This window comes from Dysidea avara, chromosome 8 (genome assembly GCF_963678975.1).
Source record: "Dysidea avara chromosome 8, odDysAvar1.4, whole genome shotgun sequence".
Classification (NCBI taxonomy): domain Eukaryota; kingdom Metazoa; phylum Porifera; class Demospongiae; order Dictyoceratida; family Dysideidae; genus Dysidea; species Dysidea avara.
In genome coordinates this window covers 15,467,722-16,044,437 of record NC_089279.1, presented here as the reverse complement: position 1 = coordinate 16,044,437, position 576,716 = coordinate 15,467,722, and the positions used below count along the sequence as shown (strand labels likewise).

General features: G+C 37.9%; 4 protein-coding genes, 2 long non-coding RNA genes and 1 pseudogene across 9 annotated transcripts in view; 5 read left to right on the top strand and 2 right to left on the bottom strand.

Moving 5' to 3' along the window:
* Nucleotides 1–42,643, top strand: part of LOC136264793 (uncharacterized) — a 306,221-nt gene extending 263,578 nt beyond the window's left edge. The window contains exons 65-74 of the mRNA XM_066059562.1: nucleotides 3,983–4,164; nucleotides 27,538–27,872; nucleotides 27,985–28,042; nucleotides 28,107–28,223; nucleotides 28,273–28,397; nucleotides 28,456–28,643; nucleotides 28,702–28,915; nucleotides 28,967–29,253; nucleotides 30,127–30,330; nucleotides 42,255–42,643. Coding sequence (XP_065915634.1) covers nucleotides 3,983–4,164; nucleotides 27,538–27,872; nucleotides 27,985–28,042; nucleotides 28,107–28,223; nucleotides 28,273–28,397; nucleotides 28,456–28,643; nucleotides 28,702–28,915; nucleotides 28,967–29,253; nucleotides 30,127–30,330; nucleotides 42,255–42,496 — 1,952 coding nt within the window. The 3' untranslated portion in view covers nucleotides 42,497–42,643. The remainder of the gene's footprint in view (nucleotides 1–3,982; nucleotides 4,165–27,537; nucleotides 27,873–27,984; nucleotides 28,043–28,106; nucleotides 28,224–28,272; nucleotides 28,398–28,455; nucleotides 28,644–28,701; nucleotides 28,916–28,966; nucleotides 29,254–30,126; nucleotides 30,331–42,254) is intronic.
* A 10,162-nt stretch (nucleotides 42,644–52,805) lies between these two features.
* LOC136264092 (uncharacterized) lies at nucleotides 52,806–220,791 on the top strand. Its single transcript, XM_066058781.1, has 89 exons — nucleotides 52,806–53,139; nucleotides 57,489–57,914; nucleotides 63,211–63,383; nucleotides 63,567–63,685; nucleotides 65,326–65,454; nucleotides 65,508–65,653; nucleotides 69,136–69,224; nucleotides 75,528–75,694; nucleotides 79,505–79,676; nucleotides 84,576–84,776; nucleotides 84,829–84,918; nucleotides 84,972–85,066; nucleotides 86,292–86,538; nucleotides 90,223–90,279; nucleotides 91,300–91,862; nucleotides 93,170–93,572; nucleotides 93,981–94,772; nucleotides 95,183–95,560; nucleotides 114,948–115,061; nucleotides 115,113–115,328; nucleotides 119,243–119,419; nucleotides 124,761–124,927; nucleotides 126,310–126,364; nucleotides 127,115–127,237; nucleotides 127,295–127,400; nucleotides 128,058–128,233; nucleotides 130,125–130,283; nucleotides 135,010–135,116; nucleotides 136,130–136,236; nucleotides 139,990–140,113; nucleotides 140,165–140,223; nucleotides 140,282–140,487; nucleotides 140,552–140,673; nucleotides 151,397–151,544; nucleotides 154,683–154,860; nucleotides 155,015–155,349; nucleotides 155,501–155,576; nucleotides 155,630–155,748; nucleotides 161,755–161,835; nucleotides 161,888–162,156; nucleotides 162,208–162,355; nucleotides 162,403–162,455; nucleotides 162,531–162,741; nucleotides 162,835–163,028; nucleotides 163,079–163,233; nucleotides 163,376–163,428; nucleotides 163,473–163,589; nucleotides 163,647–163,777; nucleotides 163,826–163,988; nucleotides 164,669–164,923; nucleotides 164,978–165,343; nucleotides 165,446–165,682; nucleotides 165,740–166,065; nucleotides 166,114–166,212; nucleotides 166,266–166,416; nucleotides 166,468–166,572; nucleotides 166,623–166,712; nucleotides 167,522–167,682; nucleotides 167,783–167,893; nucleotides 168,922–169,041; nucleotides 169,095–169,188; nucleotides 169,239–169,412; nucleotides 169,466–169,649; nucleotides 171,945–172,027; nucleotides 173,461–173,940; nucleotides 177,269–177,463; nucleotides 178,979–179,380; nucleotides 180,332–180,451; nucleotides 180,503–180,625; nucleotides 180,680–180,808; nucleotides 184,159–184,338; nucleotides 184,400–184,566; nucleotides 184,622–184,712; nucleotides 189,678–189,939; nucleotides 190,770–190,909; nucleotides 190,961–191,159; nucleotides 195,073–195,224; nucleotides 195,277–195,402; nucleotides 195,453–195,508; nucleotides 195,559–195,884; nucleotides 198,075–198,259; nucleotides 216,978–217,330; nucleotides 218,342–218,399; nucleotides 218,449–218,565; nucleotides 218,623–218,747; nucleotides 218,806–218,993; nucleotides 219,359–219,569; nucleotides 219,625–219,911; nucleotides 220,174–220,791. The coding sequence occupies exons 1-89, from the start codon at nucleotides 52,815–52,817 to the stop codon at nucleotides 220,545–220,547; spliced, it is 16,623 nt and encodes a 5,540-aa protein (XP_065914853.1). The 5' UTR covers nucleotides 52,806–52,814; the 3' UTR covers nucleotides 220,548–220,791.
* Nucleotides 220,792–224,496: 3,705 nt separating this feature from the next.
* On the top strand, nucleotides 224,497–226,486 carry LOC136264260 (uncharacterized). Of its 4 annotated transcripts, XR_010705029.1 has the most exons (9): nucleotides 224,497–224,732; nucleotides 224,991–225,128; nucleotides 225,178–225,238; nucleotides 225,290–225,454; nucleotides 225,513–225,560; nucleotides 225,949–226,039; nucleotides 226,091–226,180; nucleotides 226,243–226,321; nucleotides 226,383–226,486. It is a non-coding gene; the product is annotated as an uncharacterized lncRNA (long non-coding RNA). The 4 variants fall into 4 exon arrangements; XR_010705026.1 differs by having other exon boundaries at nucleotides 225,178–225,234; nucleotides 225,513–226,039; XR_010705028.1 differs by lacking the exon at nucleotides 225,513–225,560.
* Nucleotides 226,487–234,556: 8,070 nt separating this feature from the next.
* Nucleotides 234,557–337,687, top strand: LOC136264089 (uncharacterized). The gene is made up of 16 exons (XM_066058780.1): nucleotides 234,557–234,674; nucleotides 251,743–251,936; nucleotides 252,334–252,759; nucleotides 255,632–255,798; nucleotides 259,252–259,370; nucleotides 270,244–270,366; nucleotides 270,419–270,570; nucleotides 277,833–277,921; nucleotides 277,975–278,141; nucleotides 299,744–299,915; nucleotides 309,935–310,147; nucleotides 310,207–310,296; nucleotides 310,344–310,438; nucleotides 315,478–315,724; nucleotides 330,155–330,211; nucleotides 337,352–337,687. Exons 2-16 carry the CDS (start codon nucleotides 251,792–251,794, stop codon nucleotides 337,685–337,687), a joined length of 2,598 nt encoding a protein of 865 aa, XP_065914852.1. The 5' UTR covers nucleotides 234,557–234,674; nucleotides 251,743–251,791.
* On the bottom strand, nucleotides 282,381–288,080 carry LOC136264090 (ATP-dependent DNA helicase PIF1-like; annotated as a pseudogene).
* A 9-nt stretch (nucleotides 337,688–337,696) lies between the features above and the next one.
* LOC136264088 (uncharacterized) lies at nucleotides 337,697–576,474 on the top strand. The gene is made up of 75 exons (XM_066058779.1): nucleotides 337,697–337,929; nucleotides 343,740–344,184; nucleotides 358,286–359,083; nucleotides 372,765–373,148; nucleotides 401,357–401,473; nucleotides 401,521–401,736; nucleotides 416,795–416,965; nucleotides 417,200–417,366; nucleotides 418,418–418,472; nucleotides 420,516–420,638; nucleotides 420,698–420,803; nucleotides 422,772–422,944; nucleotides 425,445–425,609; nucleotides 427,382–427,488; nucleotides 428,106–428,203; nucleotides 433,881–434,004; nucleotides 434,075–434,133; nucleotides 434,195–434,403; nucleotides 434,463–434,584; nucleotides 435,339–435,540; nucleotides 436,451–436,628; nucleotides 437,712–438,022; nucleotides 438,135–438,210; nucleotides 438,266–438,387; nucleotides 442,726–442,806; nucleotides 442,868–443,142; nucleotides 443,196–443,343; nucleotides 443,395–443,444; nucleotides 443,492–443,705; nucleotides 443,794–443,987; nucleotides 444,036–444,190; nucleotides 451,168–451,220; nucleotides 451,265–451,381; nucleotides 451,431–451,555; nucleotides 451,609–451,771; nucleotides 453,985–454,263; nucleotides 454,317–454,682; nucleotides 454,757–454,984; nucleotides 455,049–455,365; nucleotides 455,420–455,518; nucleotides 455,570–455,720; nucleotides 455,778–455,885; nucleotides 455,948–456,037; nucleotides 456,455–456,624; nucleotides 456,713–456,841; nucleotides 470,456–470,584; nucleotides 470,631–470,724; nucleotides 470,771–470,944; nucleotides 470,995–471,175; nucleotides 471,999–472,072; nucleotides 479,937–480,419; nucleotides 480,563–480,751; nucleotides 499,620–500,003; nucleotides 506,123–506,227; nucleotides 506,290–506,412; nucleotides 506,461–506,583; nucleotides 519,831–520,010; nucleotides 520,059–520,225; nucleotides 520,281–520,371; nucleotides 521,420–521,678; nucleotides 535,581–535,720; nucleotides 535,770–535,977; nucleotides 540,106–540,251; nucleotides 540,306–540,431; nucleotides 540,497–540,552; nucleotides 540,617–540,942; nucleotides 558,500–558,681; nucleotides 571,607–571,959; nucleotides 573,056–573,113; nucleotides 573,167–573,283; nucleotides 573,335–573,453; nucleotides 573,509–573,696; nucleotides 575,024–575,234; nucleotides 575,288–575,574; nucleotides 575,941–576,474. Exons 1-75 carry the CDS (start codon nucleotides 337,697–337,699, stop codon nucleotides 576,270–576,272), a joined length of 13,878 nt encoding a protein of 4,625 aa, XP_065914851.1. The 3' UTR covers nucleotides 576,273–576,474.
* Nucleotides 405,957–408,235, bottom strand: LOC136264091 (uncharacterized). Its single transcript, XR_010704951.1, has 3 exons — nucleotides 408,154–408,235; nucleotides 406,783–406,854; nucleotides 405,957–406,272 (listed from the first exon to the last, which is right to left on the bottom strand). It is a non-coding gene; the product is annotated as an uncharacterized lncRNA (long non-coding RNA).
* Nucleotides 576,475–576,716: the final 242 nt, after the last annotated feature.

Genomic DNA, 576,716 nt, shown 5'->3' with positions numbered 1-576,716 from the left:
AAATGTGTGAGTCTTGGTTTGGAATAGCAAGTGTAATATTGTTATAATGATCCAATATGGCCCCAGAACTCTTGGCCTACTTTGCCTGTGGGGTGTCAGGACATCAACAGCTGGGGTGGTGTAGGCAATAGAACTACTCTTGAGCTGGGCCCAGGAGAATTCCACTGAGGATCTCAGTAGCCTCCAGGGTCGTATGATTGTCTTCTGTAACCATCACAAACTCTTCTTCCATCATCTCAGTGGTGTTTTTGACCTCCTTATACTCCTTGAATTTGTGCTCAGCCTCCTGCTCGGACCTGTGGAGCTGTTTTTCATTGTCCTTACTATCTGCGAGGGGATCACTCTGATAATGGCAGACCATTCCCTAACTGAATCTGGAGCAATCCACCAGTTTTATGTGATTCTGTCGTATTTTAAGAGCAGACGCATCTTCATTCAAGTATTCTGTCGCCACTGTCAGTGAAGCCTTTTCCACAGGGTCGGAAGGTGCTATCCTCTCTAGCTCCATCTTTGCAGATGCAATTGTATCTACTACTCCTAGGTTAAGGTTATATTGCATTTCATTTCCTTTCTTCCTGAACTGATACGCCTGATATGAGGGTCCTCCAATCTTGCATTATAGTTCCTGTGCTGCTCTCTCTTAAGCCAGTTGTTCAGAAGCCACCTCTCGCTTCACTTCGGTGATTGATGTAGTTAGCTTCTCATCCGCTTCTTGCCGGTTTTGACTAATTCAAGATCAATTTTTTTTTCTTCCACCATCTTTGATTGTGGTAACACAGCCAACTTGTTCACACACGTGTCCTAGAATGACAAACCACCTTATATACTATACATCACGTGACACTACTACCGTACTCATGTGGGAGCTTATTTTCTTGCTAATTCTCTGCGTTCAAACACCAGAAAATACACTTACTTTAATACCACTGGGTTGTTATTATGATTTTTTTATTATTAATTTATGGATATGCAAATACAGTACAATTGCAAATATATAATTATACAGAGTTAGGCTGTATACCTTTGTTTATATCCATATCCTGTAGTTATCTAACTTCAACTTGAAGGAAGCAATGGAATGGACCGAAACTACTTCCTGAGGTGAATTATTCCAGCTAATAATGACACGTTAGGTAAAAAAGTTGGATCGATCGTTCAGTCTGGTGTAAATTTTGAAAGTTTCATGTGATGGCCTCTGGCGTTGGTATTATCAGTTAGAGTAAAGAGCTTTGTAGGGTCTCTATCATAATACCCATTCAAATCTCTATGAGGTCAGCACATTGGCCTTGATAAAATTCAAAGACTGGTGCTCCAAAATAGATGCACAATATTTATAGCAGATGCTGCTGCCTTAGAACAATGCAGAGATGATTTAAGGTCACTAGTAATCCAGACCCTTAGATTTTTCTCATGGTTGACTTCAGTCAGCCCAACATGTTCTCCAGAATTGTCACACAAAATGTATTCAGTAACAATTTGAGAATGCCTTATGCATAACTGTACATTTCAGTAGGTTTAGTCATAACAACTGTATATGACACCAGTTTTGAATACTGTCAAGGTCTGCCTGTATAGCTTGTGGGAATCTTCAAATGTCTTGATAACTGTATAGACTTTAGAATCAAAGCTCAGATCAATATAAACAATGTTTGATATGTTGTTAATCAAACGATACAGTAGTGCTGTTTAAGTAGGGATCGCCCTGATAATTTTGCACGCCGCCCAAAATTCCGCCTTTAAAAATCATTCTAGAGACATTTTAAGTGACTAAAATCACTTTTACAGAATAGTACTAGTTCAAATAATATATAAAACAGCATTAAATACTTACAGGTGGCCGGATATAGAATTTTAAAAAAATTTGCCAAAACTCAAATTTTAGTATCACTGCCTGTCTCACTGACCACAGTTGCAAGGCTGGAGGTCAAACGAAGCAGCACACAGCCACCATTTTACGCCACAATAACAAACTCACCAGTGAGATGTGCCTTTTGAGGTTCCAACGAGTATAAGCCATCTGTACCTTGTCTTTTCTTTTATCTTCAATCAGGCTGCTTGTCTTCTTCATCCAACGAAACCATATTGAGGCATTAATTTTCTGTATCAACACTTTCTTTCAGCAACATATATAGATGACACAGAATTATTTCAGAACTGGATTTCAGAAGCGCTTCAGTCCTGGCGCTACTATAGACTAGATATGTGCAAGTTCGTGATTGGGATCCCGTTCGCAATAGGTTCGTGGCCACACCCATCAACTAAAGATCTAGGTAGACTAATAGCAATAGAGTATGGAGACCGCACCTCTTGCCAATCTAGCTGTTTACTTAACAGTAAACAAGATGACCACACCCCTTAGCTATTGGACTAGCTAGCTGCACACCTCTTGGCTGACTTGAGAGATATACTCTAATACAACGGTCACTTAATACAACAGTCATGTATAATATTCTAATAGAACAGTCACAAGTTACATTGTAGCTAGCTGTGCTACAACAAAAAATCTAAACAAATTACACTGTAGTATTTTAAAAAATTGTAAATTAAAAATGAAGTAGGGATCTATGCAACAAAAAGTAGTGAAACAAGAGATGAATGATGGTATTACAGCATAGCTCAGTGGGTACTTTGGCATTGAGCTAATGTGCTAAAGTAGGGACTTTCCCACTAAGCTATGCAGTAATACTATCATTCATCTCTTATTTCACTATTTTTTGTTGTATAGATTCCTACTTCATTTTTAAATTTACAATTTTTTGAAATACTAGTACATAATGTGAATAGTAGTGGCCCCAGGATAGACCCCTGGGGAACACCACTTGTCACAGCACAAAGAGGAACAATTCTCTGGTAGCAATCTGAGAGGTAGCCTTTAAGCCAAGAAAGCAGCTTACCACTAAATCCATAACTAGCCAACTTCTGAAGGAGTTTTCGATGTGGCACTGAGTTAAATGCCTTACTGAATCAAGGTAGGTGACATCAACTCCATGACCATGATCAACTGCAATAGTCTGATCCTCAAGGGTTGGCAAAAGATTGGTAAATAAAACAAGGTTTCTTTTTACTAAAACCATGTTGACAATTAACAATAACTTCATTTTCATCCAAAAACTTCATCATTTTACCGTGATATTTAGTAACACTGTGATATTTTTTTACAGAAAGTATACCATTTGCTTTTTTCAATACTGCCCAGCTCTAGTGCCATTTGAAATGATATGATCCACCTCAGTTAACAGTTCATCACTTGAATAGCTGCACTTTTATCTTTGGTTTTGACTGGAATTTAGATGGGGTTTTCCTCTTTTAAATGTGTTGTAAAGAACAAGCAAAACCATTAGTAAATTTAACAAGTGCATTAGTCTCGCAAAATAAACACTTCACTTAGCATAATAGCACATTCATGCAAAAGCTGGGGATTCAACTAGCAAAGAAATGCAGATGTAGGGCTCTGAAATATACCTGTATGTAGTAAGTCATGCCAAGGTAATAACAAAGCCACAACAGTATATTTAAGGCCTGAAAATTGTTGAAGCTATGATACTGAAATATTGAAAATTCTGAAAATACAATCACTGTAGTACGAGGCACATGTTTTGTTGTGCATCTATAGCTCACATGTCTTGATCCTATTCTTTTCTTTGATTTGGTGCTCACTAATGATGAATTATCTTACAAAATTTTATAGAATAGGTATAAGGAAAAATTATTGCAAGCTAGTAGGGATCATTGCAATAGGAAGTGCTTAAACAAGGAAGACCATCATCTGATACACAAATTTAAGTAATCTTACTTTATCCAATATAATAAACTAGCATTGATAAGTTCGTGTCAGATGATGGTCTCTCTTGTTACTTTTTTTGCTATAATCTCATAAAATTCCTAAAATTTTCATTTGTAGAAATAGATATTCGCAATCCAAAATTTTTCATTTTCGCATATTTATTTTACCTAACCACTGCATATTCTGTAATAATTTTAGAGAAATACAATGATTATCTAAAGACCAATGGAGGAATTATTGGAGAAGCAACATGTGATAGGACTGCTAAACCTACTGATGCACGCCGGATTACTGAGAAGACTCATCTGATCAAATTTCTTAGTCATGAAAGTGAAGATGTTACTAAATATGATTGGCTTTCTGTAGTTCTGATGGATATTGTAAGTGAATGAATATTAAGAAATGTGATGCAAACAAATACAAATTGCAGTAGATTGATGCTAGTATAAAATTTCAGTTCCTTTCCAGAATTTTGACCTGGCCTCTAAACAGGTTAATTAACTTTTAATTTTGTATGAGTGTGTTATTATGTATGGGGGTATATATATACTAGTATTTTAAAAAGTTGCTAATTTAAAAATGAAGTAGGGATCTATGCAATAAAAAGTAATGAAACAAGAGATGAATGGTGGTATTACAGCATAGCTCGGTGAGAAAGTCCCTACTTTGGCAATGAGCAAAATTATAGCAAGGACTTTCCCATCAAACTATGCTGTAATACCATCATTCATGTCTTGATTCACTACTTTTTATTGCATAGATCCCTACTTCTTTTTTAAATTAGCAATTTTTAAATGGTGGTTTGTTTAGTTTTTTGTTGTAGCACAGCTAGTCACAGTGTAACTTGTGAACTAGCTATTAAGTTCCTGTACAGCTTATTAAAGTAGGTACTGTGCCAAAATTGGAAGCACATAGGCCCGTAGTAGCGTGCATAGCTTACATACCTTTGATTGTAGTAGCAGTGGCGCTCAGATCTATGACCTGTCTCAGTCAGCAACGATGGTCCGCATTTTGTTCATCCGGGCTGGAAGTTGTTTGAATGAACAGGCCCTTTCAGTTCTCTGGAGCTTAATCTCGACTACAGGATGAAGTAATACAATTTCCACTCAAGTACTATCCAATCACTCGCTGATCTCGCCGTCTGGCTGAGTCAGTGTGTTCAGAGGAACAAGCCGTCGAGTATCAGTCTGTCATGCCTTTTGTGTGACCCTTGTCATTGATAATTGATTAATTAGGTAACAAATCTCTTCGTCGATTGCAGTCCAGGCATTGGCAAAAGTCGAAGTGACAACTCAGCAGCCTTGAGATTCCACCTGCAACACTTGAAATTATGAGCATCCCGCTCTTTCAGCAGCATAAGCGCTTTCTGAAATAATTTTGGAGGTTTAGAAAACCCGGACCAGACCAGGTCAATTCTTCAAGTAAGCCAATTCACACAATAGCTATAACATACGCTCTTCATCTTGTAGCCACTCTGCCAAGAACACAACTAGCTAGTTATGATAGCTCAGACTGCAACAGTGATCGCGCACGAAACTTCATCCACGATAAAACAACCTATCTAAGCTATTAAACTACTTTCTACTACCTTTCACTACACAATTGCTACAAAGCTACAAGCCTACAAGCTCTTTCTGCTGTACTTAACTGTTACACACACACACGAGTAACTGCCTGAATTTATTAGAATCGTGATATACAAAGTGAAAGGAACTAAGATAACAGCAAACCTTCAAATTAATTTTGGTAGTGATGAATGAGTAATGGAGTATTTATAGATACATGTCAAGGTAAGCTTTAAATAGAACAAAACCTTATTACTCCAGAAATCTCTATCTAATCCAAAACAGCCAAGCTGTAAAAAAAGTGTGCGGCCCTCAGAAAGGCTATGGTGAAAAAAGATGTGAAATCCAAGGTGGCGGCCAAGAAATGGCTGTGATGGTAGGTTAATGGTAAAAATTTTAATAATGACAATTCAGGTAAATTTTGTGAAGCGGCACAAAAATTCACCTGAATTGTCGTTATTAAAATTTTTACCATTAACCTACCATCACAGCCATTTCTTGGCCGCCACCTTGGATTTCACATCTTTTTTCACCATAGCCTTTCTGAGGGCCGCACACTTTTTTTACAGCTTGGCTGTTTTGGATTAGATTTCATTTCTTTTTGTATTTGTATACCCCAAAGCCGGCCTATGGCCAGCTTTGGGACTTTTTTAACCTATGTTTTTTTTCTTTACTACAGGAAGAAGAAAAGATGAAGTACTTTAAATATTTTATCAGTAAATGTACAAATTATATATATAATACATATGTGACCGGATTTGCGAAAAGGGGCCTTCCACACACATCCAATTTGCCAACTTTGACAATTGATAACTTCAGATTGGAAAGAGCTATTGCCTTGAAATTTGGGCAGTGGTGATTTCTTTGCAGCTGAACTCTCTACAAGGTAATTTCTTCTAGCTGATCTCTCTACAGGGAGATTTGTTTGTAGCTGAACTATCTACAAGGTAACTTCTTTTAGCTGATCTCTCTACAGGGTGATTTGTTCGTAGCTGAATTCTGTACAGGTGATTTGTTTGCAGCTGAGCTCTTTACAAAATGGTTTCTTTGTAGCTGAACTCTCTACAAAGTAACTTCTTCTAACTGATCTTTCTACAGGGTGATTTGTTTGTAGCTGAACTATCTACAAGGTAATTTCTTCTAGCTGATCTCTCTACAGGATGATTTGTTTGTAGCTGAATTCTGTACAGGTGATTTGTTTGCAGCTGAGCTCTTTACAGAATGGTTTGTTTGTAACTGAACTCTCTACAAGGTAATTTCTTCTAGCTGATCTCTCTACAGGGAGATTTGTTTGTAGCTGAACTCTCTACAAAGTAACTTCTTCCAACTGATCTTTCTACAGGGTGATTTGTTTGTAGCTGAACTATCTACAAGGTAATTTCTTCTAGCTGATCTCTCTACAGGGTGATTTGTTTGTAGCTGAATTCTGTACAGGTGATTTGTTTGCAGCTGAGCTCTTTACAAAATGGTTTCTTTGTAGCTGAACTCTCTACAAAGTAACTTCTTCTAACTGATCTTTCTACAGGGTGATTTGTTTGTAGCTGAACTATCTACAAGGTAATTTCTTCTAGCTGATCTCTCTACAGGATGATTTGTTTGTAGCTGAATTCTGTACAGGTGATTTGTTTGCAGCTGAGCTCTTTACAGAATGGTTTGTTTGTAGCTGAAGTCTCTACAAAGTAATTTCTTCTAGCTGATCTCTCTACAGGGAGATTTGTTTGTAGCTGAACTATGTACAAGGTAACTTCTTCTAGCTGATCTCTCTACAGGGTGATTTGTTCGTAGCTGAATTCTGTACAGGTGATTTGTTTGCAGCTGAGCTCTCTACAAGGTAACTTCTTCTAACTGATCTTTCTACAGGACAATTTGTTTGTGGCAGAATTTTATACAGGGTGATTTCTTTGCAGCTGAACTCTCTACATGGTGGTTTCTTTGTAGCTGAACTCTCTACAAGGTAACTTCTTCTTGCTGATCTCTCTACAGGGTGATTTGTTTGTAGCTGAACGATCTACAAGGTAACTTCTTCTAGCTGATCTCTCTACAGGGTGGTTTCTTTGTAGCTGAACTCTCTACAAGGTAACTTCTTCTAGCTGATCTCTCTACAGGGTGATTTGTTTGTAGCTGAACGATCTACAAGGTAACTTCTTCTAGCTGATCTCTCTACAGGGTGGTTTCTTTGTAGCTGAACTCTCTAAAAGATAACTTCTTCTAACTGATCTTTCTACAGGGCAATTTGTTTGTGGCTGCATTTTCTACAGGGTGATTTCTTTGCAGCTGAACTCTCTACATGGTGGTTTCTTTGTAGCTGAACTCTCTACATGGTGGTTTCTTTGTAGCTGAACTCTCTACAAGGTAATTTCTTCTAGCTGATCTCTCTACAGGGAGATCTGTTTGTAGCTGAACTATCTACAAGGTAACTTCTGCTAACTGATCTTTCTACAGGGCAATTTGTTTGTGGCAGAATTTTATACAGGGTGATTTCTTTGCAGCTGAACTCTCTACATGGTGGTTTCTTTGTAGCTGAACTCTCTACATGGTGGTTTCTTTGTAGCTGAACTCTCTACAAAGTAATTTCTTCTAGCTGATCTCTCTACAGGGTGATTTGTTTGCAGCTGAGCTCTTTACAGAATGGTTTCGTAGCTGAACTCTCTAATAGGTAACTTCTAACTGATCTTTCTACAGGGCAATTTGTTTGTGGCTGAATTTTCTACAGGGTGATTTCTTTGGAGCTGAACTCTCTACTTGGTGGTTTCTTTGTAGCTGAAATCTCTATAAGGTAACTTCTTCTAGCTGATCTCTCTACAGGGTGATTTGTTTGTAGCTGAACGATCTACAAGGTAACTTCTTCTAGCTGATCTCTCTACAGGGTGATTTGTTTGTAGCTGAATTCTGTACTGGTGATTTGTTTGCAGCTGAGCTGTTTACAAAATGGTTTCTTTGTAGCTGAACTCTCTACAAAGTAAATTCTTCTAACTGATCTTTCTACAGTGTGATTTGTTTGTAGCTGAACTATGTACAATGTAATTTCTTCTAGCTGACCTCTCTACAGGGTGATTTGTTTGTAGCTGAATTATGTACAGGTGATTTGTTTGCAGCTGAGCTCTTTAAATAATGGTTTCTTTACAGCTGAACTCTCTACTTGGTGGTTTCTTTGTAGCTGAAATCTCTACAAGGTAACTTCTTCTAGATGATCTCTCTACAGGTTGATTTGCTTGTAGCTGAACTATCTACAAGATAACTTCTTCTAGCTGATCTCTCTACATGGTGATTTGTTTATAGCTGAATTCTGTATAGGTGATTTGTTTGCAGCTGAGCTCTTTAAATAATGGTTTCTTTGTAGCTGAACTCTCTCAAGGTAACTTCTTCTAGCTGATGTCTTTACAGGGTCACTAGTTTGTAGCTGAATTCTCTACATGGTGATTTCTTTGTAACTGAACTCTCTACAAGGTAACTTTTTCTAGCTCATCTTTCTACAGGGTGATTTATATGTAGCTGAATTCTGTACTGGTGATTTGTTTGCAGCTGAGCTCTTTAAAGAATGGCTTCTTTGTAGCTGAACTCTCTACAAGGTAACTTCTTCTAGCTGATGACTCTACAAGGTCACTAGTTTGTAGCTGAGCTCTCTACATGGTGGTTTCTTTGTAACTGAACTCTCTACAAGGTGACCTCTTCTAGCTGATCTTTCTACAGGATGATTTGTTTGAAGCTGAACTCTCTACAAGGTAACTTCTTCTAGCTGATGTCTCTACAGGGAGATTTGTTTGTAGCTGAACTCTCTACTTGATGGTTTCTTTGTAGCTGAACTCTCTACAAGGTAACTTCTTGTAGCTAATCTCTCTACAGGGAGATTTGTTTGTAGCTGAACTCTCTACATGATGTTTCTTTGTAGCTGTACTCTCTGCAAGGTAACTTCTTCTATTGATCTCTCCACAGGGCGATTTGTTTGTAGCTGAACTCTCTACATGGCAGTTTCTTTGTAGCTGAACTCTACAAGGTGATTTTTTCTAGTTGAACTATCTCTTTCCATAGTTGTATGAACTCCCTACAAGGTAACTTCTTCTAGCTGATCTCTCTACAGGGTGACTTGTGTGTAGCTGATCTCTATACAGGTTTCTTATTTCTAGCTGATCTCTTGAATTCTCTTCAGGGTGACTGCTCTATTAGGATGACTGCTCTATTAGAGTATCTTGATCTCGCACTTGCTGCACCAAGTTGGATTTCGTGTTATAACTCCGTGGCTTTAAGTCTGATTCTTCTACACCATTGATGAGCCTTTCTAAGATAATTACTCCATCTGTACAACGATTTTCAAAGCATTACCCCAAGCGGTTTATCTGGTAGGCGTGGCAAGCAGTCGTTTTTTTTTATTAGCTAATCTCGATTGCGTAATTGTTACACACTGTTGGTTTTTTCGTTGTATCTTCCTGTTTTTTAGCTCGATTTCTTTCAAACCACAAAAGGTTTGAGGTTCAATAGTTAACCTATTCACCCACCGATTTTCAGCTTCTTCCCATACGCGGTTTACCCTGTAGGCGTGACAACATATTGGTGTTATTTTTCGTGAATAATCGCTCATAACTCTTTGCCTGTTTATCGTATTCCAGCCAATGTTGGTACCGAGATGCGCCTTTATATCCCCCTTCTGTGTGCCAAATTTCAAGGCAATCGGATATGGAGTTCGAGTTTTATAGCAGTTTTTGTAAGTGTGCGACAAGAAAAAGAAAAATAAGAAGAAGAAGAAGAAAAAAAACGAAGAAACTGAGCCAATTTTTGAAGTCGCATATCTCGGGAACGCGAAGCGATTTTGCTCAAATTTGGAATGTGGAGTGCTGCAGTTGGGGGGCATGTCCACAGCAAAAATCGTCTTGTTTCATCAAGGAAGCACAGAGCTACGGAGGTGCGAAAATTGCGTTTTCTTTCTTCCTGTCAATATACTCACGGGTGTTACGTGCCGGCTTCTTGGGCCGCATGACACACTACCGTGTGTCTTGATATAGCTACCCTGGGCATATAGCTATGTTTCACACTAGCTTAGCTACCTTTCTTAGTTTAACCAGTCATCCATGACCATTCCTTTAAATTAGTTCGAAGGTTTGATGTTATATTAGTTCCTTTCACTTTGTATATCACGATTCTAATAAATTCGGGCGGTTACTCATGTGTGTAACAGTTGAATACAGCAGAAAGAGCCTGTAGGCTTGTAGCGATTGTGTAGTGAAATGTAGTAGAAAGTAGTTTAATAGCTTAGTTAGGTTGTTTAATCGTGGATGAAGATTCATGCATGATCACTGTTGCAGTCTGAGCCATCATAGCTAGCTAATTGTGTCCAATGGCAGAGTGGCTACAAGATTAAGAGCATATGTTATGGCTAGCTATTGTGTGAATTGTATGTTATAGCTATTGTGTGAATTGTATGTTATAGCTATTGTGTGAATTGGCTTACCTGAAGAATTGACCTGGTCCGGTCCAGTCCGGTCCGGTCTGGGTTTTCTAAACCCCCAATAGTTTTGTGGTGTCTACAGAAAAGTGCTGATACGGAAAATTAATGTGGGCTACAATTTGTATGTAGCTCAGCTAGCTGGACTACATACGAAATGTAGCCAGGCTACAACTGGGCAGTGATTATATCGACATCAAGGCTGAAATTGATTGTGGGGATCGATTAATACTCATGGGATTGGGATGCATGGCTTGGATATTGCCATGAAAACCACTCAGAAGGAGAGCGTTTTGTTATACTCGCCATCCTACGAGTTAAAAACTGTTAGGTGAGAACTAGTGCTATAGCTTATTCACCGATCGTTTCCACACATTTTTGAATATGGACACGACCCCATCACGAAGTTACCACTCTGCACAGAGTAACCACTCTACAAGCAAGCTTACCTATCTAGGCCTTTAGTCAACTCCGTACTTTCCTATAAATGATTCAATAGCACTGATCAAAACATTAAACTTGCGGAACCGAAATTCTCCATGATATCTGTAGGATATGTCTGTTCATCGTAACCGAATATAACCAGAATGTACTAGCAGCTGTCCCATAATCAAAAATTTTATGTATGCATATATAATATATCCAGTGGCTGCTTTCGTATTGGCTTGGGTGATTGATCGTCAAGTGTTATGTATTAGCTGTAACACGGGACATGTATGCCTGACTGCCCTTGGGCCTGTGGCCCTCGAGTATACATATCAGGCAAGCCCTCATGCCTGTGTTAGAACTATTACATGTATCAAGACACACGGTAGTGTGTCGTGCGGCCCAAGAAGCCGGCGTGCCACCCGTGAGTATATTAACAGGAAGAAAGAAAATGCAATTTTCACACCTATTTAGCTCTGTGATCCCTTATCCGATTGGAACCAAATTTGCTAGAGAGGTGCCGGCCAGTAAGGGGAGTCTACACACCAAATTTGAAGAAAATTGCTCCAGCCATTTCCGAGATACGAGCGAACAAAATTTCGTTTTAATTTCTTTGTTTTTTTCTTCTTCTACTTTTTCATTTCGCAAACTTCGCAAAATCCGCCATAAAACACGAATGTGTGCTAGGATTGGGCTGAAATTTGGCACACTTAAAGGGCTCATTAAGGTGGATCTGTGTACCAACTTTGGTAGGAATCCAATGAACATTCACGGAGTTATGACCGATTATTTGCGTAAAATAAGGTCGAAGGTCTGCCACGCCTACAGGGTAAACTCCTTTGAGGAATCAGTTGAAAATTGATATGTAGATGGAGCAACCATCGTAGGAGTGCCTTTTTGTGGTTTGAAAGGAATCGGGATAAAGACCACGGAGATATGACACAAAACCCGACCTGTGTCAAAATTATGCAATCGATTTTTATGAATAAAAAACTATTAGTTTTTGTATTAATGCTTTACAGTGACCAGCACTGAAGGTCTGCAGCAACATGTGCTGCAGCCTTAGGATTACCTAACCTAATTTCAAGGACTTAGACTTAGTGACTTATAGCTGAAAAGATGTAACAGAAAAGGGGCCAAAGTAAGGAAAACATTTTCGTGTCTACCAGGCAAACCGCTTAGAGCAATGAGCTGAAAATCAGTATGTAGCTGGAATAATCATCATAGAAAGTCCTTGCAGTAGTACAGAAGAATCGGATTACAAACCACTGAGTTATGATTTGAAAGGCAACTACGTGTAGCAAATGCGAGATCGAGATACTCTAATAGAACAGTCACCCTAATAAAGCATTCAGCAGCATTTATAATTTACTCAATTATATTACATTGCAAATTATTCTGTAGGGAATTCAGTTACAAACAAGTCACCCTGTAGTCAGATCAGCCAGAAGAAGGTACCTAATAGAGAGTTCAGCTACAAAGAAACCATCATGTAGAGAGTTCAGCTCAAACAAATTGCCCTGTAGAGAGATCAGCTAGAAGAAGTTACCTTGTAGAGAGTTCAGTTACAAAGAAACAATCATGCAAAGTGTTCAGCTACAAACAAATCACCCAGTAGAAAGTTCCGCTATGAACAGATCACACTGTAGAGAGTTCAGTTAGAAACACGTCATGTTGTAGAGAGATCAAGTAACCTTGTAGAGAGTTCAGCTACAAAGAAACCACGATGTAAGAGAATTCAGCTACAAACAAATATCCCTGTAGAGAGACCAGCTAGAAACAAGTCACCCTGTAGACAGATCAGCTAGAAGAAGTTGCCTTGTAGAGAGTTCAGCTGCAAACAAATCACCCTGTAGAGAATTCAACTACAAACAGATAACCCTGCAGAGAGTTCAGCTAGAGTCAAGTCACCCTGTAGAGAGAATCCAGTAAAGAGTTCATCTACGTACAAGCATATCACCCTGTAGAGAGTTCAGCTACATTTCAAGTCACCCAGTAGAGAGATCAGCTGCAAATTATCCTGTGGGGATTAATCGACATGTAATAAATATATGCAAGAGTTCATAATATAATGAACTCTTGATATATGCATTATATATATAATGTGTACATTTACTGATAAAATCAGAATGAGTTAAAGTATTTATAAAATCTGCTTCATCTTTTTCTTTTTCCTGTGGTAAAGAAAAATATATAGGTTAAAAAGCCCCAAAGCTGGCCATAGGCCGGCTTTGGGGTATACAAATACAAAAAGAAGTGAAATCTAATCAAAAACAGCCAAGCTGTAAAAAAAGGAGTGCGGCCCTTGAAAAGGCTATGGTGAAAAAAGATGTGAAATCCTAGGTGGCGGCCAAGAAATGGCTGTGATGGTAGGTTAATGGTAAAAAATTTAATAACGACAATTCAGGTGAATTTTGTGCCTATTGACCAAGCGGCACCAAATTCACCTGAATTGTCGTTATTAAAATTTTTACCATTAACCTACCATCACAGCCATTTCTTTGCCGCCACCTTGGATTTCACATCTTTTCTCACCATAGCCTTTTCAAGGGCCGCACTCCTTTTTTTACAGCGTGGCTGTTTTTGATTAGATATATATATATCAAGACACACGATAGTGTGTCGTGCGGCCCAAGAAGCCGGCGCGCCACACCGTGAGTATATTGACAGGAAGAAAGAAAACGTCATTTTCACACATTTGTATCTCGGTGATAACTCATCCGATTGGAACCAAATTTGCTGCAGAGTTGCCAGCAAGCTAGGGGAGTCTACATTCCAAATTTGAAGGAAATCACTCAAGCCATTTCCGAGATACGAGTGGCCAAAGTTTGGTTTTTTTTTCTTCGTTTTTTCGCACACTTGCAAAAATTGCTATAAAACGCAAACGCGTACTCCGATCGCCTTGAAATTTGGCACACAGAAGGGGAGTCCAAAGGCGAATCCTAGCATCAAATTTAGTGCAAATCTGATGAATGATTCAGGAGTTATGACCGATTATTCGCATAAAACAAGATCGATTTGTTGCCACGCCTATAGGGTAAACCGCTTCATGGAATGAGTTGAAAATTGCTATGTAGATGGAGTAACCATCGTAAGAGTGCCTTTTGGTGGTTTGAAAGGAATCGAGATAAAGACCACGGAGATATGACACAAAACCCAACCTGTGTCACAATTACGCGATCGATTTTTATGAATAAAAAAGTATTAGTTTTCACGCCTACAAGGCAAACCAATTAGAGCAATGAGCTGAAAATCGGTGTATAGCTGGAATAATCTTCATTGAAAGTCCTTGCAGTAGTATAGAAGAATTGGATTACAAACCACTGAGTTATGATTCGAAAGCCAACTCCGTGTAGCAAATGCGAGATCGAGATACTCTAATAGAACAGTCACCCTAATAGAGCATTCAGCTAATTTATTTACTCCATTATAGAATTCTATTACATTACAGGTTATTCTGTAGGGAGTTCAGCTGCAAACAGTTAATCTTATAGACAGTTCAGCAAGAAGCAAGTCACCCTATAGAGAGTTCAGCTACAAATATATCGCTGTAGTGATTCAGAACATTACAAGTCACACTGAAGAGAGTTCAGCTATAAACAAGTCATGCACCCTGTAGAGAGTTCGGCTACACTCTCTAGAAAATTCAGCTACAAACAAGTCACTGTGGAGAGAGTTCAGCTACAAAGAAACTACCCTGTGAAGAGTTCATCTATACAAACAAGTTACCCTATAGAGATCACCTGCAAACAAGTAACCCTGAAGAGACAGACCAGTCATTTTATAGTTTATACAGTGTTCAGCTACAAGTAAGTCACTCTGTAGAGAATTCAGCTACAACTAAGTCACTCTGTAGAGAATTCAGCTACCACCAAGTCACTCTGTAAAGAATTTTGCTACAAACAAGTCACCGTGTAGAGAGTTCAGCAACCAAAATACTACTCTGTAAAGAGTTCTGCTATACAAACAAGTTACTCTGTAGAGAGATCAGCTAGAAACAAGAGAGAGTTCAGCTAGAAGAAGTCACCCTGTAGAGAACTCAGCTGCAAAGAAACCCTGTCGAGAGATCAACTACAAACAAATCACCCTGTAGAGGGTTCAGCTAAAACAAATCAACCTGCAGAGAGATCAGCTACAAACAAATTACCTTATAGAGAATTCAGCTACAAACAAATTACCCTGTAAAGAGATCGGCTACAAACAAATCAACCCGCAGAGAGATCAGCTACACACAAATCAACTTGTAGAGAGATCAGCTACAAACAAATCACCCTGTAGAGTGATCAGCTAGAAACAAATCACCCTGAAGAGAGGTCAGCTACAAACAAAGTCACCCTGTAGAGAGTTCAGCTAAAACATATTAACCTGCAGAGAGATCAGCTACAAACAAATCACCTTATAGAGAATTCAGCTACAAACAAATTACCCTGTAGAGAGATCGGCTACAAACAAATCACCCTGTAGAGAGTTCAGCTACAAACAAATCAACCTGCAGAGAGATCAGCTACAAACAAATCACCTTATAGAGAGTTCAGCTACAAACAAATCACCCTGTAGAGAGATCAGCTACAAACAAATCACCCTGTAGAGAGTTCAGCTACAAACAAATCAACCTGCAGAGAGATCAGCTACAAACAAACCACCTTGTAGAGAGATCAGCTACAAACAAATCACCCTGTAGAGAGATGAGCTAGAAACTAGATACAATGTAAGGATTTCAGCTACAAGCAAATCACCCTTTAGTGAGTTCAGCTACAAACAAATCAACCTGCAGTGAGATCACCTACAAAAAAGCACCTTGTACAGAGTTCAGTTACAAACAAATTACCCTGTAGAGAGATCAGCTAGAATAGTTCACCTTGTAGAGAGTTCAGCAACAAAGAAACCACCATGTAGAGAGTTCAGCTGTAAACAAATCACCCTGTAGAGAATTCAGTTACAAACAAATCGCCCAGTAGAAAGATCAGCTAGAAGAAGTTACCTTGTAGAGAGTTCAGCTACAAAGGAACTATTTTGTAAAGAGTTCAGCTGCAAACAAATCACCTGTACAGAATTCAGCTACAAACAAATCACCATGTAGAGAGATCAGCTAGAAGAAGTTACCTTGTAGACAGTTCAGCTACAAACAATTCGCCCTGTACAGATATCAGTTAGAAGGAGTTTCCTTGTAGAGAGTTTAGCTACAAACAAATCACCCTGTAGAAGGATGAGCTAGAATAATTCACCTTGTAGAGATTTCAGCTACAAAGAAACCACCATGTAGACAGTTCAGCTGCAAACAAGTCACCCTGTAGAAAATTCAGCTACAAACAAATCACCGAGTAGAAAGATCAGCTAGAAGAAGTTACCTTGTAGAGAGTTCAGCTACAAAGAAACCATTCTGTAAAGAGCTCTGCTGCAAACAGATCACCTGTACAGAATTCAGCTACAAACAAATCACCCTGTAGAGAGATCAGCTAGAAGAAGTTACCTTGTAGACAGTTCAGCTACAAACAATTCACCCTGTACAGAGATCAGTTAGAAGAAGTTTCCTTGTAGAAAGTTCAGCTACAAACAAATCACCCTGTAGAAAGATCAGCTAGAAGAACTCACCTTGTAGAGATTTCAGCTACAAAGAAACCACCATGTAGAGAGTTCAGCTGCAAACAAGTCACCCTGTAGAAAATTCAGCTACAAACAAATCACCCTGTATAAAGATCAGCTAGAAGAATTCACCTTGTAGAGATTTCAGCTACAAAGAAACCACCATGTAGAGAGTTCAGCTGCAAACAAGTCACCCTGTAGAAAATTCAGCTACAAACAAATCACCCTGTATAAAGATCAGCTAGAAGAATTCACCTTGTAGAGATTTCAGCTACAAAGAAACCACCATGTAGAGAGTTCAGCTGCAAACAAGTCACCCTGTAGAAAATTCAGCTACAAACAAATCACCCTGTAGAAAGATCAGCTAGAAGAATTCAACTTGTAGAGATTTCAGCTACAAAGAAACCACCATGTAGAGAGTTCAGCTGCAAACAAGTCACCCTGTAGAAAATTCAGCTACAAACAAACCACCCTGTAGAAAGATCAGCTAGAAGAAGTTACCTTGTAGAGAGTTCAGCTACAAAGAAATCATTCTGTAAAGAGCTCAGCTGCAAACAAATAACCTGTACAGAATTCAGCTACAAACAAACCACCCTGTAGAGAGATCAGCTAGAAGAAGTTACCTTGTAGATAGTTGAGCTACAAACAAATCACCCTGTAGAGAGATCAGCTAGAAGAAGAGTTACCTTGCAGATAGTTCAGCTGCAAACAGTTCACCCTGTAGAGAGATCAGCTAGAAGAAGTCAGTTTGTAGAGTGTTAAGTTACAAAGAAACCACCTTGCAGAGAGTTCTGTAATAAATATATGTATAATTTGTACATTTACTGATAAATTCAGAAATATTTAAAGTATTTAACATCTGCTTCATCTTTTCTTCTTCCTGTGGTAAAGAAAAAAAGATAGGTTAAAAAAGCCCCAAAGCCGGCCATAGGCCATCTATACAAATACAAAAAGAAGTGAAATCTAATCCAAAACAGCCAAGCTGTAAAAAAAGTGTGCCACCCTCAAAAGGGCTATTGTGAAAAAAGATGTGAAATCCAAGGTGGCGGCCAAGAAATGGCTGGGATGGTAGGTTAATGGTAAAAATTTTAATAACGACAATTCAGGTGAATTTTGGTGCCGAGACCATGTCACATCTTTTTTCACCATAGCCTTTGTGAGGGCCGCACACTTTTTTTGCAGCTTGGCTGTTTTGGATTAGATGTATATATCAAGACACACGGCAATGTTGTGCGGTCCAAGAAGCTGGCGCGCCACACCGTGAGTATATTAACAGGAAGAAAGAAAATGTGATTTTCACACCTTTGTAGCTCCATGATCCCTTATCCAATTGAAACCAAATTTGTACAAACATGCCAGCTAGGTAGGGAGTCTACAATCAAAATTTGAAGAAAATTGTTCCAGCCATTTCTGGGATACAAGTGGCCAAAGTTTGTGGTTTTTTCTTCTACTTCCTCTTCGTCTTCTTTTCGCACACTTTACAAAATCTGTCATAAAATGCAAATGTGTACTCCGATCAAGCTGAAATTTGATATACTTAAAGGACTCATTATGGCGAATCGCAATACCACGTTTGGTAAGAATCCGGTGAACATTCACTGAATTATGATCGATTATTTGCGTAGAATAAGGTCAAACTTCTGTCACACCCACAGGGTAAACTCCTTGGAGGAATGAGTTGAAAATTATGGTGTAGATGGAGTAACCATCGTAGGAGTGCCTATCTGTGGTTTGAAAGGAATCCAGATAAAGACCATCAAGATATGACAAAACCCAACCTGTGTCACAATTATGCAATCGAATTATATAAATAAAAGAACTATTTGTTTTCATGCCTACCAGGCAAGCCGCTTAGAGTAATGAGTTGAAAATCAGTATGTAACTGGAATAATCATCCTAGAAAGTCTTTGCAGTAGTACAGAAGAATCAGATTGCAAACCACTTAGTTATGATTTGAAAGCGAGCTACTTGTGGCAAAAGTTAGATCAAGATACTCTAATAGAACAGTCACCCTATTAGAGCATTCAGCATTGTTAGTACTTAGAGCGTTCAGCTATGTAACAAGTCACTGTTAAGAGAGTTCAGCTACGCAACAAGTCACCCAGTAGAGAGTTCAGCTAAAACAAGTTACCTATAAGAGTTCAGCTGCAAAAAAAGTTACCCAATAGAGAGCTCAGCTACAAACAAATCACCCTGTGGAGTATTCAGCTACAAAGAGCCACCCTATATAGAGAGATCAGCTAGAAACAAGTAGACTGTAGAGAGTTCAGCTACAAACAGCCCCCCAGTAGAGAGTTCAGCTGCAAAAAGTTATCTAATCAAAAACAGCCAAGCTGTAAAAAAAGGTGCGGCCTCTAAAGACCATGGTGAAAAAAGATGTGAAATCCAAGGTGGCGGCAAAGAAATGGCTGTGATGGTAGGTTAATGGTAAAAATTTTACTAATGACAATTCGTGTGAATTTGCACCAAATTCACCTGAATTGTTGTTATTAAATTTTTTACCATCACAGCCATTTCTTGGCCGCCACCTTGGATTTCACATCTTTTTTCACCATGGCCTTTTAGTGGCTGCACCTTTTTTACAGCTTGGCTGTTTTTGATTAGATATCACTTCTTTTTGTATTGCCGGCTTTGAGGCTTTTTTAACCTATCCTTTTTCTTTACCACAGGAAGAATAAAAAGACAACGCAGATTTTTACTGTTTTTGATTTTATCAGTAATTATACAAATTATATACATATATTTATTACATGTCTATCATTCCCTACTGGATAACTTGTTCGCAGCTGATCTATCTAGTAAGGGACTTGAAATGTAGCTGAACTCTCCACAGGGTGATTTGCTTGTAGCTGAACTCTACACAGGATTCTCTCTAGAGGGTGAATTGTTTCTAGCTGATCTCTTTACAGGTTGATTTGTTTGTAGCTGAACTCTCTACAGGGTGATTTGTTTCTGCTGATCTCTCTACAGTGTGATTTGTTTGTAGTTGAACTCTCTACAGGGTGATTTGCTTGTAGCTGAACTCTCTACAGGGTGATTTGTTTGTAGCTGAACTCTCTACAAGGTGACTTCTCCTACTACAGGGTGACTTTTATCTTGCTGAACTCTCTACAGGATGATTTGTTTGTATCAAAACTGTCTATATACAGGATGATATTTTTATACCTGAACTTTCTACAGGGTGATTTGTTTGTAGCTGAACTCTCTACAGGGTGATCTGATCTCTCTACAGGGGGTGATTTGTTTGTAACTGATATCTCTACAGGTAGATTTGTTTGTAAGTGAACTCTCTACAAGGTGAATTGTTTGTAGCTGATTTCTCTACAGGGTAATTTGTTTGTAGCTTAACTCTCTACAATGTGATTTGTTTGTAGCTGATCTCTCTACAGGGTGATTTTTTGTAGCTGAACTCTCTACACAGTGATTTGTTTCTAGCTGATCTCTCTACAGGGTGATTTTTTTTGTAGCTGAACTCTCTACAGGGTGATTTGTTTCTAGCTGATCTCTCTACAGGGTGATTTGGTTGTAGCTGATCTCTCTACAGTGGGTGATTTGTTTGTAACTGAAACCTCTACAGGTTGATTTGTTTGTAGCTGAAGTCTCTACAAGGTGTTTTGTTTGTAGCTGATCTCTGTACAGGGTAATTTGTTTGTAGCTGAACTCACTACAAGGTGATTTGTTTGTAGATGATCTCTTTATAGGGTGATTTGTTTGTAACTGAACTCTCTACAGGGTGATTTGCTTGTAACTGAATTCCCTATATTGTGTCTAGTTTCTAGCTGATCTCTCTACAGGGTGATTTGTTTGTAGCTGAACTCTCTACACGGTGATTTGTTTCTAGCTGATCTCTCTACAGGATGGTTTCTTTGTCACTAAACTCTCTACAAGGTGATTTGTTTCTAGCTGATCTCTCTACAGGTGATTTGTTTCTAACTGATCTCTCTACAGAATGGTTTCTTTGTCACTGAACTCTCTACAAGGTGACTTGTTTCCAGCTGATCTCTCTACAAGGTGACATCTTCTAGCTGATCTCTCTACAGGTTGATTTGTTTGTAGCTGAACTCTCTACAGGGTGATTTGTTTGCAGCTGAACTCTCTACAGGGTGATTTGTTTGTAGCTGAACTCTCTACAGGATGGTTTCTTTGTCAATGAACTCTCTACAAGGTGACTTGTTTCTAGCTGATCTCTCTATAGGGTAACTTGTTTCTAGCTGAACTCTCTACAGAGTGGGTTCTTTGTAGCTGAACTCTCTACAAGGTGCATGACTTCTTCTATCTGATCTCTCTACAGGGTGACTTGTATCTAGCTGAACTATCTACAGGATGATCTGTTTGTAGCTGAAATCTCTACAGGGTGACTTGTTTCTAGCTGAACTCTCTACAGAGTGGGTGCTTTGTAGCTGAACTCTCTACAAGGTGCATGACTTCTTCTAGCTGATCTCTCTATAGGGTGACCTGATCTCTCTGTAGGGTGACTTTTGTCTAGCTGAACTCTCTACAGGGTAATTTATTTGCAGCTGAACTCTATGCAGGGTGATTTGTTTGTAGCTGAACTCTTGACAGGATGGTTTCTTTGTAGCTGAACTCTCTAAAGGTGACTTGCTTCTAGCTGATCTCTCTAGACAGTGACTTTTTCTAGCTGATCTGTCTACAGGGTGACTTGTATAGCTGAACTCTCTACAGGGTGATCTGTTCATAGCTGAACTCTGTACAGGGTGATTTGTTTGTAGCTGAAATCTCTTGTTTCAAACTGATCTCACTGTAGGGTAACTTGTTTGTAGCTGAACTCTCTACAGGATGGTTTCTTTGTAGCTGAACTCTCTACAGAGTGATTTTTTTTTGTAGCTGAACTCTATAAAGGGTGATTTGTTTGTACCTGAACTTTCTACAGGGTGATTTATTTGTAGTTGATCTCTCGACAGGGTTTCTTTGCAGCTGAGATCTCTACAGGGTGACTTCTTCTAGCTGAGCTCTCTTGTTTCTTGCTGGTCTCTCTACAGAGTAACTTGTTTGTATAGCTGAACTGTTTACAGGGTGGTTTTTTGGTTGCTGAACTCTCTACACGGTGACTTGTTTGTAGCAAACTTCTCTACAGAGTGACTTATTTGTAGCTGAATTCTCTTCAGAGTGACTTGTAGCTGAACATTGTATAAACTATAAAGTGACTTGTCTATAGCTGAACTCTCTACAGGGTTACTTGTTTGCAGCTGATCTCTATAGGGTAACTTGTTTGTATAGATGAACTCTCTGCAGGGTAGTTTCTTTGGAGCTGAACTCTCTCCACAGTGACTTGTTTGTAGCTGAAGTCTCTAGAGAGTGTAGCCGAACTCTCTACAAGGTGCATGACTTGTTTATAGCTGAACTCTCTTCAGTGTGACTTGTAATATTCTGAATCATTACAGCGATATATTTGTAGCTGAACTCTCTATAGGGTGACTTGCTTCTTGCTGAACTGTCTATAAGATTAACTGTTTGCAGCTGAACTCCCTACAGAATAACTTGTAATGTAATAGAATTCTATAATGGAGTAAATAAATTAGCTGAATGCACTACTAGGGTGACTGTTCTATTAGAGTATCTCGATCTCGCATTTGCTACACTGAGTTAGCTTTTGAATCATAACTCAGTGGTTTGTAATCCAATTCTTCTGTACTACTGCAAGAACTTTCTATGAAGATTATTCCAGTTCTACACTGATTTTCAGCTCATTGCTCTAAGCGGTTTGCCTAGTAGGCGTAAAACTAATATGTACTTTTTTTATTCATAAAAATCGATCGCGTAATTGTGACACAGGTTGGGTTTTGTGTCATATCTCCATGGTCTTTATCTCGATTCCTTTCAAACCACCAAAAGGTACTCCTACGATGGTTACTCCATCTACATAGCAACTTTCAACTCATTCCATGAAGCGGTTTACCCTGTAGACTTGACACTGTATTTAGTGTAGTTTTGTAAATTTCTTTGTTTCTTTGTTGTTTTTGTAATGTTATATTTTGGGCTGACACCTTGTACAGGCTTTGCCTTTTGTGTATGCCTTCCCTCGTGGTAAAATTGATAATAATTATACAACCAAGTACTAAAAATAATACGAAATGTGGTTAAAATGATGTCATTAATAATGAATAAATAAATAAGTAAATAATAAATAATGTTTGAGAAAACTACGAGGCCTAGAGACATGAACTAAGAGGGATAAATTCGCCTGTGAATGAAGGCACAACCATATAATAAGTACGCCTGTTCGTGCTGATGAATTTACCGTACGTGTAATTCTATATAACGCCCAGCACCACACCCTTGTTTAATTACAGATTGCTCGAAGGAGAATATTAGTAAACGTCTGTGGAGTGACTATAATAGAGCCAGAGGCCACCTTACACATAAACAACAACATTACAAGTATGTTTAAATGTTTTTAACTGTGTATTTTGTATGCAGGATATGCGCTCCAGGCGTAATGCAGTGAACAACCAGCTGATGACCAGTTGGAATACCAGCTGATGCGCTCGTAAACAACCAGCTGGAATAACAAGGTAATGAGTAATTTAATACTTGTACTGGTAGTTGTGTTATACATGTTCATCCTTCATCTGGTTTGCTAGCGGCTGGAATTATTTTCCACTCGGCTTAACTACTACTCTACTGTGAGTCTGTAATAGCTAAACAAGAAGCCGATGCAGTGCTGCATATACAACAATGTGTAACTATCTCCTGTATGTTCTGCACGGCTGTATGCATAATATTATAGACTGTGATCACTGTGCCAATGCCACACCGCTGATATACTGGCACATCACCAGTGGCCTCTAGTTACAACAGAGTCTGTTGTGCCATATTGGCTTGATTGGGATCAATTGCTAATTGTGTCTTCACCATATCCCTTGTTCTGCATAGCCTCACTTCACTGCTGAGTCATCTTCAGAGACACGTCACACCTACAATATATAGTTACTTTCAATATAGCTAACTTAACTTGGTTTTTGTGTAGGTTGTGTTTTAGTATTGTGGTTTTCTGATGCCAGTTAAACTCCCTTGCCTGTGTACGTATGCATATGTATCATTTCCACCGGTACACACACACTGCTGCCTATGGCACTTTTTATACTTACCCAATGGGTAGGTTGTAATGTTGGTGTATGTACTTGGTTGTATGTGATGCGGTCCTAGTAATAATAATAATAATAACAACAACAAATTAATCGATCTTGTTTTACGCGAATAATTGGTCATATATCCTGTACAATTCATCGGATTTGCACCAAATTTGATACTAGGATTTGCCTTTGGACTCCCTTTCGGTGTGCCAAATTTCAAGGCGATCGGAGTACGCGTTTACGTTTTATAACAATTTTTTTGCAAGTGTGCGAAAACACGAAGAAGAAACAAGAAGAGAGAAAAGAAAACCAAGAAAAAATCAAAACTTTGGCAGCTCGTATCTCGGGAATGGCTGGAGAGAATTCCTCCAAATTTGGAATGTAGACTCCCCTGTCTGGCGGGCAACTCTGTAGCAAATTTGGTTCCAATCAGATAAGGGATCACCGAGATACAAAGGTGTGAATATGATGTTTTCTTTCTTCCTGTCAATATACCCACGGTGTGGTGCACCGGCTTCTTGGGCCGCACGACACACTATCGTGTGTCTTGATCCTGTGGAGAGTTTAGTTATATACAAAACGCCACCATATAATACAGAGATCAGTTAGAAACTAGTAACCTGTAGAGAGTTAAGCTACAAATAGGTCCCCCAGTAGAGAGACTTCAGCTACAAACAAATCACTCTGTGGAGACTTCAGCTACAAACAAGTAACTCTGTAGAGAATTCAGCTGCAAACAAATCAACCTGTGGAGAGTTCAGTTACAAACAAGCCACCCTGTAGAGAGATCAGCCAAAAAGAAGTCACCTGTAGAGTTCACCTATAAATGGGTCACCCGGTAGAGAGTTCAGCTACAACAAGTTAACCAGTAGAGAGTTCAGCTGCAAAAAAAAGTTAGAGCTCAGCTACAAAAAAAGTCACCCTGTAGAGAGCTCAGCAAACAAATCACCCTGTGGAGTATTCAGCTCCAAAAAGCTACCCTGTAGAGAGATCAGCTACAGGAAAATCAGACTTCAGCTACAAAAAGCCACTCTATAGAGAGATCAGCTAGAAACAAGCCACCTTGTGAAGAGATCAGCTAGAAAGCAGTCAGTTGTAGATTTCACCTGCAAGCAAGTCACCCAATAGTGAGTTCAGCTACAAGCTAGTCACTCGGTTGAGATTTCAGCTGCAAAGAAGTCACCTGGTAGAGAACTCAGCTAGAAACAAGTCACCTGTAGTTAGTTCAGGCCATCCAGTAGAGAGTTCACTTACAAATAAATCACCCTGTGGAGAGTTCAGCTACAAACAGGTCACCCAGTAGAGAGTTCACCTATCAACAGGTCACCCAGTAGAGAGTTCATTTACAAATAAATCACCCTGTGGAGAGTTCAGCTACAAACAGGTCACCCTGTAGAGAGTTCGCCTACAAACAAATCACTCTGTAGAGAGTTCAACTACAAGCAAATCACCCTGTGGAGAGTTCAGCTATATACAAACAAATCACCTTGTAGAGGGCTCAGCTATAAACAATCACCCTATCCAGCTGTAAGCAAGCCATCCTGTAGATAGTTCAGCTACAACCAATCACCCAGTAGAGAATTCAGCTACAAAGAAGTTACCTGTAGAGTGTTCAGTTACAAACAAATCACAAGTTCAGCTGCAAACAGGTTATCCTGTAGAGAGTTCAGCTACAAGCAAGTCACCCAGTAGAGAGTTCAGCTACAAACAGGTTACCTGGAGAGGGTTCAGCTACAAACGAGCCATATAGTAAAGAGTTCAGCTACAAAAATCCACGCTGTAGAGAGTTCAGTTACAAATAAGTCACCTGTAAAGAGTTCAGCTACAAAAAATTCACCTGTAGATAGTTCAGCCATAAATAGGCCACCCAGTAAAGAGTTAAGCAAGCTATAAACAAGTCACCCCGTAAAGAGATCATCTACAAATAAGTAACCCAGTAGAGAGTTCCGCTACGAACAAGTCACCCTGTAGGGGGTTCAGCTACAAACAAACCCCCCTCTAGAGAGTTCAGCTACAAACAAGTTACCTGTAGAGGGTTCAGGTACAAACAAGTCATTCAGTAGAGAGTTCAGCTATACAAAAAGTCACCTGTAAAGAGTTCAACTACAAACAAGTCACCTGTAGATAGTTCAGCTACAAATAGGTCACCCAGTAAAGAGTTCAGGTCACCCAGTAGAGAGTTCAACTACAAATAGGTCACCCAGTAGAGAGTTCAGCTACAAACAACTCACCTTGCAGAGAGTTCAGCTACGAACTAGTTATTCAGTAGAGAATTCAGCTGCAAACAAATCACCTGTAGAGAGTTCAGCTACAAACAGGTTACCCAGTAAAGGGTTCAGCTACAAACAGGTCACCCAATGGAGAGTTCAGCTACAAACAAGTCGCCCTGTAGAAAGTTCAGCTATAGGCTAGTCACCCTGCAGAAAATTCAGCTACAAACAAGTGATATAGTAGAGAGTTCAGCTATGTTTGTAACTAAGTTATGCAGTAGATTGTAACTATAGTAATATAACTAGTTACGTACATACACTGTAGTAATTTGTAACAAGGATTAACTGTCCAAAATTGGATATTTATATTCTGTTGGTCTGTTGAGAAAAGTTCATTATATAAAAAATTGTACACTTAAAAATGTATGTTCAACTCTACAAAATCTTTACATCTTGTTTCTCCTTCCTGTAGTAAAGAAAAAAGACAGGAAAAAAGAAGCTCCAAAGCTTGCCAAAGGCCAGCTTTGGAGTATACAAATACAAAAAATAGTGATATCTAATCCGAAACAGCCAAACTGTAAATAAAGGGTGCAAATCCTAAAAGCCATGGTGAAAAAAGATGTGAAATCCAAGTTGGAGGCCAAGAAATGGCTGTGACGTTCAAAGGTGCCCAAATGGCTGTTACTTACATTTAAATCTGGTTGTCTTCTTCATGTTATTGCATGGTCTGCTCAATGGCTGACACGTAGTGGGTAGAAATACTCATCCACGCATTGCCCAAACAGTTATTTTGCTTATTATTCGTCATTTAGTAACTATCAACTAGTTGAAATTTAGCAACTACATTGAGTCTAGTCTAACCTGTAAACCCAAACCCACAATTTATCACACCATGGCGCTCAATATAACGAGTCAATCCGTATCCTCGTTGGGCATCAAAGCCATGAGGAAACCACATTTCCATGATATTGCACAAGCATTACCCTATGCGGCACCTTTGAACGTCCATGCTAAAGTGACATATACATAAAACAGTATGGTAGTACTGTTTAGTAGAGTTCTGCCCTAAAATGAATGACACCAGCCAAAATGCTACAGTTAAAACACATCATAGAAATATATACATGATTAAAAGCATCTTTAAGGAAAAGTCACAGCATCAAATCCAGTGTTAAAAACAAGAATATTAAACTTTTTAAAAATTTCCAAAGCCCAATTTATGGTCTGCCTTCCCACCCGCCCTTGTTTCACTATTTTTTATTACTGGAACCTTACTTCCTTTTTAAATTAATAATTTTTAATTGCGATATGAACCTCAAGTTACCAGTTGGATCTTATATCCATGGTTTTATAATCTGTAGTGGTTTATTTACATGCATGGTTACTAATGCTTCTTGTATATTTCTTTACTGTAATATTTATTGTGTATGTTGTCTAGACTGAACATCAAAACTCCTTTCTAACCAGTGTTTTTGATCAAGCTAAATCTTCAAATTGTCACTACCTGAAATATCTTCCTGATAGTCCTCCAGAATCATATATTGCTGAAGTCACCAGTCAGAATTGTATTGTTCCATCTGATGGAGACACTGGAAAGCTGCAGTTTTTGAAGTTGATCAAAAGCCATTACTTGTACAATGGTGTTCAGTCTAGTCCACTGTTTGACCTAGATCAACTTGAACAAAATGTAGTGGCTTTTTACATTGCTGGAAAGCCACAAATTCAGTTGGACAGCATTAGAACCATCTTCAGATTTAGAAATTCACCTAACAAGTACTAAACTTCATATGTAGTAGTTGTTGTATACATATATACACTGTAGGCTTGGATAGTATAGCAATATACTTAGACAATTGTGCTTTATTTAGTAATCATTCTTCTGTAGTCCTGGATGTCCTGTTGATGTATCTTCTGTTGCTCAAGAGCTACCAAGTAAATTCAAGGTATATGTTACAGTATTACGTATATGTATGTACATTTGAACCAAATAAAATGGATTTGTGTTAGGAGCCACTTCAAAAGGAGAAAAGAAAGGCATTGCAATATCATTTCCGCACTGCTAGTTTTCAAATTTTGACTGAAGTTGCTACTGGTCTTAGAACTATTCTTGGGCATCTCAGTCAGGTGCTATTCTTATATTCTTTATATGCATACATTTAGATGTATTATACAGGTTATTCTGCAACAAGAAACTGTAATGTGGGAGTCTATACTGGATGACAACCTTGGGCCTTTCTTGAAAAAATCTTTTAACAAGGACAGTTTACAACAAGCATTTCATGAAATTGGCATCCAACAGTAGGAAATATGCTGTACGTCTAATCCAACTTTTACATTGCATGCATTTTCCATCTAGCATCGACGATACACAACTGGCTGTTTTTGAAGACATACAACTGAAAAGAATGTTCAATTGTGCAGTATTGTTTATTGAATGGCTACAAGGTGGCTTGTATGACTTCTCATCTCTACCTGACTCTGTGTTCAAACATATGAACTCAGAAGATCAGGAATTCATTCAGAGGATCCCTAACCAATACCCCTGTATGTTTGCTTTTTACATTGCATAGCTATAAGTAACTTTCTTGTTTCCACATTATAGCTGCACAAATTGATTTACTCAGTGATCTTGATCAATTTGAAAAGACATTAAATCATGCAGAAACATACTTCACTAAAAACGCAGACCCCAGGAAATCAATAATAGAGACCATGGTGGAAATTGGTGTCTGTGAATTCACTGAGAAATTTGTGGCTCTTGTTCCTCGATCGATATTAGTATATCATTATGTTGACTTTCGAATGACCCTTCGCAAGTAAGCTTAATCATTTCGTAAAGTGGTAAATTATTGTTTAATGTATTGCAGACTTAAACTAAATGTGACAACAATGATTGATTCACAGCCACAAAGCATATCCATGACACTACCTAAATGGTCAGAAATTATTGAAGATTTGTGGAAGTACTTACCACACTTTCAAGAAGAGGAGCAGCTGTATGATGATAACTGCCTCAAACTTGATTGTATAACACTACAGTTTGGTGATGGTAAAGAGAGCAAAGATTATTACATACCATGGATAGAGTGTGATGTTCCAAGCATCGAAGAGTCAACTGACACTCATACAGTAAAGAGTGTTAACCAAAGTGAAGGTAAGGATGTACATACGTAGCTGCTTACTTAAGTATTATTGATTGTTTACAATTTTCATGCACTTATTTTTACCCCACGGTGACTATTCTATTGGAGTATCTTTACCCCACGATTAATACTTTTGATGTGAAAAAGGGACGTAGGACAAACTGGACAAGATGACTAATAATAATTATTAAGATAAGGACAACCTTTGAAAGTGTGTATCCCTGAAACAATGATTGTGATTACATAGCTTAAAAGTAGAATCGATTTCCCAAGAGAACATCTCTGAAAAAATGTAATTTAGTCAGGGCGTGGATGAGGAACAATACAATTGTAGATGTGTAACAGTCTCATTTTTGGTTTACGTATGCATACCGCACACTCTTGCCTGTCATGTACCAGCACTTTTAGCCACACTAGACAGTAATCTAAAAGATTAGACATTCATATCACAGCATCAGTGACTACCAAGATGCAAAATTATTGATGTTACATCAGGATTTATGTAGATCCTAAAAGAACATTTATTGCAAACATCTAACCATTACTATTGATATGTACCAATGGCCACAGACTTGAGGTCTTAATTGTCTTTATCAGGCTAACCCAAAGAAGCCAAGGCATGAATTATAGGTGTGTCTTAACATCTTATATCACCCTAATCCAAGGCAGTACATCCTAGTTTGTTCAAGATTGCTAGGCTGATTTTTACAGATGTCTGAATTTTGTGTCAAGCGACTAAACAGCATGGTGCCATGACTACTGAAGGTAGCTGATAACAGTTTAAAGGCTGAGCCATGTGGAAAATCAAATGAAATAATGGCAATACATTGTATTATTTTAAACATGCTTAATTACCTTTTAATACCATGTGCATCTATTGTTAGAGTCAATGCCAAAGCTTGAGAATATGACTACTACAGAACTGTGTGGATGGCTTAAGGAAATAAAGATTAAAGATAAATACATCAAGTACTTTGAAGAACATGATATTAATGGAAGTGTATTGATTACATGTGAAGCTGATGATTTAAAAGGGCTGGGAATTTCTGAGGGCTTTATAAGAAAAAAGATTGTAGCAAAGTGTAAAGGTAAGTATCCACACAAATACAGTGAGATTTCTTTCATCAGGTAGTTATGTTTATAACTTTGAAATGTTTACAACTACAGTATTCATGGTAATTATAATAAAATTGAATGCCAAATTAAACTGTGCTTTGACACCATCCTAGTATAGTATGGTGGGCAGAGAGTGCAGTATCAAGGCACTTGTGTGACCCGAGAAGTTGGCGCACCACCCCATTGCAATTCTTGCTCACCAGATTTAATTACGAGCATTCATACTAACGATACACAGAAAATTTTGGAATCTTCAACTAGAGTAGGGACCATAGCACATCGATAAAAAGTACTGAAACAACTTGGAGTAGTCCATGATATTAAATCACAATAAAACAATAAAAATTGTTATATCCCTACTGTGCATTTCCGTTATGGTATCTTGAGCACAGTAGGGATATAACGCTTCTTAATGTTTTACTGTGATTTAATATCATGGACTACTCCAACTTGTTTCAGTACTTTTTATCGATGTGCTATGGTCCCTACTCTAGTTGAAAATTCCAAATTTTTCTGTGTACTTGTTTGTTAACTTTTTTGTAAATATATTTATTATGACTGGTGAACCCTTGAATACCGCATCTGAAATGGTGCCGCGTGTCCCAGCTATATCAATTATTACCTGAAAAGTGAAGTATCCATTACACTTCATTATCAGCTATGTTCAACCTGTTACACAGAATTTCGAACCAAGAACTGTTCGAAAAGCACCTCTACAATTCATGCATATCAAAAGAAAGAAATAGTGCCATGTGCCCCAATTATATTAATTTTCGTCTGAAAAGTGAAATATCCATTACGCTTTGCTGTCGGCTATGTTCAACCGTTACACAGCAGTACGAATCAAGAACTGTTTGAAAACACCACTGTAATCATAATAGCCACTATGAAAAATGCGGACGATTTCCATTTTGAAGTAGTCTCGCGGCGCCCGACCCCAAAAAAGGGTCTGATGAAACTGTGTACAAAAAGTTTGATGCTGCCGGAATGTTGGAAGCTCCAATCAGATTGCTCCATTTCAAACTGATTATGTAATGCATACATTTCAAAAGAGTCATGGCTTACGGTTAATTACATCCGGTGACTTTGCCACTTAAAATCGTTGAGAAAATTGCCATACAATTTTGTTGGGTTCGTTTTAATGTCAAACAAATGAAGTAGTGCCATTAGTTTGGTGATACTGTAAGCGGATCTGGTTGAATGGATGTCATGACGTAAACATTGCATTTAGATAACACGTAAGCATCATCCAATAAACATTCCAGAGGTCAAACGTTTCATACACAGTTTCACCAGACCCTTTTTTTTGGGTTCGGGCACTGCTAGACTAGTTTCGAAGGGAAGCCATCACGTGCTACCGCCAAATCGACACCTTTCGCTGTCAGCAAAGATGAATGGCTCACAAAGGAGGAGACTGATAAGTCCATGAAGAATGCATTGTACGTACTGCGGTATGCCAAAAGTCACCTCTCGGGCCAAAGCGACATTGAACAGTGAAAAAATCAAGCCCGTAGCCTTAGCCGTTATTGAGTTACACTTGCCTGAAGGCATCAGTCAGTCAGTCAGTCAGTCAGTCACTAGAAAATTCCATTGAATAATTTTTTTTTTAAAATTCCGTAGCAACTTGTTGAAAGCGTTTCAGGTTGATCTGAATGCTTGTTTGGGTTTAGTTTACCTAACCAATATTGCTTATGGTCGACTGGGAAAATTGAGGCTGGTTTTTGGGTGATGTTATTTCGTGGGCCACGCCTAGTACTCCTTTGTGGTCCCTACTATACAGTTATTATCATACTGTATGATAGAACAATAATTGATTATATAATCCATGCAAAAACAGCCAAGGTTTATAAAGGGTGCGGCCTTAAAAAAGCCTGGGTAAAGAAAAGTTGTGAAGTCCAAGGTGGCAGCCATGGAATGGCTGCAATGATGTTAATGGTAATAAAATTTTAATAATGGCTTTGCGCATTATTACTACAGGATGACCTGTTTGTAACTGAACTCTCTACAGGTGACTTATTTGTAGCTGAATTCTCTACTGAATGACTAGCTCGTAACTGAACTCTTTGCAGGGTGGCCTATTTCTAGCTGAACTCTCTACTGGGTCACTTGTTCGTAGGTGAACTCTTTACTGGGTGACCTATTTTTAGCTGAACTATCTACAGGTGACTTGTTTGTAGCTGAACTCTCTACTTGTAGCTGAACTCTTACTGGGTGACCTGTTTGTAGCTAAACTCTCTACTTGGTAACTTGTTCATAGCTGAACTCCTTACTGGGTGACCTGTTTGTAGCTGAACTCTCCACAGCATGAATTTTTGTAGCTGAACTCTTTACTGTATGACTTGTTTGTAGTTGAACCTTCTACAGGTAACTTGTTTGTAGCTGATTTCTCTACTGGGTGACTTGCTTGTAGATGAACTCTCTACAGGATGGCCTGTTTGCAGCTGAACTTGTCATTTGTTTGTAGCTGAACACTCTACAGGTACGTAACTTCTTTGTAGTTGAATTCTCTACTAGGTGACTTGGTTGTAGCTGAACTCTCTACAGGATGGCTTGTTTGCAGCTGGATTCTCCACAGGGTGAAAGTTTATAGCTGAGCTCTCTACAAGGTGATTTGTTTGTATATAGCTGAACTCTCCACAGGGCGATTTGCTTGTAGTTGAACTCTGTACAGGATAATAATTTGTTTGTTAGGTGAACTCTCTACTGGGTGACCTGTTTGTAGCTGAACTCTGCACAGGCTGATTTGTTTGCAAATGAACTTTGTACTGGGTGACCTGTTGGTAGGTGAGCTCTCTACTGGCTGACCTGAACTATCTACAGGTGACTTGTTTCTAGTTGAATTCTCTACCAGGTGACTTCTTTGTAGCTGAATTCTCTACCGAGTGACTACGTAGCTTGTAGCTGAACTCACTATTGGGTGGCATGCTTGCAGGTGCACTCTACAGTTGACTTCTTTCTGGCTAATCTCTCTACATGGTGGCTTGTTTCTCTATAGAGTGGCTTTTTGTAGCTGAACTCTGTAGCTGATCTCTCTACGGGGTAGCTTTTTGTAGCTGAATACTCCACTGGGTGATTTGTTTGTAGCTGAGCTCTCTACAGGGTGACTTTTTTTTGTAGCTGAACTCAATGCTGGCTGACTTGTTTGTATAGCTGATGTATCCACAGGATGATTTGTTTGTAGCTGAATTGTATATCGGGTCTAGCTTGTAGCTGAACTCTCTGCAGAGCTATTTGTTTGTAGCTGAACTCTCCACAGGGTGATTTGTTTGTAGCTGAGCTCTCTACTGTGACTTGTTTGTAGCTGAACTCTCCACAGGGTGATTTGTTTGTAGCTGAGCTCTCTACTGTGTGACTTGTTTGTAGCTGAACTCTCCACAGGGTGATTTGTTTGTAGCTGAACTCTCCACAGGGTGATTTGTTTGTAGCTGAACTCTCTACTGTGTGACTTGTTTGTAGCTGAACTCTCCACAGGGTGACTTGTTTGTAGCTGAACTCTCCACAGGGTGATTTGTTTGTAGCTGAACTCTCTACTGTGACTTGTTTGTAGCTGAACTCTCCACAGGGTGATTTGTTTGTAGCTGAGCTCTCTACTGTGTGACTTGTTTGTAGCTGAACTCTCCACAGGGTGATTTGTTTGTAGCTGAACTCTCCACAGGGTGATTTGTTTGTAGCTGAACTCTCTACTGTGTGACTTGTTTGTAGCTGAACTCTCCACAGGGTGATTTGTTTGTAGCTGAACTCTCTACTGTGTAACTTGTTTGTAGCTGAACTCTCCACAGGGTGATTTGTTTGTAGCTGAACTCTCCACAGGGTGATTTGTTTGTAGCTGAACTCTCTACTGTGTAAATTGTTTGTAGCTGAACTCTCCACAGGGTGATTTGGTTGTAGCTGAACTCTCTACTGTGTGACTTGTTTGTAGCTGAACTCTCCACAGGGTGATTTGTTTGTAGCTGAGCTCTCTACTATGTGACTTGTTTGTGGCTAATCTCTCTACAGGTGACTTGTTTCAGTGGCGATCTAGAAATTTTTACAGGGGGTTTCAGGTTCAGGAGCCCAGATTGTCCAGCTGGGGTCACTGTTGACATGATAGATCTGTGGTGTAAACTAGCTAGCAATGAATCAGTAAAAATCACTGCACAACATTGTTTCACAGTTGAATCTTACCAATCCAGGTCTTCGCAGAAAGTTTTGAAACAAAACAGCACTTGTACTCATTAAAACAATAATTATTCTTATTGGTACTAAACACACTTAAACGCTGTAATGGCATTTTCAGTGATTTCGGAGGCAAAGTATGAAGTTTGACCAGTAGAAAAAGTCACAATATAACACACTATGTATAACTCTTGGTGATTTATCACTCACATGATCCGTAAATAGTTTGGGGGCACACACACTATTTTCAGAGGGAGTTTCAGCTGAAACCATTGCAACCCCTGTATCTGCCACTGTGTTTCTAGCCGATCAGGGTGGTGTTTTGTAGCTGAACTCTCCACAGGGTGATTTTGCTTGTAGCTGATCTCTCTACATGGTGGCTTTTTGTAGCTGAATACTCCACAGGGTGATTTGTTTGTAGCTGAGCTCTAACTTTTTTTGTAGCTGAACTCTCTACTGGGTAAAGATATAGAGAAAGTGCAGCGACGTGCCACCAAGCTCCTAACTAACATATCCCATCTGTCTAATGAGACCCGTTTATTGAAGTTAGACTTGTACTCTCTTTATTGCAGACGACAAAAAGGAGATTTAATCGAAACCTTTAAGATCTTGAATATATGCATCTTCAGTAGCAGTTTTTATGAAATGCCCACATGGCTTTTGAGCTGAATCTAGATATGGGCATACTCAAAGGTCTGCGGCCTAACCTATAGCAGACTGGTACTACTATGGTAACCGCTCATTCAATAATTATAATAATAACTTGTTTTAGTTATACTCTCTACTGGGTGACTGTTGCATCTACACAGTGACTTGTTATGTAGCTGAACGCTCTAATAGAGTAACTTACTAATGATGCTGTATGCTCTAATAGGGTAACTGTACTATTAGAGTATCTCAATCACGTTCTTGCTACACAACCTTGGATTTTGTATTGTAACTCAGTGGCTTTTACTCCGATTCTTCTATAGTACTGCGAGGTCTTTCTATGATGATTATTCCATCTACATACCAGTTTTCAGCTCACTCTTATTGGCGATTTGCCTGGTAGGTGTGAAAACTAATAGTCTTTTTATTCACAAAACTTGATTGCATAATTGTGACATAAGTTGGGTTTTGTGCCATATCTCCATGATCTTTATTCGATTCCTTTCAAACCACAAAAAGGCACGCCTACAATAGTTACTCCATCTACATAGCAATTTTCAGCTCATTACTCAAAGCAGTTTACCCTGTAGGCGTGACAAGAAATCAATCTTGTTTTACGCGAATAATCAGTCATAACTCATGAAGTGTTCATCGGATTTGCAACAAAACTTGTTACTAGGATTCGCCCTTTGACTCCCTTTGAGTGTGCCAAGTTTCAAGGCGATAGATAAACACGTTTGTGTTCATAGTAATTTTTCAAAGTGTGCGAAAAGATGAAGAAATAACCACTCACATCTCGGAAACTGCTGGGGCGATTTCCTTCAAATTTGGTATGTAAGGTGGCCTACCTGGCGGACATCTCTGCAGCAAAACTGGTTCCAATCAGATGAGGGATCATGGAGCTACAAAGGTGTGATAACCACGTTTTCTTCCTGTCAATATACTCACACCGGCTTCTTGGGCCACATGACAATCATGTGTCTTGATTTTGCAGTGACTGTCCTATTAGAGTATCTCGATTTTTCATGCAAAACATGATAAGTTGCAGTTGCTCAAAAGCATATCCTACACCTTATATGCTAGAATACGATTTCCAGCCTGTTTTCACAACTTTTACTAGCAAAGCACATATTATGATGTTACGATGATGACTGTTGGCACGAGTATTTCTTAATAGTAGTGTACTACCCCACTAATCCGTACCAAAATGGCTATATTATCGGCTTTGAGAATGCTAGAAAAGTTACAATGATATTGTATTGCATAGTTTATTTGATTACTTTTGTAATGGTCTAATAGAGAGCAGATTTCTTTCAAGGACTTCTAATAGAACACACATAGAATGTTCTAGAACATTCTAGATTTCCATTGGTAGATCTATGAAATTATGAACCTTTACTATTGAGTAGATTTCAGCTAGAACCTTCATTTATAAGTAGAAATTAAGTGAGGTGAACCACCATTATAGCGGCAATTTTTAAGTTATTCCCGTACGCGTGATACCCTGAAGGCATGACATCAACTAGGCCTTTTTAATGCAAATAACCATCCATAGCTCCATGAGACTATTTATCAGATTTGCACCAAACTTGGTACATGATTGTGCCACAATACATTCTTAAAGTATACCAAAGCTCAAGAAAATGGAGCTATGTATTTGCATTTTATAATGGTTTTTGTAAAGTGTGCATAAAGAACAATCTAAGCCCATGAGCCCCCTAAATGAAGAAAAAACAACAAAGTAATTAAATTGAATTTTAAAGGCTCATATTTCACGATTGGGTTTGGTAATCTTGCTCAAATTTGGTATGTTGGGTGCTGAAGGTGGAGGGCATTAATAGTGTAAAAGTGATTCCAATTTGAGAAAGGAGCACAGAGCTACGTATGAGTGAAGATCGCATTTGTTTCTTCCTGTAAATATACTCACGGTGTGGTGCACCAGCTTTCTTAGTCGCACGAGACACTACCGTGTTTCTTGACATTTGTATTCAGGCATTTATATTATTAATTTGCACTCAATTTTTGGTATCAATTGCCTTTAACACCTAAGCTATAGGTTATGCTGGTATGGTTTGTAAGATCAGTGTGAGTAATAATTTTCATCAGTGGTTTAGATCCAAATGTAACTGTAACTCATCCTGTATAGTATGCAAAGGCAGTCATCATTCAATTTGAAAGATTGCAATCACAGCAGCATTACTTGTATAGGCATGCTCAGTAGGAATACTTTGTAAATATAGAGATTTGTCATACTGTACTGTATATAGGCCTGAGTCAGATATATGCTCAAAATTTTGTCCAAAATACTTTCAGGAATTTCCCAAAATTTCACCCATTATACTCTTTCAGTGTTCCTATTATGCTTGCATTATGCTCTTAAGTTAGCAACATTTATGACAATTATTATTGATCATTTTAATCTGTGAATGCTCTATTAGAGTATTTCACTATAAATCACTGTTCTATTAGAGAGTATCAATCTAGGAGCAATGTACAATGTATTTGAGTGCTCTATTGCAGTTTGCAGTTTCCACTGACTGCTCTATTAGGGAGTATCGATCTATTTTCATGGAATTAAGCTCCATAGTTTGAAATATCCACCTAATATGCCAGCATTATGCTGGGATAGCACTTCAGCCTGTTATGCTTTTTATTATGCTGGCATATTTGATGCAGGCCTAACTGTATAGTAGGGATCCTCCAAAACAAAACAACTCCCCCCTTTCCCCCAAAAAAATGCTTCCACCAAAAATCACCATAGAAATCTTTTACACAACAAAAAGCATTTTTATTGAGGAGTTACTAATGTCCAATCTGCTAACAAGAAAACCCTTACACAAGGCCAAACATTGAATTTTTAAAAAACATTCTCAATTTTGGTCTGCCTATCTGCCTGCCTTCCTGACCACGGTTACAAGGCTGGAGGCTAAATAGTGCAACTTGCTGCCGCTATTACATGCCACGATATCAAACTCACTTGTGGAATGTGCCTTTGTTTGTTCTGATAAGTGTCTGCTCTCTGTGCCTTGTGTTTCCTTTGAACTTAAATTAAATGGTCATCTTCTTCTTCATGCTAGGAAGTCATGCAGAGGCATTAAGTTTGATTATGTCAAGGCAACCATACTTCTACAACAATTGGAGCATGATTAATGACCATGCCCTCTAACAATCAGAGCAAAGCCACTTAGCCCTTAAAACGATCAAGAGAAAGTTATTAAACTTCAAACTTTAAATAGTCAAAATTTGATGGGCTATAAGACTGGTTTTGTCAGACCGGGTCACATATATGTGGCTTATTCGAGATTATCAAAGTACTCTGTAGTCTCCCTACACAGCCATTAATTTTAATAGAACAGTCACACATGCATATCATAGCTATGCTAAAGTAAATAGCCCATTTTCACTTAAGAACTAAGGAATATGGTGTAATAATTGTGATTGTGCAGCATCCAGTGTCCTTAAAATGTTTTGAAACCTATGGGAGTGAGGTAAGAAATCTTTACGGGAGCCTAAACTGTACCATTTATTCTTATTATGAGAACGAAAATGTAATCTTCAGCTTGTTAGTATCTCGATTGTATATAGTTTATGGAGATTTGCTGTGTTGTAAAGCAGAAAGAAGCAACTTTATCAAGGCAGCAGACCCTAGTGACTTTGTTTTCATCATGTAAAAAGTCTACCTAGTGAGAAAAGTGTCATTACTGTGTTTCTACAAGGCTGAGAACAATGCAATGTGGAATTTCATCACGAGAATAGGTGATCTTTCATTGCTGTGATTCCAACAATACCAGGTGATTATTTCACCTATTACAGTAGGTTTAGTGGCCATCTTTTGTTGCTTAATCATCCTCTATGCTTATAACAGTAAAAATAACTCACTTTAGGAAAGATGCTGGCTTTAGAAACTACCAGTACTAGTTGACACAAGATTGCCGATTTCTCAATGACAACACAGCGTATCTTTCCAATTTTCACATCCTCCTTATAATACAGTTGTTGTATTAAAGTACATTCTTATAATAAAAATAAACAGTATGGTTTGGGCTCCCACGAAGTGTAAAGATCTTAGTTCCATAGGCTTCAATACAGTTTAAAGCCTCCCAAATGACACTGGTTGTTGCACAACCCATATTAAATTAGTGTTCATTACCATGAATACTTTAAATGGACTATTAAATGAAGTGTGGATCCAGTGATAAAAAGTAATGAAAGAAGTGATACAAATGATGGTATTACAGATTGTGATAACATGCCAATGTGGGGATCTTACCACATAGCTATGTTTTAATACGATCATTCATATCCCTTGTTTTTATCACTGAATCCCTGCTTCATTTTTAAATCAATAATAATATATTTTGTTGTGACTGTTCTATTAAAGTACTTTTTGATGTTTTGCTTATATTTCTTTGGTTTCAAGGATAATGGGGGAAAGCACATTCCCCAGCTTGTGTTTCCTCCTGGGCTATAGGGCTGTATGATAATTGTAATAGCACTTTTCATGATATCTGTATGATTTATTGAGATAAAGATAATGATTTTGCATTATCAAGATAATATTAAGCCTCCATAAACTGCTTTATATCAACAGCTGTCAGGAGATACACTTGTGAAGGCCAGTTGTGACATAAAGACTACTTGGCACCTACACTGTATAATCAATATTATATTTGCACTTGTAAAACTATTTAATGCCATAATTTCATTATTGAGATGTACTAAGTTTATCGTGATACAATGGTTTTCATTATAACTTATCACACAGCCCTAGTTAATCCCACCAAAAATTATTGTTTGTGGTATTGCAGTGATGTGGATGGCTTCTGGAGCACTTGGTCCCTGTGCACTTCTCTCAATCTCATAGCTATAAACCTTGGAAATCTATAATATGTAACTCAAATTGCAATTTCTATGGACAACGTAAGGTGTATATTATGAGGGTTTTTGCTAATATGATATGTCACTGACTCTAGTCAGTCATAGTGATAGTCAGAATTTGTGATTGACTCTATCTACTGGTTTGCTGGTATGCAGCTAACAGCCAGTTTTTCCACTGCTTTCTTTTAGGTTGAAAATCAGTTATGTTTCAGGCCAGGTAAGTCAGACGTGATAGAATGGTTAGAGGTAGAGAAATGACAAAGTAAGGGAAGGTATATACAGGAATGTACTAGGTCAAATTACAGCATTAGCTACTACATAGGTACTGTATGTGTGTTCTTTATACAAACATGTACCGTAGAGTCGGGTTGTTAAGTGCATATTATGTGTTAAGCGCATACACATTTCTTGCAATTAACCATGGATGATAAGCGCACATGGCCAAATGTGACGAGAAAGCTACGCACTGCAAGATACGGCAAGAAAAGCTGAAAGTACTGAAAAATTTATGTCTCCTCAAATGCTTGCTTATGTCTCCCTTGAGGTCTCCCTTCGCTATGTATACAGCAAACCAGCCATCTGGATAGTGACAATCTTGTTTATCACGAAGGGTTTCACCTAGAAATGGAGTCAAATATTCTTACGCACTGGCATGGCGACTATTAACTACTCTCACATCGTGGTGATTCCGTGTTACACTCACCACAAATATTTATTAGTTTTATGCGCCTAACAGATAGTATGATTTTTATGAAAAAATTTCTCCGAAAATTATAAGTGCATGCGCTTAACAACCTGACTTTATGGTATAAGGAAAAATTAGGAATTTTAAGCTCAATTAGGGATCATAGACAAAAAGTAGTGAAACAAAAGGAGGTCGCCTACACCTGCAGATATACTAGTGGACATTTAACAATCATGGACATATAAATTGAAGTAGGGATTAAATGTTCATTAGTATATCTGCAGGTGTAGGCGACCTCTCTTGTTTCCCTACTTTTCTTTCTATGATCCCTAATCAAGCTTAAATTCCTAATACTTGTTTGATTACTTTTTTTGTAACATTATCATGACTGACAAACTGCGCATACTGCATCATATGAAAGAATGGCACCTGAGTCAGTGATTTAATGCTTTCGTCTAAATGCACCAGTAGAGTGGCACAGCACTGCTCTACCTTGCTCAAAATTCCTTTGATGTGGTTAAAGGAATGCATATAATTAAGAAAATGACTTGGATATTAATAGCAAATTGACAGATTTACTGCTCTACTTGATTTTGCTAGGAAAAACCCTGAAACGCATGCCCCAACTATGAATTACTGACTGGAAAGTGAAGTGTCCATTATGCTTCGTGTTCAGCTATGTTCTGCCCGTTACACAGCGCTACAAATGAAGAACAGTAGGAGAAGTGCATCCAGTCACCATGAGAAATGCGGACGATTTATGTGCCCCAATTATCAATTACTGACTCAAAAGCAAAGTGGCCATTATGCTTTACTTTCAGCTATGTTCAGCAGTGTTACAAATGAAGAACAGTAAGAGAAGCGCCTCTACAATCAATCCAGTCTCCATGGAAATATGAAGAATTCCCATTTACAAACATAGTGCACAGGGAAGCTATCATGCTACCGCAAATCAACACCTTGGGCTGTTAGCAAAAAGAAATGGGACAAAAAGGAGGACAAAGGTAAGTCCATGTTGTGTGCATTGTATGTACTGCGTTATGCCAAAAGGCACCTGTTGGGCTGAAGCAACGTCAAACAGTGAAAAACTCAAGCCCATATCCTTAACCGTTATCGATTTGCACTTTTCTGAAGACATTAGTCAGTCAGTCATGCAGGCAGTCAGTCAGTCAGTTAAGCAGTAGAAAATTCCACTAAATAATTTTTTTAAGAACTTCATAGCAACTTTTTGGAAGCATTTCAAGTCATACTGAAGGCACTTTTGGGCTTGGTTATACCTATCCAATACTGCCAAGGCGCCATGAACGTATTGTGAGGCTGGTTTTAGGGTGATATTTTGGCCACAAAAGCCCAAACCTTCAGTGCTACCGTACTGTATGATAATTTTGTTTGACCCATTTTAGTGTCGTTTTGGAATGCTTGATTCTTCATTTCCTCAGCTCAAAATACCCTGTCTGAATTGTTGCCATTAGAGTAGTTTGAGTTAAATGGTATTTGTTGTAATACTTGTTTGTTAATTATTGTACTCAGCACCAGTGTCAGCACCACTATCAAGACAACCAAGTGAAAAGGCCACAAATATGAGTGTTGAAGATATTTGTATCTGGCTTAGACAAATAAAAGTTGATGAAGATTACATTAAGCTCTTTGAAGAGAATGATATTGATGGATGTATTTTGGTTGATTATGATGCTTCTGATTTAGAAGAGATGGGAATTTCTAAAGGTTTTGTAAGAAAGAAGGTTATAGTACAATTTAGACAAATTACGTAGGTTTAATTGCAACAATTTAGTATGTAGATACTTTGCACAAATTGTGTAGGTTATATTACTGTATGCTGCTGAACTTGAACTGTAATTTCATACTTATCTACTATGTACACATGCATGTAGCTTATAATAATAATTTTTTTATGCTCACACCTGCATTTATGTGTTATAGAGATTGTGCACGTTTGTGTGTATGTACACATACAAAATTCCGGAACTGTATCCACAATTATTCCAGTTTGGCTTTGGTTATTTCCATGGTCATATCAACTAGAAATTTAGGTTCACTTGTAATTTACTGAAACTTGGTGTGATTATAGTAAATGTGGTGTTCATTAACCGCATAGCAATGCTGCATAATTTCTCATTTAGGGCTATATAACTATTTTAATATTTCATTAAAGATTAGTCCATTTGAATTACAAAAACGACTGTAACACATCTCTGTAAATGAACTTTTTTTTGCTGAATGAGACTGCTAAGTGGCATTTAAAATGATCCATAAATTATGGGTATAAGTCCAAAAAGCACTTTATTAAAACTTTTAAACTTTAGTACGTATTTCAAAAGGGCTGCTTGAAAATTCTATTTTTCTGAATAACGAATGTATCATGGTTTGTGTTTCAAGAAGTTGTGGTTGTGGTACCAGAAGGGGCTCAATGCATATATTGTAGTGACCACCTGTGTTGAGTTTTATATAATGCTAGCTTAGTCTAATAATGGACACTGGACTGATGTTAGAAATGGCACACTTTTGAAGCAGGGCTTTTACAATAAAGTGGAACCACATACATGTGTTTGACTAGCAGTACCATATTTCCATTTGAACCAAATCAAGTATCTTTGCACTCATCTAAGGTAGCTATATAGTAAATCAACTTTAAAGAAAAAGAACAAAAGACTTCTTGTGCCATTTTAACATATTCATTCACACATATGGAATTTGTTAAAGATAAGTGATTAAAACACACAAATTGGACTTGTAACAGAGTTATTATAGGTAAATGTATTTGCAAAAGATCACACTAAAGTCAACATATTTTATAGTATGTATGCACAGTTAGCTAAGCTACTACTCTTATGATTGCCATTGCTATCTGTCCACCATAGTTCTGGGTCTGCTTTCTGTACTGTACTTGTGACTCTGTAATCCACAGGAGGTGATCTGCTATCTTGAAGGCACATACTCTTCTTTAAGTTACTTTAATCTTTAGTGAATTGATCAATGTCTACTACATTGCATATAACCTTAGAATTATCCTAGACACCTATAAGACTAACATAATGAAGTGGTCTTATTATCAAGGTGGCTGACTACATACATGATACAAGACTACATACATAACAATGTGTAGTAACCATATGCATATGAAATACATAATTAAGACTGAATTTAATTCAGTTACGTATCTGTTGAAGCACATATGAACCATTATGTGATATACATTTTCACTTGCAAACTGTGAGGAAATTATATTCTGTTACATTTTGTTACTTGGCACTAGTTGGCAATCTAATATCCGAGTCTATGGTAATATGCTTTAAACTATTGCTAGAACAGTTATGAGTTACACACATTGTAAATACGTAGTGAATGTACTTTGGCAAGATAGTGAATGTCATTGAAAATTTTAGTGACCATCACTAAGAAATCCAGTGATGATCACCATCTTGCCACAGATCTCACTATTTATCTTTTACAGTGATGCAGCCTTAGCCCTTAATCTACCAGCATTTATTTTCCCATACATTAATTTTTTGCATCTAATTGAAATATTTTTTGTCTAAACCACCCATTTTTTATCAGTTCAGTAACTTAGCAAAAGCTAGAAATATGTGACCGGATTTGCGAAAAGGGGTCTTCCATGTTGACCATGCATGCATAGTTCTGAAAACAGCTACATTAATTTCATAGCTTTGCTCTGGTGGTGAACTACTAGTTCAGTTATTGATGTTACTTATATACGGAAAGGGGTCTTATAATTACATATGCATGTACCTTAACCTAACAAATAAAAACTGCTGTTCCTATCCTACACCGTGTTTCTTAACTATAGGGTTGAATTCCTAATGTTTATACAATGAATGACTGACTAAAATTAATAAACATTTGCACCGTGACCAGCTAAATATCCACTTTGTTTATATAAACACTGAAATCTATGTATGCATTATCAAAGGGTTTTTTATTAAATCATTGGGAACCTTTCAATGTTCCCCTGATATGTATGCATTCAAGCTGGGTGTAGCTCGGCAGGAAAGGCTATATGCACTGAAAGGTTTTGGAGATGTACTGATTGAAAACCTCCAAACTGTACTGTTCGGAAAATTAATGAATTTGTCTAGTAAAACAGTTCATTTCCTAAAGAGTGACTGTGCAGGGGCGGATCCAGGAGCTGACAAGGGGAGGGCACAAACACGTTGAGTTGTAGGTGGTTGGCCAGGGAGAGCAAATTCTCTTGTTAGTTGCTGTATTTTAAGTAGCAATGATCACTCCTTAGTAGGATGATTTTGGGACATTGGAAACAGTGGAAATTGAAACTGAAAAACTAAAATTGGTCAAAACGTCATATTAACAGGTACCTCTTAACAAAGACCACCTCTAAATAAGACCACCTCATTATAGTAGTTATGTTAAGTAGGTCCAACAAATATGGCTAAAGTGTACTCATAATGTAATAAAGTATCAATCAATCAGACAGTATTTAAAAGTCAAAATTACAGCTGCAGGGTTGTACTAAAGGATATACTATCTTACTGTGCCAAGACCTAAAGTCCATGGTCATGTCACAATTGAAAATGGAACAATTGCATGCATAATTTACTCCACTGATACTGGATTTGATAGTGGATTCCTCATAAATTGTGCGTGTTGCATAGTTACAAAATCAATATTAATGATCTTGGACTTTATGCCTTGATAATAGTTAGGCACTCGTAATAAGCATCTTTGAAGATTTAAAAACTGGAGGTGACATCAGTAATTACCGAGGCACAGGTAATTATTGACACCACCTCAGGTTTTTAAATCCTCAAAGATGCCTATCACGAGTGTCTAACTATTACTAAGATACAAAGTCGAAGATCATTACTTTAACTATGCAACTCTTAAATCATGTACAATTCATGAGAAATCCATTATCAAATCCAGTATCAGCAGAGTAAATTATGTATGCAATTATCCCATTTTCATTGTGACATGACCATGGACTTTAGGTCTTGGCATGATAAGATAGTATATCCTTATTTACAATCCTGCAGCTGTCATTTTAACTTTTAAGTATTATACTGTCTGATTGATTGATTGATACTTTATTACATTATGAGTGTACCCCTTAGCCATATTTGTTGGACCTACTTGATATAACTACTATAATGAGATGGCTCAGGTGCAGCGGCGGAGGAAGTAGTTGATATGAGGGGGGGCTCCGCTGAGCTGACCCAGGCTTATTTCTATAGTTTGGTAAGGTGAGACCAAAAAAAAAAAAAAAGGTCACAACCAACTGAAAAGAGCTTTCCACCTCACCAGCTATCATTTCTAGCTGATAAACTACATAAAAATCCTTACATAGCTCGCTACACACTGACTACTTTATTAGAGTGACTGCTCTATTAGAGTATCTCGATCTTTATCACGGTTTTCAGCCCCACTCCAAGAAAGATAATTTCGGTGTGATATCATTCTGAGGGGGGGCTAAGCCCCCCCTCAGCAGACCGAGGGGGGCTTTAGCCCCCTAGCCCCCCCCCCTTTCCGCCGCCTATGCTCAGGTGGTATTATTAGAGGCGGTCTTATTACAGAGGGGGTCTTTGTTAAGAGGTATCTGTTAATATGAAGTTTTGACTAATTTTAGTTTTTCAGTTTCAGTTTTCAATTTCCAGTTCCCAATGATTTTTGTCATTATGGTCTTAAAAGCTGTTTAAAAGTTTATGTACCACTCTGCGTGGGCAGTTCAAAGGCACCGCCAGTGCCATAATTTGTATATTGCACTGCTGCAGACCGCAGCGAGTGCATTATAACTTATAACGCACTGGTTGCGGTTTTGTAGACCACAACGAGTGCATTAATGCACCGACTGCAGTGCAATATACAGATATTGCACTGGCTGCGGTTTTATGCAGCATGGCACAAGTGCTAGGCATGAGGCTATTATGCTCCAAAAATTGAACATTATGCTTTTGAGCAGTGCTCAAAAAATCGCCTATTATGCTTTTGAGAATTGCCCATTATTCCCAAAATTATGCCACCATAATTGGCTAATAATGCCAGTTCATTGCTGTATCAGGCCATTTTCATTGATGTTTAAGCTTCAATAGTCTTGAAGTCTTTAGCTGGTTGCTGTATTAGAGTACTTCATTTCAATGTGACTGCTTTATTAGAGTAAATAATATTCAGTGACTGTTCTATTAGAGTTTCTGACTGCTCTATTAGAGTATCTCGATCTTTTTTTAACGGAATTGTGCAATCTGCAAATTTTCCTACTGTTAAAGCTTTATAATCACCTCAAAATGCTAGCATAATTCCTGATTCCCACACATACCTATTATGCCCGAAATTATGCCGGCATAATCGCCGCATCCCTAACAAGTGCCGGTGGCGAAGACCACTACGACACCTCACCTAATAGGTGGAAGGACACTTCACAGATCACTCGAATTCTTTTATAGCCTGACATGTAAAGGTTGATTGTGGGCCATAACGTCACCAATACGTATAATGTTTACAAGCAGCCAATGGCGATCGAAAAAGCCAACACGGGTGGCCACAACTCTAGTCTACATATATATAAACGTACTTATACAAGTTACTAGTCTAGTGCCATCTTAGCCCAGATTAAACTGTAGTCCATGACTCAATAAAACTAATATATTCTAAATAATACTAACCTTTACGTTCGATTGTGGTAACCAGTTTTGTCATGCCACCAGATTCGAGTTTAGCCAGTGTGAATAGTAAGAATTAGACTAGTATCGTTTAGTAGTTGGGTTTTGTTTACTTAAAACGTCTATTTAGCTACTTTTTTTCGCTCGAGGGAATCACTATGGCAATTAGTCTGGCGCTTAGTCTATATGGCGATTGAGTGATCACGCTGGCATGTTGAGCACTACATAATGAGAGTCGAACAGCGAATGCAGGTTACAGTCGATTGCAGAATTGTTGAAATTCCTCTTCCCGTGCCGTAAACATTCCGTGGGCTGGAAAACTATTTGTAGTGACGCCGGATCACCCGGATTGAGGAAAAAGATTAGTGTGGTTCACCCGGATTGAGGAAAGCTCTTAGTCACAAGTCAAAGCAAAATTTTGGCTGGTCAAGACTTTGACCGTGGTTGCAGATCTACCTACAGCCCGTACCTACGTGACACCCCCTTGGGGGGTCTGGGGGCATGCTCCCCCAGGAAAATTTTTTAAATTATCAGCTAGGAAATGCCATCCAGAAACACATTTAGCCTAATTTTAGTTGGACATAGTTATGCTTACATATCAATAACTACACTGAATTCGTTTATTAATAGCTGAATGTGAAAGCATTTAATCTAAGCTTTTTGACCAGTTGCTAGATGAACTAGGGGGACAAAAAATTGTAAATCAAGTAGAATGGGATCGAAGTTGTGATTCTGAAAAATAAAACAAAAAAAACTGCATAAACAAGAAGTAATAGGGATGGTGATTCACAATACTGCTTAATACATCAGTACAAGCCAAGCAGCTTGATTTGTGTACAGTGAATTTAAGATTCCTATTTCGACTGGTCATTAAAGCTGAACTTTTCCGTAATATTCCATGTTTGAGAGACTGGTATAGACTATTGTAGCACAGTATCTAAGTCCTTGAACCTATTTCATGTAGTACAGATTAGTATTTTATACTGCTATGGTTTAAATTACAAGAAGTTTTCGAGTGAAGTTTTACTAAAAAGAAGCAGCAGACTTGCATGTGTAATTGTACTGGCTACTATGATATTCATATAGCTACTGGTCAAGTTGATTGTAGTTTGTGTGGGCCATGGCCTACTCCCCCCCCCCCTCCCCCCTTCCAGAGCCGGCCTTGGAGGTGCTTACCATGCACCACGAGCCAGGGAACCTAGCACTGACTAAAGTGAAATGGGACAAATACCTAGAAGGGATTTGAAGTTCCTTCTCTGCTGCCGATTACAGAGTTTCACTCTTTGTAGCTACCCTCTTTATTCTGTTAGTACTGTTTTAAACAACATGTCAAAATTCATACACACCCACCCTGAATAGCTCAGTAGTTTGCCAAAATGATCTCGATTTTATTTATACCAGTGATACAGCCAGTGGAAGACAAATGCAGAACTTGTCTTGGTCTTCATTTGACTAATTTAGTTTAATACAGAATCTGTACAAAATGGCAAATATGTTGGGATGTGTGATTGACATGGTGATTATGGTTAGAAAATTTATGCATAATTTCCTTGATGTGTAGAGGGTACTAGAACCTGTGGTCTAGCTCGCGGTTGTTTACTACATTGATCAAACAAAAATTGGCAACGTCAAATATACAATAGCCTTACTGTTAGCTTAATTTGTGGACAAGTACGCATCATTTGGGCCGATGCACTAGTGCCATAAGTTGTGGCACTGACACTATCAACTCAAAGAGTAGATCATGATACTGACAGCCACAGTTTGCTACTTTCTTTTACTCTTTCTGTACTTACTTCTCAGAAAAATTTTCTAGAACGAGCTGACACACTGCTTTAGTACAGCTACACCATGCTGCAGTTAGTGTGGCACTGACACAATGATATCTCTCAATACAGTATTGGTTAGGTATTTTTAAGCATCCTATACCTAACCATACAGTGTTGGTCAGGTATAACTACCACAAGTGCCTTCAGTGTGTCCCACAACTCAATAACGGCTAAGTCTACGGCTTGATATTTCACTATTTGATGCTTCAGCCTTTTGGCATATTGCAGTATGTACAATCCAGGCATCATGAATCTACCTTCCTTTTTGCTGACAGCCCAAGGTGTTGATTCACAGTAGCTTGCCCAACATTTGTAAATGCAAATTGTCCGTATTTACATAGTGACAGATTGGATTGCTTCTCCTACTGTTCTTTGTTTGTAACACTAAAACAGGATGAGCAAAGCTGAAAGTGAAGCGTAATGCATCACTTTCGAATCAGTAATTGATAGTTGAGTCATGCGTTCAGTCAAAAACATTACCTCTGGCACCATCCTTTCTTTTGATGTGGTATGTGTGGGTTCAACAGTCATAATAATGTCACCAAAAGTAAACAAACAAGTATAAGGAAAATGAGAACTTTTAAGTTTGAATAAAAAGCAGTAGGGGTCGCCTGCACTTGCAGATATACTATAGCTAGTTGACATTTAGTCACTAAATTCAGTCATAGGTATAGGCCTAATCAGTTATTAAATGTCCACTAGTATATCTGCAAGTGTAGACAACCCATACTTATTTTCTATGATCCCCAATCGAATTTACTTAAAATTCTCTTATACTTGTGCTTGAAGTGAGATTGCCTGTTTCTTGTCATCCAATTCCTTAATTTTGATGCGGGAAGTTGGGAATTATTCATTATTGAAGGAAGTACCCAAAATTGTAGCAGCAAAGGTTATCTGACATTTATCAAAACCTTTGTATTTTAATTTACCACCTTAATTTCTTTAGCTGGAAAAGAAAGTTTTCTTATCTGTAAATGTTAGCTAGTCTAAGTCAGTATTGAAAACCTTGAGCACATGATCAATTACAACAATAATGAATTTTTGGTAGTAGGACCAAAGTGATTCGAGTGGATGACAGAAACAAGGAATCAACTTTTTCTGGCCTAACAGTGAGGTAATGGCTGTTATGAGATATATGTGGTACACAGTTTCTGCCTCTACTGACAAAACATAAACAGTTATTCGAATTGTTACTAGGGAGTAGAGAGCTATGAAACCTACTAGACAGATGATAACAGCATCGTGGGGCGAGCCTGAGTGTCTATTTTTGAAGTATTGATGGCAGAAACAATGTAAGGAATTCTGGAATTGCAGAGTTCATAATATTTTATGTATAATATTTTTAAACTTTTAATGGAGGAGAGTGTCTAAGAATCAATATAGCCTGTGCAAAATCACTATGTACACATCTACAAAGCTTTCATTGATGGTATGATAGGTGTTGATAAGGTCAAGTCTTTGATCTGAGAGTATTCTACTTTAACTACCTCTTTTCACATCATTGCAGCTCTTCGATACCGTACATATTCGCGGTTTTTTATGCCTCTCCATTCTGCCTCTTCAGGAGTTTCTGCATCCCTTCTGAGCCTTTACTGCTCCCTCCTACGTCGAAGACGTTCCTTCATATCCATTCAATAGTTACACGTGGCTCACCCACATGGCATAACAGTAGTCTACACCAATAACTTTTGTGATATGAACCATTACACATACCAAATATGGCTAAGCAGTAGTCTACACCATTAACTTCCGTGAAATGAACCATTATATATACCAAATATGGCTAAGCAGTAATCTACACCATTAACCCTCCGTGAAATGAACCATTACACATACCAAATATGGCTAAGCAGTAATCTACACATTGAGTCCTCCGTAAAATGGACGATTACATGCACTTGTATGCTACCCACACCGTATAAGGAGAATGGTCTGGAAGCACGTGTAAGGTATCTGCTTTATATTGTAATTTATTGAAAATGTGTCCGTTACACCGCTGACTCCCTAGTGTGGGGCTCACTTAGGCTCGCCCCAATAATCACAGCTGGGGCTCAGAATATTGACACAAATCCTGTTGCTTGAAAAAATCCTGAGCAGGGCAGATGTGACCAGTGTGATGCTCCTGTATTTCAGACTGTCAGAAAGAAACTACCTCAGAGCAACGTTCATCAAGTTTAATACAGACTTCATTTCACTTTTACTTTTTATGTGCAAGCTGCTTTTACCATTAACGATTCAACATACATTGGTGCGTATAGACAAACATAGATAGGTAGATAGGCACATGGGGAGATAGGTAGATACACACACACATGCACGCACGTATGCACACAGGTTTACGAAAACCATTTCAGTAAACCAGGCACACACCCACAGCTGGCCGAAGCCTATAGCTGCTATGAGTGCGTGCCTGGTTTAAAAAGTACTCCTTAGTAACAACATTGTAAACTATGGAACTTTCAGACAATGTGGTTGTGTGCTGTGGTTTGATAATGGAGTTGGTAAGATATGGCCACTCAGTTTAGCCTTGTAATTTTTTATCTGTAAAATTATTAGTCCCTATGGAAATGACACCATTGTGTAGCCCTGTACTATGATACATTGCACTAGAGAACTGTAGTCAGTATTTCTTCCTTTTAGATTACCATGTTTGCTAAGACTACGTTGGCTAATTACAATTTGCAAACTTATATAATTGGAATATGTACGCTACGTAGTTATTAAAATGGTTAGATACTCTGGTAAACTATTCTTGGATGGTTTTAAGTAATCTACTGTAGACTCTGGTTATTAAGCACATGTACTTATAATTTTTGGAGGAATTATTTGTGAAATACACTATGCTTGTTAAGCACATGTGCTTAATAAGTGATTGTAACAGGATTCTGCTGGGGGAGTATTACTCGTGCCCACCACATTTTTCTAGTGGTTTAGTTACCAGTGCTCAATCAAATAACTTGCTTCAGTCGAGGAAACAACAGTTCTGAAAGGTCAGGTACAGCTATCGTTAATACAGGCAGTGCTATCTGATATATTCTCGTGCCTGATGAAGTATCAAGTGTACTGTGACGTTTCTAGCTTGGTCTATTGGTATTTTGCTACCATTCTGCATAGTATGAGCTTGCAGGAGGGATTTCAACTATATGCGCTTAACAGGAAGTAATTAGCGCAAGTATTCCATATGCGCTTAACAAGCAGTATTTGTCTAATAACCGGAGTTTTTGGTGTGTATGTATTACTCTATTGGCATGGTGTGTAGCTGACAACAATGTACGTAATAGTAAGATCAATAGATAAGGATAAACAATGTCAAGTTTAATAGTGCTTACATATCTCAGATGAACACTGAGACGTCTAAAACAATGGGAAAGCTTCTGCTAGAGTAATGGATGAGCAACTGTTAATGTTGCTGTGTTTAATTTTGTGAGTTTCAGTATATTGTGTATTAAATTATAAACTAATCCCAGTCCTAGCTTTAAACTGGCCTAACTTTAAACTAATACTAGTAAAATTTCTTTCTAAGATAATTCCTAAAAATACTATATCATATTACATTGTTACGTATGTAATGGACTATGTACTTTTGTTCTTTTAAGGTGACTGTTTCAGAGATGGCTGAACGTAGCCCTGGCAGCAACCCAATGTTTTATGGTCCTGCAGACACACTGACTGATAATCTGTCCCCAAGTAGTCAACTTGATAGTTTGCCAGTGACAAGGGATCAACCCAGTAGCTTGCCATTCACAACGGATCAACCCAGTAGCTTGCCATTCACAAGGGATCAACCCAGGAGCTTGCCATTCACAAGAGATCAACCTAGTAGCTTACCTGTCATGACAGATCAACCCAGTAGTTTGCCAGTGACAAGGGATCAACCCAGTAACTTGTATGGAAGTGAGGATGATCATAGTGGCTCTGCTAAACTTTGTCAAAATGGTTAGTATGTTACTGTATGGTAAGCTGGGAAATTTGCTGTGTGGATGTCTATGGCTGCATGTGCAATTTTTTTATTGAGTGTAATTTTTTTAATATGCTTTGTTTTGCTAACAACTTTGCTACTGCAAGTGTCAGTTTTTGAAGGTACTTTGGTGATTATGTAGTTTGTTTGAATACATGTAAATATGTGACTAGATCTGCGAAAACCCGACATAATGGCACAAGCCTAAATTTTCGGTATAGGCTATTGATTGCAATGCATAAAATATTTGCGTAAATGAAAAAAATGAAAAATGTTAAAACGCTTTGTTATTTATGAAGAAAGTGTGCAATGATAAAATCATGGGTACCATCTTATTCGCCTACTCATGAGGAGTTCGAAAATCGTTGTTTCGTAGCAGTAGCCTAAAGGATACGTGAGTTATGGGCGTTTGTTTACATCATGTCAAAGCAGTCGTATGCAATCGATTTTTCTTCACTGATTTCGTCTCTGTATGTAGTGAAGAAAGGTGGTAGGAGAAAAAACCTACCATGTAATGGACTACCCTATTCATGGCGTACATGATGGTGCAAGGTACAACTCTGTACTGCATTGTGTTTGTAAGTTACAGTTGTTTTTGTAAGCACCTGTAGTTTATTTTCCCAATACTTGCTGTACAAATCGATCTTTCTGTTGCTGCTACTTTGTAGGGCTGTAATTCCAAAAGCTGTTGGCAGACAAGGCTGAAACTTAGCCAGGGCATGCATTCGGCAAAGGTGATTATAAATATTCAATAATAAAGAATTTGAAAAATGCGCGATTATGTCGGGTTTTCGCAGATCTGGTCACATATACAGGCATACAAGTTAAGCTTTTTTTGTCAGTTCGTAGAATGTTATTTTATGCAAAAAAAGGTATTTTGTTCATGTGTTATGTTAATAATGCTGCTAATTTTTAATGGGGACATTATTATAACCTACATATGTGACCCAGTCTGGGAAATGCCTATTTAAAAGTATCAAGAATGCTGGTTTTAAGTATTCAGTGTGTTGTAGCTTGCCAATGAACAAAGCTACGTGTATCAAATTTTTCACATGTTTTATACTAATTCTTTATCTTCCAGATCCACTCTATAAGTAGCCAATAGCTAAGTTTCCTGCCATTTTAGATAGTTTTTAAATTGGGATTGGCTGTATCAAGTGAACTCCATAAGGGGGGAGGCAGGGGCCAGGGGAGGGCAAGGGGCTGTTTATTCAACACCACAGAGCCATACAGCCATCCCCAGACCGGGCAGGGCCCGTATGGATTGCCACTGTGTTTGGGAAAAGCATCCAACAAAAGCAGACCATTCAAGTCTAGCTGATTTTAATAATAAAATTTGATAGTTTATTCATGTGGCTTTGTGTTCTTGGTGAAAAATCAAATCTGCTGTCATGGGCAATAAGACTTGCTTTCCCAGACTCGGTGTGGTGTTAGTTAGAAATTGTCTTCAGCAACATTATATATCAATCAGACGTGTATATACCATCTGCAAGACCCAACATTACAAGTCTAATTTTAAAGCAATGGATAAGTTACATACTTGTGTGGTGGAATTAATCAATAATATGCGTATAAATATTGCAGACCATTCTGTTATTTATTTTGGCTAATTAGTTTGTATAATACAGAATTATTGCAATAATTGACTAATTCTTATTTCATAATTCATTATTTCTTTAATTATGTTGCTTTGCTATTCACTGCTATTGAAGCGTAGCTTGAGCAAATCATTTTAAAACCATAAATCATGTGCAGAACTATGTTCTTACGTAACTACAAATTCTTTATACAAAGCCAGTGGTAGATCTAGGGGGGCACAGGGGCACATACCCTCTCCCCCCAAAAAAACACACAAAAAAACAACAAAAACATGATGCTGTTGTGCTATTTCCAAAAACCGGTTGCTAGCTATAACCAGCAATGTAACTGGAAATATTACCTACTTCGCTTGTATAATTTGATTAATAGGTTTTTGTATTGTAGTAATGAATGCAGCGTAATATTATGTATGTACATAAGTAACTTCTGTATAGTTTGTCTATCATGTTTTATTCTGCAGATTCTCTCAAGGCTGTCCTTCATTTTTGTTTATGCATAAGGGACATGCTGCCTTTTGGTTTGAAAAAATTCATTTATTTCAGTAACCTAGAAAGCCAGTTATGTTATTTTTCAGCTGTTTGACACTTGTATCTGTAGTCTGCCAAACTTACTGGCAGATAAACTTTACTTTGAGTCATGTATGCAGTTCATGTCAGTTCAAGATACAAACGAAACTGTTTGTGAATACGGTGTTCTCAGTAAGCTGCATGGATGTTGTAGCAACCAAAACATGATGGCTACCAGAAATTGTGTTGAAATGAAAAGAGTGTGTCCCTGTCAAACACAAATGAAAACAAAGAATAGAACCACAGCTTTGTCAAGACAATTTTCATACAGAGATACCATAGATAGACTATAAACAGTTGAGAAATTAGTTATGGGCATTGTATGTGGCTTATTTTAGTTGTGCTTTTTTAGCAATAAAAAGTGGTAATTAATGAATTATAAAATTACTAAGTACATTGAATTGCAAAAAAGCCATGAGCGTTTACAAAGCCAAAGTGCCATAGCAGTTTAAAATCAAATAATGCTTATAGCAACTAGAGGATACTGTTAGCTGCAGTGGAGCCTGGTCTTTAGAAATAGCACAACATCAGCTTGTTCTAATGAGAATTACCATAATATGAGATGTGTTCTCTTATAGTATCATACAGTACAATAGTAACTGTATAGTAGAGACCACAAAGGAGTAGGTGTAGCCCACGAAATAATATCACCCAAAACCAGCCTCAATATTCCCTGACGATGATGAGGCAGTATTAGTTAGGTAAAACTAAGCCCAAACAAGCTTTGAGATCAACCCAAAACGCTTTCAACTAGTTGCTTCGGAATTTAAAAAAAAAATTATTCGACAGAATTTTCTACTGACTAAGTAACTGACTGATGCCTTCAGACAAGCGTAACTCGATAATGGCTAAGGCTATGAGCTTGATTTTTTCACTGTTCAATGTTGCTTCGGCCCAACAGGTACCTTTTGGCATACCGCAATACGTACAATGCATTCTTCATAGACTTACCAGTGTCTTCCTTTGTGTCCCATTCACCTTTGCTGAAAGCGAAAAGTGTCGATTTGGCGGTAGCATGTGATGGCTTCCTTTCATAACAGAAATCATCTGTATTTTTCATAGTGGCTATTTTGATTGCAGAGGTGCTTTTCAAGCAGCTCTGGATTCATACTACTATGTAATGGGTTGAACATAGCCTACAGCGAAGCGTAATGGATACTTCGCTTTTCAGATGATAATTAATATAATTGGGACGCATGGCACGATTTCTTTCTTTTGGTATGCATGGACTGTAGAGGTGCTTTTTGAACAGTTCTTGATTCGAAATGCTGTGTAACGGGTTGAACATAGCTGACAATGGAGCATAATGGATACTTCACTTTTCAGATGATAATTGATATAGCTGGGGTACGCAATGCCATTTCAGATGCAGTATGCGTGGGTTCACCAGTCGTAATAAAATTATTTACAAAAAAGTTAACAAACAAGTACACGAAAAAATTTGGAATTTCAACTAGAGTAGGACATTGGTAAAAAGTGCTAAAACAAGTTGGAGTAGTCCATGATATTAAATTGCTGTAAAACAATAAGAAGTGTTATATCCCTACTGTGCATTTCCATTATGGTATCTTGAGCACAGTAGGGATATAACACTTCTTATTGTTTTACGGTGATTTAATATCATGGACTATTCCAACTTGTTTCAGTACTTTTTATTGATGTGCTATGGTCCCTACTCTAGTTGAAATTTCCAAAAATTTTTGCGTACTTGTATTAGCTTTGAAAAATTTAATTCTTTCCAGCTTTATGTGATAAGCTTTTATAATATGTTTTTTATTGTATATAAAGGTCACATGAAGGATAGAATTTTAAAAAAAGTAGTGGCTTCTTAAACATTCAGAAATTAAATCAGTTTCTGTTTCTGTTTATATGTATGTACATAATGCAAAATTATTTAGGTTTTGTGAATTACATTTGAGACTGTTCCCTCAGATTCTTTACAACACAGAAATCCTTATGGTTGATATCTAACAAGAAATGATAATATTATGCTTTCATCTGTTAAAGGAACATGGAGCAACATACATATGAGTGAAAATCATGTTTTCTTTCTTCCTTTCAATATACCGGCCCACGGTGTAGTGCACTGGTTTTCTTGGTTACATGACACATTACATACTGAGGTGTCTTGATACTGTATTACGTGTACGTATATTTTATAGGTCTTCAGTTTAGTGTAAGTGGCATCAATGAAATCCAGTATTTTACATATGCCACACTTCCTGGAGTAGATCCCACTCCACTGGATTGGAAAGTGTGTTCTTCACCAGACAGTGATGTTCCCAGTGAACATGTCATTTACTACCAATTGACTACTAACGATGAGAGCCTGTTAGATGTGGTTAAGGAGTACTGTGATGTTGACCCTAATGTTGTGGGGTTGATTGTTGTCAATTTCACACCAAGTAATTTTTTGCCAGTTGAGATTTTAGAGAGAGGAATACCAAAAAGACCACCGATATGTGTTGTATCATTGGAAGATGGTGAACGAATTGTGGACTTTTTCAATACACAAGTAAATGATATGGACGTAAAGGTTGCAATATTAGCAGAGAGTAATGTGGATTCTGGAAGCTCTGGACTTAAAAGTATGTGTACTGTATATGTCTGTGTACTGTATATGTCTGTGTACTGTATATGTCTGTGTACTGTATATGTCTGTGTAACAGGCTGTTACAGCTATTGTGTGTGTGTGTGTGTGTGTGTGTGCTTTGGTGCAATTATTAAGGGAACCCTCTTGTAACGGTAAATTATGCATTTTCATATTTTACCTGCAATGTTATTGATGTTATGCATACTTCCTTAGAAATAATTTCACTGTCTAACGTTGTCTGCTATCTGCGCAAGTGCAATCAGTTCACAAACACATGCTACAGTATATACACACTACACTAAATATACAACACATTACAACAAATGCTGTACACACATGTGCAAGCATGCACAACATGCAAACATGTACGCACAGCTACATAATTCCAATAGCTAAATGGAGAAATGTGAGAAACCTGACATAATGATGCAAGCCTAAATAAATTTTACAGTAGAAACCACTGATTACTATAGTTAAAATGCTAGTGCTTATTTAAAAATTCTGTAAATTATTTTAATGCTTTGTTCTTGGTGAAGAAAGGATCTAACAGTAAAAACAGGAATATTATCAATAGTATTTACCTACGTACTAAAGAAGAGTTTGATAATCTTTGTTTCATTACTGCAGACCAATGGATACATGAGTTATGAACATTTGTTTGCATCATGCTGATGCAATCATGCACGATTGATTTTTCTTCACTGATAGCGTCTCTGTATGAAGATAGGTGATACAAGTAATAACTTACCCAGCAATAGATCCCCAAGTCATGGTGAACATGATGGTGCAAATTACAGCACTGTATGTCATTGCGTTCGTAAGTTACGTAAAACTGTTTTTGTAAATTATTCACTCTACGTACGTATATGTACTTGCTGTACAAATCGGTTTTCTGTTGTTGCTACCTTGTAGGGCTGTAACTCCAAAGCTATTGCCATATGAGGCTGAAACTTCACCAGAGCAATACACCTGGCTATGTAGCCTATAAATATTTGAATTTTGACAATGCATCATTATGTCAGGTTTTCGCAGATGCGATCACAAATGATTCTTGCATTGATTATGCCGGCATATTTTTTGGCATAATAGGGGATGGTATAATGGAGCATAATTAAGAGCATAATGAGCAAATTTCTGCCACTGTAAGTATAACTTCTGCTATAACAGTCACAAAGTCAATGGCTAGCCTGTTTTTTATGGTGAAATGATTCCTGACAACACGTAGAAAATGCACTACAGTCTTATTACAAGTTTACATTTGACAGAATGAGTGCTTTTCATTGTGGGTTTGAGTTTTATAAGATACATGCAGTCATGTGCCAACTAGTACCAAGGCACGGCGAAATAGTTTTAGCTGAGCTTCAATCATTGAATATCGTACATCTGATTTGAATAAAGTGTGATATGATGATTATGATTATTGGAAGCTTGATTGGAAGACAATACAATAGAAGGTAGTGTTGAGTCAGTATAACTAGTGAATTTCTAGACATTGAAAATAAGTGAAATCTCTGCAGTGAGATGAGGTTAATAAAATATTTGCAAAAAAGTCAAGATTCTATAATAAAACATTCAAACACTCTAATAGAACAGTCATTGCATGCAACAGAGAGAATGAAAACCATTAAGTGTTTATCCCCAGAAGGCTAATACTGTATGTTCTTGACATGGTGCTGCATACGTAGTAGTTGCTGGCCTTTAAATAACCATGCATAATATTTTATACATAATTATTTGCATACGATACTACAAAGATACTAGATGATAAAAAGTCTATAGCTTCTGAGATATGCCCCCCCAGACCCCTTGCTCTTATATGCCTACTAACTCTGGAGCACATCCCAACTTCAAGCTATTGCTCTTATTTGTATGTTGCAGTTGAAGTGATACTTTTCCATTTACATTCTATCATATGAAAAGCTAGAGATGTACTGATCTACCAATCTAGTATAGGATTGGTGCCGATCTCGACAATTCGGTAGACCCGATTTTCTGTTGAAGCCACCGATTCATGATATCGACCTTTCTTATCACCATTTCTTCTAGATTTCTTCTATCATTTCTCTGCTCCTTTTATGAAATAAGCTAAAGTATAGTGCCATTTCATTGCCTGGTGCTCATTGAAGCTATGAGAAGCCATATAAGTACGCGTGAGCTGTTTTAATTACTGCTTGAACTTACCATAAGTCCTTGGCAGAAAACAATGAACGGTGCCACACCATATCAAATAGACTGAACTATTAGAATCTTGACAGCCTTCAAACCATTCCAGGCAAGGAATGAAAATATTTGTGGGTGTTGTCACTGCTGATTGTCTGGGTGGTGTAGTTGAGGCCACACCACCATTGGTAATGACTCCAGTAACAACGTTGTGATCATCATTCAGCTAACAATGGACCAATTATCTTAGTCTGAGATTATAAAATGCGACAAGAACTACCTGTACAAGATCACTCATCATATTGGATAACTGATCTCAGATCGGTACAATAATGGTAGGGTCAGTAATAAATTTCTAAGATTGGATCGTTATCGGTAAAGCTCAGAAAAATTGAATCGGTACATCTCTATAAAAAGCTTCTGTAAAAAGAAAAAAAAACACAAAATAAAAGCATAATGCATTTATGAAAAGCATAAAAACAATCATAATAGGCAGAAAATTGGGAAAATTCTGAAAAGCATAATAGGCAAATTTTGGAGCATAGTACACTCAAGCCTTTTGTGGTTAATATTGTACATACGTATGATATATTTGAGTGACTGTGTAAGATGTATATGTTAAAGCACTGCCGCAAAAATAAAGTACGAGGCGCATGGCTGAGATGCTAATAAAGCATGAGGCGAAGCCGAGTGCATTAGCATCGAGGCCAAGCACTGAGTGCTTTATTTTTCATATAGCACGAGCAAGGTAATGCTTTAAATGATTTATGGAACTTTCTAGTTATGTAGCTTCACCATTCACTAGAACTTGCAATTAACACAAGTTGCATGAATTATTAGCAGCCTGAATCCAAACAAACTAGTTTAACAAAGTAACTCATGCATAGTTCACCATAGTTTGGCATGGTAGATGTTCATCACGTATTTTGGCAGGTTTTGCTCAAATCCCACAATCGATTCTATTGTGACACATGGTGAAGTATTTCTATGATATCTCCAGGACTTGTCCGTTTACATTAACAAACTTAACAGCAACGTTACCTTCATCGAAGCATTTAGGTACGTATATAATAGCAATCTAGTGGTAGAATTCATATTGGCTGGGGTGATTGACCACTCAGAGCGGCGAGGCTACCGGCTTGGGTGACTAGTTGTACTGGCATGAGTGCCACGGGATATTAGCCTGTACTAGAGCACGTGGACATTTGTGCTTTATTGCCAACAAAGAGTGCTTTATTGCAAGATTAAAGCACTCTTTGCATTGCAATAAAGCACTCTTTGTGGGAAATAAAGCACTGCTTGCCGGCATAAAGTGTACTTTATGGAATTTGAAGTATACTTTTCCCTTTGATCTTGCCCACGCAAAGTTCTATAAGTAACATTACAGCACTTTTCAACAATTTGCGGTAGCGTGATGGCTTCCCTACGGGAATCATCCATATTTCTGTTGTGACTGGATTTATTGCAGAGGCACTTCTTGTACTGTCTTTATTTGTAACACTTTGAACTGCTGGGCTAAACATAGCCGAAGTGAACCGTAATGACCATTTCACTTTGAGTCAGTAATTGGTGTGCGTTCATATGAAAGCATTATTGCTGGCACCATTCTTTTTTAAATGAGGTATGTGTGGGTTCACCAGTCATCATATTGTTTTTAAAAGTAAACAAACAAGTAGGAAAATTAAGGGAAAATTAGGAATTATAAGGGAAAATTAGGAATTTTAAGTTTGATTAGGGATCATAGGAAAGAAAAAGCATGGAAACAAGGGAGGTTGCTTATACCTGCAGATATACTAGTGGACATTTAATCCCTAATTCAGTCATGGGTAAAGACTGAAGTAGGGATTCAATGTCCACTAGTATATCTGCAAGTGTAGGCAACCTCCCTTGTTTCCATGCTTTTTTCTATGATACCTAATTGAACTTAAAATTCTACATTTTCCCTTATACTTGTAATTATGTAGTTCTATTAACATTCATTCTTATCTGCACCAGACAAGTACTAGGTTCTTTTGGTTGTCAGTTTTAGTGTTGCCACGATATATCGATGTATCAAAAGTATCGATATAACAAGGTGGTGATATGATGTGATATAGCTAATCAGTTGTATCGGTAGTTGCACAATAGTGGCGCTGCTTAGTATAATGATGTGGGGGAGGCCAGACATATGGTATTTGGCATTTAATTAAGTTATGTGTTGATGGTGTAGTGTGGTAAATAAGCCAACCCCAAAGTAAACAAGCCAACCCCAAATTAAACAAGCCAACCCCAAAGTAAACTGGGAGGTTTTAAGGTTTCTGTGCAGTGCCAGCCACTTGTCTTAACTGTAAAGCAGTAGCAAAATGCATTTAAAACCTGATAAACAAGTAGCTTTTGCTTGTGGCATACATCCAACCTTAAATTTAAACTTACAATGAAGAGTAGAGTATGTATATGTTTGTCTTGTAAATGTACAGTTAGTTCTATATCATGATATATGTTCATATCGTGATATAAACCTTGGTGATATATGATATAGTTTTTCTATATCGTGGCAGCACTAGTCAGTTTTACTTATACTTATGTGGATGTGCTCTTTTTACAGCCAAGCTGTTTTACATGATTATGTACAGGGCTCATTTAAATTGTTTTGCATGGGGAGATCAATGCACCAAAGTGTCCTGTACTGTCCTCAGCATTCAATAATTCACATACTATATAGTCAGTGTTGAGACATGCCAGAGTACATTATGTACTTTAATGTGTTACCACACAAAGGAAGTTTCCTTGTACAGTGTATATATATATATATATACTGAAGACAGTACGTATGTACGGTACTGCTCAAACGTAACATCGCACTCGCTCATACCGCTTGATTGTAAGTGATTAAAAAACTTGCTAATTAAAGGGTGTGATACCCGTTTCCTTTGTGAGTATTCATCTCATACGAAACCGGGTGAATACTTGTGAAGGAAATGGGGGCCATGCCCTTTAATTAGTGAGGTTTTTACTCACTCGAAATCAAGCGGTGCGAGCAAGTGCGACGTTACATTTGAGCAGTACTGTACCATGGCGATGCCAATCTGTGACTACTTAATCAACTAATTTCAGATTTTTATTAGCTGACTTCTTGCATCTTTATAAATTAGGTAAACATTCTCGTGGTAAGTTGCTGAAGTTCCATGACACTGGGTCAGGACCTTTGGACTTTTATCATGAGCTTAAGAAGTTGATGCTGAATAGCAAGAAAGAAAGAATTCACATTCTAGCTACAGAAACTGCCAACATTCAATTGATATTTTCTTGTTTTCAAAATTATGAGGTTAGCGTGCACCTGTTTGCACCCGTATGTTTTAAACAGCTTAAAAAATGCTTGTATACATAATTATATGTATATTGTAAAATTTTGAAATTCTGTTTTAGACAATTTACGTATGTTTTCAAAACATTAGAGTTTCATATAAGTCTATGATTTTATAATTCTGTTTTTTGTATGTTTTTGTAGAACAAGCCAAAGAGAGATGCACATGATAAAGTCATCACTAAGTTGCGTGACAATGTAAAAGATGACATCTTTCACAAAGATTTTTTATTTTATCTACTTGTAGCTCATCGTTTTGTCACGTAAGCATTTTGTTCATATTTAATTTTATTTGCATATGTGCAGATCAGCATTTTAGGGGTCTGCAATAAATATATCTTTTAAAAATACACTACCGTGTGTCTTGTGGCCCAAGAAGCCAGCACACCACACCAGTGTGTTGTTAATTAACAAGAACAACACTAATGTGATCTTTCACACATAACATGGCTCCATGCTACCTTTATGAAATGGAATGATTTTTGCTATTGCAATATTAGTAGTCCACATACATACCATAGACTCCGGTCATTAAGTGCATGTGCTTATAATTTTCGGAGGAATTATTTGTGAAATACACTATGCTTGTTAAGCGCATGCACTTAATAAGTGATTGTAACGGGATTCTGCTAGGAGAGTATTACTCGTGCCCACAACGTTTTTCTAGCAATTTAATTATCAGTGTTCAGTCAAATAGCTTGCTTCAGTTGAGGAAACAACGTTTCTAAAAGGTAAGGTACAGCTATCGTTAATACAGGCAGTGGTATCTGCTAGACATGTGCCTGGTGAAGTATCGAGTGTACTGTGACACTTCTAGCTTGTTCTATTGGTATTTTTCTACCATTTCACATAGTACGAGCTTGCAGGAGCGATTTCAACTATATGCGATTAACAGGAAGTGTTTAGTGCAAGTATTTCATATGTGCTTAACAAGCAATGTGCATTTAATAACTGGAGTTTACAGTACCAGTTTTGTAATAATTGCTTCAGACTTTCCTGAGATACAAGTCTTCAAAATTGGCGTAATATCTTCATTTTTTCTTTAATTATCATTCTTCTTTTCGTACACTCACAGAAGCTGCCATAAAATGCAAATACATTGCCACATCTAAACTGCTTAATAAAACTCTGTTTTTTTAAAATGCATTTTTTCATAGTTACCAATATATACACTATCCTATAATGCCTTGTATTGTGTGGTAAAGGATAGACTACTTTCTGTTTTCTGTGTTAAAATAGAGCTCTCTCCTTTAGCTAAATATGGTACTGCTCAAATGCAGCGTTGTCTTGCGAGAGTGCAAGCAATTGAAAAACTTGCTAATTAAAGGGCATGGTACCTGTTTCACTTCTGAGGATTCATCCCATTTGTTTGGGTTGAATACTTGCAAGCAAACGGGTGCCACATCCTTTATTTAGCAAGAGTTTTAATCACTCTCATGAAATGACATTGCATTTGAGTGGTACCATATATACCATCTTGAGATCATTACATTGATTCTTTGATGTTACATTTGATTGACAAGCAGTATATCTTTCTGTGAGCTCTTAATTTCAAATTGGTGACTGGATTTACGAAAGGGGTCTTTCACACACATCTAATTCTATGAACTTGGAAACCCATAACTTAGTGTTCAAGAAACATGCTAACCTGAAATTTTCTTCAACTATTAAACTATGTTGGTGCGCACTATATACTGATCAAATTTCAAGTCAACATTTTTTTTCCAAAGTTATGAATAGTCGAAAGTTGATAAATTGGATGTGTGTAGAAGTTTTCTTTTCTCAAATCCGGTCACATTGTATAAATTTAAATCCTATATCAAGTACTGTGATATCAGGCTGGCTGCAGGGGTATAAGTTCGTCACATTTATTTTATGTAACTTTTCAATTATCCGTCTTCAGATATTATGACCTATACAACAGTGGTGATGCCATTAATAGTTATTTGCTCCAATGCATTGAGAAATTTGAGGCAATGACTGATCATGATATGCAAAAAGTGGTGGATGTTATGCTTTCATTTGTTCAAAGGTAAATTAAATACACATGTTGGTGTTGACAGTGAAATTATTGTTAAACTTTAGAGGAAACTTTACAGTACAATGGTACCACTTTCAGAAGGCTGATTGTGCAATTTTCACTCTACTTTACCACATGGCAGAAACCATGTTGTCTAAATCTGTTTTGTTTAAGCCTACCAAAAGTGCTATATATCAGAGGATCTTATGGAGTAAGTAATATGTATTATGTGAAGTACATATGATTCAGAATCATTGAGTGTTAAATGCATATGTATGTGTGTAACAGGAATCATGGTCATTTATGATTCCTGTTGAAGTTATCTACAGTACAGGGAAACCAGGACACTTTGGGCTGAAAAAAAGTGTCCTGATACATGTATGAAAGTGTAGGGCCGCCCACAGGGGGGGACTGGGGAATTTTGCTCCGGGCCCCAGCCTGAAAGGGGCCCCAGGAGGCCCCATGAAGGGCCCCTTGAATGCCTGTTTAAAAGATCGATATACTCTAATAGAGCAGTCAGATCTAAATACTCTAATAGAGCAGTCACAGTATTCTTCAGAGGAGCAGTGTAGCAAGCTTATAGATGAGGAGATATGGTTGGTGAGGGGTAGCTATTGTCATTGTCAGCAGGTCATGACCTTTTTTTTTTTGGTCTTCAACTTACAGCTTGGATGAAGTTGTGATTCAGAATGGAAACCTCCTTGCCTCTGGGGCCCCACTTTAACTCTTTGCCCTGGGCCCCTTAATTTCTCTGGGTGGCCCTGTGAAAGTGTCCTGGTTTTCCAGGTCACTTGGAGCTGATTGGACCATTACTAAGTGTACGGAATTATAGGTATCCAGGTGACTTCCTGATTAACAACATGTTCCACTGTATTCCAAAACAGCCAAGTAAAAAAAGTTATGACCTTTAATTAAAACCAGGATGCAAACACTTGTGAGTGAAATCAATGGTGTCAACCAAGAAATAAGTGTATTAACTGTTTCTACGTATTTATTTTCTTATGCAAAAATTTATGAAATATGAAGTGCCTTATACGTATTATTAAACAAGGGGTAACTGTTTGAGTAGGGATCAAAGAAATAAAAAGCAATGAAACAAGAGAAGTCATTTACACCTGCAGCTATGTGAACTAGTGGGCATTTTATTTCTACTTTGGTCATATACAGAGGATAAATGTTCACTACAAATGTACAGTAGATGACCTCCCTTGCCATTTATTCCTACTCACATATAAAATTGCTAATTTGTTCCTTACTTTTGTGTTGTTTACTTTTCTTGTAACATAATTTATGACTGGTAAGCCAATGAGTACAGTAGGACCTCCATTATCCAAACACCTGTGTGCCAGCCGAATCACAAAAGTGTTCAGATAAGTGAATTTGTTTGGAGAAATGAAGCTCACTGATATTTATACAGAGCTCTGTATAAAAACTAATGGGCTTCATTTATAGATTTTATGCACTTGTGACAAAATACTTTAATAGAACATACACCTGTTAACAAAATACCCTAATAGAACAGTAACCACTACTGTTTGGATAATGGAGGGTTTGGATAATCAAAGTTCGGATAATGGAGGTCCTGCTGTACTGCATCAAAGGAAAAAAACCGCACTGACCAGACATTTTAAAACTAATTAAGCTACTTAACACATGCCCCAATTATCAAATACTGGAAAATGATGTTGCCATTTGCTTCATTTTCAGCTTTGTTCCACCTGTTTTATGGCATTGCACATGAAGAAATTGTTTCTGCAATCATTCCAGTCACTACAGAAATTGTGATTTAAAATGCATCTGGACTATCAATTACTGGGTAGTGAATGACCATCCCAGTTCATTTTCAGGTATGTTCTACCTGTTGTAATACAGCATTACAAACAAAGAACAGTATGAAAAGTGTGTACTTCTGCAATGCATCCAGTCACTACGGAAATTACAGATCATTTTTGTAACAGCCAGTTGCACTGAAGCCACCATGAATTTTACTGCAAATCGCACCTATGTGTTAGAGGAGAAAGAAGTGGGACACAAAGGAAGACAAAGTAAGTGCAAGATGCATAAGCTGTGCTGCTGTGGTTGACGAAAAAGTACATCTTGGGACGAGGCAATGTTGAACAGTGAAGAAATCAAGCCCGTACTGTGCTTGTCTAAAGATATTTGATAGAGGTGTACTGATAATCGGATTGGCTAAAATATCGGCCACCAATATGGCATTTTTTACCAATATCAGTATCGGTACAGAACAGTACGAGGACCGATATCACTATATCACTACTGATATTTATATAGTAGCAATAGTTGGTACATAAATGGATTGTATATTGTATATTGGTTTTCTACGTTATGCATGTGGCTGTTTAGTGCTGAACAAGTGCTATGCTACAAGAAGCCATACAAAATACATGCAATTCTAGTGTTTGTTGCTGGAAAGCTTATCACAGTCTTTAAAAATGAAGCAGTTATATAGTACCATTGTAATAAAAGATGTGTCAAAGGAAACTTGCCTTACCAGCCTTCACACAAGCCATTAAAATGCAAAAATATCTGTTAATTAAGGCTTCACAGGAGTATACTTAAAATGTTTGTGGCTGCCTCATTTTCTGGATTGCACAATAGAAACCCAAGCTACCACCACATGTAGTTGTAGAGTAGGTATATACACTTTTGCATAGATTATCTATGGCTTTTGTTTGTAATGCAAATATTGGACTGACTATTGGTTATTGGCTTCTTTTGGTGGCATCAATATTGGATATCGGTACATGCCAAAACCCCATATTGGTACACCTCTAATATCAGTTAGTCAGTTAGTAGAAAATATAAATTAAAAAAATTAATAGAAACGTGTTGGAAAGGTTTGTGGTTGCTCTGAAGACATAATTGGGCCTAATACTGTTATGAGGGAATAGTGAAGCTGATTTTTGGGTGTTATTTGGGCAAGAAACCACAATAATCCTCCACTATCCCTACTATACAGTACTACTGTATTTTATGATACATATTCTTTTGGTGTATATACAGTAGTGGAGGTACTGGGTTGCGTACAATCTGTTCTTGTACAATCTGTTCTTCTGTGCATGAATTTTCCATAGACTACCACTTTTGGAGGAAAATTTTGTAGATTTTCATTAAAAAAGTTATGAATTTAAGAACTTATTATTTCTCATCCTTTGTGCATAATCATGAAAGCTTTCTCTCTTGGTTTACATTTTTTGCTGTGTATGAAAAGCAATTATAACATTCCTTTTACAGTAGTATGAACTTTTGTTCCACATGCAGGATTCACACTATAACTAGACTCCAAGCATTTTCACGCACTTGATGACCATAAGCCACACCAAAGTGAATTAGACACAAGGTTATTATGCTTGACATTATGCTTTTGAGTAGTGCTAAAAAAATCACCTATTATACTTTTGAGAAATGCCCATATCTATGCCACCGTCTTTGACCAAAGATGTCAGTTTATTACTGTATTAGACCATAAGATTTTCAGCTTCAAAATAGTCTACCGTTTTGATTGGGTGCTATATTAGAATAGTTCAACACATACATACACCTACTTGTTTGTGTATTATCACTTCCTTTCCATCTTCACTATTTTGATCATTCACATTAGTGACTTCATTGTTATATATCAACTACCATTTTTTTGCAGTGTTACTGGTCATTATTGTGTTTTTTTTTTAGTTGGTGTGAACATCTTTTTTGGATTACAATGCAAGATTGATCCAGCTACTTTGTCCTCAATATGGCTTTCTGGTTTAATAAATGAGAAGGTAAATAAATAATGGAATTGGGAGTCATCAAAGCTGTAAAGTTTTCTTGTGTCACCAATATTATCATCCATGTATGCTAGTGGCTTGTAAAGCTTGGGTTTATAGTTTGTAAATGTGTAAGTTATAAATTTTCTTACTTATAAGTATCACTAGTAATTAGTGGCCTATGTAGTAAGAAGTTTAACAAAATTTAGGTGGAATGATGTTTTAAGGTTGCCTTGGTACAGGCTAACTTGACCACTATGATGAATGCACAGTTCCTACAAAGTACATGGCAATGAATCACTTCTAGCAAATGGCAACTGGTTTTATACCTTATTGTATTTCAACATGCTCAAGAGATATGTTAAGCCTTCATTTAATAGGGCTGGGACAAACATTGAGTTTTGGTAACAAAATATTTTGGCTATTAAGTTTTAAAGGTTCTGTATTGTTAAAACTAAAGCTTGCATAAAGATAATTGAAAATTGCCTTGGTTGGGATTCTTGTATTTATGGTCACAGAGAACCATAAAACAACCCTCACTTTTTGTACCAGCAAGTTGTTACGTGACACTTATTGGTGGTGGCATTGCACGGCAAACACCCACAATACTGAATACTATTCTTCTAATTAATGCCTATACCCATGTGCAATCACTCCCCCCTACAAAAATGCAATCCCATATGCATACAAAGATGTAGGGTGTGCTTACAATAGATGACATTACAAATAAATAAAGCATGAATGCAACTTGAAACCTACTACGTGTCCACACAGTCAATTGGAGGTAGTTCACATTGATCGTGACAATGTGTCCGCAATATCACTGTCCTTTCCCAGATGTGGCATATCTTCAGGTTATATTCTTGCTGACTTGACCTCATTAATCGGTGATTCTTGTCCTTCATCTGGTTAATAAATAGTGATCAGTATACACCAATATTTCCTCCACTGGAGTTTCCAAATATATGCACAGAAATGCTGTAAAGCAAACAACAAAGCTATCCATTTTGCAAGTAGAAAATTTTTTCTATTGGTAATCAAACTTGTGAGAAAAGTAACATACAGAGTGGTCCCTTTCTCCTGTAATATAACACAACATCACTACCTATGTCACTTGCGTCAAACCATGAGTTTAAAACACTTACTAAAATCTGATGCTGTGAGTACAGGTACTGATAGATATAAGGACTTAAGAGCTCTTTGACAATCTCCTGACCAGATAAAGGGCTCACGCTTTTTAGCAGCGGGTTCTGCCACTACAGAAAAGTTACAGCAGAATTTCCTGTAATAACCAGACATGCCCATCAGTTCATACTTGAATATTGGGGCTGGGAAAGCAGCAAAGGCTTTCACCTTTGCCATAACAGGTGTGATCTCACCTTGGCCCATTACATGTTCCCAAATGCCATTCACACCACTTTTCACCAGGTTGACAGTCAAGTTAGCTTCTTGTAGTCTTGATGGAATGCCTTCAGTTGTTTCATGTGCTGTTCCCATATGTTTCACTGTATACCACCACATCTTCAATATACCGTACAGCGTAATGATTCAATGGGGGAAATTTTGATGAATTCACTCACCTCCAAATATTGATGAGGGAAATATTGACGAATGCACCCCACTTCATTATATTCTAATTAATGCACACCTTAGGATATTGTAGAACTGGTTCTGTATTTATTTGGTAATCGTAGATACATGATTAGGATACCCCTTTCGTGCTCTAGGCGGGAAATCCTAGGAGAGTTTATCACGAAATGTCACCACTAGTACTGTGGTAAGAGGATACCGTGTATATCAGAGTATCTGGCTAGCCACAGTGGGGGAGCAACTGCCTGCAGTTAGGGAGCCAGGAAACAGTCACAGCACATTTCCTGTTGCCATTAAAAAGGATGGCATTACAGTAGGCCACATACCTAGAACCCTTTCTCAAGTATGTTTGATTTTTATTATGAAGAAGAGGTATAATTGTCTGTCAAGTCACTGGTCATAGGAGGTACTCTGCAGATCTAATTCAGGGAGGATTGAATATTCCATGTAGATTATCATTTTATTGCAATGATACACAATTATTAGATCTGAAAAGGAAATTCATTCATAAAAGTTAAGTGTGGTAAATAATCCACAGATAAGCCCATAAACTTGGAAACTGTACAATTTGTTTATTGTATGTACCTCCATTTCAGATCATCTCTCAGCTATCACAGATTGCCTCATGTACTCAACCGTCTCAGATTACCACCCAACCATCACAGATTTCCACTCAACCGTCACAGGTCTCAACTCAACCGTCTCAGATTATCACCCAATCATCACAGATTTCCACTCAACTGTTACAGATTACCACTCAACCGTCACTGAAATTCTCACAGATTTCTAGTATTAAACCGTCACATGTTTCCACTCAACCGTCACAGATTTCTTCTACTCAGCCATCCCAGATTTCCTCACTAAGTACACTAAGTAGCATACTACTTGAGCATTCTTGTGCACTACCGTTTAATCCTAATGCTGTTGAGAATGTTACTGAATATTTGAAATCAAAAATTTTGAAAATTGATTTTGAATCTATTATCATGGGTGAATGCTCTGTGATAGAGAAATAAAATATTGCTCAACAAATGCTAAGAATTCAGCTCCCTAACATTACAGAAATACATTCAACTTTGTGTCAAGGAAAAGACAGAAAAAAATGAAATATTTCCCACAAATTGGCTATTAGATCATATTTTGCAAGGAGTAGAAGCCACTGGGTAGTAGCCACAACCATAGATTGTGAATACGGAGTAGTGAAAGTTTTGGACTTTCTTTTTCATAAGCTTGATGAAGAAAGCAAGCATATCATACTAAATTACATGCCAAAAAATACTAAAAAAAATTGGTGGGTATTTTACAGAAACAGGTTGGCACAAAGGACTGTGGTGTATTTACAATTGCCTATTGCACCAGTCTGTAACTCGGTAAAGATTCTTGCAAACAAAAGGAGAAGATGAGACATCATTTTGTAACATGTTTGAAGAACAATAGATCATGTATTTCCACAATATTTACATTGTACAGAACAGATGTACACCTGTACTATGCTTAATATGTGTTACATTACATGTGTAATGATTGTTACAATACCATAAGCTACAATGAAATCTCTAATACACATCACATCAAAGTTCAAGTCACACAATGTCTGCTGCTCGAAACCCATTATGTATAATCTCAGTCTTTGATTTTAAGTAGTCGTTTAGCTTTTCCATCCACTTTGCTCCAAGTGACTTTACTGCACTCAGCTGCAAGTTGATCAGTTCCACCTGGCTCTTTTGAACTTGTGCACACACCAAACCAGCGTATCATTCCTGAAATTGCTGTCTAAGGAAATCCTTTAACACTTTTATTAATGCTGAGATCAAGTGGTTGTAGTCTGTCGGTGAATTTCAGGGGAATTAGTACAATGTACATATGGAGGGCATCAATAGTTTTCAACAGTTCAGGAGTGTATTGCCCACTAAAATTATCAAACAGCAGCAAGGCAGGGAAGTCTGCTGACACCTATTTTTTCTCTCTTTTGAGACACATAACAGAAAACTACCTTCTCTAAATATCTCAACATTGTTGCTTCATTTGACCAGTGGGTAGGATTAAAAGTGATGTCAAAGCCTTCAGGAAAGGTGTAAATTGGCAGACAGCGTGTTGTTTTTCCTTCGTATATCAACTGAAATGGCAAAACATCTCCATTCATGGAGCAACCAAGGACAGCAGTAATTTGGCGCTTATCTTCTTTTCCCACAATGGCAACCCTTTTGGAGCCTTTTTTCTCTAAAGCACAAGATGAAGTTTGAATATATATAATTCCAGTTTGATCAATTTTTTTATTATCAATTCTGCTGGTATTCTCTCCATTTCCACAACCAATTTTGGTTCATGAAGAAACCGGTTTCTTTTTTTCCTCAAAATCTTCTACAGACACTTTGGCAGATATACTGGCTTTCCTTTTAACAAACCCCATGTGTTGTAGGAGATACTTTGCCCAATCTTTTGTTGGCTCAACATCCTTATATGGTGAGTTGGAATTCTTTACAATACCCTTCCCCATGGCAATTACAATCTTAACATTGACCACCCCCCCTCATTTTTTGAGTTCAGTCAAATAATGCTTCACATGTCCATTCAGTTCTTCTCCGATCAAAGATGGTCTTCCTCTCTTCTTCATAGGAAGTTCTTCTAAACTACCTCTCTCTTCCAGTGGCCTCTTTTTCATCTCATCCTTGCAAGCATTCTTTATTTGATGAACAGTAGGTTCAGTCATCTTTTAATCTTTATACTTTTGTTTATAGTACTAGTTGTACCATATTTGGCTGCTGTCCTTCCTATTTCATACCTTTGGGAAAGCTGTGTCAGTTTGATATAGGACCCTTTTCGCTGTTCACCACTAGCAATCTTCTCATAAACCTTTGACACCTACGTACTTGTTGGTGACAGCAATAGAAGATGATGGTACCGAGATTGATAATGGACCAGTTGGATCTGGTAGTATCTCTCTAAGGTTGTCTTGTTGTTCTTACACAATATTCTTTATCAGACTTGATCTTTCTGAAAAACTTGAAAAGCAACATTTTAACCTGTCACGTGAGCTATGATGAGGAAACATTTGACGAATTGCCACAATTTGTCAAATTCGTCAAAATTTCCCCTGTTGAATTATTACGCTGTACGGTACCTCCAGTCCAGCTATCACACCATTAATTATTCTCTGAAAGTGGCTGGTGTGTTCTTCATTCCAAATGGCATTACAAGATACTGATAAAGACCATCAGGAGTTGCAAATGCTGACACTTCCTTGTCCCTCTCCATCAGAAACACCTGCCAGTATCTTTTGAGAAGATTAAACCTGCTGATGTATCTTATGTGCCCTATGCGGCTGATACAATCATCTATTTAGGAATGGCATTCTTGGTTACTGCATCCACTCATCTGAAGTCAGTAAAAAATTTATAACTTTCATCTGGCTTCGACACCAAAACACATGGTGAGCTCCACTGACTACTTCTTGGCTCAATTATTACATTCTCCAACATGTACTTTACCATAACCTTTAACTTAGTAGGATTCACTCTATATGGGTGTTGTTTAATTGGTTGGGCATCCCCTGCGTCAACATCATGATGTGTATTATGTTGTTGTCCCTGGAACATCTGTGAATATAGAAGTAAACTCAGAAAACACTCTTCCTGTTCATTCTCAGGTAAATGTCTTGAGTTTCTGATCTAAATGGTACAGTATGTCAGAAGTATTCAACTTAGGACCCTCAACAGCACTTTCAACTGGGTAAAAAATCTGTAGTCTGTTCAGGTAGTAGCCACTAACTGTCTTGTGGTTGAATTTATCTGCAGCCTCTCTCACTTGATAGACTTTCAACATGCATAGCCTACGGTCCTTGCAACGTCCGAGGGTCTTAATTACATAATCAACATCATTCATCCTTTTCTCAACCACAAAGGGCCAATTGTAGTGAGCTTGTAAAGAATGACCATGGATAGGTAGCAGAACAAGCACCTTGTCACCAGGCTTGAACTGTCTGGTATGAGCTTTCTTATCACACCAGCTCTTCATCTTCACTGACACCCTTAATTTCAAATTCTTTTGAACAAATAAAGTGGCCTTTAATAGTCTCTGGTGGACATCTGAGATTTGTTTGATCACACAGGTACCTTACATGCTTCTGTCTCACTCATTGCTTGTTCCCGCAATTTACAGAGTTTGGGATCATCCAGCTGCTCTTCTACAAGCTTCTGTGGTGATGACAAAGGGTTCCACGTTATCTCAGATCGTCTCTGCTCCAATACTCCTGGATTATGGCCCTGGGTAGTCTGCACTCTGCAGTACCAGTTGTAGACTGACACCAGCTGGGAGTGCACTAAGGTCATACATTCCTCCAGTACTCATTTGTTTCTTGTGGCCACTTCTTGTTTAGTTTAGGGCCATCGCTTGAGACAACTCCATGTTTGTTACATGGCTCTTATCGGTTACAGCATGGTATGGCAAATGCCTACAATACTGATTACTATTCTTCTAATTAGTGCCTATACATATGTGCGATCCCATCTCGTAACGATTAAGTTGCAATGGTTTAAACAACCAAAATGTTTATGTAGTTGCATGAACGTTTACAAGGTATTGACTATAATGACTTTGAGTTATGAACATGGTCTATTGCATGAATCACAAACTATTGCATACATGGTATTTTCAAATTCCAACCTATTGATTTAAATACAAGTATATATGTAAGTACCAATGTGCTTCATACGTGTACTATCCATGTAGGTATTAGGAAAACTTGAATTTTCTGAAGGAACTGTTACAGATTTCATGAAAGGATTTAAATTTTGTGAACTATTGCAGTTGCCCAGAGGTGTTTTTTTTGATGCATCAAGTTTCGCATCATTGTTGGATCCTATAAAGTGCAAAGGACTTCACTTCTCACATATAACGTAAGTGATGTATATTTATTGCGAAATTGTATATAGCTAGGAAGATTCTACCACCCATTAGTGTGATAACAAGTTACAGTTCACAGTAAATGAGAAAATGTTTAAATTTTAAATCCTTTATGAAATAGTTATACCATAGCTGTGAGAGCTTTGCTGATATATACACCTGAAGCCTGAAGGACCCAGGCCCGAGTGCTAAGGGTGTACGTCTACACCAACTAACCCTAAGCAGTTGCGGTATAACTGATATACGTATCATTTAGGGCATGCTAACTTAATAGGTGAAAGAACTAACAAAAATTCACCCCATTTGTTTCATACACTATCATCTGATGATCAGTTGTGGTTTTAATAGTGTGGGATAATAATCTTCAAAATGTTATTTATATTGTATACACATCATTGTGCTTTAACACACAAGTTACAATTGTGGGATTGAGTTTTTAACATTAGGTTGGGGCAGTAAGTAAGATACTACGTACATTAAGTAAAGTACTTAGGACTATAAATTACTTCCTATTTCAATGTACATTGTAGCATTCTAGTAGTCTAGTTCTGTTGTTCCATGGTCTGCTCATTGGCTGACATGTAGTGGATGGAAATACATAGCCACTTATCACCCAAACGATCTCTTCAGCTCACCAGACAGTGGCACATACTTTTGTCTGTCCTTAGATTGGAAGTCCTTGACAGCCAAAAACTCAGCTTGGTAACACCCTATGGCTATCTCTTTCATTTTACCCACCCACCATCTCTATATGCAAGCATGTAGGCGAAAAATCTCACGCTTTTTAAAATATTACATAATGAAATTTCCATTTCCAGTCACTACTTTCCTATGCCAATAACTACATGTACAAGAGGGCACTCTCAAAGACTGAGCCAGGTGTCAGCTCACTTAATTGTTTCATTTTTCCTGCCACTATTAAAATATGGAACAGCCTCCCAGCTACCACAATTGAAGCAAGCGATATAGATGACTTTAAGAAAAGGATTGTAAATTATTTTTGTATTAGCCCAGCTATAGACTAAAGTGTTGTACGCTTTGTGCTTATGTATGTTTTCTTGTGTGCATCTGTGCTTTAAAGTACACGAAAAAAATTGTAATTTTCAACTAGAGTAGGGACCATAGCACATCAATAAAAAGTACTGAAACAAGTTGGAGTAGTCCATGGTATTAAATCACAGTAAAACAATAAGAAGTGTTATATCCCTACTGTGCTCAAGATACCATAACAGAATGCACAGTAGGGACACAACACTTCTTATTGTTTTACTGTGATTTAATATCATGGACTACTCCAACTTGTTTCAGTGCTTTTTATGTGCTATGGTCTCTACTCTAGTTGAAAATTCCAAATTTTTTCGTGTACTTGTTTGTTAACTTTTTTGGTAAATAATTTTATTATGACTGGTGAACCCACGCATACCGCATCTGAAAAGGCACCGCGCGCCCCAGCTATATCAATTATCGTGTGGAAAATGAAGTATTCATTGTCAGCTATGTTCAACCCGTTACACAGCATTTCGAATCAAGAACTGTTCGAAAAGCACCTCTACAATCCATGCATACCAAAAGAAAGAAATCGTGCCGTGCACCCCAATTATATTAATTATCGTCTGAAAAGTGAAGTGTCCATTACGCTTCGCTGTAGGGTATGTTCAACCCATTACACAGCAGTACGAATCAAGAACTGTTTGAAAAGCACCTCTGCCTATCAAAATAGCCATGATGAAAAATACGGATGATTTCTGTTTCTAAGGGAAGCCATCACGTGCTCGCACCAAATTGACACCTTTCCCTGTCAGCAAAGATGAATGGGACACAAAGGAGGACACTGGTAAGTCCATGAAGAATGCATTGTATGTACTGCGGTATGCCAAAAGGCACCTGTAGGGCTGAAGCGACATCGAACAGTGAAAAAATCAAGCCCGTAGCCTTAGCCGTTATCGAGTTACGCTTGTCTGAAGGTATCAGTCAGTCAGTTACTTACTTACTTACTTACTCAGTCAGTCAGTAGAAAATTCCGTTGAATAATAAAATAAAAAAATTCCGTAGCAACTTGTTGAAAGCATTTCGGGTTGATCTGAAAGCTTGTTTGGGCTTAGTTTTATCTCACCAATACTGCCTCATCGTCGTAAGGGAAAATTGAGGCTGATTATTGGGTGATATTATTTCGTGGGCCACACCTACTCCTTTGTGGTCCCTACTATACAGTTACTATCGTACTGTATGATACACCCTAATGGAGGTCTGTACAGTATCAATAATAAATAAACAAATAAATTTCTGATGTAGTGTAGATTTGTGGGTAGTACATCAATGGCTCCTAACAAATATATCTTTATTTGTAACATTGCTAAATGGGCAGAACAAGGCAAAAAATGAAGCAGAATGGTAATGTTGTTTGTTAGCAATTGGCAAGCACTCAGTCATGTAGTTAATTTTAAAATATGTCTGATGCCACTCTTTTCTTTAATGTGTTATGCACTGCTTCACCAGTCATTAACTATACTACGAAAGGTAAGCAAACAAGTATAAGGAAAATTACAAATTTTACATGTTTGGATACATAAAAATACAATAAATTAAACAAGTGAAGTCATCTACACCTGTAGCTGTACTAGTGGACATTTAATTCTTACTTCATTCATGGCATATGTGACCGGATCTGTGCACAATAATGCATTTTTCGAATTCCTCTTTATTAAATGTCTATAATATACTTAGCCAAGTGTACCCTTTGGCAAAGTTTCAGCCTCATATGCCAATAACTTTCGGAGTTACAGCCCTACAAAGTAGCAACAACAGAAAAATCGATTTGTAACAAGTATAGGGAAAATAAATTATAGGTGCTCACTAAAATGGTTGTAACTTATGAAAGGATTGATATACTGGGCTGAAATTTTCATAATTGTGTTCGCCATTGATAGAGAAATCATTTGCTGGATAAGTTTGTCCTTTGTCGCCTTTCTTCACAGCATACAAAGGCAAAATTCATGAAGAAAAATCGATCGCTTACGATTGCTTCGACGTGATGTAAACAAACGCTCATAACTTGCATATCCTTGGGTCTACTGCAGCAAAACAAAGATTTTCCAACTCCTTTTGAGTAGGCAAATAAGATAATATCCAGGTTTTTATTGTTAGTTCCTTCTGTCACTAAGAAAGAGGTGTTCAAAAAATATACAGAATTTTTTCAATAATACGCAAATATTTCACTCATTGTTTTCAATGCTTTATACTGGAAATTTAGGCTTGCACTATTGTGTCAAAGAAGTAAACATGTGTTCACTCCCAATGGTTTTGTACTGAAACAAGCGTATTTTCATGTTTTAATGTGCACCTGAATCGTCCATACTAAATGTATGGGATATTTCTAAAGCCTCATAACTCACTTGTTTTTGTCCATATCAAAGTGCTTTTCTGATAAACAGTTCCAGCAATTAAGGGCTTCACAGCAATACTAAATGTTTGGGCAGCTGGTCCAAGAGTTATTAACTAGAAATGAGGGTTCAGGTGAACGTGAACTGACTACAGCAGTGTTTTTCTTGCACATATTTTTTATGCACATACGTACATATGTATGTAGTTGATGTGTAAAAGTAGAGTACTGACATATGTAATGATTGAATATTTGGATTTTAAATGTTTAAGTAGTTACAGTAAGATACATAGATTTAGTAATTAATAGACACAAGCCAGAAATGGAAGGAGGACCTTAGAATAGCTATTCATAACCTGTAGCTGTACATAAACATATTCATGGAGCTATAGCATTATAATTGTTGTATTGAATGATTACACAGAAAGATAATAGAAGCTGGTGCATGTCACCTACACTGGGATAGTGGATTTTTATTCTGTTTTATGCCACCGATAAGAAGCCATTATGAAGCACTGTTTAAGAAGCACAAAGAACGAAATGTTGTATGGGATGGATGCAGTGGCGATGGCACTAAGAGTGGTGTTTACAAGGAGGTAAAGTGGGATATGATAAGATGGGATACGTAAATGCCAACACTATTACCATTAGATTTGTGTACATGTATAATGTGACACAATATGTTTTGTACTTATTCTTCTTACTGTTGCAGATTATGTATGCTATGTAATACAGCTGGGGGGTATCAGCCTTAAATTTGTTCACTTTATACAACTGACATAGCACCATTCCTGCTTATATTTTTAAGATGTAAGTTAAAGACATGAGGAGTTACGATTAGTCAAACTTGACAATTTGGAAAAGCAATAATACCTCTTTTCGCAAATCCAGTCATGTAATTATTACTTCTTATTGTATGTGTTTGCAAGCCAGTAAGCTAGCTTATGGTTGACATCGTGGCTTGCTTTTACAGGATATCTATATTTTATATAGACATACCAGAGTCAGAATAATTTACTTTTTAAATTTGTTCTTTTCAAAATTATATTGAGATTTGTATTGCTCTATTAGAACAGTTGTCATTTTTGCACTCTATACTATAGTCTAGTGATGCATCGATAAGACATTTTGCTGATTATCCGATTAGCCAATAATGAAAATCATATAATGGCCGATACCGATAACCAATCTGATGTTTATGTTTACCAAATTTTCACACATATTTTGTAAAATAGCCACTTTTAAACTTCATTTTTGTCTTCTTTTTATGAAAGCAATACCAGGGTCAATAAAATTAATCGGCTAAATAGTCTACTAATAATTACCGATACCCATGTTGCTAAAATTTAGCTGATAAACCGATTTCCGATTATTTACCGATTAATCGGTGCATCATTACTATAGTCATTTTGTATTCTTATACGTAAATCAGTCACTTCGTAAATACAAATGCATTGGAACATTTTAAAATTAGTTGATTATGGGAATCTTCAGCAATAGGTAATGAAAAGTATTAAATCCACTGTTAATAACCCGATAAGCCACTGCTGAAGGATGCAGTATGTATGTATCTAAAGCCTTTCTCAAACTGAAGGATTCTGATAATCACTAGAAGAAGCACACCAAACATGCACAAGTACGATGAGTGCAACCATGCATGCATACAACAACTCATATTCTAAGATTTACAAATCAAGTATTAATCACAATTAGCAATTAAATATTATTAGTCCAGTAAATACGCAACATCTCCCTCCTACTTATCTATGACATCTCTTGACTGCCAGCATAACCTTTGCAACATGGTGGAGGTTTTCTCCGTCTTGTGGGATATCTAGGGATCCTGGTTGACTCATTAGCAGTATTTTCAGTATCCAAGACTTCGTGCCTTTGGAAGAATTTACTAGTATCAAAGTCAGACTGTCCATTAGCTTGGACTGTAGTGTAGTGGGAGCGGAATCACCACTAAGCATAGTAGACCAACTGTCTGTATTCTGTTGTGGGTGTTTGCTGTGAATAATTGTAGCATTGGATTCCAGCAAGTGATGTACATGCCTATGCCATACCCTTCCCCCTTGGACCCAAACTCTATAGGAGACTGGCCCTGTCTGGTCTACCACAATATCCGTTATTCACCTTGCCTCACTATAGAAGTCCCTGGTCATAGTATGCTGTCCAATGGCAAATTGGCATATACGGTGGTGAGTATCTACAACTTGATTGCATAGCTTGCATCTGTGAACCTATAGTAGGGTGAAGAAAATCAAACGTGTCTGTGTATTACACCCCAAAAACAAGGAGCTAGGAGACACACCAGTAACAGCGTGTGTGGTAATGCGATACTGCAACAAAAACTTCATTAAACTGTGGGACTCCTTGAGTTAAACCTGCCTTGAGAAATTGTTCATGGCTTGGACCATTCTCTCAACAGCACCATTAAAGGCGGGGTGGTATGGGATGGACTGAATATGCTTGACACTTTTCAAGTTTAAAGCAAGGAAACTCTTCTGCAACTAATTGGGAGACAACAAGCTGTTGGGGTAGCGAAGATTTTCTTGAAGGATGGTAATAGTTTTGGTAGCAGTAGTAGTGGACATACGTGATGCACACTTCTGGTCACTTGGGGTGTGCGTCAACAACTAATAAAACATCCTACTAGCAAAGGGACCGGCAAAGCCTACATGTATTCTTTGCCATGGAACTGTTGGCTAAGCCCCAGGATACAGTGGTGCCTTAACAGGTGCATTCTTCACTGGCTGGCATGCCTTCACATGCTCCTCAACATCTTTATCCACCCTGGCCACCAAAAAGTGGCTGTGAGCCAGAGACGTCAGTGCGCAATACCCTTGATGACCATGATGAAGTTCCTCCATAATCCTTTGACGAAGTGCCATTGGTACAACTATGCGTACCCCACACAAGATTGTGTTACCTTCAATAGACAACTCTAAGCATCGATTCCAGTAACGTTTGAAAGACTCCTTAACACCATCTGGTCACCTTATTCTGGTATAACACAAGACCTAGCTCAGTACGGGATCCTTGCATGTACCCATTTCTAACTCAAACAATGTCACTGGAAGGACAACAATTTGTGAAATTCATAGCATCTGGTAAGTTTGTCATGTGTACTAGTAGGCTTGAACTTGATCTTGTATGAGTAACCAAATAACAACATTGTCCAGTGTTGCAACCAAGCGGTAGCCAGAGACGGTATTGTGTCCTTGGGCACCGTGTGGTGGTAAACGGCTTGTGGTCAGTGACAGGAGTAACTCCCTGGCATACGTAAATATATTGGTGAAACTTTTTACACCAAATACGTATAAGGGAGTGGGCTTCCTCTTGAGCATAATTATACTTGCTGGAAGTGAGGGGACGTATGCATATGCAATGGGGCGCTCTGAGCTGTTGGAGAACGCATGTAACAATACGGCTCCAACATCATATGCATGAGCATCCCCAGCTAATGGAAGGTCTGGGTCATTATGTGCCTATACTGGTGCAGATGACAGGAGGCTCTTGGCCCTGTTGAAAACGTGGTACAATCCCTAGTTTATCTCCAAGGTTGGTCTGCCTGTAAGAGAATGTACAGTGGTTGCAAAAGCAAATCTAAGTTTGGAATAAATTTAGCATGTAAGAAAAGAGTAAAGTTCCTGTACATTTGTAGGTATGGGGGCTTCCTGAATAGCCTTAACCTTACTTTTGGTAGTGTAAACCCTCTTAGCATTGATGTGGTGACCTGGATACTCTACAGAAGCTGACACTTCTCTCTTTTCAGATGGATCCCATGTTCTTGCAGCCAGTGCAACATCTTTTCCAAGTTGTTAGCATGTTCAGCCTGTGATTAAAATGTCATCAAGGTAACATATAATGTGTGGCGTACCCTGTAAGATGGTCTCCATAGTCTTTTGGAATACTGCCAGTGCAGAGGCATCACCTAAGGAAAGTAGAGTATATCTAAAAGACCCTTAGGTTTATTGATAGTTACTAATTTACTGGATTGTTTCATCTAAAAACATTTGTTGATAGGTAGCTGTTAAATAAACAGCTTACCCCTGTAAGTCATGTAAACAAATCATTTGGCCAGGTAAAGGGATACTTATTCACCTATAGTGAGTGATTGATGGTCACCTTATAGTCACCACAAATACGTATTTCCCCATCGCTCTTCGGCACAGGCACAATTGGGGCTGCCCAATCACTATAATCTACCTTTTGCAGAATATCCTATCTACTAGGTAGTCCAGTTCACCTTCCACGGCTCTCTAATGTGGGGGGTGGCAAAATCTGGTAGTGGCACGTGGTAGCAAGTGAAGTGTGGCCTTGAAGTGTTACAGTGTGCCCAACCCTTCTTGAAAAACCTCAGGGTGTTTCCCACTAACCTACCTACATTGGAGTCTATTCCTAATGCTGACTTGATGTTGGCCCATTCCAGAGGTATGGAACGTAACCAATCTCAACCTAGTAAGGTGGGACTTGTGCCTATGTAACATACAATTTGTGTGTACCCATATATTTGCCTTACCTCACAGCTACAGATGTCTCACCAAAAACTTCCATTTTTCTCAGCCGTGTAGGTATGAATGCTCAGTGTAGGCTGCTCTAGTGATAATTCTCCAAATCTGGCCTCCCAACTTCTTGAGATATCACTGACACTGCTGCTCCCGTATCAATCTCCATGGGAATTGGCTGCTCATCAATTTCCACCACCACTCGGTAGGATGGTGTAGTCTTTGAGGTTATGTTAAATATCATATCCTCTTCAAAGTCTGTGACATTTTCAGATTCACTTGCAGGTTGTTCCACCTCTTCGTTAAAAGCACTTTATTACCTTGTGTTTGACTTTGACATACCCTTGCTAAATGTCCAGTTTTCTTCAGCTTTGGCATACCGAATCCTTATGAACACAATTGTGTACTAAGTGATCACTTCTCCCACATCTGTAGCAATTCTTTCCTGTTCTGCTGGCTCCTTGCCTCCTAAGTTATCTGCTGACTCAATCAATTTCCCCTCTTCATGCATTTGAGCTACTACCTTGGATGCACCATTATTATTGCTAAGCTAGTTTCACTGCTTTCGTGAAGCTCTTGAGTGTGTCCTGTGAGCTGCTTCCATTCCTTGTGCTAACTCTAATTTACATTTGAGATCAACATTATCTTTGGTCTAAAGTTGTTTCTGAATGGTCTCACTTTTCAAGCCACATACAAAGCAGTCACACAGTGCTTCATCAAGGTAATCTTTAACCTTACAATGAGTGGCCTATCTTTCTAAACTCTGCTACGTACTCTATAATCAATTCTTTGCAATGTTAGTTCCTTCGATGAACATGAATCTCTCGGCAATGACCAATTAATAGCTCTAATAGAGTATTCACCAGGGTTCTGTTTGTGATTGCTACAGTATGTGAAAAAGCATTTGAAAAGTAAATTCTGTTGCTGTGTACAGATTCATATATGAATGTAGATGTATAGCAACTATGTTGTATTGTGTTGTAGGCAGTACAATTTTTGGAATGCATGGTTAAAGTTTCAATCCATGAAACTGACACTAGTGCAGCAATTGGACTTGAAGTTCAAAAGTTTTTGGAGTTTCTGGTAAATAATGTGGATTTCAAAGCTGATAATGCTGTTGAATGCCTGAAAGAATTGCGGAATTCAAGACTGCCAAAAAAGTATAGCACGACAATCACAAATGCGGTTAGAGTTTATTACAGTTTTATGTACTGTATGCATGACAGTTTATCTGTAGGTAAACCTAAAAGGGATGGCAGAGATGCAGCAATTGAAATTGACTCAGATTTGCAAATTGTTTAAGAGTTTAAATATTTGGCAATTTCAAGTATGTACATAATCATCATTATTACTGCTACTTTGTTACATATATACATGTAGTTTGTAGAGAAATTTCTCAATGAATATACTATTTCAGTGACGGTTGACCTTAAAGATCCATCGTGGAGTACTCTATTAGCTGAGATTGTTTCAAGGTCATTAATTTACTAAGTTGTCAAGTGTGAATGTATATGTAGTAAAGGATATTAGCTTTATACATAATATAACAATGTGTGGAATGCAAAGTAAAAGTACAAATCAACAGTGTGTAGTGATCATTCTTCTCTATTAGTTCTGAGTCATAGAAAAGCTAAATATCCTCACAAAGTTACAAGCACAAAGCATTTAGAAATGTGTATTTCCATGTAGTGAATAAACTGTTTGTGTCTTTCTATACAACGTATGTAACCATTGTAACAACTATGGAGTAAGCTTGTGATATTGAAAAGAATGGTCGAGAATTTATACATATGTACTGAGGTACAGAGCTTATCATACATAGGTGACAGAAAAGGATATGCTGTAGTCCTTTTCTTTGGACAAAGGAGGAGGGATGTCAGTCACTTGGTGGCTGAAGTATGTAAATCAACCTGCAAAGGTGCTAAAAGAAACAACAGGGACTGAAGCTATGCATATATTTCAAAAATCATAACAAAGCTGCAAAAATCAGAGGAGCATAAATAATTATCACTGAACTTGCAAATGGGGTCAGTTTGATAGTCTAGACTAAACGGGATGGATTGCTTTAATTTCTTTCTCTCTCACTGTACTGCTTGCCAGATGATTGACATATATGTTTAATCTCTTTTCTGGCAGCAAACAGAAGTACTTTAAAATTATTCAAATACCAGTGACCTCATTTTAGAAAATCTATACAGTGAAATTTCATTATTTAGCAGCTACGTAACTCTTTAAGGAGAACCTTTCATTGTGGTAGCCATCTTTAGTAGGCTTCAAACACAGCAGAGATATACTGGTGAGCTCAATGATAATGCCACCTTGTTGTTGAGGCCAAGTTCTTTGGTATCAGAGGTGGCCCTCTTATTGAAGTTTGACTGTATATTAATCGTACAGTGTAGTTGATACATGTATGGGGGAAGTGTAATACACCAACTTATTTTTCATGTAATTTGACTGAGATGGATATGTTTATATTGTGTGTACTATGTAGTTATTATTTTTCATTGTTTTATTGAACTGTACCATGTGTCTTAATTTGTGCACATTCTGCTGTGACTTACGTACATGTATATGTTATTTTTGCTATTAACTGCACTTAGTATTCAGTGTTTCTCTATACTGCTTCTTTGTGAACTGTACAATAGTTGCACACACTTATGTACGTATGTACGTGTGTAGAGCTTTGCTGTATTTTGGTAGGTTTTCAACTATTACATGCAAGCAATGCATAGTTGGTTTACTGAATCGGGCTGGTAAAGCTTATAAGATTTGCAAAAACCAAAACAGTTTTGTAACCGATCTATTGAAATTGAATGTTCCAAAATTATTATTTGTGCCTGAAGATGTTAGTTACCAAGTAGAAAAAGCGTTTAGTGACATGATACAGTCATTTATTCAAGAGAATGGATTGCAACAGATTATTACAGAGCAAGCAGTAGTGATTGTGGTGAGACTCTAATTTGTGCTCTGCATTCTATGTAGATGTGAAATTAAGTGCTTTTAATTAAAATGTTTTACAGTATTTGATAAATGCATTCATATTTTTATAAATGGTAGTGTACAATCTGAAACACATGGAAGTGTATGATACGTATGTATTTCCATGAATTCTTCATTGTTAAACCACAAGCCGTCATACAGTACTTAAGGATCATAGAGATTTAGGTTTTTCTGGCCAACCAAAACCAGGTTCAGAATACCATCCTGGCACCTTGGCAGTATTGGTTAGGTATAACCAAGCCCACAAATGCCTTCAGTACAATCCCAAATGCCTCCATTAAATTGTTATGAATTCTTTGAAAGTTTGCTCAATGGAATGTTCTACTGACTAACTGCCTGCCTGTCTGCCTGTCTGCCTGCCTGATGTCTTTAGGCAAGCGTAACTTGATAATGGCTAAGGCTACAGGCTTGTACTGTTTGATGTCGCTTTGTCTGGAGACGTGCCTTTTGTTGGCATACTGCACTACATACTATACAATGCACGCATCATGGACTCTCCTTTGTGTCCTGTTTCTTTTTGCTGACAGCCCAAGGTGCCAATTCGTTGTAGTACAATGCATGGCTTCCATATGTTAGTAAACAAGAATTGGCCATATTTTCTGTGATGACTGGATTGATTGCAGAGGTGCTTCTAATACTGTTCTTCATTCATAACACCGTGTAATGAGCTGAAAATAGGTAAAAGAAAAGCGAATTAGCCACTTCTCTTGTAAGGTAGTAATTGATAGTTGGGCGTGCGAATCATCCATATTATTTGTGGTGATTATTAAATTGATTGCAGCTCCTACTGTTCTGCGTTTGTAGTGTTGTATAACAGGCTGAATGTAGCTGTAAGTGAAGTGTAATGGACACTTCACTTTTAAGTCAGTAATTGACAACTGGGGTGCATGTTCAGACTTAAAGTTTATCTCTGGCATCATCCTTTCTTTTGATGTGGTATGAGCAGGTTCACCAGTCATAATAATGTTCCAAAAAAGTAAACAAATATGTATAAGTTTGATTAGGGATCATGGAAAAAAAAAGGGAGGTTGCCTACACCTGCAGATATGCTAGCGAACATTTAATCCCTAATTCAGTCCATAACAAATTCCTAATTTTCCTTATACTTGTCAAATTTAGGGACAATAACTAAAATTTCCAAGTAACGGTGAACAAGTGGTACAGGTATGTTGTAGGGCTATGAATCTATAGAACGTATGTACAAGTTGAGCCAGACCTTGAAAAACAAGCACATGGTTAGTGGTGATGGTAAGTGTCAACAACCGACACGTGTGGTTTGGCTCCATCACAAGTTCGGGAAAGGGTTGTAATGGATGTTACATTTTATGGCTTCCTTATAGGAAATGTATGGTGAAAATTTTGTTGATTGATTGTAAATATTGTATCAAACATTTCAACAAACAATTTTTGAAATATTTTTAGCTGGTTAAGCAGTGCTACAAATGTAGATCTTGTGTAATTACATCCATGAGTTATTAAATGTTTTTAAGGATCCAGCTCAATGCGTACAAACGTACTATAAACAATTTATCATGACCGATTAACTGGTACCTACACCTGTATTATCTGGCAGTTAAACTGATTAATTGGAGTTTTATGAAAGTGTCTGGAAATTACAAATTTCTTGACAGTTTTCCAGAAATGATGATTTTACAGTTTGTTTGGTACTTAAGTGTGATCTAAAGTCTCATAATATTGTGGAGAGTTTAATGCATATTTGAATGCAAGTTATTTATCATTAGAATGAATGAAATACGTAATTATAATAATTCATTAAATATCAATGCACGCTAGCATGTTGTGGCCAAGTACAGCCAGTGCAGGCATGCAACACATACAAGTATACATGTGACCCTGTCTGGGAAAACTGGGCTTATCGCTTATTTAAAAGTATCAAGAAATGCTGGTTTAAAGTATTTAGTGTGTTGGAGCTTGCCAATGGTTGAAGCTACATATGTGCACCAAATTTCACATGTTTTACACCAATTCCTTACCTTCCAGAGCATCCACTGTACAAGTAGCCACCAGCTAAGTTTTCTGCCATTTTGGATAGTTTTAAAACCAAAGTTGACTGTATCAGGTGAACTCCAAATGGAGTGGGAGGCAGGGGCCAGGAAGGAGGGTAAGAGGCTCTTCAAATAATTGAATAGGAAGGTGTAGGAATGAATTAGGCCAAGTTATGGCCATTTGGGTATCAAAACTGGCTTAAACGAAAGGAAATTTACAGCACGGGTCTTTATTCAACACCACGGAGCTGTATAGCCACATATAGCTATCCCCAGGCTAACCAGAGCTCCATTAAGGCCCCACTCCACACGTAGGGATCTCCACTGGGCTTGGGAAAAGCAGCCAGACCACTAAAGTCTAGCTGATTTTAATTGTAAAATTAGATAGTTTATTCATGTAACTTTGTGTTCTTGGTGAAAAATCGAATCTGCTGACCTGGGCGATAAGACCGGTCTTCCCAGATCCAGTCACATATTTTACAGCAACCAAGAAAACACTGTTTTTCACACATCTGCATTTTGACAGTGCCTGAACCATTTTTGCTGTGGAAGCTCCCTCATGTTCTAATCCAAATTTGAGCAAAATGTGTGCCTTCAAAATTTGTTTTATTTTCTTCATATTGTAATGTTTGTAGAACTGCCACGTGTTCACTAAACAACATTGAATGCCATTGAATTTAAGATTGTAAGGCATACATGTGCACATGATTACGATAGTTTAAAGTGTCCAGTTACAATGGATAATAATACAATAACTAATAAAAAATGTGCTACGGTTCTAAGTATATTACATCTCCTCCCTTCTATGTTATCTAGCTTCTCTATCAGTCTGGAGGGTAGCCAGTGGCTCTGTTGTACCTCAACATCTTTATTTGCCCCTTCGGTATTAGTTGTTTCTTGTGGGTGTAGTATTTCTGGGTCTACTGGACATGGCGACTGTTCAGACATTGTCTCCATGCATACCGAAAGAAAGAAATGGTGCTGCACGCCCCAGTTATATCTATTATCGTCTGAAAAGTGAAGTATCCATTACACTTTGTTGTCAGCTATGTTCAACCCGTTACACAGCAATACGAATCAAGAACTGTTCGAAAAACACCTCTGCAATCAAAATAGCCACTATGAAAAATATGGACGATTTTTGTTACGAAGGGAAGCCATCACCTGCTACTGCCAAATCGACACTTTTTACTGTCAGCAAAGATGAATGGGACACAAAGGAGGATGCTGGTAGGTCCATGAAGAATGCATTGTACATACTGTGGTATGCCAAAAGGCATCTGTTGGGCCAAAGCAATGTTGAACAGTGAAAAAAATCAAGCCCGTAGCCTTATCTGTTATCGAGTTACATTTGTCTGAAGGCATCAGTCAGTCAGTCAGTTACTCAGTCAGTAGAATATTCTGGTAAATAAATAAAAATTCCGTAGCAACTTGTTGAAAGCATTTTGGGTCGATCTGAAGGCTTGTTTGGGCTTAGTTTTACCTAACCAATACTGCCTCATCATCATCAGGGAAAATCAAGGCTGGTTTTTGGGTGATATTACTTTGTGGGCCACGCCTACTCTTTTGTGGTCCCTGTTATACAGTAACTATTGTACTGTATGATTTTTATTCTGTTATGTTAGGATGCAGTGAAGCCAGGCAATCATTTTCATGTTTTACTACTGAAAGCTGTACAAAAGGTATGCATGTGTGTGACAGTTACACTGATGTATAGAAAATCTTAGTTTTGCCAAGACTATTAACCCAAGGTCTTGACAATGTTATTTGTTTATTCAATCAACTACAGATAGATCTATTATTTACACACCCACATAATTGTTGATTGAATTACCTGACTATGCAGTAAATTGAAACAGAACAGTAAACATATGTGACCTAATGAAAATCAATCTTATAGCCTATTTAAAAGTACAAGAAATACCGGTTTTAAGTATCTAGTGTGTTGTAGCATTGAACCTACCTGTACAGGGGTAGATCCAGAGGAGTTTTTGAGGCTTCAGAAACTAGTCATGTATATTCAGGCAATTGAAGTGGATTTTACATTGATTTGCAAAAGTATTAAAGGTTTAGATTGAAACACCTCTAATAAACCAGTCAACTAACCTAATAAAATAGTCACATTTTGTATTTTTAAGGCTTAATTTATCTGTACCAACACAATAAGAGTAGTCTAAAACCTTATCTCAGGGTTTATAATATCTGAAATTTTTCATGGGGGCATGCCTTCAGACCCCCAGATTGGCGTCTATGTCTGATGTATGCTTCAAATTTTATGTAGTTCCACTTCTTATCTCATTAGCTTGTTTCTGCCTGTTCCTATTGTGTAGCAGAAGCAATCCTAACATACGTTCAAATAGAGCTAGCAAGCCCAAGCCTCATAAATTTTGTTCATCAAAAATCCAAGCCAGCTGCTACATAATACAATGCTTTAACTTTTGAGTTAGTATAACCCTAAATCAACTTTCATACTTCAGAACAATATTAATTTAAATACTTTACACAGCTTTTTGCCAAATAATAAATTTTGATAGCATTTGTTTTTGCCAAAGCTCATGGCAACAAGAAACAGTCAATCTGTTGTGCTTATAATAGGAGATACAATTGGAAAGCAATATTATGTATGTATGTACCTGAAATTATCTCCATTAACAGTATCTGTGATGTATATCACCTTAATTCTTGCTTATACTAACTTATAGGAAATCACTCCGACTGCCAAAATGATTGAGAATGCAGCAAACAATACAATGAAAGATCTCATTATTAGGAGTTCTGAACACATTAGTAAAACATTTACTGCTTCATTACCACTTTCTGACATTGCTAAATTTTATTGGAGCTTTATTGCTTTATGCTGTAAACGCATCCAAATTGGTGTGAAGGATTTAAAGAAACTTGCCCATTTCTCTTTTGCTATTGAAAAGCTCTGCATAATATATTTAGCTTATTGTGATAAAACGATGGATGTTTCACAACCACTATGCAAAGTTCCAGAAGAAATAAGTGACATAAAGGAATATTTCAACTGGATTATAAAGATGCAGGGTATTCTTAAGTATTGGTATGAATTGTTTGAACAGCAAAATTACAACTTTGATGACATCATTACATATGCTGGCATGTTAGCAACAACTGAAAGTCTTGCAAGGTCACTGAATATCACTAACATGGTTCATGAAATTGACCACATTGAAGAGCTTAAAACAAAGTATTATGAACAGTATATCAAACTGTGCACTCTGATTGTCAAAGATGCTGAAGGGTATGAGTTTAATTGTATGGGTCTGTATATGTGTGTTGCCATGGATTGCCGGTTTTTTTTAATGTCAATGTACTTCTTGATTTTTTGCATATGTAGTGCATGTAGAGAGATCAGCTAGAAACAATTTTTTAATAGTCACCTTGTAGAGAGATCAGCTAGAAACAATTTACCCTGTAGAGAATTCAGCTGCAAATATATTACACTGTAGAGAGATCAGCTAGAAACTGTTTATCCTGTAGAGAGAGTTCAGCTAGAAACAAGTCATCATGTAGAGAGTTCAGCTATAAACAAACCATCCTGTAGAGAGTTTAGCTACATTTTATGTCACCATTTAGAGAGTTCAGCTACATTTCAAGCTGTCGATAATTAACTCACAGACTGAACTCTTATGTTAGCTAGTTCTTTGATTGTAATAGGTTTAGGCATATTTTCGTTCTTGTAGTTGTATTATGTTGTATTGTGGGTTTGGGGCACTTGGGTCACGTGAGAATTAAGATTGTTACACGTGTTGTGTAGTCTGTCGGCTCCTCCGTCTCCCATCTACCGAGTAACGTGAAACGCTCCGCCTTGCTTCCCTACACAAGCCACCCAGTGGAGATCAACTACAAACAAGTTATCCTGTTGAAAAGAAATGGCATGAAATAATTCCAAAATTTGTATAATTACTGATAAAATTAATTTTAAAAGTCTGCTTTAAATGTCTTTCTTGTTTCTCTGTAGCAAAGAAAAAAAAGTAACCTCAAAGCTGGTTGTAAGGCGGCTTTGGGGTATACAAATACAAAAAGAAACGATATCTAATCCAAAACAGTCAAGCTATTAAAAAGGGTGCGCCCCCCAAAAAGGCCATGGTTAAAAAAGATGTGAAATCCAAGGTGGCGGCCAAGAAATGGCTGTGATGGTAGGTTAATGGTAAAAAGTTATTAATGACAATTCAGGTGAATTATTGTGCCACTTGGTCTTGGTACTAAATTCACCTGAATCGTCTTTATTAAACTTTTACCATTAACCTACCATCACAGCCATTTCTTAGCCGCCATGTTGGATTTCACATTTTTTTCACCTTGGCTTTTTTGGGGGCCACATCCTTTTTCTACAGCTTGGATACTTTGGATTACATCTTCTTAGCAAAACTTAACCACCAAACTATGGATATGACTAAAGTAGAGATTAAATGTATACCTAACTTTATTGCATGTTCACAATATCACTGCATTTTTATTGTAAGAAGGATAAAATGATTTAATTCTTCATATGGATGTGTGTATAGTTATGTAAGGGATAAATCATTATTGGATGTTTGCACCTAGGTGTGTTACAATAATGCAAATGTTAGATTTTTATGGGATCAAATTGAACCACACTCTTCAAGAAATGCTTAAAACTCATGTGGTTCTTCCTGGAGATGATCCATTGGTACATAAAAGTGGCATTCAGCATGCTCTGTACCAAGGCCATCACCAACATGAAAAAGAGTCCGAAAAGCATTTGCTGTTGAAACGATCTGTCACATCAAAAACCTTGGCACGTCTTATTGTTGAAGTCAAGGAGTTTGTTAAACCAATGTTTAGCGAATTGGATTTTTTTCTGTACTTTTATTTACACAATTGTGAAGTGTTTAGTAAATATCTAAACTATCAACTGGCCACAACATTCTATAGTTCTGTTGGTAATCAAGAATCCTTTACTGAAGCTGATGATAAGATGAAACAGGTACATAATTGTACGCTTAATTCTACAACTGTACAATCATGTGGTCTGTACATGGATACATGTATAACCAAGATCTGTGTACTGTTCACTACAAGTGTCCAACATACTTATTAAAATGCAGGATTGGCTGGTTCCTCAATTGCTCTTTGTATAAGATATTATATAGAAATGATCTTAACTGCCATGCCCAATTTTTAAGTCAATTAAAGTGTAGAACACTCATACAAGATGCAAGAATGCCACACACAACATTATGTTTTTAAAGGTGCATCACATTGCTTTCATGCTAGAAAATAATATAGTACCAATATCTGATTAGGAATTTATTACTGTGTGTATTCCTTAAGCAGCACACTACACATGTGTACAAATTGTTGTATTTTGTGATAACATATTTGATGCTTGTAGTTTGCTGATGCATTGAAAAACACTAAAAAGTTTATTTTGAGCTTGATTGAGGGCATTGCTACATATGAAGAGATTGAAAAATCTTTAGGAGAATCATTGCTAAAACTTGAAGTTGATAGAGAGTTTAAGATTATCTGTGGATTTCCAGAGTTTCAGAAGTGTTTTGCAATGAACGAAGAAGGGAAAGAAGGAATAAAGAATATGTTAGGATTGTTTCAGTGCTCACAACAAATTTCCTACATACCAAAAGTATGTGAACAGTATCATCTTGAAAACTGCCTCAATGATGACAAACTGACAAAATTGAAGGAGATAACTAGCAGTGTTAGCAGTATCAAAGATAAAGCAAAGATTACTGGTAAAGATGCAACAGAATACATGAAACATATTTGGGAAACGCTTACCCTGAAGAATTTTTCTGAAGCTAAGAGGTGTCTAAAAATCTTTCCAGCAGTTGCAAAATGTCCTGAGTTTTACAAATTTGTAAAGGGGAAAGGGTTTACTGGTAAAACCACTAGTAGGTCAGCTTTCAAGTCTCAGATTAATCTAATAACAGCTCAGTTACAGCATGAGCCCTACAATGAAACAGTATTGAACCATCTTTCACAAGCATTTGAGTACATTGTACCTTTCTTAGATCCTAAACAAGATTTGTCAGAATTAATGGCAAAAATAGTCAAGTTATTTAATGATAAAGTTGGTTTTGGACATGATCATAGAAAAGACTTTTGCCAACTAGAAACGGTCAATTCAAATATTACTATGATCCAGCTGTGGTTCTCAAGAACAGAAGTAAGTAACTTGGTATCAGCACATTAGCCATACAGTGTATGTATGAACATATGTATAATATGTAGCTGTATACAGTATGTCACACTACTTGCTTCTTATGGCACTAGGATTAGGAATAAAGAATATAAACATTAAATAATACGTGTAATTATTTTGTGCTGTGCTTAAACTTTGATTGAATACTACTGTGGCAAATTTAATCAATTAGTAAGGAATAGAAGAATTTATGAATTATGAAATACATTAATTTATAGTTAAAAAATAATTTAAAGTTAATAGAGATATGTATGTATTTGGTTCTTAGTATTTGCTAAGCACCCAGCTTTTTTTTGAAATACCCCAAGACCAATTTGTTACAGTTGTGATCTTTCATATGTAACTATGTATGAATGTTTTATTAAACTGAACAGGGAGATACCGTAGCAAATGTTTCAAAAGAACTGGAATGCATTATGAATACTGGACATTTTAAGTTAGTAATTGTACCAAGTAAGGCCACTCAAGTTTCTTTAATGGATATTGATGAAGAGAACAATCACAGTAAAGTCCTACTCTACTATGAACCTATTAATGAGCTTTTTCACAGAAAGTATGGGGCATCTGAAAGCAGTGTCACTGATGTTTCTGTACAGCTGTCTCCTCCCATATTGCAAAAGCAAAGATCATGCTCACCAGAAATATGGAACAGTGAGCAGATATATGAATTTGTTAGAAAACTCGGCTTTTTAGAAGCTGAGAATTTAGAGGAATCAGAGGAATCAGTTAGAATATTTCAGCGTTTAAATCAAGTATGTATGTGTATGTATGTATGTTGTACATGTATGTTGTCCATGTGTATGTATATATGCACTGTTTATCGTACAGTTCGACAGTACTGTATAGTAGGGCAACTCCTAAAGAAATAGGTTACCCCACAGAAAAATCTGCTGTCAAAAAGTCGTGATAGAAATATTTTTTTGCAACAAGGAAAAGAGTCTTTGTATGTTTTACATCATATCTAGATTTACAAATAAGAAAAACCCTTACAGAATCACCAATAAATTTACCAAAATCTAAGTTTTGGTCTGCCTTCCCAACCTGTCTGTGTACTTGCCTGACAACACTTAAATAACCAGAAGCTGAAAATGCATCTGTTTGTGATCATAGTTTTGAAACTTGGCGCACACTGTCAGATTTTGTCCCTTTGCCATAAATAGATAGCCACACAAACACACCACTATGCATTTACACCACAGCCATGCATGCCACTAGTTTATTCAGGTTACTTTTCACGAGTATGTTACTTTTCACGAGTGAATTTCTAGAGATGTGTTTCAGCCACTAGGAATGCTCTGGCATCATTGAATGCCGCTGGCCAGCTGGAACATGAGGTTAAGGAGATAGACACTCTTGGACATGTTCCCAAATGTATTTCTTCACTTTGAATGTGTCAGATGAACTCGAGAGCCTTATAAGACTCCATATGACCTGCTCAGCCATTTTCTATTTATATACCAATGGCCTGCTCACTACCACCCATGGTTGTATGTTTGTGTTACAGATGAAAGTTGCTCTAAGTCATGGATATATCAAACATTCAGTCTTTCTCTATTCAACATTAAATATAGCATTGAAAAAGGAAAACACTTACAGGTGGGGATATAGAATTGTTTTGAATCGTCAAAAACAGTATTTTTGTCTGCCAGCCAGCCTGCCTGCCTCACTCACTGACCACAGTCACAAGGCTTGAAGCCAAAATGTGACCGGGCTTGCGAGAATAGGGCGTGTGGGCACAAACTATACCCTGACACAGAACATCTCATACAGTATCTCAATTCTGGGATGGAATGTTTTTATTCTGTAACTTGTATGTTAAAGCCAACTAAATTTTTAATAAGTGCTAAAAATGTTATGGCTGAGCAATAATGGAATATAAAGTTATAATGCATCAAAGTTTGAAAAAGTAGGCAATTTGTATCTGCACACATGCCCTGTTTTCGTAGGCCCAGTCACAAAATAATAATGAAGTAGTGTACAGCCGCCATTTCACACCACAGCAACATGCTCACTGGTGGAATGTGCCTTTAGTGGTTCTTACAAATTTGTGCCTTCTGTGCTTTGCCATTCCTTTTATCTTCAATTAAATGGTTGTCTTCTCTTCTTCTTCATGCCAGGAAACTATACTAAGGCAATAAATTTCTGTATTGATGTTCTCAGTGTATTCAGATGCCACTAAAGTATCTGAGGTGCTTAACAGACTGTAATATACTTGGTAAGTTGGTAGTATCGGGTAGCAGCTAGTTAGCCAGTCTGGTGCTGCCCGCCCCTTTGCAAAAAGTAAGGATCTGGTGAAATACAGGTACTCAATCATTTCTACCACTCACATTTTGCAGTAGCCAATTAAATGTGTGCCAATGACGTTTGTACACAAATTGTCTTGTTTCACCAGACTTATTTTTTACGAAGGGGTGGAGAGCACCAGACTACCAATTAGCTGGGCTTATAAAAGGATTGAATTGGCCATGCCCCCTTAAACAATCAGATCACATTACCACATCTCTAATAATCAGTGCTGAGGCTATGCCCCTCAATAATCTAGCTTCTTTAAAAGCATGATATTGTACCATGCCCTGTAGTTTAATCTACTATGTAGCATTGTAGGGAGATTGAGATACTCCGATACAGCGGTCACAATCACGTTAGGGTTGGGTGATATTGAATTTTGTGACATGTGATTATTGCATGAGTCATTTAATGCGATTATTGCAATATTGCATGTGAAAATTGAAACACAACCACATAGTTTGAAAAGTCCATATGACTGTTTGTTTTCACTGAGAATTAGTTTACAAACACAATTTCTTCGCTAACAAGTTAAGGTTATGGGTTAGGCGCTTAATAATAGGTTATTATTTTTCGATGCGTGATAATGGTTGGTGCAATATTGGCACGAAACTCGAGCAGGTGTTAGTGAGAAGGTTGTTAACTTTAAAGCATTGTATAGCCACGTGATAATAGCGGAGGAATCATACAAAGTGAGTGTTAATAATTTACTGCAGAAGGTAGTCAAGCGTAAAATTAAGTCCCGCAATGTGGTTGAACCAGCGTTTAGCGCTACTGCTTAATGTGGTTATTATTCATCAAAAATAGCAGCTGTCAGCCAATTGGCACTAATTTTTTAGGGCAGTGTCAATGGGTGGTTATATTATCTAGGTCCTGTCGTGGAGACTTTGTGGGAAAACTGACTAGAAGCTGGTTAGTTATCATATCTTTCAAGGATAAAGGCGATTAGTTCTGCTACGGAAATACCGCAAGTGCACTACAGTGCTGTTACAATCGGATAACAACTGAATTCGTTCGTGAGGACCTAGAAATCACTAAGTAATAGCTTATTAATGCTGAATATCATGGTCTGGCTTCCCATGAAACCTGGTTTTTGATGAATGGCAACTCAACAGTTTTGCTGTTTAGTGTCTGCATTTCTGTACAAGCGCATCCCTTGTTGAGTGTATCGCCGCTTTTGGTATTTCTTGTACGTTAATATACCATGTTATTTTAGTGTGTTCTTCCGTGCAAAATGGTTAAAACAGAACTATAAGCAAAGTGCCTACAAAATTATTTAATGGGTAACCCGTAACCTTAACCAATTGACATAGTTAGCAATAATATGCACAAACTGTATGAAATATGAGGTCTAGAGGAGATAAAAATTAGATGATACATACGATAATTATTGTGAAATGCGATAAATATTGCCTATGTGATAATATTGTGAAGGCAAAATACATGCGATAATGGTATTGCGAGCACTTTCTTATGTGATATTGGCAATTTATTGAAATAATTTCCCAACCCTAAATCACATGTGTGTTTTATAGCTATGCTCTAACAAAAAGGTTAATAAACTAGTGTAATAAATTATTAATTTAGGGTTCATGCAATAAAATGTGGTGAAACAAGAGATGATGGTAGGTAGCTATTAGGGAAAACCCCTACTTGGCATTGTAGCATTGTGGAAAAAATCCCTACTCTAGGGATTTTCCCACATAGCTACAAAGCCAAAAAGGGAGTTCTTTCATATGTAGCTACCATCATTCCTTGTTTCACTAATTTTTGTTGCTGGAACTTTTAAAATTAAATGATTTTTTATTACACTAGTCGATAGCTAGTTGCTATGGTTGGCTACATTGATGAGACAATTTCAAACCTGTAGCTTTTGGCTTCCCAAGCTACGTATGCTGAATAATCCTTAAATTTGCATATCTCCCAATATATTCAGGTGTGTACGTTGACAGTTAATTTTGTCACATTTTATGTGACAACAAACTCATGTACTGTGCCTTTTGGGTTTCCTTCCAATGATATCTACACTCTGTGCCTTCTCTTTACCTTTCATCTTCCATTATTACTTCTTGTCATCATGGAAGGAAATAATACCAATGCATTATTTTTTATATTATATTTGTAACACTTTCACACCTCAAGGAGCCACCCGAGCTATTTACAACAAAGTAAGGATTCTCCACAAAGCTATATTGTAATGCCATCATCCATATACTGTGTCTTGCGTCTTGATTTGCTACTTCTTGTATCCCCACCTCATATTTTTATCAATACTGACAAGTAGAAGAAAAAATTAGGAATTTAATTTGGAATAGTAATCAAAGAAAAAAAGTAGTGAAACAAGGGAAAAGCTAAAAAGCAGTGAAACAAGGAAGGTTGCCTATACCCGCAGATATGCTAGTGAACATCAAGACACACGATGGTGTGTCGTGCGGCCCAAGAAGCCGGCGCGCCACACCGTGAGTATATTAACATCAAGACACACGATGGTGTGTCGTGCGGCCCAAGAAGCCGGCGCGCCACACCGTGAGTATATTAACAGGAAGAAAGAAAACGCAATTTTCACACCTATGTAGCTCTGTGATCCCTTATCCGATTGGAACCAAATTTGCTGGAGACGTGCCGCCCAGTTAGGGGAGTCTACATACCAAACTTGAAGAAAATCGCTCCAGCCATTTCCGAGATACGAGCGAACAAAATTTCGTTTTAATTTCTTCATTTTTTTTTTCTTCTTCTTCTTCATCTTCTTCATTTCGCACACTTTGCAAAATTCGCCATAAATCACGAATGCGTACTCGGATCGGGCTGAAATTTGGCACACTTAAAGGGCTCATTAAGATGGATCTCCGTACCAACTTTGGTAGGAATCCGATAAACATTCACGGAGTTATGACCGATTATTTGCGTAAAATAAGGTCGAAGGTCTGTCACGCCTACAGGGTAAACCCCTTGGAGGAATCAGTTGAAAATTGATACGTAGATGGAGCAACCATCGTAAGAGTGCCTTTTTGTGGTTTGAAAGGAATCGGGATAAAGACCATGGAGATATGACACGAAACCCAACCTGTGTCAAAATTACGCGATCGATTTTTATGAATAAAAATACTATTAGTTTTCGTATCTACCAGGCAAACCGCTTAGAGCAACGAGCTCAAAATCAGTATGTAGCTGGCATAATCATCATAGAAAGTCCTTGCAATAGTACAGAAGAATCGGATTACAAATCACTGAGTTATGATTCGAAAGGCAACTACGTGCAGCAAATGCGAGATCGAGATACTCTAATAGAACAGTCACCCTAATAAAGCATTCAGCTACATTTATAATTTACTCAGTTATATTACATTTTAAGTTATTTTGTAGGGAATTCAGCTACAAACAAGTCACCCTGTAGTCAGATCAGCTAGAAGAAGGTACCTAATAGAGAGTTCAGCTACAAAGAAGCCATCATGTAGAGAGTTCAGCACAAATAAATCACCCTGTAGAGAATTCAGCTACAAACAAATTGCCCTGTAGAGAGATCAGCTATAGAAGAAGTTACCTTGTAGAGAGTTCAGCTACAAAGAAACAATCATGCAAAGAGTTTAGCTGCAAACAAATCACCCAGTAATAAGTTCCGCTATGACCAGATCACACTGTAGAGAGTTCAGTTAGAAACAAGTCATCCTGTAGAGAGATCAGCTAGAAGAAGTTACCTTGTAGAGAGTTCAGTTACAAAGAAACAATCATGCAAAGAGTTTAGCTGCAAACAAATCACCCAGTAGAAAGTTCCGCTATGAACAGATCACACTGTAGAGAGTTCAGTTAGAAACAAGTTATCCTGTAGATAGATCAGCTAGAAGAAGTCACTTTGTAGAGAGTTCAACTACAAAGAAACCACCATGTAAAAGAGTTCAGCTACAAACAAATCACCCTGTAGAAAGATCAGCTAGAAGAAGTTACCTTGTAGAGAGTTCAGCTACAAACAAATCACCCTGTAGAGAGTTCAGCTACAAACAAGTCACCATGTAGAGAGTTCAGCTAGAAGTTACATTGTAGAGAGTTCAGCTACAAAGAAACTACCATGTAGAGAGTTCAGCTGCAAATAAATCGCCCTGTAGAGAATTCAGCTACAAACAAATTACCCTGTAGAAAGATCAGTTAGAAGAAGTTATCTTGCAGAGAGTTTAGCTACAAACAAGTCACCATGTAGAGAGATCAGCTAGAAACAAGCCACCCGTAGAGAATTTAGCTAGAAGGAGTTACATTGTAGAGAGTTCAGCTACAAAGAAGCTACCATGTAGACAGTTCAGCTGCAAACAAATCGCCCTGTAGAGAATTCAGCTACAAACAAATCACCCTGTAGAAAGATCAGCTAGAAGAAGTTACCTTGTAGAGAGTTCAGCTACAAACAAATCACCCTGTAGAGAGTTCAGCTACAAACAAGTCACCATGTAGAGAGTTCAGCTACAAAGAAACTACCATGTAGAGAGTTCAGCTGCAAATAAATTGCCCTGTAGAGAATTCAGCTACAAACAAATTACCCTGTAGAAAGATCAGCTAGAAGAAGTTACCTTGTAGAGAGTTCAGCTACAAACAAGTCACCATGTAGAGAGATCAGCTAGAAACAAGCCACCCGTAGAGAGTTCAGCTAGAAGAAGTTACATTGTAGAGAGTTCAGCTACAAAGAAGCTACCATGTAGAGAGTTCAGCTGCAAATAAATCGCCCTGTAGAGAATTCAGCTACAAACAAATCACCCTGTAGAAGGATCAGTTAGAAGAAGTTACCTTGTAGAGAGTTCAGCTACAAACAAATCACCCTGTAGAGAGTTCAGCTACAAACAAGTCACCATGTAGAGAGTTCAGCTATAAGTTACATTGTAGAGAGTTCAGCTACAAAGAAACTACTATGTAGAGAGTTCAGCTGCAAACAAATTGCCCTGTAGAGAATTCAGCTACAAACAAATTAACTAGTAGAAAGATTAGCTAGAAGAAGTTACCTTGTAGAGAGTTCAGCTACAAACGAATCACCCTGTAAAGAGATCAGCTAGAAACAAGTCATCCTGTAGAGAGTTCAGCTAGAAGAAGTTACATTGTAAAGAGTTCAGCTACAAAGGAACTACCATGTAGAGAGTTCAGCTTCAAATAAATCGCCCTGTAGAGAATTCAGCTACAAACAAATTACCCTGAAGAAAGATCAGCTAGAAGAAGTTACCTTGTAGAGAGTTCAGCTACAAACAAATCACCCTGTAGAGAGTTCAGCTACAAACAAGCCACCCGTAGAGAGTTCAGCTAGAAAAAGTTACATTGTAGAGAGTTCAGCTACAAAGAAGCTACCATGTAAGGAGTTCAGCAGCAAACAAATCGCCCTGTAGAGAATTCAGCTACAAACAAATCACCCCTGTAGAAAGATCAGCTAGAAGAAGTTATCTTGTAGAGAGTTCAGCTACAAACAAATCACCCTGTAGAGAGTTCAGCTACAAACAAGTCACCCTGTAGAGAGTTCAGCTAGAAGAAGTTACATTGTTGAGAGTTCAGCTACAAAGAAACTACCATGTAGAGAGTTCAGCTGCAAACAAATCGCCCTGTAGAGAATTCATCTACAAACAAATTACCCTGTAGAAAGATCAGCTAGAAGAAGTTACCTTGTAGAGAGTTCAGCTACAAACGAATCACCCTGTAAAGAGATCAGCTAGAAACAAGTCATCCTGTAGAGAGTTCAGCTAGAAGAAGTTACATTGTAAAGAGTTCAGCTACAAAGGAACTACCATGTAAAGAGTTCAGCTTCAAATAAATCGCCCTGTAGAGAATTCAGCTACAAACAAATTACCCTGAAGAAAGATCAGCTAGAAGAAGTTACCTTGTAGAGAGTTCAGCTACAAACAAATCACCCTGTAGAGAGTTCAGCTACAAACAAGCCACCCGTAGAGAGTTCAGCTAGAAAAAGTTACATTGTAGAGAGTTCAGCTACAAAGAAGCTACCATGTAAGGAGTTCAGCAGCAAACAAATTGCCCTGTAGAGAATTCAGCTACAAACAAATCACCCCTGTAGAAAGATCAGCTAGAAGAAGTTATCTTGTAGAGAGTTCAGCTACAAACAAATCACCCTGTAGAGAGTTCAGCTACAAACAAGTCACCATGTAGAGAGTTCAGCTAGAAGTTACATTGTAGAGAGTTCAGCTACAAAGAAACTACCATGTAGAGAGTTCAGCTGCAAACAAATCGCCCTGTAGAGAATTCATCTACAAACAAATTACCCTGTAGAAAGATCAGCTAGAAGAAGTTACCTTGTAGAGAGTTCAGCTACAAACAAATCACCCTGTAGAGAGTTCAGCTACAAACAAGTCACCATGTAGAGAGTTCAGCTAGAAGTTACATTGTAGAGAGTTCAGCTACAAAGAAACTACCATGTAGAGAGTTCAGCTGCAAACAAATCGCCTTGTAGAGAATTCAGCTACAAACAAATTAACCTGTAGAAAGATTAGCTAGAAGAAGTTACCTTGTAGAGAGTTCAGCTACAAACAAATCACCCTGTAGAGAGTTCAGCTAGAAACAAGTCACCCTGTAGAGAGATCAGCTAGAAACAAGCCACCCGTAGAGAGTTCAGCTAGAAGAAGTTACACTGTAGAGAGTTCGGCTACAAAGAAACTACCATGTAGAGAGTTCAGCTGCAAACAAATCGCCCTGTAGAGAATTCAGCTACAAACAAATCACCCTGCAGAAAGATCAACTAGAAGAAGGTACCTTGTAGAGAGTTCAGCTACAAACAAGTCATCCTGTAAAGAGTTCAGCTAGAAGAAGTTACATTGTAGAGAGTTCAGCTACAAAGAAACTACCATGTAGAGAGTTCAGCTGCAAATAAATCGCCTTGTAGAGAATTCAGCTACAAACAAATTACCCAGTAGAAAGATCAGCTAGAAGAAGTTACCTTGTAGAGAGTTCAGCTACAAACAAATCACCCTGTAGAGAACTCAACTACAAACAAATCACCCTGTATAAAGATCAGCTAGAAGAAATTACCTTGTAGAGAGTTCAGCTACAAACAAATGACCCTGTAGAGAGTTCAGCTACAAACAAGTCACCATGTAGAGAGATCAGCTAGAAACAAGTCATCCTGTAGAGAGTTCAGCTAGAAGAAGTTACATTGTAGAGAGTTCAGCTACAAAGAAACTACCATGTAGAAAGTTCAGCTGCAAATAAATCGCCCTGTAGAGAATTCAGCTACAAACAAATTACCCTGTAGAAAGATCAGCTAGAATAAGTTACCTTGTAGAGAGTTCAGCTACAAACTAATCACCCTGTAGAGAGTTCAACTACAAACAAGTCACCCTGTAGAGAGATCAGTTAGAAACAAGCCACCCATAGAGAGTTCAGTTAGAAGAAGTTACATGTAGAGAGTTCAGTAGTTTAGCTGCGAACAAATTGCCCTGTAGAGAATTCAGCTACAAACAAATCACCCTGTAGAGTGTTCAGCTAGAAACAAGTCACCCTGTAGAGAGATCAGCTAGAAACAAGTCACCCGTAGAGAATTCAGCTAGAAGAAGTTACATTGTAGAGAGTTCAGCAGTTTAGCTGCAAACAAATCGCCCTGTAGCGAATTCAGCTACAAACAAATCACCCTGTGGAAAGATCAGCTAGAAGAAGTTACCTTGTAGAGAGTTCAGCTACAAATAAATCACCCTGTAGAGAGTTCAGCTACAAACAAGTCATCCGGTAGAGAGATCAGCTAGAAGGATCAGCTAGAAGGATCACCTTGCAGAGAGGTCAGCTACAAAGAAATCACCCTGCTTCATCTTTTCTTCTTCCTGTAGTAAAGAAAAAAATGACAGGTTAAAAAGCCCTTAAGCCGGCCATAGGCCGGCTTTGGGGTATATAAATACAAAAAGAAGTGAAATCTAATCCAAAACAGCCAAGCTGTAAAAAAAGAGTGCGGCCCTGAGAAAGGCTATGGTGAAAAAAGATGTGAAATCCAAGGTGGCGGCCAAGAAATGGCTGTGATGGTAGGTTAATCGTAAAAATTTTAATGACAACAATTCAGTGAATTTGGTGCCGCTTGGTCTTGGCACAAAATTCACCTGAATTGTCGTTATTAAAATTTTTACCATTAACCTACCATCACAGCCATTTCTTGGCCGCCACCTTGGATTTCACATCTTTTTTCACCATAGCCTTTCTCAGGGCCGCACTCTTTTTTTACAGCTTGGCTGTTTTGGATTAGATTACTTTAATCCCTACACTTCAGTCTATAACCATGAGGGATTAAATGCCCACTAGTATATCTGCAGGTATAGGCAACCTTCCTTGTTTCACCACTTTTTAGCTATTCCCTTGTTTCACTGCTTTTTTTCATCCAACTTAATACTAATTTTTCTTCTACATGTTTGCTTACATTTTTATAACATAATTTTGTCAAAAGAAAGAATGGTGCCAAGAATGGCATAAACCTAATTTTGCATCATAATGTGTGCCCAAACAATCAATTATGTAACAGAAAGGGAGGTGGCCATTATACTTTGTTTTCAGCTATGCTTTGCCCATTACAAATGGATAACAGTCGAGAAGCATATCTGAAGTCATTCCAGTCAGTCAAATATTCCAGTCATAAAATAGGGTCGGCGGCGTAGTCTGATGCCGCCAACCCTACTTTAGGCCCAAAAAATAGGATCTGGTCTGTCTAGAATCAAGGACTTGTGCCACCATTACCGAAAACTGGTGCATCCAATCAAATTGCAGTATTGCCAATTAAATGCATTGTGGCCGCATGACGTGAGTAAATACTGGGACAAAAATTACAAAATAAAAGTTGCGTAAGTTCTTTTTTTGTGTCAGGGTGAATAAACCATGGAAAATTTTCCATTTAACATTCGTGTGTAATAGAAGCTTTTCCTCGGAAAGTAGAAATATCACCTCCACAGCCTAAACATCAACCACCCATAGAAAGTAACCCCTAAAGCATCATCATTGCAATTGGCTTCTTTACTATTTGTGATCTCTTACTATGGTTGTTAATGCGAGCCGCAGTGTAATTACGCATTCCTAAGTACAAGTCCTGAATGCTAAACAGATCAGACCCTATTTTTCGGGGCACTTATAAGTGCCTAAAATAGGGTTGGCAGTGCCAGACTTGTCATTATGGAAAATACAGGCAATTAACCAACTTAGCCACAGAGAAACCGCATCGCGGTGTCGCAAATCAACACATTTGCGCTGTTATGAAATATAACCCGGGCTACATCTGGGAAGTGATTATATAGATGTTAAGACCAAATTTGATTGTGGGGATGGAGTAATACTCACGTAATTAGTAGTATGCATGAGTTGGATTGACCATAAAACCGAGACAAAAATCACACAGACGGAAAGTGTTTTGTGATCCTCACTCACTACCCTATGAGTTGAAATCCACTGGGCTAAAGTGAGAACTAGTGCTGTAGCTTATTCACCAACATGTTTTTGAATAAGGAACCACACCCCCATTACAAAATTACCACTCTACATAGAGTAACCACTCTACAAGCAAGCTTATCCATCTGGGTCTTTGGTTAATTTGTAACTGTTCCCTAAACAATTCAGTGTCACTGATTAAACCATTAAAGTCGTGTAACTGAAATTCTCTGTGATATCTTCAGGATTTTCTATTCATCATAACCAAACAGCCAGAACACCCAGCTGTTGATCCACATAACAAATCCTTTAAACATGTGTATACAATACATCCAGTGGTTGCATTCGTATTGGCATGGGTGATCGATCACCCGAGCTTCTGATCAGAATCGTCACATAATTAGTTGTAATATTTGGGGTTTTGCCTGATATGTATGTCCTCAGTCCCCGGGCCTGCGCCTTAGGCTGCCAGACATACAAGCAGTGCAAAGTTCTCATGCCCGTGTTGCAACTATTACATGTACGTAGCACTTTTAGTAGAGTACAATACTCATGTACACTCATTAAGTGCATAGTTTGCCATGCTACAACTTCATTGGAATGCAGCCATAAATGCTAGACCCTTTATAAGTAGGTAACGTTATAAGTATACCCAACACACTGCATCACTTGTATGTACATGTTTCACATTGTGTACGTATATAACCTAATAGCCACAGTGTAATTGTGATTGAGGGGTATAGTTAAATAAAGAACACTGTGCAAACCAACGTAACATCAAGACACACGATAGTGTGTCGTGCGGCCCAAGAAGCCGGCGCGTAACACCCGTGAGTATATTGACAGGAAGAAAGAAAACGCAATTTTCGCACCTCCATAGCTCTGTGCTGCCTTGACGAAACAAGATGATTTTTGCTGTGGACACTCCCTCCAACTTCAGTACTCTACATTCCAAATTTGAGCGAAATCGCTTCACACGTTCCCGAGATATGCGACTTCAAAAATTGGCTTAGTTTCTTCGTTTTTTTCTTCTTATTTTTCTTCCTCTTGTCGCACACTTACAAAAACTGCTATAAAACGCGAACGCCATATCCGATTGCCTTGAAATTTGGCACCAAGAAGGGGGGTATAAAGGTGCATCTCAGTACCAACTTTGGCTGGAATACGATAAACAGGCAAAGATTTATGAGCAATTATTCATGAAAAATAGCACCAATATCTTGTCACGCCTACAGGGTAAACCGCGTATGGGAAGAAGCTGAAAATCGGTGGGTGAATAGGTTAACTATTGAACCTCAAACCTTTTGTGGTTTGAAAGAAATTGAGCTAAAAACCAGGAAGATACAATGAAAAAACCAACACTGTGTAACGAGATTAGCTAATAAAAAAAACAACTGCTTGCCATGCCTACCAGATAAACCGCTTGGGATAATGCTTTGAAAATCGTTGTACAGATGGAGTAATCATCTTAGAAAGGCTCATCAATGGTGTAGAAGAATCAGACTTAAAGCCACAGAGTTATAACACGAAATCCAACTTGGTGCAGCAAGTGCGAGATCGAGATACTCTAATAGAGCAATCATCCTAATAGAGCAGTCACCCTGAAGAGAATTCAAGAAATCAGCTAGAAACAAGAAACCTGTATAGAGATCAGCTACACACAAGTCATCCTGTAGAGAGATCAGCTACAAACAAGTCACCCTGTAGAGAGATCAGCTACAAACAATTCACCCTGTAGAGAGATCAGCTAGAAGAAGTTACCTTGTAGGGAGTTCATGCAACTATGGAAAGAAATAGTTCAGCTAGAAGAAATCACCTTGTAGAGTTCAGCTACAAAGAAACCACCATGTAGAGAGTTCAGCTACAAACAAATCGACCTGTAGAGAGATCAACAGAAGAAGTTACCTTGCAGAGAGTTCAGCTACAAAGAAACCATCATGTAGAGAGTTCAGCTACAAACAAATCTTCCTGTAGAGAGATCAGCTAGAATAAGTTACCTTGTAGAGAGTTCAGCTACAAAGAAACCATCATGTAGAGAGTTCAGCTGCAAACAAATCACCTGTGGAGAGTTCAGCTACAAACAAATTTCCCTGTAGAGAAATCAACTAGAAGAAGTTTCCTTGTAGAGAGTTCACCTTCAAACAAATCACCTTGTAGAAAGATCAGCTAGAAGAAGTCACCTTGTAGAGAGTTCAGTTACAAAGAAACCACCATGTAGAGAATTCAGCTACAAACAAATCGCCCTGTAGAGAGATCTAATCCAAAACAGCCAAGCTGTAAAAAAAGTGTGCGGCCCTCAGAAAGGCTATGGTGAAAAAAGATGTGAAATCCAAGGTGGCGGCCAAGAAATGACTGTGATGGTAGGTTAATGGTAAAAATTTTAATAATGACAATTCAGGTGAATTTTGTGCCAAGAACAAGTGGCACAAAAATTCACCTGAATTCTCATTATTAAAATTTTTACCATTAACCTACCATCACAGTCATTTCTTGGCCGCCACCTTGGATTTCACATCTTTTTTCACCATAGCCTTTCTGAGGGCCGCACACTTTTTTTACAGCTTGGCTGTTTTGGATTAGATTTCATTTCTTTTTGTATTTGTATACCCCAAACCTATCTTTTTTTCTTTACCACAGGAAGAAGAAAAGATGAAGTTGATGTACTTTAAATATTTTATCAGTAAATGTACAAATATATATGTGACCGGATTTCATATAACAAGGCTTCCACACACACAAAATCAAACTTACGATTTTACCAGAAATGGATTGCTGGTCTAATACACTATCATATTTCACACTGTACTTCCTTCAGCACTGGCAAGTCTGGTTTCTGTAGCAGCTTTCTTCCGACCCTGTCAAAGCCACGAGTGTGAGATTGGCACCATTAAATGGCCATGGCTTTGTGATAATGGTGTGTAATGAGCTGGGACTTCACAGAGAGCTCGCCAATAGTGTTCTCAGTCAATTTGGAGTAATTTGAGGGCCATGGAGGGCCATGGAGAGCCTAAAGTTGGCCTCTGGATTCCAATCATCTTCTTACTTCATTCTATACCCGTATATTAAGACCACCGTCCACCCCCACCCTCCCACCCTATTACTACCACCTGTGACATTATTACCCGCTCGAAAAAAAGCTGCTCAAAACAGGGCAAATTTTGGGTATCAGAAATATATACACCCACTCAGTGATAGCTAGTGAACAGATGAACAATTGGTGCAAATTTTGTTTGCACAGCTGTAGGCACTGGGAAGTTATTACACAATGATTCCTTAAAACCGCCATATCTCCTAACAAAGCTTTGTGCATCGAAGCCTTGTTTTGTCAAATTCAGTCACATATATATATATATATATATAATACATATATTGATTACAGAAATCTCCATGGTGGTTTCTTTGTAACTGAACACTCTACAAGGTGACTTCTTCTAATTGCTCTCTCTACAGATTGAATTGTTTGTAGCTGAACTCTCTAAAAGGTAACTTCTTCTAACTGATCTTTCTACAGGGCAATTTGTTTGTGGCTGAATTTTCTACAGGGTGATTTCTTTGCAGCTGAACTCTCTACATGGTGGTTTCTTTGTAGCTGAACTCTTTACAAGGTAATTTCTTCTAGCTGATCTCTCTACAGGGAGATTTGTTTGTAGTTGAATTATCTACAAGGTAACTTATTCTAGTTGATCTCTCTACAGGGTGATTTGTTTGTAGCTGAATTCTGTACAGGTGATTTGTTTGCAGCTGAGCTATTTACAGAATGGTTTCTTTGTACCTGAACTCTCTACAAGGTAACTTTTCTAGCTGATGTCTCAACAAGGTGACTAGTTTGTAGCTGAACTCTCTGTATGGTGGTTTCTTTGTAACTGAACTTTCTACAAGGTGACTTCTTCTAATTGCTCTCTCTACAGATTGAATTGTTTGTAGCTGAACTCTCTAAAAGGTAACTTCTTCTAACTGATCTTTCTACAGGGCAATTTGTTTGTGGCTGAATTTTCTACAGGGTGATTTCTTTGCAGCTGAACTCTCTACATGGTGGTTTCTTTGTAGCTGAACTCTTTACAAGGTAATTTCTTCTAGCTGATCTCTCTACAGGGAGATTTGTTTGTAGTTGAATTATCTACAAGGTAACTTATTCTAGCTGATCTCTCTACAGGGTGATTTGTTTGTAGCTGAATTCTGTACAGGTGATTTGTTTGCAGCTGAGCTATTTACAGAATGGTTTCTTTGTACCTGAACTCTCTACAAGGTAACTTTTCTAGCTGATGTCTCAACAAGGTGACTAGTTTGTAGCTGAACTCTCTGTATGGTGGTTTCTTTGTAACTGAACTTTCTACAAGGTGACTTCTTCTAGCTGATCTTTCTACAGGGTGATTTGTTTGTAGCTGAACTCTCTACAAGGTAACTTCTTCTAGCTGATCTTTCTACAGGGTGATTTGTTTGTAGCTGAATTCTGTATAGGTAATTTGCTTGCAGCTGAGCTCTTTAAAGAATGGTTTCTTTGTAGCTGAACTCTCTACAAGGTAACTTCTTCTAGCTGATGTCTCTACAAGGTCACTAGTTTGTAGCTGAGCTCTCTACATGGTCATTTCTTTGTAACTGAACTCTCTACAAGGTGACTTCTTCTAGATGATCTTTCTACAGGGAGATTTGTTTGTAGCTGAACTCTCTACATGATGGTTTCTTTGTAGCTGAACTCTCTGCAAGGTAACTTCTTCTATTGATCTCTCTACAGGGCGATTTGTTTGCAACTGAAACCTCTACATGGTGGTTTCTTTGTAGCTGAACTCTACAAGGTGATTTCTTCTAGTTGAACTATCTCTTTCCATAGTTGCATGAACTCCCTACAAGGTAACTTCTTCAAGCTTATCTCTCTACAGGGTGACTTGTGTGTAGCTGATCTCTATACAGGTTTCTTGTTTCTAGCTGATTTCTTGAATTCTCTTCAGGGTGACTGCTCTATTAGGATGACTGCTCTATTAGAGTATCTCGATCTTGCACTTGCTTCACCAAGTTGGATTTCATGTTATAACTCCGTGGCTTTAAGTCTGATTCTTCTACACCATTGATGAGCCTTTCTAAGATGATTACTCCATCTGTACAACGATTTTCAAAGCATTACCCCAAGTGGTTTATCTGGTAGGCGTGGCAAGCAGTCATTTTTTTTATTAGCTAATCTTAATTGCATAATTGTTACACAGTGTTGGTTTTTTTGTTGTTTCTTCCTGTTTTTTAGCTCGATTTCTTTCAAACCTCAAAAGGTTTGAGGTTCAATAGTTAACCTATTCACCCACCGATTTTCAGCTTCTTCCCATACGCGGTTTAACCTGTAGGCGTGACAACATATTAGTGTTATTTTTCGTGAATAATCGCTCATAACTCTTTGTCTGTTTATCGTATTCTAGCCAAAGTTGGTACCGAGATGCGTCTTTATACCCCCCTTCTTGGTGCCAAATTTCAAGGCAATCGGATATGGCGTTCGCGTTTTATAGCAGTTTTTGTAAGTGTGCGACAAGAGGAAGAAAAATAAGAATAAAAAAAAAACTAAGCCAATTTTTGAAGTCACATATGTCGGGAATGTGTGAAGCGATTTCGCTCAAATTTTGAATGTGGCATGCTGAAGTTAGAGGGAGTGTCCACAGCAAAAATCATCTTGTTTCATCAAGGCAGCACAGAGCTATGGAGGTGCGAAAATTGCGTTTTCTTTCTTCCTGTCAATATACTCACGGGTGTTACGCGCCGGCTTCTTGGGCCGCACGACACACTACCGTGTGTCTTGATCAATAGAAGAAGTTAACTTGCAGAGAGTTCAGCTACAAAGAAACCATCATGTAGAGAGTTTAGCTACAAACAAATCTCCCTGAATAGAGAGATCAGCTAGAAGAAGTTACCTTGTAGAGAGTTTAGCTACAAAGAAACCATCATGTAGAGAGTTCAGCTGCAAACAAATTACCTGTAGAGAGTTCAGCTACAAACAAATCTCCCTGTAGAGAGATCAGCTAAAAGAAGTTTCCTTGTAGAGAGTTCAGCTTCAAACAAATCACCCTGTAGAAAGATCAGCTAAAAGAAGTCACCTTGTAGAGAGTTCAGTTACAAAGAAACCACAGAGTTCAGCTACAAACAAATCGCCCTGTAGAGAGATCAATAGAAGAAGTTACCTTGCAGAGAGTTCAGCTACAAAGAAACCACCATGTAGAGAGCTCAGCTACAAACTAGAGACCTTGTAGAGACATCAGCTAGAAGAAAATACCTTGTAGAGAATTCAGCTACAAAGAAACCATTCTGTAAAGAGCTCAGCTGTAAACAAATCACCTATACAGAATTAAGCTACAAACAAATCACCCTATAGAGAGATCAGCTAGAAGAAGTTATCTTGTAGAGAGTTCAGCTACAAACAAACCACCCTGTAGAGAGATCAGCTAGAAGAAGTTACCTTGTAGAGAGTTCAGCTACAAACAAATTATCCTGTAGAAAGATCAGCTAGAAGAAGTCACCTTGTAGAAAGTTCAGTTACAAAGAAACCACCATGTAGAGAGTTCAGCTACAAACTAGTCACCTTGTAGAGACATCAGTTAGAAAGTTACCTTGTAGAGGGTTCAGCTACAGAGAAACCATTTTGTAAAGGGCTCAGCTGCAAACAAATCACCTGAACAGAATTCAGCTACAAACAAATCACCCTGTAGAGAGATCAGCTAGAAGAAATTACCTTGTAGATAGTTCAGCTACAAACAAATCTCCCTGTAGAGAGATCAGCTAGAAGAAATTATCTTGTAAAGAGTTCAGCTACAAAGAAACCACCATGTAGAGAGTTCAGCTGCAAAGAAATCACCCTGTAGAAAATTCAGCTACAAACAAATTGCCCTGTAGAAAGATCAGTTAGAAGAAGTTACCTTTTAGAGAGTTCAGCTACAAAGAAACCATTCTGTAAAGAGCTCAGCTGCAAACATCACCTGTACAGAATTCAACTACAAACAAATCACCTGTAGATAGATCAGCTAGAAGAAGTTACCTTGTAGATAGTTCAGCTACAAACAAATCTCCCTGTAGAGAGATCAGCTAGAAGAAATTACCTTGTAGAGAGTTCAGCTACAAAGAAACCACCATGTAGAGAGTTCAGCTGCAAAGAAATCACCCTGTAGAAAATTCAGCCACAAACACATTGCCCTGTAGAAAGATCAGTTAGAAGAAGTTACCTTGTAGAGAGTTCAGCTACAATGAAACCATTCTGTATAGTGCTCAGCTGCAAACAAATCACCTGTAAACAAATCACCTGTACAGAATTCAGCTACAAACAAATCACCCTGTAGAGAGATCAGCTAGAAGAAGTTACCTGTAGATCGTTCAGCTACAAAACAATTCACCCTGTAGAGAGAGCATCTAGAAGAAGTCACCTTGTAGAGTGTTCAGTTACAAAGAACCACCATGGAGATTTCTGTAATCAATATAACATTATGTATTATATATATATAATTTGTACATTTACTGATAAAATATTTATAGTACATCTACTTCATTTTTTCTTCTTCCTGTAGTAAAGAAAAAAAGATAAGTTAAAAAAGTCCCAAAGCCGGCCATAGGCCGGCTTTGGGGTATACAAATACAAAAAGAAATGAAATCTAATCCAAAACAGCCAGGCTGTAAAAAAAGTGTGCGGCCCTCAAAAAGGCTATGGTGAAAAAAGATGTGAAATCCAAGGTGGCGGCCAAGAAATGGCTGTGATGGTAGGTTAATGGTAAAAATTTTAATAATGACAATTCAGGTAAATTTTGTGAAGCAGGCTGTTTTTGATTAGATACTATTTAGCCATACAGTACATACTATACAGTTCCACAATTACTGTGTGCCCTTTAAACACACTTCACCAATCAACAAACAGCATACATTTTAGTCATTGTTCTACATCTACTAGCGAAGTACGCATTAGAATGAACATACAAACTAACACAACTACTCACACAGTTCTTCTTTGATATTCAGCATAATGCCAAGACTAAATCCATCAATTCTGCTGTTTTCTAGCCGTGTGCCACATATTTCATTATCTTACATCAATATCTTGACAACATAATCTGTCTCAGTGTGAACTGCACCACTACAATTCATCTTGGACTTCACACTCCATTACAAGATACACACTTTGGCAAGTTCTACACAATTTACTCCATTCTCTTTTGCATCCTACACTCAAAAAAGAAATTGGTTGTATAGGTTTTAAATACAAATTGCAAACCAGGAAGCTACTAGGAAGTGTAACATAACTGTCAGTAACACAAATGTCAGCAAACTAGAAAGTGTTACATAACAGTTGGTAACACAGATGTGTTTAAAATTTGCCTAATTTGTACACCCTTGCCCTCGGGCACCTGCATGTCTTCAGGCATTCGGTGTACATATCAGGCAAACCCCTTACTACTTTGTTACAACTATAACATAAATGCATTAACTTTGCATGTCTGTATTTACAAATCTACTTACATACATGTTTTATTTCAGAGTGCTCAAGCAGTGTACAACACAATGCTAAAGCTGAAGAGTTTGGGTCATCCACACTATCTTGAGAAAACAGAAATCATATATTGCAATAATCTGAAAGATGCTCAAGAAAAAGTGTGTGCATTTTAAACAATTTGTACACTTGTTAGTGTGTATGTTTTCCAGGTTAAAGATGCAGAAAACAAGTTGAAGGATTGGAAGACTGAAATCAGCAGTTTATACAAGACTTATAACAAGCTGCTATTTTTCAGTGTATCTAAAGTCCTTTTAGTTTATGAAGCTTTAACAAAAAATTATTCTGCTGATAAAGTAATGCAAGAGATTGGATTCTTGTTTGAAAGTGATGATGAAACAAGGAAAACGTTAAAAGAAGCTGTGGAGGTACGTATGTGTGCATATGCATATAGTATTTTTTCCTGAATGTTTTGTGTACTTTTAATACATTTTTAGACATATGCCGTAAGCAGGTTTCTAATGATCATGCATGTATTACTAATATTTGCACACATGTACATGTGCATGTAGTTAGTGGTGTTGACTGCACAGCTATCACTAATACGTGGATGTACAGAGTGAATACACTCCAACCATGTGCATGGTGTTTGTCATCATAAGATGCAAGATGCGTGTAAATATTAATTTGCAGGGTGCATGTGGCCTTAACAGAAGTGGCTTTTAATTGAAAGGTGCTTATAAGCACTATGGCTAATGTACTAAAGGTATTATCTCAGGAAATAAAAGTTATTGCAAAGAATCATTTGTTCTATTGTTCCGTTGGAATGAAAAGAAATGGAGAAAGTTTAGCTGATTTATAGGTAAAATTGCGTATCTTTTCACCATTTTGAAATGGATTATTAAAAACTAAGTGTCTATATCATCCTTGGGTATGCTGTACAAGAATACAGTATGCTACAGTAACTAAAGATCGTTTCCATTAATTATAGATTTCCTGGAATATTATAAGAATAAAACTGAGCATGTGTGCTTCATGGTTAATTGTGTACCCTTAGAAATCATGTTTTCTCTCTTAATCTTACTGCAACTATTTTTTCAGATTGATAAATGTGACTAGATCTGTGAAAACTCGGCACAATCGTGCATTTTTCAAATTCCTGTTTATTAAGTATTTATAATCAGTGTATCCTCAGGTAAAGTTTCAGCCTCATATTCCAACAACTTTCGAAGCTACAGCCCTACAAAGTAGTAACAACAGAGACATTTATTTGTACAGCCAGTTAGGCCCCGGCCGATTATGCCGGCATAATTTAAAGCATAATAGGCAGGCAAAAGCATCGAGCATAATGCTGGCATAATAGGCAAAATACACAAGCATATTGTTACCAAACCTAGGCCATTCCATCATTCTTTGAGTTCCAGCTCGAGTTCCTGCAAACAACGATCTCTCGAACACTCTTCTAGAAGATCCAGCCATTAAGTAGCGCCTTAATACTAATAACTATAATTATTACAGAGTGGCGCTATAAATAAAGTGCCATGGCAGCTGGTGAAGGTGTACTAGCACAACTCAGTGAAGCGTCGTCTGCATCGAGTGATGAACAGGACAGTGATGTCGATGATCATGATACAGTTAGTTTAATATCTTCTACCTCGGGGACGTCTAAGACAACATCGCTAAGTGAATGTCATGGGGAAAGTAGGAGTACCTCTGCTACTGATAACGCTTTAAAGAGAGCTCCATCATCTCTTCTCTCAGTATTACAGCAAGCTAAAACATCAGATTTAAGTCGAAAAAGAGCAATTCGCAATAATCCACCTAAGGGAAAGAAAAGAAAAGTATCTACTGGCACTGGTTCATCTGCATCAACTTCAATGAAATCAGTGACCCCAAGAGATAGGTGCAATCGATTCCCGAAAGAGTACTTGACTGTGTCTGGTGGAAAGCTCTTTTGTGGATGTTGTAGAGAGGAGGTGTCAATGAAGCTTAGCAGTATAAAGCATCACATTGATTCCAATAAGCACAAAGTGAACAAGGAGAAAGAAGCCAAGAGAGTATGCGGTGACAAAACTTTAGCCCAGCAGTTGCAAGCATATGAAAGTGAAACTCATCCTAGAGGTGAAACTCTATCTGAATCGCACAAACTGTACAGAATAAAAGTAGTGACAGCTTTTTTGAAATCAGGAATACCACTTCAAAAGGTTGGCGGACTGAAAGAAGTTTTGGAGATTGGTGGATACAGGCTGACAGATGAAAGAGGTATGCGTGACCTAATACCATTTGTTCGTACTAATGAAGGGAATAAGATCAAGGAAGAGCTTTCAGGGAAATTTGTTTCCATAATTTTTGATGGCACTACCAGGCTTGGGGAGGCTTTTGCTATTGTACTACGGTTTATTTTAGCAGACAAAATTGTGCAAAGGTTGGTAAAGCTACAAATACTTGCAAAGCCAATGAATGGTGAGGAACTAGCTCGTGAGGTTATTAGTATTTTACAAGTTACGTATGGAGTAAAGTCAGATCAGCTCTTGGCATGCATGCATGACCGCGCATCTGTTAATGGTGCAGCCATGAGAACAATAAACGTAGTCTTTCCCTCACTTGTTGATATAGGATGCTACTCTCATACCATTGATTTGGCAGGAGATAAGTTTGATGTTCCAGTACTTGATGAATTTTTTCGACTGTGGGTCAGTTTGTTTGCTCACAGTTCACGGGCAAAAGTTGACTGGCGGACAACAACTGGGATTTCAATTAAGTCTCATAGTTGCACAAGGTGGTGGAGCAAATGGGAAGTGCTGCACCAAGTTTTCAAATATTTCGGTGATATTGTCTCATTTTTACGAAATACAGAAGCATCACCTGCAACTACAGTCAAATTACTGCAGTTGTTTTCTGACAGGCAAAAGCATGAGTATCTGCAGCTTGAACTAGCAGTAGTTATTGATGCAGGTGAACCATTTGTCAAGGCTACGTATAGCCTAGAGGGAGACGGGGCTTTGGCATTCAAATGCTATGAAATATATACCAAACTGCTTAGTGCTATAGAATTACAGCACTATCCCAATCTCTCTGCTGTGGCAAAAAGGTTGACAGGCAGTGTGCATTCCTTGCTTGACAGGTTTATGAAGTATGGGAAAGATAGGGTTACACCTGTTGTGAAGTATTTTAAATCTAAATTTTCAAATGAACTGTCTAAGAGTCTATCAATTTTTAAAGCTGCACGAGTCTTTGCTCCATCAAAAGTGAAAGAAGTGGCACCAGATGTTAGCATTGTTAATTCATTATCAGAAATAACCTTTTTGAACAACAAAACAACATTAGACAATCTCAAGTCTGAACTCCCGCAGTACATTGCGGTATCTGCAGATACATCGCCAGAAGTAGATGTCATGTCCTGGTGGGCTGAACATTCACAGGAGTTACCGCACTGGTCATCCGCTGCAATGATGGTTGCTCTTATACAGCCTTCATCAGGTGCTGTTGAAAGAGTATTCTCAATTTTAACAAACACTTTCAATGCACAGCAAGAGAGTTCCCTTCAAGATTATATTGAAGCATCCCTCATGCTGCAATATAACTATTAGTGACACTATCAGTGCATGTAAAAAACAATCAGTAATTATACTAAAACAATATACATGAATGTTATGTACTGTACTTGTAATGTAGCATAATAAGAAATGATGAGCATAATTTTGAGCATAATGGGCTATACTTTTGAGCAGTGCTCAAAAGCATAATGGGCAAATTTTTGAGCATAATAGGCCGGGGCCTACAGCCAGTATAGGAAAATAAATTACAGGTGCTTACTAAAATGGTTGTAACTTATGAACAGAATAACATACGGAGTTGAAATTTGTACTATCGTGTTTGCCATGAGTAGGGGGATCGATTACTGGGTACGTTTTCCTTTCATCAGTTTTTTTTCATTGCATACAAAGGTGAAATTTGTGAAGAAAAATTGATTGTGTATGATTGCTTTAATGTGACATAACATAACTTGCGTGCCCTTGGGTCTTAGACTACTGCAATAAAACAAAGATGTTCAAACTCCTCTTGAGTAAGCGAATAAGAAGATATCCAAGTTTTTGCTAGTCTCTTTCTTCACTAAGAAAAAGGCATTCATAAAATTTACGCAAGTTTTTCAATAATATGCAAGTATTTCACCCATTGTATTCAATGCTTTATACTGTAAGCGCGATTGTCAGGTTTTCGCAGATCCGGTATAAACATACAGTACTTATCCAATTATTAGTATACTATGTTTGATGTATGAACTGTAAAATGGTTGAATTCATTCATATAATTCAATGTTTTTGTAAATGCTTTTGAACAGAACTCCAGAGTTGCTGTTTTTGACCATGACGGTCTACAGTCAAACGAAACACCAGTAATATTTGTGGGGAAATACTTGGAACATCTCTGCAGTGATAAAGATGGATCTGTAAAGAAATACTTCTTACACAGCAGGTCCCAGCCCAGTAGGTTGATTGATGGGAAAACAATATTACCAGTAAGTATGTACACCTGCATGGTTTGTAAAATGACACATGCATGCTTCGTAAAAATGCAGTGTTTATTAAGTATTGATGTATGAAGTAGGGACCCATATAAAGTAGCTCTTTGGCCTTGACTACTAGAGTTCCTGTTTGTATTTAAACCATACTGTAGATTTATGCTGTACCTCCTGCATGTCAACTTTTTGATTGCATGTAGCAGCAGCAGCAGCAGCAGCAGCAGCAGCAGCAGCAGCAGCAGCAGCAGCAGCAGCAGCAGCAGCAGCAGCAGCAGCAGCAGCAGCAGCAGCAGCAGCAGCAGCAGCAGCAGCAGCAGCAGCAGCAGCAGCAGCAGCAGCAGCAGCAGCAGCAGCAGCAGCAGCAGCAGCAGCAGCAGCAGCAGCAGCAGCAGCAGCAGCAGCAGCAGCAGCAGCAGCAGCAGCAAAATTTTTAGGTATATCCTCCCAGCTAGAGCATGCCTTACATCCAGAGTGTGGTTTGCACACTGCACAAGTTGTATCAACCAGTTACCAATTTTCTCATTCCCCTCATTTTAAATGTTGTTACCCCCTCCTTCACAGAAGAGTCTAACTGTGTCTACCATTAACTTTAGTGTTAAATATAATGAAATCTACCAGTGTCAATTTAAAAATATGAAACGCTGAATTTTTGTCTGCCTGACTACAGTCAAAAGACTAAGGACTAAATAAATTATGCATTACGCAAACTCAATTATAACAAACATACACATGGCATGTTCCTTGTGAGGATCAGATGACATTCTTGTTGTTGTCTTCCTCATACAAGAAAATTATCAACTTTTGTGTCATCACCTTCTTTACCGACACATATATAGACATTGTACAATTTTTTATTCGAAGCTCTTACACTACTATAGAAGGAGTTTTTGAAGTTTGCTGCTATATGAAGAACAGATAGCTGCACTTTAAAAAATTGGTTTTGCTCCACAGAGGACAGTGTCCACACCCCTTATTGATTCACGTGCGATAACTCCCGAAAAATTCAATCAGTCAACATTACAATATGTGTAAATCTCCTGTTGTGTGTAATCATTGCTTAGCTGTGAAAATAAGAATGTAGTCTTCAAAAAGCCAGCATTTAAAAGTTGGGAATTCGAAGATGGTGGTCTAGAAATGACTGCGATTTTTAATGTGTTAGCTCTAATACAGCTGACGTAGAACTTCCATCACTATAGATCTGTTAAACTATGTATATAGCTTCATAAGACAGCTTACAGTTGTCGCTCAATAGTTATGACTCTGAATGTAAAATGCAAGATTATGGGCAGCTATTGGCATCCTAATAAAATTATCTTACAGCTTCTGGAGGGTGCACCTCAATTTAGACCACCTGAATTATGTAGCGTAAATCGGATGGCTGCAGGTTCGAGGCTACCCAGGTCCAGTCATGGATTTTTTCTCCTTTCTCCAACTTTTCAAACACACCTTAAGTAGCTAAAGTCTTTGAGCAGGCTGTAGGACCAGGTGTCTTACAGACCTTCAGCACTTGTGCTGTAAAGCATTAATAATAATAATTAAAAAATGTACAAATTTAAACTCGAAATATACTACGGAATTTGTACTGCACCTTTTATATGACATCTAGAATTACCACTGCTACAATTTTTTCAATAAAGTTTAGTCAAAATTATTCTCAGAAGGCTAAATTTACAAAAAAAATCTTGTGAGGGGCTTGCACCTAGACCATCTACTGTAGATAGAGCATGCTGAGTGTGCTTTGCATACTGTAGTGGCTAGTTGTATCAAACAATTGCCACTTTTCTTAGCAGCTCACTGCCCCTGTTAGCATCCCCCACACCTTTGGAATCCTAGGTCCGCCTCTGTTGTGCTTTTTTAAAGTTGTGAATGGCTGTTCTATTAGAGTATGGTGTTTCAATAGTCATATGATTGGGTTTTGTGTTATTATGGCTTTGTAGCTATCTCTATAATTTATTTTAAAAGATTTGAACTATGGTAAATTTAAATTTTAGATTTATTGCTATAGGCAGCTTTCCCTGTAGGCTTGACAAAATTAATATTGGTATTTTTGTGTCTGTGAATATATGTATGTGACTGGCCTGGGGAGACCAATCTTATTGCCCATGATAGCAGATTTGATTTTTCATCAAGAACACAAAGCTACATGAATAAACTATGAAATTTCACAATCAGCTAAATTTAAGTGATCTGATTTTACTGGCTGCCTTTCCCAAACACAGTGGCAATTCATACGAATGGTCTGTGACTTTAATTGAGCTCTGGCCAGCCTGGGGATAGCTGTATGTGACTGTACAACTCCATAGTGTTGAAGAAATACCTGCACTGTAAATTCCCTTTTATTTTAGCCAGTTATGATACCTGAATGGCCCATAACTTTGCTTAATTCATCTCTACACCTTCCTTTTTAATTTTTAAGCAGCTTCTTTCCCATTTCCAGTCCCCCGCCACCCACCCTTTCTGGAGCTTGCGTGATACAGTCAACATCAAGTTAAAAACTATCTGAAATGGTGGGAAACTTAGTTGTTGGCTAGTTGTACAGTGGATGCTCTGGAAGGTAAAAAATTGGTGTAAAACGTGTGAAAATTTGGTAACCGTACCTCAACTATTGGCAGCGGCAACACACTGAATACTTAAAACCAGCATTTGTCGATACTTTTAAATAGGCAATAAGATTGGTTTTCCCAGACTAGGTTAGATTGGCACCAATCTTGTCAAACTACAAATGTGTGAGAGAATAAAAGTAACTCTTAAACCCGCAGAGAACGTTTTGGAAAGGCATGTTTACACAATATGGGCACACATATCGATATTAGGTGGGGTAACTTGACTCTTACAGCGTACAAATACACATAGATTAAAAGTGTGTTTACTGGGCTACTTGGAGAAGGTTAAATGAAAGCTGTAACTACAGTGGCCTACTTGTTATAAAGTGATGAATAGTGAAGAGTCGTGTCTCTGTGTTCTAAAGTCTTACCACATGTTTAATTTCGACTGTGGGTTTACTCACGTGAGTCATGTATGGAAAAGTTCACGACGAAATGAATGGAAGCTGTTGCAAGGCGATAGGATCAACTACCATCGAGTTATTGACCATTTTACAAAGGTATGTAAAGGGTTTGCATGTTTCCTTACCAAACAGTTATTTTCACGGCTAGTTTTGGCCTCACCATTTAGCGTTAGGATAAAACCCTAAGTATCATTTTAATCCTTGCTACATCACAAGTAGAATTACATAAATTGTATAGCCATAGGATGGACGCTTCAAAAGTTACACCACTTTGTGCAAAGCATGCATGTTTGTTAAGTTTAAATCTAGTTTTCTGGATTATGTGAGTTTAAGGGTTAAGAAGAACACTGATTGCATACTTCATGGTCAATAACTCGATGGTAGTTGATCCTATCGCCTTGCAACAACTTCCATTCAATTTGTCGTGAAATTTTCCATACATGACTCACGTGAGTAAACCCACAGTCGAAATTAACATGTGGTAAGACTTTAGAACACAGAGACAGAAAACTAGATTTTTGTCAATTTCTTTCAAATTTGGTGTGTAGCATACTTCATGCATATCTTCATGTGAAATTTCCATATTTTTATTTACTAAGGTTTTATAGTACAACTGCTGAAGGTCTGTAGGACACCTGGTCCTATACTCTGTTTAAAGTAGAAGAGACCACAGAGCTACTTATGAAACACATTTTGCTCATAGCTCACTAGTGTGGTGTTCCATTTTACAGTGCAATCACTCTTATCCAGGCAGTCTGGTACATACTACTGTCCATATTTCAGAAATATCCGTAACTAAGAAATGCATGCTAATATGCTGAAGTAACTGTTTTAAATGCAGGAGTGTTAGTGTTGCTATCAGTTAGTGCTATGCAGTTTAGTGGGCTGAGGGGGAAGTCACTACAGAGCATTCATGGTCACTCCTCCGTGGGTAAGTAGAGTTCGAGGAAAACAGGAACGGGATGGGAACGAAAAGCAGAAACGGCAACTACCTATGGAAAATGCCTGATAAAGGTCATCATGTAATATGCAGGTTGGATAGGCTGGATTTTACAGCACAATCTTTCTTTACAGCATTGTTTGTATCCTTCCACTAAAACGATCGAAACACTCTAATAGACAATTACGTGCATTAAAATACTCTAATACAGCAGTCAAGACAGCAGTCAAGAATGTTTTGTTAGCTATCTCACCAGGGACCTTGATGTCCTGTGAATTGATGGACTATAGCTGTTATAGATTAAGTATATAGACTAGCTAAGTCATCAATATTGAAAGTTAGCTACTCCCTTGAAACTATAAACATTTAAAAATATTCAATTATTATAAAATATTTTAGTTAACTGATATGCCTAAAGTATAGGCTTCGAAAACAGCACCTAGACTGCTTCCAGATAAGAAGTCATATGATGGGACTGGTGTGCTTGTCAAGCTGAAGTGGCTCCAAAGAGTGGTCCCCATGAATGGCCGTTACTGGTCATATTGTCCTTAGTCTAGCTCTCCCCATTGGAGCCATGCACCTACAAATACTGCAGCTATCACGTACATATATGCCCTGTTTTTTTCTGAGGTTGCAGGTACAACTTCCCACATCTACACTGTCAGTTAATTAGAATCCTTTGTAAACCTATTCATGTAAATGTTATGCATGACTTCAAGGGAGTAGTTAACTTTCAATGTTGATAACTTATACAGTATCTATGACAGCTATAGTCCATCAATTACCTGGCTTTTTTAATGCAGGTCCCTAGCTGCACAGTGGAATAGTTAGTGAAACATATTTTACTGCAGGTGAATGCTCTATTAGAGTGTTTCAATTGTTTTAGTGAAAGGATCCAAACCATAAAAACATTGTGCACCTAAATCCATTATGTATATTGCATGATGACCTTTATCAGGTATTTCTGTGGGTTGTTCCTGTTCCCGCATTCCGTTCCCGTCCCATTCCCATTTTCCTCGAATTCTACTTACCCTCCCCTCATGTGTTGTAAAATTTTATCACCCAGCAACCAAGTGGTAGTTGTTATTAGTAGAATAAACAAGTCACTTAACAGGTAAACAGCAACCTTTAGGCTCCCTCCTTGTGCTTTCATCTAACCCAAACTTCATTATTGTCAATAGACTACAAGCCTTGTGACTAAATTGGGCTGTCTGGACAATACAGGTACCTGGATAATAGAGGTCCGGATAAGGGAGGTTCCACTGTACTTGGTGCCATGGTGATCATGTACTGTAGCAGTAATGTGCCCTCTGTTTACACAAATTGTCTTCATGCCCATGTACATATGCAAACATTAAACTAACTAGTTCGCTGTACATTGTTTATGTTAGTCTCAAGAGATAGTCCATTATGCTCCTAATTATGACAATGGACAATTACTTCGTCTACTGATTGAAATCTACAATGGAGTACCAGAATCCTATGAAGTGTTTCATTGTAGTGAAGACTCTACTGAAGAAGATTTGAAACTGTTTTTGCAAAGGTCATCTGTATTCAAGTGAGTGTACTGAGGAGTATTGTTTACTAAATTATATAGAAGCATTGCATTGCTGAATAACAGCCATCAATTACAATTGTGCCTTATTCGTGTTCACAACTCAAACAAAATTATTACAAGAACTTTGAAATTGTGTGGTTGCAAATTTTGTGCATACTTGAATAAGCATCGCCTTAAAATGTTAGCAGCATCAGCTGTGCTGTTTTCCTTAGTGCACATACGTGTATCAGACTATAGACCTCAAACCAGTAACATCGTTGATATATAAAACTGTACTTTTAGTGGATTGGCTTCCAAAGTTAGCACCAAAATGAACTGAGGTGAATCTGATTATTGTTTTTTGTCAAGAAAAAATTTTAGAAAGAACAAGTGACTGAAGAACTATAGGAAAAATTATTTCATGCACTTTGTTTATATTTGTGATCAATGTACATAAAGATCTGTTGATGGCTTCTAATGTTGCAAGCCAGTACATATAGACATGTTGATATACATAATGTGGTTTTAGTTTCAACATGACATTTGACAGAATAAATGAGTTTGTATAGATCAATAATAATTCTGTTTGTAGCCAGCACTATTAATTTGCAATAGCAACCATATTATAGCAAGTGCGCAGGTGCACACTTTCAGTTGTTTAGGAATTTAGAGTTAAAAACTGAAATTTTGGAAGATAGGTACTTACCCTAATAGAACACATGGGATAACACACGTACAAACAGATATGTTTCTAACTGGCCTGCCCATGCCTACATCAGATGTAATACATATATACTTACCCAAGAAAATAACCTATACCACCTGGATTACTGGATTTGAACCCATGACCTAACTACAACAATTGCATTTAAGGCAGTTGCTCTACTACAAATTTACTGTCTGTAGAAAAGGCATGGATAAGTTGAATGGCATGGGTGTTTATGTGTGATTAGCAAATATGGTCTACATAAAGAATTCAAGTAAATTATACTCTACACCCTCTGCATTCAATGCACTGTTAATCACTTAGATATGTGCATCCACTGTTGAGAAAATTATTAGACACCATTGTAAATGTAGCTAGATGGTCAGATAATCAGACAATTAGATGGCTTTTTAGTTATATATTGCTGTTTACAAGCCCTTAGTAAAGTTTGCCCATGTGACATATCGTTCGGAAGTGTGGCCATGCCGCTGTGTTTCTGTAGTGTAACTAATGCATAAATTTACCCTGTTCATAGTATTATAAAGCATCAAAGTAATTTTGTGGCATTTCCATATGTGCCTATAAGGAAAAGCTTTAATTAACGTCCTGGTATGGTTTCCTCATGTGAGTAAATGATGACAAGAATGATTATAGTAATGATACAGCTGTATAACTACATATTATTTTCTTTTTGAAGACATTACACGTTTACAATTTTGGAAGTCAACAAGCTTCCTTACAGACTTCAAGAAGTAAGTAACGTTGAAGAGTAGTGTTTTATTGTTGGTTCATACTGATCTCAGTTACTTAGGGAATGTGTTTTGTGCTGTACGTGATGTTATTCTGTTTAGTGTATGGAAAAATTAGAATTTTTTGCATTTGAGTAGGGATCATAGAAACGAAAAGCAACAAATTAAGGGAGGTCATCTATTCCTGCAGTTATATTTTAATTCTTATATCAATCATGGCTATAAGCATGATTAATAATTATTAAGCCATGCATATGCACAAATGAATTTACGTCTGTATGGTTATGCAGATATAAATGTACATGTGTTCATGGTAGACAATAAAGATCCCTTCCCTCCTTTAGGGTCAGGTGCAAGGAGCCCAGCGTGCCTGCATTAAGAGCTTGGCGGTGGTTGGGTGGCATGTGAACAAGCAGGCCACTTAGCTCCCTTATGGGGGGTGGGCAGAGGACCTTGCATTTTAATGTAAAATTTTTACTTACAGTGACTTGTTTGTTTGCTTTCTTGTATGAACTATTGTATGCTCAAATGCATAATACATAGGAAAAAATTGAGTATAATAGGCCAGGGCCTGCACGCACGTAAACAGTAAATTAAAATACTAAAATAGTAATATTAATAATGTGTTATTACGTATACGTATATCAGCTAAATACATATGTAATGCTAATAATTTTCATTTCATGCTGCTTTCAATATCTATCACTACAAAATTCCAACAGACCAATCTTACATTCAACTTTCATTCCTCAGGTCATCTTACATCATCATTCACAAAGAGTGCAAGAAATAGAATCACCCTGTAACTTGAATTACATCGAGACAAATGATTCGGTATTACATGAGATGCCTTGGGTAGTAGTGAAGGAATACAAGGTATACATACGTATGACAGCTAAAATTAATAAAAATTGTGATACCAATTTTTTTTAGCCAAATGGACCATGTTTTGATTGGCCACAAGCAAGAGCCATGTGTGAAAACTTTATCAGCAAAAGAAATCCTAATTTTACATTGGAATTAGTTTATGGCTGTGCTGGTATGTAATTCATATGTATGAAAATTGTAATGTGGTAGTTGTTATCACAAATGTGACCAGATTTGCAAAAGTACCTTTTCATGCAAAAATCAAAATATATTATGTCACAAACAGTTAGCTATACTGTTACACTAATGATTTCCACTGTTATTTTTCTGTTGCCCTGCTAGATCTGCTTTCTGTGTCCTTGTTTCTGGAGTTAGTATATACACAGAAGTAAATTTGAGACCTGGATACCTCTCTGGAACTCATATGGATGTGGCCAGACAGCAACAGCTGGATGGATGTTTTCTGGGGCTGTAACAAGTGCTGTCAGTTGATAAAGAGCTTCCAGTGGCCTCAAAAATTTAGTCTTGCATTTGTTGCTCCTGTTAACTTTCTACCCACCACCTCTATTATTACTACATACTGCCTGTAACTATAAACCCAATAGTGCTCAAACTTTGTATAGTATTGTTGTATTCTACCAATACAATAGGTACCCATGTAAACGTTAGCTCCACTTGTAGTGTAGATTTGCTTTATCCATTGAACTATGATCGATTGGATACTTTAAACCATGATACTGTATCTAATGTGCAATAAGGCACTTTTTGATATATATAGCTTTTACATGCATGGTCAATGTACATACTGTACATGCTATTTATGTTTTAGGTGATGGGAAAACACATTACATCGAGAAGAACCAGCTGGTTGGAAATCACATGATTATTGCAGTGAATGAAGCATTCAGTGTGCTAAATACTATTTCCAAACTAAGAATGCTTCCAACTGATCAAAATTGTACTATACATTTTAACTTCACATTTATTCCACCATCCAAAGTACATGTAAGTTTAATAGTCTAGATGTATTCCTGGTACCAGGAACGGTTATAATAGACTGTTTTTTCTAAACCATAAAGTAAAAGATTGGCTTTTCTCAACTTTATATTTATTACTGTTGAAACCTCACAGAAAGTACATATAAAAACACAGATAATTCAGTTGGGGGAAGGGTTATAATTAACTAATTATATAATGTAGTAGGTGTCTTTAAATTGATACGTATCATCCAGAATATTTGGGAAGAAATTAAAGTTTCATATACTGAGGTTAAAAAAGAGGATTCAATTCATACAGAGGGAATGTTGAAGCGTTGGGGCTGTCCATGAGTAACTGGGGTTGTTAAAGTTTTGGGTTTTGATAAAGCCATGAATTATCTTGTGATATACAGGTAAGTTGAGTTTCAAGTAGGTTATTCTTTGTTCAAGAGATGGCCACTTAGCATGCAAGATCATTGCAAATTGTTTTTGTCACAGTGGTGGATGGGGTGAAAAGGCACTCTGAGGCATGGTAACTATGTATATAGACTGTAACTATACATTTGTGGGTAAAATTGTCATTTCATAACTGAATCTTTTCATTCCAAACTTTAAAAATACTTGAAGATCTAAAACAGTTTAGAAAATGGTATGCATAGAATGCTTTGATTTTTGGGAGATAATGAGGTCTTTAAAATCCACTAAAAATGCTCTTCCAAGCATATTGTAGGCTAATAGCATATAGTGGGCAAAATCACCCAAGCCAACATGAGTTTGTTTTCTCCTTCCTTTTATAAGCATGCCTAAAGCAATTCAATTATGGGAGGTACTGTTTAAGGTTGTAGCTACGTTTGTGAGGATGATTGGAGAAGTCCAGTAATATGACGGGAAATTCTGTTTAGCCCCCATCTGTTTTCTAGAGTGTTTCAAGCATGTTTCGTCTTCAATTAAACTGTAGAAGCAGTTTACCAAAGACCTAGATGGGTAAGCTTCTTTGTAGAATGATTATTTTGAATTATTTGTAATATGGGTGTGGTCCGTACACGAAACCAAGCCTGGTATTTATACTGCTGTTGCACCATAAATCAGTGCAACGACAAGTTGTCGTCATCGTAAGCACTCAAGCCAACTGTTACATTAATTCACTTGTTCTTCACACTACTATGACACCATGACACGTGCAATGGCAGCAACTGGACAGTTTATTTTGAGTTGATTATCTTCACTAGTGTCTGTCTTCAGGAAGCAGTGATGAGGTATTGGCTTCAATTTCTCTCCAGCTCTTTGATGAAGAGATGTTCAGTCTTCCACACTCATGTTAAGATTGGTGATGATTTTAAAACGACATCTAATCCAATCACACAATAACTCCACCTATGTGCCCATATAAATTACTTTCATTTTCTCAATCGGTTAGAGACCACACCCTCAGATCTTTGTGTTTTAAAAACCTTGACTTTGCCTCAGTTTTAAATTCATGAAGATCCTTGCGCTAGGTCTCTAACCTACACTCAACAGTAAAGTAATTATTTTAGAGGGACTAATCAGCTTGAAGGTTATGGAGATGCAACTTAATGAGAATGGGAAGTGCTTTGTGGGATTTGGTCACTGTACATGTACATTGTACAATAGGTAATATCTTTTAAGCAATACAATAAACTGATTTTGGCTTAAGAGTACTGCTGGCTGTTGCGTTAGAGTACAGTGACTTACTCAGCTGACTAATTTTCTGGAAATGGTGAAACCCTTCTAGAGCTGCATCTGCCCAATACAAAAGCTTTTAATAACAGAATATTTGTAGATAGCTACATACGTGTATATATAATCTTTAAAGATTGCAAAATGTATAACATGTATTTGTGTAGTTACTAAGAATCACATTTAACATCATCTGTAATATTATTCTTGTTGGATATCAGAGTAAATCAAAGTCAGAAGAGAAGTCAAAGTATGAGACTCTTATGGACACACTGGCCTGGTTTTTCTTCAAGTTACTGATATTTGGATATGTTGAAGATTTAGAAACTGGAATAGCATTTCAGCTACCTGGTGGCCTTCACTGGAAAATATTTGTGGAGGTAAATGCCTTTATGTGCAATATATTATCAGGAGCTCATATGCACCTGATATTATGTACTGAATGTGCTCATTAAATCCTCAAATTAAAATATTGTTCTGCATACTGCCCTAAGGAGGATTGTTCTCTTTATAGTAATAAAAATTATCTTTTTAAAAATGAAGTAGAGTTCCAGTGATAAAAAGTATTGAAATACGATATATGAATGATGATAGCTATTACAATGTAACCATGTGGGAATTGCCCTCCATTGGCGTATATATTACTAGTGCCATCTATTCAATGTCAAAGTAGGGATTTTCCCACACAGCCATGTTGTAACAGCTACCATCATTCATATCTCTTGTTTCACTACTTTTTGTTGCCTATTTCATTTTAAAATTAACAATTGTTATTTGTATAGTTGGTTATCTTTTTGTTGTAGTGTAGCTATGTTATATATATGTGGCTGCGGGTATTGGCAGTTTAAAAAAAAAATTCATTATCCGGCTATTTGTGAGTGTTTTCTTGTTTTCAACACTGGATTGGATGTTAGATGGACTAAGATAAGTTAATTTTTAATGGCTGAATTTTGGATGGCGTCCTGGTGACAATATAATAACAATGCAACAAACCTTTTTAGTAAGAATGAAGCTGGGATCCAAGTGATAAAAACTAGTGCAGCAAACTTGATGATATTGCAACATATATTGACATGTTGTAAATACACTGGTTTGTTTTTTTTTTTTTGTTATAGTATATACGTAGCTATGATGTACATGTGTGACTATTCTATTAGAATATTGAACATGGCTGCTGTAATAAGGTGACTGCTTTATGAAGCAATACACTGTGTTGTGCGGCCAAGTACAGCCAGTGCGGGCATGCAACAGACAAGTGTGTGTTTTACAGGAACAAAGAAAACATTGTTTTTATGCATCTGTAGCTTGATGGTGCCTGATTGAAAATTAATCTGAGGAAGGGTGGAGCACCTATTGTTTCAAATTTCAGCTGAATCTGCCGAGATATGCGCCTTCAAAGTTTGGCTCACTTTCTTCATATTTTTCTTCATCTTTTAGCTTCACTTAAAACTACTGCTATAACTTGTGCATCAATTAAAAAAAAAAATTGGAGGGCAGTAAGAACATAATGCAGCACATTTACAGTTTAAATTTCGTACATATTGTATAAAAAATGTAAGAGTTATGCATGATGTTTCGAAAATTCAATAATGATACTTTTTTATCATAGTCACAGAGTAAACCACATGAAGAAATGACTTGAAAATCGATCTATACATGGAGTTACCATCATAGTGGAAACCTTCAAAGTTAAGCTCCAAACAAATCACCCTGGAAAAAGTCACCCAAAAGAATTCAGCTGAAAACAAGTCACCCTGTAGAGAGTTTTTCCACAAACAAGTCACCTTGTATACTAGTGTATATTCTAGTGTATAGAGTTCAGCTACGTAAAACTCAATTCAGGCAACAAAAAGTCACCCTGTAAAGTTCAGCTGTGTTACAAATCACCCTGTAGGGTTACAGTCAAGTCACCATGTAGAGAGTTCAGCACTAAAAAGATCAGCTACAAACAAGTCACTCTGTAGAGGGTTTAGCTACAATAAAGTCACCTTGTACTACAAAAAAAAGTCACTTTGTACAGTTCAGCTAGGTTATAAGTCACCCAGTAGAGAGATCAGCTGCAATCAGGTTACCCTTCAGCTACCCTGTGGAGAGTTCAGTTACAAACTAGTCACACTGTAGATAGTCCAACTACAAACATGTGACCCTGTATGAGAGTTCAACAACAAACAAATCACCCTGTGGAGATGTCAGTTACAAATAAGTCACCCGTGGAGAGTTCAGCTACGAAAGTATTACCTGTGGACTGTTGAGCTATGTCCAAAAAAGTCACTCTGTAGAGAGTTCAGCTACGTGCAAACAAATCATCCTGTGGAAGGTTCAGCCACAAACAAGTCACCCTGTAGAGAGTTTAGCTACAAAAAAAAATCGCCCTGTGAGATCAGCTACAAACATAGAGTTCAGCTACAAAAAGTCACCTGGTAGAGAATTCAGCTACAAACAAGTAGGGTGATTTGTTTGTAGCTGAACTCTCTACATGGTGATGTGTTCGTAGCTGAACACTACAGGTGACTGTTGAGAGTTCAGAAATAAACAAGTCACCCTGTAGAGTTCAGTACGAACAGTCATCCTGTAGATATTTCAGCTACAAAAAACACCCTGTGCAGAGTTCAACTACAAACACAGGGCTGGAGGAAGCAATTCTAAAGTGGTCAGGCCAAGTTAAAGGGTAGGCACTATGAAATGCTGATCACTTTGTTGTGCGAATGCTATGGGGTCTGGGGGCATGCTCTGCCACAAAAATTTTCGAAATTGCATGCTCTGAGACTAAATCTGAGGCTATTTTCAGCTGTAAATTCCCTTCCAAATTATTGACTACATGTGTGTTAAACTCACTGCATATCGCTACATCATGTATTCACATTAATTTCTTACATTATACAGTTGTAACACAGTTTTTTTTATAATTACTATACACATGCAGCATGAGTCTAACATTTGAAACTGATAGCTACAGCCGTATATAACTAATTTTAATGTGATGAAGCAGTGAATAGCTAGCTAAGCACTAAGCTATCCAGGCTAATCCAGTGCTCAGATATTCATCCAATTTTGTAAACTTCCATGCAAAAAAGCTATATTATATTTATTTCGTATTTGCTACTTCATAAGAGTGTTCCGGTTGACTTAATACATTGGTAAATACTTGAATGCTCTATTAGGGTGACTGTTCTATTATAGTGTTTTGATCTTTTCCATGACTGATTGTCACGGGGAAGGATTTAACAGTATAATGTAAATATTCTACTGGTATTATATCACGATTCTTGCATGATGCTTTAGGCATCTATCATTCCCAAAAACATGCCAGTATAATTGGCCAGTGCCTATCAGCAACTCGGATATATACTTTTTAAAATCACTGCTGAAAAAGTGCTCTGGCCCTGCAAACAAGTCACCTTGTGAATAGTTCAGCTACAATAAGTCACCCTATAGAGAGTCCAGCTACATTGGAAGTCACTCTGTAGAGAGCTTAGTTATAAACAAATTACCTGTCAAGATTTCTGCTACAAACCAGCCAACCTGTAGAAGAGAGTTCATGTGATGATTTTCATATAGTGTTAATTTTTAAAAAAAATTGCATCATTATAAGCAAAAGTGGAAATATTCACAGAATTCAGTTATTAATGTCAACCTCCTTTCTGCAATAAAGAAAAAAGACAAATAAAAAAGCTCCAAAACCGGCCATACGTAGGCCAGCTTTGGAGTATACAAATACAAATAGAAGTGATATCTGTACTAAAACAGCCAAGCTGTGAAAAAGGTGCGGCCTCTAAAAGACAGGGTGAAAAAGGTGTGAAATCCAAGGTGGCAGCTGTGATGCTATTTACATACGTTAGTGGCGAAAGTTTTAATAATAACAATTTAGGTGAATTTTTGTAGCCATTTCTTGGCTGCCACCTTGGATTTCACATCTTTTTTCACCCTGTTTTTTCACACCCTTCTTTCACACCCTTTTTTCACAGCTTGGCTGTTTTAGTATAGATTAGAGTATCTTGAATGAGACTCGGGCAGCTGGCCTAAGTGATATTTTCAAAGGGCATGGTTTTTTATGCAACACCGAGCCATGTTCTAAGTCAGCTAGGAACAACGCCATTGGTTCTTCATGATGTTACTAGGATTCTTTCATAGGGATTCTTTTTGTTAAATAAAATTTTCTGTAATGGTTTCATTGGAAGCATTTTAAGGGGTGGTGTGTCATTTTGGGGTGTGTGTGTGTGTGTGTGTGTGTGTGTGTGTGTGTGTGTGTGTGTGTGTGTGTGTGTGTGTGTGTGTGTGTGTGTGTGTGTGTGTGTGTGTGTGTGTGTGTGTGTGTGTGTGTGTGTGTGTGTGTGTGTGTGTGTGTGTGTGTGTGTGTGTGTGTGTGTGTGTGTGTGTGTGTGTGTGTGTGTGTGTGTGTGTGTGTGTGTGTGTGTGTGTGTGTGTGTGTGTGTGTGTGTGTGTGTGTGTGTGTGTGTGTGTGTGTGTGTGTGTGTGTGTGTGTGTGTGTGTGTGTGTGTGTGTGTGTGTGTCATTTTGAGATCCTACTATACAGCGTTTGTAAAAATGACTGTTGTAACAGTAGAATTGCATTTAATAAAGTGTTTATATGTATGCTATGCATAGATCTCACTATGTTTATCAGTACAAATTTAAATTTGAAGCTTCACATACATACGTGAATTCCAACTAGTTTGCATTCTTCTTTTATAACAGCTTTAGTGTCTGGATGGAAAACCAATAGGCTGTTAAAGTTTCAGCATTACGTATCTGCTGAATATTGTTGGGGTTATACGTAGCAGTAGAAAGCACTAGCATCAATAGAATCAATTTGTACAATGGAATAAACTATAGAACTTTATTTAAGTGATCATAAGTCACAAATGCATGGAGTTGGGACTTGTCTCATTGTGTTCACTATGAGCTGACATTCATCTTGTTTCACTGCTTTCTGAGACAATTAAAACATAAATAATATTATTATTTTTAACTCATATTCTTTTACTAAATATATTTCAATGAGATCTATTGTAGAAACAAAATTATGCAAACTAGTGTGGCCTTTGCTCAGTGAGTGCAATGTGTTACATATGTATATGGCTAGGAGTATGTTTAATCTTTTTATAGGTTCCATCACATGCCCAACAGGATGCAGACATCTCTTTAAAATTGTTCCTGAGTAAGATTCCTGTATTTAACATAGTCGGAAAATCAGTTTGTATAGACAAGACAAGGTTGGCAAAGTTACGTAGAATTTTATTTCATGTATCATGTATGCAGCTACGTATATACTGGCATCATTGTTAATCTATATGATGCACTTTTAGAATATGTAGTTTCAAAAAAAAAATAATCACAATTTTTTTTTATAAAGCTGGAGTTGTGTATTGCAGTGGTTGCATGCGTATGACCCTTTGCTGCTATAGCCATTTCTCATTACTGCCATTCATGTTGAAACTTTTCATAACGTTACAGAGTTTTTCTATTGAATTTGTCATCTTTGCAATTGAATTCAACACACATGCAGCAGAATTAGGTGCTATTGCATTAGAATTTGTCATGTTTAAAGGAAATTTCATCACAGCTAATCGGTAACCACCTGGCTAACCAAGAACAGTATGCGAGTGAAACGATTTTTGACTAACAAGACCTTGTGGTGATTAGTTGTATTCAGTACTTAATTTGTCTACAGCATGCTTGATAAGGGTTCCTATCACTATTGACAGAGATCATGCCATCAGGTACACACCAGAATTTTACACTTTTGAAAACACTATTTAGAAGCAGCTTAATATAGACATCGATGTATGCCAACAATAAATTACTGAAAGAAATCCACTGCAAACAGCATTCATAACAAAATTTCCTGCAAATGCGACTAATTCTTATGTAACAGTGCCTAATTCTACTATACTGCAAGCATGTCAAATTCAATTGCTAAACCAACAAATTCTATTGTAAAATCAGCAAATTCTACTGCAAAAGTGACAAATTCAATTGCAAACAGGACAAAGTGATGAATTCAACTGATCCTTGGACAACTATGTGTGTGCTATACATTCATGTACATGCACTATGGAGACAATTTAGCCAACACTCACTAATTTTATGACCAATTGACACCTAGTTACTCCAATCCATCACTGTTCTCTGTTAAGTAATATTGCCATAATTCTTTTTGCAAGTGTAATAACAGGTTGAATTATCGCTGTATGTAACATTTTATGGAATTGTGTGTGTTTTATAGGGATTATGATATTGATGAAAGTGTTCAATTAGTTTGCAAATACCTGCATGCTTTTGAAAATCGGAATGATGATAAAAAGGGAATCAATAAGCTGTACGTGGATGCTAGTAAGTCACATGTGATCACCTGTGTGTTTATGTGTTAAGCATAGTGGTCCTATGGTTGATACTATTGTTTAAAAACTCTTTAGTCTTGTTTACAGTGTATATGTTTGATCCTAGCTACGGTTGGAGTGTGCAGGGTTGATCATGCACGGTAACAATTACATTATCCTGCATTATAGCACCTGGTGTCAATGCATACATAGTTACATTTATGTGTACATAAGAGCAGCAAGGTTAATGAAAGCTTGAGTAATCAGCACCAATTTTTTTTGATTGCAACAGAAGGCAAAGTAATTATTGTTAAACTAGCAAATATAGAACAGTTACATTCTCCAGAAGATTATGGTTGCACTTTACATCATGTATGACTACCGACTAGGTACTTAGTAATGATTACAAATGATAGCAACCTCATGGTACATAAATAGCAATAATTTTGTTATAAAATTATTTGTTAACGTCTTTTTTGATCTCAGTTTCCATACATTAGCTTCAATGGTGGGAATGCCAGTTTATCAGTTTTGTAATTGCTCTGTATAGCAGCCAACAACCACAGAAGCCATTAGGTGCAACAATAAAGTAATATGATAAATACATAGTAAATCAGATTTCCTGACATAGGAAGCCCTCTAAGCATAACAATCAGTGATAGTCTAAAGTATCCAATCAGTTTCTGAAGCTATTTAAGTGTTTAAGCATGACTACATGTGTCAAGAAATGTTGTAGTGAGTTGTGCGGCCCAAGAAGCCAACACGCAATACCGTGAGTATATTGACTGGAAGAAAGAAAACACAATTTCATGCATTTGTAGCTTCGTGCTGTCTTTACGAAATGAAATGATGTTTGCTGTGGACACTCCCTCCACCGTCAGTACTCCACATACCAAATTTGAGCAAAAATGCTTCTAGCATTCCTGAGATATGAGACTTCAAAAATTGTCTCAGTTTCTTCATTTTTTTCTTCTTTTTGCACACTTAAAAAAACTGTCATAAAATGCAAACACCATATCCGATTGCCTTGAAATTAAGGGGGTACAAAGGTGCATCTTGATACCAAGTTTGGCTGGAAGTCAAGGAGTTACAGTGGAACCTCAGTTATCCGAACCCCTTAGGACCAAGGGTGGTCCATATGTCTGAAAAGTCCATATCTTTGAAACTGTGCATAAAAAACCTTAAAATAGCATAAGGAAAATTTTCAACAATATCAGTATTTTTAACTACCCTAATAGAACAGTCACTACTTTAATAGAGCCATCATTTCCGTAGTTCTGTTAACCAAGAATCTGGATAAGTGGGGTCCAGATAACTGAAATTCCACTGTATTAGCAATTATTCACAAAAAATAGTACCAATATGTTGTCACGCTGACAGGGTAAACCTTTTACAGGAAGAAGCTGAAAATCATTACATGGATAGGTTAAGTATTGAACCTCAAACCTTTTGTGGTTTGAAAGAAATTTATCTAAAGACCATGAAGATACAGTAAAAAAACCAACAGTCTGTAACCTTACACAATTGAGATTAGCTAATAAAAATAATTACTTGCTACGCCTACCAGAAAAACTTCCCAGGGGAATGATTTGTACAGATAGATTAATCATCTTAGAAAGGCCCTTCAATGGTTTAGAAGAATCAGACTTAAAGCCAGAGTTATACACGAAATCCAACTTGGCGTAGCAAGTGCGAGATCGAGATACTCTACTACAGTGGAACCTCAGTTATCCGAACCCCTTGGGACCAGGAGTGGTCCATAAGTCTGAAATGTTTGTATCTCTGAAACTGTGTATAAATACTGTAGCCTTAAAATAGCATACAGAATTAAAAAAATAACCGATTTTCAACTACCCTAATAGAACAGTCACTACTCTAATAGAGCAGTCATTTCCGTAGTTCGGTTAACCTAGAATCCAGATAAGTGGGGTCCGGATAATTGAGGTTCCACTGTAGAGCAGTCACTGTAAAAGAGCAGTCACCCTAATAGAGCAGTTGGCTAAGAAGTAAATCACTCTATTTGAAGCGTTCTTGTAGAGAATTTAACAGTTACGTATAAGCCACTTTGTATAGAGCTCAACTACAAAAAAATCACCCTGTATAGAGATCAGCTAGAAACAAGTCACACTGCAAAGTGTTAAACCACATTTCAAGTCACCCCGTAGAGAAATCAGCTAGAAACAAGTCACCCTGTAGAGAGATCAGCTAGACAGATGTCACCCTGTAGAGAAATCAGCTAGAAACAAGTCACCCTGTATAGAGTTTAGTTACATTTCAAATCATCCTGTAGAAAGATTAGCTTGAAATAAATCACCCCATAAAGAGATCAGCTATAAACGTGTCACCTTGTTGAGAGATCAGCTAGAAACAAATCATTGTGTAGAGAGATCAGCTATATTTCAAATCATCCTGTAGAGAGATCAACTTAAATCAAGTCACCCTGTAGAGAAAACAGTTAGAAATAAGTCACCCTGTAGAGACTTCAGTTGCATCACAAGTCACCTTGTTGAGAGTTCACCTACAAGAAAACTATCCTGTAGAAAGTTCAGCTATGTTGCAATTCTTTCTGTAGAGAGTTTAGTTAGGTTATGAGTCACTCTGTGGAGAGTTCAACTACAAACCGTTCACCATGTAGTCTACAAATCATTCACCACATAGTGTAAGAGTACAGCTATGTTACAAGCCTCCTTGTAGAAACTCAGCTACATATACATTTCCTTGTAGAGTATTTAGGTATTTTGATTAATCAACACAATTGTAATAATTACTAAATAATATTGCTAAAATGCACATGTACAGTAGCTAAACAAATCTTCTCCCTCATAATCCTCATTGCTGTAGAAAAGGAAAAGACAAGTTTAAAGAAATACCCAAAGCTGGCCATAGGCTGGCTTTAGATATAAAATTACAAAAAGAAGTGATATGTAATCCAAGTCCTGTAAAAAAAGTGTGGCCTCCAAAAAAGCTGGAGTAAAAAAAGGTGTGAAATCCAAAGAAATGTCTGTGATGGTAGGTTTAATGGCAAAAAATTAATAACGACAATTCAGGTGAATTTGGTGCCAAATCCTAGTGGAACTTGGAGGAGGCAATGAAAATTCACCTGAATTGTCATAATTAAAATTTTTGCCATTAACCTACCATCACAGCCATTTCTTGGCTGCCACCTTTGATTTCACATCTTTTTTCACACTGGATTTTTTGGAGGCTGCACCTTTTTTACAGCTTGGCTGTTTCTTGATTAGATATGATTAGTAGGCAATCGGGAATAATTGTACGTACGTACATACGTACTTGTAATAGTTGAAATTGTACCTGGCTTTGCCTCATGCAATTAAGTTTGCAGTTTTGATTAATCAATTACTAAGTCGATTATTCAATTGATTATTCGTTTAATCTATATGTAGCGAACAACACGCAACTACACTTAATCAATATAGTATAGTATCAATACTGTACACAGTATAATAGTAGTGGTAGTCTACACACCGGCTAGCCTGCTGTACATATTCCTGGTAACCTAGGAAGCGAATTAGTTGGATCTGACATCAAAGCTGGGCGTGGTCATTTGATGTTTCAATGAATATTAGAATTTTTTGTGATTATAGATGTTTGTGATGCTTGTTAGATTGCATGTTGTGAATGAATTTTGTACTGATTTTGATCAATGAGGATTAGTTGTAATGGACAGCTGTTGAGTGTTATTGTGTACATTAGATGACTTTAGTGCACTTATATGTTTATGTGCCTGAAATTTTTGTTAATGTAGCTAAAACACCGGTGACATTTGGCAGTGATCCTGACTTGAAAGAAGAAGAGTGTTATCATCTTCTTAATAAGTACATGTCACAACATGTAGCATCTAGTAAAGTGTTACAAAAACTCTTTGTCAAGTAAGTTAGCAGTCATTCTTTAAGTGATTGCCATAATTTTATCACATATAGGTATATGGAAAGAAGATGTAAATTTTTAGAACGATTTCCTGCATTTAATTATAATAGTGGTATGTTTGCTTTAAAGATCTACACAGTGTGAATGGCATAACTCATGTTACATCTTAGGTTGCGGAGTATTCTTTGATCATAAAAAAGTAACACCAGATGAGCTCAATAGAATGATTGCTGATGAAATGCTGCAAAAACTATCTACAGTTTATTACACAAATACCTCTAAACTTGGTGAAGTGCTAATGGAAACAATGTTGAAAGAAGTTTCTGAATTTTGTAAAGATGTTCAACAAGATTGGGCAACACAGGAACATCAGCAGGTATAATCACTTGTTTATCTATAAATTAAGTATTCTGGCATTATATATTACTTTAATCATGTAGTTAATATATGAAGTCACAGAAGGTTCGGGTACTATACATTTGATAACACTGAAGCCGGATAGTATCAGTAAAGAGAAGGCTATGAAGTTCAAAAGGGTGGGAATTGCGATTCCTACACTTAAGTACGTACATACGTATGTATATGTGCAGCTAACGTATCTAGTTGTGTATATGCAAAGGTAGTCACCAAGAAATGCATGGCTATTAAGCATGTTTTACTAACATGCTGTGGCTAACAATGCTTTAGCAAATTACCTTGGCCGGTCACCTTTAGTTTGCAACTTTTACCACTACCTTTAAGCTTTTTACAGGTAAGCTGATTTGAAATTGATCTGACTTCATTTGATTTTGCATATGCTAGCTTCCAAAACTCAATGGAGTTGTTGGTCTTAGTTACCTGCTATTTTTATCTACACATTACCATAAAAAAGCTGTTCCTATGTAGAGCCTTTCTTTATAAGCCTATCTTTTAAAGTATTAGTTAGAACAGGTCGACAAGGTTTCTACGCTATTTAGAGACCCAAGGATGATGTGAATGAGGCTATACCCACCAACTTAATTACCGAGGCAGCAGGCCTAGGAAATTAATTATGGGTAGCCAAGCCCACATCATCTGCGGGCTCTAAATAGCACAGAAACCAATGTTGACCCATTATAAGTGATTTAGAAATTTTCGTAAGTTAAGGAGTAGAGAGAGTGGCATTGGCCCTTTAGTCAACTAAGTCAAGTTGATTGTGTCATTTCCACTGCACTGGCATGGCACAACAGCACAGTGACATTTATAACATTACATAGCAATATAGTGCCAGTATGAAGTAGTTACTATGTCTTGTCCAGAAGTAAGCTATTAAGAAGCAAACTGTACATGTTAGCATCGTAATTTATCAAGATTATTGTGTCAGTACCACACCATGCCAGAAATTGGTGTATTAGTGAACACCTAGACTATCTGAACCAGGGATCTGAATGCTAATGATGTCTGTCTTGTCCAAAAAGTAAGCTAACAGTAAAGACATTTTGTGTTTGGCTTTGCCGATTTTCGTTTGATGAATGTAGTACATAATCACCTTGCGAGACCACAGGTTACTAACTATTTAGCAACCTTGCCACAGGTTTCTGTTGGATTAGGCCTCAGACATCAAAGGAAATATTCGTAAAATTTTCTAATCATATAGAGAATTTATTTGATATAAGTGTAAGTGTATGGTGGGTAATCATAGCAAATCAAATTTGGATGGTTATGTCTGGATGTATTGCTGTTATGCAAAAATTTGTCTTCTTTATTGCATCTGATTTGGGATAAAATTTCGGTGGGCTAACACATCTGTATCTGTTTTGCCTAGACACAATTGAATATCTTTCAGAAGGAGTCAGCTTTATATGTGCTTTGACTATTGACGAGAATCCCTGTACTCTTATGATAGTAAAGGTGTACTATTGAGGCATAATCTTGCAAAAATGAGGCACTAAACCCACTGCATCTCAGAAACCAACAAGTGCTACTTATAAAACCAGACAGGTGTCCATGCAGTTTGTACTATCCCTTTCTAACTACATAGGCAATACTACCATGTGTATATGATTAATTTTAGTATAATGCTATTTTCAATATAGCTAGATAATTAGTTAATAAATTGTACTTTAGTAGGTATTGTAATTCATGAATTATTTTGTATTTCAGTAATTATATTGCTATGCACTGCTAAGGAAGAGTAACTCGAACAAGCCACAAATTACACACTGAAGTGTCTTCTCAACTGTATCTACTGGTTTTTCTCATGCAAATTCTTTAGAGAAAGCCTCGAAGTTGTCCTATATTTTTATTAGCGTATATAGGTTCACCTTGAGGAATTTGCTTGACCCATATTTCAAGCTGTCACTAACAAACTGTCTTAAAGTGATAGCTAAAGTAAATACTTGCACTAGACAACCTTCATTTCTCACATACAGGCTGCATTAAGTATTAACACTTTAGTTCATGTGGGTGCAGAAAGACAAACAATATATAAATAAGCATACAAGAACCTGAATGTTTTCAGAAAATAATTTCAGGAAATGAGGCGTACGCCCTCAGCCAGCCTTCAGCTGGCTGTGGGTGTGTGCTTGGTTTAAAATATGCAATACAACTGAACAAGTTGTATACATTTGTAGTGGCGTGGCTCATGAACATGTGCAGTATTGAGTCTTACATTAGTTGAATCGTGATTGGTAGGTATGTGTGAAGAGGTGGAAATACAGTGGAGTAAAACTAGCAGCTCTGAAGGAGTACATGTCACACCTACAGTGTAATTTTACTACACCATAACTATACAGTTACTATTGACAAAGTAGGAATTAATAATAATGTAGCTGCAGAAGTATGCAACGTCCTTTGTTTCACTAAAATCAAGACTCACGGTAGTGAGTCGCGCGGCCAGTAAAGCAGAAACGCGCGCCGCAGACAATAAATGATGCGACCACTACGTGAGGATTTTACAAGAACGGACGTTGTCAAATTCGGCCTTCCTGTAATCCACCCGTCACTTACGCTATCCCTCTGAAACTCTGGAGTTGAACTCATCGTGTCACTAGTAACTACCACACAAGCAGTGAAGCAAATCCATGCCGATTGTTTCGTGATCGAGGTTGCCGACATCAAAGGGGAAGTTTCATTAAAAAAATTTTTTTTTTATCGCATGCGGTTAGACGCAACCGCAGGTGTATGCCTTGCGTTCCTTTGTGCATTCCGAACATTGATCGCCCTGTTATCGCTTCAGTATTCACTCAATCACCTCAAGATTCACATCATCGATTTCACCATACATGATTACCCTACAGTCGTGATTTCAGCACCAAACGAAGTTTTAGTCGTCCTCAGTCGACCTAGAGGCCAAATACAAATCCCAGATTGTTGTTTTCCGCAATACTCGCTTGGCATGTAGGGCATTGTGTCTTTAAACTGTTCTGAAAGTTTCGTTCAGATTGAAACATTTGTTTTCGAGAATGGCTAGTTTGAAATTTGAATTTAGTCGCCCCCACATCATTTGCTCTCTAAGAATTTTACTCGGAATTTAAAGAATGACGCAGAGCACAACTGCGGTCACTGGGTATTGATGAACTGGCGCTCTATGTAGTTAATCAGTACATATAGCCACCAAGAAGTGTGCTGCCATAGATTATAGTCCATAGATATAATCTATGGTGCTGCATACCATCCTTCGTTTTGAAATTAGTCGCCCCCACATAATTTGTCCTCTAAGGGCGCGGCTTAAAGAATGACACAAGAGTACAACTGCAATTACCAGTTGTTGACACAAGCTGTGAGTAATTAGCACATGTAGCTAGCTTAAAAGGAAGTGTGCAAAATCGCCTAATACAATTGTCACCATGCATTATTGCATTTTATAGCACCCCCACACAAAATTACACATGTAATTACAACATACAGAGGAGACACATGAATACCAAACACTTTTCACAACAATAATGTAAGAATTGTACAATAATGACTGTAATATAACTGCTATGCAAATGTTTTCCAGTGGCCCGCCATGGTAGCAAGTCTCACATGACGGCATGTATATTCATCCAAACACAATGGGAGTAACGAGTAAGTATCTAATGACAACAAGTTGGTATGACTCCATTTGTAGAATCCAGATGAGTGGGTGTGGCTCCAGTATGTCTAAACAGTTAACAAACATTCCTGTTATAAATACGTGCTAGAGTTGCAATATAATAGCATAGTATTTAAATGCAATAATACATAGTCTCCATTGCATCACTATCAACGACACTAAGTGGAGGATATTGTTGCATCTCTAGTATGTACACTCTATCAGTACAACCTATCTTAATGGCCACTAGTATAGAAAGACAACCACTCTTGAAAAGCCAATTCCAATTGAGAATTTATACACTGTTACCTGCTGAATGAGTGAAGGTGGCAATAAACAATTCCACCGTAATTTATACACGTGATCTGATCCTGTATATTCTGTCAGTGGATGAGATCCACTTGGCCAGGACAAAATGTGACTCAAGTGCCCTGGATGATCCATACTCAACCAACTTATGACCCAGTGGCACAATGGAACTGACTATTTATAGAGATTACAATTATATTTATTTCTAAGATGTGTTGATGTGTGGACACATTACAACACATTACATGTACATACAAGACATGCTACGTACTGTTTTAGCATTTCAAGTCACCACATTATACAGGTACCAGTCCACAATGCTTCATAGTGCCCATCAGTAAACCTGAAGAAATGTTACGAAAAATAAAAATTCACATAAGTACAATGAAACCTCATTAATATGGCAGGCTGTGGGACCAAAAAAATTGGCCTGAATAACAAGGTGGCCTTATTAATGAGGTCATAAGTAATGCTTAGCTATATTTGGGACCTACTAGAGGTGGCCAATATAAGGAGGTGGTCTTATTAAAGAGGTGGCCACTAAGTGAGGTTTCACTGTACATATAGTTCACAATATTGTGAACAATATTAATGGTTAACAATACACACTGAAACTTGCAGGTCACTTCTTGTGGAAGATGGCTCTCTACACAAAATGACACATTCAGAGATCAAGACACACGATAGTGTGTCGTGCGGCCCAAGAAGCCGGCGCGCCACACCGTGAGTATATTAACAGGAAGAAAGAAAACGCAATTTTCACACCTATGTAGCTCTGTGATCCCTTATCCGATTGGAACCAAATTTGCTAGAGACGTGCCGCCCAGTTAGGGGAGTCTACATACCAAATTTGAAGAAAATCGCTCCGGCCATTTCCGAGATACGAGCGAACACAATTTCGTTCGTTTTTTTCTTCTACTTCTTCATTTCGCACACTTCGCAAAATCCGCCATAAAACACGAATGTGTGCTCGGATTGGGCTGAAATTTGGCACACTTAAAGGGCTCATTAAGGCGGATCTCTGTACCAACCTTGGTAGGAATCCGATGAGCATTCACGGAGTTATGACCGATTATTTGCGTAAAATAAGGTCGAAGGTCTGTCACGCCTACAGGGTAAACCCCTTGGAGGAATCAGTTGAACATTGATATGTAGATGGAGCAACCATCGTAGGAGTGCCTTTTTGTGGTTTGAAAGGAATCGGAATAAAGACCATGGAAATATGACACAAAACCCAACCTGTGTCAAAATTACGCGATCGATTTTTATGAATAAAAAAACTATTAGTTTTCGTGTCTACCAGGCAAACCGCTTAGAGCAACGAGCTGAAAATCAGTATGTAGCTGGAATAATCATCATGGAAAGTTGTTGCAGTAGTACAGAAGAATTGGATTACAAATCACTGAGTTATGATTCGAAAGGCAACTATGTGCAGCAAATGAGAGATCGAGATACTCTAATAGAACAGTCACCCTAATAAAGCATTCAGCTGCATGTATAATTTACTCAGTTATATTACATTGTAAGTTATTCTGTAGGGAATTCAGCTACAAACAAGTCACTCTGTAGTCAGATCAGCTAGAAGAAGGTACCTAATAGAGAGTTCAGCTACAAAGAAGCCATCATGTAGAGAGTTCAGCTCAAATAAATCACCCTGTAGAGAATTCAGCTACAAACAAATTGCCCTGTAGAGAGATCAGCTAGAAGAAGTTACCTTGTAGAGAGTTCAGTTACAAAGAAACAATCATGCAAAGAGTTTAGATGCAAACAAATCACCCAGTACTCAGAAAGTTCCGCTATGAACAGATCACACTTTAGAGAGTTCAGTTAGAAACAAGTCATCCTGTAGAGAGATCAGCTAGAAGAAGTCACATTGTAGAGAGTTCAGTTACAAAGAAACAATTATGCAAAGAGTTTAGCTGCAAACAAATCACCCAGTAAAAAGTTCCGCTATGAACAGACCACACTGTAGAGAGTTCAGTTAGAAACAAGTCATCCTGTAGATAGATCAGCTAGAAGAAGTCACTTTGTAGAGAGTTCAGCTACAAAGAAACCACCATGTAAGAGAGTTCAGCTGCAAACAAATCACCTGTAGAGAGTTCAGCTAGGAACAAGTCACCCTGTACAGAGATCAGCTAGAAACAAGTCATCCCGTAGAGAGTTCAGCTAGAAGAAGTTACATTGTAGAGAGTTCAGCTACAAACAAATCACCCTGTAGATAGTTCAGCTAGAAACAAGTCACCCTGTAGAGAGATCAGCTAGAAACAAGTCACCCGTAGAGAGTTCAGCTGCAAACAAATTGCTCTGTAGAGAATTCAGCTACAAACAAATCACCCTGTAGAAAGATCAGCTAGAAGAAGTTACCTTGTAGAGAATTCAGCTACAAACAAATCACCCTGTAGAGAGTTCAGCTAGAAACAAGTTACACTGTAGAGAGATCAGCTAGAAACAAGTCACCCTGTAGAGAGTTCAGTTAGGAACAAGTCATCCTGTAGAGAGTTCAGCTAGAAGAAGTTACATTGTAGAGAGTTCAGCTAGAAACAAATCACCCTGTAGATAGTTCAGCTAGAAACAAGTCACCCTGTAGAGAGATCAGCTAGAAACAAGTCACCCGTAGAGAGTTCAGCTAGAAGAAGTTACATTGTAGAGAGTTCAGCTACAAAGAAACTACCATGTAGAGAGTTCAGCAGCAAACAAATCGCCCTGTAGAGAATTCAGCTACAAACAAATCACCCTGTAGAAAGATCAGCTAGAAGAAGTTACCTTGTAGAGAGTTCAGCTAGAAGAATTTACATTGTAGAGAATTCAGCTACAAGAAACTACCATGTAGAGAGTTCAGCAGCAAACAAATTTCCCTGTAGAGAATTCAGCTACAGACAAATCACCTTGTAGAAAGATCAGCTAGAAGAAGTTACCTTGTAGAGAGTTCAGCTACAAACAAATCACCCTGTAGAGAGTTCAGCTAGAAACAAGTCACCCTGTAGAAAGATCAGCTACAAACAAGTCACCCTGAAGAGAGTTCAGCTACAAACAAATCACCCTGTATAGAGTTCAGCTAGAAACAAGTCACCCTGTAGAAAGATCAGCTAGAAACAAGTCACCCTGTAGAGAGTTCAGTTAGAAGAAATTACGTTGTAGAGAGTTCAGCTACAAAGAAACTACCATGTACAGAGTTCAGCTGCAAACAAATTGCCCTGTAGAGACAAACAAATCATCCTGTAGAAAGATCAGCTAGAAGAAGTTACCTTGTAGAGAGTTCAGCTACAAACAAATTACCCTGTAGAGGGTTCAACTACAAACAAGTCACCCTGTAGAGAGTTCAGCTAGAAGAAGAAACATTGTAGAGAGTTCAGCTACAAAGAAACTACCATGTAGAGAGTTCAGCTGCAAACAAATTGCCCTGTAGAGAATTCAGCTACAGACAAATCACCTTGTAGAAAGATCAGCTAGAAGAAGTTACCTTGTAGAGAGTTCAGCTACAAACAAATCACCCTGTATAGAGTTCAGTTAGAAACAAGTCATCATGTAGAGAGTTCAGCTAGAAGAAATTACGTTGTAGAGAGTTCAGCTACAAAGAAACTACCATGTAGAGAGTTCAGCTGCAAACAAATTTCCCTGTAGAGACAAACAAATCATCCTGTAGAAAGATCAGCTAGAAGAAGTTACCTTGTAGAGAGTTCAGCTACAAACAAATCACCCTGTAGAGGGTTCAACTACAAACAAGTCACCCTGTAGAGAGTTCAGCTAGAAGAAGTTACATTGTAGAGAGTTCAGCTACAAAGAAACTACCATGTAGAGAGTTCAGCTGCAAACAAATTGCCCTGTAGAGAATTCAGCTACAAACAAATCACCCTGTAGAAAGATCAGCTAGAAGAAGTTACCTTGTAGAGAGTTCAGCTACAAACAAACCACCCTATAGAGAGTTCAGCTGCAAACAAGTCATCCGGTAGAGAGATCAGCTAGAAGGGTCACCTTGCAGAGAGGTCAGCTACAAAGAAATCAGCCTGCTTCACCTTTTCTTCTTCCTGTAGTAAAGAAAAAATGACAGGTTAAAAAGCCCTAAAGCCGGCCATAGGCCGGCTTTGGGGTATACAAATACAAAAAGAAGTGAAATCTAATCCAAAACAGCCAAGCTGTAAAAAAAAGAGTGCGGCCCTGAGAAAGGCTATGGTGAAAAAAGATGTGAAATCCAAGGTGGCGGCCAAGAAATGGCTGTGATGGTAGGTTAATGGTAAAAATTTTAATAACAACAATTCAGGTGAATTTGGTGCCGCTTGGTCTTGGCACAAAATTCACCTGAATTGTCGTTATTAAAATTTTTACCATTAACCTACCATACAGCCATTTCTTGGCCGCCACCTTGGATTTCACATCTTTTTTCACCATAGCCTTTCTCAGGGCCGCACTCTTTTTTTACAGCTTGGCTGTTTTGGATTAGATTATATTTAGATGGATGATACAGTAACGCATTGTGACTTCAATACTCGTGATGTGTCACTGCTAGGCAGCAACCATATACACGGCACTGCCACATCGCACTTGCTCGCACACACAATTTTGCTAAAGATTTTACAAATTGATAATTAAGGGGTGTGGCAACTAACTGTTTCGCTCGCAAGACTGTGTGGCAGCTGTTTCCCTCCTGTACAAGTGGCCACCAAGACAGGTCCACTGTGGATGAAAGCCAGGCATTAGATATTTGGTATAAGACATTCCAGGGCTTCTGGTAGTCTCAAATCTCACCACAGTTTAACTTAGGCAGTGTTGTGGTCACCACTAAACTACTGGAATGCTGTGTTATGTTCATCTTATGCTTGGCTACTATATTGTAGAACTGAAATGGATACTCTGAAAAATATATCCTATGGATAATGACTTCATCACTTTCTTCATCAGGAGCTTATAAGGACCAATAGTGAAACTTTTTACACTTGGGGCTGACAGTCAACTGCCTATGTCTGAAGCAGTGCTTTTGGTGCTCTAACAGATTGGCTGCCCCCTTGCTGCCAGCACTCACTGTCTCATACGCTGTCATACACTAAATCCATCTCTATAGTCAGTTAGAACAGCATGCTTCTTACCTTTTTTAAGGCCGCATAATGCAGCCACCTCTTTAAAAGGCAAGGTTAGAAAATTTTGTCCCTACGGCTTGAATAATGACCAGTTTTCACTGTACTATTAGTGATTAGTGATCATGGGGGATTATTTATTAAGATACTAAGATATGCAAACGCTACAACCTCTAAATATAGCAGTAAATTTTTTACCCTGGTCCAATGTCTCGTAATAATCGTGACTTCGTGAGAGCCTCTACTGTGACAAATACATGTTTATCATGATATGTGCTAATCGCCTTTTTACAATTAAGTTTTACAACACAAATACATGTATAGTTAAACTCACCAATTGCGACTAAATCCCTTCAACACGAAAAGACAAGTAATGAGACAACCTTGGAGACAACAGCCACACAAGCCTATTCTGGTGCGTTTATTTAGTAGTAATATAAATTTTAAAGGCGTTTATTTATAACAGGACATAATTACGTGCCCCTCTATTGTCTCTGTACATACTTGCCTTTTCTTTACTATTCTCATTTCATTTCACAATATCTCTTGGCAGGGGCGTAGCTTCTTCACTTGAATTAGTCAATGCTTGAAGTAGATTGAGATACTCTAATAGAACAGTCACATTTCTACAAGTGCCATATTTTTATATTGTAAAGTCTGTAAGTAGCTAGTAATTTAAACTATACAATCCGATGCTAAGCAGAAGTTGTAACTATGCTAAATATTGATTGCTGTGTTACAGATGTTTTGTGACTGCTCTAATAGAGTATCTTGATCGTTTCAATGCAGTACAAGATGAAAGGCAAAGTGTTGTTAAGGGTTTACTAGTTAAAATGGGTGTTAGTTGACTGCAGTTGCATGCCACTAACAGGGCCGTCCAGAGAAATTAGAGAGCCCAGGGAAAAGAGTTAAAGAGGGGCCCAGGGGCAAGGAAGGGTCTAGATCCTGACTGCTCTATTAGAGTATATCGATCTTTCTTTAAACAGGTATTCAAGTGGCCCCTTTCGGACTGTGATAGGGGGCAAAATACCCCAGTTACCCCCAATGTGGGCGGCCCTGGCCACTAAAATTACAGTTATATTTTAATATTCTGTCACTGTAATCTGGGGTTTCTGTCAAAACCATGGAAACTCACCTACTGTTATCAACAGTGCATTGCTTATTCTAACAAAAAGTATTGAAATCCCATCCAAAAACAGCTTATAGCTGTAAAAAAAGTGCGCATCCAAGTAAAGCAGAGTTAACTGCGACAAAAAGTAATGATATAATGCGGCCATGTGCGAGGTGTGCAAGTTGTAAAATTAATATTAGCTAATCAGATAATACAATGTTATTGTTAAAGTGTTAATGAGAACTATGTGATGCTGCTAGTTTTTAAGTGTGTGAGCATCTTCATAAATGCCACATAAATTTAATTCTCAATAAAGCAATGTGTATAGATTCTCTGATAGTAATAAATAGTTTGAGTTTGGCCACCTTCCCTTTGTTTGTAGCATTGCTGTATACAGGAAAGGCGGCCAAACTCAAACTATTTATTACTATCAGAGAATCTATACACATTGCTTTATTGAGAATTAAATTTATGTGGCATTTATAAAGATGCTCACACACTTAAAAACTAGCAGCATCACATAGTTCTCATTAACACTTTAACAATAACATTGTATTATCTGATTAGCTAATATTAATTTTACAACTTGCACACCTCGCACATGGCCGCATTATGATATCATTACTTTTTGTCACAGTTCACTCTGCTTTACTTGGACGCGCACTTTTTTTACAGCTATAAGCTGTTTTTAGATGGGTTATAATTTCTTACACTTGTTTATCTAATCATATGATTATGTATGTAATTTTGTATATTCTAGGCAACTTATGCAACGAGAGCAATTCGATTCATATCTCTCATGTGCTCTTAATGTTCCACTTAATGAGGAAAATGAACCACATAAAGTGAAAAGACTAAAGGACATTGATGAGTCACATTATGTGCTTACACTAGATTATACTATGAAGGTATGCTATACATGCTACAAGGATCGTTGCAACAAGGCAATGATGGTAAAAAATGGTACATTGATAGAATATGGTTAAACACATACCTGTATATCAAGACACACGATAGTGTGTCGTGCAGCCCAAGAAGCCGGCGCGCCACACCGTGAGTATATTAACAGGAAGAAAGAAAACGCAATTTTCACACCTATGTAGCTCTGTGATCCCTTATCCGATTGGAACCAAATTTGCTAGAGACGTGCCGCCCAGTTAGGGGAGTCTACATACCAAATTTGAAGAAAGTCGCTCCAGCCATTTCCGAGATACGAGCGAACAAAATTTTGTTGTAATTTCTTCGTTTTTTTCATCATCTTCTTCATTTCGCACACTTCGCAAAATTCGCCATAAAACACGAATGCGAGCTCGGATTGGGCTGAAATTTGGCACATGTAAAAGGCTCATTAAGGCGGATCTCCGTACCAACTTTGGTACGAATCCGATGAACATCCACGGAGTTATGACCGATTATTTGCGTAAAATAAGGTCGAAGGTCTGTCACGCCTACAGGGTAAACCCCTTGGAGGAATCAGTTGACAATTGATATGTAGATGGAGCAACCATCGTAGGAGTGCCTTTTTGTGGTTTGAAAGGAATCGGGATAAAGACCATGGAAATATGACACAAAACCCAACCTGTGTCAAAATTACGCGATCGATTTTTATGAATAAAAAAACTATTAGTTTTCGTATCTACCAGGCAAACCGCTTAGAGCAACGAGCTAAAAATCAGTATGTAGATGGAATAATCATCATAGAAAGTTATTGCAGTAGTACAGAAGAATTGGATTACAAATCACTGAGTTATGATTCGAAAGGCAACTACGTGCAGCAAATGCGAGATCGGGATACTCTAATAGAACAGTCACCTTAATAAAGCATTCAGCTGCATTTATAATTTACTCAGTTATATTACATTGCAAGTTATTCTGTAGGGAATTCAGCTACAAACAAGTCACTCTGTAGTCAGATCAGCTAGAAGAAGATACCTAATAGAGAGTTCAGCTACAAAGAAGCCATCATGTAGAGAGTTCAGCTCAAATAAATCACCCTGTAGAGAATTCAGCTGCAAACAAATTGCCCTGCAGAGAGATCAGCTAGAAGAAGTTACCTTGTAGAGAGTTCAGTTACAAAGAAACAATCGTGCAAAGAGTTTAGCTCCAAAAAAATCACCCAGTAGAAAGTTCCGCTATGAACAGATCACACTGTAGAGAGAAACAAGTCATCCTGTAGATAGATCAGCTAGAAGAAGTCATTTTGTAGAGAGTTCAGCTACAAAGAAACTACCATGTAGAGAGTTCAGCTGCAAACAAATCACCCTGTAGAAAGATCAGCTAGAAGAAGTTACCTTGTAGAGAGTTCAGCTACAAACAAATCACCCTGTAGAGAGCTCAGCTAGAAACAAGTCGCCTGTAGAGAGTTCAGCTAGAAGAAGTTACATTGTAGAGAGTTCAGCTACAAAGAAACTACCATGTAGAGAGTTCAGCAGCAAACAAATCGCCCTGTAGAGAATTCAGCTACAAACAAATCACCCTGTAGAAAGATCAGCTAGAAGAAGTTACCTTGTAGAGAGTTCAGCTACAAACAAATCACCCTGTAGAGGGTTCAGCTACAAACAAGTCACCCTGCAGAGACTTCAGCTAGAAGAAGTTACATTGTAGAGAGTTCAGCTACAAAGAAACTACCATGTACAGAATTCAGCAGCAAACAAATTGCTCTGTAGAGAATTCAGCTACAAACAAATCAGAATTCAGCTGCAAACAAATTGCCCTGTAGAGAATTCAGCTACAAACAAATCACCCTGTAGAAAGATCAGCTAGAAGAAGTTACCTTGTAGAGAATTCAGCTACAAACAAATCACCCTGTAGAGAGTTCAGCTAGAAACAAGTTACACTGTAGAGAGATCAGCTAGAAACAAGTCACCCTGTAGATAGTTCAGCTAGAAGGAGTTACATTGTAGAGAGTTCAGCTACAAAGAAACTACCATGTAGAGAGTTCAGCTGCAAACAAATTGCCCTGTAGAGAGTTCAGCTAGAAACAAGTCACCCTGTATAGAGTTCAGCTAGAAGAAGTTACATTGTAGAGAGTTCAGCTACAAAGAAACTACCATGTATAGAGAGTTCAGCTGCAAACAAAATGCCCTGTAGAGAATTCAGCTACAAACAAATCACCCTGTAGAAAGATCAGCTAGAAGAAGTCACCTTGTAGAGAGTTCAGTTACAAACAAATCACCCTGTAGAGAGTTCAGCTAGAAACAAGTCACCCTGTAGAGAGATCAGCTAGAAACAAGTCACCCTGTAGAGAGTTCAGCTAGAAGAAGTCACATTGTAGAGAGTTCAGCTAGAAGAAGTCACATTGTAGAGAGTTCAGCTACAAAGAAACTACCATGTAGAGAGTTCAGCTGCAAACGAATTGCCCTGTAGAGAATTCAGCTACAAACAAATCACCCTGTAGAAAGATCAGCTAGAAGAAGTTACCTTGTAGAGAGTTCGCCTACAAACAAATCACCCTGTAGAGAGTTCAGCTACAAACAAGTCATCCGGTAGAGAGATCAGCTAGAAGGATCACCTTGCAGAGAGGTCAGCTACAAAGAAATCACTCTGCTTCATCTTTTTATTCTTCCTGTAGTAAAGAAAAAATGACAGGTTAAAAAGCCCTAAAGCCGGCCATAGGCCGGCTTTGGGGTATACAAATACAAAAAGAAGTGAAATCTAATCCAAAACAGCCAAGCTGTAAAAAAAGAGTGCGGCCCTGAGAAAGGCTATGGTGAAAAAAGATGTGAAATCCAAGGTGGCGGCCAAGAAATGGCTGTGATGGTAGGTTAATGGTAAAAATTTAATAACAACAATTCAGGTGAATTTGGTGCCGCTTGGTCTTGGCACGAAATTCACCTGAATTGTTGTTATTAAAATTTTTACCATTAACCTACCATCACAGCCATTTCTTGGCCGCCACCTTGGATTTCACATCTTTTTTCACCATAGCCTTTCTCAGGGCCGCACACTTTTTTTTACAGCTTGGCTATTTTGGATTAGATACATATTTGCTGTAGTATTGGATTAAAATTATTAAATTTTACTATTCTATTATATTTATCTTAAAGATGTTAAATATCCATGAACGTCGTCAATGTGGTATACCAGTGATCATTGAGGGAGAAACTGGTGTAGGGAAGACTGCACTAATTGAGATGCTTTCAAAATTGTGGAATCATGCTTTGATCAATGATTGGAGGACAGTGAAGCAACGAATAGTGGAACAGTTGTACAATAAATCTCATGGTATGATTCAGTCTATACAATATCCTTTGTGCTCACTGTTTGCTATTTTTCAATACTGCCCACATAGTTTTCAAAAATTGTGATTATTGTAGTAATTATTGTAGTATAATTGGTGTGTGACAAGCAGTAGCTGCATAACATTGTGTTATCCTAGAACTTGAAGACAATGATCTTGAAAATTCATTGGAACAGCTCAATACCAATGGTTGGCATTTTGACAAGCAATCACAAAGTCAAAATAGAAATTTAAGTGAAGCAGATTTAATTCCTTTGTTGAATCATACATCTCAGCAAAGTCCCACACCTTATTTTAAGTCTATTAACAAACAATTTCTGCAGTTGATCAATACTGCACCTATTCTGGAACTAATTGAGGTAGATGTTGAAGCTATGTCTAGTGGAAACCGACCAGTCAATAATGATAATGTTGAAGATTATTCACCTATTGCTAAGCTAATAGAACAAACTGAAACAGATTCAACAGCACAGGTGAGGTTACCTGGCATGACTGCATGTGTGTTAATGTATAGGAAGTGAGCAGCAAATCACATGTGCATTGCATGTACATAGTTGCAATACTGGTTTCTGTATTGTAATTGTTTCACTATTGTAGTCATTGTCATTATGTACTGTATATTAGGCTACTGCCAAAATGATTTGCACTATACTAAATGGTAATTTAATTCCAACATTTTATAAACTCAACATCCATGCAGGTAAGTATGTTTGTGCTAATGTATGTAAATGTACATGCTTACCTGACCAATAGCATTAACTCCAAAGAAAATAAAGGATTTTTTTGCTCCGATCATTAAATTAGCTACTAGTTTGAAGAATAAAGCACACAAGATTGAGAAACCTAATCAAACACAGGAACTACTCATCACTGTGAGTATAGATGCTGTATTGTTGTTAAAATGCTACACGTACCTGTTTTTGCAAAATATATCTCCCTATAGAATATCTAATCAAAAACAGCCAAGCTGTAAAAAAAGGTGCGGCCCCCAAAAAGGCCATGGTGAAAAAAGATGTGAAATCCAAGGTGGCGGCCAAGAAATGGCTGTGATGGTAGGTTAATGGTTACATTTTAATAACGACAATTTAGGTGAATTTTGTGCCGCTTGGTCTTGGCACCAAATTCACCTTAATTGTTGTTATTAAAATGTAACCATTAACCTACCATCACAGCCATTTCTTGGCCGCCACCTTGGATTTCACATATTTTTTCACCATGGCCTTTTTGGGGGCCGCACCTTTTTTTACAGCTTGGCTGTTTTTGATTAGATATCACTTCTTTTTGTATTTGCATACTGCAAAGCCGGCCTATGGCTGGCTTTGGGGCTTTTTTAACCCATGTGTTTTCTTCTTTACTAAAGGAAGAAGAAAAGAACTTAAAGAAGAATTTTAGTACTTCAATTGTTAATTTTTTGATTTTATTAGTAATTATACAAATTATATACATATATTCATTACATGCCCATTATGCCCCACAGGATATTTTTTTGCAGCTGATCTCTCTACTGGGTGACTTGAAATGTAGCTGAACTATATACAGGATGGTTTCTTTGTAGCTGAACTCTCTACAAGGTAACCTCTTCTAGCTAGTCTCTCTACAGGGTATTTTGTTTCTAGCTGAACTATCTACAGGTGATTTGTTTGCAGCTAAACTCTTTACATGGTGGTGTCTTTGTAGCCGAACTCTCTACATGATGGTTTCTTTGTAGCTGAACTCTGTATAAGGTGACTTCGTCTAGCTGAACTCTCTACAGGGTGATTTTTTTGTAGCTGAACTCTCTGTAGGGTGATTTGTTTGCAGCTGAACTGTCTACATGATGGTTTCTTTGTAGCTGAACTCTCTACAAGGTGACTTCGTCCAGCTGATCTCTCTACAGGGTGATTTGTTTCTAGCTGAACTCTCTACAGGTGATTTGTTTGCAGCTAAACTCTCTACATGGTGGTTTCTTTGTAGCTGCACTCCCTACATGATGGTTTCTTTGTAGCTGAACTCTCTACAAGGTAACTTCTTCTCTACAGGGTGATTTGTTGTAGTTGAATTCTCTACAAGGTGGTTTGTATGAGGCTGAACTCTCTACATGGCGGTTTCTTTGTAGCTGAACTCTCTACAGAGTGATTTGTTTGCAGCTGAACTCTCTACATGATGGTTTCTTTGTAACTGAACACTCTACAAGGTGACTTCTTCTAGCTGATCTTTCTACAGGGTGAATTGTTGTAGCTGAACTATCTACAAGGTAACTTCTTCTAGCTGATCTCTATACAGGGTGATTTGTTTGTAGTTGAATTCTGTACAGGTGGTTTCTTTGTAGCTGACCTCTGTACAAGATGGTTTCTTTGTAGCTGAACTCTTTACAAGGTGACTTCTTCTAGCTGAACTCTCTACGGGGTAATTTCTTTGTAGCTGAACTCTCTATATGATGGTTTCTTTGTAACTGAACTCTCTACAAGGTAACTTCTTCTAGCTGATCTTTCTACAGGGTAATTTGTTTGTAACTGAACTCTGTACAAGTGCGTTTTTGTGGGTGATCTCACTGCAGGTTGATTTGTTTGTAGCTGAACTCACTAAAGGGTGATTTTGCTTGTAGCTGAACTCCTTGCATTGTATCTAGTTTCTAGCTGATCTCTCTACAGGGTGATTTGTTTGTAGCTGAACTGTTTATAAAGTGATTTATTTGTAGCTGATCTCTCTGCAGGTGGATTTGTTTTAGCTGAACTCTCTACAGGGTGATTTACTTGTAGCTGAACTCCTTACATTGTGTCTAGTTTCTAGCTGATCTCTCTACAGGGTGATTTGTTTGTAGCTGATCTCTCTACAAGTTGATTTGTGTGTAGCTGATCTTTCTATAGGTTGATTTGTTTGTAGCCGATCTCTCTACAGGGTAATTTGTTTGTAGCTGAACTCTGTACAAGGTGCTTTTTTGTAGGTGATCTCACTGCAGGTTGATTTGTTTGTAGCTGAACTCACTAAAGGGTGATTTGCTTGTAGCTGAACTGCTTACATTGTGTCTAGTTTCTAGCTGATCTCTCTACAGGGTGATTTGTTTGTAGCAAATCTCTCTACAAGTTGATTTGTGTGTAGCTGATCTCTCTGCAGGTTGATTAATTTGTAGCCGATCTCTCTACAGGGTAATTTGTTTGTAGCTGAACTGTCTATAAGGTGATTTGTTTGTAGCTGATCTCTCTGCAGGTTGATTTGTTTTAGCTGAACTCTCTACAGGCTGATTTACTTGTAGCTGAACTCCTTACATTGTGTCTAGTTTCTAGCTGATCTCTCTACAGGTTGATTTGTTTGTAGCCGATCTCTCTACATGGTAATTTGTTTGTAGCTGAACTCTCTACAGGCTGATTTGTTTGTAGCCGATCTCTCTACAGGGTAATTTGTTTGTAGCTGAACTCTCTACAAGTTGATTTGTGTGTAGCTGATCTCTCTGCAGGTTGATTTGTTTGTAGCCTATCTCTCTATAGGGCAATTTGTTTGTAGCTGATCTCTCTACAGGGTGATTTTTTTTGTAGCTGACCTCTCTTCAGGGTGATTTGTTTCTAGCTGATTGCTCTACAGGTTGATTTGTTTGTAGATGAACTCTCTACAGGGTAATTTGCTTTTAGCTGAACTCCTTACTTTGTGTCTAGTTTGTAGCTGATCTCTCTACAGGGTGATTTGTTTGTAGCTGATCTCTTTACAAGTTGATATGTGTGTAGCTGTTCTCTCTGCAGGGTGATTTGTTTGTAGCCGACCTCTCTACAAGGTAATTTGTTTGTAGCTGAACTATCTATAAGGTGATTTGTACGTAGCTGATCTCTCTGCAGATTGATTTGTTTTAGCTGAACTCTCTACAGGGTGATTTGTTTCTAGCTTATCTCTCTACAGGTTGATTTGTTTGTTGCTGATCGCTCTAAAGGTTGATTTGTTTGTAGCTGAACTCTCTGCAAAGTGTTTTGTTTGTAGTTGATTTCTCTACAAGGTGATTTTTTGTAGCTGACCTCTCTTCAGGGTGATTTGTTTCTAGCTGATATCTCTACAGGGTGATTTTTTGTAGCTGACCTCTCTTCAGGGTGATTTGTTTCTAGCTGATATCTCTACAGGGTGATTTTTTGTAGCTGACCTCTCTTCAGGGTAATTTGTTTCTAGCTGATCGCTCTACAGATTGGTTTGTTTGTAGCTGAACTCTCTACAGGGTGATTTGCTTGTAGCTGAACTCCTTACATTGTGTCTAGTTTCTAGCTGATCTCTCTACAGGGTGATTTGTTTGTAGCTGATCTCCCTACAAGGTGAATTGTGTGTAGCTGATCTCTCTGCAGGTTGATTTGTTTGTAGCCGATCTCTCTACAAGGTAATTTGTTTGTAGCTGAACTGTCTATAAGGTGATTTGTTTGTAGCTGATCTCTCTGCCGGTTGATTTGTTTTAGCTGAACTCTCTACAGGGTGATTTGTTTGTAGCTGAACTCCTTACATTGTGTGTAGTTTCTAGCTGATCTCCCTACAGGGTGATTTGTTTGTAGCTGATCTCTCTACAAGTTGATTTGTGTGTAGCTGATCTCTCTGCAGGTTGATTTGTTTGTAGCCGATCTCTCTACAGGTAATCTGTTTGTAGCTGAACTCTCTATAAGGTGATTTGTTTGTAGCTGATTTCTCTGCAGGTTGATTTGCTTTAGCTGAACTCTCTACAGGGTGATTGCTTGTAGCTGAACTCCTTACATTGTGTCTAGTTTCTAGCTGATGTCTCTACAGGGTGATTTTTTGTAGCTGAACTCTCTACAGGGTGATTTGTTTCTAGCTTATCTCTCTACAGGTAGATTTGTGTTGATTTGTTCATTGCTGATCGCTCTAAAGGTTGATTTGTTGCAGCTGAACACCCTGCAATGTGTTTTGTTTGTAGCTGATCACTCTAAAGGGTAATTTGTTTGTAGCTGAACTCTCTCCACAGTGACTTGTGTGTAGCTGAATTCTGTGTAACTGAATTCTCTAGAGAGTGACTTAATTATAGCTGAATTCTCTATACAGTGCATGACTTGTTTATAGCTGAACTTTCTTCAGTGTGACTTGTAATGTTCTGAATCTCTATAGTGATATATTTGCTTAACTCTCCACATGGTGACTGTCTTCTTGCTGAACCGTCTATAAGATTAACTGTTTGCAGCTGAACTCCCTATAGAATAACTTGTGATGTAATAAAATTCTATAATGGAATAAATAAATTAGCCGAATGCTCTATTAGGGTGACTGTTCTATTAGAGTATCTCGATCTCGCATTTGCTACACGGAGTTGGCTTTCGAATCATAACTCAGTGGTTTGTAATCCGATTCTTCTGTACTACTACAAGGACTTTCTATGAAGATTATTCCAGCTATACACCGATTTTCAGCTCATTGCTCTAAGCGGTTTGCCTAGTAGGCGTGAAAACTAATACCTTTTTATTCATAAAAATCGATCGCGTAATTGTGACACAGGTTGGGTTTTGTATCATATCTCCGTGGTCTTTATCTCGATTCCTTTCAAACCACCAAAAGGCACTCCTACGATGGTTACTCCATCTACATAGCAATTTTCAACTCATTCCATGAAGCGGTTTACCCTGTAGGCGTGACAACAAATCGATCTTGTTTTACGTGAATAATCGGTCATAACTCCTGAACCATTCATCGGATTTGTATCAAATTTGATGCTAGGATTCGCTGTTGGACTCCCGTTCTGTGTGCCAAATTTCAAGGCGATCGGAGTACGCGTTTGCTTGTTATAGCAATTTTTGCAAGTGTGCGAAAAGACAAAGAAGAAGAAAAAAAAAACGAAGAAAAAAAAACGAAACTTTGGCAGCTCGTATCTCGGAAATGGCATGAGCGATTTCCTTCAAATTTGGAATGTAGACTCCCTTGGTTGGCGGGCAACTGTGTAGCAAATTTGGTTCCAATCCGATAAGTGATCACCGAGATACAAAGGTGTGAAAATGACGTTTTCGTTCTTCCTGTCAATATACTCACGGGTGTGGCGCGCCGGCTTCTTGGGCCGCACGACACACTACCGTGTGTCTTGATACAGATATGTACGTACATATGGGCTTTTCTAGCAACTGTAAGTGTCTTTTCATTTTAGCTAGTTTTAAGACATATAGCTATGGCCCATAACTTGGCATAATTCATCCCTCTTCCTTTAAAACAAATTAAACAGGCCCTCATCCTCCTTCAGCCCCCACCACCCACTCTTTTTGAAGCCCACCTGATAGAGTCAAGGTCAGTTTAAAAATTCTCTAAAATAGTAGGAAACTTAGCTGTTAGTTATTTGTACAGTGGATGCTTTGGAAAGTAAGGAATTGTGTGAAAATTTGGCACATGTAGCTTCAACCATTGGCGAGCTACAACACACTGAATACTTAATCCTGGCATTTTTCGAGACTATCAAATAGGCAATAAGACCAGTTTTCCCAGACTGGATTACAAATACATTATACTGAGTTCTCCCCTAAAATTAACAGCATCGGTCAAAATTTTACTGCTAAAAACCATCATATAGAGATCACACGTGGCAAAAATCACCTTTACGATCTTAGTGCATCAAATACTTGAAAAAGGCTGAATATTTACAAAAGGACGAAAATTGAAAAAAAAATTGTCAAAACTTGTATGTCTGTCTGTCTGTCTGCCTGCCTGCCTACCTGCCTACCTGCCTACCTGCCTGCTTGATGATAGTTACAAGTCTAAAAGTTAAACAAAACACTGAATCAATATAGTTATTAACACTCTCATCCTCAGCTACACCTCAGACTACGTATATCAGTAACTAAGATATTCTACTCCTGGTGTTACAACTATTATAACAGATATGGCATGAATTTTGTTAGCTATTTATGTTTTGCATACAACATTATAATCTGTTTCACCATAAGGTATTTCTGGATGAACTTAATACATCTTCATATATGGGATTATTTAAAGAAATGATGGTTGACAAAAGTTTTGAAGGAGAGGTACAAACTTGGATAATATTAATAACATGGTTATTTGTGACTATATCTATAGCCTCTTCCATCAAATATATTTCTGATCGCTGCTTGTAATCCTCATAGAGGTAATAGCTTAGTTGCTCATGGATACAGAGAAGACCTCAAAGTACAAGGAAGCCAAAAAGATGATCCTGAAGAAGAGGCATGGTTTAGAGGATCATATTACGTACAGAAGTTACACCCCACATTAAAATTCCTCATGTGGAACTATGGATCACTGAATGATGAGCAAGAGAAGGATTACATTAAAGAAAAAATGATAATGGTCAATAAAGAGTTTGACAAGTTTGTCTTGTTTCTTAGGTTTTGTATTGTTTGCATAGCCATTAATTGCAGGGTCCAGAACATAGCTTTTAGCAAACTGGTAGTAAAATGCCAAGGGCTAATTAGGCAGTTTGCTAGTGAACAGTTAAGGAAGTTTAGTGTGGATGACAACGATGCTAACCTTTGTGCTACAAGTTGTGTTAGTCAACGAGATATTCAGGTTTATAAAATTGTTCAATACTTATGTATTGTAAGATTTGTTTGCAGAGAGTATTTACATTTTATTGCTGGATTATCAAAACATATGAAAATTTGATGAAGTAAGTAGAACGTGTGCATTGCTTTAAAATGTTTAATAACACATTACTTACTTACTGTATGTTAACATATCACAGACCTAGCACAACTGGAACTCTCATTAGCAGTCACCCCATGATTAAGGACCGATTAGACCCACTTGAAAAGAAACAAAGGGCTCTGCTGGTTTCACTAGGACTAGTCTATTATATGAGATTAGACAGTAGTTATAGACTAAAATTTGTTGAAGAAATGGACCGAGCAACTACAAGTTATAGTGTTAAATTTAAGAGAGCCTTTAATGATGAGGTACGTACATACGTAAGTAGATGCTGTCATGCACACATTTCATGTCAATACTTTAAACTAATAATGCTCATGTATGTACTCCTCAATGTTCAGATGAATTTCTACATCAAAAATCTCATCTTACCAGCTGGCATAGCCAAAACTGAAGCATTAAAGGAGAATCTCTTTGCTACAATAATCTGTACAGTGACTAATACTCCACTTATCATTGTGGGTGCTCCAGGATCATCAAAAACACTTTCTTTTAACCTCACCATATCTAACCTTAAGGGTCCTGAGTCTGAAGAGTGAGTGGAATAATAACCTTAATGATCTTCTTTATCAATTAAAACTATAGAGATCTTTTTCGTAACATTGATGTTTTCAAGTCCTTGGATCCACACTACTATCAGTGTTCACGACGTACAACTTCAATAGAAATTGAGACAGTGTTCCATCGTGCTATAAATAGGCAACGAAGTCATGATAGTTTTTCTATGCCTATACGCTGTGGTAAGTGAAGCAATTTGTACAGTAGTTGTTGTTTCTGAAGGCCTATCATCCAGTTCTGCAAAGTCAGGTATAAAAAGAATGCTATATTGCTTTAAACGTGTCCTATTATATATGCTTGATATGTAGTTTCATTTGCTTTTAGTTGTATTCATGGATGAAGCTGGTTTACCTGAAGAAAGTCATGAATCATTAAAGGTTGATTAAAGTCTATATGAGCCGTGTATCAGCACTTGTTGTAGGTGCTTCATTATCACTTGGATGATCAAGAAGTAGCATTTGTTGGGATTACAAATCATGTCTTGGATGCAGCAAAAACTAACAGGGCTGTTAGTTTGTTTAGACCAACTGCTTCACAAGTATTGAATACATTAATGTACATTATATTTTACGTTTACACTCTATGCCATATATAGGGAGACTTAGAAACACTTGCTATAGGTTGTCTTTGTATTAACCCTGACAAACCAGCTGCAGAAATTGAGAATGATCGAAGAACTGTTCGTAACTTTTGTGCTGTGTATTATCAGATTATGCAAGATAACCGGTTAGCTGTGTGTTATTAAAGTAGCTATGTTACCAATATGTTGTGTAGATTTAAAACATTCTTTGGTCTAAGAGATTTTATTCATTTTATCAACTACATACGACGTAAACGTCAAAGTTCTATGTCTTCAAAACTTGTGTTGCAATCTTTGGAGCGAAACTTTAATGGCACTGACTATTTTACAGATATTTGCACGCTGTTTATGGAGAAGGTATGTACATTAGTTAATTTGTCAAGTTTGCAATTAATCTGCAAGGGTGTACATTTTTGGGGAATTAACGTACAGCATTTAATGTATATGTACACACCAGAATTCATTTGATTTGTTCACACAAAATAGTATGAGTAAGTTTAAATGCATTGGAAACTTTCATGCATTACATAGACAGGTTGACAAGAAGGCGTGGCAGTATATTGCATCATTTCTACATAATTCCATCCCGATTTGTATAGGGGAAAAATTAATAAAAAATCAATGCAGGAAAACATTTTTAAAAGTTATGTCTGTATTTCTGCTCACTGTATTACTGCATAATTAATCACTACCTGAAATAGAAACCTTGTAGTCATACTTTATCAATACTTGGGCTTTGTTGAAAAAGAATAATTGGGTGACTTTTCTGCATAGGTGGTTTATGAATGTGAAATTTAAAATCACTTCCCGAAACTTACTTTTAGTGTCTGAAAAAGTAATTGATTATTCCATGCCCAAGTTTATTAATGGATTTAGTCCTCAAACTATCTGTTTTATCGTTGTTTGATAGGTTTAATTGCAGTTGACATTGCATTTCTTTTGCCTTACAAAAATGGCCAGTAATGTGCACACGTGGTACATTTTATGACCACACCCCTTCATTAAACACATCTATGTGTATATGTATATACATATAGACGGACACTACTGTTTTAAAGCAGAGAACTATTGTTGAAATTCTGTGTAAAAGTCTGGCTGATAAGCCATACAGCACTCAAGCAAAGGACAGATCCACTGATGGCAGTCAAAATGAAGTCCGCTACAAGTTGATTATTGACCCAAGTAAAGATGAGTCAATTACAAGACTCCTGTTCATGTTTGGTATCCTGAAGTCTGAAAATACACGTACATTTATGTGCAGCAATTTTCCTGGAGATAGTCAACTACAAAAGGTTGGTATTAAATAATATAAGGTAATTGTTCATTACGTGATTTTATATTAACAGATCAATACAATTGCTGCTATCATGCATTCAGCCATTGAAGGTTACACTGTAATTATGAGTCAAACAGATGATATCCATGAAAGTTTCTATGATCTTTTCAATCAACACTTCCGTAGGATTGATGACCCTGAAGTTGGTCCTCGATACTTCACTAATATTGCTATTGGAGCTCACACCAAACCATCCAGAGTTCACGAAAAATTTCAGTGTATAGTAGTCATCAAGGAGTCAGAAATTAAGAATACTCCTGCTCCATTTTTGAACAGATTTGAGAAATATTCTGTGTCATATACACACTTGCTGAATTTAGTGCTAGATGCACTCCCACCTTGTTTGAGAGTGATAGTAAACATTGCTCACAAGAAGGTCAGTTATGTATGCAGCTACTAACATGTGACAAACACTGAATACATGTACAATATGTTGATTGGGTATTTCAAACGATAACGTAGTTATGTGTAATTGCAGGTCAACAGCTTCTTTTCTTTACTTGATGAAGGAAGTGCTCTTTATGGTGCAGTAAAAGACACAATTTCCTCACTATTGCTTAGTATTTTGCCTAGACCAAATCTAGAGCACCAGAACCAGAAAGTTCCAGAATCCTTTACTGTAGATGGCACTGTGATGCACAAATCTAATGCAACCCAACTTCTTCACACAGTACAGAAATTTCTTCATAAACCAGGTGGATTTTGCTGTATGGAGGTACATATAGTGTATGTATTTAAAAATGACTTCATTTATTGCTTTGTGTGCCACTAGAGCAACACAGAAGAACTGGAGTATGATGCTTCTATTATTATCCAATTGTTAGCTAATACAGGTTCACAATTTAGCAAAGTAGCTAAAAATCTGGACATTGTAACTCCTGATACTATTTCACAATGGATTTCAGAGGCCATGGAGTTGGCATACACTGGGGATGCTCCACCAAAAACTAATTCTGGTAAATCTGATGAATATGATATATTGGGGGCTAGTGATGGAGCCTGTATGGTAACTGCTTTGATTACACAATGGTTGGTGAGGTTTATGTGTAAGAAACTGATGCAGTTGATGACTCCAGAAACATTGATATTAAAGCGAAAGTATGTAATGGTTAGGTGTGTATGTTTAATTAGGTTATCTTACTTTAGGAGTATTCCTATTTCTTATTTGAAAACCTACTTGAGTTTCCAAAGTCATTTTAGCATCAATGAACTAATCACACAAAAGATAAAGATGCTTGATCAATGGTAAATGGGTAACATCAAATCATTACATGTTACATTTGTGTGTTTTTATGTAGTGATGGAGATCAGATTGCCACCAAAATAATTTGCTACACTCGGTCTAGTTCGTTAATTCATCAGTTACCAACTGTGTATCCAAGGTCTACAGATTCTACAGCTGAAGATAAATCATCAAAGCAGTACATTGAAACTCTGATTTGTGAAAAGGTTTTTGTGTGTATAAGTACTTTTGTTTTGACTTACAATCTTATTATTTAGGCTGAAAATGTTATGCTTTGCAAGTTATCAGGAATTTCTTCCCAAACATCTTTTAAGCAGCAACTACAATGTTTCAAAAGTTCTCAGCAAGAAATATTTGTTTTGGTACTAGATAAAAGTGATGTGTGTAGTTTAGTATACGTTATATGTTTCAGATCGTCAACATGAAGGAAACTGAACCTGAAGTTATAAACCATATTAGAATAATGGTTGAAGAAGTAGAATTTTTAAAAGCAAAATCCAAGGTGCTGATGCATTGTCTATAACATCTGTGTATGTACAGAGAGTCATTCTTGCATGAATTACAAGCTATCATTTTTACAATATATATACCTGCATTTGTGACCCAGTCTGGGAAAACCGGTCTTATCGCCCATGTCAGCAGATTCGAATTTTCACCCAGAACACAAAGCTACATGTCTTCTTTCACAATCAAAATCGGCTAGACTTGAGTGGTCTGGTTTTGCTGGCTGCTTATCCCAAGTCCAGTGGTGATCCGTATGTGCGGTGTGGGGCCTTAATGGAGCTCTGGTCAGCCAGGAGATGGCTGTATGTGGTTGTACAGCTCTGTGGTGTTGGATAAATGCCTCTGCTGTGAATTTCCTTTCATTTTAGCCAGTTTTGATACCTGAATGGCCCATACCTTGGCCTAGTTCATCCCTATGCCTTCCTTTTTTAAATTTTTTTGAACAGCCTCTTGCCCTCCTTCCGGGCCCCTGCCTCCCTCCTCTTTTGGAGCTCACCTGATACAGTCAACCTTGGTTCAAACACTATCTAAAATGGCGGGAAACTTAGTTGTTGGCTACTTACACAGTAGATGCTTTGGAAGGTAAGGAATTGGTGTAAAATGTGTGAAAATTTGGTACACACAGCTTCAACCATTGGCAAGCTACAACACACTAAATACTTAAAACCGGGATTTCTCGATACTTCTAAATAGGTGATAAGACCGGTTTTCCCAGACTGGATCACATTTTTGTTGCTGTATTCAATGTAGACGTACGTATGTATATAAATAAACTGTTCATTTGAGCTCCTAAATGTGCTGTTACAGAAACTCTTTGTACTTCTACTGCACTTTCCTCCAACAATGTTCTATAAGCCATGTTATCCAGCACTATTCCTGTATGGCTGGGATCACTACTACCTGGATACCATAGGCCATTTTCTGTTCAAAGATGATCAACTAAAGGAAGTACCTGTTGTTAATGTCAGGTGAACTGCTATACATCTTAATAAGCATTTTATTATAGAGACTGCTTTACAATAATAAAAGAATCATGGTGATGTTATAAACCATGCATGTATTTTGCAGGGAATGGTTAACTCAGTCTTGTTTATCTGAAGAAACTGAAACCAATTCAATGTGCAATAATCTGCAAAAGCAATTACAAAAGCCAGAGAGCATTCAAGTGATTGCATCCAGGTACTATACCTACACATCTTCTGACACCAATGTAACACTTTTGTGCATACGTAGAGACCACATAAATCATCAAAACACTTAGTAGATATAACTGCACTAATAACAATCGATAAAACAAACATGGTGACCATGCTCCTTAGTGAGCTAACTGACTTGTAACAGTCGCTGAAATAAGGCATTGTGGCCAAAATTCTGATTGACTGATCCTACGGGGGTCTCATTCAAGATCACCTGCAATATTGAAATACTCTAGAAAAGCAGCCGTCCATATTTAACATCCATGTACTAACAGAACAGTCATACGTGTGTATCATGCTGTATAGTTATGTTATAGCAAATATAGCTAAAGTAAATGAACTAGTGTATTAAGGAAGAATGCGAACAATAAAAGTAGCAAAACGGATATGATTGATGGTATTTCAACATCTAGCTATGTGGGTGAATCCCTGCTTTGGTGCTGAATGTAATAACATGCCAATGTAAAGAATTTCTCACCTAGCTATAATATTGCCGTACCATTACTCGGATTTCTTGATTCATTATATTTTAATCAGTGATACCTACTTTGTTTTTAAATTAATAATTTTAAATATTGCAGTATACTTTTAAGAATCATCACAACTAGTGCTGTACAATATACTGAGTGTTTAGTTAAAGTGAGGTATCTGTTTTTGATACCATCTAATTTCTTATCTCCGCAATACTGTGAATTTTAAAATAGTTTTTAAAGCTCTATTTTTACTATGAAAAGTATATACATATAAGGATATGGACTAGCATACTGCAATAAGCTTAATTGTGTCATGGGTAAACATGTTTATAAACTGTACTTATATCCCGATCTAGTAGTAGAGGCCTAAAATGGCATCTAACTAAGGCATTCTGATAAAAAAGTTATATGTACCGCAATACCATGCAATATCTTACTGCCTATGAAGTATCGAATCTGCTCAGCACCAATCACAACCCATGAAAATGCTGGTCACTATCTGATACATTGTGTCCTAATGTAATTTCATTGCTTGCAGGGTTTTATTATCTTCTCAACTTTCACTTGAAAATGCTCCTGACATTGGTACAAGATACGGTGATCTGAAAAAGCTCCTGATTGATAAAAAAGTTGGTTCTGTGCTTTGTTGTAAATTCAGGTTGGTCTAAAGGTGTAGATATTTTGAGCTTTTCATTCCATATTTCTTAATAGGTCATATTGGAAGCCGTCAGTTATTGGTAATCACCTTGAACAAGCTGCAATGTTTTGTAAGAGTAGAGAATCCACACTGAGTATATCAGATTCTGTGAGTGTAATTCTCTGGCTTGTTTACTAATCATGTACTTTTATACTTAGGTTGACTCAGTATGCAAGGCAACCTTCTTGAATTTCATAGCCTATATGATATACCAAATTAGTAAAAGTCACAACCTTCAGTTGTTGTTTAGTAGTCATTGTGATGATGCTACACTGGATTTGTTCCATAAGTTGCTTAATGTTCATCCTGTTCCTGAATTACCTGAAGTCAAGGTGAATAGTTTGTTTTTTGAAGTAGTTTATTATTTGTGTTTTCTTCTTCAAAGGCATGCAACTATACTTTGGATTGTCGTATACATAATATTATTAGGAAACTTACCTCCATTCCTAAGTTTCCATTTTTTAAAGAAGTATCTACATTCATTAATAACTTGGTTCAGCAGAATGTTGATAGGTCTAATGAAGAGGTTACTGCTCTACAGGATGAGAAAACTCAAGATATCACTACTGGTATGTAACTAAAAGTACTGCCAGCCAAATGTGCTACAGCAATGGCATCTTTTGGCATTTTGTGCACATGTATGTGTGTTTGTGTGTGTGATGACATCAATATCCATTGTCCTGAAAATGGTTTAAGAAAATAGCATGTGTTGTGAGCACATGTTTGTATACATGTATGCGTTTTGTGTCTTTCATAAATGTTTCATTATATAACCAAGTACTAAGAATAGTAAGAAATGTGGTCAAGATTATGTCATAAATAATGGAATAAATAATTAAATATATAATGTTTGAGAAAACTACAAGGCCTAAGGATTCGCACTCACTAGGAATAGAATCCATGTTGAATGAAGAGACAATTGTATAATGGGCGGGTTTTTTAGTGGAGGTGATAGAAAAATTACGACAATTCTATTTAACGCCAATCAAAACAGCTAGCACATGACATCCATCAATCGACCAAACACAGCAATTTAGATGAAGAACTTCTGATAATTTGTTTTTGAAAGTGTTGCCAGCTGGTACACTAGTCTCAAGTCGCCATGCCAGCTGCCAGTGGGATTCATTCACATAAAGAAGATTAAGCAGGCAATTAAGGCGGCCACGCCTGATACCAATATGAAGTAAGTTCACCGTGCCAGCTGCACAAGACACGGAACGGTATGTCTGTTTGTATTGTTTACTTGTATTTTATATGTAAATGTATTGTAAAGAGCGTGGTATGTGTTTTAATGTTGTCTTGTAGTGTTTAATTAATTGTATTGTCTATTTTGCCTTCACTTGGCTTGCTAGGCTCTGGCTGGCTTGGCTGTCTTCCTTTATCAGATTCACCTGGCTTGCATACTCTTAACTACTACAGTGATGTGTAATTCCTGCAAGTTGTGTATGCTTATAGTGCATACCCATCACTGTGCCATTGCCACACCACTGATGAACCGTATTCAGCTACTGGTAACCTCTAGTTGATGTTGATTCTGTGCTGTATATTGGCTGCATAACTGAATAATTTTCATCTTCAGTGATGTTGCCAATAATGTATTACTGCATACAATACTGCAATAATGTATAGTTCTTTCTCTCCTGTATGTTTTGTATGCATATATGCTGTGTATACATCACTGTACCATTGCCACATCACTGTGCCATTGCCACATCAATGATGTACCGGCACTTACGTACTGTAGCTACCGGTGGCTTCTAGTTACAATGCCACTATTGTGTTATATCTGCATGTCGCTATTGTGATATATTGAGTTGATTTTGGATCATAATTTCAATCATGCTGTCATGCACCACCAAGTCATGTGTATAGCCTCACCAGGAGACTGTTGCATTGGTGTATGTACTTACCAGGGGGTTGTCACGTTGGTGTATGTACTTTGTTGTATGTGACCTGGCCCTAGATAATAATAATAATTTGTCAGTTTATTCTATTAGAGTATCTCAATTGCACTGCAATAGAACAGCCCCATAATTGCAGTGGAAATCTGTAGATGCTTTTGCTTTATGTATAGGTTTATTTTGAGTTGCATTAAATGACGTTTGTAGCCAGCAGAGGTGGTTTAGTGGATCTTGGGTGTTTGGTGTGAAGGTCTCTGGTTTGAATGTTTTATGGTTAAGTATAGCTATATAAGATGATTTCACTTTTTTGGAGTTGGAGAAGTACAGAGTTAGAATTACAAGTAAAAGCATTATGAAATGTGCCTCTGCAATCAATCCAGTCACTACAGAAAAATGTGGACAATTTTCATTGCAAGCACAGGGAAGCCATTACACACTACCATGAATCAATATTTTTTGCTGTCAGCAAAGATAAATGGTACACAGAAGAGGACAAGAGTAAATCCATGATGTATGTATTGTACATACTGTAGGCTTAACAGTAAAAAAATCAAGCCCATAGCTTTAGCTGAAGCATCAGTCAGCCAGTCAGTCAGTCATTTAGTCATTTAGTCGGTCGGTCGATCAGTCAGTCAGTCAGTTAGCCTGCCAATCAGTCAGCAGAAAATTCCAATGCACAGTTACAGAAAAATTCATAGCAACTTATTGGAAAGTGTTTTAGGTTACCCTGGGGGCACTTTTTGGCTTGATCACTACTGCCGAAGTGCCATGAAGATATTGTGAGGCTACTTATGGTCAATATGTTTATTTGGGAAAGTGCAAATCTCAACCCTTATACAGTACTAACATACAGTCTACCATTTTGTATGATGATTCAAATAATATCAATGTGAATGTGTATATATGTGTGTTACTATGATTTTCCATTAGTTCTGTGATTTTATTTCATTATGTGATACGTAGGTTCATCAGGTTTACCAACTAAGGAACAAATTTTCAAGAAGCTGTATATATCTGTATGTTCTGAAATTGAAGTATTAAAGGCAGTAAGTTAGTGTCTGTTATTTATTAGTTGCTACAGTACCATTTCCACATTTTTCAGTATTAAAACAATAAGCATGGGTGATATTATATATATATATATATATATTGATGTAACACTTTCACACCTCAGATCAAAAGAATTCCAGAGGATACATTTGCCATGTATACCTCAACACAGGGAGACATCTAAATGTATCCGGGAAAGTGGTTGCACTTCTAAAAGAGCAAGCCACTTTCATCAAAGCAAGTATGACCTTGATGTGGATGAGGTAGTGGTACCACCCTCTGTTTGTTTTATACAAGCTCAGACAGAAATTGATTGTGGGAATAAATCAATGCTCACGTGATGATTACCAAAAATTGAAGTGCTGCCAGAAGCAGCAGTCAAATGAAGGAATTTTGGTATCCTTGCCGTTCTACAAATTGGAAAATGTTACTTAAAGGTGAGAACTGGTCTTACAGTGCATTCCCAAGCGTTTCGGCATGTATTTGAATGCAGACACGCCCACATTACGGACGACACGAGTTAACCACTCTATGATGAAGCTTACCCCTTTAGGTGTTTAGTATACATTGTGATTAGTCTTTAAACAACGTGAAAGCATTAAAACACTTGTAAGTTCCACGAAATTTTCCCTACTCGACTTTCCGTGATATCCGTAGGACTTGTCCGTTTATTATAACAATCGTAGCTACAACGTTACTTGCTGCCTAACCATAATCAAATCTTTCAGGCATGCATATATAACGAATCTAGTGATTCCACTCGTATTGGCATTTAGGTTATCAGCCTTAACCTTAACAGAAGTGTTACATATTAGCTGTAACATGGGCACTCGTGATTTGCCAGAAATGTATGCCTGCCTTTGGGCATACATTTCTGGCAAATCACTCATGCCCATGTTACAGCTATAAAATATTTTATACCCACTATTATTGCCAAGTAAATTATCACTATTAAAGTTTGCACATATACAACTAGACAGACACCATTTACAACCTGTATGTTTATGTTGATGAAAGTTCACTAATTCATAACTTTATTTCTAACCTGATAGTCGTAATCACAGCAATGATAGTTTGGAAGTTATGTAGTTTTACATTGTACAGTATCAACCAAAGAATGCAATTTTAATGTGTACAATGTCAAACATTCTTGACCTCACAGTAAAATGTTACCCTATTTTCACAGGCCAGGTCACAATTTTTAAAATGCTTTGCTCCTATTTTAGGCAGAAAGTGTGTTAAAACTTTATGTTATGTATACAGACTATTGTACATGATTTTTATAATTTTCTCGTGTGAACTCCCCATGATTTCCTGTAAATTGCATAAAGCATTCCTTTTCTTCTATGCAATGGTCACATTATTTAATATCTGTAATGTGCAGTTTATAATTTTGTACATGTCTTGAATCTTCAAACTAAAACCACAGAATGAAGTGAATATGACTGGAATTGCCATAATGGAAATGCAGAACAATGAAGAAATATGGAAGAAATATTATAATGACTTTGTCAATCAGTATCTACATATGACTGGTGCACCTGATGATATAGAACACAAGCTTCTACAGTTAACACTAACTGGTGTGCTGGACAACTACAAGGAAATGAAAGCTGTAGCTCTGCATTGTTACGTACATCTGTATCAATTGGATATAGCAAAAGTGGTAGCATTGCTAAAGCCATTAGGGAAATTAAAAGATAAAATTATTAGAGATGAAAAATCAGTATATCCAGCTGATCCTCAACAGTCACTGTTTGTTAATGCTCAAGCTTCCAAGTCTGTGCAGGAGAGTATTGTATCTAAATATGTCATTGATTGCTTGTTTGTTGCTCTAATTGATATTCTGTATCATAGGGGTAAAAAGTTGCCTCTATTTCAGGAGTGGTATATATTGTACAGAGATTTGGTAAGTTATTTATCTTACCAGTCAGTGCTTGTGTATGAATTGTTGAGACGTAAATAATCTACATAATAGTTAGACTTCAAAGCACAGGGCTCTACGGCATTTATACCCAAAAACCCTGTGTTAGCGGAGCCATACTACAGGGCCTGCTACAGACTGTATGGGTTACTAAATTCTGTAGAACCCTAATTGTTTCTATGTCTAACTAATTTAGACCACAGTTCAAGATTGTACTTACACAGCTGGTTAAAACAATCCCATTATACCTCCCTCTACATGTTTACTATCCATGCAAAACCGGCCAAGCTGTATAAAAAGGATGCAGTCTTCAAAAAGCCTAGTTGAAAAAAGTTGTGAAATCATAGGTGGCTGCAATTATGTGGATGATCACTAATTTTAGTGATGGCACTAATAAAATTTATTATCATCCACATCATTGCAGCCATTTCATGGCCGCCACCATCTTCACATCTTTTTATCATCCAAGCTTTTTGAAGGCCACGCCCTTTGCTGTTTTTGCATGGATTTCACTTCTTTTTGTATTTTAAATGTATACCCAAAGCCAACTATAGACTGGCTTTGAGGTTTGTTTTTACACAAATAATTGTTCTTCTTATCTACAAATACAATGAAGACAAACTAGCTAGTGCTCTACCAATACAGTATGCGAAATAACTTTTCAAACATGTCCTGACATATTGTCAGGAAATTGTGAAAGTTGAGTGGACATCAAGCAATTTGACTGGACATTTTAACTTTTGTTGTTTTTCCTTTCCTGTGCTTCTACCAAGTTACAGTAGATATTTGCCTCTGGGGCCACCCATGTACTGTAGAGCTGATTACTACTCAACTACTCACACTGATACTACAGTATTTTAATGGGTCACATAAAAGAGCTTCTATAAAATCGATTCTATTACAAGGAAAGGAGTCATAAGGACTTCTGTCAAGGCCTTCTACTTAGCTATATGTGGTCAAACTTTGCTTATGCTACCATTGTTTAGAATATATTTGTACTGGCTTTATCCCTAATACAATGTATGGACATAAGAGATGCACTGATGTCTTGTTAATTCTAGCTTAAAATATATACTGCATGGTTGTACAAGTGATCATGAAAATCACAAGTAAAAGTACTACTGGTAACCAGGTGAGACAAGTAGGCTGGCACAGCATAGTAAACTGTTAACCTCAGAGTACATCTTGGGTATACCTTTGTGGTTACCACAGACCAAAAAGCAAGTAACTTCATTACATGTCAATACCATCATGTCTAGCCTCCCTCCTAGTCCAATATGAACTCTGCTACACTTTGAAAGGACACTATTTCTGGACAGATTCAATTATGGCCTGACAACTGATGTAATTGACTGGAAATTGTCCGGTGTCCAGATGTTATTTCACACACTGCAATACAGAAAATACCAAAGCCAATTTATACTGAGATAGTTTTGTGCATGCTTGCATGTTTATGGCTATATAAAGTTGTAATATATATGTAGTGCCTGTATTTATTTGCAATAATGTTTTATAAGAAAGTAAATTCCTTCCAATTTATTGGTCTATTGAATTTTGTTGTGACTGTTCTATTAGAGTATCGCAATTTTTCATGCAAAATGTGATAAGTTGCAGTTGCTCAATATTTACAAAGCATATCCTGCACCTTTTATGCTAGCAATTTACAACCTGTTGTCACAAGTTTTATTAGCAAAAGCACTTATTATGATGATTATGATGATGACAATTGGCGTGAGTAGGTCTTAATAGTAGCATACTGCCTTCCGGATCAGTACCAAGATTGCTATAATATCTGATAGAATACTAGAGAAGTTGTAATAGTAATGCATTGCAGAGTTTATTTGATTACTTTTGTAATGCTCTAATAGAGCACACATTTTTTTTGTTTTTTTTTGAGGATTTCTAATAGAACACACATAAAATGTTCTAGAACAATCTAGATTTCCATTGGTAAATCTATGAAATAATGATCCGTTACTGTTGAGTAGATTTAGCTAGAATTTTCATGAGGTGATCAGCCGTGATCACAGCGGCTCAGTGGTTAAGGACTTGGGTAGTCAGTATGGAGGTCCCTGATTCAAACTCTGGTAAGTTTTCTTTTGAGATTTTTGCATGCACCTTTTTTACCCCACAGTGACTGTTATATTTGAGTATTTCAACCCTGTGATTTACAGTTGTTTGGTTTTTGCCTCAATGCGATTTTTTGAACCTCAAAAGGTTTGAGCTATGATGGTTAACCTATACACATACCAATTTCTAAGTTATTCCCTAAAGTGGTTTACCCTGTAGGCATCGCAACAAGTCGCCCTTTTTAATGCAAATAATTGTCCATAGCTCTATGACTATTAATCAGATTTTGGGTCATCAGATTTACACCAAACATGGTACATGATTGTGCCGCAATGCGTTCTTAAAGTGTACTAAAGCTAGGAGCTACGCATTTTTCTTTTATAATGGTTTTTGTAAAGCGAAAAGAACAATCTAAGCCCCCTGAGCCCCCTAAATGAAGGGAAGAAAACCAAGAAAATAAAGCCAAATTTTGAAGGCTTATATTTCACAATTGCGTTTGGCAATTTTGCTCAAATTTTGTATGGGAGGTGCTGAAAGTGGAGGACATTTGCAGTGTAAAAATTATTCCAATTCGAGAAGGGAGCACAGAGCTACATATGCATGAAAATCAAGTTTTGTTTCTGTGTGGCGCGCCGGCTTTCTTTCTTGGCCAGGTGTAGCATGCTGGCTTTCTTTCTTGGCCACACGACACACTACTGTGTATCTTGATCCAGCTAACTACCCATGCATTACCAGTGTTACAGGCATCCCAGATGCATTGATCTAGTGATATGAAAACAAAGTAGTTGCAGGATTTAGACACTTAAATAACCAATCAATTTCAAGTGTGTATTTCATCTTGCTGTGGTCTAAGTGTGATTATACCGTAAGCAGCAAAAATTGTTGTGACGAAAGTTTGACAGTTTTGACAACTCGAAGGAAATTCATTGACTAATTTACTGTTCAATATTGGTTGTGTAGTGAATTTGCCAAGCACAAACTTTGTTGTTTACTACAATATTTGTCTTTTAGAGAAAGTTGTAACATTAGATACACTTTGTACAAATATCAAAAACATTTCATTGATTTGAAAAATTTTGAAGTGTTTAATGTTTTTGATGGTATTGAAAATAATTGAAAAGTTGGCTATGAGTGATGAAATTTTCAGGGTATAAAATTCTGCCAGGTTATCCTACAACTATGCATGCATGTGTGTATATATAATAGTATAAAGTAAAAACATGGTTGCTTTTTTTTTCTCCAGATTAGCCTGGGTATGCTAAAGACCACACTAACTACAATTATGAAAGACAATAAAGATCTAAAAGCCAAATATCATGTGACGCAAACAGCATTTATAATTCTACAACTCTTTGACTGTGTCACTGATGTCACTGCAGACTGTGCTTGTGTAATGGCTGCCCAATTATGTAATAAATTCTTTAATAGTAAATTTCAGGTAAGTTATTTCTTAAATTTTTGTATGTGATGTGACCACTGAGTTTAATACTTACAATGGTTACAAGTACACAGAAAAAATTGTAATTTTCAACTAGAGTATGGACCATAGCACATCGATAAAAAGAACTGAAACAAGCCGGAGTAGTGCATGATATTAAATCGCAGTAGAACAATAAGAAGTGTTATATCCCTACTGTGCATTTCCATTATGGTATCTTGAGCACAGTAGGGATATAACACTTCTTACTGTTTTACTGTGATTTAATATTGTGTACTACTCCAGCTTGTTTCAGTACCTTTTATCAATGTGCTATGGTCCCTACTCTAGTTGAAAATTCCAAATTTTTCTGTGTACTTGTTTGTTAACTTTTTTTGTAAATAATTATTATGAGTGGTGAACCCACGTGTACCGCATCTGAAATGGCGCTGTACACCCCAATTATTGTTTGAAAAGTGATGTATCCATTACGCTTCGTTGTCAGCTATGTTCAACCCGCTATGCAGCATTACGAATCAAGAACTATTTGAAAAGCACCTCTGCAATCCACACATACCAAAAGAAAGAAATGGTGCCGCGCACCCAGGTTATATCAATTATCGTCTGAAAAGTGAAGTATTCATTGCACTTCGTTATTGGCTATGTTCAACCTATTACACAGCAGTACAAATCAAGAACTGTTCGAAAAGAACCTCTGCTATCATAATAGTCACTATGACAATACGGACGATTTCCATTATGAAGGGAAGCCATCACGTGCCATCGCCAAACCAACACTTCGCTGTCAGCTAAGATGAATGAGACACAAAAGAGGACACTGGTAAGTCCATGAAGAATGCATTGTACTTACTGTGGTATGCCAAAATGCACCTGCCGGACCGAGGCGATGCTGAACAGTGAAAAAATCAAGCCCGTAGCCTTAGCCATTATCGAGTTATGACTTTACTGATTTACTGATTATATCACCTTCAACCATTTAGGGCTGCGCACTAATGATAAAGCCTATATTTCGATAAGGTTCAATAACAAAAACCATTTTATCACAATAAACAACATTATCTTGATAACAAAATAATTATTGTCATAGAGTACTTTTACATATTAATAGTTTGTTTAAGGCTAGTATCTCTTGCCTTTTTCAGCATTACCACAGTAGATTGTGACCTTTACTCACAAGAGTACCATCTTCCTGCTTTTAATATACAATAGTCTACAGAGATTTACTGTTTTCTTGAGGTATCAATAATAGAAAATTCATTATCTTTATCATGATAATGACATAGGTATCACAATGATCCATTATTGTTATTGACGCACAGCCCTAATTTAAAGTGTGCCTGATAATGAAGAGCACTTATTATAAGGATTGCTTGCAAAATTATCATATTATTAGTCCTTTATTGAATTGTGTGCATACAATTTCCTGCTTCCAGTTACATAGCACACATTATGTATAAAAGGATTTTTCATTTTAATAGCTTGTGATAATTAAATATTGTATGTTTATTTTTGTAGCTTAAAAATGACGAGCCACTTAATTTGGAGAGTATAGTGAAGTCATTTGACATTGCAGTGCAAGGCCCACAGTTTGCTGATATAGTAGAGAAGCAACTGTGTCATTATATCACTGATGGTTTATTCATGCAGTTCTTTCCTGAGTCAATGAAAACAACATTGAAGAATGAAAAAGATGAACCATATCATAAAGAAGATATCGAATTTTTTGTAAAGTTTGCAAATGATCTAGTACCTCTTGTACTAAGTCTCCCAACCTCAAAGACACAGTTGCCAATGAATGGCAAAACTTACAGCTGTATTAGTTTGTCCAAATATAAGTTGTACTTGGACAATATTCTTTCTAGAGGATGGAATAAAGATTATGAAATGCTTAAGCCACTCAATTTCTATAAGTGTGAAGTATGATGAATAATTGTGATGTTTAATGTAGACAATGCATTGATAAAATAAGCCACAATGCTCACACAATGCATATCACATATTCCTATAGTATACTAAATGAATTTTCCTATCGTTTTCTGTCATTCTAGTATACATGTTTAATAGTACAAGTGTAGAATTTTTACAAGATAGTGGGATAATTACAATAGAAAGGGATAATTACAATAGAAAGGGATCATCAGCATTTGAGTTTTTGGTAAATGTAACCTGATGGTTCCAGATACCACATTGGGTTAAAATTATCTTGAGATCAAATGTCTACAAGGCCATATTATTCAAGACAAACAGATATTTAGGCGGAGAAGGAATTTGGTGCCCAGAAGTGTTCTTACGTACAGTATATTACCATTTCGTTTTTATCATAATTTTGCCTAATTTTGCTCTTACTCTCACCCATAACTCGACTATCAAACACACTAGTTGTATGAAGGTAAGTTTTTGAGTGAGTTCGAGGCGAGCTAGGGTTGGAGCGAGTGAAGCAAGCGTCCTGCTGGTTGCTGGCTAATGTAACCCTAACCCTATTATTACTTTTGCTAGCCTATTCTGCTCGAAATTATGTATAATTGGTATAAGCCTAGTATTTGTTTCTGCTATCATGTTTGCATGTACCATCGTCTTTATTATAGATAGTCTATCCAAAGGAGATGACATACTGTAAACAAGAAAAAACTTCCTTAACACTCACAGTTAATGACATACAGTATTTATTTATTTATTAAGGGTTTACAGCACAAGTGCTGAAGGTCTGTAGATCTGTAGAACACCTGGTCCTACACTACATACCCATTATGGATAATTATACTATAGGGGTTTAGTATATAGACATACAGCTGTTTGTTTTTGCAAAATAATGAAACGTATTGCAAAGCATTAATTTGTGGTGATAAGTATTTCACATCACTGTTATAGGTTTGTATTTGCATTGGAGAAACTATTCTGAGTCAGTATGTAGAAACTATTCCAAATGACTTAAGATATGTCCCGCCTTATCTTCAGCAAACATCCAGAAGAAAACTAAAGAAACATACGGTATCTCTATGTTTTGTATGTATAAATTTATTATTAACTGCCCTCTTATAGAATCCAACATCACTGATGCACCCAAAACTAGCACACCTCTACTTTTATACTGTGTTAGAGAGACTACAGACTTGTGAATATACTACTGAAGACTTAATAACATTAGTTCATACAATAGACCAGGTTGTATAAATGTGTACATCATAAGCGCAGACACATATACACGTGTATTTTTAGAAGGATCGTGACAGCAGTGCAGAAAGGGTTATATCAGTTATAGAGAGAGAAGCATTGATCGAAATTCTGCTTCAGGTTATTGTGAAGAGTTTCCCAGTGGACAAGGATGATGATGCTGCAATGAAAGCTGTATGTGTAATTTAAAGTGTTTTGCATGGAAAAATCAAATTATGTAGCTTGTGATGCATTACGTCTTAGTGAAAGAATTGTGTGATTAACATTTGATGTTTTGATTGGTATAGGTAATCACACACACACTTTGCCTCGTGCAAATTTGACCATTACTCATACAATTATTCCCACTTATCATTTAAAAGTTGTAAACAAAAAGTATAAGGAAGAAATTTTACATTTGAGTTCGTAGAAATAAAAAGCAATGAAATAAGAGAGGTCATGTACACCTTCAGCTATACTAGTGGACATTAATTGTTAGTCATGGCTATAAAGTAAAGAGTCATGTGGCCAAGTAAAGCAGAAACGTGCACTGCAGACAATAATGATACGACCACAGCAAACGAGGATTTTACAGGAATGAACACTGTACAAATTTGGCCTGCCTGTAATGCACTCATCATTTATGCTATCCCATTGAAACTCTAGACTTAAACTCATTGTGTCACTATTAACTACCACACAAACAGTGAAACAGATCCATGTTGACATAGTTTACAACTGTAAGTGCTCACTATGGCTTGTTGGAATCGCTCAAGAATAAGCTAAAAGAATCTACCTGTGAATCCGGGATAATCCAAACATGTCAGGATATATGAATGAATCTGTTAGAATCACTCAGTTGGAAATGTATTGCAGTTGACTGTATTCCTTATTGTGAAAATGACAAGTGGAGCTTTTGTGTACTGAGCTCCATTTGGTACCATCCTGTTTGCCAAGAGTTGCGTGCTATTATTTCTCACGGTGCTTGCGAATCTAAAATTTGTCTTTTGAGTGAAAAGATATGTGAGTACAAAGTGTCAAAACTATGCAACTTTATAGTGAACAAATCGGTGAAGCTGGAACAAAAGCTTAGCAAATCTTTGCAAACTTCTCCATATGAGTTTATTTTATAGCAACTTCCAGTGCGGACTAAAATGCTGGAGTACTATGCACAGAAAGAGAAGGCTAAAAATACATTGGAGCCATTGGAAAACATGGTTTTTGTGGTTAAAAGAATGCACCCCATTGAAGCCATAAATTTAATGCATACCTTCGTTGCTTATTGAGAATGGACTATTAATTTTTACAGCAACAAGACATGAATAGTCAACTCACCAATTGTGTCTCAGTGGCACTAAATCTCTACAACATGCAATGACAAGAAACAACAGCCAATGATCCTCACCATATTCTGGTGCTCTTATAAATTTTAAAGGCATTTATTTAAGATAGGACATATATACAATAATTACGTACCCCTTTATTACCAGTATCTCTGGACAAACTCGCAATTTTTTGTACCCTTCAATTATTTTTGCTTCACAAGAGCTTGTACTGTATGTGGGCAGTGGCATGGCTCCTCTACTTCAATTAGTCAATTCTTGAAGTAGATTGAGACACTCTAATAGAGCAGTCAATCACTCAAATAGAACGGTCACATTTCTACAAATACTGTATTTTATATTGTAAAGTCTGTTAGTAGCTAGCAACGTAACTTCCTGTAACAATGCAATGCTAGGCAGAAGTTGTAACTAAGCTGTAACTTTGATTGAGCTGTTTTGTGACTGCTCTATTAGAGTATCTTGATCGTTTTAATGCAGTGTAAGATGAAAAGTATAATAGTTAAAATGGAAGTTAGTTGACTGCAGTTGCATGCCTCCAAAATTACAGTTACCTTATTTCCTCGTATGAAGCTTGGGCTTTTATTTCCTTCCAAGCATTTTTCATCTGACCTGTAACAAATAACATCCGTACTTGAGACCGGGAATTATTTTGGATTGGTCTGACTGATTCCCAGCGTTTAATCAAATTTGGGTGGTGGTAGAACAAGATTACTGTAATGGTAACCATAGAAAATAGTGATACAGTGTGTTGAATATAATAACAAGTTTAGTCAAGGGAAATATTTGTATCATACCCTGCTTGCATGTGGACTGGCCTAGACTATTCACGTAGCAACTTCATCCCTCAAAGGCTCTAAACGTAATTATGAAGAAGTAGCAGAAACAATTATAGCCATTAACAGTAGTCTCAAGTAATAGCCCTGGTCTCTATTTGAGACCAAAACGTATAGCAGTAATAGCCCGGGGCTCTATTTGAGACCAAAACTTATAGCTGTAAAAACTGCAAGTCCAAGTAAAGCAGAGTTAACTGTGACAAAAAGTAGTGATATGCCAGAGTGTGGCCATGTGTGAGGTATGCAAGTTATAAATATTACATCAGATAGTACAATTTTAAAAGTATTTATGAGGAATATGATGTAGTTTTAAGTCCTGTGCGCATCTTCATAAACACCATTCAAATTTGATTCTCAATAGAGCAAAGTGTGTATAGATTCTCTGATAACAATAAGTAGTTTGAGTTTGGCTACTTTTCTTTTGTTCTTAGTATTTGTCATATACAGGAAAGGTGGCCAAACTCAACCTATGTTTTATTGCTATCAGAGAATCTATACACTTTGCTTTATTGAGAATCAACTTTGAATGGCATTTATGAAGATGCTCACAGGACTTAAAAAATAGCAGCATCGCATAGTTCTCATTAATACTTTAACAATTGTACTATCTGATTAATATTTATAACTTGAATACCTCACAGATGGCCATGTTGTGGTATATCACAACATTTTGTCACACACACAGTAAACTATGCTTTACTTGGATGTGCACTTTTTTACAGCTATAAACTGGTTTTTGATGGGATATTGCTTAACAGCTGTAGTAACTAGGAATTAAATATCCACTAGTTCAGCTGTGTGCAAGTGTGATGATCTATTGCTTTTGTAAGTTCTATGATCCTTACTCAATTCTACAATTTCTAATTTTCTGTACACTGGTCATATCCATGTGTATAGAAATAGGGGATTTTCCTGTAGCAAATCTTATCACTACCTTATCTCCAACAACTGAGTATGCTTAATGGTAAGTGTACTAACAAAAAGTACATAGTGCCATCACAAAACGATATAGTTGTACAACAGCAGTCCATTTGAAATTTTGACATGGAAACCTATGATACATAAAGCTATTACTGTATATGTACAGTTTACTGTATACACGTACAGTTTTTGAGGGAAATCAGTTTTGTGGATTTCATGGTTGCTTAGCTATTCACAAAAAAGGTTAACTTAATAATAAGTAACCTGAGTGAAACAAGTGTTCCACAAAAATTATACCATGCGAAATTTGTTAATCTGCAAAAAATACATATCTTGTAATTTGTATGTTTGTGATATACTTGGCACTGGTTTGCATACTTGGTACATTATCACAGCAAGCTAGTACTCAATGATAATTGATAATTCTTGTATGTATATGTTGTTACAGCTACTAGACATTTCTGATGACATTAATTGCCTAGTTACAACTCAATCACACTATGACATAATGTTGATGCATTTAATTGAGAAATATGGTCCACGAGGTGTCTTGAATAAGTTTTCTGAAGAGAAGAAGGAATGGTGGAATAGCTTTCAATGCTTTCAGTATGTTAAGGAAATACTGGAGGTGTGAATCAATATTGACTAAAACAACAGTGTCTCTTTAATCGTTTGTTTTGTCTATTTAGAATACTCCTTCTTCAAGTAGTCACCTATTTCCGTTTATTGTGGGCAGCAAAAAAACTAAGCATCAATTCACTTCAATGTACAAAGAAATATGTGGTAACCTTTGTAGCATATCAGAAGGTGATTCTCAAGCAAAGCAAACAAAATTTTTAAATTATGTGCAGTCAGTGTAAGTGCTATGCTCATTATCTTAATTTTAATTACATCTTGTAAATTTGTAATAGCATTAGAAATGGCGACAAGAGTTATGACAAGGTTTCATCTCTTCGGATGATGATATGGCTCTGTGTGTATTATGAGTTCTACTGTAAGAAGGTACGTATAATGCCATCTATTGAGTCCTATTACCAACATGTCATGTAGATATATGGTTTATACCTATTTAATCCAAAAACAGCCAAGCTGCAAAAAAAGGTTGTGGTCTTCAAAAAAGCCAGAGTAAAAAAAAGATGTGAAATCTAAGGTGGTGGCCAAGAAAAGGCTGTGATAGTAAAAGTTAATGACAAAATTTTAATAACGACACATCAGGTGAATATGAGTTGCCTCCTCACTAGGAATCAGCACCAAATTCACCTGAATTGTCGTCATTAAAATTTTTGCCATTAACCTACCATCACAGCCATTTATTAATTGCAACCTTGGATTATTCCTGGCCTTTTTGAAGGTTGCATCCTAGGTTTCAATTCTTTCTGTAGAGAGATTACGAATCGCTGTTCAACTACATACAAACTATTCACCATGTAGTCTAAGAGTTCAGTACAAGCCTCCCTATAGACATTTTAGCTATATGTTCCCTGTAGAGTATTCAGCTGCAAACAGTTCTACCTGTGTAGTGGTAAATGTGATTATGATCAATCAACATGATTGTAAATTACAAATATACACAAGTAATTGAGATATCATTCTCCCTCATAATCCTTATTCCTATAGTAAAGAATAAAGACATGTTAAAGGCAATACTGTACCTAAAGCTGGCCATAGGCTGGCTTTAGATTATAAAAAGAAGTGATAACTAATCTAAAACAGCCAAGCTGTATTTGGGACACAACTGAAATATGCCGTTTTGTTCATATTATTATTATTATTATTATTCATAATGTTATTTTGTTTCACTCATGTACAGCAAAAGTTATCCACTTTTTCAAGCTACTGTAAAAACCTTATACGTAGCCATCCTTCCGCATGTCCATGACCTATTAATAAACCCGCTCCGTATTCCACAGATCGCCAACCACTTTACACCTCGAATTTTTTATAAGTTCTCTTCACCATTCATGGTTGGCAGCAGTTCCATATAATAAAGAAGCTGTATAGCAATAAAATTACAGGATTCCGTTGTGTGAGCTCCTCTAGGCTCCTTTGGGGTTTGTTGTAGCATTAGTCAAGGCTGAAAGCTGCAACAGCACTTCTTACACTTAAAAGGTTGTGCATAGCATCTCTGCATGATGAGTATAGCCTATTTCTTCTGTATGCACACACATGCTCTCTCAGAGACAAAACGAAGTGATAGTGCTGATACCAGAGATTATTCATTGCTATGATCATAGTTTCTATAAACCATATTTCCTCTCCACGCAAAGCCTAAAGTTGGGTGGAGTCACTACCGTAAAGTGGGAAATTTTCGAGGGATGAAACTGTCGCGAACCAGTGCAAAATCCATTTTTTGTGTTTTTTTAATTCACAAAAGTCTAGAAAACAGATTTGGTAAGCTAATAGCTATGTGTATAAACCCAAAATATTTTGCGATCATATTTTCACTAAGCTATCACTGTACGTGAAATTCACAAAAGTTTTGTTCCTTGAAAATTTCTGGCTATACGGTACATAGTCTTGTTAAAATTAAAACTATTTGTGAGAGCCATATGTCTGACTGCATTGTGTAAACAACATGACTTCATGCTGCTGAAACCCATAGTTTGCATGACATTTCAGCTACACAGTATCTGATTTTGTTGTTGTGAATGATGTGTATGCATGCAGATTAGCTACTGCTCAGTCTACAGACTAACTGCATGTGATGTAGTATGTGAAATAATTCATTTGTAGATGTCATGCGTTATTGTTTGTGGGAAGCCATATCTATTCATATATGTCCATAGCATAGATTTCACTGTGGCATACCCAATGGATACAATACAACAGACTCTGCACAAATTTATTATGTATCTCTTTTCTGACATTATATCTACTGTGCACCATAATTGTTCTCAGTATAATAATTGTAGTCCATGCACCCTGGAAAGTCTCCATACACTGTATATGATTCCTATTCTGTATGGTCTTTGCTGAAATGATAAATGCACAAAACACTGAATGTTTACTATATCCTTGTCAGAGTTCCAAGTCTTGTGACAAGTAGCTAGCTTAGTATCATACCATCTGGAGAGTATTTATGTACACTGCATGAAGATACTACAATAAATAAGTGTCCTGACACATGTAGCAAGACAACAGCTGCTCAATATTAAGAATGTGTGTAATGTACATGTGTAGTCTTTGTCCACAGCCAAGAGCAGTCACGTAAATACACTAATAATGCAGTCAAGTGTGTCTGATAACAACGATGCTTACTGACAGCCACTAATGTAAATTGCTATACGTATCTGCAGCAATTATCATTGTCAATAAAACAAATCCATTTCTGCATGGAGTAATAAAAAAGTACACAAACTAGATGAATAAAAAAATGAAAATTTTAAAACGGGAATAGGGATCGCTGAAAAAAGCCATGAAACAAGAAGGGATTGCTGGGGTGGTAATGTGAACCACAAATCCCTATTTTGACTCATTTTAAAATGACACAACATGTACGTAACAAAAGATTTGTGACAGAGAGTCAAAATAGGGATTTGTGGTTTGCATTATCACCCCAACAATCCCTTCTTGTTTCTCAGCGATCCTATCTTGTTTCATGGCTTTTTTCAGCAATCCCTTCTTGTTTCACAGCAATTTTCAGCGATCCCTATTCCCCTTTTAAATTTTTAAATTTTTATTCACCTAGTATAAATGATTATAACTTTAGAATGAAATCACCTATTAACTTCAAATAAAAACTAAGTTGTTTCATTCAACAAGATCTTTACTTTGGCACAATTGTTTTACAAGTTAATTAATGCTTCAGGGAGTTAAAGACAGACATGATTAAATTTCTGGGCAAAAATGGCCATAAAGGTCACCAAAAAGTCAAATCTGCGATGACACTATATCAAAACGTTTTATGTCGTGAGGAGTACTACTAATATGGAAAGGTTCATACTTTTATGAAAATGTGCAGGATTTTTGCACTGTGCTGCTGCATACATTACTCTACAGAGAGTGATCTCTCTATGGGGTGACCTGAACTTACACAGGTCTGTTTGTTTCTAGCTGATCTCTCTGTAGGGTGACCTGAACTCTCTACAGGTCTATTTGTGTCTAGCTGATCTCTCTACAGGACAACTTGTTTCTAGCTTATCTCTCTACCGGGTAACCTGAACTCTTTACTGGTCTATTTGTCTCTAGCTGATCTCTCTAAAGGGTGACTTGGTTCTAGCTGATCTCTCTACAAGTTGACTTGTTTCTAGCTGATGTCTCTACAAGGTGACTTGTTTTTGGCTGAACTCTCTAAAGGGTGATTTGATTCTCTCTATACAAGGTGTTTTGTTTCTAGCTGATCTCTCTACAGGTTTCCAGCTAAGCTCTCCTCAAGGTGATTTATTTCTAGCAGAACTCTCTACAGTGTGTCTTGAAACGTAGTTGAATGCTCTACAGAGTGACTTGTCTTTCTCTCTGATTTCTTTACATGGTGAATTATTTCTAGCTGATCCAGGGTGACCTGTTTCTAACTGAACTCTCTACAGGTCAATTTTTTTCAGCAGATCTCTCTGCAGGATGACTTGTTTCTAGCTGAGCTCTCTACAGATTGACTTGTTTCTAGCTGAAGTCTCTGCATGGAGACTTGAAATGCAGTTGAAGTTTTTGCAGGTTGACTTGTTTGTAGCTGATCTCTCTAAGGGTGATTGGTGATTAACTGATCTCTCTACAGAGTGACTTGCTTCCAGCTGATCTCTCTACAAGATGACTTGTTCCAGCTAATCTCTTTGCAGAGTGATGACTTGTTTCTAACTGACTTGAAATGCGCTGAAATCTTTACAGGGTGACTTGTTTCTAGCTGATTTCTTTACAGGGTGGCATGTTTCTTGTTGAGCTATCTTTGGGTGACTCAAAATGTAGTTTAACTCTCTGCAGGATAACTTGTTTACGTTTTCTCTCTATAGTTGAACACTTTATGAAGTAATTTTATAGTTGACTGCTCTATTAGAGTATCTCAATCTCACGCTTGCTACACAAAGTTGGATTTCTTGTTATAACTTTGTGGTATTCCTCTAAACCATTGAAGATGATTAATCCATCTGTACACTTATTTTCAAATCATTCCCCTGAGCAGTTTGTCTGGTAGGCTTGACAAGTCTTTGTCCTTTATTAGGTAATCTTGATTGCATAATTGTTATACATTATTGGGTTTTTTGTTGTATCTTCATGGTCTTTAGCTCAATTTCTTTTAAATTACAAAAGGTTTGATGTTTAATAGTTAACCTATCCATGTACCGATTTTCAGCTTCTTACCACACCCTGTAGGTGCGACAACATATTGGTGTTATTTTTCATGAATAATCACTAATAACTCCTTGACTGCTTATCATATTACATCCAAACTTTGCACCACGATGTGCCCAGTGGCTACAACCCTGCTGACTAAATTCCCAGTAACTTTTTCTTTGAGGCTCTATAAGATTTTGTTTAGCTCAGTACATACACATATATCCAAATGACTGTTTTATTGCAGTATCTCAATCATTATTCTTATTGTTTTAACTTCTGCATTGGATTTTGAATGCTGTTAAAGAAAGCTAAGTAGCTCAATTCGGTATAGAGTATTACTCATGTTAAGGAAATGTCCATGAAGATAAGGTTTGTCTCTTTCAGGGAATTACCAAGTTGTGAATGCATGCAGTTGTGTTTTACAAGTTGCATAAAGCCTGTTGAGTATCAACATTAACTTCCTTGGCCACACATCACTCCGTGTGTGTGCCATTAACTATAGTGCACAAAAACATAATTACAAGTGTAAGGATAATAAGAAATAAGCTAGTATGGTAGCTAGTAGGGTCAGTGCATTAAAAGTGCTGAAACAAGGTTCTCTTTGTTACTGTAAATTTACTGTATATATTTTTTGTGTATACTTATGTAAAATCAGTAGGTAAACAGCTGTTTATTGTAGTTCACAATATTATATTTTAGAAACATTGTCGTGATGTAATCTTGTTACTTGAAAAGTCAAAGGATGTTCTGAAGTTAACGAATGAACACATTAATGTCCTAACTTGTTTTCTTGATCCTACTAAAATGATAAAAATAGAAGAAATTTCCAACCCGTTGAACTACAACGATAATAGATTAGAACTAACAAGTGCAGGAGAAGTAAGGAGAATAATCCCATCTGGTAATGTTGATAAACATGATGCTATTTGGAAGTTCTTTAATCCAAGGCAGGATTATGAAGGTACACAAGTATATAAGAGATATCCATTACCTAAAATACTTGTGGACAGAAATACAATGTAGTCATTGTAAAGTCTGTATGTCAGCACATCATTGAAGCGGTACAGAATATACTGTAGAGTTGGGTTGCTAAGTGCGTGCACTTATACCTTTCGGATAATCTGGTAGGCACACATGCCTTTAAAATAGCTATGGTGTGTTTAACATGGAATCACTATGTTGTAATAGAGTAGTTAGTAATTCCACGCCATATTTGACTCCATTCCTGAGTGAAATCCTTTGTGATGAACAAAGCAAATTAATTTTTGTGAAAGGAGACGTAAGTACACGAGGAGACATTAATTTTCCAGCTTTTCTTCTCATGTGTAACTCTGTCTGATTGTGCTTCACATTTGGCCATGTCCACTGATCATCCATGGTTAATCACAAAAAATGTGTATGCACTTAACAAATAATATGCACTTAATAGATACATGCGCTTAACAACCCGACTCTACGGTAGTTTAACTTTGGAAACTAGTACTACACTTAAAGTCAAGTAGATAAATTGTTGCCACCGGTATACAGACATCTGAAAGACAATGTGTACAATCTGATATAGACTTGTACATGTATGATTTTCATATCTTTTATTGACAAAATTATCATTTCCTTCAGCAAAGGTCTATGCAGCAGCATACGAACCTTGCTCTGCACCTTTTATGATATCTTGCAAAGGGTTACAAGAATCAAAGATATGTGCTTGTGTTTTGGGTGGCAATTCTCAAATAGGAATATAATTATAATGCATTGATATACGTACTTGCTTATGTGCTTGTATGTATTCTACAGATCCATCAGATACTGATCTACGTCATGCACTAGCTAATATGATTGCAGTTGTGTTTGCTCTACCAAGTCGTAGTAACCATATTTGGTATCACATGTTTTGTCCTGGAGAGTTAGAAGACTCTCATATGACTGGATTCATGGTAATGCTATCTGTTCATGTATATATAAAATTGCAATGGCATATTCTTTAGTATACTAATACAGTCAAAAAAGGAGGTTTAATGTATGACTGTGGATGTGAGTTAGATGAAGATGGCCAATATGGGAGGAAGGATTATGCCAGAACAGACACACTCAGTTTACCCTTATGGTATTTGATGTTGTGGACCAACTTTGGTGCTTTCTGTGTTGGACTGGTGACACAGCCCAACGTAATGGAACAATTAAATGGTATAAGTTTAAATTGAAAGTTGTGCAATGGTATCTTCATTTTACAAATTTTGTCAAGCTAAAAGCTTAGTTGCAAATTACCATAATACTACTACTGATCATTATTATTTCTTGGGTATGTAGTAGCTATCAAAACATTGCTCTGTTAAGGCAAATCCAAATAGGGCACAGGGGCGGGGGATGTCTGCATGCCTCATTCTCCCACAAATCTATTTTGCATTTAGGCCACATAGCATAATTTATTGCACCGCCTTTCTTCTTACGAATTTTTCAACCATTGGTGACTTAATGCATTTAAAACAAGTTTTTAGTTAATACTTAACTATAGAGCAGACTAAGATCTTTCAGTTTGAGTCATTTGAACCATCAAATTCAGCTATATCTAGTTGATACATAATGAAATATAGATCCTCTGGCATTGTTGGATGAGAAACTTACCTTATATTTTTAATTCTTATTTTGCCTGTTTTTATTTTGTTGCTGAACTCTAAGCATATTTTTGCAATATAGAGTGTTTTAGTCTTTCAATAAAATATCTTGCTGAATTGAAGAGAAGAATTATGTGCCATTTTGGATTTATTATACAGTTAGTTCACTTTTTACTGTAACTGCATTTTACTCTATCCTGGTTTGTCAGCATTTTGCTCTTTGCTTTTGATGCTTTATTATCTGAAAATTCTATCCACACAAAAACAGCCAAGCTGTATAAAAAGGGTACGGTCTTCAAAAATCCTGAGTTGTGAAATGGAAGGTGGTGGCAATGAAATGGCTGCAATGATGTGGATGATAATAAATTTTAGTAATGCCATATAAAATTTATTATTATCCATATCATTGCAACCATTTCATGGCCACCACCTTTGATTTCACAACTTTTCTCACCCAGGCTTTTGAAGGCCACACCCTTTTATACAGCTTGGCTGTTTTTGCATAGATTTAACTTTTTTGTATTGTATAACCTATGCGCATATGGATTTTGAAGTTATTCTCATAAGCAGTTTACCATGTATGCAAGACAACAAATTGCCTTGCAAATAATCATCTATAGCTCTATGACTATTAATCAGATTTGCACCAAACTTGGTGCCATAATATGTTCTTAAAGTGTACCAAAGCTCAAGAAAACCAAGTTATGCATTTGTATTTTATAATGGTTTTTGTGAAGTGTGCGAAAAGAATAACCTAAGCCCCCCAAACCCCCTAAGCGAAGAAAAAATAACTGAATTTTGAAGGTTTATATTTCATGATTGCGTTAGGTAATCTTGCTCACATTTGGTATGTGAGGTGCTGAAGGTGGAGGGAATTTGCAGCATAAAAATTATTTCAATTCGAGAAGGGAACATGGAACTACGTATGCAAAAATCTTGTTTTGTTTCTTCCTGTAAATATACTCATGGTGTGGCGCACCGGCTTTCTTGGCCGTATGACATGCTACCGTGTATCTTGATATGAAAGAATCCCTTATTAATATTCTCTAATAGCGCAGTTAGTTCTTTTTGTGGTAGTCTATGGACTTAATGTTACCATCTACATTGTAAACTTTGTCAGTTTTTGTTGGCACTGCTACAATTCTGTCAAATCCATTCAGAACAGTTGGCTCTTTAATGATGCCAGGTGGTATTTTACCACTCCACATTAAATACCAGCTAGCTAGCAAGACCTCTATAAAGTTGCCTTATTGCTGTGTTAGGAGTATAAATAGTGCATGGGAAAACAGAATTCCTCCACATTGACACTTATACTGTACACTGTACACCTGCTGTTGCATTTGCTGAGTTTGTACATGCGAATTTGTATTTAATGATCGCCACATCCACTGATGACTGTTTAAGATTATGGAATTTAATTTAATAACAATTGAGCATTGATTTTACTGTACGCTGGGGGGTTCCAAATCCAATGCAAAATGTGATAGAAATAGCCATCCGTGCATGGAGCAATTTTAGTGTCTTGATTAGCTATTATATTACCTAATTCAATAGGTTTGTGTGGTGGTAGTATTAGTGCCAAAATCAACCAGTGCTAATATAGTTCTGTGTTTGTTCATTAGCTATTTTTCTCTTTTAAAATCACCATTGTGAGCTGCACAAACAAAGATTGCTAAGCAGGTAGCAATCATACAGTACCGTTCTTTGGCCAGCTAACTGCAATGCTATATTCTCACTTCATTATGGCCTTCTTGTGGTGATGCTTACTTTATTTGATTTGTATTGGTGCTATGCTGTGTTACAACTAATTGTAAAACTACAGTAGCACATGACTGATTTGTATAGTAAACAAAGTAAATTTTATTATAGTGGAACCTCTGTTATCCGAACCCCTTGGGACCAGGAGTCGTACATAAGTCTGAAAAATGAAACTGTGTATAAAACAGCATAAAGAATATTGGTAACAAGTTGATGTTGTGCTACTTCTAAAAACTAGGTGCCATGCAGCAAACAAACCTAACTAGAATTAATTAACAGTAATATTTATATTGGGTTTTGCTTTGTTGTTACATATGCAATTGAATTTATATTTTGTAATTGATGAAATATTTTGTAATTCTGTAATTATGTTGCTAAGCACTGCTAAGGAGCATACCTTGAACAAAATACTTTAACCCACTAATAATGCACAGAAGTATTTTCTTAACTGTTTTGTAGTTCATCTATAACATTTCCTTACACAAATTCTCCACGCAAAGCCTCAAAGCTACTCTTCATTTTCGTTTGCATATGTACAGACACGCCCCTTTTCAACTCGAAGGAACTCGTTATACCCGGTAGCCTAGGAGGCCAACTGTATTTTTTTTGGCTGTTTGAAGTCAGTAGAGCTCTTTAGGTAGGCTTTCACCACGTCCTTATAAACTTGTTTCACCCGTATTTCAAGCCAGCATGTATTAACTGTCTTAAACCAAGCTTACCTGCCCAGAAATTTAATACAGGCTCTATTTATCACATAACGGTTGTTTTTAGAAAACAAACTTTTTTCTCACATGGGTGTGGAAAGACAAACAAATATACAAACATATAAACAAACATACAAACATACACACACACACACACACACACACTTTTCGGAAAACAATTTCAGTAAACCAGGCGCGTACTCACAGCCGGCCTATGGTTGGCTGTGGGCATGCACCTGGTTTAAAAATATCAATATTGGTCAATTACCTTGATAGAACAGTCACTACTCTAATAGAGCAGTCGTTTCCATAGTTTGGTTAGCTGAGAATCCAGATAAGTGGGGGTCTGGATAACTGAGGGTTCCACTGTATTTGTTTGTTAGTACAAATTAGACACCTGGTGGTTAGATGCAATTTGTGACTGGGCCTGCGAAAACAGGGTATGTGGGCATATAAATTTACCTAATTTTTCAAACTTTCATGACTCACAACTTCTGAATTCATCATGGTATGGTCATGCAATTTTCAGACCTAAGTTAAAATTTAATTGGCTATATAATACAATACAGAATGTAAATATCCTGTTCCAGTACTGACAAATGTCCTATTGTTTGTGTCAGAGTACTAATAAGAATAAATACTTAGGTTTAAAGGAAGAAAATCCATCCCTCCTGGAGGAGACTGAGTGTGGTGCTCGACTAGACATTGGGTAGCCTGCAGTTTGAATCCTTGGGTAGGAGGGATTTTTTTCCTTTCTTTGGCCCTTTTCTGTTTCACTTTATTGTTAGAAAAGTTAAGTAATCATTAAAGTCTCCAGTTCCTGTTAGGTTAGGATAATCTAAAGGCTGCAGCACATGTTGCTGTCAGACCTTCAGTGCTGGATACTGTAAAATACTAATTTAGAATAAGTGCATCATTTGTGTCCACATGCCCTGTTTTTGCAGGACTGGTCACATTTTTTGATTCACAATGTTCCCTGTTTAACGTTAATTTTGAGATTTATGGATTGTTTTCTTTATGAAGGTCACATACTGTCTGATCAGATGTCCATTAGAGAGTACTGTATGGCACAGTTGAAGTTTGTATGGCTGTATATGAGGACCAACTTAAAGTTTGTGGGCAGTGATGATGAAAGATCATTCTTTATTATGAAGTCCATGTACATGCTGTTAATGGTATGGTATGATAGTCAGCCTTATTTATTGCCATACTGTAAATTATAAACAGTTATATCAAGATGGCAAACTTCCCTTCTCTAAAGGAAGATTTGATGATCTGGACTCACTTAATACATACGAAACAACATGGAACACATGTATTTATGAGCCTTCAAAAGCCAATTTACAAGTTGAAGTAAGTATAGATTAGAAAACTGAGGATATTTTACAGTTTTGTGTATGTAGTTAGAAAATCATTCATCTGATTCAATGTGGAAGCTACCAGCTTTTCAGAAATACAGGTATTTATTCATATTTGCAGTTGTACAATTTGTACTATAATTTGTCCTAGGACTCTGAACCAACAGTACCCTTATTTAGCAACAAAGATTATGTACAACAAAAATCTTGTTGCTGCTAGAGAAGCTCATAAACTTAATGATACTCACCTTGTTGTTCTTCATCGATTTACATGGGAGTATGATAAGCTGCTATTGGGTGGAGCTCTTCTTCCAGATTTGGTGGAGTTCTACCAGTGGATCCATACCCACCTGTCACATCTAGTGACTTATGAAAGAGCATTGAATATCACCATTGGAGATGTCATAAGATTGAGTGCTAAACGATACTCCCCTAAACTCCATGAGCATCTTACCAGTCTCTATCATAACTTTAGTAGTAAGTTATTATTCCTTGGGTAACTATTTACAAAAATTAGAAATTTATAAGCTAGTAGGGATAAATGTAATAAAAGTGCTGCACTTTAGGTACTAAATTCCTTTGTTACAGTACTTAATAGCCCAATGTCAATAAATTAGCACATCAGGTGCTAATTTATTTTGTTTCACCACATTTTATTGTAATAAATTCCTTACAAAAATAATTTGATTGTTGACTTTTGTAAAATAATTCATCATTTGTTTATTACAATTCATCATTTGTTTATTACAATTCATCATTTGTTTATTACAATTATATACTTTGTGGGAAAGATTTACGCCGGACATAAAAATGTGCCCGTAACATTAGTCACTGTCAAGTTAGTTTTCAGCTATGCTACATAGTCCTACCTACAGAGAAAAACATATGAAGTCTCCTGCAGTCAAACCACTTATGTACTTTGACCATCGTGAAGCATAATTTAGAGCAATTGCTGACAGCACTAGCCAGCTGTCAATACAACCAGACTACATATCATATTTTGTGTGTGGGTGGGTAAATCACAACACATGCAGACAAAGCATTATGGGTCACTCCTCCATAGGCACATTTGGGCTAGTCTGGTACCCTTTGTCTTTCATGTTACAGAGGAAGAGAGTCATATAGTACTTGTGCATCTACCATGTTAGCAGTGGCTGAGCCAATCAGATCAAATTCAAGTATACAATTGACTCTAAGCAGAACCGCGCACATTCAGTACTCAATTTTCTGAAATTCTGTGAGTAGCACTCAAGCACTATCCATTTAAATAACTGTAAACAGCCAACTCTATACATGAATACACATCCAACAAAACATTGCACCCAGAATACGTTCCCTATGTTTGCCAATATAGTAAAAATTATTATTGTACATGCAGATGTTGCTAAAAGCATGAAGAAATCGCATGAAGGTATGAAATTAGCCTGCAAATGGTTGTAGGCATTGCCTACATACCTGTATGCAGCAGCCAATGTACACGTGCATGAAAGTGCATGAAACTGGAAGTACTAAGCGAGCCAGTAGCTGTATGCAGCATAAATTAGCATGTGCAAGTGTGACAGTAAAATTTACATCCAGAATCACATACACAAAGTGTGGTACATATTACTGTACATACAAGAGGTAGCTATGTAGCAAGTCTGCAATGATTATAGGGATTGAGTTATGGACTCTTGGTTACAGGTATGCAGTTGCCATGTGAAAGATAATAGACATGTATTGTCAACTTGTATAAACAGGATCCCTATACTTGCATTAAGATGATATTGATCCAATAAATGTGGGTAGTTTAGAACCTTCCATCCAGCTACAAATACATACATAGATATGTGTACAGAAAATGTATAATTATATGCTGGGAAATTAAGGGTTAATTAAGGTATCATTTTGTAATCAATACCGAGTCCTGCACAGTTAGGAGTTATTCTTGATTTATATCATTGACTTGATACCAGATTTTTCAAAGTATGATTACAGCTGTACCATCTCTCTAAATTTTGGAGGGATATCATTCATGTAATTGTTTAGTATGGTGGTTCTATTATCTAGTGCATTCACATTAAGCTAATCCTCAAAATAATTGATTATGCAAGGCTTGAAATTTGGCTCATTCCTTCGTGATCTGCTAAAAATTTCAAATCTTGTCATCCAAATGTTCAACGTTTTATTTATAACCAATCAAAGTTTTCACCATACATTTCCTATGGTGAAGCCGTAAAGTGCGCTGTCTGATGTGACCCTGTCCTAAATTAGTGCCACATGTCTGCTGTTCACTGTCATCACTAATCATCTGATTTGCTGTAGCTTTAATAAAAGATCATTTTTATTGGCTGTTTTCTCTCAACATGGAACAAAACGTAGAGTGATCGATCACAAAGGTTTATATATTCTTGCTAAAAGATTAATCAGAAACCTAACTTGTATAGCACAAATACAGTAATGGTTGGCCATTTAAGCTCCTATATTATGCTACAACAGTATTTATTATATCGTCACATTATGCAATTCATTCAGTAAGCACTCACCAATGATGATCTATGTTTAAAAAACAATTGTAAGGACAAGTCCTTACTAACTTAAAGTTCACAGTTAATATCTTCCTCATTACAATATGTTTTGGAAAAATGAGATCATTGTTTGAATCTCATACATATGCTGTATTTTTAGAGAAGTACAATGATTATGTAAAGATCAGTGGAGGAATTGTTGGAGAAGCAACATGTGATAGGACTTCTAAACCTACTGATGCAAAATCTATTGATGATAAGACTCCTTTGATCAAATTTCTTAGCCATGAAAGTGAAGATATCACCAAATATCATGATTGGCTTTATTTTGTTCTGATGGATATTGTAAGTACATGCACATTAGATGAATATCCAAGCAAGTTATAGTAGAACAACTCCAGCACTATGTACTGTTAATTTTCTTGTCATTTATGTAATTCCTAGATTTTGTCCATTGTGACTGTATTACCATTATTTAAGACTGGTATTTTTGGTGTTCAGCATTTAAAAATCACCTGTTTTAAAGTCATGCATTCTGATTGTATTAACTTGATGTGTTACTATGTATATAAATAAACAATCACGTTCAGAGTCTGAAACCAGATGCTGAATAGTTCCCTGTACTGTTCATACACTGTAAATTCAGAAGTGTGATGTTCATACTGATGGTATGACTCCTGCGGTCGCTTAGTGTGATACTCATACTACAGAAGTATGACGACCACACTAAGCGACCGCAGGAGTCATACCATCAGTATGAACTTCACACTTCTGAATTTACAGTGTACTGTATGTATGGTAACTGAGAGGTTTGAAACAACAGGAAAATGAATTGACATGAATTTGCAAGCTTTTACAGTTTTTAAAAAATGTCTCTGTACACTTATGAACCATTTATGCATATGTACACATTATTGGTTTGCATGCATGTCTACTTGGCTTTTGTATATTCACAAATATGTGCACGTACCTTGAATGATTTATATAGGGTGAAAGGAAAACTTTTGTGACCATGCAAGTTTTCCTTACAACAGCAAATTGAATTAAAATTGTGAACCACAGTAGTGGTTCATAATAGAGAGATCGCCTATGTTTTTCCAAAATCCTAATAGAACACTCAACTAAACACCACTTAAGAAGCGCTAGAAGTTAATTTGGAAGAAGTTTAGGTCTACTAGCAAAGATGAAGTCAAAAAGACTTGATAAAGTACTTTCATTTAAAGAACTGAAATCTGCCATGTTGAGCCATTTTGTTCATCTTTTTAGGATTTTTTTCCAACAGCAAAATGTGCATACTTTTTGGGGATAAAAGCTACCTTCCTATGTCTTTCTTCATGTCTTTGGCCTATTTTTAATGCATATTGCCATGTTAACATCCACGTTCAAGCAAATTTGCTTCTTTTAGGTTCACTTTGGCGTTGACTTTCTGACTTAGTCTCTGCAAGGGTAACCAATGTGTTAATATGTGTTGATAAGTATCCAATTTATTCACACTAACATGTTCATTTGGAAACCTTATCATTACCTACATTTTATTATATTAAGAGTAGCAATGATTATTGTGTACCACTAGGTATTTGACTTATTGTGATTACCTAACTAAAGCCATACTACTGCTACCCACAGCATGCTATATAATGTCCATAGTTGGATGAATCAAAGCTGTGTAGTACAAAGTATGCATTCAATAATAAGGAAACAATACATGGAGCTTAAATATCTGTAAACTAAGTTACCAAGTTAATGTTGAACATGATAGCAGCATCAGGAATTTGATCACGGTGGACAGTAATAGGAATAGTTGTCCCATAATAAGAATACTTACACATGCACAGACGCACCATGTGCTCAACAATTGGCAGTGGACAATGTGTACCATCAGCCAGCATTATGTTGCGGATGGAGATGAGCACCCAGGCTGATGATGATCTGGATTCATGGTTGTTTGGTTGATTCCAAGAGTGGCCGTAGCTTGGTTGCGCCAATGATGCTGGCTGGTTTGGCTCCGAAGATTGCTGGGCTCCAAATGACATAATGGTCGGGTGTGAGGTGAATGTTAGGCTGTGGATAGTGTTTGTTGTCGCCGCTGGTTCTTTTTGGTGAGTTCGTTCCTTTTCAGAGCATTTGTTTATGTGTACAAAGTATGATTGTGGCTAGTTAAGGAGTTCCTGACGTCTGACACAATTGGCGATTGCTGCATTTGGTGTTTGCAAGTGCTTTTCTTTTCTAGTAGCTTCACCTTGTTTAGCAATTGTGGTGGTCATGAAAGTTCTAGAAAGTTGCTGACTGGTTTCTGGTCTCAAGATACCTTACCTTTACAAGGTTATGGAAAGCTTTCAAGGGTAGTATGATAACTATTTTTGGAAGCGTTTAATACGCTTGATTGCTTTAAAAGCCCAGTTTTGTGAGAGTTTGTAATAAAGTAAAGGTTTTTTTTTACTTGAATAAGTATAACCTCCTTAATAAGAAGCTAATGCCTTGGAATAATTGAGAGTATATCATTATCTCTTTTCATGTACTCTGAGAGTTGGGGTCATTACCTTGGAAATGTGATTTTTTGGATGTACAAGTGACATGAGCAAGATGTAATTCAGCTACAAAAGCATACTTTGTTGTAGTGTCTTTGCTTCAAAGGCACTTCCCATGTACCTTTGTTCATGCTGTCTCTATAGTGCTGTCTGGGCCCAAAAACGCAACCAATATCGAAGCTGAATACACTGTGCCTTGAAAAGAAGCAACAAGTTACAATTTTTGGATGAATTTTCCATTTTATATTACTTGCTACTTAATCATGTAACATATTATATTACTCGTTACTGCAAAAATAATGTTGCGTAAATGTAGTGCATTACCCCCAACTCTGTAACTAGTTTCAGAATCCTGCTTCCTCTTCTCCCACAGCTGCTCCTAATAGTGGTTCCTTCACCAGTTCTAGCTTATTGATCTCTCACACAATTAGCCAAATTAGCATCATTGGGGTTTGGACAACTGTTTGTTAAAATGTGTGTTTATGCACAGTACGTGTATGCGTTGTCAGTGAGCAGATCCTGTTAGTAAACTCCTTCATATCAAATATAGTATGTACTTTGTGGGACACTAATAGTATGCCACTTACTGTTAAACATGACATAATTTTGCCATGAACCTGCTTGCTATTCTCATAATTTAGCTTGAAGCATTTATGATTGGGATTGTACTAGTTTGAAAGCTTTATACAAAAGGTAATTACTTTATGTTATTAGCAACTACCCAATGGATTCAAATTACTGTCTGGCTTTCATTCATGGTACTTGAGGACAACCAATTGGTCTTATGCAATTAATTAACTACATTATGTGTTAATGGTGTCCAGTAGCCATGAACTAGGTTGACTTTCAGCTGCTATGTTGTGCCTGTGTTTTAAATTTGTAGTTAGTATTGTTGTCCTATCACTGGTCAATATAGCACCTAAAAATGTTTTCAGGATGTCTCCAGTGTTGTAATATGTACAAATGTCACAACTTAAGTAACTAAACCATCAACACATAACTTAATTAAATGCCAGAGTCTTCAGGTCTGGCTTCCCTTAAAGCCTTAAAGTACTATGCTATATATGCAATATATTGTACTTTGCGTGGGAGGATCGAAGCGATGCCGCGTATCGGATTCTCCATACAGTACTAATCAGTTGCATTACTGTACTGTATGAGTCATACAGTACAGTTAATTGGACAAATACAGTACAGTTATGCACTTAATTGGGCAAATACAGCACACCTGGGCAAATACAGTACAGTTATGCGGAGAATTTATAAAGGAATGTTACGTAAACAACACACCGTAAATCGCTAAAACCAGCCAAACTAATGCTACGAGTTTGTTCTACGGCTAGGAATAGATTGTATAAACACTTACTGATCGTCTGATCACGAAGCTTTCAAACACGATTCCACTAAGACAGCACGATTGATCACGTGCGTAACATTGTAAATCGCTAAAACTAGCCAAACTTATCCTATTAGTTCGTTCTACAACTAGAAATGGATTATATGAACACTTACTGATATCCTTATCACCGAAAATCACAGCAGTTTGAGTACTAGAGAAAATCGCTCCGAGCCAGACGTGACCAGGAAGTACAATATAATTATCACTTAAAGCACCGCCTTGCTTGTGTGTACGAAAAATACAGTATTCGGGGGGTGTCTCGAGGCAAATACAGCACTTGGCTTCGCCTCGTGCTGTATTAGCCTCTTGACACACTCCCTCGTACTGTATTTTCCGTACACACGCACAGCGGTGCTTTAACTCTAACTTATACAAAACCACAGATACCAGTTTCCTTCAATGCTGAATTTAGCAAAACTATATTCAATAGCCATACTGTGGTATGTAAAAAAAGTCCCCGGCACTAATCGAAACAGTGCCATGCCTCGTAGTTCCAGTAGATTAAAACATATCATAATGTTTTTACAGTGTCATAGTAATGGTGACTACAAGCCCATGCTCCAAGCAAACATGTCTAAAAAATATCATTGTGTGGCAGTATGTGTGGCAGTGAACAAGTGGACATTGCAGCCTTGTTTAGTTTGAGGTTGGTGGGTCTTTTGCCTCATCTGGGTTGCAGTTTGGGTTTGGATGAGTGCCACAGGTAGGGTGTGCTCAAGGCTAACAGGTTGCAGGTGCATTTTTGCTGTGGTGTAGTGGGGCAGTGGGCTAGCACTGCATAGCAGGCTGTAAACAATACCGTTTATTACTTTTCAATACTGCCTAGTACTAATTTCAAGATGCCACCAAAAGAACAGAATGCATACTATGCGTGTATTTCTTGAAATATTGTTTGACAACCAGACAATTACTTTATATTTTGTGGCTCTGCCCACTCCAGTGCTTGAAAGTATGTTTAACCACCACACAATTGCCATTATTGTTGTGGTTATTATGAATAAAGTGTTGTTTAATTAGGCTAGTTTTTGTGGTTTAAGTGCCAGCCTACTTGTGCTTTCTTGCATTATGTACTCATAGCTTACGTATATCTAATGGTGTCTTAGACTGTCTATAATGGTTTACAATAATAAGTAAAAGGAACACCTCTGTATAAACTCCATTGTGTGTTATAACATTAGTACTGTACTTTTGAATTTGCTCTTGTGTTACCCCTCTGTGTGTGTGCGCGTGTGCACATGCATGCCAAACTGAAAGTTAGAAATGCTTCTACTTTGTTAGGTCATTCATTGTTATAAATATAGATCAATTATTAGCACACTGTTTTGATCACTGGGTAGCTCCCATCCCTAGTAGTAACCATCCTAGCAAACTGACCAAACCCCCACACCTCCTTAATAAGAAAAACAACAACTAATCTAGTAAAATAAAGTCTCAGAGAATGTAGCATGCTATACAACATGCCGTAGAAATTCAACAACTTTTGCTGAAGCTGCTAACTGTTTTCATTCAAGTAGTATGTCAAACCCAAGCATAGCATGGTACAATCCAATGGTTGGGATGCTTGACCAGCAGATGTCTATGGGTTGAATCAGCTGTCTAAGTTTACAACCCTGAGAATAAACCAGGTGCCTTTGAAAGTGCAATTACTCTGAACTGTCATATACATATAAGTACCCAGACGTTATTATACATAAAGGCCAAACTAGAGCAATTCATTATAAACAGGATATTGTAGCTACACACTTGCAGGTTAGGCACTTGCGTACACATGAATGTGGATACTTGGGTGAAAGGATGCCCCTTTGTTTAGTGGCCTCCTTTCTGTGGCCTAAAGGAAGGAATTTGGAGAATAGACACCGTTGCACACCAAATCCTTTCCTTGCCCAAGTATCTGTTTATCAGGGCCTTGTAGACATTTGACCTCAAATTGGGACTAAATGATTTTAACCCAATGTGACAGCCAGGACCTGGTACACTTACCAAACCACCACCACTAACATCAGTTTGTGGGAGGCGAAGAGCCACTGCACCATCCAAGAGGCAAAGGTACTTGTTGAAGGTTATAATAATTCAAGTGGTCCACGTTAAACAAAGTTAATGTCAAACACAATAGCAGCATCAGGCATTTGATCGTGGTGGACAATAATAGGAATAGTTGTGCCTTAATAAGAATACTTGCACAGATGCACCATGTGCTCAACAATTGGCAGTAGACAATGCATACCATTGGCTAGCATTACCCCTCCTCTCCCACTCCCTGGTTACTTGGACATTTAACATTACTTAGGGAAGGGTGTTCGTATATTGTAGTAGAAGTATGCACCTTTTACATCATGTGTTATAAGTAAGTGCAGTCCATGCGTGTTGCTACATGCTGTTGATGAATGTATAGATATGGTGCCAATATGTTTATGTTTACTACTTACTTGCTGTTGTCTTATTTGTATATATTTATGTTGTTACATTTACTTACATTGCCTGCTTGCTGTGATATTATAATGTACTCTGCTTACCAATTACTTACTTGTTGTATTTGTGCATATTACTTACTGTTGTTACAAGATATTGCTTCCTTGCTGCATATTGTTTACTTGCTGTGTTATACTTATTTATATTTCCCTACATGTACATTGCTTACTTGCTGTTGTTACGCACATTATATTGCTTATAGAAGTGTACCAATAATCGGATCGGCTAAAATATCAGCCACCAATATGGTAATTGTTACCAATATCGGTATCAGTACAGAGCAGCAGAAGGACTGATATTGCTATACCGATATTTATATAGTAGCAAATACTTTGTACATAAATGGATTATGTATTGGTCTTCTACGTTATCCATGTGGCTCTTTAGTGCCAGTGGCTTATTGTTCACTGCAACAAGCGATACACTATGAGAAGCCATACAAATAGACACGATTCTATTTTTTTTTGCTGCAAAGCTTATCACAGCCTTTACAAATTAAGCAGTTGAGTACCTTTGTAATAAAAAGAAGGGTCTCAGGATAACCAAGGAAACTTGCTGTACCAGCTTTCTCACAAGCCATTTATAGAATTCGGAGTAATGCAGAAATATCCACTTAAGGCTTCATGGGAGTATACATAAAAATGTTTGTGGGTACCTAAATGTCTGGATTGCACAATAGAAGCTCAATCTGTATACCACCACTGGCACAGTGTAGCGATGAATACATGTACATGCTGTAGGTAAATGCACACTTAAAACTATAATGCAAATCTCAGATCAGCTATCGGTTATCGGCTTCTTTTGGTGGTATCAATATCTGATATCGGTACATGCCAAAACCCCATATTGGTACACCTCTAATTGCTTATCTATATATAAACATATGTTGCTTGCTTGCTGTATGTTGTCTGGCTACTTGCTTATTTGCCATTATAACATTGCTTACATACTGCTGCCACTTATATTTACATAGCTTATACTTGCTGCTGTTAAATTATTTGTGTGTATACTGCTGGTTTACATGCTACTGATATGAAAAGGGGTCTTCCACACACATCCAATTTACCAACTTTGACAATTAACGTAAGATTGGAAAAAGCAATTCAGTCAGTAGTGAGTACTGCCATAGCTTAATGAATGGAGAAAATTTCAGGTTCATATGTTAACTGAACACTAAGTTATGGTCTCCCAAGTTCAGAGAATTGGGTGTGTGTGGAAGACCCGTTTTCGCAAATGCGGTCACATTTATAAAAAATAAACAAACTAGTGTAAAAATATTTAAAAAAATTAAAACATGGGAATACAGATTGATGAAAAAAGTAAAGAAACAAGAGTCAAACAAGCCAGTATGTTAAACACACAGAGATCTCTATTTGGACTGAAATAAACATTTATACAGAAGCATTCTCAGTACGTATCTGCCCCTAATTTATGGAGAAACTACTGTTTTTTTCTTAGTTTCTACCATATCCATTGAGTCCAAGTAGAGATCTCTGTGTGTTTAACATGGTGGCTTGTTTGACTCCTGTTTCTTTACTATTTTCGGTGATTTCTATACCCATGTTTTAAATTTAAAAAAAATTGACATGAGTTCATTGTCATCAACATCATTGCAGCAATTTCATGGCTGCCACTTGATTTTACAACTTTTTCACTCAGGCTTTTGAAGGCCACACCCTTTTTGTACAACTTGGCTGTTATTGTGTGGATATGTATATATACTGTAGTTTTAAGGGCTCTCTATTTGAAAAGAAGTAACCCATTAACAGCCACTACCACTTGGCATCATAACTCACTCATAGAATAAACTTTAGCCTTGCTATAACATGTTTCATAGCGAGATGCACTAATACTGAAATGGATACACACATGGAGTCCCTGTTTCTGAGATAAACGGATCCTTCCTGGACTAGTGCACGTTTGTTGTGTAAAGTGTAACCTGTTATAATAGGCAAATTAAATCGTTCTTCAAATTAAAACCTAGTAGCTGATAACAATTAAAGTGTTATACATTGATGGAGACAGGTAAAGTCGACAGTCGGCTGCTTTATCCCAGATGTGGCATGGTGGACACGAGTGCAGATATGCATGCGTAACAGCAGAAATGGGACAAATCACAAAGAAACCAGCTGTGGAATGGATTGCACTGTAAGTAAACTGTATAGAATAGTTCTTTGGAGTGTAATACACCTTAGTAAATAGCTAGTTGGGATTCTATTGTTTGTTTGGGCTGGTTTTTACCGAAGTTTAGACTTTGTCATTTGATAACTTCATTGTGGTTACTGTTATGTAAATAAAAACAGCACAGTTGATCGCCTTAGTTTATAACGAGTATTTAGATATATGGTTACTAAGTAGTTCTGTGTACTGGACAGTTAATATGATGCGATTCGGCAATTCAGCCAGGGGTCCCGGAGAATTTGGCTGTCAATGGGTTAATCAAGACACACGGTAGTGTGTCGTGCGGTCCAAGAAGCCGGCGCGCCACACCCGTGAGTATATTGACAGGAAGAACGAAAACGTCATTTTCACACCTTTGTATCTCGGTGATCACTTATCTGATTGGAACCAAATTTGCTACACAGTTGCCCGCCAGCCAGGGGAGTCTACATTCCAAATTTGAAGGAAATCGCTCCAGCCATTTTCGAGATACAAGCTGCCAAAGTTTCATTTTTTTTCTTGGTTTTTTTTTTTTCTTCTTCGTCTTTTCGCACACTTGCAAAAATTGCTATAACAAGCAAACGCGTACTCCGAACGCCTTGAAATTTGGCACACAGAAAGGGAGTCCAACGGCGAATCCTAGCATCAAATTTGGTACAAATCCGATGAATGGTTCAGGAGTTATGACCGATTATTCGCGTAAAACAAGATCGATTTGTTGTCATGCCTACAGGGTAAACCGCTTGTTGAAAATTGCTATGTAGATGGAGTAACCATCGTAGGAGTGCCTTTTGGTGGTTTGAAAGGAATCGAGATAAAGACCACGGAGATATGGCACAAAACCCAACCTGTGTCACAATTACGCGATCGATTTTTAAGAATAAAAAAGTATTAGATTTCACGCCTACTAGGCAAACTGCTAAGAGCAATGAGCTGAAAATCGGTGTATAGCTGGAATTATCTTCATAGAAAGTCCTTCCTGTAGCAAATGCGAGATCGAGATACTCTAATAGAACAGTCACCCTAATAGAGCATTCGGCTAATTTATTTACTCCATTATAGAATTTTATTACATCACAAGTTTTTTGTAGGGAGTTCAGCTGCAAACAGTTAATCTTATAGACAGTTCAGCAAGAAGACAGTCACCATGTGGAGAGTTAAGCAAATATATCACTATAGAGATGCAGAACATTACAAGTCACACTGAAGAAAGTTCAGCTATAAACAAGTCATGCACCCTGTAGAGAATTCAGCTACAATTAAGTCACTCTCTAGAGAATTCAGCTACACAGAATTCAGCTACACACAAGTCACTGTGGAGAGAGTTCAGCTACAAACAAATTACCCAAAACACTTTGCAGAGTGTTCAGCTACAACAAATCAACCTTTAGAGCGATCAGCAATGAACAAATCAACACAAATCTACCTGTAGAGAGATAAGCTAGAAACAAATCACCCTGTAGAGACATCAGCTAGAAACTAGACGCAATGTAAGGAGTTCAGCTACAAGCAATCACCCTGTAGAAAGTTCAGCTAAAACAAATCAACCTGCAGAGAGATCAGCTACAAACAAATCACCTTATAGAGAGTTCAGCTACAAACAAATTACCCTGTAGAGAGATCGGCTACAAACAAATCAACCTGCAGAGAGATCAGCTACACACAAATCAACTTGTAGAGAGATCAGCTACAAACAAATCACTCTGTAGAGAGATCAGCTAGAAACTACACACAATGTAAGGAGTTCAGCTACAAACAAATCACCCTGTAGAGAGTTCAGCTAAAACAAATCAACCTGCAGAGAGATTAGCTACAAATAAATCACCTTATAGACAGTTCAACTACAAACAAATTACCTTGTAGGGAGATCAGCTACAAACAAATCAACCTGCAGAGAGATCAGCTACACACAATTCAACTTGTAGAGAGATCAGCTACAAACAAATCACCCTGTAGAGAGATCAGCTAGAAACTAGACACAATGTAAGGAATTCAGCTACAAGCAAATCACCCTGTAGAGAGTTCAGCTACAAACAAACCAACCTGTAGAGAGATCAGCTAGAAACAAATCACCCTGAAGAGAGGTCAGCTACAAAAAATCACCCTGTAGAGATATCAGCTAGAAACAAATCACCCTGAAGAGAGGTCAGCTACAAAAAATCACCTTGTAGAGAGATCCACTACAAACAAAACACTTTGCAGAGAGTTCAGCTACAAACAAATCAACCTGTAGAGAGATCATCTAGAAACAAATCAACCTACAGAGTGATCAGCTACAAACAAATCAGCTTGTAGAGAGATCAGTTACACACAAATCAACCTGTAGAGAGATAAGCTAGAAACAAATCACCCTGTAGAGAGTTCAGCTAAAACAAATCAATCTGCAGAGAGATCAGCTACATACAAATCACCTTATAGATAGTTCAGCTACAAACAAATTACCTTGTAGAGAGATCGGCTACAAACAAATCACCCTGCAGAGAGATCAGCTACACACATTTTAACTTGTATAGAGATAAGCTACAAACAAATCACCCTGTAGAGAGATCAGCTACAAACTAGACACAAAGTAAGGAGTTCAGCTACAAGCAAATTACCCTGTAGAGAGCTCATCTACAAACAAATCAACCTGTAGAGCAATCAGCTAGAAACAAATCACCCTGAAGACATGTCAGCTACAAAAAATCACCTTGTAGAAGTAGAAACAAATCACCCTGAAGAGAGGTCAGCTACAAACAAAACACTTTGCAGAGAGTTCAGCTACAAACAAATCAACTTTTAGAGCGATCAGCAACAAACAAATCAACTTGTACAGAGATCAGCTAGAAACAAATCAACTTGCAGAGAGATCAGCTACTAACAAATCAGCTTGTAGAGAGATCAGTTACACACAAATCAACCTGTAGAGAGATAAGCTAGAAACAAATCACCCTGTAGAGAGTTCAGCTACAAGCAAAACACCCTGTAGAGAGTTCAGCAACAAAGAAACCACCATGTAGAGAGTAGAGCTGAAACAGATATCCGTATGATCCGGATATCCGGATAATAATTTACTATCCGGATAGTACTTTGAAGCCAAGCGGATAGTAATAACTTAAAGCCATTTATCTGTCCAACTTTCTCATCACTAGATGAATCAATTTTCATCATGGAGAGTTAGCTAAGCTAGATTATGTGAAGTTAACAGCAGCCTGGTAAGTTAATCAGCTTGCTCGCGACCACGCCCACCGCTAAATTACGAAGCGAGGCTGTGAATGTTGCTGAAGAAGTTGTAACAGAATAGTTATTGCCTTATAAAGAGTTCTTTACGACTAGTTGTACCTGGAAAAGGTCTTGTAGCAACTGCTACATCTTGTATTCATGTTTTCTTCAGCTGCCAATCTTGTTACAGACAGTGCAAAGTAACACTGTAACATTACCACAAACCTTTTGCTATCATGTTAATGTTTGTTTGCTTCTAGTACTAGTAAAACAAGGATGTTTACAATAAACTATAAAATGTTTCTATAGCAAGTGATGATGTCACTATCCGTAGGATATCCGGATAGGTTTTATTCAGGATATCCGGATAGTAAAAGTTGCTATCCGTTTCAGCCCTAGTAGAGAGTTCAGCTGCAAACAAATCACCTTATAGAAAGTTCAGCTTTACCCTGTAGAGAGATCAGCTAGAAACTAGACACAATGTAAGGAGTTCAGCTACAAGTAAATCACCCTGTAGAGAGTTCAGCTAAAATAAATCAACCTGCAGAGAGATCAGCTACAAATAAATCACCTTATAGGCAATTCAGCTACAAACAAATTACCTTGTAGAGAGATCGGCTACAAATTAATCAACCTGCAGAGAGATCAGCTACACACAAATCAACTTGTAGAGAGATCAGCTACAAACAAATTACCCTGTAGAGAGATCAGCTAGAATCTAGACACAATGCAAGGAGTTCAGCTACAAGCAAAATCACCCTTTAGTGAGTTCAGCTACAAACAAATCAACCTGCAGTGAGATCACCCACAAAAATGCACTTGTACAGAGTTCAGTTACAAACAAATTACCCTGTAGAGAGATCAGGTAGAAGAATTCACCTTGTAGAGAGTTCAGCAACAAAGAAACCACCATGTAGAGAGTTCAGCTGCAAACAAATCACCCAGTAGAAAGATCAGCTAGAAGAAGTTACCTTGTAGAGAGTTCAGTTACAAAGAAACCATCATATAGAGAGTTCAACTACAAAGAAATTACCTTGTAGAGAGTTCAGCTAGAAGAAGTCACCTTGTAAAGAGTTTAGCTACAAAGAAACCATCATGTACAGAGTTCAGCTACAAAGAAACCACCATGTAGCGTGTTTAGCTGCAAAAAATCACCTGTAGAGAGTTCAGCTAGAAACAAATCACCCTGTAGAGAGATCAGCTAGAAGAGGTCACCTTGTAGAGAGTTCAGCTACAAAGAAACCACCACATAAAGAGTTCAGCTGCAAATAAATCACTTGTAGAGAGTTCAGCTACAAATAAATTCCCCTGTAGAGGGATCAGCTAGAAGAAGTCACCTTGTAGAGAGTTCAGCTACAAAGAAACCATCATGCAGAGAGTTCAGTTTCAAACAAATCACCCTGTAGAGAGATCAGCTAGAAGAAGTTACCTTGTAGATAGTTCAGCTACAACAATTCACCCTGTAGAAAGATCAGCTAGAAGAAGTCACCTTGTAGAGTGTTCAGTTACAAAGAAACCATCATGTAGAGAGTTCAGCTGCAAACAAATCACTCTGTAGAGAGTTCAGCTACAAAGAAACCGCCATGTAGAGAGTTCAGCCTCAAACAAACCACCTTGTAGAGAATTCAACTACAACAAATCACCCTGTAGAGAAGAAGTTACCTTGTAGAGAGTTTAGCTACAAAGAAACCACTATGTAGGGAGTTCAGCTACAAAGAAACCACCATGTAGAGAGTTTAGCTGCAAACAAATCACCTGTAGAGAGTTCAGCTAGAAACAAATCACCTTGTAGAGAGATCAGCTGGACGAAGTCACCTTATAGTGATTTCAACTACAAAGAAACCATCATGTAGAGAGTTCAGCTACAAAGAAACCACCATGTAGAGAGTTTAGCTGCAAACAAATCACCTGTAGAGAGTTCAGCTAGAAATAAATCACCCTGTAGAGAGACCAGCTAGAAGAGGTCACTTTGCAGAGAGTTCAGCTACAAAGAAACCATCCTGTATATAGTTCAGCTACATTTCAAGTCACCCAGTGGAGAGATCAGCTGCAAAAAAATATCCTGTGGGGAATAATGGGCATGTAATAAATATATGTATATAATTTGTATAATTACTAATAAAATCAACAATAATTGAAGCATTAAAAATCTTCTTTAAGTTCTTTTCTTCTTCCTGTGGTAAAGAAAAAAACACATTGGTTAAAAAAGCCTCAAAGCCAGCCATAGGCCGGCTTTGCAGTATACAAATACAAAAAGAAGTGATATCTAATCAAAAACAGCCAAGCTGTAAAAAAAAGGTGCGGCCCCCAAAAAGGCCATGGTGAAAGTGGCACCAAATTCACCTGAATCGTCGTTATTAAAATGTAACCATTAACCTACCATCACAGCCATTTCTTGGCCGCCACCTTGGATTTCACATCTTTTTTCACCATGGCCTTTTTGGGGGCCGCACCTTTTTTTTACAGCTTGGCTGTTTTTGATTAGATCAAGACACACGGTAGTGTGTCGTGCGGCCCAAGAAGCCGGCGCGCCACACCATGATCAAGACACACGGTAGTGTGTCGTGCGGCCCAAGAAGCCGGCGCGCCACACCATGAGTATATTGACAGGAAGAAAGAAAACGTCATTTTCACACTTTTGTATCTCGGTGATGGCTTATCCGATTGAAACCAAATTTGCTGCAGAGTTGCCCGCCAGCTAGGGGAGTCTACATTCCAAATTTGAAGGAAATCACTCAAGCCATTTCCGAGATATGAGCGGCCAAAGTTTCGTTTTTTTTTCTTCGTTTTTTTTTTCTTCTTCTTCTTCGTCTTTTCGCACACTTGCAAAAATTGCTATAAAATGCAAACCCGTGCTCCGATCGCCTTGAAATTTGGCACACAGAAAGGGAGTCCAAAGGCGCATCCTAGCATCAAATTTGGTGCAAATCCGATGAATGGTTCAGGAGTTATGACCGATTATTGGCGTAAAACAAGATCGATTTGTTGTCACGCCTACAGGGTAAACCGCTTCATGGAATGAGCTGAAAATTGCTATGTAGATGGAGTAACCATCGTAGGAGTGCCTTTTGGTAGTTTGAAAGGAATCGAGATTAAGACCACGGAGATATGACACAAAACCCAACCTGTGTCACAATTACGCGATCGATTTTTAGTAATAAAAAAGTATTAGTTTTTACGCCTACTAGGCAAACCGCTAAGAGCAATGAGCTGAAAATCGGTGTATAGCTGGAATAATCTTCATAGAAAGTCCTTGCAGTAGTATAGAAGAATTGGATTACAAACCACTGAGTTATGATTCGAAAGCCAACTCTGTGTAGCAAATGCGAGATCGAGATACTCTAATAGAACAGTCACCCTAATAGAGCATTCAGCTAATCTATTTACTCCATTATAGAATTCTATTACATTACAAGTTATTCTGTAGGGACTTCAGCTGCAAACAGTTAATCTTATAGACAGTTAAGCAAGAAGCAAGTCACCCTGTGGAGAATTAAGCTACAATTATATCACTGTAGAGATTCAGAACATTACAAGTCACACTAAAGAGAGTTCAGCTATAAACAAGTCATGCACCCTGTAGAGAGTTTACCTACAATTAAATCACTCTCTAGAGAATTCAGCTACACACAAATCACTGTGCAGAGAGTTCAGCTACAAACAAATTATCCTGTAGAGAGATCAGCTACAAACAAAACACTTTGTAGAGAGTTCAGCTACAAACAAATCAATCTTTAGAGTGATCAGCAACAAACAAATCAACTTGAAGAGAGATCAGCTAGAAACAAATCAACCTGCAGAGAGATCAGCTACAAACAAATCAGCTTGTAGAGAGATCAGTTACACACAAATCAACCTGTAGAGAGATAAGCTAGAAACAAATCACCCTGTAGAGAGTTCACCTAAAACAAATCAACCTGCAGAGAGATCAGCTACAAACATATCACCTTATAGACAGTTCAGCTACAAACAAATTACCCTGTAGAGAGATCGACTACAAACAAATCAAGTTGCAGAGAGATCAGCTACACACAGATCAACTTGTAGAGAGATCAGCTAGAAACAAATCACCCTGTAGAGAGTTCAGCTAAAACAAATCAACCTGCAGAGAGATCAGCTACACACAAATCAACTTGTAGAGAGTTCAGCTACAAATAAATCAATGTGCAGAGAGATCAACTACAAACAAATCACCCTGTAGAGAGATCATCTAGGAACTAGACACAATGTAAGGAGTTCAGCTACAAGAAAATCACCCTTTAGAGAGTTCAGCTACACACAAATCAACCTGCAGAGAGATCAAATCACCTTATAGAGAGTTCAGCTACAAACAAATTGCCCTGTAGAGAGATCAGTTACAAACAAATCAACCTGCAGAGAGATCAGCTACACACAAATCAACTTGTAGAGAGATCAGCTACAAACAAATCACACTATGGAGATCAGCTAGAAACTAGACACAATGTAAGAAGTTCAGCTACAAGCAAATCACCCTGTAGAGATTTCAGCTGCAAACAAATCATCCTGTAGAGAGATCAGGTAGAAACTAGACACCATGTAAAGAGTTCAGCTATCGAAGAGGTCACCTTATAGAGAGTTCAGCTACAAAGAAACCATCATGTAGAGAGTTCAGCTGCAAACAAATTACTCTGTATAGAGTTCAGCTAGAAAAAGTCACCTTGTAGAGAGTTCAGCTACAAAGAAACTGCCATGTAGAGAGTTCAGCCTCAAACAAATTACCGTGTAGAGAATTCAACAACAAGCAAATCGCCCTGTAGAGGGATCAGCTAGAAGAAGTTACCTTGTAGAGAGTTCAGCTACAAAGAAACCATCATGTAGAGAGTTCAGCTACAAAGAAAGCACCATGTGGAGAGTTTAGCTGCAAACAAATCACCTGTAGAGAGTTCAGCTAGAAACAAATCACGCTGTAGAGAGATCAGCTAGAAGAGGTCACCTTGGAGAGAGTTCAGCTACAAAGAAATCACCACCTAAAGAGTTCAGCTACAAAGAAATCACCCTGTAGAGAGTTCAGCTAGAAGAAGTCACCTTGTAGAGAGTTCAGCTACAAAGAAACCATCATGTAGAGAGTTCAGTTACAAAGAAACCACCATGGATGTAGAGAGTTTAGTTGCAAACAAATAACCTGTAGAGAGTTCAGCTAGAAACAAATCACCCTGTAGAGAAATCAGCTAGAAGAGGTCACCTTGTAGAGAGTTCAGCTACAAAGAAACCGTTATGTAGAGAGTTCAGCTACAAAGAAAGCACCATGTAGAGAGTTTAGCTGCAAACAAATCACCTGTAGAGAGTTCAGCTAGAAGAAGTCACCTTGTAGAGAGTTCAGCTACAAAGAAACCATCATGTAGAGAGTTCAGCTACAAAGAAAGCACCATGTAGAGAGTTTAGCTGCAAACAAATCACCTGTAGAGAGTTCAGCTACAAACAAATCACCCTGTAGAGAGTTCAGCTAGAAGAAGTCACCTTGTAGAGAGTTCAGCTACAAAGAAACCATCATGTAGAGAGTTCAGCTACAAAGAAAGCACCATGTAGAGAGTTTAGCTGCAAACAAATCATCTGCAGAGAGTTCAGCTAGAAACAAATCACCCTGTAGAGAGATCAGCTAGAAGAGGTAACCTTGTAGAGAGTTCAGCTACAAAGAAACCATCAAGTGGAGAGTTCAGCTACAAAGAAATCACCCTGTAGAGAGTTCAGCTAGAAGAAGTCACCTTGTAGAGAGTTCAGCTACAAAGAAACCATCATGTAGAGAGTTCAGCTACAAAGAAACCACCATGGATGTAGAGAGCTTAGCTGCAAACAAATCACCTGTAGAGAGTTCAGCTAGAAGAAGTCACTTTGTAGAGAGTTCAGCTACAAAGAAACCATCATGTAGAGAGTTCAGCTACAAAGAAAGCACCATGTAGAGAGTTTAGCTGCAAACAAATCACCTGCAGAGAGTTCAGCTAGAAACAAATCACCCTGTAGAGAGATCAGCTAGAAGAGGTAACCTTGTAGAGAGTTCAGCTACAAAGAAAGCATCAGGTGGAGAGTTCAGCTACAAAGAAATCACCCTGTAGAGAGTTCAGCTAGAAGAAGTCACCTTGTAGAGAGTTCAGCTACAAAGAAACCATCATGTAGAGAGTTCAGCTACAAAGAAACCACCATGGATGTAGAGAGTTTAGCTGCAAACAAATCACCTGTAGAGAGTTCAGCTAGAAGAAGTCACTTTGTAGAGAGTTCAGCTACAAAGAAACCATCATGTAGAGAGTTCAGCTACAAAGAAAGCACCATGTAGAGAGTTTAGCTGCAAACAAATCACCTGTACAGAGTTCAGCTAGAAACAAATCACCCTGTAGAGAGATCAGTTAGAAGAGGTCACCTTGTAGAGATCAGTTAGAAGAGGTCACCTTGTAGAGAGTTCTGCTACAAAGAAATCACCACCTAAAGAGTTCAGCTGCAAACAAATCACCCTGTAGGGATCAGCTAAAAGAAGTCACCTTGTAGAGAGTTCAGCTACAAAGAAACCATCATGTAGAGAGTTCAGCTACAAAGAAATCACCCTGTAGAGAGTTCAGCTAGAAGAAGTCACCTTGTAGAGAGTTCAGCTACAAAGAAACCATCATGTAGAGAGTTCAGCTACAAAGAAACCATCCTGTATATAGTTCAGCTATATTTTAAGTCACCCAGTAGAGAGATCAGCTGCTAAAAAATATACTGTGGGGAATAATGGGCATGTAATAAATATATGTATATAATTTGTATAATTACTAATAAAATCAAAATAATTGAAGTATTAAAAATCTTCTATAAGTTAGCCATAGGCTGGCTTTGCAGTATACAAATACAAAAAGAAGTGATATCTAATCAAAAACAGCCAAGCTGTAAAAAAAGGTGCGGCCCCCAAAAAGGCCATGGTGAAAAAAGATGTGAAATCCAAGGTGGCGGCCAAGAAATGGCTGTGATGGTAGGTTAATGGTAAAAATTTTAATAACGACAATTCAGGTGAATTTTGTGCCACTTGTGTCTTGGCATCAAATTCACCTGAATTGTCGTTATTAAAATTTTTACCATTAACCTACCATCACAGCCATTTCTTGGCCGCCACCTTAGATTTCACATCTTTTTTCACCATGGCCTTTTTGGGGGCTGCACCTTTTTTTACAGCTTGGCTGTTTTTGATTAGATTAATCTTTACACTGATATTTACTGCAATCTCAATGCTGTACAATGATATGAATATGTGTGTTGTGACATACCTTCCCATTTTGGTTGAATTTTCATGTGTTTAAAGTTTTGTGTCATCTTTGCATAGGTTGAAAACCACAACTCTTATTTAATTAGCGTGTATGAGCAATCCAAACACTCTAAATGTCATTACCAGAAATACCTACCTGATAGTCCTCCAGAATCACATGCTACTGAAGTCACCAGTCAGAGTTGTATTGTTCCTTCTGATGGGGGTGCTGGAAAGCAACAGTTTTTGAAGCTGGTCAAAAGCTGTTACATGTACAGTGGTGTTCAGTGTAGTCCATTGTTTGACTTAGATCAACTTGAACAAAATGTTGTGGCTTTTTATATTGCTGGAAAACCACGAATTCAGTTGGAGAAAATTAGGACTATATTCAGGTTTAGAAATTCACCAAATGAAACTACTTTAGGAAACAGGTACCGAGTTGTTAAGTTGTACATACAGAAAAAAGGCTTGGCCTTTTGTACTATCTTATATTTCCAATACTTATATAACTTTAAAAACAACGACAATGTAATTTGTTAACCCTATATTAGGTGCATGTGTAGCTACGGGAATTTTGATGACAGGTTTCCAAACTTCCTACTGCAGGCACATTCAGCATGCAAAATATGCTAAACCTAGTGGGTCTGGATTCATGCCCCAGGAATATTTTGAAAGTGAATTTGGTATATAGCAATTTTCACCAAAAAAATTTAAAGCATCTGTTAAGAACTTTTTGACATAACTATAGAGTATAGGCTGTTTGCGTTGGCACAGTATCAGAAGAGATAAAGCAGACCAAAGAGTAAGAGGGATGCTACTTTAGCAATGAAAGTCTCACATTGAAATTTGAAGTAATATCAATGTGGTTGATTGCTCTAGTATTTCAATTAAGGGGGTGCATACCCCTTTCTCCATTGCCTATGTAATGTATCATTAGAATTGATGAAAAAAATTAATATATATATATATCTGTCAGCTATTAATTTTAGCTCAAAGCCTTGTTTTGATTTTTGACCACTTCAGAAGCCCCTGTGGCAGTGGCGGATCCAGGGAGGGCACAAGGGGCATGTGCCCCCCCTCCCATCATCCTTTTAAAAAATTGCATACAAGATTGAGATACTCTAATAGAGCAGTCAATCACTCTAATATAGCAGTCACAGTGTTCATGAGGCAGTCTATGAAGCTATGATTAAGGATGTGAATAAGGATCTATGTATACTTTATAGTATATACATGTACATTTGGTAAAAGACAGCCATTATTGCTGTGACTTTTTTCTCTTCAACTTTTCAGCAAAGTGCACCCCTCTTTCCAAACTCTGGATCTGCCCCTGAGTGGAGCCACCCTTGAGGTAGCTTCTTTAACCACCAAGTGTTAGCAGTTCATACATAAGCATACATAAATCTTGTCTTCTTGGTTACAAATATTTAATTCCTTTGTAGTCCTGGATGTGCTATTGATATATCTTCTGTTGCTCAAGAACTACCAAGTCAATTTAAAGTAAACAGTATAATTTTACATTTGCTCTAATACGATGGGATTACATTAGGAGCCAATTCAAGAGGAAAAGAGGAAAGAATTACTGTATCATTTCCGTACTGCTACTTTTACGATTTTGAATAAAGTTTCAACTGGTTTGAGAAATATTCTGGGACATCTCAACCAGGTGTAGTTCTTATATGTTGTGCATGTCATATAAATGTACTTATGAATGTGCTAATAGGATATTTTGCAGCATAAAAGCACTGAGTCTTTACTCACTGACAACCTTGGGTCATTCTTGACACAACATTTTAAAAGTGACAACCTGCAGCAAGTATTTCATGAAATTGGCATCCAAACTGAAAGGTTGGATGTACTTAAATTAATATCTACTGTGTATATATTATATATTATTTTCTTTTAGTGTCAATGATTTACAACTTGTGATTTTTGAAGACATAGAACTAAAGCGGCTGTACAGTTGTTTAGTTTTATTTGTTGAATGGTTACAAGGTGGCTTGTATGACTTCTCATCTCTACCGATTACTGTGTTCAAATATATGGAGCCTCAAGACCAGATGTTGATGGAGAAAATTAATGAAGAATATTCGTGTATGTTTATTTTTCAATGATTTGTGGTCTTAAGTAACCAGTAACATAGCAATAAAATTATAAGTGAGTGGGGATAAGAAGGATGGTAGCTAGTTGATACGGTATAACTTGCAAAGCTTGCATACACATTTAGCATGTGCAAAGCATACTCTACCTAAGGAGTGCTTCCACAGGAAATATTTGAAAACTTAAGCCTTCTAAGAAATTTGGTAAGAATTTTGGCTGGATGGTTGTTTCATTTGAGTACATGACTGCTCTATTAGGGTATCTCATGGAGGTACCTATAAAATAAGAGTGGAGGGACTCTAACCCCTTAGTCCCCTGTGTTGCTATGAGTATGTAACATTCACTTTTCAACCTCATAGCTAAAGAGAACTTGATTAGTGATCTTGATGAATTTGAAACTACTTTGAAACAAGCTGAAACATATTTGACTTCCCAAGCAGACCCCAGAATATCACTGATACAAAACATAGTGGACACTGGTACTTGTGAGGAAACAGACAGCTTTGTAGCACTTGTCCCTCGATCAATCTTAACGTACAATTATGTACACTTTCGAATGACCCTTCGCAAGTGAGCCATATCATTTTTACTACATACAACTATATTAATATTATGTGTCACACAGATTAAAACTAAAAATGACAATGATGGTTGATTCACAGCCACAAGATCCATCAACTGTAACAAATAAATGGTCAGAAATTATTGAAGATTTATGGAAGGATCTTCCACACTTCCAAGATGACCAACAGTTGTATGACAAGAAATGCCTTGAATCTGATTGTGTAAAACTACAGTTTGGTGATGATACAGAGAATCAGAGTGATGATATACCGTGGATACAGTGTGACCTTCCAAGTATGGAAAAATCAACTGATAGTTTTATGACAAACAGTGTTAGCCAAGCTGAAAGTAAGTGATCTGCTGTTGTGTTTTAATGTTGCATATGTGAAAACCTTTGAGAGGACTTGTGGTTTGTGAAGGCTTGGTTTCCTAGACAGTTTCCATCCTTATGTTTTGTCACCATGAAGATTTGCTGTGTTCCTGTGTGAACGTGTACGTAGAGATTGGCTTTGTTAGTTGAAGGAAGTTGTGTTTCATGTAATTATGTACATGTGTAGTAGTAGTAGTTTGTGTTGTATGTACATGTAACTGCATATTTTTGGATGTATAGCTACATCAATTCTTCAGAAAATTGAAGACAATCCTGAGATAAGGGAAGTTGTCATGCAGAAGCTCTTATCTAGTTCACCTGCAGCATCTGTCACTTCTTCTATGATGTCACTACCAGAACCAAGTATTGTATTACCAGAACAAAGTGAAGTATTGTCAGATCCGAGTGATGCTGCCAAGAAGATGACTACAGATCAGTTATGTGAATGGCTTGAGAGTATAGATATTGATGATGAATACATTCAGTGCTTTAAGAAGGCTCGTATTAAGGGTAAGACTCTAGCTGTCTATGATGACAAAGATTTAGAAGAAGATGGCATTTCTGTATCTGATGTAAGAAAGAAGATTTTGGTAGAATTTAGGAACATAAAGTAGCTATAGATTTATAGTACATACATACATACATGTAATCCTTGCTGTATTTTAGCTGTAGTTTTCTAGTTTTATCTGTAGCATTTTAACAACATATCTATATAGCTTTGCAACAAGTAAATTGGACTTTAGGAATTAAGTTTATAACTAATGTACTTCACTAGTATTGTGCATAATGCATGTGACTAGATTATAATGCAATATCACAACAGTTAACATATATATCTATGTGATTTGTCTCAAGTTATGTACTCTGGAAACTGTGACTGTGCAAGTTCCTTGCACTGATTACATGGGAGAACACTAACAAGACTTTACAGGATATTATCGTTGGCAAATATGTGTAAAATAATATTATGTCTGTTTATGAAATTTATGCAACAGTGACCCTTTGCCATATGAAGGATGGTTGGGAACATACTTGTTGGGTATATTGGGCTACATGTACATGCAATCTTCTAGCTATACACCAGGGGTGGACCAGATCTAGGATTTCAGAACAGGGTACTTATAGAGGGATTTATAATGGGTAGATATAAGACAACTAGCTGCACAGTGATAAGACAACTAGCGCACAGCGTGCAGAGCACACTCAGCATATACTATAAGGAAATTTTGCAAATTTAATTTTGTCTACACTGAAATTGAATTTGGTAACAATTTTGACTGAGAGATTGATCCATGCTTATTTATAAACATTGTCAGTCAATTAAATGTAATAGTAACAAAATCACTAGTGCTAAATATAATCAAACACTTATGCACTGCAGTGACTGCAGATCAAAGTAAAGTTTATCCTGCAGTTACTGACTATTGGTCGAAGCGCTATATTTTCAACAGTACATACCGTAATAGTTATGCTTTTTTCTTTGAAAAATAATTTTTTGTAGCTATGCAAAACTTGTACAAAATTTTTTACATAAGATCGAACTACTCAAATAGAGCAGTCATTCACGTAAATCATAACGAAAATATTAATTTTTACGTGAAATTTTTTATCATGAAAATTAAACGATTACTGTACATTGATGTGCACATTCAGGGGCATAGCCCAGGGTATAGCATTATGATTATGATTATGATTATAAACTGGGTCAAGACAGCATATACAAAGTTAAAATATAATTATTGGATATTAGTTTTCCCTAATAAGTGGGAATTGGTACAACTCTAATGTATATATAGCTAAATGTTGATGTTTTTCATTGTTTGTAATTAATTATAGGGCTGGGCGGTATTGAAATTTTTACTATCACGATATATCATGGGGAAAATATCACGATATTACTAATTATCACGATATTTTTTCATATTTTGTTAGATGCTCTACTATGAAACTACACCTACCTACACAAGTGATATAACCTGCAGCAACATGAATGGATGTGCAAAAATACATGTACATGGCATTAACCATTTATTGAACTATACATGGATATAATAGACATTAGCTAGACCTACAATTAAGCATGGAGAGGATGTGTCTTACACACCCAAGTGCTTGACATAAATTCAGGAGTTCTACAGATTCCCAAAAGACTGCTAACTATAGCAACAAAAGTTCATTCACCCATACACATTTTATTAGCTATAATGCCACAATGTGTAGAAATATTCTTTCCTCAATAATAATAAAGTCCCTTCAGTAGCTACTTTCATATTCGCATGAGTTACTTGACTGCTCTATTAGAGTATATAGGTGACTGCTCTATTAGAGTATCTCGATCTTTCCTTTAGCTAAACAGCAGCACTATGTTTACAGTAGTTAGTTAATGTGGAGAACATCGCGGTAATCACTATATCGCGATAATATCGTTTCCAAGAATTTTTGACGATACTGGTATCGTTACATCAGAATATTGCGGTTTTACGATATAACCGAGATACCGCCCACCCCTAATTAATTACCTGGGTCAATTATCAGCTATCACAGCAAAAATAGCGTTCCAATACTACCTATTCTAACCCCGTCTTTATTCAGTATTGGAACAACTATTTTTAAAAACTCTATAACAAGACAAAATGAACCTCAAATCTATAAATGACTCTAATGTTATTCACTATTAGGGGCTGTGGTCTGTTTTTGTTTGAGCCAAGGTAGAATTTTTGGACTATTAGTTCAAATACCTAAACATAGACGGAATAAATACAGTCAGTATTTGTGTACGAAATATGCTGTGTTTGTTTTACCAATAGTTAACCGATACCCGATTGTAGGTCTCTACAAGTTATACTTGTGCATACTCCACTAAAAGTAGAGCTAGTAAAGCCATTATATATTGCTGTGAAATTGTACACTTACCTCAACTCAAAGCTAAGTGGGCTAATATACATGCATACATTTACTAATTGATGACAAGGTGGTTGATGAAAATCTCTCTGTATTACTCTTCAAGAATATTGTGTTTCATTATTAGGAAATTAAAGAAACTTTTCTGATACATTATAGTGGAGCTGACAGGGATGATAAACTGATGAACAATCAAAGCTGTCTCAGCCTGTCTGCCTGTAACAGTTTTAATAATACTATAGCTGTCATGTCATAATGGTGCCACATCATATATAACTTAATGACAGAATCTATAGGTCAGAGGTCTACTCCAAAACATGAGAAGGCCTAGTAGGCTAGAGTACATCTTATGGGAACTCTATTATTAGCTGTTACCTCATTCGGATACCACTGTCCACTGCACATGCATGTGGAGCTAGATTCTTCAAGCCAGTTACTGAAAAACTATTTTTACAACTAGCCCCTAACCTGAGACTGGGGGTATGTATAGTGATTGAAGTAAGTACATTTTATGCTGTGCAATTCCATGATTAATGTCCAAACAGTTAAAGTAAAGAGAGGACTTGTTTGACAAAGTGCCAGTAAAGAGGAGCTTAAAACTGTATAGTAATTTCTGACTAATTAGTGGAGTCTGCATGGATACCCCAGAGAAAATTTTGAAACATGATTGCAGAATCTGGAAGCAATTTTAGAAAAATGATTGAGATCTGGAAGTAATCAATCATAAGCGGAAGGAACAATTATATAATTACGTCCATGCAATTGTTGGATTTTAAGGAATTTTATTTTATAGTGGACTGTAAGAAAAATTTATATAATTAGTAGTAGACCACAAATTAAAAAAAAATGGCTATCTCAAGGTTGGAATCTTTCAAATCCCTTTGAGCTATATAATTTTGGAAAATATATCACCCTTTATGGTCGTGTCTAGAATTTTTGAAACTAACATGATGCTGTTAATAACAGAAAATACTTTTCAAATATATTTCTAAAGTTTTTCTTGTATTCAATGTATCTATTCTATCCTTAAATGGGTAGGAATTTAGCTTATAATCAGCTGCAGGTATGTTCAACAACCAATTTTGGCAGGTTTTGATAAACCTGCTTTTTGCCAGTTTTGGCAACATTCGCACTGTGAAAAAGCCGGAGGAATATAAGATGGCATATCTAATGGCTTAAACTATATATACAAATAATCTCAGTATAGTCTTGCATTATACTAACTTTAGTATAAACCCCATCTTATATTATGGGGAACAGATTCTTTTGCTATGGCTTTGTTTACTTATTATAACTAAATGTGATAACTCAGTGACTTTTTAGCTTCACCATCTCATTATTCATGGACTTTTGTTTATTGGAACTTTATTCAGACAGCATGTGACTTATAACTGTATCAAACAAAGTCATGATGATTTTACAATAAGTATACACTTCTGTTATTCACTAGCTTGGTTGTGATAGCTAATTTCATACGCACACATTTTTTGTATGGCAAAGCGTATAATACCAGAAAATTAATTATTCAATCAATTCTTTCTAAGAGTCATGCAAATCCAGGTTTTCTTGCACAGTTAGCACACCTGCAAAAGTTGGTAATAATGCTTGTTTAAAATCGAAGAAGTTAGTGGTGTGCGCATGCGTAGCAGATGCAATTAAGTCGCCATCTTTGTTGCTATTGTTGTATCAGAGCCTGAGAGGTTGTAAATGTGAGACTCGTGACGATGTATCTCGCGGAGAGAGTGTGTGCGATCGGCGCCATCGTCCAATGACCCATGCTCCGCACGATGATTGTTATGGACCACAACTGTGGCATCCCTGCTGGCTGTAGTCAGGTGAAGTGGCGGCGTGGTGGCCCAATTCCTACGATGGCAGTGATCAAAAACAGCTCTAGATGAGTAAGTATTAAGCTAGAATGATAGCTTGTACGATAGGTTTAGCTGTATTAAATTGTGTATTGTGTATTGTTTGACAACTGCCTGCAAATGATTCAATTTTGGTCACATTATTGCTGTGTACGTACTACATATTTTATAACCTGTTATCTCGATGTACAGTTCATCAGCTATCAACGGTAAGAGTATGCATGGTCTGCTCTTATGATTTTGTATAATTATTATCTCTTCAGAGGTACAGTTTCTTGTCTGACCTCTTAGTTCTACAGGTTCAACATCTGCAGTGTTAGTTTCCTTCAATGGCAGCTGCTTCCTTTAAAGAATCTGATAGCAACCATGTGTGGACAGTTTTGATCTTTTTTCACGGAGTTCAACCTCATCTTCTAATTATTTACAGCTGTAAGTATATTAAGCCTGATTGTATTTTTATTCATTTTCTTTTCAATAGGGTAGGAATTACAGACTTAGTCTCAGTTCTAGGAGATTTTTCTTATTGCTAACAACTGTAAGTAAGTACACTGAGAGTGTCCAGTATACAATTTATATTTACCTTTGTTTAGGTTTGTGGAAACTGGTCTCATTTCTCCTGGGAACTGGTCTCATTTCAACAACTGACGGCTGCTACCTCATGTACGTCTGGCACTGTAAATGTGTTGAGTGCTTTCAAGAACCTGTTCATCTTGTTTGTCCTTATTTCACTGACCATGCTCGTATTGCTAACAAAAGTAAGTCCACTGAGTATGCAAATTATATTATATTTAGTCCTGTTTCAATTGTATGTAGTGATTACAAGATTCTTCTACTTAGTTATCAGTGTATCAGATGCTTCTTGTGAGCTTACATAACAGACATAAAAAAATGGCCATGTGGTAGGAGTATTTTTGTGAGTTTTGGGTATGTCAGATGAAGATTTTTGAATGGTTATATCTCAGCCAAGAGAGAATATATTAAACTCTAACTAGCAGGTATGCTTATACATTAGCCAAAGAATAGGGATTTAACATAAATCAATGCTTGAATGTACTTATTTTAACACTTTATAACCATACCTGCTAGTTACAGCTTGATATTGTTCTTGGCTGAGATTGACCGTTCAAAAATCGTCGTCTGATATTAGCCCAACAAAGTCACATACTAAGTGGACATTTTATGTGTGGTTAGACTCACTGATAACAACTGTAAGTAATCCAGAATACGAATTATGTTTGCCTCCATTTAGGGTTGTGAGACCTGATCTTATCACACTTGTCTTTGTTCCATGGATTGTCAGTCTCAGACTTGGTCTCAGTTTTACAAGATTGTTACAAACTGTAAGTACAATGATTGTCCAGTATACGCATTATATTTACCATCTTTAATAGAGTTGTGGGACCTAGCCGCCATTCTACATGGTAATATTAGGTTTCCAGACAAGGTCTAGGTTTTATGAGATTCTTATTGTTACACACTAAGTCCAACGATTGTCCAACGATTGTCCAGAACACACATTATATTTACCATCTTTGTATTAGAGCTGTGGGACAGTTCTACCAGACGACTAACAGATTGTCACAGAGTTCTACATGGTGATGAACATGGTGATAATAATACAGGTAATTAGTAATGGAACTTGTGAATTGTATTTACTGTCTTACCTGCTACTGTTGGATAAAGACTGATAAATGACGAAATTGAGTTGATACTGTCATGGCTGGCCAAGGAGACATTGATTTACTAGCTGTACCTATTGTGGTTTTAACATATTTACAGAATTAAATTATTACAAATATAATTATAGAAATTATTTAATTAAGGTAGCCACATATTATGGGAAAGTAAAAAAGTACAGTAGTATAGTAGCCAATATATGGTTGAAATAGGCTTATGAATATTGGGCCTCTCGTACACAATTTTGTGGAATTGAGTGAGCCAGTCCCTTAGCAACCACAGACATCACTTTCCCACATACAAGCCTATATATGCATCTTAGAGACTACTGGGAGGTGGGGTATAAAATACAGTCAGTGTGGATGTAAGCTTCAGTGTGAGGAGATTGTGTGATCTACATACATTAAATATATGTTGGGTCTTGTCAAGGGATTCACTAGAACAATTTCATTTCTTCTTGTGGAGTAAAAACAACAACAAAAGTAACAAGATACTGTAACACAATAACAATACAGTGGTACACAAGATACTGTATTTAAGGAGGCTTAGCCATGATACACTGTCAACTTGTACACTGTGGTATGCATACACCCAAACAGGATAAACGACTTTACCTTCAACTATCTACGATAACATCACTAGTAGTCAATTGTCATCCCCACCTCATGTTGAAATCCTAACTGTTCTCATCTCTACATCAAATCCATTTATAATCAGTGTTGTTTACATTCCTCCAAACTCTTCTGATACTTACCATGAATTGCTGCATAGTTACCTTACCAACCTAGTCAACGAATCAAGTCCAATTATTCTCTTGGGAGACTTCAATCTCCCTGATGTCAACTGGGCCACTTATAGTGGTTCCTCACCAAAATCTAACAAATGTTGTGACTTACTGTTTCAGCTAAACCTCTTTCAACTGGTTGATGAGCCAACCCACAATCAAGGAAATACTCTGGACTTAATAATCACTAACAATGAAGATATTGTGTACAACATATCTATTCATCCCCATTACCAACCGATATCATCTGATCACTTTATTGTCACTTTAAGTATTAAGTCACATGCAGACCATATACCCTCACACACTCCACCAGTTATCTTTGATTACTCTAAAGCCAATTATCCTGGCCTCATCAATTATCTATCTCATATTGACTATACTACCTGTGAACAGCTATCTGACATAGACTCTATCTGGCTCTTTATCAAGAACAATATCACTAGGGGAATGGACCTGTTTATTCCTAAAATTAGAACCAGCTCTTCTCAGTTTCCTAAATGGTACACTTCAAATATACGCCATCAGATTAAGTGTCTTCGGACTCTACGAAAGAAATACAAATCTCATCCTACTGATCACAATTTGAATTGTATAAAAACAGCAGAAGATAACCTCCAAAACAGCATCCAACAAGCCAAGGCCAACTTTGAAGCAAATCTAGTCCACAATTTTGCCTTCAGTAATGACTCAAAAATATATCAGCATGTAAGAAACATCACTAAATCTGCTTCTATCCCTGCTACAGTCTTCTTTAATGATAGTTCTGCCACCCATGACATTGATAAAGCTACTTTGTTCAACAGGTACTTCTACTCTGTGTTCTCTCAGAGTACCTACTCCTTACCTCTATTTGAGGACATGCCTTCTACAAATTCTACCATTGACTCCATCAATATCACTGAAGATGAAGTCCACACTGCTTTACTATCTCTTCAAAGACGACTGGTATTGATGGAATTAGTCCAGCTGTCCTAAAAAACTGTGCCATTGTTTTAACCAAACCTTTACACTATTTATTTTCATATGCCATTTACCATTGTTGTCTTCCTTCCGAATGGCAGATACACTGCATCACCCCTATTTTCAAAGCTGGCAACAAAAATTGTGTTACTAATTATAGACCTATATCCCTACTCTGCATTGTGTCCAAGGTACTCGAACATATTATTCATGAAAAAGTTACAAAATCTATTTCTAGTCGTATCTCTACCTCACAATTTGGATTCATGAAAAGGCGCTCAACTTTGCAACAACTTCTAATCTTCCTCAAAGATATTTATGAGCACAAAACCCAAACAGACGTAATCTATTTAGATTTTTCCAAAGCTTTCGACCGAGTTCCTCACAATGAACTACTCTTAAAATTGTGGCAAATTGGCATTACTGGAAACCTGTGGTGGTGGTTCAAATCATATCTCTATAATAGATACCAATCTGTACGACTCAATGGTTCCTACTCAACTCTACTTCCAGTTTTATCAGGTGTGCCCCAGGGGAGCATCCTTGGCCCACTTTTGTTCTTAGTTTTCATCAACGATTTGTATCTATCCATTCATCACTCCAATGCTTTATCTTTTGCAGACGACACTAAATGTTACAAACTCATTTTTGAACTACTTGATTCCATCAAACTCCAGGATGACCTCAACTCCTTATTTGACTGGTCTCAAGACTCAAACCTATCTTTTAACACTAAGAAATTTATTCACCTCTCCTTTAATACAAAGTTCCCAACTTCTTACAACATTGACGATTCCTCAATAATATCTAGTAACACCCATCGTGACCTTGGTATCATTCTATCTACTGACCTGTCCTGGAGAAACCACTATCACCACATTTCATCCAAAGCTTATCGAACCCTAGGATTGCTTAGACGTACATTCAGCCATTCTATTAACACTACAACTAAAAGAACTCTGTACATAGCACTAGTAAGGTCTCAGCTCCTGTATTGTTCCCCATTGTGGCATCCCTACCTTATCCAAGATATCTCTGCTCTTGAAAGAATACAGCGCCGAGCTACCAAATACATCCTCGACGATTATGTTTCTGATTATAAAACTCGCCTTATCAAGCTCAACCTACTACCATTAATGTATACTTATGACCAGTGTGACATTCTGTTTTTCATAAAATCAATTCAAAATCCATCTGATCATTTCAACATCCAGACCTTCATCAAATTCTGTCATCATTCTACTAGGTCTTCTTCCAGTAACAAACTTGAACATGTTTTTACATCATCTAATCAACAAAGAAACTTCTACTTCAACCATAGTCTATGCTTCAACAGACTTCCTCGAACCTTCAACAGCTTACCAGTAATTGACCTAACTCAACCCTTTGTTACCATTAAATTTCAACTAACTAAAATCCTATGGCAGCATTTTATAAGAAACTTCGATCCAGACAACCAGCATAGTTTCCATTTTACATGTCCTTGTAGCATCTGCTCCAAACATCCCAAGCCACCTAACTTTGATATATTTAGCAGCTAATTGTAATTATATAAGTAATGATAAGTACTTAATTTAAGTTATGGGATCTGGTACTTACCAGATTACCTTTTATAGTGCAATTGTATACAAACTCACTTTTATTGTTGTACAACCATGTACGCCTGTAACATTGCACTATAAAGCTAATAATTGAATTGAATTGAATCTGTAGTTAGGCTTGAGCCAATTATGCTTTGAAAGTCAGTTGCCTATTATGCTCAAAATTTTGCTCTCAAAATCTAGATTATGCTCGAGCGCTGACTGTTTTATTAGAGTATTATGTGCATTTCCTGACTGCTGTATTAGAGTAAGTGACTGCTCTATCAAGACACACGGTAGTGTGTCGTGCGGCCCAAGAAGCCGGCGCGCAACACCCCTGAGTATATTGACAGGAAGAACTGATAAAAACGCAATTTTCGCAGCTCCATAGCTCTGTGCTATTGATGAAACAAGACGATTTTTGCTGTGGACACGCCCTCCAACTTCAACACTCCACATTCCAAATTTGAGCGAAATCACTTCTTCAAATCGCCCAGAGATATGCGACTTCAAAAATTGGCTTAGTTTCTTGGTTTTTTCTTCTTATTTTTCTTCCTAGCTCTTTTCGCACACTTACAAAAACTGCTATGAAACGCGAACGCCATAGCCGATTGCCTTGAAATTTGGCACACGAAGGGGGGCATAAAGGCGCATCTCGGTACCAACTTTGGCTGGAATACGATAAACAGGGAAAGAGTTATGAGCTATTATTCACGAAAAGTAACACCAATATGTTGTCACGCCTACAGGGTAAACCGCGTATGGGAAAAGCTGAAAATCGGTGGGTGAATAGGTTAACTATTGAACCTCAAACCTTTTGTGGTTTGAAAGAAATCGAGCTAATAACCAGGAATATACAACGAAAAAACCAACAGTGTGTAACAATTACGCAATCGAGATTAGCTAATAAAAAGCGACTGCTTGCTACGCCTACCAGATAAACCGCTTGGGGTAATGCTTTGAAAATCGCTGTATAGATGGAGTAATCATTCTAGAAAGGCTCTTCAATAGTTTAGAAGAATCAGACTTAAACCCACGTAGTTATAACAAGAAATTCAACTTGGTGCAGCAAGTGCGAGATCGAGATACTCTAATAGAACAGTCATCCTAATAGAGCAGTCAACCTTAAAAGAATTCTAGAGATCAGCTAGAAACAAGTAACCTGTATAGAGATCAGTTACAAACAATTCACCCTGTAGAGCGATCAGCTATAGAAGAAGTTACCTTGTAGGGAGTTCTTCATGCTCCTATGGAAAGAGATACATATAGTTCAGCTAGAAGAAATCACCTTGTAGAGTTCAGTTACAAAGAAACCACCATGTAGAGAGTTCAGCTACAAACAAATCGCCCTGTAGAGAGATCAGCTACAAAAAGTTACCTTGCAGAGAGTTCAGCTACAAAGAAACCATCATGTAGAGAGTTCAGCTACAAACAAATCGCCCTGTAGAGAGAGCAGCTAGAAGAAATTACCTTGTAGAGAGTTCAGCTACAAAGAAACCATCATGTAGAGAGTTCAACTGCAAACAAATCACCTGTAGAGAGTTCAGCTACAAACAAATCTCCCTGTAGAGAGATCAGCTAGAAGAAGTTTCCTTGTAGAGAGTTCAGCTACAAACAAATCACCCTGTAGAAAGATCAGCTAGAAGAAGCCACCTTGTAGAGAGTTCAGTTACAAAGAAACCACCATGTAGTGAGTTCAGCTACAAACTAGTGACCTTGTAGAAACATCAGCTAGAAGAAGTTACCTTGTAGCGAGTTCAGCTACAAAGAAACCATTCTGTAAAGAGCTCAGCTGCAAACAAATCACCATGTAGAGAGATCATCTAGAAGAAGTTATCTTGTAGATAGTTCAGCTACAAACAAATCACCCTGTAGAGAGATCAACTAGAAGAAGTTAACTTGTAGAGAGTTCAGCTACAAAGAAACCATCATGTAGAGAGTTCAGCTACAAACTAGTAACCTTGTAGAGACATCAGCTAGAGGTTACCTTGTAGAGTATTCAGCTACAAAGAAACCATTCTGTAAAGAGCTCAGCTGCAAACAAATCACCTGTACAGAATTCAGCTACAAACAAATCACCCTGTAGAAAGATCAGCTATAGAAGAAGTTATATACCTTGTAGAGAGTTCAGTTTCAAAGAAACCACCATGTAGAGAATTCAACTACAAACTAGTGATCCTGTAGAGACATCAGCTAGAAGAAGTTACCTTGTAGAGAGTTCAGCTACAAAAAAACCATTCTGTAAAGAGCTAAGCTGCAAACAAATCACCTATACAGAATTCAGCTACAAACAAATCACCCTGTAGAGAGATCATCTAGAAGAATTCACCTTGTAGAGAGTTCAGCTACAAAGAAACCACCATGTAGAGAGTTTAGCTGCAAACAAATCACCCTGCAGCTACAAACAAATAGGCACCAGTAGGCACCAGCCTATTATGCTGGCATAATTTTGAGCATTATAGGTGCCTGAAAGTAGCAAGCATAATGCTAGCATAATAGGCAGAATAATTGTCATCCTGTAAGCAAAAATGCATGCTATAGACAAAGGTTGACTTACAATAATAGAACAGTCGATGCCACTGATATGGTGTTATTTGACATGACTGTTATTATAGTTTACAATGTAGCCACATTCTTAATGCACAATGAGTGCTTTTTACATTTCATCAGTTGTTCAAAAGTCAAAGTTTATCATTATCTATTTGAAAGTAACAAAACATGGGAACTGTGGCAAAAAATTTGAGCATAATTTGGGCATAATAGGCAAAATTATTGAGCACTGCAGCATAGCATAATAGGCAAAATTAAAAGCATAATAGGCTGGTGCCTAGGCACAAGCCTATTATGCTGGCATATGCTGGCATAATTTTGAGCATAATAGGTGCCTGAAAGCATCAAGCATATAATACTAACATAATAGGAAGAATAATTGTCATACTGTAAGCAAAAATGCGTGCCACAGAAAAAGGTTGACTTACAATAGCAGAACAATCAGTGCCACTGATATGGCATTAAGTAGTTATTTGACATGATTGTTATTATAGTTTACAATGTAGTTAAATTATTAATGCACAACGAGTACATTTCAGTTGTTCATAAGCCAAAGTTTATCATCCAAGCAGTAGAAAGTAACAAAGCATGGGAACTGTAGCAAAAAGTTTGAGCATAATTATGAGCATAACAGGCAAAACTTTTGAGCACTGCAGCATAGCATAATAGCCAAAATTAAAGCATAATAGGCTGGTGCCTACTGGAAACAAATCACCCTGTAGAAAGATCAGCTAGGAGAAGTCACCTCATAGAGAGTTCAGCTACAAAGAAACCACCATGTAGAGAGTTCAGCTAGAAGAAGTTACCTTGTAGAGAGTTCAGCTACAAAGAAACCATCATGTAGAGAGTTCAGCTGCAAACAAATCATCTGTACAGAATTCAGCTACAAACAAATCACACTGTCGAGAGATCAGCTAGAAGAAATTACCTTGTAGAGAGTTCAGCTACAAAGAAAAGAGAGTTTAGCTGCAAAGAAATCACCCTGTAGAAAATTTAGCCACAAACAAATTGCCCTGTAGAAAGATCAGTTAGAAGAAGTTACGTTGTAGATAGTTCAGCTACAAAGAAACCATTCTGTAAAGAGCTCAGCTGCAAACAAATCACCTAAACAGAATTCAGCTACAAGCAAATTACCCTGTAGAGAGATCAGCTAGAAGAAGTTACCTTGTAAATAGTTCAGCTACAAACAAATTACCCTGTAGAGAGATCAGCTAGAAGAAGTTACCTTGTAGATCGTTCAGCTACAAACAATTCACCCTGTAGAGAGGGCAGCTAGAAGAAGTCACCTTGTAGAGTGTTCAGTTACAAAGAAACCATCATGGAGAGTTCAGTAATAAATTATGTATTTTATATATAATTTGTACATTAACTGATAAAATCAGAAATAATATTATTTAAAGTACATCTGCTTCATCTTTTCTTCTTCCTGTGGTAAAGAAAAAAACAGATAGGTTAAAAAGTCCCAAATCCGGCCATAGGCCGGCTTTGGGGTATACAAATACAAAAAGAAGTGAAATCTAATCCAAAACAGCCAAGCTGTAAAAAAAAGAGTACGGCTCTCAAAGAGGCTATGGTGAAAAAAGATGTGAAATCCAAGGTGGTGGCCAAGAAAAGGCTGTGATGGTAGGTTAGTGGTAAAAAATTTTATAACAACAATTCAGGTGAATTTGTGCCAAGACCAAACGGCACCAAAATTCACCTGAATTGTAGTTATTAAATTTTTTACCATTAACCTACCATCACAGCCATTTCTTGGCCGCCATCTTGGATTTCACATCTTTTTTCACCATAGTCTTTTAAGGGCTGCACTCTTTTTTACAGCTTGGCTGTTTTGGATTAGATTAGAGTATCTAGATCTTATTTCCATAAAGTGTGAATAATCAGTCAAGAAACGGTAAAAATAATAACACTAGAAGGTTTTTGATATGAAATGCAGTAATAATGTGCAGTGTGTTCATGTTGTGCAGTATTTTTGGTGTACGCATGGCGCATTTTAATTAAAATTATTGAACATCATCCTATTATGCTGGCATAATGCTTGATGCTTTTGCTAGCCTATTATGCTCGAAATTATGCCGGCATAATTGGCGCAAGCCTATCTGTAGTTGCGGAGAAGAGACTTCTTGTTCCATCTTTTCTTCTGTTCTTGACCTGTGGAATGGCGTACTTACACACAAGTCACGTGACCTCATGAAAAGATCGCTTTCGCGGCGGACCCCCCGCGTCCACCTTAAAAAATTCTCGGGCACGCCGCTAATCACTGCAAATTGATTATTTTTCTTTGAATAAATAGACCATGCATATATCGTCTATTTGTGCGGGCCAGAAATCACATGATTATCATGTCTTTTTTTGTTCTAAGAAGTTCTTCGTGACTGTCCCCGTTGTTTTTTCAGGCCGGTTTTTCCGAGTCTCATCACCGTAAGTTGGTCATAATTATTTTGTTTGTATACTAATTTGATACGTAAGTCATCACTTATTACAACAGAAGCGTATTTCACTGATCCCGGTATATACAGTGCAGGCCAGGCTAATGCCACACTGACCGGGCTTGCATAGTAGCTTGCCAGGTCCAGACTGAACATTTGCGGTGTAAGCGGAAAGATCTAGCCAGCTGTTTATAGACTAGTGGGTGTGCTGGATTCGATACGTAGGACTAAGTTGCTTGCGGCATTTTGCTTAGTCTGGCGCCGCCCGCCCCTTCGCAAAATGTAAGGGTCTGGGGAAAACAAATACCAAATCATTTCTAAAGTAATTCAGTTAGACAGCTACTGCGTGTAACGTCAGGTGATTGCCCTTCAATTCGAACAAACGCATTGCGTTGCCAAGGCGATTTATGTGTGAACGTCTTGGCACGACTACCGCCGAATCTGGGTGGTGTAAATGATTTAGTATCTGTATTTTACCAGACCCTTACTTTTTGCGAAGGGGTGGGCGGCGCCAAACTACATTTTGCTGTGGTTTATTGATTTACCAGTCATGAGGGATCATTGATAAACACTATCACAGTACCTTTCTGGTCGTATACTATACCAGATGGTTTTTGTGCCGATACATTCCACTTCTCCGCACTTCCTATATCATGTGATCCGCTATGTTTACAGATTGCGTTACATGTTTCAATTAACCATCATCACAGAAATGGTTTTTACAAAATTATAAACAAGCCTACAGAAGAGTGTCTACTAAATCATTGTTGTGTCAGTAGTCATACTGTAGGGACGGATCCAAAAGCTGGCAAGGGGAGGGACACAAACATGTTAAGCTTTAGGAAAATAGATTCTCTTGTTAATTGTATTTTTGAAGAACAAATTGCATTGTACCATATAATGGGAATGATTCGTGGAAGAAAATATTCGTGAATGACCTAATATTTTCATCATTCACAAGAAAACGTTCGCAATTTATTGCATAAAGTAATTTAATAGTTGGGCGCGCGCCTACAACGGATTAATCATGGATAGAGAACGCTCGACTATATGGCTTGACTCATAATGAGCGCAGACGATAGTGTTATGCACATGCGTGTATGTATTAATTAGATGTGCTATAATTAGAATCTGTAGTTGTAACCTCATATTCACCTCTTCGAGTTAGTCACGTTGCTGAAAGGATCCACGCGTATTTCTGTCACTCATAACAGAAATTGGGGGCTTGTTCGGGAGAGAAAGAGAGAAGAGAGCACAGAGAAGCTGATTGAACGCAAGAGTTAATCTAAGAAGACTACCCTGGTGCCGGTTAGAGGTACCTGTAGAGGTGAAATATTTAGTAGGTTCCACCTGTCTGTTCTCTGTTGTTTTATCATAGCCCTTCGCTTCGGTGGAACTTGTACTTCAGTTGTCGCTATCATCGGTGGGCGTTAATTAGAATAACGGTCAATAGTGAGGAATTTACAAATAGCCCAACTAAGAGTAGACTAAAATTCCCTTAAGGCTCAGTTAAAGCAGTTAGTGGAACATCTACACTTAACTGTTGAATCTAATACTTGAAGATTTAATGTCTGAAGAATCATAGGGGGAGGCTTCTGGTGGTATTCGTGCTACTGAACTTGAACTAAGACGACTTGAATTAGAACATAAAGCGAGAGAACAGGAGAGGGAACAGGAATGCCAGCTTAAAATGAAAGAACTAGAAAATAGGGAGAAGGAAATGAATGCAAAGATGGAAGTGGAATTGAAGGAGAAAGAACTAGCATTATGGAAAGAAGAATTAAGGAGAAGGAATTACAAATGCAGCTTAAACTGAAGGAAATTGAGGCTAAGCCAGTGGAGAGATCACCAGTAACTGAAAGAAGGATATGTCCTTTGATGTTGGTCGTCAGGTTCGTCTAGTACCTCCATTTCAAGAGCAGGAAGTAGGATAAATTTTTCCTGCACTTTGAGAAAGTTGCTGCCAATTTACATTGGCCAATGGAGGCTAAACCTATGCTCTTGCAGAGTGTGCTTGTATGAAAAGCTTGTGAAGTGTATCAAGACACACGATAGTGTGTCGTGCGGCCCAAGAAGCCGGCGCGCCACACCGTGAGTATATTGATAGGAAGAAAAAAAATGTCATTTGCACACTTTCGTATCTCGGTGATAGCTTATCTGACTGAAACCAAATTTGCTGCAGAGTTGCCCGCCAGCTAGGGGAGTCTACATTCCAAATTTGAAGGAAATCACTCTAGCCATTTCCGAGATATGAGCGGCCAAAGTTTTTTTTTTTTTCTTTGTTTTTTTTCTTCTTCGTCTTTTCGCACACTTGCAAAAATTGCTATAAAACACAAACGCGTGCTCCGATCGCCTTGAAATTTGGCACACAGAAAGGGAGTCCAAAGGCGCATCCTAGCATCAAATTTGGTGCAAATCCGATGAATGGTTCAGGCGTTATTACCGATTATTCGTGTAAAACAAGATCGATTTGTTGTCACGCCTACAGGGTAAACCGCTTCATGGAATGAGCTGAAAATTGCTATGTAGATGGAGTAACCATCGTAGGAGTGCCTTTTGGTAGTTTGAAAGGAATCGAGATAAAGACCACGGAGATATGACACAAAACCCAACCTGTGTCACAATTACGCGATCGATTTTTATTTATTTATTTATTTTTACAAACCACTGATCGATCGATTTTTAGTAATAAAAAAGTATTAGTTTTTACGCCTACTAGGCAAACCGCTAAGAGCAATAAGCTGAAAATTGGTGTATAGCTGAAATAATCTTCATAGAAAGTCCTTGCAGTAGTATAGAAGAATTGGATTACGAACCACTGAGTTATGTTTCGAAAGCCAACTCTGTGTAGCAAATGCGAGATCGAGATACTCTAATAGAACAGTCACCCTAATAGAGCATTCAGCTAATTTATTTACTCCATTATAGAATTCTATTACATTACAAGTTATTCTGTAGGGACTTCAGCTGCAAACAGTTAATCTTATAGACAGTTAAGCAAGAAGCAAGTCACCCTGTGGAGAATTAAGCTACAATTATATCACTGTAGAGATTCAGAACATTACAAGTCACACTAAAGAGAGTTCAGCTATAAACAAGTCATGCACCCTGTAGAGAGTTCACCTACAATTAAGTCACTCTCTAGAGAATTCAGCTACACACAAGTCACTGTGCAGAGAGTTCAGCTACAAACAAATTATCCTGTAGAGAGATCAGTTACAAACAAAACACTTTGCAGAGAGTTCAGCTACAAACAAATCAATCTTTAGAGTGATAAGCAACAAACAAATCAACTTGTAGAGAGTTCAGCTATAAACAAGTCATGCACCCTGTAGAGAGTTCACCTACAATTAAATCACTCTCTAGAGAATTCAGCTACACACAAATCACTGTGCAGAGAGTTCAACTACAAACAAATTATCCTGTAGAGAGATCAGCTACAAACAAAACACTTTGCAGAGAGTTCAGCTACAAACAAATCAATCTTTAGAGTGATCAGCAACAAACAAATCAACTTGTAGAGAGATCAGCTAGAAACAAATCAACCTGCAGAGAGATCAGCTACAAACAAATCACCCTGTAGAGAGTTCAGCTAAAACAAATCAACCTGCAGATAGATCAGCTACAAACAAATCACCTTATAGACAGTTCAGCTACAAACAGATTACCCTGTAGAGAGATCGACTACAAACAAATCAACTTGCAGAGAGATTAGCTACAAAAAATCACCCTGTAGAGAGATCAGCTAGAAACAAATCACCCTGTAAAGACTTCAGCTACAAATAAATCAACTTGCAGAGAGATCAGCTACAAACAAATCACCCTGTAGAGAGATCAGCTAGAGACTAGACACAATGTAAGGAGTTCAGCTACAAGCAAATCACCCTTTAGAGAGTTCAGCTACAAACAAATCAATCTGCAGAGAGATCAAATCACCTTATAGCGAGTTCAGCTACAAACAATCAACTTGTAGAGAGATCAGTTATAAGCAAATCACACTGTGGAGATCAGCTAGAAATTAGACACAATGTAAGGAGTTCAGCTACAAGCAAATCACCCTGTAGAGATTTCAGCTGCAAACAAATCACCCTATAGAGAGATCAGCTAGAAACTAGACACCATGTAAAGAGTTCAGCTATAGAAGAGGTCACCTTATAGAGAGTTCAGCTACAAAGAAACCATCATGTAGAGAGTTCAGCTGCAAACAAATTACTCTGTATAGAGTTCAGCTAGAAAAAGTCACCTTGTAGAGAGTTCAGCTACAAAAAAACTGCCATGTAGAGAGTCCAGCCTCAAACAAATTACCGTGTAGAGAATTCAACAACAAACAAATCGCCCTGTAGAGGGATCAGCTAGAAGAAGTTACCTTGTAGAGAGTTCAGCTACAAAGAAACCATCATGTAGAGAGTTCAGCTACAAAGAAAGCACCATGTGGAGAGTTTAGCTGCAAACAAATCACCTGTACAGAGTTCAGCTAGAAACAAATCACCCTGTAGAGAGATCAGCTAGAAGAGGTCACCTTGTAGAGAGTTCAGCTACAAAGAAACCGCCATGTAGAGAGTACAAATTACCGTGTAGAGAATTCAACAACAAACAAATCGCTGGGATCAGCTAGAAGAAGTTACCTTGTAGAGAGTTCAGCTACAAAGAAATCACCCTGTAGAGAGTTCAGCTAGAAGAAGTCACCTTGTAGAGAGTTCAGCTACAAAGAAACCATCATGTAGAGAGTTCAGTTACAAAGAAACCACCATGGATGTAGAGAGTTTAGCTGCAAACAAATAACCTGTAGAGAGTTCAGCTAGAAACAAATCACCCTGTAGAGAAATCAGTTAGAAGAGGTCACCTTGTAGAGAGTTCAGCTACAAAGAAACCGTTATGTAGAGAGTTCAGCTACAAAGAAAGCACCATGTAGAGAGTTTAGCTGCAAACAAATAACCTGTAGAGAGTTCAGCTAGAAACAAATCACCCTGTAGAGAGATCAGCTAGAAGAGGTCACCTTGTAGAGAGTTCAGCTACAAAGAAACCATCATGTAGAGAGTTCAGCTGCAAAGAAAGCACCATGTAGAGAGTTCAGCTACAAAGAAACCATCAGGTGGAGAGTTCAGCTACAAATAAATCACCCTGTAGAGAGTTCAGCTAGAAGAAGTCACCTTGTAGAGAATTAGGCTACAAAGAAACCATCATGTAGAGAGTTCAGCTACAAAGAAACCACCATGGATGTAGAGAGTTTAGCTGCAAACAAATCACCTGTAGAGAGTTCAGCTAGAAGAAGTCACTTTGTAGAGAGTTCAGCTACAAAGAAACCATCATGTAGAGAGTTCAGCTACAAAGAAAGCACCATGTAAAGAGTTTAGCTGCAAATAAATCACCTGTAGAGAGTTCAGCTAGAAACAAATCACTCTGTAGAGAGATCAGCTAGAAGAGGTCACCTTGTAGAGATTTCAGCTACAAAGAAACCATCATGTGGAGAGTTCAGCTAGAAACAAATCACCCTGTAGAGAGTTCAGCTAGAAGAAGTCACCTTGTAAAGAGTTCAGCTACAAGGAAACCATCATGTAGAGAGTTCAGCTACAAAGAAACCACCATGAATGTAGAAAGTTTAGCTGCAAACAAATCACCTGTAGAGAGTTCAGCTAGAAACAAATCACCCTGTAGAGAAATCAGCTAGAAGAATTTATCTTGTAGAGAGTTCAGCTACAAAGAAACCATCCTGTATATAGTTCAGCTATATTTTAAGTCACCCAGTAGAGAGATCAGCTGCTAAAAAAATATCCTGTGGGAAATAATGGGCATGTAATAAATATATGTATATAATTTGTAAAATTACTAATAAAATCAAAAATAATTGAAGTATTAAAAATCTTCTATAAGTTCTTTTCTTCTTCCTGTGGTAAATAAAAAAAAACACATGGGTTAAAAAAGCCCCAAAGCCAGCCATAGGCTGGCTTTGCATTATACAAATACAAAAAGAAGTGATATCTAATCAAAAACAGCCAAGCTGTAAAAAAAGGTGCGGCCCCCAAAAAGGCCATGGTGAAAAAAGATGTGAAATCCAAGGTGGCGGCCAAGAAATGGCTGTGATGGTAGGTTAATAGTAAAAATTTTAATAACGACAATTCAGGTGAATTTTGTGCCACTTGGTCTTGGCATCAAATTCACCTGAATTGTCGCTATTAAAATTATTACCATTAACCTACCATCACAGCCATTTCTTGGCCGCCACCTTGGATTTCACATCTTTTTTCACCATGGCCTTTTTGAGGGCCGCACCTTTTTTTACAGCTTGGCTGTTTTTGATTAGATATCACTTCTTTTTGTATTTGTATACTGCAAAGCCGGCCAATGGCTGGCTTTGGGGTTTTTTTAACCCATGTGTTTTTTTCTTTACCACAGGAAGAAGAAAAGAACTTAAAGAAGATTTTTTATACTTCAATTATTTTTGATTTTATTATATAGTTATACAACGGCCACGTTGTATAACTGTTATGTACCACTCACCTAATAGGTTGGGAGAGTCTCACAAGACAGCTGTAACACTTATAAAGGCAAGGTTTCTAACATCGATTTTGGGTAACCAAACCAGCTAGACGTTGCGATGACGTTCCCCCTGCAGTACTGCAGCCACCTGAGATATTGAAAGCTAGTACACTATGGGATAATTATATCACTAACCTGCATTTGCTGTTCGACTCTCATCATGTAGTGCTCAGCATGCCAGCGTGCCATATAGACTAAGCACCAGACTAATCACCATAGTGATTCTCTCGAGCGAAAAAAAGCAGCTAAATAGACGGTTTAGTAAACAAAACCTAACTACTAAACGATACTAGTCTAATTCTTACTATTTACACTGGCTAAACTCGAATCTGGTGGCATGACAAAACTGGTTACCACAATCGAACGTAAAGGTTAGTATTATTTAGAATATATTTGTTTTATTGAGTCATTGTCGAAGTGGACTACAGTTTAATCTGGGCTAAGATGGCACCAGACTAGTAAGGTGTATAAGTACGTTTATATATGTAGACTAGAGTTGTAGCCACCTGCGTTGGCTTTTTCGATCGCCATTGGCTGCTTGTAAACATTATACGTATTGGTGACGTTATGGCCCACAATCGACCTTTACATGTCAGGCTATAAAAGAATTCGAGTGATCTGTGAAGTGTCTTTCCACCTATTTGGTGAGGTGTCGTAGTGGTCTTCGCCACCGGCACTTGTGCTATGCTGCACAAAACCGCAGCCAGTGCAATATCTGTATATTGCACTGCGGTCGGTGCATTATAACTTATAATGCACTCGTTGTGGTCTACAAAACCGCAATCAGTGCGTTATAAGTTATAATGCACTCGCTGCGGTCTGCAACAGTGCAATATACAAATTATGGCACTGGCGGTGCCTTTGAACTGCCCACGCAGAGTGGTACATTAGTAATTATACAAATTATATATGTATATTTATTACATGCCCATTATTCCCCACAGGATATTATTTTGCAGCTGATCTCTCTACTGGGTGACTTGAAATGTAGCTGAACTATCTATAAGGTGACCTCTTCTAGCTGGGTGATTTGTTTCTAGATGAACTCTCTACAGGTGATTTGTTTGCAGCTAAACTCTCTACATGGTGGTTTCTTTGTAGCTGAACTCTCTACACGATGGTTTCTTTGTAGCTGAACTCTCTACAAGGTGACTTCTTCTAGCTGAACTCTCTACAGAGTGATTTGTTTGCAGCTTAACTCTCAGAGTCTACATGATGGTTTCTTTGTAGCTGAACTCTCTACAAGGTGACTTCTTCTAGCTGAACTTTCTACAGGGTGATCTTTTTTGTAGATGAACTCTCTACATGGTGGTTTCTTTGTAGCTGAACTCTCTACATGATGGTTTCTTTGTAGCTGAACTCTCTACAAGGTAACTTCTTCTAGCTGATCCCTCTACATGGCGATTTGTTTGTAGTTGAATTCTCTACACGGTGATTTGTTTGAGGCTGAACTCTCTACATGGCGGTTTTTTGTAGCTGAACTATCTACAAGGTGACCTCTTCTAGCTGAACTCTCTACAGGGTGATTTGTTTCTAGCTGAACTCTCTACAGGTTATTTGTTTGCAGCTAATCTCTCTACATGGTGCTTTCTTTGTAGCTGAACTCTCTACATGATGGTTTCTTTGTAGCTGAACTCTCTACAAGGTGATTTGTTTGCAGCTGAACTCTCTACATGATGGTTTCTTTGTAGCTGAACTCTCTACAATGTGACCTCTTCTAGCTGATCCTTCTACAGGGCGATTTGTTTGTAGTTGAATTCTCTACATGGTGATTTGTTTGAGGCTGAACTCTCCACATGATGGTTTCTTTGTAGCTGAACTCTCTACAAGGTGATTTGTTTGCAGCTGAACTCTCTACATGATGGTTTCTTTGTAGCTGGACTCTCTACAAGGTGACCTCTTCTAGCTGATCTCTCTACAGGGTGATCTTTTTATAGCTGAACGCTCTACAGGGTAATTTGTTTGCAACTGAACTCTCTACATGATGGTTTCTTTGTAGCTGAACTCTCTACACGGTGACCTCTTCTAGCTGATCTCTCAACAGGGTGATCTTTTTGTAGCTGAACTCTCTACAGGGTGATTTGTTTGCAGCTGAGCTCTCTACAGGATGGTTTCTTTGTAGCTGAACTCTCTACAAGGTGACTTGTTTCTAGCTGATCCCTCTACAAGGTGACTTCCTCGAGCTGATCTCTCTACAGGTTGATTTGTTTGTAGCTGAACTCTCTACAGGGTGATTTGTTTGCAGCTGAACTCTCTACAGGGTGATTTGTTTGTAGCTGAACTCTCTACAGGATGGTTTCTTTGTTACTGAACTTTCTACAAGGCAACTTTTTTCTAGCTGATCTCTCTACAAGGTGACTTCCTCTAGCTGATCTCTCTATAGAGTGACTTGTATCTAGCTGAACTATCTACAGGATGATCTGTTCATATATAGTTGAACTCTGTACAGGTTAATTTGTTTGTAGCTGAATTCTCTTGTTTCAAACTGATCTCACTGTAGCATAACTTCTTTGTAGCTGAACTCTCTACAGAGTGATTTTTTTTGTAGCTGAACTGTATATAGGGTGATTTGTTTGTACCTGAACTTTCTACAGGGTGATTTGTTTATAGCTGAATGCTCTGCAGGGTGATTTGATTGTAGTTGATCTCTCTACAGGGTTTCTTTGCAGCTGAGTTCTCTACAGGGTGACTTCTTCTAGCTGAACTCTCTCTTGTTTCTAGCTGATCTCCCTACAGAGTAACTTGTTTGTATAGCTGAACTCTTTACAGAGTAGTATTTTGGTTGCTGAACTCTCTACATAGTGACTTGTTTGTAGCAAAATTCTTTACAGAGTGATTTGTTGGTAACTGAATTCTCTACAGAGTGACTTACTTGCAGCTGAATTCTCTACAGAGTGACTTACTTGTAGCTGAACACTGTGTAAACTATAAAGTGACTTGTCTGTAGCTGAACTTTCTTAGGTTTACTTGTTTGCAGGTGATCTCTATAGGGTAACTTGTTTTTATAGATGAACACTTTACAGGGTAGTTTCTTTGTAGCTGAACTCTCTCCACAGTGACTTGTTGTAGCTGAATTCTCCAGAGAGTGTAGCCGAACTCTCTACAGGGTGCATGACTTGTTTATAGCTGAACTCACTTCAGTGTGACTTGTAATGTTCTGAATCACTACAGCGATATATTTGTAGCTGAACTCTCTATAGGGTGACTTGATTCTTGCTGAACTGTCTATAAGATTAACTGTTTGCAGCTGAACTCCCTACAGAATAACCCGTAATGTAATAGAATTCTATAATGGAGTAAATAAATTAGCTGAATGCTCTATTAGGGTGACTGTTCTATTAGAGTATCTCGATCTCGCATTTGCTACACGGAGTTGGCTTTCGAATCATAACTCAGTGGTTTGTAATTCAATTCTTCTATACTACTGCAAGGACTTTCAATGAAGATTATTCCAGCTATACACCGATTTTCAGCTCATTGCTCTAAGCGGTTTGCCTAGTAGGCGTGAAAACTAATACTTTTTTATTCCTAAAAATCGATCGCGTAATTGTGACACAGGTTGGGTTTTGTGTAATATCTCCGTGGTCTTTATCTCGATTCCTTTCAAACCACCAAAAGGCACTCCTACGATGGTTACTCCATCTACATAGCAATTTTCAACTCATTCCATGAAGTGGTTTACCCTGTAAGCGTGACAACAAATCGATCTTGCTTTACGCGAATAATCGGTCATAACTCCTGAATCATTCATCAGATTTGCACCAAATTTGATGCTAGGATTTGCCTTTGTACTCCCCTTCTGTGTGCCAAATTTCAAGGCGATCGGAGCACGCGTTTGCGTTTTATAGCAATTTTTGCAAGTGTGCAAAAAGACGAAGAAGAAAAAAAAAATGAAGGAAAAAAACGAAACTTTGGCCACTCGTATCTCGGAAATGGCTTGAGTGATTTCCATCAAATTTGGAATGTAGACTCCCCTAGCTGGCGGGCAACTCTGCAGCAAATTTGGTTCCAATCGGATAAGATATCACCGAGATACAATTGTGTGAAAATGACGTTATCTTTCTTCCTGTCAATATACTCACGGTGTGGCGCGCCGGCTTCTTGGGCCGCACGACACTATCGTGTGTCTTGATAAACTGTGATGTGATCACATTGGTATTTTGTACATAATTTAAACCAACATGCTCTGTATAACCCTTCCATGCACCATGCAAATTCTTGGACTGGAAACCAGTTATCAAACTCCTGCATGGAGCCATTCATGCCATCCAGAGCAGATCACTGCTTCATAACTACGACAATTGGTTAAAATTTTTGAACATTTACTTATTTGTTTGTGTGTGTGTGTGTGTGTGTGTGTTGTGTGTGTTGTGTGTGTGTTGTGTGCGTTGTGTGTGTTGTGTGTGTTGTGTGTGTGTGTGTGTGTGTGTTAGCTAACCACAGCAAGGACCAATGTTGAGTTAATAACTACAACCAAAAGATTGCTATTCTGCATTTGTGGAGATTAATATAATCTACTCATGTCACCCCTGGTTTGACCACTGAGTGTGGTGCTTGGCCGGTATCTGAGTGGCTTGCAGATTGAAGTCACGCTGGGGTTGGCTTTTTTCAGCATTTGTCCTGCTTTACTTTAGGATGATACTAAACTCAATGACTTTCGCTTAGGTACCCTGGGCTAGTGGTAAGCACCTTATACAGGCTCTGCCTTCTGTACAAACTCTCCAGTGCCCCACTAGTAGACTTAATAACAATAAAACCAATAGTCTGCTACAAGCACTGATGCTTATACTTCTGAGCCAGAGTTAAAGTCTGAGCTACATGCATAAAAAACATAAATTATGTGTACACTGTTGAAATTTAGGTGTCATCACAACTACTTTTGGGGTGTCCGGTTGCATGTTTAAAAACAGCTCTCCATGGGTGTTAAAGAAAGGTGGTAGTCTGGCGTATCCGACCCGTGCGCGTAGCACGAGGGTCTGGTGACAGCCGCATTCAGTACCTGTGCCAGCCTTACAAAAAACTGGTGCGTCCAATCAAATCTCTTAGTGACCAATTAACAACATTCTATTATGTCATTCTCAATTTGCCCACTGATTATGGTGAGCTTTTTATGTCTTTTCCACAACCAGCACAAATGTAAGGGTTTGTAGAGGAAATATAATGTCATTCAAGTGCAAGTACAGTAGCTGTCGCGTTATGTTACCAGAAATTGTCCAGTGTTTCGCACGTATTTTCAAATTTAATTGCATTCCATCTGCACAGGTACTGAATGCGGCTGTCACCAGACCCTCGCTCTACGCGCACGGGTCGGCTATGCTAGACTAGAAAGGTGGTGCTGTAACTAATCACCGGTGTTGTAACTAGAGTGTGTCCATAGCCACACTATTAAATATCGAGTGTGGGGTCAGTACTTTTTGGGGTGTTCGCCTACATGTTTAAAGCATCTCCTTAAGTGCTAAGGCCACTCCAAATAAATTTCCTGTTTCCCGTCCACCGCCCGCATCTGGTTACTGTCAGCTCTAAATATTCCATTATTTTCCGGTCATTCTTGCATACTGACAGGCTTAGTAAAAGCTATCTTGAAACAGTGTCGGCTCACGTGTCAGCAGTACTATCAAGTCAGTACAAACTTTATGTTTGTGTTATTTTTACAACTTGAAAAGGAAGGAACACGCTTTTGTGCAGCTTTTTATAGCTGTGCCAGGCAAATAGTGGCTTGAATAGCTGCCAATCTCATAATGAAATAATGGAAATGGACCGCCCGCCCGTCCGCATGCAAATATGCCTGAGGTCAGGACGGGAAACAGGAAATTTATTTGGAGTGGCCTAATTCAGGAATTAACTGGTTGCAAGCTAAGGTGTATGGGTAAAAAACGCCCTTAGGGGGTGCTCACCCATATAGGTTGGGTGTTGTAGTGACACATTAGGCATTCAATTTTCCGAATCATTGCAAAATTGCCTCACCTATTTGTTCAAAATTTGTAGCTACGGCCCTTGGTAATCATTCTCGTATAGCCTAGACGATGTAAACTCAACTTTCTTATGATCAGCTGAAGGCCTTGAAACAGAAAAACTCCACAGGAACTGCCCGTAGCCTTGTTATTCTTGTCTTGAATTGATACAGGAAAATAATTCAATACATGTCCAGCCTAATTACGCGCCACTTCTGGTGGGTGCGTCAAGTTTAGCACTGGCAAAAAAACTCAATTCCAGGAACTGAGTTAAGACAGGACTCTCAGAGTACAAGCTCATTGGAAGTGTTGGTGCAGTGCGAGGTACACTGATAATCGCCGCTCGAGTAAGTTTTTGTTGTTTTGCTAACTTGTGTTTACAGTGCTACCTCGAGTGCTACACCATTTCTAGTATGTTTATTAATGCTTCTATCAGTGTTAGTAACCTTTGCAGTGGCGTTTGCAGGCCATACATGCATGATATTGATATATCGGTACACAAAAGCAAGAGTTAGTCACCTCCATACCACCAATAGACACAATCCAAAACTACGTAATCGTCATAGCAACAGCTTTCCGCCATTTTGATTGGGGCCAGTATCAATTATTATGCACCTTCAATGTAATACCCGACTACCACTAATACAGGCTGAGGGTGGGGAAAGGTTGGGGATGGTGGGGGAATTGATCGCTAAATTTCCCCGACATAGTGGGGATTTGTCTTCACTAAAGAAATTCACTCAGACAGCAAAGGTGTGTGCTTTCAGTTTAAGAAGTGTCTGGGGTGCTAGCTATTCCGTTCATACTTGAATCCACTCATACTAACTCATCACTAGACCAACGCCACATGACCGTACAAATCCCCCTAACTCCAGTATTCCCAGGGTTTGCAGGTTGAGATTTGGTTGGGATTTGCATCGTTAGTACTTCCCCAGTAGGTGGGGAATTGTAATTTTCAGTGATGCAAATCCCAACCTTCCCCCACCCCAGCCCGTATTAGTGGTAGTCGGGGATTACATTGATAGGTGCATTATGATTGCGCTACATTGAAATCCGATGATGAATAAAGCTCGAACTAGGGGGTATTGTCAAACAATTGGCCGTGGAAGTCTTCAAGATTGTAAATTGGTTAGAGGCAGGTGGTTATCAGGGTTGAACAAGGCGCGAAGTATCAACAGCCCAAATGGCCCACACAGGAATTAAGCACTGTGAAGCAAATAGATAGTATTTTAGTATCCATTGCCACGGTAAATTATTAGTGATAGTAACCGTAGTAGCGGCTGACCATCCAGTCGATCCTTGTACAGGTAAACAAGGGAATTTGCGTTGTCAGCCCTTCGCGCCTTGTTCATCACCTGATAATCACATGACTTTAGTCAGAACAAGGAATTTACTGCATTGAAAGCTTCCATGGACTATTGTTTGACAATACCACTTAGTTCGAACTTTCTTCATCGCTGAATTTCAATGCAGTGCAGTCAGTGATTATTGAAATTGGCCCCATTCAAAATGGCGTATGAAAAGTGGGCGTGGTTTTGGATAGTGTCTATTGATGCACTTGCGACTGGGATCAAGATTTAATCAAGTGACCAAGGGGTATTTTTGCAGTGAATCAAGCGATCAAGGTGTCTGCAAAAGTGGTGATCAAGCACCTTTAGAAAGCTAACTTTGAGCAACACGAGAATTTACTAAGCTTTTATGGTTGACAATCAAGAATCAAGGCTCTTGGAAAGATGAAATCAAGTGATCAAGGCAATATTTTGGCGATCAAACTTTTTGATCCCGGTAGCGAGCGCATCAATTGGTGGTATGGAAGTGTCTACCCCTTGAAAAATAATACATGTTCAAATATGGGGTTTATAAATCTACACCTAGCTTTGCCAGTATTTATTGCTATAAGTTATCTTGTTCAAAGAAGTTTTTTAGAGGAAAGACAACTATGTAGTGGAACAGTCTTCAGTGGTAGTAAACGATGAATGCCTTTAAATTACGTGATTTTAGATGGCTTTCTCGATATTCACCCTCAACACTGTTCCATTCTGTTATCAATTCAACGCATGTGATTTTGTGAATCAGTTCTCGGTGGCAGCACGATCTGTGTGGCATTTTGATGACAACAAAATGTTTCTTCCTCTGGAGCAAAGAAAGATTACAGCAGCAACTGCATAAAAGGCAGCAAGGACCAGTACTAGTTAAAGTACCTGTGTGATGAGCATAGTTAAAATTGAAGCTAGTTAGCCATCTGGCTGAGCCATCAGTGAGCTGAAATTCAGTGAAAAAGATGCTAATATTTGATAAACAAATTCCAGATGATTCAGTGAAACAGTCTCCGATAGCAAGAATAAGAAGCTTACAAACACTTAACAATTCAACGATCTCTTCCAGCAAACAAAAAAGTAAATCGATGCTGATATGAGCACTCACGTGATTAAAATTCAAATCAGAATACAGGTACATAAATCACTCAATAATTATGGAAAGGAACCCACTACTACACTTCTTTGTAAATGTCAGTGTTAACTGTTTACACAGGCATTGTATGGGCCAGTGCAGGCATGGAGCATGTGAGCCAGATACTCGAGATACTGTAATGGAGTTGGGCCAGCTGAGGCACTGAATCTAATACGTGCATATCTTTATTTCAGGTAATTTTGAGGGCTGTCTGTTTTATTGAAATGGATTTTGAATGTATGTAATTAGAATTTTGGTCACATGAGTGCATATTCCATACATTGGACTGCTCTAATCATTTAATGTACAAGGTTGTCACATTGTAAGGTGTTTTGTATCCTTGCTGTTAGAGACTGTTTCACTGATTCATCATCCATTCTGGTATTTGTTTGCAAAACTTTTTTTTGCCAAATTTCAGCTATTGGGTTAACAAGTTTCATGCAGGTACTTTAACCAGTACTGGTCCTTGCTGACCTATTATGCAGTAGCTGCTGTAATCATCCTGCGGTCCAGAGGAAGAGACATTTTTACTGTTGTCAAAATGCCACACACCAGAAACTGACTTACAAAATCAAACTACCTGTACATTGAAGTGATAACAGACTACTTGAACAATGTTGACCTCGGGTGAATATAGATGTATAGGGAGAAAGCTATGAAATGCTGCAGCTGAAAACCACATGATTTTGAAGACATTTACATTACCAGAAGGAAGTAACAAACTTGGCTGTCACACAGGTGCTAAGACAATAGTTAGGTAGTTGATTGAAGGGTATCGATTTTTCATATTGTATATGTAAAAGTTGAGGTGTTCTACTGTGTCATAAAATAAGCTATGGACATTAGCACTATTATTGGTCATTATTGATTGGTACCAGTGAACTTTCGGTTGGATAATACATTGTCTTGGCTAACTTTCCAAGCACCAGAAACTGGTCTGTATCGTATAGTACGGTAGTACTGCATATTAGGGATTGTGGAGGTTTCACAAAAGCTGACCACAAACTGCCTTCATGTCACCCTTGGCAGTATTGGTGCATGCCTGATCTGCGACTTGTTTGGTTAGGATTAGTGATTAAAGTACCAGTTCATAGGACTGGAGTCTCTGATTAGGCATACTGATTGTAAATAGTCGTACAGTTAAGTAACAATGCAATAGTTATGCAACTTATCATTGTACTCTTTCCTAAGGGGCTGATGAAATGAATGTTGATTTGGGTAAGAGCCTGATAAATATTATTGTGTCATTTAGAAAGGATGTTGATTTGCACCCACTATTGTTCGTGGACACCCTTTTCATCGCAGAAGTAGATGCACCAAAAATTCTGGGGATTCAGTTTGACCGCAAACTCTACCTAGAGCTATATGATTGATCAGTTGGCTACTCGTTCTCACCAACGACTGGGTGCTATTTATTGTGTTTAGTCAGAGTGGTCTTACTATTACTTATGATATGCGAGTATGGAAACATTATCTTTATGGGACCTTCTGCCACTCATCTACATAAATTGGACTCGATTCTGAAGATGGCTGAGAGGTTGTGTGGTACTACCTTTTTGTCACTGGCCTCTCATCATAACACCAGCTCTATTGGCTTGTTGTGTAAACTTTGGATTCATGATATCAGGGACCTCTTCAGAATTTTTGTCCTGTCCTTACTTCTGTTACCCACGCTTATTCCTTCCACCATGTCACAGATGACAGTTTGTTGTTGAAGCAGCCAATATAATACAATTCACTGGACTTATTTATTAACAGTTTTCTGGGCATGATTGCTTCCATTTAGACCACCATCCCATTGATTTTGAGAGAAAGAGGTATCACTGAGGAATACTAGCCTAATATTTTTTACTTATTCAGTGTAAATATCTTTAGTAATAGTGGTAGGGATTGTGAAGGTTGTCATATTGGTATTTGAGTGGGTATCATAACATTAAGAAGTACAGTACTATATATAACGAGGGAAATCACCTATACCTACAGCCATAATAGTCACCAAATTTTAAATTTGTGGAGATAAAATTTCTTTTGACATCGTATGTTCAGGGAACTTTTAGTATTTCCTGTATTGATGTAATATAGTCAATTCATTGCATTCTGAAGCACATTATTTTATTTTAGGGTTGGCATCTACCTGCCTGACTTCATTTGTACTGCAACACATTCAGAGATGGCTGAAAGTAGTCCCGGGAATTCAGCCTTTTATGTTCATGCAGACACATTGCTGGATAATCTGTCTCCAAGTACTAGTCAACCCAGTAGCTTGTCAGGAAGTAATGATGATTGTAGTGGCTCTGCTAAACTTTGTCAAAATGGTTAGTACACACATTGTCAATAACATCACCCGTCTGAACTAGTCATTTCCCCAATATATGTGTCACCTGTGAACTAAATAACCTGCTTAATCCAGCCACCTGCTTTTTAGTATGGTGCCCAATGGTAACCAGAAAAGATAGGTTTCACTGTATAATTGCTGTTGCTTACTCTACTGGCCTACAGGGTATGGTTGGTTAATGGACATTATAAATGCTCATTTATGTCGTAGTTACTGTGAAACTGATGATTTTTATTTGATCAGATATTTGTAGGAGGTTATTTTAAAAGTGTATGGATAAGTGTATTTTTGATACCAATGTCTAGCTACTGATCGAGATACACTGGTTGTTAGTGTGGTATTGTATGTGTACAGATTGTATTTTGTTATATATCTAGGTCTTCAGTTTCGTTTAACTGAATTAAAGGAATCACAGTCATTCACTTATGCTACTCTTCCTGGAGTCAATTCCATACCACTGGATTGGAAGAGTTGTTGTGCACCAGATAGTGACCTTCCCAGTGAACATGTTATTTACTATCAGTTGACTGATACAGAAAAGAGCCTAGTTGATGTTGTTGAAGAGCACTGTGATGAAGACTCCAATGTTGTTGGTTTGATAATTATCAATTTTATGTCCAGTAATTTTTTGCCAAGTGAAATTTTAAACAGAGGGATGCCCCAGAAGCCACCAATATATGTTGTAACGCAGGAAGATGGTGAACAGATTATAGAATTTTTCAACACGCAAGTTAATGATGGGGATATAAAAGTTAAAGTACTAGCTGAGAATGATGTGGATTCAATGACCTCCGGACTTAAAAGTATGTACATATGTGACCACAATGTGTATATGTGTTCATGTCTGAACAAACATTGTGGTATTGGGTATAACTTTAAAAGGACTGTTTTTTATCTATAAGGTAGTTGTATGTTTTCTAATTAATAGAAATATAAAAGTTCACACTATCAGAAAATATTTTTCATCAGGGAAGAGTTAGTGTTATATTTCAGTACAAATACTGACACCTATTACATACATCAAAGGAATATTGTTGATTGCATTCATGAGTGTGTTGTGGCAAGACATGTGTGACAGACCATATGTGACATTATACATACATGTTCATGAGGTGCACATGCCTACTGATTTGTTGTATGCTCTCTACTCACACGTATACAAATGTAGGAATTTTTTGTGTAAGCTAGCAGGGATCATTACAATTACGAGGACTGTGTGTGTACGTATGTATGCTTGTTTGTTTCTATGCTTGGTGTAGTTGCACTTGTGTAGCAAAGGAGGTTTGTACATAAAAGGCAATCAGTGTGAGCACTCTATAAATACTACATTAACCTTACAAGTAGGTAAGCTTTATTCTGAAGAATATACCATTTTTCCTTTTAAACATTCAAATTTCAACTCTAGCCCAGCATTCCCCAAATTGTTATGTACTGTTACTGCTGTACATGGCATGAGAAATACATTTAATGTATTAATTTAGTTCATCATACAGTACAGTAGTACTGTATATTAGGGATCATGGAGATTTGGGTTTTCCTAGCCAAAAAAATCACTCGAAAACCAGCTTCACAACTCCATCCTGGCACCTTGGCAGTATTGGTTAGGTATAACCAAGCCCAAAGGTGCCTTCAGTACGATCCTAAAGGCTTCCAATAAATTGTTACAAATTTATTATACAATGGAATTTTCCAATGACTAACTGCCTGCCTGATGCCTTCAGGCAAGTGTAACTCGATAACAGCTAAGGCTACGGGCTTGATTTTTTCACTTTTTGACGTCGCTTTACCCCGAGATGTACCTTTTGGCATACTGCAGCATGTGCAGTGCACGCATCATGGACTTACCTTTCTCCTCCTTTGTGTGCCATTCCTTTTTGCTGACAGCCAAAGGTGTCGATTCGCGGTAGCGCGATGCATGGCTTCCCTACAGTACATTTGTAAATGGGAATCGTCCATATTTTCCATGGTGACTGGACTGATTGCAGAGATGAACTTAACACTGTTCTTCGTTTGTAACGCTGTGTAATGGGCTGAAAGCAAAGCATGATATAGCCACTGCACTTACGAGGCAGTAATTGATAGTTGGGGTTGTGTGAATCATTGTATTTTCGTGGTTACTGGATTGTTGCAGAGTGACTTCTTTTACTGTTTTTCGTCTGTAGCGCTGTGTAATGGGCTGAACCAAGGGGTAGCCAACGTCCTGGGACTCTGGTACACTATTTTGAGAAATCCAATTAGAAATCCATCAAATATTTAGAAATCCTAAATCCAGAACCATGTACAAATTAGATTATTCTTGTTTCTGTTTGTTCATGAGTTCAATTACGGCTGCCGCTCTATACAACAATTCAAATCTATAGTGCAAAGTACACCTGTGTCTCTTCTAAAGTTCCTCTGATCCCCTCAAGGTGTTTCCTACATAAGTATTAGCAAAAACTCGAGGTAAAAACATCACAATAAAAATCTAAATTAAAATTACATTGTATTTACAAATACATTTAAAATACAGAAATGTTTTGAAATACTTAAATATTGGGACTCTCGTACACCATGTTGGGTTTTTGCTTGGGTGCTGGTTACCCCCCCCCCCCGGCTAATAACATAACTGACTGAAATTGAAGCGTAATGGCCACTGTACTTTTGAAGCAGTTTGTGATAGCTGGGGCGATGAAAACATTAATTCTGGTGCCATTCTTTCTTTTGATGCGTTATGTGTGGATTCACCAGTCATAATAATGTTACAAAAAAAGGTAGACAAACAAGTTAAAGAAAAAAATAGAAATTTTAAGTTCGATTAGGGATCGTAGAAAAAAAAAGTTGGGAAACAAGGGAGGTTGCCTACACCTGCAGATATACTAGTGAACATTTAATCCCTAATTCAGTCTTGGTCTTGGGTATAGTTGGGATTAAATGTTTGCTAGTATATCTGGAGGTGTAGGCAACCTCCCTTGTTTCCCAACTTTTTTTTCTATGATCTCTAATCGAACTTAAAAGTTCTAATTTTTTCTTCAACTTATTTAATTATACACTTACAAGTTAGCACAGGGCTATATTTTTTTAGAATCACTGTCTTCTTCCATTTTAAACTGTGGCTATACCTTACCACTCTCAGGGGTTAATTTAGGGGGGATGGGGGACACTAGCCTCCTCCTGAACCTAACTATTGCCCCACCCCCTAGGTTTATGCCTAAAGCTTTGATTGGTACTGTATACATACAAATTTTTGGGGGACATAAATTTTATGGATTTCGAATTTTGCTTTCCTGTCTGCAAATTTTCATCTTTGAAAATTAACGATTACCAAGACTAGCCCTATGCTAAATAACAAATATCCTCTTAGTGATCCATGAAAATAAAACTGCAAATATTCGGAATTTTGTTAAATCGTAAAAATTACATACCTCGATAATTTGTACATATATTAGAAATGAAAGGGATTGATCTTTCCCTAGTTGTGAATGAAATACTTTAGAACTATGATAATTGAAGTATGCCCTTAAAAATTATATTGCTTGGTATCTTTCAAATTATTTATCTGGAACTACTGGTGTTCAATTCAGAATGGTTTCCTAAATATAGTTACATTATATGTAAGGAACCTATGTACTTGTGGATTTATATGCTTGTATTTTCACACTTAAAGAATGTCTTTTGATTTATGATTATGTACTGTAGGTAAAAGTTCACATGGGAAACTGAAAACACAAGACCCTGGGCTTAATCTTTTTGAAGAACTTAAAAAGTGGATGTGGAATAGTAACAAGAAAGAAAGGAATCATATTTTAGATGCAGATGCTTCTACTGTTATTCCATTCATCTTCTCTTGTTTCCAAAACTATGAGGTTTGTAGTGTGTACTTACAATGTGCACTTGCAATAAGTATGTGCATGAGTGTTTTCACTATAGCTTTGTTTGTACAATTTTGAAAATAATGGATTTGTTTTGTTGTAATCATTACTATAATATCTGTGACTAGATCTGCAAAACCTGATAGTGTGAGTATGAGTACGGTAGTGGTAGTTGTAGTACAAAGCAATGGGTATAATACATACTATATCTAAGTGACCATACATCGTGCACGTTTCACATCACTGCTCATGATGTCACTATACGACTAGTGACATATCCATACCTGGTACAAGTGACCAGTTCCTTGAAGTCTACCCATGTGGTACTACTACCTAAGGGCAAGGATATCTATTCTGCATGTTGTAAAGTATTTCAAAAACATTAAATTTACCGAAGCTGAGCAGTGACGCATTAAGTTACGGCGCATCTAAAATACAGAGTGATTTCCAGTGTTTAGAAAGGTAGTTCAAGTAGTAGTGCTGCCCAGCTGAGTGTTCAGTAATAGGCCATGGCAGGTGCAAATTTGAATGATATTCCATAGTTCTTAGTGCTGATAGTGGCGCTTTCTTCGTGACATAGTAGACCACCTAAAGTCACACAGTTTTTGTAGCCCAAATTAAGTCCTATACTTTTGTGCCATTTTCATCAAGGGATCACATGTTTCACACAACTTACCACAGGGTCAGAAGACAGTAACCAACGTCCGTAACTTATGTATTTTGATGGACAGAAGTAGGAACTGCGCGGCTTGTAGTCCCTTATGCTATTACATTAAATGTGTTTTTTTTATGACACATGGTTCTTATTGAAGGAAGGCTTCAGCAACTAAAGCCTGTTATCATCATGTTCACTACTGCAAAAGGACTACTAAAATCTTTATAAATTAACATTTCTTCACTGTTTCATCGTTGTCTGTGGCAAAAGTAGAAAGTACAAGAAAACTTTCGCATAGCAGTTGAGTCTGTTTATGGTACAAGCCTTGACCCCATATAGCATTGCATATGTGACCGGGCCTGCGATAATAGGGCATGTGGGGACATGATTTTTGTCTACTTTTTCACACTTTCATCACTCATAACGTTTTGTACCATTATGCTATGGTGTTGCAATTTTCAGCACTTAGTAAGCATTTCATTGGCATAATGATGCAAGTTACAGAATGGAAATATACTTTTCCAGTAATGAGATATGACCAGTAGAGTGATGGGGTGTAGTTTGTGCCCACATGCCCTGTTTTCGCTGGCCCGGTCACATATGTTATTATGCACCTGTAATTTCATTTCTTTAACAGGTTGATGTTGGGATAGGAAAATGAGAACGGGACAGAAATGGAAATCCTTCTGCTATAATATTCAAAATACTCTAATAGAGCAATCACCTGCATTAAAAATGCTCTAATAAGTTATTGAACCAAAACCATTTGCAGTTCAACTACAGAAGGGTAGTGCCTGCTACAGTCTTTGTAAACTGCTTCTGCTGTTTTCAGATAAGAAGTTATATGATGGGGATATGCAGCAGTTGCTATTCAGTCTGAAACAGTTCCTCTTTATGACTGTACATATTAACATTAGTCTCCTAATCGAAGCCACGTACCTCAACTTGACACATACTGTTACATACTCCATGATGTTCTATTTATCCTCCTGAAACTGCAGGTACAACTTCCTGCTTCTACATATGCAGGTGCTGTTCAGTTTGTTAGACTGTTTTGTACACTTCTTCATGTCTAATGGTTGAATTTCAACAAATTGATGGTTATAAGTGAATACAGTGGAACCTCTCTTATCTGGGCAGTCTAGTACTTACTACCGTCCGTATCTCCGTAACATGCTATTATGCCAAAGTGTAACTTAAATGCAAGTATTGTTACATTGCTATCACTTAGTGCTATGCAGTTTAGTAGGCAGAGGGGGAAGTCACTATGGAGCATTTATGGTCACTCCCCCGGATTGTAAAAATGCATTATCACCCAGCAAGTTTAGAATAAACAAGCCATTAAACAGGTACGTACACAGCAGCCTTTAGGCTCCCTCCCTGTGCTTTCATCTAAACCAAACTTCATTATGGTTGATAAATTACAGGTTGCATGACCATTTTGGGTTGTCAGGTGCCTAGACAATGGAGATGCCTGGATAATAGAGGTCGGGATAGGGAGGTTCTACTGTAGTTAGTTTTCAGTGTTGATTACTTAGCTAGTCCGTATATACCTAATCTATACAAGCTGTAGTCCATCAGTTCACAGGCTTTCAATGCAGTCCCTTGTGTGGGATAGTTAACAAATATTCTTAAAATAATTTACTGCAGGTGACTGCTCTATTAGAGTGTTTTGATTGTTTTAGTGGAAGGATCCAACAATGATGCAAAGAAGCATTGTACTGTGAAATCTATCCTGTATATTGGCATGATCAGGCATTTCCGTTGGTTGTTCCTGTTCCCACTTTCCTTCCCGTCCTGTTTCCGTTTTCTTAGAATTCTACTTACCCTTGATATTATGCTACTTTGGTGCCATGCAGCTAGCTATAGCTAGAATTGCAGAAATAATATATACCATGCTGTTATTTAATAAGTTTCTGTTATGTGATAATGCATACTAGCAAGTATTGATCTTTTAATTGTGGTCTGTGCAACCATTCAATGCTGTAGTTAGGCATAGAAATGTACAGAAACCATCGGGAAATGGGTGACCACAGACACAAAATTTATTGTCACGTAGTATCTAAAGGAAATATCCAAGTTTTTAATGTAGGGGACATGCTCCTTATCAGGTTGAAGCGGTACGCATTTCCTGATAGCCTACAAGGCCTGCTGTAGTGTTTTTGGTCATTAAATACCTGAAGAGCCCAATGGGAAGGTGGTTTACCAAGTTTGTGGAAAGTTACTATATCTGTATTTCAATCCAGCATGAATTATCCTTAAACTAAAGCTTGCCTTCCTGGAAGCTTAGTACTGGTGCTATGTGGCTTTCATTTCTTACGTACAAGCTGCTTTTAGCTTACAAAGTTTTACTTATGTGGGTACAGAAGACAAATGAACATATATACTCACACATGGTTTTGGAAAATGATTTCAGGAAGCCAGGTACGTACCCACAGCTGGCATACATCTGGTTTCAAAATGGTGTTGTGATTGTTGTTGTTATACTATTTTATATTGCCAAAGTTTCTTATCATATCTATGTAGCTAATCCACTTTTTGTAAGTACAGACTGTTAATGTTTATGACTGAAAAAATGTATTACTTTACCAGTCATCCATATACTGTTTACATAGTTAAATGACCAGTAAACGCAGGAAAATCTGTTGATAATCACCAGTTACATAGTACAAACTGTAGTACAAAACCATTGATAATGTACTTACGTAGTTCAATGCGCTGTTTATAAAGTGTACTTAGTTAAATGTACTGTGGTATTAGATCTTCATCCATGATTATCTTTTCATATTTAGAGTCAGCAAAAGAGAGACTCACCTAATAAAGTCATTACAAAGTTGTTTGATAACTTTAAAGATGATGTGTTTGCTAGAGATTTTTTGTTTTACCTTCTTGTGGCTCACCGTCTTGTGACGTAAGTGTTCGTGCACTTTTATGCAAAAGTTTTAACTTAATTACTGCTACTTTTACAGTGTACATACCGTAATTTGCTTTAGTTTCGTACAAAAAAGTTTTGGAATAAAATTTATGTTGTAAAAATATTTTCATATGATTTACATGAATGACTGCTCTGTTAGAGTAGTTAGATTTTTATAAAAATTTTTATACAAGTTTTTGCATATGAAAATTATTTTGCAACGAAAAAAGAGCAAATTACAGTAGTTGTTTTCAGGATTTTGTGTGTTTATTGTTATACATACAGTAGTGATCAAAAAAGAGTTCCCATTGCATTTTCATTTGCTTAGTGTTTCAAAAAACAGAACGCAAATGCAAAGAAATCACTCTGCTTAGAGAACGCAAATGGAACGCAACTACATTACAAATGTATCACTAGCAAAAAGGAGTATACGGTGGTACAAACCTCTGTCAGACTACAACAGTACAATGCAGGCTAACTGGCTAAGCCATTGATAATACAGCCCTATCTATACAATTTAGTTAATAGTCAAAGAATATTATCTGTAATCTTCCTAATCAAACAGTGTTGACAAATAAAAACAATTCCAGTTTGTACACTATATGATGGCTACCATAGTTTATGTAGCTGTTTCTAACCCGTGTGTGTTTATTTCCTTTACCCAGCTAGACAACCAATACTTACTTTGCCAACAGCAGCAGCAGCAGCAGCAGCAGCAGCAGCAGCAGCAGCAGCAGCAGCAGCAGCAGCAGCAGCAGCAGCAGCAGCAGCAAAGGGAAGAGGAGTTACAGCCAACTGGCTAATGTACCGGTGGCTGAAGACAAAATTCTTCATTCTTATGTAGCTTGAAATATTCATTCAATGTTCTGTATTATACTAATGAGACTTTTACGTAGCCGAGTAGGAGTTCTGCCACAACACTTCATAAAACAAGTAGCTCTCACCATTTAAACCCACATGGTCATGCCCATCTAGTAATTTGGCCGCTTGGGCTTGGACTTGGACTTACGCTTTCACAGCCACAGGTTAGCCTTTTCATTTTGTATCTCGTGTAACTCATGGCAGTTTCATGGATATGTACTGGTTGATGACTAACTCAGCTGCTTTTGAACCTAGTCACAACCTGTAAGTGAACAAATCGCTTTTTAAATTTTTGGTAAATATGCCATGCAAATCATTTCATTATGTTTGTGTGTGCTTGTGGTAGTTTTCAGTCCAGTTTCTACTCGGTAGGCTTTCCTGGCTGGTCATCGTAGGTGCTCTCGAATCTAAATTATAAGAATTGACATACATATACAAATAGATATACTGTAGTTATACAGTTACTAACCTGATACATAGACCGTCACACTGTTAAATCCTTTGTTTTGTTGATTTATTAGTCCCAGCCTTCATTCAATTCTCCGTAAACTGGTAAACCTAAAAATGCACGAAAACAAGAATGCAGATGCAATACAAACAGAATACAAATGCACTGCTAAGAGAATGCAATTCAAATGCAGAACAACTTAATACAAACGCAACGGGGACTTTTTTTTTTACCGCTACTGTAGCACCTGTAGTGTGTAAGTTGAAAAAATTTATGATTGGTCATTGAGCAAAATGCTAATGTGCCAAAGTACGGACTTTCCCATTGAGCTATGTTGTAAAACCATCAATCATCTCTTGTTTCACTACTTTTTATTACATAGATCCCTAAATCATTTTGAATTAACAAATTTTTCAAATACTGGTTTGTTTAGTTTTTTTTTGTAGCACAGCTAGTTACAGTGTAACTTGTGAGCTAGTTATTAAGTTCTTGTACAACTTGTACTGTGCCAAAATATGAAGCACATAGGTTTGTAGTAATGTGCATAGCTTACCTTTGATTGTAGTAGTAGTGGCGCTCTGATCTATGACCTTCGATGATGGTCCGCATTTTTTCACCTGGGTTGGAAGTTGTTTGAACGAACAAGCCCTTTCAGTTGTCTGGATCTTAGTCTCAACTAACAGGATGAAGTAATACCATTCCCACTCGAGTACTATCGAATCACTCGCTGATCTCGCTGTCCGGCTGAGTCTTTGTGTTCAGAGGAATAAGCCATCGAGTATCAGTCCATCTATTATGTAAGAAATCTCTCTGTTGATTGCAGTCCAAGTGTTGGCAAAAATCGAAGCGACAACTCAGAAGCCTTAATGTTTCACGTGCAGCACTTGAAATTATAAGCGCCCCACTCTTTCAGCAGCATAAGCACTTTCTGAAATTTTTTTGTGGTGTCTACAGAAAAGTGTTGATACAGAAAATTAATGCTTGGTATGGTTTCGATGTTTGAAGAAGAAGACAACCAACCTGATGAAAAATAAAAGAAAAGACAAGGTGCACAGGGTGTACACTCGTCGGAACCCCAAAAGGCGCATCCCACCGGTGAGTTTGTTGTTGTGGCATAAAATGGTGAACATGCGCTGCTTCGTTTGGGCTCTAGGCTTGCGACTGTAGTCAGTGAGTGCATGAGTGAGACAAAATTTCAAGTTTTGGAGGTTTTTAGAACTTCTATATCTGGTCACCGGTAATTGTTTTCTTGTTTTAATGCTGTATTTCATGTTAGCTGGACTAATATTATTCTGTAAAGGTGATTTTTCGTGGCATAAGATGTCTCTAAAATGATTTTTGAAGGCGACATTTTAGGTGGCACATGTCTGGGGGGATCCCTACATATATATATACATATATATGTAATAGTTATACAATGAGCGCCCGTGGTATAACAAATATGTTCAACTTTAGCATGCAGACTTGCCTAATTGGCAAAATCTTTAGTTGCTATACTGTTCTCTTATATAGAGAACCAAGTAAGCTGTGATTGTGGGATTGAATTTTGCCAAATAAACTGTGATTGTGGGATTCAATTTTAATACATCAAACAGTAGTTTGTTTTTTTGCTTTTGTAAATGTAGTAATTAATTGGTAAAATTCAATCCCGCAATCACAGCTTGCTTGCTTCCCTATATATGAAAAGAGAGATAAAGTATAACATCAAAGAAATCTAATGATTTCTGGATATAGTGTGCACTCCTATTAGGTGTGCAATGTCTTGAGTTAATGAGATATGTGCACTGGCTTAAAGAGATATACCTAGCTTGAAGAGATATACTCACTGCAGCAGTGTGCATTAAGGCAGTGTTTAACGAGATATATGCACTGTTAGGCAGTGCATATATCTCGTTAACATTTTGAGTCAGTGCAATATGTGATATATATGCACTGGCTTTCCTTTGATCTGAGGTGTGAGGTGTGAAAGTGTTACATAAATATATATCAAGACACACGGTAGTGTGTTGTACGGCCCAAGAAGCCGGCACGTAACACCCATGAGTATATTGACAGGAAGAAAGAAAACGCAATTTTCGCACCTCCGTAGCTCTGTGCTGCCTTGATGAAACAAGACCATTTTTGCTGTGGACACTCCCTCCACCTTCAGTACTCCACATTCCAAATTTGAGCGAAATCGCTTCAAGCGTTCCCGAGATATGCGACTTCAAAAATTGGCTTAGTTTCTTAGTTTTTTTTTTCTTCTTATTTTTCTTCCTCTTTTTGCACACTTACAAAAACTGCTATAACACGCGTACGCCATATCCAATCGCCTTGAAATTTGGCACACAGAAGGGGGGGTATAAAGGCGCATCTCTGTACCAACTTTGGCTGGAATACGATAAACAGGCAAAGAGTTATGAGCGATTAATCACGAAAAATAACACCAATATGTTGTCACGCCTACAGGGTAAATCGCGTATGGGAAGAAGCTGAAAATCGGTGGGTGAATAGGTTAACTATTGAACCTCAAACCTTTTGTGGTTTGAAAGAAATCGAGCTAAAAACCAGGAAGATACAACGAAAAAACCAACAGTGTGTAACAATTACACAATCGAGATTAGCTAATAAAAAACGACTGCTTGCCACGCCTACCAGGTAAACCTATTGGGGTAATGCTTTGAAAATCGCTGTACAGATGGAGTTATCATCTTAGAAAGGCTCTTCAGTGGTGTAGAAGAATCAGACTTAAAGCCACGGAGTTATAACACGAAATCCAACTTGGTGTAGCAAGTGCGAGATCGAGATACTCTAATAGAGCAGTCATCCTAATAGAGCAGTCATCCTAATAGAGCAGTCACCCGAAGAGAATTCATAAGATCAGTTAGAAACAAGTAACCTGTATAGAGATCAGCTACAAACAAGTCACCCTGTAGAGAGATCAGCCACAAACAATTCACCCTGTAGAGAGATCAGCTAGAAGAAATTACCTTGTAGGGAATTCATGCAACTATAGAAAGAGATAATTCAGCTAGAAGAAATCACCTTGTAGAGTTCAGCTACAAAGAAACCACAATGTAGAGAGATCAGCTACAAACAAATCGCCCTGTAGAGAGATCAGCTAGAAGAAGTTACCTTGTAGAGAGTTCAGCTACAAAGAAACCATTATGTAGAGAGTTCAGCTGCAAACAAATCACCTGTAGAGAATTCAGCTACAAACAAATCTCCCTGTAGAGAAATCAGCTAGGAGAAGTTTCCTTGTAGAGAGTTCAGTTACAAAGAAACCACCATGATCACCCTGTAGAGAAATCAGCTAGAAGAAGTTACCTTGTTGATAGTTCAGCTACAAACAAATCACCCTGTAGAGTGATCAGCTAGAAGAAGTTACCTTGTAGAGAGTTCAGCTACAAAGAAACCATTCTGTAAAGAACTCAGCTGCAAACAAATCACCTGTACAGAATTCAGCTACAAACAAATCACCCTGTAGAAAGATCAGCTAGAAGAAGTTACCTTGTAGAGAGTTCAGCTACAAAGAAACCATCATGAAGAGAGTTCAGCAGCAAACAAATCTCCCTGTAGAGAGTTTAGTTAGAAGAAGTTACCTTGTAGAGAGTTCAGCTACAAAGAAACCATTCTGTAAAGAGCTCAGCTGCAAACAAATCACCTGTACAGAATTCAGCTACAAACAAATCACCCTGTAGAGAGATCAGCTAGAAGAAGTTACCTTGTAGAGAGTTCAGCTACAAATTTAAAGAAACCATCATGTGGAGATTTCAGCTGCAAACAAATCACCTGTAGAGAGTTCAGCTACAAAGAAACCACCATGTAGAGAGTTCAGCTAGAAGAAGTTACCTTCTAGAGAGTTCAGCTTCAAAGAAACCATCATGAAGAGAGTTCAGCTGCAAACAAATCTCCCTGTAGAGAGTTCAGTTAGAAGAAGTTACCTTGTAGAGAGTTCAGCTACAAAAAAACCATCATGAAGAGAATTCAGCTACAAACAAATCACCCTGTAGAGAGATCAGCTAGAAGAAGTCACCTTGTAGAGAGTTCAGCTACAAAGAAACCACCATATAGAGAGTTCAGATGCAAACAAATCACCCTGTAGAAAAATCGGCTACAAACAAATCACCCTGTAGAAAGATCAGCTGGAAGAAGTCACCTTGTAGAGAGTTCAGCTACAAAGAAACCACCATGTAGGGAGTTCAGCTAGAAGAAGTTACCTTGTAGAGAGTTCAGCTACAAAGAAACCATCATGAAGAGAGTTCAGCTGCAAACAATTCTCCCTGTAGAGAGTTCAGTTAGAAGAAGTTACCTTGTAGAGAGTTCAGCTACAAAGAAACCATTCTGTAAAGAGCTCAGCTGCAAACAAATCACCTGTATAGAATTCAGCTACAAACAAATCACCCTGTAGAGAGATCAGCTAGAAGAAATTACTTTGTAGAGAGTTCAGCTACAGTAAAAAGAAACCACCATGTAGAGAGTTCATCTGCAAAGAAATCACCCTGTAGAAAATTCTGCCACAAACAAATTGCCCTGTAGAAAGATCAGTTAGAAGAAGTTATTTTGTAGAGAGTTCAGCTACAAAGAAACCACCATGCAGAGAGTTCAGCTAGAAGAAATTACCTTGTAGAGAGTTCAGCTACAAAGAAACCATCATCTAGATAGTTCAGCTGCAAACAAATCACCTGTAGAGAGTTCAGCTACAAACAAATCTCCCTGTAGAGAGATCAGTTAGAAGAAGTTACCTTGTAGAGAGTTCAGCTACAAAGAACCATTCTGTAAAGAGCTCAGCAGCAAAAAAATCACCTGTACAGAATCCAGCTACAAATAAATCACCCTGTAGAGAGAACAGCTCGAAGAAGTTACTTTGTTGATAGTTCAGCTACAAACAAATCACCCTGTACAGAGATCAGCTAGAAGAAGTTGCCTTGAAGAGTGTTCAATAACACAGAAACCACCATGGACAGTTCTGTAATAATTTGTACATGTACTGATTAAATCAGAAATATTTAAGGTACATCTGCTTCATCTTTTCTTCTTCCTGTGGTAAAGAGAAAAAGATAGGTTAAAAAAGTCCCAAAGCAGGCCATAGGCCGGCTTTGGGGTATACAAATACATAAAGAAGTGAAATCTAATCCAAAACAGCCAAGCTGTAAAAAAAGTGTGCGGCTCTCAAAAAGGCTATGGTGAAAAAAGATGTGAAATCCAAGGTGGCGGCCAAGAAATGGCTGTGATGGTAGGTTAATGGTAAAAATTTTAATGACGACAATTCAGGTGAATTTTGTGCCAATTGACCAAGCGGCACCAAAATTCACCCGAATTGTTGTTATTAAAATTTATACCATTAACCTACCATCACAGCCATTTCTTGGCCGCCACCTTGGATTTCACATATTTTTTCACCTTGACCTTTCCGAGGGCCGCACTCTTTTTTTACAGCTTGGCTGTTTTGGATTAGATTTCACTTCTTTTTGTATTTGTATACCCCAAAGCCGGCCTATGGCCGGCTTTAGGGCATTTTAACTTATCATTTTTTTCTTTACTACAGGAAGAAGGAAAGATGAAGCAGGGTGATTTCTTTGTAGCGGACCTCTCTGCAAGGTGATCCTTCTAGCTGATCTCTCTACCGGATGACTTGTTTGTAGCTGAACTCTCTACAAGGTAACTTCTTCTAGCTGATCTTTCTACAGGGTGAATTGTTTGTAGCTGAATTCTCTACAGGGTGATTTGTTTGCAGCTAAACTGCTGAACTCTCTACAATTTAACTTCTTCTAGCTGAACTCTCTATGGGTGGATTGTTTCTAGCTGATCTCTCTACAGGGTGACTTGTTTCTAGCTGAACTCTCTACAGGGTGATTTTTTGTAGCTGAACTCTCTACAAGGTAACTTCTTCTAGCTGATCTTTCTACAGGGTGATTTGTTTGTAGCTGAATTCTCTACAGGGCGATTTGTTTGCAGCTAAACTGCTGAACTCTCTACAATTTAACTTCTTCTAGCTGAACTCTCTATGGGTGGCTTGTTTCTAGCTGATCTCTCTACAGGGTGACTTGTTTCTAGCTGAACTCTCTACAGGGTGATTTGTTTGTAGCTGAACTCTCTACAAGGTAACTTCTTCTAGCTGATCTTTCTACAGGGTGATTTGTTTGTAGCTGAATTCTCTACAGGGCAATTTGTTTGCAGCTGAACTCTCTACATGGTAGTTTCTTTGTAGCTGAACTCTCTACAATGTAACTTCTTCTAGCTGAACTCTCTACACGGTGACTTGTTTGTAGCTGAACTCTCTACAGGGTGATTTGTTTGTAGCTGAATTCTCTACAAGGTAACTTCTTCTAGCTGATCTTTCTACAGGGTGATTTGTTTGCAGCTGAACTCTCTACATAGTAGTTTCTTTGTAGCTGAACTCTCTACAATGTAACTTCTTCTAGCTGAACTCTCTACGAGTGGCTTGTTTCTAGCTGATCTCTCTACAGGGTGACTTGTTTCTAGCTGAACTCTCTACAGGGTGATTTGTTTCTAGCTGAACTCTCTACAAGGTAAATTCTTCTAGCTGATCTCTCTACAGGGTAATTTATTTGTAGCTGAATTCTCTACAGGGCGATTTGTTTGCAGAACTCTCTACATGGTAGTTTCTTTGTAGCTGAACTCTCTACAATGTAACTTCTTCTAGCTGAACTCTCTACGGGTGGCTTGTTTCTAGCTGATCTCTCTACAGGGTGACTTGTTTCTAGCTGAACTCTCTACAGGGCGATTTGTTCGTAGCTGAACTCTCTACAAGGTAAATTCTTCTAGCTGATCTTTCTACAGGGTAATTTATTTGTAGCTGAATTCTCTACAGGGCGATTTTTTTGCAGAACTCTCTACATGGTAGTTTCTTTGTAGCTGAACTCTCTACAATGTAACTTCTTCTAGTTGAACTCTCTACGGGATCTAGCTGATCTCTCTACAGGGTGACTTGTTCCTAGCTGAACTCTCTACAGGTGATTTGTTTTCAGCTGAACTCTCTTACATGGTGGTTTCTTTGTAGCTGAACTCTCTACAAAGTGACTTCTTCTAGCTGATCTATCTACAGGATGACTTGTTTCTAACTGAACTCTCTACAGGTGATTTGTTTGCAGCTAAACTCTTTGCATGATTGTTTCTTTGTAACTGAACTCTCTACAAGGTAACTTCTTCTAGCTGATCTCTCTACAGGGCAATTTGGTTGTAGCTGAAGGTGATTTATTTGAGCTGAACTCTCTACGTGATGGCTGCTTTGTACCTGAACTCTCTATTAGGTACCTTCTTCTAGCTGATCTGACTACAGGGTGACTTGTTTGTAGCTGAATTCCCTACAGAATAACTTGCAATGTAATGTAACTGAGTAAATTATAAATGCAGCTGAATGCTTTATTAGGGTGACTGTTCTATTAGAGTATCTCGATCTCGCATTTGCTGCACGTAGTTGCCTTTCGAATCATAACTCAGTGATTTGTATTCCGATTCTTTTGTACTACAGCAAGGACTTTCTATGATGATTATTCCAGCTACATACTGATTTTCAGCTCGTTGCTCTAAGCGGTTTGCCTGGTAGACACGAAAACTAATAGTTTTTTTATTCATAAAAATCGATCACGTAATTTTGACACAGGTTGGGTTTTGTGTGATATCTCCATGGTCTTTATCCCGATTCCTTTCAAACCACAAAAATGCACTCCTACGATGGTTGCTCCATCTACATATCAATTTTCAACTGATTCTTTCAAGGGGTTTATCCTGTAAGCGTGACAGACCTTCTACCTTATTTTACGCAAATAATCGGTCATAACTCCTTGAATGTTCATCGGATTCCTACCAAAGTTGGTACGGAGATCTGCCTTAATGAGCCCTTTAAGTGTGCCAGATTTCAGCCCAACCCGAGCACGCATTCGTGTTTTATGGCGAATTTTGCGAAGTGTGCGAAATGAAGAAGATGAAGAAGAAGAAGAATAAGAAGAAAAAACGAAGAAATTAAAACAAAGTTTTGATTGCTCGTATCTTGGAAATGGCTGGAGCGATTTTCTTAAAATTTGGTATGTAGACCCCCCTAACTTGGCAGCATGTCTCTAGCAAATTTGGTTCCAATCGGATAAGGGATCACAGAGCTACATAGGTGTGAAAGTTGCGCTTTCTTTCTTCCTGTTAATATACTCATGGTGTGGCGTGCTGACTTCATGGGCCGCACGACAAACTACCGTGTGTCTTGATTTGATAAAAAGTGAATTAAAAATGTGCATCCATTTTGCCAGTTTACATACATGATTTCAAACAGACATATCTTGTGAAGTATTCATCCAATCACTTAGAAATTCAGATTTTATTAATTGGCAAGGAGCAAGCTATCTAATTGTACATAAAGTTTTGAGAAACTCACCTACTACAAAGCACTGTATCTTTTTGTTTCCTTTCACCTTTGAATTGTCACTGCTCTTGTATGACATTTGATTAATACCATAGTATTTATATATCAACTGAATTGCCATCATGTGACAAACAGCATGGTGTCAAGAGAAAGTTGATAGGTTGAAGTATGGCCGAGTTATAGCCTTTCATCCATCATTATGTGAAGAAGGAAGACGGAAGAGATACTTTTTTGTACTGTACTTTTCATAGTACTGTGTGAAGTTATGGAATGGAAGGATGTGTGGGACCATTTAACCGAAAATTTAACCATTAGTAAAAAGGTGTTTGTAGTTTTAGATAGCTACAGTTCTTTTTGTTCTTTTGGCAGTTTGTTTTGCATGCATAAAAACTCCAGTTTACTGGATAGTACATTTTCAGTGTTTATGTTTTTTAAAACCCTAAAGATCCCTAACTGTCCCCTAAATCTGAATACATGCATCCCTTAATCAGTATATACACATCCTTTAATCAGTGCACATGTGTCCCATAATCAGTATGCATGTACGTATCCTCTAATCAGTATAATACTGAGAATAACTCTGAACCATCCAATTTTGATGGAAATAAATTTGGTTCAGAACTGAATAACCAGAATTAACCATCCAAGTTTGGATAAATAAATTTGGTTTAGGTTTTCCAAACAGAAACATAGAATTCTGGATGGATATAAATTTGGTTCAGTTAATTCCAAAATTGGATGGTCAGAACCATCCAATTTTGGAGCTTTACTGTACATTTTCGTCACTAAATAGGAAATAAGCACATATTTCCATCCTAATTGAAAGAAAATGTCACAGAGTAAAGAAAATCCAATAGTGGAAGAAAATAGGTCTACCATATTCTTCCATTTTTTTTTGAAATGAAACATATTGGTTTAAGGATTAATGAAATTGTACAAACTACACTGTTAAAGTCTTTTTATATAAATACCAACAAGATTCTGATTCCCACATGTACCTATTATTCCCAAGTTTTGTCGGCATAATCACCACATCCCTCAGTACTACAAATTTAATTCATAGTAATAAATAACAGATGAATATAAGGGCAATACTAAAAACTTGTCTTTTTTATCCTTGTGTGCATATATTTAGTGCAGCTACATAAAGGTGCTGATATTTGCAACACATAATGTTGAGTTTAAAGTGTAATTCCATTGTTTAGATATTCTACTAAGTACAACAGTGATGAAACTATTAGTACTTACTTACACCACTGCATTGAAAAGTTTGAGGCAATGACTGATTTGCAAAGGACGGCTGATATTATGCATTCATTTGTGCAAGGGTATGGTGTGCATTACTGTAATACTGATTGTTACTTGTTGTCTCAACCGTAGTGGAAACTTTACAGTGCAATGGTACCATCATCACAAAAGTGACTGTGCAATATTCACTCTGCTTCATCACATGGCAGAAACCATGTTGGATAAGTCAGTTAGAGTTAAAGAATTCAACAAAATCATTGTTGTATATCCAAGAATATTGTGGAGTAAGTATACTGTATAGTGTTGTACATCCTAAACAGCAAAGGGTTTGACCTGGATGAAAAAGAAGACCATGAAATGGCTGCAATGACATGAAATTAAAGGTGGCGGCTAAGGGTAGTTTATAGCCAATAACGTATTAGTTATCTGCACAAAAACAGCCAAGTTGCAATAAAATGATGCAGCCTTAAAACACCTGGGTGAAAAGGTTATGAAATCAAAGGTAGTGGCCAAGAAATAGCTACAATAATGTTAATACTAATAAATTTTAAGATTGAGGATTAAGGAATGTTTTGTCTTGTTGCTTTTGTCAAAAAGGATTTGCTACTATGCATCTAAATTGCTAGATGGTATGGACTGATATAGCTTTGCTCAGAGGGATAGCACTGCTACGTATATTAAAAAACAACATTACAGGTTTTTGCAATTGAATTCGGCGACTTTGCAATAGAATTCGTCCCGTTTGCAATTGAGTTTGTCGCTTTTGCAATTGAATTTGTCCTGTTTACAACTGAGTTCGTCGGTTTTGCAACTGAATTCGTCCTGTTTGCAATTGAATTCGTCGGTTTTGCAATAGAATTCGTCGCTTTTGCAGTTAAATTCATCCGTAACAAGAATGGCAGCTGGAGCAAACACGAAAACATGATGTATCAGCTGCTACAAGAACTTGTTCAAGTACAACAGTGGTAAGCAACTCTTAATAAGGTAATAATTCTTCCTCTACAGCCTATCCAGCAATATTCCAAGCTCTACTACGCCATTCACGATGGGTGTGGTCACTTGTGAGCAAGCTAATTAACTTGTCAAGACAGCTATCAACTTCGTGTACTACCAGCCATTTTGTTTATGACGAATTGTAATGCAAACACGACGAATTCTATTGCAAAACTGACTAATTCAACTGCAAAACTGATAAATTCAATTGCAAAACCAACGAATTCAATTGCAAACAGGACGAATTCTATTGCAAAACTGACGAATTCAATTGCAAACGGGACGAATTCAATTGCAAACGGGACGAATTCAAGCGCAAAGGCGACGAATTCAATTGCAAAAACCTGTAACATCATTGCAGCCATTTCTTAGCTGCCACCTTTAATTTCACAACTTTTTTTGACCAGGTTTTAAAGGCGGCACCATTTTGTTACGGCTTGGCTGTTTTTGTGCAGATTTTACTTCTTCTTGTACTTTGGTACCAAAACCAGCCTATGGCTGACTTCGGGATTCACATTTCTACTTATCTATGCAGACATAATGATAATCATTGAAGACAGACTTATAAATATGTATCGCATTGCATGATTTATTTGGTAATATCTCCAATAAAACGCACGTTTTTTGAGGACTTCTAATAGAAATGCTCTAAAACAATCTAGACCTCTATACTACAATAAAGTGTGTACGTATTTGTGCATATGTGATATGCTGTAAATGTGTTGTACATAGCATGCACTCCTGTAATGTATGTGATGTCTATATGCATGTAGGAGATGGTAGTTGTGCTCATTAAATAGCAAATGTGAACTATCATCTCCTACACATAACGTACCACACTGAAGTATATTTTATGCACACCACGTTTAGAGTTCATCACATATGCACAAATACACATTTTTATTGTATATATGTATGTACAGCTAGCTAGCTATTTACTTCAATATTTAGTAATATTATGGTAGTGCATATTTTTATGAGGACTTCTAATAGAACATACATAGAATGTTCTAGAACTTCCATAGGTACATCTGTGAAGTTATTAACTTCATTTATAAGTAGATTTTTACACTAGAATTTTCATTTATAAAGCAAAAATCAAGTGAGGTGAGCAGCTAAGATAACAGTGGTTCAGTGGTTAAGGATGTGAGTGTTAGGTATGGAGGTCCCTGGGTTGATCTCTGGTAGGTTTTTCGACATTCTTGAGCACTTTTTTACCCCATGGTGACTGCTCTATTAGAGTAATATCTTGATTCTAAGATTTTACACTTGTTTGGTTTTTGTAGCTTTGTCACTGTAACTCTATTACTTTCAAACCACAAAAAGTTTGCACTGTGATGGTTACTCCAGACTAATTGTCAAGTCATTCCTTCAAGTGGTTTACCCTGTGGCTGTGACAAAAATTGCTATTGCATATTTCGAAAGTTGCATATAATTCCCTATTTTATAATCCAATTTGTACTGTGTGCGTGTTACATACATTGCATTCTTACTGCCCTCCAAATTTGAAGAAAATCAATTAATGCATGTGTGAGTTATATTTGGTTTTTCTAAGTGTTGCAAAAAGAAGAATAAGAAGAAGAGAAATACAAGAAACTAAGATGAACTTTGAAGGTGCATATGTCAGTAATGGCATTTAGCTCAAATTTGAAACAGGAGGTGCTCCATCCTGAGGGAGTTTCCACAGCAAAAATGGTTACTTTCCATTCAGGAACTATCAAGCTTCAGATGTGTGAGAACAGCATTTTCTTGGTTTCTGTAAAATACTCGCTTATTGGTCGCATACCCGCACTGGCTATACTTGGCCACTGTCATGTGTCTTGATATATGAAATCAAATGTAATATAGTTTCATTGTTTATGGAAGCAATTAAAAGATGCTTAAAATTTTTTTAGCACATGTTTTTTACCCAATGTACTTAGTTCATTGCGAACTATATCAAAAATAGAGCTACACTGCCAGTTGATCGTAGTTTGTTAGTACAGTGTGTATATCTTGTTTTTTTTTTATGTATAGCTGATTCTTGTTATAGGCTCATTTGGATTTTTCATGTGATGTTTGGCTATGACGATCGTTGATGGGTGGCCTGCAATATAATGTAGGGGCAGATCCAGGGAGGTTCAAAGGGCTCCATGGAATCCCCCTTTTGAAAGAGTCTCTCTTACTCGAGATACTCTAGTAGAGCAGTCAATATTGAGATACTCTAATAGAGCAGTCACAGTATTCTTAAGGGAAGCGATATAGCAAGCTAGTAGTTATGAATAAGTTGGTAAGGGGTAGCAGCTCTAGGTGACCTTTTTATTATTTTATTGTTCTTCAACCCACAGCTAGGCTGAAGTTGCAATTCCAGAGTGGAACCCCCCTTTTAAAAAGTCTGGATCCGCCCCTGGAATAGCATATAGTTAGCTTCATACATACAAGTAGCTTAGCCTGCAGCATTTATTTACACTATAGCACAACTAGTTGTGGGCCATGTGTGCATACAATTTTCAAATTTTTGGTAGTGCATGTGAACGTGTTTCTTGTGTATGTACTTAAGATGAAGGTATGCCCATCCATCAAACATTGACTGGCAATGTCCCTGTGTCTCTACAGTAGCTACCATTCAAATGCAACAACCCCTGCCCAGTAAATTATGAGAAATTACAGTAGCTAGCCTGCCAACATGTATATTTTTATCACTGTAAATGTAATCTAATCAAGCTGTAAAAAAGTGTGTGGCCCTCAAAAAGGCTATGGTGAAAGAAGATGTGAAATCCAAGGTGGAGGCCAAGAAATGGCTGTGATGGTAGGTTAATGGTAAAAATTTTAATAACGACAATTCAGGTGATTTTTTGTGCCGCTTGGTCTTGGCACAAAATTCAGTCATTATTAAAATTTTTACCATTAACCTACCATCATAGCCATTTCTTGGCCGCCACCTTGAATTTCACATCTTTTTTCACCATGGCCTTTTTGAGGGCCGCACACTTTTTACAGCTTGGCTGTTTTGGATTAGATTTCATTTCTTTTTGTATTTGTATACCCCAAAGCCGGCCTATGGCCGGCTTTGGGACTTTTTTAACCTATCTTTTTTTCTTTACCACAGGAAGAAGAAAAGATGAAGTAGATGTACTTTAAATATTTTATCAGTAAATTTACAAATTATATATATAATACATAATCATATTGATTACAGAAATCTCCGTGGTGGTTTCTTTGTAACTGAACTTTCTACAAGGTGACTTCTTCCAGCTGATCTTTCTACAGGGTGATTTGTTTGTAGCTGAACTCTCTACAAGGTAACTTCTTCTAGCTGAACTCTCTACATGGTGGTTTCTTTGTAGCTGAACTCTCTACAAGGTGACTTCTTCTAGCTGACCTTTCTACAGGGTGATTTGTTTGTAGCTGAACTATCTACAAGGTAACATCTTCTAGCTGATCTCTCTAAGGGTGATTTAGTTTGTAGCTGAATTATCTACAAGGTAACTTCTTCTAGCTGATCTCTCTACAGGGTGATTTGTTTGTAGCTGAATTCTGTGTAAGTGATTTGTTTACAGCTGAGCTCTTTACAGAATGGTTTCTTTGTTGCTGAATTTTCTACAAAGTAACTTCTTCTAGCTGATGTCTCTACAGGGTCACTAGTTTGTAGTTGAATTCTGTACATGGTAGTTTCTTTGTAACTGAACTCTCTACAAGATAACTTCTTCTAGTTGATCTTTCTACAGAGTGATTTGTTTGTAGCTGAACTCTCTACAAGAAAACTTCTAGCTGATCTCTAAACAGGGTGAATTGTTTGTAGCTGAACTCTCTACAAGGTAACTTCTACTAGCTGATCTCTCTACAGGGTGATTTGTTTGTAGCTGAATTCTGTACAGGTGATTTGTTTGCAGCTGAACTCTTTGCAGAATGGTTTCTTTGTAGCTGAATTTTCTACAAGGTAGCTTCTTCTAGCTTATGTCTCTACAGGGTCACTAGTTTGTAGTTGAATTCTGTACATGGTGGTTTCTTTGTAACTGAACTCTCTACAAGATAACTTCTTCTAGTTGATCTTTCTACAGAGTGATTTGTTGTAGCTGAACTCTCTACAGGAAAACTTCTTCTAGCTGATCTCTAAACAGGGTGAATTGTTTGTAGCTGAACTCTCTACAAGGTAACTTCTACTAGCTGATCTCTCTACAGGGTGATTTGTTTGTAGCTGAATTCTGTACAGGTGATTTGTTTGCAGCTGAACTCTTTGCAGAATGGTTTCTTTGTAGCTGAATTTTCTACAAGGTAGCTTCTTCTAGCTTATGTCTCTACAGGGTCACTAGTTTGTAGTTGAATTCTCTACATGGTGGTTTCTTTGTAACTGAACTATCTACAAGGTAGCTGATCTTTCTACAGGGTGATATGTTTGTAGCTGAATTCTCTACAAGAAAACTTCTTCTGACTGATCTCTGAACAGAGTGAATTGTTTGTAGCTGAACTCTCTACAAGGTAACTTCTACTAGCTGATGTCTCTACAAGATCACTAGTTTGTAACTGAACTCTCTACATGGTGGTTTCTTTGTAACTGAACTCTCTACAAGGTTAATTCTTCTAGCTGATCTTTCTACAGGGTGATTTGTTTGTAGCTGAACTCTCTACAGGTGATTTGTTTGCAGCTGAACTCTCTACATAGTAGTTTCTTTGTAGCTGAACTCTCTACAGTGTGACTTCTTCTAGCTGAACTCTCTACAGGGTGACTTGTTTCTAGCTGATCTCTCTACAAGGTGACTTGTTTCTAGCTGAACTCTCTACAGGTGATTTGTTTGCAGCTGAACACTCTACATGGTGGTTTCTTTGTAGCTGAACTCTCTACAAGGTAACTTCTTCTAGCTGATCTTTCTACAGGGTGATTTGTTTGTAGCTGAATTCTCTACAGGGTGATTTATTTGCAGCTGAACTCTCTACAAGGTGACTTCTTCTAGCTGAACTCTCTACAGAGTGATTGATTTTTTTGCAGCTGAACTCTCTACATTGTGGTTTCTTTGTAACTGAACTCTCTACAGGGTGATTTGTTTGTAGCTGAACTCTCTACAGGGTGATCTGTTCGTAGCTGAACTCCCTACAAGGTAACTTCTTCTAGCTGATCTTTCTACAGGGCGATTTGTTTGTAGCTGAACTCTCTACATGGTGGTTTCTTTGTAGCTGAATTCTACAAGGTGATTTCTTCTAGCTGAACTATCTCTTTCCGTAGTTGAACTCCCTACAAGGTAACTCCTTCTAGCTGATCTTTCTACAGGGTGGATTGTTTGTAGCTGATCTCTCTACAGGGTGACTTGTTTGTAGCTGATCTCTATACAGGTTACTTGTTTCTAGCTGATCTCTTGAATTCTCTTCAGGGTGACTGCTCTATTAGGGTGACTGCTCTATTAGGGTGACTGCTCTATTAGGGTGACTGCTCTATTAGAGTATCTCGATCTTATGCTTTCTATACCAAGTTGATTTTGTGTTATAACTCTGTGGCTTTAAGTCTAATTCTTCTGCACCACTGAAGAACCTTTCTAAGATGATTACTCCATCTGAACAGTGATTTTAAAAACATTACCCCAAGCAATTTTTCTGGTAGGCGTGACAAGTTGTCGTTTTTTATTAGCTAATCTCGATTGCATAATTGTTACACACTGTTGGTTTTTTCGTTGTATCTTCCTGGTTTTTAGCTCGATTTCTTTCAAACCACAAAAGGTTTGAGGTTCAATAGTTAACCTATTCACCCACCGATTTTCAGCTTCTTCCCATACATGGTTTACCCTGTAGGCGTGACAACATATTGGTGTTATATTTTGTGAATAAATGCTCATAACTCTTTGCCTGTTTATCATATTCCAGCCAAAGTTGGTACCGAGATGCGCCTTTATATCCCCATTCTGTGTGCCAAATTTCAAGGCAATCGGATATGGCGTTCGCGTTTTATAGCAGTTTTTGTAAGTGTGCGACAAGAGGAAGAAAAATAAGAAGAAAAAATAAGAAACTAAGCCAATTTTTGAAGTCGCATATCTCGTTAACACTTGAAGCAATTTTGCTCAAATTTGGAATGTGGAGTGCTGAAGTTGGAGGGAGTGTCCACAGCGAAAATCGTCTTGTTTTTAATCATGGTAGCACAGAGCTACGGATGTGCGAAAATTGCGTTTTCTTTCTTCCTGTCAATACACTCACGGGTGTTGCGCGTTGGCTTCTTTGGCCGCACGACATACTACCGTGTGTCTTGATATTAACGTATTATTCTGCCAAAATTTTTTTGTTAATTATGCTAGCAACGAAAAGATGTTGTGTCAAATTTTAATAGATAGAAATTTTCTACGACGAAATAATCCTGATTTACGGTAGTTAGCTACGTAGCTATGTACTTGTATACAGAGTCAGCTATCCGTTTCCCATGTCAGTACACAAGTACAGTTGCATGTATGGCCAAGATGTGTGAACGTGTTGTTATTCACATATATGACAATCATGCAACATGAGTATATTGTGGAGTTATATGTTTTCATACACTGTGATGTATGTTTATTGAATGTGTGATGTATTCACATACCTTTGTTATTTCTTACAGTTTCTATGAATCTCTTTTTTGGATCACAATGCAATATTCAGTCTGCTACTTTGTCTACTATATGGTATTCTGCTTTACTAAATGAAAAGGTAACTCTATGATAAATTATAATCATTGTTTTTGAATGTTTATTTTAATATAGGTATTTGGAAGACAAGGATTTTCTGATCAAATTGCTGCAGATTTTGTAAAAGGATTTAAATTTTGTGGGATGTTGAAATTGCCTAGGAATGTTTTGTTTGATTCAACCACCTTTGCAACTTTCCTAGATCCTCTGAAATGTAAAGGACTTCACTTTTCACATATAACGTAAGTGATTTATAGAATTGCAAGTGTGATTAATATATACCAGGAGGTAACCAGGATTTTTCAAGCGGGTGTCCAGCAATAAATTCAGGTTACCAACAGCCGAACTGTGGGCAAGAGACGTTGAATATTGTAATGGTCCAAAACTCAACAGATCGCTATATTTCATAGATAAATTGATATGATAGTTAATGATATTTGTATACCCCCTCAGCTATATAACTAGTGGATGTACACATACAGATTGACAAAATTGAAATGACTTACAATTAATCAAAACATTATTTGATCGCTAAGTACAATTAATCTTTAATCCTGCATAGATCGTTTGGGGAATCTGTGTTTACATAATACTGGCATGCATGCCTCTTCACTCTAAAACTACACATTAAGTGAAAGTATTCACTGGGCTACTTGGAGAAGTTTACTTTAAAACTAACTACACGTGTACAAAGGCTTACTTGTTATGAAGTGTTGACTAACAGAACTCACATTTCTGTGATTCAATACTCTTTGCCATCTGTTTAATTTTGATTGTGGGTTTACTCACATGACTAATATGTAGCCTCATGGAAAATTTAATGACAAAGTGAATGGCATGTGTTGCAAGGTAATAGGAACAACTATCATTGACTTACTTTATAAAGGTATGCAAAAGTTTTACGTGTTTCTTTGCCAAATGGTTGCTAGTTTGGGCTTAGCATCCTAGGTATCATGTTACATGTAATTACAAGTATAGTGACATAAATTACATAGCCATAGGATGTATGCTTTGAAAAGTGCTTTGTTTAAGACATGCATATTGTTTAAGTTTAGATCCAGTTTTCTGGACTATGCAGGTTAAAGGGTTAAGTGCGTCAAGTGCATGATATAAATACAGGAGGTCTATCTATTCCCGTGCATGTCAAAAACTGCAGACTATCAGAGCCAGTTAGTCATTGAGTAGAAAATTGTTAAATAGTTTTTCAAAAATTTCTTAGAAACTTGCTGGAAGGGTTTGGGGTCGCTCTGAAGATAATTACAGGCTTTGGCTATGCCTAACCAACACTTCCAAGCTGTCATGAAGGCTGAATTTTGGATAATAATTTGGACTAGAAAGACCAAACTTCCATGATCCCTACTGAACAGTACAGTAGTACTACCATACTGTATGGTGCTTATAGGTAATGTCTGATCTGGAAATATTCCTTCCTTAATGAAAGTTAACACTTTACATCATTTCCAACAATAGTTACTTCTCACATTACTTGACTGCTCTATTTGAGTATAAGTGACTGCTCTATTAGAGTATCTTGACCTTCAAAAAAAAACTTTAAAAGGATGCAAGCCCCTTTTGTAGGTCTTTCCTGAGTAATGAATGTAAATAAATTGTAAATAAATTGTTGCATTACTCTGCTTGCTGTTATTTTTGTGCTGCCAAATTTAGTGTGTTAAGTTCTTGCTGAAACCTTTGGAGCCTACATTTCAAAGGGGAGAGTCTTGAAACCCTTGGAAATATCCTCCCTACACCCCTGCTTGCATATCATTAAATGTGACCCAGTCTGGGAAAACCGGTCTTATTTCTTTAAAAGTATTGAGAAATGCCGGTTGTAAGTATTTAGTGTGTTGTAGCTTGCCAATGGTTGAAGCTATGTGTACCACATTTTTACATATTTTTGTACATTTTACACCAATTCCTTGCCTTCCAGAACATCCACAAGTAGCCAACAGCTAAGTTTCCTGCCGCTTTAGATAGTTTTTATATCAAGGATGACTGTATCAGGCGAACACCAAAAGGAGTGAAAGGTGGGGAGGGCCAGAAGGAGGGCAAGAGGCTGTTTTAAAAATTGAAGAGGAAGGCTTACGGATGAATTATGCAAAGTTATAGGCATTCAGATTATAAAAACTGGCTAAATTGAAACTAAATTTACAGCATAGGTCTTAATTCAACACCACAGAGCTGTGCAGCAACATATAGCCACCCCCAGGCTGACCAGAGCTCCATAAACAACGTACGGATTGCCACTGTGCTTGGAAAAAGCAGTAAGCAAAAGCAGACCGCTTAATTCTAGCTGATTTGATTGTGAGATTTGATAGTTTATTCATGTAGCTTTGTGTTCTTGGTGAAAAATCAAATCTGCTGTCATGGGCAATAAAACCGGTTTTCCCAAACCCAGTCAGCAATAGTATGAGTCTAAGGTGGTAAGTCAAATTCACACACTTTATAAAAATCACCTATTTCCTAACAACCATGACCTAACTAATTAGCCCCTACACCACTGAATTTCTAGGAGATTTCAATACAATATAATGTATAGGTGTAAACGAATGCTGTAATTGAAGATTTGAATGTTTGAATGAAAAACTGTGGATAATTGAATGGTTTTAATAATATACAAAGAAAATTAGAATTTTCAACTGGAGTAGGGATCATAGCACATCAGTGAAAAGTACTGAAACAAGCTGGAGTAGTGCATGATATTAAATCATAGTAAAACAATAAGAAGTGTTATATCCCTACTGTGCATTTCCATTATGGTATCTTGGAGCACAGTAGGGATATAACACTTCTTGTTGTTTTACTGTGATTTAATATCGTGCACGACTCCAGCTTGTTTCAGTTTTTTTTATCGATGTGCTATGGTCACTACTCTAGTTGAAAATTCCAAATTTTTTCGTATACTTGTTTGTTAACTTTTTTGTAAAATAATTTTTGGCTAGCTATTGATGTACTACGGTCCCTACTCTAGTTGAAAATTCTTCGCATACTCGTACACATTAAGAATAAGTAGACTTAAATTTAATCATTATTACACTTTCCACTGTACTATTTTATGTAGCTTACGCACTTAATATGCAAATATCATACATTGTAAATTATTTTAGTGCAATGGAAAATGCACCATGTTATAATGGTATGTGTTGCTTTATATAGTCATGTTCATTGCAGGATCATGATGACTTTAACACCTGAAAATAAGTATGATGATTAATGCATGACCATCAATAAGTTGTTTTGCTTACTCACTTATTGGCTGACAGATCTGTGACAATAAAATTTCCAGCAACACCTACAATGGTTATCCTTCATAAGTGATGACCATGATTTGATTCAAAGGTTGACTTCCAGTCACTTCCATGATCACATGGGCTGTCCACACAATGATGGCCCTGAATGAACTAGCTGAGATAAATGTAAGCAAGTTTGATTCCCTTACAGTCTGTTCACATTAGCACGATAGCACGGTTCAGTTTGACTTGGTTCGGTACGGCCCATTGTTGCCTCTGTTCACACTACGCATTCTCGCTCGCTAAGTCATCCGGTTTCCTTAAGCGCACAATTAAATATTTATTAGTTTGCTTACTAAAACTGGATACAGCTCTTGCCCTTCAAGTCTCTTGTGCTGGGATTCTTTCACTTCAACAAAACAGCAATAGATAGGTGGCCGTGTAGAGCTGCAGAAATTGCGTCGCGAATCGGAAGTGAGTGAAACAGTAACTGGCACAACGACAAGTAGTTCATAACTGTCACTAGACTTTCTTTTGTGCTGAACTTCGCATAGAACAGTGTTTCTGGGTCCTTCTTCATTGGATGATTTTATTATTTTGTGCGCCTGGTGACGTAATTATCGTACCGTACCGTGCTGGCCTGGTTCAATCGGGTGGGCTGGCTTGGTTCGGTTGGGCCCGGTACGGACGGTGTTCACATTGCACTTTTTATCGAGCCGTACCGTTCCGAACCATGCTACTGGGCTAGTGTGAATGGGATGTTACATTGGTAAAGCTGATCGCTCAAATTCTGCCACTTTGACACTTTCTACCATCTACAGTTACTGAGAATGCAGTAAGCAAAAATCAGTAGTTAGCCAGTCTTCTCCCTCCACGCTCCTGTGCATGCTGCATACTCATACAACACTGTAAGTACTGACTGGCTGACCACTGTATACAGAAATAGAGCTGTACTAGCAGTTTTATCCTAGTCTCTGGTGGAGGTCTGTACTGTAGAGCTTGAGTGGCAGTTTTAAACCTTGTGAAGGACCTGGCTTGGCAAGAGCCAGTGGTTTACTGGTGGACAGCCTGATAATGTTGGCCAGACATTTTTCTGTGGATTTTTGTACATATCAACCACTAGGAGCCTGTAATCTCGTCTCTGGACTCCAGTCGTGGTCTCCCTCCATTTTGAGGTCTAACCTTTGCCCACCCCACCACCCCCCCTCCACCCCTTTGTGATGCTACTTCACTCGTCCAACTGCTCAGATTTTCTATCTTATTTGGCAGGAAACTCTACAAGCAGCTAGAAGTACTGGAAGTGGCCTGAAAGGCAATAGATTGATGCATCTTTGTGTAAATTTCAAACGAGTGCTTGCTATCCTTGGAGAGTTATGCTGGCTTGAATTCTTTAGGACCGTTTATCTCGAAACTTCTACTGTGTGATTTGGATCGTTTTTCCAAAATCCAGTCACATATAAACATTTATAGCATACTACTAAATTAATTAAATTAACAATTCATCATCTTCCTCCTCATCCTCTTCCTCTCCACTCTCTTTCTCTCCATCTATTTGACTTCCGCTCTATAAACAAAGAACAAAAATACAAAATACACAAATGAACAATACTCACCCTCCTTCTTCTGCTGGCCCAACTCCAAAAGTTTCGTTGGAGTTTGGGTGGCTACTGTTCGACAGTTTGTGTCAACTTTCACCACCACAACTCCCCATCTTGTTTCACCATCCTCTGACTTACTAAAAAGCATAATTATAACAGTAAAATGCAAAAAACCAAAATTACTCACACTCATCAAGTCTGGCCATAACTTTGGTCAGGGTTTCTTCCTCCTTCTCCACCAATGTTTCCTTGAGCTCCTTGAGCTGGGCCTCAAGCAAGGCAACTCCCTCAGCAGCTTTTGGAAGTGATGCAATATTGTAAATAACAATAAAAGCATAAACACTCACCTTCCATATTCACCATTGTGACCTATTGCAGCAGATCTTCATTTATAGCAACATCAAAATAATACATTGTGGGATTTAGTTAATGAGTTGAAAAATAGTGCATTGTGGGATTAATTTAATGACTTGTAATTTAAATGCTTACTTGTGAATCAAACATGTAGTAGTAGCATGTAGTACTTATAATCACATAGATCATTGACATCATCTGTGTGATGTGACATCATGTCATCATGTGTGATATACATTGCAGCATGGCTTCCCTTCCACTTCAATCAGTTTTCCTATACAAATACATATGTAAAAACACAAGAGCAGCTAACAAAAATGCACTAACCTATGTTGCAGTATCATACCAACCAGCTAGTGTAGTGGGATGGTGCAGTTTTCGTGACTGGTGTTGTTAACATTGTGGTAGACATTTTTAAATTGTGTCCTTTTCTCTCCCTGAGAATAAGCCAAACTTGCAAATGTGTGCCTTTTCTCTCATAGTGGTGGTGCACACAACGAACCGCAATGCCACAGAATATACTTGTGAGAATGATAGTTTAGACCAAACTTTGATTGCTATTGGTTTGCAGTTCATTTTTGTGTGCTTTTTCTCTCATAGCAGTGAACCGCAGTGGAGCAACCCGCAAACCACAATGCCAAATGATATGGCTCTGTTTAAGCCAAGCTGTGGATTGCATTACCTTTTTAAAGTGTGCTTTTCTTCAACAGTGGAGCAAGTGCGCTTTTCTCCAACAGTGGAGCACATGGCAAACCACTATGTTTTTAAAGTGTGCTTTTCTCCAACAGTGGAGCACATGGCAAACCACTATGTTTGTTAAAGTGTGCTTTTCTCCAACAGTGGAGCACACAGCAAACCACTATGTTTTTTAAAGAGTGCTTTTCTTCAACAGTGGAGCACACAGTAAACCACTTAGTGTTATATATCTATTCTTATTTCTCTCACAGCAGCCAACTATTAGCGGAGCACACAGCAATTCACCAAATCACATAATATGGTTCTGAGAATGATAGTTTAATCCAAACTTTGTTTAGAAAATAGTATGCATAATATGCTTTGATCTTTGGAGGATAATGAGGTCTTTAAAATCCACTAAGGGACCTGCTAACAGGTTCTTAAAATGGTTAGAAACCTGCTAGCAGAAAAGACCTCAAGCATCACAAATCTCAATTTCGATCATTGATTTGCAATGCTCCCTCCAAGCATAATCAGGCTGATAGCCTGCAGTGGCTGATCAGTCACCCGGGCCAACATGTGGTTAGCCACTCTATTCATTTTATAGGCATACCTAAAAGAATTCGATTATGGGAGGTACAATCTAACATTGTACGTACGTTTGTCACCATGAACGGAGAAGTCCAAAAACATTACGGAGAATTCTATTTAGAGCCCATCTCTTTCTAGAGTGTTTTATGGCTGTTTTCATCGTCTATTAAACTATGGATGGACTTTACCAAGACCTAACTAGGTAAGCTTCCTTGTAGAGCATTATTTTTCGCTACGTGTAATGTGGGTGTGGTCCATATTAGAAACCGTGCCTGTTCTTTGTGCTACTGTGGCACCACTGAAGGCACAACTTGTGACAACTAGTGCCCATCGTATAAATCCACACAAGCTGCTTCTTTGACACACGTGTTCTTTACACTGCTGTGACGCCATAGGCACTGACTAACGCTAACCTGGCTCGATATTATCGATCACTGCCGTTTCCCAGCTGTGCCAGATCCAATTAGTCTAACTTGCGAAAGGAAGTGGTGTGAGCTTCGATTTTTTTCAACACTTCAACAAAAACATGTTCAGTCTTCCATGATTATTTTAACATTGTGCAACGATTTCAGTACGACATAACCCAATCCCACAATGACTCCACCTATAAGCCCATATATATATATAATGCATACATTTTCTAAGTCAGTTAGAGACCACGCCCTCGGATCTTCTTGTATTTTCAAAACCTCGCTTCACTCGGTTTTTAAAACCCACGAAGATCCTCGTGCTAGGTCTCTAACCTATGCTTAGAATTTTTAAAGAACTTTTTAATGTGTGCTTTGTTCTCTTATTACAATGAAACATCAGTGGAGCACACAGCACTTGCACCAGTCATTTAGCATCTCTATTCATTCAGTTGGTTGACATTCCCTCCACTCATCCTTGCCAATGCATGCACTCTCACACAAGTACTACTTCAACCAACCAGATTATGTAACATATGCAAGATACCATGTTACAACTCTCCTAATGACACCAAGCATGTAAACAAGGTACATGCTCCATCATGTTACACAATAAATTATGTTGACAAGCATTTAATATTCATGGTAAACGACCTAAAAGGTGCAATATATAAACAGTTAAGAAGTGAGTACAGTTATTATTATTATTATTATTAGTAACACTTTACAGTGACCTGCATTGAAGGTCTGACAGCAACATGTGCTGCAGCCTTAGGATTACCTAACCTAATTTCAAGGACTTAGACTTATTGACTTGACTTGGTGGCTTGACTTAATGACTGAAAAGGTTATAACATACCATACTATCTCCCTCTAATAGATGTGACCATTTCAAAATGATTCCTTGTATGATAGATGTACATAGATTTTACATTTACATCCTCAGGGATGGTTTTGTCAATGCTGTTTGGAAAGCAAGCAATCCGATATCCACCAGTTGCATTGTGAGAGTAGACAAATGTTTGTAATAAATGAGCTAGCACAGACATTTCAAAGTCAGTACCCCACATTCCACTTTCTGCCATTCTAGTAATCAAGGTAGTGCTCAACACTTGAGTAACTACCATTGTAATATTCTAAATAATTCTCCCTACCATTAGCACCAAGACCAGTAAGTAGTTCTGGTATAGATAACATGTGGGCAGTGATTGCACCTTGTATCCCCAAGTGGTGGTCTTCAGAACCGGTGATGATGTAGGACATTGCCCTAAATAGACAATTTCCGTCACCCCTGATTTTCTTTATTGTACGTAGATCAGGCTGAGTCAATACCAGATCTGTTCTCCTATTTTGCCTGTTAAACACCTTTGTAAAAGGTAATCCCAGTTGTGCACTTACCATTCTGGGTAGTACTTATAGTCTCTCCATTCAGTTTGAGGTACTGCTGGCCTATGAACAGCAGTAATTACACACTCCTCACCATGTTATTATTATTATTAGCACTTTACAGTGACCAGCACTGAAGGTCTGACAGCAACATGTGCTGCAGCCTTAGGATTACCTAACCTAATTTCAGGGACTTAGACCTAATGACTTGACTTACTGACTGACTGAAAAGGTGTGTTGTTGAACTGGTTGGAGGAATACATACAGTCTTTATTGAATCACTCTTGACCGCGTCGTTAGACAGTGGTCTCTTGGTTGTCTTGCTTTTACAAGATTTTTTCATTAGAGGGGCTATTTCATTAACGCCATCATCCAACTTTCTTTTCATTGGCGGTTTCCTTTGCTCAATAATTTCATACAACGGAAGGTCATTACGGAAGCAACCTCGTAGTTGATTGACTTCCTTGAGGCAATCATTGCTCACAATAGTTGATGCTGGATCAAAAGATATCAAGTATAAGCCATCAAGTGATCTTATCCTGGATACTGCCACATAAGCCATTCCAGCACAAAACGGTTTTTGGGATAGGTCCACAATTGTACAATCCAGTGACAGTCCTTGACACTTATGCACTGTGATTGCATAAGCCATGGTCAGGGGAAATTGTTTTCTGTAAACATAAAAAAATTTCAATAGCATGAACTTACTTCCAACTCATTCAAGGCTACTCAATATGATCAAATTTCACAATGACAGTGAGTGGCAATGGATGTGACTGTTCCTAGAGCACCATTAACAAGTCCATGCTTTGTATCATTGTTGTGTCGAAGCATTACTCGGGCACTATGCAACAGCAATGGATAATTCCGTTTCCAAGCTTGCCATCATGTTGCAATCCTTGTTTAGCATTTTCAGTTTCTCAGCAGCTGTTTTATCCCATTTATGTGAGCCAGTTGTCTCATCAATTTCATCCACACATTTGAACTTGCATATTTTGCTGTCTAAAGTACTCAGCATGTCAGCATTGAAAGCACTACAAGCCTTTATTGTTGGAAACAAGCACACAGGAGAATGGCTTTTCTCACACAATTCTTTGAACTTAACAACAATTTTTCCATCAATGACTCTTTCTAAAAGACATTTTGAGGTATCTTCTGAGACAGTCCCAATGGCAGATTTCATCTAAAATCTGTACGTGCTGTCCATCCTTCTTCTGGCATTCATTTATGGTTAGCTTATTGTGGACAACTGTCTTCTGCCAGACGTTAGCAGCATGCTTGCAACCAATTTTGTTAGCAACAAGGGTATTGGTCAACTTGGAGAATACTGGATTGCCATTCACTGGAGGTAGCTGCAATATATCACCAACAAACAATATGTTGACTCCACCAAACTGTTCTGTTCCACCAAATATTTCCTGCAGTCTCAAATGGATATAAGCTAGATTTAAGTTGGACACCATTGACACCTTATCAATTATTATCAGTTTGAGTGCATGAAGTTTAGTCCGCATAATCTTCTGTGCATCGTTAGACAAATGCTAGTAAACTGCAATTTACCTTCGTGTTCAATAGGCAGTTGAAACAGCCTATGACAAGTGACACCTCCCACATTGTACGTGGCCAAGCCAGTAGAAGCTGCCACGGCATAAGTTGTATAATTGGCAAAATCTTCCTCCCAGATTTGTTTTACTTGGCTTCTGATAGTTTCAATCAAAAAAGATTTACCAGTACCACCAACAACAGATACAAACATCTGCAATGGTTTAAGTTTCTCACATTTACATTTTCCAGTATCATGCTCATGTTGATGATTCAGGTGTTCTAAGATCTTGCCAAACACACGTTTCTGGTCTTCATTCGACATTTCAATGTGTTGCTCCAAGTCTAAATCATTGGAAGCATTATCCTCTATATCTTGAACATCATGCATAGCTGCTTCTGCTTCGCCAACCAATTTCATGCCTTCCTCGTGTTCATTGTCACCTTCTTTAGCATCATGCTCACTCTCTTGCTTCATCGATTTTCTTAGTGCTTTTAGCATTCGTTGTAGGCTTTCGTGATGACTCTTCAAACTTTCACATGTTTCTAAGAATTGATTAACCCTTTAAGGACCACAGTAATTTACGCAGTGCCTACCTTGAAAACCCGTAAGTTTTATGAAATTTGCGTATTCTATTACTTAGCAAGTTTGTAGCGTCACTAAAACCGCAGGAAGTAGGAAGGGATAATACAAACTGTAGTACAGATTCGCCTATCAATAATAAGTAGAAATATCTAAGTTATTAGTGTGTAGAACTTACCATTTTCAACTAGCAAAGCGATTTGTAACACCGGTGACGATCTGTCTTCTACACGATGCAATCTGTTACAAGCCATTGCTTTACTCCTTTTAAAGAGCGCCATCACGTGATCTTGTATATCATTAGATGCGTCTTTAAATGAAGAGTGCCGTGAAGTTTATTGTTGCTCAATATGAGCTACTAGGCGAAAGTTATGGACGGATTTGTACAAGGTTAGTTTTGTTGTTACGTAAATATAGTATACTTAAAATTAGAAGGCTAGTTCTTTCTAGTGTAGTTTCACGTAATATATTGGAATTGTATATCAAAAGAATCGCCTACTAATGGCGAACAAAATGGTCTTTGTTTAAAGTCCATAGCTTCTAATACTGCAAAGATATGGCTCTTTGTTTACTACTTAACATCTTGGACGTACATGTACAACGCTGGGCTTTCGCGTGAGGCTATATTTGGACGTACATGTACGACGCTGGTCCTTAAAGGGTTAAAGGCCTCTTCAGCTGTTTGGCCTTCTTCAGTCAAATCAGATTCAACAGTGAATGGCACAAACAACAGCAAGAGAGTATAGGAATAGTCTTCTCGCTGCTCAGGTTTATTTGGATCAAATAATTACTGATTTACAATTTTTGGCTTCATTAACTTTCTGTACTGCCTGTTTCCACTTGCATCTGTATCAGTTTTGACATAGAACTTTACAAAGTCATACAGACACACGTCTTTGAGAGCTTCAGGTCGTTTAGGATAAAAGTCATCCAGCAAGTTTGGTCCAAAAAGTGTATCACTATCCGGATCTGTCTCTAATATCTCCTTCAGTTTTTTGTGCTTTTTGACTCACCTTCTCCTTTTGCGAGGCATGTCAGTAGACACTAACTGAACAGTGTCTGACTTTTCACATAAATGGTCTCCTAGCAGTAAATCAGAAGCTTCATAAAGTCCTCATTCTCGAGTATGAAGTGATTTGATGCCAAATTTGTACAACCTTTTATAGAGCGAGTCATCATCAGAGATTTCTTCCCATATTTCTTGCATGTCACTCTTCTCAGCCTTGGTAATATAGCCAGTCACATATTGTGCAAGAGCTAAACATGACTCTGAAATAAACTGAATATCCATGTTGGCCTTCCACAACAGTAGCAGAAGTGGATTATAATCATTTACCCTCACTTCATTTTCAGATCTTGGGAGAGCATATATTTTGCTCTTTGATTTCAAGCTATCATCTATACATTTCAGTTCTCCTTCCTCGCTAACTTCTCATGGGAAACCAACTTGCATTTAGTGATGTAAGCTGTTCCATATTTACACTTCCTTTTGCAGTAATCAGAGCATTTATGGAGCTGGTATTTTGTCACCAATCGATAAAGTTCAGGGTTTGCCTTTTCATCAGGAATTTTGCAACAGACTCTGTTCTTAATCCATTTGAGCACATCTTCTGGTGCATCCCTGTCTATCACTGGTGCATCTTCAATCCACACTATGACATGGTAGTGCAGAGCACCTTTGCTTTGATACTCCTTTTCCAGAAGAAATGTGAAACCTTTCCAAGTACTTTCCCTTTCACGATAATGGTCGAAAAGAAGTGATCAAACTTTTGGCTAAATTTTTGTGATACAGAAATTGGATCCTCAGTGCAAAGTTTTGGTATTGGATACTTAGGTGGAACTTCATTCACTTTGTGCAGGTAACGTACAATTTCAGGGGAATCATACTCCGCACATGAAAAAGTCATAAACAAAGTTGGAGACCCATATTCACGAATCATTGCCATTACATCACTTTTTTCAAGGACCAAAATTGTTTCATACCTCTAACAGATTGGAAAACAGTTAAAAGGCTTGCTTCAGTAGAAACATCACACTTGTTAATGTTGTCTAGAAACTGTTTAGCAGTTAGATCTCTTCTACCACAGGAACTTAAGACATTGTAAATTCCAGCAGAAAGCTCTCGAAGCTCTTTTTTCCAGAGGTAATAGACTACGAATTCTGCATTTTTTCTGTATCTTGAGTCCTTATTCAACAGCCTAGATTTCACATATTCAGCAAATGTTAGTTTCTCAACATGTGGGTGAAATTCACCAAAATGAACATTAGGAAATAGTGTGGGAAAACACAGTACATCAAGAAAGTGCAAACAATTATCCATTGGAAGCTCATGGGCTGTAAGCAACTTGTAATGCTGAATGTCTTTACCTGTAGGTAGATCTTGGTCCATTGATCGTACAGTATAAGCTTGCACATCTTCATCTGAAGCCTTTTCTATGACATGACTAGTTGCAATACCCATAGTCTTTTCAGCTGCATCAACACTATCGACCACCTTTGCTGCATCAACAGTTTTCTTTGCTGCATCATCATTACATGCTAAGTCAATCAATCCATATAGCCAGTTAGTTTCCTGTAATTTTTGTGCTGCAAGTTTGACATGTGGTACATCGATTAAATTCTGCCAGACAATTTTGTCCTTAGTTGGAAGGCTATCAATGATGATGTACAGTTCTGGATCAGGTAAGCCAACCAATTTATCAATAGTGGAGTTGCTTGTATAACTTGCTTCATCCAGTCTTTCCAAGGTATTCTGCAAATCTAGTGGCAGAAAAAACATGGTGCCTTTAGCAGCTTTGAGGGCATTGTAAACGGGAACTTTTCCAGTAGAATTCCCTAACCTCACCACAGCCTGGAAACATTTAGCACGTTGAATTAACTGTGTTTCCAGTTTATTTAGCTTGGCTAATTCATCTGGAACTGGAATAGTGTATAGCCCATTGAGCACACGGCGAGAAGGCATTTTGTTGCTGTTTAGGGATTTGCGACAATATTCACAGACATACAATGACTTATAAACAACAGTAGGATCATTTTGGATGAGACAATCTTTGAGATCATTCCAAATATCTGAGCTGAACTATTCATCATAAAATTTGAATGTGGTTACATTTCTCTTCAAGTGTAAACGCTCACATGAGCAACATGCAAACTCAGGAGTTTTTTCTCATACTCACATATTGTGTTAGCATATTTCACTTGCAATGCTGTCTCTGTGTCTTCATCACAAGAAGGTGTTGATGACACTTCAGAGGATTCATCATCTGGTACTTTTTCAACCAAAAGATCAGACAAAATTTCACATTTAATGGCTTCCTTAACATCTTCAATGTTTTCAGAACAAAATCCTGGTCAATAAGCTTGCTGCTAGCACGAGCATTATGTTGACAAGAAGATTCCGAATCACTGGGTGGTGTACTGCAGCCTGTCATAGTAGTCTAAGAGGGCTTTCACATATTCCAGCAGCACACTGGATGGGATTTCCCATAATTTCTTTTTCTTGGATACATTCACTATCACTATCATGACTTTTACTTTGTATGACCTTGTTATAATGACCATGTTGGCATCCTGAATCAATTTCATGAAGAACCCCCTGATTTATTCCAAGGGTCTTTCAAATACTTTTTTTATATTCAATATTTCATCAATTTCCTGATCTGTCAATGCCTTGCACAATTCACAACATTTCCAGTTTTTAGAATGATCATCACTGGTTCTTTCTTTGCCAACTGTCTCAGACAAAACACAACGTCCTTTCTCGTCCACAGGAATTACCATGTCATATAAAGCACACTCATTTACTTCTGGACATTTTGCCTTAGTAACTAGACACCTTTTATCGTGGTCAACTATAGTCACCTGTTTCAGGGCTGATGATTTGTAGCCAGTATTGTAAAAGTACGGCTCAGAAGAAATAGTGTGCAATCCCTGCAGCAAGTCATCTTCACTTACAATTTGGATGGCACTAATTTTTCAAAGAGTCTTTAAAAGATTGCCAACATGGCTTTCTCTGGCTGACAGTGCATCATGTACCATTTTCTTGGACAATAAATGGCAAGCTGTCTTCTCTTAATGGCATGTGACATTGAATCAGCTGTAGTACCATAAACGTCTGAAAATTTTTGAACAATATTACTGCATGTTTCCTTTTGTTGCAGAAGAACCTCTATCAAGTTATCCACATATGACTTCACATCAGAGTCAGATGGTGGCCTCAGCAAATACTTACAACAAAAGCAAGGTGTAAATCAAAATAACACAGAATACTGGCACACACACACACGCACGCACGCACGCACGCACGCACGCCCGCACGCACGCACACACACACATGCACGCAGTAATCATACAGGTACAGAAGGTCATGCCTGTGCTTTGCCTTTCTACAATGTTCATCAAGATTCACAAGATAATGTTTGCTTGTGGAAGATTTACTTTTACTGCTTGATGTCGACACATCTTTGTCATAGTGCTTTGTGATTTTAACATAAGCACCAGAAGTCTCTAAATCTTTCTCATAGTGCTTCTTCATGGTTTTAGCCGATTCAGCACAAGAAGCTTCTAAATCCTTTTCATAATGCTTCTTTTTGGCTTTAGCCAATTCAGCACAAGATGTTTCTAAAGCTTTCTCATAGTGCTTCTTTTTGGCTTTAGCTGATTCAGCACGAGATGTTTCTAAATCTTTCTCGTAGTGCTTCTTTTTGGCTTTAGCCGATTCAGCACGAGACGTTTCTAAATCTTTCTCATAGTGCTTCTTTCACGAGACGTTTCTGAATCATTTTCATAGTGCTTCTTTGTGGTTTTAGCCGATTTAGCACAAGGCGTTGTTAAATCTTTCTCATAGTGTACTTTACTGCTTTCAGCTGACTTCATTCACGATGTCACAATGTCTCTATAATAATCCTCGTTGTGACGCCCAGATCCTTTTATTCTTGTCATATTTATCCTTCCAGTCTGAGAGTATTGTGTCTTTATTAGTTTCATAATAGGATTTGTGTACTTCCTTCCTCTTACTCCTTCTCACTCTATGCTTGAAAGTCATCGTTGTGTAGCTGACTTCGATGAACAATGCCTCGGACAAAGCAAAAACAACAGTAAGAAATGCAAAAAGATGCTTAACTAACATCCAATGCACAATATTCAATGGTATCAATACCAGCAAAACGTGTGTTTAGAAACACAAGCGAATAATTGTGAAATATCTTCACTTACGCCTTTCCAACCTTGCCAAACAAATACTACGATATTGCTTACACGTGTTACGGCTACAATAGTCAAGTTAACTTCACCTTGACATTCAACCTGAAAGACTGGTAAACGTGTTATTCTAACATTTCACGAAACCTTCTGGTCAGCAATAATAGAAGCCATTTACGCGCTACCGGGCACATGCTGTCGCCAAATCAACACTTTGCTGTCAGCGAACAGATGAATGGGACACAAAGGAAGACAATGGTAAGTTCTTGAAGAATGCACTGTACGTACTGCATTATTCCAAAAGGCACCTCTTGGGAAAAAGTGACGTTGAACAGTGAAAAACCAAGCCCATAGCTTTAGCTGTTATCAAGTTACGCTTGTCTGAAGGCATCAGTCAGTCAGTTACTTACTTACTTACTTAGTCAGTCAGTCAGTAGAAAATTCCGTTAAATAATATATTTTTAAACTTCTGTAGTAACTTGTTGAAAGCATTTCCGGTTGATCTGAAAGCTTGTTTGGGCTTAGTTTTACCTAACCAATACTGCCTCATTGTGAGGGAAAATGAGGCTGGTTTTTAGGTGGTGTTATTTTGTGGGCAACGCCTACTCCTTTGTGGTCCCTACTATACAGTACTATCATAATGTATGATTAAAACTCACAATTGAACTTTTAAATTTATTGTTTCAAAGAAATAAAGATATCTAATCAAAAACAGCCAAGCTGTAAAAAAAGGAGTGCGGCCCTTGAAAAGGCTATGGTGAAAAAAGATGTGAAATCCAAGGTGGCGGCCAAGAAATGGTTGTGATGGTAGGTTAATGGTAAAAATTTTAATAACGACAATTCAGGTGAATTTGGTGCCGCTTGGTCAATTGGCACAAAATTCACCTGAATTGTCGTTATTAAAATTTTTACCATTAACCTACCATCACAGCCATTTCTTGGCCGCCACCTTGGATTTCACATTTTTTTTCACCATAGCCTTTTCAAGGGCCGCACTCCTTTTTTTACAGCTTGGCTGTTTTTGATTAGATTTCACTTCTTTTTGTATTTGTATACCCCAAAGCCGGCCTATCGCCAGCTTTGGGGCTTTTTAACCTATATAATTTTCTTTACCACAGGAAAAAGAAAAAGATGAAGCAGATTTTATAAATACTTTAACTCATTCTGATTTTATCAGTAAATGTACAAATTATATATATAATGCATATATCAAGAGTTCATGAACTCTTGCATATATTTATTACATGTCAATTAATCCCCACAGGATAATTTGCAGCTGATCTCTCTACTGCGTGACTTGAAATGTAGCTGAACTCTCTACAGGGTGATCTGCTTGTACGTAGATGAACTCTTTACAGGATTCTCTCTACAGGGTGACTTGACTCTAGCTGAACTCTCTGCAGGGTTATCTGTTTGTAGTTGAATTCTCTACGGGGTGATTTGTTTGCAGCTGAACTCTCTACAAGGTAACTTCTTCTAGCTGATCTGTCTACAGGGTGACTTGTTTCTAGCTGATCTCTCTACAGGGAGATTTGTTTGTAGCTGAATTCTCTACAGGGTGATTTGTTTGCAGCTGAACTCTCTACATGGTGGTTGCTTTATAGCTGAACTCTCTAAAAGGTGACTTCTTATAGCTGAACTCTCTACAGGGTGATCTTTTCATAGCTGAACTCTCTACAGGATGATTTGCTTGCAGGTGAACTCTCTACATGATGATTTCTTTGTAGCTGAACTCTCTACAAGGTGATACTTCTAGGTGATCTCTCTACAGTATGGCTTGTTTCTAACTGAACTCTCAACAGGGTGAGCTGTTCATAGCTGAACTTTCTACTGGGTGATTTGTTTGCAGCTGAACTCTCTACATGGTTGTTTCTTTGTAGCTGAACTCTATACAAGGTAACTTCTTCTAGCTGATCTTTCTACAGGGTGATTTGTTTGTAGCTGAATTCTCTACAAGGTGATTTATTTGCAGCTGAACTCTCTACAAGGTGACTTCTTCTAGCTGAACTCTCTACAGAGTGATTGATTTTTTTGCAGCTGAACTCTCTACATGGTGATTTCTTTGTAATTGAACTCTCTACAGGGTGATTTGTTTGTAGCTGAACTCTCTACAGGGTGATCTGTTCGTAGCTGAACTCCCTACAATGTAACTTCTTCTAGCTGATCTCTCTACAGGGCATATTTGTTTGTAGCTGAGTTCTCTACAGGATGTTTGTTTGCAGCTGAACTCTCTGCATGGTAGTTTCTTTGTAGCTGAACTCTCTCCGATGTGACTTCTTCTAGCTGAACTCTCTACAGGGTGACTTGTTTGTAGCTGAACTCTCTACAGATGATTTGTTTGCAGCTGAATACTCTACATGGTGGTTTCTTTGTAGCTGAACTCTCTACAAGGTAACTTCTTCCAGCTGATCTTTCTACAGGGTGATTTGTTTGTAGCTGAATTATCTACAAGGTGATTTATTTGCAGCTGAACTCTCTACAAGGTAACTTCTTCTAGCTGAACTCTCTACAGAGTGATTGATTTTTTGCAGTTGAACTCTCTACAGGGTGATTTGTTTGTAGCTGAACTCTCTACAGGGTGATCTGTTCGTAGCTGAACTCCCTACAAGGTAACTCTTCTAGCTGATCTTTCTACAGGGCATATTTGTTTGTAGCTGAGTTCTCTACAGGGTGATTTGTTTGCAGCTGAACTCTCTACATGGTAGTTTCTTTGTAGCTGAACTCTCTACAATGTGACTTCTTCTAGCTGATCTCTCTACAAGATGACTTGTTTCTAACTGAACTCTCTACAGTGTGATTTGTTTGTAGCTGAACTCTCTACAGGGTGATTTGTTTGTAGCTGAACTTTCTACAGGATGATCTTTTCGTAGCTGAACTCCCTACAAGGTAACTTCTTCTAGCTGATCTCTCTACAAGATGACTTGTTTCTAACTGAACTCTCTACAGTGTGATCTGTTCATAGCGGAACTTTCTACTGGGTGATTTGTTTGCAGCTGAACTCTTTGCATGATTGTTTCTTTGTAACTGAACTCTCTACAAGGTAACTTCTTCTAGCTGATGGACAATTTGTTTGAGCTGAACTCTCTACATGATGGTTTCTTTGTAGCTGAACTCTCTATTGGGTACCTTCTTCTGGCTGATCTGACTACAGGGTGACTTGTTTGTAGCTGAATTCCCTACAGAATAACTTGCAATGTAATATAATTGAGTAAATTATAAATGCAGCTGAATATTTTATTAGGGTGACTTCTATTAGAGTATCTCGATCTCGCATTTGTTACACGTAGTTGTCTTTCAAATCATAACTCAGTGGTTTGTAATCCTATTCTTCTGTACTACTGCAAGGACTTTCTATGATGATTATTCCAGCTACATACTGATTTTCAGCTCGTTGCTCTAAGCGGTTTGCCTGGTAGACATGAAAACTAATAGTTTTTTTATTCATAAAAATCGATCGCGTAATTTTGACACAGGTCGGGTTTTGTGTCATATCTCCATGGTCTGTATCCCGATTCCTTTCAAACCACAAAAAGGCACTCCTACGATGGTTGCTCCATCTACATATCAATTTTCAACTGATTCCTCAAAGGAGTTTACCCTATAGGCATGACAGACCTTCGACCTTATTTTACGCAAATAATCGGTCATAACTCCGTGAATGTTCATCGGATTCTTACCAAAATTGGTACAGAGATCTGCCTTAATGAGCCCTTTAAGTGTGCCAAATTTCAGCCCGATTCAAGCACACATTCGTGTTTTATGGCGGATTTTGCGAAGTGTGCGAAATGAAGAAGTAGAAGAAAAAAATGAAGAAATTAAAATGAAATTTTGTTCGCTCGTATCTCGGAAATGGCTGGAGCGATTTTCTTCAAATTTGATGTGTAGACTCCCCTAGCTAGCTGGCTCGTCTGTAGCAAATTTTGTTCCAATCGGATAAGGGATCACAGAGCTACATAGGTGTGAAAATTGCGTTTTCTTTCTCCCTGTTAATATACTCACGGGCTTCTTGGGCTGCACGACACACTACCGTGTGCCTTGTTATTGTTGTCTTATTTGTTGAAATGCTGCTTGTTACAGACATTATAGAACTTTGTGTGGGAGAGACCAAAGGAAATGAAAGCACTCTTTGCGGTGCAATAAAGTACTCTTTGTGGTCGATAAAGCTGTTGGCCGGCTGAGAGTGTACTTTATGAAGTTTAAAGTACACTTTTTCCTTTCATCTCTTTGTGGTCAATAAAGCACAGTTGCCCACGTGCTCTAGTGCAGGCTAACCAGTACGACTGATCACCCAAGCCGGTGAAGGCTGATAGCCTCGCCTTGTTGAGTGATCAATCACCCCAGCCAATACGAGTTCTACCACTGGATTGCTTTTATAGACATACCTAAATGCTTCGATGATGGGTGGGAGAATGTAACATTGCTGTTAAGATTGTTAATGTAAATGGACAAGTCCTAGAGATATCACGGAAATATTTCACCATGTGACTCACAATAAAATCAATTGTGGGTTGCAAGCAAAACCTGCCAAAATATGCGGTGAACGTCTACTACGCCAAACTATGGTGAAATATGTGTGAATTACTTTGTTAAACTAGTTTGTGTGCATTCAGGCTGCTAATAGTTCATGCAACGCATGTTAATTACGAGTCCTAGTGTATGGTGAAGCTATACGACTAGAAAGTTCCATAAATCATTTAAAGCATAGCCTTGCTCGTGCTATATGAAAAATAAAGTTCTCGGCACTTGGCCTTGATGCTAACAAAGCACTCGGCCGTATTAGCATCTCGGCTGCGTGTCTCGTACTTTATTTTTCATATAGCGCTTGCGGCTATGCTTTAACAGATACGTAAATTGAATGTAGACAATAGCAGAGTACAAGCTTTATTGCTGTAAGCAACTTTATACCTGGAACATGTAGCTCTTCTTCATCTAACTGTAGACATCAAGCTTTTAATAAAGTGTAAACAATAGCAAAGTTATACAAGTTTTGTTCCTATTAACAACTTCAACACCTGGCATGTGTCTTTCTTGTAGCACTCCAGCTGTGCACCTGATTATGGACATTGGGCGCCAGTAACAGGATTTGACATTAATTTAAATTTTTACATTCGAATGGGCGAACCTTTGAATTTCTGTATATTTGTTTGTACACTAAATATAAACTATAGTCTATACATCATTATTTATCAGCAAATCCATCTGTAGTATTATGGTTTACTTGACAGTCACCTTAGATCTGTGAAAACCTGACACAATCGTGCAAGCCTAAGTTTACAGTGTAAAACAATGGGTGAATACTTGCGTATTATTAAAAATTTCCATAATTTTTTGTACAGTTTGTTTTATAGTGAAGAAAGGGTTTAGCAATAAAACCTGGATATCATCTTATTCTCCCACTCAAGAGGAGCTCAAAAATCTTCATTTCATTGCAGTAGATTCAAGAATGTGCAAGTTATGGGTGTTCATATACGTCACATCAAAATGGTAGTACACAATTGATCTTTCTTCACTGAGTTCACCTTTGCATGTAGTGAAGAAAGGTGTTATATGGACAAACTTACCCAGTAATCGATTTCCCTACTCATGGCAAACACGATGGTGAAAATTTCAACTTCGTATGGTATTCTGTTTGTAAGTTACAATCATTTTAGTAAACACCTGTGACTTATTTTCCCTATACTTGCTGTACAAATCGAACTTCTGTTGTTGCTGCTTTGTAGAGCTGTAACTCCCAAAGTTATTGGCATACAAAGCTGAAACTTTGCCAGAACATACTTTTGGCTAAAATATTTAATAAACAGGAATTTGAAAAATATGTAATTGTGTCGAGTTTTTGCAGATCTGGTCACATATAACCCTAAAGTTGAAAAAATTGGCTAACAATCCTTGACCAGCAAATTAACACACATGAACAGTCTTACACTGTTTATAACAGTAAAGTGAAGATCGTCAGTCCATGTATATTTGAAATGATTTACTGGAAAGCTGGTTTTCAGGCATTTGAACAATTACACATGCACATAAACCCATGAGGCAATTAATGCTTGAAATAAAATGTAGTATATATAGTATAGTATACCCAGTACCGTAGATAAATAAAATGTAGTATAGTAACACTATACCCAGTATAGTGTTATTAAAATGTATCTAATCTATCTCCTTACCATTTCCTTTCAATCATACCAGAATCACTCACTGCTATTCCCTTGATTTGCCCCTGGTTATGGACCAAACATTTGTTTGTAAGAATATGCATATATTTTCTTGCAATGTTCCTTACAGGAAGCTAGTCGAGGCTGGTGTATCTTATCTCCACTTGGATAATGAATTTTTATTAAATTTCTTGCCACAGTTAAGGCATAATTATGAAGGACTGTTCAAGAAGAACAAGGAAAAGAGTATTATATGGGATGGGTATAGTGGTGATGATACCAAGCGTGGTCTCTACGAAGAGGTAAAATTTTAATTAGTATTACAATAATGTTAATACATTATGTGTTACATTTTGTGTCTGTGCATGGTTAATGTTAACTCTAGGTAAGCACTGTATTAAGAAAATGTACTACTCCCTAATAGAATGTGCACAGTTTACTATAGACAAACAATAATAACTTGCTATCCTATTGAAATTAGACACATTATGTTTTACCTAAAACGGTGAAAAAAGTTAAAAGTCACATGCTGAACACAAACACATGACAAATACACAGCTTTACCTTAGTGGAGCACAACAATCTGTACCTGAATCCACAATAGTGCACAATTAATACCTATATTTCAGTCGTACGTAGTGTTTGTCAAAACAACTTAAGTAGTACAAGATTGGTTGCAAAGCTTCACAAGTCATACATTACTGCAAAAATTGTTATGTTTTCACTAATAAAATATTCTATGCAGACAGGAAAACTGTTATTTCATTCCATTCTATAATGGGATCTTCCTAAGGTACACTAGTATATTAAAGATTATTAATTTAAAAATGGAGTAGGGATCCTAACAATAAACAGTAATGAAACAAGAGATGAATAATGGTATTGCAGCATAGCTTGGTGGAAAAATTCCTACGTTGGAATGTTATAACATTATTTTATTCAATGCTTTTTCCCACCGAGCTATGCTGTAATACCATCTCTTGTTTCACTAACTTTGTTGCTTGGATCCCTACTTCATTTATAATTTTTAATAAACAATTTTTTATAATTTTTATTTATTTTTTATTTTTTTGTTATAGCATACAGTTATACACGTGTGACTGTTCTATTAGGGTGACTGCTGATTAGAGTATCTGGAGGGCGTGTGTCACTATTTCATACTTTCATTGTGCTAGCATTATGAATGTGTTATCAATAAACCAAGATCATTACTGGGTAGGGTATTGAACCTATTGTGAAGTTACAAGTTTCTACCAAACAATTGAGCCTGTTTGCTGTAACCAGCCAATATTGTTTTATTGTTGTCTGAGTCATCAGTTATTAAGTTATTCAGTCAGTAGAAAATTCCATTGAAAAAATTGAAAACAGTTGCATACTATTGGAAGCATTTCGGGTTGAACTTTTGGACCTGACCAGTGCTACATATACACCATGAAAGTATTGTGAAACTGGTGTCTGGTAAATATATTTTTGGAAACTTCATGATCTCAATTATACAGCACTACTGTACTGTGTAATACATTTTTATATATACATATATCTAATCCAAAACAGACAAGCTGTAAAAAAAGTGTGCGGCCCTTAAAAAGGCTAAGGTGAAAAAAAGATGTGAAATCCAAGGTGGCGGCCAAGAAATGGCTGTGATGGTAGGTTAATGGTAAAACATTTAATAACAAAAATTCAGGTGAATTTGGTGCCGCTTGGTCTTGGCACAAAATTCACCTGAATTGCGTTATTAAAATTTTTACCATTAACCTACCGTCACAGCCATTTCTTGGCCGCCACCTTGGATTTCACATCTTTTTTTCACCTTAGCCGTTTTAAGGGCCGCACACTTTTTTTTACAGCTTGTCTGTTTTGGATTAGATTTCATTTCTTTTTGTATTTGTATACTCCAACTATGGCCGGCTTTGAGACTTTATAACCTATCTTCTTTTCTTTATCACAGGAAGAAGAAAAGATGAAGAAGATGTACTTTAAATATTTATCAGTAAATGTACAAATTATATATATAATACATATATTGATTACAGAAATCTCCATGGTGGTTTTTTTGTAACTGAACACTCTACAAGGTGACTTCTTCTAGATGCTCTCTCTATAGGGTGAATTGTTTGTAGCTGAACTCTCTACAAGGTAACTTCTTCTAACTGAACTTTCTACAGGGCAATTTGTTTGTGGCTTAATTTTCTACAGGGTGATTTCTTTGCAGCTGAACTCTCTACATGGTGGTTTCTTTGTAGCTGAACTCTCTACAAGGTGACTTCTTCTAGCTGATCTCTCTACAGGGTGATTTGTTTGTAGCTGAACGATCTACAAGGTAACTTCTTATAGCTGATCGCTGTACAGGGTGATTTGTTTGTAGCTGAATTCTGTACTGGTGATTTGTTTGCAGCTGAGCTCTTTACAGAATGGTTTCTTTGTAGCTGAACTCTCTACAAGGTAACTTCTTCTAAATGATCTTTCTACAGGGCAATTTGTTTGTGGCTGAATTTTCTACAGGGTGATTTCTTTGCAGCTGAACTCTCTACATGGTGATTTCTTTGTAGCTGACCTCTCTGCAAGGTGATCCTTCTAGCTGATCTCTCTACCGGATGACTTGTTTGTAGCTGAACTCTCTAGAGGGTGATTTATTTGTAGCTGAACTCTCTACAAGGTAACTTCTTCTAGCTGATCTTTCTACAAGGTGATTTGTTTGTAGCTGAATTCTCTACAGGGCGATTTGTTTACAGCTAAACTGCTGAACTCTCTACAATGTAACTTCTTCTAGCTGAACTCTCTACGGGTGGCTTGTTTCTAGCTGATCTCTCTACAGGGTGACTTGTTTGTAGCTGAACTCTCTACAGGGTGATTTGTTTGTAGCTGAACTCTCTACAAGGTAACTTCTTCTAGCTGATCTTTCTACAGGGTGATTTGTTTGTAGCTGAATTCTCTACAGGGCGATTTATTTGCAGCTAAACTGCTGAACTCTCTACAATGTAACTTCTTCTAGCTGAACTCTCTACGGGTGGCTTGTTTCTAACTGATCTCACTACAGGGTGACTTGTTTCTAGCTGAACTCTCCACATGGTGATTTGTTTGTAGCTAAACTCTCTACATGGTGATTTGTTTGTAGCTGAACTCTCCACATGGTGATTTGTTTGTAGCTGAACTCTCTACAAGGTAACTTCTTCTAGCTGATCTTTCTACAGGGTGATTTGTTTGTAGCTGAATTCTCTACAGGGAAATTTGTTTGAAGCTGAACTCTCTACATGGTAGTTTCTTTGTAGCTGAACTCTCTACAATGTAACTTCTTCTAGCTGAACTCTCTACACGGTGACCTGTTTGTAGCTGAACTCTCTACAGGGTGATTTGTTTGTAGTTGAACTCTCTACAAGGTAACTTCTTCTAGTTAATCTTTCTACAGGGTGATTTGTTTGTAGCTGAATTCTCTGCAGGGCGATTTGTTTGTAGCTGAACTTTCTTTGTACCTGAACTCTCTACAATGTAACTTCTTCTAGCTGAACTCTCTACTAGGTGACTTGTTTGTAGCTGAACTCTCTACAGGGTGATTTGTTTATAGTTGAACTCTCTACAAGGTAACTTCTTCTAGCTAATCTTTCTACAGGGTGATTTGTTTGTAGCTGAATTCTCTGCAGGGCGATTTGTTTGCAGCGGAACTCTCTACATGGTAGTTTCTTTGTAGCTGAACTCTCTACAATGTAATTTCTTCTAGCTGAACTCTCTACGGGTGGCTTGTTTCTAGCTGATCTCTCTACAGGGTGACTTGTTTCTAGCTGAACTATCTACAGGGTGACATATTTGTAGCTGAACTCTCTACAAGGTAACTTCTTCTAGCTGATCTTTCTACAGGGTGATTTGTTTGTAGCTGAATTCTCTACAGGGCGATTTGTTTGTAGCTGAACTTTCTTTGTACCTGAACTCTCTACAGTGTAACTTCTTCTAGCTGAACTCTCTACAGGGTGGCTTGTTTCTAGCTGATCTCTCTACAGGGTGATTTGTTTGTAGCTGAACTCTCTACAAGGTAACTTCTTCTAGTTGATATTTCTACAGGGTGATTTGTTTGTAGCTGAATTCTCTACAGGGTGATTTGTTTGCAGCTGAACTCTCTACATGGTAGTGTCTTTGTAGCTGAACTCTCTACAATGTAATTTCTTCTAGCTGAACTCTCTACGGGTGGCTTGTTTCTAGCTGATCTCTCTACAGGGTGACTTGTTTCTAGCTGAACTCTCTACAGGGAGACTTATTTGTAGCTGAACTCTCTACAAGGTAATTTCTTCTGGGTGATCTTTCTACAAGGTGATTTGTTTGTAGCTGAATTCTCTACAGGGTGATTTGTTTGTAGCTGAACTTTCTTTGTAGCTGAACTCTCTACAGTGTAACTTCTTCTAGCTGAACTCTCTACGGGTGGCTTGTTTCTATCTGATCTCTCTACAGTGTGATTTGTTTGTAGCTGAACTCTCTACAAGGTAACTTCTTCTAGCTGATCTTTCTACAGGGTGATTTGTTTGTAGCTGAATTCTCTACAGGGCGATTTGTTTGTAGCTGAACTTTCTTTGTACCTGAACTCTCTACAGTGTAACTTCTTCTAGCTGAACTCTCTACAGGGTGGCTTGTTTCTAGCTGATCTCTCTACAGGGTGATTTGTTTGTAGCTGAACTCTCTACAAGGTAACTTCTTCTAGTTGATATTTCTACAGGGTGATTTGTGTGTAGCTAAATTCTCTACAGGGCGATTTGTTTGCTGCTAAACTCTCTACATGGTAGTTTCTTTGTAGCTGAACTCTCTACAATGTAACTTCTTCTAGCTGAACTCTCTACGGGTGGCTTGTTTCTAGCTGATCTCTCTACAGGGTGACTTGTTTCTAGCTGAAATCTCTACAGGGTGATTTGTTTGTAGCTGAACTCTCTACAAGGTAACTTCTTCTAGTTGATCTTTCTACAGGGTGATTTGTTTGTAGCTGAATTCTCTACAGGGTGATTTGTTTGCAGCTGAACTCTCTACATGGTAGTTTCTTTGTAGCTGAACTTTCTACAATGTGATTTCTTCTAGCTGAACTCTCTACATGATGACTTGTTTCTAGCTGATCTCTGTACAGGGTGACTTGTTCCTAGCTGAACTCTCTACAGGTGATTTGTATGCAGCTGAACTCTCTTACATGGTGGTTTCTTTGTAGCTGAACTCTCTACAAAGTGACTTCTTCTAGCTGATCTATCTACAGGATGACTTGTTTCTAACTGAACTCTCTACATTGTGATCTTTTCATAGCGGAACTTTCTACTGGGTGATTTGTTTGCAGCTAAACTCTTTGCGTAATTGTTTCTTTGTAACTGAACTCTCTACAAGGTAACTTCTTCTAGCTGATCTCTCTACAGAGTATAATTTGTTTGTAGCTGAATTCTCTACAGAATAACTTGCAATGTAAGTAAATTATAAATGCAGCTGAATGCTTTATTAGGGTGACTGTTCTATTAGAGTATCTCGATCTCGAATTTACTGCATGTAGTTGCCTTTCGAATCATAACTCAGTGATTTGTAATCCGATTCTTCTGTACTACTGCAAGGACTTTCTATGATGATTATTCCAGCTACATACTGATTTTCAGCTTGTTGGTCTAAGCGGTTTGCCTGGTAGACACGAAAACTAATAGTTTTTTTATTCATAAAAATCGATCGCGTAATTTTGACACAGGTTGGGTTTTTGTGTCATATCTCCATGGTCTTTATCCCGATTCCTTTCAAACCACAAAAAGGCACTCCTACGATGGTTGCTCCATCTACATATCAATTTTCAACTGATTCCTCCAAGTGGTTTACCCTGTAGACGTGACAGACCTTCGATCTTATTTTACGCAAATAATCGGTCATAACTCCGTGAATGTTCATCGGATTCCTACCAAATGTGGTATGGAGATCCGCCTTAATGAGCCCTTTAAGTGTGCCAAATGTCAGCCCGATCCGAGCACGTATTCGTGTTTTATGGCGGATTTTGCGAAGTGTGCGAAATGAAGTAGAAGAAAAAACGAAGAAATTAAAACGAAAGTTTGTTCGCTCGTATCTCGGAAATGGCTGGAACGATTTTCTTCAAATTTTGTGTGTAGACTCCCCTTGCTGGCCGGCACCTCTCTAGCAAATTTGGTTCCAATCGGATAAGGGATCACAGAGCTACATAGGTGTGAAAATTACGTTTTCTTTCTTCCTGTTAATATACTCACGGGTGGCACGCCGGCTTCTTGGGCCGCATGACACACTACCGTGTGTCTTGATATTTAATCAAAAACAACCAAGCTGTAAAAAAGGTGTGGTCCCTAAAAAGGCCATGGTGAAAATAGATGTGAAGTCCAAGATGGCGGCCAAGAAATGGCTGTGATGGTAGGTTAATGGTAAAATTTTAATAATGACAATTCAGATGAATTTGTGTTGCTTCCTCCAAGTTTCACTAGGATTCGGCACCATGCAAATTCACCTGAATTCTTGTTATTAACATTTTTACTGTTAACCTACCATCACAGCCATTTCTTGGCCGCCACCTTGGATTTCACATCTTTTTTCACCATGGCCTTTTTAGGGGCTGCACCATTTTTTACAGCTTGGCTGTTTTTGATTAGGTAGCACTTCTTTTTGTATTTGTATACCCCACAAAGTTGGCCATAGGCCACCTTTGAGGCTTTTTTAACTTATCTTTTTTCTTTACCACAAGAAGAAGATTATTAATTTTCAACTATTTTTGATTTTATCAGTATTTATACTAATTATATATTACATGTCTATTATTCCTACTGGATAACTTATTCACAGCTGATCTATCTACTAAGGGACTTGAAATGTAGCTGAACTTTCTACAGGGTGATTTTCTTGTAGCTGAACTCTATACAGGATTCTCTCTAAATGGTGAACTGTTTCTAGCTGATCTTTTTGCAGGGGTGATTTGTTTGTAGCTGAACTGTCTATACAGGATTCTCTCTAGAGGGTGAATGTTTCTAGCTGATCTCTCTGCAGGTGTGATTTGTTTGTAGTTGAACTCTCTACAGGATGATTTGTTTGTAGCTGAACTCTCTACAGAGTGATTTGTTTTTAGCTGAAGTCTCTACAGGATGATTTGTTTGTAGCTGAACTCTCTACAGGGTGATTTGTTTGCAGCTGAACTCTCTGCAGGTGATTTATCTGTAGCTGAACTCTCTACAGGATGGTTTCTTTGTAGCTGATCTCTCTACAAGGTGACTTGTATCTAGCTGATCTCTCTACAAGGTACCTTCTTTTACTACAGGGTGACTTGTACCAGCTGAACTATCTACAGGTTGATCTGTTTGTAGCTGAAATCTCTATGGGGTGGTTTATTTGTAGTTGATTTCTCTACAAGGTGATTTGCTTGTAGCTGAACTCCTTTCATTGCGTCTAGTTTCTGGCTGATCTCTCTACAGGGTGATTTTTTTTGTAGCTGAACTCTCTGCAGGGTGATTTGGTTGCAACTGAATTCTCTACATAATGATTTCTTTGTAGCTAAACTCTACAAGATAACTTCTTCTAGCTGATCTCTCTACAGGTTGACTTGTTTGTAGCTGAACTATCTGCAGGGTGCTCTGTTGGTAGCTGAACACTCTACAGGGTGACTTGTGTCTAGCTGAACTCTCTACACAGCGATTTCTTTGTAGCTGAACTCTGTGAAAAATGATTTCTTCTAGCTGATTTCTCTACAGGGTGACTTGTTTCTAGCTGATCTCTCTAGTTGGTGACTTGAACTCTCTACAGGGAGATTTGTTTGTAGCTGAACTCTCAACAGAATGGTTTCTGAGTAGCTGAACTCTCTACAAGGTGATTTATTCTAGCTGATCTCTCTACAGGGTGACTTTTTCTAGCAGATCTCTCTACTGGGTGACCTGTTTCAAGCTGAACTCCTTCTAGGGTGATTTGTTCAAAACTGAACTTTCTGCAGGATGATTTGTTTGTAGCTTAACTCTCTACAGGGTGACTTGTTTCTAGCTGAAATGCTTACAGAGTGATCTATTGGTAGCTGAACTCTCTACAGGGTGATTTGTTTGTAGCTGAATTCTCTACAAAGTGACTTTTTTCTGGTTGATCTTTCTATAGGGTGATTTTTTTGTTTTGTAGCTGAACTCTCTACAAGGTGATTTATTCTAGCTGATCTCTCTACAGGGTGACTTTTTCTAGCAGATCTCTCTACTGGGTGACCTGTTTCAAGCTGAACTCCTTCTAGGGTGATTTGTTCAAAACTGAACTTTCTGCAGGATGATTTGTTTGTAGCTTAACTCTCTACAGGGTGACTTGTTTCTAGCTGAAATGCTTACAGAGTGATCTATTGGTAGCTGAACTCTCTACAGGGTGATTTGTTTGTAGCTGAATTCTCTACAAAGTGACTTTTTTCTGGTTGATCTTTCTATAGGGTGATTTTTTTGTTTTGTAGCTGAACTCTCTGCAGGATGATTTGTTTGTAGCTGAACTCTCTACAGGGTAACTTGCTTGTAGCTGAATTGTCTATAAGATTAACTGTTTGCAGCTGAACTCCCTACAGAATAACTTGCAATGTAATAGAATTCTAAAATGGAGTATATCATAAACTAGCTGAGTGCTCTATTAGGGTGACTGTTCTATTAGAGTATCTTGATCTCAAATTTGCTACATGGAGTTGGCTTTCGAATAATAACTCAGTGGTTTGTAATCTGATTACTCTGTACTACTGCAAGGACTTTCTATGATGACTATTCCAGCTACATACCAATTTCAGCTCACTGTTCTAAGCGGTTTGCCTGGTAGGCATGAAAATTTTTGCTATTTTTATTCACTAATCTCTATTCCGCAATTGTTACACACCTTCAGTTTTGTGTCATATCTCCATGATCTTTATTTTGATTGCTTTCAAACCACCAAAAGGAACTCCTACAATTGTTGATCTATCCACAAACCGATTTCAACTCATTCCATGAAGCGGTTTACCCTGTAGGCGTGACAGCAGATTGATCTTGTTTTAAGCAAATAATTGGTCATAAATCCTGAACCGTTCATCGGATTTGTGCTAAATTCGATACTAGGATTCACCTTTGGACTCCCTTTCTGTGTGCCAAATGTCAAGGCGATCAGAGTACTCGTTTGTGTTTTATAGCAATTTTTGCAAGTGTGAAAAGACAAAGAAGTAAGGAAAAAAAACAAAAACAAAAAAAAAATAAATAAAACAAAAAAAACCCCCCAAAACTTTGGCTTCTCGTATCTTGGAAATGACTTGAATGATTTCTTTCAAATTTGGAATGTGGACTCCCCTATTTGGCAGGCAACTCTGCAGCAAATGTGTTTCCAATCGGATAAGGTATCACCGAGATACAAAGGTGTGAAAGTAATGTTTTCTTTCTTCCTGTCAAAATACCCACGGAGTGGCGTGCTGGCTTCTTGGGCTGCATGACACTCTATCGTGCGTCTTGATCTAGACACAGACATCAATCCATATTAGAAAGTGCACAGTAGATGCATTTTTAGTTCATTAATTACATTGCCATGTACTACTTAAGGCAAGTACAATTAAAAGCACTCACAATATAATCTTCTTGCCTGTTTTATAGTTTGTATGTTTATTGGTTGTACATAATTCTCTAGACCAAGCTCAGGGCTACATGCTCTTCATTCTTTGTATGTACATATGCTAAAAGGACATGACCATTAAGGGATCCTTTAATTCTTATGTACTGGCAGCTTTTAGCATAAGAAGTTTTGTTGATGTGGGACTGAAAAGATAAATATAGAAACACGCACACGTTTTGTTTAGAAAAAACATACACACTCACAGGTTGCACTCACACCTGTTTAATTGACAGTAAATACTTACAGGATTATTACAACAAAAAGTGCTGGAAGCTTGAAACAAGAGAGATCTTTAACTGATGTGTAAATTTATTAATCTTCCTTTTTTGTATTGGTCAAATTATTGTACATGCATAGCAAGTAATGATCCCATTTCCGAGATAACCACTCTGCAGCATAATTTACACCTCTAGATGTTTACTAAATTTCATAAACTGTCTTTTTAATGATGCAACAGCGCTAATAATGAATTATATATGCTGTAAAAATTATGATACAAGATGGAATTATGAAATACAGAGTAGGGATTATCACAATAAAAGTGCGTAGTTATCCCTTATAGCCATACACCCACATTAGAATAGTGTAAGACGCATTGGTATTAAATTACACAAGGAAATATTGTGTACACTACTAATGGTCTAGTTCACTACTAACAGAAACTGAAGCCTATGTTATTCCTACTATATGTATTGAATCCTAATATTGAGTGTGAAATTGTATTCTATTGTAGGTAGTGCAATTTATAGATTTCCTATGTAAATTTCCGACTGGTGAAAATAGGAGTGATACTAATATGGTAAAAGCATTTGAAGTTGAAATGAAGAAAATTTTGAATTTGTTAATAAACAATGTGGATTTGAAAGCTGATGATGCTGCTGATTGTCTGAAAGAATTTCGGAAGTCCATACTGCAAAAAAAGTACAGAATAATAGCCATGGCTGCGGTGAGACTTTCTGGATTTGTTTAATTACAGCACGGTACATTTTACATATGTGTTCATAGGTTAATGAGAGAGGTATGGAAGAAATGGAGCAATTGCGATTAACTCAAATATCTAATTTGTATAGAAATGTAAACATTTGGCAAACAAGGGTATGGATTACTTTACATCAGTGCCTTTATATGTATTTATTGTATAGTTTGTGGAGAAATTCTTAACCAGTTATACTATTTCTGCTAAAGTGGATCTAAAAGATTTATCTTGGAATCCTCTTTTAAATGAGATTATAGAAAGGTTAACTACACATGTAGTGTTTGTTTACAAAATGTCACTGAGTTAGTGTGTTGTATGTACATAAGTTGGAGAGTTTTGTTATGTGTAACATTCATATTTTTTTCAAATAACATGTTGCACCCTCTTTTATGCTGAGCCACAATATAGTGTATGATCAAACAGTGAAAGAAGCTTGACAGAGGAGTTTTCTGAAGAGAAGACGTGTGCCTAAACTTGAAGTGACTAGTTGCAGGAACTGGTTAATGTACTGAAATTACCTATTGGACCCTCGTAAAATGAGGAGATATAACAGTTGTTAGAAAGAAGGTTCATTGAGTTGGGGCTTAAGCCTTGGAATGTAATAAGGGAGAATAAGCATGTATTCCTAGTTAATGAGGAAAGAATAATTGTTTCTATGGAGTATGTGAGTAATGAATTACAAGAGCACATGCGTAATAAATTGCAGTGGTGAGATATTGGATTATTGGATTATGTAATGGCTTTATTAAGTCATTGTGATGGCATAGTTGATTGAGCAGTGTACGTACGTGTGCATGAATTGCTCACCTCACTAATATATCGAATGGAAATGATGGTAACTCAGGTACAAGCAGAAATAAATGAATTGAAGACTGGTATTGCAAATTGAATGATGTGTTAAATAAACAAAGAAACAAGATCAGGAAGTGCTGGCATCAGCATAGTGAGCAGTTACCATTACACGAAGCTTCACTAGAGCAGAAGGACTCTAAAATTGCCTGCCTGAAAGAAAAGATAGTTACCTAAGAGTCACTTGACCAATGAAGTCACAGAGGTATAAACCAAGCCATTATGTTATAAGGATAACAGATGAAGTCAGATGGAAACAAGTGACCAGTTGATGACCGAATTCTGGTTAAATAATGAATGATGAAATGATAGCCTCTGCTATAGCAATAGAATTATTTTTAAGTATGAATACACTCTTGACAAGGTAAAGAGCCATTTCTTGATAAAATAATTTCAGGACTGGATATCATCAGTGATGAGAGTAGCGAGATGGAATGTGTGGCCAGAAGATTCAATTGGCAGTCCATCTGGAAATGTGCTGTGCAAGAGTGGCTCCTGCTAACTCAGACAGCCAAAAATAATTTGTAGTTTGCCATAGAGTGGAACTTAGAGCAAAGCGGGAGACAAGAATTAAGGTTCTGGCTGCTTAGGGATTCAGACGCATTCAACAAAAAGTAACAGAATTAGTTGCTGATTTTATATATCGGATGGAGAAAGAATCGATATTGCATTCTGCAATGATTTATTAAGTGGAGAGACTGGAGAATCACTTCTGCATGGACAGTTGCAATCATGGCAGTCCGTTGGTGGTTGTGAAACTTGACCCCACAGCATCTGATGGTCAAGTGCTTTCTTCACATTAAATAAATCCTTTTTACCCAGCACTTTACTGTCTAGTGCTGGGGGTGGTGCAAGGGGTGCTTGTCACCCTAGGAAAAACAGTTACAATGCATCCCAAATTACTGCAGAGTCCCCCAGTGTTGGGAATCATAAAAAAGCTATTAGTGACTGCCAGGATGAAGAACAGTATCAGTTTGAATTGAAAAAGAGGAGATTGAACCAACACATCCGGTGAGAGACTGGGAGTAGAGCTCACAACTGTTGTTGATACAGTGGAATGGAGCTACTCAGCAGATTAACTGCCGAGCACATCAGAACATAAAAAGCAATGAACAGTGCTATGCTTGTGGGAAGTTGAGTCATCTTGCTTAAAGGGTTGCCAAGTAAGGGGCACAGTGAGTAAGGTGTAGGTTCAGAACAGTAGTATGAACTCTGAAAAGAATGTAGTAAACAAATACTTGATTATAAGTGCTCCGACCATCTCTGCTCACTCAGAGGATGAAGGACAAATGAGTATATTTTGCAGTAAAGGAAGTCAGATGCATTGTGCTGAAGTATTTGTCCAAGGAAGGTCTAGTTGATAGTGGAGCTAAGATCATGATATTGAGAGGTGAACTGTTCAAGAAAGTGGCTACAGTGGACAAGTTGAAGATAAATTGTCATTGAGATAATCACAGGTTATCTTAATTAATAAACTGCACTTAGTTCATTGTGATGTTGTGATTCTTTTGATTTTTGTTTCAGCCTCATATGATGAACGAGGAAAGATTTACATAACCAAAATGCTAGAAAACTGTATATTGATCCTTACTTTCCTCAACAATACTTTGAGAGTATAATTCTCTATTTTTCGCGAAGTGGTGAGCAAAATGGTGGTGTTTGGGATCATTTATCATTAACACAACTCAAGTTATGGTAGTTTGTTAGCAGTTTGGTTTTTTGGAGGTTTTTTTGGCAGTTGGTATTTTGTGGACAATTATGAGTACCAGCACTGATGATACAATGTACCCCATGCCAGATACGAAAACTGCATGCATTGTGAAAATATATTAGTGGAAAAGAATATACCACTAGTATACGTAAAAATATACTGGGGATCCAAGTAATAAGAAGTAGTGAAACGAGATGAATGAGCTATGCTGTTAAATATACTAGCTTATTTGATTTTTTTTGTCACAGCAGACAACTATATATACAAGTATGACTGTTCTGTTAGGATGACTGCTGTATTAGAGTATCTTCAATCGACCTACACCTGCCAGGGAACATGTGACTGTTTCATATTTTCCCTGTGCTAGCATAGTGAATACAGCTGGACCAATAATAAGGGTGTGTGGTCATTGTGATCAAGTAAATAGATTGTGAAGAGGTGTGGTCCCTGCTCTCGATTGTTATTTATCAATCAAAATTATTAATGTAAATTGTCTTGAACCTACCGTGGAGTCACAGGTATCTAACAGTGTAAGCACTTTAAATAATTTTGTAGTGTGAAAATATGCTGCTCAAGGAAGGTGTTGATATGGAAAATTAATACCCTGATATGATTTTATTGCATGAAGAAGACAACCAGCCTGATTGAAGACAAAAGGAAAGACAAGGCACAGAGAGCACACACTTGTTGAACCCCTAAAGCACATGCCACTGGTAAGTTTGTTTTGAGGTGTAAAATGGAGGCCATGCGTTGCTTGGTTTGCCTCCAACCTTGTGACTAGTCAGGCAGGCAGGCAGGCTGGCTGTCTTGTCTGGCAGATAAAAATTTGAGTTTCCGTGATTTAAAAAAAAAAAAATATCCGACCTCTTGTAAGTGTTTTCTTATTTTAATGCTGTATTTGATGTTAGGTGGATTAATGTTATTCTGTAAAAGTGATTTTCATTGTGTAAGATGTCTCTAGGATGGTTTTTAATGTGGTATTTTACGCAGTGCGCATCACTACCTACTGTTTGATTATATGGTGTGCCAGAAAAATTATTGTCGGATAGAGGTACCAATCCAGATGTATGCAGTTTGCTGGGAATTGCGAAGTTACATACTACAGCCTACTAATAGACTCACAGAGAGGTTCAGTTGTATTCTATGCTAAGGAAGTAAGCAGCCACCTATGGATTACAATGGGACATTTCTGTGGAGTTCTCGGGATCTATATAGGGGCGGATTCAAGGGAATTTAAAGGGTTCCATGGAATCCCCTTTTTGGAAGGAAGATCCTTGATTTAGTTTTTCTTGAATTAATCCTGTCGACCAAATTCAGTGTGTCAGTCAAAAATGTAATTATTGCTAACACTTATGGTAATGCACCACTCGTTACTCTGTTTGCTGCAAAATCACTTGAAACTGCTATCACAGCATTCAAGTGCCTCTAAAATAATAATTATTCAGACTATCTTTAAGGCTTCACTTGCATTTCTAAAGACCTAATAGACTGCTAAGGAAACGATGCTGGAGAGTGTAATTATATATATTTGTTACAAATATTGCTAGGTAGTTAGACTGAAGCCATGTGTAACAGTCTGGATCTGCTACATGCTACACATGTTATAAGACTTGAGATGCCTTCATTTCTTTTATTTGGAGATTTCAAATTAAGGCAGCTTTCTTGCCACAAACCATAACAAATGCATTGTTTATATCAGATTATAGTGAGGAACTTGTTATCATTGGTAAGAGAGTGCACTGCTGAGTATATACAGAAGGCTTAAAGGAAATACAAGATTGAGTATGATAAAAGAAGTTCAAATCAGTATAAATTGAGCAATGAATATTGATTAAACATCTAGAAGGGGAGATCAAGGCTAATCATAAACTATCAAGGCCATGGTATGGTCCATTCCAGATTACTGGAGTAGAAAGCACTGGAGTAATTGCATGGTAATCAAACAAGGATCTAATTGGAGTTAATCTACAGCATATAACCAGCAGTCCACCAGGCTTTCCAGTTGGACACTACTGGTATGGTGGGTATTACAATGGCACAGGCCATCCTCTAAAATGGATCAACAAATGAAACAGTCCTCGACTTTGAGGATGGAAGCAATGATGATCAACAAGATAACAGAGAGGCACGCATGATGATCGTATTTAATTTTACTAACTTGCAGCTGGACAAGGATACTGTTAATATGATTGGTGATCTTAATAGTAATCAGGACAATCTAGGTGCCGATCAAATACATAGATGTTGATGGGCTGACTGTAGATAAGAACAGTGTCAACAAACAGTCAACTGATCATGATCATGGTGATTTATTAGTTATTGAAAATCAGATTGCTGGTGTGGATGGCAAGACAAAACTGGTGGTGTCTAGGAAAACTAGAGCAAGGATTGCGAAGCCTCCGGTCCATGTAGCTGAAGCTTGAATCAAGCTTTGTTCAAGAGAGGAGGTGATGTTACAGAGTTTCCATTAACAGTATTCTTATATTTATTGTAACCAATCATATTATAATTGTTAAGTATGTATGTGTGTGTGCATTGTACTTAGTTACTGTATAGTTATAACAAAGAATGATTGTTATTGTATTTATTGGTAACTTGTTGCAGATGCAAATTTTGCTACTAAGCAAAAAACAGTACTTTAGAACTAACACATAAGTAAACTTGGTATATATGTGTGTACATATGTACCTATTACTGTGGAATTTTGCAATTATCTATGTTTCTATGTCATACTATTTAGGTACTCCCAAATGAAATGCAAACATTGCATAGTTGGATTACTGAAAAGGATTGGTGATTCTTACAAGGTTGACAAAAGGCAAAATGAGTTTATTTCAGATCTGATGAAGTTGAATGTCCCCAAATTATTGCATGTGCCGGAAGATGATGATCATGATGTAGAAATGGCATTTACCAAAATGATCCATATCTTTATTCGAGAAAATGAACTACAAGAAGTTATCATAAATCAACTTTTATCAATTGTGGTAAGCTGCACACGTGTTTGTACATTTTGTCTGTTCTATGAAATGTTACGTACCATAACTAACCTATATGCATGTTGCAGCAGACTTATAATAGCTATCTGCAGAAAGAATTTTCATTTATTAGTGCATTAAAGCTGTGTATAGCTACATGCTACATAGTGATATTAATGTGTTTAAGGTTACGGGATAGTGAATGACTGTTGAACAAAATTTTTATTTTTAAGACATAATTAAGGCAGGCTTGGTGTTGTTGTGTTGTGTATCAGCTGGTAACAGGCTTAAATTTTTGGGAGAATAATAGCCTGCTGACTGGACAGATACAAGGTACAAGAAAACACATGTAACAGTACAAGATAACATAGGGGGATAACGATGTTATTAACAGATAGGAATTTTAGTACATCTTTTTTTGATCAGGCAGGTGGAGGAGACCCAATTTTGTTTCAACACTTGTTTTGGTTTTTTGGACATCCAGAAGTATATATTTTAGTATTACCCGGGTTTGGGATTGTATCTCAAGTGATACCAGTATTTAGTCAAAAGGGATATTTGGTTATTTGGGGATGGTGTATGCTTTAATTTCAATTGGTGTTTTGGGATTTATAGTTTGGGCTCATCATATGTTTACTGTAGGAATGGATGTGGATACTCGGGCGTAGAATAACATAGAAACAACACGCTTAGCAACTGGTACACCTGTAAGCGCATGTGTAGTTTTGCTCAGTAATAGCGATATTTTCATGAACCAAAAATCAGGACTGTCAAACAAGTTGTTAACATTTTTCATAAACTAGTTTGGCTTCTTGTCTAGGTCCTGACAGAGCCACTTCTAAGAAATAATGTTTCTAGTGCTTAAGATATGAATTTAAAAATTAATTGTGACCACAGTGTCTTGTTTTAGGCCACTTTTTTGCTATATTTCAGCAACTTGACATATTATTCACAAATCCTCTTGTCAGTGATGTTCTTCAACCTTAGAATTGTTAGTAAATTCTCATGGTTTTTCATTGGTCTGATTTTTGGTTCACAGTTTTAACTAACTGGCATGGAGACAACTCATGTTTCCATGACAACATCTGAATTCCATGTCAATTAATGAGAAGTTACATAATTGGTAATAATGGATTGAGAAAAACCAAAACCCTAAATCATAAAAAAATGATTTACAGTGTGCATGTGGGTTTATGGTATCCCCTAACCTTAAAGACTTGAAGAAGATACACTGGTATAAGATCACAATTGCAGATAATCATGCATTTAAATCTCTGATGCTGGCTGCAGATTGGTAACATGAAACTATTTGACTGCTCTATTAGAGTATCTATTCATTCTATTAGAGTATATCAATCTTTTAGTTCATCCTTAGTAGCTTAACCATTTTTCTAACTAATCAAAAGAGACATGCCTACTGTAATCCAATTTAACCTACTATAATCCATCCCTGTCACTTTTTGCTTATGCACATGCACTCCTCAGTACAACTGGTTCATTACCTTTTCTACCATACTGTACTATTATTGTATTGCCACTGTACACCTGTACCAATGTCAGAGTCCCTTGTAGAGTGCATGGCGGTGGCCAGTGATCATGTTACACAACTGCTCAGTGCTCTGAATGTCAAAGTAAAGAAATATTCCCAGTGCTCTGAATGTCAAAGTGAAGAAATTCAATGGTACTCCCACTGGCACCAAAGTAATCTCATCTTGCTCATGCTCAAACTCGTTAGGTTTGTCGCTGTAGATTCTCAGTAAACAGTCCTGGACGCTCCTGCCCATGACATACTAGGGTCTAACCTTACTATTGTATGTATATACATTTTGTTGTGTCTCGTAACTCAGTGTAGCTTGTATTGGTACTTCCCAATACTTTTGTTCCTTGCACATTCTTTCATGGTACGTTTCATTAACTTGTACATATTATATGGCTTAATACATCGCTTTATCTAACCTAGTTATCCACCATCATTATACTAAAAACAGAAAGAACACTGATAACCCAGTCGTGTACTTAATGACTTCCCTCTTTCAAAGAACCGTATTGCACTTTCTATACACATATGGCTTTAACTTGTTTTGCACCTCTCACCTAGATTGCTACCTCTCTCTAGCACTCCATTTATACTGTCCTGAATTACTTGCAGCTCATGTCAACGACCTCTAACTAACCCTTGATTGTCCTGTCAAGAGCTGGGATTGCATGCGCCAGTAAATAGTGATGGCTCAAAGGAAAGGGGTGTTTATCAATATAATAACTGTGCTGAAATTGTAGCGATTATGTGACGTTATGCATTGAGCCTACCTCTATTTACACTACCTGCTTGACTAGACAGATGCTATCAGCTAGCATCATGGGGCGAGCCTGTGTAGTTGTAATTGTGCTGCATATGATCTGGTGACTATATGGCATTGTTTCTGTTATGTAGGTAGTGAGGCAGTGGCAGTCATTACATATATTGGAACATGTTCCTTCAGTAATGAATAACTACTTCAATATTGCAACATAACTATATGAAATATTTACATTTTGTTTATATACCACTGCCTTTTATGGTTGAAGTGTCGAAGATTGCGTATTCAGTTCAAGTGGTGAATAATCTGGTGGCTTTTCATCACTATTGTCACTAGGTGTTATCAATGTCATCGTCCGGTTGTAAATCGTCTGGATTATCACTGTGAAGGTGCGCACTATCTTGTAGTTGCATACTTGCGCTTCCGCTGCTATTGAAGATCCAATAATGTGCCGGTAGCCTTTTAGCTGGTTTCATTTGAAGGAAGTAATCTCTATCCATTGTACTACAAGTCTTTGAAAAATCGCCATGACATTGATAATGAGTCAATGACTGACAGCAAATAAGGAAGTTCAGTAATCCATGCTGTTTAACTTCGTGTAATGAATGATGACTGACAGTACAAATAAGGAAGCTCAGTAATGTATGCTATTTAACTTTGCCGTGGCATCAACGATGACGAGTACAAATAGGGAAGTCCAGTAATCTACCAGTTAATTACATCTGTGACATTGACAATGACTGACGCTACTTTGTATATTACTGTGTCCTTGTGTGACACTAAAGAACTTGTAAGGTTTGTTTTTTGTGAAGTTGCTGTGTAATGAACGATAACAGGAAGTTTTCGTATTTGATTGTAAATTGCCATGTAATTGACAATGACTTATGGCTTTCTCGCTAGTGTGGGGCTCACCCCAATTAACTGATATACATGGTAGGTAAGTTGTCTTATAAGTGCAACATACATCGACCAATTTCTGTCCATATAAGTGGTGACCCTAGCAACAAGGGCAGGTTTAACCCTTTAAGGACTACAGTAATTTACGCAGTGCCTACCCTGAAAACCCGCAAGTTTTATGAAATTTGCGTATTCTATTACTTAGCAAGTTTGTAGTGTCACCAAAACCGCAGGAAGTAGTAAGGACTAATACAAACTGTAGTACAGATTCGCCTATCAATAATAAGCAGAAATATTGAAGTTATTAGTGTGTAGAATTTACCATTTTCAACTAGCAAGGTGATTTGTTAACACCAGTGACGATCTGTCTTCTTCACGATGCGATCTGTTACAAGCCATTGCTTTACTCCTTTTAAAGAGTGCCATCACGTGATCTTGTATATCATTAGATGCATCTCTAAATGAAGAGCGCCGTGAAGTTTATTGTAGCTCATTATGAGCTACAAGGCGAAAGTTATGGATGGATTTGTACAAGGTTAGTTTTGTTGTTGTGTAAATATAACATACTTCAAATTATAAGGCTAGTTCTTTCTAGTGTAGTTTCACGTAATGTATTGACAAAAGAATCGCCTACTAATGGCAAACAAAATCGTCTTTGTTTAAAGCCCATAGCTTCTAATACTGTGAAGATATAGCTCTTTGTTTACTGCTTTATATCTTGGACGTAAATGTACGACACTGGGCTTTCGCGTGAGGCTATATTTGGATGTACATGTACAACGCTGGCCCTTAAAGGGTTAAGATACATGCCAACCAAGCACCGTGCAGCTTTTGAGTGTTACTGACACAATGAACAGTTACTGTACCTACTTTCAAACCATCAGATGGACGAAATTGGGATCACGAAACAACTACCCAGGGAGAAGGACTGTGGCATTACCATAATATTATTATCCTGGGAGCTCATCTGCTTTGCTTGCACCTAAGTGATTCACACATTTTAATGCACTGTAGGTGATCACTATAATATCTCACTGTCACACACGCAAATGTCGACACTAAATTTACTCATTTTTGTAAGCTTTTAGACTATTGGAACTTCCAACCCCTTTACTAGGTCTACTAACTGAAGACTTCCAGGCAGTCGATGCTAGGGTCCATCACCACACAATAGAAACACATGGCTGCATTGTGCGATGCCTTGTATCCTTCATGACGTTCATTACAGATCACAGTGTGTGACCCTTTTTAGCATGATGGGACTGCTTTAGTTGGCGAGCGATGTCACGTCACTGCTACCGGTGGTGAAGTTAATCACATCAATGCATTGATGTGTCAAAATTCAAGCAAAACTATCCCTACCATACTTCACTTTTCCTACTGCTTCAGGTGGACGGTGTTAATGTAACTTACGGTACTATTGTTAGTATATTCTACAATAGCATAGATGGTAAGTGAACTACATGGGGAGCTAACTTGCCAGGAAGGCCAACGAAGATCATCAATTACATGCTGAGCTAACGTGCCAGCAGTCAACAAATTCCAGCTAAACTGGGAAGTGATAAATGGCATGGGTGATGAGAATCCAACCTAGTCTCACCTGAGGTCCTTGTACAAAAGTTTAGTCAGTATACAGTCACTAATCAGTTGAGAACACCTGACAACAAGTATTGTATATATTTCATGCAAGAAAAAGTCACCTTCCATTTGTCACTTGGCTTATTTACTCAACCTTTATAATACTCAACTTCTAAATAAACTGATGTAATCGACGACTATTACAGTTTAGCTGACTCGATCTTCCTTGACTGCTGGTACGTCAGCTCAGCATACAATAAACGATCTTTGCAGTTCAGCTGCCCTTCCTTGACTGGTGGTACATTAGCTCAGCATGTAATCGACCATCTTCGCGGTTAAACTTGCCTTCCTCGACTGCTAGCACATTAGTTCAGCATGTAATGGATGATCTTCGCGGTTGAGCTGGCATTCCTTGACTGCTGGCATGTCAACTCAGCACGTAATCGACTGTCTTCGTGGTTGAGCTGGCTTTCCTTGACTGCTGGCACATTAGCTCCGCACGCAATCGACTATCTTTGCGGTTGAGCTAGCCTTTCTTGCCTGCTGGCACGTAATCGACCATCAATGCGGTTGAGCTAGCCTTGCTTTTGACTGCTGGCACGTTAGCTCAGCACATAATCGACCATCTTCGTGGTTGAGCTGGCCTTCCTTGACTGCTGGCACGTTAGCTCTGCACGCAATCGAATATCTTAGTGGTTGAGCTAGCCTTTCTTGCCTGCTGGCACGTAATTGACCATCAACGCAGTTGAGCTGGCCTTGCTTTTGACTGCTGGCACGTTAGCTCAGCACATAATCGACCATCTTCGTGGTTGAGCTGGCCTTCCTTGACTGCTGGCACATTAGCTCAGCCCGTAATCGACCATCTTTGCGGTTGAGTTGGCCTTCCTTGACTGCTGGCATGTTAGCTCAGCACACATACTTGACGATTTTCGATTAATTTAATGCTTACGGGCCTAGCACCCCTATTATTTCTAGTCTAATTATGGTTTCGATACCATCCACCCTTTCACAGCCCCCGCCTTTATCCCTCGCTCTTTCGACACATGAATACAACTGTGTTGTCATCCCTCAGCCATATGGCTACAGGGGGAACCCTTTGAGGCGGGGGCTTCTACTTACCTTGTGACGGTTAAGCAGTGGCAAAGCGAGTCAATCTCGCTTGTCTGGCTCTGCTTTTGTGAGGCCTTCATGAACTAAGCTACTCTCGGCCTGACTCCTGTTTTCTTTGAGCAGCGTCTTTGCTGGCAATTTTCTGACATCCTCTCTACTCAGTTCCTTGTTATCCGCTGTAGCCGGCTGACTATCCCACACAAGTGTCTTCCTCTTGTTGCTATCGCTCTTCTACTGTACTGTCTCACTGAAAGAAAACTAGTTTGCTCTTCTGCCTTGTGTGTGCTTATTGCTCCATGCATGTGATGCTGGATAGCCTGCCACAATTTCCGTCCTCTATTTCCATGACACTTTAAAGAACCGGGCTACAATCGGCCAGTTAACCTGGGTTAAACTGCGTCTAACTCTCATCATACAGTACAGTACTACTGTAAGTAGGGATCATGCAGAACTGGGCTTTTCCAGCCGGAAATATCACCCTAAAAGCAGCCTCACATTCCATTCTGACAGCTTGGCGGTATTGGTTAGGCACAGCCAAGCCCAAAAATGTCTTCAGACCAGCCCCAAACCCTCTCAAAAATTTCTATGGAATTTTAAAATTTTCTATTTAACAGAATTTTATTCTGACTAACTGATGCCTTTGGCCAAGCATAACTCGACAATAGATATAGCTGTGGGCTTGATTTCTTCACTGTTTGACGTCGCTTTGTCCCAAGATGTACCTTTTCACCAACTGTAGTATGAACAATGCACGCATCATGGACTTTCCTTGTCCCCAGTTCTTTTCCCTGATAACGCAAGTTGTTTATTTGTTCGCAACATCACTTTCAGTAGTGGCTTCTTGCTAATGATTAATTTAGTACGCGCTACTCGACTTTCTGGCCAGTAGGCACAATTTAATGGCTTGCATTTCTTAACATACTGCTTTGCTGTGTAAGTAATTTGTACTAAGGTATTTCATCTATGAACACTGTTAATTGTTTGTTTCTCATGTGTTTGCATTCAACTGACTGTCCCAGACAATGGGTGGATAAGAACTCATTCTTAGCAAAGTAGAACAGGCACATGCTGATTAGTCTCATGTGTTTGAGTTCAACCACAGCAGGGACAGAGAAATGGAGGGCAGCTCCCTCTGCCCCTTCCCCTCCCCCCAACTTGAAAGAGCATAGGGGCAATTCCCTCTCACCTTTTCCAATTCCCAGTCAGTTATATTAAAGTAAAGCAACCTAAGTTTAGTCAATAGCCAACTTAGCTACTTTGCCTTGATTACTAGGATTAGTGTTAAAGTTGTGCAAGAATGGAATACTGCATGAATCAATGCTGGAAGTGCAACAGATCGAGATACTCTAATGTAGCAGTCACCTAACTACTCTAATAGAGCATTTAGCGCAATCAATTTAAGTTGCAATTGGTTCTGTTATGTAATTATTATAAAACAAAAACAGCCTTGGGGCTGTAAAAAAAGGGCGCTGCCAAGCAAAGTAGGATCAATCAAACAAGCTTTTTCAACATGACTGGTAAGAACAAGGACTGATATCAAGTTGCGGCCAAGTAGATCAGAATATTACCATGATCAAATTTTAAAACAACTGGTAGGAACAAGGACTGATATCAAGTTGCAGCCAAGTGAATGCAGTATTACCCATTCCTTTGTATCTAGCTATATAATAAAACTAGAGCAAATACACATGTAATCATAAAACTAGAACAAATACACATACAATTATATTAATAATTGCATGTGTATTTGCTCTAGTTTTATTATATAACTATAGCTAGATACAAAGGAATGGGTAATACTGCATTCACTCGGCTGCAACTTGATATCTGTTCTTGTCCTTACCAGTCAAGTTGAAAAAAGCTGGTTTGATTGATCCTACTTTGCTTGGCAGTGCCCTTTTTTACAGTCCCAAGGTGTTTTTGTTTTAGGATATCACACATTTTTGTCACTGAGTAATATAAATCAAGACAAAAAAAAAACTAATGCATAAAGCTAGTAGTTTCATATAAGCCGCCTTTGGTTTTCACAACAGCTTCAACAGTTATTGTAGTCAGGGTTGTAAGCCTTTAAAAAAGGCCTTTTTGTGTAGTTTTGGATAAAAGCATGAAACTTGGCAAAAAGTTTGTCTGTATTATGTTTTGATAGGGAGCCACCTCAGATTTGACCTTTGGTGACCTTTACAGGCAATTTAATGCTCAATAACTGTCAGTTTTGTCTCTATTTCATGTTTGTATGATCCAAAATCCACAAACGTGGTGTCAAATTGTAGCATTTGCCCTAAAGAATAAGTTAGGTTTTACAGAAAATCTGTAGCTTATTCTGTTCTAAAGTTACAATGATTTTTGTGGTAAAATATGCCACTATTGTCTCCCACCCATGCACAATTTTGAAATATGTACAGAATATTTACCTTTTTAATACTTTATATATTTTTATTAAGGCTTTACAGCACAAGTGCTGAAGGTCTGTAGGACACCCTGTCCTACAGCCTGTTGAAATTTTTTGTGTTTGAAAAGGTGGAGAAAAGAGAAAACTCCTTGACTGGAATGACCTAGGTAGCCTCAAGCCAGCAGCTGTCCGATTAATGCTCAAACGCTTACAGGAGTCTGCCAGGCAGCCAGAATGTTGAATTTCATGTATACGTATCCATAGGAACTCTAGAGAGTGACTTATTATCTCAAAATACCCCAGGTGGAACCAAATGGACATTACTATATTTATTAAGGCTTTACAGCACAAGTGCTGAAGGTCTGTTCTGTAGAACACCTGGTCCTACACCCTGTTTAAAGTTGTTACATAAAGTGTACTTATTCTGTATGACAATTTGACATATTAAATAAGCATGATACTTAGTGATAGGTCAATTGACTGCCATGGGTTACATGCCCATGCAGGTCATTATTCTGAACGGTAGGTTTATGTACGATGTACAATTTGTGTAAATTTTAAAAATTCTTGATCCACTAAATTTTAGTTGCATGTTTTTGTATGAATTCATACATTTCGACTAAGCTTTCTGGATTCTACTTTTATTGAATTGTCATAGTAAAGAAAATTGCTTGCGTTTTGTAGACTAAAGTTTGCAATTGCGGAAATTTCTGCTATGAAACTTGCAAATATTTAGTATCACTAATGTTTGGAAATACAAATTAGCACTATGTATAAGTACCGTACTGCATGATGTGTGTGGGTGGAGGAAAATTGGGCTACTTTTTGCTCTTATAAATGGCTATAACTTTGCAATAGTAAAAGCTATGGACTTTCTTTAAATGTTAGTATAGTAAGAGCATTAATTTGACACCAAGTTTGTGAAGTTTGAACCATTTATAGGTGAGACAGATGAAAAACTGACTATTTTTAAGCATTAAATTGGGTGTAAAGGTCACCAAAGGTCAAATCTGAGGTGGCTCCCTATCAAAAAATAACCTTTATGATACCTACAAACTATGTGGCAAGTTTCATGCTTTTATCCAAAAATGCACAAAAAAAGATCTTGGCACCCTAACTATTGTGTGTATTGCATCACATAGCTTGGGACATGAAGTGGCAAAACCAAAGAATATAGTTTGCTACAAGTAGGCAAGTACTTGTTGGTGTTGCAACCTCAATAGAGTATGGCTTCTGGGCACCATTAAAACCATCACTGAACACTAAACAGATTCAGTAAAGGCCATTTCCCGGTAAGTGAGAATGTGCCCCAAACTTCTTATTATTTTGTAACATACTGTATTGTCACTTGAAAAGCACAAACAAAGCTGTATTGTAGGCTGCATTAGCTAGCTACTTGAGACCCATTAATAACAACTGAATAACAAATGTTTATGAGAATAGCATGCGATAGCAAGTTCACCAAGTTCACCACACTGTGTTGACTGTAAATAAATGGGTGAATTCACCAAGTTCACCAACTGTAAATAATAAACGTTACTGTAGTTAGAGGTGTCTTAAATTTAAGATAGGGTTCTTAGAGACCGCAAAATAAATCAGCAATTAGTGTAGGCGACGTATTATCTTATGAACGCTCTTATGGGAATTCACTTACCACTTCCAAGAAAAATGGTAGGTCATAATCAAGCAAAACTACTCCATACGTTTAATTACATATCAAAGATTGTCCCATGAAGCGCAAGAGTAAATGAATCAAACTTTGAGAAAATCACTTATTGTGGCTCTCACAAGAGAGGTGGAGTTACAAGATTTGTACTGAAGAAACTTAACTAGCCAAAGAACTTGTGATAGTAAATCCAAGGCTGTGGATCTAACACAGTCTAAGATATAAGCGTTAACAAATGGGCAGCTTGTGCTAACGAGTATGTGAAGGAGGAGAAGGAGAGGAATACAATGCTTTCAGCAAAATTTCATGTGGCGTTACTAAAATATAACAGGGATTATTTACTTAGTAATACACTTGTATAACAATGTATCAAAGGTTTTGTTGTACCACAAGGTTTTTTTTACAAAAGAATAGTTTTAAAGGTAGGTTTTAGGTGTGCGTTTTATTAGAGTTAGTCATCTGTGTAAATAACTCATGGTAGTCGCACGCCCTACTTTCCTTGGCTGCGCGACTCACTACTGTGAGTCTTGATAATAATTGTAACAGGAAAAGAAGGCTCAGAGAGCTTGTAATACATGATCTTTACAAAAAAGGTTATTATTATTATTACTAATTACAGAGCAAAAAGTATAACTATACATTATACAACAAATCAACTAATTAATTATATAACAAATTAGCTACTTCAATTTCTCTCGAAATCTGTCTCCATTAACACATATATATCTATGCATAATCAAGAGCATGAGAGTCTATCTGAAATGTCTTCATTAACTGATTTATCTAATTATACAGTATCTAGAGCATCCCGTTCAAGTACACATGTACTACTGAAGATACTCTCACATTCAATCTAAAAGCATTCAAATTTCATAATTTTCCAGTGGGGGTATATAGAATATCAGTACACAAATGTGCAAAATCTAACGGTATGATAGTACCATTTAATTAAGGTGAAAAAAGATGTGAAATCCAAGGTGGTGGCCAAGAAATGGCTGTGATGGTAGGCTAATGGCAAAAATTTTAATTACGACAATTCAGGTGAATTTGGTGCTGAATCCTAGTGGAGGAGGCAATGCAAATTCACTTGAATTGTCGTAATTAAAATTTTTGCCATTAACCTACCATCACAGCCATTTCTTGGCCACCACCTTGGATTTCACATCTTTTTTCACCTTGGTATTTTTGGGGGCCACACTCTTTTTACAGTTTGGCTGTTTTGGATTGGATATATAAAACAGCGTTAAATATAACAAAACACTTACAGGTGGCTGGATATAGAATTTTTTTTAAATCACCAAAAGTTGAATTTTAGTCTCACCGCCTCACTTCCTGCCTCACTGACTACAGTCGCAAAGCTAGAGACCATGTGAAGCAGTTCACAGCCACCATTTTACGCCACAATAACAAACTCACCAGTGGGATGTGCCTTTTGGGGTTCTGATGAGTGTAGGCCCTCTGTGCCTTGTTTTTTTCTTTTATCTTCAATCAGGCTGCTTGTATCCTTCTTCATCCAATGAAACCATATCAAGGTGTTAATTTTCCGTATCATCACTTTCTTTTAGCAACATATATAGATGCCACCGAATTATTTCAGAGCTGGATTTCAGAAGCACTTTAGTTCTAGTGCTACTGTAGGAGATATACTAGCTAGATATCTGCAAGTTCGCGATTGGGATCCCATTCGCCATAGGTTTGCAACCACGTCCATCAATTAAAGATCTAGGTGGACTAATAGCGAAAGAGTATGGAGACCCCGCCTCTTAACAATCCAGCTATCTACTTAACAGTGAACAAGATCACTTCACTCCTTATTGGTCTAGCTAGCTGCTCACCCCTTGGCTGACTCACGATACACTCTAACAGTTACAAGTTAGTAAACATAACTATTTTTATAAGAAAAAGAAACAAGCATATAAATTACTAGTATATTAAAAATTATAAATTGAAAAATAAAGTAGGAATCCAAGCGATAAAAAGTAGTGAAACAAGAGCAGAATGATAGTAGCTATTACAGCATAGCTTGATGGGAAATCCCTACTTTGGCATGATATAGCCATTATTTTGTGTTCAATGCCAAAGTAGGAATTTCCCACCGAGCTATGCTGTAATAGCTACCATCGTTCTTCTCTTGTTTCACTACTTTTTATCGCTTGGATTCTTACTTTATTTTTAAATTTATAATTTTTAATATATTAGTTTGTTTAGTTTTTTTTTTTTGTTTAAGACATACAGCTAACTATAAACATGTGACTGTTCTATTAGGGTGACTGCTGTGTTAGAGTATCTCGAGGAAGCCTGCAAGATGTGCGCTTCCCAAAAAAGGGTTTGGTTTCGATCGATTATAGAGTATGTTGAGTCAGCCTTCCAAATTGAAGGTGTGTGGTCACTGAAATACAGCTAGTGCAAAAGGGGTGTGTCATCGTGGTTTCAATCGATAGATCGATAATGCGTAGAATGAAGAATGGGCGTGATCTTGTGACCTATCATGAAGCTATTTAGTATCAGCACCTCCATACGGTACCCTCCATCATAGATTATATCAGTAAGGAATATAATCTATTCCTCTGTACAGTAGCATAGTTTAAGCGCCTTAAATAATCTTGTGGCATCTATTATGCTACTTAAAGAAAGTTTTGATACGGAAAATTTACGCCTCGATATGGTTTCGTTGGATGAAGAAGAAGACAAGCAGCCTGACTGAAGATAAAAGAAAAGACAAGGCGCAGAGGGCACACACTCGTCAGAACTCCAAAAGGCACATCCCACTGGTGAGTTTGTTATTGTTGCGTAAAATGGTGGCCGTGCACTGCTTCGTTTGGCCTCTAGGCTTGTGACTGTGGTCAGGCATCAGGCAGTCAGTCTAAAATTCAAAGTTTTGGCGATTTTTAAAATTCTGTGTCTGGCCACCTGTAAGCGTTTTGTTGTATTTAATGCTGTTTTATGTATTATATGGACTAGTACTATTCCGTAAAGGTGATTTTTGTCTCGTAAGATATCTCTAGGATGATTTTTGAGGTGGGATTTTGGGTGGCATGCGAAAATTTCATATGGATTCCTATTTAAACGGTACGACTGTATCGTTTGATAAAATTAGTATAGTACATTAATTGTTCTAAAAGAGACAAGTGCCCTTCAGCAACAGCAAGGTCGACAGCTGGAGGCACACAGGGATGCTTGGATCTAGAATGCAATCCCCTGATACACATTATATTGAAGGGTGCAGCAAGGAGAACCCCAAACTACAGTGAAACTTGCCCATAACCACAGAATATGGGGAACTCCACTTCTCACTGAGCAAATGAGCAAGATTTTTATAAGTGATGGTTTCTGCCTTCTCCATACCTACAGATGTGGATAATACAAGTGGACTAATACAAGTTACACTAGCTAGCTGTGCCACAACACAAAACTAAACAAACTACTATTTTATAAAATTGTTAATTTAAAAATGAAGTAGGGATCTATGCAACAAAAAAGTAGTGAAACCAGAGATGAATGATGGTGTTACAGCATAGCTCAGTGGGAAGTTCCTACTTTGTCATTGAACGATAATAGCTTATGTGCCAAAGTAGGGACTTCCCCACTGAGCTATGCTGTAACACCATCATTCATCTCTCTTTTTTTCACTACTTTTTGTTGCATAGATCCTACTACATTTTTAAATAACAAGTTTTTAAAATATATTACAATTTAAGTTCAACGAAGAAATTGATGGCATCTTCTTTGATTGACTTCCCATTCCTTCTTTTCTTTTCATCTTTATAAAACAAACTAGTTACGTAAATTGATCACCAGTTTCATAAAAAGAACAGAAACAAATATAAGAAAAAATAGGAATTTTAAACTAGAGTAGGATCAACTAGAATATATTGCACCAATAAAAAGTACTGAAACAAGCTTGAGTTGATATAATGACAGCAACTTACTGTAGCACAAAAAGAAGTGATTGTCTCTTTCAATTATGGAAACACCACAGTACATCACTTCTTTTTCTGTTACTAACTCGAGCTTGTTTCAGTCCTTTTTATTATTGCACTATATTCAGGTAATTTTCTTAGTTTGGGTGGTTGCAATATGATGACTATTTCAAAATGATTCAACATTCTAAACTGTGATATCTGATTAGGTTCCTACTAGGTAAGAACCAATAAAACATGGTAGCAAGGCCTATATAATGTATAGCGAATTTGCATGTAGCTATGTATAGTATGCATTGTTGTAAAGGACAATATGCTTCACTGAGTTCTGTTAGTAAAGGGAACTTCATAGTAGGGGTTTGTCTATTTTAGGCCCTGAAAATTAATGGTGAAGCCATACAGAAACTGTACCAAGCCATCTTTTTAAATAGCCCTATTTTGTTGAATATGTACATTTTATTCTTTTCTTATATAATGGTAGTATGATGCTGTATATTACATATGTCTTAGAGCGCATGCATGTATGTATGTATGTACGTACATACATATCTAGACTAAGTTGTGTTTATATTGATTGGTTAGGATGCAGTAGATACAGATAATGATTTCCACTGTTTACTACTAAAAGCATTGCAGAAGGTATGTAACAAGTAGCAATATACACATAATTATTTACATATACTTAAAACAAGCAGTCATGCAGTGTTTATGTGTAGTGTGTAGTCTTATTGTCACCATTGTTGTACGAGGTATATTACAGATTGAATTTGTCCCATTTGGAATTACAATTGTCATTATGGCAATTGAGTCTGTTGTTTTGGCATTAGAATTTGTTGAATTTGTATAAGAATTCATCACAATTAACCCATTAACGGCGGTAGCAGCCATATGGCAGTACGGCATTATAAATCTCAAAGGAAATATAATCTAGCTTTGCTATAAACTGCTTAGTGCGTGAAATAGTGAGATGCACTAGTGCTAAAGTGGATACGTCCATAGGGGTCCCGTTTCTGAGATAACCGGATCCTTCTTAGACTAGTGTGTGTTTGTTATGTAATAGCATAAAGTGTAACCTTTCATAATAGGCAAATTAAATCATTCTTTGGGTTGAAAACAACTTGTTAATAACAAAAAAAGTAGTATACATCGATGTAGACAGGTAAAGTCAACAGTCGGCTGCTTTATCCCAGATGTGGCATGGTGGACATGAGTACAGATATGCATGCACAACAGCAAAAATGGGACAAATCACAGAGAAACCAGCTGTGGAATAGATCGCACTGTAAGTAAACTGTATAGAATATTTCTTTGGAGTGTAAGGCACCTTTGTAGATAGTTGGTTGGAATTCCGTTGTTTGTTCAGGATGGTTTTTACCAATGTTTAGACTTTGCCAAGTAATAACTTCATTCTGGTTAGTATTATATAAACAAAACAACACAATTGATTTCCTTATTTCATAGCGAGTATTTAGATGTATGGTCAGGGGCGGATCTAGGATTTCAGAAGGGGGGTGCTAACATAATGGTTGGTTGGCTAAGAAAAGCAACAACTGGTTAATAACTAGCAATAGTGTGCAAAGCACACTCAGCCTCTTTGCACACTCAGCATGCATACTCTATCTAGGGGAGGGGGGGGTCTGGGGGCATACCCCCACAGAAAATTTTTGCAAATTTAGCCTATTCAGTATTAAAATTTTGGTAATATTTGTGACTGAAAAATGATGCCACACTGTTTAAGTGATTTACAATTCTTGTAAAGTATTGTAAGTCACTTAAGTGTAATAATGATGAAATGACACCATTATTCCAGAACAGTTGTAATAGTTACTAGCTGTCTATAAGGGCACAGCCAGGAACTAGAAAGATCAAAACACATGGAAGTGTGTCGTGCGGCCCAAGAAGCCTGCACGCAACACCCGTGAGTATATTGACATGAAGAACAAAAACGCAATTTTCGCAACTCCGTAGTTCTGTGTTTCCTTGATGAAACAAGACGATGTTTGCTGTGGACACGCCCTCCAACTTCAGTACTCCACATTCCAAATTTGAGCAAAATCACTTCAACCGTTCCCAAGATATGCGACTTCAAAAATTGGCTTAGTTTCTTCGTTTTTTTCCTTCTTATTTTTCTTCTTCTTTTTGCACACTTGTAATAACTGCTATAAAATGTGCACGCAATATCCAGTTGCCTTGCAATTTAGTACACAGAAGGGGGGTATAAAAAGGGCGCATCTCTGTACCAACTTTGGCTGGAATACGATAAACAGGCAAAGAGTTATTAGTGATTATTCACGAAAAATAACACCAATATGTTTTCACGCCTACAGAATAAACCGCTTATGGGAAGAAGCTGAAAATTGGTGGGTGAATAGGTTAACTATTGAGCCTCAAACCTTTTGTGGTTTGAAAGAAATTGAGCTAAAAACCAGGAAGATACAACAAAAAAACCAACAGTGTGTAACAATTATGCAATCGAGATTAGCTAATAAAAAACGGCTACTTTCCACACCTACCAGAAAAACCGCTTGGGATAATGCTTTGAAATTCGCTGTAGAGATGGAGTAATCATCTTAGAAAGGCTCTTAAATGGTGTAGAAGAATCAGACTTAAAGCCACGGAGTTATAACATGAAATCCAACTTGGTGTAGCAAGTGCGAGATTGAGATACTCTAATAGAGCAGTCATCCTAATAGAGCAGTCACCCTGAAAAAAATTTCAGAAATCAGCTAGAAACAAGTAACCTGTATAGAGATCAGATACAAACAAATCGCCCTGTAGAGAGTTCAGCTACAAACAATTCACCCTGTAGAGAGATCAGCTAGAAGAAATTACCTTGTAGGGGAGTTTAACTACACAGTTCAGCTAGAAGTCACTTTGTAGAGAGTTCAGCTACAAAGAAACCACCATGTAGAGAGTTCAGCTACAAACAAATTGCCCTGTAGAGGGATCAGCTAAAAGAAGTTACCTTGTAGAGAGTTCAACTACAAAGAAACCATCATGTAGAGAGTTCAGCTGCAAATAAATCACCTGTAGAGAGATCAGCTACAAACAAATCACTCTGTAGAAAGATCATCTAGAAGAAGTCACCTTGTAGAGACTTCAGCTACTAACTAGTGACCCTGTAGAGACATCAGCTAGAAGAAATTACCTTGTAGAGAGTTCAGCTACAAACAAATCACCCTATAGAGAGATCAGCTAGAAGAAGTCACCTTGTAGAGAGTTCAGTTACGAAGAAACCACCATGTATAGAGTTCAGCTGCAAACAAATCACCCTGTAGAGAGTTCAGCTAGAAACAAGTGATCCTGTAGAGAGATCAGCTAGAAGAAGTTACCTTGTAGATAGTTCAGCTACCATCAAATATTCCTTTAGAGAGATCAGCTAGAAGAAGTTACCTCGTAGCTACAAACAATTCACCCTGTAGAGAGATCAGCTAGAAGAAGTCACCTTGTAGAGTGTTCAGTTACAAAGAAACCACCATGTAGAGTTCTGTAATAAATATATGCATTATATATATATAATTTGTACATTTATTGATAAAATCAGAAATATTTAAAGTATTTAACATCTGTTTCATCTTTTCTTCTTTCTGTGGTAAAGAAAAAAGTTAGGTTAAAAAGTGGCACAAAATTAACTTGAATTGTCGTTATTAAAATTTTTACCATTAACCTACCATCACAGCCATTTCTAAGCCGTCACCTTGGATTTTGCATCTTTTTTCACCATAGCCTTTTTAAGGGCCGCATCTTTTTTACAGCTTGGCTATTTTGATTAGATAAGATTAACTTTAGCTGAACTCCCTACAGAATAACTTGCAATGTTAAATAATTCTTTAATGGAGTAAGTTATAAACGTAGCTGAATGTTCTATTAGGGTGACTGTTCTATTAGAGTATTTTGATCTCGCATTTGCTGCACGTACTTGACTTTCGAATCATAACTAGTGGTTTGTAATCCGATTCTTCTGTACTACTGCAAGGACTTTCTACAATGATTATTTCAGCCACACACTGATTTTCAGCTCATTGCTCTAAGTGGTTTGCCTTGTAGGTGTAAAAACTAATATTTTTTTTATTCATAAAAATCGATTGCATAATTGTGACACAGGTTGGGTTTTGTGTCTTATCTCCATGGTCTTTATCACGATTCCTTTTCAAACCACAAAAAGGCACTCCTACAATGGTTACTCCATCTACATAGCAATTTTCAGCTCTTTCCTTCAAGGGATTCACGCTGTGGGCATGACAGACCTTTGACCTTATTTTATGCAAATAATCGATCGTAACTCCGTGAATGTTAATCGGATTCCTACCAAAGTTGGTACTGAGATCTGCCTTAATGAGCCCTTTAAGTGTGCCAAATTACATCCCGATTGGAGCACACATTCATGTTTTATGGTGCGTTTTTCGAAGTGTGTGAAATGAAGAAGTAGAAAAAGAAAAAAAACAAAGAAATTATAACGAATTATTGTTTGCTCATATCTTGGAAATGGCTAGAGCGATTTTCTTCAAATTTGGTATGTAGACTCCCCTAACTGGCCAGCATATCACTAGCAAATTTTTTTCCAATTGGATTAGGGATCACAGAACTACATAGGTGTGAAAATTGCGTTTTCTTTCTTGCTGCTAATATACTCACAGTGTGGCGTGCCAGCTTCTTGGGCCACACAACACACTACCATGTCGTCATCCCCCTTCTACCTTTTCTTCTTTTCGCACACTTTGCAAAATCTGCCATAAAACACGAACGCATCCTCCAATTGGGCTGAAGTTTGGCACACTTAAAGGGCTCATTAAGGTAAATCTCAGTACCAAGTTAGGTAGGAATCCGATAAACAATTACGGAGTTATGACCGATTATTTGTGTAAAATAGGTCGAAGGTCTGTCACGCCCACAGGGTAAACCGCTTGAAGGAATGAGCTGAAAATTGCTATGTAGATGGAGTAACTATCGTAGGAGTGCCTTTTTGTGGTTTGAAAGGAATCCAGTTAAAAGCCATTGAGATATGACACAAAACCAAACCTGTGTCACAATTACGTGATCGAGTTTTATGAATAAAAAAACTATTAGTTTTCATGCCTACCAGGTAAACCGCTTAGAGCAGTTAGCTGAAAATCGGTGTGTAGCTGGAATAGTTATTATAGAAAGTCCTTGCAGTAGTACAGAATAATCGGATTACAAACCACTGAGTTATGATTCCAAAGTCAACTACGTGTAGCACATACGAGATCGAGATACTCTAATAGAACAGTCACCCTAATAGAGCGTTCAGCTACGTTTATAACTTACTCCATTATAGAATTATATTACATTGCAAGTTATTCTGTAGGGAGTTCAGCTACAAACAGTTAATCTTATAGACAATTCAGCTACAAGCAAGTCACCCTTTAGAGAGTTCAGCTACAAATATGTTGCTGTAGAGATTCAGAACATTATAAGTCACACTGAAGAGAATTCAGCTATAACAAGTCACCTAGTAGAGAGTTCAGCTACAAACAGATCACCCTGTAGAGAGATTAGCTAGAAGAAATCACCTTGTAGAGAGATCAGCTAGATGAAATCACCTTGTGTTGAGAGTTCAGCTGCAAACAAATCATCTGTAGAGAATTCAGCCAGAAACAAGTTCACCCTGTAGAGAGATCAGCTAGAAATAAGTCACCCTGTAGAGAGATCAGCTACAAAGAAACCATCCTGTAGAGAGTTCAATTACAAACAGATAACCCTATAGAGAGACTTGTTTCTAGCTGATCTCTCTACAGGGTGACTTGATTCTAGCTGATCTCTGTATGACTTGCTAGAAACAAGTCACCCTGTAGAGAAATCAGCTATAAAGAAACCATCCTCTGGAGAGTTCAATTGCAAACAGAAAACCCTATAGAGAGTTCAGCTAGAAACAAGTCATCCAGAGATCAGCTAGAAACAAGTCACCCTGTATACAGCTAGAGTTCAACTACAAACAATGAGAGTTTAAACTACAGTTCAGTTATGTAAGAAGTCACCTTATTTACTACAGTATGTGATAATCATCATTCAATGTTAAATATACAAATATTTCATCAGACAAAAGCTATACACACGATTACTTCCTTTGTTCCACAATTTGTGCAGTGAAGAAAATAAAAACAAGGTAAAAGGAAGCATCAAAACCACATGGCTAGCTTTGTGGCTTGCAATACAAAAAGAAGTGATATCTAAACCAGAACAGCCAAGTTGTAAAAAAAGAGTATGGCTCCCTAAAAGGCCAAGGTGAAAAAAAGATGTGAAATCCAAAGTGGTGGCCAAGAAATGTCTGTGATGGTAGGTTAATGGCAAAAATTTTAATTACGACAATTCGGGTGAATTTGGTGCCGAATCCTAGTGGAGGAGGCAACACAAATTCACCTGAATTGTCGTAATTAAATTTTTTTGCCATTAACCTACCATCACAGCCATTTACCTACCATCACAGTCATTTCTTGGCCGCCACTTTGGATTTCACATCTTTTTTCACCTTGGCCTTTTCTGAGGCCGCACTCTTTTTTTACAGCTTGCCTGTTTTGGTTTAGATAATATATAACCACAGACTCTAGCTGAATTAATAATAACTGTAGCATGAATATAAACTAAGCTATATAGATGGCTGATTAATTACCTATTTAGTTAGAATGGGATAGTATTAATAGCTATACCGATACCAATATCCGATATCAAGAGTTCATAATATATATACTGAGGAGAGTATCTTACTCTCATATACCCCTGCAGAAGGGCGTATCATGAAGTTATGACATAATGACAAGATATTGTGGTTTGTGACGTATGAACAGCCATAAAAATACAAGAATCGTTAGCACCATTTCACACTCACGACGCTCAGGGTGGCCGTATTCGCGAATAGCTTAACAAGAAATGCCTACAAAGCGATCTTAACCCATGAAGGAATGATTGTAGTTCAGTGAGAAATGCTTAGGGCTGGTGTTAATTTGGTTCCTAGTGACGTTGTTAGGCACATGTTCAATTGATGCCATGTTCAACTAATGACATCATTAATTATACAAAGAAAAACGGACGAACTCAGAATTGCTACGTCATAACTTCACAATACACCCTTCTACAGGGGTATATGAGAGTAGGATACTCTCCTCAGTATATGTATATTATGAACTCTTGCCAATATTTATTGTCCATTTCTGATACAGGTTTTCTAATGAACCGATATCATATACACTGCCTATAATTTACAGTCAAACTGATATGCGTTACAGCATAAAGAGTATGTAGCATGATCAGTATGGCTGCATTAAATTACTACAATTCATATGCTTCTCAACACTGTAATCCTTTTATTTGTTGGTATTAATGACTGTTCACAAAAGGTTTTTATCCGAAAGTGTCTGTTTTTTCTTTGAACAAAATAATCTACCACCAAACAAGCAAAAAAGTGGTGCAAAAAACCCTAAGAAAGAGAAAAAAACTTGACCAACCGGAGATTTGAACCCAGGCCAACTCATGCTAAGTAAGCAGTGCTAGGCTAAGGACTTACCCATTTGACAACTACATAAATCACTTTGGCCTATAAGGAACTTTTCATGGTACTTATACTACTTTTAATAGTGTATACAACTCCATTGAAATATCTGTGTTGTTTACTTACAATTGACTGATACCGATACTCATAATATTGGTATCGGTACAGCCCTAGTATTAATTGCATGGGCACCTGGTTTTTAGAAGTAGCACAACAGCATCTTGTTATTGTTATACTTATACACATACATTGTTATTAATCTTGCAACTATTTAGGAAATCATTCCAGATATGAAAATGATTGAAAATGCAGAAAGAAATGCATTAAAAGGGTTGATTATTAGAAGTTCTGAATCTGTTGGTAAAAGTATTACTGCTGTACCACAACTTTCTGACATTGATAAATTTTATTGGAGCTTTATTGCTTCTTGCTGTACCTGCATTCAAGTGGGTGTCAAAGATCTAAATAAACTTAATGCGTTTGCTTTTGCTATTGAAAATCTTAGCAGTATATATTTAGCTTATTGCAACAAAAAAACAAATGTACCACAACCACTGTGTGAAGTTCCAGAAGAGATAAAGCACACTGATATAAGGGAATACTTCAAGTGAATAATCCAGATGCAGACTGTTCTCATTCAGTGGCAGCAATTGTTTGCAGACCAAGATTACAACTATGATGATGTTATGGCATATGCTGGGATGTTAGCAGTTGTTGAAAAGCTTGCACAGTCACTCAATATCACAGATCTGGTTCATGAAGTTGAACAGATTCAGGAGTTTAAAACAAACTACTATGAAATTTATACTGAACTGTATTTGCTCATTGTTAAAAAATCCAAAGATGTTGATGGGTATGTAATTGGTGTACTGTATACATGTATGTACATCAAACAGTATGGTCGTACTGTATAGTAGGTGTCATGGACGTTTATAACCAGAGATAGCTGGGTTGGGAAAAAAAAAGCCAATCTTGGGCCTTAGTAGAGAAACTACATAAGTTTACAGCATTACCTATAACTCAGATATGCTTGGCTAAAGGAAACAGCTAGTCAGTTACGTAGCTATCTACTTAGTTAACTAGTCATAGGTTATTAGAAAATTCTGGTAAATATAAGTACTAGTATAAAATGTTTCATGTTGAGTTCATATTTCATTGCTAAGGAAGCATACCTCACTTTACACCACAAATAATGCAATAATGCTCAGAACTATCCTCTTAATCTTTGTTTATGAAAATTGACATGACAAAGCCTTGGTTCTACCTTTGCATACAAGAGGGTATACTGACTTTGTACTAAACATGCAGGCAGGTAAGCTTACTCTGCAGGTGTATACTTTGTGTCAGTTCAAAATATGGTTTCTGAATGTGATGTGAACAGCTTTCCCAATTTGCCACACAGGTGTTGTAGTGACAAAATATAACTGTGCATGCAGGCTACCATAAAAATTGTGTACCCATTTGAGTCTAAAGAGCATGGAGTGCACTGGATACTTTTAGCATAAACTTTCTTTGCCACATGGGTGTGGGCAGACAAAGAACATACGTACATACAAAACATAATACTTTCTCGAAAATGATTTCAGGTAAGCAGGTACACACCTACAACTGCAGCTACAATGGATTATGTGTCCTTTCTGTCCCATTTCTTTCTATTGCTGCTGAACATGTGACCCAACAATTACTGAAATGCAAAACAGCTGTTTTGCTTCAGTTTCAGCTATGTTCTACAGCATTATCAATGAAGAGTAGCACCTCTGCAATCAATCCAGTCCAACTATGGAAACTGAAGCAATGAAGCCATAGCATGTTATACCCAATCAACACCTTTGCAGCAGTGGAGATAGAAATGGGATGCAAAGGAGGACAAAGTAAGTCCATAATATGTATTGTAACCATAAAAGGCACACTCAGGCCAAAGCAACATCAAACAGTGAAGAAATCAAGTTTGCAGCCTTATCCATAGTCAAATTATGCTTGGCTGTAGTCATCAGCTTCTTATTTAGACAGTCGAAATAAATACTTGATGAAACCAAAAACTTTCCTTTGCAACGGCTTGGCAGTATTGGTTACGCATAACCAAGCCCATAAACCTCAATCTCTTTGGCAATAGTTTTGAGTAAGAAAGCCCACACCTTACCATGCAGTATACTGTATGACGTTCAACTCCATAGTAATCAAGACACACGATAGTTGTCGTGTGGCCCAACAAGCCGGCGCGCACACCGTGGGTATATTGACAGGAAGAAAGAAAACGTCATTTCACACTTTTGTATCTCGGTGATCCCATATCCGATTGTAACCAAATTTGCTACAGAGTTACCCGCCAGCCAGGGAAGTCTACATACCAAATTTGAAGGAAATCGCGCCAGCCATTTCCGAGATATGAGCTGCCAAAATTTCGATTTTTTTTCTTCGTTTTTTCTTCTTCTTCGTGTTTTTGCACACTTGCAAAAATTGCTATAAAATGCGAACGTGTGCTCCGATCGCCTTGAACTTTGGCACACAGAAAGGGAGTCCAAAGTCGAATCCTAGCATCAAATTTGGTGCAAATCCGATGAATGGTTCAGGAGTTATGACTGATTATACGCGTAAATCAAGATTGGTTTGTTGTCACGCCTACAGGGTAAACCGCTTCATAAAATGAGTTGAAAATTGCTATGTAAATGGAGTAACCATCGTAGGAGTGCCTTTTGGTGGTTTGAAAGGAATCGAGATAAAGACCACGGAGATATGACACAAAATCCAACCTGTGCCACAATTACGCGATCAATTTTTATGAATAAAAACTATTAGTTTTTACGCCTACTAGGCAAACCGCTTAGAGCAATGAGCTGAAAATCGGTGTATAGCTGGAATAATCTTCATAGAAAGTCCTTGCAGTAGTACAGAAGGATCGGATTGCAAACCACTGATTTATGATTTGAAAGCCAACTCCGTGTAGCAAATGTGAGATCGAGATACTCTAATAGAACAGTCACCCTAATAGAGCATTCAGCTAATTTATTTACTCCATTATAGAATTCTATTACATTTATTCTGTAGGGAGTTCAGCTGCAAACAGTTAATCTTATAGACAGTTCAGCAAGAAGCAAGTCACCCTATAGAGAGTTCAGCTACGAATATATTGCTGTAGTGATTCAGAATATTACAAGTCACACTGAAGAGAGTTCAGCTATAAACAAGTCATGCACCCTGTAGAGAGTTCAGCTACAAGCAATTCACTCTGTAGAAATTCTGCTACAACAAGTCTTCATGCAGAGAGTTTAACAACCAAAATCCACCATGTAAAGACTTCAGCTTTACTAACAAGTTACTCTGTAGAGAGATCAACTAGAAATAAGAGAGAGCTCAGCTAGAAAACGTCACCTTGTAGAAAGTTCAGCTACCCAAAAATCACATTGTAGAGAGATCAGATAGAAGAAGCCACCTTGTAGAGGCTTCAGCTGTGAAGTGATCACCCTGGAGAGAGTTCAGCTACAAAATAATCACCCTGTAGAGAGTTCAGCTACAAAGAAACCATCATGTAGAGAGATCAGCTAGAAACAAGTCACCTGTAGCAACATCAGCTACAAAGAAACCATTCTGTAGAGAGTTCAGTTACAAACAAATCACCCTGCGGAGAGTTTGGCTACAAAAAATCACCATGTAGAGTATTCAGCTACAAACAAATCACCTTGTAGAGTGTGCAACTAGACACAAGTCACCCAGTAGAGAGATCAGCTACAAGAAGTTACATTGTAGAGAGATCAACTAGAAGAAATCACTTTGCAGAGATTTCAGCTACAAAGAAACCATCCTGTAGAGAGTTCAACTACAAACAAATCACCCTGTAGACAGTTCAGCTACAACCACATCAGAGTTTGGCTACAAAGAAACCATCATGTAGAGAGTTCAGCTGCAAACAAATCATCCTGTTGGGAATTCAGCTGCAATAAAGTCACCCTGTAGAGAGATCAGGTACAAAGAAACCATCCTGCAGAGAATTCAGCTACAACCAAGTTACCCTATAGAGAGATCAGCTAGAAACAAATCATCTTGTAGAGAGTTCAGCTACAAACAAATCACCCTGTAGACAGTTCAGCTACAAAAGATCACTGTGTTGATAGTTCAGCTATAAGAAGTCACCTTGTAGAGAGTTCAGGTACAAACAAACCACCCTGTAGAGAATTCAGCTACAAATAAACCGCCCTGTAGAAAGATCAGCTAGAAGAAGTTACCTTGTACAGAATTCTACTACAAAGTAACCATCGTGTAGAAAGTTCGACTACAAACAAATCACCCTGTAGAGAGATCAGCTAGAAGAAGTTACCTTGTAGAGAATTCAGCTACAAAGAAACCATCATGTAGAGAGTTCAGCTACAAACAAGTCACCGTGTAAAAAGATCAGCTAGAAGAAGTTACCTTGTAGAGAATTCAGCTACAAAGAAACCAGCAAGTTGAAAGTTCAGCTACAAACAAGTCACCCTAGTAAAGATTTGGGGACCATCACTGGGAAGCACTCTACTGCAAAGACTTCAGAGGATGCAGAACCGTGCAGTAAGGTTGTGTTATGACCTAAGGAAATATGATCATGTGTCTGGATTTTATCATAGATTTCAATGGTTGCCACTGCCATATTTTATTCAGTTTAAATCACTGTGTTTAATGTACTACCAGTACCACCAAGTTAAATGTATTCCACTTGAACCACCGATTGTTTTCGGTGGAACTACTTCTTATAGTACAAGGACACCAGTACTATAAGAAGATACCTATGTTCCGCTTATGCTTTACTCAACATTTTTTCGTTATAAAACCATTCAATGGTGGAATGCATTACCATCATCTGTAACTGACTGTATTAATTCTCCATTTTATGAGTACATGGATGTCCTTAAGCAGCACTGTGACTCACTCCTTTGATTACATTAACATGATTGTGTAACTATGTGCATGTTTGTTTTTGTGTGTGTGTTGTAAGTTGTTTACCTTGGTTGTATTTGTATCGGTTATACTTTGCTTTGTTTAGTTTTGTGTGTATTATTTATGTATTGTAATGTGTCCCTCCGGGCAAGGAAGAACGGCTGTAGCCGATTGCTCGGAGGTTAAATATATAAATCAAATCAAATCAAATCAAATCAAGAGATCAGCTAGAAGAAGTTACCTTGTAGAGAGTTCAGCTACAAAGAAACCATCATGTAGAGAGTTCAGCTACAAACAAATCACCCTGTAGAGAGATCAGCTACAAAAAAGTTACCCTGTAGAGATATCAGCTAGATACAAGCTACCTTATAGGGATCAGCTACAAACAAATCACCCTGTAAAAATATGTGTTGGAAACAAATCACCATGTAGAGAGTGCAGCTAGAAACAAGTCACCCTGAAAAGAGTTGAGCTACAAACAATGGTAGTTTCAGCTACAGTTCAGTTATGTATAAGAAGTCACCTTATTACCTACAGTATGATTTTCTTTCATTGTTAAATATACAAGTGTTTTTAATCAGACAAAAACTGTAGACAATATTTCTTCCCTTGTTCCACAGTTCCTGCAGAAAAAAAAACAAAACAAGTTAGAAGGAAGCACTAAAGCCAGTTAATGGCTGGCTTATTGGCTTGCAATGCAAAAAGAAGTGATATCTAAACCAAAACAGCCAAGTTGTAAAAAAGGAGTGCGGCCCCCAAAAAGGCCAGGATGAAAAAAGATGTGAAATCCAAGGTGGTGGCCAGGAAATGGCTGTGATGGTAGGTTAACGGCAAAAATTTTAATTACGACAATTCAGGTGAATTTGGTGCTGAATCCTAGTGGAGAAGGCAACGCAAATTCACCTGAATTCTCATAATTAAAATTTTTGCCATTAACCTACCATCACAGCCATTTCTTGGCCGCCAACTTGGATTTCACATCTTTTTTCATCCTGGCCTTTCTGGGGGCCGCACTCCTTTTTTACAGCTTGGCTGTTTTGGTTTAGATTATGATATGTACCATGCATTTAACTCTTTTTTTTTTTAGCATTGTAATTACATGGTTGCATGTAAATTATTAAGTTATTTAATTAACCAGAATATTTTATTACTTTTGTAATTCATAAATTACCTTGTTATGCATTTCTAAGGAAACATAACATGAACAGACCACTAATTACACGCAGAAGTGTCTTGTCAACTGTTCTATATTTTGTCTAGCATGTTTTATTACATAGATTCTATGGGCAAACCTTCCAGGCTGCAATTTATTTTCGAAAGGGCCGTGCCACCTTTCACGTTGAAGGGATTTTCTATTTCTGGTAGCCTACAAGGCTTTCTACACTGAATGTATGGTGTTTTTTAGTCCTTGAATGCCTGTAAAGCCCAATGGGAAGGTCATTCAGAAAGTCTGATAGAGAATTGCTACACTCATATTTAGAATCTTCAAGAATAAACCTCCACAGATCCAAGAGATTTTATTTCTCACATGATAGCTGCTGATACCATTTAATGGTTTTGCTCATGTGGGTGTGTACAGACAAACATAGGTGCATACATACTTATGTTGATACTTAAAGTACACATGCACACATTTTTGTGAAGGCAACCAGCTGTACATCCACAGCCAGCCTGTGGCCATGCAGCTGTGGGCATAATGGTGTAAGTATAGCTAACAACCACTCTATCACATCGTCTGTGTATTTTACATTTTCATAGGTGTACTACGTTGATAGAAATGTTAGATATGTATGGAGTGAAATTAAATCATACACTTTGCACAATGATTAAATCTTATGTATTTCTACCTGGAGATGATTCGTTGGCATTTAAACATCAATTTCAGCACAATCTTAGTCAAGTACACCGTCAACTTGAAGTGGAACCAGAAGCAGTTCTGCTGTTGAAACAATCAGTCACTTTGAAAATATTAATTGAATTATTAACTGAGATGAAAACTTTTTTGGATCCTATTTTAGACAAAGTGGACTTTTTTGTCTACTTCAACTTACATAATTGTGAAGTATTTGGCAAATACCTGAAATATCAACTGGACATGATATCTAGCTCACAATGTCCTGTGAAAGAATCTGATGTGCATGCAACTTTTATTTCTGCCCAAAGCCAAGAATATTTTGCTGAACCTGATAAAAATATAGTGCAGGTATGTAAATATATTTATCCACGTATGTGTAGATTATGTACGTATTAACAGGGTATCCTGCATGTTTATGGTAATTATAACACCCTTGTTTAAATGTATTAAGATTTATCTTGAATAAAACCACTCATTTTATGGTCTAAGTAAAGCCTGCTACATGCTTCATAACAGTTTGCCATACATTTTACCTACATTCTTTGCAGCCTTTCATTTCAAAATTTGGTACTGCTACACTTATGCACTATGAAAAATTGGCACTCAGCAGTATCTGGTATGGTCTAAAACCTTAGTATACACTACAGCACTTAGCTCTAATATGTAGTCTCGTTCTTATTTTACTAGTATGTACTACTGTATTTTCCACTCTTTGAAATGGCTGTTAGCCAATAACCAATGCACATAATTATGATTATTGGATCATGGTTATCACTTAGGAAGCAATTAACTAGCTGACCATTAATGTTTATTGTATGTTGCTAGCTAGGTAGTTATTGTTATTATTATTATTAATTGTATGGATATACACACAGTACAAACAATTATGTAGAGTTAGGCTGTAAGCCTTTGTTCATATCCATATCCTGAGTTATTCTATTCTTGCTATGCTACGTACTGTAGGGTCTGCAATTCGAAAAGTCAACTTTTACAAATTGATTCCCCCACCATTGTGGAATGTTCATTGTAGTATCCCATTGCTAGAACTACAGGCACGATTGTTGTCTTCATAGAATTATCTACTTAATTTTGTACCATATTCACTTGAATTGTCATTTAGCTTTAGCTATAGTTAGCTAGTTACATAGCTTATAGCTAGTGTGCCTGTGTTAGTTCACTTTTATTGCACTTTTGTAGAGGATAGTTAATGCCCGAATGCCTTCATAGTCCAATCTGAATTTAAAACGCTGCAATACTGTATTAAAACATGGAACACTAACTGTCAACACAGCAGAGGCATCCTGAACTTAAGCCACGAGGAGTTGCTCCAATGTAGGGCACTAACGTCTTGACTCTTGTCTATTTCTACCGTAACGGTTACACACATAGCTATGCCTGTAGATGGTCAACTTCTCAGTTTTTATGTAATTTATTGTATCACAATAAATTGAAGTTAACATGCATGCTGCAGATATCACGATATAGCACTATAAGAACTTGCACATAATTTCTGTGACCTAAGTACACGCTATAGTGTAAGGGTGTGCTACGATCTAAGCATGTGAAGTAATGTTGAGATGGTTTCAAGTATTGTGTAATCAACAAACTGGTTTAACAGGTTTGCGGTCACGTGACATGCCACGTTCTTGAAAGGTGAATGACTAGTTAAAGAAAAGTTCTAGTAGATGAAACAAGACCGCTTGTGTCGCGTTGTGTACCGGGGACAGTGGTTGGTGAACAAAAAATGTGCCACTCACATGAGTTGTGTATGAGCCGAGCTAACATAGCCAGAGGTTCTTCGTAGCAGTCCTTCCAGCCTATGGAATTGATTGAGATGGTAACAAGAAACAAGGTCGTCATCACTGGAAGTTCATTATAGCCAGTGAGCTCGTTCCTTGTATGACACGTGTTGCATGCGGCACACTAAATTGAACGAAACTGATTGCACCATTACAATAAGACGAATGGCTATCGAGGGATACTGGCTGAGTTCTCACACATGTTCTATAAGAAGTATAGCATAATTAAAGTAGCGCTGTGATGAATTGCTGTACTGGCTTAGTCTTGTCGTTAGCTTTCAAGCTTGTACTTTAACATTGTGTCATTAGCTTTCGAGCTTGTCTGTTCAAGTTTGTCATAAGCCTCTGGGCTTGTCTATTCAACTGTTGTCAGCTGTTATGCTTGTTTGTTTGAGTTGTTTAATTGTTATCAGGGTGTAATAAGCTTTTGCCATTAGCATGTTTATATGCACAGCTAACATGTGCCTTGATTTGCATGAGGTCTTGCTGTGTTTATTTTGTATGCTATGTATGCCACTACTGTTGCTCATGCCTTAGTTAAGTGCTAGTGCTGCATGCTGCTATCACATAAGGCACTGCTGCATGATGATACCACATGAATGTTATTGTGCTTTAATAATAATGTGTTACGTCAATGATTTGCCAGCTGTAAGTGCTCCTACTATTCAGCTTCTATTAGGTCACTGACACTTGGCACTACTTATGCTGGATACATATAGGCACTGGATAGGTTATGGCTAAGGGTCACAGATGGTGTTATCAAGCATATATTGCTGGTAAAACAAAATCAGAAACTTGTAATGGCTTAATGCTATCGCATTGAGAATGCTGCTGCATGGTATGCTGCCATTGCATGATTGAGAGTGCTGCATTGCATGATATGCTGCTGTTGCATAATGAGAGTGCCGCTGCATGATATGCTGCTGTTGCATAATGAGAGTGCCGCTGCATGATATGCTCATTGCATGATTGAGAGTGCTGTTGCATGATATGCTGCTGTTGCATAATGAGAGTGCCGCTGCATGATATGCTGCCATTGCATGATTGAGAGTGCTGTGTTGCATGATATGCTGCTGTTACATGTTTGGCTGAGAGTGCTGCTGCATGATATGCTGCTGTTGCATAATGAGAATGCTGCTGCATGATATGTTGTTGTTGCATAATGAGAGTGCCGCTGCATGATATGCTGCTGTTGCATAATGAAAGTGGTGCTGCATGATATGCTGCTGTTGCATAACTGGCTGAGAATACTGCTGTATAAATGTAGTGCCGGCAAAAAAAAAACAAAAAAAACCTTATGCGTTCTAATTACACTGTGTTTATACACTCCTCCACAGGGGCGGAGGAAGCATCTATAAGTTGGGTAGGCAACTGTGAGATCATACTTCTATAACAGCGCTATAACAATAACCAGGGCCGCCCAGAGAAATTAAGGGGCCCAGGACAAAGAGTTAAAGTGGGGCCCTAGAGGCAAGGAGGTTTCCATTCTGAATCACAACTTAAGACCAAAAAAAAAAAAAAAAGGTCATGACCTGCTGACAATGACGATAGCTACCCCTCACCAACCTTATCTATAAGCTTGCTACACTGCTCCTCTCAAGAATACTGTGACTGCTCTATTAGAGTATTTAGATCTGACTGCTCTATTAGAGTATATCGATCTTTTAAACAGGTATTCAAAGGGCCCTTCATGGGGTCTCCTGGGGCCCCTTTCAGGCTGGGGCCCGGGGCAAAATGCCCCAGTTACCCCCCTGTGGGCAGCCCTGACAATAACCACCACCCGCATCATAGTTGTGGAAGCATAATCAGCATTTGCAGCATGCTTAGGGTAGCCCCAGAAAATTTTCTAAAAATTGCTTTCTGAGATTGAACCTGGAGACAATTTCACATCTACAAAAACAATATTATAACTGCTAAAATATACTCTAATGAAATGAATAATCGCTAACTGCTCTATTAGGGTATCGTTGACTGTTCCAATAGAGTATCTCGAGTGACAATATCCAAAAGCGATCCTGGAAAACTAGAGCAACCAGACAGCTTTCTGTGGACTTGGAACGTGGATCAATAGCTACCACTAGAAGTTGGGTAGGTATTTGACTTCCCTGCCTACCCGGTTCCGCCGCCCCTGCTCCATATAGTTTGGTGGCAGCTGAGGGATGAGGATGAGACCACAACCAATGGACAAGTATTTACTGGACAAGCTTTCTCCGGTAGCATGTTATGCGTAAGGCTTAAAACTTTGTATGTTTGATGGCTGGTCGCTCGTGAGTTGTTGCAAGTCCATGAGGCCATTGTGTTTGTATGCTATGCAAGTATGTTGCATGATTCACTTAAGAGAGTACTGCTGCATGAATGTTATTGCTGCTACTATCGCACTGAGGGTACTGCTGCATGAATATTGCTATTGCTGCTGCCATTACACTGAGGGTGCTGTACTGACGGTGCTCCTGCATGAATACTGTATTTACTTGATTAAATGCAATGGTGTTTATTACCTTAGTTCCAAAAATTGATGCAGCGACTATTCAAACTTGACTACCACGTGATTCTCGTGAACGATATTTAATCCACTATATTTACTAGTGCTTACCAATATCTGTATGTATAGTACTTGGCTGTATTCAGACTTGGAATACAACTGTTGCTGCTGCTTATGGGCTTTTACATTAAATTTTATGTTCTGCTTACATGATTGCAAAAATGCATATCAGTATTTGCAAAGTCACTTTGTGCTCACTAATATGTGCATACATTTGTTGCTGGATACAGGTAGTTGACACTCGCATACAATCAATTGGCAGACCTACTGTGTACATTGCATTCATGTCATATTTACACACTCCTTTACTTATGCTATACCTGCACACTCCTTGGTACTCACAGGTTCTCAGAACATTTGCAGTGATGATAGCAAACTGCTAAGACATGTCAACGGTTCTTGCATACCGATAGCGGTATGCAAGATGCTTACCGCTATCGGTACACATACAGGCTCACTTAGTTGTATTCTCATTTGGTATTGTCGTAACTTACTATATACCATCATATACTTCATGCATACTTGTGCTATGTATGGTTATTATAACTACAATAATATTACTGTCTGTGTACTATTATAATTTTATATGTGTGGTACAGAAAGCTCAGGCAACTGGGGAAATTTGGAGGAATTTGGGTGAATTAGATGCTAGTTATGTAGCTGTAATGCTTTATCAATTGATGCCAATATTAATGTTCATGACATACATAGCTTGGTCTGTCATTTTGGTTGCTAGTGACCAATTGCTGCGATTTGACATGTCTTAGCAGTTTGCTATCATCACTGCAAATGTTTGTTCATTCATCTACCCTATTTATGGAAGAACTTACTGCTCACCCTATGATTTCCTCAGTTGCCCGTTATTCATCCAAGCTCATCCTCTCTATAGCACATATTATATGATCTATATATATATATTATCATGTCATGTACGATCTCATGTAGATATAATTTTACTTGCTATTATGGTATCATTGTATTCTTGTTGCATGCATGATTGTTGAACTTGTGTATTGTCACGTACACCACTGGTTTTGTGGGAAAATGTTATGTGATTAGCATTAGGAAAAAGATTAGGCAATGTAGAGCTTGGTGCGGTGGAAGGGTGGATAGCTAGGTAAATAAATGTATTATATATATGAGCACATATGTGTAATTTAATCCTCCATAAATGGTGGTGGTTGCCACTATTCCCAGGGGTGGGCCCCAGCAACCATCATGTTAACTACAGGATAAAGAAGGTGAAATGTTATTTCAGTACATAATTATACTACAATATAGCTTAATGCCAAAATGTATACATCATAATACTTTTGTAGTTAGGCATTGAACCAACCTGTAGTACAAAGTGCATTACTGTGTAGTATGGCTACTCCCATACTGTAGTAATATCATTAATGTTTAGTTACGCTACCATTCACCTACTTACATGCTCTGTTCCTCAGATCTTCATTCTTCACCTCCAGCAATTCATTGATTGAGGAGGGGGTTTGGTAAGTGCTAGGGGCCTCATCTGCCATGGTATATGGCCTAGGCAAGGTTATGTAATTCCAACGGGCCAAATTAGGAAGTACTTTTGGTTTATTGATGCTTGGGTAATGAAAGAGTTTAGAGCAGAGAAGTGTCTCTGTCCTAAACTTTTTGCAATAGAGGCAAATGGGAGAACCTAGTGGATAAGGCAGATATCCTAAGTGAGGCCCCTTGCTGTCTCAGATTCCTCTAAGGAGAATGGACGAACTGCTTATAGCAGCAGTAGGTGATGTGTTGACCTGCGGGTCACCACTAATTTGTGTCATGTGGCTTTAGCCAGATTGTGACAGCATCAACACCTGTACGCAGGTGCCAGATTGTGATGACAGCATCAACAGCTGTGTGCAGGTGCCAGATTGTGATGACAGCATCAACACCTGCGCGCACGTGCCAGTTTGTGATGACAGCATCAACATCTGTGCGCAGGTGATACAATGGCCAGGGCGTGACCATTGTTTTCAGAGTTGGCAATATCCACTGTTGAGAGTGGCACTGTGTGAATTAGCATCAACACGTGATAGTAGCATTGAGGTCCTTCTATGGTGGTTAGCAGGTTGGTACTCTATAGCTGGGTCATGTTTGATAGTGCTCATGATAGAGAGTGTCTTCTGGTAGATGGGAGAGTGTCTCCTAATACTGATCTGCATAGGAGAGCGTCTCTGGCTAACAGTCTGGTTGGGAGAGCGTCTCTAGTTAGCAATTTGAATGGGAGAGAATCTCCTAATACTGATCTGGATGGGAGAGCTTCTTCAGCTAGTGATCTGGTTGGGAGAGTGTCTCTAGTTAGCAATTTGAATGTAGGGCTGCACCGATTCTAGTATCGGTATTGGTATCGGGCCGATACTGCTGTTTTCATGAAGTATCGGAATCGGCCATTATATTGTTGCAGATACCGATTCTTATCACGTGCACGGAGAATAAAATAACATTCGTTTACTTGCTTATTTACTAGCACAGTGGACGCCTAAAAGCATCAAGTATAACACTAACAGCTAACTACCAGCAAAATTACTGATCTATGCTGAAACCTACGTGTGAAAACGCTTTACTGAGAAAAAATCGATATACTCTAATAGAACAGTCAATAACTCTAATAGAGCAATTAGGTAGAAGTGACTGTTTCAGTATTATGATATTATTTACACTTCTCCAGAAGAATACTGGAATATCCACTGCATGGTTTGCATTTCAGTGACTTCTTTCTTTGTGAATCTTGATTGGCTACTTCATTATAAACATGAACCATACTGGAAATGTGTACAAGAATACCATGAAATGCACTATATAATAAATGTGTACACTGTGAAGTAGCTACTTTAAGGTACTTGGTATCGGTACTTGTACTTGCAGATACTTCCCAGCTGAAGTATCGGTAAAAAGTGGAATCGGTGCAGCCCTATTTGAATGGGAGAGCGTCTCCTAATAATGATCTGGATGGGAGAGCATCTTCAGTTAGCAATCTGGTTGGGAGAGTGTCTCCTGATAGTGATCTGGATGGGAGAGCATCTCCGGCTAGCAAACTGGTTGAGAGAGCGTTTCTAGTTAGCAATTTGAATGGGACGGTGTCTCTAATACTGATCTGGATGGGAGAGCATCTTCAGCTAGTGATCTGGTTGGGAGAGCGTCTCTAGTTAGCAATTTGAATGGAAGAGCATCTCCTAATAATGATCCGGATGGGAGAGCATCTTCGGCTAGTGATCTGGTTGGGAGAGCGTCTCCCGATACTGATTTGGATGGGAGAGACAAGCAGCTGTTAGCAACCCGATTTCCTGATGGCACTCTGAACTGGAGGGCCTGTCTGTGACTGCAGGCAGGACAAAGAGCATTTCTCCTGACGAAGATTTGAACTGCGAGCATCCCTCAATAGCAATCTCTACTTGTGGTAGTGGCTGGCACAGTGAAGTAATCCAGGCTGGCACAGTGAAGGAATCCAGTCAGACCTACAGCTGAAGGACTCACAACAAAATGCATATAATAGTATAATTTTTCATGTAAATGTTTAGAGTACAACAACAACATTATGTGCCTACTTGCTCCACTGCTTACACTACATATGTACATAAGTACCACTATTGACAATGGAATACTGACTAGAATTGTTATCTGCCAGCATACCATGCCGATTAAAATAGATCACCTGCGTATAGTGAAGTTTGTGAACTGTTCAGTGGGTAGGGACAGGGTGTGAAGATTTCTTACAACAGGTATGAATTACTGCCAATGTGTTCTACTCATTGTGTTGCGCATGCGTTGTTCTTATTAGAGCCCACTGTTGCATGCTAATATTTTGGGTACTTGCACAGCCTACGCTTCACAACATTAACTGTGTTTAATAACTTAAACTTATTTAATGTTTAGGTATGCTACCACTCACCTACTTATGTGCTCTGTTCCTCAGATCTTCATTCTTCACCTCCAGCAATCCATTGATTGAGGAGGAGGTTTGTTAAGTGCTAGGGGCCTCATGGTATATGGCCTAGGCAAGGTTATGCAATTCCAGTGGGGCCAAAGTAGGAAGTACTTTTGGTTTATAGATGCTTGGGTAATGAAAGAGTTTAGAGCAGAGAAGCGTCTCTGTCCTAAACTCTTTACAATAGAGGCCATAGGTAAGTCATGATATATATATATATATATTATGTATATCGTGATATCCCCCCCCCCCCCCCCCCAAGCATCAAGGTTATTTATTTATTTAGACATGCAATGTACAGGAATTGTGATGGTGGCAACATCCAGTAATATGCAAGATAAGCTATGCTTGCAGCATACAGAAGATGATGATGTGCAAACCGAGCAACGGTGACATATGAAACAAGCAGTGGCAGTGACATACGTTGGTATACAAACAAGCAATAGTGACGACATACATATCAAGCAAATGTGACAGCATAAACATTAGGAAGACATAATGTACAAGCAAACTAACATGCAATTAACAACACAATGGTGTGCCCCGTGCCAATTGTCTGGCAAAATTGTGGAGCACACCCTAACCATAGAACTGCAGATATATAATGGAGACACTGTATCATGTACACATTAGAGCAAGCACTGTGTTTTGAAACAATTCCTGTTGAAGATGTATAGGTTGAAGTTTCCTTTAATGACAATAAAATGGACTTTTCTTTGGGACTGTTATAATTCTCAAGGGTATGGTGTACAAGAAGCTGGTACAACACCGTGAAACTGCTATGCGAAGTTCTAACATATACCTGGCTGCTTTTCAACATACAATTTATGATAACCATGTGTTTGTGTTGTTGTTTTTACAAAGCAACGCTTATTATTTCACATTTTACTAGTGATGTACCAATAGAGAAATTTCTGAACCGATTCAATATAAAGCAATATACTGAGTCAGAACACCGATACTGACCCAATATGTGACCCAGTCTGAGGAAACCGGTCTGTGACCTAGTCTGAGAAAACCGGTCTTATCGCCCATGTCAGCAGATTCGATTTTTCACCCAGGACACACAGCTACATGAATAAACTATCTAATTCCACGTTTAAAATCAGCTAGACTTGAGCGGTCTGGTTTTGCTGGCTGCTTTTCCCAAGCCCAGTGGTGATCCGTACGTGTGGTGTGGGGCCTTAATGGAGCTCTGGTCAAGCTGGGAATGACTGTATGTGGCTGTACAGCTCTGTGGTGTTGAATAAGTACCTCTGCTGTTGAATAAGTACCTCTGCTGTGAATTACCTTTCATTTTAGCCAGTTTTGAGACCTCAATGGCTCAAAACTTGGCCTAATTCATCCCTTGGCCTTCCTTTTCAATTTTTTGAACACCATCTTGCCCGCCTTTCAGGGCCCCCGCCTCCCACCCAATTTGCAGCTCGCCTGATACAGTCAACCTTGGTTTAAAAACTATTTAAAATGGCGGGAAACTTAGTTGTTGGCTACTTGCACAGTGGATGCTCTGGAAGGTAAGGAATTGGTGTAAAACGTGTGAAAATTTGGTACACATAGCTTCAACCCATTGCCGAGCTACAACACACTAAACACTTAAAACCGGCATTTCTCGATACTTTTAAATAGGCGATAAGCCCGATAAGCCCGGTTTTCTCAGACTGGCTCACATATATAAAGTGTAGCTATACATTTGGATTGGAGGAAACTGGGAAACTTTAACTTGCCTTAGACTATGGTATAGCTCATTTACAGGGTTACTAAATCACTTAGTCACCTGACATGTCACCTACACATGTTCATTTAGTAACCCGCCCTCAAGCAATTTTGTACATGATAAATAATTATAACACGAAAGGCACACTGCAGTACTTGATAATACTGTAATAGTCTTCTTCTCTGTGTTCCACAAATAATTGTGGACAAATAGTAGACTAAACCGGCATATGTACTGTAGTTCTAGCCATTACTTTGGTTACTGGTCGAATAATTATTTTTGTGGGTGCTGTAAGGACTTCAGGAAGAAACTGTTCCGCTGTTCTGCATTGCTCTTTCACCCCACACTCATGCTCTAGCTATAAAGGTACGTGCTTTAAACCATAGTCTAAATAAGTTAGACACTGCGACGAATGGGAACTAAGCGATTTGATAACCCCTCTGGCCCTTAGTAGTGCCCTTGCTGCGCTCGGGACGCTACAGCTTCAGGCCATCAGGGTTACTAAATCGCTTAGTTCCCTTGGTCTCGGTGTCTAACTATTATATAAGATACACTTAGTAAGCAGTTCCAAGTGCTAACAATCACTGACAATGGTTGATTTTCTCTGATGGTGTGGCCTCAATTAACAATCCAGACAGTGAGGCACCCACAAAATATTTTTATTTATTTAATTTTATTGCATGCTCCCACCAGGATGAGTCCAAATCACTCCGTATTTTTAATAGCTTGTAAAGCTGGCTGGTTGTTTCAAGCTGTGTTTCTAGTTTATTCATCTCATGGTTGCTTTTTTATAGCTCTCCACTATGATCATTTGTTGTATGGTTATAACAATGAATGTTTGCTATGTGCCTATTTCTATGGCTTATCGTAGCATAGCACTTATTTTTTAAGGATAAAGGATAAAGCTACTATTTCCCCAGCCTTGTTTGCTGTATAACAGAGGGTATAATGTGGCTTTACAATGGCAAAGACTATTTCAGTATGTCATATTGGTTTTGGTGGCTATACTGAGACCAACCAATATTGGCCAAAAAAAAAAAATCGCCATATTGGCCACTGATACGATATGTACCGGTACATCCCTACTCATTACATGCATATATATACAGTGTGTGTGGGGACAGTTATACTAGTACCAGACATGGGGCCAAGTACATTTAAAAGTACTTAAGTAAAGTACAAGTACTTTTGAATTTTCCAAGTACAAGTACAAGTACTCCAGCAGCAATCAAGAGAGTACTTAAGTAAAGTACAAGTACATGCTGGAAGTACTTAAGTAAAGTACAAGTACATTTTGCTGTAGTAAAATATATGCTGTATTCAGTGTATTGTAGTATGTAAGTGTGCCTAGGGGGGTTGGTTTTTGTCAACTATTCTCTCTCTTAAACTCTTAAAATGCACTGACTTGAACAACAGCATTGGCGACATCGTTAATCGTGGCAACATGATACACAGTAAGGTTGGGGAAGGCAGTAGAAGAATCGCAAGAAGTTGTAAACTGCACCTTCATACAATTTTGATATTCTCATTGTACACCCAATGTGTACAAACTATGTACAATGTTTGCAGTACTTACAAGTACTTTAAGTACTCAAGTACATACAAGTACTTAGCAAAGTACTTGAGTATAAGTACAAGTACATTGGGAAAATTAAGAAAGTATTTAAGTAAAGTACAAGTACTTTCAAATCTGTACTTAAGTGTACTTAAGTATAAGTACTCATGTACTTGGCCCCATGTCTGACTAGTACACCAATTGGTGTTATACTGTTGCTTACCCAATGCAGAATCTTGTCTGAGGCCGTTTCGCGATAGTCGGGGTGTTTTCCCCCCGAAGATTCTGATTGATGCCTGCCACATGATCTCCCTGCATTTTTGTTGATTAGGTGGCGTCCAACGAACTGGCTATGGTACTGTAGTTATTGATGTTGGTGTTGAGTACAGTGGCGTTGGAGCTGTCCTAGGCGACAGTGACACCATGCATGGGCCAAGGTAAGCAACTTCTAGAAATGATCCTGAAGACGGCTACTAGCATTGTAATATCACATCTTGTCGCATCGCCGTCCTGTCTGGAATACTTCTTCCTTGAGGCAGCCCTCCCCCTGTGTGACAAAGCTCCTCACTTGCTCAATCCCACAGTCAAACTTCCCAAGGATGACAACCCTCCTTTTCCTCAGCCGGCAAGAACTATGAGTATTCATCTTGAAGATTTAAAGCCACTGCACCTGGCAAGATTTCTTACAACAGGTATGAATTACTGCCAACGTGTTCTGCTCACTGTGTTGCGCATGTATTGTTCTTATTAGAGCCCACTGTTGCATGCTAATATTTTGGGTACTTACACAGCCTGCACTTCACAACAATAACTGTGTTTAATAACTTAAACTTTATTAAAAATTTTGTACCATGACTATAGTATGGCTACAACTACATAAACTTTATTTTGACACATAACATGCAATATACCACACTTGTGGCTAAGATTAAAAGTGCCACACTGTGGTATATAACTGACATACTGTGGCAAACTGTGCTATGTAAGTGATATATGTACCATGCTTTGTGGTTATGCTTACCATATGTGACCGGGCCTGCGAAAACAGGGCATGTGGGCACAAACTACATCCTATCACTCTACAGCTCATATCTCAGTGCTGGAAACATATATTTCCATTCTGTAACTTGCATTATTATGCCAATTAAATACTTACTAAGAGCAGAAAATTGCAATGTCATAGCATAATGGTACAAAATGTTATGTGTGATGAAAGTGTGAAAAAGTAGGTAAAAATCATGTGCCCACATGCCCTATTATCGCAGGCCCGGTCACATATATGGTGTAACTTCACACATTCTTCCAAATGCTTATCTAAACGGAAAACAAGTCTCTAATAACAAGCGCCTAAATCAATAAGGATTATTCGCCTGAGCAAAGAGAAGAATTTTTGATGAACTCTTGTCTCCTTCGTGGATAACTTACTAATTGTGAGTAGATGGGCGTGGCACTACTATGGAGTCTAAAACACCAGGATTTCTACTGATTTTGATCTCCAATAGGTTCTGTTACACTATAAATTGCTATAATTACATAACCGTTTCATCTACTGGGGTGTAGAATATAACAGTTATAACATGATTACTCTGGATATGACTAAATATACGCACTCTCACTTGAGCGCTTTGCGCTCTCGTGATTTGTACATATATTTTAGTTATATCCCTCGTAAGCATGTTATAGCTATAAAATATTTTTTACATAAGAGCAGCACTTTCGTTATCTGAGTTCTGTGCACTGAGCATACCTTTTCTGTGAGCAAATCACATGCTTGCAGGAAGAAGGACTCACCATGCTGAGATGCTATACACAATCTTCTAAGAGTAAGGAGTGCTGTTTCAGCCCTGAATAGCACTGCAGCACAGCCTAAAGAGCTTACACGAAATTTTATTGTTTTATGGCTTCTTATGTATATGAACAGCTACCAATAATGATAAACAGAACTTAGAAATTTATCAAGCTGGAAGGTGCTTGATGATCTGTGAAATATATTTATAAATAGGTCATAGCACTTTTATAGTGCTTTAACATATATGAGGATGAACAAAATCTTACCATTTTCTTTTCACTTGATTTTCACTAGTGAACCTATTCTCCTCACAAAGAACTCCCAGAGGGTCTCACTTGTTTTTAGATTTCTAAGATTGCCTTTGGTTTGCATTCGATTAGGATTTTACAAAAATCATGAATGATCCTGAACCCACTGTCATGGCCCCAAAGCAAGAGGAGTTCCAAAATCTTTCAGTACTCCCAATGAGATGGAAGATCATACCGTGGTTGAGAATTTTAGCGGTAGAGTTGCTTTTTCCAAACTTAGTGTGAGTTTTGTACATTCTGTAGTGCCAGTGTTGACAATAATACATAGGAACATGAACACTGTTAAGAATCACTGGTTGCCGAACAGTAGGCAAATATTGCTTTGTGTTTGTTTATAAGCTTACTTGACATATGTAATGCCGAAGATGAAATGGTTTTTCTTACACATCAGGAACATATGTAGGTCCATGCCTCCTTGTTGTTAGCCCTGGTACAAAACTCTATGTAGAGAGTAAGAAATAGCAATTCAAGAAAATTATTTACAATACTGGCTCCACTGGCAGCCATGTTGAGGTTTAATGCTAGATGTGACGTATGTATGTATGATACTTCCATGGAAATATCTTTGTTGGGTAAATTATTTCTAAACTACACAACTTTGGCACTCTGTAGGATCCCGTTATGTAGTACCAAGAGTTAATGATAGTGGAGAAGTCTATCCACTGTTATTAACTCTTGGTAGTACTATAGTACTGTATGATATTTGGCATGCCCTTTTCATCACTTTTGTACAGAGTAATCAGTCAGTGTGCATGCATGCATGTGTACGTTCATGTGTGTATATTGCTATTTATGTTGATAGTTTGGTGATGCCTTGAAGAATACTGAAGATTTTATGCTGAGTTTGATTGAGGGTAGAGCTAAGTATGAAGAAATTGTAGCTGAACAATCTATAGGAGAATTATTACCAAAACTTGATGTTGATGAGGAGTTTAAGATTATGTGTGGATTTCCTAAATTTCAGAAGGTTTCCTCTGAGAACAAAGAAGGTAAAGAAGGAATAAAGAACATGTTGGAATTGTTTCAATGTTCACAACAAATTGCCTTGATACCAAAGGTGTGTGAACAATATGGTCTTGCAAACTGTGTAAATGATGAGAACTTGAGAAATTTAATGGAAATTGCAAACACTGTTAACAGTAGTAAATATAGAGGGAGCATTACTGGTAAAGATGCAACTGAAAATATGAAACGGATTTGGGAAATGCTTAACCTAAAAGATTACTCTGAGGCAAAGAGGTGTTTAAAGATATTTCCGGCAGTAGCAAATTGTATTGAGTTCTACAAATTTGTAAAGGGAAAGGGATTTACAAGTGAAACTGAGAGTAGATCTACTTTCAGAAATCAGATTGGGTTAATAACAGCTCAGTTGCAGCATGAAGCCTACAATGAAACAGTGTTGAATCATATTTTACCAGCATTTCAGTACATTGTGCCTTTCTTAGATGCTTACCAAAGCTTTAAGGATTTGATGGCCAAAATTGCAAAGTTGTTCAATGATGGTGTTGGCTTTGGTCGTGATTCTAGCAAAGACTATTGCCAACTTGAAACCGTAAACTCAAATATTACCATGATCCAGCTTTGGTTCTCTAGAACAGAAGTGAGTACAATACTTGTATGTATTTATTTTGTGTATGCTTATATTTGTTACATGCAAGCAAGTGTATAGGTATCTAGACCTAAACAATTCTTCAGGTTTAGCCTTCAAAAACTATGTTGATAAGATGATCTAATCAAAACAGCCAAACTGTAAAAACAGAGTGGGTCTTGGCACTAAATTCACCTGAATTGTTGTTATTAAAACTTTTACCATTAATGTACAATCACAGCCATTTCTTGGCTGCCACCTTGGATTTCACATCTTTTTCACCATAGCCTTTTTGGGGACCACACACTTTTTAAAACAGTTTGGCTGTTTTGGATTAGATATTACTTCTTTGTATTTGTATATTGGGTGTTTTTTAACCTATCTGTTTTTCTTTACCACAAGAAGATGAAAAAGATTTAAAGCAGATTTTTAATGCTTCAACTGTTTTTGATTTTATCACTATATACATATATTTATTACATGCCAATTATTCCCTACAGGATAACTTGTTTCTAGCTGAACTCTCTACAAGGTGATTCGTTTGTTGCTGAACTCTGTACAGGAAGATTTGTTAGTAGTCGAAATCCGAGTGTTGAAATCTCTACAGGGTGAATTGTTTGTAGCTGAACTCTCTACAGGGTGACTTGTTTCTAGCTTATCTCTCTACAGGAAGACTTGTTTCTACCTGAACTCTCTACAGGGTGATTTGTTTTTATAGTCGAAATCTCTATAGGGTGAATTATTTGTAGCTGAACTCTTTATAGGGTGACTTGTGTCTAGCGTATCTCTCTACAGGGTGAATTGTTTGTAGCTGAACTCTCTACAAGGTGACTTGTTTCTAGCTTATCTCTCTACAGGGTGAATTGTTTGTAGCTGAACTCTATACAGGGTGACTTTTTTTAAGCTTATCTCTCTACAGGGTGAATTGTTTGTAGTTGACCTCTCTACAGGGTGATTTGTTTGTAGCTGGTCTCTCTACAGGGTGATTTGTCTGTAACTGATTCCTCTACAGGGTGATATCATCTCCACTAAACATCCATCCATTATACGATTGTCTCTTCATACAACATAGATTCTATTCCCGGTGACTATGAAGCCTTAGGCCTTGTAGTTTCTCAAACATTATTTATTATTTATTTATTTATTTCATTATGAATGATGTAATTTTAACCGCATTTCGTAGTATCTTTAGTACTTGGTTGTATAATTACTACTAGGACCAGGTCACATACAACCAACCAACCAACGTTGCAACCTACACATTGGGCAAGTATTAACAGTACTGTAGCCAGCATTCAGAGCAAATTTTGTGTCGGTGGAAATGATACATATGCATATGTACACAGGCAAGGGAGTTTAACTGGCATCAGAAAACCACAATACTAAAACACAACTTACACAGAAACTAAGTTAAGTTAGCTATACTGAAAGTTTATATTGTAGGTGTGACGTGTCTCTGAAGATGACTCAGCAGTGAAGTGAGGCTATACTCAACAAGGGACATGGTGAAGGTACAATTGGCAAATGATCCCAATCAAGCCAATATGGCACAATAGACTCTGTTATAACTAGAGGCCACTGGTGATGTGCCAGTAAATCGGCGGTGTGGCTTTTGCGCTACTTGGCACAGTGATCAAAGTCTATACAGGAGATAGTTACACATAGTTGTATATGCAGCAATACATCTTCTTGTTTATTACAGACTCACAGTAGAGTAGTAGTTAAGCCGGGTGGAAAATAATTCCAGCTAGCAAGCCAGGTGATGGATGAAGATGTACAATACAAGTATTACATTGTAACATACTCATTACTTTGTTTGTCACGAGTGCATCAGCTGGTTGGTCATGAGCGCATCAGCTGTGGTAACCCAGCTGCAGCTGGTTGTTAACTGCAGTGTGGTTCACTGACGCATGGAGCGCATATCCTGCATACAAAATACACAGTTATAAACATTTAAACATACTTAACATGCTACCTTCATGACACATCACGGCACGCTACGGCATGCCCTACACAAACCACCCTTTCACCGCACCGAGCTCTAAACACATTACTTCACATGATAATTACATAGAAACATCACTTCACATACATGTATACACATACGTACATACAACTCTTTGGGGGAGGTAGGGCAACTGAGGTGAGGTGCATTTGCTTGAAGGGGAATCGTGTGTTATCACTGTCCCAGTTGTGTCATGCTTAATGCTATCTTTGATGATGTAACTTACAAGACATCAATAACGCCCAACAGTGCATACACCCAACAGTGCCTACACCCAACAGTACTTACGCCCAACAGTACCTATGCCCAATTCTAACTTCACTCAATAGTGCCTACACCCAACAGTACTCACAGCCCACAGTACCTACACCCAACATTACAACACTCTAGCATTACCAACATTCAGTGACAGTCCACATTACGAACATCTAGTCGCAACAAACATTACAAACATTAAGTCGCAACAAACATTACGACATTTAGTCGCAACAAACATTACGAACATTCAGTCGCAACAGACATTACAAACATTCAGTCGCAACAAACGTTACACACATCGCAACAAATAACCACATGTAATCACAACACATAACAACATTTAGTCGCAACAAATATCGCACATATAATTGCAACACATAAGCACATATAATCGCAACACATAAGCACATATAATTGCAACACATAACCACATTTAGCCGCAACAACATAGGCACATTTAGTCGCAACAAATGTAACCAGTTTGAACATAGCATTTATTGGTAAGTCGCATTAGTGATAACACACGCATCTTTGGACTGAATTACTTTTAACTAAGTTCAGCAATTTGCGCCCAATTTCCCCCAAAATAGTTGTTATCAGTGATATAAAACATAACACATGATGATGTATATGTTTGCAGAATTTGTGTCTATTTGTCATAATTGAATTAATGTTCCAGTACTATTAACGTACGCATACAATATCAAAGCTCACAATGAGTACAACATAATGAGTCACAAAATCCAATTCTTCCATTGACTGTAACTCTGATTTACCATACCACTCATCACTGTTACATTATGACTATGTAATACTGCTACATGTGATGGTAATTAACCCTTAATGACATCAGAATCTATGAATGATGTAATGTATATAGTAGTAGTATAATCAATATGTATCTGTATATTATTATCACAGTGGTGTTGAAACCATAAATGGTGTCTACCACTACTGGGACGAGCCATCGAGTTGTGCTGCTGCCCACTTTGAATAGCTTCTTATGTACTGACCGTAAGATTTGATGACAAATATTATTCCATCTACCATGGCTATGGGACGTGCACAACCATACATCTGTGACATGTTTTATGTGGATACAATGTATCCTCTGGTGGTTCTATGTATCCCATATATTTTCAATAAACTACATGACTGACTTCAGCGGCCGTATCAATATGTACACAAACCCAAGCAATGTAGGTTAATGTGAACCTACACATGAATATGCATGACGGTAACAAGTGCTACAAATTAAATATGACACATAACTCTAGTACATATGTTAATGTATCCTAGTGACATGTTGGGATAATGCACAGAATGAAGGGTTTGAGTTGAATAAAATATCAGAGATCTTTGTGAAGTGTTCAAATGAAATAAGGATTATTAGTGATTATCAGGGTTCCGAGCTTGTTAACTATGGAGTATGCATCATCTACTGCATAGTAATTAAGAGCACATGCAGAGGGAGCTATAGAATTGTTACTGCTGAAACCCACAGGTGCAGACAGGTGAGGGCACTGAAAGGTTCTAGTTTGAGTGCATTCTGAGCAAGAGGGTCACCCAAAACAGATGGGTTCACAAACGCAGATTGTAAGTTGTGCGCTGTGTACATGGGGTGTAAGTTGTGCGCTGTGTACATGTCTGATAAGAACAGCTGTACAAAAGCCTTGTCAGGGTGATTGCATAGTTCGCACTCAAGAGTGAGTGGTACTGTAGTAGTGGGGTGCATGCTGGATAGGGGAATCCCCACAAATAAGGTGGGGCAAGTGTGCTTTGTAATTGGTTGCGCACCTTTGCATTGTTGCAAATGTGGTATTGACAATTGGCGTGTTGGCAAGTTCTTAGGTTGTTGAAATCACAGCAGATTTGCGTGAGTGATTGTGGTGGGAAGGTAGGATGGACTGCTAGGGGCGGGTTGGAAGTTTAAAGTAGCGTTGCACCGATAATTGGGTTGAATTATCCGTGAAAGCTGATATTAGCGAATTTTACAAGTAGCAGTATCAGTTACAAAGTGGAGATATTTCGTTGATTAACTAAAACCCGCAATCAATCATTGATGACGGTAATGAACAGGTGAAAGTAAAGCTGTGAAATGCAGCATACAACACTTAACTGTGTAAGCTTTTTTGTGCAAGTATGGCTGCCAGGCTATAGTAGGCTGTGTATATTTATTGGAAACCCACGTACTTAGTCAATCATTTCTCGCAAATGGTCTCGAATCCCACCAGAAACACTGTTTGATAAGCTGGCTTAGCTATTTTATAAACCACTTGGCTTCTTTTCCGTGAAGGGGTTAGTGACAATACTTCAACAACATTGTAAAATCTTATGCACACTCAATTAACCACATTGATTACATTATCATTACATTTGCAATTTATTTTAGGTGATTTTCTGCTTCCCCTTCCTTGTTCTGAAGGACTGAATATCGGTAAATATCAGCATGACATTTACAAGAATAGGCAAATATTGATATTGGTAAAAGTAATGCGAAAAAATGTGTATCAGTGCAACACTAGTTTAAGGAGTATAATGCACTAGTAGCTGAACATTACTAGCGTTTGGGATAGTTTAGCTAGAAGAATGGTGGAGACATACATGTTCCAGGCCACCATCCATGAGGCAAAGGAGTTGATGTTTGGAGTGGGTGGGTTGGGGCAAGTTGAAACGCATTACTCTGAGATGACATTTTCAGCATGAGCATTTACATATGCTGCTGAGTGGTGGGTTCGTCGGGTACAGAGAATATGGCATGGGCGAACGAGCCATTGAATTCTATGTACTACTCCACAAAGATTCCAGTGCATAAACATGCCAGTAGTGGAGCTATTAGTGGAGGAGGATGAGTAGTACCAAGAATGGCTAGTTCTTGAGTATGCAGTTCTGGCTGGTTGAGGCTACCCGAAGATGGCCAGAACAGCGGGATATGGCCTGAAGTGTAAATTGTTGTTGATTGAGGAGCTTTGGTTGCTAGCTGTAGACTGCAGCTGAAGAAATATGTTCGGGTTGACTGCTGGTTGAGAGGTAGGGGTCACTGTTGTTCCAGAAGTAGGAAGCACGAGTTGTGCCAGGGAAGCCTGTAGACTGGGGATAGCAACGGTGATCTGTGACTGAGATATTTGGGTGCCACTAGACGTCGCTTGAAGTAACATGTTTGCAAGCTGTGTTGTGACAAAAGTAGACGCAGTGACTTGTTGCGCCTTGTAGCCGTGGCGTCACTGGGACTGGCGGTTTGCGTTGGTATGTTGAGAAGACACTGTGGGAGTCGATTAGGAAGCCTGACCAGTGACAGGTGGAGTTCCGTCAGCGTTATTTGTTGATGCGTCAGCCTGCAGTTTCAAGAGTCATGGAGTTCATCCTCGGCATGACGCAGGTTTCTGGACTTCCGCTTGGCGCCGAGGGATCCAAGCTGCGACAGCCAAGCCGACGGAGCGAAGGACCGCCCGAGAGCCAGGTCCAGCGCCTCGACGAGCCCCTCCGCGCGATCAGTGGTTGTCTGAGCAACCCCTCACGGCACTAACGAGACGCGTTGCTGGTTAAGTGATAGCTATCGCTATTGAAAACAAGCCCGCGTGAGCCAGCAAACCCGCTATAGTTTTACGTCACGCGTTCAGTTGATAGTTGAATAATGCAATAGCTATATTGAAATTAAGACAGTTATACACATGTAGTATGACTTAGCTGGTTTTGTAGCGGAGTAGCTAGTAGGTTCCAAGTTGGTGATGAGGGATTTCACTGGCGTAGCTTAGCGATGTCAGTCAAGCAACCTATGACTTCTTCTCAGTTAAACTTCTCTAGTTAGACCTCCAACTTCTCTAGTTAGACCTCTAAGGGCTGAGAAACTAAAACCGGGCACCAAACGCACAGATGACACAATTAGACAATTGTGGCAGATACAACTCAGTTCCACTACTATATAGGAATGTGGAATTTAATTATGACATGCACTTATGCAACCAGATGACAGATGGTGCTAAAACTTGATTTCTGCTCCTGACCCACCACTCCAGGAAGCTAGCCTGTTAACTTTTGTTTGTTGCTGAAGCAACAAACTACATTTTTAATCTTGTTGTTTACGTGTAAAGTGGTCTCTGGCTCTCCTGTAATAACTCCGCAGATGTTTACTAATCTTCTCCTTTGTGCAATCTGTAAGTAAGCAAGGAGTGATACTGGGTATTATATAGAATTACACATACGGTAAAGTCATCAGAACGAACAGGTGTACTTATTCTATGGTTGTGCCTTCATTCACAGGCAAATCTATCCCCACTTAGTCCATGTCTCCAGTCCTCATAGTTTTCTCAAACATTATTTAATTATTTATCTAGGCACGGAGCAAATACTACCAACTACAATCACCAACGGGACAGCCTACTAATGGGGCACGTGCAAACAGTGTATGGCCAACACAGTGTGTTCAGGCAGAAAAGATGCATGGTAATACAATTCTAGAGGAATTTACTGGCGCATAAACATAAGGGATGTATTAGTATGCAATTACAATCAGTGATTATCCGACCATGGAGATGTGAGGATGTGAGATTACACTTTAAATTGTGAGAATCATGGTATTGAATCTGATGCCTACAAGCAGTAAAGCTTAAACATCCAATAAATACATATATTAATTTCATGCAATTGTACACAATTTGTGTTACATGATATGTTTAAATGAGGATGGGTTAGAGCACTGGATTAAGACATCGCTGGAGTTGCCAAGAGCAGACCATGGTAAGATTGGGATAAAGGCAGAGTATTTCAACTGTCTGTCACTTAAAACTGATATCTGAGTTATGTATATATTTAACATGAGCTGGGTAATTTGTATTAAAATGGTCACATGATGCCGTGGATATGCTGCAAGACCAAAAAAAAAAAAAAAATTGGAGAACAAATGTGGCTGAAATGCAATACCAGAATTTCATGGATATTTCAGTGTGCACAAGTATATGGAGCATTGCTGATGGCGGGCAGACTATAGCTACATATAATAGCAGTTAATAGCAAGCACAATCATGCTCACAGCAATTATCAGCCTAAGGGCACATTTTGTGTATATTGTGTTTGTTCTCTCCAGTAGTGTTCAGCACATAGGATGCAATTTGGCAGTGAATATTTATGTAGTTTTCTCAGGGCCCATATCAGTGATTAGTCTGGGCACTCCTGGCACTAAAAAGCTTCAGGTGGAGAGCTACGCATCATCACACAAACTTACCAGCTGGAAACTGCACCTTCTTCACATAATGGCATGCCAGGCGAGGCTTTCTCCCATCCCATGCACGAGTGAAGGTAGCCTATTTACACGAGACTAAAGAAACAAGACTATGAAAGTGTGTTAACCAACACAAACTAACCTCCAGCGATTAGTAGCAACTTCCAATCATATGTTTATTAAGCAGATGTAGCAATCACTCGTCTACCAATCGAAATAGTTGCTGCTGCCCACTTTCAAATACAAATGAACAGTAGTTCACTTGTCTAGTGGGCATCACGTGCTAACTGTTTTGATCGGCATTAAATAGAATCACTGTACACTTCTATCACCTCTATGAAAACACCCGTCCATTATACGATTGTCTCTTCATACAACATGGATTCTATTCCTGGTGAGTGCGAAGCCTTAGGCCTTGGAGTTTTCTCAAACATTATTTATTTATTGTTTATTCATTCATTATTAATAACATAATTTTAACAGAATTTTGTATTATCTTTAGTACTTGGTTGTATAATAACACTTTACAGTGATCAGCACTGAAGGTCTAACAGCAACATGTGCTGCAGCCTTAGGATTACCTAACCTACTTTCAAGGACTTAGACTTAGTGACTGATTTGTAGCTGAACTTTCTGCAAGGCGATTTGTTTGTAGCTGAACTCTACAAGGTGACATTTTCTAGCTGATCTCTCTCTACAGGGTGAATTGTTTCTAGCTGATCTCTCTACAGGGTGACTTGTTTCTAGCTGAACTCTCTACAGGGTGATCTGTTTGTAGCTCAGCTCTGTCTTATTTCTAGGTGATCTCTATAGAGTAACTTGTTTTTATAGCTGAACTCTTTACAGGGCGGTTTTTTGGTTGCTGAACTTTCTACGCGGTGAATTGTTTTTAGCAGAATTCTCTACAGAGTTATTTGTTTGTAGCTCAACTCTCTACAGAGTGACTTACTTGTAGCTGAACATTGTATAAAGTGACTTATTTGTGATTGAACTCTCTACAGCTTCAGGGTTAGTTGTTTGTAGCTGAACTCTCTGCACAGTGATTTGTTTGTAGCTGAATTCTCTAGAGAGTGACTTGTATGTAGCTGAGCTTTCCACCGGGTGACTTATTTATAGCTGAACTCTCTTCAGTGCTACTTGTAATATTCTGAATCTCTACAGCGATGTATTTGTAGCTGAACTCTCTATAGGATGACTTGCTTGTAGCTGGACTGTCTATAAGATTAACTGTTTGTAGCTAAACTCCCTACAGAATAACTTACAATGTAGTAGAATTCTATAATGGAGTAAGTCATAAATATATATATAGCTGAATGCTCTGTTAGGGTGACTGTTCTATTAGAGTATCTCGATCTTGCATTTGCTACACGTAGTTGGCTTTCGAACCATAACTCAGTGGTTTGTAATCCGATTCTTCTGTACTACTGCAAGGACTTTCTACGCTGATTATTCCAGCTGCATACCACTTTCAGCTCATGAGTTTGCCTGGTAGGCATTAAAATTATTGGTGATTTTATTCACAAATCTCGATAGCGAAATTGTTACACACCTTTGGTTTTGATCTTATCTCCATGATCTTTATTTCGATTACTTTCAAACTACCAAAAGGCACCCCTAAAATGGTTGATCTGTCCAAAAAGCGATTTTCAATTCATTCCATGAGGAGGTTTATAAACCCTATAGTTGTGACACAAATCGATCTTGTTTTACTGAAATAATCGGTCATAAATCCTGAACCATTCATCGAATTTGCACTAAATTTCATATTAGAATTTGCCTTTGGACTCCCTTTAGGTGTGCAAAATTTCAAGGCAATCGGATAACGCAATTGTGTTTGATAGCATTTTTTGTAAAGTTTGCAAAAGAAAAATAATATTTTTTGTGTTTGTTTTACAATCACACAACTACAGCAAACGGCTAGGATTTACACCAATTGGATTTATGCCAAATTTGATACTAGGATGTGTCATTGGACTCCCTTTATGTGTGCCAAATTTTAAGACGATCGGATAATGCATTTGTGTTTTATAGCAATTTTTGCAAAGTGTGCATAAAGATGAAGAAGGAAAAAATTAAATAAAATGAAGTAAAAAAAATGAAAACTTTGGTTGCTTGTATCTTGGAAATGGCTGGAGCGATTTCCTTAAAATTTGGAATGTGGACTTCCCTAGCGGGCGGGCAACTCTGCAGCAAATTTGGTTCCAATCAGATAAGGGATCAGTGAGATACTAAGGTGTGAAAATGATGTTTTCTTTCTTCCTGTCAATATACCCATGGTGTGGCAGGCCGGCTTTTTGGGCTGCACAGCACACTATCATGTGTCTTTATCAGGAATGGCTCTAGGAATATTTATGGCTGTTTTCTGATCGAAATCTTTGGTGATGCCAGTATCTAGTTATATGTGCAGTAGAAGGGATACACCTTTACGTTAATGTGAGACACATACTATCATGCGAAGCATATCAGTGTAGGGATGCTCTCCCAGGGAAAGTTTATCCTCTGAGGTTGGATTTGTGTAATCAACTCATTTAATTTTGACTATTATGAGGACAATCCCCTAACTGTATAAAAATATGTGTGATAGCCTACTAATCACATAGTAACCACTCTCTATGCTTTGTAGTATACATTGTTTGATTGTGTAATTGATTTGCCATGTTGTTACTGTACAAAATCAGATTTCTTGCTCTTCTTAACCCTTTAACCTGCAGCTGTTTTATAAAACGCAAGCACTGAAAATGCATAATCCAGTAAACTGGATCACTTGCATCCCTTGTAAAATTAAAGTCCGTAACACAGAAACTGTTAAAGCTATCTAATTACTCACTGTTAAATTTTAGTTTAAGTGGTCCCATACTTCATTATATTCATCCAACCCAGAGCTTCCCCTTCACAGCAAAAGACAATCCCTCTGTTTTCCTTCTTCACATAACAATGTATAAATCACCATAACTCGGCCATACTTCATAGTATCAACTTGTTCTTGGTATCATGTTGCTCCTCATGTGATGGCGATTCAGTTGATATTAGGGCTGGGACGAAGCTTGACATTTATATTCGAACATTCGCTAATATAATATTCGAATATTTGAAGCTTCGGTGTTGGTAGGTTTTCTTGTATTTATGCTTAAGTTTTATATTTCTAATAAGTTTGTAAGCATTTGGATAATGGTTTTGAATGACGCGATTGAGCGATTGTAAATGGGCGTGTCTGCTATACTGCAATCATGCATAGGTAAATACCAACCAATGGCTTTAAAAATGTTTTTCATGCATTATCTATCACTTTATAAGGCATTAAGCCTTCTACCACAGTAGAAAGATAAATTCTCATTGGCTTAAAAATGGGCGTGGCAGGTGACATTGATCGCGCAAGACAAAAATCGATTGTACAAGGTGAATAAGCTGCTGCAATAAAGAACAGAATGTTTATTTGGAATTCTTTTTGTAGGTTATGAGCGCATGCTTCGAAGGATAGTTTTATAATTCGAAGTTCGCTTAATCTTTGAACCTACTGAACATTCAAAGCTTCGTCCCAGCCCTAGTTGATATATAGATATCACGTGATTAAGTCATTGTCGGACAAGCACAATGACAATACGAGGACGAAAATACACAAAATGATTCAGCACGTCATAGTGGGTGAGTTCCTTGTTATGTGTTGAAGGTTTATACACATAAGTTTCTTTGCTAATTGAATCTGTTTTTCTAAGCGATTGGACAAATGCTTCATGAGATATGCCTGTTTGTAACCACCTATGTAAGTATTGTGCGTTTTCAATTCGTTATTTTATCAAATCCAGTTTTCTGGATTATGCAGGTTTAAGGGTTAATGTCTAGCACTAAAACTCCATAAGTAGAGGTGTGCGATTCTCTAGATACATCTGATTATTGAGATAAGGATGATAGGTTTATTTATCTGGATTATAGTAAACTTTTGTAAATTGCCGATGGTGTAGACACCTCTTTGGGGCTCCAAATCTCTTACCACTTGGGAACATTGTTATAACTAACATTTTTCACTTTTTGTACTCTTCTAATTACAATTTGCTCACTATACCAGTTACAATGTTGGCAGTTAACTAAAATAAAATCTATTTTATATGTAACTGTTTGTAAAATAATTATCAAAATATGATCGGTAATCCAGATAAGTACAAAAGAAATATTGAGATATGTCTAAATTTGTCATTTCACATCTCTATCTATAAGCACTATACTATAACTATTGACTATTATAACTGTTTATAAACATCTAGCACTATAACTGTTCTCAATGACTATTTTTCATAAAAGGCTGAAACACTGGCAATCCACTCCTTTGTTTACAGAGAAGGAATAAAAAGGATTCAAGGAATCTGCAAAAATGACTCAGCCGACCACAAATTATGTCCAAATTTGTTTACATGCTTCACAAAAACCAGTATAATGCATATTAAATGTGGTCATAGTATCAACTATGGATGTAGGTTTTAGAGAGTAACTAGTATTTAAAAAAATTGTTAATTTAAAAATGAAGTAGGGATCTATGCAATAAAAAAGTAGTGAAACAAGAGATGAGTGATGGTGTTACAGCATAGCTCAGTGGGCCTACTTTGGCATTGAACAAAATAATAATAGCTAATGTGCCAATGTAGGGACTTTCCCATTGAGCTATGCTGTAACACCATCATTCATCTCTTGTTTCACTACTTTTATTGCATAGATCCCTACTTCATTATTAAATTAACAATTTTAAAAATACTAGTTTGTTTAGTTTTTTGTTGTGGCACAGCTAGCTACAATGTAACTTGTATTAGCCCACTTGTATTTTCCACATCTGTAGGTATGGGAAAGGCAATTCATCTTTTGTTTCACTACTTTTTATTGCATAGACCCCTACTTAATTTTTAAATTAAATTTTTTTTAAATACTAGTTTGTTTAGTTTGTTGTGACACAGCTAGCTACATGTAACTTCTAAGCATCCCTGTGTGCCTCCAGCCATCGACCTTGCTGTTGCTGAGGGGTAGCTACCTGTCTCCTTTAGAACAGTAATACAAATTTTATATTGTGCTTGCTTCTTTTTCTTTTTTCTTATATGTCTACCAGAACAATGTAACTTGTAACTGTTTGACTGTTGTATTAGAGTGACTGTTGTAGTAGAGTATATCTCAAGTCAGCAAAGAGGTGTGCAGCTAGCTAGACCAGTAAGGAGTGAGGTGATCTTGTTTATTGTTAAATAAATAGCTAGATTGTTAAGAGGTGGAGTGTTAGTACTTTTTCACTAATAGTCCACCTAGATCTTTATTTGGTGGGCGTGGTTGCAAACCTATCACGAACGGGATTCCAATTGTGAAGTTGCAGATATCTAGCAAGTGTACCTCTTATAGTAGTGCCAGTTCTGAAATCCAGCTCAAATAATTCTGTGGCATCTAAATATTCTGCTGAAAGAAAGTGTTGATACAGAAAATTAACACCTCGATATGGTTCCGTTGGATGTAGAAGAAGACAAGCAGCCTGATTGAAGATAAAAGAAAAGACAAGGTGCAGAGGGCCTACACTCGTTGGAACCCCAAAAGGCACATCCCACTGGTGAGTTTGTTATTGTGGCGTAAAACGGTGACCATGTGCTGCTTTGTTTGGCCTCTAGCCTTGCGACTGTGGTCAGTGAGGCAGCGAGGCATTAAGTGAGACTAAAGCTGGAGTTTTAGCTATTTAAAAAAATCTATATCCGGCCACCTGTAAGTGTTTTGCTATATTTAATTCTGTCTATATATTATATGGACTATTACCATTCCGTAAAGTTGATTTTAGTTGTGTAAAATGTCTCTAGAGTGATTTTTGAAGGCGGAATTTTGGGTGGGTCGCAAAAGTTTCACCGCAATCCCTACTTAAACGGTACTACCGTACTGTTTGATAAAAGGCATCTCTACTGTTACAAATAATTGTGACCTAGTTTGAAATTAGCATTTGCACAGTTATCCACTATTACAAGCTGTGCACTGTTTTAATTATTCATTGTATCCTACTTTATTACTGCTGTAAATCACATGCAGTACTTCCTGTACCTACGTAACTGTAGGGAGCCACTGAAATGTGTACAAATTGTATACAGCATATTTTCAGGGAAAACAAATTGTTCTGTAGTTTATCTCCATGTTAATGCTTTACAGAATTAGTGTTATCTTACAACTGCGTACTTATGTTTCCGTGTGCTTTTTGTACTGATCAGGGAGATACTGTAGAGAATGTTTCTAAAGAGCTAGAATGCATTATGAATTCTGGGTATTTCGAATTAGTTATTGCACCATGTAAGATTAATGAAGTTTCACTAATGAAAACTGATGTGAACAGTAGTTGTAAAGTGCTTCTTTACTATGAGCCTATAAAAGAACTTCGTGACAGGAAGAATAGAGTTAGAGGAACATCTGAAAGTTGTACCACTGATATTTCTGTGGTACCATGCTCACAGGAAATATGGAACAGGGAGCAAATAGATGATTTTGTTAGAAAGCTTGGATTTTTAGAAACACAGAAAGTAGATCAACCCATGAATCCAGATTTAGAAGCACAAAAATCAGAGCAACAAGTGAAAACATTTCAACAATTAAATCAGGTATGTACATAGCTATATACCTCTTCATAGTATGTAATGATGTATTACTGATTCACATAATAACTTTTTATGCATATAGTACATAGAGCAAAAATGGATAGTATTTGTGCACTCAATGATGCATGCAGGCAATTGGAAACAGTTAACCAGAAATGGATGATGGAAATGATTGTATTTTAAACTAAAACCTTGCTTAGTGGAAAACTATCTTATTACAAAAGCCATGACCACCTCTTTACAGAGACCACATGCAAAGTGAATCTGTCAACTGCATATATTTAGGTTGCAAGCACACAATACATGACCTTCTTATAAGACCACTCCAATATTGTTGCCAATTGCCAAACATACTGTACTTAAGATGTACCTACTTAATGACCTTAGTAACAATACTACTTAATTATAGTGATGATGTCAAGTAACACAAGCAATCAATTATAGACCGTTTTGCAGGCAAACCTACGAGATTCTAAATTAATATAGAAACTTAAAGTATTGACTCAAGGTTTACAAAGCTGGTTTTGTTATTTTTTGTATGGATTTCAGTGTGTTACTTACTCGAGTGTTATTGAAGTAGGACTATTACAATAAACAATCCAATTTGTATAAATATGTTATAATACACAATATAATTAGATTGCAGAATCCAGTTGCCCTAAGGAAGAATCGGTGTTTAGTATACATAATTGTTAGTAGTTGGTGAGCTCAAAGTTATTTGCAGAGCTTCTTTCTTTAGGACTGATTGGTATTCCACCTAAATATTACACAAGGAGGAGTAAGTATTTGCTGGTTAATGATGTAACTGTGTAAACTGGTTTCACACTAAAAATTAAGGTTTGGGACAAGTGCTGAGAGTGCAAATTGCTTGGCTCGCAATGCACAAAATCAAGACACACGGTAGTGTGTTGTGCGGCCCAAGAAGCCAGTGTGCAACACCCATGAGTATATTGACAGGAAGAAAGAAAATGCAATTTTTGCACCTCCGTAGCTCTGTGCTGCCTTGATGAAACAAGATGATTTTTGCTGTGGACACGTCTGCCAACTTCAATACTCCACATACCAAATTTGAACGAAATCGCTTCAAGCGTTCCCGAGATATGCAACTTCAAAAATTGGCTTAGTTTCTTCATTTTCTTCTTAATTTTCTTCCTCTTTTTCTTCCTCTTTTTGCACACTTACAAAAACTGCCATAAAAAGTGAATGCCATATCCGATTGCCTTGACATTGGTACACAGAAAGGGGGAATAAAGGTGCATCTTGGTACCAAGTTTGGCTGGAATATGATAAACGGGCAAGGAGTTATTAGTGATTATTTATGAAAGATAACACCAATATGTTGTCATGCCTACAGGGTAAGCTGCTTATGGAAAATCGGTGGGTGAATAGGTTAACTATTGAACCTCTAACTTTTTGTGGTTTGAAAGAAATTGAGTAAAAACCACGAAGATACAACGAAAAAACCAACAGTGTGTAACAATTATGCAATTGAGATTTTGTGCCGCTGAAGTTGCACTGCATTTTGTAATGAATGCATCACTGACTAAGCTGGCTTTCTTCATGCATGGCCCTTGAAATTTACTATGCATGGCCTGGCTATTTGTTCCCCGCATGTAGTTGTGACATTCCCCTCACAGAAAAGAGTGTAACAACACAAGCAAAATGCAGTGTATTTGTAAAGTTATAATTTGCACACTAATTAGGCTGCAGCACATGTTGCTGTTAGACCTTCAGTGCTGGTCACTGTAAAGCACTAATAATAATAATAAATAATAAATAATAATTGATGGATGGCAGCAGGCAATGTTGTTGCCATGACCATTCTACTTTGGCTATCTACGCAAGGGCGTTGGAACCGGGGGGGCCAGGAGGGCCATTGTCCCCACACTATTTTCAAAAGAATGTTTTTCTTCCCCCCACTTTTTGGGCCAAGTACTAGTAGCCAATCAGCCAAAGTTATATACACACAGAAATACATACCTCCATACGAGAAGCCATAAAACCATCATGCAAAAAGCACTCACTGGGGTGTGGCATCACCACTCCACCACAACTGTCAAGCCATTTATTGTACTGTATTAAACACAAAAGTGCCTGTAACTTTATTTCTGTTATGCTTGCACGTGATATCTGTTGTTCAAATATTTCCTGGATCCCATGCAGTGAGAAGTTTAAACAGTAGAAAGAGTGCCATACCCATGACATTATATGACGTGGAAACATTTAACTTGAATTGAGGGTGGTAACAGATCTACGTAAGTCTAAGAGGGCAGTCTCACTGTAGTGCGCTAGTGTATGGGAGTTGCTGACTACCTACGATTAAACCTAAGACTTTGTGGTGATTGGTTTATCAAGAGAAACAATCAAGGATGTTGAAAATGAAAGTGGCCAACTGTGAACGCAGTATGGTATTCACGTGATCTACACTCAGTTTGGGAACACCTGCTAAAGCAGACATCCAACTTGTAGTTCCTTAAAGCAAGAGTTCATTATATACACTAAGGAGAGTATCCTACTCTCATATACCCCTGTAGAAGGTCGTATCATGAAGTTATGATGTAACAACAAGATGTTGTGGTTTGTGACGTATGAGCAGCCATAAAAGTGTAAGAATAGTTAACACCGTTTTCACACTCGCAACGCTCAGGATAGCTGTGTCCGCGAATGGCTTAGCAAGAAACGCCTACGAAGCGGTCTTAACCCATGACGGAATGATTGTAGTTTGGTGAGAAACACTTAGAGTTGGAGTTAATCAGGTTGCTAGCGACATTGTTAGGCATGCGTTCAATCGATACTCTGTCAACTAATGACATCATTAATTATACAAAGAAAAACAGACAAACTCAGAATTGTTATGTCACAACTTCACGATGTGCCCTTCTACAGGGGTATATGAGAGTAGTATACTCTCCTCAGTGTATTTATTATGAATTCTTGCTTTAAGGTAACCATGTTTCACTTTGCGGATAACAACTATTAATGCTGTAGTCCTTGTAGTGTGAAGTACGTAAAGCTCACATAAAGAGAAGACCTTCATGTGACCATGATTTCTCACGTGATATATACATGCATCGAGCGCATGCAGTAGGTGTAGAGGAGCATAGCAGCCATTAGCAGGATAGGGAGTGAAGAGATAGCTATGCAGTATAGGTGTAGGGCTGGTAACTAGTGATAACACACCCCACAACACCTTTATATAAGTGCATGTATGAACTGGGTACAGAGGAACCTTATCAATGGAACCCTGTGTGTCTGCATGGGTGTTAATAAGTTTATGGTTAACTGGTTATGGCTATCTTTGCCCCCCCTCCCCCCCACTCTGAAAATCGTTCCTACGCCTTTGAATCTACATATGTTGGAACACAATTGAGTTCTCTGTTAAGTTATAGAGTACATGTATGGTCTGTTAGTAATTCGTGTACCTCTGTTAATTATGTGTCACAGTATATATTATATGAACCATGACTACGAGGTGTATTTGTGGCTTGGGGTTTATCAACAGTAAAATTTAATTTCCTCTGACTTTTAACTGAGGGTGTATATAAATGTGATGCACTTGAAGCCATGTGTTATATATTATGTATGGAGTTCTGTCCATGCAAGTGAAGTATAGTAGTACACTAATGTTAAGTCATCTACTGTATCAAACAAGTCTCATAATGAGATGACCTCATTCTTATAAGGAGTTTACCTTTTTGAGCGAATGTAAGCATCTTATTAAATAAAGTCATGACATATATACAAGTTTGCAGTGACTTATCTAGTAGTGTAACAATGTGATCTTTGCAAAGATTTGGTAGTCATAAAATGGTAGCTAGTATATACGAGTAATTTGTCTGATACGTATGCCAAAATTTGAGGGTGCTAACCTAAGGACTGTGGTATAAATATCAGGCAAATCGCAAGTGCCCATGTTACGGCTAATATGTAACACTTCCATTTCAGTCTGATAGCCTTGATGCCAATATGAGTGTAATACCCACTGGATTTGTTTTATATAATGCCTGAATGATTTGATTATGGTTAGGCAGCAAGTAATGATGTAACAACGATTGTTATAATAAACAGACGAGTCCTACAGATATCACGGAAAAGTCAAGTAGGGAAAATTTTCGTGAATTTATAAGTGTTTTAATTCTTTCATGTTATTTAAAGACTAATCATACTAAAGACCTAAAGGGGTAAGCTTCATTATAGAGTGGTTAAGTTGTGTCGTCCATAATGTGGGCATGGTCCGCATTGAAAAATGTGTCGAAATGCTTGTGAATGCACTGTAAGACTAGTTCTTTACCTTTAAGTAACATTTCCCAGTTTATAAAATGCCAAGGATACCGAAATGCTTTCATTTGAGTGCTTCTTGTGGCAATATTTTGATTTGTGGTAATCATCATGTGAACATTAATTTATTCCCACAAATCAATTTTGGTCTAAGCTTGTATAAAACAAACAGAGGATGGTACCACTACCTCATCCACATCAAAGCCATGCTTACTTTGATGAAAGTGGCTTGCTCATTTAGAAGTGCAACCGATTTCCCTGGATACATTTCAATGTACACTGGTGTACATTTAGATGTCTCCCTGTAAAGAGACATACATGGCAAATGTATCCTCTGGAATTCCTTTGATCTGAGGTGGGAAAGTGCTATACATATGTAAAATGGACATGAGTGATTTGCCTACATGAGCACGAGGGCGTAGCCTGAGTATGTATATTTCAGGCAAATCACAAGTGCCCATGTTACAACTAATATATTCCACTTGGGTGATTCACCTGCAAGTGTAGGAAACTGAAGGAATGCTTTGTGAGTGTATTTATATGGGGCATTGTGAATTTTGATTGTGGATAATGTCGTAAGAGCAATGACAAGGCGCTGCTGAGAGGCTGAACATAAGTATACCGACACGAGCATGCAGATAGCTTCGATTGTGGGTATGCAATTAAACACAAGAAACCCAAATGCAAGTTGAACAGCTCATAATGAAGCTTAAGTGCACTATAAAGTACTTACTATACTAGCCATGAATAAACTAAAGCAGTGAATATGTTTACAGTGCTATAATGGCCTAGTCAATTAAGTGCCATGCCCAGTCACTACTTGTGTGTGACATCGTGCCAGGTGTAAAAACGGCAATATAAAGACTATTCAAGTGCTAGGCTTTCGCCAATTATGCTGGCATAATTTCGAGCATAATAGGCTAGCACAGGCATCAAGCATTATGCAACATAATAGGACGATTTTCAAGATTTTAAATTAAAATGGACAAGCTTGTGCCAAAATTACTGTAAAGCATGAACCCAGTACAAATTATTGCTGCATTTCATATCAAGAAAATGTGGAATGTTTTTGTTTTATTATTTCTTGGCTGATTTTTCATACTTCATGGAAATAAGATCTAATCCAAAACAGCTAAGCTGTAAAAAAAGTGTGCGGCCCTCAGAAAGGCTATGGTGAAAAAAGATGTGAAATCCAAGGTGGCGGCCAAGAAATGGCTGTGATGGTAGGTTAATGGTAAAAATTTTAATAACGACAATTCAGGTAAATTTTTGTGCCACTTCACAAAATTTACCTGAATTGTCATTATTAAAATTTTTACCATTAACCTACCATCACAGCCATTTCTTGGCTGCCACCTTGGATTTCACATCTTTTTTCACCATAGCCTTTCTGAGGGCCTCACACTTTTTTTACAGCTTAGCTGTTTTGGATTAGATTTCATTTCTTTTTGTATTTACATACCCCAAAGCCGGCCTATGGCCAGCTTTGGGACTTTTTTAACCTATGTTTTTTTTCTTTACTACAGGAAGAAGAAAAGATGAAGTAGATGTACTTTAGATATTTTATCAGTAAATGTAAAAATTATATATATAATACATATGTGACCGGATTTGCGAAAAGGGGTCTTCCACACACATCCAATTTGCCAACTTTGACAATTGATAACTTCAGATTGGAAAGAGCTATTGCCTTGAAATTTGGGCAGTGGTGAGCACCACTATAGCTGAATACATGCTGAATTTTCAGGTTAATATGTTACTTGAACACTGAGTTATGGTCTCCAATGTTTACGGAATTGGATGTGTGTGGAAGACCCCTTTTCGCAAATCCGGTCACATATATTGATTACAGAAATCTCCATGGTGGTTTCTTTGTATCTGAACACTCTACAAGGTGACTTCTTCTAATTGCTCTCTCTACAGGGTGAATTGTTTGTAGCTGAACAATCTACAAGGTAACTTCTTCTAGCTGATCTCTCTACAGGGTGATGTGTTTGTAGCTGAATTCTGTACAGGTGATTTGTTTGCAGCTGAGCTCTTTACAGACTGGTTTCTTTGTAGCTGAACTCTCTAAAAGGTAACTTCTTCTAACTGATCTTTCTACAGGGCAATTTGTTTCTGGCAGAATTTTCTACAGGGTGATTTCTTTGCAGCTGAACTCTCTACATGGTGGTTTCTTTGTAGCTGAACTCTCTACAAGGTAATTTCTTCTAGCTGATCTCTCTACAGGGAGATTTGTTTGTAGCTGAACTATCTACAAGGTAACTTCTTATAGCTGATCTCTCTACAGGGTGATTTGTTTGTAGCTGAATTCTGTACAGGTGATTTGTTTGTAGCTGAGCTCTTTACAAAATGGTTTCTTTGTAGCTGAACTCTCTCCAAGGTAACTTCTTCTAACTGATCTTTCTACAGGGTGATTTGTTTGTAGCTGAACTATCTACAAGGTAATTTCTTCTAGCTGATCTCTCTACAGGGTGATTTGTTTGTAGCTGAATTCTGTACAGGTGATTTATTTGCAGCTGATCTCTTTACAGAATGGTTTCTTTGTAGCTGAACTCTCTACAGGGTGATTTGTTTGTAGCTGAAATCCCTACAAGGTAACTTCTTCTAGCTGATCTTTCTACAGGGCGATTTGTTTGTAGCTGAGTTCTCTACAGGGTGTTTGTTTGCAGCTGAATTCTCTACATGGTGGTTTCTTTATGGCTGAACTCTCTACAAGGTGACTTCTTCTAGCTGATCTCTCTACAGGGTGATTTGTTTGTAGCTGAACTCTCTACAGGTGATTTGTTTGTAGCTGAACTCTCTACAAGGTGATACTTCTAGGTGATCTCTCTACAGGATTCCTTGTTTCTAACTGAACTCTCAACAGGGTGATCTGTTCATAGCTGAACTTTCTACTGGGTGATTTGTTTGCAGCTGAACTCTCTAAATGTGACCGGGCCTGCGAAAACAGGGCATGTGGGCACAAACTACACCCCATCACTCTATAGGTCATATCTCAGTATTGGAAATGTATATTTTCATTCTGTAACTTGCACCATGATGCCAATTAAATGCTTACTAAGAGCTGAAAATTGCAATGCCATAGCATAATGGTACAAAATGTTATGAGTGATGAAAGTGTAAAAAAGGAGGCAAAAAGCATGTGCCCACATGCCCTATTATTGCAGGCCTGGTCACAAATGGTGGTTTCTTTTTAGCTAAACTCTCTACAAGGTAATTTCTTCTAGCTGAACTATCTACAGGGTGACTTGTTTCTAGCTGATCTCACTACAGGGTGATCTGTTCATAGCTGAACTTTCTACAGGGTGATTTGTTTGCAGCTGAACTCTCTACATGGGAGTTTCATTGTAGCTGAACTCTCTAGAATGTGACTTCTTCTAGCTGAACTCTCTACAGGGTGACTTGTTTCTAGCTGAACTCTCTACAGGTGATTTGTTTGCAGCTGAACTCTCTACATGGTGGTTTCTTTGTATCTGAACTCTCTACAAGGTAACTTCTTCTAGCTAATCTTTCTACAGGGTGATTGATTTTTTTTTGCAGCTGAACTCTTTACATGGTGGTTGCTTTGTAGCTGAACTCTCTAAAAGGTGACTTCTTCTAGCTGAACTCTCTACAGGGTGATCTTTTTGTAGCTGAACTCTCTACAGGATGATTTTTTTGCAGCTGAACTCTCTACATGATGATTTCTTTGTAGCTGAACTCTCTACAAGGTAATTTCTTCTAGCTGATCTCTCTACAGGATGATTTGTTTGTAGCTGAACTATCTACAAGGTAACTTCTTCTAGCTGATCTTTCTACAGGGCAATTTGTTTGTAGCTGAGTTCTCTACAGGGTGATTTGTTTGCAGCTGAACTCTCTACGTGGTAGTTTCTTTGTAGCTGAACTCTCTACAATGTGACTTCTTCTAGCTGAATTCTCTACAGGGTGACTTGTTTTTAGCTGATCTCTCTACAGGGTGACTTGTTTCTAGCTGAACTCTCTACAGGTGATTTGTTTGCAGCTGAACTCTCTACATGGTGGTTTCTTTGTAGCTGAACTCTCTACAAGGTAACTTCTTCTAGCTGATCTTTCTACAGGGTGATTTGTTTTTAGCTGAATTCTCTACAGGGTGATTTATTTTCAGCTGAACTCTCTACAAGGTGAATTCTTCTAGCTGAACTCTCTACAGAGTGATTGATTTTTTTGCAGCTGAACTCTCTACATGGTGGTTTCTTTGTAACTGAACTCTCTACAGGGTGATTTGTTTGTAGCTGAACTCTCTACAGGGTGATCTGTTCGTAGCTGAACTCCCTATAAGGTAACTTCTTCTAGCTAATCTTTCTACAGGGCGATTTGTTTGTAGTTGAGTTCTCTACAGGGTGATTTATTTGCAGCTGAATTCTCTACATGGTAGTTTCTTTGTAGCTGAACTCTCTACAATGTGACTTCTTCTAGCTGAACTCTCTACAAGGTGACTTGTTTCTAGCTGATCTCTCTACAGGGTGACTTGTTTCTAGCTGAACTCTCTACAGGTGATTTTTTTGCAGCTGAACTCTCTACATGGTGGTTTCTTTGTAACTGAACTCCCAGCAAGGTGACTTCTTCTAGCTGATCTCTCTACAGGGAGATTTGTTTGTAGCTTAACTCTCTACAGGTGATTTGTTTGCAGCTGAACTCTCTACATGATGGTTTCTTTGTAGCTGAACTCTCTACAAGGTAATTTCTTCTAGCTGATCTCTCTATAGGACAATTTGTTTGTAGCTGAACTCTCTACATGATGGTTTCTTTGTAGCTGAACTCTCTACAAGGTGATTTCTTCTATAGCTGATCTTTCTACAGGGTGATTTGTTTGTTGCTGAACTCTCTACATGATGGTTTCTTTGTAGCTGAACTCTCTACAAGGTGATTTCTTCTATAGCTGATCTTTCTACAGGGTGATTTGTTTGTGGCTGAACTCTTTACATGATGGTTTCTTTGTAGCTAAACTCTTTACAAGGTAACTTCTTCTAGCTGATCTCTCTATAGGACAATTTGTTTGTAGCTGAACTCTCACATGATTGTTTCTTTGAAGCTGAACTCTCTACAAGGTGATTTTTTCTAGCTGATCTTTCTACAGGGTGATTTGTTTGTAGCAGAACTCTCTACAAGGAACCTTCTTCTAGCTGATCTCTCTACATGTGATTTGTTTGCAGCTGAATTCTCTACATGATGGTTTCTTTGTAGCTGAACTCTCTACAAGGTAACTTCTTCTAGCTGATCTCCTTACAGGTTGAATTGTTTGTAGCTGAACAATCTACAAGGTAACTTCTTCTAACTGATCTCTAACTGATCTCTCTACAGGGTGATGTGTTTGTAGCTGAACTCTCTACAAGGAAACCTCTTTTAACTGAGCTCTGTACAAAGTGAATTGTTTGTAGCTGAACTATCTACAAGGTAACTTCTTCTAGCTGATCTCTCTACAGGATGATTTGTTTGTAGCTGAACTATCTTCAAGGTAACTTCTTCTAGCTGATCTCTCTAAAGGGTGATTTGTTTATAGCTGAATTCTGTATAGGTGATTTGTTTGCAGCTGAGCTCTTTACAGAATGGTTTCTTTGTAGCTGAACTCTCTACAAGGTAACTTCTTCTAGCTGATGTATCTACAGGGTCACTAGTTTGTAGCTGAATTCTCTACATTGTGGTTTCTTTGTAACTGAAGTATCTACAAGGTGACATCTTCTAGCTGATCTTTCAACAGGGTGATTTGTTTGTAACTAAACTCTCTACAAGAAAACTTCTTCTAACTGATGTCTGAACAGGGTGAATTGTTTGCAGCTGAACTCTCTACAGGGTGATTTGTTTGTAGCTGATCTCTATACAGGTTACTTATTTCTAACTGATCTCTTGAATTCTGTTCAGGGTGACTGCTCTATTAGGATGACTGCTCTATTAGAGTATCTTGATCTCGCACTTGCTACACCAAGTTGGATTTCGTGTTATAACTCCGTGGCTTTAAGTCTGATTCTTCTACACCATTGAAGAGCCTTTCTAAGATGATTACTCCATCTGCACAGTGAATTTCAAAGCATTACCCCAAGCGGTTTATCTGGTAGGCGTGGCAAGTATTCGTTTTTTATTAGTTAATCTCGGTTGCATAATTGTTACACACTGTTGGTTTTGTTGTTGTATCTTCCTGGTTTTTAGCTCGATTTCTTTTAAACCACAAAAGGTTTGAGGTTCAATAGTTAACCTATTCACCCACCGATTTTCAACTTCTTCCCATACGCGTTTACCCTGTAGACGTGACAACATATTGGTGTTACTTTTCGTGCATAATCGCTCATAACGCTTTGCCTGTTTATGGTATTCCAGCCAAAGTTGGTACCGAGATGCGCCTTTATACCCCCCTTCTGTGTGCCAAAGTTCAAGGCAATCGGATAACGCGTTCGCGTTTTATAGCAGTTTTTGTAAGTGTGCGAAAAGAGGAAGAAAAATAAGAAGAAAAAGAAACGAAGAAACTAAGCCAATTTTTGAAGTCGCATATCTCGGGAATGCCTGAAGCGATTTCGCTCAAATTTGGAATGTGGAGTACTGAAGTTGGAGGGAATGTACACAGCAAAATTCGTCTTGTTTCATCAAGGCAGCACAGAGCTACGGAGGTGCGAAAATTGCGTTTTCTTTCTTCCTGTCAATATACTCACGGGGTTGCGCGCCGGCTTCTTGGGCCGCACGACACACTACCGTGTGTCTTGATCTACATACTCTAATAGAGCAGTCACTTACTCTAACATTCAGGAAAGGCTGATATCAAGACACACGGTAGTGTGTCGTGCGGCCCAAGAAGCCGGCGCGTAACACCCGTGAGTATATTGACAGGAAGAAAGAAAACGCAATTTTCGCACCTCCGTAGCTCTGTGCTGCCTTGATGAAACAAGACGATGTTTGCTGTGGACACTCCCTCCACCTTCAGTACTCCACATTCCAAATTTTAGCAAAATTGCTTCAAGCGTTCCCGAGATATGCGATTTCAAAAATTGGCTTAGTTTCTTCGTTTTTTTTTTCTTCTGTTTTTTCTTCCTCTTTTCGCACACTTACAAAAATTTCTATAAAACGCGAACACCATATCCGATCGCCTTGAAATTTGGCACACAGAAGGGGGGTATAAAGGCGCATCTCTGTACCAACTTTGGTTGGAATACGATAAACAGGCAAAGAGTTATGAGTGATTATTCACGAAAAATAACACCAATATGTTGTCACGCCTACAGGGTAAACCGCGTATGGGAAGAAGCTGAAAATCGGTGGGTGAATAGGTTAACTATTGAACCTCAAACCTTTTGTGGTTTGAAAGAAATCGAGCTAAAAACCAGGAAGATACAACGAAAAAACCAACAGTGTGTAACAATTATGCAATCGAGATTAGCTAATAAAAAACAACTGCTTGCCACGCCTACCAGGTAAACCGCTTGGAGTAATGCTTTGAAAATCGCTGTACAGATGGAGTTATCATCTTAGAAAGGCTCTTCAATGGTGTAGAAGAATCAGACTTAAAGCCACGGAGTTATAACACGAAATCCAACTTGGTGTAGCAAGTGCGAGATCGAGATACTCTAATAGAGCAGTCATCCTAATAGAGCAGTCATCCTAATAGAGCAGTCACCCGAGGAGAATTCAAGAGATCAGCTAGAAACAAGTAACCTGTATAGAGATCAGCTACAAACAAGTCACCCTGTAGAGAGATCAGCCACAAACAATTCACCCTGTAGAGAGATCAGCTAGAAGAAGTTACCTTGTTGATAGTTCAACTACAAGCAAATCATCCTGTAGAGAGATCAGCTAGAAGAAGTTACCTTGTAGAGAGTTCAGCTACAAAGAAACCATCATGTGGAGAGTTCAGCTGCAAACAAATCACCTGTAGAGAGTTCAGCTACAAACAAATCTCCCTGTAGAGAGATCAGCTAGGAGAAGTTTCCTTGTAGAGAGTTCAGTTACAAAGAAACCACCATGTAGAGAATTCGTTTACAAACTAGTGACCCTGTAGAGACATCAGCTAGAAGAAATTACCTTGTAAAGAGTTCAGCTACATAGAAGCCATTCTGTAAAGAGCTCAGCTGCAAACAAATCACCTGTACAGAATACAGCTACAAACAAATCACCCTGTAGAGAGATCAGCTAGAAGAAGTTACCTTGTAGAGAGTTCAGCTACAAAGAAACCATTCTGTAAAGAGCTCAGCTGCAAAAAAAATCGCCTGTACAGAATTCCAATACAAACAAATCGCTCTATAGAAAGATCAGCTAGAAGAAGTTACCTCATAGGGAGTTCAGTTACAAAGAAACCACCATGTAGAGAATTCATTTACAAACTAGTGACCCTGTAGAGACATCAGCTAGAAGAAATTACCTTGTAAAGAGTTCAGCTACATAGAAACCATTCTGTAAAGAGCTCAGCTGCAAACAAATCACCTGTACAGAATTCAGCTACAAACAAATCACCCTGTAGAGAAATCAGCTAGAAGAAGTTACCTTGTAGAGAGTTCAGCTACAAAAAAACCATCATGTGGAGAGTTCAGCTGCAAACAAATCACCTGTAGAGAGTTCAGCTACAAACCAATCTCCCTGTAGAGAGATCAGCTAGAAGAAGTTTCCTTGTAGAGAGTTCAGCCACAAACAAATCACCCTGTAGAAAGATCAGCTAGAAGAAGTTTCCTTGTAGAGAGTTCAGTTACAAAGAAACCACTATGTAGAAAGTTCAGCTACAAACTAGTGACCTTGTGGAGACATCAGCTAGAAGAAACTACCTTGTAGAGAGTTCAGCTACAAAGAAACCACCATGTAGGGAGTTCAGCTAGAAGAAGTTACCTTGTAGAGAGTTCAGCTACAAAGAAACCATCATGAAGAGAGTTCAGCTGCAAACAAATCTCCCTGTAGAGAGTTTAGTTAGAAGAGGTTACCTTGTAGAGAGTTCAGCTTCAAGAAAGCATTCTGTAAAGAGCTCAGCTGCAAACAAATCACCTGTACAGAATTCAGCTACAAACAAATCACCCTGTAGAGAGATAAGCTAGAAGAAATTATCTAGTAGATAGTTCAGCTACAAACAAATCACCCTGTAGAGAGATCAGCTAGAAGAAGTTACCTTGTAGAGAGTTCAGCTACAAATTTAAAGAAACCATCATGTGGAGAGTTCAGCTGCAAACAAATCACCTGTAGAGAGTTCAGCTACAAAGAAACCACCATGTATGGAGTTCAGCTAGAAGAAGTTACCTTGTAGAGAGTTCAGTTACAAAGAAACCATCATGAAGAGAGTTCAGCTGCAAACAAATCTCCCTGTAGAGAGTTCAGGTAGAAGAAGTTACCTTGTAGAGAGTTCAGCTACAAAGAAACCATCATGAAGAGAATTCAGCTACAAACAAATCACCCTGTAGAGAGATCAGCTGGAAGAAGTTACCTTGTAGAGGGTTCAGCTACAAATTTAAAGAAACCATCATGTGGAGAGTTCAGCTGCAAAAAATCACCTATAGAGAGTTCAGCTACAAACAAATCACCCTGTAGAGAGATCAGCTAGAAGAAGTCACCTTGTAGAGAGTTCAGCTACAAAGAAACCACCATGTAGGGAGTTCAGCTAGAAGAAGTTACCTTGTAGAGAGTTCAGCTACAAAGAAACCATCATGAAGAAAGTTCAGCTGCAAACAAATCTCCCTGTAGAGAGTTCAGTTAGAAGAAGTTACTTTGTAGAGAGCTCAGCTACAAAGAAACCATTCTGTAAAGAGCTCAGCTGCAAACAAATCACCTGTATAGAATTCAGCTACAAACAAATCACCCTGTAGAGAGATCAGCTAGAAGAAATTACCTTGTAGAGAGTTCAACTACAGTAAAAAGAAATCACCATGTAGAGAGTTCAGCTGCAAAGAAATCACCCTGTAGAAAATTCTGCCACAAACAAATTGCCCTGTAGAAAGATCAGTTAGAAGAAGTTATCTTGTAGAGAGTTCAGCTACAAAGAAACCACCATGTAGAGAGTTCAGCTAGAAGAAATTACCTTGTAGAGAGTTCAGCTACAAAGAAACCATCATCTAGATAGTTCAACTGCAAACAAATCACCTGTAGAGAGTTCAGCTACAAACAAATCTCCCTGTAGAGAGATCAGTTAGAAGAAGTTACCTTGTAGAGAGTTCAGCTACAAAGAAACCATTCTGTAAAGAGCTCAGCAGCAAAAAAATCACCTGTACAGAATCCAGCTACAATTAAATCACCCTGTAGAGAGAACAGCTAGAAGAAGTTACCTTGAAGAGTGTTCAGTTACAAAGAAACCACCATGGACAGTTCTGTAATAAATATCTAATCCAAAACAGCCAAGCTGTAAAAAAAGAGTGCGGCCCTGAGAAAGGCTATGGTGAAAAAAGATGTGAAATCCAAGGTGGCGGCCAAGAAATGGCTGTGATGGTAGGTTAATGGTAAAAATTTTAATAACGACAATTCAAGTGATTTTTGTGCCAAGACCAAGCGGCACCAAATTCACTGAATTGTTGTTATTAAAATTTTTACCATTAACCTACCATCACAGCCATTTCTTGGCCGCCACCTTGGATTTCACATCTTTTTTCACCATAGCCTTTCTCAGGGCCGCACTCTTTTTTTACAGCTTGGCTGTTTTGGATTAGATTTCACTTCTTTTTGCATTTGTATACCCCAAAGCCGGCCTATGGCCGGCTTTAGGGCTTTTTAACTTGTCATTTTTTTCTTTACTACAGGAAGAAGAAAAGATGAAGCAGGGTGATTTCTTTGTAGCTGACCACTCTGCAAGGTGATCCTTCTAGCTGATCCCTCTACCGGATGACTTGTTTGTAGCTGAACTCTCTACAAGGTAACTTCTTCTAGCTGATCTTTCTACAGGGTGATTTGTTTGTAGCTGAATTCTCTACAGGGCGATTTGTTTGCAGCTAAACTGCTAAACTCTCTACAATGTAACTTCTTCTAGCTAAACTCTCTACGGGTGGCTTGTTTCTAGCTGATCTCTCTACAGGGTGACTTGTTTGTAGGCTACAAACAAGTCACCCTGTAGAGAGATCAGCTAGAAACAAGCCACCCGTAGAGAGTTCAGCTAGAATAAGTTACATTGTAGAGAGTTCGGCTACAAAGAAACTACCATGTAGAGAGTTCAGCTGCAAACAAATTGCCCTGTAGAGAATTCAGCTACAAACAAATCACCCTGTAGAGAGTTCAGCTACAAACAAGTCACCCTGTAGAGAGATCAGCTAGAAACAAGTCATCCTGTAGAGAGTTCAGCTAGAAGAAGTTACATTGTAGAGAGTTCAGCAGTTTAGCTGCAAACAAATCGCCCTGTAGAAAATTCAGTTACAAACAAATCACCCTGTAGAAATTGTAGCTGAACTCTCTACAGGGTGATTTGTTTGTAGCTGAACTCTCTACAAGGTAACTTCTTCTAGCTGATCTTTTTACAGGGTAATTTGTTTGTAGCTGAATTCTCTACAGGGCGATTTGTTTGCAGCTGAACTCTCTACAAGGTAACTTCTTCTAGCTGACCTTTCTACAGGGTGATTTGTTTGTAGCTGAATTCTCTACAGGGCGATTTGTTTGCAGCTGAACTCTCTACATGGTAGCTTCTTTGTAGCCGAACTCTCTACAATGTAACTTCTTCTAGCTGAACTCTCTACGGGTGGCTTGTTTCTAGCTGATCTCTCTACAGGGTGACTTGTTTGTAGCTGAACTCTCTACAGGGTGATTTGTTTGTAGCTGAACTCTCTACAAGGTAACTTCTTCTAGCTGAACTCTCTACAGGATGACTTGTTTCTAGCTGATCTCTCTACAGGGTGACTTGTTTGTAGCTGAACTCTCTACAGGGTGATTTGTTTGTAGCTGAACTCTCTACAAGGTAACTTCTTCTAGCTGAACTCTCTACATGGTGACTTGTTTGTAGCTGAACTCTCTACAATGTAACTTCTTCTAGTTGAACTCTCTACGGGTGGCTTGTTTCTAGCTGATCTCTCTACAGGGTGACTTGTTTCTAGCTGAACTCTCTACAGGGTGATTTGTTTGTAGCTGAACTCTCTACAAGGTAACTTCTTCTAGCTGACCTTTCTACAGGGTGATTTGTTTGTAGCTGTATTCTCTACATGGTAGTTTCTTTGTAGCTGAACTCTCTACAATGTAACTTCTTCTAGCTGAACTCTCTACAGGATGACTTGTTTCTAGCTGATCTCTCTACATGGTGACTTGTTTGTAGCTGAACTCTCTACAAGGTTAATTTGTTTGTAGCTGAACTCTCTACAAGGTAACTTCTTCTAGCTGAACTCTCTACAGGATGACTTGTTTCTAGCTTATCTCTATACAGGGTGACTTGTTTGTAGCTGAACTCTATACAGGGTGATTTGTTTGTAGCTGAACTCTCTACAAGGTAACTTCTTCTAGCTGACCTTTCTACAGGGTGATTTGTTTGTAGCTGAATTCTCTACAGGGCAATTTGTTTGCAGCTGAATTCTCTACATGGTAGCTTCTTTGTAGCTGAACTCTCTACAGTGCAACTTCTTCTAGCTGAACTCTCTACAGGATGACTTGTTTCTAGCTGATCTCTATACAGGGTGACTTGTTTGTAGCTGAACTCTCTACTGGGTGTTTTGTTTGTAGCTGAACTCTCTACAAGGTAACTTCTTCTAGCTGACCTTTCTACAGGGTAATTTGTTTGTAGCTGAATTCTCTACAGGGCAATTTGTTTGCAGCTGAACTCTCTATATGGTAGTTTCTTTGTAGCTGAACTCTCTACAGGGTGATTTGTTTGTAGCTGAACTCTCTACAAGGTAACTTCTTCTAGCTGATCTTTCTACAGGGTGATTTGTTTGTAGCTGAATTCTCTACAGGGCGATTTGCTTGCAGCTGAACTCTCTACATGGTAGTTTCTTTGTAGCTGAACTCTCTACAATGTAACTTCTTCTAGCTGAACTCTCTACAGGATGACTTGTTTCTAGCTGATCTCTCTACAGGGTGACTTGTTTGTAGCTGAACTCTCTACAGGGTGATTTGTTTGTGGCTGAACTCTCTACAAGGTAACTTCTTCTAGCTGATCCTTCTACAGGGTGATATGTTTGTAGCTGAATTCTCTACAGGGCGATTTGTTTGCAGCTGAACTCTCTACATGGTAGTTTCTTTGTAGCTGAACTCTCTACGATGTAACTTCTTCTAGCTGAACTCTCTACATGGTGACTTGTTTGTAGCTGAACTCTCTACAAGGTAACTTCTTCTAGCTGATCTACTTTTCTACAGGGTGATTTGTTTGTAGCTGAATTCTCTGCAGGGCAATTTGTTTGCAGCTGAACTCTCTATATGGTAGTTTCTTTGTAGCTGAACTCTCTACAGGGTGATTTGTTTGTAGCTGAACTCTCTACAAGGTAACTTCTTCTAGCTGATCTTTCTACAGGGCGATTTATTTGCAGCTGAACTCTCTACATGGTAGTTTCTTTGTAGCTGAACTCTTTACAATGTAACTTCTTCTAGCTGAACTCTCTACAGGATGACTTGTTTCTAGCTGATCTCTCTACAGGGTGACTTGTTTGTAGCTGAACTCTCTACAGGGTGATTTGTTTGTGGCTGAACTCTCTACAAGGTAACTTCTTCTAGCTGATCTTTCTACAGGGTGATATGTTTGTAGCTGAATTCTCTACAGGGCGATTTGTTTGCAGCTGAACTCTCTACATGGTAGTTTCTTTGTAGCTGAACTCTCTACGATGTAACTTCTTCTAGCTGAACTCTCTACATGGTGACTTGTTTGTAGCTGAACTCTCTACAAGGTAACTTTTCTAGCTGATCTACTTTTCTACAGGGTGATTTGTTTGTAGCTGAATTCTCTGCAGGGCAATTTGTTTGCAGCTGAACTCTCTATATGGTAGTTTCTTTGTAGCTGAACTCTCTACAGGGTGATTTGTTTGTAGCTGAACTCTCTACAAGGTAACTTCTTCTAGCTGATCTACTTTTCTACAGGGTGATTTGTTTGTAGCTGAATTCTCTACAGGGCAATTTGTTTGCAGCTGAACTCTCTATATGGTAGTTTCTTTGTAGCTGAACTCTCTACAGGGTGATTTGTTTGTAGCTGAACTCTCTACAAGGTAACTTCTTCTAGCTGATCTACTTTTCTACAGGGTGATTTGTTTGTAGCTGAATTCTCTACAGGGCAATTTGTTTGCAGCTGAACTCTCTATATGGTAGTTTCTTTGTAGCTGAACTCTCTACAGGGTGATTTGTTTGTAGCTGAACTCTCTACAAGGTAACTTCTTCTAGCTGATCTTTCTACAGGGCGATTTATTTGCAGCTGAACTCTCTACATGGTAGTTTCTTTGTAGCTGAACTCTTTACAATGTAACTTCTTCTAGCTGAACTCTCTACAGGATGACTTGTTTCTAGCTGATCTCTCTACAGGGTGACTTGTTTGTAGCTGATCTTTCTACAGGGTGATTTGTTTGTAGTTGAATTCTCTACAGGTGATTTGTTTGCAGCTGAACTCTTTTACATGGTGGTTTCTTTGTAGCTGAACTCTCTACAAAGTGACTTCTTCTAGCTGATCTATCTACAGGATGACTTGTTTCTAACTGAACTCTCTACAGTGTGATCTGTTAATAGCGGAACTTTCTACTGGGTGATTTGTTTGCAGCTAAACTCTTTGCATGATTGTTTCTTTGTAACTGAACTCTCTACAAGGCGACTTCTTCTAGCTGATCTCTCTACAGGATGACTTGTTTCTAACTGAACTCTCTACAGTGTGATCTGTTCATAGCGGCACTTTTTACTGGGTGATTTGTTTGTAGCTAAACTCTTTGCATGATTGTTTCTTTGTAACTGAACTCTCTACAAGGTAACTTCTTCTAGCTGATCTCTCTACAGGGCAATTTCTTTGTAGCTGAATTCTCTACAGGGTGATTTATTTGAGCTGAACTCTCTACATGATGGCTTATTTGTAGCTGAACTCTCTATTAGGTACCTTCTTCTAGCTGATCTGACTACAGGGTGACTTGTTTGTAGCTGAATTCCCCTACAGAATAACTTACAATGTAATATAGCTGAGTAAATTATAAATGCAGCTGAATGCTTTATTAGGGTGACTGTTCTATTAGAGTATCTCGATCTCGCATTTGCTGCACCTAGTTGCCTTTCGAATCATAACTCAGTGATTTGTAATCCGATTCTTCTGTACTACTGCAAGGACTTTCTATGATGATTATTCCAGCTACATACTGATTTTCAGCTCGTTCCTCTAAGCGGTTTGCCTGGTAGATACGAAAACTAATAGTTTTTTTATTCATAAAAATTGATCGCGTAATTTTGACACAGGTTGGTTTTCGTATCATATCTCCATGGTCTTTATCCCGATTCCTTTCAAACCACAAAAAGGCACTCCTACGATGGTAGCTCCATCTACATATCAATTTTCAACTGATTCCTCCAAGGCGTTTACCCTGTAGGCGTGACAGACCTTCGACCTTATTTTACGCAAATAATCGGTCATAACTCCGTGAATGTTCATCGGATTCCTACCAAAGTTGGTACGGAGATCCGCCTTAATGAGCCCTTTAAGTGTGCCAAATTTCAGCCAAATCCGAGCACGCATTCGTGTTTTATGGCGAATTTTGCGAAGTGTGCGAAATGAAGAAGATGAAGAAGAAGAAGAAGAAGAAGAAGAAGAAGAAGAAAAAAACGAAGAAATTAAAACGAACTTTTGTTCGCTCGTATCTCGGAAATGGCTGGAGCGATTTTCTTCAAATTTGGTATGTAGACTACCCTAACTGGGCGGCACGTCTCCAGCAAATTTGGTTCCAATCGGATAAGGGATCACAGAGCTACATAGGTGTGAAAATTGCGTTTTCTTTCTTCCTGTTAATATACTCACGGTGTGGCGCGCCGGCTTCTTGGGCCGCACGACACACTATCGTGTGTCTTGATATGTATTATATATATAATTTGTACATTTACTGATAAAATCAGAAATATTTAAGGTACTTCTGCTTCATCTTTTCTTCTTCCTGTGGTAAAGAAAAAAGATAGTTTAAAAAGTCCCAAAGCAGGCCATAGGCCGGCTTTGGGGTATACAAATACAAAAAGAAGTGAAATCTAATCCAAAACAGCCAAGCTGTAAAAAAAAGGAGTGCAGCCCTTGAAAAGGCTATGGTGAAAAAAGATGTGAAATCCAAGGTGGCGGCCAAGAAATGGCTGTGATGGTAGGTTAATGGTAAAAATTTTAATAATGACAATTCAGGTGAATTTTGTGCCAATTGACCAAGCGGCACCACATTCACCTAAATTGTCGTTATTAAAATTTTAACCATTAACCTACCATCACAGCCATTTCTTGGCCGCCACCTTGGATTTCACATCATTTTTCACCATAGCGTTTTCAAGGGCCGCACTCCTTTTTTTACAGCTTGGCTGTTTTGGATTAGATACTCTAATAAGACAGCCAACTCTAGAGCATAATCGTAATTTGAAAGCATAATTTTGAGCATAATAGGCTGAATTTTTGAGCACTGCTCAAAAGCATAATAGGCTACTTTCAAAGCATAATTAGCTCAAACTTATCAAGTGCACTAAAGTACTTACTTTACTAGTCATGAATAAACTAAAGTAGTGAATATGTTAACACTAATGGCCAAATAAATTAAATGCTACATCCAGTGTGTGGACATTGCCACATGACTAGAATGCAATCAAAACGGTAACCTCAGTAAAACAGTGAACTGTCTTCCTCTACAAGTCCATGATTTGTGCTTTGGCTCACTTTACAAAATTAAAACCCACTATCGATCCTGTGAAGTGTCACTATATTAAAGCAGAGGAGATGGCACAGTTTCATCAAAGAAATTGGATGATTTCTAAGTAGAGGTGGGCGATAACACAATTTTCACAAGACGATTGATAGTAATGAAAATGTCACGATAATGATATGTATCATGATAGTATCTAAATTATGGATCAGTAGTTAGCTGCTTGTACAATTGAGAATTTTGTGAACAAACTTGCTATTTATACATTGTTTACACCTAATCATTGCTCCTTTCTTGTCAAAAGACAAGAATATGGTTCATGAATAGAACTATTTATCATTCAATTTGAAGTGTTACATCCATCACGTTAGTGTAGAAGCTAAATATCATGATACGATTTGAAACTTTATATCTCGATACTCAATATTTTTTTACTATTGCTCAGTTCTATTTCTAAAAATGCTTGGAATGCATTAATGAGAATAGGAGGTAGTATATACAAGTTATATCCTCTATATAATAGTTATACGGGCACAATGTGGAGTGTATGAAATTTATAAACCCTCAGGCCCTTAGTAGCGCCCTCGCTTCAGTTGTGCACTACAGCCTGGGCCTTTGGGTTTATAAATTTCATAGACTCCACATTGTGCTCGTATAACTGTTTTAGACTCTATTTTACATTATACTCAGATTACTTACCTCATCCATGGCTGTTTCTGCTGTGGGCTTGGTAAAAGCGGCTGGTTTTCTTGCAATAATACTAATGCCATGGTAACTATGCATGCTCACGTGACAAAATTAAGCGCCCTTGTTACATCACTGCACATGAAAAATGCATACTAATTGACTGGACCTAGTTTTGAGCATGTGTTATATTGTGCCTGAAGGTGTGGAGTATATTAGAAAACAAGGTGGAGTATATGAGATTTATTACCCACCCAAAACAGCCTAAATAGAGTCTAAAACTACTTCCATTTCTTGTTAATGCATTCCTGAGCAGTGATAGCAGTGCTATTATACCACTTATACACTTTCACGTCCCTTTGAAGTGAGGTGTGAAAGTGGTATATATAATAATATGACCATTAAGTGAGGTTGTACTCTATACATGTATATATATGAGGTTCATTTCTATTCATTTCAGTTTCCCATTTCCTTATCCAGTTTCCAATTGCTGTATATAACTCTGTATTGCAACTATGGAAGTTTCCATACCAATTACACTCCCTGAGGCATTTGCATACTTTTGGATATAGTGTCATCTCAACATACCTAACATGAGAGTTCAACTACAATCAAGTCACCCTGTAGAAAGTTCAGCTACAAAAAAAATCACCCTGTAGAGAGTTCAGTTACAAACAAGTCACCTGTAGAGAGTTTAACTACAAACAAGTTACCCTGAAGAAAGTTCAGCAATACAAGTCACTCTTTTGACTTCAACTATGAATAAATCACCCTGTAGAGAGTTCAGTTACAAATAAGTCACCCTGTAGATAGTCCAAATACAAACAAGTCACCCCATCAGTTACAAATAAGTCACCCTGGAGAGAGTTCAGCTACAGACAAGTCACCCTGTAGATAGTTCAACTACATACAAGTCACTGTGAAGTGAGTTCAGTTATAAATAAGTCACCTTGGAGAGAGTTCAGATACAAACAAGTCACCCTGTAGATAGTTCAACTACAAACAAGTAACCTTGTAGTGAGTTCAGTTACAAATAAGCCATCCTGGAGAGAGTTAAACTATGAACAAGTCACCCTGTAGGAGTTAAGTTACAAATAAGTCACCCTGGAGAGAGTTCAACTACAAACAAGTCACCCTATGGAGAGTTCAGCTACAAACAAATCACCCTGTACTGCAGAGTTCAGCAACAAACAAGTCACCCTGTAGACTTCAACTACAAACACGTTATCTTGTGGAGATTTCTGCTACAAAGTTGTCTACCTGTAGGAGGGAGGACGTGTGATAATTTTCATACAGTATTAATTTTTGTAAAAAATGCATCATTATAAAAAATATCCATAGAATTCAGGTCTTAGCTGACTTGTTTCTAGTGATATCTCTACAGGGTGACTTGTTTCCAGCTGATCTTTCTACAGGGTGATTAGTGATCTCTTTGCAGGATAACTTGTTTCTAGCTGAACTATCTACTGGGTGACTTGTTCCTAACTGATCTCTCTACATGATGATTTGTTTCCAGCCTGTATTTCTACTGGGTGATTTGTTTGTAGCTGATCTCTATAGAGTAACTTGTATCTAGTTGATATCTCTACAGGTGACTTGTTTCTAGCTGAACTCTCTACTGGGTGACCTTTTCCTAACTGATCTCTCTACATGGTGATTTGTTTCCAGCACTTATACTGAGTGAAGCTGATCTCTATAGAGTAACTTGTATGCTGATCTCTTTACAGGGTGATTTGTTTGTAGCTGATCTCTATACGGGTAACTTATTTCTCTCTTCAGGGTGACTGCTCTATTAGAATGACTGCTCCATTAGAGTATCTCGATCTTGCACTTGCTACATCAAGTTGGATTTCGTGTTGTAACTTTGTGGCTTTAAGTCTGATTCTTCTACACCATTGAAGAGCCTTTTAAGTAGGGCTGCACTGATTCCACTTTTTACCGATACTTCAAATACCAAGTACTCAGCTGGGAAGTATCTGCAAGTACAAGTACCGATACCAAGTACCTTAAAGTAGCTAATTCATAGTTCACACATATATTATATATTGCATTTCATGGTATTCTTGTACATGTTTTCAGTATGGTTCATGTTTATAATGAAATAGCCAATCAAGATTCACAAAGCAGGAAGTCACTGAAATGCAAACCAGTGGATATTCCAGTATTCTTCTGGAGAAGTGTAGATAATAATATCATAATGGTGCTTACAAAAAAAAATACTAAAAATCACTTTTACCTGATTGCTCTATTAGAGTTATTGACTGTTCTAGTAGAGTATATTGATCTTTTTCTCAGTAAAGCGTTTTCACACATAGGTTTCAGCATAGATCAGTAATTTTGCTGGTAGCTCTATTGGTGGTATACTTGATGCTTTTAGGCATCCACTGTGCTAGTAAAATAAGCAAGTACAAACGAACGTTAGTTTATTCTCGCACGTGATAAGAATCGGTATTTGAAACAATATAATGGCTGATTCCGATACTTCATGAAAACAGCAGTATCAGCCTGATACCAATACCGATACTAGAATCGGTGCAGCCCTACTTTTAAGATGATCACTCCATTTGTACAGCGATTTTCAAAGCATTACTCCAAGCGGTTGTTCTGGTAGGCATGGAAAGTAGATTTTTATTTTTATTTTTAAAGCTAATCTTGATTGCACAATTCTTATACACTGTTGGTTTTTTCATTGTATCTTCGTGGTTTTTAGCTCGATTTCTTTCAAACCACAAAATGTATGAGGTTGAATAGTGAACCTATTCACCCACCATATTTCAGTAGAGGTGTGCGATTATCTAGATATATCCGATTATCTAGATATTAGAAAACTTATTGAGATTAGGATGATAAGTTTATTTATCTAGATAATAGTAAACTTCCATAAATTTATACTCTTCAAAAAACTGTAATTTGCTAACCTTACTGGTTACATACCGTATAGTAAAAAACTTTGGCAGTAAAAAACTTTGACGAATTTGGCGAATAGCGTTCAATTTGCCAAAGTTTTTTTGCCAATTATTTTAGATGATCACACGAGCACATTGAGTCTCGCATTGAGTAACTAGAACTTGAAATGAAGGTCAGCTCATACCACCACACAATAAAGATCGAACTGACTTTGGAGATCTTGATCTTCCTAGGAATGTGTCCCACAGTTGTAAGCACTCCTTAGGGTAGCATTTCCAACCAGCTTCCTGTTCGCACGTCAGTTAGTTTGTCGTCTCGTGATGGATTTGGCCAAATACTTTGATATACGTGATAACGATAACCTTTGCTACTGGAGTTCACTGAGAAGCAAATACGGTTGCTCTCGGCATCACAGGAGATAGAGAAGCACGCCTTTGCTAGCACATCGTTAGATCAGTAGCTACAAAAATACTGCTACAACAACAACACTAGCTACCTATACAGTTACTACACTATACTTAACTGATGAGTTGGTACCTTGTCATTTTATCCTTACCGAGATCCTTACGTACTGTACAGTAAAAACTTTGGTGGTAAAAAACTTTGGCAAATATTATTTTCAATCTCCAAAGTTTTTTTCCATCAATTTTTTCAACAGAGGGGTTCTTCACACTTTTTTACCACCAAAGTTTTTTACTATACAGTAATTGGCAGTTGACTAAAATAATGCATTTGTTTCAATTATCTAAATATGTTAGATAATCGAGATACGTTCAAAGGAAATATTGAGATATGTCTAAGTTTGTTTTCGCACATCTCTAATTTTCAGCTTCTTCCCATGTGCGGTTTACCCTGTAAGCGTGACAACATACTGGTGTTATTTTTCGTGAATAATTGCTAATAAATCCATGACTGTTTATCGTATTTCAGCCAAACTTAGTACCAGGAGATGTGCCTTTATATCTTCCTTCTGTGTGCGAAATTTCAAAGCAATCGAATATGGCATTCACATTTTATGGCAGTTTTTGTAAAGTGTGCAAAAAGAAGAAAGTATTAAGGAAGGAAAAAAAGAAAAACAACTAAGAAACTAAGCCAATTTTTGAAGTCGCATATCTCAGGAATGCTTGAAGCGATTTCAATCACATTTGGTATGTGGAGTCCTGAAGTTGGCTGTCATGTTCACAGCAAAATTTGTCTTGTTTCGTAAAGGAAACACAGAGCTGTGGAGGTGTGAATATCGTGTTTTCTTTCTTCCTGTCAACATACTCACGCTGGTGCGTGCTAGTTTCTTTGCCGCATGACACACTATCGTGTGTCTTGATGACGTATCTCTTTTCTGACACTATATCTACCGTGCACCATAATTATTCTCAGTATTGTAGTCCATGCAATAGGAAAAAAGCCATGAAACAAGAAGGGATCACTGAAAAAAGCCATAAAACAGGAAGGGATCACTGAAAAAAGCCATGAAACAAGAAGGGATCACTGAAAAAAAGCCATAAAACAAGAAGGGATCACTGAAAAAAGCCATGAAACAAGAAAGGATCACTGAAAAAGCCATGAAACAAGAAGGGATTGCTGGGTGTAATGTAAACCACAAATCCCTATTTTGACTCATCTCAAAATGACAGATCATGTAACTAAAATTTATGACACAAGTCAAAATAGGGATTTGTGGTTTACAATACCAGCCCAGCAATCCCTTCTGTTTCATGGCTTTTTTCAATTATCCCTATTCCCCTTGTAAAATTTTCAATTTTAAATTGATATGATTACCAGTATTGTTTTTTTTTCTTACCTGGCTATCTTTCTTTACTATGAGATTGGATCAACTATGACTGAGCCACTTCTAGAGATTGATTAGGCTGGTTGTAATCCGTAAAGCAAACACAGGTGCAAGGCTGTGGTACATGTACCAGTGCAGTACTACAAGCAACAATCCTATTATAATGCTGGTAATTACGGAGCTATACAGTATCTTCCATTCGATATTAACAATAGAATCTTCTTCTACAAATCTGAGTTATATGCACTAATCTGTGGCACTGACAGCTCATCATCACCACAACTCTACTCAGAGTCTTTGTTTTCTTCTCTCCTGAGCACAGTGTCAGCGTAAATCCATTACAGAGATTGATAAACACGTGGTCTTTTCCTGTGTTGCCACTGCATCTAGTTCTTGTCAGGTGTCCGATTCTTCACTTGAATTCTTGAATTAATAAGTATCACACTATTCACTACATTATACTAAAGTTATCGGACCTAGCCTGATGTGGCTTAGCAAGAAAGTCAATGATTTTTGGTTGATGACTCACCATTAACAGACACCTCAGTTCCCATGCATTACTCAGTGAGACACGCGTATTGGATTGTTGTGTCTTCCATCTCATGCATTAGAGGTATAATATAGATTAGCTAAAGAAAGTGGCAAATTTTGTAATTTTTACAGGAATGTTACTACTGAGAGAAGATCTCATTGATAAGTAAGCAAATTTCACTCATTTAAACCCCAGTTAACATCTCAGGCAAGCCAGACTCCAATATGTTTAGCTTGCAGGCTAATTTGGGGACAAAATTGGGCAAGCCCAGGACTTCGTGGGGCATGCAAAATCTCTCAGACAAAAGGGGTAGTGCCACTGTTAATATCTGTTTGATTTGCTGCATCTGAGAGATTGCTATGCCAATCAGCATTACAGTTATTCTTCAAGCAGTATTACTGCACCCCTCCATCTTGGGATGCCAGGTTTGTTGTTAATTATTGAAAATAGTTTAAAATGGGTGAGTGGGTGGGGAAGCACCCTGAAACACTCCAATCACTGCAACTAGCTACTGATTATGAGGCAGACTGAACACTAGGTGCCAATACAAGGAGTAGACTGACAGTGCTACAAGTTGTGGCTTATGATAGTGTGAAACTGCTATCCCATAACATGCAAAGAAGTGATGCAATGCTGCAAAGAAGTGATGCAATGCTTTGTTAGCACATTCCAGATGGGTTGGGCCTGTTTGCATGTGATTGCATTATGCACTCCCATAGTGCCTGTTCTGTTAACTTCAATATACAAGTAAATTTGTATGTATCACACTAAGTGCACTTTACAGTGCATTAATGAACAATCACATGATTGCACCTTGTAGTAAATTTTAAAATTGATAATTACAGGGTGTGCTCCAGTACCCGGAGCACCTGTAGTTGTTATGCCCTTGTTCGATTTATTCTTTGGTGACCTTTACAGCTATATTTGCATTGAAAATTTATCATTCTTATCCTGAGACCTTATTTACAATGTAATAACTAATTTCAAAGTAAAAGGCTTGATCTAAGAAACAACTTGGAATTTTTGCTTGACAAATTCTTTTAGATTTATTTGCTCTTGAATATAAATTATTCATGGACAGTTGTTTCTTTCATGCACCAAGACTTAAATCATTTTACCAGTATAAGTAATACCTCAGGGAAATAATGATGAAAAATTAGTAAATTTTCAATTCACAAATGGCTGTAAAGGTCACTATACATCTGTAATGGCACTATATCACGATTGTGGAAAGTTTCATAATTGTGAATTGTTGGAATTATGTCTCTCTGCTAGTATGCATGTATCTAAACTCTCACTGTAGACTGCTCAAACATTGTACAACACTATGTTAAAGCTGAGAAATTTGGGACATCAAGATTATGTGAAGATAACAGAAACTGTTCAGTGTAATGGAAAACTGGAAAATGCTCTAGAAAAAGTATGTTGCACTTATGTAACAAGTATATTAATCATTATCTTCATCAGGTTAGTAGTGCAGAAAACAAGTTGAAGAAATGGAGAATCAAAATTAGTAATTTGTACAAAGATTATAATGAGTTGCTGTTTTTCAGTGTATCCAAAATCCTTTCAATTCATGAAATCCTAAGAAATTTTTTTTCTGTTGATAAAGTGTTGCAAGAAATAGGATTTTTATTTAAAAATGATGATGAAGCTATGAATTCATTAAGGGTGGCAGTAGAGGTATGTGTAAATGCAGTTTATTACTTATCATCATCTACATGTGAATATAAAGATATATTACATAATATTAATTGAAGTCATTGTCATATACTACACAAGAAGTTTAGGACAGATGTTGATACATTATACCGGTGGCAACTATGGCTAGTTCTTTTGTATATGAAAGAATTATCAGCCGCCAGGCTCTCTAGAGTAAATGTGATTCAGAAATAGAATGGCTAGCATAAGTGAATAAGAAATAAATCTAGTTAGGATTTAATATAATTAATTATATAATTATTTTTGCAATTGCTTAAATGGTTACCTTGTAAACTGTAGCTGCTTTGTCTTAGACTTCTAGTATGCATGTATAGTTTGGTATTAGACTTCATTCATGATCAAGACACACGGTAGTGTGTCGTGCGGCCCAAGAAGCCGGTGCCACACCGTGAGTATATTTACAGGAAGAAAGTAAACGCGATTTTCACACCTTTGTAGCTCCGTGATTCCTTATCCGATTGAAACCAAAGTTGCTACAGAAGTGCCAGCTAGGTAGGGGAGTCCACATTCCAAATTTGAAAAAACTCGCTCCAGCCATTTCCAAGATACGAGTGGCCAAAGTTTTGGTTTTTTTCTTCGTTTTTTTCTTCTTTTCGCACACTTTGCAAAATCCACCATAAAACATGAATGTGTGCTCGGATCGGGCTGAAATTTGGCACACGTAAAGGGCTCATTAATGTGAATCTCTGTACCAAGTTTGGTAGGAATCCGATGAACATTCACGGAGTTATGACCGATTATTTGCATAAAATTAGGTTGAAGGTCTGTCACACCCACAGGGTAAACCGCTTGAGGGAATGAGCTGAAAATTGCTATGTAGATGGAATAACTATCGTAGGAGTGCCTTTTTGTGGAATCCAGTTAAAGACCATCGAGATATGACACAAAACCCAACCTGTGTCAAAATTACGCGATCGATTTTTATGAACAAAAAAAACCCATTAGTTTTCACGCCTACCAGGCAAACCGCTTAGAGCAGTGAGCTGAAAATCGGTGTGTAGCTGGAATAATTATCATAGAAACTCCTTGCAGTAGTACAGAAGAATCGGATTATAAACCACTGAGTTATGATTCCAAAGCCAACTACGTGTAGCATATGCAAGATCGAGATACTCTAATAGAACAGTCACCCTAATAGAGCATTGAGCTACGTTTATAATTTACTCCATTATAGAATTATATTACAATGCAATTTATTCTGTAGGGAGTTCAGCTACAAACAAGTCACCCTGTAGTCAGATCAGCTAGAAGAAGGTACCTAATAGAGAGTTCAGCTACAAAGAAACCATCATGTAGAGAGTTCAGCTGCAAACAAATCACCCTGTAGAGAATTCAGCTACGAACAAATTGCCCTGTAGAGAGATCAGCTAGAAGAAGTTACCTTGTAGAGAGTTCATTTACAAAGAAACCATCGTGTAGAGAGTTCAGCTGCAAACAAACCCCCAATAGAAAGTTCCACTATGAACAGATCACGCTATAAAGAGTTGAGTTAGAAACAAGTCATCCTGTAGAGGGATCAGCTAGAAGAAGTCACCTTGTAGAGAGTTCAGCTACAAAGAAACCACCATGTAAGAGAGTTCAGCTGCAAACAAATCACCTGTAAAGAGTTCAGCTAGAAAGAAGTCACCCTGTAGAGAGATCAGCTAGAAACAAGTCACCCTGTAGAGAGTTCAGCTAGAAGAATTACATTGTTCAGTTACAAAGAAACTACCATGTAGAGAGTTCAGTTGCAAACAAATCGCCCTGTAGAGAATTCAGCTACAAACAAATCACCCTGTAGAAAGATCAGCTAGAAGAAATTACCTTGTAGAGAGTTCAGCTACAAACAAGTCATCCAGTAGAGTGATCAGCTAGAAGGATCACCTTGTAGAGAGTTCAGCTACAAAGAAATCACCCTGCTTCATCTTTTCTTCTTGCTGTGGTAAAGAAAAAAATGATAGGTTAAAAAGCCCTAAAGCCGGCCATAGGCCGGCTTTGGGGTATTTGGGGTATACAAATACAAAAAGAAGTGAAATCTAATCCAAAACAGCCAAGCTGTAAAAAAAGAGTGTGACCCTGAGAAAGGCTATGGTGAAAAAAGATATGAAATGTTAATAACAACAATTCAGGTGAATTTGGTGCTGCTTGGTCTTGGCACAAAATTCACCAGAATTGTCGTTATTAAAATTTTTACCACTGACCTACCATCACAGCCATTTCTTGGCCACCACCTTGGATTTCACATCTTTTTTTCACCATAGCCTTTTGGAGAGCCGCACTCTTTTTTTACAGCTTGGCTGTTTTGGATTAGATTACACATAACATGCAGCACTGCTAGTATATGTAGTACTGATAGATGGGTGGGCAAAGTACTTATCAACCTCACCATTTGTATACATGTATGCATCAGCATATGGTATATATGCAGTACTGTATAGTAGGGATCTTGAAGGTTTGTTGTAATTCCCGCTGGCCAGAAACCAACCTTGTAAAGTAAACACAGTAATACCAAGGTACTGAACCAAAATTTCCAACAACATTCAATGGGTTATCGGGCTACCATTACTTTGTTGGTTAAGACCTCAAGTTCTTCAATGATTGTTACCAGGTACAGTAGAGATGGAATGATATATAAATTTATTGCCATATTGCAATACACAAGATAGTGATACTGGTATCAATATAGTTTTTAATATACTGATTCATCGTGTATTGCAATAAATTAATCAGTTGTATCAACTTGAACATTATAGTGCTTAGCATAATTGAAATGCAAGTACCAGTTTGCAACTAAATTAATGAGTTAGTATTAGATTAGAGAAAATGTTCTGTCAGTCTTTTCTTTTAAGAAAACCTGACATACGTATGCACTGATTTGAAGTATTGCAATGTATCGTTGTATAGTGATATTTTTGGAACAACGTATTAATATTTTCAAATCCTATACCATCCCATCTCTATTACCAGACTCCCCAACTGCTGGGCCATCAACACTTGGCAGCCTAGCTAAATGTTTAAAAATGTCCTGAAACAATCCAAATAAGTATCAACCGTGTTGATTTGTATGCCGACTGACAAACTGACTGGCTTTGCTATTGTATTCATGCAGCACTACAGGACAAATGAGTGGAACTGCTTATGGATTTAGACCTGTGTCTTTGTGTGCATAGTCTATTTATGATTTGCTTTAACAATTGTTATACAAGGATCACTTACTATTAGAGGTGTACTGATATACCGATACATATCGTATCGGTGGCTGATATAGACATCAAGACTCACGGTAGTGAGTCGCGCGGCCAGTAAAGCAGAAACGCGCGCCGCAGACAATAAATGATGCGACCACTACGTGAGGATTTTACAGGAACGAACGTTGTCAAATTCGGTCTTCCTGTAACTCACCCGCCACTTACGCTATCCCTCTGGAACTCTAGAGTTGAACTCATCGTGTCACTAGTAACTACCACACAAGCAGTGAAGCAAATCCATGCCGATTGTTTCGTGATCGAGATTGCCGACATCAAAGGGGAAGTTTCATTTTTTATTATTTTTTTATCGCATGCGGTTAGACGCAACCGCAGTTGTATGCCTTGCATTCCTTTGTGCATTCCAAACATTGATTGCCCTGCTATCGCTTCAGTATTCACTCAATCGCCTCAAGATTCACATCATCGATTTCACCATACATGATTACCCTACAGTCGTAATTTCAGCACCAAACGAAGTTTCAGTCGTCCTCAGTCGACCTAGAGGCCAAATACAAATCCCAGATTGTTGTTTTCCGCAATACTCGCTTGGCATGTAGGGCAATGTATCTTTAAACTGTTCTAAAAGTTTCGTTCAGATTGAAACATATGTTTTCAAGAATGACTAGTTTGAAATTTGAATTTAGTCGCCCCCACGTAATTTGCTATCTAAGAATTTTACACGGAATTTAAGGAATGACGCAGAGCACAACTGCGGTCACTGGGTATTGATGAACTGGCGCTCTATGTAGTTAATCAGTGCATATAGCCACAAAGAAGTGTGCTGCCATAGATTATAGTTCACAGATATAATCTATGGTGCTGCATACCATCGTTCGTTTTTAAATTTAGTTGCCCCCACCGTGACGTAATTTGTCCTCTAAGGGCGCGGCTTAAAGAATGACACAGAGTACAACTGCGGTTACCAGTTGTTGACACAAGCTGCGAGTAATTAGCACATGTAGCTAGCCAATTGTCACCACGCATTATTGCATTTTATAACACCCCCACACAAAAATTACACATGTAATTACAACATACAGAGGACACATGAATACCAAACACTTTTCACAACAATAATGTAAGAATTGTACAATAATGACTGTAATATAACTGCTATGAAAATGTTTTCCAGTGGCCCGCCATGATAACAAGTCTCACATGACGGCATGTATATTCATCCAAGCACAATGGGAGTAACAAGTAAGTACGATGACAAGTTAATATGACTCCATTTGTAGAATCCAGATGAGTGGGTGTTGCTCCAGTATGTCTAAACAGTTAACAAACATTCCTGTTATAAATACGTGCTAGAGTTGCAATATAATAGTATAGTATTTAAATGCAACAATACATAGTCTCCATTGCATCACTATCAAACGACACTAAGTGGAGGATATTGTTGCATCTCTAGTATGTACACACTATCAGTACAACCTGTCTTAATGGCCACCAGTATAGAAAGACAACCTCTCTTGAAAAGCCAATTCCAATTGAGAATTTATACATTATTACCTGCTTATTGAGTGAAGGTGGCAATAAACAAGTTCCACCGTAATTTATACACGTGATCTGATCCTGTATATTCTGTCAGTGGATGAGATCCACTTGGCCAGGACAAAATGTGACTCAAATGTCCTAGATGATCCATACTCAACCCACTTATGACCCAGTGGCACAATGGAACTGAGTATAGGGAATACAACTATATTTATTTCTAAGATGTGTGGATGTGTGGACACATTACAACACATTACATGTACATACAAGACATGCTACGTACTGTTTTAGCATTTCAAGTCACCACATTATGTACGGACCAGCCAACAATGCTTCATAGTGCCCATCAGTAAACCTGAAGAAAAGTTACGAAAAATAAAAATTCACATAAGTACAATGAAACCTCATTAATATGGCCAGCTGTGGAACCACAAAATTTGGCCTGAATAACAAGGTGGCCTTATTAATGAGGTCATAAAGTACTGCTTAGCTATATTTGGGATCTACTAGAGGTGGCCAATATAATGAGGTGGTCTTATTAAAGAGGTGGCCACTAAGTGAGGTTTCACTGTACATACAGTTCACAATCACAATGGTGAACAATATTAATGGTTAACAATATACACTGAAACCTGCAGGTCACTTCTTGTGGAAGATTGCTCTCTACACTAAATGACACATTCAGAGATTGTATTTAGATGGATGATACAGTAACACATTGTGACTTCAATACTTGTGATGTGTCAATGCTAGGCAGCAACCATATACACGGCACCAACATCACACTTGCTCGCACACACAATTTTGCTCAAGATTTTACAAATTGATAATTAAGAGGTGTGGAAACTAGCTGTTCGCTCGAAAGACTGTGTGGCAGCTGTTTTCCTTCTGTACAAGTGGCCACCAAGACAGGTCCACTGTGGATGAAAGCCAGGCATTAGATATTTGGTATTTCATGTGTTGAAGGCATTCCAGGGCTTCCAGTAGTCTCAAATCTCACCACAGTTTACCTCAGGCAGTGTTGTGGTCACCACTAAACCACCGGAATGCTGTGTTATGTTCATCTTATGCTTGGCTACTATATTGTAGAACTGAAATGGATACTCTGAAAATATATCCTGTGGATGATGACTTCATCACTTTGATTCTTCATCAGGAGCTTATAAGGACCAATAGTGAAACTTTTACACTTTGGGCTGACAGCCAACTGCCTAAGTCTGAAACAGTGCCTTTGGTGCTCTAACAGATTGGCTGCCCCCTTGCTGCCAGCACTCACTGTCTCATACGCTGTCACACACTAAATCCATCTCTATAGCCAGTTAGAACATCATGCTTCTTACCTTTTTTAAGGCCACAAAATGCAGCTACCTCTTTAAAAAGCTAGGTCAGAAAATTTTTGTCCCTATGGCCTAAATAATGACCAGTTTTCACTGTACTATTAGTGATTAGTGATCATGGAGAATTATTTATTAAGATACTAAGATATACAAACGCTACAACCTCTAAATATAGCAGTAAATTTTTTACCCTGGTCCAATGTCTCGTAATAATCGTGAGAGACTCTACTGTGACAAATACATGTTTTCATGATATGTGCTAATCGCCTTTTTACAATTAAGTTTTACAACACAAATACATGTATAGTTAAACTCACCAATTGTGACTAAATCCCTTCAACACGAAAAGACAAGTAATGAGACAACCTTGGAGACAACAGCCTCAAGCCTATTCCGGTGCGCTTATTTAGTAGTGATATAAATTTTAAAGGCGTTTATTTACAACAGGACATAATTACACGCCCTTCTATTGTCTATGTACATACTTGCCTTTTCTTTACTATTCTCATTTCATTTCACAAGATCTCTTGGCAGGGGCATAGCTTCTTCGCTTGAACTAGTCAATGCTTCAAGTAGATAGAGATACTCTAATAGAACAGTCACATTTCTACAAGTGCCATATTTTTATATTGTAAGTCTGTAAGTAGCTAGTAATTTAAACTATACAATCCGATGCTAAGCAGAAGTTGTAACTATGCTAAATATTGATTGCTGTGTTACAGCTGTTTTGTGACTGCTCTAATAGAGTATCTTGATCGTTTTAATGCAGTACAAGATGAAAGGCAAAGTGTTATTAAGGGTTTACTAGTTAAAATGGGTGTTAGTTGACTGCAGTTGCATGCCACTAACAGGGCCGTCCAGAGAAATTAGAGAGCCCAGGGAAAAGAGTTAAAGAGGGGCCCAGTGGCAAGGAAGGGTCTAGATCCTGACTGCTCTATTAGAGTATATCGATCTTTCTTTAAACAGGTATTCAAGGGGCCCCTTTCGGGCTGGGGCAGGGGGAAAAATACCCCAGTTACCCCCCCTCCACCCCCATGTGGGCGACCCTGGCCACTAAAATTACAGTTATATTTTAATATTCTGTCACTGTAATCTTGGGTTTCTGTCAAAACCATGGAAACTCACCTACTGTTATCAACAGTGCGTTGCTTATTTGAACAAAAAGTATTGAAATCCCATCCAAAAACAGCTTATAGCTGTAAAAAAAGTGTGCGTCCAAGTAAAGCAGAGTTAACTACGACAAAAAGTAATGATATCATAATGCGGCCATGTGCGAGGTGTGCAAGTTGTAAAATTAATATTAGCTAATCAGATAATACAATGTTATTGTTAAAGTGTTAATGAGAACTATGTGATGCTGCTATTTTTAAGTGTGTGAGCATCTTCATAAATGCCACACAAATTTAATTCTCAATAAAGCAATGTGTATAGATTCTCTGATAGCAATAAATAGTTTGAGTTTGGCCGTCTTTCCTGTATACGGCAATGCTACGAACAAAGGAAAGGTGGCCAAACTCAAACTATTTATTGCTATCAGAGAATCTATACACATTGCTTTATTGAGAATTAAATTTGTGTGGCATTTATGAAGATGCTCACACGCTTAAAAATAGCAGCATCACATAGTTCTCATTAACACTTTAACAATAACATTGTATTATCTGATTAGCTAATATTAATTTTACAACTTGCACACCTCGCACATGGCCGCATTATGATATCATTACTTTTTGTCGTAGTTAACTCTGCTTTACTTGGACGCGCACTTTTTTTACAGCTATAAGCTGTTTTTGAATGGGATTTCTACTACATTGATTGGAGCCGATATTACTGCTAAAAACCAATACAATACACTGATATACAACTGGATTTTCTTGAGGATAACTGTCCAATGATCAAGCCACATTATAAACCCTATTATTTAGCTAACAAGGGTGGGAAACAGTAGTTATCTTCCTTGTCTAAATGCAGTTCACTACGCGAAGCCATCTAAGTGCATGGATAATTACTGTTTTGTTGTCACAAAGCTTACCAATCATAGAACAAACACTTATAGTGGTGGGCCTGGGGAAACAGCAAAAAAATGAGCCAAGAGCACAGCATAAAACAACCAGCCATCTCTACAAGCCATTAAAATGCAGAGTAATCCGGACTAATCTTGGCAGGGGCATGTTATAGTCTGAGCTGTCAATAGAGGCCACACCACCATGGGTAACCAAGCATAGCCAATAATCTTAAGACTGTCTTCAGTAGTTAAAATAAAAATGACATATGTGATTCCTCAAATATAAATAGCTACACTTAGTTATATCAGTATATCGGATCGGTATCATATTGGTTTCAATCCATATTGGATCGGTATCAGATCAGTTTAGTTTTCTTATATCGGTACACCTCTACTTACTATACGTTTCACTAATAATGTGTAAAGAATAGACTTAATAAAGCAATGCTTTTAAATATTTATGTATCTGCTCATTCCCCATAGGTGGCCCAGACTAGGTCCTGTAAAAGTATGGGCAGAAGGTACAAGTTTTTCTGCTCATTCTATCCCACACAAACTTTGTAATGCTTGAGCTAGCTAGGGTTTTGCACCTTAATCATGAAGTGCTTCTAATCAATACCAGTCTCCGTCCTGCCAGTAAGATCTAGAATTTTTAAAAGGGGGTTTCTGAAGTTAGCATAGCTGAAACATAAGGCACTGAGGACATTTCTCCAGAGATTTTAGAAGCTCTGAGATCAGATTTTAGGCTACTATTAGATAACAGTTGTAATACATCCAATGCTTTAAGCTGTAAATACTATAGCTAACTCAGAGTACAATATAACAGTCAGCCATCGGCCATTTTCCGACCAAGTGATGCTGTTGACCAATCAATGTAGCTGTTGGTCGGCCATTTGTGCCGATCAAATTTTTCATAGCTGTAATTCTTTATTATTAGTCTTTATAACATGTATTCTTATCGTTATTATTATTGTCGTATCGTTACCTTTCCTTACAGAAGCTATTTAATCGCTGCGTGAAATCTTGATCCAGTCGAAGCATCAACTTGATGCGCATGCATAAGCTAGAGCACTGCACCTTGTGTTTACCCCAATTATCGATTGTGGGTTACAGTCAATGTTGTGAAGAAGTGATCACTACACTGACTACACGAGTAGCGCTTTCCAGGAGAAGAAAAGAAAGTAATGTTTGTGAAGTGGAGGTACGATATTAAGTACAAGATGGCCATTTCGTGGTTAGAATGTGTAGAGAATGCACTGGCTAGTGTGATGGTGTATTATTAATATTATAAGAGAGGTGCGCCCCATTGCGGGGTACAGCAATAATTAGAGTGATAGAAGTGACATGTTGTTATCACCTATTGTCGATCCGTAACAAATTTGGGGGCTTGTCTGGGAGCTACCAGATACTCATTAACAACTAAAGAAGATAAAGTCTAAGCTGTTTCACCTGTGTTTGTTGGCCTATGTGCCGTGATTATGAATCCACAGAAGGATTCTTGTAGCAGATCGCTATTTTGTTGTAACCCATCACTCTTATTCCTTGGTGCCGGGTGTGAATAGGCACCTTTAAAGGTGAACAGCTTGTGTTGTATGACTTCTCAGTTGCTCTTCTTTTTTATTTTGGTAGGATTCGTTACTTGCGTTGATCTCCCTTGTGTCGCAGTGTTGTTGTCAAAAGAAATGGATAATTTCTGCACGGAACCGACAATGGACGCTCTTAACATATTGAAGAAGAGAGAACTTACCGAAGTTACAAGTCATTATGGATTGGACGTTCCCGAGAACACTACAAAAGCAGCAATTAAGAAGGTAGTGCTCGATTACTTAGTGGAGGAAGAACTGATCACCGAAACTGACTCGTCAGACACTATGAAAGGTCAGCAGTTATTAGAATTAAAATGTCTTGAGTTCCAAGAATGGGAACGGGAGAGAGAGACTCAGCTGAAGCTGAAAGAGCTTGATATCAAGGAAAAGGAAATTGCTATGCAATTAAAACTCAGAGAATTAGAGGCCCGCCCAACTGCTGCACCCACACCCACAGTGAAGTCTACAGGCTTTTACGTCAGTAAGCATATTAGACTAGTCCCTCCCTTTCAGGAGAATGAAGTTGATAAGTACTTTATCCACTTTGAGAAGATAGCTACTGGCCACGGGAGCTTTGGACTTGATTACTACAGAGCGTGTTGGTGGGAAAGGCTCGAGAGATTTATTCAGCTCTATCTGTGGAGAAGAGTGCCCAATATGACGAAGTAAGGAAGGCTATCCTTAAAGCCTATGAGCTAGTACCTGAACTCTACCGACAGAGGTTCAGAGACTCCAGGAAGCAAGATGGTCAGACTTATGTTGCGTTCGCTAGAGAGGAGGAGGTTCTGTTTGACCGCTGGTGCACGGCTAAACAAGTAGACAACTACTACCACAAACTCAGGCAGTTGCTCCTTGTAGAAGAGTTTAAGAAGTGTCTTCAGAGTGATGTCAAGATGTACCTAGATGAACAGAAGGCAGATGGCCTACATCAAGCTGCTGTACTAGCAGACGACTACTCTTTGACTCACAAGACCGCATTTCCAACCAAGTATGAACAGTCTGGACTTAGTTCAGGTCGTAAAAGTACCAAGACAGGCAGACTCTCACCACCCATCACTAGAAGCAGAAATCATGGTCAGAGCAGAGGTCATTTTGATAGTTCTTGTGAGTTTACAGGAGAACCTGTTTCAAGAAACATGGTCATGTCATGGCGGAATGTAGGGCACGTGATATGAAGAATGCTACTAGGAAAACCAATGCCCTTGTGAGACCAGTTACTGCTAAGGTGGATGCAATAATCAACTATCCTGCCCCAACTACTAAGAGGGAAGTAATGAGGTTTTAGGAATGGCAGGTTATTGTCGAAAGTTCTGTAGAGACTTTGCTACATTGTGTGAGCCACTTAGAAATCTTCTGAGGAAGAATACAGCCTTTGTGTGGAGTGATACGGGCCAGAGAGCTGTTGACAGAGTTAAGACTCTACTAATGTCAGCGCCTGTCCTCATGATGTCTGATTTTGGGAAACCCTTTACACTCCATATTGATACTAGTGCTTTTGGCACAGGCGCTGTACTACTTCAGGCAGGTAGAAAGGGAATAGACCACCCTATTGGATATTTCTCTTTTAAGTTCAATGTAGTCAGAGGAATTATTCGACTAACGAGAAGGTGAGTTTAGCTCTAGTGATGGCATTACAACAATTTGATTTTTACCTCACCCCTGCCCAATTCCCAGTACAGGTGTACACTGATCATAATCCTTTGGTGTTTCTAAATAAAATGAAGGACAAGAATCAACGTCTTCTGAGATGGAATTTGGCACTGCAGTCATATGATCTTTGTATTAAACATATTCCTGGTAAAGAGAATGTTTTGGCAGATGCTCTCTCTAGGAAATGAACACTTATACACTGTACTTTGGACTTAAACTGATAATTTCTTGTAATTTAGTTATTGTTTTTTTGTTATAGGGTTCTTATTCTGTATGCGTCTTTCTTTATGGGGGTATGTGTGATGATGTATTATTAATATTATAAGAGAGGTGTGCCCCATTGCGGGGCACGACAATAATTAGAGTGATAGAAGTGACACGTTGTTATCATCTATTGTCAATCCATAATGCTAGAGAGAGTGGAATGAAAGTCAGGTGATAAAAGTGTCTGTACATGGCAAGTTCAAGAGTCAAGTTTTGATTTATTGCTATTCACAAGAGAAACTTTAGCATTAGCTAGTTGGATAGTTATAATTCAATCTGTGCTGACTCAACACCACTCGTAACAAAGCGTTTAGCCCAGCTAAGTCTACAAACTGGCTGTACAATACATTGATTCATAGTTTTTTGTTTGTAAAATATGTATGCAGCAATACAAATACTGTACATGCATTACTAATAAACACAATTGATTCTCTGTAAAATGCATGTGCATAAAATTCACTGATAAGAAGCTGAAGGTGGTCTCAGATTCAATCTCAGAGTGATCCCTTTTCAAAATTTCCTGGGGGGGCCCTAGAAGGCTTGTGATTCACACTGTGGGGTGTGCTTCACACACCAGGATGGTACACCTATATCTTATGGCCATGCAATTTCAGAAATGGTCAATCAAATTTACTTTTGATTGGCCATTCTGTCCGAGCAATAGTTTTCCCTTATATTGTAACTGTAGGGGGGAAGTTATGACTAAGCCGTATCTTTGATTGCTCTGTTAGAGTAGTTACTTGACTGCTTTATGTCGATTGTTTTTAATATAGTGGCCATAGTACAGTGTTGCTTAGGGATAAATGATGTTAGTTAAGTGCAATTGCATGCATGCTATTGAAATACAGTGGTATATATGTAGTTGTGTGCTGTGACAAATTGTCAGTACAAAAATAATGAAACTAGTTAGACTGCCACTGAGCTAAATTTAAAAAGGGGTTTCTGTCGAAACCACATCTAGATCTGCCATTGCTAATTTTGCCACCAATGTGTGAATAGCTTCAGGCAAGATGATAGCAGTAGATAATTAGAATGCACATGAACATTTCAATCACAAGATATCAAGAAATGGCACCAAATAAATTAGTGCGATAATCATCACACATAGAAGGAATGTTTGGGATTGGTTGTACCCAACTAGTACTGTCAAGGAACTGTAAAGGTAATGTGAAGTGGATTCTGATCAATGCTTTAAGATGCTCAATTTAGGGTCCCCTTTTTGTGTGGATCCTCACTAGTGCTATTAGAGATAATATACGACACATAGATTGGAAATGCCCATATTATTTACATAGTGACGCCATGGGCCATTCTAGTTTTGGTGTGCATAAACTCTACATGTGGAAGATTTTGTTGTTCTTGTAACCAGCAAATTAGTGTTTGTTCTTTATAGCTGGGTTAGTAACCATCTACACTAATTGGAGGCTGAACTGGGTAGGAACACTGGTGAGTAGTAAACAACTGCGTAAGAAAATTCAGGTTTAAAGGTGAAATGTGGTGTTTCAGAACGGTTGTGTAAATTTCCTGAAGAAACAGAAAACGTAGCATTGTATCTTTGCTGCTGGTTACACTACTTGTAGCAGGTAGCTAGAGTGTAATGGGCTAATTAGATATTCACTTTTTTGCTGTGTATTTCCACTGTTTCGATGAAAACGTCAGAAAACAGGCACTACTTCGTGCAATTGTTTAGCTCAAGCTGAATGGTACTGTGGTACAAAATCTATTTCAACAAGTTTAGTAATTTTAAGTTTGATTAGGGATCCTTGAAAAAAGTAGGGAAACAAGGGAGGTCGCCTACACTTGAAGATATACTAGCAAACATTTTACCCCTAATCCAGTCTATACCCAAGACCAAGACTGAATTAGGGATTAAATGTTCAATTGTATATCTGCAGGTGTAGGTGACCTCCCTTGTTTCGCTACTTTTTTTCTATGATACCTAATTGAACTTAAAATTTCTAATTTTTCCTTAAACTTGTTTGTTCGCTTTTTTGTAACATTATTATGACTGGTGAACCCATGCATACCGCATCAAAGGAAAGGATGGCACCAGAATTAATGTTTTCATCTGAACGCACACTCCAGCTATCAAAAACTGCTTCAAAAGTGCAGTGGCCATTACACTTTGCTTTCAACTATGTTCAGCCCATTACACAGTGCTACAGACGAAAAACAGTATAAGAAGTGCCTCTGCAACAATCCAGTCACCACGAAAATATGATGATTCACGTGCCTCCAACTATCAATTACTGCCTCGGAAGTGCAGTGGCCATTACGCTTCGCTTTCAGCTATGTTCAGCTTGTTGCACAGCATTACAAACGAGAACTGTGTTAGAATCATCTCTGCAATCAGTCTGGTCACCATGGAAAATACGGACGATTCCTGTTTACAAACGTACTGTAAGGAAGCCATGCATTGCGCTACTGCGAATCGACACCTTTGGCTGTCAGCAAAAAAGAAATAGGACACAAAGGAGGACAAAGGTAAGTCAATGATGCGTGCATTGTACATATTGCGGTATGCCAAAAGGCACGTTTCGGGATGAAGTGACGTCGAACAGTGAAAAAATCCAGCCCATAGCCTACACTTGCCTGAAGGCATCAGGCAGGTAGGGAGACAGTTAGTCAATAGGAAATTCCATTGAATAAATTTGTTTTAAAATTTCGTAACAATTTATTGGAAGCCTGTAGGATCGTACTGAAGATACTTTTGGACTTGGTTATACCTAACCAATACTGCCAAGGTGCCAAGATGGAGTTGTGAAGCTGATTTTGGGTGAATTTTGTAGTTAGGAAAACCCAAATCTCCATGATTCCTAATATACAGTACTACCGTACTGTATGATGTATCACACATTTCTTTCGTTGTGTAAATGTGGTGACGAGAAGTTGGCTAATAGTACTGCTGCTGAAATATTAGCTGATGCATATATATTGTACCTGCCATTGTCACCAGTTGCAAACAATATTTCTCCCAATGTCCACAGACATGCTGTGTTCTTGTTCAGTACGCAACATAACACGACAAACAATGTAAAAGGAATGCCCATGCCTTCAAACTGGCCTTCAAATAAGTGAAAGAAAGCCAACCAGCCACTCAGTACATTTCAACTAATTTCTGATTGTACTGGTGCACTGTAACTACATAGGATAGGTAAATAATTAACAGACGTTTCCAATCCATGAGGAACGCTTACATTATCTGTGGCTGTACTTTTGCTACGTGGTATATGTACATATGCGGGTACTTAAGTACACCATTACTGTTAAATTTTGTACATATGCCTTTAAACAACCAAGTTAAGTGTGGCAAGATTAAACCTAGACAAATAAGTGGGCAATGCAATTAATGCTTGGCAATTTCCTTCAGTTCACCATATTCATTAAACCTATCTATACTCATATTATTTACTATGTATACATATACATATCATGTATAATTATTTTGTATAGTCTTCTAGAGACGGTACTGTCACTAATGATGGCAAACAGTTAAATGAAGTACCAGTGGAATATGTGGGGAAGTACCTGCAATGCCTCTGCAATGACAAATCTGTAAAGAAATACTTCTTATACAGCAGATCTCAGCCCAGTAAATTAGTCGAGGGGAAAAAGCTATTGCCAGTAAGTATAATAAATGTGCATGGATATTGTTACTAATAATTGTATGTGGTAGAATGAGATGTATTTTGGCACCACCATGTAAAAACTTGGTGTTTTTGAAAGTTGTATACTTTTCATGAGAGGATAATTCAGTAATTTTTTTCATATATATGTACGTTTGTATACTGATGCTTCAGGTTTTAATAGCATGTGAAAATCTTTTTAAGACAATTTACATTGCATTGTGTATGTTAGTTTCAGGAGGTAGTCCACTTTGTTCCTAATTATGACAATGGACAATTACTTCGTCTACTGATTGAAATCTACAACGGAGTACCAGAATCCTATGAAGTGTTCCATTGTAGTGAAGACTCTACTGAAGATGACTTGAAACTGTTTCTACACAGAGCATCTAAGTTCAAGTGAGTGTAAATTCATCTATATGTTTGATGTATCTGTACATGTACGTTGTGCTCTAATCTGAGTCCTGTACATCACAAATAAAGAATACTGGTTGAGGATACATACTAGAGGTGTGCAATGACATATCTCGATATTTCCTTTTGAACTTACCTCAGTTATCTAACATATCTAGATAATTGAAAAAAATATAATAATATAACCAGTAAAGTGAACAAATTACAATTTAAAGAGTATGAAGAAGTGGAAAATGTTAGTTTAGTACTGCACCCACGTGGTGGGAGAGTTGGAGATCAGATATTCTTTGGTATATAAGTAATTTAGGGAAGTTTACTATTATCTAGATGAATGAACTTATCATCTTTATTTCTATAAGTCTTACAATATCTCAATAATCAGATATATCTAGGTAATTGCACACCTCTAGTGATAGGAACACTCAGTATCAAGTTACAGATCATTTTATAACAAGGATTAAAATGATACATACCTATGTATGGTTTGCTAACCAGTGATACCAAAACTAGCCATATCAGTAACGTTCGGGGTTAGGAAACATGCAAACCTTTACAAACTTACATCACAAGTAGAATGGCGTAAATTGTGTCCATAGGATGTATGCTTCGAAAGTTATATGCTTGATACAAAGTACATCCAGTTTATTGGACTACGTATGTTGGCTCAAGGGTCAAATGAGCACCTGTAATTTATTTTCCACATACATGTAGTCTCTATACAAATTGATTTTTTTGCTCTCCTGCTGTCAACTGCTATACGTAACTCCAAGAGTATTCACTAGATAAGGCTGAAACTTCAACAGTTCATTGACTTTTCCTTCAGACAACAAAGAAGCTACAAAAGTTCAAAAAATTACAATATACATAGTGGGGTTTTTGCTCAGCCAGTTACAACAGTGTAATCACATGTTTGTGTACATCTGTCATGTAGCTACTTTTATAATAAGAAAGTTAAGCAGACTAAAAAATAATTAAAACATATACATAAATATGCATCTATAGATATTTATATTACTGTACATCTTTTTTTTTTAAGGCATCATACATTTACAATTTTAGAAGTGAACAAGCTTCCTGATAGACTACAGGAAGTAAGTATGCGATATTGCCATAAACCTGCTAATTATTTGTGACCATATGTATGTATGTATGTATGTATGTATGTATGTATGTATGTATGTATGTATGTATGTATGTATGTATGTATGTATGTATGTATGTATGTATGTATGTATGTATGTATGTATGTATGTATGTATGTATGTATGTATGTATGTATGTATGTATGTATGTATGTATGTATGTATGTATGTATGTATGTATGTATTAGGGGTGCAACAATATATCGATATATTGCAATATTTTCTATCACAATACAATACAATAAACATATCGATATATTGCATATTGCAGTGTTACAATATATTGCGTAATATTGCATGGTTGTAATGGACTGTGGCTTGTGGATAATCAGCCTATTCAGCTGCCACCCTCCTGGAGGGCGGGCATCAAAGCCGCCAGAATGTAATTGTTGATGTTTTAGAAGCCACATATCCTAAACAAACTGTTAGTTGTAGTTCTGCCTACTTGTACTGTAATACCTATTTAATAACTGTTGCCATTATAAGCAGCTTGACTGGTGGGTGTACACCACATGACACTAATGCTATCTACTGTATCTTATGAAGCTTAAACCCATGAGTTATTTACACAAGTGTAGCACTTCAACATCACCAAAGGACCAATTCCAAATATTGCAATACAGCAATATATTGCAATATTTTTAAGGCAATACGCAATATGTTATTTACCCGTATTGTTGCATCCCTAGTATGTATGTATGTATGTATGTATGTATGTACAGTGAAACCTGTATATTAAGGACACCTTGGGACTGACCAAAAATGTCCCGATTATCAAGGTGTCCTGATTTTGCAAGTCAGTTTACATGCTAATGGATATTTTGGGACCAATATCAGGTGTCCTCATTTTCAAGTGTCCTGATTAACAGGTTTCACTGTATGTATGCATGTACATATGTATGTATGTATGTATGTATGTATGTATGTATGTATGTATGTATGTATGTATGTATGTATGTATGTATGTATGTATGTGTGTGTGTAGAATTGGTACACATTTTATTTTAAAATAGTGGATTTTTTATGACTGACTGACTGACTGACTGACTGACTGACTGACTGACTGACTGACTGACTGACTGACTGACTGACTGACTGACTGACTGACTGACTGACTGACTGACCACCATATGTGACTGGATCTGCGAAAACTGGTCTTATTGCCCATGTCGGCAGATTTGATTTTTCACCAATAGCACAAAACTACATGAATAAACTATCAAATTTCATTGCCAAAATAAGCTAGACTTGAGTGGTCTTCTATTGCTGGCTGCATTTCCCAAGCACAGTGGTGATTTGTACGAGCAGTCTGGATCCCTAACGAAGCTGGTTGGCTGTTTGTGGCTATACAGCACTGTGGTGTTGAATAAAAACCTGTGCTGTATATTTTAGCTAGTTTTAAGACTTGAATGACCCATAACTTGGCCAAATTCATCTTTACGCCTTCATCTGTAAGATTTTTAAACAACCTCTGACCCTCCTCCAGGCCCCTGCCTCTCACCTCATAGCTCGCCTGATACAGTCAACCTCAGTTTAAAAACTATCTAAAATGGGGGTGGGCGACTTAGCCGCTGGCTATTTGTAGATGGGATGCTCTGGAAGATAAGGAATTGGTATAAAACATGAAAATTTTGTATACATACTTCAGCCATTACAACGCACTGAATAAGCATTTCTAAATAGGCGATAAGACCGGTTTTCCCAAACTGGGCCACATATTAATTTAACTTTTAGGTTGTTAATTAATTAATCTGTTATTTGAGTATGATACTACAGTATGTGGCACAATAAACCAGCTTATCTTTATTATTTTGTTGAACCAATAAGTTGAATATTCTAGAAAACTTACATATACATATGCCGAGTATAATGTTATTTGCTTGCTAGTACTGCCAATAATATTTAGTATTACTTTGTAATCTGTGATTTTTCTATTATTAGTTGCTTCTAGCTCAGTTATCACATTAATCTGAGTCATACCTTATTCTTTAGGTCATTTTACATCATCATTCGCATGGAGTAAAAGAATTGGAGTCTTTTGCTCACTTAAACTATATTGAGACAAATGATTCAGTGCTACATGAGATGCCATGGGTAGTAGTGAAGGAATACAAGGTATGTAAATAGTGTTTATGCTTGTATCTTATAATGACAGTTTTGAATGTATTTTGTAGGAAAATGGTCCAAACTATGAGTGGCCAAAAGCAAAATCTATCTGTGAGAAACTTGTTTACAATACAAGTACTAACTTTACTCTGGAATTAGTTTATGGATGTGCTGGTATGTTGTTCATATATATAGATGTCTATAAGGATCCTATCTACAATGATGTCATAAATTTATACATGGATGCTATAGTGTGGGCACATACTGTAGCATACAACTGCATCACTATTTGCATTGTGCATCAGTTGTGATTTTTTTTTGAATTAAAACTCATTCGCCGCCACAACCACCATATGGCAGTTTCAATTACGAAATCCTGTAGCATCACTTTCTAAGCACTCTGTACCTTCTGTTGAATGTTTTAGTAGCCCCTGCACTTATCTTGTAGTGGTCTTGCCCTTAAGGGAATGGGAACAAGGATAACTGATGCTTTTGTTTACACACAGAAACCACAAGGCCATTATGTAATGTTAAAGTGCAAAAATCAGAGAGACTGCAGAAAACACGGAATACGGAATAACGGAACAGTGGAATAACAGAATAAGCGAAAATTACATTCTTAACATTTTTCTACTATATATATATATAGTCTATAGCATTTATACAATACTCACCTCGTAGCAATTCCACAGAGAATCACTAAGGCAATGCTCAGGACGATCTTTAAATAGAACTAGCACAAAACTAACCACTCTAGAAAAATCTAAATACTTTCTAATATACTTTACTACAAAATCGCTACAACACTATAAGTTCTTTCTGCTATAGCTGCTTATACCAGCCATCACACACGAGTAACTGCCCGAATTTATTAGTGACAACATTCCATCCTAAGAAATCTTCTCTGAAATAATCTACTTTGGCTAACTTGTTAGTTATCCATCGCCAAACAGGAAATTCAAAAGGTTAAGTGCTGTATTTAGCTGACATCACTTTGTGCAGCTTGATTCTAATAAATTTGGGCAGTTACTCGTTTTTAAAAGCTGGTATAAGCAGCTGTAGCAGAAAGAATTTATAGTGTTGTAGCGATTTTGTAGTAAAGTGTATTAGAAAGTATTTTAGCTTAGTTAGATAATTCTAGAGTGGTTAGTTTTGTGCTCGTTCTATTTAAAGATCGTGCTGAGGATCGCCTTAGTGGATTCTCTGTGGAATTGTTACAAGGTGAGTATTGCATAAATGCTATAGACTGTATATATAGTAGTAAAATGTAAGAATGTAATTTTTGCCAATTCCGTTATTCCGCTGTTCTGTTATTCCATATTCCGTGTTTTCTGGAGTCCCAAAATCAGACTGAGTGAAACCACATGAAAAATTCACAACTTACATACAGTCTAGTACTGTTTATAATAACACAGTAAACATCACCAACCTGTTGACAGCTGAAGCAATTATCTCAAGTCTAGTTTTCAGAGGCTTGGAAAGTGCGCATGCACATACATGTACAAGGCCACAGATTTGAGGCATACAAAAACAGCAACACATCACAGTAACCTGCATAATCAACCTTACCCACAATAGTCCATGAGGGAGTGTAACACCCTGGTCATTCATTAATTTTTTTGGATTTTTGTGGAATAAACAATCCTTGGATAACTCCATTTCACAGAAGATGAGGCCAGCCATTTATGAGATATTCAAATTAGATATTGAATTCCAATGAAAATTTATTTTGCAAAACTTCAGCATTAACCAGTATAGCTTGTAGATAACTTTAGCAACAATAACTACACGCTTGAAAGAGATATTTTAGAGGTACATATATCAGTCTACTAAGTTACAGTACATAATGGGTACCCCCTATATACTTTGTAGTCTGTAAACTTAACTAGATCTGTTCCCACGGAGGGTCAAGGTGGCAGAATACATCAATGATAAAGAAAGAGAGCACTGCATACAGGATAACAAAAAAGTGAACGAGGTAAAATTGATAAGTACGCAGATTATTTTTTTGCAGCACTAAAAATAGTGATGCCCCACACTATCACATCCATTTTAATCTTATGTTGTCATTGCAGATGCTATCTGCTCTATAACCAGTATAATTTTTACATGCATAAGACTTGTACTATGTATGTTTCCTAGGTGATGGGAAATCACATTACATTAAGAAACAGTTGCGTCCTCTTGATCACTACCAAATTGTTGCAGTGAATGAAGCATTTAGTGTGCTAAATACTATTTATAAACTAAGGATGCTTCCACCTGATCACAACTGTGCTATATATTTTAACTTCACTGTTATTCCACCAGTGGAAGTAAGTTATCATTTAAGTAAGACATTTATATTTATGCCTGAGTCAAATATCCTCAAAATTTTGCCCAAAATGCTTTCAGAAATTTTCCTAAATTTTCACCTATTATGATCTTCAGTGTTCCCATTATGCTTGTATTATGGTCTTTGGTTGGTGACATTTTCTACAATTACCTTGAAATGTTTTAATCAGTAAATGCTCTATTATAGTATTTCACTACAAAGTGACTGTTCTATTAGAGAGTATTGATCTAAGGAGCTATGTACAATGCATTTGAGTGCTCTATTACAGTTAGCAGTTTCCACTGACTGCTCTATTAGGGAGTGTCAATCTATTTTCATGCAATTAAGCTCCATAATTTGAAATATCCACCTAGTATAATGTTGGCATAGCACTCCAGCTTATTTTGCTTTTTATTATGCTGGCATATTTGAGGCATGCCTAAAGACATTCATCCTTTTTTAGAATTAAATGGATATCTTTTGACTTTTGGTTCAGATATGAATACTAATATCAAGACACACGGTAGTGTGTCGTGTGGCCCAAGAAGACAGCGTGCCACACCGTGAGTATATTTACAGGAAGAAAGTAAATGTGATTTTCACACCTTTGTAGCTCCGTGATTCCTTGCCCGATTGAAACCAAAGTTGCTACAGAAGTGCCGGCTAGGTAGGGGAGTCCACATTCCAAATTTGAAGAAAATCGCTTCAGCCATTTCCGAGATACGAGTGGCCAAAGTTTTGGTTTTTTTCTTTGTTTTTTTTCTTCTTCTTTTCACACACTTTGCAAAATCCGCCATAAAACACAAATGCATGTTCCAATCGGGCTGAAATAGTTTGGAAGGAATCCGATGAACATTCACGTAGTTATAGCTGATTATTTGTGTAAAAGTAGGTCGAAGGTCTGTCATGCCCACAGGGTAAACCGCTTGAAGGAATGAGCTGAAAATTGCTATGTAGATGGAGTAACTATCGTAGGAGTGCCTTTTTGTGGTTTGAAAGGAATCCAGTTAAAGGCCATCGCGATATGACACAAAACCCAACCTGTGTCAAAATTATGTGATTGATTTTTATGAATTAAAAAAACTATTAGTTTTCACGCCTACCAGGCAAACCGCTTAGAGCAGTGAGCTGAAAATCGGTGTGAAGGTGGAATAATTATCATAGAAAGTCCTTGCAGTAGTACAGAAGAATCGGATTACAAACCACTGAGTTATGATTTCAAAGCCAACTACGTGTAGCATATGCGAGATCGAGATACTCTAATAGAACAGTCACCATAATAGAGCATTCAGCTACGTTTATAATTTACTCCATTATAGAATTATATTACATTGCAATTTATTCTGTAGGGAGTTCAGCTACAAACAAGTCACCCTGTAGTCAGATCAGCTAGAAGAAGGTACCTAATAGAGAGTTCAGCTGCAAACAAATCACCCTGTAGAGAATTCAGCTACAAACAAATTGCCCTGTAGAGAGATCAGCTAGAAGAAGTTACCTTGTAGAGAGTTCAGTTACAAAGAAACAATCGTGTAGAGAGTTCAGCTGCAAACAAATCCCCCAGTAGAAAGTTCCGCTATGAACAGATCACCCTGTAGAGAGTTCAGTTAGAAATAAGTCATCCTGTAGAGAGATCAGCTAGAAGAAGTCACCTTGTAGACAGTTCAGCTACAAAGAAACCACCATGCAAGAATTCAGCTACAAACAAATCACCTGTAAAGAGTTCAGCTAGAAAGAAGTCACCCTGTAGAGAGTTCAGCTAGAAGAATTACATTGTAGAGAGTTCAGCTACAAAGAAACTACCGTGTAGAGAGGTCAGCTGCAAACAAATTGCCCTGTAGAGAATTCAGCTACAAACAAATCGCCCTGTAGAAAGATCAGCTAGAAGAAGTTACCTTGTAGAGAGTTCAGCTACAAACAAGTCAACTGGTAGAGAGATCAGCTAGAAGGATCACCTTGTAGAGAGTTCAGCTACAAAGAAATCACCCTGCTTCATCTTTTCTTCTTGCTGTGGTAAAGAAAAAAATGATAGGTTAAAAAGCCCTAAAGCCGGCCATAGGCCGGCTTTGGGGTATACAAAAACAAAAACAAAAACAAGTGAAATCTAATCTAAAACAGCCAAGCTATAAAAAAAGAGAGTATGGCCCTGAGAAAAGCTATGGTGAAAAAAGATGTGAAATCCAAGGTGGCGGCCAAGAAATGGCTGTGATGGTAGGTTAATGGTAAAAAATTTAATAACAACAATTCAGGTGAATTTAGTGCTGCTTAGTCTTGGCACAAAATTCACCTGAATTGTCGTTATTAAAATTTTTACCACAGCCATTTCTTGGCCGCCATCTTGGAATTCATATATTTTTTCACCATAGCCTTTCTCAGGGCCGCACTCTTTTTTTACAGCTTGGCTGTTTTGGATTAGATAATATGTACAGATGCTAATACTGCCAGCATAATATACATAGTCAGCAACATTGAACAGTGCCGTCATTCTTTTTGTATAATATCAGGGTACTACATGTGCAACACCTGAAGAGGAAACAAAGTATAATACTCTTATGGACACACTGGCCTGGTTTTTCTTCAAGTTACTGGTATTTGGATATGTTGAAGATATAGAAACTGGAATTGCCTTTCAGCTACGTGGTGGTCTTCACTGGAAAATATTTGTGGAGGTAAATTGCTGCGTCTGTGTTTAGTACTTATATTTGTGCTGTAAGGGAACAACACTATTATTAGCATAACTACTTGTTAAAAATTTCTAAACCCTGTAGTTTGAAATGTGTGTGTGTGTGTGTGCGTGTGTTGGGGGGGGGGTAACCGTCAGTTACAAAGTGTTTAAAAGTTATTGATTGTACCTTGGTGTGTGCAAAGCTTGCCAATACTATATTTCGAGATTGAATCTGGTAGGTAGGTACATGTGTAGTTACTTGAATAGGATAATCATAATGGCAGTGACTATCATCAAGTTGTATAAGTAGATACACCAGTAAATGAAGGCATTTCAGAAAAAGTCATACAATTGATTATGTAGATACATCTGTTAATGGAGACAGATTGAATAATTTGCAGAGCAGAACTTGTTTACCCTGAATGTTCTATTAGAGTAGTTAGGAAATTGGAGTAGCTTTTAGAATTAGGGAACAGATGGTGACAACACAACCTACCTGCTTGTGCTTAAAATATAAAGTCATTGTTAATTAATAGACTATTGTGTAACCAAGGTGTGTAGCAAGAACCAGGGGATCAACAATTATATCATGAAACATCGATGTCAAGATACTCTAATAGAACAATCACCCTAATACAGCAGTCAAACAATTATTCAGTAATAGTAGCCATCTTAATAAAATCGGCCTCACATTGAATTTCAGAGGGTCTAATGTTTAATATCACCTGAGTGTCATGTATTTGCATAGTAGAAAGTTTACTATTAATATCAAGATCGAAATAGCGGTCACTTTAATACAGCAGTTGAGTAAATATTTGTGACTGTCTTGGCAAAAACTAAACTTGTTCGCACAAGCATGTGTATTGAGAAAATCAAAATTTAAAAATAATTTGTAAAATTACGCATGCTACAAAAAAACTATACAATTTTTTATCGGGCCAGTACTCTGAAGACTCAAATTGTTTAAAACTATATACCATCGTATTTGCCTGTTCATGGAGAGTTTGAAAATCTTTGTTTCATTTCTCTAGCTTCAATGGTATGCATGTCACGTGTATTTGTTTACAATGTGGTAAACGTAAACAAGATTGTCATCGTTTCTTCTACCAAACCACCTTCATATCCATATGCGCAAATATCCACAGGGCTAATACTATACCTTCGCTGATGTGCCGATCCATAGTGAACATTTTAAGCCAAATTGCAACGTTGTAGACTAGTCCAAACGGATGTTATGGTTGCAAATGTAAGTGCCAGTAGTTTATTTTCAGTATAGTCGCTGTACAAATCAATTATCTTGCTCTTTGTACTGTCTAGTGCTATAATTCCAAAACTACACACCACAGAAGGCTGAAACTTTGGTGGTCCATTCCTTGAACACTACAGATATTGCTGAGTGAATAAAAAAATAATTTTAATTGTGCGAACAAGTCAGGTTTTTGCTGAGACGGTCACATTTATTGTGATAACACCACTCTCAGGTTCACTTTCAGTGAGCCTACTTTCAAAAATTTCCTGGTGGTGGAGAGGGAGAGGTGGGGACATGTGTCCAGGTCCCCCCCTAGGTTGGCATACTTCCACACTAAGGTATGCTTTCCCTATAGTACCTAGCTATATAGTCATGTCCTGGTATCATCAAAAGTCTGGCTGTGCAACTAGTTGTAAATTTAGAATCATCTTTTAGATTCTAAAGTTACAACCAGGGGCATAGCCTGACTTATGGACATTCATACAGGATATGTGTATATATGTCAGTTTCCATCTTTGTATACATAGATTCCATCACTTCTACAAGAGGATGCAAAATTCTGTTTAGATTTCTTTCAGAAAAAGATTCCTGTTTTCAATATAATTGGAAAGCCATTTTTAATAGATAAAGCAAGGTTTGCAAAGATTTATTATGTATGTACGTATGTATATGCACTTATATAAATGTTGCATAGAAATCAATGTGATGAAATGTACTTTAGTTTGTACACTATAAAAGGATATTAGTCGCGTGCTATTAATTAAGCCATTGGCTGAAGCTAAAAGTAATTACCTCTTATAAGCTTTCATGAAATCTCCGTTACTTAATTATAGTGACAAATAAACCAGTTTCCTGTACTAACTTAAATTCAATACACATTTTTCTCCTCAAAGTTTTGTTTGTTTAATTAAGCCTGTAATGCAACACCATGATTTCGTGTAGCTATTAAATAATCAATGTGTTGATAACGTAAACAAGATATTGATTAGTACATATAGTTTGGATGTTTGTGGGATATGCATTATACAAAAGTGGTAGGTGTCAGTTGATTGGACAGGCCAAATTGCAAGACCGTATAATTATGTATTTGTACATGTGCAGTGAAAGTGTGCAGCATATACAAAAAGGCAAGTCCTCCACACACAACAGGTTTATCTACATTAGCACTACTACACATTGGCCACTGTTCTATCTCCCTTGAAATAATAATTCAGTATATGGTATTCTTAAGTTGGTAACTTTTCCTTATAGACTTTATGACATTGATCGAAGTGTTCAGCTGGTTTGCAAATACTTGCGTGCTTATGACAATCGGAATGATATCAAAATAGGCATCAACAAGCTGTACAGTACGTCACTTTGTTTGATGTAGTGCTGTCTTATGGTAGGATACAATATACATATCAATACAGTAATATATGTTTGCAATATGTATATGCATATTAATTTAAATTGTGTGGCTGGCTAAAAGTTTTTGAATTATATGTTGAAATGTTTGATAGAAACAGGTTAGTAAGAGTCTAGGAAACAGATGGATAAACTTATACAATGATTATGTTGCATAGAACTGAACTTTGATATTTGCATTATTGCACAGTCATACATCAAATTACTGTAGCTTTATCTCAATGTAGATGTTAATTAACACAAGTGTAAGAAAAAATTAGGAATTTTAAGTTCAATTAGGGATCATAGAAAAAAAGTAGGGAGGTCGCTTACACCTGCAGATGTACTAGTGAACATTTAATCCCTAATTCAGTCTATACCCAAAACCTTAAAGATTAAATGTTTACTAGTATATCTGCTAGAAGTGCACCGATATGGAAATTTTCCAATATACCGATAACTGATATATTGGCTACATTAATTACCGATTCTGATGTCAATACCAATATCTGAACATTAAAGGTTTTCAGTATGGGCACTACAACAAATGTTAACAAATGTGTCAAAAAGCTTGATAGGTGGTCACCAAAACCTATGTAAAGAAGCAAAACAAAGAATTGTGAAAAGGTGATGATAAATTGGTGTGCAAAAAAGAAAAAAAAAGTATGACTAAATAGGGTTGGGAGGTATTTAGGTATTAGTAGTTAAAAAGGTATTTTTCAGATACCGTTGTGGCTTTCTAAAAATACCGAATACCGAATTTAATGTATTAATTAAACTTTTGGTGGTTTAGTAGTGGCTACACATGAAGTCAAGCCCCATACAACCATGTGTTTATGCTGTGGACAAGACAAACACAATAATTTACCTTTTGAGATATTCAAACCTTACTTTGTGGTAAAATTGTCATTTCATTTGTTCCTTTAAAAGATAACTTTCACTACTAGCACAATGTGGGTATAAGTGTAAATTATAGCTTACCCAGGTTTTAAAAAGTGTACAATATACAAGGTATTCAGTGATACCGAGATATTTTTCCTGATACCGTACCGTTCTTCGAAAAAGCAATACCGCCCATCCCTATGACTAAATCAAGAAAGAAAAAGTGTGACTAAATCAAGATTTGAACCCTGGACATCATGAAACCTATATAACTTGAGCCCCATGCTATAATCATTGTGCTATCAAGTCAACTATAGCATACTTTGAACAATTATTGTACTTGTGTGTAATATCTGCTCATATCTGCAAAAAAGTCGACTTTTCACCGATACCGATATCGCGATATTGGTACCGATACTGATACCGATATTGACATCGGTGCACCTCTAGTATCTGCAGGTGTAGGTGACCTTCCTTGTTTCCTTACTTTTTTCCTGAGATCCCTAATCGAACTTAAAATTGCTAATGTTTTCTTACACTTGTTTGTTTACTGTTTTTGTAATATTATTATGACTGGTGAACCCACACATACTGCACCAAAAGAAAGGGTGACGCCAGAATTAATGTTTTCGTCTGAACGCGCACCCCAGCTATCAAATACTGCTTCAAAAGTGCAGTGGCCATTATGCTTCACTTTCAGCTATGCTCAGCCCGGTTACATGATGCTACAAACAAAAAAACAGTAGAAGAAGTGCCTCTGCAATCAATCCAGTTGCCACAAAAATGCAACGTTTTGCGTGCCCCAATTATTAATTACTGCCTTGAAAGTGCAGCAGCCATTATGCTTCGCTTTCAGCTATGTTCAGCCCATTACATAGCATTACTAACAAAGAACAGTGTTAAACCGCCTCTGCAATCATTCCAGTCACCACGGAAAATACGAACAATTACCTCTTGCAAATGTCCTGCAGGGAAGCCATGCATCGCACTACTGCGAATTAACACCTTGAGCTGTCAGCAAAAAGAAATGGGACACAAAGGAGGAGTCCATGATGCATGCATTGTACGTACTGTGGTATGCCAAAAGGCACATTTCTTGACGAAGCGACGTCGAACAGTGGACAAGTCAAGCCCATAGCCTTAGCCGTTATCGAGTTATGCATGCCTGAAGGAATCAGGCAGTCAGTCAGTAGAAAATATCATTAAATAACTTTTTTTTTAAAAGTTCATAACAATTTATTGGAAACTTTTAGGATCATACTGAAGGCACTTTTGGGCTTGGTTATACCTAATCAATACTGCCAAGGTGCCAGGATGGTATTGTGAAGCTGGTTTTTGGGTGATTTTTTTAGCCAAATCTCCATGATCCCTAATATACAGTACGATGAGCTATACATCACAACATCAAAACTATTAAAGTATTTTCCATTTATGCTCCAGTTAGTTCTCAATTTTAAGCATGGGTGAGAGAAGTTTAGATAACTGTGTTGCCTGGCACATATTTTTGTGACAAAAACACAAATTTGTACAACTTATTACATATAATACTGTAGTTGGTTTTCCCTACCTTCAAATTAAAATTGTACAGATGTGTGCAAGATAGCTGCTTCTCTTGTTTCAAACTCTTGTGCAATTGTTGATTACTTCTCTATTCCATAATTTTAATATACTTTATCTAGATCTGGTAAATATGACATAACCATACACAGGATGTTATTGATAGATCAAGACACACGGTAGTGTTGTCATGTGACCCAAGAAGTCGGCGTACCACACTGTGAGTATATTGACAGGAAGAAAGAAAATGCGATTTTCACACATATGTAGCTCCGTGATCTTTTATCCGATTAGAACCAAATTTGGTACAGAAGTGCCTGTGCGGTAGGGGAGTCTACATACGAAACTTGAGAAAATTTCCCCGGTCATTTCCAAAATACAAGCGGCCAAAGTTTCAGGTTTTTCTTCATTTTTCTTCTACTTCATTTCGCATACCTTGCAAAATCTGCCATAAACTACAAATGCATACTCCGATCAAGGTGAAAATTGGTACACTTAAAGAGCTCATTACAGCAAATCTCAGTACCAACTCTGGTGGGAATTCAGTAAAGAATCATGGAGATATGACCAATTAGTCGCATGAAATAAGATCAAACTTCTGTCATGCCCACAGGGTAAATTCCTTGAAGGAATGAGCTGAAAATTGCTATGTAGATGGAGTAACCATCGTAAGAGTGCCTTTTGGTGGTTTGAAAGGAAACCAGATAAAAGCCATTAAAATATGACACAAAACCCAACCTGTTTCACAATAACACGAGCGAGTTTTATGAATAAAAGCTATTAGTTTTCACTCCTATCAGGCAAACTGCATTGAGCAATGAGTTGAAAATCGGTATGTAGCTGGAAGAATTATTATAGAAAGTCTTTGCAGTAGTACAGAAGAATCGGAATACAAAACGCTTAGTTATGATTCGAAAGCCAACTACGCTTAGCAAAAGCAAGATTGAGATCTCTAATAGAACAGTCATCCTAATAGTATTCAGCTGCCATAATAGAACAATCACTCTGTAGAGAGTACAGCTACAAATAATTCGCTCTAGAGATTCAGACCATGACAAGTCACTGTGTATGGAGATAAACTTGAAACCAATTCACCCTGTAGAGAGTTCAGCAACAAACAAACCACCTTGTACAGAGTTCAGCTACAAACTAGTCACCCTGTAGAGAAATCAGCTGGAAACAATTTACCCCGTAGAGAGTTCAGCTTCATACAAATGATTTCAGCTTTATACAAGTCATCCTGTAGAGAAATTAACTAGAAATAAGTCACCATATAGAGAGTTCAGCTACAACCAAATCATCCTGTAGATAGTTCAGCTGCATTTTATGTCACCACGTAAAGAGTTCATTTCAAGTCACCCAGTGGAGATCAGCTACATACATGTTAACCTGTAAAAAGAAATGGCATGTAATAAAATCAAAATTTGCATGATTACTAATGAAATCAAAAACACTCTAGTTAATATAAAAAGTCTGCTTTGGATGTCTTCTTTCTCTGTGGTAAGGAAAAAAACAGGTTAAAATAACCCCAAAGCTGGCCATAAGATGGCTTTGGCTTATACAAATACAAAATGATATCTAATCCAAAACAACCAAGCTGTAATATTGGTGCAGCCCCCAAAAAGGCCATGGTAAAAAAGATGTGAAATCCAAGGTGGTGGCCAAGATATGGCTGTGATGGTAGGTTAATGGTAAAAAAATTAATAATGACATTCAGGTGAATTTGGTGCCACTTGGTCTCAGCACCAAATTCACCTGAATTGTCGTTATTAAAATTTTTAAAATTAACCTACTATCACAACCATTTCTTGGCCACCACCTTGAATTTCACATCTTTTTTCACCATGGCCTTCTTGGGGGCTGCACGTATGTACCTTTTTTACAGCTTGCTGTTTTGGATTAGTTGAAGTTTAACTAGTTAAACTAGGTTAATGGAGCATTCAAGCATGTGTGGATGTATTATGACAGTGGTTAACCCCAAGGAGTAAAGTGTGGGCTAGCAAGCATGCAAAAAAGGGCTGGCAATAATTGGAAAAGTATACTGCACATGCGTTACAAGAAAAGGCGCGTAGAAAGGTGCGTAGAAAGGTGCGAGAACGCATGGTGTAGTGAAGTTTGTCCCACTCACTCCACCTCCCTATGCACCTATCTTGTATAGGGCTAAAAGGGGGAATAGTTGGAAGGAACTCAACATAGGTTTCCCAAAGATATATTAACAGGGGCTGTGAGGAGAAGTAAAGCATGCACCACAGACAGTCCCTGTTGGGAGATTAGGAAATCTCCCTTTTTTTTCTTTTGTTGCCTTCTCCATCTTGAGGCTAGCTCAGGGTGTGACAGTGCAGGGTTTCTATTAGGTGTATTGTGGCATGTAGAAATTCTTGTAGCTTTGGAGAATGTCAGAATACCCAAGCATTCCTACTTCCAAGCCTTCGTAGTAAAACATGCTGTATACATTATGAAAAATATTGGAATTGATCCTATTTGAGAATAAATAGGAGAATCCACAGAACCCTGCACACCTACCAAAACAACCACCATCTATGGATGGTGGCAACCAGCTTTCAACTTGGTAAGACCTGCTAGCTGGGTTAAACTAATAAGCAACATTAAATACATATAATGCAGTAATCAGTGTACTATAGCTTGTTCAAAATTATTATCCAATGCAAGGAGCTAGTTATTTTTTGTGTAGACTTGCCCATAATTTTAGATAGGTTTCATTGATGTTCAGAGCTCTTTTTTCCAAACACTGTATGCAAATGCAACAAATTACCAGACCACATTGTAAATTCATCATCTTTTGATCAATTCAAGTTATATTTATTAGATGATATTTTTTTGATTGCTATGTAATGTTTTGATTTTTTGTAATTGCTTTTTGATCTGTACGTATCATTCAAATTGAAGTTGTACAGTAATGGAAAATAATAATCTTGCTATAACAACTCTCAAGTGGTTAGATCGAGAGAGGTGGTAGTGTGTAGTTGAGTAAGATTTGTATAGGTAACAGATTTCTTGCCAAAGCTGTGTGGATTTAAGTATAAAGTCTGCATAGTCACAGAGACTCTTTGTGTTTATTTGAAGATGATGTCTTCTTGCAAGGCCGCATGAAAAAAATGTTGTTTGTACAGTGCTGTGTTTACATGTACAGTATGTAGGTAATGCCAATCACATACATTGTTTTACTTTTTATTAATGTAGCTAGAATACCGGTAAAGTTTGGTGATGATCTGGACTTAACAGAGAAAGAGTGTTATGATATTTTTGGAAGGCATATGCCAACACATGTTACAACCAATAAAGTGTTGCAACAGCTGTTCATCAAGTATGAGAATTACCATTATTGTAGTGCTTGTTATTGTTCTTTGTTGTGATATTTTCACATGTGTACATAGGTACATGGAAAGAAGATGTAAATTTTTGGAACAGTTTCCTGCATTTAACTTCAATCATGGTACTGTTTCCCTACAGTATGTGTAATGTGTTTAAGTATTTTTATGGCCAATTCCGCATAGGTTATGGATTACCCATTGATTCCAAAAAAGAAACACCAGACCAGCTTAGAAGAATGGTTGATAATGGAATGCTGAAAAAAATCAGTTCAGTTTATTATACAAATACCTCAAAACTTGGTGAAGTATTAATGGAAACAATGCTGAAAGAAGTTTCAGAGTTTTGTAAGCCAGATGTTCAACAAAATTGGGCAGCACAAGAACATCAACAGGTATTCCTTTAATATGTGTTCCATTTTGGGTATGCAGTATTATTGGTCACTTACCATAGTTAATATATGAAGTCACTGAAGAAGCAGGTTCCATTCATCTAATTACACTAAAGCCAGATAGTCTTCCTAAAGACCAGGCTATGAAGTATAAAATCTTAGGAATTGAGATTCCTTCACTTAAGTAAGCGGTTCACCAAATGATGGGTCATATAAAATGCAAGAAATATGGTTATACATATGATTGAAAGATTGCAGTTATGGTAGCAAAGTATTCTACACAAAAACAGCCAGGCTGTGAAAAAGAATGCAGACTTCAAAAGCCTGAGTGAAAAATTTGTGAAATCAAAGGTGGCTGCTGTTTAATGCTAACACCATTATTAAAGTTGCAGCCATTTCTTAGCTGTCAACTTTGATTTAACGATTTTTCCACCCAGGCTTTTGAAGGCCACATCCTTTTTTCACAGCTGGATTTTGTTTCTTTTTGTACTCTATATAGCCCCAAAGCCAGCCACCTATACATTTATTCTTATATATGTACTAGCATTGGTACCTGCTCTATGTGCAGGACCATTTCACATTTTCACATTAACCACCATCATGCAAGTCTAAAAATGTGAGCATGGGGTTAACAAAACAGTAGAAGTACACGAAAGCTAAACCAATAATTATTAAGGCATGTGAAAATTATGTGGTGATGCAGGCACTGTATAATGTCGTCAACAAAGAGTATTTAAAGCAGTTGTAGCTATACTGCAAGCAAAGGTTTGAGCAAAGTTAACTGAATACACAGGTACACATTTCTTGGCTGGCTATAATTTAGGCAGGTAGGTAACATCGAAATATTTCCAACCCTAATGCAAACCCCATTATTACATATATAGTAAAATAAAATAATATTTAGGTTTATACGTAATATGTATCAATTATGCATTTAGAAAACTTCTTAAAAGGAACCAGTATGATTCATACCTTTCATATGCCCTTGGTGTACCACTTATTGACTATAATAATCCACCCAATGAGGATAACAAGCCAGGTAACGAGGGTAATGAGAAACCTGATGATAATAACAAAGATGAAAGGCTAAAAGACATTGATGAGGCTCATTATGTACTTACACTGGATTACACTATGAAGGTATGTATACTATTATGTTTGCATGTAGATACGTACATATGCGAAATTAAAGATGGAGGAACAGGGTCTATATATTTAAGGTATTGAGAAAATGAACAAAACTAAAATTTAGTAAAGGAGTGACTATTGTGATGTATTAGCAGTCTTATTCTAGGCTTTCCTGGGGAAGAATACACTCTCTTGTTATATCTATCTATGCTTCCTCTTCAAGGTGCTGTGGATGATTTATGTTTTAAACCATTCTTTTGGCACCATCATTGGTTGACTTAATGCATTGCCACAAGCATTGTTAAGCTTAGATATATCTGCTCATGACTTTATTATTCCTCTTTGCTTGTGCCTTTGCATTCCTTAGTTACCTTCATCACCTCTCTGTACTTGCATATTTGCATGTGAATGACTAGTTTAGTGGCCATCTTTTGAGCTGCTCTTATGATGACTCCTTGCGTACATCCAGTCTGGTTTCTGTAGTACACCATGATTTACTACCTCTCTATCAGGAGCACCACTCAGTCTACTATCATTTCTTCTGCTACATCTCAGGCTGGTGTAGCTGTTGGTGCTGATGAGGAAGCTAAGGACACCAGTATCTAGACAATGAGAATGGAGGATACTGCATCGTGGTGTCTGGTCACCATATGCCCTACAACAGTTAAGAATGGTTTGTACCTTAAGTTTTCCAAGTGACAATTGCTACAACAGCTTTCAGTGACCTTGTGGCAATATAATTCCAAGACGGTACTCCACCAATATTCTCTTTTCTCTGAAGATGAATTGGATGTTGGTTATTGTAGTACAGTTATATTCATGTACATAGTAAGTACATAGGTAGTGTAGTTGTCGCTTAAGTAAATTAGTTGTAATTTTAAAATCCTAGTCACCCATTCTTTCATGTGTAATTTTTTTACAGATGTTAAATATTCATGAACGTCGTCAATGTGGTATACCAGTGATCATTGAAGGAGAAACTGGTGTGGGGAAGACTGCACTAATTAATATGCTTTCAAAATTGTGGAATCATGCTTTGATCAATGAATGGAGGACAGTTAAAGGAAGGATAGTATGGGAACTGTATCAGAAATCCCATGGTATGGTTCAGATTCAAATATACCATCACGTCTGCACATTTGTTGCTTTTCTTATTATAAATCATTTTCCCAAGGGGTTTAATTAACAACAGTAAATTTTTGATGATTAAGGATGGGTGTATATAATTGCAATATACGTCGTAGCCATGGTTCATATGATAATTATATAGCATGCCTCATAATTATTGCGCACTATACAAAACACTAACATACCATATGCATGCAAACTAACTTAACAAATGAACTCGCATGTAATTCACCATAGTTTGGCATAGTAGAGTTGTTTGCAAGCTTCTCTAGTGACTGACAATGGTCTATCAATTGATGGACATAGTAAACATATTCCATATATCCCTAAGACTTGTCCATTTATGTTAATAAACGTAGGAGCACTGCCACCCATCATCAAAGCCACAAGGTATGTCTATAAAATGAATCCAGTAGGTGGATTCTAACCAGCTGGGGTAATTGGTAACCCAGCACAGTATATAGGCTGTTAACCTGAGCTGGTTTGGGTGATCAATCGTACTGGAGTCTGCTGCAGGCTATTTAACTAATCACAGGTGAGTATATATAATATACTTACCTGTGGTTTTGGGATATTTGTCTAAATATACACCTGAAGCTCGTTTGAAGTTTCATGTGATCATTGTTTTCACTTAACCGAATGCCATTTTAATTAGATGAATTATTCTATTAGTATATGCAGATGGTTCTCTATTAGAATACTGCAACTTTGTGTTTATGCTTTCTGCATCAATTATTCTGCATTTTTAGAGTTCTGGATTTTCGGTAAGGACTAGTATAAATGAACTTCAGCAGTGTCTGTAATGGGTGTTATCTGGAAGTATACTCTAATATAACAGTCACAAATACACTCTTATTGAACAGTTATGAATGTTATTGAATAGAGTCCAAACTGCTAAAATACTAATTTTGTCTGAAATTCTGAGCAAACATGCACACAACTATTATTACTTGTACTGACTTGCCATTTGTAGTCAGTCAGGCATTGAAATAACAAGGATTTGTATACCATTGTATGTTGCTAGCACATATTAGAATTTGCTATGTAACTCTTAGAACTTGAAAACAATGATCTTAAAAATTCACTTAAGCAACTTCACACAAATGGTTGGCACTTTGACAAGCAGTCACAAAGCCAAACTAGAAATCTATGTGAGAAAGATCTTGAACCATTATTGAAACACAAATCTCAGCAAAGTGACACACAATACTTCAAGTTTATGAATGAGTACCTTCTACAGTTGATCAATACTGTTCCTATCTTGGAACTAGTTGAGATAGAAGCTACATCAGGTGAAAGCCAACCTAAAGGTGATTCAGCAGTTGTTAAACTAATAAAGCAATCTGACAGAGATTCATCAGCACAGGTAAATTGTATTGCCTGTCTAGTATGAAGTCAACTGCAAATTACTGTAAAAAATGTAGTTGCAGTGCTTGCATGACTGTTTTTTATTTTTATTTTGTGGTACATTTTTTTAGGCTACTGCCAAAATGCTTTGCACTTTGCTAAATGGTAGCTTGGTTGCTACATTTTATAAACTTAACATCCATGCTGGTGAGAATATACTGTAGCACACATACTGTATGTCTGTACATACATAAATATACAGCATTAACTCCAAAGAAAATTCAAGAATTTTTTGCTCCAATTATAAAGTTAGCAATTAATTTGAAGAATAGAGCAAGCAAACTACAGAAATCTGGTCAACCGCCTCAAGAACCGCTTATTGCCGTGAGTAGGATTATTGCATAATCATACTATCATGTACAGGGTATGTATAAGTATATACGTATGATCTGATGGCAGCAATGAATTATGCATCAAGACACACTACTGTATGTCATGTGGCCCAAGAATCTGGCCTACCACACACTAGTATGTTATTGGCAGGAGGTACAATAATGAAATTTTCACATATATGTATGTAGCTCCTATAAATTGATTTGCTATGGAAATGCCTGCCACCTTCTCTAGTCAATGTACTGAATTGGAGCATAACTGTACCTGTCATTCATGAGAGATGTGTCTTCAATAATCAGCTTGATTCTTACAGTAATTTGTTTCATCTTTTTTGCACACTTACAAAAGCTGCTATAAAATCTAACAGGTTAACTGTTAATCTCAAACCTTTTGTTGTTTGGAAGTAATTGTGTTAAAAAACCATAAAGGTAAAATGAGAAATTAACAGTGTGTAACAAGTACACAATCAATATAAAAATGTTACTTAATTGTTACACCTAGCTGTTTAAAGAAATGAGCCAAAAACTGGTATATGTGGATTAATCAGCCTTCAGTGGTTTAGATTTAAAACCATTGAGTTATGTAAAATTCAACTATGTGTAGCAAGCACATGATAGAGATACTCTAATAGCACAGTCACCGTATTAAAGCAATGATCAGCTATGTAAAAGCTCTATTAGAGTTTTCAGCTATACAATGCACAAGTCACTCACTATGTAGTGAGTCTAACTGCATTACAAGTCACCCTGTGGAGTGTTCACCTACAAATTATGTCACCCTGTAGAAAGTCGAGCTACATAACAAGATACATAATAAATCACCCTGTAGAGAGTTTAGGTATGTTAAGTCACCTGTAGAGGAGTTCACCTACTTAACAATTCATTCTGTAGAAAGTTCAACTATGTTATATATAAGTCACCATGTATAGAATGCAACAACAACAAACAAGTCACCCTATACAAGAGCTCAGCTGACAAGTTTCCCTGTAAAGAGTTAAGCTGTATTACAAGTCTACAGTTCTACTAAGTTACAAGTTGCCATTTAGAAAATTCAGCTACAAGACAAGTCCCCCCTGTAAAGAGTTCATCTACATTACAAGTTGCCCTTTAGAGAGTTCAAGGCACCTTGTATAGAGTCTTTCTGTAGAAAGTTCAGTTAAGTTGCAAGTCAGAGAATTCAGCTAGATTACAAAACTCCCTGCAGGGAGGTGGTGGTGATAAATTGATGGCAAAACTTTAGTAATTACAATTCAGGCAAATTGGTGCCAAATCCTATTGAAATTTGGAGGAGATACCACAAATTGTTATTATGTCATTAACTAGCCATTCAGCCATTTCTTAGCCACCACCTTGGATTTCACATCTTTTTACCATGGATTTTTGTGGTGACAACACCCTTTTACCACAGCTTGGTATAAATAACATAGTTACTATAGATGCTACTATTATATGCATTGCATTACGTACTTCCCTCCCCTTTTTAACATTCACTTTGCTTGCCATCACTGATGGATAAAATGTGGTGAAAATCTTGTTGTGGTGGGTGTAGGTATGTTGGTTAAGTTTTTCAACCATTCTTATTCTATTCACTATAATTAACTGTACCCTAAACATACTTATAGCTTCTAATCTATATTATAAGACTGAAGAGCCGTCCGTCCGTCTGTCTGCATTCCATTTGATGTCAGGCATGTACTCTTGAACCGCTGCATGTTTCGAAGCGTCTTTGTGTCTAAATAAGCGCTCATTATCCAGCTCTACAATGACGGTTTCGAAAAGTTCGTGCAAACTATCGTTTGTCCGTTACCGCTCTTTAAACGCGAAGGTGTAGAAGAAAGATGGCTTAAATTCTTTCTATAAACCGCAAGTAGACACCTATCTCAGTCCATTTGTACAGGTCTTTATAAGACAAAAATAAAGGTGTAGCCTCGGGTGTAGGGCAGGTAGGTGAATGGGTTAGACAGCCGCCTTACGTGTAGAAGTTGTGGGTTCAATTCCAGTTGGTGATAACTTTTTTTTTTTCGATTTGGGCACCTTTTCAGTGCACTTTTTTTCGTTCAGGTACCTTTTCAGTGCACCTTTTAGTCACTCTGGGTACCTTTTGAAACTTCAATGTGTATTGTGAGTTCGAATCCTGTACTGTATATGACTGTAAACACATGATCATACACGTTACATTTGCCGAGACTGTACACACGTGATATTGCAAATTCAAATTTCATTTGATGTGCTGTGTAAGCATGCCGCCTAAGCGAAAACGATCGTCTACCTTTTGTGCGTCTCAAGCAAAGAGACACAAGCAGAACCAAAGATTAGATCCAGCGAAGAGACAGGAAGAAGCAGAACGACAAAGACTGAGCCGCCAGGAGGCTTCAACTCGAGCTACCACCTCGACCAGTGCCAGGTGTGAAGTCGACTCACAACATAGACGAAGACAACGTGACGCAGAAGCCCATCGTGTGGCCCGCCAGGACGAAGAAAGAAGATCACAGGAACGGATCCGCGATGCATCTGCCCGTCAACTGGCGCGTGAGGACCCAGCCACCAGAGAAGAACAACAGCGCAATACAGCTGTCCGTCGACTTGCGCGTGAAGACCCAGCTACAAGGAGGGAGGAGCAACAACAAAATACAGCTGCTCATCAAGAATCTCGGGCTAATCCACGTTACAGAGCTCAGGAGCAGCAGGCTAACACCACACGCAGACAACAGGTACGTGCAAGCACACACCCAAGCTTTAGGGGGTTTAACTATCAGCCACACAACTTCTTCAACACTACAGATGTAGGCGCACTTAGTGTAGAATGCACACACTGTGGCGCATTAAAATTTCCCGAGGAGACGGAATCCCTTTGTTGCTTGAAGGGAAATGTCCAGTTAGAGGCATTTCCACAGCCTCAGTCATTCTTAAGACACCTGTATGAAGGTACGGACTCGGCAGGTAGACATTTTCTACATAACATACGTAAGTACAATAGTGCATTTCAAATGACAAGCTTCGGCTGTAACGAGATAACTATGGCTGTATTCAATCCTTCTTTTAGAGTACAGGGTCAGGTCTATCATCGTATAGGTAGTTTAGTTCCATCAGCAGGTGAGTCTCCTAAATTTTCCCAAATTTATTTATTTTATTGACAATCAGTAAACTGAATTAGCTACTAGATGTGGAATAGTTGATGGGTTAAGGCTTGACATAGTTAGGGGCATTAATGAGCTTTTGCATGACAATAATCACTATGTTCAGCTTATTAAAGTAGCTAAAGAAATATTTGAGCAGCATGATGAGCCAGCGAATGTTAGGGTAGTGATTAACGAGAACAAACGGCCCGTAGGAGAGCATGCTAGGAGGTATAATGGCCCGATGTGTGACGAGGTAGGAGTGCTAATGCCTAATGATAATGTAAATAATAGGGACATAGTTTTGCACTATAGGGATGGGTCTTTGCAGCGCATTTCTGAACTTCATAGGGGATATGATCCTTTACAGTATCCTTTACTCTTTTCCTATGGCACTGATGGATGGCACATCAACCTGAAATTGGCTAATGGTAGGAAATTAACAACCATGGTGTATTACCGCTACCACATCATGGTTAGGCAGCAGGTGCCTGTAATGCTTAAGGCTAAACGGCGTTTCCAGCAATTCCTGGTTGACACTTACTGTAAGATTGAAACTGAGCGATTACAGTTTCTCAGGCGTGAACAGAAGTCACTACGTGCTGATTGCTACCATATATAGGTGTAAAAACTTAATGTGTTGTTTATCATCCTGCTAATGAAATAGCTCAGCTATACATGCCTAATAGCAAAACTATGGGATTATGTAGTCAACAACAATGCCTATCCCATGCAATAGAATGGACATGGCTGTCACCAATGGCAACAGGCATAGCTACCCTCACAGTTCCTTACACTGAGATGCTGGACAAAGTGCCATCTATCATGTTGCACTATATACATAGTAGCTATCTTGCACAATCCCACTGTATAGCTACCAAGTGAATTCATATCTATATGATTCAATAACCCTATCACTTACAGTGTATACAAGTACAGTAACCAAATCCTTAATTCTATGGTATGCAGTGTCTACAAAACCCTATGCCTGGAATGACATTCTTACAGTGCCTCATGTATCATTACTGAATTATCACCAGTCCATTACTGATGTAAACAAATAAACTGTAATTTAATTTAATTTCTATATGTATACCACCCTGCACGATAGGGCAGGCACTACAGCTAGTTTGTTCTATAATTGTACTGTTTCAATTCTATATGTTGTGAAACAAAAAAATAAATAGATGAATATATGTATCTTTCACCATTAGGTATTTTTGGATGAACTTAACACATCTTCTTGTATGGGTTTATTCAAAGAAATGATAGTTGACAAAAGTTTTGAAGGAGATGTGAGTTATATGCGAATTACATGATAAAGACACTTGTAATTCTTGCTATATACGTACGTAGCCTCTACCATCGAACATATTCCTCGTCGCTGCTTGTAATCCTCATAGAGGTAATAGTTTAGATGTTCATGGATTCAGAGAAGATCTTGAAGTACCTGAACACAATGGTCAACAAGATGGTTCTAAAGTGGAGGTGTGGTTTAGAGGATCATATTATGTACAGAAGTTGCACCCAACATTAAAATTCCTCATGTGGAACTATGGGTCATTGAATGATGAGCAAGAAGCAGACTATATTAAAGAAAAAATGAAAATGGTTAATACAGAATTTGACAAGTGCGTATGTCTTTATTGTGTATTGTCTGTAATTTACGTTTGTTAATTTGCAGGATACAGAACATAGCATTTAGTGAGCTAGTAGTTGAATGCCAAAGGTTAATGAGACAGTTTGCATGTGAGCAACTAAGGAGGCTGGGAATAAATGAGAGTGATGCTAAACTTCGTGCTTCAAGTTGTGTTAGTCAAAGAGATATTCAGGTTTGAATCTCTAGAGTCAATATCTATTTGGTACATACATTCTGGTTACAGAGAGTGTTTACATTTTACTGCTGGATAATCAAAGTGTATAAAAATTTGAAGTATGTATGAAACAATTTAAATTTAAATATATAATAATGTACCACAGGCCTAGCACAGAAGAAGTTCCTGTTGAGGAAGACAAAACAATTAAATATGCTGATGTAGAATCACTTGAAGTTAAACAAAAAGCTCTGCTGGTTGCTTTAGGACTGGTCTATTACATGAGGTTGGGTACTAAATATAGGCTGAAGTTTGTTGAAAAGATGGACCAGCTAACTGCAAGTTATAGCGTTAAATTCAAAAAAGCCTTTTCAGATGAGGTACAGTATGTAAACATACATATTATGTACTTAGTATACACTTTTGCAACTAACTATAGATGTTGTTCATACTCTGTGCATTCTACAGATGGGTTTTTACATCAACAAACTCAGTTTACCTACTGGGATAGCCAAGACTGAGGCTCTAAAAGAGAACTTGTTTGCTACAATAATCTGTACAGTGACTAATACTCCACTTATTATTGTGGGTGCACCAGGATCATCAAAAACGCTTTCTTTCAACCTCACTGTATCTAACCTGAAAGGACCCGAGTCTAAAGAGTAGGTAGCATACTTTTCTAAATGGTCACTCTATGTAGTAACCTTTAGAACTCTTTTCCGTAAGACTGAAGTGTTCAAGTCCTTGGATCCACACTACTACCAGTGTTCACGACGTACTACCTCAACAGAAATTGAAACAGTGTTCCGACGTGCGATAAAGAGACAACGTAGTCATGATGGTTTTTCTATGCCTATACGATGTGGTAAGTGAAAGCATTTTTATGCAGCTGTTATTGATGCAGAAGTGTTAATACAAAACAGCTAAGCTATAAAAAAAGAATGCACAAGGGGCACAAAATTCACCTGAATTGTCGTTATTAAAATATTTACCATAAACCTACCATCATAGCCATTTCTTGGCTGCCATCTTGGATTTCACATCTTTTCACCATAGCCTTTTTAGGGACCGCACTCTTTTTTTTTACAGTTTGGCTTTTTTGGATTAGATATCACTTCTTTTTGTATATGTATACCCCAAAGCCGGCATATGGCTGGCTTTGGGGATTTTTAACCTATCTTTTTTTCTTAACCACAAGAAGAAAAAGATTTAATCAATCATATTTAAAGCAGATTTTTAATACTTTAACTATTTTTAAATTTATCATTATATTATACAAATTACATATATTTATTACGTGTCAATTATTTCCTACAGGATGCAGCTGATCTCTCTACAGGGTGACTTGTTTCTAGCTGAACTATCTGCAGGGTGATATGTTTGTAGCTGAACTCTCTACAGGGTGTTTGTTTGCAGCTGAACTGTCTACATGATGGTTTCTTTGTAGCTGAATTCTCTACAAGGTGACTTCTTCTAGTTGAACTCTCTACAGGGTGACTTGCCTGTAGCTGAATTGTCTATCAGATTAACTGTTTGTAGTTGAATTCCCTACAGAATAACTTGCAATGTAATATAATTCTGTAATGGAGTAAGTTAGAAGCATAGCTGAATACTCTATCAAGACACACGGTAGTGTGTCGTGCGGCCCAAGAAGCCGGCGCGCCACACCCGTGAGTATATTGACAGGAAGAACAAAAACGTCATTTTCACACCTTTGTATCTCAGGGATCACTTATCTGATTGGAACCAAATTTGCTACACAGTTGCTCGCCAGCCAAGGGAGTCTACATTCCAAATTTGAAGGAAATCGCTCCAGCCATTTCCGAGATACGAGCTGCCAAAGTTTGGTTTTTTTATCTTCGTTTTTTTTTTCTTCTTCTTCGTCTTTTCGCGCACACTTGGAAAAATTGCTATAACAAGCAAACGCGTACTCCGATCGCCTTGAAATTTGGCACACAGAAAGGGAGTCCAACGGCAAATCATAACATCAAATTTGGTACAAATCCGATGAATGGTTCAGGAGTTATGACCGATTATTCGCGTAAAACAAGATCGATTTGTTGTCACGCCTACAGGGTAAACCGCTTCATGGAATGAGTTGAAAATTGCTATGTAACCATCGTAGGAGTGCCTTTTGGTGGTTTGAAAGGAATCTAGATAAAGACCACGGAGATATGACACAAAACCCAACCTTTGTCACAACTACGCGATCGATTTTTATGAATGAAAAAGTATTAGTTTTCACGCCTACTAGGCAAACCGCTTAGAGCAATGAGCTGAAAATCGGTGTATAGCTGGAATAATCTTCATAGAAAGTCCTTGCAATAGTACAGAAGAATCGGATTACAAACCACCGAGTTATGATTCGAAAGCCAACTCCGTGTAGCAAATGCGAGATCGAGATACTCTAATAGAACAGTCACCCTAATAGAGCATTCGACTAATTTATTTACTCCATTATAGAATTTTATTACATCACAAGTTATTCTGTAGGGAGTTCAGCTGCAAACAGTTAATCTTATAGACAGTTCAGCAAGAAGACAGTCACCATGTGGAGAGTTAAGCAAATATATCACTATAGAGATTCAGAACATTACAAGTCATACTGAAGAAAGTTCAGCTATAAACAAGTCATGCACTGTGTAGAGAATTCAGCTACAATTAAGTCACTCTCTAGAGAATTCAGCTACACAGAATTCAGCTACACACAAGTCACTGTGGAGAGAGTTCAGCTACAAACAAATTACCCTTTAGAGTGATCAGCTACATACAAAACACTTTGCAGGGTGTTCAGCTGCAACAAATCAACCTTTAGAGTGATCAGCAATGAACAAATCAACACAAATCTACCTGTAGAGAGATAAGCTAGAAACAAATTACCCTGTAGAAAGTTCAGCTACAAAAAATCACCCTATAGAGACATCAGCTAGAAACCAGACACAATGTAAGGAGTTCAGCTACAAGCAAATCACCCTGTAGAGAGTTCAGCTACAAACAAACCAACCTGTAGAGCGATCAGCTAGAAACAAATTACCCTGAAGAGAGGTCAGCTACAAAAAATCACCCTGTAGAGAGATCAGCTAAAACAAATCAACCTGCAGAGAGATCAGCTACAAACAAATCACCTTATAGACAGTTCAGCTACAAACAAATTACCTTGTAGAGAGATCGGCTACAAACAAATCAACCTGCAGAGAGATCAGCTACACACAATTCAACTTGTAGAGAGATCAGCTACAAACAAATCACCCTGTAGAGAGATCAGCTAGAAACTAGACACAATGTAAGGAGTTCAGCTAAAAGCAAATCACCCTGTAGAGAGTTCAGCTACAAACAAACCAACCTGTAGAACGATCAGCTAGAAACAAATCACCCTGAAGAGAGGTCAGCTACAAAAAATCACCCTGTAGAGATATCAGCTAGAAACAAATCACCCTGAAGAGAGGTCAGCTACAAAAAATCACCTTGTAGAGAGATCAACTACAAACAAAACATTTTGCAGAGAGTTCAGCTACAAACAAATCAACCTTTAGAGCGATCAGCAACAAACAAATCAACCTGTAGAGAGATCATCTAGAAACAAATCAACCTGCAGAGTGATCAGCTACAAACAAATCAGCTTGTAGAGAGATCAGTTACACACAAGTCAACCTGTACAGAGATAAGCTAAAAACTAATCAGAGTTCAGCTAAAACAAATCAATCTGCAGAGAGATTAGCTACATACAAATCACCTTATAGATAGTTCAGCTACAAACAAATTACCTTGTAGAGAGATCGGCTACAAACAAATCACCCTGCAGAGAGATCAGCTACACACAAATCAACTTGTATAGAGATCAGCTACAAACAAATCACCCTGTAGAGAGAACAGCTAGAAACTACACACAATGTAAGGAGTTCAGCTACAAACAAATCACCCTGTAGAGAGATCAGCTACAAACTAGACACAAAGTGAGGAGTTCAGCTACAAGCAAGTTACCCTGTAGAGAGTTCATCTACAAGCAAATCAACCTGCAGAGCAATCAGCTAGAAACAAATCACCCTGAAGAGAGGTCAGCTACAAAAAATCACCCTGTAGAGAGATCAGCTAGAAACAAATCACCCTGAAGAGAGGTCAGCTACAAAAAAATCACCCTGTAGAGAGATCAGCTAGAAACAAATCACCCTGAAGAGAGGTCAGCTACAAACAAAACACTTTGCAGAGAATTCAGCTACAAACAAATCAGCTTGTAGAGAGATCAGTTACACACAAATCAACCTGTAGAGGGATAAGCTAGAAACAAATCACCCTGTAGAGAGTTCAGCTACAAGCAAAACACTCTGCAGAGAGTTCAGCAACAAAGAAACCACCATGTAGAGAGTTCAGCTGCAAACAAATCACCTTATAGAGAGTTCAGCTACAACCAAATTACCCTGTAGAGAGATCGGCTACAAACAAATCAACCTGTAGAGAGATCAGCTAGAAACTAGACACAATGTAAAGAGTTCAGCTACAAGTAAATCAGCCTTTAGAGAGTTCAGCTAAAACAAATCAACCTGCAGAGAGATCAGCTACAAACAAATCACCTTATAGACAGTTCAGCGACAAACAAATTACCCTGTAGAGAGATTGGCTACAAATTAATCAACCTGCAGAGAGATCAACTACACTCAAATCAACTTGTAGAGAGATCAGCTACAAACAAATCACCCTGTAGAGAGATCAGCTAGAAACTAGACACAATGTAAGCAGTTCGGCTACAAGCAAATCACCCTTTAGTGAGTTCAGCTACAAACAAATCAACCTGCAGTGAGATCACGTACAAAAAAGCACCTTGTACAGAGTTTAGCTACAAACAAATTACCCTGTATAGAGATCGGCTACAAACAAATCAACCTGTAGAGAGATCAGCTAGAAACTAGACACAATGTAAGGAGTTCAGCTACAAGTAAATCAGCCTGTAGAGAGTTCAGCTAAAACAAATCAACCTGCAGAGAGATCAGCTACAAACAAATCACCATATAGACAGTTCAGCTACAAACAAATTACACTGTAGAGAGATCGACTACAAATTAATCAACCTGCAGAGAGATCAGCTACACACAAATCAACTTGTAGAGAGATCAGCTACAAACAAATCACCCTGTAGAGAGATCAACTAGAAACTAGACACAATGCAAGGAGTTCAGCTACAAGCAAATCACCCTTTAGTGAGTTCAGCTACAAACAAATCAATCTACAGTGAGATCACCCACAAAAACGCACCTTGTACAGAGTTCAGTTACAAACAAATTACCCTGTAGAGAGATCAGGTAAAAGAATTCACCTTGTAGAGAGTTAAGCAACAAAGAAACCACCATGTAGAGAGTTCAGCTGCAAACAAATCACCCAGGAGAAAGATCAGCTAGAAGAAGTCACCTTGTAAAGAGTTCAGCTACAAAGAAACCACCATGTAGAGTGTTTAGCTGCAAAAAATCACCTGTACAGAGTTCAGCTAAAAACAAATCACCCTGTTGAGAGATCAGCTAGAAGAGGTCACCTTGTAGAGAGTTCAGCTACAAAGAAACCACCACATAAAGAGTTCAGCTGCAAATAAATCACTTATAGAGAGTTCAGCTACAAATAAATCCCCCTGTAGAGGGATCAGCTAGAAGAAGTCACCTTGTAGAGAGTTCAGCTACAAAGAAACCATCATGTAGAGAGTTCAGTTACAAACAAATCACCCTGTAGAGAGATCAGCTAGAAGAAGTTACCTTGTAGATAGTTCAGCTACAAACAATTCACCCTGTAGAAAGATCAGCTAGAAGAAGTCACCTTGTAGAGTGTTCAGTTACAAAGAAACCATCATGTAGAGAGTTCAGCTGCAAACAAATCACTCTGTAGAGAGCTCAGCTACAAAGAAACCGCCATGTAGAGAGTTCAGCCTCAAACAAACCATCTTATAGAAAATTCAACTACAACAAATCACCCTGTAGAGAAGAAGTTACCTTGTAGAGAGTTCAGCTACAAAGAAACCATCATGTAGAGAGTTCAGCTACAAAGAAGCCACCATGTAGAGAGTTTAGCTGCAAACAAATCACCTGTAGAGAGTTCAGCTACAAACAAATAACCCCGTAGAGAGATCAGCTGGACGAAGTCACCTTGTAGAGAGTTCAGCTACAAAGAAACCATCATGTAGAGAATTCAGCTGCAAACAAATCACCCTGTAGAGAGTTCAGCTACAAAAAAATCACCCTGTAGAATGATCAGCTGGACGAAGTCACCTTGTAGAGAGTTCAGCTACAAAGAAACCATCATGTAGAGAGTTCAGCTACAAAGAAACCACCAAGTAGAGAGTTTAGCTGCAAACAAATCACCTGTAGAGAGACCAGCTAGAAGAGGTCACCTTGTAGAGAGTTCAGCTACAAAGAAACCATCCTGTATATAGTTCGGCTACATTTCAAGTCATCCAGTAGAGAGATCAGCTGCAAAAAATATCCTGTGGGGAATAATGGGCATGTAATAAATACATGTATTTAATTTGTATAATTACTAATAAAATCAAAAATAATTGAAGTATTACAAATTTTCTTTAAGTTCTTTTCTTCTTCCTGTGGTAAAGACAAAAAGCACATGGGTTAAAAAAGCCCCAAAGCCAGCCATAGGCTGGCTTTGCAGTATACAAATACAAAAAGAAGTGATATCTAATCAAGCTGTAAAAAAAGGTGCGGCCCCCAAAAAGGCCATGGTGAAAAAAGATGTGAAATCCAAGGTGGCGGCCAAGAAGTGGCTGTGATGATAGGTTAATGGTAAAAATTTTAATAACGACAATTCAGGTGAATTTTGTGCCACTTGGTCTTGGCATCAAATTCACCTGAATTGTCTTTATTAAAATTTTTACCATTAACCTACCATCACAGCCACTTCTTGGCCGCCACCTTGGATTTCACATCTTTTTTCACCATGGCCTTTTTGGGGGCCGCACCTTTTTTTACAGCTTGGCTGTTTTTGATTAGATTAGAATGACTGTTCTATTAGAGCATCTTGATCTCACATTTGCTACATGTAGTTGCCTTTCGAATCATAACTCAGTGGTTTGTAATCCTATTCTTCTGTACTACTGCAAGGACTTTCTATGATGATTATTCCAGCTACACACCGATTGTCAGCTCATTGTTCTAAGCGGTTTGCCTAGTAGGTGTGAAAACTAATAGTTATTTTATTCATAAAAATTGATCGCATAATCGTGACACAGGTTGGGGTTTGTGTCATATCTCCATGGTCTTTATCTCGATTCCTTCCAAGCCACCAAAAGGCACTCCTACGATGGTTACTCCATCTACATAGCAATTTCCAGCTCATTCCTCTAAGGGGTTTAGCCTGTGGGCATGACAGACCTTCGACCTTATTTTGCTCAAATAATCAGTAATAACTCTGTGAATGTTCATCGTATTCCTACCAAAGTTGGTACTGAGATTCGCCTTAATGAGCCCATTAAGTGTGCCAAATTTCAGCCCAATTGGAGCATGTTTTCGTATTTTATGGCAGATTTTGCGAAGTGTGTCAAATGAAGAAGAAAAAACAAATTAAAATGAAATTTTGTTCGTTTGTATCTCGGAAATAGCTGGAATGATTTTCTTCAAATTTGGTATGTATACTCCCCTAACTGGCCAGAACTTCTGTAGCAAATTTGGTTTCAATCAGATAAGGGATCACAAAGCTACATAGGTGTGAAAATTGCGCTTTCTTTCTTCCTGTTAATATACTCATGGTATGGCGCGCCAGCTTCTTGGGCCGCACAACACACTATCGTGTGTCTTGATGCTGAGTTATAATTTTCACTTTTGCTATGAAATTTGAACTAATGTTTTCTTTATTTAGTTGTATTCATGGATGAAGCTGGTTTACCTGAAGAAAGTCATGAATCTCTAAAGGTTGATTCAAATCATATGAAATCTCACTTTAACCTTTGTTGTAGGTGCTTCATTATCACTTGGATCAACGGGAAGTAGCTTTTGTTGGCATAACAAATCATGTCTTGGATGCAGCAAAAACAAACAGGGCTGTTAGTTTGTTTAGACCAATAGCCCTACAGGTATGTACAGAAGTGCACAGTACACATTGGTATGCTGTACTACTTATAGGAACACTTAGAAGAATTGGCTAAAGGTTGCCTTAGTAGTAGCCCTAATGGAGCACTACCAGATTTTGATGTAAAAGCTGTTGAGAACTTTTGTGCTGTCTATTATAAAATAATGCAGGAAAAACGGTTAGCTTGAGATCAAGTGTAAGATGGTAAAATGTTACCCTTTTGTTGTGTAGGTTTAATACATTCTTTGGTCTAAGAGATTTTATTCACTTCATCAACTATTTAAGACGGAAACGTCAAGGATCTATGACTCCAAAACTTATATTGCAGTCTTTGGAACGAAACTTTAATGGCACTGATAACTTCGAATACATTTGTACCCTATTTTTAGGGCAGGTATACATTGATGTGTGTGTATGCATATTGTTGAAGTTGCGATGCAACAAAAAGATTTACTAGAAGGTTACCATATTTCTTTATATGGAAACCTGGGCTTTTATTTCCTTTCTACGTAGCATTTTAACCCAGCTTGTAAATGAGTAAGGCCTTATAATTAGAGGTGCACCGATATCAATATCGGTATCGGTATCGGTACTGATATCACGTCTCGGTGAAAAGTTGACTTTTTAGCAGATATGAGCAGATATTACACATAAGTACTATAATTGTCCAATGCATGCTATATTTGGCTTGGTAACACAATGGTCAAAGCGTGAGACTGGAGTTGTACAAGTTTTCATAATGGACAGGGTTCAAATCCTGAAGTGGTTACACTTTTTTTCTTTTTTGCACACCATTTATCATCACCTTTTCACTATTCTTTGTTTTTTTCTTTACGTAGGTTTTGGTTACCACCTTTTAAGCTTTTTGCCACATTTTTTACACATTTATTGTAGTGTCATACTAAAAACCTTTTATTTTCAGATATCAGTATCGATATCGGAATCGGTAATTTTTTTGCCAATATATCGGTTATCGGTATAATTATTGGAAAATTTCCATATCGGTGCACCTCTACTTATGATAAGACTGGGTGTTTGGATCAAAAGGACATCCTTCATTTACGTAATTAAAGTAAATGTACAGTAAATACTGGTAAGAAAAAAATTCATACAAATCGCATGAACAGCCTGAGCTACTTTAATAGAGCAGTCAAACACATCGGCATAATTGAAGTTTCTTGCTGTGGAAGAGCATGTAAAATTGGGATGCTCAATTATAATAATTCCTTAACTGGGTGGTTGAATTATAGCTATGCAATTGAACAATGATTTGTAAACACAACTCAATGCTGCGCAAAATAGGTAAACTTTGAACAAGGTATCTTGTAGTATCATACAGTACTGTATAGTAGGGACCACAAAAATGTGGGCATGACCCATGAAAAAAATCACCCAATAACCAGCCTCACTTTTCCCTGACGATGATGAGACAGTTTGGTTAGGTAAAACTAAGCCCAAACAAGCCTTCAGGTTAACCAGAAATGCTTTCAACATGTAATTTATAAATTTGTCAAATGGAATTTTCTAGTGACTGTCTGACTGACTGATTGAATAATTTACTGACTAATGCCTTCAGACAAGCATAACTCAATAATGGCTGAGGCTATGGGCTTGATTTTTTGCTGTTCAACATCACTTAAGTTGGACATGTGCTTTTTGGCATACCGCAGTGCATACAATGTATTCTTCATGGGCAGTAGAGCGTGATGGCTTTCCTTATTTCGTAATGGAAATCATTGGTGTATGGCTTTCCTTAATTTGTAACAGAAATTGTCTGTATATTGTGTATGTTACATACTTTGGTTTACAGTTGTAAGTTAATTCCTACACAACATTGGAAGCAAACATAGGCTAATAAATATCAACATCTTTTACATGTCCTACCTACAAGAAAGCTACTGAAGCCTGTGTAGCAGAAAGTCAGAAGTTACACTGAACTCCATTGAATTTAGAAAATTCCAGACCAGATGGTGATGATCCATAGACAGCTTGCAGTCTATGTACGCAGGTACCTGAGGAGTGGGTTCTGCTAAAAGCTAGAATGGAACAGAACCATTCAGTTCCACTCTAGCTATTAACGGTACCCCTGAGGAGCTACACAGCCCAGAATCCATGATTTCCTCTTTACTGAACCAGTACTTAAACAACACATTAGTGCTAGATTTCACATTAGATACACCAAGACTCTTAAGTGAAGGTATTTTCATTCATAAAATTTTCCTATGATAATTTTTGACAGTAACATGTTGAGGACACCATTTTCTCCAAGATTTCTTCTGTACTGAACCAGTGCTTAAACAATACATTAGTGATAGATTTCACGTAAAACTCTTTAGTGAAGGTATTAAATTTTTTGTTTGTAAATCTTCCTATGATAATGTTTAACAGTAACATTTTGAGGACACCATTTTCTTTGTTGGAGATCCCTTCTATGCAGTACTACCGTGCTTTTACATACTGATTGTGTACACTAAAACTCCTTTAGTCAATGAAAACCTTCTATGCAGTACTACCGTGCTTTTACATACTGATTGTGTACACTAAAACTCCTTTAGTCAATGAAAATTTAGTGTACATGCAATAAATAGTGTTTTTATACTCATTTAGATGGATAATGACTTAAAAGACAATGAAAGAACTATTGTTGACATTCTACATAATAGTCTTGCTGATAAGCCATTCAGCACTCAAACTACTCAAACTACTCAAACTAAACTTAGGTCTTTGTTAGATGATACTCAAAATGAAGTCCGGTACAAGTTGATAATTGATCCAAGTGAAGATGAGTCAATTACTAGACTTCTTTTCATGTTTGACATCCTAAAACGTGAAAAAACGTGTACATTTATGTGCAGTGATTTTCCTGGGGATAGCCAGCTGCAGAAGGTTAGTATTAAAATTACAGTTACCTGATTACCTACATATCATATCGTGTTCAGATAAACACAATAGCTGCTATCCGACACTCAGCTGTTGAGGGTCACACAGTGATTATGAGTCAAACAGATGATATCCATGAAAGTTTCTATGATCTCTTCAATCAACACTTCCGTAGGATTGATGATCCTAAACGTGGCCCTAGATACTTCACTAATATTGCTATTGGAGCTTTCACCAAGCCGTCCAGAGTTGACCAAGAATTTCAGTGTATAGTAGTCATCAAAGAGTCAGAAATTAAAAACACTCCTGCTCCATTTTTGAACAGATTTGAGAAATATTCCTTATCACATACCAATTTGTTGGATTTGGTACTTGATGCTCTTCCACCCTGTTTAAAAGTGATAGTAAATAGTGCTAAAAAAAAAGTAATTAGCTATGCATGCATATGTATATAAGTAGGTGTCACTATGTTAGAGTGAATTTATATGTGTATTTGCAGGTTGAAAGTTTCTATTCATTGGTTGAAAAAAGTGCTCTTTATGGTGCAGCAAACAGTACAGTTTGCTCACTGTTACTTACTGTTCTTCCCAGACCAAGGCACAAATATAAAGAGGCATTGCAGTCATACACCACAGATGACAATGCCAAACACTCATCTAAAGCAACACAACTTCTTAACTTGTTGCAAAAATCTCTTCATGAAATGGGTGGATTTTGCTATACAGAGGTATGTAAAGTAGAACATATGTTTGTATATATAGCAACTTTAATGTATACATTTCTTGAATCAGGGCATTGCAGAAGAACTAGAACATGATGCTAAAAGCATTGTCCAACTGTTGGCTAATGCGGGTTCAAAATTTAGTAAAGCAGCAAAAGCTCTAGAAGATTATTCACTTAGTGAAATATCACAATGGGTTTCAGAAGCCATGCAGTTGGCATACGAAGGAGCGCCCCCACCAGATATTAACTGTGAAGACTACGGTAAATTAGGAGCTAGTGATGAAGTTTGTATGGTAATTACACTGATCACACAATGGTTGGTGAGGTTTATGTGTAAGAAACTAATGCAGTTAATGACACCAGAAGCATTGATATTAAAGCGAAAGTATGTGAAACATGTAATATGCTTATACTATACTATGGTGTATTCCTTGTTTAGGAGTATTCCAAGATCTTATTTGGAAACCTATTTGAAGTTCCAAAGTCACTTTAGCATAAAAGATCTAATTGCAGAAAAGATTCAAATGCTTGACGAGTGGTATGCAAATAAGTTATTTGTGCACGTTACGTTACTATTCATTGTATGTAGTGATGGAGATAAAATTGCCACAAAGCTAATATGCTACACTCGGTCTAGCTCATTAGTTCATCAGTTACCAATTGTGTATCCAAGGTCTACAGTTTCTACACCTGAAAATGAGACATCGAAGCAATACATTGAAGCAGTAATATATGAGAAGGTTTTAATGCAGAACTGTAATTGTTTGGTTTATACGTACATCACTGTATATGTATAGGCTGAATGTGTGTTTCTCTGCAAGCTCTCAAGCATTTCTTCCCAAACATCCTTTAAGCTTCAATTGCAGTCTTTCAAAGATTCTTCACAACAAACAGTGTTTGTTTTGGTAAATAACTTATCTCTGTATCTGTGAAGTGTATGTAAATTTACATATATTGTATGCTTCAGGTTGTCAACATGAAAGAGACTAAATGTCAAATTATAAATCATATTAGAATAATGATTGAAGAAGTAGATTTTTCTAATGGAAATTTCAAGGTGATTTTTATTAGAATAATACACTACAAGTAATTTGTTACACCCTATGTGCATACAATTTTCTCCCTCAAAGTGTATTGTATACGTTTACCTTATGGTTAACTTGCTCCATCACTCTACTCCTCTAAACTTTTATTTATTTTAGCTCTTTACCATTGTAATGATCTGTGACCCAGTGTGACTAAACCAGTTTTATAGCTCATCAGATTTTTAAAGTTTGAAATTTAAGTACTTTCTCTGAACATGATAGCTACTGTAGATAACATTTTACCACTCCTGTAAAATTCCTGGAGATTATCATTATACTAAACTTTACAGAATTGTATCCCAGATTATAAACTCTTGTTTAAGACTGGTTTTGTCAGACTCAGTCACATTTATTAACTACATACACTTTTGTATACGTTTATATTACAGAAACTCTTTGTACTTTTACTGCACTTTCCCCCAACAATGTTCTATGAGCCATGTTATCCAGCACTATTCCTGTATGGCTGGGATCACCACTACCTGGACACCGTTGGTCATTTTAATCAATTCCCACTCAAGGACGACCAGCCGAAGGAGGTGTCCATTGTCGACATCAGGTAAAGTCATATTTTGGAAATTAAAATATCATGTGGTCAGATGAATATATTTAACAAGTTAGCATTGATTATAATATCCATTTTACAGGGAATGGTTTACACAGTCTTGTTTAACTACACAAGAAGCACCCCCAGTACCTATAAAAGATGATTCAATGTGCAAGCTTCTCCTTCAATTATTAAAGGAATCAGAGAGTATTCAAGTTATTGCATCCAGGTACTGACTAGGCATGTATATAATTATATACTCATCCAAATGTTAGCTAAGCATTGATAGCACTGTGTGTTGCAGACAGCAGTTACATAACTTTCATTATTTATAAATTTGTCAAGTTGCTTTAATATTCTTTAGTGTTCTTTGATGTGCTTTACAGGGAGCTTCAGGGGGGACGGTTTTAAGGTCTCCAGAAACTGGTCAAGCAAGATTGTGTTACCCTAATAAAGCACTCACCCTAGTACAACAGTCAATCATAAAGTGATGTAATAATGTTTTTTATAAACTGCTAAAATTGCTCTCAAATTCAAACTTCAGAGAGTGTGATATTCAAAAATTTTCATTTGTAAAATCCCCCCCATTCTAGATTGGCATGCTTCAGTGCTAGTGTACTTCTCATGCTAAGGATTTTTAAAATTATATGTAGCCATTCAGAGAGTCTGAATCAGAAAAAGCCATCAGAATTCCTGTAACCACCCATGCTTTTATCTACACTTACATAGGTCATGTAGTACAACCTAGGAAGCCAGTGGAACACACAAGTGTATGTATTTTACAAGAAATGGTTTTCATAATTAGCTCAGTTGTGCCTACAGTGGAACCCTGTTAATCAGGACACTTGAAAATGAGGACACCTGGACACTTTTGTCAGTACCAAGGTGTCCATAATCACTGTAGATGGAATAAGTCATTCAGTTTCAGCAATGTTCCACAGCATTTCAAACAAAGAACAAGCATAAGAAGCACCTCTGCAATCAATCCAGTTACACTATGGAATTGAATCTCTTAAGCCATGACACATTACTGTTAATCAACATGTAGTGGTAGTAGAGAAAGAAATAGGACACTAGGCTTGTTCCAGTACCAGCCTGGTATTTTAGTGCTATTCCAGTTCTGGAATCATAACTTTTGGAATTACAGTTCCGGTTCCATTTCTCAAACCATAACCTTTAGAATTACGCCACATAAACTTACATTGTTTCCAGTATCTACTATCATACAGTATGATAGTACCTGTATAGTAGGGACAACAAAGGAGTAGGCATGGCCCACAAAATAACACCACCAAAAAACCAGCCTCAATTTTCCCTGGTGATGATGAGGCAGTATTGGTGAGGTAAAACTAAGCCCAACCAAGCTTTCAGATTGACCCACAACACTTTCAACAAATTACTACGGAATTTAATTTTTTTTTTATTCAACAGAATTTTCTACTGACTGAGTAAGTAAGTAAGTAAGTAACTGACTGATGCCTTCAGACAAGCGTAACTCGATAACGGCTAAGGCTATGGGCTTGACATTTTCACTGTTTGATGTCGATTCAGCCTGACAGGTGCCTTTTGGCATACCATAGTACGTACAATGCATTCTTCATGGACTTACCAGTGTCCTCCTTTGTGTCCCATTCATCTTTACTGACAGGGAAAGGTGTCAATTTGGCATGAGCACGTGATGGCTTCCCTTCGAAACAGAAATCATCCGTATTTTTCATAGAGGCTATTTTGATTGCAGAGGTGCTTTTCAAACAGTCCTTGATTCTTATTGCTGTGTAGCGGGTTGAACATAGCCAACAGCGAAGCATAATGGATACTTCACTTTTCAGATGATAATTAATAAAATTAGGGTGCGGTACCATTTCTTTTTGTATGCGTGGGTTCACCAGTCACAATAAGAATTTATTATTTACAAAAAAAAGTTAACGAACAAGTACATAAAAAAATTGGAATTTTCAACTAGAGTAGGGATCATAGCACATCGATAAAAGTACTGAAACAAGTTGGAGTAGTCCATAATATTAAATCACAGTAAAACATTAAGAAGTGTTATATCCCTACTGTGCATTTCCGTTATGGTATATCTTGAGCACAGTAGGGATATATATATCTAATCAAAAACAGCCAAGCTGTAAAAAAAGGTGCGGCCCCCAAAAAAGGCCATGGTGAAAAAAAGATGTGAAATCCAAGGTGGCGGCCAAGAAATGGCTGTGATGGTAGGTTAATGGTTACATTTTAATAACAACAATTCAGGTGAATTTGGTGCCAAGACCAAGCGGCACAAAATTCACCTGAATTCTCGTTATTAAAATGTAACCATTAACCTACCATCACAGCCATTTCTTGGCCGCCACCTTGGATTTCACATCTTTTTTCACCATGGCCTTTTTGGGGGCCGCACCTTTTTTTACAGCTTGGCTGTTTTTGATTAGATATCACTTCTTTTTGTATTTGTATACTGCAAAGCCGGCCTATGGCTGGCTTTGGGGCTTTTTTAACCCATGTGTTTTTTTCTTTACCACAGGAAGAAGAAGAAAAGAACTTAAAGAAGAATTTTAGTACTTCAATTATTTTTGATTTGTATAGGTAATCACACACATTTGAGTGCAATTAGGAAATAATTGTACGAGTAACAGTCAAAATTGCACGAGGCGAAGCCGAGTGCAATTTTGGCTGTTACGAGTACAATTATTCCATAATTGCACGAAAATGCGTGTGATTGCCTACTAATCACATAGTGACCACCCTTCGTGGTTTGTAGTACACATCTATCCAGTTCTATGTGGCCATTAACTTCTACCAGGTGATTGCATCTTTAGTATAGGTAATCTAATCCAAAACAGCCAAGCTGTAAAAAAAGTGTGCGGCCCTCAGAAAGGCTATGGTGAAAAAAGATGTGAAATCCAAGGTGGCAGCCAAGAAATGGCTGTGATGGTGGGTTAATGGTAAAAATTTTAATAATGACAATTCAGGTAAATTTTGTGAAGCGGCACAAAAATTCACCTGAATTGTTGTTATTAAAATTTTTACCATTAACCTACCATCACAGCCATTTCTTGGCTGCCACCTTGGATTTCACATCTTTTTTCACCATAGCTTTTCTGAGGGCCGCACACTTTTTTTACAGCTTGGCTGTTTTTGATTAGATTTCATTTCTTTTTGTATTTGTATACCCCAAAGCCAGCCTATGGCCAGCTTTGGGACTTTTTAAACCTATGTTTTTTTTTCTTTACTACAGGACGAAGAATAGATGAAGTAGATGTACGTACTTTAAATATTTTATCAGTAGATGTCTAATTATATATATAATACATATGTGACCGGATTTGCGAAAAGGGGCCTTCCACACATCCAATTTGCCAACTTTGACAATTGATAACTTCAGATTGGAAAGAGCTATTGCCTTGAAATTTGGGCAGTGATGATTTCTTTGCAGCTGAACTCTCTACATGATGGTTTCTTTGTAGCTAAACTCTCTACAAGGTAGCTGATCTCTTTACAAGGAGATTTGTTTGTAGCTGAACTCTCTACAAGGTAACTTCTTATAGCTGATCTCTCTACAGGGTGATTTGTTCATAGCTGAATTCTGTACAGGTGATTTGTTTGCAACTGAGCTCTTTACAAAATGGTTTCTTTGTAGCTGAACTCTCTACAAAGTAACTTCTTCTAACTGATCTTTCTACAGGGTGATTTGTTTGTAGCTGAACTATCTACAAGGTAATTTCTTCTAGCTGATCTCTCTACAGGGTGATTTGTTTGTAGCTGAATTCTGTACAGGTGATTTGTTTGCAGCTGAGCTCTTTACAGAATGGTTTCTTTGTAGCTGAACTCTATACAAGGTAACTTTTCTAGCTGATGTCTCTACAAGGTGGCTAGTTTGTAGCTGAACTCTCTACATGGTGGTTTCTTTGTAACTGAACTTTCTACAAGGTGATTTCTTCTAGCTGATCTTTCAATAGGGTGATTTGTTTGTAGCTTCACTCTCTACAAGGTAACTTCTTCTAGCTGATCTCTCTACAGGGAGATTTGTTTGTAGCTGAACTCTCTACAGGTGATTTGTTTGTAGCTGAATTCTGTACAGGTGATTTGTTTGCAGCTGAGCTCTTTACAGAATGGTTTCTTTGTAGCTGAACTCTCTAAAAGGTAACTTCTTCTAACTGATCTTTCTACAGGGTGATTTGTTTGTAGCTGAACTATCTACAAGGTAACATCTTCTAGCTGATCACTGTACAGGGTGATTTGTTTGAAGCTGAATTCTGTACAGGTGATTTGTTTGCAGCTGAGCTCTTTACAGAATGGTTTCTTTGTAGCTGAACTTTCTACAAGGTAATTTCTTCTAGCTGATCTCTCTACAGGGAGATTTGTTTGTAGCTGAACTCTCTACAAGGTAACTTTTCTAGCTGATGTCTCTACAAGGTGGCTAGTTTGTAGCTGAACTCTCTACATGGTGGTTTCTTTGTAACTGAACTTTCTACAAGGTGACTTCTTCTATCTGATCTTTCAATAGGATGATTTGTTTGTAGCTTCACTCTCTACAAGGTAACTTCTTCTAGCTGATCTCTCTACAGGGAGATTTGTTTGAAGCTGAACTTTCTAAATGATGGTTTCTTTGTAGCTGAACTCTCTACAAGGTAATGTCTTCTAGCTGATCTCTCTACAGGGAGATCTGTTTGTAGCCGAACTATCTACAAGGTAACTTCTTCTAGCTGATCTCTCTACAGGGAGATTTGTTTGTAGCTGAACTCTCTACAGGTGATTTGTTTGAAGCTGAACTTTCTAAATGATGGTTTCTTTGTAGCTGAACTCTCTACAAGGTAATTTCTTCTAGCTGATCTCTCTACAGGGAGATTTGTTTGTAGCTGAACTATCTACAAGGCAACTTCTTCTAGCTGATCTCTCTACAGGATGATTTGTTCGTAGCTGAATTCTGTATAGGTGATTTGTTTGCAGCTGAGCTCTTTACAGAATAGTTTCTTTGTAGCTGAACTCTCTAAAAGGTAACTTCTTATAACTGATCTTTCTACAGGGCAATTTGTTTCTGGCAGAATTTTCTACAGGGTGATTTCTTTGCAGCTGAACTTTCTACATGGTGGTTTCTTTGTAGCTGAACTCTCTACAAGGTAATTTCTTCTAGCTGATCTCTCTACAGGGAGATCTGTTTGTAGCTGAACTATCTACAAGGTAACTTCTTCTAACTGATCTTTCTACAGGGCAATTTGCTTGTGGCAGAATTTTATACAGGGTGATTTCTTTGCAGCTGAACTCTCTACATGGTGGTTTCTTTGTAGCTGAACTCTCTACAAAGTAATTTCTTCTAGCTGATCTCTCTACAGGGTGATTTGTTTGTAGCTGAATTTTGTACAGGTGATTTGTTTGCAGCTGAGCTCTTTACAGAATAGTTTCTTTGTAGCTGAACTCTCTACAAGGTAACTTCTTCTAACTGATCTTTCTACAGGGCACTTTGTTCGTGGCAGAATTTTATACATGGTGATTTCTTTGCAGCTGAACTCTCTACATGGTGGTTTCTTTATAGCTGAACTCTCTACAAGGTAACTTCTTCTAGCTGATCTCTCTACAGGGTGATTTGTTTGTAGCTGAACGATCTACAAGGTAACTTCTTCTAGCTGATCTCTCTACAGGGTGATTTGTTTGTAGCTGAATTCTGTACAGGTGATTTGTTTGCAGCTGAGCTCTTTACAAAATGGTTTCTTTGTAGCTGAACTCTCTACAAGGTAACTTCTTCTAGCTGATGTCTCTACAAGGTGACTAGTTTGTAGCTGAACTCTCTACATGGTGGTTTCTTTGTAACTGAACTTTCTACAAGGTGACTTCTTCTAGCTGATCTTTCTACAGGGTGATTTGTTTGTAGCTGAACTCTCTACAAGGTAACTTCTTCTAGCTGATCTCTCTACAGGGAGATTTGTTTGTAGCTAAACTCTCTACAGGTGATTTTTTTGAAGCTGAACTCTCTAAATGATGGTTTCTTTGTAGCTGAACTCTCTACAAGTAAACTTCTTCTAGCTGATCTCTCTACAGGGTGATTTGCTTGTAGCTGAACTATCTACAAGATAACTTCGTCTAGCTGATCTCTCTACATGGTGATTTGTTTGTAGCTGAATTCTGTATAGGTGATTTGTTTGCAGCTGAGCTCTTTAAATAATGGTTTCTTTGTAGCTGAACTCTCTCAAGGTAACTTCTTCTAGCTGATGTCTTTACAGGGTCACTAGTTTGTAGCTGAATTCTCTACATGGTGGTTTCTTTGTAACTGAACTCTCTACAAGGTAACTTTTTCTAGCTCATCTTTCTACAGGGTGATTTATTTGTAGCTGAATTCTGTACAGGTGATTTGTTTGCAGCTGAGCTCTTTAAAGAATGGTTTCTTTGTAGCTGAACTCTCTACAAGGTAACTTCTTCTAGCTGATCTCTCTATACAGGGAGATTTGTTTGTAGCTGAACTCTCTACATGATGGTTTCTTTGTAGCTGAACTCTCTACAAGGTAACTTCTTCTAGCTAATCTCTCTACAGGGAGATTTGTTTGTAGCTGAACTCTCTACATGATGGTTTCTTTGTAGCTGAACTCTCTGCAAGGTAACTTCTTCTATTGATCTCTCCACAGGGCGATTTGTTTGTAGCTGAACTCTCTACATGGTGGTTTCTTTGTAGCTGAATTCTACAAGGTGATCCCTTTCCATAGTTGCATGAACTCCCTACAAGGTAACTTCTTCTAGCTGATCTCTCTACAGGGTGACTTGTGTGTAGCTGATCTCTATACAGGTTTCTTGTTTCTAGCTGATCTCTTGAATTCTATTCAGGGTGACTGCTCTATTAGGATGACTGCTCTATTAGAGTATCTTGATCTCGCACTTGCTGCACCAAGTTGGATTTCGTGTTATAACTCCGTGGCTTTAAGTCTGATTCTTCTACACCATTGATGAGCCTTTCTAAGATGATTATTCCATCTGTACAACGATTTTCAAAGCATTACCCCCAAGCGGTTTATCTGGTAGGCGTGGCAAGTAGTCGTTTTTTATTAGCTAATCTCGATTGCGTAATTGTTACACACTGTTGGTTTTTTCGTTGTATCTTCCTGTTTTTTTAGCTCGATTTGTTTCAAACTACAAAAGGTTTGAGGTTCAATAGTTAACCTATTCACCCACCGATTTTCAGCTTCTTCCCATACGTGGTTTACCCTGTAGGCGTGACAACATATTGGTGTTATTTTTCGTGAATAATCGCTCATAACTCTTTGCCTGTTTATCGTATTCCAGCCAAAGTTGGTACCGAGATGCGCCTTTATATCCCCCTTCTGTGTGCCAAATTTCAAGGCAATCGGATATGGCGTTCGCGTTTTATAGCAGTTTTTGTAAGTGTGCGACAAGAAAAAGAAAAATAAGAAGAAGAAGAAGAAAAAAAAAACGAAGAAACTGAGCCAATTTTTGAAGTCGCATATCTCGGGAACGCGCGAAGCGATTTCGCTCAAATTTGGAATGTGGAGTGCTGCAGTTGGAGGGAATGTCCACAGCAAAAATCGTCTTGTTTCATCAAGGAAGCACAGAGCTACGGAGGTGCGAAAATTGCGTTTTCTTTCTTCCTGTCAATATACTCACGGGTGTTACGCGCCGGCTTCTTGGGCCGCACGACACACTACCGTGTGTCTTGATCACACACATTTGAGTGCAATTAGGAAATAATTGTACGAGTAACAGTCAAAATTGCACGAGGCGAAGCCGAGTGCAATTTTGGCTGTTACGAGTACAATTATTCCATAATTGCACGGAAATGCGTGTGATTGCCTACTAATCACATAGTGACCACCCTTCGTGGTTTGTAGTGCACATCTATCCAGTTCTATGTGGCCATCAACTTCTACCAGGTGATTGTATCATCCTTCTTTGTATTACATCATTTGTTGTTGCACTTAAAAGGCTTCATGTGTCAGCAATTCTGATTGGCTACTCAAAATGTCTACATATGTTGCACTTAAAAGGCTTCGATTGTCAGCTTCTTTGATTGGCTATTCATCAGATCACTTTTTTGTTGCACTTAAAAGGCTTCTGTCATTCTGCTATTTTATTGGCTACTTTACAGTGCAATTACAGAAACAAGGCCATGCGATTTGGGATTGATTGCACTCCTACTATTGAGACTAATGTATGGCAAATTAAATCACCATGTGATTATATTAGTAATTATACAAATTATATACATATATTTATTACATGCCCATTATTCCCCACAGAATATTTTTTTGCAGCTGATCTCTCTACTGGGTGACTTGAAATGTAGCTGAACTATATACAGGATGGTTTCTTTGTAGCTGAACTTTCTACAAGGTAACCTCTTCTAGCTGGTCTCTCTACAGGGTATTTTGTTTCTAGCTGAACTCTCTACAGGTGATTTGTTTGCAGCTACACTCTCTACATGGTGGTGTCTTTTTAGCCAAACTCTCTACATGATGGTTTCTTTGTAGCTGAACTCTCTATAAGGTGACTTCGTCTAGCTGAACTCTCTACAGGGTGATTATTTTGTAGCTGAACTCTCTACATGATGGTTTCTTTGTAGCTGAACTCTCTACAAGGTGACTTCGTCCAGCTGATCTCTCTACGGGTGATTTGTTTCTAGCTGAACTATCTACAGGTGATTTGTTTGCAGCTAAACTCTCTACATGGTGGTTTCTTTGTAGCTGAACTCTCTACATGATGGTTTCTTTGTAGCTGAACTCTCTACAAGGTAACTTCTTCTCTACAGGGTGATTTGTTGTAGTTGAATTCTCTACAAGGTGGTTTGTATGAGGCTGAACTCTCTACATGGCGGTTTCTTTGTAGCTGAATTCTCTACAGAGTGATTTGTTTGCAGCTGAACTCTCTACATGATGGTTTCTTTGTAACTGAACACTCTACAAGGTGACTTCTTCTAGCTGATCTTTCTACAGGGTGAATTGTTGTAGCTGAACTATCTACAAGGTAACTTCTTCTAGCTGATCTCTATACAGGGTAATTTGTTTGTAGTTGAATTCTGTGCAGGTGGTTTCTTTGTAACTGAACTCTGTACATGATGGTTTCTTTGTAGCTGAACTCTTTACAAGGTGACTTCTTCTAGCTGAACTCTCTATGGGGTAATTTCTTTGTAGCTGAACTCTCTATATGATGGTTTCTTTGTAACTGAACTCTCTACAAGGTAACTTCTTCTAGCTGATCTTTCTACTGGGTGATTTGTTTGCAGCTGAACTCTCTACATGGTGGTTTCTTTGTTGCTGAACTCTCTACAAGGTGAATTCTTTTACCTGATCTCTCTACAGGGTGATTTGTTTATAACTGAACTCTGTACAAGTGCGTTTTTGTGGGTGATCTCACTGCAGGTTGATTTGTTTGTAGCTGAACTCACTAAAGGGTGATTTTGCTTGTAGCTGAACTCCTTGCATTGTGTCTAGTTTCTAGCTGATCTCTCTACAGGGTGATTTGTTTGTAGCTGATCTCTCTACAAGTTGATTTGTGTGTAGCTGATCTATCTGCAGGTTGATTAATTTGCAGCCGATCTCTCTACAAGGTAATTTGTTTGTAGCTGAACTGTCTGTAAAGTGATTTATTTGTAGCTGATCTCTCTGCAGGTTGATTTGTTTTAGCTGAACTCTCTACAGGGTGATTTACTTGTGTAGCTGAACTCCTTACATTATGTCTAGTTTCTAGCTGATCTCTCTACAGGGTGATTTGTTTGTAGCTGATCTCTCTTCAAGTTGATTTGTGTGTAGCTGATCTTTCTACAGGTTGATTTGTTTGTAGCCGATCTCTCTACAGGGTAATTTGTTTGTAGCTGAACTCTGTACAAGGTGCTTTTTTGTAGGTGATCTCACTACAGGTTGATTTGTTTGTAGCTGAACTCACTAAAGGGTGATTTGCTTGTAGCTGAACTCCTTACATTGTGTCTAGTTTCTAGCTGATCTCTCTACAGGGTAATTTGTTTGTAGCTGAACTCTCTATAAGGTGATTTGTTTGCAGCTGAACTCTCTACATGGTGGTTTCTTTGTTGCTGAACTCTCTACATGGTGTTTTGCTTGTAGCTACTCTCTACAGGGTGTTTTGATTCTAGCTTATCTCTCTACAGGTTGATTTGTGTGTAACTGATCTCTCTACAAGCTGATTTGTTTGTAGCTGAATTCTCTGCAAAGTGTTTTGTTTATAGCTGACCTTTCTTCAGGGTGATTTGTTTCTAGCTGATCTCTCTACAGGGTGATTTTTTTGTAGTTGACCTCTCCTCAGGGCGATTTGTTTCTAGCTGATATCTCTACAGGGTGATTTGTTTTAGCTGAACTCTCTACAGGGTGATTTATTTGTAGCTGAACTCCTTACATTGTGTGTAGTTTCTAGCTGATCTCTCTACAGGGTGATTTGTTTGTAGTTGATCTCTCTACAAGTTGATTTGTGTGTAGCTGATCTCTCTGCAGGTTGATTTGTTTGTAGCCGATCTCTCTATAGGGTAATTTGTTTGTAGCTGAACTCTCTATAAGGTGATTTGTTTGTAGTTGATCTCTCTACAGGTTGATTTGTTTTAGTTGAACTCTCTACAGGCTGATTTGTTTGTAGCCGATCTCTCTACAGGGTAATTTGTTTGTAGCTGAACTCTCTACATGGTGGTTTCTTTGTTGCTGAACTCTCTACAGGGTGTTTTGCTTGTAGCTGATCTCTCTACAGGGCAATTTGTTTGTAGCTGATCTCTCTACAGGGTGATTTTTTTGTAGCTGACCTCTCTTCAGGGTGATTTGTTTCTAGCTGATCTCTCTACAGGGTGATTTTTTGTAGCTGACCTCTCTTCAGGGTGATTTGCTTCTAGCTGATTGCTCTACAGGTTGATTTGTTTGTAGATGAACTCTCTACAGGGTAATTTACTTGTAGCTGAACTCCTTACTTTGTGTCTAGTTTGTAGCTGATCTCTCTACAGGGTGATTTGTTTGTAGCTGAACTCCTTACATTGTGTGTAGTTTCTAGCTGATCTCTCTACAGGGTGATTTTTTGTAGCTGACCTCTCTTCAGGGTGATTTGCTTCTAGCTGATTGCTCTACAGGTTGATTTGTTTGTAGATGAACTCTCTACAGGGTAATTTACTTGTAGCTGAACTCCTTACTTTGTGTCTAGTTTGTAGCTGATCTCTCTACAGGTTGATTTGTTTGTAGCCGATCTCTCTATAGGGTAATTTGTTTGTAGCTGAACTCTCTATAAGGTGATTTGTTTGTAGTTGATCTCTCTACAGGTTGATTTGTTTTAGCTGAACTCTCTACAGGCTGATTTGTTTGTAGCCGATCTCTCTACAGGGTAATTTGTTTGTAGCTGAACTCTCTACATGGTGGTTTCTTTGTTGCTGAACTCTCTACAGGGTGTTTTGCTTGTAGCTGATCTCTCTACAGGGCAATTTGTTTGTAGCTGATCTCTCTACAGGGTGATTTTTTTGTAGCTGACCTCTCTTCAGGGTGATTTGTTTCTAGCTGATCTCTCTACAGGGTGATTTTTTGTAGCTGACCTCTCTTCAGGGTGATTTGCTTCTAGCTGATTGCTCTACAGGTTGATTTGTTTGTAGATGAACTCTCTACAGGGTAATTTACTTGTAGCTGAACTCCTTACTTTGTGTCTAGTTTGTAGCTGATCTCTCTACAGGGTGATTTGTTTGTAGCTGAACTCCTTACATTGTGTGTAGTTTCTAGCTGATCTCTCTACAGGGTGATTTTTTGTAGCTGACCTCTCTTCAGGGTGATTTGCTTCTAGCTGATTGCTCTACAGGTTGATTTGTTTGTAGATGAACTCTCTACAGGGTGATTTGTTTGTAGCTGAACTCCTTACATTGTGTGTAGTTTCTAGCTGATCTCTCTACAGGGTGATTTGTTTGTAGCTGATCTGTCTACAAGTTGATTTGTGTGTAGCTGATCTCTTTGCAGATTGATTTGTTTGTAGCCGATCTCTCTACAGGTAATCTGTTTGTAGCTGAACTCTCTATAAGGTTATTTGTTTGTAGCTGATCTCTCTACAGGTAATCTGTTTGTAGCTGAACTGTCTATAAGGTGATTTGTTTGTAGCTGTTCTCTCTGCAGGTTGATTTGTTTTAGCTGAACTCTCTACAGGGTGATTGCTTGTAGCTGAACTCCTTACATTGTGTCTAGTTTCTAGCTGATGTCTCTACAGGGTGATTTTTTGTAGCTGAATTCTCTACAGGGTGATTTGTTTCTAGCTTATCTCTCTACAGGTAGATTTGTGTTGATTTGTTCATTGCTGATCGCTCTAAAGGTTGATTTGTTGCAGCTGAACACCCTGCAAAGTGTTTTGTTTGTAGCTGATCACTCTAAAGGGTAATTTGTTTGTAGCAGAACTCTCTCCACATAGACTTGTGTGTAGCTGAATTCTGTGTAACTGAATTCTCTAGAGAGTGACTTAATTGTAGCTGAATTCTCTACACAGTGCATGACTTGTTTATAGCTGAACTTTCTTCAGTGTGACTTGTAATGTTCCAAATCTCTATAGTGATATATTTGCTTAACTCTCCACATGGTGACTGTCTTCTTGCTGAACTGTCTATAAGCTTAACTGTTTGCAGCTGAACTCCCTACAGAATAACTTGTGATGTAATAAAATTCTATAATGGAGTAAATAAATTAGCCGAATGCTCTATTAGGGTGACTGTTCTATTAGAGTATCTCGATCTCGCATTTGCTACACGAAGTTGGCTTTCGAATCATAACTCAGTGGTTTGTAATCCGATTCTTCTGTACTACTGCAAGGACTTTCTATGAAGATTATTCCAGCTATACACCGATTTTCAGCTCATTGCTCTAAATGGTTTGCCTAGTAGGCGTGAAAACTAATACTTTTTTATTCATAAAAATCGATCGCGTAATTGTGACACAGGTTGGATTTTGTGTCATATCTCAGTGGTCTTTATCTTGATTCCTTTCAAACCACCAAAAGGCACTCCTACAATGGTTACTCCATCTACATAGCAATTTTCAACTCATTCCATGAAGCGGTTTACCCTGTAGGCGTGACAACAAATCGATCTTGTTTTACGCGAATAATCGGTCATAACTCCTGAACCATTCATCGGATTTGTACCAAATTTGATGCTAGGATTCGCCTTTGTACTCCCTTTCTGTGTGCCAAATTTCAAGGCGATCGGAGTACGCGTTTGCTTGTTATAGCAATTTGTGCAAGTGTGCGAAAAGATGAAGAAGAAAAGAAAACGAAGAAAAAAAACGAAACTTTGGCAGCTCGTATCTCGGAAATGGCTTGAGCGATTTCCTTCAAATTTGGAATGTAGACTTCCTTGGCTGGCGTGCAACTGTGTAGCATATTTGGTTCCAATCAGATAAGTGATCACCGAGATACAAAGGTGTGAAAATGACGTTTTCGTTCTTCCTGTCAATATACTCACGGTGTGGCGCGCCGGCTTGTTGGGCCGCACGACAGTGTCTTGATAACACTTCTTATTGTTTTACTGTGATTTATTATCATGGACTACTCTAACTTGTTTCAGTACTTTTTATAGATGTGCTATGGTCCCTACTCTAGTTGAAAATTCTAAACTTTTTTGTGTACTTGTTGACATTCACATGGCCCAGCATTAGAAATACACTTGTAAAGCATGCCAGCAGTTTCTGTAGGTGATAAACCCATGTAGTACATACATATTAGTGATACCACAAGCACTCATGTTTCACTTGGTAAACACACTTTCTCTTGGGCCTCGTGCATATAATACCGGCAAAGCACTTGTGCCCATGGTATAATTAATACAATATATCACTTTAAGCATAAAATAATGTTAATTGTGCTATTTATACACATAAACGTCCATTTCTCATAGAATTTTACTCACTGTGGACTCTTCTAAACTGTCACTTGAAAATGCACCTGACATTGTTTCAAAGTATACATATCTGAGGGAACTCCTTATTGATAAAAATGTTGGTGGTGTACTCTGCTCTAAATTCAGGTTAATCTAAAGCATTAATGTTGTAGCATAGAATTATTTTGAGTAGATCATACTGGAAGCCATCGGTAATTGGTAACCACCTTGAGCAAGCTGCAAGGTTTTGTAAGAGTAGGGAATCTACCTTGAGCATATCAGACTCTGTGAGTACATGTGGGGTACTTCTGCTGTGAGAGCATTTCTCCACAGGTTGACTCAGTGTGCAAGACAGCATTCTTCAATTTTGTAGCTTATATGATATATCAAGTCAGTAAAAGTCACAATCTTCAGTTGCTATTTAGTAGTCATTGTGATGATGCTACACTGGATTTGTTCCTGAAGTTGCTCAATGCTCATCCTATTCCAGAGTTACCTGAAATAAAGGTAAAATATGTTATGAATTGTTTGTTCATTTTTGTTTTATCATTTTATAGGCTTACAGCAACACTTTGGATTGTCGCATACATACTATTAGTAAATCTACCTCCATTCCTCAGTTTCCATTCTTTAGAGATGTGTCTGCCTACATTAACAACTTAATTCAACATAATGTTGATGAGTCAAACAAAAGTGTTTTCATTTTACAAGAAAATGAACCTCGGGAGACCACAACTAGTAAGTTATCCTTAATTATGTGCAATGCAGTGTGAGAAACATGCACAGCTGTAATAATGTAGTCGTCTAAAGTGTTTAGGTTCTAGTGGCTGGTGAAGTATTATAAGTTACAGCCTCATGAATCTGTTCCTGCACTACATATGTACAACACCACATGTGCATTTGGAAGCAACATAATTTTTGGTTTAAATTGTAAGCATGTGCATTCTATAAATTCTTGTGCATTGTGGTGCTATGGACTAGTAAACTAGTGAGCACTGATTTAAAACAGTCAGCTTGATAATACAACAGTTAAGCAATTGCATAGCTATGGTCGATTTTAAATCCTGCAACAATGACCTTTAGATGGTTTACACTGTATACAGCTACATATGGCTATGAAGAATTACATAGTATGTTATAATCCAACTTATGTGAGACCATCAAAACACTATTTTTAAAAGTAGAGCAAACTTTATGCTTGTTTATTGTAGTTATCGTGACAGTGATCCCTTTAGGTAAAGAATACTGTCATTACACTCCTTATATAGCAGAGATGTTCCTAAATAGACTTAGTAGAGATTGAATTTCATACAGTAATGCTAACTTTATAACAACTAAAAAAAACTTGATTGGTGGTACATATGTAATTCAATCCTAGTTGTTCATGATTGCTAATGTATACATTATGTGTTATTGTCCAGTAAGGTGGTAGTTGAGAAAGCAATAGGCATTACAATAATCAAAAGTAATAGTATCGCATGCATCACATCACATCTGTCATGTATATACACATGGTTGAGGCTATATTGTATGATGCAACATTTTCATATTTATTGACCAGGCTTACTAACTGAGGAGCAGATGTTCAACAACTTGTATAATTCTGTATGTACTGAAATCGAAGCATTGAAAAAAGTAAGTGAACGTCAGTTTGAGTACCTCTTGTACTGTACGTATGTGCAATTATGCATCTCATGCTTAGTTGCCCTATTTGATAAAAGTTGTAAAGCTAATCACCACCCTAGTATGTTCAGGCAAACAAGTAGTGTTTATTTGGTTACACTTGCACTTTTGTAGAGTTGGGGATTTGCTAGTACATCAGTTTAAATGTATTCACCTTTATGATTGCCCATTCAAGGATGTGTAAAACTGATCACTAAGATCTTTGCATCATTTTGCATATAATCAAGGCACACGGTAATGCGGCATGCAGCCCAAGAAGCCAGCACACAACACCATGAGTCTATTGACAGGAAGAAAAAAACTTGATTTTCATGCATGTGTTAGCTCCGTAATCTCTTATCTGATTGAAACCAAATTTGCTACAAAAGTGCCCGCCAGGAAGGGGAGTCAACATAATGAATTTGAAGAAAATTGCCCCAGAGATACGAGTAGCAAAGTTTCATTTTAATTCTTCATTTTTTCTTCTTCATTTGATTTTGCACACTTTGCAAAATCTGCCATAAATTGCAAACATGCACTCTAATCGGGCTGAAATTTGGTTCAGTTAAAGGGGCTTATTAAAGTGAATCTCTGTACTAAGTTTGGTAGGAATCCGATGATCATTCATGGAGTTATGACTGATATTATTCATGTAGAATTAGGTCGAAAGTCTGTCACGCCCAAAGGGTTAGCCCCTTGGAGGAATAGGTTGAAAATTGCTTTGTTGATGGAGTAACCATCGTAGGAGTGCCTTTTTGTGGTTTGAAGGAATTGAGATAAAGACCATGGAGATATGACACAAAACCCAACCTATGTCACAATTACGCGATCAAGTTTCGTGAATAAAAAATAAAACAATTAGTTTTCATGCCTACCAGGCAAACCACTGAGCTGAAAACCTGTAAGTAGATGGAATAATCATCATTGAAACTCCTTGCACTAGTATAGAAGAATCGGAGTAAATGCCACTAGGTTATAATACAAAATCCAACACTGTGTGCAGCAAGGGCACAATTGAGGTTGATTTTTGATGTGATTAATTTTTATTTTAGCTCAAATATTTAGCATAGCCATTCTTCCATACAAGAGTGTACAAAGAACAAACGTACAACTACAATAAATACAAAGTACAGAAACAATGAGTACAACACAAGCACACAGATACGGAAACTATTTGTACGCAACACAAATACACCACACAAAAAATTACACATAAAACTTACTCATCATTACACAACATAAAATTACACTGAGGAAGGAAAATTGGAGGACAGAGCAACTTCATTAAGCAGATCATTCCACCAGAGTGCGGCAGAATGTCTTAACGGTTTCTCAATCTACAGTAGGCTGGCTGAATAAATCTTTGTGAGAATCTGGTATGATGCTTATGATTAGTTCCAAATACTACTGGAGGATCCAGCACAGTACCATCACCCATATAGATCTTGTATAAAGCACACAAGTAGTGGTACTTAAGTATCAAATGTTACTCTCAGATACTTCTGTGAGGTGATTGTAGATAAGGGAACACCATCAATCTGAACTTCAGGTGGCAAAGTATTTGAGAGGACATGAAGTTAAAACCACATAACACTAGATTTCTCGGTGCTGAATCACATCTTACTCCCATGAAAGAAGGCTGGGCTAGTACAGATTAGTGCAGTATCATCTGCATATTGCAGCAGCCTACCTATGATAACCTAAGATGACATTGTATTGACATGCACCAAAACAGCAGGGGGATTTTCTAATAGTACAGTCACCCTTTTATAGCATACAGCATCATTAGTAAGCTACTCTATTAGAGTGTTCAGCTATGTAATAAGTCACTGTGTAGAGAGTTCAGCTATGCAACAATTCACACATTCAGCTAAAACAAGTTACCCAGGAGAGAGTTCAGCCTGTAGAGAGCTCAGCTACAAACAAATCACCCTGTGGAGTATTCAGCTACAAAAAGCCACCCTGTAGAGGATCAGCTACAAACAAATCACCTTGTGGAGAGTTCAGCTACAAACAGGTCTCCAAATAGAAACTTCAGCTACAAACAAGCCACACAGTAGAGAGCTCAGCTACACATGAATCATTCTGTGGAGAGTTTAGCTTCCAACAAGTAGCTCTGTAGAGAGTTCAGCTACAAGCTAGACTTGATAGAGAATTCAGCTACAAGCAAATCAACCTGTGAAGAGTTCAGCTACAACAAGCCACCCTGTAGAGAGATCAACCAGAACGAAATCACCTGTAGAGTTTGCCTAAACAGGTCCCCAGTAGAGAGTTCAGCTACAAACAAGTAAAACCTAGTCACTTGGTAGAGAATCTAAGTCACCTGGTAGAGAATTCAGCTAGAAACAAGTCGCCAGTAAATAGTTCAGGTCACCCAGTAGAGAGTTCACTTACCAACAGGACATCCAGTAGAGAGTTCACTTACCAACAGGTCACCCAGTAGAGAGTTCACCTACAAACAAATCACCCTGTAGGGAGTTCAACTACAAGCAAACTACCCTGTGGAGAGTCAGCTACGAACAAATCACCTTGTAATGAGTTCAGCTATACAAACAGATCACCTTATAGAGAGTTCAGCTGCAACCAAATCACCTTTTGGCTACAAATAAGCTACCCTGTGGATTTGTAGAGAATTCAGCTAGAAATAAGTAACTGGTAGAGAGTTCAGCTATAAACAATGACCCTGTGGAGAGTTCAGCTGCTAACAAGCCATCCTGTAGAGAGTTCAGCTACAATCAAGTCACCCAGTAGAGAATTCAGCTACAAAGAAGTTACCTGTAGAGAGATCAGCTAATAACAAATCACAAGTTCAGCTGTAAACAAGCCATCCTGTAGAGAGTTCAGTTGCAAGCAAGCTACCTAGTAGAAAATTCAGTTTATACCTGTAGAGGGGTCAGCTACAAACAAACTAAACAGTAGAGAGTTCAACTATAAACAATTACTCTGTGGAGAGTTCAGCTGTAAACAAGCCATCTTGTAGAGAATGCTAGTAGCCCAGTAGAGAATTCAGCTACGAAGAAATTACCTGTAGAAAGTTCAGCTACAAGCAAGTCACCCAGAAGAGAATTCAGCTACAAGCAAGGGGTAGGTAAAAACAGTGGACCCAAGGACCCGGGACCGGGGACCCACGGAAATCCAACTCTTCTTGGAACTTTTTACACTTCACAGTATTCTATACTTGTACTAGGTACCTCTGCAAGCAGTCTTGCATGGCCAATCCACTTTTTCCCCCCTCATGGCGTCTCGCACGATGTTTACATCAATTGGAAATTATAAGCGCCTATGAAAACGTGTCTGAAGCTCACTGCATTAATTACAGGTCACTCACTATTTTCCATATTTGTTTGCACAGTGTTTCTAAACTTTGGTAGCTAGGTGGCATAATAGACTAGACTAGCATGCTCATTGTGCGACAGGTAAACAATTACTAGCTAAACCAAGCTAAGCAAGTTCCAGCAGCTCTTCATACGTCATGGTGCATTTGCGCAATGTTCCTAAACTACTCTAGTAGATGGCATAATAGACTAGTATGCTTACTGTGCAGCAGGCAGTGGTCTATAAATGCAGTCAGCTTCAGTCACTTTTTAGAGGCGTTTATAATTTCTAATTGGTGTAAACATCATGTGAGACACTGCGAGGGGGAGAAAAAGTGCATTGGCCATGCAAGTCTACTTGCATAGGTACCTAGTACAAGTATAGAATACTGTGAGGTGTATAAAATTCTGAGAAGAGTTGGATTTCCGCTGGTCCCCGGGTCCCCTGGTCCTGGGTCCTTGGTCCCCGGGTCCACTGTTTTTACTTACCCACAAACAAGTTACCTGTAGAGGGTTCAACTACAAACAAGCCACACAGTAGTAATGCTGTGAACTGGTATGCAAAAAACTGGTTATTAACTGGTATTGTCTAGGTTAGCCAATTACCGGTTAAGAAGCCTTTAAACCAGTTTTGTCCACCGACTTGGTAATCCATAAATTACCCCTGCTGACAAGTGCTAACATCATAACATAACCTCAAAGCATGTGTAAATATGTGATTGTAATAAGACTGGATGTTGATGGTCACTTTGGTACCACCCTAAGGCTTCCAATACCACTATATTACACAGAAACCAGTTAACTGGTTAACTGCCAGTTATTGGTTACTAGTTAACTGGTTTTGAATTTGTTATCAGGTTCACAATTCTACACAGTAGAGAGTTCAGCTACAAACATTCACGCTGTAGAGAGTTCAGCTATGAATAGGGGTGTTCAGTTACAAACTAATTCCCTTCTAGAGAGTTCAGCTACAAACAAGTTACCTGTAGAGAGTTCAGCTACAAACAAGTCATTCAGTAGAGAGTTCAGCCACCTAGTAGACAATTCAACTACAAGCAAGTCACCTTCAGCTACAAGCTAGTCATTCAGTAGAAAATTCAGCTACAAAAAAGTCACCTGTATCTACTAAGTCATCCAGTATATGATTCAGCTATGAACTAGATACCTTGTAGAAAATTTAGCTACAAACAAGTTACTCTGTAGAGAGTTCACTATAAACAAATCATCCTGTAGAAAGTTTACTTACAAGCAAGTCACCCAATAGAGACTTTAGGTACAAGCAAATGACCTTTAGAGAATTCAGTATTGAACAAGTTACCCAGTAGAGTTCAGCTACAAGCAAATTATTATTCAATTAGAAACAAATCACCTTGTGGAGAATTCAGCTATACAATGTAGCGAGATGAACTACAAACAAATCACCCTGTGAAGAGTTCAGCTACAAGCAAATCACCCGTATAGAATTCAGTTATGTATAGAAAGTTCAGCAATAAACTTGCATTTTTTTTCTTATTTCTCCTTTTGCACACTTACAAAAGCTGCTATAAAACGTGAATGCCATATCCGATTGCCTTGAAAGTTGGCACACAGAAGGGGGGTATAAAGGCACATCTCGGTACCAACTTTGGCTGGAATATGATACGCAGGCAAAGAGTTATTAGCAAGTATTCACGAAAAATATCACCAGTATGTTGTCACACCTACAGGGTAAACCGCTTATGGGAAGAAGCTGCAAATCAGTGGGTGAATAGGTTAACTATTGAACCTCAAACCTTTTGTGGTTTGAAAGAAATCGAGCTAAAACCAGGAAGATACAATGAAAAAACCAACAGTGTGTAACAATTATGCAATCGAGATTAGCTAATAAAATACGACTAATTTTTTGCCAGGCCTACCAGAAAAACCGCTTGGGGTAATGCTTTGAAATTTGCTGTACAGATGGAGTAATCTTCTAAGAAAGGCTCTTCAATGGTGTAGAAGAATCAGACTTAAACCCATGGAGTTATAACATGAAATCCAGTTTGGTGCAGCAAGTGCGAGATTGAGATACTCAAATAGAGCAGTCATCCTAATAGAGCAGTCACCCTGAAAAGAATCCAAGAGATCAGCTAGAAACAAGTAACCTGTATAGAGATCAGCTACAAAAAAATTGCCCTGTAGAGAGTTCAGCTGCAAACATTTCACCCTGTAGAGAGATCAGCTAGTTACCTTGTAGGGAGTTCACTACGTAGTTTAGCTAGAAGAAGTCACTTTGTAGAGAGTTAAGCTACAAAGAAACCATCATGTAGAGAGTTCAGCTGCAAACAAATCACCTGTACAGAATTCAGCTACAAACAAATCACCCTGTAGAGAGATCAGCTAGAAGAAGTCGCCTTGTAGAGTGTTCAGTTACAAAGAAATCTCCATGTAGAGAATTCTATAATAAATATATGTATTATATATATAATCTGTACATTTACTGATAAAATCAGAAATATTTAAAGTATTTAACATCTGCTTCATCTTTTCTTCTTCCTGTGGTAAAGAAAAAAAAAAGATAGGTTTAAAAATCCCCAAAGCCAGCCATGGGTCGGCTTTGGGGGTATGCAAATACAAAAAGAAGTGAAATCTAATCCAAAACTACCAAGCTGTAAAAAAAGAGTGCGGCCCTCAAAAAGGCTATGGTAAAAAATGATGCGAAATCCAAGGTGGCGGCCAAGAAATGGCTGTGATGGTAGGTTAATGGTAAAAATTTTAATAACGACAATTCAAGTGAATTTTGTGCCAAGACCAAGCAGCACCCAAATTCACCTGAATTGTCATTATTAAAATTTTTACCATTAACCTACCATCACAGTCATTTCTTGGCCGCCACCTTGGATTTCACATCTTTTTTCACCATAGCCTTTTTGAGGGCCGCACTCTTTTTTTACAGCTTGGCTGTTTTGGATTAGATACTAATTCACTTACCTAATAAGAGGTGACTCAAAGCTGAGGAACTTGAGTGACTCAGTTCTGTGGTGCATGCTCTATTAGTTTGGGATATTGCTTTCATTGTAAGATTTGAAAATTATGAAGCCATTTAATCTATTTTTTGACCTTTCCTATCACTAATAACATTAGTTATCAGTGCATAAACCTTTTATTTGTGTTACAAAGTGCTAGTAGAAGTGGTAACAGGTGTTTTGGCACCAATTTGTTATCATCGTAATGGACAACAGAAGAGGAGAGTGTATGACCAAGGGGTCCAAATAGAATGCTTCTCACTACTTTCCTTTTCAGTTGCTGGGGCTGTAGCCTAACTGCTATTGTTGTTTTTAAGAGGTTGGTTTCTTGACTTCTTGCATTGCTACCAGCCAAGGGAAGCCACAGTCACACCCTTTGTGGTTTTGATGTCACATTGGTTTTTCTTGAATACACTCAGCTGTTTTGTGCTTATGCATATGAAGCACCTGAGCTCTTTTTGCGTAAGCCACAGTTGACAGTAGCATAAGATAATGTGTCACTTTCCAAATGATTATATCTCCTGCCAGTGTGCTTGAAATACAGTGTAATATTGGAACAATTTAACATATCTTTATGAACTTTATTTGGTAGAACTGGTAATTATGTATCTGGTTACATGAAGTCAAAAGAAATCTGCAAGAATGACATGACTGCTCAATTAGAGTATTTTAATGCTTTACTGACTGTTTTATTAGAGTAAATTAATCTGCCATGATTTTTCCTAGTAAAATTCATGGCATTTTGAAGGTTAAATTTAGTGTACTGTATTTGTGCATCTCTCATTGTATATTTCTGAAATATGGCTTTTTCAACTAGCCAATGCTTGCAGCTATTTTATTATGTATTCCCATTCTCAGAAAAGATGTGGTGGTGGACCAGAAACATAATTACCAATTGCAGTAGGCTATCCAAACACATTCACTAATTGGAATATACATTTGATTAAACTATCATTACACAAGTGGTGAAGTTCAGCCTGTTCTTTCATATTTTTCTATTATTACAAATATTAAGTGGTATCTGATACTCACAAAAATGAGTGAAATCCCCAGTTTGGCTGTACCAAAAGGGTGTGTCCAGAATGTAAAAGAAACTGGTGACTGAAGAGCTGATATCTGGTGCAGGTAAGAATGAATGCTAATACAACTAACTATATTTTATTGAAATCTATCATTGGTCATTTACCGATGACTTGTGCAGTGTAGCTTCATTCCCAATTAATTCTAATTGGCTAGCTAATAATTTGGCTGACTTTGCATTAGTCAGTGCATAAAAAAAGAGATCCAAATTACTAATCAATTAAAGTTAAATAGAATGCTGTTTGACTGCAAAGGACCAATATTAGATTTTTGTTGTATTAACATTCATTTTTAACTGTACCAGATATCAGCTCTTTAGTTTCCAGTTTCTTTTGCTTTCATGGACACACAGTGAGCTGTTGTGCATGGGTTACATTTACATATATCATACTTTTAATTTTTTTACATCAAATAAATGATTTAATCAACATACGAATTATGTTCTAATTCATATCACAGGATGGTGAAAATCATATTACTGAAGTTGCCATATTGGAAATGCAGAGCAGTGAAGAAATATGGAAGAAATATTACAATGACTTTGTCAATCAGTACCTACACCTGTCTGGTGCACCTGATGATATAGAACACAAGCTTCTACAAATAACATTAAGTGGTGTGCTGGACAACTACAAGGAAATGAAGGCTGTAGCTCTGCACTGTTACATACATCTGTATCAACTGGATATAGCAAAAGTAGTAGCATTGCTAAAACCGTTAGCACAAATAAAACATAAAGTTGTGCGATGTGAAGATTCAATATATCCAGCTGATCCTCAAGAGTCACTCTTTGCTACTGCTCAAGCTTCCAAGTCATTGCAGAGCAGCATTATATCTAAATATGTCGTTGATAGTTTGTTTGTTTCTCTCATTGATATTTTATATCATAAGGGCAAGAAAATGTCCCTACTTCAGGAGTGGTACAAATCTTACAGGGACTTAGTAAGTTATTAAACTTGTTCTTTTACAGCACAATACAAATCTTTTGCTTGAGTATTTGTGAAATTGTTGTATATTAACGAACTCTGTTCTACAGTTTTTCTGGTTAAGTGCATGACAGTGAGAAGCTGTGTTCTTTTTTGCAGGTCAATAGTATGCAGAAAAGTGCACTAACTGCAGTTTTGAAAGATCAATATCTGAAAGCTAAATACCATTTAATACAGACAACATTTGTAATTCTGCAACTATTTGATCATGTTACTGATGTCACAGCAGATTGTGCTTGTGTGATTGCCACCTACTTCTGTCAGAAAATTTTTAGCAATGAATTTCAGGTGCATATACATGTATATGTATGTACCGCATGTACATGAATTTTACTTCTGTAAGGAAGATGTCAATTATGGTTAAATGACCCACAGCACATAGAACACATTTGTGCATATATCATTAGCTTACTTTTTTTTCAGTCACAGAACTTAGCTAAGATTACAGGTTTTTGCAATTGAATTCGTCGCCTTTGCGATTGAATTCATCCTGTTTGCAATTGAATTCGTCGGTTTTGCAATTGAATTCGTCGCCTTTGCGATTGAATTCATCCTGTTTGCAATTGAATTCGTCGGTTTTGCAACTGAATTCGTCTCGTTTGCAATTAGATTTGCAATAGAATTCGTCGCGTTTGCATTACAATTCATCATAAACAAAACGGCTCCAAGAAACCAACCCGTTCATTAAGAGATGAACTATTTATGCCTTGGAGAGTTACACTTGAGACACTAGAAGGTAGTTGAAGCTGGTAGTATGCAAAGTTGATAGCTGTCTGACAAATTAATTAACTTGCTCACGAGTTACCACACCCATCGCGAATGACGTAATAGAGTTTGGAATGTTGCTGGATAGGTTGTAGAGGAAGAATTATTGCCTTATAAAGAGTTTTTTACTACTGTTGTACTTGAATAAGTTCTTGTAGCTGCTACATCATGTTTTCGTGTTTGCTCCAGCTGCCATTCTTGTTACGGACAAATTTAACTGCAAAAGCGATGAATTCAATTGCAAAACCGATGAATTCAATTGCAATTGCAAAACCAGCGAATTCAATTGCAAATGGGACGAATTCAATTGCAAAAGCGACAAACTCAATTGCAAACAGGACGAATTCAATTGCAAAGTTGCCGAATTCAATTGCAAAAACCTGTAATGTAGCAGTCAGATAATTAGTTACTACTAAATTATGTTGTTTTTTGTTTACAATGTACATGTATTACCAATTCCATAAACCAACGTACTTGCCATTGCTAGACTCATATCATATACACAATTGAAGTTTTTTATTGTAGTCGAATGTGCATAATTTCAGCATGATTGGAGAATTCCTGTGAATTGGAGAATATTCAAAATGCTTATATATACTCTGAATGGAAAGAGTTATAGCTAGGCTAAATCGGAATTAATACCAAGATTGATACACCACGTGCTTGTTGTGCCAAACAATTAAATATTGAAGTATTCATTAGAGGACCACCAAGACAGCTCATTCTTTCTTGGCCACAGTTCTCACCCATTGTTAGAATAGAGAGATTTACTTTACTGTAGAATAATTTCCTTGTGATATGTAAAACGCTAGTGCTCATGGTGAATTTCAAAATGTTCTAAACTGCTTTTGATTGAATCTCTCAGAATCATACAGTACAGATGGTAGTACTGTATAACAGGGATTGCAAAGGTTTAGACTTTCTTACCAAAAATTTCATCCAAAAACTAGCCTCATTTTCTGTCAAGGCAGCTTGGCAATACTGATTAGGCATAGTCCATTATAGGAACACAAAAGTGCATACATAAGTCTGTGATGCACGCACTGTAGCTATTGTAGTTGGTGAAAAGACACATCTTGAGTGGAAGCGATGTCAAACAACATGATAAATAAAATTCAATAGAAACTTGTTGGAATGATTTGGGGCCGCTCTAAAGTCATTTATGGGTTGGACTACAGTACTGCCAAGCTGCCATGAAAGAAAATGAGGCTAGTTTTTGGATGAAATTTTGGTAAGAAAGTCTAAACCTTTGCAATCCCTGTTATACAGTACTACCGTCCGTACTGTATGATTCTGAGAGACTCAATCAAAAGCAGTTTAGAACATTTTGAAATTCACCATGAGCACCAAGTTTTTACATATCACAAGGAAATTATTCTGCGGTAAAGTACATCTCTCTATTCTAACAATGGGTGAGAACTGTGTCCAAGAAGGAATGAGCTGTCTTGGTGAATACTTCGATATTTAATTGTTTTCCACTCACTGTGGAAATTACGGAAGATCCTTGGCTATATGCTCCATTCCTTTCTCCATTATACTGCATAGGTGTTAATTTTGTGGGTAGCACATTATGACTTCTACAGCATTGAGTTACAAGGATCTTCCGTAATTTCCACAGTGAGTGGAATGATTACAGTGGCACTGTTTTCTTCACTTGTAACACTGTATAATGGGAAATATCTGAAACCAAGTGTGATAGTCACTACACTGTTAAGTATGTACACACACATTTGGTTACAATTTTTGTAATGACTGGATTGTTTGCAGAAACAATTCTCATACATAGTGTACTTTGATCTTAATGCTGTAACAGGTGGAAAGTAGCTGAAAACGAAGCAGAATGGCACTTTTTTCATTTGATGTATCCTGTCGGTATACTAGTCATAAATCATGTTCCAAAAAAAGTAAACAAACAGGTGTAAGGAAAAGTTAATTAGAGTGTTTATATTTGAGTAGGGATCTATCTTCAGTTGGCCTTCCTTTAGCTGTGTTGAAAATATCAGACATCCTACTGGGCACAGGAATCTTGAATACCAAGTAGTGCCATGGTGTGCGACCTCAACTATCACCCAGGTGCATCTATTATCAGCAATATGTTGTATGCCATTCATTAATTATTGGCGACCTTTTAACCTTTCTTAGAATGCAAGGTGCCTTAGATTGAATTCAAACATTTCCACAGTACTGTTATATTCAGCCTTATTTAATCTACCATATGTCAAAATTTCATGTAATTGTTATGTGCAAAGTCTAAGCTACATAAAATTGCTTATCGATGCTATACAATGACAAGAAGCATCTATAACTTTGTTTACAACCTTAACTGTTCAGGTAAGATGTACAGAATTACTTCTGAGTATGTTCTTTGTTTTCTTTGACTGCTGATAGTGAGCTAGGGGGAATGGTTTTGAGTGACCTTTGGCCTTCAAGCCATTCATGTCCTTGGTTTGCTTTAACTTATCTTGGCTCTTTTAAAGATCAAATAAGTTGGCTAACACTTCCTTTTCATTCACAGTCTTTGCTTTCAAGTGAGTTGGGGTAAATTCTGGGCTGTTCTATTAGAGCATGACCCGGTTGCTACTTCTTTGTCGTTTTGGCTGCTTTTATGCAACCTAAAGGAAGTACGTACAGTAGAGGTAATGTTTGTTAACCATACAATTGTTGATGAAGTACAATCTCAATGAGTATGAATCTGAACTTTTATTATTGATTTTGTAATCTATTGATTTTTCTTTGTAATCATAATTATATGTACGAATTATTTCTTCTTTGTAAAATTAGAACTTCCGTATGTATGAACTTTTGAGTGCGTGATTGACAGTTTAATCAAAATAATTTCAACAGGTTATGGGCCCAGAATAACGACCTAACAGTCAGTTTATACGCTCTTTGTTGAGTTAGTTGATAGAAGTCAACATGGCAGAGTCTAGAACAGTTTCGGTGGTGCCACTGAATAGTTCGAACTACTCCACGTGGAAGGTGCAATGTAAGATGGCGCTGATCAAGGATGGACTCTGGGGTATTGTTAATGGTACGGAGAGAGAACCGACGGAAGGAGATGAAGCATGGGCGAAGTTCGCAGCGAAACGCGATAAAGCTCTGGCGACCATAGTGTTGGCAATGGAACCACGTTTACTCTATTTAATCGGTAATGATCCAACTGACCCCGTTGCTGTTTGGAGAGTGCTGTCGGAACAGTTTCAATGTAAAACATGGGCTAATAAGTTGGAGCTGAAACGAAAGTTGTTTTTGCTGAGGCTAGCAGAAGGTGAGTCCGTGCAAGACCACATCAAGATAATGACTGAAATATGTGATGAATTGTCGGCAATTGGGGAGCGTGTGAGTGATGAAGATCGAGTTGTTTATCTTTTGGCTAGTCTTCCAGAGAGTTATGGTGTCCTGGTAACTACCTTGGAAGCTAGTGCTGATGTACCCTCATTAGCTGTTGTGAGAGAACGCTTACTACACGAAGAGACTAAGATGAAAGGTAAAGAAATTCAGACTAGTCAAGAAGGAGTATTGACGGCTAGCTTCAAGAGAAAGTTAAGGTGTCATTTTGTAATAAAACTGGCCACTTCAAGAAGGACTGTGATGAATATGCGAAGTATAGGGATTCCAGATCGGTCCAAGATACGAAGAAAACCAAAATGGGGGCCTTCAAAGTGACGATCACTCCTGAAGATGAAACAAGCACTGATAGTGAAAGTACCGGTCTGGTAGTCCAACATGCTTTGTCATCAGACTGCAATACGCGTAACAAGTGGATCCTAGACTCGGGAGCGACATGTCATATGTGTAATCAAAAATCAATGTTCACTGATTACCAACCTCTACAGAAGCCACTGAAGGTAGTTCTTGGTGATGGTAGAAGTTTGCAGGCTGTAGGACGAGGAAATGTAGTATTGAAGATGAACCTGCCAAATCACAAGACAAACAAATGCATACTTCTAGGGTACCAGAACTTGCGTTCAATCTTTTCAGTGTAACCTCAGCTTCTGAGAAGGGCAAATTGACCACCTTTTCTGATGTGAAATGCGAAATTAGAGATGCTGGCTCAAGGCTTGTTGCTACTGGATATAGAGAAGGGAGTCTGTGCTATCTTGATCACAGTGATTTTGTTCACCGAGCCTGCTCAAGCTCAGATCAGACTGAATCTAAGTGTAAACTCACTGTTGGCATCAGAGGTTTGGGCACTTGGGAGCTAGTGGAATGCGGGAGCTGGCCAAGAACAAAATGGTCAATGGTCTACAATATGACTGGAAGCAAGACCTAGCATTTTGTGAATGTTGTGTTCAAGGGAACAGTCACCAATTGCCATTTCCACAGTCTACTGCAAAACGAGCAAGTCATCCCCTGGATCTCATACACAGTGATGTCTGTGGAAAGATTGGGACACAATCCTTAGGAGGGGGTGAGTATTTTGTCACTTTTGTAGATGACTGTACTCGATATGTGTGGGTGTATATCTTGAAGCATAAGAGCGAAGTTTTTAAGAAATTTAGAGAGTGGAAAGCAATGGTTGAAAAGTCAAGTGGGTTGAACATTAAGACAATTCGTTCTGACAATGGGGGAGAATATACTTCATCTGAGTTTGTAACTTACTTGACTAAAGAGGGAATCAAGCAGGAATTAACAATTCCTCATACCCCACAACAAAACGGAATTGCTGAGAGGTTAAATCATACTCTAATTGAGGGAGTGCGGACTATGTTGGCTGATTCGAAGTTGCCTCATAAATTCTGGGCAGAGGCACTGTCAACACATGTGTATCTCAGAAACCGTAGTCCGACTAAAACACTGACAGAGATCACCCCATATGAAACCTGGTATGGTGCCAAACCAGATGTAAGTTTCCTTCGAATATTTGGTTGCAGTGCCTATGCTCATGTACCTAAGTTTGAAAGGCACAAGCTTGATGTCAAGTCACAAAAATGTTTGATGCTAGGGTATGGTTCTACTCAGAAGGGGTATCGTCTTTATGATGTAGAACGTATGAAGGTTATTCACAGCAGAGACGTAGTTTTTGATGAAACTTCCACTCCTAGCTTTCAGAAGGAGACCCCTACCAAGTATGTGGAACTAGAAGTCGATAGTGATGAAATTAAGTACACAGAATCACAAACAGATGGTGGGATGGCTGAGCCGGATCTAGTGATTGAAAGTCCCATGCCAACTGGTGGGAATCCGGTTCTCCGTAGGTCAACACGAAACAGACAAGCTCCAGATTGGTATGGTGATGTTGTGACAATGGTTTCGTGTGATCAAGAAGATCCTACATCAGTAACTGAAGCCAAAGCTGCTCCAGACAAATGTCAGTGGGAGAAGGCCATGGAAGCAGAAATGAAATCACTCCAGTCAAATAACATATGGGAGCTAGTTTATCCTCCACCAAACAGGAAGGTCATAGGTAGCAAATGGATTTTCAAACGTAAAGTAAATGCTGATGGGGTCGTGGAGCACTACAAGGCAAGGCTGGTTGCTCAAGGCTGCACTCAAAGGTATGGATTGGACTATGAAGAGACCTTTAGTCCTGTTGTTCGTTTCAAATCCATAAGAATTTTGTTAGCCATTGGAGCTCAACACAACCTAGAGCTTCATCAAATGGATGTAGCTACAGCCTTCCTACATGGAGAACTGACAGAAGAGGTCTATATGCAACAACCAGCAGGGTTTGTTGAATCCGGGAAGGAGAATCTGGTGTGTAGGCTAAAGCGCAGCATTTATGGGTTAAAGCAATCACCGTGTTCATCATGCCTTGGATGGTTGACTAAAGGAAATGGGTTTTTCTCAGACATCAAGTGATCCCTGTCTGTATGTGCTCACTGATTCAGGAGAGATTTTCGTAGTGGCCGTCTATGTAGATGACATTATTCTTGGTTGTAGCAGTCCGACGAAGATGAATACAGTCAAAAGGGAACTGAGTCAGAAGTTTGAAATGAAAGATCTAGGCACACTACATCATTTCCTGGGAGTCAAGATTATTCAGGATAAACTTGCTGGAACTGTGTGGGTTGGTCAACCTTTTTACACTGAGAAGATTCTTCATAATTTTGAAATGTACAATTCAAAGCCTGTTGGCTCACCAGTGAATCCTGGTACTAAACTAGCTGCCAGTAAAGACCCAGTGAATATGTGCAACCAGCAAATGTATCAGGCACTGGTAGGAAGTCTGCTGTACTTGTCTACAAAGACTCGTCCTGATATTGCATATGCTGTGAGCAGCGTTGCTCGTTACTGTGCCAACCCAACCAATGACCACTATACAGCAGTAAAGAGAATTTTGAGATACTTAAATGGCACTCGAAACTTCGGTTTGCTGTGTAGAGGGGATGATCTTAGTGAGATGAAGGGGTACTCTGATGCAGACTGTGCAGGTGATGTGGGAGATAGGAAATCCACTTCTGGATACATGTACCTTTTTGCAGGTGGAGCTGTGACCTGGAAGAGCAGCAAACAAAGCTGTGTTGCACTATCCACAGCCGAAGCAGAGTATGTTGCCTTGTCAGCTGCTGCACAAGAATCAGTATGGCTTCAGCAATTGATGAGTGACTTGATGCACATTAGTAAGCAAGAAATGACCATCTTTGAGGACAATCAGTCAACCATCTGTCTTGCTAAGAATCAACAGACAAATAGACGAATGAAGCATATCAATATAAAGTACCATTTTGTTCGTGACCTAGTTGAGACTGGAATAATTAAATTGGTTTATTGTAGCACTGAAGATATGGTAGCTGATATGCTTACTAAGGGACTTGCCATCCAACAATTTGAAAAACTTCGCAAACTAGCTGGAGTTGTGGAATGCACTCACAGAGATTGAGAAGGAGTGTTGATGAAGTACAATCTCAATGAGTATGAATCTGAACTTTTATTATTGATTTTGTAATCTATTGATTTTTCTTTGTAATCATAATTATATATACGAATTATTTCTTCTTTGTAAAATTAGAACTTCCGTATGTATGAACTTTTGAGTGCGTGATTGACAATCAAAATAATTTCAACAACAATAACCTATTTAAACTTAAACAAACACATTCAAAGTTTATAAACCAGGCGCGTACCCACAGCCAGGCTGTGGGCGCGTGCCTGGTTTACTGAAATTTTTTTCGTAAAACTGTGTGTGTGTGTACCTATCTACCTATCTACCTATGTTTGTCCATATGTACCCACGTGAGCAAAATCATTAAATAATGGTAAAAGCAGCTTTTACGTAAGAAGTAATAGCGAAATGAAGTCTGCATTAAACTTCTGCACAGGTGAACTTTGCTCTGAGGTGGTTTCTTTTCGGCAGACTGAAATACGGGTGTGGTGACTTTCCTCAGACTGCCTTCCCCTTGAGGTTTTCAGTTGTTTAGCAACTGAAAAACAACGGTGCAGGCCTCGTACACTACCAGGAATAGCTTCCCAGGTAAGGAAAACTTGCAAGGATCTTGCTAATCTTGCATCCAAATTTTGCCAATTCTTGCACTTGTGCAAGTGAAAAGGTCCTTTACTTGCATAATTCTTGCAAGATTTTTAGGTGCACATAAAAAGGTCCTTTCCTTGCACCAATCTTGCAAGATTAAATGTGACCTTGCAAGTCTTGGATGGGCTTGTTAAATCTTGCAAGTTTTTTTTACCTGGACTATCGCTTCGAGCTGAAAGGGGGCGTATCCCTTACGTATGCGGACAAAAATGAAGAGCAACTTTGAGGCTTTGTCAAGAGAATCTGTGGGAAAAAAAAAAACACGTTAGTCACACTATAAAACAGCTTAGACGATACTACTGTACGTAAGATGTTGGTAAAAGCGGTTTGGTTAACAAACGCTTCCTTAGCAGTGCATAGCAACTTAATTGAATAAATTACAAAAATTTCATGAATTACGAAATATGAGAGTTAGCTAATAATATTATTGTACAACCCAAAACTACCCTATTGTAAAATAGTAATACATAGTTGGTTAATTCATAGTAGCATATACTGTCTATAGTTAATTCGAGATGAGTTAGCTAGCTGCATGGCGCCTGGTTTTTAGAAGTAGCACAACATCAACTTGTTTCATTATTAAAATTTGTTTCATACAAATACACAAGGAAAAGCAATTTCATTCATAACTGAACACTTAGCTGATGATAGATATCTAATCAAAAACAGCCAAGCTGTAAAAAAAGGAGTGCGGCCCTTGAAAAGGCTATGGTGAAAAAGATGTGAAATCCAAGGTGGCGGCCAAGAAATGGCTGTGATGGTAGGTTAATGGTAAAAATTTTGATAACGACAATTCAGGTGAATTTGGTGCCGCTTGGTCAATTGGCACAAAATTCACCTGAATTGTCGTTATTAAAATTTTTACCATTAACCTACCATCACAGCCATTTCTTGGCCGCCACCTTGGATTTCACATCTTTTTTCACCGTAGCCTTTTCAAGGGCCGCACTCCTTTTTTTACAGCTTGGCTGTTTTTGATTAGATTTCACTTCTTTTTGTATTTGTATACCCCAAAGCCGGCCTATGGCCAGCATTGGGGCTTTTTAACCTATATATCAAGACACACGGTAGTGTGTCGTGCGGCCCAAGAAGCCGGCACGCCACACCGTGAGTATATTGACAGGAAGAACGAATACGTCATTTTCACACCTTTGTATCTCGGTGATCACTTATCTGATTGGAACCAAATTTGCTACACAGTTGCCCGCCAGCCAAGGGAGTCTACATTCCAAATTTGAAGGAAATCGCTCAAGCCATTTCCGAGATACGAGCTGCCAAAGTTTCGTTTTTTTTTCTTCGTTTTTTTTTTCTTCTTCGTCTTTTCGCACACTTGCAAAAATTGCTATAACAAGCAAACGCGTACTCCGATCACCTTGAAATTTGGCACACAGAAAGGGAGTCCAAAGGCGAATCCTAGCATCAAATTTGGTACAAATCCGATGAATGGTTCAGGAGTTATTACCGATTATTCGCGTAAAACAAGATCGATTTGTTGTCACGCCTACAGGGTAAACCGCTTCATGGAATGAGTTGAAAATTGCTATGTAGATGGAGTAACCATCGTAGGAGTGCCTTTTGGTGGTTTGAAAGGAATCGAGATAAAGACCACGGAGATATGACACAAAACCCAACCTGTGTCACAATTACGCGATGGATTTTTATGAATAAAAAAGTATTAGTTTTCACGCCTACTAGGCAAACCGCTTAGAGCAATGAGCTGAAAATCGGTGTATAGCTGGAATAATCTTCATAGAAAGTCCTTGCAGTAGTACAGAAGAATCGGATTACAAACCACTGAGTTATGATTCGAAAGCCAACTCCATGTAGCAAATGCGAGATCGAGATACTCTAATAGAACAGTCACCCTAATAGAGCATTCGGCTAATTTATTTACTCCATTATAGAATTTTATTACATCACAAGTTATTCTGTAGGGAGTTCAGCTGCAAACAGTTAATCTTATAGACAGTTCAGCAAGAAGACAGTCACCATGTGGAGAGTTAAGCAAATATACCACTTTAGAGATTCAGAACATTACAAGTCACACTGAAGAAAGTTCAGCTATAAACAAGTCATGCACTGTGTAGAGAATTCAGCTACAATTAAGTCAATCTCTAGAGAATTCAGTTACACAGAATTCAGCTACACACAAGTCACTGTGGAGAGAGTTCTGCTACAAACAAATTACCCTTTAGAGTGATCAGCTACAAACACAACACTTTGCAGGGTGTTCAACTGCAACAAATCAATTACCTTTAGAGCGATCAGCAATGAACAAATCAACACAAATCTACCTGTAGAGAGATCAGCTAGAAACAAATCACCCTGAAGAGAGTTCAGCTACAAAAAATCACCCTGTAGAGACATCAGCTAGAAACTAGACACAATGTAAGGAGTTCAGCTACAAGCAATCACCCTGTAGAGAGTTCAGCTAAAACAAATCAACCTGCAGAGAGATCAGCTACAAACAAATCACCTTATAGAGAGTTCAGCTACAAACAGATTACCTGTAGAGAGATCGGCTACAAACAAATCAACCTGCAGAGAGATCAGCTATATACACACAAATCAACTTGTAGAGAGATCAGCTACAAACAAATCACCCTGTAGAGAGATCAGCTACAAACTAGACACAAAGTAAGGAGTTCAGCTACAAGCAAATTACCCTGTAGAGAGTTCATCTACAAACAAATCAACCTGTAGAGCAATCAGCTACAAACAAATCACCCTGTAGAGAGATCAGCTACAAACTAGACACAAAGTAAGGAGTTCAGCTACAAGCAAATTACCCTGTAGAGAGTTCATCTACAAACAAATCAACCTGTAGAGCAATCAGCTAGAAACAAATCACCCTGAAGAGAGGTCAGCTACAAAAAATCACCCTGTAGAGAGATCAGCTAGAAACAAATCACCCTGAAGAGAGGTCAGCTACAAAAAAATCACCCTGTAGAGAGATCAGCTACAAACAAATTTCCCTGTAGAGAGATCTGCTACAAACAAATCAACCTGCAGAGAGATCAGCTACACACAAATCAACTTGTAGAGAGTTCAGCTACAAACAAATTACCCTGTAGAGAGATCGGCTACAAACAAATCAGCTTGTAGAGAGTTCAGCTAAAACAAATCAACCTGCGGAGAGATCAACTACAAACAAATCGCCTTATAGAGAGTTCAGCTACAAACAAATTACCCTATAGAGAGATCGGCTACAAACAAATCAACCTGCAGAGAGATCAGCTACACACAAATCAACTTGTAGAGAGATCAATTACAAACAAATCACCCTGTAGAGAGATCAGCTAGAAACTACACACAATGTAAGGAGTTCAGCTACAAATAAATCACCTTATAGAGAGTTCAGCTACAAACAAATCACTCTGTAGAGAGATCAGCTAGAAACTGGACACAATGTAAGGAGTTCAGCTACAAGCAAATCACCCTTTAGTGAGTTCAGCTACAAACAAATCAACCTGCAGTGAGATCACCTACAAAAAAGCACCTTGTACAGAGTTCAGCTACAAACAAATTACCCTGTAGAGAGATCGGCTACAAACAAATCAACTAGTAGAAAGATCAGCTACACACAAATCAACTTGTAGAGAGATCAGCTACAATAAAAATTACCCTGTAGAGAGATCAGCTAGAAACTAGTCACAATGTAAGGAGTTCAGCTACAAGTAAATCACCCTGTAGAGAGTTCAGCTAAAACAAATCAACCTGCAGAGAGATCAGCTACAAATAAATCACTTTATAGACAGTTCAGCTACAAACAAATTACCTTGTAGAGAGATCGGCTGCAAATTAATCAACCTGCAGAGAGATCAGCTACACACAAATCAACTTGTAGAGAGATCAGCTACAAACAAATCACCCTGTAGAGAGATCAGCTAGAAACTAGATACAATGTAAGGAGTTCAGCTACAAGTAAATCACCCTGTAGAGAGTTCAGCTGAAACAAATCAACCTGCAGAGAGATCAGCTACAAACAAATCACCTTATAGAGAGTTCAGTTACAAACAAGTTACACTGTAGAGAGATCGGCTACAAATTAATCAACCTGCAGAGAGATCAGCTACACACAAATCAACTTGTAGAGAGATCAGCTACAAACAAATCACCCTGTAGAGAGATCAGCTAGAAACTAGACACAATGCAAGGAGTTCAGCTACAAGCAAATCACCCTTTAGTGAGTTCAGCTACAAACAAATCAACCTGCAGTGAGATCACCCAAAAAAACGCACCTTGTACAGAGTTCAGTTACAAACAAATTACCCTGTAGAGAGATCAGGTAAAAGAATTCACCTTGTAGAGAGTTCAGCAACAAAGAAACCACCATGTAGAGAGTTCAGCTGCAAACAAATCACCCAGGAGAAAGATCAGCTAGAAGAAGTCACCTTGTAAAGAGTTCAGCTACAAAGAAACCATCATGTACAGAGTTCAGGTACAAAGAAACCACCATGTAGAGTGTTTAGCTGCAAAAAATCACCTGTACAGAGTTCAGCTAGAAACAAATCACCCTGTAGAGAGATCAGCTAAAAGAGGTCACCTTGTAGAGAGTTCAGCTACAAAAAGACCACCACATAAAGAGTTCAGCTGCAAATAAATCACTTGTAGAGAGTTCAGCTACAAATAAATCCACCTGTAGAGGTATCAGCTAGAAGAAGTCACCTTGTAGAGAGTTCAGCTACAAAGAAACCGCCATGTAGAGAGTTCAGCCTCAAACAAATCACCTTGTAGAGAATTCAACTGCAACAAATCACCCTGTAGAGAAGAAGTTACCTTGTAGAGAATTCAGCTACAGAGAAACCATCATGTATGGAGTTCAGCTACAAAGAAACCACCAAACAAATCACCTGTAGAGAGTTCAGCTACAAAATAATTCGCCCTGTAGAGAGTTCAGCTAGATGAAGTCACCTTATAGAGAGTTCAGCTACAAAGAAACTGTCATGTAGAGAGTTCAGCTACAAAGAAACCACCATGTAGAGAGTTTAGCTGCAAACAAATCACCCTGTAGAGAGACCAGCTAGAAGAGGTCACCTTGTAGAGAGTTCAGCTACAAAGAAACCATCCTGTATATAGTTCAGCTACATTCCAAGTCACCCAGTAGAGAGATCAGCTGCAAAAAAAAATATCCTGTGGGGAATAATGGGCATGTAATAAATATATGTATATAATTTGTATAATTACTAATAAAATCAAAAATAATTGAAGTATTAAAAATCTTCTTTAAGTTCTTTTCTTCTTCCTGTGGTAAAGAAAAAAACACATGGGTTAAAAAAGCCCCAAAACCAGCCAAAGGCCGGCTTTGCAGTATACAAATACAAAAAGAAGTGATATCTAATCAAAAACAGCCAAGCTGTAAAAAAAGGTGCGGCCCCCAAAAAGGCCATGGTGAAAAAAGATGTGAAATCCAAGGTGGCGGCCAAGAAATGGCTGTGATGGTAGGTTAATGGTTACATTTTAATAATGATAATTCAGGTGAATTTTGTGCCACTTGGTCTTGGCACCAAATTCACCTGAATTGTCGTTATTAAAATGTAACCATTAACCTACCATCACAGCCATTTCTTGGCCGCCACCTTGGATTTCACATCTTATTTCACCATGGCCTTTTTGAGGGCTGCACCTTTTTTTACAGCTTGGCTGCTGTTTTACAGCTTGGCTGTTTTTGATTAGATATTTATTACATTTCAATTAATCCCCACAGGATAAATTGCAGCTGATCTCTCTACTGGGTGACTTGAAATGTAGCTGAACTCTCTATAGGGTGATCTGCTTGTACGTAGGTGAACTCTTTACAGGATTCTCTCTACAGGGTGACTTGACTCTAGCTGAACTCTCTGCAGGGTTATCTGTTTGTAGTTGAATTCTCTACAGGGTGATTTGTTTGCAGCTGAACTCTCTGCAAGGTAACTTCTTCTAGCTGATCTGTCTACAGGGTGACTTGTTTCTAGGTGGTCTCTCTACAGGGCGATTTGTTTGTAGCTGAATTCTCTACAGGGTGATGTGTTTGCAGCTGAACTCTCTACATGGTGGTTGCTTTGTAGCTGAACTCTCTAAAAGGTGACTTCTTCTAGCTGTACTCTCTACAGAGTGATCTTTTCATAGCTGAACTCTCTACAGGATGATTTGTTTGCAGCTGAACTCTCTACATGATGATTTCTTTGTAGCTGAACTCTCTACAGGGTGATTTGTTTGTAGTTGAAATCCCTACAAGGTAACTTCTTCTAGCTGATCTTTCTACAGGGAGATTTGTTTGTAGCTGAGTTCTCTACAGGGTGTTTGTTTGCAGCTGAATTCTCTACATGGTGGTTTCTTTATAGCTGAACTCTCTACAATGTGATTTCTTCTAGCTGATCTCTCTACAGGGTGATTTGTTTGTAGCTAAACTCTGTACAGGTGATTTGTTTGTAGCTGAACTCTCTACAAGGTGATACTTCTAGGTGATCTCTCTACAGGATGACTTGTTTCTAACTGAACTCTCAACAGGGTGATCTGTTCATAGTTGAACTTTCTACTGGGTGATTTGTTTGCAGCTGAACTCTCTACATGGTGGTTTCTTTGTAGCTGAACTCTCTACAAGGTAATTTCTTCTAGCTGAACTCTCTACAGGGTGACTTGTTTCTAGCTGATCTCTCCACAGGGTGATCTGTTCATAGCTGAACTTTCTACAGGGTGATTTGTTTGCAGCTGAACTCTCTACATGGTGGTTTCTTTGTAGCTAAACTCTCTACAATGTGACTTCTTCTAGCTGAACTCTCTACAATGTGAATTGTTTCTAGCTGATTTCTCTACAGGGTGACTTGTTTCTAGCTGAACTCTCTACAGGTTATTTGTTTGTAGCTAAACTCTCTGCAAGGTAACTTCTTCTAGCTGATCTTTTTACAGGGCATATTTGTTTGTAGCTGAGTTCTCTACAGGGTGATTTGTTTGCAGCTGAACTCTCTACATGGGAGTTTCATTGTAGCTGAACTCTCTACAATGTGACTTCTTCTAGCTGAACTCTCTACAAGGTGACTTGTTTCTAGCTGAACTCTCTACAGGGTGACTTGTTTCTAGCTGAACTCTCTACAGGTGATTTGTTTGCAGCTGAACTCTGGTTTCTTTGTAGCTGAACTCTCTACAAGGTAACTACTTCTAGCTAATCTTTCTACAGGGCAATTTGTTTGTAGCTGAAATCTCTACAGGGTGATTTTTTTGTAGCTGAACTCTCTAAAAGGTGACTTCTTCTAGCTGAACTCTCTACAGGGTGATCTTTTCATAGCTGAACTCTCTACAGGATGATTTGTTTGTAGCTGAACTCTCTACACGATGATTTCTTTGTAGCTGAACTCTCTACAGGGTGATTTGTTTGTAGCTGAACTCTCTACAGGGTGATTTCTTTGTAGCTGAACTCTCTACAAGGTGATACTTCTAGGTGATCTCTCTACAGGATGACTTGTTTCTAACTGAACTCTCAACAGGGTGATCTGTTCATAGTTGAACTTTCCACTGGGTGATTTGTTTGCAGCTGAACTCTCTACATGGTGGTTTCTTTGTAGCTGAACTCTCTACAAGGTAATTTCTTCTAGCTGAACTCTCTACAGGGTGACTTGTTTCTAGCTGATCTCTCCACAGGGTGATCTGTTCATAGTTGAACTTTCCACTGGGTAATTTGTTTGCAGCTGAACTCTCTATATGGTGGTTTTTTTGTAGCTGAACTCTCTACAAGGTAATTTCTTCTAGCTGAACTCTCTACAGGGTGACTTGTTTCTAGCTGATCTCTCCACAGGGTGATCTGTTCATAGCTGAACTTTCTACAGGGTGATTTGTTTGCAGCTGAACTCTCTACACGGGAGTTTCATTGTAGCTGAACTCTCTACAATGTGACTTCTTCTAGCTGAACTCTCTACAGGGTAACTTGTTTCTAGCTGATTTCTCTACAGGGTGACTTGTTTCTAGCTGAACTCTCTACAGGTGATTTGTTTGCAGCTGAACTCTGGTTTCATTGTAGCTCAACTCTCTAGAAGGTAACTACTTCTAGCTAATCTTTCTACAGGGCAATTTGTTTGTAGCTGAATTCTCTACAGGGTGATTTTTTTGTAGCTGAACTCTCTACATGGTGGTAGCTTTGTAGCTGAACTCTCTGAAAGGTGACTTCTTTTAGCTGAACTCTCTACAGGGTGATATTTTCATAGCTGAACTCTCTACAGTATGATTTGTTTGCAGCTGAACTCTCTACATGATGATTTCATTGTAGCTGAACTCTCTACAGGGAGATTTGTTTGTAGCTGAACTCCCTACAAGGCAACTTCTTCTAGCTGATTTATCTACAGGGCGATTTGTTTGTAGCTGAGTTTTCTACAGGGTGTTTGTTTGCAGCTGAACTCTCTACATGGTAGTTTCTTTGTAGCTGAACTCTCTACAATGTGACTTCTTCTAGCTGAACTCTCTACAGGGTGATCTCTACAGGGTGACTTGTTTCTAGCTGAACTCTCTACAGGTGATTTGTTTGCAGTTGAACTCTCTACATGATGGTTTCTTTGTAGCTGAACTCTCTACAAGGTAACTTCTTCTAGCTGATCTTTCTACAGGGTGATTTGTTTGTAGCGGAATTCTCTACAGGGTGATCTGTTCGTAGCTGAACTCCCTACAAGGTAACTTCTTCTAGCTGATCTTACTACAGGGCGATTTGTTTGTAGCTGAGTTCTCTACAGGGTGATTTGTTTTCAGCTAATCTCTCTACAGGGTGACTTGTTTCTAGCTGAACTCTCTACAGGGTGATTAGTTTGCAGCTGAACTCTCTATATGTTGGTTTCTTTGTAGCTGAACTCTCTACAAGGTAACTTCTTCTAGCTGATCTTTCTACAGGGTGATTTGTTTGTAGCTGAATTCTCTACAGGGTGATTTTTTTGCAGCTGAACTCTCTACATGGTGGTTTCTTTGTAACTGAACTCTCTACAGGGTGATTTGTTTGTAGCTGAACTCTCTACAGGGTGATCTGTTCGTAGCTGAACTCCCTACAAGGTAACTTCTTCTAGCTGATCTTTCTACAGGGTGATTTGTTTGTAGCTAAGTTCTCTACAGGGTAATTTGTTTGCAGCTGAACTCTCTATATGGTAGTTTCTTTGTAGCTGAACTCTCTACAATGTGACTTCTTCTAGCTGAACTCTCTACAGGGTGACTTGTTTCTAGCTGAACTCTCTACAGGGGATGTTTGCAGCTGAACTCTCTACAAGGTGACTTCTTCTAGCTGATCTCTCTACAGGGTGATTTGTTTGTAGCTGAACTCTCTACATATGATTTCTTTGTAGCTGAACTATCTACAATGTAACTTCTTCTAGCTGAACTCTCTACAGGGTGACTTGTTTCTAGCTGATCTCTCTACAGGGTGACTTGTTTCTAGCTGAACTCTCTACAAGGTGATTTGTTTCTAGCTGAACTCTCTACAAGGTAACTTCTTCTAGCTGATCTTTCTACAGGGTGATTTGTTTGTAGCTGAATTCTCTACAGGGTGACTTGTTTCTAGCTGATCTCTCTACAGGGTGACTTGTTCCTAGCTGAACTCTCTACAGGTGATTTGTTTGCAGCTGAACTCTCTTACATGGTGGTTTCTTTGTAGCTGAACTCTCTACAAGGTGACTTCTTCTAGCTGATCTCTCTACAAGATGACTTGTTTCTAACTGAACTCTCTACAGTGTGATCTGTTCATAGCGGAACTTTCTACTGGGTGATTTGTTTGTAGCTGAACACTTTGCATGATTTTTTCTTTGTAACTGAACTCTCTACAAGGTAACTTCTTCTAGCTGATCTCTCTACAGGGCAATTTGTTTGAGCTGAACTCTCTACATGATGGTTTCTTTGTAGCTAAACTCTCTATTAGGTACCTTCTTCTGGCTGATCTGACTACAAGGTGACTTGTTTGTAGCTGAATTCCGTACAGAATAACTTGCAATATAATATAATTGAGTAAATTATAAATGCAGCTGAATGCTTTATTAGGGTGACTGTTCTATTAGAGTATCTCGATCTCGCATTTGCTACACGTAGTTGCCTTTCGAATCATAACTCAGTGGTTTGTATTCTGATTCTTCTGTACTACTGCAAGGACTTTCTATAATGATTATTCCAGCTAGATACTGATTTTCAGCTCATAGCTCTAAGCAGTTTGTCTGATAGACACGAAAACTTATAGTTTTTTTATTCATAAAAATCGATCGCGTAATTTTTACACAGGTCGGGTTTTGTGTCATATCTCCGTGGTCTTTATCCCGATTCCTTTCAAACCACAAAAAGGCACTCCTACGTTGTTGCTCCATCTACATAGCAATTTACAACTGATTCCTCAAAGGAGTTTACCCTGTAGGCGTGACAGACCTTCGACCATATTTTACGCAAATAATCGGTCATAACTCCGTGAATGTTCTTCGGATTCCTACCAAAGTTGGTACACAGATCCGCCTTAATGAGCCCTTTACGTGTACCAAATTTCAGCCCAATCCGAGCACGCATTCATGTTTTATGGCGGATTTTGCTAAGTGTGCGAAATGAAGAAGTGAAAGAAGAAGAAAACGAAGAAATTAAAACAAAATTTTGTTCGCTCGTATCTCGGAAATGGCTTGAGCGATTTTCTTCAAATTTGGTGTGTAGACTCCTCTTACTGGCCAGCACCTCTCTAGCAAATTTGGTTCCAATCGGGTAAGGGATCACAGAGCTACATAGGTGTGAAAACTGCGTTTTCTTTCTTCCTGTTAATATACTCACGGGTGGCACGCCGGCTTCTTGAGCCGCACGACACACTACCGTGTGTCTTGATACAACAATAATTGAGATAGTACACTACATGTTTGCTTTTATTTTTGTAACATTGTTGAATCCCTGCATAACGTCGGACATACGTATCCTACAACATATCTTGTGGCATTTCTCTTGTGTTTGTAGCTTAAAGAAGATCATTTTCTTAACTTGGAGAGTATGGTTGGTTCAGTTGAGCTTGTGCAAGGATCACAATATTCTCATATTGTGGAGAATCAACTATATCATTGTATCACTGATGGTTTATACATGCAGTTTTTTCCTGAGTCAATGAAGGAAAATACTGAAGAAGAGCCATACAACCAAGAAGATGTTGTTTTCTTCATGAAGTTTGCCAATGGTGAAGTACCACTTGTCCAAGATATCCCTACCCAATTGAAAAAAACAGATGACAATTACTATGATTGTATTAGTTTATCTAAATTTAAATCTTATTTGGACAAAATTTTGTCCAGAGGATGGAGCAAAGATAGAAGAACACTTAAACCACTCAATTTGTATAAATATGAGGTATGATAATAATATGTGTACAAACAATTCAATGTTATATACAAGGTTCTACAGCCTGTGTCATGGTGCACAAGGGTGCCATGAGAGTTTCTAAATACCCTGGAACTCTGTGTTTCTATGTAAAACGTATTTATGTGATTGTACCTCCACAGCTGCTTTGTGACATGAGAAATGTAGCATTGAGTAGCATTAACAAGCCTATTACACCTCCCTGTAATTAGTATCTAATCAAAAACAGCCAAGCTGTAAAAAAAAGGTGCGGCCCCCAAAAAAACCATGGTGAAAAAAGATGTGAAATCCAAGGTGGCGGCCAAGAAATGGCTGTGATGGTAGGTTAATGGTTACATTTTAATAACAACAATTCAGGTGAATTTGGTGCCAAGACCAAGCGGCACAAAATTCACCTGAATTGTCGTTATTAAAATGTAACCATTAACCTACCATCACAGCCATTTCTTGGCCGCCACCTTGGATTTCACATCTTTTTTCACCATGGCCTTTTTGGGGGCCGCACCTTTTTTTTTACAGCTTGGCTGTTTTTGATTAGATATCACTTCTTTTTGTATTTGTATACTGCAAAGCCAGCCTATGGCTGGCTTTGGGGCTTTTTTAACCCATGTGTTTTTTTCATTACTACAGGAAGAAGAAAAGAACTTAAAGAAGAATTTTAGTGCTTCAATTATTTTTGATTTTATTAGTAATTATACAAATTATATACATATATTTTTTATTACATGCCCATTATGCTCCACAGGATATTTTTTTGCAGCTGATCTCTCTACTGGGTGACTTGAAATGTAGCTGAACTATATACAGGATGGTTTCTTTGTAGCTGAACTCTCTACAAGGTAACCTCTTCTAGCTGGTCTCTCTACAGGGTATTTTGTTTCTAGCTGAACTGTCTACAGGTGATTTGTTTGCAGCTAAACTCTCTACATGGTGGTGTCTTTGTAGCCGAACTCTCTACATGATGGTTTCTTTGTAGCTGAACTCTCTATGAGGTGACTTCATCTAGCTGAACTCTCTACAGGAGTGATTTTTTTGTAGCTGAACTCTCTGCAGGGTGATTTGTTTGCAGCTGAACTGTCTACATGATGGTTTCTTTGTAGCTGAACTCTTTACAAGGTGACTTCTTCTAGCTGAACTCTCTACGGGGTAATTTCTTTGTAGCTGAACTCTCTATATGATGGTTTCTTTGTAACTGAACTCTCTACAAGGTAACTTCTTCTAGCTGATCTTTCTACTGGGTGATTTGTTTCCAGCTGAACTCTCTACATGGTGGTTTCTTTGTTGCTGAACTCTCTACAAGGTGAATTCTTCTCCTGATCTCTCTACAGGGTAATTTGTTTGTAACTGGACTCTGTACAAGTGCGTTTTTGTGGGTGATCTCACTGCAGGTTGATTTGTTTGTAGCTGAACTCACTAAAGGGTGATTTTGCTTGTAGCTGAACTCCTTGCATTGTATCTAGTTTCTAGCTGATCTCTCTAAACGGTGATTTGTTTGTAGCTGATCTCTCTACAAGTTGATTTGTGTGTAGCTGATCTCTCTACAGGTTGATTAATTTGCAGCCGATCTCTCTACAAAGTAATTTGTTTGTAGCTGAACTGTCTATAAAGTGATTTATTTGTAGCTGATCTCTCTGCAGGTTGATTTGTTTTAGCTGAACTCTCTACAGGGTGATTTACTTGTAGCTGAACTCCTTACATTGTGTGTAGTTTCTAGCTGATCTCTCTACAGGGTGATTTGTTTGTAGCTGATCTCTCTACAGGTTGATTTGTGTGTAGCTGATCTTTCTACAGGTTGATTTGTTTGTAGCCGATCTCTCTACAGGGTAATTTGTTTGTAGCTGAACTCTGTACAAGGTGCTTTTTTGTAGGTGATCTCACTGCAGGTTGATTTGTTTGTAGCTGAACTCCTTGCATTGTATCTAGTTTCTAGCTGATCTCTCTAAACGGTGATTTGTTTGTAGCTGATCTCTCTACAAGTTGATTTGTGTGTAGCTGATCTCTCTACAGGTTGATTAATTTGCAGCCGATCTCTCTACAAAGTAATTTGTTTGTAGCTGAACTGTCTATAAAGTGATTTATTTGTAGCTGATCTCTCTGCAGGTTGATTTGTTTTAGCTGAACTCTCTACAGGGTGATTTACTTGTAGCTGAACTCCTTACATTGTGTGTAGTTTCTAGCTGATCTCTCTACAGGGTGATTTGTTTGTAGCTGATCTCTCTACAGGTTGATTTGTGTGTAGCTGATCTTTCTACAGGTTGATTTGTTTGTAGCCGATCTCTCTACAGGGTAATTTGTTTGTAGCTGAACTCTGTACAAGGTGCTTTTTTGTAGGTGATCTCACTGCAGGTTGATTTGTTTGTAGCTGAACTCCTTACATTGTGTCTAGTTTCTAGCTGATCTCTCTACAGGGTGATTTGTTTGTAGCTGAACTCTCTATAAGGTGATTTGTTTGCAGCTGAACTCTCTACATGGTGGTTTCTTTGTTGCTGAACTCTCTGCAGGGTGTTTTGCTTGTAGCTGAACTCTCTACAGGGTGATTTGTTTCTAGCTTATCTCTCTACAGGTTGATTTGTGTGTAACTGATCTCTCTACAAGCTGATTTGTTTGTAGCTGAATTCTCTGCAAAGTATTTTGTTTGTAGCTGACCTCTCTTCAGGGTGATATGTTTCTAGCTGATCTCTCTACAGGGTGATTTTTTTGTAGCTGACCTCTCTTCAGGGTGATTTGTTTCTAGCTGATCTCTCTACAGGATGATTTTTTGTAGCTGACCTCTCTTCAGGGTGATTTATTTCTAGCTGATTGCTCTGCAGGTTGATTTGCTTGTAGATGAACTCTCTACAGTGTAACTTGCTTGTAGCTGAACTCCTTACTTTGTGTCTAGTTTGTAGCTGATCTCTCTACAGGGTGATTTGTTTGTAGCTGAACTCCTTACTTTGTGTCTAGTTTGTAGCTGATCTCTCTACAGGGTGATTTGTTTGTAGCTGATCTCTATACAAGTTGATATGTGTGTAGCTGTTCTCTCTGCAGGGTGATTTGTTTGTAGCCGATCTCTCTACAAGGTAATTTGTTTGTAGCTGAACTATCTATAAGGTGATTTGTACATAGCTGATCTCTCTGCAGATTGATTTGTTTTAGCTGAACTCTCTACAGGTTGATTTGTTTGTTGCTGACCGCTTTAAAGGTTGATTTGTTTGTAGCTGAACTCTCTGCAAAGTGTTTTGTTTGTAGTTGATTTCTCTACAAGGTGATTTTTTGTAGCTGACCTCTCTTCAGTGTGATTTGTTTCTAGCTGATATCTCTACAGGGTGATTTTTTTGTAGCTGACCTCTCTTCAGGGTAATTTGTTTCTAGCTGATCGCTCTACAGGTTGGTTTGTTTGTAGCTGAACTCTCTACAGGGTGATTTGCTTGTAGCTGAATTCCTTACATTGTGTCTGGTTTCTAGCTGATGTCTCTATAGGGTGATTTTTTGTAGCTGAGCTCTCTACAGGGTAATTTGTTTCTAGCTTATCTCTCTACAGGTAGATTTGTGTTGATTTGTTCATTGCTGATCGCTCTAAAGGTTGATTTGTTGCAGCTGAACACCCTGCAAAGTGTTTTGTATGTAGCTGATCACTCTAAAGGGTAATTTGTTTGTAGCTGAACTCTCTCCACAGTGACTTGTGTGTAGCTGAATTCTGTGTAGCTGAATTCTCTAGAGAGTGACTTAATTGTATCTGAATTCTCTACACAGTGCATGACTTGTTTATAGCTGAACTTTCTTCAGTGTGACTTGTAATGTTCCGAATCTCTATAGTGATATATTTGCTTGACTCTCCACATGGTGATTGTCTTCTTGCTGAACTGTCTATAAGATTAACTGTTTGCAGCTGAACTCCCTACAGAATAACTTGTGATGTAATAAAATTCTATAATGGAATAAATAAACTAGCCGAATGCTCTATTAGGGTGACTGTTCTATTAGAGTATCTCGATCTCACATTTGCTACATGGAGTTGGCTTTCGAATCATAACTCAGTGGTTTGTAATCCGATTCTTCTGTACTACTGCAAGGACTTTCTATGAAGATTATTCCAGCTATACACCGATTTTCAGCTCATTGCTCTAAGCGGTTTGCCTAGTAGGCGTGAAAACTAATACTTTTTCATTCATGAAACTCGATCGCATAATTGTGACACAGGTTGGGTTTTGTGTCATATCTCCGTGGTCTTTATCTAGATTCCTTTCAAACCACCAAAAGGCACTCCTACGATGGTTACTCCATCTAAATAGCAATTTTCAACTCATTCCATTAAGCGGTTTACCCTGTAGGCGTGACAACAAATCGATCTTGTTTTACGCGAATAATCGGTCATAACTCCTGAACCATTCATCGGATTTGTACCAAATTTGATACTAGGATTCGCCGTTGGACTCCCTTTCTGTGTGCCAAGTTTCAAGGCGATCGGAGTACGCGTTTGCTTGTTATAGCAATTTTTGCAAATGTGCGAAAAGATGAAGAAGAAGAAAAAACGAAGAAAAAAAACAAAACTTTGGCAGCTCGTATCTCGGAAATGGCTGGAGCGATTTCCTTCAAATTTTGAATGTAGACTCCCTTGGCTGGCGGGCAACTGTGTAGCAAATTTGGTTTTAATCAAATAAGTGATCACCGAGATACAAAGGTGTGAAAATGACGTTTTCGTTCTTCCTGTCAATATACTCTCGGGTGTGGCGCGCCGGCTTCTTGGGCCGCACGACACACTAACGTGTGTCTTGATATACAGCACTTGCTGTCCAGTTGAATGCCCATGCATTTCCAATGTTACAAGAAATTGCCGTGTTTTGTATCACCTCAGAGACAGGGATCTATTGAAACATAAATAAGGGATCTACAGGATATAGATACCTGTAAGTAGCCAATGAAATTGGAGTATTTCATCTTGCTGTGATCTAATGTCAAACTTTGAATACCCAATTCAAACCACTGTGTATGTGGCCAACAACCGGTGAAACGACGTGCTGGTGTCAAACAACAATGCAGCATTTTGTTGTTCCTGATGTGTGCAGGTACAACAAGATGCTTCAACCTGGAGTTACAGTTATTAAACAAGCCTCCCTGTACTGATGTGTAGCCAGTAGAATTCACACAAGAAAATATACAAATCATAGAACATCCATTTAGTGTGTTTGTTTGTGTGTGTGTTGTGTTTGTTTGTGTGTGTGTTTGTGTGTGTGTGTGTGTGTGTGTGTGTGTGTGTGTGTGTGTGCGTGTGTGTGTAGCAGGAGCAAATTCCCAACTGTCCTTGTCTTGCTTAGCGGTGTTGGGGTTGTTGTGAAACTTTTGATTCCGTAACTTCTCTCCATGAGACCTGGACAGTCCTCCTACAGGTTACTAGCCCTGCCCCAGGAGGATTTTCCTGCACAAGGCTCAAGTACCTGAGTGGTACACAGACATCCCAGTGTTGGTTTGCTGGGTGGCAATAGCTGTATTTTGCATGGCTGCCATAGGCTTTGCTTAGGCTTTGCTTTGTTTGTGTGTTGTGTGTGTGTGTTATTGTTTGTTTGTGATGAAACCAAATAACACATAAATATTGTTTACATAATTAATATTATATATAATAAAAATTTTAATTTATTTTAATTACGTATTTGACAATTAATCAAATAATCAACACTAGTTAGTAGCAGGCACATAATTTTTTTTATGGAGGAGCACAAGATAACTTTCATTAGTTAGCCAGTGACTATATAACGAAAAATTTAGAAATGATAAAGAAGGCACTTGCCTCCCCCTAGTTAAAAACACAAGGGCCATTTCTGTCATACTGCAATCTCTGCACATCTGCATCACCTAAAATGCACCAACCACAATAATTCCTCTTTAGAGCAACATTTACATCCAGCTGGGGTACAGTGTATGTAATTGAATCAGATACTCACTGTAAGCATAACAAATTGTTGCTTTAAAATGAATATTATTTACTTAGTTTACCCACAGTTCCATCGCCATTTCACATAGCGAAAATTTAATTTCTATATAGTGTTAGTGTTTACTTGTCAGCGATATCCAATAGCTACAATGATTCGGTGTCACCTAAAACTCCAACCTAAATCATCATATTAATTTTACAGGTCTGTACTTGCATTGGAGAAACTATTTTGATTCAATATGCAGAAACTATTCCAGATGACTTGAGATACGTACCACTGTACCTCCAACAAACATTAGATACCAAAGTAAGGAAGTATTACCATTTTGATAAAGCATATGCTCATTGAATTGAATATCTTTTAAATAGCAATCAAGTTCAGTGATGCAGGAGAAACTAGCACACCTTTACTTTTATACTGTGTTAGAAAGGCTGCAGACTCTCCAATATACTCCTTCAGATTTGATATCATTTATACACACAATTGATAAGGTTCTGTAAATTGTGTCCCTTATAAATTACAAATATGCAATTCTTTAGATGAAACATGTCAGCAATGCAGAAAGAGTTATATCAGTCATAGAAAGACAAGCATTGATTGAAGTTTTACTTAAAGTTATTGTGGACAGGTTTCACAAGGATGATAAAGCTGAGATGAAAACTGTATGTACAAATAAGATACACTGAGCAAGTGTTTGTTATTATGTTATCATGTGTACTGTACAGCAGAATACTATATTTTTGTCAAAATGTTGCATGCCCCTCTCCAACTCCAAAGTGATTCCCACAAAAACCATCAGAGAAACATCTTGTACACGATGAAAGGCACCATTACAGAAGAGTTGTGCTACTAATACCATGCAAATATAATGTTAAAAATAAAACCCTTAGTGAAGAACAAATATAAAATTTTAAAAACCACCCAAACCAGATGACCTGATTTTTGGTCAGCCTGCCTGTTCCACCAACTAACCAACCAACCAACTAACTGACTGACTGACCAACTGACTGACCGACCGACCAACTGACCAACCGACTGACCGACCACAGTCACAAAGCTAGAGGCCAAACAGTGAATCGTATGACCACCATATTACTCCACAATAACAAACTTGCCAATTGCATGTGCCTTTTGGGGTTCCAAGCAGTGTCTGCCCTGTGTACCTTGCCTTCTTTTTATTTCTAATCATGCTGGTTGTCATCATCTTCATGCAATGAAATCATATCAAAGCACATAATATTATAATATCAACACTTTCTGTGTTTAAATGTCACAGAATTATTTAAAGCACTCTGAGTGCTATAGATACCATATTCATAGCTGCACGTTAGGATTGACTGTGCCATCAGTAATGAATGAGCACTGCGACACACCCTTAATGATTTATTGATTGATCATGCCTCTTACTGGTAGCATGGTACAAAGGCAGCATGGAAAGATCATGCCCTTTTAGAATATTGTATAGATCAGTTGTTTGAGGCCACTAATAAAACAGTCACCCTAATACAACAGCCATGTTCAATATTCTAGTAGAACAGCCACACGTATTAATCCAAAACAGCCAAGCTGTAAAAAAGAGTGCGGCCCCCAAAAGAGCCAAGGTGAAAAAAGATGTGAAATCCAAGGTGGCAGCCAAGAAATGGCTGTGATGGTAGGTTAATGGCAAAAAAAATTTAATTACGACAATTCAGGTGAATTTGCATTGCCTCCTCCACTAGGATTCAGCACAAAATTCACCAGAATTGTTGTAATTAAAATTTTTGCCTTTAACCTACCATCACAGCCATTTCTTGGCCACTACCTTGGATTTCACATCTTTTTCCCACCTTGGCCTTTTGGGGGGCCGCACTCTTTTTCTAAAACTTGGTTTAGATATCACTTCTTTTTGTATTGCAAGCCACAAAGCTGGCCATGTGGCTTTTTGATGCTTCCTTTTAACTTGTTTATTTCTTTACTGCAGGAATTGTGGAACAAAGGAAGTCATTGTGTGTATAGCTTTTGTCTGATGAAATATTTGTATATTTAACATTGAATGATGATTATCACATACTGTAGTTAATAAGGTGACTTCTTACATAACTGAACTGTAGCTGAAACTCTAATTGTTTGTAGCTGAACTCTTTTCAGGGTGATTTGTTTCTAGCTGAACTCTCTACAGGATGATTTGTTTCTAGCTGAATTCTCTACAGGGCGATTTGTTTGCAGCTGAACTCTCTACATGGTGGTTTCTTTGTAGCTGAACTCTCTACAAGGTGACTTGTTCTAGCTGAACTCTGTACAGGGTGGCTGAATTCTCTACAAGGTGATTTGTTTGCAACTGAACTCTCTTGACTACAAGATAATTTGTTTCTAGCTGATCTCTCTATAGTGTAAATAGCTGAACTCTCTACAGGATGGTTTCTTTGTAGCTGATCTCTCTACCGGGTGACTTGTTTCTAACTGATCTCTGTGACTTTTTTCTAGCTAATCTCTGGATGACATGTTTCTGGCTGATCTCTCTACACAATGACTTGTTTCTAGCTGAACTCTCTATCAGAGTTGGGGTAGTTACTTAAGACAAGTAACTAGTTACTAGTTACACGTTACTTTTATCCCATGTAACTTAGTTACAGCTACAGTTACTTTTCAAAAGGTAACTAAGTACTCTAGTTACTATTTACTTTCGTAGTATAAATTATGACTTGTTTTTAGCTTTTTAAACATGAATTTTGCTAAGATATACATCATTAAGAGATGCAATACATTTGTGCACTTAAAATAACAATTCTGTTGCTATTTCAGGTCAGTTTCAATTATTGCTACGTCTGTTACTCAAGCTGAATCATAGAGAACAGTACACAGAATCTGTCTATTTAATGTGACTGTAACATATGGCACAAAAATTGAAGTGGTCTTGCTTTTAAAGCATACTTAGTTATAGTTACAATGTAACTATTGTAACTTAGTTACTTTTAAGACAATTACTCCTAGTTACAAGTTACTAGTTACAAAGCAAGTAACTCGTTATATTACTAGTTACTTTAAAAGTAATCAGTTACGTAACTTAGTTACAAAAGTAACTAGTTACCCCCAACTCTGCTCTCTATAGGGCTTTCTGTTTGTAATTGAACTCTCTACAGGATGGTTTCTTTGTAGCTGATCTCTCTACAGGGTGACTTGTTTCTAGCTGATCTCCCTACATGGTGACTTGTTTCTAGCTGATCTCTGGATGACTGGTTTCTAGCTGATCTCTCTACATGGTGACTTGTTTCTAGCTGAACTCTCTGTAGGGTTATCTGTTTGTAATTGAACTCTCTACAGAATGGTTTCTTTGTAGCTGATCTCTCTACAGGGTAACTTGTTTCTAGCTGATCTCTCTACAGGGTGAACTTGTTTCTGGCTGAAGTTTCTACAGATGATTTGTTTGCAGCTGAACTCTTTATATGATGGTTTCTTTGTAGCTGAACTCTCTACAAGGTAACTTCTTCTAGCTGATATCTCTCAGGGTGACTTGTTTGTAGCTGAACTATCTGCAGGATGATTTGTTTGTAGTTAAACTCTCTACAAGGTGATCCTTCTAGCTGTTCTCTCTACAGGATGACTTTTCTAGCTGAACTCTCTACAGGGTGATCTGTTCATAGCTGAACTCTGTGTGTGTGTGTGTGATTTATTTGCAGCTGAACTCTCTACATGGTGGTTTCTTTGTAACTGACCTCTCTATGAGGTGATGTCTTGTGACTGATCTCTCTACTGGATGACTTGTTTCTAGCTGATCTCTCTATAGAGTTATAACGTTCTCTATAGAGTTATAACATGTTTGTATAGCTGAACTCTTTACAGAGTGATTCTTTGATTGGTCACTTAACTCTCCAGCTACACGGTGACTTGTTTGTACTACAGAGTGACTTGTTTGTACTACAGAGTGACTTGTTTGTAGCTGAACTCTCTACAGAGTAGCTGAACATTGTATAAAGTAACTTGTTTGTAGCTGATCTAGATGAACTCTCTGCAGGGTAGCTTTTTTTGTAGCTGAACCCTCTACACAGTGACTAGTTTGTAACTGAATTCTCTACAGAGTGACTTGTTGTAGCTGAACTCTCTACAGGGTGACTTGTTTATAGCTGAATTCTCTTCAGTGTGACTTACAATGTTCTGAAACTCTACAGCAACATATTTGTAGCTGAACTCTCTACAGGGTGACTTGCGTGTAGCTGAATTGTCCATAAGGTTAACTGTTTGTAGCTGAACCCCCTACAGAATAACTTGCAATGCAATATAATTCTATATAAAATGGAGTAAGTTATAAACGTAGCTGAATGCTCTATTAGGGTGACTGTTCTATTAGAGTATCTCAATCTCACATATGCTACACGTAGTTGGCTTTTGAATTATGACTCAGTGGTTTGTAATCTGATTCTTTTGTAATACTGCAAGGACTTTCTATGATAATTATTCCAACTACACACCGATTTTCAGCTCATTGCTCTAAATGGCTAGCCTGGTAGGCGTGAAAACTTATAGTTTTTTATTCACAAAAATCGATCGCATAGCTGTGACACAGGTTGGGTTTTGTGTCCTATCTCGATGGACTTTAACTGGAATCCTTTCAAACCACAAAAAAGTACTCCTACGATTGTTACTCCATCTACATAGCAATTGTCAGCTCATTCCTTCAAGCGGTTTACCCTGTGGGCGTGACAGACCTTTGACCTTATTTTAAGCAAATGATCGGTCATAATTCTGTGAATGTTCATCGGTTTCCTACCAAACGTGGTACTAAGATTCACCATAATGAGCCCTTTAAGTGTGCCAAACATTAGCGCGATTGGAGCACGCATTCATGTTTCATGGTGGATTTTGCAAAGTGTGCGAAAAGAAGAAAAAACCCAAACTTTGGCCACTTGTATCTTGGAAATGGCTGGAGCGAGTTTCTTCAAATTTGGAATGTAGACTCCCCTACCAAGCCGGCACTTCTGTAGCAACTTTGGTTTTAATCGGATAAGGAATCATGGAGCTACAAAGGTGTGAAAATTGCGTTTACTTTTTCCTGTTACTATACTCACGGTGTGACGCACTGGCTTCTTGGGCCGCACGACACACTACCGTGTGTCTTGATCAAGACACACGGTAGTGTGTCGTGCATCCCAAGAAGCCGGCGCGCAACCCCGTGAGTATATTGACAGGAAGAAAGAAAACGCAATTTTCGCACCTCCGTAGCTCTGTGCTGCCTTGATGAAATAAGACAAATTTTGCTGTGTACATTCCCTCCAACTTCAGTACTCCACATTCCAAATTTGAGCGAAATCGCTTCAGGCACTCCTGAGATATGCGACTTCAAAAATTGGCTTAGTTTCTTCGTTTTTTTTTTCTTCTTATTTTTCTTCCTCTTTTCGCACACTTACAAAAACTGCTATAAAACGCGAACGCGTTATCTGATTGCCTTGAAATTTGGCACACAGAAGGGGGGTATAAAGGCGCATCTCGGTACCAACTTTGGCTGGAATACCATAAACAGGCAAAGAGTTATGAGCGATTATGCACGAAAAATAACACCAATATGTTGTCACGCCTACAGGGTAAACTGCGTATGGGAAGAAGCTGAAAATCGGTGGGTAAATAGGTTAACTATTGAACCTCAAACCTTTTGTGGTTTGAAAGAAATCGAGCTAAAAACCAGGAAGATACAGCGAAAAAATCAACAGTGTGTAACAATTACGCAATCGAGATTAGCTAATTTTTTATTATTATTATTATGCTTGCCACGCCTACCAGATAAACCACTTGGGGTAATGCTTTGAAAATCGCTGTACAGATGGAGTTATCATCTTAGAAAGGCTCTTCAATGGTGTAGAAGAATCAGACTTAAAGCCACGGAGTTATAACACGAAATCCAACTTGGTGTAGCAAGTGCGAGATCGAGATACTCTAATAGAGCAGTCATCCTAATAGAGCAGTCACCCTGAACAGAATTCAAGAGATCAGTTAGAAATAAGTAACCTGTATAGAGATCAGCTACAAACAAATCACCCTGTAGAGAGTTCAGCTACAAACAATTCACCCTGTTCAGACATCAGTTAGAAGAAGTTTTCTTGTAGAGAGTTCAGTTACAAACAAATCACACTGTTGAAAGATCAGCTAGAAGATGTCACCTTATAGATAGTTCAGTTACAAAGAAACCACCATGTATAGAATTCAGCTACAAACTAGTGACCCTGTAGATACATCAGCTAGAAGAAGTTACCTTGTAGAGAGTTCAGCTACAAAGAAACCATTCTGTAAAGAGCTCAGCTGCAAACAAATCACCTATACAGAATTCAGCTACAAACAAATCACCCTGTAGAGAGATCAGCTAGAAGAAGTTACCTTGTAGATAGTTCAGCTACAAACAAATCATCCTGTAGAGAAATCAGCTAGAAGAAGTTACCTTGTAGATAGTTCAGCTACAAACAATTCACCCTGTACAGAGCTCAGTTAAAAGAGGTTTCCTTGTAGAGAGTTCAGCTACAGACAAACCACCCTGTAGAGAGTTCAGCTACAAAGAATCCATCATGTAGAGAGTTCAGCTACAAACAGTTCACCCTGTAAAGAGATCAGCTAGAAGAAGTTACCTTGTAGAGAGTTCTGCTACAAACAAATCTCCCTGTAGAGAGATCAGCTAGAAGAAGTTTCCTTGTAGAGAGTTCTGCTACAAACAAATCACCCTGTAGAAAGATCAGCTAGAAGAAATCACCTTGTAGAGAGTTCAGCTTCAAAGAAACAATCATGTGAGAGTTCAGGTACAAACAAATTGTCCTGTAGAGAGATCAGCTAGAAGAAGTTACCTTGTAGAGAGTTCAGCTACAAAGAAACCATCATGTAGATAGTTCAGGTACAAACAAATCACCCTGTAGAAAGATCAGCTATAGAAGAAATCACCTTGTAGAGGGTTCAGCTACAAAGAAACTATCATGTAGAGAGTTCAACTACAAACAAATCACCCTGTAGAAAGATCAGCTATAGAAGAAATCACCTTGTAGAGAGTTCAGCTACAAAGAAACCATCATGTAGAGAGTTCAGCTACAAACAAATCGGCCTGTAGAGAGATCAGCCAGAAGAAATTACCTTGTAGAGAGTTCAGCTAAAAAGAAACCATCATGTAGAGAGTTCAGCTGCAAACAAATCACCTGTAGAGAGTTAAGCTACAAACAAATCTCCCTGTAGAGAGATCAGCTAGAAGAAGTCACCTTGCATGGAGTTCAGTTACAAAGGAATAAACCATGTAGAGAGTTCAGCTGCAAACAAATCACCTGTAGAGAGTTCAGCTAGAAACAAGTCACCCTGTAGAGAGATCAGCTAGAAACAAGTCACCTTGTAGAGAGTTCAGCTAGAAGAAGTCACATTGTAGAACTACAAAGAAACTACCATGTAGAGTTCAGCTGCAAACAAATCACCCTGTAGAGAACTCAGTTACAAACAAATCGCCCTGTAGAAAGATCAGCTAGAAGAAGTTACCTTGTAGGGATTTCAGCTACAAACAAATCACCCTGTAGAGAGTTCAGCTACAAAGAAACCATTCTGTAAAGAGCTCAGCTGCAAACAAATCACTTGTACAGAATTCAGCTACAAACAAATCACCCTGTAGAGAGATCAGCTAGAAGAAATTACCTTGTAGATAGTTCAGCTACAAACAAATCACCCTGTAGAAAGATCAGTTAGAAGAAGTTAACTTGGAGAAAGTTCAGCTACAAAGAAACCATTTTGTAAAGAGCTCAGCTGCAAACAAATCACCTGTACAGAATTCAACTACGAACAAATCACCCTGTAGAGAGATCAGCTATAAGAAGTTACCTTGTAGATAGTTCAGCTACAAACAAATCTCCCTGTAGAGAGATCAGCTAGAAGAAATTACCTTGTAGAGAGTTCAGCTACAAAGAAACCATTCTGTAAAGAGCTCAGCTGCAAACAAATCACCTATACAGAATTCAGCTACAAACACATCACCCTGTATAGAGATCAGCTAGAAGAAGTTACCTTGTAGATCATTCAGCTACAAACAATTCACCCTGTAGAAAGAGCAATTAGAAGAAGTCACCTTGTAGAGTGTTCAGTTACAAAGAAACCACCATGGAGATTTCTGTAATCAATATAATATTATGTGACCGGATTTGCGAAAAGGAGTCTTCCACACACATCCAATTCCGTAAACGTTGGAGACCATAACTCAGTGTTCAAGTAACATATTAACCTGAAAATTTCACCATGTATTCAGCTATAGTGGTGCTCACCACTGCCCAAAATTCAAGGCAATAGCTCTTTCCAATCTGAAGTTATCAATTGTCAAAGTTGGCAAATTGGATGTGTGTGGAAGACCCCTTTTCGCAAATCCGGTCACATATGTATTATACAGTATATATAATTTATACATTTACTGATAAATATTTAAAGTACATCTACTTCATCTTTTCTTCTTCCTGTAGTAAAGAAAAAAACATAGGTTAAAAAAGTCCCAAAGCTGGCCATAGGCCGGCTTTGGGGTATACAAATACAAAAAGAAATGAAATCTAATCCAAAACAGCCAAGCTGTAAAAAAAGTGTGCGGCCCTCAGAAAGGCTATGGTGAAAAAAGATGTGAAATCCAAGGTGGCGGCCAAGAAATGGCTGTGATGGTAGGTTAATGGTAAAAATTTTAATAATGACAATTTAGGTAAATTTTGTGAAGCGGCACAAAAATTCACCTGAATTGTCGTTATTAAAATTTTTACCATTAACCTACCATCACAGCCATTTCTTGGCCGCCACCTTGGATTTCACATCTTTTTTCACCATAGCCTTTCTGAGGGCCGCACACTTTTTTTACAGCTTGGCTGTTTTGGATTAGATATACATATCTAATCAAAAACAGCCAAGCTGTAAAAAAAGGTGCAGCCCCTGAAAAGGCCATGGTGAAAAAAGATGTGAAATCCAAGGTGGCGGCCAAGAAATGGCTGTGATGGTAGGTTAATGGCAAAAATTTTAATTACGACTATTCAGGTGAATTTGTGTTGCCTCCTCCACTAGGATTTGGCACCAAATTCACCTGAATTGTCGTAATTAAAATTTTTTCCATTAACCTACCATCACAGCCATTTCTTGGCCGCCATCTTGGATTTCACATCTTTTTTCACCATGGCCTTTTTAGGGGCCGCACCTTTTTTTACAGCTTGGCTGTTTTTGATTAGATATCATCTGTTTTTTTTTTATTTACCACAGGAAAAAGAAAAGAACTTAAAGACGATTTTTAATACTTCAACTATTTTTGATTCTATTATATAGTAATTATACAAATTATATACATATATTTATTAAATGTCAATTATTCCCCACAAGATAATTTCTTTGCACCTGATCTCTCTACTGGGTGACTTGAAATGTAGCTGAACTACAGGATGGTTTCTTTGTAGCTGACCTCTCTACAAGGTGACTTGTTTCTAGTTCATCTCTCTATAAAGTGGTTTGTTTGTAAGTAAACTCTCTGCAAGGTAATTTGATTGTAGCCGAGCTTTCTACAGGCTTCTTTCTAGGTAATTTCTATATAGGGTAACTTGTTTGTACAATGAACTTTCTACAGAGTGCGTTCTTTGGAGCTGAACTCTCTACAAGGTGACTTGTTTTAGCTTATCTCTCTACAAGATGACTTCCTCTAGCTGATCTCTCTACAATGTGACTTGTATCTAGCTGAACTATCTACAGGATGATCTGTTTGTAACTGAAATCTCTACAGGGTGACTTGTTTCTAGCTGATCTCTCTATAGAGTAACATGTTTCTAGCTGAACTCTCTACAGAGTGTGTTCTTTGTAGCTGAACTCTCTACAAGGTGACTTCTTCTAGCTGATCTCTCTATAGGGTGACCTGATCTCTCTGTATACAGTGACTTTTATCTAGCTGAACACTCTACAGGGTGATTTGTTTGTAGCTGAACTCTCTACAGGATGGTTTCTTTGTAGCTGAACTCTCTACAGGGTGACTTGTTTCTAGCTGATCTCTCTATAGGGTTTTCTGTTTGCAATTGAACTCTCTACAGGATGGTTTCTTTGTAGCTGATCTCTCTACAGGGTGACTTGTTTCTAGCTAATCTCTCTACAGGGTGACTTGTTTCTAGCTGATCTCTGGATGACTTGTTTCTAGCTGATTTCTCTACACGGTGACTTGTTTCTAGCTGAACTCTCTGTAGAGTTATCTGTTTGTAATTGAACTCTCTACAGGATGGTTTCTTTGTAGCTGCTCTCTCTACAGGGTGACTTGTTTCTAGCTGATCTCTCTACAGGGTGAACTTGTTTCTGGCTGAACTCTCTACAGATGATTTGTTTGCAGCTGAACTCTCTACATGGTGGTTTCTTTGTAGCTGAACTCTCTACAAGGTGATTACTTCTATCTGATCTCTCTACAGGGTGATCTGTAGCTGAACTTTCTACGGGGTGATTTGTTTGCAGCTGAACTCTTGGTATGGTTTCTTTGTATGTACAAGGTAACATCTTCTAGCTGATCTCTCTATAGGGTGACTTGTTTGTAGCTGAACTATCTGCAGAGTGATTTGTTTGTAGTTGAACTCTCTACAAGGTGATCCTTCTAGCTGATCTCTCTACAGGATGACTTTTTCTAGCTGAACTCTCTACATGGTGATCTGTTCATAGCTGCACTCTCTACAGGGTGATATGTTTGCAGCTGAACTCTCTACATGGTGGTTTCTTTGTAACTAAACCCTCTATAAGGTGATGTCTTGTAGCTGATCTCTCTACTGGATGACTAATTGCTTCTAGCTGATCTCAATATAGAGTTATAACTTTCTCTATAGAGTTATAACATGTTTGTATAGCTGAACTCTTTACAGAGTGGTTTTTTGATTGGTTGCTGAACTCTCCAGCTACACGGTGACTTGTTTGTACTACAGAATGACTTGTTTGTAGCTGAACTCTCTACAGAGTGAGTTACTTGTAGCTGAACATTGCTTAAAGTGACTTGCTTGTAGCTGATCTAGATGAACTCTCTACTGGGTAGCTTTTTTTGTAGCTGAACCCTTTACGCAGTGATTTGTTTGTAGCTGAATTCTCTACAGAGTGACTTGTTGTAGCTGAACTCTCTACAAGGTGACTTGTTTATAGCTGAATTCTCTTCAGTGTGACATATAATGTTCTGAATCTCTACAGCAACATATTTGTAGCTGAATTCTCTACAGGGTGACTTGCTTGTAGCTGAATTGTCTATAAGATTAACTGTATGTAGCTGAACTCCCTACAGAATAACTTGCAATGTAATATAATTCTATAATGGAGTAAGTTATAAACGTAGCTGAATGCTTTATTAGGGTGACTGTTCTATTAGAGTATCTCGATCTCGCATATGATACACGTAGTTGGCTTTGGAATCATAACTCAGTGTTTTGTAATCTGATTCTTCTGTACTACTGCATGGACTTTCTATAATAATTATTCCAGCCACACACTGATTTTCAGCTCACTACTCTAAGCGGTTTGCCTGGTAGGCGTGAAAACTATTAGTTTTTTATTCATAAAAATCGATCGCGTAATTGTGACACAGGTTGGGTTTTGTGTTATATCTCGATGGCCTTTAACTGGATTCCTTTCAAACCACAAAAGGCACTCCTACGATAGTTACTCCATCTACATAGCAATTTTCAGCTCATTCCTTCAAGCGGTTTACCCTGTGGGCGTGACAGACCTTCGACCTTATTTTATGCAAATAATCGGTCATAACTCTGTGAATGTTCATCGGGTTCCTACCAAACTTGGTACTGAGATTCGCCTTAATGAGCCCTTTAAGTGTGCCAAATTTCAGCCCGATTGGAGCACGCATTCGAGTTTTATTTCGGATTTTGCAAAGTGTGCGAAAAGAAGTAGAAGAAAAAAACGAAGAAAAAAAACCAAAATTTTTGCCGCTCGTATCTCGGAAATGGCTGGAGAGATTTTCTTCAAATTTGGAATGTGGACTCCCCTACCCAGCCGGCACTTCTGCAGCAACTTTGGTTTCAATCGGATAAGGAATCACGCAGCTACAAAGGTGTGAAAATCGCGTTTACTTTCTTCCTGTAAATATACTCACAGTGTGGCGCGCCGGCTTCTTGGGCCGCACGACACACTACCGTGTGTCTTGATATGCTAAACTATATAAACTAGACTAGTGTTACAGTGTTTTAAAATAGTAATTAAGGGTCATTCCAACATGGATTTTAGGGTCGCCTCTCAGATTTTGATGAAACTTGGGGTGTTTGTAGTACCTGTGGTGCTTATCACTCATGCAAATTTTTAGCTTCCATACTCCCCATAGTTTCTGATTTACAACCACAAGTATTTTGAATATTTCATGAAAAAATAATTAATCTCTAGTTACATAATCAACTGTAACTTCGCATTGTGTAAATATTTTTAAACACTATGTGCACTGACGAAGACTGTTGATCAACCTTTCCAGTGATCCCTTAGTTATGGGATATCTACTTAATTATGGTTCAAAAGTACTTTATTGTAAACTTTAATCCTCTATATTTTGAAAAATACTGCTTGAAATTCTTCATTTTTTTGTGAATAATGATTGGGCCATGATCTATGTTTGATAAATTTTTTTTATGGTGGGACCACCATAGCTCAAGAGATATAATGGATTATGTTGTGGTATGCAGTGAATTTTGTAGTCTGTTATTGCTTTATGGGAGTGTACACCTGCAATAACCATTTGCAACAAGGCCATGCCAAGTTTTTCTTGTAGAGTGAAGGTGTCTAGGTACAGTGCAATCTGTATTAGTGACCACCTGTATAGAAAGACCACCTATGTGCTGCATTAAATTTGAGCAGGTTTATTGTACTTATGCAGTCATGTACGTAACTTGAATAGTATGAAGTGGGGCTACTGCACATGGCAGGATTTGACTTAGTAAATAAGGTATTTAAAATGGTACAATGCTCATGAGTTTATGGATGTATGGTGATCTCATTTTAAAGTCCACCTGTCTAATAAGGACCAATTTTGGATTTGTGAGGAAAGGTTGATGCTTTGGTGCTGTACATTAATATCCAATTAAAGAAGTATAAAGTAAATACAGCACATAGGTGGTCTTTCTATACTAGTGGTCACTAACATAGGTTGCACTGTATGTAGCTTGTTGTGAGTGGTTGTTGCAAGTGTACACTCCCATAAATCAACAACGGACTACAAAATTCACTACATAATTCATTATATTTCTTGAGCTCATTGTGGTCCCACCACAAAAATTTTTATCAAACATAGACTATGACCCAATCATTATCCACAAAGAAATCAAAGAATTTTAGGCAGCAGTTTTTGAAGGATTAAAGTTTTCAATTAAGTACTTTGAACCATAATTAAGTAGGTATCCCATAATTTAGAGATCACTGGAAAGGTCATTCAACAGTCTTCCGTTACTGAAAATTTTGTATAAAAATATTTACACCGTGTAAAGTTATGATCGATTTTGTAACTACAGATGGACCAATTTTTCATGTAATATTCAAACTATTTGTGGTAGTAAATCAGAAACTACGGGATGTGTTGAGCTAAAATAATTGCATGAGTAATAAACACCACAGGTTCTACAAACACACCAAGTTTCGTCAAAATCTGAGAAGTGACCCTAAATTCCTTGTTTATTTGACATGGAATGACCTTAATGTAAAAAGTAGGGATTCAAGCAATACAAACTAGTTGAACTAGAAATATGAATGATGGTATTACAACATATAGCCTGTGAGAAAATCTCTACTTTGCTATTGAATAGATTGTAAAATAATTATTATGACATACCAAATACCATCATTCGTATCTCTTACTTTACTAGTTTTATTACCTGGATCCCTACTTCATAATTTTACTATTTTATAGTTATTTTGCAGGGTTGAAAATAGACAACAGTAGCTGATTTAAAATGTGTATTTATTTTAGCTCCTGGAAATTTCTGATGAGATAAATGCCCTAGTTACAAATCAATCATACTATGACATCATGTTGATGCATTTGATTAAGAAATACCATGGTCCACGGGGTGTCTTGAATGCTTACTCTGAAGAGAAGGAGAGGTTGAGCAATTTTGAATGCTTCAAGTATGTTCAGAAAACCTTACAGGTGAGATTTGTAACAGTAACTAGCAGAGTCTATCAATGTTGCATTTAGAATTCTTCTGCTGCAACTAGTCACTTGTTTCCCTTTATTGTGAGCAGTTCAAAAGCTAAGCATCAATTCACCTCATTGTACAAAGAAATTTGTAATAATCTTGACATCATATCAAAAGGCTATTCTCCAGCAAAACAAAGGAAATTCCTGACTTATGTGAATTCAGTGTAAGTGTCATTCTCACAATTTAAACCTGTTAAAAATTCTGTGTATTTATAACAGAATCAGAAGTAGTGACAGGAGTTATGACAAAGTGTCATGTATTCGGATGATGATATGGCTTTGTGTATATCACGAGTTCTACTGTAAGAAGGTATGTACATGCTTACTGAATTAAGTGTTGAGCATGTGAGAAAATGCAATGTTTTAACATACATTTTAAATAAAGTATCACCTGGAGTGTTTTAAAGCATGTGAGGTGCAAAGGCCATGTCAACATTTCATGGGCTCAACTGACCCACTTTTTCATAAATTGAAACTGGAAATAAATTTTCATCAGTAGAGCTAGAGTACCATAGGTGGATCTAGCAGACACTATCGGGGGGGGGGAGAAAGTTTAGGGTAAAACAGTGTTTATTCCACTAAGAAGAGAAGAATGGAATTCTACTACACAAGTTATATTCATTTGCAAAACTTTGTTCAGTATAACTGGGTGAATGATGTACATACGCTTATTAAGACTCTAGTTGGAGAAAATTCTTTAAAATTAGACCTCCTAGGTTGAGCATTTTTGATAGCATTTAGCTAACAAAGTGTATGTTTTGCAAAGCATATAAAAATTTGTTAGCCTATCTAAAATCTGTTTGATGGTAAATCAAAATAAGGTAACTATGTTATAATTTACAAAAAATATGACGTTAGAATTGCGACTGCTCTATTTGAGTATCTTGATCTTGGCACAAATATGCAAACTTGTTTGCTTCACTTTCTTCACAGTGTGCAGTTTATAACTGTTGAGTACATTTATAAGTGTTGTCTTCTATTTGCCCATTGGCTTTCTGTACTTCTGAGTGTGAATGCATAATTCCAGTTTCTGGTGTAAATATAATAGTGTAGGTCCAAGGGGGGCAAGAGAATGGCAGGGGGGCTTGCCCTTGGCCCCCCATCAGATCTGCCTATGCTATAAACTCTAAGCAGAGGCCTGCTTTTAACTACTATACTGTATCTTCTCAAAACCAAACTCAGAATTATGCTATGGGTGCAAATGAGCTGCAGTTTCGTCAAGACCATGCCCCTTACTTGGAAACTGTGTATCAGGACACTTCAAGTATTGTGTAATGTGTTTTGGATCCAAATGTATGATTCAGCTAATATCAGCGAGTAATCTTACTATCATTCTATAACCTTTGATTTCTGTCTAGAAACAAAGCCATGAATTGGTGTTATTGTTTGAGAACTGCAAGGAGGATCTAAAGTTGTCAAATGAACACATTAAGGTGCTAAATTGTTTCCTTGATTCTACCAAAATGATTAAAAAGGAAGAAGTTTCCAATCCATTGAATCCTGATGCTGTTATATATGAAGAAACTAGAACAGGAGAAGTGCAAAGAATAACCCCATCTGGTAATGTTGATAAACGTGATGCTATATGGGAGTTCTTTAATCCATACCATGATGAAGGTAGGTAAATGTGTAAAGATAATTGTGTAATGTGTTAGGTAGTAAATTAAAAGTTCTTAGAATACATATGCTTTTAAAATTATAACGTTTTAAGCTAGTAGGGAGTATTACAATAAATAGTGCTGCATGAAGAGAATCACTGCCTCATGTGCAGATTTAATTCCAACTTTCACTGTAAAATAATATGGTGACACCCTTGAGTGTAAATGGGCAATCACAGCATCTGTATAACATCCCAGAAGTTATGCAAGGTACTGTGGTAATACCCTAGGGCCATCTTGTGACTCTATATTACATTGTTAATTTTTTAAATTTTCTAATGATACTAACACACAAATCATCTACACACCACAACACCCCTAGTTGTACAGTACTAGCTCATTATATTAGCAAACAAAACAGAAGGCTAAGTAGAGATTAAATATGTGAATCTAGTTGATGGTTTCCAAAATTCCTAATTTATCCTTATACTTGTGCGCTATCATTCTTTGTATCATTACATATCATTTGTGAACTCCCATGCACCACATGTATCAAAGAAATGACTTTAGCTAGACGTATTGTACGATAAACATGTGCTAATTGCTGGAAAGCAAATTGTCAAATTTTAGCTACATTATGCCCATTACACATCCCTACATATCAAGAAGAATGCATACATGGAGCGCCTATGTAATAATTTTGCTATTAGAAGAATGGTGTGAAAATTACTGAGGATTCCCGTTTTATTCTTATGCAAGCCATTGATTTGGTAAGCACTTCCATGAATAAACACCTTTGTGTATCAGTGAAAAGAAATTGGAGATTGTGATGCATTGTATGCTCTGTGATGTGTAATTTCTAACTGTAAACAGGTTAAGCCTATAGCATTAGCCATTGCTGAGTTATGCTTGCCTGAATTAAGGCATCAATTAGTTTGCGAGTTAAATAGTTAGTTAAGTAGTAGTTTTAACATGGGCACGAGTGATTTGCCTGAAATATAAGCACAAGCAACGAGGGCGCAGCCCAAGTGCGTATATTTCAGGCAAATCACAAGTTCCCATGTTACAACTAATCTAATCAAAAACAGCCAAACTGTAAAAAAAGGTGCGGCCCCCATAAAGGCCATGGTGAAAAAAGATGTGAAATCCAAGGTGGCGGCCAAGAAATGGCTGTGATGGTAGGTTAATGGTTACATTTTAATAACAACAATTCAGGTGAATTTGGTGCCAAGACCAAGCGGCACAAAATTCACCTGAATTCTCGTTATTAAAATGTAACCATTAACCTACCATCACAGCCATTTCTTGGCCGCCACCTTGGATTTCACATCTTTTTTCACCATGGCCTTTATGGGGGCCGCACCTTTTTTTACAGCTTGGCTGTTTTTGATTAGATATCACTTCTTTTTGTATTTGTATACTGCAAAGCCGGCCTATGGCTGGCTTTGGGGCTTTTTTAACCCATGTGTTTTTTTCTTTACCACAGGAAGAAGAAAAGAACTTAAAGAAGAATTTTAGTACTTCAATTATTTTTGATTTTATTAGTAATTATACAAATTATATACATATATTTATTACATGCTCATTATTCCCCACAGGATTTTTTTTGCAGCTGATCTCTCTACTGGGTGACTTGAAATGTAGCTGAACTATATACAGGATGGTTTCTTTGTAGCTGAACTCTCTGTAACAGGTGATTTGTTTGCAGCTAAACTCTCTACATGGTGGTGTCTTTATAGCCGAACTCTCTACATGATGGTTTCTTTGTAGCTGAACTCTCTATAAGGTGACTTCGTCTAGCTGAACTCTCTACAGGGTGATTTTTTTGTAGCTGAACTCTCTGCAGGGTGATTTGTTTGCAGCTGAACTCTCTACATGATGGTTTCTTTGTAGCTGAACTCTCTACAAGGTGACTTTGTCCAGTTGATCTCTCTACGGGGTGATTTGTTTCTAGCTGAACTCTATACAGGGTGATTTGTTTGTAGTTGAGTTCTGTACAGGTGGTTTCTTTGTAGCTGAACTCTGTACATGATGGTTTCTTTGTAGCTAAACTCTTTACAAGGTGACTTCTTCTAGCTGAACTCTCTACGGTGTAATTTCTTTGTAGCTGAACTCTCTATATGATGGTTTCTTTGTAAATGAACTCTCTACAAGGTGAATTCTTCTACCTGATCTCTCTACAGGGTGATTTGTTTGTAACTGAACTCTGTACAAGTGCGTTTTTGTGGGTGATCTCACTGCAGGTTGATTTGTTTGTAGCTGAACTCACTAAAGGGTGATTTTGTTTGCAGCTGAACTCTCTACATGGTGGTTTCTTTGTAGCTGAACTCTCTACAAGGTAACTTCTTCTCTACAGGGTGATTTGTTGTAGTTGAATTCTCTACAAGGTGGTTTGTATGAGGCTGAACTCTCTACATGGCGGTTTCTTTGTAGCTGAACTCTCTACAGAGTGATTTGTTTGCAGCTGAACTCTCTACATGATGGTTTCTTTGTAACTGAACACTCTACAAGGTGACTTCTTCTAGCTAATCTTTCTACAGGGTGAATTGTTGTAGCTGAACTATCTACAAGGTAACTTCTTCTAGCTGATCTCTATACAGGGTGATTTGTTTGTAGTTGAGTTCTGTACAGGTGGTTTCTTTGTAGCTGAACTCTGTACATGATGGTTTCTTTGTAGCTAAACTCTTTACAAGGTGACTTCTTCTAGCTGAACTCTCTACGGTGTAATTTCTTTGTAGCTGAACTCTCTATATGATGGTTTCTTTGTAAATGAACTCTCTACAAGGTGAATTCTTCTACCTGATCTCTCTACAGGGTGATTTGTTTGTAACTGAACTCTGTACAAGTGCGTTTTTGTGGGTGATCTCACTGCAGGTTGATTTGTTTGTAGCTGAACTCACTAAAGGGTGATTTTGCTTGTAGTTGAACTCCTTGCATTGTATCTAGTTTCTAGCTGATCTCTCTACAGGGTGATTTGTTTGTAGCTGATCTCTCTACAAGTTGATTTGTGTGTAGCTGATCTCTCTGTAGGTTGATTAATTTGCAGCCGATCTCTCTACAAGGTAATTTGTTTGTAGCTGAACTGTCTATAAAGTGATTTATTTGTAGCTGATCTCTCTGCAGGTTGATTTGTTTTAGCTGAACTCTTTACAGGGTGATTTACTTGTAGCTGAACTCCTTACATTGTGACTAGTTTCTAGCTGATCTCTCTACAGGGTGATTTGTTTGTAGCTGATCTCTCTACAAGTTGATTTGTGTGTAGCTGATCTTTCTACTGGTTGATTTGTTTGTAGCCGATCTCTCTACAGGGTAATTTGTTTGTAGCTGAACTCTGTACAAGGTGCTTTTTTGTAGGTGATCTCGCTGCAGGTTGATTTGTTTGTAACTGATCTCTCTACAGGGCAATTTGTTTGTAGCTGAACTCTCTATAAGGTGATTTGATCTCTCTGCAGATTGATTTGTTTGTAGCTGAACTCTCTAAAGGGTGATTTGCTTGTAGCTGAACTCCTTACATTGTGTCTAGTTTCTAGCTGATCTCTCTACAGGGTGATTTGTTTGTAGCTGATCTCTCTGCAGGTTGATTTGTTTCTAGCTGAGGTCTCTACAGGGTGATTTGTTTCTAGCTGATCTCTCTACAGGGTGATTTTTTGTAGCTAATCTCTCTGCAAGTTGATTTGTTTGTAGTCGATCTCTCTACAGGGTAATCTGTTTGTAGCTGAACTGTCTATAAGGTGATTTGTTTGTAGCTGATCTCTCTGCAGGTTGATTTGTTTTAGCTGAACTCTCTACAGGGTGATTTGTTTGTAGCTGATCTCTCTGCAGGTTGATTTGTTTGTAGCTGAAGTTTCTACAGGGTGATTTGTTTCTAGCTGATCTCTCTATAGGGTGATTTTTTGTAGCTGACCTCTCTTCAGGGTGATTTGTTTCTAGCTGATCGCTCTACAGGTTGATTTGTTTGTAGCTGAAATCTCAACAGGGTGTATTGCTTGTAGCTGAACTCCTTACATTGTGTCTAGTTTCTAGATGATCTCTCTATAGGGTGATTTGTTTGTAGTTGATCTCTCTGCACATTGATTTGTTTGTAGCTGAACTCTCTACAGGGTGATTTGTTTCTAGCAGATCTCTCTACAAGTTGATTTGTGTGTAGCTGATCTCTCTGCAAGTTGATTTGTTTGTAGTCGATCTCTCTATAGGGTAGTTTGTTTGTAGCTGAACTGTCTATAAGGTGATTTGTTCGTAGCTGATCTCTCTGCAGGTTGATTTGTTTTAGCTGAATTCTCTACAGGGTGATTTGTTTCTAGCTTATCTCTCTACAGGTTGATTTGTGTGTAACTGATCTCTCTACAAGCTGATTTGTTTGTAGCTGATCTCTCTGCAGGTTGATTTGTTTCTAGCTGATCTCTCTACAAGTTGATTTGTTTGTTGCTGATCACTCTAAAGATTGATTTGTTTGTAGCTGAACTCTCTGCAAAGTGTTTTGTTTGTAGCTGATCTCTCTACAGGGTAATTTGTTTGTAGCTGAACTCTCTGCACAGTGACTTGTGTGTAGCTGAATTCTCTAGAGAGTGATTTAATTGTAGGTGAACTCTCTATAGGGTTCATGTCTTGTTTATAGCTGAACTCTCTTCAGTGTGACTTGTAATGTTCTGAATCTCTACAGTGATATAATTGTAGCTTAACTCTCCACAGGGTGACTTGCTTCTTGCTGAACTGTCTATAAGATGAACTGTTTACAGCTGAAGTCCCTACGATAACTTGTAATGTAATAGAATTCTACAATGGAGTAAATAAATTAGCTGAATGCTCTATTAGGGTGACTGTTCTATTAGAGTATCTCGATCTCGCATTTGCTACACAGAGTTGGCTTTCGAATCATAACTCAGTGGTTTGTAATCCAATTCTTCTATACTACTGTAAGGACTTTCTATGGAGATTATTCCAGCTATACACCGATTATCAGCCCATTGCTCTTAGCGGTTTGCCTAGTAGGCGTAAAAACTAATACTTTTTTATTACTAAAAATCGATCGCGTAATTGTGACACAGGTTGGGTTTTGTGTCATATCTCCGTGGTCTTAATCTCGATTTCTTTCAAACCACCAAAAGGTACTCCTACGATGGTTACTCCATCTACATAACAATTTTCAACTCATTCCATGAAGCGGTTTACCCTGTAGGCGTGACAACAAATCGATCTTGTTTTACGTGAATAATCGGTCATAACTCCTGAACCATTCATCGGATTTGCACCAAATGTGATGCTAGGATTCGTCTTTAAACTCCCTTTCTGTGTGCCAAATTTCAAGACGATCGGAGGACGCGTTTGCATTTTATAGCAATTTTTGCAAGTGTGCGAAAAGACGAAGATGAAAAAAAATGAAACTTTGGCCCCTCATATCTCGGAAATGGCTTGAGTGGTTTCCTTCAAATTTGGAATGTAGACTCCTCTAGGTGGCGGGCAACTCTGCAGCAAATTTGGTTTCAATCGGATAAGCTATCACCGAGATACAAAAGTGTGAAAATGACGTTTTCTTTCTTCCTGTAAATATACTCACGGTGTGGCGCGCCGGCTTCTTGGGCCTGTGTCTTGATATATTCCACTTGGGTGATTCACCTGCAAGTGTGGGTAAATTGTAGGAATGCTTTGCAAGTGGGACCATGTGAATTTCAATTGTGGATATTATCATAAGAGCAACGACAAGGTGCTGCTGAGGGGTCCAACGTAAGTGTATCGACACGAGCATGCAGATCGCTTCAATTGTGGGTACGCAATCAAACACAGGAAACCCAAATGTGAGCTGAACAGCTAATAATGAAGCTTAAGTGACACTATAAAGTACTTACTATACTAGCCATGAATAAACTAAAGCAGTGAATATGTTTACAGCGCTATAATGGCCTGGTCAATTAAGCGCCACGTCCAGTCACTGTGTATGTGTTTGTGACATCACGCCAGGTGTCAAAACAGCAGTATAAAAGACAATTGAAGTGCACTAAAATACTTACTGTACTAGCCATGAGTAAACTAAAGTAGTGAATAATATTGTTAACACTAATGGTCAAACCAATATAAGCACACCTAGTGTCTGGACATCGCCACGTGGCTATACAATCAAAACAGCAATATAAACTAACCTGTGACCTTCTTCATTCGGTAAAACAACGAAGTATCTTCTTCCCCAAGTCCATGATCTATGCTTTGGCTCACTTTACAAAATTAAAACCCACTATCAATCTATGAAGTATCACTATATTAAAGCAGAGGAGATCACACAGCTTCATCAAAAAAATCAGATGATTTCTGAGAATGCTTGGAATGCATTAATGAGAATAGGAGGTAGTATATACAAGTTATATCCCTTCTAGGAAGGATATAACTTGTATATACTACCTCCATTTCTCATTAATGCATTCCTGAGCACTGATAGCAGTGTTATTATACCACTTATACACCTTCTCTTCCCTTTGAAGTGAGGTGTGAAAGTGGTATGTTAGTTAGTTGACTGCAAATGAAAATAGAATATAAAGTGGTATATCCTTGTCAATGTGATATTTTAATGAGCATGGTTGCCATATCCCTGTGCTATTCACTATCAGTAGAGTAGTGTGTGTGTTACAAGACAGGATCGATGGCGAGACAACGGATCATGGTCCAGCACGCGAACCAACACAAACTCTTATTACTACTTTCTAATCTCAAGCCTCTACGCATGCGCAATATATACACCGTCATAACACACACCCCCCTACAAAATCCCCCCTACAAAGAGAAGGTACACTACAAAAGCGAGGTCGGTGGTAAGTATAACATGACACAAGTACATGGGTGTATATAAGCAACAAAACAAAAAAAAAAAAAGTATGCATACAGTTCCAAAATGACATAATCTATAATCCATAACAACAATATGCCAAAAAAAATAAAATCAACTAAGGGAAGAGAAAGAAAACAATCGTTCAAACCTCACATAGCTCTAGACAGAGCGTCTGCCAGCACATTATCACGTCCTTTTACATGACAAATTTCCAAGTCATATTCTTGAAGGGCTAAGCTCCACCGAAGCAATCTCTGATTACTGTTCCTCATCTTATTGATGAACACTAATGGATTGTGATCCGTGAAAACTTGGACTGAAGCAACTGTGGGACGTAGATAAATGTCAAAATTCTGAAGAGAAAGCAGTAAAACCAAAGTCTCTTTCTCACATGTAGAATAGTTACATTGGTGAGCATCAAACTTTTTGGAAAAATAACAGACAGGGTGATCGATCCCTTGTAGGTCCTCTAGTAGAAGGACACCACCCACTCCAATGTCACAGGCATCCACAAACAACTTAAACTGTGCACTGAAATTGGGTGCAACAAGTACTGGTGCCAATAACAACACTGACTTAATTCGTTCAAATGCACTCTGACAAGCTGATGTCCAGACATATTTCTGTTTCTTCTGAAGAAGTGCAGTAAGCGGAGAAGCAATTGTGGCAAAGTTGTGACAAAATTTCTGATAGTACCCTGCCATTCCCAGGAATCTCATGAGGTCACGTTTATCTTTAGGTACTGGGTACCTCTGAATGGCTTCAACCTTAGCTGTCACCAGAGCGACCTGACCTTGACCAACTACATAGCCTAGGAACACTACATGAGCATGACAGAATTCACTTTTCACTAGGTTTACCGTCAACTTTGCATCACGCAATCTGAACAAAAGATCACGGAGCTGAACAAGGTGCTGTTCCCAATTGTCACTGTATATTACTAGATCATCTATGTACGCACCACAACCTTTCAGACCTGAAGTCACCTTATTTATCATCCTCTGGTAAGTAGCTGGGGCGTTTTTCATCCCAAAGGGCATTACAGTATATTGGTATAGCCCGTCTGGTGTCACAAATGCTGATACTTCCTTTGCCTGCTCAGTTAATGGCACTTGCCAGTAGCCTTTTAACAAATCAAATTTGCTAATGTACTGAGAATGTCCGATTTGGTCGATACAATTGTCTACTCTTGGTATCGGGAAAGAATCAGATCTGGTCACAGCATTGACTCATCTAAAATCAGTACAAAATCTAAATGTACCAACTGGTTTGGGAACCAGGACACAGGGGGAGCTCCACTGGCTCTGACTCTCCTCAATGATGCCATTACGTAACATGTATTCCACTTCATGTCTTAAAGCAGTCAACTTAGCAGGGTTCACTCGGTAAGGGTACTGCTTGATAGGGCGAGTATCACCAACATCTACGTCATGTCAGGTAGCTGTTGTCCTCCCTGGAACATCAGGAAATAGATCAGAGAATTCCTCAACAAGCTGCTTGATTACAGCACTCTTGTTCTCTGGGAGATGATTCAACTTGTCACTTATCTTGTCAAGGATGTCTGAGTTGTGCAGCTTCATACCCTTCTCCACAGGACTAGGATCAATTCCATTATTAGGAGGGTGACTACTTACAGTGGCTATATTAGTTACAGTTCTGCAAGAAGTGGGACCATCTTTACCATGGTAAGGTTTTAACATGTTGATATGGCAAAGTCGCTTCAGCTTCCGTCTGTCTGGGGTGCTGATTACATAATCAACTTCACTTGTCCTCTTCTCCACTGTATAAGGTCCACAGTACCAGGCTTGGAGGGGGCTACCATGAATGGGGAACAACACTAATACCTGGTCTCCAGGACGAAATGTCCGTGTTCTAGCCTTTCTGTCGAACCATGTCTTCATCTTACACTAACTCTCCTTAAGTTTCTGCCGTGCCAGGTCATTAGCCCTCGTTAGTCTTTCCCGTACATCTGATACATGTGTGAGAAGATCATCTGATGAGTCTTCAGCTAACCACATCTCCTTGAGGAGTTTCAATGGGCCACGTGGGGTATGACCGAACACTAACTCAAAAGGGCTGAATCCCAATGACTCCTGTACAGACTCACGTACAGCAAACAGTAGGAGTGGAATGCCTTCATCCCACTCTCTCTTCTCCTGTAGGCAGTAAGCCCTCAACATGTTCTTTAATGTCTGATGGAATCTCTCTAATGCACCCTGTGACTGGGGGTGGTATGTAGTTGACTTCACTTGCTTGATACCCAGTTGAAACATGACCTCTTGGAAATATCCCAGACATGAAATTTGAACCCTGGTCAGACTGAACTGACTGAGGAAGCCCCACCAGAGTAAAAAATTTGATCAAAGTCTTCACTATCTGTGGTGTCCGGATACTTCGGAGCGGAATGGCCTCCGGAAAACGGGTAGCCGCACACATTATGGTTAGGATATACTGGTTTCCACTCTTACATTTGGGAAGTGGCCCCACACAATCAATAATAACGTGCGAAAATGGCTCACCTAACACTGGAATGGGAGTCACTGGTGGCTTCTGATTGGGCTTTCCCACCATCTGGCAAATATGGCATGAACGAATGAAGCTCTTCACATCTCTGTGAGCTCCAGGCCAATAGTAGTGATTCAACACTTTACAATAGGTCTTCTTGATACCTAAATGGCCAGCCATAGGAGTCTCATGTGCCAGACTCAATACAGTGCCACGATACTTCCCCGGGAGAACAATCTGATGCAGAACTTTCCATTCATCACCAGCAAGGACGTCTGGTGACCGCCACTTCCTCATAAGCACACCCTCCTTCCAGTAATAGCAACTTGGTATTACAGCAGCTTCCTTCTCACTAACAGCATACTGACTAAGTGACTGCATCTCAGAGTCACTCTCCTGCTCTTTAATTAGATTCTGTCGGGACAAAGCATGGTAAAAATCTAACTCATCTACCTGCTACTCTGCCAAATTACTGGGTGAGACAATAGGTGAGTACTTCAAAAATGTGTCAGCTAAATCCAGTTGTTGACTGTCCATATTCAAATTTGGTGTAGATTGTTGGTGTTCATCCTGTTCAACTGAGACCCGGGAAGATGATCTAGCTCGCGCCATAGCCCGTGTAACAGCACAGGCAGGAAATAACTCTGAATTCTGTTTTCCTGTTCCTTCATCATTACAGCTCATGTGAGGCACCTCTGAAACTTGAGGGTTCTCCACTACACTTCCTCCAGCTAGATCATTTCCCAACAGGACTGTGATTCCTCTCACAGGTAAGGAGGGCCTAACTCCAATTATCACAGGACCACTGAGTTGGTTACATCTCAAAAACACCCTGTGCAATGGTACCTTCATTGTACCTAGTTCCACACCTTGCAGCAACACACTAGTTCCAGTAGCTGACTCATTCAAAAATGGCAAAGTATCTGCTAGTACCAGAGATTGTGATGCTCCCGTATCACGTAAAATTGTTACTGGATTCTCTCCCACTGAGCCAATAAGGGATATCGTTCCCCGTGACACAAAAGGCTCATATTCAACTGGGACCTTCATTGACTCCGCTTCAACACTACTATTTTCTAACTTATGGGGTGCAACAACAGAATTACTACGAGTTTTACCATCCTTCCTCTCAAGGGCTGGGCACTCAGCTTTGACATGTCCTCTGCGCTTACAGTAATAGCAGGTTGGGCCCAGTGGCAACCTGGGTGTTCCCTGATCATAAGGATTCTGTGGACCTGTTCCACTTCTGTGGTCACGCTTTCCTGTGCCTGAAGTTTTATTTACAGGATCTGAACGGGCATCTGGCCTGTTAAAGCTGTTTCTGTGAGTCAGTACATAGTCATCAGCTCTGGTTGCCGCTTGATGAAGGTTATCCACTTTCTGCTCATCTAGGTAAGTCTTTATCTAAATAGGAAGGCAGTCTTTAAAATCTTCTAATAGGATGAACTGTCTCAGTTTCTCAAAGTCACCATTTACTTCATTTGAGGCACACCACCTATCAAACAGGGTTTGTTTCTCTCTGACGAATTCTAAATATGTCTGTGTCGACCCTTTCTTGGTGCAACGGAACTTTTGGCGATATGCCTCCAGCACCAGTTCATAGGCCTTCAGGATGGCTGACTTTACCGTGTTGTACACAGAGCTTTGATCGACAGATAAAGCTGAATAAACTTCTCGGGCTTTCCCAACTAGGGTACTTTGAAGTAACAAAGTCCAGACTTCTCTGGGCCACTCCAAACTTGTTGCCACCTTCTCGAAGTGCAGAAAATACCTGTCTGCATGGTTCTGTCTCCTGAAAAGGAGGAACAAATCTTATATGCCTTGTCACATCAAACTTCTCTGAGACACTGGTAGGTGTTTTAGCAGTAGCTGTAGCCAGTTCCAATTCCTTTGCCTTCAATTGTACAGCAATCTCATGTTCCTTAATCTCAAGGTCTTTTATTCTGAATTGTGCTTCATGCTCCCTTTCCTTTTCTTGTAATTCTAACCGTTTCATTTCAGTAGTGTTACTTTCCTCAATAGCCTCTTCATCGTCTGACACAATATTCTCATCCATTAAATAATTACTCACAAGCTTCTTCACATCTCCCTTCCTCATCGAAGTACTTACTTCTAGTTTAAGATGGTTTGCCAGTGCTACTAGTTCTGATCTCTTCCACGCGGCCAATTCACTTAACTTAGGAGCAGCTACGAAGGTTTCAACACTGAACGACATATCTACAACTCGCAACGATAGTCCACAAAACAATAATCCACGAAACGAGAGTCCAATAATCACCACCAAATAAAATCCACAAAACGATTCCAATTGTAGCTCACCATATGGTGACCATGCCATACACTAAGATCACTGTCTACAATGCCAGGCGACGACCAACTAGCCTAGCACAAAGAGAAAACAAAAACAAAGTGGCTCAACAACAAAAGTCACACCTGTTTCGGTACCTTTGACCCGGTACCAAGGATTTTGAGCTTAGGCGGAACGACCTCCGCAGTGACTTCTCCGCTGCGACGACAAAAGTTCACAATGTCGTTGGTTTTCTCTCCCGGACAAGCCCCCACTTGTTACAAGACAGGATTGATGGCGAGACAACGGATCAAGGTCCAACGCATGCGCAATATATACACCATCATAACATGTGGTAGCCATGATCAAGTGCTATAACTGCAGTTACATAGATCATGAAGGGATGTGTTTGCTGTACCTTCATTAGTAATGCAGATTTATTAATGGGCATGATCACTCAGGTCATTGTCCTCAAATGATGTAGTTAGACCATTAATAGTGCATCACTGTGCTCGATTGTTATAAGTCTAACTAGATAGTTAGGGGCATTTTTATTATGCTTTAACTTAAGGGGCATATCAAAGCATTTTCCTTATGCTGATTTGCATTCTTAGGGGCATATCAAAGCATTTTCCTTATGCTGCTGTAAAAGGTGTGGCAACACCTTTTACAGCAGCATAATTGATTCAAATAATTATGGGGCTTCTAAATGCACCCCTCAAGAAAATACTTTATATGAAAAATAAATGCTTTGATATGGTTCTGTTTCATGAAGAAGATGGCAAGCAGCATGATAGAAAATAAAAGGAAAGGAAAGGAGCAGAGGACAGCCATTCATTGGTATTTGCATACAATGGCACTAAAATTATTGTAGAACACTGTCCATGACGAAAGGTACCTTTCAAGAAAAGTGTTATTGTATCTAGTATCAAATATATTAAGGTTATTCTTTTTTAATTGTCGCCAGGACCTAAAGTATGGTCTGCCAGCCTGTCTGCCTGAACACAGTTGTTAGGCTAGAGGTTAAATGATGTACAGTACAGCTCACAGGTAACGTCGCGAGTATACACATGCGAGTAATGCTTGCATCTTCTCGCGGGATCATTCTTTTGCAATGTACTGTACAATACCTGTGGAATATCGTGTGGATATGCACTAGCCCCGCGAGAAACTCGCCACACATGAGAACACTCGTTACTGAGTTTAGTAACTTCATACAGCACTTAAATCACATAAACATTTGTGATTGGTCCCATAATTATGTTCGTGCAAGCCTAGCTAGCTAAGTTTCCAATAAGCGCACGCTGGGCCCGCAGAACGCAATGGGTGGAATATTTATGAAACGAAAAAAAAATCTGTAAATTCTAAAGCACTTGTTTCACAATGAAGGAAAGTGATAACACCAAAAACCTTGGTAGCATCGTGATCCCAAAAGCAAGAGGAGTTCCAAAATCTTTGTTTCGTGTCAGTACTCTCAAGGAGACAGAAGATATCAGCGTTAGTCTGCCTTGCGTTGGACGAGCGGTTCACTATTGCCTTTTCTCACATTCGCCTTCGCCGGTCCCCCGTGGACGTAGAAAAGGCCTGAAAGACAAAACTTACCCAGCAATGGATTTGCTTGTTCATGGAGAATTCGATGGTGCAAGTTTCATCTTGGTAGAGGACTGCATCTGTATGTTATGATCGTTTTATTAAATGCCTGTAGTTTATTGTCATTGTACAAATCGATTTTTTTTGCTGTTAGCACTTCGTAGGGGCACTGTAACTTCGAAATTTCTTGGCTTCTAGAGTTGAAATATCGGTTGACCATTCCTTTAACTATCTAGATAAACGAATTAGAAAAATGCACTAACTGGGGTTCTGTGGCATTACTTGGCAACCAATACATCTAGGTTTACGTTAGCTACTGCTAGCTACAATACTGACTGTAGTCCGTGACAGAGTCGAGGTCAATTCAGTGGCTAAGTTATTTGGTAGCTACAACACAGGCATTGCTATAGGAGACTTCACAGCTGGCGGAACTAAGCCAGTGCTGCCTTCCAAGACCATAAATGAGACCTGTTATCTGGTCTTGCGTGACGCTCTCGAGTAAAGTTAGCTATCGTGGAGCATTAGTGTAGCCTTGCTGCATCCACATGGGTCACTCGAGCGCGCATCATGCATGTACATGCGACGTTACCCGTGAACTGTACTGTATTGTAAAGCCAGCAGAATTTGGCAGGTGCCACTCATTTGGGTATCCCTACTATATAGTGGTAGTACTGTATGATATTTGTTGTTTGTGTAGTATCTTCACTCATGCATGTATTCTACAGATCCATCAGATACTGATCTACGTCATGCACTAGCTAATATGATTGCAGTTGTGTTTGCTCTACCAAGTCGTAGTAACCATATTTGGTATCACATGTTTCGTCCTGGAAAGTTAGAAAACACACACTTGACTGGATTCATGGTAATGTTATGAATGCAGAAAATTCGTGTAGTAAAAAAATATTTTGTAGTATCCTTATACAGTCAAAACAGGAGGGTTAATGTATGACTGTGGATGTGAGTTAAATCAAGATGGACAATATGGGAGGAAGGATTATATACCACATGCCACAAGAGGCACACTTAGTTTACACTCATGGTATTTGATGTTGTGGACCAACTTTGGTGCCTTCTGTGTTGGACTGTTGACTCAACCCAATGCAATAAAACAAATTAGTGGTAATGTTACATGTTGTAATGATGGAATGCTTTGTAACTGTACTGCATCTGTTAACATTACTTAGTACATGCGTAAAATACTTTGATCTTTGGAATCTAATGATTCTTTAATAGTTGACTAAAATCTTCTACCAGTCCATACACTCACTTGCTATCAGACCTACATCTAAATGTCTTCATTTGGAAGTCTGCATCGTAATGTACTGAGTCAGCATTGCACATTGTGGTATCCACCATGCTTATTTTGACATGGTTTTGCAGTTGATTTTTCATATATCAAATGTGGTTGCAGGTTTACATTTTTTATATTGTAGTACAAACTAACTTAGAAAGTACAGTAGCGTATCTAAACTATCTGAGTGCATAGGAACTGCCTGCTATAAGTGGAAGCCCAATCAGGATGGAGGTCTGAATATTTGCCATCAATTTTCAATAAGAAAGCACACTTAATATATTTGCAGCTAAATAGATTGTTACACATGACTGCGTAAGATTCATTGAATACCATGGCTGCTTTATTACAATATCTGATACTTTTGTTAATCTTGTGTACAAACATTTCTTTACTTCTTTGGTCCAGGCCCTACTAGGTCCATCTAAGATGTACTGTGCCACCGAGAAAGTACAAACTAGTGAAAGTACACCAGAGTTTATAATGTTAACAATATGTGACCCGCTGAGCGAAAACCAGACTAATTTGCATTTTTATCAAACTTCATTTTATAACTTCTTTGTTATCCAGAGGGAAAAAACAATGGGCTGTCAAAGTTTCAGCGTTATCTGGTGAATAGTTGTGGAGTTATAGTGAATAAGTGCAAAACAATTGATTTGTACAGTGACTATACTGGAAAAAAATTACCGGCACATGTTTAATAAATCATGATTCACAAAGGAAACAAGCTATGGAGATGGGACTTGGCTCATTGTCTTCACAATGAATTGGGGCATTCAGCAAGCTATGATTTTTGCCCTATATCCATGCATTTAAACAAAAAAGATGTTTACACTTAGAAACAGCAACATTTACATAATATTTTACTGCAACGTAAACAAACACCCATTACTTGTGTTTGCTTCATGGCACTAAAACGAAGCAAAGATATTCTTACTTACCATTAACAGACAAATCCATTAGTCACTTAGTTATCTCGATTTGAACCTTGTTTCAAGCGATTAAAGTGTGCATAGATTATATTTGTAGTGTGCGATGTTTTACCCAATGTATTTCAATGTGGTTTTTCTCAAAAACAGAATTATGCAAACTAGTCGGGTTTTCTCTCAGTGGGTCACATATAACCAACTTTGTTTCACTATTATTTAGCACCTTATTTTAAACCAACTGAGAATCTTTTTGATATGGTACAGTTTAAGTATGCAAATATTTTGTTACTCATTCACTGAGCACACATTTGTATCATAGTAATTTCAAAACCCTCAGCTTAGTGTGGAGAATGCTCTAAAATCCTCATGCTGTATGAATGTAATATATTATGACACTACAAGTATTTGTCTATAAATTGTGGGCTAAACACGTATCCCAAACATCTACAGTCAGTATGTGTTCACCTGAGCCCCCGCCAAATATAGTAATATCAATATAGTAATATCAAAGAAGGTGAACATTTGTTCACTACCAATGGTTTGTACTGGAACAAGTACGTTTTCATGTTGTAAGCATGTTTGTGTGCCTGAATTGTCTACACTAAGTGTATGGAATGTATGGATATTTTCAATTCACTTGCTCTTGCCCATATCAAAATGCTGTTTTGATAAACAGTTCCAGCTCAGGTGAACACAAACCGACTATAACATCAGCAGAGAAAATAGCCATTTTGCTTATTTATAAAATATTTTTCAAATAAAGATACAGTGGGAGCTACTTTCGATTAGTTTGAGGATTCAATGTAAGTGGTGATCCCTACTATTAAGAACTATGTATGATATCTGTTAGAATTCATACTCCTGTGTAAAATTCTCACTTCTGCATAAGATCATTGTCATAATATTCGTTTCTCATCCACCATAGTAGAGCGGCATAGTGCAATAGTTGCGCATTTTTTGATATAAGTATGAAAGCCTCCATATATAAGTTGTACTCCTTGTGACATATATTTTTGATATAGTGCCATTGCATATTTGACCTTTGGTGACCTTTATGGCCATTTTTGCATTGAAAATTCATTGCTTTGTCTTTATCTCCCTGAGGCATCATTTTGTACAGTTTCAAATTACAGGTGCTGCTAAAATGAACTACTCGGCTTTTATTTGAAGTCATATAGGTGATTGCATTCCAAAGTTATGATCATTTATATTAGGCATGGAATTCTGTGAATTACTTGCCCATTAGTAATTTACACCCCAAGGGCAAAGAATTTTATTACTTATAAAAATGATTCTAACTTGGTGGTGGAATGAGATACTACGTAACTTCAAACAAAAGCTCAATATAGTTCTTATATCAGCATCTTTAATTTGATGCCATGTTTTAACAGTGTAAAATAATGCCTCAGGGAGAAAAAAAATTATTTATTTTTAATCAAAAAATGGCTGTGAATGTCCCCAAAGGTCAAACCCATGACCAAAAAAAAACATGTCACAAGAAGCACAACTTGTGTGGAAAGTTTCATAATTGTATCGCATGGTGTACGAAATGTTCATTTTTTTGGTGCTATGCCGCTCTACTACAATACCAACTTGGCAGGCAATGAGACAGCTCACATAACACAAAATTTGACTTGCTTAGTTTCCTAGCTGAAATATTGAATTTAGCTACCAAAGTGGTGTGATAAGAATAATTACTATGCAGCAGTGATGAGATACTAATGCTTAATCGTATGAAACTCAGTGCACAAACTAATGTGCTCATAAAGCACACAAGCATAGTGTGCTATTAAAAGTACTAACAGCATTGTATGAAATATATGTGACCATATTTAGCATATATGGGTGCAAGAGCCAAAGCTGAGATAACACCAACATGAAGTTGCTGCGCTACTGGCTAACAATTTCCACATCAAACTCACCTTCAACTTGTTATGTCTGCTATTGGTAGACTGTTTTCTGGCAGCCTGTATAACCACGCCAGATGTCTGTACAGGTCCGCAAACACCAAGGAAATGCTTTGGAGGGTTCATACACAAGCAGGGAGCTGAATATGTGATGTACATATGCCTGATTTGTTAGATTTCAGTCTGAATCCTACCTCTGACACTGCTTCATGGACTGGTGGTTTCAGTTACCAACTTCGTCCATTTTGTAGTTTATCTCTTGCCTACCCCGCTGCCCCCACCCTCCACCCCTTTTTGAGAACTCGTGATACAGCAATACTGATGGTGAAAGACCTATCTAAAATGGTGGGAACTCTACAAGGAATACCTTGACCACCAGGTGCTCTTGAAGATGCTCCATCTTTGTTGAAAAATCCATACATGTAGCTGCCAAGGTTGGTGAGTAACAATGCTTAAGCAAAAAGAGTGCTTTATTTTCTGTAATGCATTCAAGCGTGCTATATTTTCCATTTACGTCACAATATGGTACAGTTATGCATTGGTTTGGAAAATAAAGAACAGTTGTGCACTGATTGGAAAATAAAGAACCATTATTTACAAAAAAAAGATAACATTTCTAAATACCAAAAGTAGTCCTAAGATACTATTTGTTTGTTTTACTACCACACCTGTACTATATAGACATGTACCAATTGTCTGATGGTTGAAAACCAACGCTGTTCGAGTTCACGAAATGAATGCTCCAAACAAGATGGCAAGATAGCATAAACCAGTTAAAGCACTGCTACACTTGTACAATATGAAAATAAAAGTGCTTGGGCTTGGTCTCGAGCCTAATATAGCACTCGGCTTCACCTCGTGCTACATTAGTCTCTCACCCATGCCCTTGTGCTTTTATTTCCATATTGTATGTGTGGCGGTGCTTTAACCAATACAAAATATGTTTTTCCCTAAATCAACAATGTACCCATAAGGTTGATTTCTAAATTTTGGTCACATATGAAATCAACCAGATTTATATACTGCACTCACCACAAGAATCCTACTACATTCACCTTATTTATTTCTGGGCATAGATTTGATAATGCATGGCATATAACAGTTATATTTGTTTGTATAGGTCACATACTATCTGATCAGATGTCCATTAGAGAGTACTGCATGACTCAGCTGAAAACTGTATGGCTACATATGAGGACCAACTTTGTATGCAGTGATGATGAAAGATCATTCTTTATTATGAAGTCCATGTACACACTGTTAATGGTATGTTAGTTACAGTCCTAACATTATTATCATGTTGTGATTTATATTACGTAGTTATATCAAGATGGCAAGCTTACCTTCTCTAAAGGTAGATTTGATGATATAGAGTCACTTGATACATATGAAAAGACATGGCACACAAGTATTTATGCGCCCTCAAAAGCCAATTTACAAGTTGAAGTATGTGTGTATTAATACATAGACTAAAAAATGTAGTGTTGTACTTTATGTTTTAATATATGTAGTTGGAAAATCATTCATCTGATTCAATGTGGATGCTACCAGCTCTTAAGAAATACAGGTACTGTATGAATTCTTTATTGTATGTATGTAACAGTAAAGATTAATTGCTTTTTTCATTTTAGGATTCTTAATCAACAGTACCCACATTTAGCTACTGAGAATGAATATATGAAGAGCCTGGTTGCTGCCAGAGAAACTCATGACCTAAATGATGAGCATCTCTTTGTTCTTCATCGTTTTACATTGGAGCATGATAGGCTGCAACTTGGTGGAGCTCTTCTTCCAGATTTGGTGGAGTTCTACCAGTGGATCCACACCCACTTATCCCATCTGGTGACATATGAAAGAGCACAGGAAATCACTATTGGAGATGTTATTAAATTGAGTGCTAAACGGTATCCTCCTAAACTCCATGAGCGTCTTACCAGTCTCTATCATAACTTTAGTAGTAAGTTATTTTTCTTTGAGTTTCCTTAATTTCTTTGAGTTACCTTAATAGATTAGGGCTGAGTAAAAGGAAACTTTTAACATCTGAAGTTTTTTGCAGTAAATATCAAGTCCATGTTGCGTATATCAATAATATCTGAACATTTATTATGTCTGTGTAATATCATGGAGTCTACCATGCAGGTATAATACAGGACATAAAATTGCACCTGCACTCCCCACTATTGTTTGGAATGAAAATGATTTGCTTTAATTAAACAGTCAACATTATAACAGAACATTCAATTGTATCTATTTTAGTAGATCAACACACACTATCGTCATGCGCCAAAGAAAACCAGTGTGCCAGACTGTGAGTATATTAAAACGAAGGAATAAAACAGCTTTTCATGTGTGCATAGCTCCATGGTTCCTTCTCCAAACACACCATTTCTGCATTATAGCTGTCCAACAGGTAGGATGGTAGGCCACAACAAATTTGATTAAATTTACAACAGCCATTTGTGAGATATGAGCATTCAAAGTTTTAATTTAATTTCTTCATTTTTTTCTTCTTATGCCATAGGAAGGGGAGGGTGGGGCTATGGGATGGGGCTTTGATTTATTTTTACACACTTTACAAAAATTGCTATAAAATTTAAATGTGTAATTCAATTGCCTCAATCTTTAGCACTAATGAAGAATGTATAGAGGACTTGCAGTGTGACGTAAATCATCGTAATTGCTAAGCAACCATAGCTGTCGGCCATGTTTCAGGACAGTGTCGTGGCTGAAAAGCGTTTTCTCAGGATTTGGAACAGGCTGCAATGAAACAAATCAGTATTGAGTTGTATTGTAAATACCACCCAGCTTTTTAAAAAAGGCGAAGAAGTTAGAATTGGTGAGTAATGTATCGAAGTTTAATTAGCCACCTATTTCACAAAGCCAATGATAAGATCTTCTACTTCGAAACCAGCCCCACTTCCCAGTGCCACTATACCCAGCGCTTAGTGAATAAGTCTCGTTATGTTCATTCTGACCCAATATGTGCCATAGAAAGTTGTTTCAAAACATGTCCTCCCAGCAACCGTTGCTTCACGCATGCAAGTCCTCTATAAAGGTGAATCACATACCAATGAATCTGATGAGCACCCAAGGAGTTATGAGCATTTATTCATGTAAAAAGGTCAAACTGGCTGCAGGGTAAACCGAGTACAGTGGAACTTCTCTTATCCAGGCAGTCTGGTACATATTACTGTCCATATATCAGAAATGTCCGTATCTAACAATAACATGCTAACATGCTAAAGTAATGGACAGGAGATACAAGTAATGTTGTTATTGCTATCAGTTAGTATGCAGTTATGTGGACAGAAAAGGAAGTCACTACAGAACAGTTACAGTCACTCCCTTGGGCTGAAAAATGTAATATCACCTAGAAACCAATGGGTAGTTATTATTAGTAGGATAAAACAGTTACCATACAGGTAAGCAGCAACCTTTAGGCTACCTCCTTGTGCTTTCATCTAACCCAAACTTAATTTTGGTCAATAGACTACAAACCACATTATTGCTTGGACTGTCTGGACAATGGAGGTGCCTGGATAATAGAGGTTCGGAGGTTTCACTGTATGGGAATAACTTGAAAATTAGTGTGTACGTCAGCTGATCATCATAACGATGCTTTTGATAGTTTGAATAGTAATAGAATTACAGCTTTATAAAAACAAAAAATGTAAAATCTCAGAATCAAGATACTCTAATAGAGCAGTCAAAGCGATTAAAAAGGTGTACAAAATATGAAAATTCTAGTTTAAATCTGCTAATAAGTAATTGAATAGAAGCACTAGATTGTTCTACATGGAACATTCTATGTATGTTGTTTTAGAAGTTCTCAAAAAAAATGTGCACTCTATTAGAGTATTACAATATTATATAGTTATTATACAACAGCACGAGTGCTCTGCCTGATATAAACGTACGAGCCTGAGGGCCATCAGCCCCAAAGGCAAGTGCGTTTATACAGGCACAGCACAAGTGCACGTTGTATAACTGTTATGTACCACTCATCTAATAGGTGGGGAGAATCTCACAAGGCAGCTGTAACACTTATAAAGGCCAGGTTTCTAACATCGATTGTGGGTAACCAAGCCAAACGTTGCGATGACGTTCCCTCTAGAGTACTGCAGCCACCTGAGATATTGAAAGCTAGTATGCCATGGGTTATATCACTAACCTGCATTTGCTGTTCGACTCTCATCATGTAGTGCTCAGCATGCCAACGTGATCACTCAATCGCCATAATATAGACTAAGCACCAGACTAATCACCATAGTGATTCTCTTGAGCGAAAAAAGATGATTTTAGTAAATAAAACCTAACTACTAAAGAATACTATAATTCTTACTATTCACACTGGCTAAACTCGAATCTGGTGGCATGACAAAAACTGGTTACCACAAGTGAACGTAAAGGTGAGTATTATTTAGAATACAATAGTTTTATTGAGTCATTGTCGAAGTAGACTACAGTTTAATCTGGGCTAAGATGGCACCATACTAGTAAGGTGTATAAATACGTTTATATATATATGTAGACTAGAGTTGTGGCCACCACGTTGGCTTTTTCGATTGCCATTGGCTGCTTGGTAAACATTATACATATAGGTGACGTTATGGCCCACAATCAACCTTTACATGTCAGGCTATAAAATACTTCGAGTGATCTGTGAAGTGTCTTTCCACCTATTAGGTGAGGTGTCGTAGCGGTCTTAGCCACGGCACTTGTGCTGTGCTACACAAAACCGCAAGTGGTCAGTGCAATATCTATACATTGCACTGTGCTCAGTGCATTATAACTTATAATGCACTCGTTGCAGTCTACAAAACCGCAACCAGTGCATTATAAGTTATAATGCACTTGCTGCAGTCTGCAGCAATGCGATATACAAATTATGGCACTGGCGGTGCCTTTGAACTTCCCACGCAGAGTGGTACATTATTACCAAATATTGAAGTAAATCATGCAATAATACAATCAATACATGTAAGTCTGTCTTCAATAATCATCATTGTGTCTGTATAAAAGGAAGATATGTGAGTAAAAACAAACTCTAAAGTCAGCCATAAGGTGCCAAAATCAGTTATGGACTGGTTTTGGGGCTTTATAAAGTACAAAAATAAGTGAGATCCATACAAAAACAGCCAAGCTACCCTACCCTGATCTACATGAAATTAACACAGAAACAGTTAGACTGTACTTATTTATGTAATGATTATTGCTATTCTTTTACATTAGTGTGTTATCCCTAAGGTTTTCCTTATAAATAAATAAATAAAATAAAACAGGTAATTAAGCTGCAAAAAAAATATGGTGTGGTTTTAAAGGGCCTGGGAGAAAAAAGTTGTAAAATCAAAGGTGGCAGCCAAGAAATGGTTGCAATGATGCAGACAGCAATAGTGCAAAAGTGTGTGCTTTGAAGAAGGGACAATGGAGCTATGCATGCATGAAAATGCTTTCTTTGTGTCAATATACCCATCTTGTGGCATACTGGCTTTCTTGGCCACATCCATGTATCTTGATCTGTGGTCCCAATGATAGGATTCGATGTTACAACTTTACTGCAACTGAGGCAGATTCAGTGATGCTTAAACAACCTCCTTATATTGTTTTATAATGTATTAAGTAGCTTAGGGGCAGAGAAAGTAGTTGATATGAGCATAGATGGCGGAAAGGGGGAGGGGATAGGGGCCTGAAACCCCCACTTGAAATAGATCTTGCCAAAATCATCCTTTTTGGAGTGGGGCTGAAAACTGTGAGAAAATTGATATACTCTAATAGGACGTTCAAATACCCTAATAGAGCAGTCAGGATGCTTCATAAAGACGTGTTCCTATAGTTAGTTTTAAAATGGAAAAAATTGCCTCCAGTGAGAATTGAACCACTGACCTCTTACTTCAAAATTGAAGTATTACCATTTCAGGTGTCCATGGCTATTTTTTATCATACACTACGATGGTAGTGTATAGTAGGAACCACAAAGGAGTAGGGGTAGTCCACGAAGTAACATCACCCAAAAACCAGCCTCAATTTTCCCTGTTGACAATGAGGCAGTATTGGTTAATACATTTAAGCTCAAACAAGCTTTCAGATTGACCCAAAACGCTTTCAACAAGTTGCTACGGAATTCAAAAAAAAAAATAAAAAATTTATGGAATTTTCTACTGAATGACTGACTGAGTAACTGATTGAGTAACTGACTGACTGATTGATGCCTTCAAACAAGCGTAACTCAGTAACGGCTAAGGCTACGGAATTGATTTTTTCACTGTTTGACATCGCTTTGGCCTGAGAGGTGCCTTTTAGCATACTGCAGTGTGTACAATACATTCTTTATGGACTTACCAGTGTCCTCCTTTGTGCCCCATTCATCTTTGCAGACAGCGAAAAGTGTTGATTTTGTGGTAGCACGTGATGGCTTCCCTTCATAATGGAAATCATCCATATTGGCTATTTTGTTAGCAGAGGTGCTTTTCGAACAGTTCTTGATTCGTACTGCTGTGTAACAGATTGATCATAGCCAATAATGAAGCGTAATGGTTACTTCACTATTCAGACAATCATTAATATAACTGGGGCGCACAGCACCATTTCTTTCTTTGGGTATGCGTGGATTACAGAGATGCTTTTTGAACAGTTCTTGATTCGAAATGCTGTGTAATGGGTTGAACATAGCTAACAACAAAGCATAATGGATACTTCACTTTTCAGACGATAATTGATACAGCTGGGTGCGCTGTACCATTTCAGATGTGGTGTGCGTGGGTTCACCAGTCATAATAATAATTAAATATTTTACAAGAAGGTGAACAAACAAGTACACCAAAAAATTTGGAATTTTCAACCAGAGTAGGGACCATAGCACATCAATAAAAAGTACTGAAACAAGCTGGAGTAGTCTATGATATTAAATCACCGTAAAACAATAAGAAGTGTTTTATGTCCCTACTGTGCATTTCCATTATGGTATCTTGAGCACAGTAGGGATATAACACTTCTTATTGTTTTACTGTGATTTAATTTCGTGCACTACTCCAGCTTGTGGTCCCTACTCTAGTTGAAAGTTCCAAATTTTTTTGTGTAATCGTTGTTTATAAATGATGTATGTTTATTAATCTGTAGTCAACATTACCAAAAAAAAGTTTTCAAATAGCCTACCTAAATACTATGACTAATAATAATTGAAATGCTTCAAATTGTACCCATAAATTAATTCTGGTGAACTTTGAGACATTGTAAAAGCTAAAATAGCTACAGCTTCTGTGGGTCCGTAGCCCCCCAGACCCCCTGCTGCCAGAGTTTCTATACTCTGGTCAGCCCCCCTGACATCAACTACTTCCTCCACCACTGGATGTGAGGGGGGCTGATCAAGTATATACGATGGCTATAAGGAATCTGAGGGTGCAGCCCTCAGATGCTGTAGCCATTTTAGCTTTCACAATGTCTTAAAGTTCACCAGAATTGCTTTATAGGAGCATTTAAAAGCACCATCAAAGTTTTTTAGTGAAACGTAATTAAAACAGATTATTTGCAGTTACAAGAAACTTTTTGGCAATGTTGACTATATACAGATTAATAAATACAAAACAGCCTTTACACACCTGGAAATAGTTGGTGCAGTGGTAAAACACTAAATATCAAGAGGTCAGTGGTTTAATTCCCGCTGTAGGCATTTATTATGTTTTTAGACTACTTTTAAGAACAATTTTTTATAAAGCGCCAAAATTTTCTATTAGGGTACTTGAACATTGTATTAGAGTACAGGTGTATATCAATCTTTTACAATTTCAGTCCAACTCACAAGAAGGATAATTTCAGTGAGATATCATTCTGAGAAGGAGTGTGGCTAAGCCATTCCTCGGCAGACCAAGGAGAGGCTTCAGCCCCCCTAGCTTAACACCCACCCCCTTCCCCCCACACACACACCTTTTCCGCCGCCTATGCAGTAGCTGGTAGAAGTGTACTGTAGGCCACCATAGATTAAAAAGAGTTAGGGGAAGGACTAAGCTCTTCTAACAGTCACTGAGAATAATTAATATTTTGTAAAGGTATTGAACAGTCAACTGTTTTTAAAAATATAATATCCAAAAGAATCATACATTACAGTAGGGACCACAAAGGAGTAGGCGTGGCCCATGGGATAACATCACCCAAAAACCAGCCTCAATTTTCCCTGACGACAATAAGGCAGTATTATTGGTTAGGTAAAACTAAGCCCAAACAAGTTTTCAGATCAACCCAAAATGCTTTCAACAAGTTGCTATGGAATTTAAAAAAAATTTATTTAACAGAATTTTCTACTGACTGACTGAGTAACTGACTAATGCCTTCAGACAAGTGGAACTCAATAACGGCTAAGGCTACGGGCTTGGTTTTTCACTGTTCGATGTCGCTTTGGCTCGACCGATGCTTTTTGGCATACCGTGGTACGTACAGTGCATTCTTTATGGACTTACCAGTGTCCTCCTTTGTGTCCCATTTATCTTTGCTGACAGTGAAAAGTGTTGATTTGGTGGTAACATGTGATGGCTTCCCTTCGTATTGGAAATCATCCGTATTTTTCATGGTGGCTATTTTGATAACAGAGGTACTTTTCAAATAGTTCTTGATTCGTACTGCTGTGTAACGGGTTGAACATAGCCGACAAAGAAGTGTAATGGATACTTCACTTTTCAGACAATAATTGATATAACTGGGGTGTGTGGCATCATTTCTTTCTTTGGGTATGTGTGGATTGCAGAGGTGCTTTTTGAACAGTTCTTGATTCGAAATGCTGCGTAACGCGTTTAACATAGCTGACAATGAAGCATAATGGATAGTCTTGTCCCCCAGACCCTTCCTCAAGTGCACTTATCAATTTTAGATTATAAGCTTGCATCGGGAAGGGTCTGGTGAACACCCCCATCCAGTCTTGTCCAGCTAATCCCCAGAATTTTTAGAGCATTAATTGGTGTTGAATGACTATTCAAGGGGTGAAGATTATGCCATTGCATCACGAAGCCACAAACCTCTGTAAAGATCTTGGAGTGAGCTGATAAACGGTACTCTCTGGCAAGCCCACCACATCTACGATGCTTACAAAAACTCCCTGCCACTTCTTAAGTAAGTAGAGTGCTCATATGGGGCTTGTCACAATAATTCCAGGGCAACAAACCTCACTGCTAAAGCTGGCCTATAGTAAACTTACTTAGGAAGTGGCAAGGAGTAGTTGTAAGCATTTTAGAGGTGGTGGGCTTGCCAGAGAGTACCGTTTCTCAGTTCACTCCAAAATCTTTACAGAGGTTAGTGGCTCACTTCTTGTATAGTCATTCAGCACCTGTTAACGCCCCCAAGATTCTGGGGATTGGCTGGACTAGACTGGATGGGGGTGTCCTTTCCGATGCAAGCTAATAATCTAAATCGATAAGCACGCTTGAGGAAGGGTCTGGGGGTCGAGACTACATAATGGATACTTCATTTTTCAGACAATAATTGGGGTGCGCAGTGCTATTTCAGATGCGGTATGTGTGGGTTCACCAGTTATAGTAATTATTCACAAAAAAAATTTAACAAACAAGTACACAGAAAAATTTGGAATTTTCAACTAGAGTAGGGACCACAACACATCGATAAAAAGTACTGAAACAAGCTGGAGTAGTGCACAATATTAAATCACAGTAAAACAATAAGAAGTGTTATATGCCTGCTGTGCTCAAGATACCATAATGGAAATGCACAGTAGGAATATAACACTTATTGTTTTACTGTGATTTAATATTGTGCACTACTCCAGCTTGTTTCAGTACTTTTTATCAATGTGCTATGGTTGCTACTCTAGTTGAAAATTCCTAATTTTTTCGTGTACTTGGTTTATGTCAGCTCAAAACATTTTCCTAGGCTTCTGCACTGTTAAAAAAAAAAAATTTCGATTGTGGATGGCGTCTACTTTATCCTCTTCACTTTCACCTTCCTTCTCACGAACTTTTGAGTGCTACTATTGACCTTAAACTGCCTTGCTCAAACCGCGTATTTCGTCGGAGTTCGAAGGTGACGCCGTGGACGGCTGGTACAGCCGTTCGACAGTCTTACTGTCTCCTAAACGCTCACGCTGTTGTACCGTGGCTCTAGTAAATAACGGTACCTGTGAAGGCAAGCCATCTTTTTGGTAGGAACATTCGTGGTTGTTGTTATTGTGCAGGTTTCAACGTCTGGCACCTTTCATTGTCAAGATGACCACACCAGCAGTCAAGCGGGGACGCGAAGAAGATAACACCCCACCAAAAGCACTGAGTATGCCAGGTGATATTTGTAACCATTGTAAAAAGAAGTGTACTACCAAGGGTGAAGGTAGTGAGGCAGCTCAGTGTGATATTTGTTTTTCTTGGGTCCACACAGCTTGTGAGGGTCTAAGTAAGGAGCAGTACAAACTGCTTGCAGAGGTTACTAAAAGTATTCCTAACCTTGTTTATTGCTGCAAGTTGAATGGTTGTGAAACACGTTTTAAGCAGTTGGTCAGAAATACAGATGTATCTACTAATAGTGTTGACAGTATTACAGTTAATCTTCAACAAGGTCATGAGCTAGTCAGCAGAAAATTACAAGAAACAGCTTCCAAGATAGAAGAGTTATCTGCCTGTCTAGTAGCCCTATCATCAAAGGTTGAAGCCCTTGCACATGATCAGTCTAAATCTGACAAAAGTGTTCCTACAACCAAACCCCCTTCACATCCTCCACCTTCTACCGGTGCTGCAGAAGCCATAAATGTCATCAGAGAATATTCAGAAAGGGAACGTCGTAAATGTAATGTTGTTGTATACAATTTCTCAGAATCAGATGAAGATAGTGATGCTTTTGCTCACGTCTGTAAAGAGGGTCTCAGGCTTAACATAAAGATAGTTAAGGTACTACGATTAGGTAGATCTGCTAGCAACAAAGCTAGACCTCTCTTAGTAACAGTCACAGATCTAGAAGAGAAGCTGCTAATCCTAAGAAATGCTCATAATCTTCACCGCCACAAAGACTTCAGTAACATTTTTATCTCACCTGATAGAACAAGACAAGAGAGAGATACATTTAGAATGCTCAGAGATGAATTAAAAAGAAGGAAGTTAAGTGGAGAAACTAACTTGGTAATAAGAGATAACAAAATAGTAGTGTTAAGCAAGCCAGTTAATAATAACCCTAGTCCCGTTACTACTGCCCATACATCTGCACCACCAACTCAAATTCAAGCCATGGATCAATCGCCACTCATTACTTTTGCTACCCCACCTCCCTCTAACAATTGTTCCTGACCCTGTTAATAGTACACCTACATCTAATCTACCTTCTAAAAAATTAACATTGATTTCAGTAAACATACAATCCGTAGTTAGTAAAAAGCAAGCTTTGTGGGAATCTATTGACTTGTACCAACCTGATTTCATTACTGGTTGCAAAACATGGCTATCCCAATCAGTTTTTGACAGTGAAGTTCTCCCTGAAAATTATAGAATCTATAGGAAAGATCGAAGTGATGGCTATGGAGGTACTCTAATTGGTATAAAAAGGCAGTACCAATCAGAACTTATTGACTGTGACAACCACTGTGAAATATGTGCAGTAAAAGTGAAAGCATCTTCAAACTCTAGTGACATAATGATACTTATAAGTGTATACAGACCCCCTAATAGAGATGTATCTAATTACCACTCACTTTGTAATGCTATCTATAGCATTGTGTTAGCCTATCCAAGGGCAGTGATTGTTTGTGCAGGTGACCTAAACTTACCTGATATATGTTGGAGCACCAGCTCCGTTTGTGGATATAGATATCCTCTGGAGATCAATAATATAACATTGGACTTAGTTTCTGATTGTGGGTTTACTCAAATGGTTGAGCTCCCAACTCAAGGATCAAACCTATTGGACATACTTTTTACAAACAGGCCAACCCTAATACATCGATCTGGTCCAGTTCCTGGAATTAGTGACCATGACATCATTCTCACAACATTTCAAATGAAGGCATCATACCAAGAAAATACAGCTCGTAAAATATTCCTGTGGAATTCCTTGAATCATAATGACATAAAAACTAAGTTACTGGCACTTAAGAACTACTACACATCTGTATTTACTGAAGATACCCCCGTTGAGCTTCTCTGGAATGTTTTACATTATAACTTACTGGATATTATGGACAATTACATCCCATCTAAAACCGTCCGTATAAACCACAAACAACGCTGGATTAGTCGCAACATCAAACAGCTAAGGAGGCGTAAGCAGAGGTACTACAACAAAGCAAGATCCTCAAATTCAATTTCTGACTGGAATAGGTTTAAAGATATTAAGAGAACTATGCAAAGGGAAACTAGACGTGCTTTCAATCAGTATATGTATAAGACTATCCACAATCCTTATGTGTATGGTAAGCGGAAAATGTTCTATAAGTACATCAAATCTTTAAGATCTGATCACACTGGTATACCCTCCTTAGAAAGAAATGGGCAATCCTATACAACAAGTCAAGAAAAAGCGATGATCTTGAACGAGTACTTCTGTACTGTTTTTACACCAGACAGAAATGGTGAAGACCTGCCAAGCATTGGGGACTCTCCTTTCTCAAGTATTTCTAAAATCAATTTACAGGCCTCTGGAATAACTAAGCTTCTAAAAGATCTTGATCCATCAAAAGCTGCAGGACCCGACCACATCCCTGCTAAATTTCTGAAGATGTTTGCTGAAGATTTGACTCCATGTTTGTTCATTTTGTTTTCAGCTTCCCTTAAACAAGGCATAATCCCTACAGATTGGAAAAAAGTAACAGTATCACCTATTTTCAAGAAAGGATCACGATCCGACCCAGCTAACTACAGGCCCATTTCACTCACTTCTTTATTATATAAAACTTTAGAGCACATTATTTACTCGCATGTGATGGGTCATTTAGAACGTAACAATATCCTCTCAACCAATCAGTTTGGCTTCCGCCAAAAACGCTCTGCTGATCTTCAACTACTATTAACCGTCCATGACTTAGCATCCAGTTTAAATGACAATGCACAAACTGATTGCATACTGCTGGATTTCAGCAAGGCTTTCGACAAAGTTTCCCATAAACTCTTACTGTTAAAGTTAAGGTACTACGGAATTACCGGAGAGACAATTAACTGGATTCAGTCTTTTTTAACCAACCGTAAACAGCAAGTTGTTTGTGATGGTTCTATTTCAGAAGTTGTCAATGTTACCAGTGGAGTACCTCAGAGCTCTGTATTGGGCCCCTTACTGTTCCTTGTTTTTATAAATGACTTACCCAGCTGTATCAAATCTACTTGTCGCCTATTTGCAGATGACTGTCTATTGTATCGCCAAATTCACTCTAAGCATGACTCCGATGTCCTACAGAATGATTTACATTGTCTGGAACATTGGGCAAACAAATGGTTTATGCAATTTAACCCAATTAAATGTGTTGTTTTAACAATTACTCACAAAGTGCATCCAACTGTCACACACTACACACTGTATGATCAAATGCTTGCCCATGTACAGGAAGCTAAATACTTAGGACTTACATTAGACAGTAAACTTACTTTCAACAAGCATATTGAGTGTATCTGTAAAAGAGCTAACTCTGCCCTAGCATTCATAAGAAGAAACACTCATTTCTGTCAGAGGATTATTAGAGTTGATGCTTATTGTACATATGTCAGACCAATTTTGGAGTACGCAGCTTTTGTTTGGTCCCCCTATACCAACATTAACATTAACAAATTAGAATCTGTTCAAAGGAGAGCTGCTAGATATGTGATGTCTGATTTTAACAGATACAGCAGTGTTAGTGAAATGTTATCAACTTTACAGTGGGACAGCTTGAAGAAAAGACGAGATATTCAGTCTCTATGTGTCCTTTATAAAATCTTAAATGGTTTAATAGATATTTCACTCCCAGAATGTATGATTAAAAACTCTCTTATCACTAGAGGTCACAACAAAAGATTTGTTACAATATCTTCAACAGTTAATAGCTATAAGTACAGTTTTTTTCCACGAGTAGTCCCTCAGTGGAATGCTTTACCAAGTGTCACTGTCAATGCACCAACTCTACAACAATTCTCTGCACTTGTACACTAGTGATCTCTTCAATTACTTAATTACTTATCCTTAATTAATTTACTTACTTAATTACTTATACTTAATTAATTTACTTACTTATTTACTTACATTCTAATTTAATTTGTAACTAATCATTGTACTATGCTCATGCATATGAGTCTTACAATTATAAAATATAATAATATGTTTCCATGGTACTAAATGTCCCACTGTGCCAAAATTGAATTTCTTTTTGCTTTCTCATATACTGATTAGTAAAATTGTTGGTGCTGTTGAGAAATGACGGTTTGTGACTATGCATCACACATAGACTTGAATTTCAGGTTGCCATTTTGTTAAGTGCATTTGTGACCGGATCTGCGAAAATAGGACATAATTGCATTTTTTAGAATTCCTGTTTATTATATCTAATCCAAAACAGCCAAGCTGTAAAAAAAGTGTGCGGCCCTCAGAAAGGCTATGGTGAAAAAAGATGTGAAATCCAAGGTGGCGGCCAAGAAATGGCTGTGATGGTAGGTTAATGGTAAAAATTTTAATAATGACAATTCAGGTAAATTTTGTGAAGCGGCACAAAAATTCACCTGAATTGTCGTTATTAAAATTTTTACCATTAACCTACCATCACAGCCATTTCTTGGCCGCCACCTTGGATTTCACATCTTTTTTCACCATAGCCTTTCTGAGGGCCGCACACTTTTTTTACAGCTTGGCTGTTTTGGATTAGATTTCATTTCTTTTTGTATTTGTATACCCCAAAGCCGGCCTATGGCCAGCTTTGGGACTTTTTTAACCTACGTTTTTTTCTTTACTGCAGGAAGACGAAAAGATGAAGTAGATGTACTTTAAATATTTTATCAGTAAATGTACAAATTATATATATATAATACATATGTGATCAGATTTGCGAAAAGGGGTCTTCCACACACATCCAATTTGCCAACTTTGACAATTGATAACTTCAGATTGGAAAGAGCTATTGCCTTGAAATTTGGACAGTGGTGATTTCTTTGCAGCTGAACTCTCTACATGATAGTTTCTTTGTAGCTGAACTCTCTACAAGGTAATTTCTTCTAGCTGATCTCTCTACAGGGAGATTTTTTGTAGCTGAACTATCTACAAGGTAACTTCTTCTAGCTGATCTCTCTACAGGGTGATTTGTTTGTAGCTGAATTCTTTACAGGTGATTTGTTTGCAGCTGAGCTCTTTACAAAATGGTTTCTTTGTAGCTGAACTCTCTACAAAGTAACTTCTTCTAACTGATCTTTCTACAGGTGATTTGTTTGTAGCTGAACTCTCTACAAAGTAACTTCTTCTAACTGATCTTTCTACAGGTGATTTGTTTGTAGCTGAACTATCTACAAAGTAACTTCTTCTAGCTGATCTCTCTACAGGGAGATTTGTTTGTAGCTGAACTCTCTACAGGTGATTTGTATGTAGCTGAATTCTGTACAGGTGATTTGTTTGTAGCTGAATTCTGTACAGGTGGTTTCTTTGTAGCTGAACTCTCTAAAAGGTAACTTCTTCTAACTGATCTTTCTACAGGGCAATTTGTTTCTGGCAGAATTTTCTACAGGGTGATTTCTTTGCAGCTGAACTCTCTACATGATGGTTTCTTTGTAGCTGAACACTCTACAAGGTAATTTCTTCTAACTGATCTCTCTACAGGGTGATTTGTTTGTAGCTGAACTATCTACAAGGTAACTTCTTCTAGCTGATCTCTCTACAGGATGATTTGTTCGTAGCTGAATTCTGTACAGGTGATTTGTTTGCAGCTGAGCTCTTTACAGAATGGTTTCTTTGTAGCTGAACTCTCTACAAGGTAACTTTTCTAGCTGATGTCTCTACAAGGTAGCTAGTTTGTAGCTGAACTCTCTACATGGTGGTTTCTTTGTAACAGAACTTTCTACAAGGTGACTTCTTCTAGCTGATCTTTCAATAGGGTGATTTGTTTGTAGCTTCACTCTCTACAAGGTAACTTCTTCTAGCTGATCTCTCTACAGGGAGATTTGTTTGTAGCTGAACTCTCTACAGGTGATTTGTTTGAAGCTGAACTCTCTAAATGATGGTTTCTTTGTAGCTGAACTCTCTACAAGTTAACTTCTTCTAGCTGATCTCTCTACATGGTGATTTGTTTGTAGCTGAATTCTGTATAGGTGATTTGTTTGCAGCTGAGCTCTTTAAAGAATGGTTTCTTTGTAGCTGAACTCTCTACAAGGTAACTTCTTCTAGCTGATGTCTCTACAATGTCACTAGTTTGTAGTTGAGCTCTCTACATGGTGGTTTTTTTGTAACTGAACTCTCTACAAGGTGACCTCTTCTAGCTGATCTTTCTACAGGGTGATTTGTTTGAAGCTGAACTCTCTACAAGGTAACGTCTTCTAGCTGATCTCTCTACAGGTAGATTTGTTTGTAACTGAACTCTCTACATGATGGTTTCTTTGTAGTTGAACTCTCTCAAGGTAACTTCTTCTAGCTGATGTCTTTACAGGGTCACTAGTTTGTAGCTGAATTCTCTACATGGTGGTTTCTTTGTAACTGAACTCTCTACAAGGTAACTTTTTCTAGCTCATCTTTCTACAGGGTGATTTATTTGAAGCTGAATTCTGTACAGGTGGTTTGTTTGCAGCTGAGCTCTTTAAAGAATGGTTTCTTTGTAGCTGAACTCTCTACAAGGTAACTTCTTCTAGCTGATGTCTCGACAAGGTCACTAGTTTGTAGCTGAGCTCTCTACATGGTGGTTTTTTTGTAACTGAACTCTCTACAAGGTGACCTCTTCTAGCTGATCTTTCTACAGGGTGATTTGTTTGAAGCTGAACTCTCTACAAGGTAACTTCTTCTAGCTGATCTCTCTACAGGGAGATTTGTTTGTAGCTGAACTCTCTATAAGGTGATTTGTTTGTAGTTGATCTCTCTGCAGGTTGATTTGTTTTAGCTGAACTCTCTACAGGCTGATTTGTTTGTAGCCGATCTCTCTACAGGGTAATTTGTTTGTAGCTGAACTCTCTACAAGTTGATTTGTGTGTAGCTGATCTCTCTGCAGGTTGATTTGTTTGTAGCCGATCTCTCTACAGGGCAATTTGTTTGTAGCTGATCTCTCGACAGGGTGATTTTTTGTAGCTGACCTCTCTTCAGGGTGATTTGTTTCTAGCTGATCTCTCTACAGGGTGATTTGTTTGTAGCTGATCTGTCTACAAGTTGATTTGTGTGTATATAGATGATCTCTCTGCAGGTTGATTTGTTTGTAGCCGATCTCTCTACAGGTAATCTGTTTGTAGCTGAACTCTCTATAAGGTGATTTGTTTGTAGCTGATCTCTCTGCAGGTTGATTTGTTTTAGCTGAACTCTCTACAGGGTGATTGCTTGTAGCTGAACTCCTTACATTGTGTCTAGTTTCTAGCTGATGTCTCTACAGGGTGATTTTTTGTAGCTGAACTCTCTTCAGGGTGATTTGTTTCTAGCTGATCTCTCTACAGGTAGATTTGTGTTGATTTGTTCATTGCTGATCGCTCTAAAGGTAATTGATTTGTTGCAGTTGAACACCCTGCAAAGTGTTTTGTTTGTAGCTGATCACTCTAAAGGGTAATTTGTTTGTAGCTGAACTCTCTCCACAGTGACTTGTGTGTAGCAGAATTCTGTGTAACTGAATTCTCTAGAGAGTGACTTAATTGTAGCTGAATTCTCTACACAGTGCATGACTTGTTTATAACTGAACTTTCTTCAGTGTGACTTGTAATGTTCTGAATCTCTATAGTGGTATATTTGCTTAGCTCTCCACATGGTGACTGTCTTCTTGCTGAACTGTCTATAAGATTAACTGTTTGCAGCTGAACTCCCTACAGAATAACTTGTGATGTAATAAAATTCTATAATGGAGTAAATAAATTAGCCGAATGTTCTATTAGGGTGACTGTTCTATTAGAGTATCTCGATCTCGCATTTGCTACACGGAGTTGGCTTTCGAATCATAACTCAGTGGTTTGTAATCACATTCTTCTGTACTACTGCAAGGACTTTCTATGAAGATTATTCCAGCTATACACCGATTTTCAGCTCATTGCTCTAAGCGGTTTGCCTAGTAGGCGTGAAAACTAATACTTTTTATTCATAAAAATCGATCGCGTTATTGTGACACAGGTTGGGTTTTGTGTCATATCTCCGTGGTCTTTATCTCGATTCGTTTCAAACCACCAAAAGGCACTCCTACGATGGTTACTCCATCTACATAGCAATTTTCAACTCATTCCATGAAGCGGTTTACCCTGTAGGCGTGACAACAAATCGATCTTGTTTTACGCGAATAATCGGTCATAACTCCTGAACCATTCATCGGATTTGTACCAAAGTTGATGCTAGGATTCGCCTTTGGACTCCCTTTCTGTGTGCCAAATTTCAAGGCGATTGGAGTACGTGTTTGCTTGTTATAGCAATTTTTGCAAGTGTGCGAAAAGACGAAGAAGAAGAAAAAAAAAACCAAGAAAAAAAACGAAACTTTGGCAGCTCGTATCTCGGAAATGGCTGGAGCGATTTCCTTCAAATTTGGAATGTAGACTCCCTTGGCTGGCGGGCAACTGTGTAGCAAATTTGGTTCCAATCAGATAAGTGATCACCGAGATACAAAGGTGTGAAAATGACGTTTTCGTTCTTCCTGTCAATATACTCACGGTGTGGCGCGCCGGCTTCTTGGGCCGCACGACACACTACCGTGTGTCTTGATATTTATAATCTACTTAGCCAGGTGTACCTACTGGCAAAGTTTCAGCTTCATATGCCAATAACTTTGGGAGTTACAGTCCTACAAAGTAGCAACAACATAAAAATCGATTTGTACAGCAAGGATAGGGAAAATAAATTACAGGCGCTTACAAATACAGTTGTAACTTACCAACGGATTGAGGTACGGAGCTAAATTCTCACCATGGTGTTTGCCATGAACATGAGAATCAAATACTGGGTAAGTTTTTCTTTTACTCGCCCTTCTTCACTGCATACAAAGGCAAAATTTGTGAAGTAAAATCAATCGCGTACGATCGCTTCGACATGACGTAAACAAACGCTCGTATCCTTGAGTCTACTGCAATGAAACAAAGATTTCCAAGTCCTCTTGAGTAGGCGAATAAGATGATATCCAAGTTTTTATTGTAAGTCCCTTCCTTCACTAAAAAGGAAGGGTTAAAAAATTTACGGAATTTTTCAATAATACGCAAGTATTTTACCCAATGTATTCAATGCTTTATACTGTAAATTTAGGCTTGTGCAAGCGATTATGTCCCTTTTTTGCAGATCCGGTCACATTTTATTGTGATAATCCCTGATACACATGCAGCTTCTGATTTTTCCATATTTTTGTGAAATTGATGTAATAAAAATATAAGATTTTATAGTTTCAGTATTTTCCCACATGTATATACCATACATACTGTACCTCTATAATAATATTTTAGAGAAGTACAATAATTATATAAAAATCAATGGAGGTGCTATTGGAGAAGCAACATGTGATAGGACTGCGAAACCTACTGATGCTCAACCTATCGATGATGACACTCGTCTGATCAACTTTCTTAGTCATGAAAGTGAAGATATCACTAAATATGATTGGCTTCATATTGTTCTGATGGATGTTGTAAGTGGATACACACTAGATGATGGTACAAGTTAGCTATAGTGGAGTGACATCACCATCATATAACCCATGGATCTCTATAATTTATTTCATATTAATTTCTTTTCTAGCATGACTTTTGAACAAGTAAAACTTTAAATTTGAGACAGATGTTTATTTTCAACAGGTCTAAGTGGTGTTCAGAGTGTAAAATAAATTAGAGTCATGTGTTTTATTAGGCCAAATGCTACGCTGCACGTGCACCTTATAATAGACATTGTGTACCTGCCAGCAGTATTTGAGTTTTAATTTTACATCTGAAAGCTCTTCAACAAATTAACCTTCACATTTCATGCATTCCATTTATTAATGAACTGACGAATGTTATAATTTTTCAAACATTTACATTAATTATGACAACTCAGATGTCTTCATGAGCATTTCTTTTTAAATGGCATCAATGATCACTTATGTGTATTGCAATAATGAGCCTATTTTAGATCCAATATTATATCAATATTTCAGCAATCAATTGGAGCAACCAAGGAAATATTCATAATAATAATAATCTAATCAAAAACAGCCAACTTGTAAAAAAAGGAGTGCGGCCCTTGAAAAGGCTATGGTGAAAAAAGATGTGAAATCCAAGGTGGCGGCCAAGAAATGGCTGTAATGGTAGGTTAATGGTAAAAATTTTAATAACAATTCAGTGAATTTGGTGCCGCTTGGTCTTGGCACAAAATTCACCTGAATTGTCGTTATTAAAATTTTACCATTAACCTACCATCACAGCCATTTCTTGGCCGCCACCTTGGATTTCACATCTTTTTTCACCATAGCCTTTTCAAGGGCCGCACTCCTTTTTTTACAGCTTGGCTGTTTTTGATTAGATTTCACTTCTTTTTGTATTTGTATACCCCAAAGCCGGCCTATGGCCAGCTTTGGGGCTTTTTAACCTATATATTTTTCTTTACCACAGGAAAAAAGAAAAAGATGAAGCAGATTTTATAAATACTTTAACTCATTCTGATTTTATCAGTAAATGTACAAATTATATATATAATGCATATATCAAGAGTTCATAATATAAAAAAGAGAGCATATCAAGACACGCGGTAGTGTGTCGTGCGGCCCAAGAAGCCGGCGCGCCACACCCGTGAGTATATTGACAGGAAGAACGAAAAGGTCATTTTCACACCTTTGTATCTCGGTGATCACTTATCTGATTGGAACCAAATTTGCTACCCAGTTGTCCGCCAGCAAAGGGAGTCTGCATTCCAAATTTGAAGAAAATCGCTCAAGCCATTTCCGAGATACGAGCTGCCAAAGTTTCGTTTTTTTTTCTTCGTCTTTTCGCACACTTGCAAAAATTGCTATAACAAGCAAACGCGTACTCCGATCGCCTTGAAATTTGGCACACAGAAAGGGAGTCCAAAGGCGAATCCTAGCATCAAATTTGGTACAAATCCGATGAATGGTGCAGGAGTTATGACCGATTATTCGCGTAAAACAAGATCGATTTGTTGTCACGTCTACAGGGTAAACCGCTTCATGGAATGAGTTGAAAATTGCTATGTAGATGGAGTAACCATCGTAGGAGTGCCTTTTGGTGGTTTGAAACGAATCGAGATAAAGACCACGGAGATAAGACACAAAACCCAACCTGTGTCACAATTACGCGATCGATTTTTATGAATAAAAAAGTATTAGTTTTCACGCCTACTAGGCAAACCGCTTAGAGCAATGAGCTGAAAATCGGTGTATAGCTGGAATAATCTTCATTGAAAGTCTTTGCAGTAGTACAGAAGAATCGGATTACAAACCACTGAGTTATGATTCGAAAGCCAACTCCGTGTAGCAAATGCGAGATCGAGATACTCTAATAGAACAGTCACCCTAATAGAGCATTGGGCTAATTTATTTATTCCATTATAGAAATTTATTACATCACAAGTTATTGTGTAGGGAGTTCAGCTGCAAACAGTTAATCTTATAGACAGTTCAGCAAGAAGACAGTCACCATGTGGAGAGTTAAGCAAATATATCACTATAGAGATTCAGAACATTACAAGTCACACTGAAGAAACTTCAGCTATAAACAAGTCATGCACCCTGTAGAGAATTCAGCTACAATTAAGTCACTCTCTAGAGAATTCAGTTACACAGAATTCAGCTACACACAAGTCACTGTGGAGAGAGTTCAGCTACAAACAAATTACCCTTTAGAGTGATCAGCTACAAACAAAACACTTTGCAGGGTGTTCAGCTGCAACAAATCAACCTTTAGAGCGATCAGCAATGAACAAATCAACACAAATCTACCTGTAGAGAGATAAGCTAGAAACAAATCACCCTGTAGAGAGTTCAGCTAAAACAAATCAACCTGCAGAGAGATCAGCTACAAACAAATCACCTTATAGAGAGTTCAGCTACAACAGATTACCCTGTAGAGAGATCGGCTACAAACAAATCAACCTGCAGAGAGATCAGCTACACACAAATCAACTTGTAGAGAGATCAGCTACAAACAAATCACCCTGTAGAGAGATCAGCTAGAAACTACACACAATGTAAGGAGTTTAGCTACAAACAAATCACCCTGTAGGGAGTTCAGCTAAAACAAATCAACCTGCAGAGAGATCAGCTACAAACAAATCACCTTATAGACAGTTCAGCTACAAACAGATTACCTTGTAGAGAGATCAGCTACAAACAAATCACCCTGTACAGAGTTCAGCTACAAAAAATCACCCTGTAGAGACATCAACTAGAAACTAGACACAATGTAAGGAGTTCAGCTACAAGCAATCACCCTGTAGAGAGTTCAGCTAAAACAAATCAACCTGCAGAGAGATCAGCTACAAACAAATCACCTTATAGAGAGTTCAGCTACAAACAGATTACCCTGTAGAGAGATCGACTACAAACAAATCAACCTGCAGAGAGATCAGCTACACACAAATCAACTTGTAGAGAGATCAGCTACAAACAAATCACCCTGTAGAGAGATCAGCTAGAAACTACACACAATGTAAGGAGTTTAGCTACAAACAAATCACCCTGTAGGGAGTTCAGCTACAAACAAATCAACCTGCAGAGAGATCAGCTACAAACAAATCACCTTATAGACAGTTCAGCTACAAACAGATTACCTTGTAGAGAGATCGGCTACAAGCAAATCAACCTGCAGAGAGATCAGCTACACACAATTCAACTTGTAGAGAGATCAGCTACAAACAAATGACCCTGTAGAGAGATCAGCTAGAAACTAGACACAATGTAAGGAGTTCAGCTACAAGCAAATCACCCTGTAGAGAGTTCAGCTACAAACAAACCAACCTGTAGAGCGATCAGCTACAAACAAATTACCCTGAAGAGAGGTCAGCTACAAAAAATCACCCTGTAGAGATATCAGCTAGAAACAAATCACCCTGAAGAGAGGTCAGCTACAAAAAATCACCTTGTAGAGAAATCAACTACAAACAAAACACTTTGCAGAGAGTTCAGCTACAAACAAATCAACCTGTAGAGAGATAAGCTAGAAACAAATCACCCTGTAGAGAGTTCAGCAACAAAGAAACCACCATGTAGAGAGTTCAGCTGCAAACAAATCACCTTATAGAGAGTTCAGCTACAAACAAATCACCCTGTAGAGAGATCAGCTAGAAATTAGACACAATTTAAGGAGTTCAGCTACAAGCAAATCACCCTTTAGTGAGTTCAGCTACAAACAAATCAACCTGCAGTGAGATCACCTACAAAAAAGTACCTTGTACAGAGTTCAGCTACAAACAAATTACCCTGTAGAGAGATCGGCTACAAACAAATCAACCTGTAGAAAGATCAGCTACACACAAATCAACTTGTAGAGATATCAGCTACAAACAAATCATCCTGTAGAGAGATCAGCTTGAAACTAGACACAATGTAAGGAGTTCAGCTACAAGTAAATCACCCTGTAGAGAGTTCAGCTAAAACAAATCAACCTGCAGAGAGATCAGCTACAAATAAATCACTTTATAGACAGTTCAGCTACAAACAAATTACCTTGTAGAGAGATTGGCTGCAAATTAATCAACCTGCTTAGAGATCAGCTACACACAAATCAACTTGTAGAGAGATCAGCTACAAACAAATCACCCTGTAGAGAGATCAGCTAGAAACTAGATACAATGCAAGGTACAAGCAAAATCACCCTTTAGTGAGTTCAGCTACAAACAAATCAACCTGCAGTGAGATCACCCACAAAAACGCACTTGTACAGAGTTCAGTTACAAACAAATTACCCTGTAGAGAGATCAGGTAGAAGAATTCACCTTGTAGAGAGTTCAGCAACAAAGAAACCACCATGTAGAGAGTTCAGCTGCAAACAAATCACCCAGTAGAAAGATCAGCTAGAAGAAGTTACCTTGTAGAGAGTTCAGTTACAAAGAAACCATCATATAGAGAGTTCAGCTACAAAGAAATTACCCCGTAGAGAGTTCAGCTAGAAGAAGTCACCTTGTAAAGAGTTCAGCTACAAAGAAACCATCATGTACAGAGTTCAGCTACAAAGAAACCACCTGTACAGAATTCAACTACAAACAAATCACCCTGTATAGAGGTCAGCTAGAAGAAGTTACCTTGTAGAGAGTTCAGTTACAAAGAAACCATCATATAGAGAGTTCAGCTACAAAGAAATTACCCCGTAGAGAGTTCAGCTAGAAGAAGTCACCTTGTAAAGAGTTCAGCTACAAAGAAACCATCATGTACAGAGTTCAGCTACAAAGAAACCACCTGTACAGAATTCAACTACAAACAAATCACCCTGTATAGAGGTCAGCTAGAAGAAGTTACCTTGTAGATAGTTCAGCTACAACAATTCACCCTGTAGAAAGATCAGCTAGAAGAAGTCACCTTGTAGAGTGTTAAGTTACAAAGAAACCATCATGTAGAGAGTTCAGCTGCAAACAAATCACTCTGTAGAGAGTTCAGCTACAAAGAAACCACCATGTAGAGAGTTCAGCCTCATGCAAACCACCTTGTAGAGAATTCAACTACAACAAATCATCCTGTAGAGAAGAAGTTACCTGGTAGAGAATTCAGCTACAAAGAAACCATCATGTAGGGAGTTCAGCTACAAAGAAACCACCATGTAGAGAGTTTAGCTGCAAACAAATCACCTGTAGAGAGTTCAGCTAGAAACAAATCACCCCGTAGAGAGATCAGCTGGACAAAGTCACCTTATAGAGAGTTCAGCTACAAAGAAACTATCATGTAGAGAGTTCGGCTGCAAACAAATCACTCTGCAGAGAGTTCAGCTACAAAAAAATCACCCTGTAGAGAGTTCAGCTAGACAAAGTCACCTTATAGAGAGTTCAGCTACAAAGAAACTATCATGCAGAGAGTTCGGCTACAAAGACACCACCATGTAGAGAGTTTAGCTGCAAACAAATCACCTGTAGATAGAAACAAAATACCCTGTAGAGAGACCAGCTAGAAGAAGTTACCTTGTAGAGAGTTCAGCTACAAAGAAACCATCCTGTATATAGTTCAGCTACATTTCAAGTCACCCAGTAGAGAGATCAGCTGCAAAAAAATATCCTGTGGGGAATAATGGGCATGTAATAAATATATGTATATAATTTGTATAATTACTAATAAAATCAAAAATAATTGAAGTACTAAAATTCTTCTTTAAGTTCTTTTCTTCTTCCTGTAGTAAAGAAGAAAACACATGGGTTAAAAAAGCCCCAAAGCCAGCCATAGGCCGGCTTTGCAGTATACAAATACAAAAAGAAGTGATATCTAATCAAAAACAGCCAAGCTGTAAAAAAAGGTGCGGCCCCCAAAAAGGCCATGGTGAAAAAAGATGTGAAATCCAAGGTGGCGGCCAAGAAATGGCTGTGATGGTAGGTTAATGGTTACATTTTAATAACGACAATTCAGGTGAATTTTGTGCCGCTTGGTCTTGGCGCCAAATTCACCTGAATTGTTGTTATTAAAATGTAACCATTAACCTACCATCACAGCCATTTCTTGGCCGCCACCTTGGATTTCACATCTTTTTTCACCATTACCTTTTTGGGGGCCGCACTTTTTTTTACAGCTTGGCTGTTTTTGATTAGATATTTATTACATGTCAATTAATCCCCACAGGATAATTTGCAGCTGATCTCTCAACTGGGTGACTTGAAATGTAGCTGAACACTCTACAGGGTGATCTGCTTGTACGTAGATGAACTCTTTACAGGATTCGGGTGACTTGACTCTAGCTGAACTCTCTACATGGTTATCTGTTTGTAGTTGAATTCTCCACAGGGTGATTTGTTTGCAGCTGAACTCTCTACAAGGTAACTTCTTCTAGCTGATCTGTCTACAGGGTGACTTGTTTCTAGCTGGTCTCTGTACAGGGCGATTTGTTTGTAGCTGGATTCTCTACAGGGTGATGTGTTTGCAGCTGAACTCTCTACATGGTGGTTGCTATGTAGCTGAACTCTCTGAAAGGTGACTTCTTCTAGCTGAACTCTCTACAGGGTAATCTTTTCATAGCTGAACTCTCTACAGGATGATTTGTTTGCAGCTGAACTCTCTACATGATGATTTCTTTGTAGCTGAACTCTCTACAGGGTGATTTGTTTGTAGCTGAAATCCCTACAAGGTAACTTCTTCTAGCTGATCTTTCTACAGGGCGATTTGTTTGTAGCTGAGTTCTCTACAGGGTGTTTGTTTGCAGCTGAATTCTCTACATGGTGATTTCTTTATAGCTGAACTCTCTACAAGGTGACTTCTTCTAGCTGATCATTCTACAGGGTGATTTGTTTGTAGCTGAACTCACTACAGGTGATTTGTTTGTAGCTGAACTCTCTACAAGGTGATACTTCTAGGTGATCTCTCTACAGGATGATTTGTTTCTAACTGAACTCTCAACAGGGTGATCTGTTCATAGCTGAACTATCTACTGGGTGATTTGTTTGCAGCTGAACTCTACATGGTGGTTTCTTTGTAGCTGAACTCTCTACAAAGTAATTTCTTCTAGCTGAACTCTCTACAGGGTGACTTGTTTCTAGCTGATCTCTCTACAGGGTGATTTGTTTGCAGCTGAACTCTCTACATGGTAGTTTCTTTGTAGCTGAACTCTCTACAATGTGACGATTTCTAGCTGAACTCTCTACAAGGTGACTTGTTTCTAGCTAGCTAATCTCTCTACAGGTTGACTTGTTTCTAGCTGAACTCTCTACAGGTTATTTGTTTGTAGCTGAACTCTCTACAAGGTGATACTCCTAGGTGATCTCTCTACAGGATGACTTGTTTCTAACTGAACTGTCAACAGGGTGATCTGTTCATAGCTGAACTTTCTACTGGGTGATTTGTTTGCAGCTGAACTGTCTACATGGTGGTTTCTTTGTAGCTGAACTCTCTACAAGGTAATTTCTTCTAGCTGAACTCTCTACAGGGTGACTTGTTTCTAGCTGATCTCTCTACAGGGTAATCTGTTCATAGCTGAACTTTCTACAGGGTGATTTGTTTGCAGCTGAACTCTCTACATGGTAGTTTCTTTGTAGCTGAACTCTCTACAATGTGACTTCTTCTAGCTGAACTCTCTACAAGGTTACTTGTTTCTAGCTGATCTCTCTACAGGGTGACTTGTTTCTAGCTGAACTCTCTACAGGTTATTTGTTTGTAGCTGAACTCTCTACATGGTGGTTTCGTTGTAGCTGAACTCTCTACAAGGTAACTTCTCCTAGCTGATCTTTTTATAGGGCATATTTGTTTGTAGCTGAGTTCTCTACAGGGTGATTTGTTTGTGGCTGAACTCTCTACATGGGAGTTTCATTGTAGCTGAACTCTCTACAATGTGACTTCTTCTAGCTGAACTCTCTACAGGGTGACTTGTTTCTAGCTGATCTCTTTACAGGGTAACTTGTTTCTAGCTGAACTCTGTACAGGTGATTTGTTTGCAGCTGAACTCTCTACATGGTGGTTTCTTTGTAGCTGAACTCTCTACAAGGTAACTTCTTCTAGCTGATCTTTCTACAGGGGGATTTGTTTGTAGCTGAATTTTCTACAGGGTGATTTATTTGTAGCTGAACTCTCTACAAGGTAACTTCTTCTATCTGATCTTTCTACAGGGTGATTTGTTTGTAGCTGAATTCTCTACATGGTGGTTTCTTTGTAGCTGAACTCTCTACAAGGTGACTTCTTCTAGCTGAACTCTCTACAGGGTGATTTGTTTGCAGCTGAACTCTCTACATGGTGGTTTCTTTGTAGCTGAATTCTCTACAAGGTGACTTCTTCTAGCTGAACTCTCTACAGGGTGATCTGTTCGTAGCTGAACTCCCTACAAGGTAACTTCTTCTAACTGATTTTTCTACCGGGCAATTTGTTTGTAGCTGAGTTCTCTACAGGGTGATTTGTTTGCAGCTGAACTCTCTACATGGTAGTTTCTTTGTAACTGAACTCTCTACAATGTGACTTCTTCTAGCTGAACTCTCTACAGGGTGACTTGTTTCTAGCTGATCTCTCTACTGGGGATTTGTTTGCAGCTGAATTCTCTACATGGTGGTTTCTTTATAGCTGAACTCTCTACAAGGTGACTTCTTCTAGCTGATCTCTTTACAGTGTGATTTGTTTGTATCTGAACTCTCTACAGGTGATTTGTTTGTAGCTGAACTTTCTACAAGGTGATACTTCTAGCTGATCTCTCTACAGGATGACTTGTATCTAACTGAACTCTCAACAAGGTGATCTGTTCATAGCTGAACTTTCTACCGGGTGATTTGTTTGCAGCTTAACTCTCTACATGGTGGATTCTTTGTAGCTGAACTCTCTACAAGGTAACTTCTTCTAGCTGATCTTTTTACAGGGCATGTTTGTTTGTAGCTGAGTTCTCTACAGGGTGATTTGTTTGCAGCTGATCTCTCTACATGATGGTTTCTTATGTAGCTGAACTCTCTACAAGGTGACTTCTTCTAGCTGATACAGGGTGAATTGTTTCTAGATGAACTCTCTACAGGGTGACTTGTGTGTAGCTGAATTGTCTATCAGATTAACTGTTTGTAGCTGAATTCCGTACAGAATATCCTGCAATGTAATATAATTCTGTAATGGAGTAAGTTATAAACGTAGCTGAATGCTCTATTAGGGTGACTGTTCTATTAGAGTATCTAGATCTCGCATTTGCTACACGTAGTTTCCTTTCGAATCATAACTCAGTGGTTTGTAATCCTATTCTTCTGTACTACTGCAAGGACTTTCTATGATGATTATTCCAGCTACACACCGATTGTCAGCTCATTGCTCTAAGCGGTTTGCCTGGTAGATGTGAAAACTAATAGATTTTTTTTATCAAAAAAATCGGTCGCGTAATTTTGACACAGGTTAGCTTTTGTGTCATATCTCCATGGTCTTTATCTCAATTCCTTTCAAACCACAAAAAGGCACTCCTACGATAGTTACTCCATCTACATATAAATTTTCAACTCATTCCTCCAAAGGGTTTACCCTGTAGGCGTGACAGACCTTCGACCTTATTTTATGCACATAATCGGTCATAACTCTGTGTATGTTCATCGGATTCCTACCAAAGTTGGTACTGAGATCCGCCTTAATGAACCCTTCAAGTGTGCCAAATTTCAGCCCTATCCGAGTACGCATTCATTTTTTACGTAAATATTTTAATAACGACAATTCAGGTGAATTTGTTGCAGCTTGGTCTTGGCACAAAATTCACCTGAATTGTGATTATTAAAATTTTTACCATTAACCCACCATCACAACCATTTCGTGGCCGCCACCTTGGATTTCACATCTTTTTTCACCATAGCCTGTCTGAGGGCCGCACTTTTTTTACAGCTTGGCTGTTTTTGATTAGATTTCACTTCTTTTTGTATTTTATAGCTACCCCAAAGCCGGCCTATGGCCGGCTTTAGGGCTTTTTTTAACCTATCATTTTTTCTTTACCACAGGAAGAAGAAAAGATGAAGCAGGGTGATTTCTTTGTAGCTGACCTCTAGGTTATCCTTCTAGCTGATCTCTCTACCGGATGACTTGTTTGTAGCTGAACTCTCTACAGGGTGGTTTGTTTGTAGCTGAATTTTCTACAGGGCGATTTGTATGCAGCTGAACTCTCTACATGGTAGTTTCTTTGTAGCTGAACTATCTACAATGGAACTTCTTCTAGCTGAACTCTCTACAGAGTGACTTGTTTCTAGCTGATCTCTCTACAGGGTGACTTGTTTCTAGCTGAACTCTCTACAGGGTGATTTGTTTGTAGCTGAACTCTCTACAAGGTAATTTCTTCTAGCTGATCTTTCTACAGGGTGATTTGTTTGTAGCTGAATTCTCTACAGGGTGACTTGTTTCTAGCTGATCTCTGTTCAGGGTGACTTGTTCCTAGCTGAACTCTCTACAGGTGATTTGTTTGCAGCTGAACTCTCTTACATGGTGGTTTCTTTGTAGCTGAACTCTCTACAAGGTGACTTCTTCTAGCTGATCTCTCTACAAGATGACTTGTTTCTAACTGAACTCTCTACAGTGTAATCTGTTCATAGCGGAACTTTCTACTGGGTGATTTGTTTGCAGCTGAACTCTTTGCATGATTGTTTCTTTGTAACTGAACTCTCTACAAGGTAACTTCTTCTAGCTGATCTCTCTACAGGGCAATTTGTTTGAGCTAAACTCTCTACATGATAGTTTCTTTGAAGCTGAACTCTCTATTAGGTACCTTCTTCTGGCTGATCTGACTACAGGGTGACTTGTTTGTAGCTGAATTCCCTACAGAATAACTTGCAATATAATATAATTGAGTAAATTATAAATGCAGCTGAATGCTTTATTAGGGTGACTGTTCTATTAGAGTATCTCGATCTCGCATTTGCTACACGTAGTTGCCTTTCGAATCATAACTCAGTGGTTTGTAATCCTATTCTTCTGTACTACTGCAAGGACTTTCTATGATGATTATTCCAGCTACACACTGATTTTCAGCTCATTGCTCTAAGCGGTTTGCCTGATAGACACGAAAACTAATAGTTTTTTATTCATAAAAATCGATCGCGTAATTTTGACACAGGTCGGGTTTTGTGTCATATCTCCGTGGTCTTTGTCCCGATTCCTTTCAAACCATAAAAAGGCACTCCTACGATGATTGCTCCATCCACATAGCAATTTTCAACTGATTCCTCAAAGGAGTTTACCCTGTAGGCGTGACAGACCTTCGAACTTATTTTATGCAAATAATCGGTCATAACTCCGTGAATGTTCATCGGATTCCTACCAACGTTGGTACAGAGATCCGCCTTAATGAGCCCTTTAAGTGTGCCAAGTTTCAGCCTGATCCGAACACGCATTCGTGTTTTATGGCGGATTTTGCGAAGTGTGCGAAATGAAGAAGAAAAAAAAACGAAGAAATTAAAACAAAATTTGTTCGCTCGTATCTCGGAAATGGCTGGAGTGGTTTTCTTCAAATTTGATGTGTAGACTCCCCTTGCTGGCCGGCACCTCTCTAGCAAATTTGGCTCCGATCGGATAAGGGATCACAGAGCTACATAGGTGTGAAAATTGCGTTTTCTTTCTTCCTGTTAATATACTCACGGGTGGCACGCCGGCTTCTTGGGCCGCATGACACACTACCGTGTGTCTTGATAGTATTTAATAGTTATACCATGACCATGAGGGATTTGCCCGATATACTATGCCCAAGCCCAAGGGCACAGGGAAATATATCAAGCAAATCCCAAAATGTCATGGTTTAAGTAATATATACCACTCTGGTGTGCTCACCTAATAGTACTTTTATACAGAGGTTTGCAAGCATCGATTGTTGGTTTAACCCTTTATTATCGAATGGCTAATATATTTCCATAACAAGTGCCCTTCATAAACGGAGCCATAACTCCTTTTTCCTAGGGGCTACGAAGCTGAAATTGCTACCAAACTGCTCAAAAGGACCGGGCACTTCTAATGAAGTTTACCGTTCGGCGATAGGAAGAAGCATGGGCAAGTTATGGCACTTGGCAATATAAAATAGCGTATACAAAACAATAATACCTGTTTAAAACTCCATGTTCGCCTTCTCCCTGCTACTAGGAGGCTTTAGTTAGAATTACTCCATTCCCCACGTGATAAGGATTCTAAAAATAAATAGTGTGATGTCATCGCGTTGATTAGTACGATGGCAGCGCCCATCTTTCAATGCCATGGCGATACGGAGAAGATACGCTTTCTTCGCTTCATAGCGCGTGAGTTGTGTGTATGATCTGTAAGTATTCTAGCTGTGTTGGTAGAAGAGAGAGATGGTTATCAAACGGTATATAGCTTGATGGGTTAATTAATGGGAGGGGTCCACTCGTATCGCACACAGTTCACACAAGCCATAAAAGTTTTCACACTTGCGGTTTTGTAAAAAAAACTTCGGTAATAAAGGGTTAAATTGTGGGCACAAAAAGAAATGACCGTGGGTTTCAATGGTTGTAGTGATACCATTTTAAAACCAAATAAACACTTTGTGGATGCCTATAGTAAGCGAAAGTGCTAAAATAAACACCTAGACATATAGGTTGGAAATGTCAGGGGCATCTTTTCATGTAATTGAAATGTACTGTGTAAAAAACAATCCCCACATTGCATAAGCGATTATTTAGTGATGCCTTGTAACTGAACTATGCAATGCTGACTTACTCAATTCATTTTGCTTTACAACAATGCCCCTAACTAAACTAACATGTTAACTTAAACCCACAATGCAAACTATTCAAACACACAATGTGAAACTTTAAGCAGCTCTATATAAATAATCAAAGGGGACTGATGCTTTGTAACTGCATCAGCATCAAAGACAGTTGTGGTCAGGTCAATATGTGAAATATAATCCTGTGGTTTCCTTTGATCTGAGGTGTCAAAGTGGTATATTTAATACATTACATAAAATATACCTATATAAATACTCTGTGTTATTTTTATACAGATTGATAATCACAATTCCTTTCTGATCAGTTTGTATGAGCAATCTAAAAGCTCTAAATGCCATTACCAGAGATATCTAGCAGATAGTCCTCCAGAATTATATGCTACTGAAGTCACCCGTCAAAATTGTATTATTCCTTCAGATGGAGACACTGGAAGGCAGCAGTTTTTGAAGTTGATCAAAAGCTGTTACATGTACAGTGGTGTACAGTCTAGTCCATTGTTTGACTTAGAACAACTTGAACAAAGTGTAGTGACATTTTACATTGCTGGAAAACCACGAATTCAGTTGGGCAGCATTAGAACCATCTTCAGGTTTAGGAATTCACCAAATGTTACTACACTGGGAAATAGGTAACAAGTTGCCATAGATAATAGACTGTGCTATAATATATTTCTATCCCACTGAAGCCATACATCAAAGTAAAACTGTGAGTATATGGTAGTTAAACCCCAGTGCATGGTAGTTAAACCTCAGTACATAAATGGTAGTGCAAGCAAAGCAAATTGAAGCCATACACACCATAGAATCTACAAGTTCAGCAAAATTTGAAGCCATACACAATATAAAACTACATGTTCAGCAAAAATTGAAGCCATATCATTACAAAATCTACATATTCAGCAAACAATTAAGCCATACACAACTGACATGCTTATTAACACATTGTTTATGAACTTGACTACTTCAAAGTGTGGGATAGAAGCTAGTTAAACCCCACCTGCATTCATACGATATCTAGTTATCAACACCTTGGCTTCACTTCAGGTTGATAACAAAGATATCCTACTGGTGGTGGGGTTTAACTATAACATACATGGTTCTCTAATAAAGCCTAAAATTATACTAGTACTGCAACTAAAATTTCTACTTTAGGTGATCATCCTTAGTTACTAGTTATGCATTTTTAGAGACCTTAAACTATATATGGATAAGCAACTGAGCCCACATCAGCTAACCTACCTTTGGGAAATACATCAGTTTTGCTGGATTAATTGTGGAATATATAATACAAACCTAAAAGCATGGGGCAAAACCCTGGGATTGGTAATATTTAAAGCTAAATGTACTTGTATTTTTAATAGCAAATAGATTCAGTTAATAGTCAAGATACTCTGACAGAGCAGTCATATACTTTTAATAACACAGTCTCCACAAGAGCATTGTGAATGCAGTTAAACTTAGACCTGTGCATATGTGTTTAAATTCTAAACAACACATACAATACTTAATTGAGCACAATAGCTTTCGAAACGAACTGTGAAATAAAAGACTCATCCATATTCCATACACATATCATCTAAGTACATTGCTGTCACTGGTTTAGTATACTTCATACATGGTTATGTGTACTGTCATATTACATAATATGCATGCACAGATAAATAAATGCATTCAACCCAAGTAGGGTTTGTCTTGTTAATTATAAATATTTAAATTACTTTACAGTCCTGGATGTGCCATTGATGTATCTTCTGTTGCTCAAGAGCTACCAAGTGAATTCAAGGTATACTTATATGTAAATTATACATTTGCACCAATACCAAGAGTTTGTATTAGGAGCTACTTCTAGAGGAGACAAGACAATCATTGGTACATCATTTCCATACTGCTACTTTTCAAGTGTTGGATGAGGTTTCTACTGGTCTGAGAAATGTTCTGGGACATCTTAGTCAAGTATTGTTCTTGTATAGTATGCACTATCACATATGTATACTTGCTTAATAGGATATTTTGCAACAAAAAGGTGTCGAGTCTTTACTCAATGACAACCTTGGTTCATTCTTGAAGAGACATTTTGACAGCAATAACCTACAGCAAGTATTTTATCAAATAGGCATCCAAAGGTGGGATTTGTGTACCCTAGCCCAATTTCTTGTTTATATGTATATTTACTTTTAGCATCAACGTTGAACAACTGACAAGTTTTGAAGGCATAGAACTGAAAAGGCTGTACAATTGTTTAGTATTGTTTGTTGAATGGTTACAAGGTGGCTTGTATGACTTCTCCAAACTACCTGTTACTGTGTTCAAGCATATGAGGTCTGAAGATCAGGAATTGATTCAGCAGTTTAATGAAGAGTATTCGTGTACGTTTTTTGTATGATTAGTCTAATCTATGCAACCAAACTGTGAATAAAGAATGCAGCTATCAAATGAAAAGATTACATGGCTGCTATATAATTTCAAAGAATACCATTGCCAATTAATAGACATCAACCCTTTACCCAGAACTTTTGAGGGGTGCATGTTACATAATACAGGCATGCATGGTGACATTAGCACATTGATTGATAGACTGTTCAACAGAAGTTTACACTGTAACCACTGCAGCTTGCTTGTTATGAAACAACGAACAACAGCAACTCCCATTTCTATGTTTCAAAATTCTTGCCACATGTTTAATTTCAATTGTGGGTTTAATCATGTGAATCATATGGCCTGATAAAAATTTAATGGCAAAGTGAATGAAATTCATTGTAAGTTTATAGGAGCAACCACCATCATGTTTTGGATTATTATTAAAGCGTTTACGTGTTTCCTTATGGAAAAGATGCTTACATGGGTAGTTTTGGCCTCATCGTTTAGTGTTAGGGTTATTAAATCCTAGGTATCATTTTAGTCCTTGTCACATCACAAACAGAATGGCATAAATTGTTTAGCCATTGGACATACATTTCAAGTTATAGTGCTGTGTGAGGCATGCGTATTTATTTAGGTTAGATCCAGTTTTCAAGTTTAAGAGTTAATATCACTGCACTTATTTCTTGGCTTCCACTCTTTGAACTCACATCTTTTTGATGACCATATTTTTTGCTGTTTTTTTTGGGGAGATATCATTTTGCATTTGCCTATATACCTACTTTGGGGCTTCTGATTTAATATTTAATATTTTGTTAGCTGAATGTCACCAGCAGCACCAGACAATTTTAATGTGATTTTAATTACACATTTGTAACTTCAAAATATTGGTAGTGTAATAGAATATGTCACTGCTGCACCAATACCACTTTTGGTATCAGTGTTGACCCTGCTTTGGTGGTATTAGTAACCTGAAGGTTTGTATGACATCAATAAACTACTATTTAAGATGATGGTGGTATAGTAGTGAGTCAAGGAGTTGAGTGAAAGCATACCTAATTGATGATCTTGTAGAAAGATGCTAGCAAGTACTGCTATTAGTGTAGTGGTAAACCACAAAGTACCAAAAAAAAAATTTTGATGGTGCATATCTTGGAAATACTTTACAAAATTTGGAGGTGCCCTACCCAAGGAAATATTTATCCTGTCTGTCACTACTGCTTGAAAATGGTCTTTAAGATTTCACACATTTGTCTGTCGTGTCTACATCCTTAGCTGCATGACACTCTATTGTGCATTAGTTGCTTACTTAAGATGTATATTTTAACCTTATAGCTAAAGAGAATTTGCTCAATGATCTTGATCAGTTTGAAAAGATCTTGAACCAAGCTGAAAAGTACTTGACTACAGAAGCTGATCCCAGAAAACCACTGATAGAAAATATGGTGGACATAAGTATTTGTGAGGAAACAGACAGCTTTGTTGCACTTGTTCCTCAATCAGTCTTAACATACCATTATGTTTACTTTCGAATGACTCTTCGCAAGTAAGCCAAATCATTTCAACATGATGACTGTATTAAAATTATGTGTAATACAGACTAAAACTAAAAGTGACAATGATGACTGATTCACAGCCACAGGAGTCATCCACTGCTCCAACTAAGTGGTCAGAAATTATTGAAGATTTATGGAAATACCTACCACACTTTCAAGATGAGGAGCAGTTGTATGATGAGGACTGCCTCAAATTTGATTGTGTAAAACTACAGTTTGGTGATGGTGAGGAGAGTGACAGTGATGATACTCCATGGGTGCTATGTGATTTGTCAAGCATAAAAGATTCAACTGATGGTCATGTGACAAACAGTGTTAGCCAAATTGAAAGTAAGAAATAGATAGTTCACTATGAGCGTTTTTGAAAATTCAATTTTTTTTTTCAATGTGTAAACTTACTTATTGATTCAGAAATAAAAAAATTTAACCACAAAACTTTTTCATCCATTATACAAATTTTGTTACTATGAATTGCTCTATGCAAAGTACATACTCTAAAATTTCACTTGGTTGGTGAAGGTTATTATAATGTCTTACAGAATACATATGCAGCACATTTAATTTTTACAATTTTATTTATATATGTATCTTGACATTTTAAATGGTGAATTGTGAATATTGTTTTATTGCACACAGTAGTAGCATATGCTAGATTAATCTGAAGAGACAAACATGTATCTGTCATATTGTGTGTAGCTTCATCGGTTCTTCAAAAAATTGAAGACAATCCTGAGATAAAGGAAGCAGTCATGCACAGGCTCTTTTCGAGTTCAACTGCAGTGCCCATTGCTTCTTCTACGATGTCACTACCAGATCCAAGTGAAACTGCCAAGAACATGACTACAGATCAGTTATGTGAATGGCTCAAAAGTATAGATATTGATGATGAATACATTCAGTGCTTCAAAAAAGCTCATATTAAGGGGCGTACTCTGGTTTTCTTCACTGAAAATGAGTTGGAAGAGATAGGTGTATCTTTATCTTATGTAAGAAAACAGATTTTGGTTGAATTTAGAAACATTAAGTAGCATGCATACATATAAATTTCACTGATTTTTAGCTGTTGTTTTCTAGGCCATTATAGTAGCTAACTGACTGCATTTGATTTTTTTTTCGTTTTATTTACCATTTTATGCATGTATTGTACAGTAGCTATGCAACAAGTATATCGGACTCATACATGAATGTAGCTGGTTGCATGTTTTACTTTATGATATTGTTCATAATGTATGTGACTAAATTTTAGAGAAATGACCACATATACATCACAAGAATGATAAATACATGTAACTGCTTTTGGAGCTGAGTTCATACTTCCTACCACTGATTACGTGGGAGAACACCGGCAATGTTTGCATCACTAACATCCTTAATTTACAGTACTCAAAATTGAGGTGATTGTAGCCCAACCTTTCTCCATGGTCAAGTAAATGTTGGTATTCTGGATGGTTTTAAAATAGCTATTACTGCTA

Excerpts from the sequence above, each read along its gene's own strand:
- LOC136264088 (XM_066058779.1), top strand. The coding sequence starts at position 337,697 with ATGCAGACTGTTCTCATTCAGTGGCAGCAATTGTTTGCAGACCAAGAT. Across the intron at positions 417,367-418,417 it reads CACAGAGCATCTAAGTTCAA|GCATCATACATTTACAATTT; the intron begins GTGAGTGTAAAT and ends TTTTTTTTTAAG. Across the intron at positions 456,038-456,454 it reads TTTCTAATGGAAATTTCAAG|AAACTCTTTGTACTTTTACT; the intron begins GTGATTTTTATT and ends TTTATATTACAG.
- LOC136264092 (XM_066058781.1), top strand. The coding sequence starts at position 52,815 with ATGGCTGAACGTAGCCCTGGCAGCAACCCAATGTTTTATGGTCCTGCA. Across the intron at positions 184,567-184,621 it reads TTAAATTATGTGCAGTCAGT|CATTAGAAATGGCGACAAGA; the intron begins GTAAGTGCTATG and ends AATTTGTAATAG. Across the intron at positions 189,940-190,769 it reads TCCAAGGCAGGATTATGAAG|ATCCATCAGATACTGATCTA; the intron begins GTACACAAGTAT and ends TGTATTCTACAG.
- LOC136264089 (XM_066058780.1), top strand. The coding sequence starts at position 251,792 with ATGGCTGAAAGTAGTCCCGGGAATTCAGCCTTTTATGTTCATGCAGAC. Across the intron at positions 310,148-310,206 it reads GAATAATAGCCATGGCTGCG|GTTAATGAGAGAGGTATGGA; the intron begins GTGAGACTTTCT and ends ATGTGTTCATAG. Across the intron at positions 310,297-310,343 it reads TAAACATTTGGCAAACAAGG|TTTGTGGAGAAATTCTTAAC; the intron begins GTATGGATTACT and ends TTTATTGTATAG.